A 527,020-nucleotide genomic window follows, 5' to 3' on the forward strand; every position below is an offset into this window, starting at 1 on the left:
GGGAAATGAGACATGGAGAGAAACTGACATTGATTCGCCCATCCTTACACAGCACTAGGAATGAGGGAGACATTTGATTCAGTTCAAATTCAAGGTTGAATTGATGACATCTGCACTTTCTGAAACAATATGAGAACCAAAACAGCCATCCTTCGAAATGTGCACTTATCCAAATTCTGCAGTTCCCCAACCAACCAATGTTTACAAAAGTGCATATATTAGGGGAAAGCATGCATAAAAATGAATAGAAAGTGAAAAGAACATACAAAACCACATTATATTAGCCGAAACTGCTAAAATGTGTACATGAGACAATGGCATACAACAATGTGCTTCTTGGGATAAATTTGCACTGAAATGTTAAAGAATTTTCATGAGAATAATTTTTTTTAAAAAAAAATCGCAAATTGCTGCAGAAATGTGGAGACCTGAATTTAAGATTGGAAAAATGAGAAACAGAAGAGTGATATTCCCAGATCCTTCCACCCCTATTGATAAATCATGCTAGCATCTTCTTCACATCACTGAAATGTGAATGGCTCTCGTTTGGAGCCCTCCCCAGCAGGGCCTGTTGCATTGGAGAACAAGCCACCGCACCCATAGGTCTCTACCCCCAGCGTAGGCTGTCAAAGGCCTCTGCTGGGGAAAACCTGCTGCTTTGACAGTACAGAGAGAGAGGCCTCGCTGTCTGCCACGCTACTTCTGCCTCAGGGCTTCAGCTAGGCACGTCCATCATTATTTCCGCTAACCCATCTTTGTAAAAGTTAATGTCCGGAGCCTCCATTCCCTTATCCCAGGCCATCTGCTGCGTTATTTAAACTTCCCCTCTCTGTCTTTTCTCTCTCCCCCCACAGAGAGCTCAATTCACCACCCAGGATTTACTGCCACACCTTAAAAACCATGTTATTAGTGCTGTGTAGCCGAGGGGTCAACATGTCATGGCAGACCTTCATCGATTTGGGTGTTTCCTCTTTCCCCTCGGCTAAAGCATTTTGTCCTTGGCCCCTCAGAGTGGTCTCATGGTCTCTTTTCCCTACTTCCCATCCACTGACCTGAGGTTCTCCGAGGGGACGGAGGCAAGAGAGGGAAACCTTAACCCAACCACAGACAACCATTGAGCATTTCTCAAAACATGGCCAGCGGGGTTAAAAAAACCCAAACCAGCTGGGTTGTTGAACCCTTGACCCTCAAGGAAAGATGTGATGTGCCTCCCTAGTTTACCTTAATCAATACTTCTATAAAATAAGATGCATGAGGCTGGCAGAGGACCTCTCTCAAATCCCAGGCAGCACTCTGCTTGTTTGCAAAAACGGAACCCGCCATTTCTGGGTTTTGGTTTTTGCACTAGGCCAAACGGCAGATGTGCTGCAAGGCCTTTGGGTGGAAAAAGGTCAGCAAGCCTGGCAATGCTCTTCTAGCTTGATCCTAAGACCAGATCCCCACAACCTTCCTCGGTGGCAAAGAGAAGGCCTCGTTGCCAAAATGCTCACTGGGAAGACCCTCCATAATCAGGATGCCATTGTCAAGACGTTTGCTGCAGCATATCACTCCAAAGAAAGGAAGGAGTAACATCGACCTTCCATTTTTCCATCAAGCCCCAGATTTGGCTGCCTCCACTCCCAGCCAATGAGACCGACAGGATCTGAACCCAACCTGAGGCGACATTACCTCTCCCCATCTGTCCTGGGAAAGGACCATAGCTCAGTGATAGAACATCTGCTTTGCATGCAGAAGGGCCAGGTTTAGTCCCTGATGGCATCTCCAGGTAGGACTGGGAGAGATTCCCTGCCTGAAATCCTGGTGAGCTGCAGCCACTCAATGCAGACAATACTGACCTGGATGGACCAAGAGACTGACTCAGTAGAAGACACCTTCCTATGATCCAGTGAGCCAGATGGGCGCTTGCTGGGGTTGGTGGACCAACCCTCTCTGGAGGAAAGCATGAACAGGACCTGGGTATAGAATGGCGACTGGCCTCCTCCCATAACTCTGCTTCCAGGCTTCGACCCTTGGCAAGAAGCAGAGCCGGCCCTCCTATTAGAGCGGTCCTCTTCCACCTTCCTACTGAAGACCTTCCTCTTTCAACAAGCCTTTTAAGTAGAGACCTTATCCAAGTCTGCGTCTGTACTGGAGTAACATTTTTAGATGTTTTTAAAGCTTTTTCTTTAAAGATAGATGTTTTTTAAGATATTTTGTTTCAATATGTTTTTAAAGATGCTTTGTTTGAATATGTTTTAGAGTGTTTTTATTGTTTTTGTTTGCTGCCCTGGGCTCCTTCTGGGAAGAAGGGTGGGATATAAATTTAATAATAAACAAACACATGCAGTCAGAGCAACATAGTTGCATGGAAGTGGAGGCTGCTCCGTTAGGGCGAAGGGGCAACACAAAGCTAGATATCTCTAGGTAAGGCTGGGAGAGAGTCCTCATCTGAAATCATGGAGAGCTGTTGCCAGTCAGAGTAGACAACACTAAGCTAGACGGATCAGCAGTTTGGCTCAGTATAAGGCAGCTTCAGATGTAGCTATGGGGGGGAAGGGGATATATTTTGTGACAGTTGATCATATGACTTCAAACAGTCATGACCTTCCCCCAAGAATCCTGGGAAGTCTAGTTTGATACGGGTGCGGAGAGTTAGGAGACCATCTAGTCCCCTCACAGAGCAACAATTCCCAGAGTTCCCTGGGAAGCGGGAATGATTGTTAAATCACTCTAGAAATTGTAGCTCTTTGAGGGGGGTTCCTAACAACTCCCAGTACCCTTAACAAGCTACAGTTCCCAGAATTCTTTGGGGGAAGCCATGACTGTTTAAAGGGGTTTAACATTGCTTTAAATGTATAAGGCAGATGGGGCCCAAATAGCAATATTAGGCAGAGCGAGGCAGCCTCCTCGAAAAGCAAGGCACCAGAGGACAGCGTTGGGTGTACCACACGGCCTGCCCTGTGCCCTCTTAGCAAGCCAGCAGCCCTCAGGGATGAGAGAGGACACCTCTCCTGTCGCCAGTGTTGAAATACGATTCACGCTGTTGCCAGTCCCGTCAACTCCTGTACACAGAATGGGAAGAGGCGCCATCTTGACATTCGCTTCATGCCTTAGGAAGGGTGTCAGAGATTTCCCTCAGAAACAGAAATGGAAGTGGAAATTCCCACAATGTCTCATGGTAATCAGAGGCCAGGAATGGAAATCATGCAAGGAAATCCGAGCAGTGTTCGCTATTGTTGTCTGGGTGTTTTTGACTGCAAACGTTACGTAAATAATTATGCTATTTACTGCATTGTTTCATCTTCATCTTTATTGTTTGCGGTCGTTGACCAGCGATACAGGTACAAATATTTAAGCACAGAAAAGCAAAAGAATTACATATAAACAAGTAAACAAGTAAAATTAAATAAACTTATATAAAAACAAACTTAAAAAAATAAAACCTGGTATACTAAAGTTAAGATGCATTGTTTCTGATATTTCCCTTTCGTTGAAATGTATTACGTCATTGATTATGTATGTTTCGGCCATAGTGGAGAATTAGACGAATAAGATCCATTTTCAGTGGAAGTCGAACTGTAGCAGAATGGAAATGGTGCTGCATATGACGAATCTAGGATAGGACAGAGATCTCTGCCTACTTACATCCCTGGACAGAAGGAGAGCGGATGGAGACATCCCGGTTGTGTTAACCATTGTTTAACAAAAGCAGCAATTTATCTGCCGTGGATGTTAACTAGGGAGGGAGGGAGCCTTTGTACCCTTTGTCAAAAGTGGTTGAGCAGTTTTAGTGATCGCCAAGTGGGAAATCAATGTCCCAAGGCACATAATTGGACATAATATATGGCAGAATATGTACTGTACATGGGGTGTGTGTATAGTGGTGTGTGTGGGAAATAATGAGAATATGTGGGGAATAGTGGAATCGGTCTCCAATCGCTCCCTAGATAATGGAACAGGGATACAGGGAATTGTGAAATGACCTCACTTCCCATTTTGTCATCCACACCAGCTGGGTATCTCTCTCCGATCCGACGAGGGTCTCTTCAAAGCATGAATAAATTTTTGAGGCAGAGAATGCCAAAGGCATAGCAGGAATCACGAGGGAAATACTGTAAGTCCAAACTAAATAGCAGTCTATTTTACCTTTTGCAGATTTTGACCCTCCTCTGTCCCCAACCACCACCAGCATGTGGCCCTCAGAAGGTCTCCCAGAAAGAAATGTGGCATCTGGGCTGAAAAGGTTTCCTTACACCTGATCTACAGGTTGTTTGGATACTTAGTCCAAACTGAATTTCTATCGGCTAGCTTTAAAATATGTTTCTTTTACGTTTTCTCTTCAGAGGAGAGACTTGGAGGGCTCGCTTGTGTCGAATTCCAATCGGAGCCTTCATACGGTACCATTCTCTGGACCAAACTCTCAATCCATATGCAGAAAACACATATTCAGCCACTGGATGCTATCAAAGCTGGAGAAAGTCATGTGATTTTCTCCAAATGCAGCCGATTGGACAGTGCATCCCATGAAGGGGTTTGAGTTTGCAGGTGGGGGGAGACTAGAGCTTCTGAGCAGGAGCAGTCTATCTGATCAGTGAGACCTGAAGCGGGGAAGGGATGCAGCTCAGCAGTAGAGCATCTGCTTTGCATGGTGAAGGTCCCAGGTTCAATCCCGGACAGCATCTCCAGGTAGAGCTGGGAGAGATCCCCGTTTGAAATCCTGGAAAGCTGCTGCCAGTCAGTGTAGACAATACTGAGCTAGGTGGATCAATGATCTGACTCAGTATAAGGCAGTTTCCTAGGAGGCTCAGATACTGTAGATCAATCCCCACTGGGGTGTAATTAGGAACAGGGCAGAAATCAGTTCAGTTTGCATTTAAAGGTGAAACTACCTATTTTGCACTTTCCAGAACAATACAGGAACCAGAACGCAGCCATCCTTTGAAAGTCGCACTTCTCCAAATTTTGCAATTCTCCACCCGAGCAACGTGTACAAAACAAGCATCTACTAGGGCAAAGTGCGCGTTTACAAAATGCATCCATCCATGAAAATAGCATACAAAATGCATTCGAGAAAGGCAAGTTGCTTTGCCAAAAACATAGCTGTAGGCAAAACTGCATGCAAAGTTTGGCATAGGGATAAATCTGCACTAAACAGATGCTGAACTTTCACGAGGACATGTTTTTAGGCAGCACTAAAATGCTGATGGGTTTTCATGAGGACTTTTTAAAAAAATCACAAAGGGACATGAAAATGTAAAGAACTGAACGAAAGGCTGAGAAAATGAAACGGAAAGAAACTGGAATGGAATGATTCACCCATCTCTAGGTGGAACTCAAGGTGATCCTTTCTGAATTTGTGGAGTTTACCGTTCTGGAAGAGATGAGCCTCAGAGTCTGAATTGGGAAGCAGGGAGGTAACAGCCCTTAATGAAATCTTCAAGCCATGCTCTGGGACTTGCCCCCCTCCCCACACACACAGAATTGCCCACAAATCATCCTGGGGAAAAAGTGAGCTGTGCTCATTGTAGTTCAGTCACAAGGGTAGACTTGTGTCTTGTGAACGTGCCCCTGGGAATGTAAAAAGGGTTAGTGGCAGCCCTCTCGACAGGTCAGGAGGGGCCTCTGCTCATTTCTTCTTTTTCCTTTTAACCACTCTTCAGTTCCACAAACGGCAAAGTGCAACTAACTGTAGATGTGTGTGTGTGTCTGTGTCCCCAAAACTCCCTTTTTGCTCTTTACTGATGACTTTTGTCCTTGATGGGTTCAGCATCTGAATGAGACATTATTATATCACATAGAGGGAGCTATTAAAGGGAAAATGGTGCGCATTCTCTGCCAAACAATGCCAGGTTTTGCTAATTTCCTCGTATGTTATTGGCGTTTGGGTCCCATCTGGCTGGCACGGTTTGTTCCAATCTCTCCCGCCATTATGTTACCGCTTGCCTGTTTGAATAATATTTCCCCCCCACGCTTTATCCACCTCCCGCCCAGCCCACCCCCTTTTCTTTTATCCTCTCCTTTAATAGTCTCTCAAAGGCTAGAGCAGAACTTGCTTAATAGAGTAATGTCAAATGTGTGCAAAACAGACCAATAAAAAAACTAATGCATTTCCCTGTCTTTGTCTGTCAATCTCTCTAGTGCCTAACATTTTCCACTCTAAAAACCACTTAAAACACATCTGCAACAATCCCTCACAAAACAGCCACTTGTTGGCTAATTGTAGGGACCATTCCCCCCCCCCAATTCCACCTTTTCTTGTCTTCTGCATTTGGAGGCTTAATCCTGACCAGAACCAGCCAGGAGTGGAACTGAGCACTTTCTGCTCCAAACCGGAGCATCACGGTGACTCTGCATGGGTTCAGCACCTGGAAGAATCACCACCTTCCTTTCAGTTCCTGGCAACATGGGAGGCTGCGTGGTACATTCGTGGAGCCAGGCCTTCCATTTCGACGCTACTGAGTCACTTTGGTGACCTTGAGCATGCTGCTTAAATGCAGAATGGTGTTTTTAGGTCGGCTGGCTGCTTTCTAGCATTTTTTTTTAAAGGCCTGGAAGGAGGGGGAGAGAAAAGGATTTTAAGTGTTTCAAGTAGCTTTCCTGCAGGGCACCATTGAAAGAGAGGGAGAGAGAGGAAGGAAAATAGTTCTTACACAGAGAAGTCATCAAACTGACGGCTGCCATTGGAGGGTTGTAGAACCATCACTTAAGTAGGCAGATGAGCTATGAAACAGGGCAGGGTAGGGAACCCCAGGACCAAATATGGCTCTCAAGGCCTATCTGGCCCACGAGCCTGTCTTCAGCTGGTTCTTCAACTGCACTCTTTCTCCCCAGGCCATACTCCTCACTAGTCCTGTTTCACACCGCAATTATCTTTGCCTGGCTGGAACGTGTCGTTGAACTCTGATAATGCCTCTTCCTTGTTTAGGTGGAGTGTAAAAAGGGGTGTGTGAATCTGTGCAAAACTAGCCTACCGCACAAAGGTAAATTTTACATTCATTGCTCCGCCCAACATTTGCCTCTGGCTCCACCTGTGATGTTCTTGCTTGTGGGCTAAATATGGTAAGTGCTGTTTATATAGAAGACATATGGTAAGTGGAGTGAAAGAGGAGGGGGGAGTACATGAGCAGTAGAATGCTGGATGATTGGCTGAGCGTTTGAATGGCTGGGAGTATAAATGGAAGAATGACAGTTGAATCTGGGTGGATGTTGGGAGTGTGGAGAAAGAGGTGTTTGAGGGTGGAGGTCAGGAGTCTGGAGAAAGAGGGAGTTGGAGTTCTGATTAATAATAAGTCAAGTACAAAACAGGAATAGATGAAACCATACGCTTGTGAAACATTCTAAAACGAATCTTGTTATTTCTGATATTTAATAAATACTTATTTGGTTTACCAAAGGCCTGATCCTTGGCTGGGGGATATACATACCAGAAGGGAGGGCAAGGTAATTACCAAGGCTGAACAGAAACAGTATCTAATGGTGGCAGCGGTGAAGGGAGGAATAATAACAATTCAAGTATCCAGAGCAACCCAGAGTTGTATGCGTTATCTATAAAGATACAAGGGGATTGGGAACAGCATAAGCACGCAGTCACAAAAGTAACCAGCTAGAGAGAGACTCAGGCAAAGTCTCTGGGAGTATTGGTTATAGGACGTGACTGGTGGTGTTGCCTAGCAGGGGGATCTAGTGAGATCTGTGCTAGAGCGGAGTGAGAAACCATATAAAGGATGGTCCTGACTGGTGGTGTCCCTGGTGGTGCCTAGTGAAAGGCAGTAGCCACAAGCAGGTGGGAACCTGACAGGGAGAACCAGGGAAGGATGTCACACCACCCACCAATGGCATGCGACCCCTGGAAGGTTCCCCAGCAAGGAATGTGGCCCTTGGGATGAAAAAGGGTCCCCACTCCTGCTTTACAACATAAGAAGCTTAAGCTATTGAAAGTGAGAGCCTGGTCCATCTAGTATTGTTTTCAGCACGGACAGAAAAATCTGTTCATAATTTTTGCAAAGCACTTTTCCCTAAAATAATGCATTTTTTATGTTTCTTTCACTAATTATGTATTTTTTTGCACACTTTACCCTAGCATATGCATTTTTGCACACATTACTCACCTGGAGAGCTGCGTTGCACAATTCAGAGAAGTGTGGATTTCAAAGGATGGTTGTTTTGGTTAGGGATGGAAAGATCTGTTAATTTCAGTTCTCTCTGTTGCTCATTTTTCCAATCTTAAATTCAGTTCTCCATATTTCTGCAGCTATTTGTGACTTTTCAAAAAAAAAATCCTCATAAAAATTCTCCAACGTTTTAGTGCAAGTTTCACCTAAGAAACACATTTTTGTATGCAGTTTCAACTAATGTACTCATTTTTGCAAGCCATTTCTCATCATATAATACATAAGTGACTGTTATTTTCACTCATGTATTCATTTTTATGCACACTTTCCCCTTATATATGCATTTCTGTAAATATTGTTTGGTTGGCAAACTGCATTGCAAAATTCAAATAAGTGCAAATTTTGAAGGACAGCTGTTTCTTGGTTCTCATCTTGTTTTGGAAAGTGCAAATGTTTTAGATTCGGCTTGACATGCAAGCTGAATCAAAATTCTCACCCATCCCTAGTTTTGGTTTGTATATCATTTTGAAAATTGTGAATCAGTTAAGCTTGCCTAAATGTGAATCGAATCCCCACCCTACCCCATCCCTAGTCTGGAAGCGCCCATGCTTCCATGCACCCATTCCGAGGGAGGACAACAATTCCTGCCCTCACTCTGAATTGGCTCTGTGACAATGCCATGTCAGATCTGACAAGCAGGCAATGCAGGATGAGGGCAGGAAACATTGCTTTTGCTCTGAGTGGATATACGGCATAGAAGGAAAGGATGACTTGCACAGCTACTTCAGTGGGCTGGGAATACACTCATGTTCCAGGAGCTGACATAGAGCATCCCCAAACCAGGAGAGATAGCTTTTTGCATATAGCAGAGTTGTGAATCAAGTCAGGCCCCCAACCATACTACTTATACAGACCGATATCTGGATATGGATTTTATAAAGTAACCTAACCTTGCCCCCAATCACCTTACAGTTGAAATGCTAGCGGAAGTAGAAGTGGGGACAAAGGATGGATGAAGGCAAATGCAGTTGCACATAACACTGCACGACTTTTATAGCACTTTAGAGCATTCAAAACATACCACATTCGCTCAGAAATCTTACATTGGTCTTGTAAAGTGATTCAGCTTTTTAAAAAAAAATTGGCCCCATGTTGCAGGTGGAAAGATTCAGGCGGAGAGTGGCTTGCACGAGGCCACCTAGAAAATTTGTAATGGGAAGAATTCAGGGGAGGGCCGTAGCTCACTGGTAGAGTGCCTACAGAAGGCCCAGGTTCAATCCCACAAGGCATCTCCAGGTAGGGCTGGGAATGTCCCCCGCCTGAAACCCTGGAGAGCTGCTGCCAGTCAGTGTAGACCATACTGGGTTAGATGGACCAATGGTCTGACTTGGTATAGGGCTGCTGCTCATGTTCCTGTGAAGACATGTATTCAGGACTGCCAGAATCCTTATATCCCAGCTTGATCACAGAGATCTTCTGCAGGAGCGGCTCTGGTTGTCCCCCGAGCTGGCAAGACTCATCTAGCATCGACACGAAAACCGAGCCTTCAGTGTCTTCGGCCCAGTTCTCTGGAATGCTCTGCCAACAGAGATTCCACAGGCGCCTTCCATTTTCACTTTTAAATGCCCGCCGAAAACCTTTCTGTTCCGTCGGGCTTATGCAGGCAATTAAGAATCTGTCTTTTTTGCAATAGCTGACTTTTGCTTTTATTGCACTTTTAATTGTTTTTATTGTACGGTTGTAGTTGCTTTCACTTGTAAACTGCTCTGATTTTTTAAATGAAATAGCAGTATACAAGCATTTATAAATGAATAAAATAAATAAACAAGACATGGAGTGGCCGCCCCGATCATCTCTCTCTCTCTCTCTCTCTCTCTCTCTCTGTTTTGCAGGTCGTCTCAGTTGGACTCAAAGAGGCTGTTTTGGGCCGATGATGGCAGAGGGGCGGATGATGTCAGCCTCCAAGCAAGCATCTCACATAACCCGAAAGGTCACACCGGTGACCTCCTCTTCCTCCCTTGTCTACAGAGAGCTGAAGTCAAGAGAGAAGCCCAATAATGTCTACAGTTACCAAGGGCCAACAAAACATACCTGTCTTATTTGGTGGCCTCCTGGTCATTTAAGCCCCCGTCCTCAATTTGGATGATGGGGACAGAGGGGGAAGGACAGAGGGGTCAGGCAGAAGGGAAGCCTCACCAAGTGTCAACTGACCACCGTTATCAAGTGACCAGATGGGATCGCCCCTTCTCTCCTCCTCTCCGAGCTTCCTTGTGTGAGCCTCTTGTCTTTTCTTTTACGGCGGCGGGGCTTTGAGAGCCGTCCCCTCGGGGAAGCCTTTTGTAATTGCCGTGCCTATCTGCCCTCGCTGGGCTTGTGATCCCGGCCTGTCCTTCTCCCTCAGGTTGTTCCCATGACGGCAGGCACGGACCGTCAAGGAGGAATAAAAGTTCCCTTTCAGCTTTCCGCGACGGCTTTGGGAAACTCATGGAGAGGGATGCGAGGCGGATTCTTGTTCAACGTTGAGACAAAGCCACCTTGTTAAGAAGTCTACAAAGGAGCCCATCTCCTCCTGGGAAGATTTCGGCACTGTGGCACAAGGGAATTCTTTGGTCTTTTCAAGCAAGCTGGATGTATTTAATAAACCGGCTAGGGTCCAGGCAAGAGGTGCACACAGGCCCCCAAACGGCCCTAGAGATGACATACATATTTTCATCTCTGGAGTTCTGACAATATGTACATAAGAACGTAAGAGGAACCTGGCTGCTGGATCAAGTCAAAGGGGGCGCACCTAGTCCAGCCTTCTGTTCCAGTGGCCAACCAGATGCCCCAATGGGAAGCCCGCAAGCAGGACTGGAGCGCAACAGTGGCACTCTCCTCAGGGGTGATTCCCAGCAACTGGTACTCAAAGGCACACTGGCTCCAACAGCAGAAGGAGAACCTAAGAAGAGCCTGGCTGGTGAATCAGACCAAAGGCCCACCTAGTCCAGCCTCCTGTTCTCACAGTGGCCAACCAGATGCCCATTATGGGAAACCCTCAAGCGGGATCTGAGTGCAACAGCAGCACTGTCTCCGCTTGCGGTGCCCGACAACTGCTATTATGTTCAATGAACATAAAAAGCTGCCTTATTCTGAGTTAGACCCCTGGTCCAACTACTCAGTATTGTCTGCACTGACTGGCAGCAGCTGTCCAGGGTTTCGGGCAGGAGTCTCTCCCAGCTCAACCTGGAGATGCCGTTGGGGATCAAACCGGGGACCTTCTGCATGCAAAGTAGCTGCTTTGTCACTGAGCGACAGCCTTTCCTCCAAAAAGAAAGCAAGATTCCAGTCCTTATGGTTCTGGATAAAGGACTGATCTCAAGAGGAGCACAGGAACACCGTCGTATAGCGAGCCAGACTCTTGGTCCATATTGTCTAGGCCAGTGTTCTTCAACCTTGGGTCCCCATACGTTGATGGACTACAACCAGGGTCTTAGACTCCTTACCTTTTTGGAAGCAGGGTCCCAGCGGGGTCCCTATGTCTCCAGCATCCTGCAAGCCAATCAGCATGAAAGGGGAGGGTGTTTAGCCACTGAGAAGAGTCTCCTAAATTGCTTCCTTGTCCTTTCCTGTGGATTGGAGCCAATCAGAGTGAAAGGAGGTGAGTCAGCCACTGAGAAGACCATTCTCAGTAGCTAACACTCTCCCTTCATGCTGATTGGCTCCTAGGAACGTCTGTTGTTGTGGGAGAAGGCATTAACAAGGGTCTTATTCTCAACTCTGCAGCAAAAATGGGGAGGGGGTGGCTAACTGAAGAGACTCTGCGCTTCTGAACTTGCCACTACTTTACTGACTACAACTCCCATCACCCCTGACCATGGACCATGCTGTCTGGAGGTGATGGGAGTTGTAGTCCAGTGACGTCTGAGAACCCAAGAACAGTGGTCTAGACTGACTGGCAGCTGCCCTCTTTGCCAGCTCTACCTGGAGATGCAACTGGAGAGTGAACCTGGGACCTTCTGCATGCAGATGCTCTGCTACCAAGCTATAGAATGCTCTCCCTGTGCCATGCAGACAGTGCCAAAAGAACAAAGCCCCCTGCCTCACGCTCCCATACACACAATTGGGAGACTGTCACCTGCAAAAGGTGAATAGGCTGCGACTCATTGAGCCAGGTCACTACCGAGGTATGGCAGGTGGTCGAGGATTCTCTAAGGTCACATCCACACCATACACTTAAAGCACGTGGCTTCCCCCCGCCTCCCCCCAAGAATTCTGGAAACTGTAGTTTATCCCTCCCAGAGCTACAATTCCCACCCATCCCCGAACCAAACCAGGATTCTTTGGGAGAAGCCATGTGCTTTCAATGTACGGCGGGGATGCCACCTAAGTGTCCTGGATTTGCTGCTCCCGAAAATGTAAGAGGGGGCTAGACCACATCCGGCAGGCTGCAGCCCATGGGCAACAGGCTGCTGTTGGCTCAGTAAAGGCCTGCACCGCTCCCAATGTGCCACTGACATTGGCCAACTCACCCCAGCAGACAAGGTGACATAGGAACTAGGGATGGAGCGATCCTCCCATTTCAGTTTCCTCAGTTTCTCAGTTTTTTAAATCTTAAATTCAGTTCTCCACATTTCTGCAGCAATTTGCTATTTATTTATTTTTTAAACCCTCCTGGAAATTCTCCAGCATTGTAGCATGAATTTCTCCTAATAAACACATTTTAAGGCAGTTTCCACTAACAAATACATTTTTGCAAGCCATTTCTCATCATATAATGCATTTTCGCATGTTAGCTTTACTCAGATATTCACTTGTATGCACACTTTCCCCTAACAAATGAATATTTTGAAACATTGTTGAGCTGGCAAATTTCATTGCAACATTTGAAGAAGTGCAGATTTCGAAGGATGGCTGGGGTTTGGTTCTCATCTTTCAGAAGGGCAAATTTGATCAATTCAGCTTCAGATGCGAACTGAATCACATTTCTTGCCCATCCCTAGCTGTGCCCCACGGGCGACAGGCTGCTGTTTGCTCAGTGAAGGCCTACACCACTCCCTGCGTGTCCCTTTAGTTATCCAACTTGCAGCTGGTGAGGGAACTAGCTATGAAATGGGGCCACTGCACCTTTAAAGAAAAAGGCCCTTTTCTTCCGAGTAGGGAGCCCAGCGGTGCACCAGGAGGAAGATGCTGGAGGCCACCTGCCGAGATCCTGCAAAGCTGGGGAAGATTAGCCTTTTCCACTAGACCAGAGCCATTACCTTCTTCCAATATGCTATCACTTCCGCTAGGAGAGGCTGCAGATGAGATATCGATTGGCAGTGACCCTGGAGAAGCCCCCGCACTTCCAGCCTGAGAGGCGTACAGATCAGCCCTGCTGGCGGCACAGTGCCCAAGGCAGAAGCTAACAGGAAGGTCAGGTGACAGCTGCCTGTGACCCAAAGGCCTCCGGGTGTGGGGCTTGGCTTGCAACGGAGTGTAGCCGAGGAGGGCCAGAAGAAGACTGAAGGAGGCTGGAGGGAGAGAGGGGGGAGTTGCAAGCAAGAGAAAGCCATATTGACACTGCATATGTGAGAAAACCATTGTTTTCTGGCCCCGTGTCCACATACAAATTGCCTTGGGGGCTGTCGTTTGGGAACGGTGCCGAGCAGTGCCAGTTCCATGTTTTGAGGGGCACTGGGGGTGGGCTGCTTCTCCTCTCTGCTGCCCACTTACTGTCCCCCCTTGGGGTCCATCTGGCACCTGCCAGAGATGGAAAAGGCAAAGCTATGTTTTGTCTCCGCAGTCAGAGGCAGGATGCTTCTGAGCACCAGTTACTAGAAACCGCAGGTGTGCTATTGTGCTCACAGATCCTGCTTGTGCACTTCCCAGAGGAATCTGGTTGGCCACTATGAGAACAGGAAGCTGGACTAGATGGGCCACTGGCCTGATCCAGCAAGACTCTTCTTCTGTTCTTAAGGAGGCTTCTTCTTTTCTCTCGTGCCCCTTTCTCTGCTTGCTCCCTTGGAGTGGGCAGGTGAACAGATAGCAACACCTAAGATTAGGAAACTGCAGAACCGTGGGGGGGGTCAGGGGATGGGCACTGCCCCCCCATTTGAGGCATAGAGGGTTTTTTTATTTATTAGATTTATGTCCAAAGGAGCCCAGGGCAGCAAACAGACATGATAAAACTATCAAAACATCTAAAAAAACCATTCCAACACAGACACAGACTGGGATAAGGTCTCTACTTAAAAGGCTTCTTGGAAGAGGAAGGCCTTCAATAGATGCCGAAAAGATAACAGAGACGGTGTCTGTCTAATACTTAAGGGGAGGGAATTCCAAAGGGTCAGTGCCCCCATACTAAAGGTCCACTTCCTATGTTGTGCAGAGCAAACTTCCTGATGATATGGTATCTACGGAGGCCTTCAAGTGCAGCAATCAATTGGGAATAAAAAGGGTGAGAAAATCTTTCAGGTACCCTGGTCCCAAGTTGGACAGGGTTTTAAATACCAGAAACAGTACTTTGCACTTCACCCAGGAGCTCACTGGTAGCTAGCGCAATTATTTCAGTTGCGGCATTAACACGAGGGTGATATCCTGCCCCCATGAGTGGTCAAGATGCCACATTTGGCACTTTCTGCAGACTTTGACAGGAGCACTTAAGTTTGGGGAACTGTCAAACCAGTTTTCACATACTCACGCCAGATTTAGCGCTGTGGATCGAGACAGAAAGGCAGCCACTGTGACAGAGGCCCCAAGTATTCCAACAAACATCAACATCTCTTGTAGTGGAGAAGTCTGCTGTATACTCCTTTCTGTCCTCCATCCGTTCAAGCAAGAGGCATTATTAGAGCGCAAGGACCCATCCCAGCCATGCAAAAATCCTCAAGGAGGGTGCAAAGCAGGGCCGGTGAGGGGTATGGCCTAGGGAGAGCCCCTGTTAAGAGGAAAGCACCAACACATGTTCCAAGTGACCCAAACGGGGGGGGGGGAGAATAGACAGAAAGGCAATCTGTTCTCCCCTCTGCTGAGTCCTCTAAAGTGTTTTCTGTTATTGCAGGGTTTGCTCCTCCCCTTCTCTTTTCTTCCTGTCTTTGTTCTCAGTGAGTTAGTGATAGCTCCCTGAGTGGAAGCTGCATTCCTGCTTCAGCAGGTATGACTTTATACCTCTTTGTAGTAATACTGGCGATCATTCGTGACTGAGTAAGATTGTCTTCCAAAACAAGGTTGGTTGACTATGCCTGTGCGTGAATTTGTTTTATGTGGGGAGATCGGCACACAACGATCAACACACAATCTTGATAGAAAACGGCTTTGATCCAATGGCATGGATACCACAACGATTGGAAGTCTTTTATCTGCTGCAACCTTCATCTGCCTTCACAGCCGTTGTAACACACACATTTTATCCTCTGCCTGTTCTGCCATTGAGGACATTCTTGGATTGTTCTTTGTCTGGTTCCTCTCCCTTGACCTTGCTGCCATGGGTGACCCTGCTGGGAGTACATGACTCCTGACAGCATTGTTCACAGGGTTCACTGGAACACACTAGCCCACTCACCACTGCAAGGTGACGATCCAGCGAGGGGTCTTTATTCTTTCAACCACCAACCTTAACAGACCAGTTATTTCGGCACTTTGCTGCAATGCCAGCTGTCCAACGTGAGATGAGTTGTACATAATTCCCACAGTCAAGACTAAACCATCACATGATGTGTAAAGACTAACTATGGGTGCAGCAGCAGCTCTTTAGAGTGCAGGAAAAACTCAAGACTCCACTGGAACAGGAAGCCCTCCCTGATACTCCTTCCTGTCCAGGAGCATCCATTGGCCAGCCTCGGTGGGCGGAGTCAGTCCATGGCCTGGCAGTACTTTCACTGACAAGGCTACCACGTGTGCAGTTCAGTGGCACACCACAGGGGGCAGCGCCGCATGGAACTCAGCAGCTCCTGAAAGGGTCTTGAAAGCTGAAAGTTGCTCTCACATCATTGCACAATTCCCTCTCAGCACAAAACCGAAATAAGGGTGGAGATCAGTGCTTGTCAAAGCATAATGTCAATAAATGCCCAAGTCAGATCAGGGCACCCACAAAGTACACGTGCCCTTTTGATTTGGCACACTTCTGTGCCTGTATAACTCTAAGTGGGCTTTGCAAGAAGTGAGGCTGTCCAAAATGTTACTGGTGGAGCACTAGAGAGCTCTGGATTTTCATTTTCAGTTTTGTTAAAGCACAGCAGCTGTGCATTTAAAAAAAAAAGTTTAAACATTTCATATAAGTTTTTTTAATTAAAAAAAATCCTACATCGCTTTGTTTTAAAAATAAAAGCCAAAACCAGAGCTCCTCAGACCTCCACAGGCAGCTAGACAGCCTCGCGTTGTAAGGCCCATCAGATAAAAATATGCAAGTGAGAATACGCACCACTCTGCCACTTCTTAGTTGTTTTCCGGTAATATAAAAAGCAAGAGAGAAACCTCCCCTCCCCTTTGAAATTTTGAAACTTAATCGATTTTGGAGTTTTAGTTGCCCTAACAAAGTTATGGCCCTAATACAGATTATGGAGGAAACTGAATCCTGTTTACTTTCCCCCGTGCGCGTGTGCGCACACACACACACCAAATTGTTTGCACTTTAGCAGACTTACTCCAACCTGGAGCCTGCAAATTTCATCCACTTTGGCCAAAGGGGAAAAGTTATTGCTGTTTTTAGATTCCCTGCTATAGTGAATGGGGAACACAGAGCTTTGTTTATGTACAGAGCAGGTGAAACACAGGTCAAAGTGTTTGTTCAAGCTTGCCCTTCAAAGGCTCCCTCCCCACCTTACTTCCATCCCCACTAGGTGCTTGTGTGACGTTTATCAATTACCAGCTTTTTCTTCTGTGTTTCTCACTCTTCTGGAAGCAGTTCAAGTTTGCAGATGATGCAGTTGCAAATGGAATCTGTAAAAATTCCGTATTTCCACTCCATGCAACCTTCCTTCTCCATTTTCTCTACCCTCTTTACCTTGATTTTTTTTTTTCAAATTGAAGGATCCCCGTGGGGGGGAGGGCAGAAAGAAAACCAATCGAGAAATTCCTTTTAATAAAGGGACTTTTAAAAAGGGGGAAACTACAACAGACCTCTTGGCAATTAAAGCAAAGACAAAAAGCAGTGCCTCTTAGTGGTTATAAAAATGGAAGAAAATATTTTACTCCTCTGTCTCTTGCCTTTAGTGTTCCACAGGTAGAGAGATTGTTTGGGTAGAGTCTAGCATTCCCTTTTATTTTGCTGCCTCCTCCTACACTCCAACAAAAAAAAATTGTGTGTCCTTCAGATGCACTTAAACTCCTATGAAAGGACAAAGACTTAAACTTGGCAAAACAGCTTGGCCGCGTAAGTGCGAGACAAACAAACACACACACACATAAATAAATCCCACCCATTAGACTCCAGAAATAAAGGCATGGACATTTTAATAACATCCTTGTGATACAAATGGACGGAGCAGGGCCCCCCTCCTCTCCGCCAACCACCTTTTCCCGGCCCCATTTTCGTGGATGCCATTGAAAGACCACAATAAAGCTACCATGCAACCCCACGTGCAATTAGCGGCGGGTGGCACGTGGGGACTTGAGAGGAGGGGGGAAGAACAGCCCACGGCCCCACTGACTGCATTAATTCTCCGCCGTGCTGACCTTGCATTGAAGCCGGTGATATTCTTTCAGCCTGCAAACCAATGGAGCAGGGAAGGGAGAGAAAGAGAGAAATTCATTATGAGTTAACGTTAATATCAGGCAAAGTTGACGCAATTAAGTTAGGCGAAACAAGGAAGAAGCGGGGGTGAAATAAATGCAACGTACATGAATCAAGGTATGTGGGTTTCCCACATTCCTCAACCCTCCCCTAATCGTCGTGTAATTAATTTATCTGAAGGGAATAAACAGTGTACATTAATGTGCAGTGCAAAGAAGTTAACAGGCTATGGCGAGGAAGCCATTATGCCAATTTGTCACCACCACCCCAGTCTTTAGAGGGGGGAGCATGGGAGGTGTTGCAGATAAATAAAAACCCAAAACAAAATGAGCAATTGCGGATTGTGTGAATACATCAGATTTTCTATTCCTGGGAAGTTCCATCGCTGAATGGTTAATGGCATTTGATTCTCTCCTCTTTGGAATTCACAACCATGAAGTGTGGCGGCTGGTCATTCCCTGCATGTAGAAATCTAGGAAATCAGGGAGAAATGTTCTGGTGTGGCCCTCTGCATTGAGGAATCAGTTTTTCTCCATGCAGGAACATCTTTCATTATTGGGGAGCAGATGAGCCCTCCCCCTTCCCAATCTGCACTCCAAAGTCCCCAGCATCTCCAGGTAGGGCTGGGAATGGGCCCTGCCTAAAACCCTGCAGAGCTGCTGCCAGTCAGTGCAGATAGTACTGAGCTACACGGACCAATAGGTCTGACACAGTAAAAGACAACTTCTTACTTAAATCATCCCTGTATTTTGAACCATGAGGACTGGAAACTTGTATTATTTTAAAGGAAGGGCCATAGCTCTGCACGCAGAAGGTCTCAGGTTCAATCCCCAACAGCATCTCCAGGTAGGGCTGGGGCGGACCCCTGCCTGAAACACTGGAGAGCCACTGCCAGTCAGTGTAGACAGTACTAAGCCAGAGGAACCAGGATCAGCTTCCTGTGGTCCACTGCTTCCTAGAATATTGCCAAGCTTCTGCAAGCAGGATGAAATCTGTCGGCGCAAATGTATCAATACAAACCGGAGGGAGTTTATGTTGATGAAGCCGGTAGCATCAGAAGGCTCATAATCCCCTTGAACGTCCATGCTGCATGAAGGGGAGGTGAAAGAAATGAGTTAGCGGCTATAATAAGGGCAGTAAAGAGGAACCAAGCACTTGAAAGGTTGTCACTCAGAGGAGGGCCGGGATCTCTTCTCGATCGTCCCAGAGTGCAGGACACGGCATAATGGGCTCAAGTTGCAGGAAGCCAGAATTCGGCTGAACATCAGGAAAAACTTCCTAACTGTTAGAGTGGTACGACAATGGAACCAATGACCTCAGGAGGTGGTGGGCTCTCCAACGCTGGAGGCATTCAAGAGGCAGCTAGACAGTCACCTGTCAGGTATGCTTTCAGTTGGATTCCTGCACTGAGCAGGGAGTTGGACTCAATGGCATTATTAGGCCCCATCCAACTCTGCTATTCTATGATTCTGGGAACCAGAAATGCCATTCAGGGATAGAAGGGGAGGCATCCCCCACAACATTTCAGGCCATGTATCCCAAGGCATGGTCTGAAGCCCCCTTGCAGAAGCTGAGCAGCTCTGCGCCTGGTTCCTGCCTGAATGGGAGACTGCCATCTTCAGTTCCATAATGGAAGACAAGCAGGCTACAAGTGTAAGGGTTTTTGGCAGTACAACAGCAGGGACCACTCAGTGTGTGTCATAAGGGGTTAATTCTGTTATTGGTGTGGCTGATCCAATTGGCTGAACGTTCTAGTCAGTTGGGAGTTAGCTGTCAGGCCAGAAAAGAGTTGAGATTTGACAGCTGGAGGAAGGAAAATTCATGCTGAAGGAGTTTTATTCCTGTCTAGGAAAGACAAACCTCTCCGTTTATTGCTCCTCATATTATATGCCCTTCAGGTTCAGAAAAGGGCAACCCAAACGATCAAGCAGATAGAGCAACTCCCCTATGAGGAACGTTTGCAGCATTTGGGACTCTTTAGTTTAGAGAAAAGGCGAGGAAGAGGTGACATGATAAAAGCATATGGAATTATGCATGGCACAGAGAAAGCGGACAGAGAGGTTTTCTCCCTCTCTCATAACACTAGAACTTGTGGCCATCCAGTGAACGTTGGAAGAGTCAAGACAGACAAAAGAAAGGACTTCTTCATACAGCGCAGAGTTAAACGATGGAATTCACTGCCATAGGAGGCAGTGATGGCTACCAACCTGGCAGGCTTTAAAAGAGGGTGAGACAAATTCATGGGAGGAGAAGGCTATCAGTGGCTACTAGCCATGACGGCTATGCTCTGCCTCCACGATCGGAGTCAGGTTGCTTCTGAATACCAGTTGCTGGAAACTGCAGGAGGGGAGAGTGCTCTTGAACTCAGGTCCTGCTTGCAGGCTTCCCATAATAGGCAATTGGGACCAGAGTATAACACCAGCACTCTTTCCCCTTGGGATGCTCAGCAAGAACTGGCGTACTGCCTCCGACAGAGGAGTGGCTGCACGCTTGCTTTCCCTTCCCCTTTTTTCAGTTGTGTCTATTAGACTACAAGTTTGTGAGCAGGGACTGTTTCACCTTTTAATCTCTGTACAGCACCTAGGAAATCGTGGGCCCTTTCTAAGTGTTAAATAATATTAATCTTGAATGCTCCCCCACGTTAAAAAAGAGAAAACACAACCCCTGTGATTAGTAAAGTAGCAGAGCATGAAACATCACCGTTGCCCCCTGTGCCTGATATGCTACTTTACAACATGCAGGGAATCTTCTTAGAGGATCTTATCTGCTCATTTTGCATAATCTGCAGATTGTCTCAGCGAGGCAGGACATCAAGGGGCTCATTGCGACCATAGTATAATCAAGAGCCTCTAATCACATTCTGTTAATTATTTTAATTGTTAAATATGGAATTGGGGAAAAACAAGCATTTGGGGCTTAATGGCCATTATAGCTCTTTATTATCCCACACAGCGGTTTCAATTTCCGAGTGGGCAGGACAAAATGAACTGCCGCCAGGCATCGCGTTTTGACAAAACAATCACCTGAGCGAGGCATTTGATTTTAATGGAAAGCATAATGTGCTGTCGCTTGCGGCAGCCGCCACAAGCCTTTCCTGCATCAACACATTTTCAGGACACATTTGAGGGCGGCTGGGACACACGATTCAGCCTTTGCACACGCATGCACGTACACACACACAATCTGTGGCCAGCCTCTGACCATGTTGACATGACAGAAGCGTAAAAAATTATTCACGGCAGGGAGGAAGCGGATAGAGGAAAGTTTCTCTCTCTCTCTCTCATAACACTAGAACTCGTGGGCGTCCAATGATCAATCGATCTCTTTATCTATCTATCTAACCAAACATTTGCTGTCCTTTCATTACACTCAAAATCAGCTGCCAGAGGTCAGCTGCCTCACTTTGCCTAATGGTAGGGCCGGCCCTGGCTGTCAGGGCCCCGGAGAAAGACATACTCCTTCAGGATTGGAATTGGAGAACCCTGGTATTTTACATTCAGCCATGCCCAAATATGTGCACTCTGTAACTCTGGATTGCATCCAGTCTCAGTCCTACTCAAGGTGGACCTAAGGAAATTAGCAGGCGTGACTAACTTAGGGCTGTTCATTTCAGTTGGTCTACAGTGAGTAGAACTTAGTTGGCAACAACCATATGCCCAAAAGTATACACTCCAAAACTAAACAGAGCTAAGTTTACTGTGGGCCCTGATGATGCGGTGGAGGGGCTGAATTGTTGAACCAGGATTGGGAAGATCTGAGTGCCATCATGAACCAGGACCCAATTCTCCATTTTCAGAGGACAAGAACCTAAGAACCTAAGATAAGCCTGCTGGATCAGACCAGTGGCCCACCTAGCCCAACATCCTGTCCTCACAGCGGCCAACCCAATGCCCCAATGGGAAGCCTGCAAGCAGGACCTGAGTGCAAGAACAATCTCCTCTCCTGCAGTGTCTAGCAACTGGTTTCCAGAGGCACATTGCATCTGACTATGGTGGCAGAGCACAGCCACCATGGCTAGCAGCCTTTGATAGCCCTATCCTCCATGAACTTGTCTAATCTTCTTTTGAAGCCATCCAAGCTGGTGGTCATCACAGCTTCTTGTGGGATGAAGCCATGGATTCAGAGAAGGTATCACAGTTGGAGGTGGCGCGGTCCTCAGAGCCAGCCCTGGACAGCATCTTTCTGGCCTGAAGAGGTTGCGCTGTCTTCCCCTGACTCCAAGCACTCCACCAAAGAAGCCCTGGCAGAACCACAATCTCCCTTGCACCATTGGAGCAATTGGCTATTGAAGCAGGCTAGTACCCTTTAACTGAAGAGACGCGTCTCACCAGAGGTGGGGTTAGCTACCCAGATTGAACTGCCTGTTGCTGAAGCAACATTTGAGCTTTGCTCTGTCTTCGAGCTGTCCAAGGTGTTGCCTGATTCCTAATTACCAGCCTTGCTCTATTTAAGGCTCAGGCTGAGGTTGCCTGTTGCTGAAGCAACATTTGAGCTTTACTCTGTCTTTGAGCTGTCCAAGGTGCTGCCTGATTTCTAACCACCAGCCTTGCTCTGTTTAAGGCTCAGGCTGAGGCTGCCTGTTGCTGAAACAACATTTGAGCTTTGCTCTGTCTTCAAGCTGTCCAAGGTGCTGCCTGATTCCTGGCCACCAACCTTGCCTTACTTTGGCTTGCCCTGGTTTGCTTCACATTGCCTTGCCATGTTTGACCCTGTCCTGCCTGGCTGAAGCCTGAACTGTGCTTTGCTTTGCTGGACCCTCAGCCCTTGCTGTGAAGACCTCTGCCGCACTTGAGACATAACTTTTACACCGCTATGGCCATCCCTTGGAGCAGAACCCTAGGCTTGGATTTGTCACTCAGCCATGAAAGGGCTCCTGCTGGGAGGAAGGGCGGGATATAAATTAAATAATAGATAAAATAAATAAAATGAAACTCAAGGGATGTGCGGCCACTCCACCTCTTGGGTGGGCAGAAGCGGATGAGTCACATGGGTGATGCCAGCACCAGGACCACATGATATGTGGGGGGGGGAGGTTCCCATTCCAAAAGGAAGTTCACCTTTCAATGGAAAACTCCACAAATAAAAAAGCCAGTTGGACACAGTGAGTAGCAGCCTCAGGAGGAGCATGAGGCTGGGGAGGAGAGATAACCCTCCTGGCTGTTTTGCTGGAGGTTCCCTCCCCCCAGCAACCTCAGGTTCCCAGATGTTGGTGGGCTACGACTCTCATTGTCCCTGGCCCTTGACTAAGCTGGGACCAAGGCTAAAGAGCTGTGCCCAAGGCTAGCCTGCTCCGCCCACAAATGTGATGGGGGGCATGGACACCAGGGCTAGAATAAGATTTAAATGCCAACCTGGTTGGCTTGTGTCTGTGAAATGGGGAACGGGAGGGAGGTCACGTTGCCAACATATCCCTCCAGCTTAATACTGGCTGTGACCCTCTTCCTGCTCCAATGCCCCACAGGACATGGTGCCTCCCTAGTATGGAGAGGTTGGCCAAGGCGGTAAGACAGCCAAGCGTGGTGTAGCGGTAGAGTGTCGGACTAGGACCTTGGGAGACCAGGGTTCAAATCCCCACTCAGCCACGAAACTCGCTGGCTGACCTTGGGGGCCGGTCACAATCTCTCTCGGCCTAACCTACCGCACAGGGTTGTTGTGAGGATGAAATCAGGAGAGGGAGAACCATGTTTGCCTGCCACCTTGAGCTTCCTGAAGGAAAGGTGGGGTAGAAATGGAACAATAAAATATATAAAATTGAAAAATAGACTCTACTTGATTTAGCAGGACGGCGCCGAAAGAATGATGTTAAAAAGGAAACACTCCCAGCTTTCCAAACCGTGAGACACACTTGTGCAACTCCGCACAGACAAGACCCAAACCAAGCTAGTTTTTTCCCATCCCCTCTTCCCCAAGGAGATTGGGGGGGGAGCTATTCATTTTCTAGAAACTGCAGAAAATCCTTTTTTTTTTTTAAAGAGAGAGTTTACAATGATTTTACCTCCCCTGACGGGCAGCAGAAAAAACCTCTGCGCTTTTATTTTTGCTCATCCGAGTGGTTCTGACCTGCTCTATAATTACGTTACTTTCTACCTACTGTGCGGAGGCATTTTTTGCGCGATGCACCTCTCACAGCTCTCTCTCGGGTTCCCGCGATGCCGTCACTCAAACGCTTTTCAAACCAGCGATGTAGAAATCAAAAAAAGAAAATGGCTGAGAGGACACACAGGGAATAAGTGGTCCTGTTCCCCCCGCGCTCTCTCCCTTTTTTTTCCATCTCTCGCGCCCCCCCCAAACTCTCTCTTCTTTTTACGTTATTCATTTAATCTCCCGGCATGAGAATGCAAATGATAATGAAAGGTTGGGATGGATTATTAGGTGCTGTTGATTTTGAGGGGGAAGGAGGGGAGAGACAGAGATGGGCGGAGGGGGGAAAAGAGAGCATAATTTGACATTTACTCTGACTGATCTAAACTGATTTGGGTATATTTATGGCTTATAAAGTATTTGGAAGGATTGAAAGGGCTGAGAGGAGGTGGGGGAGGCGAGAGAGAGAGAGAGAGAGAGTGAGAGAGGCAGACAGCATAATAAAAGAGGGAGAAATTTAATATAGGAAAAAAATAGGTCTGACTTTTAAACAAGACCCTTGCTTAATTGTTTTTTTTTAAACCCACCTCAGGCCAAGTGCTTGCTTCAAAGTTAAATCATGGGGCATGGCTGTAGAGAAGCTTTCTCTGCCTCCAGATCAAACTCACAGTTTTTGCACGAGGGCTATAAGGGCGATTCATTCCTTGAGTTGGAGAGCTGAGCCCCAACTCAACGGAAGAGCACCTGCTTTGCATTCAGGGCCCGTGCCAGAGAGAGGCCAGGTCGGGCCCTGGTTGAGGGCTCCTGTGGCCCAGAGGGGCCCCTGAAAGGCCCCTCCTTAGGGTGAGAAGGTAGTGCCCCCATTCCATGACCCTGCCACAGATCGCAGAGGGGGAGCTCCCAGACACACACCCCCATACACACCACGCAGGCTTCAATAAGCCCCCCCACCCCCACCTACCTCTCCTGTTACTGTGAATGCTGTGCGCGCTGTGTGTGCATGCCTACCATCAACCAAGATGGTGGCAGAGGCTTCCTTAAGGGGCCTGTGCTCCTGCCACCATCTTAATTGATGGCACCCCTGCACGCTGTGCTGCATGCGTACATGCCTGCTATCAACGAAGAAGGCAGAAGGGGCATCAGCCCCTTAGGGAAGCCTCCACCACCATCTTGGTTGAGGGCACTCATGCATGCACAGCATTCATGTGAAGCGATGGGAGAGGTAGGTGGGGTGTGCAGGCGGGCACAGCGGGCCCGGGACAGGCTGGTGCCCAAGGGCCCAGTCACGCCTGGCGCCGGCCCTGTTTGCATGCAGAAGGTCCCTGGGCTCAATATCCAGGTAGGGCTGGAAATGTCCTCTCCCTGCAACCCTGGAGAGCCACTGCCAGCCAGTGTTGGCAATGCTGAGCTAGATGGGGAGCCACAACTGAAAAGACCCTCTCCTGTGTCACTGCCATCCGAGCCTCCCTCGGGGGGGTGGGTGGAGAGGGGCCTTGGAAGAAGATCCAAGGGTCCAGGTAGGTTCATAGCGGCAGAGGCATCCCAGATGATATTGGGGTCCTGGTGTTGTATGATCGCTTTGCCTTGAACCAGTCAACAATTGGGCATATGCAGCCCTCAGGATGGGAGGCAACAGGCCTCCAAATCAGGGGTTCCCAAACTGTGGCCTGCAGACTAATAGCAGTCTGCAAACGGTCCACGGCACGTGCATGGATTTGTGGTTGAAGGCAAGAGATTACATTAAACATTTGTATTGGTTTTAAGTATACTTTGATTGCTTCATTTGTACTTTATTGCATTGCAATTGGCATTCTGTCAAATGACAGTTTTGCATTCCATCCGATTTATTATATTTCCAATCAAATACAATATATAAGAAAGGAAAGAAGCAGCAGAAATACGCTTAAGAACCATGCCTCGGCTGGCACAGCATGCGGCAGTTGCTACAAAAGGCAGAGAATGAATTAAGTGGTCCACCAAAACCCTCAGCCATTTTCGGGGGGGGGGAAGTTTTAGGAATCACTGCTTTAAATTCCAAGTTGCTGGGAATGGCAGCAAAAGGGTGCTGCTCAGGTCCCGCTTGCAGGCTTCCCTTAGGGCACTTGGTTGGCCACTGTGCAGGGGCGGTGCCAGAGGGCAGCCAGGTTGGGCCCTGGCCAAGGGCCCCGGGTCCCAAGGGGCCATGGGTGGGTAGCGCTCTCTTCTGCAATCCATGGCAGTATAGGCTCCTGACCCTGCCACGGATCACGAGAGGGAGCTCCCAGGCACCCCCTACTGCCGCACAGGCCTGCGACACCCACCTGTATGCCTCACCTACCTCTCCCTTGACGTAAATGCTGGTTGCGCTACAGGTGCAAGCCTGCCATCAGCCAAGATGGCGGCCGAGTTTTCCCTAATGGGTTGATGCCACTGCCACCATCTTGGTTGATGGCAGGGATGCACGATTGTAGCATGCATGCATGCCATCAACCAAGATGGTGGCGGAGGCATCAACCCTTTAGGGAAGCCTCGGCTGCCATCTTAGTTGATGGCAGGCTTGCGCCCACATTGCAACCAACATTCACCAAGGGAAAGGCAGATAGGTGGGGCGTGCATGCGTGTGGGTGTCTGGGTCCGGGTCCAGTTGGTGCTCAAGGGTCAGCCGTGCCACTGTGAGACCAGGATGCCAGACTAGATGGGCCTTTTGGCCTGATCCAGCTTCAGGGCTCGTCCCATGACACTGGTGCTATGTAAAAGATGCCTGTGATGCCCAGCTTCAAGTCTGCACTGCGGACATGCTCGAAAGAGCGACGCTTACCTCACAAGTTCTTTGTTGTACAAAGACTTGCTGGACTCCCTTCCCAAAATGTAGACGCTGCCCTTCAAGACAGAGACACGGACCTTCCCCTCCACAAGGTCCTGGGATCGGACAATGCAATGGCGGAGATATTCACACTCAGGGCTGTACCAGAAACCTATCAGAAAGGAGAATGGACAGGCGGACATGCATTAGTGCTACACCATTATTGAGCAGCCAAAGGGTTTGTACAGGCCAGTCATTTTCAAACAGCGTTGCAAGGAACCCCAGGGATTCTTCAGGCCCCTACCCACGACCTCTGAAGATTATTAGTATTATATTATTGTTACTATTTGTGCACTGGACAAGTCACCATGAAAAAAGGCACACACACCCATTTCCTGAGATGATTCCTACATTGCCAGTTGTGTGAAACATAGCTGATCTGAGACAGAAATGTGTTCAAAATTTGCATCTGCATGAAGACAAAGTGGTGGCCAAGTGAGGGAAGTTTGCTTTTGTACCACTGCGGTGCCATACCCGGGAAAGCCCTGCTCCAAAAACTGCACAATTTCATCTCAGAAGAAGACTTGGAGCAAGGAGGCACAAATTGATCTTAAAACACATATTGGCAGAAGATGCTCCATTGAGGTCATCAGAGTCAAGCTGTGTAGAGTTTCAGAGCTAATAACGAGAATCTGAACTCGAGCCCAGAATCCAATTTGAAGCTGGCACAGACGGAACAAACAGAGGAAGGAGAATCAGTCAGCAGGCTGCTGAGGAGATGATGATGAAATTTATTACCTGCCCTTCACTGGTAGGTCCCAGGGCAGGTCACAACAATATAAAATACATTATTATAATCAGTTTAAAACAAATCATAGCTAGCTAGGGTCCTAAAAATATATTGTCTCAAGTGTCAAATGACAGGCTGAAGAGGTGCATCTTCAGCATAGGACGAAAGCTGTGCAGTGAAGAAGCCAGACGCGCCTCGGTGGGGAGGGAGTTCCACAGCTTAGGGGCTGCACAGAGAAGGCCCTCTCCCAGGCCACAACTCCCTGGGCTTCTGAGGGCTGTGGAACCACCAAGAGGGCCCTCTCTGTTGCTCCTACCACTCAAGAGAGAAGGAAACGGTCTTCCATCTGATCTTGTTCCTGGAACAGAAACCGATGCCTGAAAGATCCTTCCGTTGTTCCATTTTTAAACTTCTGGATTGAGTACAAAGCACTGTGCAGGTGCAGACTGGCTCCACTTTCCTAGTCCTGGGATGGACTTCCCTACCCATTTCCAGGGGGCATTCCCACACCCTCCAAAAATGGGGTAGGGCAATCCTGCTCCTTCTGGAGTGAGTGGAAGAAACATCACAACATTTGTGTTTGTGTCCTCATGACCCAAGGAACCTGGAGATGAGGTTCCTCTTTTTCAAGTTTTGAGGGGACAGAACCATCTGTATCTTATCTGGCAACCTCCTGGTGGGAAGACATAGAGCACCCACCCACCCTTTAACTCAGAGTTCCCTGAACTATCTCTGTCTCACAGAAGTCAAAGTCTTCCAAATGGCAAGGGCCCTTGAACCACTTTGCCAGCCCCTCTGGGGAGCCAGAGCCCTTTACATCCCAGCCCCCCCATATTGTACCACTTTAAATGGTGATGCCCCCCCTCCAAGAATCCTGCGAATGGTAGTTCGTTAAGAGCGCAGAGAATTGTTAGGAGACCCCCTCTATTCCCTTCACAGAACTACAATTCCCAGAGTTCCCTGGAAAGAGGGATGGGTTGTTAAACCAAGGGTTAGCCGTTCCAGGCACTTCACCGAAAAGCTGCAATGACACAGCTTGCCACATGGGGCAGTGGTCAGCAGTCCCTGACACTTCACCCAGAAGTTGCAGTGACACAGCTGGCCACACGGGGCAGCAGTCAGCAGCTTCTGACATTTCACTGAGACGTTGCAGTGACACAGCTCGCCACACGGAGCAGTGGTCAGCAGCCCCTGACACCCCCGTGGGTCCCTTTATTCCTGCCGCTCTCCTTTCTCTTCCGACTCTCCTTCCCTCCATTTCCACCCTCCAAAAGCTCTGCTGCCGTTCCTGAAGTTGGGCACCTGAGCTGCTCCCAGGCCAAGAACTAAATTCAAGAAAAGGAGCTAGGAAGGCAACATGAAGATTTGCTTCCCTCCTGCCATTTCCCAACCCCTGACTAGAGTCCCCCTTGCGGGGCACGGTTAGATAACGTGACAAAGAGCCGGAATCTTGGGAATTGGCTGTTATACATGTAACATTACGAAAGGCCATCTGGGGGGAATCACATGAAACCAGGCAGGCACGGTATCTGGGACAGATGGCAGCAAGCATTCAGGTGGACCTCCACCTCCACTGCTAAGGCTTCCTGATGACTAGGTGGAACAGGAGCACCAGTGACAAATTTAGTCCCCCGAGAGGAACGGGAGCAGCTTGGGCTGAATTCTGAGCAAGAGCTGGAAAGGATCAGGGACAGGAATTGGAACAGAGAGACCAAACCCTACTACGTAAGACCTCGGAAGGAGGAACGATTTCGTTCTTTCTCATTTTCTAATCCTCATTTCAGTTCCCCACATTTCCACATCAGTTTGCAATTAAAATAATCATTATCATTATTTTTATTATTTGTAAAGTCCTAGAATGATGAAACTGAGGTTATCATACTTTGGACACATCATGAGAAGACAGGGTTCACTAGAAATGACAATAATGCTGGGAAAATCAGAAGGGAGTAGAAAAAGAGGAAGGCCAAAGAAGAGATGGATTGATTCCATCAAGGAAGCCACAGACCTGAACTTACAAGATCTGAACAGGGTGGTTCATGACAGATGCTCTTGGAGGTCGCTGATTCATGGGGTCGCCATAAATCGTAGTCAACTTGAAGGCACACAACAACAACAACAAAGTCCTTGTGAAAATTCATCAGCATTTTATTGTGAATGCCTCACATGCACATTCCCCTAACAGAATGCAGTTTTGGTATGTTGTTTTCACGCATACGTGCATTTTTATCGCAAGTTTTACTCCAGCATATGCATTTTGGTTTGGTAGGCCTTTCTTGGGTAGAGGGACACACTGCAGCGTTCGGAGGAGTGCGAATTTCAAAGGAGGGCCGTGTTTCAGGTCCCGTAGAAATTCCATAAAGTGCGAATTAGGCAGTTTCTCCTTTAGATACAAACTAAATTGAAATCCCCCCCATCCCTATTGCAGACACAGGGTTGTATCCCACGCTAGTCCTACTCAGAGCAGACCCATTGATAATGATGGTCATGACTAACTGAGGTCAATGAGTCTGCTCTGAATAGGACTTAGTTGGAAACTAATAATGTTTATTATTGCGGGCTTCCCCCAGGCACCTGGTTGGCCACTGTGAGAACAGGATGCTGGACTAGATGGGCCACTGGCCTGATCCAGCAGGCTCTTCTTATGTTCTTATGTTCTTATGTTTAACAACCCGTTGGCTGTCCCTTCAGCAATCGAGAAGTTGCCTTCAAAAAAAGAATCTTTCGATGGTGTCCTCGCCCTCCCTCCCTTTCAATCTGCCCTGTTCCCACTCTCCCAGAGGTTCAGCTGAATGTGCTACCAGTGTTAATTCACAAAGCCCTCAACAACTTGGGCCAAAGTGCCTTGAGGACCGCCTGAGATGTTCCATCTCAAACACTGAGATCTCCTGTTGGGGCACTTTAGGTGGTTCCCCACATGTCCCCTGAGGTTCAGTTGGCCTCCACCAGGGACTGAGCCTTTAGTGTGGCAGGCCCTGCCCTTTGGAACTCTCTGCCAATGGAGGTTCAGCAGGAACCCTTCCTCTTTTCTTTCAGGTGTCTCTTGAAAACTGAACTTTTCAGGCAGGCCTTTGTCACATGAATTCCTCTCTAACCAATGCAGTATTTATTGATGCCTTTATTATTGCTTTATTATCGCTTGTATCGGTTTTTAAATTTTACAGTGTCTTTGTATGTTGTGAGCCGCCTTGATGAACTCCTATGAAGAGTGTGGCTTATAAATACTTTAACTAACAAGCAAACAAACAAACTGGGCTGGCTACTGACTCTGCTGAGTTAAGGCCTAAAACAAACCCCTAAACTACTGCGGCCAAAAGTGATTTGAGGACCGCCTCACTCCTTATGTTCCCTCTCGATCACTGAGATCTTCTGATGGGGCACTTTTGTGGTTTCCCCACGTCCCCAAGGTTCAGTTGGCCTCCTTTAGCATGGCAAGCCTTGCCCTGTGGAACTCCCTGCCAGTGGAGAAACAATATTGTTTAGGCAGGCCTTTGTCGTTTGAACTGTTTTTCTTTTTAACCAATCTGTATTTTCTTTTAAATTGATTTTTTTGTAATGTTGTTTCTTATTGCTTCCTTTACTGATTTTATTTTTTATACGTTGTACTCTGCCTTGATATACTCTTATGAAAGTGCAGGTTATAAATAAGTAAATAAACAAATGAATAAAGGCCAGCTGAGCAAGGGAGCTTACAGAAAGGGGTGGCTCTGAGCTTCAGGGTCCTTATCGGGTTAGGGAATCAGGGCCCATATGTCCCAGGTAGGCTCACCTTCCCTGCCTCTTTCATTTCTCAAGTAACCTTGTGCAGTCACTCGAGCAGGCGGGCCCGTCTCTCCTTTCTCTCCCCTGCAGAGCGCGGCTGCGGGTGCATCTGTCTGCTCAAGGCAACATCCTTGCCATTGTCACCAGCCCTCTGGGAGGAAGTTCCACCTTTCACACACACACACACAGAATAAGTGGGACGGAATGGAGAATGTAAGGACATAAGAAGAGCTTGTCTGCTGGATCAAACCAAAGGGCCCCCGGAATCCTGCTCTCACAGTGGCCAACCAGATGCCTCAATGGGAAGCCCACAAACAGGACCTGAGTGCAAGACCAATTGCTCCTCCTGTGGTTTCCAGCAACAGGTATACCAATGCATACGTTGCCTATACCAGTATTGCTTAGTATTGTCTGCACTGACTGGCAGCTGCTCTCCAGGGTTTCAGACACAGAGTCTTTTTCCGGCCCTACCTAGAGATGTCAGAGAGTGAACTGAGCAAACCGATGGAAGAATGCTCTGGAGGAGTGTGGGATAACACTTGCTTTGAGGCAACGTCGTCTCACCTCCCAATGAAACCATTTGGAATGAATGTTTATTCGATAACCAGTATTTCTCTGCAAATACATCAGGATGAATGCTCAATAAATGGTCAACTTTGTCTAATCTCCCTGCAAACAAACCAAGGTGAGTGCTCAATAGTCAACTTCGTTTAATCTCCCTGCAAACAAAACAGACTGAATGCTCATTCAATAGCCAACATTGTCTAAGCTCCCTGCAAAAAAATTGGAAGAAATGCTCATTCAATAGTGTACAAAATGTGTATATTACGGGGGGAAAGTCTGTATAAAATGCACACAAAAATGTATTATATTAAGGGAAATTGCTTGCATGGAAGAGTGCTTTTATAAATAAAAAAATCCATATTTGTGTGCAGTTTTAATTGGAGAAATTTGCACTAAAACGAATTTTCAAGAGGGTCTGTTTTTTTTTTAATGGAAGTTGCTGTGGAGATGTGGAGAACCTCATTTAAGATCGGATAGATTTTGGAGAGAAGCAAAATGAACAGGAACATCTATACCTACCAACAGTTGAATCTTACTCCGACACTGGTGATAGGTCAGCATCTTCTCCCACACCTGAGGGCCGCAGGCTAGCTTAGCGGGGGCTCAAGGCAGGCCACCTGACACACATCGCTCCACCCTCCCATATCCTGCTGCCACGCCCCAGCAGCCAGGATCACTTGCCTCACTCTGCCTAACAGCTGGTCCGGCTCTCCTCCTGAATCCCTGGCACTGTGTCCTAGAGCCGAGGGGAGCCCGATCCACTAGGACCCCGAGATTTCTACCTCTTGTTTCTGACAAAACTCTTGCAGAACTGCCAAGACCCCCACCTCACCTCCAGCTCTGGCTTAGCTGCCTCCACCCCTCTGTTGCTGATTAGCCCGTTAAACTCTCAGCAGCCGTAGGAACAGACAGAGGATGAAAGGAGGATCCTATTTAAGAGTTTTCGGGGATCTGGACATTTTATCTCTTTAATCTCTTTGCTCATACACAGGTGGTTCCCTCCTTCCCCTTCCCTCCACCCGATCTTGGCTTTTCATTCCCAGCTGGGCTATACAGGCGATCAGACAGAGAGCAAAATGCGTGTGGACTAGGGATTCTCATTTTTCCTATCTTAAATTCAGTTCTCCACATTTCTGCGGCAATTTGCACATTTTGTAAAAAAAAAAAACCTCATGAAAATCCTCCAGCATTTTCGTGCGAATATCTCCTAATATAAACACATTTTTGTGGGCTGGTTTGACTAAAGTGCACATTTTTGCAAGCAATTTCTCATCATACGATGCATTTTTGTATGTTATTTTCACTCGCATATTCATTGCCATGCATGCTTTCCCCTCACATACACATTTTTGCAAACATTGGTTGGCGAACTGCATTGGAAAATTCCAATGAATGCAAATTTTGAAGGACGGCTGTTTCTTGGTTCTCATATTGTTTCAGAAAGTGCACATTTGATAGATTCAGCTTGAAATGCAAACAATCAAATTTCTCACCCATCGCTAGAGCATGCACACAGACACACACAGAGTGGTAGCTTTATGATTAAATGGGATCAATGAATTCTTTTGGCCAAGATCTCGTGGATTAAGGTGGTCAATCTCTGCCTGCATTATAGCACTGCAGTCTGCAAGAAGGGATTTACATAATGGAATGCTCTACCATATATTTTTTTTAAAAAATCCTTGCACATAGAAATCTAATATGCCAGGAGGAAGACTACCATCCCTTTCTATGTGCAGGGATTTTTAAAAAATATATTTTGTGCAGAGGAGCATTCATCATGTAAGCCAAACCCCTGTTCCTTGAAGTGGTACAAGCCAGACACATGCTTATTTTATTATCTATATAGATATAGACGCATAAGAAGCTGCCTTGTAGTGAGTTATGAGTAGAGATGAGGGAGAAATTTGATTGTTTGCTTTTAAAGGCAAACCTACCAAATCTGTGCTTTCCGAAACAACAGGCGAACCAGAACACAGCCATCCTTTGCAATTCACACTTCTCTAAATTTTGCATTGCCCTTCTCCTGCCAAGTCATGCACACAAAAAGGCATATATTAGGATAAAGTTTGCGTCAAAAGTTGTACAAAATGACATACAAAAATACAAGTTCATTAGGAAAAATCCTCACTAAAATGCTGATGAATTTTCATGAGTTTTTTTTTTAATGTAGAGAACTGTACATGTACAGAGAGAAATGTAGAGAACTGAATTTAAGATTGGGAAAATGAGGCATGCAGAGGACCACAAATGACGGATCCATCCTTCCCTAATCATGGGATACCAGGGGCTGAACTTCAGACCTTCTGAAGGCAACACTTGTGCTCTGTGTCGACACTGACTGACAGCAGCTCTCCAGAATTTCAGATGGGGGACATTCCCAGCCCTACCTGGACTCATTGGAGACTGAACCTGGGGCCTCCTGCACGCAAAGCAAATGCTCTACCACTATATATTACATTTATATCCCAACTTTCCTCCAAGGAGCTCAAGACAACAGGGAGAGTTCTCCCATGCCATTTTATCCTCCCAGCGACCCTGCGAGGTAGGCTAGGCTGAGCAAGTGCAACTGGTTCATGGCCACACAAAGAGCGAAGGAGCATTTTTGCCTCCCTGGACTGTGCCTCTGATCAATGAGCAATGATCGTGCCTTTTGCTTGCCTCAATGGAGGACAAACAGGGGGTGCGCAAATGTCTGCAGAAACTGGCCACCCACACCAAGGTAAAATTGCCACTTATTGCTCCACCCATGTTTGCCAGTGCCCCTGCCTACCAGTGGCATGTGGCCCCCAGCACGGTGCCTAGAAGGGAAAGTGGCCCCCAGGCTGAAAAAAAAGGTTCCCGCCACTCCTGGTTTAACATTACCACTAACTTCAAATACCGATTTGGTTTATCTTTAGGACTGAAGCACTGTCCTTTTCCTCAGTCTGCTTTTTCTCCCCCACCACCCGCTTCGCAATGAATTCCCTGCTCAACGTGATTTTCCCCTCTTTAATTGCCTTCCCACTTTGTAACAGCAAATCCCCTTCTAATCCTTGCAACAGAGAGGCCCGTGGGAGACCGCGCCATTTCCAACACCTGGTTTATACCTGGCGGCGAGCAAAGAAAACCAGGGAAGTCTTATTTTGCAATGCACCTTTCCCACCATGCGATGGGGAGCGGGGGGAGGGATTTGTGGGGGCAAGAGGCAAATGACAGCCGCTAATTGCCTTAAATTCAGAGAGACTAGTTACAATAATTAGGTGTTTAAGGAAGAGAGGGGCATGAAAGGGTTGGCCTCCAGTGGGCTGCGTCTGCTGAGCGGAACCCTCTGTGATCTGCAATATTGTTATTTGGCCTGCATTTCTTTTTTTTAAAAAAAGCCTCCTCCCCAGACCGCCAACGCTAGATGGTTTGTTTAGCACGTTGCAGACGTTTTCTGTTCCTGGAGCAAAACAGATCATAAGTGCCCGGAGAGGGCACTAAATGCAAGTTTGTTTGGTTTAAATGCAATGAACTTACAAAGAAGACATGTCCTGTGCTGGGTCCGAACTTTCATTCTTTGGGAGTTCTGTTCCTGCCCCGTCTAAAGGGCTCGAAGTGAGGCCCAAACAACTCAGGATTAGAAGTGGAAGAGTCTGCCCATTCTGGCTATCTCCATTTCTCCTTTTTCCAGTCCTGTGTTCCGTTCTCCACATTTCTGCCCCAATTTGTGTATTTTTTTTTTCAATCCTCAAAAAAATCTTTCAGCATTTGAGTGCAAATTTCTCCAAATAAAGACATTTTTGTATGCAGGGTTGTCTGACATAAACATTTTTGCAAGCCATTCCTCCTAATACAATGCAGTTTGGCATGTTATTTTCATGAATACATTCATTGTCATGCACATATTTTATGCACTTTATAGGAAGGCTCCAAGTTCAGATAATTGTGAATTTGGGAGGATGGCTGTGTTTCAGTTCTCATATTGTCTTGGAAAGTGTGGAGCTGACAGATTTGCCTTTAAATGTGAACCAAATCCATCGCTATCTCACTGCGTATAGACAAATATACATTAAAAATGCAGCACTGTTTTTAATGGCAGATGAGGGAGATTTTTAAATTTTAATTTATTATATCATTTATATCCCAACTTTTCTCCAAGATGGCATCCAAACATCTCCCCTTCCCCATTTTATCCTTACAACAACCCTGTGAGGTAGGTTAGGCTCAGAGACAGGGACTGGCCCTCAAGGTCATTCAGTGAGCTTCATGGCCGAACGGGGATTTGAATCCTGGTCTTCCAAGTCTTAGTCCAACACTCTAACCACTACACCACAGTGGTTCTCCCAAAAGCGTGCAGTTAATAGATTCCCTTTTAAATGCAAACTGAATCAAATTTCTCCCCTCTCCTTACTCAGGATACACCATGTCAAACCTATCCCACTGTAACGCTTGGTCTCTCTTCCCTTTGCCACCCTGATATCTTCCTGCCTGTGAATTTCATGCTAAAGAAATCATCTAGCACAGGACATCTGGGGGGAGGCTTTGTTTTAAAAATAAGACGAACTGCGATGGATCAGGCTCACTTCAGGTGTGGGGAACGTGCGGCACATCCAAATGTTGCTGGGCTACAATTCTCACCGCCCCTGACCATTGGACATTCTGGCTGCAGGTGCTGATGGGAGCTAAAGTCCAACAACATCTGGACAGGCCACAGACTAGCCACCCCTGATCTAGATAGTCCAGCATCTTCTTTTATAAGGTGGGTAGCCCAGACAGACAGACAGACAGATGATTTAGATAGACAGACAGACAGACAGACAGACAGAGAGTCAATTCATTTAAAGTTGATTCATATAACACAGAGCTGCTGCCTAGACTCTACCGCAATGGGGCGCTTCCCGTGCCAGCCCCCCACCTTGAATGTCACCGCTTTTGGCCTTCAGTACTGTCACTTTTCCCGTCCCTCCTTTCCTTTTCACCCTCCAAATTGCAGCAATTCAGTAATGGCTTGCCCTGCTGACCACACAACCGATTGAAATGTCAGAGGTAACAACCTCCTTGTTCTTTCATCTACCCCCGTCCACCCCCACTCCCAACAGAGGCCTTCTCACAGCTACCTTTACAAACCAGAAATTTCACCTGCCATTTTTCTCATGCAAAACTAGCAGGTCCTCAATCATTTTGGGTTGTGTGTGTGTGTGGAGGGATGATGCACAGTGCCCCAGTGTGGACTCTGCACCCCATAGCAGGATGAGGGAGAAATTAACATGCCCCTGAGATCCGACAAAATTTTGTTCGAGCGCCCAGCAATACAGGTTGCTTTTTAATTGTTATGATCAGAGCTTGGAAAAGTTACTTTTTTGAACTACAACTCCCATCAGCCCAGTCCAGTGGCCATGCTGGCTGGTGCTGATGGGAGTTGTAATTTTAAAAAGTAACTTTTCCAAGCTCTGGTTATGATTCCATTCCTGTCTTGATCATCTGCGACACAGTGAGTGGTTCCCCCAAATGAGTGGCTCCACACGCACCAAATTCTATGGCACTTTCAACAAACTGAGCATGTTCTCTGGTTCTGAGCCCGTAAGGCAGGGATGGGAGCATCTGTGATCCTCCAGGTGTTGCTGGACTACAGCTCCCATCATCCCTCGCCATTGTTCCCGCTGGCGGGGGCTCACAGGAGTTGGAGTCTGATCAACATTGGGAGAGCCACAGATTCTCCATCCCTGTTGTAGGGAGTTAGGGAGGAGCTGGCACTTCAGCAGGGAGCTGTCCAGCATCAGAAGCATCAAACAGGATCCAGTCCCAGGGTGCTGCTAGTTCCACAAGCAACAAGATGGGGGAGAATCAAATTTTTCAGCACCCTGGAGAGCTCCCAGGAAAGGGAGATGCTGACCCAGGAATGCCTGTTCTGAAGCCTCACCCCTTAAGCAAAGCTGCCCAGAGCAGCAAGGAGCTGAGCCGTCACAGCAGCCTCTCACTGCCCTCGGCCTTTATTTATTTGTTTGTTTGTTTGTTTGTTTATTTGTTTGTCTGATTTCTGTCCCGCCCTTCCTCCCAGCAGGAGCCCAGGGCTGCAAACAAAAGCACTAAAAACACTTTAAAACATCATAAAACAGGCTTTAAAATACATTAAAACAAAACATGTTTAAAAAACATTTTTTTTAAAAAACCCTTAAAAAAAAAATATATATATATATATATATTAAAAAAAGGTTTAAAAGCATATTAAAAAGCAATTCTAAAACAGATACAGACTGGGATAAGGTCTCAATTTAAAAGGCTTATTTGTTTTACTTAATTATTATTTGATTTGTATCCCGCCTTACCTCCCAGCAGGAGCCCAGGTCAGCTTGTTGAAAGAAGAAAGTCTTCAGTAGGCACCGAAAAGAGAACAGAGATGGCGCCTGTCTAATATTTAAGGGGAGGGAATCCCAAAGGGCTGGTGCCACCACACTAAAGGTCTACTTCCTATGTTGTGCAGAACGGACCTCCTGATAAGATGGTATTTGCAGGAGGCCCTCAGCTGAAGAGCGCAGTGATTGACTGGGTATATAAGGGGTAAGGTGGTCTTTCAGGTATCCTGGTCCCAAGCTGTATATGGCTTTGTACACCAAAACTAGAATCTTGAACTTGGCCCGGTCTTCTAGGAGAATGAGCATACAGAGAACGTAAGAAGAGCCTTCTGGATCAGGCCAACGGGCCATCTAGTCCAGCCTCCAGTTCTCACAGTGGCCAACCAGATGCCCTAATGGGAAGCCCACAAGCAGGACCTGAGCACAACAGCAACGCTCTCTCCACATTTGTGATTCTGACCAATTGGCATACTATTTTGGATCAGCCAAATTCTCCCTGAGCTGCTATACTCAGATTCTGGGGTTATGAGACCTACACATGGGGCCTTCTTACGAAGCTGAATGCTGGAAGATTCAGGACACTCAACAGAATTTCCCCCCTCATTTTCTACCCCCCCACACACCATGTTTTCCTCCTATACACTTGAGAAGCCACCTTGAAAATATGTTACTGAAAGTCAGGGTAAAAAAGATTAGCAAAGGATAAACAGCTAAGGACAAAGGTGGTGATTGCCATCTGCAGGTTGTATAATTACTTGTATGATAGACAGACAGACAGACAGACAGAGAGGCAGACAGACAGACAGACCTTATATTTTTTATTACTAGTCTTTTTAAATTAAAGTCTGCTGGCTGATTAATCTTGGCAGATTAAAATTATGAGTGTTAAACATTTAATAACCTAACTAGTTAATGGACTAAACTAGCAGTTCCCAAACTTTTTCTTAACCACTTGACCACTTGAAAATTGCTGATGGTCTTGGCAGACCACTTTTCTTTTCTTTTTGGGGTGGGGGGCTGTCGTAGTGATTGCAACGCGATGTGCTAGATGCTGTGCATACTTTAATTGCAATTTTGCCGCTTCTCTTAGTTCCTATATTTTATTGTCTTACCATTTGCATTTCATAGAAGTTAAATACCAATATGGCAAAATACAATACAAGAACTAACAGAGCCAATAAAAATGCAACTCAGAATCAATATGGATATTTAATGCAAACATGCTGTGAGTCACCTGCATGCAGCTCACGGGCCAAAGTTTGGGAATCTCTGGGCTCAACAACAGTAGAGGCCTAATATTTCCATATCGCATATAAAATTCAGAAAGAAGGATGTAGCATGTAAGTGTGGACTCACAGTTGCTTATAACTTGAGGAAGAGGGGGAACTGGGATAAATTAATTGAGGCAGCTGGGCTATCCCTGATCTGTGGAAAGAGCGGCAATGCAGTAGTCAGATGTAAGATGCGGACTTCTCCGGCTCAGTCCCGAAGCTTAAAGGGAAAAGGGAGATGCTCTCGGGAGGGAGAGGGTTTTCGCAGTGCTACGTACCGTTGTACACCAGTTCGGCAAATTTCACGGTGAGTCCTTGTTTGACTTTCCGCACTTCCCGATCCATCGTGAAGGCCTCGATGTCTAAATGAGCATGGTAGAGGATTGTCCCCGCTGGGGTCTCGTAGATACCTAGCCATTTCGCCAGGCAGGGGGAGAAGGAAAGAAGAGTGGGGGGGGGAGAAGAGAGGAGTGGGAGGGAGAGAGGAATGAATGAGACCCAAACTGTCAGGAAATGACAAAAAATAATGATTTGGCTGACAGAAGGAGCCGTGGTCCTGGCTCCATTCAGTCTCAGCTTGCCATAAAATGCATCTGTCATTATAGTCCTGCTGAGGCCGAGACAGTCCACTCCGCACCTTGTGGAGAAAATTTCTAGATTCCCTTCTTTGAAGAGGCACTCCAACGAGGCTAAATGACAGGGTTTCGGAGGCAATTCCCCCCACCGATGTATGCCTACCGGTCTGTGCCTGAAAACCTGTAATTAAACAAGCCACGCAGGGCAAAGTCATGCGAGTCTGTAAAAATCCTTCCCTCTTCCCCCCCTCACAACCCAACACTTCTGCTGAAGATGGGGGGGGCGAAGCCCCTCATCTCCGCTGTGAGAAATGGAGGGCACCTGGGGGGCAGTTTTAGCCTGCCTTCATTTGGGGCTGCCAAGCCCAACTCAGACTAGAGATGGGAAGAATGTCCGCTCGGGGTTCCCATACGAATACGAGCAGGCCTCGTTTGCCCTCGCCAACAACAACGCACAAAGCGAACCCACTGAAATTCACACTTCTCCGAATTTTGCAACACAGGTTCCCTGACTCCCCTCCTTCCAAAAAGCGTGCAAAATAATGTATGGAAACGCATGCCTTAAGGAAAATTGTTTGCAATCAAAATGTGCCTGTTAGACAAAAAGCACACAGAATTCTTTTTGCTAACAGTGCACTCGGGTTGGGGTGGGGGGACATTGGCTGATTTATGGCTTAAGCAGAGGAAAGATTACTTGGAAGAATCTCTCCCAGCTATGCTTGGAGTCCTGAACTGTACAGTTAGATTTTGTCATCTGCGTAAGAAAAATGAAAGTTCCCTATCCTGCCTTGCGATCTGTAGAACCACAAGGTGGCTTACAAAATGTGTTAAACATGCAGTGTAAAACAGTGAGTCAATCATTCACAGTCATGTTCTGCTTTTAAAAATCCTCTGTGACTCCCCAAACCTCCCCCCCCCAGAGGGCAGATATCTGTTGGATCACCCTGGGCTCCTTCTGGGAGGAAAGGCAGAATATAAATTAAATAAATAAATAAATAATTCTGTTTTTCCTTCAAGAAGCAGGGAGCTGGGCTAGATCAGAGATGAGCAATTGTAGGACTGCATGCAGCCTTGGCCTAATTTTATGGGCCCCTTGGCCTAATTTCAAAAGCCCTCTGGCCAGAGCGATCCTAGCCTCACTTGGCAGCCCGCAGGTGAGGAGGAAGGGGAGGAGGGGTGTCAGGGAAAGAGAGGGAAAAGGAGTATCAGAAGAGAGAATGTCGGAAAGCAAGGGAGTAAACAGAAAGCAACCTCCAACTCTATAAGAGTTCTGCCTTCACTTGGTGTCTGTCACTAAGCTAACGCCCTTCCCTGCAAGCCCAGGGGTTAAATGTGGCCTCCAGGTGTTGCTGTCTGGCCCCCAGAACTGTCCCCAAGCCAAACGCCCCCTTTCCCTCTCCCCAGGCAAAACCCCTTGCTGGCGGTGCTTTGCACCTGGAACATTTTTGTCCCTGAAGTCCACTATTGCCTCCAGCTTGCCTGGATCGGACAGACAGAGGTGTGCGAGTGTGTGTGGAGAAACTAGCCTGCTGCAGCAAGCTAAAAGTTACATCTGTGGCTCCACCCACTTTTCATAGAATCATAGGACAGTAGAGTTGGAAGGGTCCTATAAGGCCATCCAGTCCAACCCCCTGCTCAGTGAGAAATCCAACTTGAAGCATTCCTGACAGGTGGCTACCCAGCTGCCTCTTGAAGGCCTCCAGTGTTGCAGAGCCCACCACCTCCCAAGGTCGTTGGTTCCATTGTCATACCGCTCTGACAGTTAGGAGGGTTTTCCTGAGGTTCAGCCGGAATCTGGCTTCCTGCAACTTGAGCCCATAATTCCGTGTCCTGCACTCTGGGATGATCGAGAAGAGATCCTGGCCCTCCTTTGCATGGTAACTTTTCATAGAATCATAGTTTCATAGAATAGTAGAGTTGGAAATGGGCCTCTAAGGCCATTGAGTCCACCCCCCTGCTCAAGGCACGGATCCAACTTGAAGCATCCCAGACAGGTACCTGTCCAGCTGCCTCTTGAAGGCCTCCAGTGTCAGAGAGCCCACCACCTCCTGAGGTCATTGGTTCCACTGTTGTACTGCTCTAACAAGAAGTTTTTCCTGATGTTCAGCCGAAATCTGACTTCCTGCAACTTGAGCCCATTATTCTGTTCCCTGCACTCTGGGACAATCGAGAAGAGATCCCGGCCCTCCTCTGCATGACAACCTTTCAAGGACTCAAAGAGTGCTCTCATATCTCCCCTCAGTCTTCTCAAGGCTGAACAGGACCAGTTCTTTCAGTCCCTCCTCACAGGGCTTTGCTTCCTGATCATCTTCGTTGCCCTCCTTTTGCCTCTTGCCCTATCCACGGCCAGCATGTGGCCCTCAGGATGTTGCCCAGAATGGAATGTGGCCCTCAGGCTAGAAAACATTCTGCACCCCTGCCTTACAAAATGGGGAGGGGCTGATCTGTTTACTGGTCCAATCATTGCTAGCAAGGACCCCGAGATTACATAACTCCAGGGGAGAGGGGACAGTGAGGAAATCCTCAGGGCTCCTTGGAGAGGGGCACATGTGGACAAAAGATGGCGACCAGGGTGGGGGAAAGCAGGCAGGGAACCCCGCCAAAGGAACTTCCAATTCTTCCCTCAGTGCTTGAAATTCGTGGCACCCTCCCAATGCCACAGTTAAGTGACAGGCATAGGGCCACACAGGAGGCCTGTAGCACTGGTACAATGCGATGGAAGAGAAGCACAGGGGGAGACACGCGCACTTGTTTCTTAATCCCTTGCGCACAACGCAGTAAAGATGATCTTTTCAGACACTCCATATAGCCCTTCATCATCAGCATATCTAAAAATAAACCACACAGAAAGCAAAAGCTACAAAACAATAAAAGCCCATCTTAGACATGCTACCTTCAAATGCCTGCTGGAAGAAGAAAGTCTTTTGTCACGGGCTTGAAGTTCAGCAAAGAGGGTGCCTGTCTAATCTACAGTGGGAGGGAGTTCCACAAGCTTGGGCCCACTACACTCAACGCACACGGCTTCTGGCCATTACGAGCCATGCATCTGAACCTGGGAGGGGCGGGGACTGCCAACGGGGTGGGTGGGTTAAAAATGTTGAATCAAATAAATAAATAAATAAATAAATAAATAAATAAATAAATACAGCTCTGCAGCAAGAAAGGTGAATCCATGCCATAACCCTAACCCACTCTAATTAATTTGTCTTCTCCTTTCCTCCGGTGTTAAAGTTAATTTGGTCTGATAATAAAAAGCTTGGTTTTGCATGCATGCATGTGCGTGTGTACAAGCGCAAGCTTTCACCCACTCATTCCTCCTTCTTTCACTGCAATGCCCCCCCATATCACCTCGCACTTTGCTCTGAAAGAAAAAGTGTGGAAATGGATTATTTTCTTCCGTCTGCCTGCCTACTTTCCCCAATTTTCTCTCTCTCCCTTTCGCTAATATTTTTGTTTGATTTGTGACAGGAATCTGGAGCTGCAAAGACAGCGGGCCTGGAAGCTGTTTTTTTTTTTTTTTGACAGTCGAAGGGACGATCCGCTGCGCGAGGGGAGAGGGAAATGACAGGCGCTCGTTTTGCGTGGCGGCGCAGGAGACAAGAGACACCTTCAAAGTGACAGTCACCGCCGCGTCAAGTGTCTATTTTCATCTCTCCATGTTTACAGGGAAAAGACAGGCGTGTCAGGGATGCGGCCTCGCGGCGTTTGAATCACGCCGTAATTGCTGCTGAAGAAGGAGGGGTAAGGGGGGGACAAAATGGACTAGGATGTCGAGGGGGACAGACAGCTGCCGCTACTTAAAAATGTCTCATTTGTAACCTCTGCTGTCTGTTTACCTCGAATGAAGCTGTTTCAGCTTCCTTGACGGCAATCTGCCAGCTCCAGGCAGGCTGCAGAGAGACTTGGGCGGTGGCACTGCTAACTCTAGGACCGGCAAGAGGGCGAAATATCTTTTTCCCCCCCTGTGCCACAGAGAATAAACATTTTCACAAACGGGGAGAGGTGCTGTGGTGCCCAGGGCTTGCTTGGGGCTTCCCGTAATGGGCATCCAGTTGGCCACTGTGAGAACAGGACGCTGGGCTAGATGGGCCTTCTTTGGGCAGAGTTGATAGCTGAGAATGGAACCTCCATAGTCAGAGACAGTCCACCTCTGATTACTGGAAATCTGAAGAGAGGAGAGTCTCCCTGCACTCCAGGCCTGCTTGATGGCTTCCCATAAAGAGCATCTCATTGGCCACTGTGAGAACATGATGCTGGATTAGATAGGCCACTGGCCTGACCCAACAGGGCTCTTCTTAGCCACGAGAGCTAAGAATGAAACCTCCATGCCCAAAGGCAGTCTGCAGAGAAACACAAGGAGGAAGGGTTGCTGTGGCGCTCAGGTCCTGCTTGGGAGCTTCCCATAATGGGCATCTGGTTGGCCACTAGGAGAATAGGAGGCTGGACGAGGTGAGCCACTGGCTTGATCCAGCAGCCAGGCTCTTCTGATGTTATGTTCTTACTGGACAGATCATCCAAATTCGGTGGTGTTTTCAGAGCATTCACCCTCAGAAAGAGCCTTGGGGACAGGTTACAATCACGGCCGCGTTTGAGGTGGAGAGTGGCAGGGGTCCCTATATGCACAAGAGCTGGCAAGACTGTGCCTTGCTCCCCAAACAAAACCTACCTCCATGGCCAACAGGGGAGACTGGTGGCTCCAGTGCCAGTGGGACAGTGAATCCAGTCCAGGTTTCAGTCTGAACTTTCAAGGAGGTGCCCAATGGTTTCACAGGGAACTGCCAGGGCTTGCCAAAACCTGAGAGGCCACAGGATGCAGCCTACGGATGCTCGAGGTCAGGCGTCCCAGCAGAACCGATAAGAGGCAGAGAGGGATTGAGAAGATGGTCACATCCAATCACTGCGCCGGGAAAGAGTCCCATGACTCTTGAGGTCCCATTTTGAGATGCGTACGTGAAAACTGCCGTGCTTTAAAAATGTGAACGGTGAATGAGACCAAATACATGTTTGCAAACGCGCCTTCCGTTAGTTGCAGGCCACCAGCTGAATGTATATTTGGTGGCAAATGGAGTTTCACAAGATATATGAAAAGTGTCCAAGTCCTGAAGCCCTCTAGTCTTTGTGTTTGTTTCAATAAAAGCACCAATTTTTAAAAAAGTGTCCAAGGGGTATCTAGGGGATGCTTCATCAGCAAGATTCAAGTGATCCATTAACTCAGGGATGAGGAACCCGGTGGGCGCATGTGGCCCTCCAGGCCTCTCTCTCTGGCCCTCTGCACCATCCCCAGCCCACGGCCAGAGAGTTTGTGCCTGGCTAGAATGTGTGCTTGAACTCTGATCATGCCTCTTCCTTGTCTGGATGGAGGGTGTGTAGAAACTAAACTACTTTCAACTCCATGGCATGTGGCCCTCGGAAGGTTGCCCAGAAGCAAATGTGGCCCTCCAGTGAAAACAGTTCCCCATCCTGCTCTAAAATTGTATGGTAGATTGGGATACGATATCCTTATTACTAGAATGTATTAGCATTATTGAGGGGGTATGAAAAACAGCTTTATGTTCAGGAATTTACATATTAACTTATCCATTTCTCTTGTACTGTAAGTTGCTCTGGGCTATCAATGGCTAGTAGCCACAATGGCTATGTTCTTCCTCCACTGTCAGAGGCAGCAAGCCTCTTCAGCGGCCACAGAAATTGCTGTGGTCCCCTCCCAGAGCCATGGCTGTGAACGGCCATACTGGCTGCAGGGGATGATGGGAGTTGTAGTTCAGCAAGATCTGCAGGGCCAACGGTTCCCCATCCCTCCTGCAAGGGCTGGCAATCAGTCTACTCAGTGGTCTAACCATTCAACCAAAAAATCCAAATTGCTGCTCAAGCCAGGCCTCTGACAGCTCACTGGAGTTCCTAGCTAGAGGGTAAACAAAAGCAGCAGAGTTACTGGTGGGTAAAGGGGGAGAGGGCAGGTGGTCCAATCCTCCCCTCCCTGGCCTTGCTCCACATCCAAGCAGAGAAGTCTCTACAGAGCCCTCCCAAAATAGGAGCTGCACTGACAGGATCCGGGCTCCTACTGGGAGAAAGGGCAGGATAGGAATCAAATAAATAAATAAGCTTAAAACCTGAGAACCAAAATTGACAGACATCTGCACCCAGCACCTTAGTCCATTAATCTGTTCGCTGCAGTCTGCTTGGCTCCGGGCCAGTGGAGTCATTGTTTATATCGTTAAATTTTGCTTGGGAGGGTACAGTATATAAGGCAGAGACAAAAAATGTTGAAATAGCATGTTTGTAGTGTTTGTAGTAAAATGACCTTTTTAACGAAGAAAAGAAAATTGGATTTCCCCCTGAAGACACACACACACGCACACACTCCCATCACCAAAAGGAGTCATTTTTATCCTGAAATATTCTCCTTCAAAAACCTTCCCCTCTAGGGGGCTCCCTCATAAAAGAGACGGGCCGCTCGCAGTTCTCAGCAGCCGTTCAGTCAGATCCGAGCAGAGTTTGGCTAGAGAGAGACTGAGAGTCGGTTCTGAGAGAGCTGAAGGCGCTGTGAGAATGACACTTTCTGAGTTGCTCCTGTCATCACTCATCAAACAGGTTTTAGAAGCGTGGCGAAAACCAGCCCTGCAAAGCCTGATTGCCAGTGTCAATAGTGGGGTAAGCATTCACATTCCTGAAAGATCATCTCACCCTTTACATACCCAGTCGATCACTGCACTCTGCAGGCGAGGGCCTTCCGCAGATGCCATCTTATCAGGAGGTCTGTTCCGTACAACACAGGAAGCAGACCTTTAGTGTGGTGGCACCAGCCCTTTGGAATTCCCTCCCCTTAAATATTAGACAGGCGCCATCTCTATTCTCTTTTCGGCGCCTACTGAAGACCTTCCTCATTCAATGAGCCTTTTAAGGAGAGAGACCTTGATCCCAGTCTGCATCTGTATTGGAATTGTTTTCAAGATGTTTTAAAAGTCTTGGGTTTTTTTTAAAAAAATGATGTTTTTAAAATGTTTTAAGATATTCTGTTTTTTAAAAGTTTTTAATATGCTTTAGTGTTTTATTGCTTGTTGTGTGCCACCCTGGACTCCTTCTGGGAGCAAGGATGTGAATAACAATAATAGCGGCAATGATACCCAGTGGCAGCTCCATGTCAGTGGGGCAGCAGAATCTGCTCCAGGTTTTAAACCTTGGACAGCTCCTTGAAAGTTCGGAGCAGATTCCACTGCCCAACCGACAAGGGGCCACCAGTTGCCATTGATGATACCTCCTCCACTACTACCCCACCTTCCCCTCCCCAAAAGGACCATTTCCAGTCTATTAGAAGGAATCACTGCTATTAGGATGGGCAGGTTTTGTGGGCCCTCGAGGAAACAAGACCTAGAAGGGGGTCCCTCGTCAGAAGGAAAGGGTGAAAGACAGAGGTACAGCTTTGTGTTTTATAGATCACAGGCAGAATCAGACCTAGCGGGGTGGGCAATTTTTTTGGCCCCACAGGCCAGATCTTTCTGTCCCCACCTTGCAGGCCAAGTTTGGCAGGAGGACAAGTTTGGTGGGAGAACTGCAGCTCAGCAAGTCTGCTGAGACACTCGCTTACCTCGAGACTTCATGCCAATGAAGCGGTTCTCCACAATGTCAATGCGCCCCACGCCATGCTTGCCACTGCAGACAGAAAGGAGGAGAGGGTCAATGCTCATGGGTATGTTTTTCTCAACCTGCAGGAAAGGAACCAAAGGGGAAAAGAGCAAAGACTGACCCGAGCATTTCACTCGGCTTAGGATAGGTGGGTACAAGGGCATCCAGGCTTCCTTCACAGACTGGAGAGAGCAAACGTTTCTCTGTCTTTCGGTCATAAGAACATCTCCTGACACCGAGTCAGACCAACATTCCCTCCGGACAACTTCCACCACATTCACGCCAGACATTTAACTCCACTTGACAACTGTCATGGCTTCCCCCAAAGAATCCTGGGGAGTGTCGTTTGTGAAGGGTGCAGAGCGCCCTGAGGGGATCCCTATTCCCCACACAGAATGACAATTCTCAGAGTGCCCCGGGAAAGAGGGACTGTTAAACCACTCTGGGAAATGTAGCTCTGAACAGGGAATTGGGGGCGGGGGGAGTCTCCTCCTAACAACCCTCAGGAACCTGAAACAAATGACAGTTCCCAGGATTCTTTGTGGGGGAAGCCATGACTGTTTAAAGTGGAATGACGGTGGAAGAAACGTGTGCTGCCAATGTGGCTTTTATCTCTCCGGTCTCAAACTCACCTGTGGGCCTTGAACCAGGGGTTTCTGGGGGAGGGACTTATCCACTTGGGGATGCTGCCTGTGTGCCGCCATTGCCAGCTCTGGGGCAACAAAGGAAATACAAAGCAGGCCAAGGAAAGTTTCCTCGTGCTTGATTGGCCAGAGCGGGTCAGGTGACACTCCTTAACCCTTACAAAAGCCTCCAGCTCCGGCTTAGTCAGTGGTGTCGACAACTAGGAGACCTCTTCTAGCTAGCTATAGGCTGCTTTTGCCCTGGTCTACCCCACCACATCCCTCTCTCAGTCACAGAGAAGTCAGGAAGGGCTGCAGCTCAGGGGGGTTTTCAACATAGAGTAAACCCATTGAAATTAACAGACCTAAGTGAATCGCGGCCAGCAATGGCAGAGCGTCTGCTTTGCACGCAGACAGTCCCAGGTTCAATCGTTGGCACTTCCAGAGGGCTGGAAAGGTTCCCCATCTGAAACACTAGAGAGTGGCTGCCGGTCAGTGAAGGCAATACTGAGCTAGGTGGACCAATGGTCTGATTCAACACAAGGCAGCTTCCAGTGTCTTAAGGGAAGGGGCCGTAGCTCAGTCACAGAGCAGCCACTTTGCATGCGTCTCCTGGTAGGGCCAGGAGCGCCCCCTGCCCCAAACCCTGGAGAGCTGCTGCCAGCCAGTGTAGACAAAACTGGGCTAGATTGTCCCTGTGGTCTAGCTTGGCAGAAGGCAGAAAAGGGAGTTTCACAACTTTTCTGAAAGTTGCAGATGGAGACAAGCTATGGGACATAGCCAGTTGGGAAAGTCTCCTGCACAAGCCCTACCGAAAGGATCAGGAGGTTCGCAAGAACTCTGCCATTGGGATGGGTGAATCTGTCCGTTTTGGTTTTTCATTTTTCCAATCTTTATTCCACCTCTTCACATCAGGTTGTGATTTTAAAAAAAAAACACCAATGTCCTCACGAAAATTCATCAGCTGAAATTTCTCCTAATAGACACATTTTTGTATGCAACTGCACACATTTTTGCAAAGCAGTTTTCCTTCGTACAACACATTTTTGGTATGTTATTCTCACTAATATGCACATTTTTATGCACCCTTTCCCCTAGTGTATACTTTTTTGTCAACATGACCAGCTGGAAAACTGTATTGCAAAATTCGCAAAAGTGCAAATTCGGAAGAGCGGATGAGCTTCGGAAAGCGCAAGTTAGGGAGGTTCGCCTTGACGTTCAAACTGAATCGAATGTCTCCCTCATACGTACGTGGGCCCACACACACACAAACGCACATGGGATAACTTACGCTATTTCATTCAGGTAAACGAAGAGCTCGAGGGGTGAATGGCGAGCTGTCCCCTCCTTCACATTGATCACTTTGACGGGGACACCTGTCAAGCAAGAGAAAAGGGACCCCGAGATGAGAAAAGGGACCCCGAGATGAGAAAAGGGGGTGCACAGGAAACAGACGAGTGGAGTAGGTGACAGGGAACAGGACTTTGAAATCCCCTTATTAATGTCAACACCGCCTCTTTAAAACATCACCCCAAACGCATTAAATAGATGTGACAGATATGAACTCTAAATAACTTCTTAAAAAGGCATGGCTGCTTCGCTCAGAAGGCCCTTTTTGGAAGGCGGGGAGGGGGAACTCTCACACAATATGAGGCTGGAAAAAAAGCCTTGAGAGAAAAGACTTCTTTTCCCCCCAAAGGCAATAAAAGTTTCTCCCTCCCATATACAACTATCCCTTTCCACCCGCCCCTCCAACCCTCTCCCTCTTTTTTTTGAAGCTTGAAATTGCGGGTAAGGCCCTCGACTAATTAAATTTCACGCTTCGACATTGTCTCCGCCCGTCGCACCTTCTGTTCCACCAGCCACTGAGGCCCGGCTGGGCGGACAAACCCATTCGCCAAAAATAAAATAAAATAAAATAAAGAATAGGGAGGGGATGAGGAGGGAAGACCGAGGCGCAAGCGAAACGCCACACATGGCCCCCAGAACATCTGTCTGGCGGACAAACGCCGCACATGTTCCCCGTTATCTGCCTGACAAGAGTGAATAGGGACCCTGTCAGTGGGGCCTGTCCATAGCCAAAGGATGTGGCCCCGTAAATGAATTATTACACCCAGGGCATTTTTGAGGGGCACAGTGTTCACCGGTACGGAGTGCCATCCCATCGTATTTCTTGCTGCACTTGGCAGCCATTTTTGGCTGGCACCCATAGCATTTTTATCAATAATACTGGCACCTTATTGCTTTGGACACTTATTTTTATTTTTTAAGAGGGTGACTGGGAGCCCTGAGGGGGAAGGCCTGAGGTGGCAACTGAAACAGAAAGCAACTGTTCTCTTCTCTCCCCCCCAACGAGAAATGAGCAATAAATGTATATGGAAACAGACAGAGGGTAGATGGGGGGCAGCTGGGGAGGACCCACAAAAGAAAATGTGGGGGGAGGGTTGGGAAAAAAAACTCCGGTGGGCCAGTTTGGAGGCTAATCTCTTTCCCATCTGCCTTCCTCATTACCATATAGAGCTTTATCAGTCACTAATCAGGACTCAATGGCCCCTTTTCTCGTCTCTCCTTACAAAAGGCCCGCTGTGCGTCCTGAAGGGCTCCTGTCAGCTTCCCCATTCTAAACGCCTTTATATATTTCTTTTTTATTTTATTTTCCCTTACCAATAAAAAAAAATTGCGGGGGGGGGGGAGAAAGTGGGCTGGGAGACTTGACAGTTTATCCATTTGGCTGTAAATGACTATTAAATGTAAGCTCCCGCAATAATGAACCCTAAATCTCTTTCTGGCAACATGGTTGGCACCTCCCCGCCGTCCTCTTCCCCTCCACCTTTCCTCGGTCTATTGTCGCCATTTGGACGGCGATCGGATGTGGCCGCCTGGCGGAGTGCAGGCATTGTCCGAGAAAGCTGCTTATCCCTTTTAAAATAGTTAATAATTAGATTAGAACTTCAAATAAATTAACTCGGGGGTAAAACAAGGATGTGTTTGCAGGCTGAAGGAGAATAGACTGTGGGGGGGTGTTTTTGTGTGTGTGTGCCTTTCTCTGCCTCCAAGCACAGAACGAGTTATTAAACCTCATCAGGTCTCTCTTTCTCTCTCTGTCATCCTATAGAGATGTTGGACGGGGTTAAGAGGACCATCCATTGATGGGGCCTCAGTTTCCCAGCCGGTTAATTTATCTGTGGTTTTCACCAAATTATGCACTAAGTCCGTACATTAAATTCAATGGCAGTACAATCGGTGTGCACGGACTGCTGAAGGGTATAAATCAACACGTGGGCGCCCTTTCACACAAACCACTCGTAGACGCGGAGAGAGGTGGCTTGTACCTTGCGTCCAGTGTAATTTGGGATCAAGGCCTTTGTCACGCTTTCCCTGACCCATAAGATGGGCCCCCTGTTTTAAAGTGGGTTCTGAATTTCACCTTTATTCCCTTTCATATGATTGCATGGCTGTTTTTTATGTTGCTGTTGTTACTGGCTTTAGGTTGTGTTTTCGTTTTAATGACTTAATGATCTACTGTTTGTTCGTCTCCAGACCGTACACCACTTAGAGATTTAGGAACAATTCAGCAGCACATAAAGGCTATTTAATAAATAAATAAGCAGCCTTGCATTAGAAAGAACAGGTGTTTATCATGGCCAAGATCCGTGCACCTCTAGGCATCCAGTGGACGCAAGTAATCAGAAAAGATGACAGATCCCTTGGACTTGATAAAGAGGGGGGGAAAGTAGACAAAAATGAATGGAAAATCAACACATTTCCAATTAAAAACGAGCCACAGTGATACTTATCACAGCGGCGGCTAACCTTTGGCCCTCCAGACGTTGCTAGACTACAGCTCCCATCAACCCTAGGGCTGGCAGGGGCTGATGGGAGTTGGAACCCAACAATTCTGGAGGCTATCACATTAGGGAAGGATGGTGGACTGTAACTCCCATCATTCCTGGTGGTTGGCCATGGTGGCTGGGAGTGTCAGGCAGGGAATGGGGAGGAATTCAGTTCGGTTCACATTTCAAGCCGAATTTATTTTTCTAAACAACATGAGGACCGAAGCATGGCCATCCTTCAAAATTCGCACTTCTATGAATTTTCTCCCTGTTTACAAAAATGCATATATTGGGAGGGAAAGATGCATAAAAATGAATACATTCGCAAAAGCAACCTACACAGATGCATTATGTCAGGGGAAATTGCTGGCAAAAACATGCACATTGGTCAGAAGGGCCTACGAAAAGGTGTTTGGTAGGAGAAGCACACACGCTGGAGAATTTTCACGAGGAGTTTTTTTAAAAATTGCAAATTGCTGCAGAGCTGAATTTAAGATCATAAAAATGAGGAACATAGAGAACCAAAAGTGAGGGTCTTTCCATCCCGACCGTGATGTGACCTGTAGCCCAACATCTTTAATGTTGCAGGTTCCCCACCCTAATCTAGAACCCCTGTCCTACAAGGAAAGGCTAACTTTTTTGTGGTGGGGAGAGCTTGTTGGCTTAGGGGGCAGGAAGGGAAACTGATGGGGGACAGGATAGAGCTTTACAAAATGGCAACTTTGTGTGATGTTGGACAGGAGAGGAGTGTGGGTATTTCAACCCATTCTTCTAACGCTAGAACTCGCTGGACACTTAATGAAATTCATCACGACAGAAAGAACCTATTGACATGACACAAAAGGAATGTCTGTCGTTCCCTGCCACAAAACGTGGAGATGATGGCTGTGGTGACTTAGAGAACTAGACACATTTGTGGAGGCTTGCTCTAGCATGCTTGCCAAATGGAGCCTCCAAGCTCAGCAGCAGTATACCTGTGAATATCAGATACTCAGGACAGGGGACAGCAGGCTGCCATCATGACCTGCTTTTGTACTCTCCAGCAGGGACCTGCTGACTGGTGTTGGCCCCCAAATGCCAGAATTAGCTATATAAGGACTTTTGCTCTGATCCAGCAAGCGCATTTGAGGCTTGTGTTTGACAGTTAAGAAAGTTGCAGTCCTTAAAAAAAAAAATCACTCCCCCAAGAAAGTACTGATGGCCACTGACCTGGCTGGCTTTAGAAGAGGATTAGGCAAATTCATGGAGCATAAGGAATTTCAATGCCTTCTAGCCCTGATGGCTGCACTCTCCCTCCCCTGCCGGAGGCAGTATGTTTCTAAATACCAGTTGCTGGGAATCACAAGCGGGGAGAATTGCTGTTGTCTTCAGGTCTTGCTTGCGGGCTTCCCTTTGGGGGATCTGGCTGGCCCCTGTGCGGACAGGATGCTAGACTAGGTGCTTCATTGGCCTGATCCAGTAGGTCTCTGCTTATGTTTTTAATTGGTAGATTAATCTGACTAAATCTTGATTGCCCATCATTTGATTAGTCTGCTTCATGCTCCACAGATGGATATTTCAACAAACTCTGCCGAGAGCCAGGATGGCACAATGGTTAAGAGTGTTGGACTATGGCTTGGGAAACCAGGGTTTGAATCCCTACTCAGCTCTGAAGCTGACAGGGTTACCTTGAGCCACTCACTGCCTCTCAGCCTAACCCGCCTCACAGGGTTGTTGTGGGGATTAAATGAGGAGGAGAACCATGTTTGTATGCCACCTTGAGCCCCTTGGAGGAAAAGTAGGATATAAATGCAATCAATAAAGAAATACAGAAAACCACTGAAAACTTCACTCATAGTCTTGCCTCATAAGAAGCGGCTTTGAAACCCCCAACTATTTGGGTGCTCGCTTTCTGCACCATGTCGATACTCTCTTTTTCTTTCTCTAGCAAACAGAACTGGGCATGCTAGTCCAAATGCAGCTACAACGTGGTCCTGCAGGGGGTACTTTCCTTACCTTTCTTGAATTCAATCTCTAAGATGTCAGGAGTGTCTGAGGCTGTCGCAGGGTCTCTGGTCTTTGTGTAAAGGCCAGGGGGCGCCTGGCTCTGTAAGAAAAGGAGAGAGACTGAAGGAAAGTTAAAGAAGAGGGCTTACCACCCAGAATGAAAATCAGCTAAAGCCAGGGATCCAGGGTATAGTGGAGACAGTTTGAAAGTACCTTCTCGATAGTCACAGTACAAGCATACATTTACTTTTGTCCAAGGATGAGCTCTGAAAACTCTGGCTCTGATCAGTTCAAACCAGAGGGAAAGTGGCTGTGCAGGGCATCTACTGGCTAGTGCCTGCGATGTCCTCAACACAATCCAATCCCCATTTTTAACACCGGGTTTCTTTAATAATTGTGATGGTTCACATCAAATATTTGCAAAGGCTGTTCTGCAAAATGCCCTTTTTTCAAGAGGAAAGGAATGAGAGGGGGTTTGTAGCCAACTAAATTCTACTCAGAGTAGACCCACTGAAATTAATGGACCTAAGTGAGCCATGTCCATTAATTTCAGTGAGTCTACTCTGAGTAGAACTAACCTTGGAGAGAACCCTCAGAACAGCTCAGTCGATGACAGGCCTTCAGAACATGATGATGGTTACTAAAAGGAAACCCATGGTTTAGCACCTCAGACAGCTCCTTAAAAATTCAGATTAAACCTGGAATGGATTCCACTGCCCCACTGACATGGAGCCACCAGTCACCAGTGAGTTAAATAGATAGGGAAAGGAATTCTTTCCAGGTTTCCTATCTCGTACACCTTTGGCATACCTGATGCTGGGAATGAAGAAGACATGGTTGATGAGGCTGTCGTCCGGCCTCTGTATCCACCTGGTCAGCCAGCCACCATTGCGTAGGAGAATGCAAGGTGGATGAACCAGTTGACTGCCCAGAGTGCTGCATATTCTTGCATGGTCCTACTTATGCTGTGACACCCCCACAAGATGAACTGATGGCCACCAACCTGAGCATCTTTAAAAGAGGATTAGACTGATCCATGGAGGATAAGACTATCGATGGTTACTAGCCACAATGGTTATGCTCTCTCTCCGCCGTCAGAGAAAGTATGCTTCTGAATAATACCAGTTACTGAGAATCCCAAGTGGGGAGAGTGCTGTTGCGCTCAGGTCCAGCTTGTGGGCTTCTCATAACGGGCACCTGGCTGGCCACTGTGAGGACACTGGTCTAGATGGGCCGCTGGCCTGATCCTGCAGACTCTTCAGATGTCCCCGACATCAGTGGCTAGAGAGAAGATGGACACCAAAGCAATCTGAAGTTGGGCAGGTTGCATATTCCACCTGACCAGACCTCTTTTTAAGGATCAAAGGATCACACGTTTGTCTAACCAGCGTTCCATCTTCAACACCAGTCAGCTCTCGGATCTCATAAGCCGAATGCAAAGGCAACAGCCTTCGGAGCATGACGGTCTGGCATTCTGAGGTACACTGCCTCTGTGTAGGGAGGCTCCATTGAAGTGGTTAATTGCTTTCCTTTGCCAACTGATCCTCATGCAGGCCTAGACTCTTTCTCTCTCTCCCTCTCTCACACACACACGTCACAAACTTTTACAACTCTTCTCCTTTCCAAGCCTACAACTGCCAAGGTAACATAAAAACCCACCAAGAAAAGTGTTTCTTTTTTTTTCTGCAAGAGGAGAGCATGGAAGGTGTCTGGGAACAAAAGGCCCGGGGGGGGGGAATCAGACCATTTTGTTTCCCTCAATGTGATCTCATCTTTTTTCTTTGACGCCCCCCACAGCTGGAGACGGAATAGCTATGGAGAAAATAAGTCAGGCAAAAAAAAAACACAGGGGAAAGTGCGACTTTCACAGAGCGAAAAGCAGAGAGGCAGGGCCTGTGCACTTCCAGCCCGCGAGCAAGAGAGAGAGAGACGAGGAGAAATGGGGTTTATTCTGCACTGACCGAAAAACTAATGACTACTCCTGACCTCAGCAGTTGCTCTTGACGACTGTGCATTTTGATGGTGTCCCCGAGGTTAATACACCCAGAGGAACAAAGGAAAAAGCCATTTCAAAACACATCAACCTTTATGTGTATATTGTCCCCCCTCGGCAGATTTTATAGCACAGGGGTATCTTATCTCTAAAAGCCGGGCCGGTGGAAAAAACGGTCACATTCCCACAGTCAGTTGAGGCCTCGGGACCTTCTGACGAATTTCCACATTTGCAGGCGTGGAGTAAGGGGGGGGGGTTGGAACCAAAGCAAGGATTTCTTTTTGAAAAGAAGTTGGGGGGGTGAGGAAGGAGAGAACCTCTCCGGGAAAGTGGAAATAAATTCCTGCTTCGACTTGCTGGCTTGGCAGCGCCATAGGCCCCGGCTCTCCCCGGCAAAGCCTCGTTGCGCGTGCCGACGGGCATTGCCGCCCTGGGCTCCTTGCTGTAAATGTAATCAATAAATAAAATTTAAAAAAACAAAGATCGTCCACCTGTTCTAGGCCCAAACATGGAACCGTGCCAAGTTTAAAGTGGTTTAAAAATACATTTGGTTCAATTAGAGGCAGATGCCATTTAGGACACTGTTTCACATCCAGCCCACAAGGTTAACTGGTTGCTTCTCGGCCCAGTTCTTAACTTTTGAGGAAGGGACGTTGTTCAGTGGGTAGAGCGTCTGCCTTGCACGCAGAAGTTCCCAGGTTCAGTCCTCAATGGCATCTCCAGGTACTGCTGGGAGGGCCTCCCTGGATAGCTGCTGCCAGTCAGTGTCGACAGCACTGAGCTAAATCGGCCAGTGGTCTAACTCTGTATAAGGCAGCTTCCTATGTTCCAAAGGAGATGCTTTGGGAAAGACCAAAGCTCAATGGTAGAGCTGCTGCCAGTCAGAGTTGACAATATTGAGCTACATGGACCATGGGTCTAACTCAGGATAATGCAGCTTCCTACATCTTTATTCAGGGTGTGTGTGTGTGTGTGTGTGGTCTTCTAAAGACCCCCCCATCAGAGCTTGTTTAAGTCACTGGAAAGGCTCCCACTTAGTACAAAGGCTGAGATGGAACTGGACCATTTGTACCATCCAAGAGACACCACCAGCACATGGGGGCAGTAGCGTAGTGGCAAATTCAGAAGTGCAGGCTCCCTTCATGATAGTCACAGCCACACCCCTCCCTCTTGTTTTGCTGCTGGGCTGAGAATGAAATCCTTGTTAATGCCTCCTCCCACAACAACAGATGTCAGAGCCAATAATGATGAAAGAAGAGAGTATTAGCTACTGAAAAGGGTCTTCTCAGTGGCTGGCTCACCTCCTTTCACTCTGATTGGGAGGTGCAGAGGGTGGCAACACAAGGACAGACCTTCTCAGTGGTGGCTCCCCATTTGTAGAATGCTCTCTCCAGGGAGGCACACTTGACACCATCTCCATCCATTTCTAGGCACATGACCAAAACATTCTTGTTCTCCCAGTTAATTTTCTGCTTATATTTTAGTGGAATGGGGTTGAGTTGAACCTGCTCTTTTATGTACATTAATATTGGTGTGTTTTATGTTGTTTTTTCATGCTGGCTTTGGTAAGTCACTTTGAGTTTCACTTTCCTGGGGAAAAAAGCAACTAATAAGAATAAGAATTCGAAGATCTGCTTGCTTTTCTCTGCCCTGAATCTACTGAGAATTAAGTTGATTGGGTCACACACACACACACACACACACACACACGTTTCGGTGCTACTAAAGAAAGAGAAAACTTTCTCTCTATCCACCACCATCACGCTAATACCGTACTCCAGGGGTTACGTGCCAACAGATTTAGAAGCAAAACACGTCTACTGAGAACTAAATAGGTATCAGCATACTTGATGCTTACAAAAGTGTATCTACATTTTAAAACTTTCGAGAACCACTATAGGGCCAATCCCCTTCCTCAAAAACAAAGTAAACAAACAAACAAACAAAATCAGCTCCATGAGTTCTGAGCATGTGCAGTAATCACAGAATGTCATTTTGGAAAAGCCCCTGAAGCAAGCACAGCCACCAGCCATGGATGATGGGAGTTGCAGTTCAGCAACATCTGAACCTCTGTAGGGCCAGAGGCTCCCCAAACCTGGTCTAATCCATACCCTAATACATAAAAATCACCTGTGAAATGGGTATTTTGTGGTGCCCCCATAACAATCCTTTAGGTTTCCAAATGACTCCCCCCCTTCCAGGGCTCCAAAACGGTAGGGATCCCTGGTCCATGCCTAGCAAGCATGTACAGTAGGGCCCCACTCATACGGCGGGTTACGTTCTGGACCCCCGCTGTAAAGCGAAAACCGCTGTAAAGCGGAACCCATTGAACGGAATGGCGCGTGATGCCCGAAAACCGCCGTAAAAGCGGAACAAGCGCCATATGAGTGGGGCTTTAGTCCAATTGCATCTAATTGAGACTGCTGAGAAGCGCTGTAAAGCTGGGTCTTACTGTATAGAAATGTAGATATACAAGCACATTCTCCCATAGGTACAAGCACATCTACACAGAAACGTCATGAAACAAGGTTGTGACCTATGACAAATCAAGGGAAATTGGATTCCTTCCCCCTCCCCGTTTCATTTTTCCTTCCTAACTATATTTTTTATTTAAAAATCTGCATTTTCATGCACAGGCCTGTTATTTTAACAACACACACATGCACGCAAAGCGCATAAACGCAGCAGCCCACATTACACGAATGGCGGATTCCAATTGTACATCGGCTGCCCTTTTCGGTGGCCTTGATCATACTTATTTCGAAACAAAGGGAACAACCCGCGTTAAGATCATGAAAAACTTTGGCGCTCGGGGAGGGGGTGCACAGCAGAGTGATGGTGTGCAGGGAGAAAGAACGGTCGAGAAGAGGAACAGGAAAGACGAAAAGCAAGCAAACAGAAAATGAGAAAAACTTAAAACTCTTTAACCAAATGTTTGAGAGCAAAGCCCAAGCCCCCCATGATATAACTAAACTGTTTAAAAAAAAAACAACAGCAAATGCAACATTTGGTTTGCATTCCATCATTTTGGTGGCCGCCGGCTGCCTCCATTCCTTCTCTTCCCCTAAAAAAGGAAAAGGGGGGAAAAGGCTGGTTCAAACGGCCCAGAGGTCCGCTGTGGCGTATCAATGCCTACTGTTTATCCCACGCTGTAGGAGGCTGGTCTTGCAATGTCATCTTTAAAGGGATGGTGGAGCAATGGGGAAAGGGGGGCACAGAGGGTGGGTGGGTGGGTGGGAGGGAGAAGGCCGGGTGATGGTGGTGGTGGTGGTGGGGAGAATCGGGGCAAGAACAGGAAAAAATTGGAAGGAAATGGTCCATGAACTAAAGCATGATGTTCAGCTATCGATGCTGCAAATGATTTATTCATCCAGGGCTGAGATTGTTGTGCCTGGGACTGAATGAACTCTTTTCAGGGTGCCCATATGAAGTTAAAGCAAGTAAATTTCTATCTTTCTAAGTATTAGCTGCCTCATTGCTTCTCAATCGGGCCTCACAGAGGCAGAAAATAGCTCAACCATCTGTTTTCAAATCCCTCCGGCTGGCAGGTCTCGGGAGGGGGGGGTGTCACGTCGGGGGTGCGTGTGATGATGATGGCAAAAGAGGAGGGGGAGGAGAAGAAGGAATGGGGTGGCAGCAGCTCAGCACCTCCTTTTTCTCCCCCTTGCTCCAAATCCTGTTGTGACACACACCCCCATCCACAAAGCCCCCACGCTACAGAGGGACGGATTCCAGATGAAGAAGCTGGTCTTCCACCTTCTGCTTTGGTCCACAAAGATTCCTAGTCAGGTACCAAATACGGCAAGGATGAGGAACGTCTGGGGTCCTTCCAGATGTTGCTGGACTCTGACACACATCGGCCCCAGCCGTCCGGGCCAATTAGCCAAGGGCAAGAGGAGCAACATCTGGAGGGGCCCCCAGTTAGCCCTGCTCTGCCACGAGCAAATGCATACCCAGCAGAGAGACCGACCGGTCGAGGCAGCTAATTTGGCACCCTTCCAGATGCTGTTGGACTTCAGGTCCCATCTGCCTCAGCTGGCATGGACACATGACCAGGGATGATGGAAGCTGGAGTCTATTTTTTAAAAAAACAACTTCTGGAGTGCTGCAGATTCTCCATCCCTGAAATAAAGGAGAGATGAAAGATTTGTCATGCATTCCTGTATTCTGGTCCCGGCGGTGATGGGACGACTTCTAGGATCTTGGGATCAGGGGCATCACTCAGTCCAGTCTGGATGCTCACAAACCTGGCGGAGATCCGCCCTCAGGTGCATAGCGGACAGCAAAGTTGTGATTGCCAAAAGACAAGGCAGTAGGGCCCCGCTTTTCAACGGCCTGCTTTTCAGCGCTCTGCTAATACAGCGGCTTTCAATTAGAGTAAGGCCCCATTCATATGGCACTTGTTCTGCTTTTATGACATTTTTCAGGTGTCGGGCGCTATTCTATTGAATGAGTTCTGCTTTTAGGTGGGTTTCACTTTTAGGCGGGGGTCTGGAACGTAACCCACCATATGAGTGGGGCCCTACTGTACGTCAAAAGGGGAGCATCTGTTATGGTGGAGGGGGGCATGCCCAGCCCACCATAAGGTCCAATTTGGCCTGTGAGGCCATTTCCTCCAAACTACTGGGTGGCATCAGCTGATGGGCAGGGAGAAGATAAACCCTTCTGGGTGCCAGTTTGCCTTGTTTCCTGTGGCAGAGAGGAAGACTGAACCCTCCACTCATCAGCTGATGGGCAGAGAGTTCAATCCTGCTGGGGGCTGCTTCTCCAGCGCAGGATTGAACCTTCTGCTCATCGGCTGATGGGCAGAGAGTTCAATCCTGCCAGGTGCTGCTTCTCCAGAGAGCAGGATTGAACCTTCTGCTCATCAGCTGATGGGCAGAGAGTTCAATCCTGCTGGGGGCTGCTTAACTAGTATATTCCCTGCAGGGGACACGCTGGCGAAGCAGACCCCTTCTTCCCCCCCCCGAGGGTCAACTTTGACAGGTGGGTGGGACTGCCCACCTATCAGCCACCTGACATCACCATGAGTCAAAGTTGGCCCATGGGGTGGGGACAGAAAGATCTAGCCCACCGGGGATAAAAAGATTCCCCGCCCCATGTTGTGACAAGCATGAGCCAGATCCCTCGTGCTTATAAGAGATGGGGGTCCACGGAGACCAGTCCCTCTAAGCCCAGCTCCCCAAAATGTCACCCAAAATGGGCCAAGATAGACAGAAGGGACAGGGTTTTGTGGAGCCCTCCAGACATCTCTTTAAGTGGTTCGCCACCCAGTCCTCGTAAGCTTTGAGTCTCCAGGAGTCCTTGGACTCCAACCTCCATCATCCTTGGCTAGGGCTGTTAGGAATTGGTGTCCAAGAGCATCTGGACTAGGGCAGGGGAAGAAATTCAATTCCGTATGGTTTTCAAGCCAAACTGATGAAATTAGCGCTTTCCGAAACCATCCGGGAACCTGACACGTAGCCACCCATCGAAATTTGCACGTAGCTGAATGTTGCGGTGCACTTTGCCAACCGAACCACGTGTACAAAAATTGCATACGTTAGGGCTACGAGGGCATCCGAAAGAATAACTGAGTGACAATAACACACACAAATGCATTTTATGACAAGAAATGAAACCGCTTGCAAAAACGTGCAAAAACATGTAGTTTGGTCAAAACCGCCTGCAAAAATGTGTGCGTTAGGAGAAATTCACACTAAAAGGGGGATTGATTAATCATCATTTTATTTTATGACTGGCCCTTCACCCTAAATCCCAAGGCAGGTCGCAACCACTGGAATATTAAAAAGAGTTGACACCGAATTAAACTGTTCACCCAGCCCTTCCAAGTGAAGTTTCATTGGCAGGAAAGTAATCACACAGAGCTAAGCCAGCCTCCTCCTTAGAGGGGGGGGGAGTCAGTGCCCGTGGGAGCCTTTAATTTTATATCCAGCAACACATTTGCGGTTCTGGAATTGATGGTCCAGGAGGATCATCTGCTTACCGGGAACTGCATGGAAATGTCCCCCACACGCACGCCAAACGCCATTGTCCTCCCATCGTCACCTCTTCCCCAGCCTCTCTCCTCACCCCCACCCCCAGCCGGCCTCCGTGCCTGATTGTCTAATTAGTGCTGATGGATAGTTTAAGTAGCTCCCCTCAGCGTGGCAAGTCCAGCAGAGCATGAAGTGGAAAAGACGACGACCAGCAGGCAACCAAAACTATTCGGCCCCATTAAGACGCAGCGAGAGCCAAGCCCGGGAACACCGGAGTGACACGCAGCGCTCCGGAACGAGGACAGCTTCAGGAAGCGGGTGGAAAGCGCCTACAGGGGCCTGCTCCACCCCTCGAGCGGCAAGTAGTACATCGACAGGGCCTCTAGCAAAGGGGATTTCTGGAAGAGGCACAGATGCATTGGCCAAGCTCAAGGTCTTGCGGGACACTAGTCTGGGGGAAGTTTTGGATCTGTTGTGACCAGGTTCTCAACCCCATCAGACTGACTTGTTCACACATTACACTGCATGCTTTGTTCAGTCCCTCACAGACTTCCTGCCCGAAACCCCAGACAGCTGCTGCCAGTCAGTGTAGGCATTATTGAGCTAGATGGACCAACGGTCTGACTCAGCAGAAGTGTCTTCCTGGGTTCTTGAGAGGGCAGTAGCTCAGTGGTGGAGCATCTGCCTTGAATACAGAAGGCCTCAGGTTCACTCCCTGATGGTATCTCCAGGTAGGCCTGGTAAGGACCCCTACCTGAAGCCCTGGGGAGCTGCTGCCAATCAGTGTCAGCAATACTGAGCTAGATGGACCAATGCACTGACTCAGTATAAGGCGTCTACCTGAGTTCCAAAGACAGATGCAAGCTGTCTCTGCAAGTGCTTGTGTGAAAGGGTGTACACTTGTGGATCTGCATTGCTCAATTATTCATGCACGTGCAGATTGGGCACTCGTCGAATGTAAGATATGAACACGGCCGTAGCGAATCATTTGATCAAAATTGGTTGATTGATTGATTGATATGTTGCCCCCTCCTCCCAGAAGGAGCCCAGGGCGGGGAACAAAAATTCTAATAAAACAGCTTTAAGAAACATCTTTAAAAATAAATCTCTCCCAATCCTATGCAGACATTGCAGGGATTGAAGGCAGGATCTCTGCCACTAAGGTACAGTCCTTCCCAACAGTCAGGACATAGTATAAGCTCCCTTATACTTTGTCAACCCACCCAGCTCAATATTGTTGACACTGACCAGCAGCTGCTCTCCAGGGTGTCAGGCAGGGAGTTTCTCCTAACCCGACCTGGAGATGCCATTGGGGGTTGATTGTTTTAAACATTGCTTACCTTTGGGTTCTCCAGGATCCCGGCCTCGTAGCTTTGGAGGATGGCAATCAAGTAAATGAGAAAAAAAACAAGAAAACGTTTATTTATCCACCGGCATAAAGCAACAACCATGTCCACAGAGGAGCGTAAGAATGTGCCTTATATGGATGTAGATGCTTAGTTCATACAGCTCTATGAGGACTCTGTGGCCCGTCCAGATGTTACAGGGCTCCAACTCCCACCAGGGATCATCAGAGTTGGAGTCCAGCAACATCTGGAGGAGGCCCCAGGTCCCACGATCCTGGTCAACACTGACCGGCAGCAATGGCTCTCCAAGGTTTCACATAGGAGTCTCTCCCAGCTCTTTCTGGAGATGCCATCAGGAATTGAACTGGAATTGACCTTGTTTTACATGGTAGTTGCCAATATGGTGCTCGTGGGCACAACTGCACCCTTGAGGCCTTCCTCTGACACCCATGAAACTTCTGAGCCCTTCCCCAGTTCTCTGCTCCTTGGTCATGAAACAGTGAGGACACTTACCTTTTTCTCCCTTGAAAAGTTACATAGAACTGAATGAGGAAGTTGGAAGAGGAACACTCTTTCCCACTTCCTCTTTCAGCTCTATGGGCTTTTCAACATACAGAATTAATGCTACTGGAGTCGACATGATCCAGATCCCTTCAGGAAGGGCCATAGTTCAGTGGATAGAGCACCTGCCTTGCATCCCGGTTTCAGCCCCCAATGGCATCTCCAGGTAGGGCTCCCTGCCTGAGAACCTAGAGAGCTGCTGCCAGTCAGTGTAGACAATACTGAGCTAGACGGACTTACTTACTATAAGGTCTGACTTACTATAAGGAAGCTTCCTCTGTTCTCTTGGAAAAGCAAAATGTGTTTCACATTGTTTCTCGGGGAAGGGGGACTGATCTGGGAAGGAGGGAAGTGCCCACAGGTAAAAAAATGTTGGTGACCTCTGCTCTAAAGTGTTTCTACAGGTGCAACACGGAGCCTAAGGAGGATGGACAGTGACGGCCAGCGCTGCCACCCCCTGGACCAGATGTAAGTCAGGAGGCCGGCAGGTGAGGGCCGGCTGAGGGCAAACTGAGGTTGGCGGGGCGGTGCCCCCTCCGCCCTAACGGGCTAGCCTCCAATGGCTCCATGTCTCCTTCCAAATAGCAGAAGCTGAGGGCTGTTCCAGCAACTGTTGCCATTTTTCTGCCCTGCTTGTGGGTATCCGGCTGCCCTCTGTTGGAAACAGAATACTAGGCTAGGGGGTCCTTTGCTGTCATCCAGAGAGGCAATGCTCATCGGCTCACCTGATGTGCATGAGGTTTTCATCCATGCTCCAGGGGTTGGCGGGGGTCACTGGCACGGGGATCCCATGTTCCTGCGGAAAAGAGGCAAGGAAAAGAGGGGGATGAAACCGGAGAAACGTAGCAGTGCAATGTCAGAACAAAAGTGCCGCCTGCTTCTTGCTTGGCACAGGGAGCGATCACCAGTTGTCACAAAACACGTCGTCCTTTCCCCCTATAGCTACATAGGAAGTTGCCATCTGCAGAACCAAGCTGTTGATCCATCTAGCTTAGAGTTTGTCCACCCTGACTGGCAGCAGCCGTCCATGATTTCAGATGAGGAGTCTCTTCCAAGCCTTTCCTAGAGAGACCAGGGATTGAACCTGGGGCCTTCTGCACGCAAAGCAGATGCTCTGAGCGACAGACTTTCCCTCTGGGGAAGGGATCCTCTGTTACAGATTTTATTTGGTCGACATTTTTCAGCAAACCAACCTGACTATCACTTGTTAGACTAATCCACAGACCAATTATTCTTCCATTCCTGCGCTCCAAATTTTTGCAATACGCAGTTGTAATCAACGAAGTCCTACTCAGAGTAGACCCGCTGAAATGAAATGCCTATTCCAGAGGGTCTACTCTGAGTAGGATTAATATTGAATACCACCATCAGGTCTCATCTTTTTTTAAAAAAAAATCCACAATACGTATGGTTTATATTTTAATGTTTAACTGGTGTTCTATATTTTGTCAAGGGCTCAGAAGCCTATTTTGGCATTAAATGGAAATGGACTGCCTTCAAGTCGATCCCGACTTATGGTGACCCTATGAATAGGGTTTTCATGGTGAGAGGTATTCAGAGGTGGTTTACCATTGCCTTCCTCTGAGGCTGAGAGGCAGTGACTGGCCCAAGGTCACCCAGTGAGCTTCATGGCTGTGTGGGGATTCAAACCCTGGTCTCCCAGGTCGTAGTCCAGCACTCTAACCACTATGCCACACTGGCTATCATTTTGGCATTAAGGGGTATATAAATAAATAAACGTACTAATTGTATTTTGAAACACATACAAAGTAATGCCAATTTCATGCAGTTTTTTTTATTTTTCAAAAAACTGCACAGATTTATGCAGAAAACGGATGGAAAGGACCTACGAATGAAGACATGCATAAACGGACAAGATACCAGCAACAGCTTTATCCGTCGTTGAAACAAAATAAACCCGCAAACAAAGTAAAAGTTCCACAAGATTCTCCACCTGCCTTTTGCAAGGCCTCACAAGGTTTATACTCCCCTATTAATCTCCTCCTCATTCTCACTCCCCGTCGCCCCCCCCATTCACGCGCGCACACACAGAGAGAGCGCATAGACAGTCATAAACCTCAGCTCTGTTACGGGGTCACCCACTCACTCAATTAGCTGGCGACATTTCTGTGGGTGAAATGGTCTGTGAAAACTGGCCGACTTAAACGACGGGCACGGAATTAGCAGGAGATGTAGCAATGACATGGTTCTCAGCCTGACAAACAAGAGGCAGCAGGGAACTTGATCGCAGGGATGTTTTGCTGCACCAAAGAAAGCTGTGACTCAACCGGCACTTTGGCTAACTTGGGTCTTCTGTAGTCCCATTTCCACCAGCCCTCCCGCAGAGTGAGGCAGAGCAGCTGTGGCATTAGAGAGAGGTATTACGATTAGCCTTGCAATTGGGACAATCTTTTATTTTATTTTATTTTTGCGAAAGAGAGCTGTTTTTGCAAAGTTTCCAGGAGGGCCGTGCAGCCTGCACAAATCCAGTTCCTGAAGGTGTCATCGTGTAGTACCTGTGTGTGTTTTCAGAGTTCGCTTGGGGGCGCAAGATTGAAAAGAGATACTTTACAGATGAGGTGTGGCTCCCGGCAACAACAAAACAGGCCCCAAAGGGCAACATCAAAAAGCAACTAGATAGATAGATAGATAGATAGACAGACAGACAGACAGACAAGGGCTGTGCACTGGCTCCGGCTGAAATCTGGATCGTGAACCAAACTGGGCCAACCAGAGATTTGGCCAGAGTTGTTTCAGGCAGCGTGGATCACTCCAAGTTGGATCGGGTTCACCCACAGTGATCTGGGGCTGCAACAAAGGGGGGGGCAGTCAGGCAGTAATGGGGGGAAGGATGCACATGCAGGCAGCTCCTCCTCCCCCGGCTGCATGTTTAAACAGGGTTCCAAACCCTAAATAAACACTGCGGAAGGCCCCCAATTCAGCTCAGATGTCCATCGGGGTTGGGTCAGTCCTGGACCGTCCCAGGTGAGATCAGGGCCATTCTGAAGTATTAGAAGCCGGCAGAGTTGCACAGCAGTTGCAATAAATTTGTCTGCTAAAACTGCCAGTAAAGGTGAAAAAGGCATGTTAAGGTTTATTCATTGCTAACATATGTGGCCGTCTCTCTGAGAAGCAGCTCAGAGAGACACATTCTCACGTCATGGAGGGATGGTGCATGGTCTGAGAAGAAGCAGGAAGAGGCTTCAGAGCGACCTGTTGGGGATTCTCCAGCTCTGGATTGCCCGCATCAAGGAGGCTGGGTTAATTGATTATTTCTTTATTACCACAAGGTCCCAGGGCAGGTGACAACCATGTCATCATGCCAGATTGAAATCTAAGAAAACAATCTGAAACAAGCTAAAGAGCGTACATTGGATAACAGAGGTGGCCTCACACAGATCTGAACTGTCAGAAGCCAGGGTAGAGAGGTGTGCCTTCAACAGATCCCGGAACGAGGAATGCTTGGCACACCTCAACGGGGAAGGAGTTCCACTTTTGGGGAGATGCTATGGAGCATGCCCTCTAATAGTTCCGACTGTGAAGTAAAGAAAAAAATATATAGCCTCTCTTCTGCTCTTTCATCTGAATGAGAGATTGCTGCTCTTGTGGATGAGAAAAGCAGCAAGGCATTTGTTCTGCAAATGAGCATTCTTGCCCTCCTACGGTGGTGGGTGGTTCTTTTCCTGCCGATCCCCCCCCCCAATCAGGCCAACCCGTGAAAGGGGAAGGGGGGCTGTTCATACTCCAGCAACCACACTGCTCCATTAGCTTTGAAGAGCTCGTTAGTCAATTAAAGCTTCCCTTTGTTTATCCTGAATAGGCTGTTAAAAGAAGCGGAGGGCAGACCGTGGAAGCTAATTCTCCTTTTAGGACCACAAATCTCCCCATCCCTGGGCCCACCCCGGGGGCTATACACACACACACACACAAGCTCGCCTGCGAACTGATTAAGTCTTTTATGCAATCAGAGTTTTTTTTCTAAAAAGGCAGGGTATAAAATGTTTTAAATAAAAAGGGCAAAAACCAAGTCGCTTTCTTTTTTTGATTTAAGTCACAAGTTCCTTACGAGGCCCACATTGCCTTCGGAAAGCATTCCACTCGAGGGCTCCGGTTCCAAATATGTTTTTCTTTAATTTAATTTTCATTTAATTTTTCTGTAATCACGGAAGTACCTCTTGTTACTGTTATTCCCATCATTATTATCATCGTCAATTAGCAGCTTCTTAGCCAGTCGCTCGGGAATTTTAAGAAACCAAAGAAATCAGTGCCGTTTTGAACTCAGTGGTTAAAATCAGTGCCATTTTGAAAGGTCCCATCTGCCATCTTGATCCATAATGGCATCCAAGGTGTATCCGAACACAGACAAAAAACTTTATCCTCGATCTCGGGAACCAGCATGCCAAATTTGGTTATGATATCTTAATATGTGTCCTAATGCACAGCAAAGAGACAAACAACTTTCCAAAATATATGGACCTCTGGCATAGTAGACAATAAAAACAACAGGAGCTTCTGCGTAATATTGATAATATTCGATAATACCACTGGTGACTTCAAGACTGGGTCACTACAATGCACGCATTGTGGGGCTTCCCTTGGAGCTTGACCCGGAAACTGCAATTAGTGCAGAATACTGCAGCCAGATTGAGGACAGGAGTGAGACCCTGTCAGCATACAATACCCCTGCTTGGGGATCCGCACTGGTTGCCAATTTGTTACCTGGCCCAGTTCAGCATATAAAGCCTTTAACAGCTCGGGACCACTTTACTTGGGGGAACCCCTTACCCTATATATGCCATTGCTTCAATCTGCAGAACAGGCCCTGTTACAGCTGCCACATAATATTCCTACCCCACTTGTAAGAACTTATAGTGTGGCAGCCCCTACAACTGTGGAACTCCTTGCCTGTTGACATCAGGCAGGCAATCTTTTTCGTCTACTGCTGTTGCAGTCATTTTTCTAAACGTTTTTGATTACCAGTTTCATTGACCATTTCTTGCAAGCTGCTTGGAGGTTTTCTACAATCAATCTGTACATAAATTTTGATTGACTAATTCTTCTACCGTGTTCAATAATATTTGAATATTCAAATATTTATGACATTTATTGAACTTATTGGCCACTTGCTACACAATCAGGGTCTCCAGCTGCCTTAAACATTTTAAGAGCTGTGTTCAGGGCACCGATACTGCCAAGCCAATCACAGGGACAGATATTGCAGGCCTCTTAGGGACGCCCAGCATCGGTCCTTGGGATAGGCTGGCAGTATGAAGCTAGAGATGGAAGCAATTAAATCTGGGACTTTCAACATGCTCTTGTCTGGAAATGTGGGAAATCAAGAGCCATTATCAGAGTTCATGGGCACATTCTGGCCAGGCAAAATCATGTACACTACCCTGAGCTCCTTAGAGGACAGGTAAGATTAAAAGGTCCAAAAAGAAATGCTATGCATCCATCCTGTTTAACAACAGTTCCAAAGCTGCTCCAAGCATTCTTATAGGCAGGGAATGGGTATGGGTGCAGGGATAGTAAATTATTTGCCACAGAAGACATATAATATGGGTATACATACAGTCACACCAAAATGTTCACAAGCTGTGTGAAACAACTAGGAACAGATGAGTCTGTCCATTTTGGTTTGTCTCTGTTTCTCAATTTTTCCAGCCCTAAATTCAGTTCACCACATTTCCACATCAGATTGCACATATAAATATTTGTATATGTGGCCCTCACGTACATTTATCAGCATTTTAGTTTGCATCCCTCCTAACATGCACCTTTGATGTGCGGTTTTCTCTATTGTGCACATGTTTGCAAGCAACTTCCCCCAGTACAATGCATTTTCGTACCTTCTTTTCAGGAAGACAGGGATCCGTATGTGCACTTCCCCCCAGCAGATGCATTTCTGCACACTTCTTTTGGTTGGTTGGGTGTTGGCGAATTTTGCATCGCAAAATTCGGAGCAGTGCACATGTCGATGGAAAGCTGTGTGTCGGTTTGCATCGCGTTTCAGAAAGTGTGAATTTGGAAGGTTCGCAATAAATATGCAATCCAAACCAAAATTCTCCCCCCCTCCATCCTTAGCAACAATGCTGGTGAGGCAGCTTATGGGGAGGGAGCAGTCATGTAGTGGCAAATTCAGAAGTTCAGAGTCCCTTCATGATAGTCACAGCCACACACACCCTTTTTTTTGCTGCTGGGTTGAGAATAAGATCCTGTGAATGCCTTCTCCCACAAACACAGATGTCCCTAGAAGCCAATCAGCACAAACAGGCAGAGTGTTAGCTACTGAAAAGAGTCTGCTCAGTGGCTGCTCACCTTCTTTCACTCTTATTGGCTCCAATCAGCAGAAAAGGACAAGGAAGCATGTTAGAAGACTCTTCTCAGTGGCCAACATATTCCCATTTCATGCTGATTGTTTCGAAGGACACTGGAGACATAAGAGACCCAGCTGGAACCCTGCTCCCAAAAAAGTAAAGGGTTTAAGACTCCCTCCAAGACCCCAGACAACGATACCCCTGGTGGGGAGGCTACTTTCGACTTTCATCGTGACCAGACACCCTAAGAGTTACAAAACCTTGGCTAAATCTGCTTGATCAGCGATAGAGAAAATGAATGGTTTGCTTACAGCAGGACAGGTTCTCTGAAAGCTCTCTGAAGTTCTCGTCCACACCTCAGAATTTAAGAATGCTGTCACTGCGGTGAATGAACACAAACAAAACCCCTCTTGGGAGACCATTAACCAACCGCCCCCCCCAAAAAAACACAACAATGCTTTGAAAGGTCTCTTGTGCACCTCTTCTCGCCCACCTTAATTGCCTGAAGCAGCCCCCCTTCGCCTCATCCTATAGCTGCTGCCATTTTCAGAAAAAGATAAAAAGCACACTCCAGTTCTCCATACAACAATTAAAAACGCACACGCACCGCTAATAACTCGTCTATTTGGCCATTTGTTTGGCAACATATGGGAGACTCCCTACTTAGTAATAAATAACAGATGGCAAAATACACACCTCGAAAAAGCAAGGGTGCAAGGCTCTTGATTCTGAAAATCTGAAATAAAAAGAGAGGCAAGGGACGAACCCTCCCTCTGGCTCAACACAGCCTCGGATCTGCTTAAGATTTTTTTAAAAAGACAAATGGGGTGGGGAAGGTTGTGGGGGGAGAGAGAAATCTCAAGCAATTTTCTGGTTTATACACAGAGCTGCTCTTTCCCTTCTGATTGATTGAACCCGGTTGTCAAGCATTTCCGTAAAGTCGCTGAAAAAGAAAGGTCCCCCGGTGGGCGCTGAAGAGGCCTGATGCAAAACTTCTAATATGGTTTATTGCAACTTGTTCTTCAATATATTATATATATACTGGGGAGGGAGGGAGAGAGAGAGAAGCAAAGAGCAAGAGAAAAAGCCCTGTGCAAATGCATCTACTTTGTCTCTCGCAGAAGCCATTGAGGTGGGACAAGTTTCTGCCTTCAAAGCGGAGGACAATTAAGATCTAGGTAATTACAGGCCATTTTTTGAAAAAGGAGAATGGGGGGGGAAAACTATCCTCACGCCCCAAAAATGAGAGCCCGCCAGAAGCCCCCCACAGGGGTGGCTGTAATTGCTGCCGTAAAGAGCTGGCAAGATTGTGCAAAGCTAAAATCCAAAGTGGCCTTTAAGGTTAGAAAATTAAAGGTTCGTTGCCATGAAAGAAGGCGGAAAAATGACACGTTGCACACGGCAAGGAGGAGAGGGAGGGCCGGTGGGTTTTTAAAACTCTCTGGAGAGTTTGGGCCTCTCCACTCCCCACCCCCAGGCACCCACCAAACTGCTAATGCCAGGAACTGTCTTGCAAGGTTGACCCTGGAGCACCATCCCTCCACCTGCCGGTAAAAAGTGGGTCTTTGCCCCTAAGTGGGGCTGAGGCGCACACATTGGGCAGAATGAGTGGAGAAAGGAGAGGGGTGAAGCCCCGGGGTGGTGGGATGGACTCTGCCCCTGGAGAGATGCGGGGGTGTGGCTGGGGATCTTCAAGGACATGCCTTCACATAGGGTGGTCTCCAATAATAGGCCAGCCCTGAACAGACCCACGGAAATTAATGAACTAACAAAGATCCATTAATTTCAAGATGTCTATTCTGAGTAGAACTTAGCTGAATGCAACCCATGACATTTGCATATGCTAAATTATGTGCATTATTATGCTCTGGTAAATTACTGTGATAATGATGATGGCCTTATAGGCCCCTTCCAACTCGATTATTCTATTCTAGGTGTGTGATTGAAAATGATTTACAGTTGTGTCCTAACCCTTCTGCAGAGCTCAAGATGGCGGACATGGTCCTCTGCCTCAACAAAGAGAGAGTGTGGTGTAATGGTTAGGGTGTTGGACTACGACGTGGGAGACCAGGGTTCGAATCCCTACTTAGCCATGAAACCCACTGGGTGATCTTGGGTCAGTCGCTGTCTTCCAGCCTAACTGACATCTGATACTGAAGTATCAAATGGGACCTCTTGCAGTACCTTGCTGGGCCAGTGGTGTAGGATGCATGCCAGGAGGGAGGCAATGGAATGGAGAAGAGGGTTCATCTTCAAGCCAGAGGGCTGACCCTTTAAATAATCTGAAAGGGGTGGAGCCTAGAAGAGGCAGCCTGGAGGCAGAAACTTAAAAGGCTTCTGACAGTGGCTCACTTGGAGCTCTCCATGGTACTGCAACCCCTGGCCTGCCACTTGCTCGGAGCTCTCCGTGGTACTGCAACCCCTGGCCTGCCACTTGCTCAGAGCTCTCTGTGGTACAGCAAGCCCTGGTCTGTCGCTTGCTCAGAGCTCTCCATGGTACCAGAACCCGTGACCTGCCTCTTCTGTGGGATTCAGCATCAGACCAGAACACAACATAATCATACCTTGACTTAACAGGTATCTCCAACCACCTGGAGGTAGGAAAGCACAAGTGGAAGCCGTGGTTATGACAGAAAGAGTTAACATAGGAGCTGGGCAAACTCTCGTACCTTGGCGTATTCCATTAGGTCACTCCGACCTCGAAAGCGGTTGTAGAATTCAGGCATCCGCCAAGGAGCAATGATCTGTAGAGGGGACGGGAGGAATGGAATTGGTTATTTGGGGGCATAATCGTGAGGTTCTCCCTCCACTGTTAGAGGCAGTACGCCTCTGAATGCCAGTTGCTGGGAATTGCAGGCAGGTGGTGTTGCTGCTGTGCTCAGATCCTACTTGTGGGCTTCTCATAATGGGCATCTGGTTGGCCACTGTGAGAACAGGAGACTGGATGAGATGGGCCTTTGGCCTGATCTGGCAGCGGGCTCTTCTGACATTCTTATAACTGAAGTTGGAGTACACCAACATCTGGAGGACACTAGGTTGGAAAATCTATGACACATCAATGCTACAAACTTATCACAGTTTTACACCCATTTAACTGTCTGACTTCCCCCAAAGAGCCCTGGGAATTGTAGGTTGGCCGAAGGGCTGAAATGTTCTTTATACATCGTTTGTATTCATTTTTCTGCTCATAAACCTTTTGCGGTGTTTCATGGGAAGCAGATGAGAAAAAGAATGTCACGAGGACCACGTTGTGGGAAGCCAACCTTGTTGAATGAAAAAATGCAACAGGAAGTCCGGGGATTGTAGCTCAAGCTAGCCCTAGAGTAAGTACATAATAACATAAGGAGAACCTGGGGGATCAGACCAATGGCCCATTTAGCCCAGCCTGCTGTTCTCACGGTGGCCAGCCAGATGCCCCAATGGGAAGCCCACAAGAAGGGCATGAGCACAAGAGCACTCTCCCCTCCTGCGGTTTCCAGCAACAGGAATTCAGAAGCATACCGTCACAGAGGCAGAGCATAGCTGTCATGGCTAACAGCCACTGATAGCCTTGTCCTCCATGAATTTGTCTAATTCTCTTTTAAATCTATCCAAGTCAGTGGCCAACACTGCCTCCTGTGGGAGCAAATTCTATAGTTTAACCATGCACTGTGAAGACCCATCGACATGAATGGGCGTGACTAACTAGGGTCTGTTCATTTCAGCGGGTCTACTCTGAGCAGAATTTATTTGGCGACAACCCGGGAAGTCACAAATCAATCAAAGCCAAAAGCCTGGAGAGACAACATAGTCTTGACAGCAGATATTTGTATATTTGCTGCCGTTGTGTTAGGGTAAGCTGCAAGCCTGGGGTGGCTCCTGGCCCACCAGCTGAAGACCAATCCTCTAAAGCGCTTTCTTACACCAGCTCCTCAGATCTACCCTTGCATTGTGTAGGAGAGTTTCAAGGCTCTCTGCAATCGCCAGGAGCACCGTCCATTAAGTATCCCCCGCATTAATCCTGCCAAAAAAAGGTAATTCAAGACCATCTCAAGCTGCCACTGTAGCTTAACAGGCATCGCAACCTGCCGGAGGCAAAGTGCGATGGAAGTGTCCATTTACTCTCATCAGCCGCTCAATGCAGTTACTTGGCTTAAGACAGTAGGCCAATTAAAAGATTGTAACAACCCCGTCAAAAGCCAAGAATGTCTGTTCTCTTGATCACCAGTTGTTGGGGGGGTTAACGGGGGGGATGATCCAACTCATCCAGTTAGAAGAACTGACTGTGAGTTTTGGATGTTGCATTGAAAGGGGCTAAAATGGGTAAGATTTGGATGGACTTCCAACAAAAACCAAAACACGTCGAAAATAACAGAATGGAATTTCGGAGTTCATTAAGTCGGCAAGGTTCAGTCAATTAACTGGTTAGATCAATTGAGTCAAACCCTTCTGATGGGATTAAACGGACTCCATGCACCCTTACTGGGAGAAAGGACAGTATATAAATTTAATAAATAAATAAAGCACATTACTTCCCCCCCAAAAATCCTGGGAACTGTAGTTTACCCTCCACAGAGAGCTCCAACCCCTAGCACCCTTAAATTACTGTGCCTAGAATAGTTGGGGGGGGGAGTCATGTGCTTTAAATATATAGTGTGTACGCAACCTAAAAGTGTCTCCTTGAATCATGTTACAAAGCTGCTAAAAAAAAAAGAACATTAATTTAGATCTGATATACTATACGGAGAGCATCAGAGAGAATACTTAAGCAGCAAACATTTGTATATGACAAATGGGACCTTCAAAAAAGAGATGTTGAAGTGTGGAATGTTCCTGTTCAGGCTCGAAGCTGGCAAGCCAGTCATACCCTTTTCGAGGACACTCCATTCCATTCCTTCCCCACCCACCCACAGAGACTGAGCATGTTCAGCCCTCATTGAGCTTTGGGCAGGGGTTCCTACCTTAAGAGTTTTTTTCTAAAGGGTTTTGTGTGTGTGTGTACATCAGCAAACCTTGGGAGTTCCCCCAAATCTGTTGGTACAACCCGGGTTGGCTACCACAAGGTTACATGAGGTGCGGGAAGTCCCTGGTTCAAATCCTTATTTGGCCATAAAGCATATTGGATTGTTCTGAGCCAGTCGCTATTTCCCAACCTAAGCTACCTCACAAGGTTGTTGTGAAGATGAAGGAGGAGGTCCAGGTTTAAGGTCTTGCTATTTTTCATATACATCCCTAAACAACTTGGGACCAAGTTATCTTTCAGGATGCCTTTCCTTGTCAACCCCTGCCTGGTCACGTCAATCCTCAACAAACACACTCTTAATAGTGCCCTATGCCCCTGAGGTTCCTCTCGTGGTTACTAAGAGCAGGGCCCTTAGTGTGGTGGCACCTTAAGATGCGCTTCCAATGAGCATCAGGCAGAGACCTACAGCCGGACACTTAGACACTTCCTTAAGACTGACCACTTCACCTAAACTTTCCCTGAGGGATGATCCAGCTATGTTGATGTACCAATCCAATTTGTGATTAATTTTGTATCTGCTTTTACGGCTATAATTTTACTGTTGATTTTTACGTTGTTTGTCTACCCGATATTTTTCTTAATCTTAGCACCCTTAATAGAATACACTTCCCAGGTTTTCTTTAGGTGAAGAAGCCGTGTCTATTGAAAGTGGCTTGAGAGGGCTTTAAATGTATAAGCGCAGATGGGGGCTTTTGTTTGATTTGCCATTCACCCCAAGACAAATGAACACCTCTAACGATTTATTGGCTTTGTTTTGATGGGAAACAAAGAGGCCAGCAGAGGTGCTTACCTTGATCTGCGGACTGAGGGCATAGTAGGTGAGCTCAAACCGAATCTGGTCATTGCCCTAAAAGGAGAGATTAATTTTTTAAAATTTATTTATTTGCATATACATTTATTTCATTAATAATGAAATACACTTATTTTGTTACATTTATATCCCACCTTTTCTCCAAGGAGCTCAAGGTGGTTTACAAACACGGTTCGCCCCGACCATACGCATATACAAGGGGAAAGCTTGCGCAATACTGAATTGATTCGTGAAAACAACATACAGAAATGCATTATATTAGGGGGAAATGGCTTGCAAAAATATGCACTGCAGACAAAGATGTGTTTCTTAGGAGAAATTTGCACGAAAATACTTATGAATTTTCATGAAGGTTTTTCAAACATGCAAATTGCTGCAGAAATGGGGAGACCTGAATTTGGGACTGGAAAAAGATAAAATGGATAGATCCTTCCACCTTTAGCCTAAATCTGGATGAATACAAGACGAATGTTCATTGCTGTGCAACCTCCCTGTAAACAAATCAGAACAACCGTTCATGAAAAACCAGCCATAGTCTAACCTCCATGCAAGCTTTGTGCAAGAAAATCAGGATGAGCGCTAAATCAACCGGTCATCTGGAGATCTCCAGACTTCGCACGGATCACAAACAAATCATTGGAAGAGATGAGATGGACAGGCTCCTATGTTTTCATGAGAACTATAGCTAATGGCTTGATGAGCTGTCGCATACACCAACGAGCACCGTACACCCCCAGACAGTCTCTTTCTCTAATTAACCTTCTCAGTGTGCACGTAAAACCTTGCCCATCTGCTTACCATTATCGCAAAGGCAAATACTGGCACGAAGCCATCCCATAGATGGGTCATTCCACATAGTCAGTAATCAGCAGGACTGTGGGGCTGCGGGGGTGGGGTGGGGGGGAAGGTCTCTTTGATGCCATCAGACGAACGTACACATCGCCATGTTGCCATAAGCGCAGAAAAAGGTGTGTGGAACCAGGGGGCCATATAAGTCAACAGAGGAAAACACCATCTGCTTTGAGTCATGAGAAAAGTTTCTAGCCCCCATGGGTCACGAGGAAGCACTAGAAAGGATTTCCAGAGGGGAGGTCAAGTCAATCTGTGGCAGCAAACGTGACAGAGAGTCTCATGACTAGGAATGGACAGATTTGTCCTTTTGGGGGGGCAATATTTTTAAAGTCCTCATGAAAAATCTGCGTTTCTATTCTCGTACTGTGAGAATCAGAGAGTTTCGCCTTGAAATGCGAACTAGATCAAATTTCTCCCCCGTCCCTGGCCCTCACACATTCTTTTTGGAGCTCCTGAAGTCTCCACAGATTCAGCAGAAATCAAATGTGTGCGTTTTGGGTGGACCTGAATTTCAGGGCATCTTGGAAGACCACAGAGCAAGCTGCAATATACCTGCTCATCTGATTTCTTCATCCAGTCTGGCATTGCCTGTTCCGGGGTAGGCAACCTGGTGCCTTCCAAATGGCGCTGGACTCCAACTCCCATCGGCCTTAGCCAGCAGGATCAATGGTCAGGGATGGTTGGAGTCCAACAGCTTCTGACGGGCACCAGGCCGGCTAGCCTTGGTCTGTGCTGCTTTCTAGTGGTGCTTGTTTCTAGCAGGAATGAGGAGTCCGCCCACCAACACCACCAGATGTTGATGGCCTCCAACTTCCACCAGCTTTATCAGGTCCTCATGCCTGATGTAAGATGCAGAATTCACTACTGCATGCAAAGAACACCTCTGCTTAGAAGGAGCATTCCGCCGTGAGAAAGGAGGATGCCTTTCCTTACACTTCCTCTCTCTCTCGGGTCTTAGAATCTTCTTCTTGGCTAATGCAACACGATTCCCCACCCCCATGAGTTGGCTGGACATAGGAACCTGCCTTTTAGTGAGTCACACCATTGGCTCATCTCACTCAGTATTGTCTACACTGACTGGCAGCAGCTCTTTGGGATTTCAGGCAGAGGAGATTCCCAACCCCTCCCCCATGAAGATCCCAGGGGATTAAACCTGGGATCTTCAGCGGGCAAAGCATGCACTCAGCCTTTGAGCCATGGCCCTTCCATGAAAAATAACGTAAGATTCTAGTCCTCATAATTCTGATTTAAATAGGAATATATGATGTTGCCTTATACTGAGTCAGACCATTGGTCCATCTGGCTCAGTATTGTCTACACTGACTGGCAGGGGCTCTCCAGAGTTTCAGGCAGGGGACATTTGCAATTCTACATTTGACACCTGAGATGTATATTTTTAGGACCCACACTTTTTTGTGATGTCATTTTAGGTTGTTTTACCTGTTTTTAATGATGTACTTTAAAATAGTTGTGACCCACCCAGAGAGCCTTGGGTGAAGGACAAGTAATAACTTATTTTATTATTATTATTATTATTATTATTATTATTATGCTTCATACTTGAAAAGAAGCCTAAAACAATACAAAACATTTAAAAGAAACCATCTTAAACATTAACATCTTAACATTAACAATAAACATCATAAGAACCAATTATTAATTATTATTAACAACAACAGCAGCTCGAAATGGCAGGAATTGAACTTGGGACCTTCTGCACACAAAATAGATGCTCAGCCACCAAGCTATGGCCCTTCCCATAAAAAGCAATGGAGATCAGCTAAGGATGTTTCCAGGGAGCGGGAGAGAGCACCTTGCCCTCTCCTCTAGATCCAGACACACATCCAGCCAAATTTGTTGCTGATTGCAGACGCCTCCAGGGACTATTGCAAAACACTCAGAAGAAAATATCTACCAAAGCACTCATGTCCCTTACAGGCCCTAAACATCCCCATCTGCTCTCGAGCCGCAAGGCCCTGCAGATGGCGCGGAGTGCATTTACGAAGTTGGTGGTGCAGCCGGAGGCTCGATTGTTGGCGTGTGTGTGTGTGTGGGGGGGGTCAGGTTACTGAATCCTGCTGCCTCCATAAATATTTCCCTGCAAGCCAAACTTAATGGGGGGGTTGTTCAGCGGAGGAGAGCGTCCTAAGGCCATAGATGCTAAACAACGGGATGTGGGGGAGAGGAATAAATTTGCTAAAAGACCCACTTTGCCTGGGGTAAATGGGAACAGTCAGTCCTAAGCCTATGTTTGAGTCAGTAACTCTCTCTTAGCATTCCAACAGCCTGATCCCAGGATGTCAGAATGGACAGATCTGTCAATTTCGTTTCTCGCAGTGGCTCATTTTTCAAATCTGAAATTCGGTTCTCCACATATCTGTGGCAATTTGCTTTTTTTTAAAAAAAAAGAAATACTCATGAAAATGGTTCTGCCTTTCGGTGCGAATTTCCCCCGATAAACACCTTTTTCTATGCAGATTTGACTAAGGTACACATGTTTGCAAGCGATTTCTCAAATACAATGCATTTGTGTACGTGATTTCCACCAACATATTCCTTTTTGCGCCCACTTTCCCCTGCAAGATGCACTTCCGGAAACATCACTTTGTCGGCAAACTGCATGGCAACATTCAGGGAAGGGTGAATTTCGAAGGGTGGCTGTGTTTTACCCCCTTATTTCTGTTTTAGTCACTGCTTTGGATACAGAAGTAGGCCCTGAGCTCACACAGAGCCACAACAGGGAACCTCCTTTGAAGCCCAGCAAACTCTGCGTGCAAAGAGACTTCCTTTTTCTTCTTTTTGTATAAACTTTTATTTATTTTTTCTTTGCAAAGACACTTTCTCATCCAAGCCAGGCCTGACAGGGAGAAGGGGCAAAATTATCTGCCCTCGCCAGAGACCTTTTGGAAGAAAGGTCAGAACAGTACATCGTGCAGAGAGGTGGCAGGCAACCTCCTCTGTGGGAGCAAGGTGGGGGTGGGTGTTTTTCTACTCCCCACATCACATGACCGGGGAAATGACTGGATTAACAGCAAAAGGAGATCCGAGACTGCAGCAGCCTTCCACAACCAACAAAAAGCTACTTCCCTGACTCATGAGGAGACCACAGGCATTCCCTGGGAGGACATGCTCTTGTTCCACTTTGGAAAATTTCAGGATCCATTTCCCGGTCTCACTCTGCCCCCTCCTGGCCAGTTTCTGCCTGTCAGGCTGGGAAATCCTGACTCAGCAAATTCAGGCTAGGAAGGGTGATTTTCAAAACATGGACTTTTGGAACCCTCTTGTGGAAAAAAGCCTGCCATGCAGCTTCCTGGCACACACTTTCCATCAGAAATGAAGAGCACTTATTGTGTCCAAAGTGAGACTTACGGTTGCAAACACACCACACATTTAAAGCAGATTATTTCCCCCCAGAGAATCCTGGGAACTGCAGCTGAGTCCACCCAGGGCTATGATTCCTGGCAACCCTAAACAAACTACAGTTCCCAGAATCCTTTGGGGGAAAAGAGATGTGATTTAAATGCATGACGTGTGCACAGCCTGAAATTCAAGGACAGTGCTGTACCTTCCCATGAGAATCTTCGGGCAAGATTGCAATTTAGATTGGAGCTCCTCCCAGGGCTATAGTTCCTAAACAAACTACAATTCCCAGAATTCTCAGGGGGAAAGAGATGTGCTTACCCTCTCCCAGAACTATAATTCCAAGAACCCCAAACAAACAACACTTCCCAGAATTGTACGGGGGGAAATAGATGTGCTTACCCCCTTCCACAGCTACATTTCCCAGCACCTCCAAACAAACTACAGTTCCCAGAATCCTTTGAGGGAAAGAGATGGGCTTGAAATGTATGGTGTGTACAGTCCGCGTCTGTGTTGGAATTGCTTTTTAATATGTTTTTAAACCTTTTTTAAAAAAAATGTTTTTAACCTTTTTTGTTTTGAGAGCTTTTTAAAAAGATTTTTGTTTTAATGTATTTTAAAGTCTGTTTCTATGATGTTTAAAGTGTTTTTAGTGCTTTTGTTTGCCGCCCTGGGCTCCTGCTGGGAGGAAGAGCGGGATATAAATCAAATAATAAATGAATGAATAAATACACCGCCATACCTTCAAGGACTGTGCCATACCTTCCCTAGAGAATCTTAGAGCAGGATTGGAACGGAGGGATTCTGCTCTTAAACCCACATCTTCATGTTGCGTTAAACATTATAAAACAAATACAGTGCATTATATTAAAAATAGAAACTAGAAAAAGGAGCCGAGGGTCTGTCTTCCTATGTTCAGGAGGGCCATCTATGGCTCACTGGTCCCAGGTTGAGTTCCCAATTGCATCACCAGGCAGGGCTGGGAAAGACTCCTGCCTGAAATCTAGAGAGCTGTTGCCAGTCAGGATAGGCAGTGCTAGGCTGGATGGACCAAATGTCTGACTCAGTATAAGGCTGCTTTCTAGGTCCCTCTCATCCCAGTCCCATCAGAAGATGCATTTGTTGTCCACCCGTTTGGAGAAGGGGCGATTGGGATTTGATGGCCCAGGATTCCTCGTCTGCTGCACGATGCAAATGGTTCCCCCTGCAGATCTCTGCATCGCTGACCAAGCGCCCCTGGAAATCTGTAGTTAACTGAGCCAATAGAGTGGCCAGCATCTGTGGGGCAAGAGGTGGACTCTCCCCTCTGCCACAAAGCCGTTTAATTTTTAACAGGGAAAGCAAACAGGCTCCAGATTTGCAAAGCCTGACGTCCAGTTTTCTTGAGCTACCCAAAAGGACAGAGTCCAAGGAGACGACCTTTTCTTGCTCCTTCCCCCCCCCCAACTCCCCCCAAAATGTAGAAACTTGGAACGGCTTTTGTGAGAATTCCAGGTCTAATTTTGTTTGCCAAACAAGCTTCTAGCCCTCATGTTGCACGTTTCCATTTTAAAGGCATGCATTTTGGCACAAGAAAATTTTATGATATTGCTCGTCCGTCAAACCCCAGTAGCAGAATGTGTGCTTTAGATGCAGAAGGTCCCTCACACAACTCAGCGGGGAGGAAGATGGGGAGAAAATTAGACTGAGTTGGCTCTGCCTGTCATTGGCTCTGGCTCTGCCCGTCATTGGCTCCGCCCACTGTTGGGCTCCCTGTCTTCCGCTCCACCAGTTCTAATGACCACCAGCCACGCTGCTTACCTTGCCTGTTGCTCCATGGGCGACGTACTGGGCACCTTCTATCTGAGCTATTTCCATCTGTCTGTGGGCAATGCAAGGCCGGGCCAAGGAGGTGCCAAGGAGGTACCTGTCCTCGTAAATTGCGTTCGCCTGGACCGCCGGCCAGATAAATTCTTCCACAAACTCTCTGCTAATATCTTCAATGTAAACCTGAAAAGTTGGGGCAGGGAGGAGAAGAGAAGAGGAGAGAGAGAGATATGAGATTTGCCCTAGTGGTGTTGATTTCCCAGGAGTTGGAGGCTGGGAAGTTTCAAACTCAGAACACTTGCAAAGGGCACACAAAGGGGGAGGTATTGGCTGTGTAGGGCAGGGTGGTCTCCCACCAAATTAGCCTGCCCGAGAACTTCATTCATCTTCTGTCACATTGCTCTGAGTCCCTCCCGCCTTCAGAAAGATGAAGAGACAGGGCTTTTTCAGTGTTAGCTCCCACAACATGGCATAGCCTCCCACAGCAAGTCTGCCTGGCTCTTCTGCCTCACTCAAGGATCAACTCCTCACATACACAGAACGGATATTATTTTGAAACTTTGCGCAATCCATGTACTCTACCGCCAAGCTATGGCTTGTCTCCTAAATGTGAAGTAAGATTCTAGCCCTCATGGCTTTGAATAAACAGCTGATTTAAACAGGAACATCAGAAGCTGCCTTATACTGTGTCAGACCATTGGTCCATCTAGCTTGCTATTGTCTACACTGACTGGCAGCAGCTCTCCAGGATTTCAGACAAGGGTCTCTCCCAGCCCCACCTGGAGATACTGGAGGTTGAACCAGGGACCTTCTGCATGCAAGGCGGATGCTCTGCCACTGAGCTACAGCCCTTCTCCTAATTGTAAAGTCTTTTTAAGATTGCTGTTGGTTATATTTTTATGGCTGTGCATTTTTTAATTTCTTGTTGCAAGCTGCCTTGAATATTTTATAGAAAAGAGGGGTATCAATGCATAATAATAATAATAATAATAACAACAAAGTGTAATGACGATTAACCAGGGGTGCAGCCGTCCAGGTTCTCAGGAGGTCTTAGACCCCTGACTTTTTTGGGAGCAAGGTTCCAGCAGGCTCCCTATGTCTCCAATATCCTACGAGCCAATTAGCTTGAAAGGGGAGTGTGTTAGCCAGTGAGAAGAGTCTTCTAACCTACTTCCTTGTCCTTTCATGCTGATTGGAGCCATTCAGAGTGAAAGGAGGTGAGTCAGCCACCGAGAAGACTCTTTTCAATGGCCAACACTCTCCCCTTTCATGCTAATTGGCTGCTAGGGACATCTGTTGTTGTGGGAGCAGGCATTAACAAGGATCTCATTCTCAGCCCAGCAGCAAAAACAGGGGTGGGAGAAGGGGGCATGGCTATGACTAACATGAAGGGACCCTGCACGTCTGAATTTGCCGCTACGCTGCTGTGATGAACTGATAGCTGTGGCAAACAGCTCACACCTGTAGTTCAATTCCAGATTTGGTCATTCTCCTCGTTACCAGGAGCGAAACCCAGCACTCAAGTGAAATTATGAAACAATGAATCCATTTTGCACATGTGCTTTGAGATAGCCACTCACCCGAAATCCAATGCATAATCTATTTTTAAATTTCTTTTCATTTTTGCTAGAACCCTTATTGTTTTCTTTCTTTCTTTTAATCAGTTTAAGATACTTCGTAACCACCCTATGCCAGAAGATTTCAAGACGGTGTACAAAAAACAAAAAAAGGCAAATAAAATTAATTCACCCAACATGTCATAAATGCAGTGTGAAAACTGTGGACCAAGACTGTAGACTCGCTGCAGCATTTTTTTTAAAAAAAATCACCATCAAAGAGTGCAGGGTCAGGATCTCCTGGAGTTAAAACGTAACAAATCTGCACTCAGTGATCCCAAGCAGGTGTTTGGGTTGAAGGACATTTGAAGTGCCTCCCTGGATTTAATTGGGATCACTATGCTTTGCTTGGATCCCAGCAAGCACTAGATGGCCCGTCCTTACCCGGCCTCCCCAGGGAGGTCTTCCTGGCCAGTGAAGACAACAGGGCACTGGCCCACCAACCTGAGTCTGTTCCCACCTGCTTTCCTTCTTACTTACCAGACCAGAAAGTGGTGTTGCCTACCAGCTTCCTCAACAGGAAAACAGATCGGGACAAAACTAGACTTAGTTGGCTCTGCCTGTCATTGGCTCACTTGCAATGTTACAAAACACAAATAAACTTCTCACCAATAAGCCTAACATACAACCCTGCAAAGCATTGTTTTATTTACTTATTGAATTTATGTCCTGCCCTTCCTCCCAAAGGAGTCCACGACGGCAAACGTATCAACGAAACAACTGAACAAGAAATAAGCAAAGCATTCTAAAAACAGTTTAAAACATGCTAAAACACAGTTACAGTTAAAAACATTTTTTTTCATCATGATCCGTGGGCCATTGCGACCGCCTTGCAGATTTGTAACCCATTTGATCACCCTGTCAGCACAAGAGAAAACTACCTTTTTGGCTCCCAAGGAGAGTGCTTTCTTCCTTGCTTTTTCAAAGTTTTCATCTTGTCCGATGTTGGCCTGGAAGATTAACCACAACACCGCATAAATGTGTATTTTATTTTTGGCTAAAAGGGGTGGGGAGAAGGAAGAAGCACACTAGGGATGCAGGAGAAATTCAATGCACTCACATTTAAAGAACTTTTATAATACACACTTTCCGAAACAAGATGCAAACCAAAATATACCCAGCCTTCAAAATTTGCACTGCTCCGAATTTTGCAGTGCAGTTCACCATCCAAGTAAAAATGCATATACAAATGTAAAGTACACACACACACACACACACACATATATATATATATATATACATACACACATATATATATATATATACATACACACACACACACACACACACACACACATATATATATATATATATACATATATACAGAAATGCTACATATTAAGGGAAATCGCTTGAAAAAAATTGTATATTAGTCAAAACTGTATATAAAAATGTGTTTCTTGGGAGAATTCACCCTAAAATGCCAATGAACTTTCATGAGGATTTTAAATTTTAAAAATCCACACAGATTGCTACAGAAATGAGAGGACCGAATTTACGATTGGAAAAATAAGAAATGTAGAGAGCTGAAGCTGACAGATTCATTGATCCCTAAAACATACAGATTAAAATCTTTCCTGAACTGTCATTAGTCTGGAATGCCAACCAGAACTAACCCAAGTCATTCTGCTTTCCAAGGCAAAAGGTTAGGATTAATCCTACTCGGAGCAGATCCGCAGAAATTAATGGCCATGGCTCACTTAGGCCCATTGATTCAAATGGGTCTACTCCAAGTAGAGCTAGCATTGGACACTACAAAGACTCCTTTTCAGTACTCTATTACAGAAAACAGACTGACAGCTGAACCTTATTTATTGGCTATTTTTCAGGAGGACTTTTTAAAAAATTGCAACAGAAAGGTGGAGAAGTGAATTTAGGGTTGGAAAAAACGAGGGTCTGACAGAAACGGAAACGATTCCTCCATCCCTGTCTATGACTGAGCTACATCTCCACGGATCCTTTGGGCCATCTTACCAAGTAGGCGACGACCTCGTAGCCTTGCTCCTTCAGCCAGACGAGGATGCACGAGGTGTCCAAGCCCCCGCTGTAGGCAAGGACCACCAGACCTTTGCGCTGAGACATTGCCTCTATCAGGAAGCAGAAAAGGATGTCCCTGTCAGCCACACCAGGTCACCAGGCAGAGGTTAGGACAAAGCCACTCCAAAACACCCCACCCCCCGCAAGCCCAAAGAGAAGGGTGCCAACAGGTGCAGAAGCCCAGACGACAGAAGGACTTTGTTAGAGGTACCGAGACTTGCTAGGAGACCCCTATTCCCCCCTCCCAGAGCTAGAATTCCCAGAGTTCCCTAGGAAGCTGAATGCTGGACAATTCAGGACGGGCAAAAGAAAGGACCTTTTTCAGACAGCACATAGTTGACCTGTGGAATTTGTTCCCGGGGGGGGGGGTGCACTGATAGCCACCAACCTGGATGGCTTTAAGAGGGGATTAGACAAGTTTATTTAAGAGAAGGCTCTCAATGGCTACTAGCCACAATGGCTGTGTTTTATCTCCACCTTCGGAGGCAGGATGCTTCTGAAAACCAGTTTCTGGAAACGGCAAGAGAGGAGAGTTGCTGTTGCGGTCAGGTCCAGCTTGTGGACTTCCCATTGAGGCATCTGGTTGGCCACTGTGAGAACAGGAGGCTGGACTAGATGGGCCCCCCTTGGCCTGATCCAGCAGGCTCTTCTGATGTTCTTATGATTGTTAAACCACTCTGGAAATTGTAGCTCTGGGAGGGGAATAGAGGGTCTTCTAACAACGCTCAGCATCCTTAACAAAACTACAGTTCCCAAGATTCTTTAGGGGAAGGAGCCATGGCTGTTTAAAGTGGGATCATAGTGCTTTAAATGTATGGTGCGGATGTGGACCCCCAGCTCAGTCACGGCTGCCATTTCTACCATCACTCTTCCAATGAAAAGGCTTTCCCCTCTCCCCTTGCTTGCCATAGGGTGTCAGTGGCCTCTTTGGGACCATCAGGCCGCATGGCGTCGGCAAAAATGACTGAGAGCCCAAAACAAAGGCATCTACAGTTCCTACTTTGGACAATCATCCCAGAGGGCATTTTCAATTCTCTCTGTGCAGGCAGGAGCATTCTATATTCTATTGTGGCAACCCACCCTGGGACCTTAGGGGTGAAGGTAAGAAAACTTAAAACTCAAATAAATACGATGCGCCTCTCTAACTGAAAGTTTCTCTCCATAACAAGCAGAGCCTCCCCCCCCCAAGCAAAGTCCAATTAGCAGGGGAGCAGTTTAAAACCAATCAAACTTTTTTCCTCATTTGGCAACTCTTGCATCCTAGACTCAAGGCCAAACAACAAACAGGACAATAGCAGCTGTGCAAAGTAGATTTCCCCACATCTCCTTTTGCCGGATTTATATTCAACTCAGCCACCAGCTAGAATGCAAGACAAACATAGAGCAAGAGGCTCCCTTTGCTGAATCTAGGGCAGAGGTGCTGGGAAATCATGTTCATCAGAAGCATTTTATAATACATTTCCTCTATAGATACTCAATAAGCACCTCAGGCATTCGCTTGGGGATCTTTATCTGTGTGAGTTTCTGCAAGACCTGCTCCCTGCATTTCTGGCTGATTTCCACCTGGCCTGGAAGGGCGGGGCCCTGTCTCTCTCCAGCTACAAAAGCAGCAGCTGCTGAAGGGGCCAGAGACCATCTACCTGTGTGAGTTTCTGCCTGCTCCCTGCATTTCTGGCTGATTTCCACCTGGCCTGGAAGGGCAGGGCCCTGTCTCTCTCCAGCTGCAAAAGCAGCAACTGCTGAAGGGGCCAGAGACCATCTACCTGTGTGAGTTTCTGCAAGACCTGCTCCCTGCATTTCTGGCTGATTTCCACCTGGCCTGGAAGGGCGGGGCCCTGTCTCTCTCCAGCTAAAAAAGCAGCAGCTGCTGAAGGGGCCAGAGACCGTGTGTGCGTATGTGTGTGTGAACCTGCTGCTTGGGATGTCTATAGACTACTGGGGTTTTGTTTAGTATTATATGTTATATTTTACTCTATGTTATATTTTAGTCTATGTACGCCGCCTAGAGTGGCCGTTAATTCGGCCAGAAAGGCGGCCTAGAAATAAAATTTTATTATTATTATTATTATTTACAAACAGTCCTGTAAGGTAGGTGAGCTACTATTAGTTAATGCATTTGTGGGCACAGGTTGAACCGAAGGCTTCCCAACTCATCTGCTTCATGGCTACGGCTCCCCGCACTTCCCCTGCGTGTTTATGGTATAAAAGCCACACCAGCTGAGTGTCTAGCATATGGCATAGGAACCCTGCTGGGATGGACATGTGGCAATCTCAGGCTCGGCTGAAACAAGGGAGTGCAACTGAAGGCACCTGGTGGATGGCGGTTGACAAGGCTCCCCCGCTTGCCGAGCAAAAAGAAAAGGCACCAAATCATTGGGGAAGGGCCATAGCTCAAAGGTAGAGTGTCTGCTTTGCATGCAGCAGGTCCCAGGTTCAATCCCCGGCATCTCCAGGTAGGGCTGGGAGAGAATCCTGCCTGAAACCCTGGAGAGTTGCTGCCAATCAGTGTAGGCAGTACTGAGCTAGATAGTATAAGGCAGGTTCCTATGTAGTCCCACCCTTTCAAACAGTTGGAACACACACACAACTCTGTCCAAATTCTTTTTCCAGATCATTTCTTCCTTCTCCTGTTAGATCTCGATCTTCCTTTAAAAAAAAATCCCCCCCTCCCTGCGAGAATCCCCTACAGTAAACGTTAAAACTCTCACTCACCCCACAGCAGGGAATCAGCCGCAGATGGAATAACACCCTTCACAGCAAAAAGTCCTCTCAGAAAGCCATCCCAGAATATAAACCACAGTCACTTGTTTGGGTGGGAGGAGCCAGGACTAAGGGAGGCGTGTCTGCTCACATGACCGCACATCTTCTGCAAGCCTCCCTCTTCATCTGTTCGCAATTTCTGCCTAAAGTGGAGAATGGTTATAGTCCTCATTAAAAGGCAGCTGTCCCCAAACTGGTGCTATCCATACCAGATATTGCTGGAGCTCAACTCCAGTTAGGCCTAGCAAGAGCAGAGGGGAGAAATTTTATTCAGGTCACATTTGAAGCCAAATCGATCAAATCCACACTTTCCGAAATATGAGAACCAAAGCCAGCCGTTCGCAGTTATCTGGATTTGGCAGTGCAGTTCTCCAACCAAAGAATGTTTATAAAAGTGCATATATTAGCAGGAAGGGTGCACAGAAAGGTAAAAACAGTGAAAATAACATACAAAAATGCATTATATTAGGGGAAGCTGTTTGCAAGAATGTGTACCTTCATCAAATCCGCCTACAAAAGATGTGTTCATTAGGAGAAATCTGCACTATTCACGAGGATTTTTTTTTAAAATCACAAATTGATGCAGAAGTGTGGAGATTGGGAAAACGGAAATCAGGGAGAGCCCAAATTGACAGATCTATACTCCCAGCCTGCATGGCCGGTGGTCAGTGATGTGAGGGCAGCTGTAGTCCTAAACATCTGAAGGGCACCAGGTAGGGGAAAGCTATTATAGGAGACCTTTAAGATTGCTGTTTTGAGTGGCCCAGTGCCTTTAACAGCAGGCAGAAATTGACTGAGCGACTTTGTCCCTGGAAGTGTTGAAGAAAGCTTTCATTTGTCCATCTCAGGCTTGCTGCGTTAAAAGCACAGGAGCAGGGCCACGGAAGGAATTTGGCAACTCCATCATCAACCAAATATCTGTGTCTGGTGGTGATTGCAGGCTGAAGGCCAGGGAGAGATAACAGCCTGTTGCAACCGAGGATCACCTGACTTTTCGCACCTGAAGGTTGCTACAGAAAGATCTCCTGACTTAGCGAACCACCCACCCTCCTTTCACAGCCTTGTTGCTTCCCAATTTCCGTGTGCCTGTGCTGAGTCAGCGGACACCACCCTGTTGTAGCAGACTGGTTAGGCATTCCAAAAGCAGCAAGTCTGAAGCTTCAGGAAGCTCAAAAGTGGACCTGTTAGAAATATCTATGATTACGCATAGGCTGCGTTTGGGGCAACCGAAATAAAGATGGGTGAGAATTTCAATTCAGTTCCCATTTCAAGGCGAATTTATCAAATTGACACTTTCCAAAACAATCTAAGAACCGGAACGCAGCCATCCTTCGAAATTCCCACTTATCCGAAGGTTGCAATGCAGTTCGTCAACCCAGCGATATTAACAAAAATGCCTATGTGAGGGGAAAGTGGGCACAAAAATGAATATACGAGCAAAAACAGCCTGCAAAATGAGAAATGGCTTACAAAGAACGTGTACATGACTCAAAACTGCCTACAAAAAAATGTCCTTATTAGGAGAAATTTGCACTAAAATGCTAGAGAATTTTTTACAAGGATTTTTTATTTAAAAAAAACAACCCTGCAAATTGCTGCAGAAATGTGGAAAAATAAGAAACGGAGGGAACCGAAATGGACGGATCCATCCATCCCTAAACCAAAATGATCCAGGGGTTGGATGAAAGACTGCAACATTAGGGGCTTTTTAGGTTACAAACAAATGCAGGGGGGAGACATTATAGAGGTCTAGAAAATGAATGCATGGCATGGAAAAAACGGGTAGAGAAAAGTTTTCCTCCCTTTCTCATAACACTAGAACTCAGGGACATCCAATGACGCTGAATCTTACTCTGTTCGTAGGGTTTTCGTGGTAAGCAGTATTCAGAGGTGGTTTACCATTGCCTTCCTCTGAGTTTGGATGCATCTTAGTCTGGTGTCTCAGCTTTGACCATTCCGCCTTGGTTGACCCTGCTAGGAGTCTAGCCGCTTGGTCTAGACTCCTGACAGCATTGCTCTCAGCTTCTTCGACACTCCCAAACCCCCTCACCACATTAAGGTGTGCATCCTAGAGGAGGTAATTGGGTGTTAGAACAAATTAAACCAGAACTATCACTAGAAGCTAAAATGATGAAACTGAAGTTATCATACTTGGGACACATCATGAGAAGACATGATTCACTAGAAAAGACAATAATGCTGGGAAAAACAGAAGGGAGTAGAAAAAGAGGAAGGCCAAGCAAGAGATGGATCAATTCCATCAAGGAAGCCACAGACCAGACCTTACAAGATCTGAACAGGGTGGTTCATGACAGATACTGTTGGAGGTCGCTGATTCATAGGGCCGCCATAAGTCAAAATCGACTTGAAGGCACATAACATCATAAATATCATAAAATATCAAGGTGGTGCATTTTTATGCATACTGTCCCCAATATATGAATTTTGGTACACTTCTTTATCTCCCCCCCCCCAAGTACCGCATTGCAAAATCTGGAGAAGTGAGATTTCGAAAGACACCTGTGTTGCCATTCGCGTACTGTTTCTGGAAGTGCAAATTAGGTGGCCATGTTCAAATGCAAACTGAACCAAATTTCTCTCTCCTCCCCGCACCTCCACTCCGCATTCCTATATCAGGCAAGAGTTTGGGGAGGCATATTGGACCGACCAATCACAGAGGAGACAAACACTAGAACTGGGGACATCCAATGAAGCTGAATGTTGGAGGATTCAGGACAGAGAAAAGAAAAGGACTTCCTTCACACAGCACAGAGTTAAGCTATGGAATTTGCTCCCGCAGTGAGAGCCAGCAACTTGGATGGCGTTAAGAACTCTCGGAGGATAAGGCCAGCAATGGCTACTGGCCATGATGGATGTGTTCTACCTTCACGGTCTGAGGCAGCATGCTTCTGAATGCCGTTGGTGCGAATCACAAGCGTACAGAGTTGCTCTTGAACTCGGGTCCTGCTTGAGGGCTTCCCATTGGGACTGTCATGGCCCCGTCAGAGGACTCCTCAGATGAGGACGACTCAGGAGTAACAGCAGCAGACCCAGGTGCAGCAGACTCAGAAGGAGACACGGAGCAGCCTCCTGAGAATCCAACTCCTTCTGCCCCTCAGCTGCAGAGCACCCCAGATACAGCAGAGGCCCTGCAGCCAGACACAGACAGTGAACAAGATACTGCCCCCTCACCTGCAGAACGTAGACAGCAGAAGGTCAGGCAGAAGAGAGGCAGGCCTGTCTCCTTAAGGCCCAAACGCTGAGGGCTCACACCTGCTGTCCATCCTGCTCTTTATAAGGCACACCTTGGCTGCAGCTTGTTGCTGACTGGAACGTCAGGCGTGGCTTGGTGTAGACCTAGTTTCCCTGCAGCATCTCTTTGACTGACCCCCTTGGCAATTGATCCCGGACCTCCCCTGACCTCGCTTCTGGACTTCTGACTCGGCAAGTACGCTTCGGATAGGCCTGGCAGATTTACAACCCGACTGCCGGCTAAGGACTTTCCTTCCCTGCCAAAGACCCAGGAATTTCCAGCCCCCCCTGGCCCTGCTGAAGCAGTGTAGAGCTGACAGGGACATCCGGTTGGCCACTGTGAGAACAGGATGCTGGGTATCTTCTGAAAAGGCAGAGGGAGCAGGAGACATTCAGGTGATGATGGAGGGTGGTGCAAAGAGGTCACAGGCAGGAATGCAGAGAGATAACTGGAGACAAGGCCATATGGGAATGTGAAGTTGAGTGCCCGGCGACTGCAGTCCTCTGATGGGGTGTTAGCACAAGTTCTGTGTGCCCCTGTGGCACACCTGACATCCAATAGAAGGGTCATGTCATTCAGTGGGCAGAGCACCTGCTTGGCCTGCAATGGCATCTCCAGGTACAGCTGGAGAAAGACCCCCCTGTCTAAAACCCCTGCGAGCCACTGCTAGTCAGTGTCGACTACTAAGCTGGATGGACCAATGGTCTGACTCAGAATGAGGCAGCTTCCTGCGTACGTTGCCATGGCCATATTATTCCATTTAGATTTTTAAAAGCTGGCAAGCACGCAGGCTCGTATGAAGCTCATCTGTCAGCAGATGGCAGGCTCTTCCTGTCTCTCTAACCATTGCCATTTAAACACCAGCATTTTTTTTGCATTTGCAAAGGTTTGTCTTAGCAGTAACCCAGCGTACATTTGTCAGCATGCAAGTGTTCCAGGGCGATAGAAGGCAGCAGTATCTACTTGGCTTTCTTGGTTTGACCACAACAACCAGCGGCCCGTTTATTCTGGACTGCTGGGGCTTGCAGCCCACAAAGAAAGAAATTTGTTGTTATTGATGATGATAATGATGGAAATGGAAATGGACTGCCTTCAAGTCGATCCCAACTTACAGCGACCCTATGAAGAGGGTTTTCATGGTAAGCGGTATTCAGAGATGGTTTACCATTGCCTTCCTCTGAGGCTGAGAGGCAGCGACTGGCCCAAGGTCACCCAGGGAGCTTCATGGCTGTGGGGATTCGAACCCTGGTCTCCCAGGTCGTAGTCCTACACTCTAACCACTATGCCACACTGGCTCTCGATGATAATAATAATAATAAATACAATTTGTACCCTGCCCTTCCTCCCAGTAGGAGCCCAGGGCGGCAGATGAATACCAGAGCCCAAGGCAAGGCAAATCAGGACCTTGGGCAGCTCCCTATAGGCCCTGCTGAGTTTGAGAAGATGTCTCAGCAAAGGCTTAGACCAGGGGTGGACAGACTTTGGCCTTCTAGATGTTGATGAACAACAGCTCCCACCATCCCTAGCCATTGGCTATGCTTGCTGGGCCTGATGGGAATCATAGCTGGGAGTTATAGTTCAGCAACATCTGGAGAGCCAACGGCTCCCCACACCTGGCTTGAGACTCATCCGAAGCCTCAAAAAGAGTGGCAGGGCTTGACCTTCTAGTGACTTCACCCCACCCACCCAAAGAGCTGCTTGCAATAATTAACAGGCCTGTACTATTTTTTGAAGTCGCGTTTTCCTGCATAGTGGTGGAACAGGAGAGGCTGCAGGTGAACCATCCTCAGATTCTGAGGATAACACAGCACAGAAAGGGGTACTAAGGACTCCCCCCCCCCTTGAATTAAGAGTCCTCCTCAGGCCAACACTGGGACCCTGAGGCAGCAGACAAGACAGGTACATTAAACACTGCTGGAAATTGATTTGGGTTTGGGGGGGCAGAAGTACATTGCTGACTCAGAAAGAGTTTTGTTTCAGAGCTGCTGAACAGCTTCCCTCTCCTCCGTTCAAAGCCATTTCATAAAGGCTGTCCTCTGTGGGCTTTTGTGGAGCAAAATGAAATATTCTTTAGATACTTGGGGCCCAGTGATGTGCGGCACCTCTACATCAGTAGATGTTGTTGCTTAGCAACCCCGTGGACCAGTCTCCCGCCAGGATGTAAAACCTGAATGAAACAGCAGAGGCCTCAGAAATGCATGAGATGCACACTCTCCAGCCGAGAGGAGCGAAGCACTTTGCGGGGGGCCAACCTGTTCATCAGACCGTGAACATTGCAAACCGTCATCCCAACTAAATGGATTGCGTAAAATAAACTGGGGGGGGGGAGGTGCTTCCAAAGTATATAGGATCTTTTCCCGGATCCAGAGCAGAGCTTATTGTTGTGCTGGTGTAAAGCAGTAGCTTTGCCGAAGGGGCTGAGGGTGTGCGTGTGTGTCAAACTGGGCCTCCAACAGCCAATCTTTGTCACCGTACCTCCTGCGCCAAAGGCATTCTGGCTCCCCAGGAAACCAGGCGGATTAGACTCTGGATTACAGGCGCCCTCAAGGCGGCTGTTATTGGCTGAATACAGTCAGCTGACCCCACAATTTGAATACCATCAGCTGGCCTCACAAGCCAATAGGGTCTAGGGGTGGGCAGATACATCAATTTTGGTTTCGTTCAGTTTCCAGTTTCCAAACTTAAATTCAGTATCCACATTTATCCACAGTATCAGTTTGTGATTCTTCTAAAAAGTCCTCAGGAAGAGTCATCAGCATTTTACTGCACCTTTTTGGAAAGATAAGCATCTTTGTAGACAATTTTGCATAATATATATACACTTTTGCAATTTTCCCTAATCCAATGCATTTTTGTATCTTTTCACTAACACATGCATTTGCACACTTTAGTATATGCATTTTCATACACATCACTTGGCTAGAAGATGCACACATCAGAGACACATAAATTTTGAAGGCTAGCTGTGTTTTGGTTCGCATATTGCTTTGGAAAGCTTTGGATCGAGTAAGTTTGCCTTCAAATGCAAACTGAATTGAATTTCTCCGCTGTGCCTAACATGAGGCCTTTTAAAACCCTCACATCCAGGTCAGTCCTCAGTCTGAGTAGCTACAGATGGTTGCAGTTTGCCTCTTTGGGTATCTGACCCTCACCTGGAATCCACCACGTCAACGTGTGGGAATGATAGTTTTTGCAGAGTCTTGACAATGAAACAGGAATTCATGCTGTTATATAACTCTGTGATGTACCCATGTTAGGAATACTGTGTGCTGTTCTAACTGTGCTTTTCAAAAAGAGAATTGTAGAGCTAGTTTTAAAAAACATAAACCTGCCCACCCTTTTAAAATAGAAGCCAGCAACATAAACGTTAAGAGGGATGGAACTTTTTTTTTTTCTGAATGAAGAAAAGGTTACACGGTCGCTAGCTTGGGCGGGGGGAAGGTAACTAACAGCACAATCCGACCCTTGTTTTACTCTGAGGGACTTACTTCTGAGTAGACATGAAAAGAATTGTCCTCTCAGAAAGGACAGCAAAGGCATTATAATATAATTAGAAGCTTGATGGAGAGGGAACAGAGAGATGTAATTCTCCCTCATGCCCAAAAACAAATGCCCTGATTTCTGGGGGGAAAGGGGTGGTGGCGGTGAAATGATTTTACCACCTTTCCTTGAATTGGGGGAGGCTCACACTGTCCCCCTTCCAAATGGCTACAATCAATCCAAATGATATTGATACAGAAAGATGAAAATGGATATAGACATTTTCCAAATTATCCCAGATTTCCACATTTGATCTTTCACGTGCCGTAAAAGCCACTTTTGGAAATTTAGGGGAAGTTTAGCGCTTGTGTGTGTGTTATGTGCCTTCAAGTCGATTACAACTTATGGCGACCCTATGAATCAGCCACTTCCAATAGCATTTATTATAGCGCTTATTTCAGTCTTAATTGCTTCTAGAGTGAAAATCCTTTTGCAACCCCATTAACCCAGAAAACCAGAATAGTAAAGTGACAAAATTTGGGGCAGTTTACCGGCATAAAGTTCTTCCCTGAAGTATTCCGTTGGGAATCATGGGGGAACAGGAGTGCACATGCACAGGAAAACTGGGGGAGAGGCAACATGTTCAATGATGCTCACTGTTGTGTCACACCACCTGAAATTTGGCAATTAAGATTGGTTAAAAAAGCCACAGTTCCATACGGCTAAAGGGCTGCACTGTGAAAGGAATGTTAGAAACCTTGGCAGACATGCTAACATTATAATCAATAAAACTAACGCAATAAGCTCCATGTTCGAACTGAGGTTATCATACTTTGGACACATAATGAGAAGACACGATTTACTAGAAAAGACAATAATGCTGGGGAAAACAGAAGGGAGTAGAAAAAGAGGAAGGCCAAACAAGAGATGGATTGATTCCATCAAAGAAGCCACAGACCTGAACTTACAAGATCTGAACAGAGTGGTTTATGACAGAAGCTCTTGGAGGTCACTGATTCATGGAGTCGCCGTTAAGTCGAAATTGACTTGAAGGCATATAACAACAACTGAATGCATCCATGGTTTGCTCTCTCCATCATCCCCATGGATCAGGGTGGCGCAGAGGGCTTTGTGGCAGCGTTGGCTCATGCGCAAGCCACAACCGCTCCCCGAGAGGGGAGCAGCTGACCTCAGAGAATTATCATGTCTCACCATTTTCCTATCAAGATCGACCCAGAATTAATTAACCTTTGCAGGAAAAAGAAGAGCCTGTATGGGTGTCGTACCGACGAGGTTCAACAGTCCAGAAACTACCATCACCAGGAAAGATGCCCACAAATCGAGGCTGAAGGCTCAGGAGAACCAATGTGCCCAGATTGACCTTCACCCCCCCCCCAGCTCCAGATCCTTTCTAGGATCACACCCAGGAACTGAGAAGGCAACATGGAGGCCCAGGACTGAAGGCCTCCACCTGAGCCATACTCGCAAGGAGGGCGCCACTCTCTTCACATGGTACAGATCAGGGCCCTGGTGACATAGAAGAAATAGGTGAGGGGTTGGATCCAACTCGGTCCTAGTTGGAGTAGCTGTGGGGATTCTCTTGGTGCTTGACCTGGAAACTGCAATTAGTGCAGAACACTGCAGTCAGGTTGCTGACAGGAGCAAGACCCTGTCGGCATACAACACCTTTGCTCGGGGATCCGCACTGGTTTCCAATTTGTCACCTGGCCAAGTTCAAGTTGGCATATAAAGCCCTTCACTGCTTGGGAGCAGTTTACTTGCAGGATCACCTTACCTCATATGTGCCCACTCAAATGCTACAATTTGCAGAACCGGCCGTTACAGGTGCCACGTAATACACATTCCACAATTAGATTCATAAAGTTGGAAAGGGCCTATAAGGTCACCGAGTCGAACCCCCTGCTCAATACTCAATGTGCTCTTACAGTGCAGTTGTAAGAAATTGTTCTTTTAGTGTGGCAGCACCTACACTTTGTAACTCCCTGCCTCTTGACATCAAGCAGGCACCTTCGCTGTATTCCATTCGGTGCCTGCCTGAAACTTTTTTTGTTTAGGCAAGCCTCTCCAGACACACAGGCATTGAGGTGTTTTAATCTTTTTAGTCTGTTGCTGTTTTAATTGCTTTAAAAATGTTTTTTGTTACTTGTTTGATCATTTTAATGTTTTTTCCCCATAACCCGCTGAGAGGTTTTCTACAATCAAGTGGTATATAGATTTTGTTAAATAAATAAAAGTCCATCAATTTCAATGGGTCTACTCTGAGTAAAGCTAGCACTGGATCCCCTCCCCCGGGGGCTAACACAGCCAGCTATAAAGTTGCTCTGTTTGAGGTTAGCCAGTGCTGAAGCAACATTTCTGGGCTCCCTTACGGTACCTTTGTTGGAGAGCTCCCCTGCTGTCTAGAACAACGTGATTGCTGACCCACTGGACAGCTCCCTGGCAAGGGCAAAATTCTGAACTGCACAGGAGCAACAGTGGGAAGTTCCAAGGCTGAAGTTTGGAAATTTAGCCTTGGTAAACATGTAGCCCAAGGAAGGGCAACCGCTGGCGCCTTCAGATGATGTTAAGACTCCAACACCTGTCAGCCCCAGCCAGCATGGCCAATGGTCAGTGATATTGGGAGTCGGGAGTCTAGTGACACCTTGAAGTCCCCCAGGTCTGTCATCTTTGCTCAAAGGAGCATTCCGTATTGCATGCAAGAGACTGGTTTAACAGTCAGTCCCTCTTCCCAGGGAACTCTGGGAACTGTAGCTGTGTGAGAGGAGCAGGGGGTCTCCTAACAACCCTCAGCACCCTTTGCAAACTCCAGTTCCCAGAATTCTTTGGGGGAGAAGCTGTGACCGTTTAAAGTGGTATCGTAGTGCTTTAAACGTACGGGGCAGATGTGTCCCTGCAGTAGGGCCTTCTCTGCTGATCTGAAAGCGTTGGCTGGCTGATTCAGGGGTACACCTTCAGGTACCCTATTGGGAAGTGATATAATACTGCTTTCAATGGACAGTGCGGACGGAGCCTTAGTTTCAAGGCCTGGAGCAAAAGCCAAGCTGATGGAATGAGAAACGCGTCGCAGAATGACCTGGTGAGCCCGGCTGTCGGTAAGAATCCAAAAGTCCACCAACAAACAACATCTGAACCATTTTTTTTTCTACCTTTCTGAAAGAAGAATTGTGTTTTGTTTTGTTTTTAAAGCTCCAACGTTATTGGCCGCATTAACACTTTTTTTTTTTTTGATTCATGCAGAAAGAGAAACGTTGGGTACAGGATTATTTCATCACTCCTCTTTTACAACATCGGCAAAATGAACACAGGAGGATGGGAGGGGAATAAAGAAATACAGAAAAGGGGGGAAGGAGAAGAACAGCATTTGAGGAGGAGGGAGCAGCGGACACCACAGGGGCCCAGCCGACAGTCCCGTCGATGCTTCGGATTGTGCCTGTCGCCAGAGGGACTACAGAAGATGGAGGAACGAAGAGGCAAAACGCAGCCAAGAGAAGGGGACATGTTGACCCCCTTCTGCTTCAGCTGGGCAGCAGAGCAGACATTTATACGTTTTTGGGAGGGGGGGATATTTTCTTCTCTCCTTTTTTTGGCTTAAATTTCTTCTGTGAGTGACAGCACCCAAGCAGCATGTAAACCTTACTAGCATCAGCTTTTTCGCGCCGTCGCTTCCTTTCCGGTAAGACACGAGACTGAAAAATGTTCACAGCAGCAACATTGGGGATGGGTGGGGGGCGGAACCCGACAAATAAATAGGTACCGATCATTTAGAGGCAACTGAAACAAAAACAAGGAAAGGAAAAGCGCCTCGCTTTCTCAACATGCACAAACACACAAATGAGCAGAGAGCGCACCGTGTCACACACACACACAAAAATAAGCCCCATGTGCGCGGGTGGGCATGTCGCAATGCAACTGAGTACGGACCCAAATGATGATGTGGAACATCGATTTCAAGTGGATTTTTTTTCTTTTTCAACCCCCCCCCCCAAAATACACCTCCCCCCGGTTTTAAAAGCAAAAGCTAGTTGCAATTAAGTCATCCACCCTGACAGTTCCGACTCAGTCCAACAGCAGCCAGACATGCCTTAACAGGACCTAGATCACCAGTCTACACATTTTTCCCCCCACAGTGAGAGAGATGTCAAACGGCACGTGTTCTCAGTTCATTCAAAACAAACAGACAAAAATTAATGTGCGAGAGGATTCTTCGTGGCCTCGAGGAAATGAAAAGGTCTTTTCTTCTTCTTCCCCTCCTCCCCTCCCCGTTTCTCGTCGTCGTTAAATGCAGACGTTGGCAAATGGAGACAAGTTGGTTTTCGAGCGCAAAGTGGTTTGGTTGACGTCACACTCCAAGCGCACCCCTCGTTTGCGTTGAACGTGAAGGGCCGGCGTACGTCAGCGAGAGTCTGGTCGGAGGGGGGGTGTTGATGGCACTAGAAGGGGGGTCCCTCAGGTATGTCTGAAAACAAATGCATTATTATTGTGGTTGATGATGATAATGATGATTTAAATTTGTATGCCGCTTTTCCATATAAATATGCTCAAAGCGGCTTATAACAGAACAAAAATACAAAGCGGTAACAATCAGATACTAAATGACTTCAAAACATAAGAATCCAACAAATAACTCAATTTGGTTACATGACTGTTATAATATTTTTTATTTATTTATTTGATTTATATCCCACCCTTCCTCCCAACAGGAGCCCAGGGTGGCACTTTAATATCTAAAGTCATCATAAAACAAACGATCGATCAACTACAACGTATCAGTTAATGTCAAACATAATAAAAATTCAAATATAAAAATACAAGAAAATATTGTTATTATTATTAGTAACTGCATGTATATCCCACCTTCTCTCCAAGGAGCTCAAGGTGGCATACAAACATGGTTCTCCTTCTCCTCATTTAATCCCCACAACAACCAGTGAGGTAGGTCAGGCTGAGAGACAGTGACGGCCCAAGGTCACACCTAGTGAGCTTTATGACTGAGTGGGGATGTGAACCCAGGTTTCCCAGGTCCTAGTCCAACACTCGAACCAGTTAAAAAGAAGTTTGGGGTTTTTTTTAACGGCCAGAAGCATTTGGACTTGATGGGCATCACTGCACATACAGACAAAATATTGTCTCCAGTGCTAGTCCTACTTGGAGTAGACCCATTGAAACAGCTAACTTATGTCCACTAATTTCAATGGGTCTACTCCAAGTAAACATTGGCTGGAGACAAACCAACTTAGCCAATTATTCACAGAAATCTCACAAATCAGACAACAGGCTGAAAAATGTCATCTTATTAGTTAGCGAGGACCTGTGCTTTGATTAAAGCAGGGATTTTAACAGGATTGCCAACCCTTCAAGAACCCTTGCAAGGAGTCAAGGATGAGTTTATCTGTACCTAAATAATAGTAATAATAATCAGTAGTTAAATTGACAGCAGCATAAATGATCTGTAGCTGTCAGGAGATGCAACTCAGCTGGAATTGAGAGGCTGGTGGGTTTGCATGGGGAAAGACCAGACGCAGAGGGGACCCTCTGTGCTTGCTAGACTGTCCTTCTGACCTAACCTGTGCTGACCTTCCTTCAGCTGGGTAAGCTGATACTCTTCGGGGTCGCTGACCTCATTTCCTGGCTCATCCCATCTTGTTCATCCCACTTCAGGAGAGAGGAGACGTCTTTCCTTAATCTCTCTCCTGCAAACATTTCTCTGTGCATCTCCAACTTGAGTTAGCTAGAAGTAGGATCTTTCCAATCCGGTATATTTCCTACAATAAATGTAAGCTGTCTTGTTTTCTGAAGCCCAGAGTCTCTGTGCAATTACATCCAGGGTAAAGTGTGCCCTGTCACTGGGGATCCTGTCGTGGTTCAGCTTCTGCCAGAGTTCAGCTCCAAATGCCAACCAAAGCTGCAGACAGCTCTTTGTTTCAGAGATGCGCCCACTCACCAAAGCGTAGGACTGTGGACTATACGAGTCCGTCGTAGAGGGAGAGCGCCTGAACGATGGAAGGGTCAGCCTTGGAGCCCTCTTGGAATTCTTGCAGGGTGAGTTTCCCGTCGGCGTTCTAGGACGAAGGAACAATGAAGGATCAGACCGGACAGGGTGGGCACAGGCAGCTTCTTACTGGAATGATAGCCCACCTTTCCTCCAACGAGCACAGGAAGGTGAGCATTGGTCTAACCCAACCCATTTTTTCATCGCAACAACCCTGTGAGGTAGGTTAGACTCAGAGAGAGAGAGAGAGAGAGAGAGAGAGAGAGAGAGAGAATGATTGTCCCAAAGCCACCTGCTGAACTTGATGGTTGGGTGGGGATTTGAACCCGGGTCTCCCCAGCCCTACTTCCTGGAGATGCTGGGGGTTAAACCCAAGGCACAACTCAGTGACAGGTTCAGTCCCCAACACCTCCAGCTAAAAGAATCAGGCAGCGCAGGGAGCTGCCTTTTAGAGTCAAGCCATTGGTCCATCTAGCTCAGTGCTGTCGACACGGACTGGCAGCAGCTCTCCCTGGCTGTCGGGTGGGGAATCTTGCCCAGCCTTTGCTGGAGATGGCAGGGGTTGAACCAGGGGCCTTTGGCATGCAAAGGAGGCATTCTGCACCAGGAGTAAGGGGCTTTTCGGCTGAGGGCCACATCCCCTCATGGGCGATCTTCTGGAGGCCAGATGTCTACGGTGGGCGGGAAGAGAAGCAAAAGTGGGCGGAGCCAGAGGCGCGACTCTTACCTTTTGTACAGGAAACAGAGGAGGATTGCACAGGCACCTACACCCTCCCTGCTCAATCCTCCCTCCGGGCAAGCAAGAAGCACAATCACAATCCAGTCAGGCGAAAACGCCAGAGGCGTCTGGAAAGCTAAGCCTGTGAGGGGCGTGGCCTGGGGAGAGTTCCGAGGGCCAGCCAGAGAGACCCAGAGGGCCACTCTTGACCCCCCAGGCCTAAGGTTTGCCACCAAGTTGTGATTCTTCTCCTTCCGGCCCAGCCCAGCCCCTCTCCGGATCCATTTCTGCACGCAGGAGGAGCTTGGCACATGCGGGGACAGGCCCAGCGGCAACCCAGGGCAGAGGAGCCAGTGTGCTTGAGGCAGGCCCAGATTCGTCAATGCAGGGCGTGGGCGCCATCTGTTGGGATCTCTAGCGCAGGGTGGTGGGGGAAAGGGAAGCCCAAGGTTGCCCCAGGGGGAAAAGGCATCTGAACGTAGCTCACTTTGTCCATCATGGCAAAAATCCGGTCCACCCTCTTCTCTGGCGTGTTTTCCTCTTCAGGAAGCTCCACAGTGTTGCCCTGTGGAGAGGAAGAAGAAGAGAGGCGATTCACCCTCCGCTGCCTGCCAGGCAACTCCACAGGCCTGGGACGTCCTCCGAGATCTTGGCTCTCCAGCTTCAAGCTCTCCTCCACCAACGTAGCTCCGACGCCCCCCCCTTTCCCACGGCTGTTGCTCCGCGTCAGTCCCTCCCCACTCTCTTCCACAAGAACCTAAGAAGGGCCCAGCTGCCGGATCTGGCCAAAGGGGCCCCATCTAGTCCAGCCTCCTGTTCTCATGGGGGCCAACCAGATGCCTCAACGGGAAGACCTCAAGAAGGACCTGAGCGCAACAGCAACTCTCACCACTTGTGATTCTCAGCAAGTGGCATTCCGGGGTATCCTGCCTCTGACAGGGGAGGGGAAACCTATGAAGGGCCTGGCTAGATCAGCCCAGGGGCCTATCGAGACAGCCTCTTGTCCTGGCAGGGGCCAACCAGTTGCCCATGTGAAGCCCACAAGCAGGACCTGAGGGGAAGGAGTACTCTTCACTCCTGCGGTTCCCAGCAACTGGTATTTCAGAAGCACACCACCTCTACCTATGGAGGCAGAGCACAGCCATCATGGCTCAGTAGCCACTGGTCGCCTTCATGAATTTGCCTAACCCTCTTTCGAAGCCATCCAAGTTGGTGGCCACCACTGCCTCTCATGAGAGCAAATTCCATAGGTCAACTAAGCATTATGTCAGGAAGTACACAAGAACTTATGTCCAACTGTAAGCTCTCTGGGGCAGAAGCCTTGGCATGGCCATGCTCCAGAGAGCCGCCTCTCCTTGCTGAGGGCTGCGTCCCTATTCAGGACTGACCATTGCCCTGCCCAACCTAGCAGGGGAAAGTCACCTTCCTGTTACTGGCCTTGCAAGTAAGTCTACAAAAAGGCTTTAGACCCAGGAGGCTTCTATTAGCCCAGTCACCAAGCCATACCTAAAAGCATATAATGTGGGGCACGTCAGCATAATAATGATGATAACAATAGCAATAATAATAGGAATAATAGCACTTATCGCTCAAGCAATAAACTTGACCAGCTGATGATGATGACTACGATGACAATAATAATAACAACCAACATTCCCATTTACAAAAGCACCCTTGCCTGATTGCCTGGAGATGGGTTTTACTCACCCCAGGTGATCAAATTCTACTCTTCTAGAGCGCAGCCTACACTTGCCCTTCCCTCTATCTGGTCCTACTTTCCAGAAATGGCAATGAGAGCATCATTCATCATTAGACACTCACCACCATCTGGTAAATAGCATCTACAATGTCCAACATCTCGTTCCTGGTGATGTACCCATCATTGTCGAGGTCGTACAGTTTAAAGGCCCCTGAAACCACAACGAGAAGGTTAGGGAGAATTACGGCTGACGGGTTGTTTTTTTTGGGGGGGGGGGTGAGAAACACATAGCTAATGGCAAACATTAAGTTCAGACAGGCTATCAGTGAAAACTGAAGAGGCAGTGTGACAAAGTGGTTACAGCGTTGCACTAGGGCCTGAGAGATCAGGGTTCAAATCTCCACCCTGATCACGAGCCAGTCGCTTTCTCTCAGTCTAACCTGCCCCACAGGGTTGTTGTGCAGGATAAAGACAGGATCTAAATTCTATAGTAAGTAAATTAAAATGTCCATGCAGAGGTTAATGGGCTCAGGGCTGGGGCATCTATACGATCTTACAACAAGTGAAACAAGCTTTAAGCAAGCTGCTTGCAGAAAGGAAGTGGCTCAACGCAAATGACACATTTCTGCTTGGCTGAGGGCATAGGAGAGGAGGTTTCAGATGCCTGCCATTTATTTTACCTTATATATTTGGAATGATTTATAGACCCCCCTGAATCAGAAAACCTCTCTCAGCGGTGTACATAATAAAATGAGGGAAAATCAGTAGTTGAGCCTCTGCTTTGCATGCAGAAAGTCCCAGGTTCAATCCCTGGCAACTCCAGGCAGGGCTGGAAATGTCCTCTGCTTGAAACCCTGCAGAGCTGCTGCCGGTCATTGCAGACAATACTAAGCTAGATGGACCAAGGTCAACTTCACACGTTCCTGTTTAATCGAGCCTCTTCATCGGAACGATGAGGACTAGACTCTTACTTTATTTTGAGGGGAAAGGGCCGTAGCTCAGTGGTTAAGCATCTGCCTTGCCCCTGCCTGAAAGCCTGGAGAGCTGCTGCCAGTCCGTGCAGGCATCAATGCCCTAGTCCTACCTGTTGCGCATGCCATAGGAACCCTGCTGAAAAGGATGTGTAGCCAGCAAGCCAAGGCTGAAACAAGGGCCGGCAACGGAAGACACCCAGTGGACAGGGGTTGGCAAGGCGGTCCCACTCGCCAAGAGAAAAGGAAGGAACCAAATTATTGGGGAAGGGCCGTAAGCTCAATGCTAGTGCGTCGGCCTTGCATGCAGAAGATGCCAAGTTCAATCCTGCCATCTCCAGGTAGAGCTAGGGGGAAAGTCTGCCTGGAGAGCTGCTGCCGGTCAGTGCAGACAATCCTAAGCTAGATGGACCAAAGGTCTGACTCAGGATAAGGACTTCCCTTACATTTCTACGCTTGCTCCTACCGATAAAACAAAGATAAAAATCTTTGTGAAAACAAACATAAATAGCTACATTTTCTTCTGGGTACGCCGCTTGCCGTGGGGAAAAAAAAATCCAACCCTTTGCTACAAGGGCAGAACAAGAAGCCAGCTCAGAAAGAAGGCCAGGGGTGCCCTCCTCATGTTGATCAACTACAGCTTCCATCTTCCCTGGCCATCAGGGAAGGCTGAGGGGGTTGGAGTCCAAATACCGGGGAGGCTGATCCTTTAGAGCAAATGAGGCACTGCCCCACCAACTTTAACCTGCCCGCCTGCATTCCTACTTGCCACCAGCCCAGGGGTGCTAGCATGGCCTGTCAGCCTTCCTCCTCCTGTGTTGCCATCGTAGAACTCAACCAGGAAGAGAATGGGGGCAAAACTAGAATGAATTGGCTCTGCCTATCATTGACTCTGGCTCCGCCTACCGTTGGGCTCCCTGTCTTCCGCCCCACCAGTAGTGCCCAATGGACAGCAGCAACCACTGCCAACCACACCTGCAGGGTACCATACTAGCTGCCCCTGCTGAGAGAAAGAGGGGAAAGGGTAAGATCCTGAGCTCAAGTGGCCCACTGCAAAATTCAGGTTTGCCCTGGGATGGGCAGCCGGAGTTGACACCCAATTCTGAGGGTGAATGTCCCAATGCCCAGCGTTTCGTTTGCAAATGCATCCCATCGCTTACACCGCAGTTTCTCATCCAAGGTTCCTCGGGAGGTGACAGACAGGGCCTGGATAAACTCGGAAAACTCGATCCTGCCATCCTGCAAACAGAAAAGGGGATTCGGTGAGACTGGGATCACCTTGAACCGGGGTTGGAGGGACAGTTTTCAGGCTTTGTAAGATCCACTTTTGAGTGTTTTTAGAGTATCTTTCCTGTGTTTTTAGAATATTTTAAATTGTAAGTGTGTTTAAAACTTGATTTTTAGAATGCTTTAAAATGCTTCCCCCCCCCCCCCGGTTAAATGGTTTATTTTTATGTTTGCCTCTCTGGGCTCCTTTGGGGAAGAAGGGTGGGATGTAAATGCAATAAAAAAATATTCTGAATTAGCCATGTTTATTCATTTCAATGGGTCTGCTCTGAGTAGGACGAGCACCTTTATTTCTATGTACGCATTTCTAAATGGGAATGATTACTGTTAAAAACCCCAAATATCCTTTGGTTCTTTCTTTCTTTTGGCAAGGCTTTATTTTTGAGCCGAGAGCTGCGTCGTAACATTCGGAGATTCATGAAATGAGACGGGTCGCTGCAATCCAACCCACGAATTTCGTTCAGGAACTGCAGAATCAAGTCAGTTCGCATCAGCATCCGCAGAAATCAAATCCCTCCAGCATCCCGAAACGCAGCCTAGCAAAGAGATGGTGTCTCCAGTTCCCAACCTCCTTGCCCCGCTGAAATAAATAAATAAATACACCTCTACGGTTCTGCAGAGGTGTGTTCGTGATCTTCGCTTAAGGGCGAGTGTTTCTCAGCCGGGCACGCCTCATTTTTGTGTGTCCCCTTTTGAAAAGGAAAAGGGCGTATTACCATGCTAGAGGCGAGGGTGGTGGCAGGGGAGCGGAGAAAGGCAGCCATTTAGAAAGAGCAGAGGCCTGACTAGCATTTAGCTTCACTACAGCTCCTCCAGTGTGTGCGTGTGTGTGGGAATTAAATCTGGTCAGCAATGCAAAAGCGCACCATGTAATTCCTGCTGCAGATAATTCCAGAAGAGGCCAGCTTTTGCCAGCCAGGCTTTTCTCCGCGGCACGAAATGTCTCTCAAACCCCCCTCCTTCCCCGCCCTCTGGCTCTGAGTATTTCCTCCCCTCTGTAATAATAACAGAGAGAAAAAAAATTAAGCCCCAGGGACTTGGCTGTGACAGGCGCCAATTTTGTGCCGCAGAAGTGCCAAGGGCTGGCTGTTCCCCCTTCCGAGAGGAGATGGGACTGGAAATCTTTTGGGGGGTGGGGGTGTTTCCATAAACGGCGAGCTCCGTTAACGCTCTGGAGAGGAGGAAGGATAAGGGAAGGAGGCAAGAGGTAGTGTGGCCAAGCGGTTAGGGTATCGGACTGGGAGACCAGGGTTCAAATCCGTGAAGCTCGCTGGGTGACCTTGGGAGCCGGTCATTGCCTCTCAGCTTAACCTACCTCACAGGGTTGTCATGAGGCCAAATGGAGAGGGAGAGGAACGTGTATGCCGCCTCCAGCCTTGGAGGACAAGCGGGGTGTAAATGCAGTAATAAACACATGAAGTATATCACAGAGGAAGGCCGCGCCCTTACTTTGTTTTCGTCGAAGACGTTGAAGACGAAGGTGGCGAACTTGGTCGGGTCCCCAAAGGGAAAGAACTGCTTGTAGATTTTTTGGAAGCCGGCCGCATCCAGCTGCCCACTGGGACAGTCCTTGATAAAGCCTTTGTACCTGCGCAAGGGAGAAAGTGGGGGTGAGGAGAGCTTAAAGCACATCTGGAATCTCTGCGAGGCGGCTGTGGAGGCCACATGAGGCTGTAAGTCCCGCTCAGAGCAGACCCACTGAAATGAATGAACCTAGGCTAGCCATGCACATTAACTTCAATGGGTCTACTCTGAGTAGGACCAGCCCTGGATATCACCCATGGGATCCAGCTTCCAGAGAATCTCAGCATATATATATAAGGTATGACCGCACTAAATATAGATAGATAGATAGACAGACAGACAGACAGACAGACAGATATTTAGTGCGGTCATACCTTTCCTCAGTGGTGGCGGAAGCAGATTCAATCTTGCCAGATCCTCTTGGCAGCCATCTTTTCCTCAGGGCATCACTGACAGGTGGCTTTCCAGTTGCCTCTTGAATGCCTACAGTGTTGGACAGCCCACCACTTGCCGAAGTCATTGGTACCATTATCATACCGCTGTAACAGCTAGGAAGTTTTTCCTGATGTTCAGTCGAAATCTGGCATTCATGAGGCAGCTAGACAGCCACCTCTCGAGGATGCTTTAAGTTGGATTCCTGCATTAAGCAGGGGGTTGGACTCGATGGCCTTATAGGCCCCTTCCAACTCTACGACTCTATGATATTGTGTTCCTGGAGGGCATTCCTGGGAGGAAAATGGCAGCAGCCAGTGGGGGCCACTCTCTTCCCCCCGCCTACATGGCCCGGAATGATGCAACATTCAGGCTTTCTGGGAAAGCAAAATACTTTTCTTGTCTGAGCGTGAAGACAGCATAACAGCTCAGAGACGAAGCTAAAAAGAATCAATAAGACCTGAGTTCGAATCTGACTTCTGTCATGAATTGACAAGGTTGGCTGTAGTCAAGCCTCTCCCTCAACCTAAGCCTCGCCCCCCAATCTGCAGGGTGGGGATAAGAACATCAGAAGACCCCGGCTGCTGGAACAGGCCAAAGGGGGCCCATCCAGTCCAGCTTCTTCTCCTCACAGTGGCTGACCAGATGCCCCCAATGGGAAGCCTAAAAGCGGGACCTGAGCTCAACAGCAACCCTCCCCGCCTGTGACCCCCAGCAACTGAGAATCAGAGATATCCTGCTTCCAACAGTGGAAGTAGAACTTAAGAAGAGCCCTGCTGGATCAGGCCAAAGGCCCATCTAGTCCAGCACCTTGTTTTCACAGCAGCCACGCAGATGCCTATTATGGGAACCTCAAAAGGAAGACCTGAGTGCAACAACAGCACCCTCCCCTCTTGTGAGTCTCATCAACTGGTATGATGACTGTGTTTTAGCATGTTTTTAACTGTAACTGTTTTTTAGAATGTCTTTAACTGCTTTTGGAATGCTTTTCCTTTTCGCGTTCAGTTGTTTTTGTCGATATGTTTGCCGCCCTAGGCTCCTTTGAGAGGAAGGGTAGGATATAAACTCAATCAATAATAATATGTTTGAGAGGCATCCTGCCTTGGACAATGGAGGTAGAACACAACCTATCGTGGCTAGTAGCCATTGGTAGCCTTCTCCTCCATCAATTTGTCTCATCCTCTTTTAAAGCCATCCAACTTGGCCTGATTCATCGGGGCGTGTCTCTTCTTGTCCCCTTCGTTCCGTTCTGCAGCAGCTTCCCCCAAGGGGCGCACTGCTTCCATCAGGGCACCATCCGCCGTGAGGGGGTTAACGCTACATCTCCACGCGCCGCCGGTCTCCCGCAGCCGGCAGAGCATCCCGTGTCCAAATGGAGACAAACCACACTGACAATCCTTAATTTGCAGCGGGGGCAACGGGAACTGACGGCCAAAATATTTACTCACTGGGCCCCCTGTTCCCCCGGCTGTTATTTCTGATTTAGGTAACAGAGCTGCAGGCGTTAGAATAATATTTACAGGAAAAGGGACCTTGATGAATGCTGCAGCTGTCAATGAGGGATTCTGGCTTACCTTTCCGGTGCAAGGCTGCCTTGGTCAGAAACATGCCATTGGAAGGGTTGTGTGTTTTTTTTAATAGGTAGCTCACTTTTCTCAGCTTCGCTCTTCTCCATATAAGCTCACTTGCCGAGGAGAAGAGCTGAGTGTCTGGCTGGAACCCCTCTTCCCTAACTGGCTTCGCAGATGGGGCCCAATCCTGCCTTCATGATCACAGGCGGTTTGGAATCCCAGGGATGATTTCACTAGTCCCAGTGTGTATCACCATCGTCATTAAGATAAATATCATCACTATAGTTGATCACGAGGACTGTGAACTTGTCAAGGATGATCAATTCCTTTGCACAGTCATTAACCAAAATGGAGGCAATAGTCAAGGAATCAGGTGGCTAGGACTGGGGAGGGCAGCCATGCTGGCTGGGGCTGGTGGGAGTTATAGTCTGGGGACTGAAAGCTTGGGAAAGACTGAGCTAGATTACCGCAATGCACTTTATGCGGGGCTGCCCTTGGGTCTGGTCACTAGTTTCAGCTAGTGCCATTTGTCGGGAATGCTTTGATTTGGATTCCTGCATTGAGCAGGGGGTTGGACTCGATGGCCTTGTAGGCCCCTTCCAACTCTACTATTCTATGATTCTATGCAGACCGCTACAGCTAGACTGGCGATAGGAACAGATTACCACTGACACATGACACCGGTGTTAAAAGACCTGCACTGGCTTCCAATTCTGTCTACTGCTGGGCCAGGGTTAAGGTTCTTGTACTTGTTACAAAGCTCTGAAAAACTGATGCTTTAAGGACCGCCTTTTCCTGTATGTCCCAGGTCGATCATTGGGATCATCTGGGGGAGAGCTGTTCGTGATCTCCTATGGACCAGAAGCATGACCCAAGTCAACAAGAAGTCGTGCCTTCAGTGTTGTGGGCCCAGCTCTGTGGAACTCCTTCCCACTATAAGTCCACCAGGCACCGTTCCTGCTGCATTTCAGGGGCCTGGCTGCAACCCTATTATTGCAGGAGGCCTTTGTATCACGTTAAAGCTTCTCTGATGTTTTACAGTTTGCTGATGTTCTCTGTTTAGATTCCTCAGATCTAGTGAAATCTCTGAGGTTTTAAAACGGTGAGGTTTAATTGATGTTTTCCGTTTTATACATTGCATGTTTTCATCGCTGTACGCCGCTTTGAGACCTAGATGGTAAAAAGTGGGGTATAATGATTTAAAAAATAAAATAAGCTACCAGCTGATTGCACAGTTCTGTTACTTTGCAGATTGCAAGGGTTGATTCCACCAAAGCACAAAAAGTTTGTAGGGACTATGTTTGTAGGGCAGAGAACAGCAATGGAGAAAAATATACAGCAGAGAATATAAGATAAGATTTCACACTGTAAAACACTTTGGAGACTATCAATAACCAACCAATCAAACAAAAACTGGAAGACTAGGATAAATTCATTCTGTCCTGGAAACACTACTGGAAAGAGCGATGAGATTAGGCATTTAAAAGACAGCTTTATTTATATTTTAAACGACTGGATTAATTATGCACAGTTTTGACTTTAACGTAACCCTCTCTGCGTTTGTTTTGATTCATGCTGCAGAATTTCTTCAGATAGCTCAAGATACAAATATAGAAATCCATTTACTTTGCCACTTGCAAGAAGCAGCTGCAAAATACTTCTCACCCACTCACCCCAAGATGGCAAACGGCACTTTCATTGTGCACCGGGTGCACTCGCCACACTGAGCCATGCATGCAGCCGCCATAGCGCTGTGCTACATTCTCACCACAGCACTATGGAGGCTGCACCGTCTTCTCTCTCTTTTAGCCTTAAGGAACAGTTGAAGGCTTGAAAGAGAGAGACTTCCTTTAAAAGAAAAAACCCACAAAAATCTGTCAGCGTTTTAATGCACATTTCTCCTTATAAAAATCAGCACTCTGAATTGAGCTCAGAAGCGTACAGGCAGCCAGTATAACTGGAAGAGGATTGGCATTGGTGCCCAGCAACATCTGGAGGGCCACTGGTCTCCCAACCCTCCCTTAGGACTGGCTTTGAGCCTGTCTGGTCATCCTGATCATCACTGTTAGCAAATCCACTGCAAACCACAGTTTCACATTCCAATTCGGCCATTCAGGTGTAACACTCAACCACATTTAAGCTTGACCACGATTGAACATTATACCTACACAGCTCGGGGGGGGGGGCTCTCTCTTGCCTCAGTCTGCCCTCTATAAAACGGGCCACATAAAATGGGCCTCCTCCACCGTCGGAAGCTGTACGCTTCTGAATACCAGCAGCTGGAAACCGGAAGAGGAGAGAGCCACTGTTGCACTCAGGTCCTGCTTGTGGGCTTGGCTACTGTGACAGCCGGATGCTAGCCTAGATGGGCCACTGGCCTGATCCGGCAGATAGGCTCTTTCAATGTTCTTATCACCGACCTATCTCACAAAGCTGTTGTAAAGGCAGGCACAAGGGAAGACACCTTGAGAATGAAAAGCGCTTTTACGCTTGCTTTTATTTAAAGCCTTACATAAAACAGAACAGCTGATTTTTGCCTCGCTCTTCCCTTTTCAGCTGCAAGGAGAGAAAGAGGCCTGTGGTTTTGTTTTGTTGTTTTTTACACACCCTCTTTCTGGTTATTTAATGCTAGTTAACCCTCTTTGCTTTGCAAACTGTTCTAATGGGGAAATGAATCCCTCCCCAAAAGCAAGCTGTTCAGGAAAACATCTCCTTCCCACGTGCCAATATAAAAGGGGAATAAACAAGGAACGCAACAACACCAAAAAGAAAAGCCATCAGAGAAATAGCAAACTGGGGGCGGAGATGTGGGGGGAGGGAAGAGAGATTAGGGGAGCATTATGCAACAGAGGCACCCAAATCTGTCAAGCGTCAAAAGCAAACGCCCGGTGCCAAAGCAAGACTGGGGAGGAAGGGAGGGGCACGTGTTAAGATGAAACCGGCAAGGAAAGATGTCACCGCAGTCGGGAGGAGGCAGCAGACGTTGGGAACCCAGGACACTGCCTTATACCGAGTCAATGCTGTCGACACTGACCGGCAGCATCGCTGCAGGGTTGCAGGCAGGGAACCTTTTGCCAGCCCAGCCTGGAGGTGCCGGCGATTGAAGCCGGGACTATCTGCATGCAATGCAGAGCCTTCACCGCTAAACGGTGGTCCTTTAGAAACTGGGGGGAGGGTGCATTTGGGGGCCATTTGGGCCAAAGAGGAGAGCGGGGGAGAGGAGTGTGGCATCCTTCGTGGGGCTTTGCAGACGGGGTTGGCAAGAGAACTGGACTTGCAAGGAGAGGATGGTCCTGTCCCTGTAAATGTGCACCTGGAAACTCTTTCTCTCTGTGTGCATCTATAGGCATGCACCCTGGATTGCACCCTACCTACCTACCTACCTACCTATCTAACAGCAAGGAATATCCATCCATCCATCCATCCATCCATCCATCCATCCATCCATCCATCCATCCATCCATCCATCCATCCATCCATCCAGGAATATCTGTCTATCTGTCTATCTATCCATCTATCTATCTCTACCTGTCTGTCTGTCTAAATATGCCATCCTTCCTCCCAGACGGAGCCCAAATTTAGTCCTACTGAGAGCAGGCACACTGGAAAGAATGGACCCAAGTTCAACATGTCAATTCCAATGGGTCTTCTCCAAGTAGGATTAACAGTGGATGGAATTCAACGTCTGCCTACACATCACACATGTAAAGCACGTGGTGCTTTAGATGTGCTGTGGATGTGCTTTAAATGCCCGGGGTGGATCTGCCCTAACTGTAAGGTCACCGGGGCAGGAACCCTGACACAGCCATGCTCTGGGCAGTCCCTCCAACAGTGGGATAAGACATAGCCGTCATGGCTAGTAGCCATCGATACCCTGATCCTCCACAGATCCTCCTAATGCATCAGCTATTTGAGCACAAAGCAAGCATGCAAGCTTCCAACCAAAAATGTCTACCCTGTGTTGGGCAAACATTGACTCTCCTGCCCCCATGCTAGCTCACCCCCCCATCTGAAACCATTCAGAAACAGAGAAAGTAACGGAACAGAACATTCGCACTCAGCCGTTCAACTCGCTACGTTAGTTGGCTGATCACCCAAAGAGGAGGAGTGGGGAAGGGCTGAGGGTAGAATTTTATTAATTTGTTTCATTTCATGCTGTTTTCCTTTCCAGGGAGAAGGAACTGGGTGTTGATCCTTCGGTGACTAACAGTGTGGTTTGTCGTTCAATCTGGAGCAACCCAGGCCTGCTACAGAGCCGGGTGCAATGGCGCATTAAAAGCACGGAAGCGAAGACGTTTGCGTCAGTGGAGAAAACAGGAAGGTTTCCACCCCCCACCCCCCGCAGTGTGTTCTGGGCTCGGACAGGAATCTCCGTGGAGACGAAGGAATCCAGACTTTTCCTCTCTCTCTTGAACACTTATGAGTTATAGCAGTTTTATGTCATGGAGATGGCCACCAACCTGGATGGCTTTAAAAGAGGATTAGACAAATTTGCGGAGGAGAAGGCTATCTGTGGCTACTAGCCACAATGGCTGTATTCTGTCCCCACTGTAAGAGGCAGTATTAGCCAGTTGCTGGGAATCGCAAGCGGGGAGAGTTGCTGTTGCATTCAGGTCCTGCTTGCGGGCTTCCCATAATGGGCATCTGGTTGGCCACTGTGAGGACAGGAAGCTGGACTAGGTGGTCCACTGGCCTGATCCAGCAGCCAGGCTCTTCTGATGTTTTCATTCAGGGATATCAAGATTTAGCATATACTACATAGCAGAAAAACTGGGGTGGTGAGGTAGTTTGTATTTTATTGACAATGTTATATTAGGCTTTTTTAAAATGCTTTTAATATGTTCTGTCGAGGCGGACACTCTTGAGGCTTGCAAGATCTACTTTGTTTTACACTGGAGTCCCGAGATCTGCCAAAACCAGCACCGGTGCAAAAGAGGTGCCATTAAAATGAAAGAACAAGGATGCCTCTGAACGCATCCTGAGCTCAAGATTTGTTCTCTATAACAGAACTGTACTGTGCTGACAGTCCTTTTGCACAAAAGGCCGCCGCTGGTCAGCCGTCTTTCAGTTTGGCAGCCTCACCGAGGCGGAAGAAAGCGCTTTGTGCCCAGTTTAAGCCCTCGCTCGGGACTAGAGAATCTATCAGTTTCGGTTTCCCAGTCTTAAAATCAGTTCTCCACATCCGCTTGTGTGTTCATTGGTGTTTCTTAAATGAGCCTCGGATTTTGTCAGCATCTGAGTGCACATTTCTACTCCTGCCCACATTTTTGCAATCTGGCTTAACGCGCACATTTCTGCAAAGCGTTTTCCCCTAACGCAACAAATTTTCTGTATGCTGTTTTCACTTCGTAAATGTGTTTTTATGTGTGCTTGCCCTAATATACACTCTTTTACACATTTTTTTTGGTTCACTCTGGAGAACTGCATTGCAAAATTTGGAAAAGTGAGAATTTCATAAGGATGCCTGTGTTTCAGTTCACTTATTGTTTTGTAAAGTGCTAATTTCCTTTAAATGACTCGGAGAAGGCAAGCAGGAGATGGAGGACTATTCAAAAAGCCTTTAAATGTGAACTGAATTGAATTTCTCCCCATCTCTGGCCCTCACACGTTCTTTTGGGAGCTGCTGAAGATGGCTAGAGATTCTGGGGAAATCGTGTGTGTGTTTTGGGTGGGTGCTGGGGAGGGCGGGGAGAGAGAGAGAAAAAGGAAGGATCGATTTTTTGAACAAGCCACCCCATCTCCTGCCTGCTTTCTTCAGGTCAGAGCAATATTCCCAACAGACAACCAAGAAGGATCACTGACGTTTGTAATTTATTGCCTAATTGAACTCCAGTGACCTCCAGCAAATGTGCTTTGCTTGAAGACCAGAAGCAGGGGAAAGGTCTGTCTCGAACAAACTAGACAGCAAGTCATCGATGGACCTTCAGGCTCCATTTCTTGCACTGGGAAGAAGTGCATCTCTCTCTATTTTGGCAACACACACACACAAAAATTCTTTGCAGAATGCTGTGGCGGGGAAACAGAAGACGGTCAGCGCCGCGCATGTGCGCCATGCTTGCCAACATTCAGCTCCCCTCCATCCTACCTCACCCCTGAGTAATTGAGAGTGTGTCCCAAGAACAGCTGGATTCTGCAACCTCTGCAAAGCGTGCAAACAGAGTCATGCCTCACATTTTGTAAACCTGGATGCTGGCGACGCAAAGGAAATGCATTTAACTAAAAGCTTGACATAATTTCATTCTGCTGCAAGTCGGCAAGGAACGATGTGGGCTGCTTAAGGCTAGCTCGTCACGACTGGAGATCTTGTTCAGCCTCCTCTCTCTGGTTTTTGAGATTTCAGCAGACATTCTCTGTGCGTTTTATGTGTATCTTTGAACAGCATAAGGACTAGAAACTTGTGGGTTGTTGTTAAACAGATGGGAGTCATACTACAGCAACACCTGGAGGGCTAAACCTTCCCCACACCTGCTCCACGTTAAGCCTCTCACTGTCCCGCACCCAAATCTGCCCCCTATGTCCCTAAAACTGACAGAGAGGGGCCAGAAGCGAAAGTGGGTGGCACCCTGAATGCACATTTTTACCTGCGTTCAGGAGGCTAGTTTCTACACACACACACCCCTCTCTGTTCTCCATTCAGGCAAGCGAAAGGCATGATCAGAGTTCAAGAGCACATCCAGGCTGGCAAAAACCCTTAAGCGTGGGGTATGGCCTGGAGAGAGTTCCAAGGGCCAGACAGAGATGCTTGGAGGGCCGGATTTGGCCTTCAGGTCCTTCCCTCTCGCTTTATTTCTTTCCAGCATGGATTTCATTCATCCCAAACTATCAGGCCTACCAACGCGACATCACCAAAACGGCATCCCGCAAAGAGATAGGCCCTTAGGGAGACCAGCAGATATCCACGCACCCGGGCACAAAGGGGGCAGCGGCCTCCTTGTTCCCCTCCACACAAACATACACACTCTCTGGTTTATAGTAATTTTCAGCAGTTGTGTTTTATATGTGTTTTAATTTTTGTGGCTTTTTATACCGATTTTAATCTGTTGGTCAGTGACCATAATAAATTATCCCTTCATTCACAAACACACACACTCGTGAGTTCACAAGAGTCCGAAATAGCGCTGACTACTCACCACTGCTGGACCTCTTTCTCCGTAACTGGAAAAAGAAGAGAGAGAGAGAGAGAGTTAGTTTACGAGTTAGTCCTTCAAACATAAATACACACCAGCTGAATTCTCTGTGCTCAACACCTTAACATTTGGCCTAGCTCCCACATGCAGGGTCATTACTGAATTGCTTTCCACTCGATTACAGAACACTCGATCGTCAGCAACCAAAGGCTTCTGCCGACATGACACCAAACGCAGGTAACAAGCCATCTCTGCCCATGTACAAATGTTTCTGCGAAGGAGGGTACGCTTGCTGATTTGTATGGCTCAGCTGTGGTGTGCAGAGATACGCAGAAAGTACACTCGTGTACACGTGAATAACTCCACGAGTGCACATGTCAACTATTTGCGTACACCGATTGTACACTCGTTCAATGCAACATGCGAACGCCCCTTTATTTATTTATTTATTTAATTTCATTTATAAACCGCCCATAGCCAATGGCTCCCTGGGCGGTGTACCATACAATAATACAATAAATCAACAAAAATCACTAGATATATGTTGACCATTGAACCGCACTGTCACTGAGTCTGTTTTCCATCAAGTCTGAAAAACTGTAACTAGGGGGAGTTATGTCTTTGCCCAGTCTGGGAACGGACTGCCAAGGCCGTTGCTATGGTAGCCATCGCGATAAACTGGGAAAAGTTCTAGCAGCTATCTGTGTTAAGCTGTGTCTTCTGTGTATTGCCTCTGAACTGAGAGGTTGTCTTCTGTGTTTACCTTTGAAGAGAGATGTACCAGAAGGGGGGTGACTGAAGAAACTCTACATGTATTTACTCTTAAGCCTTTGGCCGTAATGTCTTAATAAAGACTCTTAACATGCTCTAATGCTCTGAAGAAGTTTCTTGCTCAACTTAACTCCAACATAATGTATGCTGTTTCACGCAACAACGCACACACGTCAACAATATAAAATACAGATACATAATAACACTAAACAGTATTGAGATAACTAAAACATTAAAATATATAAAATGCATTAAAATGCATGTGTAAACTGGTTCCACTGGCGGACGTTGCCTAGAAATGCGATATGAACATTTCCACCGTTGCTCCTGTTGCTCCTTTTAATGTCAAACTCAAGCGCTGAGTCCAATGAGGAACGCTGGATGTCATTTGGAAAAGAAAAAAGTCAGTCAGACAGGGGGTTGGGTGGGAATGGAATGGAGTAACTAGGAGGAGGTCATGGCAGCTGGCTGGCTGGCAAGAATCTGGAACAGGAGCACTCTTGTTAGGAGAGAAGGATACATGTAAAGTTTTGTTGCAGGGTCCCACTTGAACATGCAACAACCCATCTACGCATGGGAGTCATCCCTTGATGGTGCACAGACATCAACGTCAGCACAATCGAGGATACACCCACTGAAACTATGGCTGGATGTGGATTTTCAAATCATGATCTATGAAAACCAGATTATTCCCACTGAAATCATGGTTTGAAGTGCATTTGCAAACCAAGGTCAACATAATCCAGGAGTCTCTCATTGTAACGATGGTTTGAACTGGATTTGCAAGCCATACTTGACACAAACCAGGATACTCCCACTGAAACCATGGTTTGAAGTGGGTTTGCAACCATGGTGAGTGGGGGGAGGAGAGTTGTTGGTTCCTGTCAGGAAGGGACAGAGGAATTGCTCTGAGATGGGGTGCAGCAGGAAGCAGATCCCTGAGGCTGACCACTCACCGATCTGCAATCCATAGTTTACACAAAGCCTGTGTCATGTTTGCCCCACCCCTAATGGCCCATGCATTGGCTTCTCCCCCCCCCAAATGCCACCGATCACGTCTTCCTTTTCCCCTCAAGATTGAGACTGTCACTTCAACTCCCAGCAGAGTCTGTGCATCTTCCAAGCAAAGCCTCCAAGAATGCTTCTGTCGACTTCTGATGTCGCTCTCTTTTCCATACTGCCTTCTATATTAATCTGAAGCTTCAGAGCACTCCGGCTCTCCACTTTCTCTTCCCGGTTGCTCCCCCCACCTTTCCTCGTTTTGATTAATAAGTTTCACATCATGCTAAGAATTTCTATACACACACACACACACACACTCCACCTTCTCCTTTTCTTTCACATTACTATTTTTATTCCTTCGCTGCCAGGAGCCCTGGTTTTCAGTCTTTATTATAGTTGGGAGAAATTTCTCTTCCCTCTGGATATCGGGGAAGGAGAATTCAATCACCTGAGGAGACGTTCGAGGATTCTGTCCAGTCTGCACTTTTACACAAAATGAAGACCAGTGATGTGGGTTGTCCAGAAAAGGCTGAATAAGAAAATCTCCCTCTGCAAATTCAGGTAATTTGAAAACCAACTATAACTGGTTCCAATCAGCAAGAACGGACAAGGAAGCACCTTAGAAGACTCTTCTCAGTGGCTAACACCCTCCTCTTTCATGCTGATTGGCTTCTGGACATTGGAGACATAGGGACCCTGCTCCCAAAAACGTAAAGGGTCTAAGACCCCCCTGAGTCCCTAGACAACTACACCCCTGGGGATAAGGCTATCCTTATTCATGGAGGATGGGAGCCAGTATGACCAGAATGTCAAATCTCCACTCAGCAATGAAGCTCCCTGGGTGACCTTGGGCCAGCCTAACCTACCTCGCAGGGTTGTTATGAGAATGAAATCAGGCGGGGAAGAGCCACGTTTGTACGCCACCTTGAGTTCCTTGACAGAAAGGAGGGGCACAAATGAAATAAAAAATAAATCCATGGCTACTAGCCACAATGGCTACATTCTACCTCGCCTGTTGGAGGCACTACACCTCAGTTGCTGGGGATGCCAAATGGGGAGAGTTGCTGATGCACTCAGGCCCTGCTTTTGTGGGCTTCCCTTTTGGGGCATCTGGCTGGCCACTGTGACGACAGGAGGCTGGTCTGGATGGGCCACTGGCCTGACCCAACAGGGCTCTTCTTAGCCATGATAGCTCAGAATGGAACCTCCATGCCCAGAGGCAATCTATCTCTGAATACCAGTTTCTGGTATGGCAAAGTTGGCGCTAGGCGGATCTCAGAAGGGAAGGTGTTCCACTCAGCGGTGAAGCAAAGCATCTGCTTTGCACGCAAGAGGGTCCCCAATAGCATCTCCAGGTCGGGATGGGAATGTGCCATCTCTGGAACCCTGGAGAGCTTTTGCCGGTCAGTGCAGACTATATTGGGCTAGGCCAGTGGCCTGACTCAGGGTGAGGCAGCGCATGGCCAAGCTATGGAATTCGCTCCCACAAGCGGGCAGTGATGGCCGCCAATGCGGATGGCTTTAAAAGAGGATTAGACAAATTCACGGAGATAAGGCTACTAGCCACAAAGGCTCTGCTCTGCCACCGTAGTCAGAGGAGGCATGCTTCCCAACACCAGTGGCTGAAAACCACAGGAGGGGAGGGTTGCTGCTGTGCTCAGGTCCCACTTGGGGGCTTCCCATGGAGGAAGCCAGTTGGCCACCATGAAAACAGCATGCTGGTCTGGATGGGCTACTGGCCTGATCCCGCAACCAGGCTCTTAAATCAGAAACTGGCTCCCTGCACCACCAGGAACACTAGACACAGCCGCCTCAGATTTATGACGCCTGGATTCTGAGCACACACAACAACAAAACATCTATTTCCATGCCTGGCATCATGTGGCTCCAAAAGGACGGAGGGCAGCGTCTCTGTGAAGAGCCTTGACCATTGCGGACTTAAGTCCTCACAATAAAATGCCATTTGACTGCAAGTTGCCAAGAAAACAAAGATAGCAAAGATTAGAGAGAGAAAATCTATAGATCTTTGTATTTCATCCCTTGCCATCCTCAAGCACCAAGCATGTAGGGACTGGGATCCCGGCTGGATAATTCCCAGAAGGGATTTTAATTCATCTGAAATAAATCAATAGTCGATCGCTTTGCAAAACCGATCCAAGACGGTGCTGGGGTGAGTGTGATGTAGCTGAGGCTGGAAGGATAAACGGCACATTAGCCGAATGGCGGATTGACACACGTGGGAACCAGCAGAGGGAATTTTCTGCGGCAGAGGCGGCCACGCTGCAGTGACTCCGCTCCTCAGGCTGGCAAACGGGAAGGCGGAGACACCCCAGTGCTCCGCACCCGCCAGGGACGCCCATCAATGGAGAGTTTCAACAATGTTTACGAATCACAGGAAACTGCCTTGTATCACATCAGACCGTTGGTCCACCTAGCTCAGTATTTCCCACACTGACTGGCAGCTGCTCTCCAGGGTTTCAGACAGGGGACAATCCTACCCAGAGATGCCACTGGGAATTGAACCGGGCCCCTTCGGCATGCAAAGCAGATGCTCTACCCACTGAGCTACGGCCTTCCCCAAACATTTCGGCAAGCTTCATTTCCCACCTGGTTTCCAATCATTTCCACTGCTTCCTAGGCCAGTCAGCTGGCTTCTCTCTCTCTCACCCCTCCCCTTTGGGAAGCGCCACAGGTTGGTGGCCCAATCATGGAGGGGAAGGGGCTAGGGCACCTTTATAGCCCCCTCAGGGTCACAGACATCCAACAGCTCACCCCAGCTGAGAGCCCCATGCATCCTCCCAGGCAGAGGCAGGCAGATCAGTGGCAGATGGTGCCCATCGGGACTGGTAGGGCGGAAGGCCGGGAGCCCATACAGTAGGCGGAGCCAGAGCCAATGATTGGTGGAGCCAACTAATTCTCCTTCCTGCTCAGTTCTGCAAGGCAAAACTTAGACTAAGGCCCAATCTGCACTATCCATTTAAAGCACTATCACACCACTTTAAACACTTCCCACAACAAATCCTGGGAACTGTCGTTTCTAAAGGGTGCTGAGAGTTGTTAGGAGACCCCAATTCCCCTCCCAGAGTTCCCTGGGAAGAGGGACTGACTGTTAAACCATCTGGGGATTATAGCGCCATGCATAGAATAGGGGGTCACCGAGCAACTCTCAGCACCCTGACCAAACCACAGCCCCCCGGGATTCTTTCAGGGGAGGGGAAGAAGCCCTGACTCTTTAAAGTGGTATGACAGCGCTTTCGATGCGCAGTGCAGATGGTGCCAAAGGAGGAGAAGGAAACTGACAGATGGCGCCACCCCTTAGGGTGGTTGTAAGTAAGAAGGCAGGCAGGAGGAGGCGAGGCGAGGGCAGACTGGAGGCTGTTAGGACAGCGCCCCTTGTGCCCTAAGGGGCCAGCCTCCACCGAGGCAGATCTATAGACTGCAGCCTTGGCAGCTTCTTACAGCGGTCCTAGCAACACCATCCTGCCTGCCTTCCGTTTTTCTCTCTCTGCGCCTCTTCCCATTCACACAAAATGTACCATCCGGCAGAAAGCAATTGCGTTCGGCACTTCTCCGCCCACCTGCCAGCACAGAGTCCCTCCACGCCAACTCCTCTCACCCATCAGAAGCATTTACGCTCTCTTCTTTGCAAGCAAGCCCCCCCCAAATGAAAAATAAACCCATGACCACACTCCATTGGGATAACAAGTTCCAAGCAGATGGCGAGAGAAAGGAATGCAGGGTGGGAGGCGTGCGCGTGCGCGGGGGGGGGGGGAGATAACGATGAACCTATTATCCAGATGAGCTGTTATTGTTGATTATTAATTTTCTTAAAAGTAGCTGCGCTTTCTGAAGTTCGGATAGTAATGGATGCCCCGTTCCCCCACCCTTTGCAAAAAAATAAAAGTGGAGACACGTTTCCCTCAAGAACTGGGTTGGCTGATCTTTGGCCCTGGAGATGTTGCCGGAGGCCAGCTCCGGTCCCCACCCTGATCTAAGAAGAGGCATCCCCCCTCCTCTCTCACGAGGGAATGATTCTTCCAAAAAAGAGGCATTCTTCCGTCTCTTGCGTGCAGGGGGAAATGCTGCACTCCCACTTAGCAAATAGCATCCACATGCCAGCCAGGCAGGAAGTCACATGAAGGGTAAAAAGGCCAGAGAAGAGAGTCCCAGGGACCAGGCAGAGAGGCCTGGGGGGCCACATCTGGCCTCCAGGGCTGAGGTTTCCCATCCCTGGCTGAAATCACGGTTTCAACCGACGTGTGAGCTGTCTCTTAGAACGTCAACATCATAGTGCATGACTCGGCCTCAGAAATGTCAGCGCTGGGGGCCACTTTCAAAATTTCCCACAATGCCCCAGAGTGATGCTATGTTGAGAGCACTGTAAGAAATTAAAATGGTGCCTAGGTGGATTTGCTGGGCCAGGGGCAAAGGGCATGTAAGAGAGGCCCAAAGACAGTAACAACATTCAACTCTACCAGGGGGAGGGGTCCCTCTCAGTTGCCCAAGGCGATCAAGTTTTACCATCTTCGTCTGGTAGCCCAACTACGCCCCTATCTGGACAGGGACGACCTCGCCTCCGTTGTTCACACTCTGGTAACTTCAAGATTGGATTACTGTAATGCGCTCTACGTAGGGCTGCCCCTGAAGACAATTCGGAAGCTTCAGCTGGTGCAGAACGCAGCTGCCAGACTACTGACGAGGACCAGTCGGTCTTCGCATATAACACCTGTCTTGGCGCGTCTGCACTGGCTTCCTATTTGCTTCCGGGCGAGATTCAAGGTGCTGGTTCTTACCTATAAAGCCTTACACGGCGTGGGACCTCAATACCTTGTGGAACGCCTCTCTCGATACGAACCTACCCGTTCACTTCGTTCAGAATCTAAGGCCCTCTTCCGGGTACCAACCCATCGGGAAGGCCGGAGGGTGGTTACTAGATCTAGGGCCTTTTCTGTGGTGGCCCCTGAGTTGTGGAACAGCCTCCCCGAAGAGGTACGCCTGGCGCCTACACTTTTATCTTTCCGGCGCCAGGTAAAGACCTTTTTATGCTCCCAGGCATTTAAATTTTCTTAACCATTTTAATCTTTTAATCCGTATTTTTAATTTTTGTCATATTGTGTTTTTGTAGTGTTTTTTTGTTGTTTGTATATGTTTTTATGATTTTTATTATGATATATTGTATTTTATCTTGTTTGTTCACCGCCCTGAGAGCTATTCTGCTAAGGGCGGTATATAAATTGAAATAATAAATGCTGGAACCAGCCTGGTTTGTATCGCCCATCGTGATCAACAAGGAGCTGCAGCAAGTTTCCTAGCGTGCAGGAGTGTAGTCGTCCGGGGCCTCAGGGGTCCTACTTTTTTAGGAACATGGTCTCAGCAGGGTCTCTATGTCTCCAGCATCCTACAAGCCAATCAGCACAAAAGGGGACTGTGTTGTCCACTGAGAAGAGTCTTCTAACATGCTTCTTTGTCCTTTCCTGCTGATTGGAGCCAATCGTTGAAAGGAGGGGAGTCAGCCACTGAGAAGATTCTCCTCAGTAGCTAACATACTCCTGTTTTATGCTTATTGGCTCCTAAGGACATCTGTTGTTGTGGGAGAAGGCACAAACAAGGATCTCACTCTCAACCCAGCAGCAAACAAGGAAGAAAAGGATGGGGTATGGCTATGATTATCATGAAGGACTCTGCACTTCTCAATTTGCCACTACACTTGTTTGTGTGATACATACATTTTGCTGAATTTAACTGTTTACATTTTTCAGGCGCAGACTTTTTAAAAATGCAACATGCCAGGCTGCTTTGTTAAGAGCCAATCCACAGGGTGCCTGCACTCATATCCTGGGAGCACCAACCACATTAGAACAAGCCAAGATCTTTATCAACCTCGGGTCAAATGCAGCCCGGAAAACTGGAACCTTCAGCCAATGATCTACATTAGACAAACACACATGCACGCACGTGCACACACACTCACATCCAAGAGTTCTCCAAAATAACCCGTTGCAAATTCATAACCCTGACGAGCATTCAAGAACTGCCATCCTAGCAGTCGTCTAAATTAGGTTCATTTTAAAAAAATAAAAATAAAAATCTGTTTGGTTGAGTGATCTCCTGCACCATAAAAATTCCAGCTATCCTGGTTAAACATTAAAAGTGCAAAAAGAAAAGGTAACTCATTCAGGACCAAATTTCACTGAGGTAGTCAAACTGTGCCTGGCCTTCAGGTTACAGTTCACATAAGTGTGTGCTGCTTCGTACAACAACAAAAAATCCCTGCACATAGGAAATCAGCATGTCAGGGTAAAGGAGCCTGACGTAGCCTTCCCCAACATGGTAGCTTTCTAAGTGCAGGCTTGACTTTTGTTTTTGTATAGAGAAGCATTCAGACCTGATAGCTCCCACCTAACAGTCCAAAGTAGTAGAACCCAGACAAAGGTTTAACTAAGTGGTGCACGTAATATGTGAGTAGGTAAATACGTATGCAAGGGCGTGTACTGTAAAGTATGATAGGTGTGCGCATCACGCATGCACATAAGTATATGTGCAAGAAAGAGTGTGGGGGTGGCCCAGTCCACCAGCCTGCTTTTTCGGCAACACTCACTGCCGGCATGCAGACCCCGGGATTAAAAAGCTTCCCCACGCCTGCTTGATCGCCTCATTGAGAAATAAGCCAGAAATTCTTATCAGCCTCCTCCCCTCCCCAGGCTTAAACATGAGGTGCCGACATTCAGAGGCTTGTTCCAAAAGGGGATTTCCAGCTGGCTCCCTTCCAGAGAGTTTCACGACGGGGGGGGGGGAGTGGCACTGGTGACAGCAGGGCATATGCATGCATTGCGGAGTCTGTGGTGTGCCGAGAGAGCTGGGGAATAAAGACTTTTCTGGCACTTTTGACTTACGAAACTGATTCCCACCTATCTTATTTTAGCAATCTTCAATCCCGGCGCCAGCACCCGTGTAATTTGGGCCAGAGTAGAGCCCCCCCCATGTGCTCGGCTGGAGGTGTGCGCAGGGGAACATTATCTGAGCATCATAAATCAGCCCACAAAACTCATTAGACATCACAGTCCAGTCTCCTCTTCTCATAGTGGCCAATCAGGGCTCCTGCTCAGGGGAAGGACGGGATATCAATCAATCAATCAATTAATTAATAAATAAACCAGATGCCCCAGTGGGAATGCCCCGAAAAGGGCAGGGCATGAACTGCCCACTCTTCCCTTGAGATTCTGAGCAAGAAGAATTCAGAATTGTTGTTGTTGTTGTTGTTATTATTATTATTTAAACATCTATCCCACCCTTCCTCCCAAAAGGAGCCCAGGGTGGCAAACAAAGAACAAAACACTAAACACAACTTAAAACATCTCAAAAACAGATCATCATAAAAACATTTTAAAAATAAAACGTCATAAAAATATCTTTTAAAAGATCTTTAAAAACATGTTAAAAAAAACAATTCCAACACAGACGCAGACTGGGATAAAGGTCTGTACTTAAAAAGCTTGTTGAAAGAGGAAGGTCTTCAGTAGGCACCGAAAAGAGAACAGAGATGGCACCTGTCTAATATTTAAGGGGAGGGAATCCCAAAGGGTCGGTGCCACCACACTAAAGGTCCGCTTCCTATGTTGTGCGGAGCGGATCTCCTGATAAAATGTTATCTGCAGGAGGCCCTCACCTGCAGAGTGCAGTGATCGACTGGGTATATAAGGGATAAGACAATCTTTCAGGTATTCTGGTCCCAAGCTGCATAAGACTTCATACACCAAAACCGACACCTTGAACTTGGCCTGGCACCTAATGGGCAGCCAGATAGACTGCTTCTGGATGTGGAGGTGCCACTCTCAGCAATCACAGCTAAGCAGAGCTTTGCTAGATCAGGCCAGTGGCCCATCTAGGCCAGCCTCCTGTTCTCACTGTAGCCAAACAGATGCTCCAGCGGGAAGCCCACAAGCAGGACCTGAGTGCAAAAGCACTCTCCCTTCCTGCAGTTTCCAGAACCGTGTTCAGAAGCAATACTGCCTCTGACAGCAGAAGCAGAACTCTTGGGCCAGCGAGCCTCGCAAAACAGAGCCCAGGACCGACACATTTGAAACTGTTTGTATTTTAATTTGTTGATCCCTAGTCCTGTGCAGAGCTGGCTCCTAAGAATGCCACACACATCCGTTTTGCCTTTCACAGCTCTGCCACTCCCAGTATCCGACGGAAAGGCCGGAGAGCCAACTCATCCCCTCATTTCTCCCAGGGACGACAACAGAAAGTTACGCTAATTCGCAATTAAAAATCTCTTCAGACGCTATTAAATATTTACAAGGGACTGAGCTAACGTCAGGTTTCGGAAAATGGATCTGGCAGAAAGCAAGCACCCCCATAAACGATGGCGTCAGATGAGGACAAGGGCCTTAAAACAGAAGTAGCCAACATGGCACCCCCTTCCAGACGTTGCTGGACTACAACTCTCATCAGCCAGCATGCCCAACGGTCAGGGATGATTGGAGTTGTCATATAGTCCTGCAACATGTTATCACTGGAAGATGTTGGCCACTGTGAGACCAGGATGGTGCAGTAGATGGGAGTTTGTTTGTTCTGATCTAGCATCCACTCTCCTGATGTTCCACCAGGTATGTTTCACTGTCGTGGCATCCTGGTTGTAAAACCCCTTTCCAGATGGATTTGACAAACACCTACACGTTTGCTGCTGAGGTAGCAGGTAAAAATAATCTTCCTGGCTATTTCTTTCCCCAGGTATTTAGGGATGCTTACTGATTATGCACTCCTCCAGATTTTGTGACGCAGTTTCAGTCCCCAAAATGCCTTAAAAAAATACAACTCTTAGGTGGCCAATAAATGAGTATTTCAAGAAAGAAATGCACACTGAACAATGTGTATTTTTACGGGAAGAGTGCATACAAAATGTGTACAGTTCACATGTGCGTTTCTCGGGCATTCAATTTCCATCTGGGTTTTTCATGCATCCTTTTGGAAAATCCCCCCACTGCGAGAAGAAAAGGTGCACACATTTTCATGCAAACCGATGCGGAACAAGGAGCAAACTGAACTCAAGACTGGAAAAATGAGGGGGAAGTCACATCTGATCGATTTGTGCATCCCTGGTTCTTTGCACATGTGCGACCGCGCATTTCTGCTTGGCGTCAGTGCGACACATGTCTTTTGGAATGCGGTTTTGCAAAGTTAGCATGGCACTGGGTGTGGGGGCGAGGCAAGATGCTTTTCTCAGCAACACCATCTTGAGAAATAAGCTTAGAAAGGAGTAAAATCTGGGTTAGTTAAATGAAGGACCGATATTTTGTGAATGGCCGGTCACAAACACAGCACCACCCAGCCAGACCTTTGCCATCGCTTTACATCACCTGCAGCTGCAATGCTTCGTTGATGCAGCCTGCTCATAAATACCAGAGATGGGAAACCTGTGGCCCTCCAGAGGTTGTCAGACTACAACTCCCATCATCCCATGGCCACGCTGGCTGCTAACAGCTGACCAGAGTTGGACTAAAAATGGCATCTTGAGGGGCACCCCGATACATACCTTCACCTACCCGTCATCAAGGGTAATGCAGTGGAACTAGTGCTGTGCATGTATGCGTCCAGTGCTTAGACGGGAAGATGCACGAACATTGTTCATATGCAGCATGCTTCGAGTTACCCAGAGCAAATGGGTCTGCAGGCACTCTTTTAGGGTTTCTCCTGGCCTCTGGCCTCTACACTGGTTTGGGGGGAGGTTGGCTGATCTTTGCATGGCACATGGTTAAACTATGGAATTTGCTCCCACAGGAGCCAGTGATGGCCACAGCCTTGGATGGCTTTAAAAGAAGATCAGACACATTCATGGAGGATGAGGCTATCAGTGGCTACTAACCTTAATGGCTGTCAGAGTCAGTATGCTCCTGAAAGCCAGTTGCTGGGAACCCCAGGAGAGAGTTGCTGTTGCACTCAGGTCCTAATAGCAGGCTGTCCACTGGGCTTTAGTCTGACCTTTCAAGGAGCTGGCGAAGGTGCTGAAACTAGCTTTGGAGTTGGTTTTGGCACCGTGGACAGCTCCTGGAAAGTTCCGACTAAAACCTGGGGCGGATTCACTGCCCCACTGACATCAGAGCCACCAGTCTCCGCCGCCGACCTGTCTCTGGTTGTGAGCATCCGTAAGAGAATCCAGATAGCCACAATGGCTTGGTTCTCCCTCCCCTGTTGGAGGCAGCGTGCTCCTGAATATCACTTGCTGGAAATCGCAGGCGGGGGAGAGCGCCGTCGCTGCACTCAGGTCCGGCTTGCGGGCTTGCCGTTGGGGCATCTGTTTGGCAGCTGGGAGAACAGCAGCCTGGACTCGATGGGCCACTGGCCTGATCCTGCAGGGCTCTTCCGATGTTCCTAATCTAGAGGGGGAGGGAGGGGCCGCCGTCTCGCTCGCACTGGCTGGCTCACTGTTGAGCCTTTGTCGGCAGCAACTCATATTTACAAGTTTTTCAGGGGGTTGTTTTGCATGTGTGTGTTTTTAAAGGGAGCGCTGACTAATGCGTGGAAAGCAGCCAGCCAGCCTACATGAGTTCCACAGGCAGGCATCAGGGTTCAGATGCCAAACTCAGCTTTTGTGAAGGAAGACGCTCCGTGTGGTCTGCTTCTTCTTCTGAGGGCGAGAAAGGCCATTTGGGATCAGGAGACGGCCTGGTGGGAATTCCTCCAAAGAATGGCCCCCGAGAGCTTACGGTAAAAGGCCCAGCTGCCCCCCAGGCAGGCCACTCTGCCAGCTATTGAGAAGCAAGCTTCCTGGAGATGTTTTTATTAACAGTGAGCTCATTCTCTGGTTTCTAGTCCCTATGATGCCAAAATGGCTCCATCCAGATAGAAGAACCAGACTTGGATGAACCCTATGGTTTGCAAGCTCAGACGAACCTGAAGGCTTGCAGAAGTATACACATGCACACAAGAGAAACCCTCAGGAAGTCACAAACAATGGCTCGTCTGCTGGACGCACTTCTGGGCCCGGCCCCACAAGTCCTTCCCCTTCTGCTTTAGGCATCAGATTCTAGGGTTGTAGCAATCAGACCCCCCCCCCCAAAGGACCATCTAAGCCCAACATCCTCTTCCCTCACAGGAGATGCCTCCCCAGAGCACAGTGGCAAGGGCACAAAGGCAGCAGCTTTCCCCTATTTTTGCCACCCGGTGGCCAATATCCCAAGGTAGAGTGCCTTGAAACCTGGAGACTCTACTCAGCCTTCATGGAACACAGCCCTCAGTAGTCATCTCTCTTCCTCCGACTTTACAAAGACAAAACAAAAGAACTGCAACACTTCATCAAAAACAACTGTCAGAGGACACTGAATTCATCTTCCAATTCTCTAATTTACAAAAATTGTCCCTGACCCATTGCCGTTTTCCATCGTGAAATTGAGACAGTATTGTTTTCTCGGATATAAAGGCATGCTGGGTACAAAAATCTGTATATATGGTTTCCACTTATTTCTAAATAAGTCTAACGTCTTTCTTTCAGTTGCACATAGCCACTGCAGCATAACCACACTTTGGAATGATCAATTTGTCTGTCTTTGGTATTTTTGATTGCTTCTTATACTTTGCATATAACAACCGGGCAGCCGTTACCATACATCTAGCAAGTTCTGAATGTTCCCTTTCGATTACATCTTTTGGGCATGGAAATAATAATAATAATAATAATAATAATAATAGATCTAAACTGATTGGACATTGCCATATTTTCCCTCCCCTGCAATTATTGTCTCTTTATTCCAGACTTGCTTGGCAAAAGGACAAAGTTGTCACGTGACGCGAAACTGGTCTCGAGCCTTCTGACATTTCCAACGGATTGGACGGTCATTTTTATTAATCCTCCTGTGTTATTGGCACCTGGGGTGACCAAACACCTAGACGGTATTTTGTCGCCATCTCCCCTAAGATGCAAGCTTACAAGAAGGGAGGTTTGCTACTCTCCAGACATATTCCATGTTCCCGTTTTGCATAATGATCGACTCCCTTTTTAAAAGAGCAAAAGTGGATCTGATTGCCCATCCGGCCCAGAGGCGGTGGGAATCTTTTCCAGCCCAAGGGCCACATTCCCCTCTGGGTAACCTTCTGGGGGCCACATGCCAGTGGTGGGCAGAGCCAGAGGCAAACTGGGCAGGGCAATAATGCCATTTTTACCTTGACCCAGCAGGCTAGCTTCTGTGCACAGACGCCCCTCTCCATTCTCCATCCAGTCAAGCCAAAGGCATGATCCGAGTTCAACAGCACATCTCAGCTAGGCAAAAACATGCAAGGCAGGTGCAAAGCAGGGCTGGTGAGAGGGTGTGGCCTGCAGCGGGGGAGGGGTGGCCTGGAGAGAGCTCCAAAGGCCAAAAACAGAAGCCTGGAGGGATACATTTTTTTCCCCACCCACACCTGAGATTTGCCATCCCAGTTTGGATGATGTGAGTCTTTGTCCCATTTCCTTTCCTGAGAGGCATGTTGGTAGCTAAGCATGCAAATAGGGCTGAGGAGGAAGGTGGGGATTGGTGCAGTGGCAGCGGGGGACAGGCGGCTTTTCAAACTACTGCGTCGCTTTACGTTTGCTTTCGAAACGTTTCCAGCGCTGTGTTTTTAGCGCTGCTAGGGGTGTGTGTGTGTTGTTTTGCTTTACCATTTAACAACGCTCTGAAGATTTTACGGCCTTCTGCATTTGGTCTGTGTACAGCTGGGAGTGTTCCTTGCCCTAAACCCTAGAGAGCCACTGCCAGTCAGGGCAGGCAATATTGAGCTAGATGGCTCAGCGGTCTAACTCAGGAGAAGGCAGCTTTCTATGCAGCCGTAGATCATCTCCGTAGCCATTCCCCCAGCGCAGGGCATGTGGAGCTATGAGGGAGTTGTTGCTTCAGCACTAGTCTGGCTCTGAATGATAAGCGATAAAAGGAGCTGGAGGCTCCACCCCCCTCCTGGCTGTCAGCCTGGCCCTGATCCAGGAAGACGCTTGCATGCACTTCCCCAATAGCCTCATATATGCAGCTAGCTCAGCACTTTGGCATGGCCCCAAAGTTCCTGCCTGTCTTTCTGTCTCCCGTGGCCTAGGGAGGGAGAGGGGCTTTTTTTGCTGAAGTCTGAGAGTCAAACAGGAAACCCCGCAGCTGCTGTGGGGACCTCCAGTCACAAAGCAGGAAGGTCCAGATCCAGCAGCGAAAGGCCATAGCCCGGTGGTACAGCATTTGCTCTGCATGCAGAAAGCCCCAGGTTCAATCTCCAGGTAGGCCTTCTGGTCGGAAATGCTGGAGAGCGGTTGCCTGTCAGTGTAAGTAAACCAGAGCTAGATGGCTCCTATGTTCCTAACAGCTCTTCATGGCTACCGACAATGTCCCGATCGTCTTGCTCCATCCCTGAGCAGACCTCAGGTTCCTGGTCCGGGCAGAAAGGACACTTTGCCTGCCTCAAACACACACAAGGAGCCCTTCCCGAAAGTCACAGGTACACCATACGCTGGACATGTTACGTTTGCCCCTCCTTCCCTGCATCTCCAGTTAGAAGAATCTCACGGAGCATAGCTGGGAGTGAGGACTTTTGCCCAAGACCTCGGATTATCTCTGCTCCCTGGGATTCTTCTAACTGGAAACACTGGGAATTGAACTGGGGGAACGGGGATCGGACATGTTAAGCTAAGCTATAACATCCAAAGGGCCTGGCTGCTGGTTCACCCCAAAGGGGGGGCATCTAGTCCAGCCTCCTGTTCTCACCGTGGCCAACCAGATGCCATTATGGGAAGCCCCCAAGCCGGACCTGAGCGCAGTGGCAACTCTCCCCACTCGTGATTCTCATCACTGCCGTTATGCCGCTTCCAACAGTGGAGGTAGAACACAGCTATCGTGGCTAGCAGTCATCAAAGTTTGCTAGGAAAACAAGCAGGGGTATTTTTTGAAAAAGAAAAATTTCTTTCCAATATTTAGAGACTGCTTTTCACCCCAGATGGTCACAAAGCGGTTTACACAACAATGAATAAAACAACCCTTCAATCAAAATAACATGGTGTTTAAAACATAGCATTGCACTTCAGAATATAGGCAGCGGCCTCATAATGACTCAGACCATTAGTCCATCTAGCTTAGTATTGTCTACACTGACTGGCAGCAGCTCTCCAGGGTTTCAGGTGCGGGGCATTCCCAGCCCTACCTGGAGATGCCATGGATTGAACCGGGGACCTTCTGCATGCAAAGTGGATGCTCTGCCACTGAGCTATGTCCCTTCTCTGCCTATGCCATTTAAATCTCTGGGTTAGCACAGGACCAACTGCCACCCCTCAGATTAAACTCCACGGACCAGCAGTTGCTGACCCACCTCCTCCACCCCCGGGTGAGGATAGACCAGTGATCCAATTCAGCAGGAGCAGCAAATGGTCATGTGCTTTTTGGAGAGACGCTGCCCACTCTCCAAGGCAACTCGAAGCGCCACCAGCTTTTCAAAAGGTTGTGCATTGCACCAATGTGCAGGGAGCGCATGAACCTGCCACGTCCTCGTCGTCCTCCTCAATTGGCTTTTTGGGTAAGCGATGCCGTGGGACTGCAGCAGCAAGAAGGGAGAAAGGGGCGGAAGCCAGCGAGCGCACCTTTGTCTGGGTTACGCGCTCAGTATTCAAAGGCTCTGCAAAAGCCAAGGTCTCTGACTCATGCCATATATTTCCGAGGTGAGAAGGGGGGGGGGAACACCCTTCAAAATATGCCCCAAAATCTTTGCTGTAAAGAAAAAAACCAACAGCTCCACCTTTTCTTCAAAGCAAATGCCCCATTAAACGCAGAATAGAATAGACCAGCTGGTCACAGAGCTAATAAAATTAGATTGTGGAGCACGTTTGACTGGGGGAGGGGAGGTGAAGAGAAAGAAAATCCTTGAGGAAGACAGATTAGCCCACAGTCAGATCAGCACAGTAGACCCATCGAAATTAATCAGCATGAGTAACTGAGGTCCATTAATTTCAGTGGATCTACTCGGAGTCTGTTAGGCTTCATTTTGAAAAATTAATTTGCGGATTCTACTAAGAGTTAAGTGTTAGGTCAAAGATAGGATCCACCTAGCCAACGTTTGAGGGCCCAACAGCAGCCGGCCAGCCAGATGTCTCTGGGAAGCCTTCAAGTTGCTGGCCCCTGGTGATTTTTATGCGTTTTAAAAATTTATATCCCACCTAATTTTCGAAAAAGGCTCAAGTGGCTATGAAATCCAGACCTTGGCCACATTCACACCATACATTCATGTCACTATTATTCCACTCGCATGGCTTCTTCCCCCAAAGAGCCCTGGGAAGTGTAGTTTGTGAAAAGTGCTGTTAGCCGTTAGGAGCCCCCCATTCCCCTCCCAGAGCAACAATTCCTAGAGTTCTTTGGGAAGAGGGATTGATGATTAAACCACTCTGGGAATGGTAGCCCTGGGAGGGGAATAGGGGTTCTCCTAACAATTTTCAGCACCCTTCACCATCTACAGTTCCCAGGATTCTATGGGGGAAGCCAGGACCGTTTAAAGTGAAATAATAGTGGCATAAACGTGGCCCTTTATCAGAATTTATAACCATCCCCAATGCCGACCCCATCATAAAATCAAAATACAAACACGTAACACAAACCCTCGACAAGTTCCAACCCCCTTTAAAACCACAAGTTATCAGAACGAAAACATCAAGCCAGAAAAAGAAAAAATAATCAGCCAACGGCCTTTTAAAAACAGCCACGTTTTTTCACCAGCTGCCAAAACCTGTGCTGTGAAGCCTGAGACATTTTCCTGGCAAGCTATGAGACATGGTGGGGGGGCCACATCAGAATTGGCCATGGCCCTGGTTATCACCGGGCGCACCCGGAGGTGAACCTCAGGGGGCGATCAGAGCATGGGGGGTGGAAATGTGGGAAGGAGGCAGCGCCCCAAACCGTTTAGGTCAGGGGTGGCTAATTTGTGGCCCTACAAATGGTGATAACGGCATAAGGAGAGCCTTCTGGGTCAGGAGAGAGGCCCAGCTTGTCCGGAATTCTGTTCTCACGGTGGGTAACCAGATGTCCAAATGGTGCCCTCTGGGCCACCAGTGCTTCATTCAGGTGGTCTGCGCAGCATGTCCGCACGAAACAGCCATGCTGCTCCTCAGTGATATTTCAATTGCTTCTTTTGTTCTTTAGGCCGCAATTTATTGTGTCTCAATTTGAATGGGGCAGAATACAAACTGTAACAGTAAAATACAACTAAGGGGGGGAAAGATGTAATAAATCCAATTTAAAAACATACAGCGTCCAGTGCAGCACATTACAATGGCTACAGCAGGCAGGGAAATCATGAAGCGGTCCGCCAAGACCCTCAGCAATTTTCAAGTGGTCGGGGGGGGGATTTTGGGAATCACAGCGCTGCACTGAAGCCCATGCAAGCAGGACCTGAGGGCAACAGCAGCTCTCCCCACTTGCGATGCCCATCAGCTGGTATGCAGAGGTATACTGCCTCCGACAGGGGACGTAAAACATACGAAGAGCCTGGCTGCTGGATCAGGCCAAAGGCCTGTCTAGTCAGGGGCGGCTGGTGATGTCAGTGGGGCAGTGGAGTCCACTCCGGGTTTCAGTCCGAACTTTTCAAGGCACTGTCCAAGGTGCTGATGTTAGACAGGTCCTCGAAAGTTCGAACTAAAACCAGGAGCGGATTCCACTGACGTGCAGCCACCAGCCACCGCTGGGTCCCATCAGCTCCAGCCAACAGGGCCAATTCTCAAGGGCAATCCAGCAGCTTCTGAAGAATGGCAAGGTTAACCTGCTCCGGGTTTAAAAGGTGGAACGCCAGCTACTTGGATGGAGCGTCTCGACATCTCATGTCCAGAGGGAGACTGCTCCTGAACGTGGAGGCTCCATTCCTAGCTATGATGGTTAAAAGCTGTAGGTGTTAATATCTGCAGGCTCCATGTAGTTCGCGTGGGTAAAAAATTACATTTTAAAACGCTGATTAATGAAGGATAGGATCTAAGCCTCTTAAAAAGCTACGGTCTGGCCACTCCGACACCTTGCGACAGCGTCACTCCGAAAAATTAATTGCCCACTGTGCATAAGATGCATCTCCGACTGTCTGTCCTTCACCTATTGCTGACCCGATTAATTGGGAGACAGCCCCCTCCCATCAAATCATGCGGGAGGAAGATCCACCCATTCACCCTCTCCATGCCCAAAGTTTGGATGGCATGTAAATGGCACCAAAACTGCCTTACGCTAAATCGGCCCAGCCAGCTCTGGGTCACCTGCATCAACCTGGTGCCCTCTAGATGTGGCTGGATGCCAAACGCCGTCAGCCCCAGCCAGCATGTCCAATGGTCAGGGATAATGGGAGCTATAGTCCTTTTGGGGGAAGGTCCATAGCTCTGTGGTAGAGCATGCAGAAGGTCCCAGGGCTCAATCCCCGCTGGCACCGCCATGTAGGGCTGGGAATGTCCCCTGCCTGAAACCTTGGACAGCTGCTGCAGGTCAGTGTAGACAAATACTGAGCTAGATGGACCCACGGTCTGACTCAGGAGAAGGCACCTTTCTCTGTCCCTAACATCTAGCGCCGGGATGAGGTTGGACTCCAACTCTCATCAGCCCCCAGCCAGCCTGGCCGACAGATCAGGGATGGTGGGTGATCTGCTCTGGGGAAGGCTAGGTCTACTCTGACCGGCAGCAGCTCTCTAGGATTTCAGCCAGGAGTCTTCTTCCAGCCCTTTCTGGTGATAGCAGCAGGAATTGGATTTTGGAAGGCAGGACAGACGCACAAAGTTCTTTCAAACCTAGCACTGGAAAAGGGGGAGACGCCGGCGCTCCTCTGAAAGTCAACTACTCACATAAAGAAATATTTCATCTATGCATATTTTAATTAAACAGCTAACAGAGAAGCCCAGGCAGTTTGAGGCACTGTCAAAGCTACATACGCACAGGCCCTCCGAAAAGCCCCCACATCACAACGGACAGAGGATCCGACTCGGCCCAGGGAGAGCAATGCTCACTGGCTGGGCTCAGACCAGCCTCCCTCCTTCAGCCTAATCTTCCTCACAGGGTTGTTGTGGCGAAAAATGAGGTTGGGGGTGGTGGAGAGGGAGATTGTGTTTGCCACACAGTTGGAACAAAGGTGACTTAAAAAAAAAAGACATTCATAATCTCTCATCCGACTCTGCATCAGTACCGGAACTGTTTTTCAGGTGTTTTGTTTCTATTTTATTTATTTAAGATTTTTGTTTTGAAAACTTTTTTACAGTTTTATCCCTTGTTGTTTGCCACCCTGGGCTCCTTCTGGGAGGAAGGGCAGGGTATGAATTTAATAAATAAAAATTGCAGAAATAGTACTTTACAAAAATTGCTGTGTTTTTTTTCATGCGCCAAACATGCTCAAGTTTTGTCCTGGAAAAAAAACAGGATTCTATTAAGCTCATTTGCATAATTGTGTTCCCCCCCCTTTTTTTTAAACTGCACTTTGTTGCTGTTTCCTCACCACTTATGTTGGCAGACCCTGGGATAAGAAAGAATGTAGGGCACTGATGTTCCCTAACAGACCTCTGATCCACCAAAACTCTTGAGCAGGCACCCCTTCCAGCCTTTGGCATTTCTTACTTCCAACCATAACTCTGCACTATCAGGGCTAGAAACTTGTTTCTTTAATTTTTATTTTATTTTAAAGCATTCCCAGGAGGCTGAATCCCTTCAGTTCATCCAACCACATCCTGGCTTTGTCGATGCCGTGGTCCCTATAGGAGTGCTGCAGAAAACCATCCCTGCAGAGCAGAACAGCTCCAGACCACTGAAGTGAGTGAGCCAAACAAAATGTTATGATGAAAAGCCGCGACAAAAGGGCCACCCTGCCCGTGCTGGGCCGTTGATCCCTGAGGAAAAACAACCCGCACTGGCCTTGCAATCTGCCACCGGAAAATTCATTACGGCACTAGTTGATCTTATTATTAGCCATATTTCTTGTTTTTCTCACATTAAGACAAGAGTGGAGAGGAAGGAACACATCTCAAAACTCCAAGCAACACTCTCCAGCTAAAATTCAGAACTGCGCGCAAAACGTACCACAAAACAGGGGGAAGAAAGGAATCGTGAAAGAACAAATACATATATATAGTTGTTTCCAACACCAGTTCTACTCAAGTAGACCCACTGAAATTTATGGATCTAAGTTAATCATGTCCATTATTTTCAATGGGTTGTAGCCAACTCAGTTCTACTCAGAGGAGACCCACAGAAACTCATGCCCCTGACTAACTCAGGTCATTCATTTCAATGGGTCTACTCCATGTAGGACTTAGCTGGATACAAACCGACAAGCTTTGCTGCCTGCATTTTATTTTATTTCTCTCCTGCCAACCAGTGCCTTCTTTCTCTCTTTGTTGTCTCTTCCAGATTGTTAAATATCCCCCCCCCAAAAAAAGCAAGGCCCTTTCAGAGTGCAGGGTGGGGGAAGTGAAATAATTTCAGCGCTGCCCACCATTCCGAGCCCTGGGGCTATGGCAGGCTATCAAATCCCCAGAAGTGAATCAAAACATAAGCCTCAGTGGTTATGGTGCATGCTATTGATGTCTCCTCCCCACACCTCACATGAACTCACACACACACAAACGCACACACCGACTCCCTTCTGGCTCAGCCAGCCCCCCACCCCCCAGGAGAAGCGGAAGGGGGGTGTTGTCAAGATGCTCCCTGCAAGCTTCTCAACATGACAAGGCGCATGAATCACCACGGAACATGTGAGCCGCCTTGGCAGACGAAAAAGACCTGCTCGCCTTCTTTGGCTCTAGGCAGCCGTGGAAATAATGACACCCCCTCAACTGCCTTCTCCGTGCAACATCTCTCTCTCTCTCTCTCTCAATCCACACCCCCCTCCACCTCTCTCAATGCCAGTCTTCCGGACCCCCTGCCTTTCCATCAATGCAGCAGATTGTGCCACTAAAGTATGGCACGCTTGCACATTGTACCCCCCCGCCCCCAGAACTCGCGGCTGATGCCTTCTCATGGCTTAACAACCCCCACATGTGAACCCCAAAAACACAACCAGGAGGAATCACTCTCCACATCCCAGACAGCTCCAGGACCCAGAAAGTTGCACAATTCGAGGATTCAAGATCTTTTTGTCGTTGTTATTATTCTTAAAAGGACATTTTTTAAATTTATTTTTTTAAAAAGAAGAGTGACTCACAGTACGTCTTCCTGGTCAGCTCTTCTACAACTTCGGGCTTCAACTTGCTGTTTGATTTCCCCATCGCAGCCTGGCAGATTTGTCCTCCGGACTTAACGGGGCATAGATTTTGCTCAACAGCCTCCCTCCGCTCAACGGAGAAGCATAAATGAAGCCAAGGGGGGTGAGGGCAGAGAGAAAGATGCAAGCAGGGAGAGGGGCTGCCTCGGTCTGGAAACCAAATTGGAGGCTCCTGATCCTCTTTGAGGAGCTGCAGTGCATCCACAAAAAACTGGGGAAAGAGGATGGAAGGAGAAGGGGAAAGGGTGGGGAGAAGAGAGGGGGGGGAAAGGGGGGGAGGTATGCTTTGTGCGTTCAGATGCAACCCAGCGTCCGGATCCAGAGTCTTGGAGGAGGAATCTCCTTGTCAGTGCCCGCACAGCTCAGCCCTGCAATACGGTCATCTGCAGACAGCAAAGCAATCTCTCTCCATTACCAACCTTTTTTTTGCGAGGGGGGGGGAGAACAGAGAGAGAGGGGGGGGGAGGGAGAAAGAAAAAAAGAAAGAAAGACTTGCGTTATTATTCTTTACAGCAAAAAGGGAAGGTCATCATTTTGTTTAGCCCTCCCCCCGAAAAAAAGACTCGGCTATTTACAAAATTTCACCACACCAACTTGCCTTGCCTTTTCCTTTCGGCCAAACGAAAGTGAAAAATTCAGGAAGCTTTCTCCGTGCGTCAAAAAGGCTGCTGTTTTTCCCCTGCCTTGCCTGTCTCCTCTCTCTCTCCCCCCTCTTCGCTGGAGCCCTGTGGCAGTGTTGCCGCTGTCGTCCCTGGTTACAAAACGCCCTCCTCTTGCTTGCTTCCCGCATCTGCTACTCTCCTGAGTTGCCTTGGCAGGCACGGATCTGCTGCTGCGCTGATAAGGTGTTAACTGGAATCTGCCAGTCTGTCCAGCAGGCGGGTGAGCTGGCCAGCAGGTCTTCCTTTTGTCTCTCTTGTGGTCCCTCCTTTTCAGATCAATCCTTCAGGGGGGCTGGAAACAAAGGGAAGGGAGGGAAAGAGGGACATGAATGGAAATGAGTAAGGTTTTTCATGCCAGACAAATGAATTTTCTCTCTTTCCTTTTGCAGAAGATGGGAATGCCTAGGGCTATGAAAATGACAAAGAAACTTGGAAGCTGTCTCCCACGGTCCCCTTACTCGAAGTAGACCCCTTGGGATTCCAAAGAACGACGTTGTTCTTAGTTATTTATCATCATTAATTTATTCATTGCCGCCCACCCGTTGTCTCAAGGCGGTGCAGACTATAAAAGAAAGGAAACCACAGGAGAGAGATTTGAAAACAATTTTAAGGGGTAGTCACACCCATCATTTTCAATCGATCTACTCCAAGCAGGACGAATGCCAGCAACAACCCAACATCCCAAACTCTATGGTTCAGGAGGCCGAAAGGAAGTGTCAGAAAATTCTGGCAGCTGTTGATAACTCAATACATGGTTTGGGATCATGCCCAAATATCGTCCCCACCTTTTTGTCGCATGCTGGTAAATGTCAACACTTGCCAAGGCATGCTGGTAAATGTCCAAAATGAACCTGGAAGCATAATTTTATCTGACATTGTCTCAGGCAAGAGACAAACCCTTTATTATTGCTGATATTAATCCAGACCAGCAGCCCTTCCAGAAGTTTTGGACTACAACTCCCATCATCCCATTGGCCGTGCTCACAACCAGGGCTGATGGGAATTGGAGTCCAACAACACCAGGCTAGGGTAGGCAGATGGATACCTTTCCCTTCTCGTCTTTTTCATTATTTACAAAGCAACTACAAAAACATCATGAAAACAAGATAAAATCTGACACTGAAAAAAATCAGAGCAAATTTAAAACAGCTATTTAAAACAGCAGCAGAAACTGGAATCCTAACAATAAAAGGTGTGCCCTTTTTCTCGTACTCGTGCACGCAAAGAGTTCAGCTGTGCGCTCGGACAATTATTCACAGGTAACGTTCAACCAGTCTAGAGTCTGTGTATACAGCTGAGCAGTTCAAATCAAAATGTGGGCTCCCTTTGCACACAGCCCAGGCTGTATATATGCCATGCTTCTCTCCTACTACTAATTTTAAAAATGCAGAGTCTGGCATCAGGTACAGAACTCAGCTTCGTGCAAATCTCAGCTTTTTAAAACGCACACACACGTTTCTAGTCCTTATGGCTGCCAATGCTATAGTGCTTGAAAGCGTGTAGACAGTATCTGCTGAAATCTCAGAAACTGGGGGGGGGTGGCTGAATGGGATGTCTAGGCATTGTGGATGGGGTTCCACTGCCCCTCTCTTGCTCTGCCTATGCCAGAGTGCTCAACTTGCATAATACATCCAGGTTGCAGAATTTAAAGTGCAGAATTTTCATCTCAGCATGGAGTACACGCACAGCCCCACAGCCCAGCTCTTCCTTGCTGCTTTTTCCTCCCCCGTTTGCAAGGCGTCTGTCCCTTCCGGCAAATTCTCTTGGCCTTTGTTTCAGAAGCTGTTTCAATGAATTCTGCGCTGCTATGCCTCAATTAACCAAAAAGGCGAGTTTCTGTGAACGGGAGAGATAAGGAGAAACACGCCGGCTCTCTGATGCAAAGCCCTCCTCTGAATTAAACACATTGTCATTTCCCAACAGGTCTCGGCAAGCGACTATTTGCCTAATCTCCCTGGAGGCAAAAACCACCACTCTAGATGAAACATTAGACCAGGCTTGGCAAAAGAATCTGGCACAGCGGTTAGTGCCAACTGGGCATCCTGAACCGCTGTTTATTTGGAATCCAAGCCCAACGCAACTGTGATCCCTAGTATTTATGGCTTATTTTATGTATACATTCAATTTATATCCCACCGTTCCTCCCAAAGGAATCCAGGGCGCCAAACACATCCATAATTTTAAAAAAATCATTCTAAAAACAGCTAAAAAGCATACTCTCAACCAATGATCCCCAGGTCTGCCAGGAAGTGTGTCTTTCAGCCATCAAACGCCAAGGTAAACAGGAATGTTTTTAACTTCCTCCTGGAAGTCAGTAATAAGGGAGATAGCCACATCTCACCACAGAGAGCATACCACAAACAGGTGCTACCACTGAAAAGCCCCTGTCACAGGTCAATGCCAACCAGGCACCACCAACAAGGCCTCACTCATCGATCGTAGGGTCTGAGAAGGTTGATCTCAGGCCATGAGTTCAGGCTGATGGCAACACAATGGAAATCACTTCCCCTGTAAGAAAATTCAAAAATCCACACGGTTGGAGCCAGTGTGACCTAGTGGTTAGAGTGTTGGACTAGGACCTGGAAAACTGTCATTCAAATTCCCCACTCGGCCATGAAGCTCACTGGGTAACCTTGGGGCCAGTCAATGTCTCGCGGCCTAGCCTACCTCTACGTAAAAGGCTTGTTGAAAGAGGAAGGTCTTCAGCAGGCGCTGAAAAGATAACAGAGATGGTGCATGTCTAATATTCAAGGGGAGGGGATTCCACAGGGTCGGTGCCGCCACACTAAAGGTCCGTTTCCTATGTTGTGCAGAATGGACCTCCTGATAAGATGATATCTGCAGGAGGCCCTCACCTGCAGAGCGCAGTGATCGGCTGGGTATATAAGGGGCAAGAGCTATTTCGCTAAGGGCGGTACATAAATTGAAATAATAAATTAAAATATAAATAAAGACGGTCTTTCAGGTATCCTGGTCCCAAGTGACAGTGATGGGAGAGTCTCCCTGACAAGTAACTTCAAATGTTCTCGGCCGAGTCACAAATGACGTGATTTTTTTTAAAAAAAATTACTACATGGGACTCATCTGATGTTTATCTGCAAATCGGGAGCATGATTTGCCGAGACAGAATCAGAAAGGGAGCGCTTGCAATCGGAATGGAAGCAGGAATGAGATCAGCGAGGAAAAGCAGGCGGACACTTCATCTTCATACGTTCAAGGCCTGAGCCACAGCACTCAAATCAGATTTTCAGGGACATGCTCTAGCGAGTCCTGGTCGGATGAAATTAAACTCTGATTAGAGGACTCTCAAGTACCAGGAGCTCGACGCATTGCACGATTCCATGACTGCATCGTTAATTTGATGTTGTATGCACGACTGGAGGAAAGGCTACAACATTTGAGGCTTCTTAGTTTAGGGAAAGGCGAGTCAGGGCAGTGTAATGTGCATGTGATACGAGAGAAGTGTCTAAAATGATGCACGGCATGGAGAAAGTGGACAGAGGAAAGTTTTTCTCCCTCTCTCCTAACACTAGAATTCGGGGACATCCGACGAAGCTGAACGTTGGGAGATTCAGGACAGATAAATGAAAGAACATCTTCAGGCAGCGCATACTTAGACTACGGAATTCGCTCCCACAAGAGGTGGTGATGGACACCAACTTGGAGGGCTTTAAAAGAGGATTAGACACGTTCATGGAGGATCAGGCTATCAGGGGCTACTAGCCACAATGGCAATGTTATCCCTCCACTGTTGGGAGCAGTCTGCCCCGGAATGCCGGTTGCTGAGAACTGCAAGTGGGGAGAGTTGCTGCTGCGCTCAGGTCCTGCTTGCGGCTTCCCATTGGGGCACCTGGTTGGCCACCGTGAGAACAGGAGGCTGGCCTAAATGGACCCCCTTTGGCCTGATCCAGCAGCCAGGCCCTTCTTATGTAGGTCTGTTGTGACAGGAGAACCTCCATGCCCAGGGGCAGTCTACCAGATGATGGGGAGCAACAGCTGAAGAGAGCTCTTGCATTCAAGCCCTGCTTTTGGGCTGGGTCATCTGGTTGGCCACTCTGAGAACAGAGGGCTGGACTAGAATGGGCCTTTGGCCTGAACCAGAATGGGCCTTTGGCCTGAACCAGTGGGGCTCTTCCTAGCCATGACAGCTGAGAATGGAACCTCCACACCCAGAGGCAGCCTATCTCTGAATCCCAGTCGCTGGAAATAGCAAGGAAGGGGATAGTTGCTGTTGCATTCAGGTTCTCCTTGCAGGCTTCTCATTGCTGTGAGAACAGGATGCGGGACTAGATGGGTCACTGGCCTGATCCAGCAGCCAGGCTCTTCTTGTGAACTTGTGAGCCAGAGGGGTTCTCATAAGGCCATCCGGACCAACCCCTGCTCAAGGCAGGAAATAGTGAGAGCAACCCCATCAGATGCCTGTCCCACTTCAGCTTGAAATCTCCATCAAGGGACAGTCCCTCACCCCTGTAGGTAACTGGGTCCCCTGTCAAACTGCTCTTACTGTCAGGACATTCCTCCTAATGTTCCACCAAAATCTACCCTTCCGCAACTGAAGCCCCTTCGATCTAGTCCTGTCTACCTGGAATCCAGAGCTGGCTTTCAATGTGGAAAGCCGGTGTGGGGGGAGAGGAATGCTTTTTGCTAGGGACACTTCACCCTCCCCCTGCCCACCGCATTTCCTCGGCAACCCTTTCCCTCCAGCCTCTTTTCCCACAGTCGTGAGCCCGAACCAACCTTTTTGGGGCCAATGGGCATGTGTGGAATGTTGGGAAAGGACCATGGGCACCAGCCACAAAATGGCTGCTGTGGAGATTGTGGTCGATTAAATAGAGACCTTATCTCAAACTGCATCTGTGTTGGAATTGTTTTTAAAGGTTTTTTTTTTTAAAAAAACAACATTTTTAAAGATGTTGTATAAATGTTTCCAGTGCTTTGTTTGTTTGCTGCCCTGGGCTCCTTCTGGGAGGAAGGGTGGGATATAAATGTAATCAATAAATAAAATATTTTTAAAATGGCTGCCATGTGGGGCATGCCATGTTACAAAATGGCTGCCACGGAGTGTGGCATCACACAATATGGCGGCTGTGGGGGCCTGTCATAATGAACACATAAGACACAGAACCACAAACGGGTGTGCGGTCATGCCTCCCCGTCAACGAGGGGCGGGGAAGGCACATACCTCACCTCCAATGAAATATGGGTATGTTTAAGGGAGGGTGTTCAATGTAGGGGAAAGCCAAACTGGCACAAACAGGAACTGAGCAGGATGAGGAAACCGTCTCTTACGCATTGTGGATTTTTGAGGGCATATACTGAGATCTCTCATGTGCACCATAGAAGTAGTGGTGAGCATACTGGTGCCCATGAGTGCCAGGTTGGCAATGCCTTGGTTAGAATTTTAAAAATCTCATTTTGAAGTTGACAAATTTCAGAGGGGTAGCTAGGCAAATTAAAGAGCCAAGAGTCAGAGGTGGCACCTTGAAGACTGGATACATTTATGCCACAATAAGTTGGTTCATGTTTTTATTATGGTGCCACCAGGCTCTCTGTTGGTTATTTAAAGGGCTGTGCATTCTGCCACGCCTGCCACCAATTCTGCAGCCCGAGGGCTATGAAAAGAGAAGCTTCTCCTCTTCCTTGTCTCTGAGCTGCCCCGGCATGTCTCTTCCCCTCAAATTTTCAGACAGGAGCAAAGGCAACAGAAAAAGCCCATTCCACAACTCTGGAAAGACAGCCGTGCTGAAGGGGAGCATGACATTCCAAACGTTTCCAAGAAGGGAGTGGGCAACTTTTTATCTCAAGGGTGGGGAGACTCTTTTTTGCTGTCAAAGACCACACCCAGCTGCAAAAAAAATCCAATCCATTTCTTTTTCGCTGCCAAATTCAAAGCTACTTGTCACCCTAATTAAAATTTAGTGTAGCAACTGAGGGCATCTGCAGAGAGGGTGGATCTTGGCTCAGAGACCCGGTTAAATGTTTAAAATGGCAACTGAGGCCAAGTGAAGATATCTCAAGACAGGGTGGATCTTGGCTCAGAGGACCACTTAAAAGTTAGTCTAGACTGTTTTCATTTTTCCAATCTTAAATTCAGTTCTCTGCACTTTGAGATTTTAAAATAAATCCTCGGGAAAATTCATCAGTATTTTAGTGTGAATTTCTCCTACTCCACACTATTTGTATGCAGTTTTTACTGCTACACACATTTTTTGCAAACAAGTTTCCCCAATAGCAAGCATTTTTGTATGTTATTTTCACGAATATCTGGATTTTTATGCACACTTTCCCCAGTATATGCTTACCAATACGCTTATCAACTAATATATGTAAATTTGGTTGGAACTACATCGCAAAATTTGGAGAAGTGTGAATTTCAAAGGATGGCTGTGATTCGGTTCTCATATTGTTTCAGAAAGTGGAAATTAGGTAAGTTCACTTTTAAATGTAAACTAAATCGAATTTAGCGGCAACTGAGGGCCAAATGAGGGCCAAATGAGGGCCAAATGAAGGTATCTCAATACTGGGTCTTGGCTTAGAGGCCTGATTTACAATTTAGTATGGCAACTGAGGGCCAAGCAAATGTATCTGAGGGTGGATTTTGTCTCAGAGGTCCATTTCAAAATGCAATACGGCAACTGAGGGCCAAGTGAAGGTATCCAAGGAAAGGCTGGATCCAGGCTCAGAGGCCCAGTTAAAATGTAGTGTGGCAACTGAGGGCAAAACGAAGGTAGGGGAGATTGGATTTTGGCTCAGAGGCCACCAGTTGCCCATCCCAAGCTACGCAAAAGCCTAAGACACAGCCACTGAAGGATCCTGGACAGCTCCTTGAAAGTTCAGACTAAAACCTGGAGTGGATTCCACTGCCCCACTGACATGGAGCCACTAGCACCACTGATTAAAGTATGATGTTGGTTTGAAAAAAAAGGGGGGAGGAACAGAGGTTGAGGAATGGCTTACATTACCCATACAGTGTGTTTCCTTTCCTAAGGAAAGGAGGCCTCACGATCAATCATCCAGAGACATATTCCCTTCAGCAGCCATTTGAAAAATACATAATCCTCTATTAGCCAGTCTTCTGAAAACAAGCTCATTAAAGCATCAGTGCTTAAAAACAGAGCGCCTGCATTTGTCAACACGTCTCTAGCGCCAGGACAGAGCAGAAGCTGGCATTTAATAAGGTGAGGCAAGGAAGGAAAGAGAAAGAAAAAGAGAGAGACTGTCGCTCAATCCCCAGATGTCTTGAGGTGGGGCTGGGAATATCCCTGCCTGAAGTGCTGTAGACTATACTGAGCTAGCTGGACCAATGGTCTGACTCAGTATCAGGCAGCTTGTTATATTCCTATTTAATTCAGCACTACATTGAGAACTACGAGGACTAGAATCTTGGCTACTCTCTGGGAAATGGGCCACAGTTCAACAATAAGAGCATCTGCCTTGCATACATAATGTCCCAGATTCAGTCCCCAATGGCATTCCCAGGTGCGACTGGGAGCGCCCCCTTGTCTGAAATCCCTGAGAGCTGCTGCCAGTCAGTGCAAGCAACACTGAGCTATATGGACCAATGTTCTGACTTGGTATAACGCAGCTTCCCTGTTCCTTTGTCTGGCGTGAGATGACTATGGGAACAGGCCACGTCTTCCTTGCGCGTATGACGTGCAACCTCAGATGTCATCGTTAAGGCTTTATTCTATCATGAAAAGAAAGGCGGGGTATAAATGAAATCAATCAATAAATAAATGTAATTACAGCTTCATCCTATTACTTCCTCCACAAGCTTCTCTCAAGTCCCGTTACTTCCACAATTGACTCAATTTGCACCTTCCCTTTCAAAAAAGAGCAGTACAGAGTGTCTGAAAAAGGCCCTGAAAGAGCATTTAGGCTGAATCTGGCCCTCCAGGCTTCTACATCTGGCCCTCGGGACTCGTTCTGTTTTACCAAAACAAAAACCCAAGCTTCTAGTCCTTAAGGCTGCAAATTCATGCTTGAAAGCACACGGGTGTGGAGAGATTTCAGAAATTAGAAGACGAGGCCAGACAGGATTTCCAGTGCTTAGAGCAAGTGTGGTTAACCCACAGCTCAGGGGCCTAATCTGGCCTCCCTCAAGCAAATATTTTCTCTCCCTCCCCTCTGATTTTAATGGTGGCAGAAAAACAAAATAAGATACCCTGATGAAGGTGCAGACTGTGTACACACCAAGCCACTTTATTTCCCCCCAGAAAAAATCCTGGGAACTGTAGTTTGCTAAGAGTTCTGGGACCTGTTGCTCGGTGTGGGGTAAACTACAGTTCTCCGGGTTCGGGAGAGGAATAAGGTGCTCTAAATTCACCATGTGTACACAGCTACAAAAATCGATCCCTTCCCAGTCATCAGGTCGATCATTTGATGAACCCTCCCTATGGCAGATCTGCAAAATCCACTGAGGAGGGGAGGCGGAGCAAAGCCTGGCCACATGTGCACAAATGGGCGCAATGGGCACCCAGCACTGGCATACAGCCCTTTGGAGACTTGGCCAACGGTAAAAGCCTCGCCACCCTTTGGGGAAGGGCGCATTCTGCTTCTGCTAAACTCAAGGAGAGGGTAAAAAATTATAATTAGGGGCAAAACATCTGCCCCTCTGTAGTCTTGGCAAAAATAGAATGCATTGGCATCATTTCTACACAGGTCACAGCATTTCGGTTTCCTTAGGCGCAGAATTTTATTTTATTTTATTGTTTCTGCAAGGCCCAAGCATACAGCTACCCGCTCCTGACCTCTCCACAGCCCACACACGTCAGCCGGCTTGATGCGGAGAGACAGAAAGAGGCAAGAAGGACTTGGTTCTATTTTAAAACCTGCCCTGCCTCCGAGATCATGTGGCCACAGGATGAAAGTCACCAGAAACGGTGCAAGTCAAGGCTGCTCCCCTCCAACACACATGCCTAATTACTGGATTTGTTTTATTCAAAGCTTCAAGCAGCAAATGAAGAATGAGCCACGTTTCAGAGCCCAGAGGCACAGCGGATGGGCAGCTGGGCCTAAATTCTAAAATGGAAGGTGTGGGAATATCCTATTTTTTTTAAGAAAAATATTATTATTTTGAAAATGTAGCTGGGGAAAAAAAAAAGAAATGTCACCAGCAGACATTCACAGTAAAAGTATTCCATCGATCCTGACTTAAACGCACAGATTGATATAGGCAGTCCGCATGCCCAAACAGGTATCCAAGCGAGAGTGACGATTATAAGCTGTATCTTCAAATGCAGAAAGGGCAATGAGATCCTTAGACCACTGAGCTGTAGATGGTGCGTGATATTATATTATTTTATTTATTTATTAAATTTATATCTCTCCCTACCTCCTAGAAGGAGCCCAGGGCAACAAGCAAAAACACTAAAAGCACTCTAAAACATCTTAGAAGCAAAAGACTTTAAAACATATTAAAATAAAACACCTTTAAAAGCGTATTAAAACAAAACTTTTAAAAAAAAAAGTTTTATCATTTGGTTGTAAACCAAATGCTAGTCCTACTCAGAGTAGAGCCATTGAAAATCACAAGCATGACTGGGTTAGATTTATTTGTTTCAGTGGGTCTACTCTGAGTGGAACTTAGTTGCATATAACATCATTGTAATTGCTTATTTATTTATTTATTTTATTTATTTGTTAGATTTTTATACCGCCTGACTAGCATAGCTCTCTGGGCGGTGTACAGCAAAAATACAAATACATACAATAAAACCCATCATAATAAAACAAGAACACATATGGAAAAAATGAAAATCTAAAATCAGTTATAACAAGTTTAAAACTAAATGAAGATTAAAATTAGATTAAAATGCCTTAGAAAAGAGGAAGGTTTTAACTTGGCGCCGAAAAGATAGCAAAGTCGGCGCCAAGCGCACCTCATCGAGGAGACTATTCCACAGTTCAGGGGCCACCACCGAGAAGGCCCTAGTTCTTGTTACCACCCTCCGAGACTCTCTCTCTGAGTCGGAACTCAGAGGAGGGCCTTCGATGTGGAGCGTAGTGTACGAGCGGGTTCGTATCGGGAGAGGCGTTCCAGCAGGTATTGTGGTCCCGCGCCGTATAAGGCTTTATAAGTCAAAACCAACACTTTGAATCTGGCCCGGAAGCATATTGGCAGCCAGTACAAGCGAGCCAGAACAGGTGTTATGTGTTCGGACCGCTTGGTCTTCGTTATCAATCTGGCCGCTGCGTTTTGCACGAGCTGCAGCTTCCGAACTGTCTTCAAAGGTAGCCCTACGTAGAGCGCAATCCAATCGCGAGGTTACCAGAGCATGTACAACTGATGTGAGGTCCTCCCTGCTCAGATAGGGACGTAGCTGGGCTACCAATCGAAGTTGGTAGAACGCATTCCGTGGCACCGAGGCTACCTGAGCCTCAAGTGACAAGGAAGGATCTAAAACTTATGATGGTGATGATGTCTTGAGCTGACCTTTATAAATATTACGATATTGTTAGTAATAATAATAAAGGCCATCTCAAGATATTTTTCTGTCATGGTGGAAAAACATGGGGCACAATCTTTCAAGAAGAGCCCTGTTCATGGGGGGGGGGGGTGCTTGCGTAAGAAAAGTCCCCCATGGATTGCTTCCCATGAGTCAGACCCGCCAATTTCCTTCTCTGACACCCTGAATGGCCCTCAAAATCCACTCCCTGCAGGTAATCACCCAATCTTGCCTCAACGGTAAATCGCCCAATTCAAGATGTTACTGTTCGTATATATTTATTTATTTATTAGACTTTTATACCGCCCGACTACCTCTCTGGGCGGTGAACACAAGATACAATAAAATCACACAATATAATACAGCAAAAACATATAAAAATAAGAACAATCTGAAATCAATTACAACAACATTTAAAAATTAAGTTAACTTAATATAAAGCCCTTAACAGCTTGAGACCCAACTTACTTGCGGGACCACCTCACCCCATGTGCCCACTCCATCTGCAGAACTGGCCCTGTGACAGGTGCTGCATAATGCTCATTGCACACTTGTAAGAAATCAGCCTTTTAGTGTGGCAGCATCTACACTTTGGAACTCCCTGCGCCTCTTGACATCAGGCAGGTGCCCTTGTGGTATTCCTTTCAGTGCCTGTTGAAAACATTTCTGTTAAGGTGAGCCCATCCAGACACACACATGCCGGTGTGTTTTCATCTCTTTTAAGGCTGCTGTTGTTTTCAACAGTTTCAAAAACGTTTTTATTGATAAATGCTTTTTTGTAAACCACGTCATGGTCCTTCTGTATACATATTGTTAAATAAATAAATAAAACAGCTAACAGTCACAACAGCAGTTTACTAATACAGCAGCTGACTCAAATTGTTCCAAAGCGTATCGGAGAATAACATCAAGAGGAAGAGTGTAAACTTTCTCCAGAAAAGCTCTTTAAAAGACTGAGCTCTTTAAAAGACAGCTTTCTGCTGTGTTCATTTGTTGCGGGGTGGGGGTTGATTAGCTTTATTTATTTATTTATTAAATTTATATCCCATCCTTCCTCCCAAAGGCAGGTCAGGGTGGCAAACCACGTGCAATAAAACACTGAAAAAACCTTTTAAAACAAAACATCTTAAAAAGCAATTCCAACACAGAAACAGCCTGGGATAAAGGTCTCTACTTAAAAGGCTTGTTGAAAGAGGAAGGTCTTCATCAGGTGCCAAAAAGACAACAGAGATGGTGCCTCTTTTATATTTAAGAGGAGAGAATACCACAGGGTAGGTGTCGCCACACTAAAGGTCCGCTTCCTATGTTGTGCAGAACGGACCTCATGAAGAGATGGTATCTCCAGGAGGCCCTCACCTGCAGAGCGCAATTTTGACTGGGTGAGACAATCTTTCAGGCCAAAAGTGGCCAATCTAGTCCAGCAACCTAGTTCTCAGAGTGGCCAACCGGATGCCCCAGTGGGAAGTCTGCAAGCATGACCAGAGTGCAACAGCAACTCCTCCCCACCCGTGATCCCCAGTAACAGGTTATTAAGAGGCAAATTGCCTCTGGGAGTGGAGGTAGAGCATCGGCATTGTGGCTAGTACTCAATGATAGCTTAATCCTGCATACGCAAGCCTGTCTGAGGCAGCTCAGAGAAAATAAACGGCTCCACCTAACCCACAAATTACTCCAGCGGGCCAAGGCTGCTACTGGATCCTTTCGCCCTGAGATGTCGCACGAAGCCAACGCTGGCCTGGCCAATCGAGCAAATCAGTGGCAGCAACAGCAGAGGTTGACACCAGCAAAAACACTGGGCTGGTGGAACAAGGCTCAAGCGAGGAGAAACATTTCCTTGGCCAGAGCTGGGAGTGCAGCTTAGCTCAGGATCTTATGATTCAACAGGGGCACTCCAGGGTTTCAGGGAGGGTTCTACTTGGAGATGCCAGGGACTGCAGCTGGGTCGTTCCGCAAGCAAAACAGGGGCTTTGCCACTGAGCTATGGCCTTTTCTCCTAAGAACGTAAGAGGAGTTCTGCCAGATCACCCCAGTGGCCTATCTAGACCAGCCTCCTGTTCTCACAGTGGCCAACCAGATGCCCATTATGGAAAGCCCACAAGCAGGACCTGAATGCAACAACAACTCTCCCTACTTAAGTTTCTCTGCAAGTGGTATTCAGAGGTAGACTGTCTCTGGGCACGGAAGTTCCATTTTTAGCTATCACGGCTATGAAGAGCCCTGTTGGATCAGGCCAGTGGCCCATCCAGACCAGCCTCCTATTCTCACAGTGGCCAACCAGATGCTCATTATGGGAAGCCCCCAAGTGGGACCTGAGCACAACAGCAACTGTCCCCTCCTGTGGTTTCTAGCAACTGGTGTTCGGAAGCATGCCGCCTCTCACTACGGTGGCAGAGCCTTTGTGGCTAGTAGCCTTATCTCCGTGAATTTGTCTAATCCTCTTTTAAAGCCATCCGCATTGGCAGCCATCACTGCCGGCTTGTGGGAGCACATTCCATAGCTTGGCCATGCGCTGCCTCACCCTGAGTCAGGCCACTGGCCTAGCCCAATATAGTCTGCACTGACCAGCAAAAGCTCTCCAGGGTTCCAGAGATGAGACATTCCCCCTACCTGGAGATGCCATTGGGGACCCTCTTGCATGCAAAGCAGATGCTCTGCTCTACCGCTGAGCGGAATGCCCTCCTTTCTGAGATCCGCCTAGCGCCAACTTTATCATCCGTCTGGCACGAGGTGAAAAAACTGGTCATCTATCACAAACTTTGAAGTCACAGTTAATCTCGCCATCACATTTTGAACCGGCCGCGTTGACCGTGCTTTAGGACTATTTTCAATCTGCTTCTGGTTTTGGAGCTGGCCTTATCGTTTGAAGGATGGGCGCACCCTGCCCTGAAATCTTTGGACAGAGAACAGGCGGTAAGTATTTAAATAAATAAAGCATGAAAAAAGGAATTTTGCTGATCACCGATCCAGGCTCCAACTCCCTGCGCTAACCCTGATGTGCTCTTGAACGAATCCCTTGGTTCTCAGATGTCTCAGAGTCTCTTCTTACCAGACTGTTCTCTCTTCTTCCGCACGATAACTGCAAAGTAATCGCGAAGCGTGTCGAATATTTTTTTTCTCCCCCAAGGAGCAACAACATGCTCTCCAAAGCCACATAAAGATATTTTAGCCCCGCCAAGGCTACATTCAGCTTCCTCTTCTCTCAAACACCATCATCCCGCTCATTAAGCAACCGTCTGAAACATATGTCCAGACACCTTCTGCTTGCCATATCGCAAGCTGCTGGTGCGAAAATGCATATGCATAGATTTGTCACCTCTGGGGCGCAGTGAGGCTAAGAGACAGAGAGAGAGAGAGAGAAGGCCTAAAACATATGAAAACCGTTCAAAAGCAGCTGTTTTAGTCATCTAAAACTGGAGATGGACAACCAGAGGTGGCCAAGGCTTCAAAAAAATATATGTGAGAAGCCCAGCATTCTTTTAAGCTTCTAGTCCTCAGGATTTACGTTTCCCCCCATTCATTTATCATTTTAGATAGCAACATAGCAAGATGCCTTATACTGAATCAGACCATTGCTCCATCCAGTTCAGTAATGTCTACACTGACTGGCAGATTCTCTCCTAGCCCTACCTGAAGATGCGGTTTACAACAGGCAAACAGATTTTTAAAAATCCAGAAGGCAACACAATACTTTACAATGCAAAACAGATCACTTAAGAGCAGTTACTGACAGCACCAGCAATCAGGGCTTTCCTCCTGCAAACAGCCGCCAAAAAAGGATGCGTCTCAGCTAGCCACCCAAAACGATAAACAGGCAAGGCCACTCTCCAGCAGCGGCACTAACTTCCAAACCAAAGAACATCAGAAGAGCCTGGATGCCGGATCTGGCAGAAGGGGCCCCGCCTAGCCTCCTGTTCTCACAAGGGCCAACCCGATGCCCCACTGCCGGATCTGAGGGCAACAGCGCCCTGTCCACCTGCGATTCCCAGCCCCTGATATCCGTAGGCCACCTGCCTCCGACAGCGGAGGGAGAACATCGCCAAGGTGGCCAGGAACCAGTGATAGCCAACTGACCAACCCTGGAGACTCCTCTGCAGACCAAAGAATTGAAGGACCCGAGGCATCGCCTGGGGCCAATCACCAATGACTTCTTGGCAAGCCCCAAGGCCCAGCAGAATGGAAACGGATGGCCTTCAAGTCGATCCTGACTTATGGATACGGCTTTCATGGTAAGCGGTATTCAGAGGAGGTTTACCATTGCCTTCCTCTGAGGCGGAGAGGCAGTGACTGGCCCAAAGTCACCCAGGGAGCTTCGTGGCTGTGTAGGAATTCGAACCCTGGTCTCCCAGGTTGTAGACCAACGCTCTAACCACTAGGCCACACTGGCTCTCAAGGCCCAGCAAGGAGGCAGTAAATCACCCAAGATCAGCCTCAAACACAGGCTCAGACGCAAAACCAGCTGCCTGGCCAGGACAACCATGATGGACACAGTCTGATCTGGGGAAAGGGCACCGCTCAGCGGGTCAGAGTGCCTGCTTTCCGTGCAGAAGTCCCCAGGCTCAATCTCCAGGAAGGGCTGGGGATGTCTCCACTCAGAACTCTGGAGTGCTGAGCCGCTGCCAGCCAGTGCCGACAACACTAAGCTAGATGGCCCAGTGGTCTGACTCAGTATGAGGCAGGTTCCTGGGTTCCAAATTTTGGCTGGTGATGCCTTCTTTTAAACGTCAGCATGAAGCCTCCGCTTTTTAGGGGAAGAGCCATCGCTCTGTGGGTCCGAGCATCAGGAGGATCCAGGTTCAATCCCCACTGGCAGCTCCAGGGAGGGCTAGGGGAGACCTGCTGCCAATCAGAGCGGACAATCCTGAGCGCCATGGACCACAGGCAGTGCCGGATTTAGGCATAAGCTAAACAAGCTACAGCTTAGGGCCTCACAATCCGCAGGGGCCTCAAAAATTTCAGAATTGTTTTGGGGGGGCTTTTAAAATTTTATGTGTACTGAATATATATGGTGTAATTTTTTAACAAAGGGCCTCCAAGCTTTATATAGTTTAGGGCCTCACCAAGTCTAAATCCGGCACTGGCCACAGGCCCTAGGAAGCTGCCTTCTGCTGAGGTCCACGTAGCTCAGTATGGTCGACACGGGCTGGCAGCGGCTCTCCGGGGTTTCAGGCAGGCCCTACCTGGAGATGCCAGAGGGGGTTGAAGCCAGGACCATCTGCATGCAAGGCAGGCGCTCTGCCGCTGAGCGGAGGCGCTTCCCGAAGGCGCGAGCCTGGACGAGGCACCTCCCTAGTCCCGCTCGGCTTCTGGCGAGCGCAGAGGCCGAGTCCCCGGCGAGCAGGGAGGGCGAGGAGGCGGCGAGCCACGGCTCGGATTCCGGAATGCGGCGGGGAGCGGAGTGGGGAGGCAGGAGGCGGCGCCACGTGGAGCCAGACGGAGGCACAACGGCGACCCGGCTACTCACCGCCCGGAAGGTTCGGCCTGGGGGTACCGAGAGAGCCGGCCGGCCGGCCTGCCTGCAGCGCCGCTCGGTCGCCTTCTTTGGCCGGCGCCGCGCTGGCCTCCGCCTCTTCCTCGGCCCGGGGGCGGGCGCGCTTTAGCCGGAGGGCGCCGCGTCCATCTCCGAGGCGCGCAGGGCGGAGAGATGGAGAAATGGAGCGCGCACAGTCGCGCTCGCCCTCGCTCGCTCCGCATTCGAATCGGCTTGGCTCCGAGGCGAGGCGCCGATTCGAATCCAGGATTCGCTTCCTCGCCTCCCGGAGGCATCGGGCGGCTCCCAAGCTGGCGGAGGTTTGCTGGGAAGCAATCCTGGCTGAGGGCTGGTATCCGGTGCCAGCCCTCCTCTGAGTAGAGCCACTGAATTTAGCAGACGCGACGAACGTAGGTTCATTCGTTTCAATGGGCCTGCTCTGCAGTAGGTTAACTATCCTGAAATGAATGAGCCCAAGTTAGGCGATTGTTAACTTTAATGGGTCTACTCTGAGTAAGGACTCCAGAGATGGCTAACTGCCACCATCTGTGGTCCTTGGCTTGGCAGGGGGCAAGAATCGACACACACACACACCCCAGCACTTCTGGCCCGATTACCCTTCCCTGTCCAGCCCCAGAGTCTTACAGTAGTGGCCCGCCTTTCAAGGCTGCCTTCAGGATTAAATCAAGACAAAAATGCATACGAATGTATTGCTGTTATTTAGAATATAGTTTGTTTAAAAATTCTGGCGTGTGGCATTTTATGTCCATGTCCTTTTTTGAGGCAGTAACTGTGCGCTGCTCCTCTTAGCGAGCCCTGGAAGCACATAGGCAAACAACCCCCCCTAGATTTCAGAAAAAGCACCAGCAGGTTTTAAGGACGGAAAGATCTGTTAATTTCGGTTCTCTCCGTTTCTTATTTTTCCAATCTTAAATTCAGTTCTCCCCATTTCTGCAGCAATTTGCGGGTTTTTTTTTTTTTTAAATCCTCATGAAAATTCTCCAACATTTTAGTGTGAATTCCTCCTAATAAACATATTTTTGTAAGCACTTTCAACCATGGTACTCATTTTTTGCAAGCCATTTCTCGTTATCTAATGCATTTTTGCGCGTTATTTTCACTCATATATTCATTTGTATGCACGCTTTCCCCTCAGATATGCATTTTTGTAAATATTGTTTAGTTGGCAAACTGCATCCCAACATTCTAAAAATGTGAATGTCTAAGGATGGCTGTGTTTTGGTTCTCATTAGGGTAGGAAAATGAAACACGCCTCCCACCCTTCCAGTGTTCAACACAGAAGAAGGAGATTTTTATAAAACATCACTGGACTAAAGACTGCTGGTCATCAAGTCTTTTATTCTGTACATCATTTCCATATCGGGGGGGGGGGAACACATTACAGAGAGAGAGAGAGAGAGAAATCCCCTGATTGGTTTGCCCCCTGCTCCCCTTCACATAAAATACTGTCATGTTATTTCTTTTTTAAAAAGGGAATTAAAAAAACAAAAAACTTAAAAACACGAAGTCCACTTTGCACCCCGAAATCCTGAAAAAAGGAATACACAAACGTTTGAAGGACACAAACCACACATCTTACTTTCTAAAAAAATAGTAATAATAATCTATTATTCATATTGTATCGTAAAGAGGCTGCCAATTTGGCCCAAAGCTTCTTTGGGACAGGGGTGGGGAATCTGTGGTCTATCTGGATATTGTTGGACTCCCATCAGCTCTCAGCCAGCATGCCAACCATCAGGGACGATGGGAGCTGTAGTCCAAAAATATGCAGAGGGGCACAGGCGTTACCCATCTCTGCCTCAGGGTACGTCACAAAAAAACCCCAAAACAACAGGGGAAAAAGGATCCATGCAGACTTCTCTCCGAGGTCGTTTTACAAGCTACAGAATTGGCCCCCTACTTAGGCAACTCTTCAGGTACACCCCAAAAACCAAGCAAACCTGGGCTCTCCCCAGGGCCAACGTGAATGTTGCAAGCTCTTTTTAAAAGGTGGGGTGCCAAAATCCCCACGAATGGATCGGGTTGGGGATGCGGAGACCCACATCTCGCATGAGTGCTCACTGGAAGAAAACACAGGTTCCGGAGTAGCTGCACAATGGGCTCTAGAGCAGTTGCGTACTTGGTTCTAGAAGAGTTACGTAAGGGGTTCTAGAACAAGAGAGGAGGGGATTTGGGGGAAGAAAGCTGTTCCTCATGCACACCTTTCAAAAGGGATACAAAAAGGGAGAAAAGCAAGACTCTTAATGAGGCTCATCATTTCAAGGGGACGCAAGGTAACTACGTGGAGAAAACTGTCTCAGATGCTTATCCAAAAGATTTGGCTGGTATCAAAGGGTGTGTGTGTGTAACACAGAGGACATCTGAGCTGATCTTATGATAGAGATGAAATATTATTTCTGCACACCCTCCTCCTGACCCCACAAGACATCCCGTCTAATTTTTTTTTTTAAATGATACCATTCCAATGATTCAAGGCTTGCAACATTTAAAAGCATTTTAGAGACCAAGTAAAACTATGACTGATCAGCAATGGCTCATCCCCACAGGAGCCGTACACCCTGGCTCTTAAAATGCTGCCAACCCTTCACAGCCATATTGAAGCGCTTGTTTTTTGCAATAGTTTCACACAGACACATGCCAACTGGACCTGAAGCCTTATAAAGTACGAGCACTGCTCTCTTGCGGTATAGCAGCAGAAAACAGAACCAGGCCTGCCGTATGTTTGGGGGCGGGGGAGGGAGCGAGTGCTGTTCCCCCCAGTTCCTTCGTTCTGCAGGAGGGATGGGTGGGTGGAGGAACACAGACGGAGATTGTGTGTGTGTGTGGCGTCTCTAAATGCAGAGCCAACCCCTTCCAAAACCCACCACCTCAACAGATGACCTCCACAACTTCAACCCCAACCTTGCAGTTATCCATTGACAAAGCCCCTAACAGATGAGTTGACACTGGGAAGCGTCTAGCTGACTATGAAGCAAAAGAGCGCATGAGCTTATGTCCTAAAGGGTGCTTGGTGATCCCAGACGGCACGAAATCAAACGACAGAACACTTGAACACACCCAGTGAAATCCTCTCCGCTGGCATTGCGGGTCTGGCTCGTGCGGAGACATCAGCTAACAGCACCGCGGTTTGCGTTTAAGAGGCATGTTCCATGAGGACATATCGTATGCTTCCACACTGTATTGTCCTCCTCACATGGGGGAGATTGGAGGAGATCCTACACACGGGTAATTGGGAAAACGCTGCAATGGACTAGGATTCTTTGCAGGCATGCTCCCGGCGGCTACGCTGGGGAAATGGAATGGGTCAAAATGAAGCATGTGTTGTGCGTATATCCGTGGACACGCAACTTTTAGAGTGGGGGCCTGTAACACGCAGAACGACCTGGGAAAACCAAGCACAGCTGCCAGAAGAAGAGGGCGCATGGCAGTTAAAAGGATTGGCGGCCTGGTGGAAGAACTTGGAAATGTTCTGCAAAGGCCTGTGCCTGGCGCAACCATCGAGAGTTGGGCTACGACGCTGCTGGGTGACAACTCCCGTCGTCACTCAACCATTGGCCTTGCTGGCTGCAGATGCTGATGGGAGCTGGGAGTCCCATCATTTACGGAGAACCACCCATTCCCCACAACTGGTGCAAGAAGAGGCATTCTCCCCTCATGTCTCACGAAGGAATGCCTCTTCTAAGTAGAGGCATTCTTCCATCTCCTGCATGCAGTAAGAAATGCTGCTATTTAGGACCTGGGGTGGGGAACCTGCGGCCCTCCAGATGTTGTGTGAACTCCAACGCCCATCATCCTTGATCGCTGGCCGTGCTAGCTGGTGGGGCGGGATGGGGGTTGGAGCCTGATGGGAGTTGTAATTCAACAACAGCTGGAAGGCCACGGGTCCCCCCCCCCCACTGCTACAGAATAACCAAAATCCATTCTTTTTGTGATGGCATACTGGGAAACCCATTCGAAACAGGCAGGCCAGAGAGTAAGTGGGGGGGGAGCCTTTGGCCCTCCAGATGTTGCGCAGCGACAACTCCCATCAGCCCCTGTGGCAAGGATAGCCAACAGCCAGGGATGCTGGAAGTTGTCCTCCCGCAACATCTGGAGGACCAATGGTTCCCCCACACCTGCTGCGGAATACGGAATTCCACACGCGCTGACATGGCTGTGTGGGCTTTGGAGCCCGACAGCGACGCAAAAGTGCATCTGTTACCTGTAACAGAACCCTCCTTTGCTGCACGAAAGCTTCAGGGATGCCAGAAAGGCCGATTAGCTTAGGCCAGGCTGCTAGGAACATTTTACAGCAAACTACTAGCGAGAGGGAGAGAAATAGCCCAGGGCAAAAAAAAAAGTTTGCTCATAGAAAAGGGTTACTGGCAGAGCTGATTTCCCCTGACGGATTTCCCTCTAGAGCTTTTCCGCAACACCCCTTCGGATTTTTCAATCAGCTGATGGGAGGACAAGAGCCAAGGACCCCAAGCTTCCGTGCTTACCAGAAGCTGCAGAAAAAGAGCCGGCTTTTCACATCTTTGATTAAAACTTCCTCTTTCCACCAGCAAGAGCCGCACACTGATGCTTCCAGCCTCTGGTCATCATCGACAGGTCCTGAAGGGCTCTACAACAGTCTGTGCAGAGCCCGAGAAGCTCTTGCCTTGGGAAGCGGCCTTCCCATACACCGAGGTGGTTCTGGGGGATGGGGTGGGAGGGGGCACCCCACTGGCCCCGGAGGCCGACAGCAGGCAGTGAGGGTTTTGCCTGCAACATAAGGCTGCTCTAAGAAGGAAGAGGGAATTTGCCTTTCTTTCGGAAAGTTTCCGACACGTCTCCTTGAAGACTGGAGAAGTTAACTGGGTGCATTTTGGGGAGGGGGGCACCTCTGGATAAGCAGCAATCCCTGAAGCGGGGGGGGGGGAAGACACGTACTGATGCTCCTGGGTTTGCCTGCCTGCCATTGAAGAAGCCTCGCGCATGCTTAAGAAGAAAGCCCCGCAGGATGAGGGACCTCCGGATCCCACAACGGGTCATCAGATGCCCCCACGCCTGTGTGGATCCTTCTCCGCAAGAAGCTGCCCCACGCTTCCAAAAGGAAGGCTCCAGCTTCCCTTTTCAATTAGCATTTCTTTCCGAGGGGTCCGTTCCTGCTCACAGGTGGACATGCTCCCTTTTTTTGCTCCTTCGCCTTGCCAGCGCACTGGCTGGCACTTCCTTTGCAACTCAAATCCTACACGCTGTCCTCAAACGAGGCATCCAGGGAGGGTGGGAGAGAAGGGGGTGTTTTCGTGGGGGGGAGTTAATGTGGTCTCCATGAAGTGCGGACAGACAGAATTTCTGTGGTGGGCCCTAGGCCTCGTTGCATCCTACAGTTAGGAGTCACAGCTTGAGGGTTGTTTTCTCAACAGGAAGAGGCTGTACTGCTTCATGAACACCCCGTTTCACACATGAGAGACCAACCGCAGGGCTTCTTTCTGAAAGCACCCCAAGATACTGCAGAAGCCAGGAATGCAAAAGCTTCACTGATCCACCAGCTAGGAAACGCCGGGAGCAGATACTTATGGACTTCTCTTGAGAAACGGTGCTTTATTTGAATGTGGGTTTTTTTTGGAGGGGGTGGGAAGAGTAGAAACATGACCTCACCACTTTTCAGCCAAGGGGGAGGGGAAGGAAAAATAACTCAACGTTGATCCCCAAACCATTGCACACATTCAGAAACCCTTCAAGCAATGCCCAGAGTTAAAACGGGACCACGGTTTTGGTCCACGTTAACAGGAGGAGGGGGTAGGGAAGACTACTACATCTCTTCCTGTCTGGTAGACCCTTGGTCTCAAAAAAAACCCTTTCCATTCCTATCTGGGAGCAGAATTCCTCTTTGCTCCCAGTCCAAAGGAAAGTGGGTGCAGGAGGAAAAGATGCCTGACCACCCCCCAAAAAAGATCTCCACACTCCGTCCACACCATATTGTTAAATCTTCCGGCACGCGGGGGGGGGGTTACACAGCAGGTTTCTGTGTGTCAGAAGGCATCATATAAAATATAGATAAGATATACACATATAGTTTTACATACACAAACTCTTGTTGCTTTTTTTTTCACATTTGGAAGCCATGTCTTAAGGAGCCCAAGTGCGAAAAACAGGGGGGTAGGAGGGGTTCCCCCTCCGAGTCAAGTTTCCAAAGGAAGGGGGAATTTAAAAAAAAGAAGTCAGAAGATTAAAAAAGATATATATATATATTTATGCCACCACCATACCCCCTCCCCCCCTGCAAAAAAAAAAAGCATTTCCTTGCAGGCACCAGAAGAGCCCCAAATCCTTACGACAGAAGAGTAAGAAGGGTTTTGATTTTCTCATGCGCGCTCCATTTTTTTTTGCACGCCGTATTTTCGTCCCCCAGCCCCTGCCCTGTAACTCCGCAGTTCCCATTTCAGGAAGCTCAGCTTGCTCCCCTTCCGGCAAAGGAAGGAAAGGATCAATAAATTAGAGTTTATCTGAAAGCGCTGCCTTGTCCTCAGGGGTGGGGTGGGGGGTGAGGGGAGAAAGGACAGCCTCCCGTCACGCAGAGCTCTCTCGTTCGCCTCGGAGCTCCGCCGAACCATTTACCACCTTCTTGACCTTCTTCATGCCCTCTGTGACGCCCGAGGTCGTCACCCTGCAAGAGGAAGACAGAGAAACCTTCTCAGGAACGAGGTGAAGCTTCACCCATTGCTGGGCGTGTGGGAGCCTTAGAATCATAGAATAGTAGAGTTGGAAGGGGCCTATAAAGCCATCAAGTCCAACCCCCAACTTAACTTTAAGTCCAACTTAAAAGGGAGTAATCACATAGATGTACCTAAGTGAGGAGCTGCTTTGAATGAGGCAGGCAAGAGCTGGCAGCTTTATAGGGCCAGGGGACATCCCATTGGCCCTTTGAGTCACCTGACCTTTCCCAGTAGCTGCAATACTGCTCCCTGGTGGTGGCAGTGTCAGCAACAATCAAGCACAGCAGCTCCCTCTGGTGGTGCAGAGAATAAGGGCAGCCAGAGAGGAGCATTGCAAACAAGTGACAGCTCCTATAAAGTTAAAACTCAGGTTTGCTTAATGCTCAGGTAAAGACTGAACCTTCAGTTTGCTTGTTCCCAAATATTAACTTGCTTGTCCCCAGTGCCATCAGTCTCCATCTAAGCAAAACTGAACAGTGGGTTGGGCTCCCACCAAGCACACAATCATTGCGAAGGCTAGCTGATTCTTCTTTTTAATTGCTCATTAAAGGGTTTGAAAAACATCTGGCTATGAGACATGTTAATGATCTTTAGAGTAATGGCACTGGGTGGGAACAGAATTGTTTTTCAGGATCTAGGGTCTAGTTTACACACACACACACACACACACACACACACACACACAAATACAAAAGCACTGAACGTCCTAAGCTGCAACGCTCCATTTGCGGCTGGTTCAGCATTCTTGAAATAATATTCTAACAGGTCAGCAGTACCAGAGGTTTAGATTTAAAGTGTCTGCAAGACAGCCGTGCTGGTCAGATGTCTAGAAGGATCACCCTCGTCAGCGGGCGTAAACCCAGCAAACAGACCTTTGCTCCCACTGACAAGAGACAAAAGACCAGAGCTCAACAGCATTTTGCGTGGCACGACCCCAACATCCTTTGGGGGAAGGGAGGACGACTCCAGTCGGTAGGCTGCCTTCTACACACACTCTCACACACTCTATCCTTCATCCAGAAAGCAAGAAGCATGATCGGACGTCATATCCCAGCCAGGCAAAAATGCTAAAGGGAGGGGGCAAAGCAAGAGCTCCGAGGGTGAGACAAAAAGATCGGGGGGAGGGGGGAGAGAGACAATGACATCATCTGGCCACTGCACATGAAATTCCTCCCCCCTGATCTAGCAGGTTCGTCACAGCTGCCTGTTGAAGGTTTTCAACGGAGACCTTGCAGGAGCAAGGAGGGGTGGAGGGTGCCTATGGCGCCTCGGGCACCAGAACTCCAGGCCCGCTCACAGGACATCCATCTCCCATAAACGAAGAACTGCCGTCTGGTCTTTTCCAACCGTGATGCGGAGAAAGGGGAAAGGCCGTAGCGCAGGGGCAGACCATCTGCGTTGCATGCAGAAGATCCCTGGTTCAATCTACCCCAGGTAGGGGCTTCTGACTCAACACACTTTTGGCCCGAGCCCTCTTTGCTGCTCCTGTTAACAGGCAGGGTTTTCTTGTATATTGCAGCGGAGTGCAGAAATAACTGGTCTGTTAAGGCTGGTAGTTGAAAGAATAAAGAAGCGTAAGGTTTACGACTGCAAACAAGGGGAAAAAATCATACATGCTGAAGCAGCCATGTGGCTTCCACTCAGGCAGCCATCACTAACTCACTCAGAACAAAGGCAGGAAAGAGAAGGGAGGAAGGGGAGGAGCAAAGCCTGCAAAAATAGCAAACACTTTAGAGGAGGAACCAACAGAGGGAAGAATAGATTGCCTGTTTATCATGCCCCACCCACCACCAATGGCTTGGGTCACTTGTAACATGCATTAATCCCTTACTCCAAAGAAGCCCAACATTCCAAATAACAACAACAACAAGAAAAGCAGCAGCAGCTGCAGCCCCTTACACAGATTCCATATCCAAGCTGTCGTCATCCTCCTGAGAGAGCTGTAAGTAGGGGTTGTCAGAGGCCGGTCGGAACTTGTACCCAGTGAGGACAAAGAACACCAAGGTGGCCATTTCATCCATCAGCTGCAACCAAGAATGGGAGACCTGGAAAAGGATGTTCTTGACCGAGACTTCAACACCCCCACCCCAAATGTGGTTCTTCCTCATTTCCTGTTCGTTAGTCAAACACCGCTGAAGCTTTGGCTGTGTACGATCCTACGAAGGGGCCTTATCCCAAGTAAGATCATTGCTCCAGCTAGCCTAGCTGTCTGAAAAGCCCATCAGTTTCAACAGGCCTTCTCCGAGGAGGATTAACCTTGGATGCTACACCCACAAAAAAAAGATGTTTCAGTTGTAACGTAATTTGTCTATCTGCTACATATTTTGGAAAGAGCTTTGTCTGTTCGCTGTGTCTTTGGCCACCTCTTAAGACAGCACAGCCAAATTTGGCAGGATGGCTCCTGGATCAAGGAGCAGGTTTCAGTCTATGTTTGGATACAACTGGGTGCCATTTTGAATCAAGATGGTAGACTGAGCCTTTCCAAACTACACTGATTTTAACAGACTGAAAAACTGTGATGATTTTTCTGGTTTCTCAGAATTCTCAAAAAGCGGAGCACAAGGTTGCTAATCTCACATAAAAGATTTTAGAATATTTCAGGGGTTCCCAAACTGGGGTCCGCGAGCTTCATTCAGGCGGTCCACGGCATGTCCACGTTAAATATTGTTATTCAGTTTAAACTGCATTTTTATTGCCTCTTTTATTTCTTATGCAGTATTTTGTTGCATTGCCATTTGCGCTCCACAGAACACAGATTGCAGTACAATAAAATGCAGTCTCAGAAATAAAGGAAAACAATAAAAATGCAATTAAAAATTATACAGCACGTTACAATTGCAAAAAGAGGCCAAAGAAACCATTAAGTGCTCCACCAAGACAATCAGCAGTTTTCAAGCAGCCCACAGGAAAAAAAGTTTAGGAGCCACTGCACTGTTGGTGTATGGGTGGTTGGGGTTTTCTTCCCTCTTTCATTCAAAGGGCTTGCTACTGGTTTTTCCTTTCTCCGCCCTCTTTCCTGGACCCCTTCCTGTGTTCCTGATTAAGGCCTGAAGGGCATTTCTTGCACACGTGCATGTTCCGCGATCAATAAAGCAATTACTTTTCATCCTTGTGTCTATAACACCCTGCAGGGGGAAATTAGGAGAGGGGAACCTTTCAAGAAGAAGAAAAAAATGCCAAGCTTCAAATATTGGCAACAGCCATCAGAGCTTAAGAACTGCAGGTTTCCATGATAGATTTATGTAATTTTTTTTTTTTAAGCATTTTTGTTACAGCTTTTAAGACGAGCACACATGCGCAGTGGATGCCTGTACCTGGTAAAGCCACTTCAACTGGAACGGAACAGCGATCTTGATGAGGATGGCAATGATCCGTGTGAAGTAAATATAGCACACGATCTGCGGGCAGAGAGGGGGGACCGGAGTTAAGAGCCAGAACAATGAAGACAGATCCTTCAGGATTCTCATGCTGCCGAGAAATTATGACCTCGCCAGCGATAAGTCGGCTGGGGGACGCCTAGCGAGCCTCATGAAGGTGTAATCCGGGGGGAGGACAGAGTTTTATTTCCAACCGACAACTATGAGTCACAGTGAATCAACCTATTACTAAAGCTGCCAGGTCTATTTGCATTTAAGGGCCAAGCAGTTCCAGGGAAGCCAATTACCTAAAACCTCAAAATAGTGGCTGCCCGATAGGGATAGTTCTATCTGAAAGACAAGGTATCTGTCACCAGTTGTAATTTAAGCAACCCTTCCTTCGGAAAGCTCAAAGCAGCTTATAGGAGGGTACAGAAGCAGCCCCCCATCTGGGCAGTGACCAAGGTGTGGGTCCCACAGCATAGGCCGCAGGGGTGTAGTCATGCAGGGTCTCAGGGGGTCTTAGACCCTTTACTTTTTTGGGAGCAGAGTCCCAATGTCTCCAGAATCCTACAAGCCAATTAGCATGAAAGTGCCTTCACTGCCCAGATGGAGGATGTTCATCCTGTTCTTGATGGGGTTACACTCCCCTTGAAGGAACAGGTTCGTAGCTTGGGAGTTCTTTTCGATCCTTCTTTGTCTCTCGAGGCCCAGGTGGCCTCGGTGGCACGGAACGCTTTCTACCATCTTCGATTGGTAGCCCAGCTACGTCCCTATCTGAACAGTGATGACCTCGCCTCAGTTGTTCACGCTCTGGTAACTTCTAGGTTGGACTACTGCAATGCGCTCTACGTTGGGCTGCCCTTGAAGATAGTTCGGAAACTACAGTTAGTCCAGAATGCAGCGGCCAGACTATTGATGCGGATCAGACGGTCCGCTCATATAACACCTGTTCTGGCCCGTCTGCACTGGCTTCCTATTTGTTTCCGGGCTAAATTCAAAGTGCTGGTTTTGACCTATAAAGCCCTACACGGCATGGGACCGCAATACCTGGTGGAACGCCTCTCCCAATATGAAACTACCCGTACACTGCGCTCGACATCTAAGGCCCTCCTCCGAGTGCCATCACATCGAGAAGCTCGGAGGGCGGTGACTAGATCCAGGGCCTTTTCAGTGGTGGCCCCCGAATTGTGGAATAGTCTGCCCGATGAGGTATGCCTGGCGCCGACGCTGCTATCTTTTCGGTGCCAGGTGAAAACCTTTTTATACTCCCAGGCATTTTAAAAAATTTTAAATATTCTATTTTAAAAAAATTGTTTTATAGTGTATTTTAAAACAGTATTTCATTACTGGTATATTCTGATGTTGTTTGGTTTTTGTTCTTTGTTTGTTTTGCTTTTTGATTTTCTTATATTTGTTCTATTCATATATTTTCTTGTTTATCCTCTATGTACACCGCCCAGAGAGCCTTTTTGGCTTAGGGCGGTATATAAATTAAATTAAATAAATAAATAAATAAAATGAAAGGGGAGTGTGTTAGCCACTAAGAAGAATCTTCTAATATGGTTCCTTGTCCTTTCTTGCAGATTGGAGCCAATCAGAGTGAAAGGAGAGGAATCAAACACTGAGAGGATTCTTCTCAGTAGCTAACACTCTTCTTCCACACTTATTGATTCCTAGGCATTATCAAGGATCTCATTCTCAACCCCACAGCAAAAAAAAAAAAAGGGAAGGGGGCATGGCTGTGATTAACATGAAGGGACACTGCACTTCTGAATTTGTCACTGCACTACTGATAAGCCGTTCTCTGGGTCTGCTGTGGCAGTCTGTACTTTGTCCATAGGTCAGTGGCAAAGCACCTGCTTTGCATGCAGAAGGTCCCAGGTTTAATCCCCCAAGGCATCCCCATTTATTTTATTTATTTCTCACACTGATACCCCCGCCTCTCTTTCATCATAGAAACCCAAGGCGGCATACATGTGGTTCTCAGGCGGTCTCCCATCCAGGCACTGACCAGACCTAGACCTGCTTAGCTCCAGCAAGGTGGCGGCCTCCTGTGCTGTCAGACCATAGCCTGGGAAGCGGCAAAAGCTCCCTGCCCGAAAACTGGAGAGCTGCTGCCAGCCAGAGTTGACAATACAGAGTTAGTACATAGGGATATGCCTTACATTGAGCCAGACCGCTGGTCCGCCTGGTTCAGTACTGTCTACACTGCCTGGCAGTGGCTCTCCAAGGATTCAGACTGGGTTCTCTCCCAGACGTACCTGGAGATGCTGTTGGGGACTGAAGCTGGGGCCTTCTACATGCAAAGCAGATGCTCTGCTTGCTGAGCTACGGACTCTGAACACAGCAACTTCCTTGATCTGGAAGCCAGGTTGAAGAAGAGCAGAACAGAAGGTTGCTTGGGAGATTACCAATCGTGGTGTCTAGGAGGCTGCCCCCAACTCTCCGCCTCATCTATCAAGTGGCTGCTGGTCAGAAGCAGGCCACTTGACAGTGCCAAAGCGTGTGCCCACCACCACCGAGGCCCCGCTCAGAGCCATGCATGCCAGACTCCTTACCATGACATAGTAATGTCTGAACAGCTTCAGCTTTGCTAGGTTAATGGCAGCTGTAGAAAAAGCACACGGGACAGGAGATTAGAGATGGAAGATGCCGACGCGCAAAGCAACAACGGGTTGGCTGCAAAGGGAGAAAACTGTAGTGTTTATGCACATAGTTATTACACACAGCAACACCACTTGTTAGTCACTTATTGTCCCAAAGCCTCCAAGAGACTTAACACGAATTCACAAATGTCCTCACCGGCGAGGTGTGTCTGTCTGCATCATCAGTGACTTTTTGGGAGGAATTTGAACACGCTGCTCTTTAGCCAGGCATTTGATGGCTGAAGGAGACTGTTCCTGGCATTCTGGAGACTGATAGATGGAAGAATGTTTGCTCCGCAACTGTTTTCAGAATGCTTTTCATTGTTGTTAAAATGTTTTGTAAATGTGCTTGCCGCCCTGGGCGTTTATTTAATAAATAAATAAACGAAATAATGTTAAAACGTAAGCACACTATACCACCAGAAGAACTGACACAGAACACCTACAATTCAGTGTGTGTGTGTGTGTGTGTGTGTGTGTGGAAAGATCAGAGTTTTCGCAAGGCTGCAATGCAATGCCAATGACTGCACAAAAGGAAGAGCCTCACCCACTTCTCTGCCTCTTTTTGCATCTGTGGAATTAAAACAACCAGGATGCAGAGGATTCTGTGTATCTGAAAATATGCTTTCTGCCTGTGTCCGAGTGCAAAACCTGCAGGTTGTGGGAAAGCAACTTGACAGAACAGTTAGCTAAGCAAAAATGTCTTTGTATTGTCTTGCATGTCCTTGAAGGCCACATTCACACCACACATTTATTCCGCTAGTATTCCACTTTAAACAGTCATGGTTTCTTCCCCCAAAGAATTCTGGGGAGTGTAGATTGTGAAGAGTGCCGAGAGTTGTTACGAGACCCCTTATTCTCTCACACAGCTGCAATTCTCAGACTTCCGGGGGAAGAAGGATTGTTAAATCCCTCTGAGAATTGTAGCTCTGTGAGGGGAAACTGCACTTCCCAGAATTCTTTGGGGGAAGCCATGACTGTTGAAAGTGGAATAGTGGAATAAATGTATAGTGTGAATGTGACCCTAGTGTCTTGTTTACAACAGTATAATCAGCTTGAAAGCATTACACCCCTATTTAGCAAGTACTCCCTAACAACTGCCTTAGAAACTTATAGGTAATCAGGATGCTTTGAACTGAAGGAATTTCTTGTGTATTATGCATGCTCGAAATGTGAGTGTTCTCTCAAAGCCTTTCCTCTTTGAAACAACATAAAGGCCTGAGCAACCGTTTAGGGAATCAGAGTCGGTTGCCACTTTCTGTTTGGCTCTCCAGAGCTGTGTGCTTTAAATAAACTTGCAATCTGTTTCAGTTCAAATTGCCTCCAAATGAATTCCTCCACACATCCGGCCCCCTCCACCACTGGTATGCGGCCCCCAGAGGCTTGCCCATAAGGGAGTGCAGCCCTCAGGATGAAGAAGGTTGCCCACTCCTGCACTACAAGCACACGCCGCCACCCCAATCGAAAGGGCAAGGAGCAGGGGCGCTGGAAATCCCGGTCCACCGGGCTTGTGTTAGAGAGTTGTGTCTTGCCGGAGACTCAGAGCTACGCTGGTTTCAAGGGCAAAGTTGGGAGGAAGGAGCCCACAGAGTGCATTGACGGAAGACAAGCCGGCTGCAGCGCTGGTGTCTTAAGGGGAAAAACAGAACCGGAGAATCCCATGCTGCATCTTGAAGGAGAGACTGAAGGTTGAGAAAGCAGCAATGTTTTGAGAAAAGGAGGACAGACTCCTCTCTCTCTCTCTGCCACGATGAATGCAGCTTCTCAAATGAGGACACAGGACAGGCCCACATGTTACGTTTGCTGGGGGGGGGGGAGGACCGGCACCCTTGAAGCTCGATCCCCACCTCCGCTCCAGTTGCATTGTTTACAGCAGTGGATAGCAGCTTTCCAAAATGCAGGAACCACCTTTACCTGTCACCTGTTGGGGAAGGGCTGCAGGGGAGCGGGCAGAGCATCTGTTCTGCATGCCGAAGGTCCCGGGTTCAATCCCCCAATGGCATCTCCAGGAAGAGCTGGGGAATGTCCCCTGCCTGAAACCACGGAGAGCTGCTGCCAGTCAGTGTAGACAATACTGAGCGAGGTGGACCGGTGGACCAACTCAACAGAAGGCAGCTCCCCATGTCCCTAGGCGAGAGGCATGTGCTTCAGGATACGTGCCACCCAGGCAGAGGCGCTCAAGGGGGTGTGGCCTGGACTGGCGAGTCCAGAGAACCAGACAGAGAGGCCTGGGGATCTGCATTTGGCCCCCATAAGCGTGGCGCCACACTTGGCTTCCCAGTCTCACAGATCCATCCCACTCGACAACCAGCAGCCCCTCTTCCGCCTCAACCCTCTTGGCCCCTTGGTCTGCTTCGCACCACCGCCAGTACAAGATCCAACCCTCCCCCCGCCTGTGGCTTCTCCCAAGAGTCTTCGCCAACGCTTTTGTATACAAGCGTCCCTTTACATTTTTACACTGGGTCCCAGGCTACGGTCTGAAGGCACATGAGGGCAGCTCCCTGCTAAGCAGGGTCAGGTCTGGTCAGTGCCTGGATGGGAGACCGCCTGGGAACCGTATGGAACCCACCTTGGGTTTCATGAAAAAGGCGGGGTATAAATGTAATAAATAATACATTTCCCCCCCACTAGTGTTGTTTTGATTAGGATGGCAATAATATTTGGGCCACAAGGAACTCTCCCTTTGGGCCAAAGTGGAGCATTTCCCAGGAAAAAGGATAATGATGATCATGATTATTGTTGGTGGTGCCATTACTCTAATCAATTACCCACCTTTCACCCTAAGGTCCCAGGACAGGTATACATTAAAAGCTGTTTGCATTAAAATTACCATCCCAAAAGCAGGGTGGGCCCTAAAAAAATGCACATCTCAGGTGTCAAAGGGGAAAGGGGTGGATCTTCAACCGTCGCCAAGCACTGTACAGCGAAGGTGCCAGGTGCACCTCTGTGGGGAGGGAGTTCTGCAACTCCGGGGCTGCCCAGAGAATGCCCTGGCCACCACTATCCCCTGAATGTCTGAGGGTGGCAGGACTACCAAGAGGGTCCCCTCTGCTGATCTTACCACCTGAGAGGGTCTGCAGGGAAGGTGGTGGTCTCTCAGATCTGTGGGGCCTAAGTTGTCTAGGGCTTTAAACAATAAACATGAGCACCTTGAAGTGGGACCGGAAACGAACGGGCAACCAATTAGTTTCGATGCACGTAAAAGCACATTATAAAATGAGAGCTCAGCCAAGTCATCAGTGGGGTTTGCCACACAATGCACACAAGGAGAGCCTTGCTGGATGGCACCAAGACCCAATTCCATGCCCACCACCCTGTTTCCTGGAGTGGCTGCTCAGATGCCTCTGGGAAGGGTGCAACCACAACAGCTTTCCAAACGGTATTCAGATATACTGCCTCTGAACAGGGAGGCCCCGTCTAGCCATCACAGCCAATGTAGGCCAGGGGCGAGGAGCCTGCAGGGGGAGGGGGGGAATGAGGCCCTCCAGGCCTCTCTACTTAGCCCTCAGAACTCTCCCCAAGCCACACCCCTCACTGGCCCCGCTTTGCATCCTCCTGGAGTGTTTTTGCCTGGCTGGGATGTGCCCTCGAACTCGGATCATGAGTCTGGTTTGTCTGGATGGAGGAGGAGGAGGAGAAGGAGGGGCGAGCGTGTGAAGAAAGTAGCCTACTGTACAAAGGTAAAATTCCCATGTGTTGCTCCGCCCCTTTTTGCTTCTGGCCCCGCCCATCGCTGACATGCAGCCCAAAGGCCCATCTAGCCCACCATAACTGGTCTCACAACCGCCAACCGGATGCCCCCAAACAGCCACTCTCCCCTTCCACGATTCCCAGAAAGTGTCATTCACTGGCATACGACCTCCGACAGCGGAGCGAGGCCACAGTCATTGTGGCTAGTAGCCACCGACAGCCCCATCCTCCATCGGTTTGTCCGATCCTCTTTTAAAGCTGCCCGAGCTCACTTTGCTCTGTGTCAAAAGAAGAAGAAAATCCCACCAGGAGCAGAAAAGGGCTTGTTCCACACCAGTTATTTTCCAGCTCGTAATTTGAGGCAGCCGTTACTTGCAGTCGTAAGAAGCAATCCCGTTCCCATGACAGATCCTCGCACGCGTCGATCTGCAGGAAGGCGAGGGAGCCCGGAGCCAGAGCGCTTGCCAACTGGAAAGGCTGCGGAGAGATTTCCCCCCTGAACGCGGCCCTGCTCTCGATGTGAACGGGAACAGCAATCCGTGGCAGACGGAAGCGGCCGTCACACTCTGGTGGAGATGCCGGCCCAGGCAAGTGGCGCGGGAATGAGGAGCGCAGCCTCCTCTTGATTTCCCGACCTTGGAGAGGGCAAAAGGGGGGCTACAGAGGCATTAGCCGCCGTGGCTGAACATGCACCAGCAAACCATTTGCTCTCTTGAGCGGCTGAGAACTCCCATGCAGAACTATCCTGAAAGGGGCTAATCACACTGCATGGGGCTTGCCTGGCCCTGAACAGGAACAGAGCTCTCTCTTCCTCTTGCGGACTCCCAAGGAGACAAAGAAGCCTTTACCCACAAGGAGAGGGAGGGGGGAATCGTTTCCAGCCCAAGGGCCACATTCCCTTCTGGCAGCCTTCCGGGGGGCCACATAACAGTGGAAGGCTGGGCCGGAGGCAAAAGCGGAGGGAGCGACAAATGTAAATTTTATCTTTGTAGAGTAGGCTAGTTTCGGCACACACTCACCTCTCTGTCCCAAATCCAGGCATTGTGAGGAATTAATCTGACCACTCGCCATTGGGGATGCCTACAGCAACCAGCGGCACTAGTGAGGCTTGCTGGAACCCCCCAACAAGCCGTCAGAGGGGGCTGGATCTGCTTACTTGAATGCACCCTGCCCATCCTAGGAAAAGCACATTTCATTTACTTCCCATCTTTCCTCCAAGGAGCTCAAGGTGGCATAACATGGCTCTCTCCCCCCTCCCCATTTTATCCTCCCAGCAACCCAGCAAGGTAGGCCAGGAGAGGAAGGAGGGGCAGACAAACACTGGCCCAAGGTCACACCCAGTGAGCTTCATGGACAGGTGTGGGGATTTGAAACCTGGACCTCCCAGGTCCTAGTCCAGCGCTGCAACCACTATACCGCACTAGTCCTAAAGCCTACTCTTTATCTCCCCCAGCCCCTCCGACGTAATTTATGATTCTGTTTTAAACGGCTTTTAACGCTGCATTTTGGATGGTTGTGATTCACCCTGGGACCTCAGGGTGAGGAGCAGGTAATCAATAACAATGATGCCACTTTATCTGCTGTATTGGCATTTAGCAAAAAACTCCAAATGGAGATCTGACTTTTTTTCCCAGTGTCACTAGTTATTCAATAAAAACGTTAAGACAAAAAAATACCTTGAACCAAAAATAAAGGAAGGCGGTAGCTTAAGTCTGGAGGGACATTTTTTTTTAAAAATCGTTCCTCCTTTGCCCTTCCCATCTAGGCCTCCCAATCAGTGGAGCAGTGACTGAATAGGTGGGTGCCCCCCCCCCGTTCTTCCTAAATAAGCTTTTGAAAGCGGAAAGCAAAAGGAAGAAAGGAGGAGGAGGAGGAGGAGGGGAGAGAAGAGGGGGGGAAATCACAGTCCACTCATGACTCAAAAGCTACTGGACCAATTGCCATAGGCTATTTATTTTGGGAACATAATGGGTCATGATTCATGTGGCGTGCTAAAGGGGGAGGGCCGGAGTGAGTAGCTGAAGGACTCATCTGCCATTTTAAAAGTTCTTAAAAAAAAAAGAAAACATTATGTTCACCTGCAGAAGTAGCCCCTAGACGTTTGACCGCCACTGTCTGAACACCAGTTGCTGGAAACCGCAGGACAGGAGAGCTGCCGTTGTGGTTAGGTCCTGCTTGGGAGCATCCCATAATGAGAATCTGGTTGGGCACTGTGAGGACAGGAGGGTGGACTGGATGGCCTCCGTTTGGCCTCGTCCAGCTGCAAGGCTCTTCTGAGGTTCTGAATCGAAAGGTGGAGGGAGGGGCCTTCGTCTCGCTCACACCGGCTGGCTCGCGGCTGAGCCTTTGCATGCAGCAGCAACTCATATTTACAAGGCTTCTGTACATGCCTGCTTTTAAAGGGAGCGCTGACTCACGAGAACTAGATGGGCACCGTTTGGCCTGATCCACCAGCCAGACTCTTCTTACGCTCTTCCTCCACTGTCGGTGGCAATGTGCCTCTGGATATCAGGCTGGTGGGAACCACAAGTGGGGAAGGAGCACGGTTGCGCTCAGATCCTGGTCTGGGGCTACACCTCCCATCAGCCCCTGCAGCCAGAATGGGCCAGAGGCAAGGGATGATGGGAGTCGCAGTTCAGCCACACCCAGGAGGAACCAAAGGTTCCCCCCACTCCTTTGTTTAAAACCATGGCTTAGGGTTGCATCCAATGCCAGGCAGAGTGGACCCATTGAAATCAATGGAGTAATTTAAGTCCATCGGTTTCAGTGGGTCTACTCTGAGTAGGACTAGCACTGGACAGAGCCCTTGCCGTTTAATAGACCAGTTGGCAAAAGGGATGTCGGAGGAGAGAGAGAGGAAAATGAGGTCTGGAAGGGTAGGAGCCAAGCGGCAGACAATCCCAGCCACGCCCTCGTTCTTCCAGCCTTCCTTCCGAGGAAACCACATGGAATGGCTGAAGATAGAGGCAGTTTTAGGAGGGGAGGAGCCAAAAGAGACGATGGGTGCAGGCACCCCACCTCCCAGCCTTTCAAGTCAACAAGGTGTCAAACGCAATTGCAGATGCGACCTTACAGAAAAACAGCTTGCATTGCCCATTACACAGGTTCTGGTGGGCGTGTCAATATCTGCTTGCATGATCACCTATAGCGAGTACTGATCACCTCAAGGTGACTAGGCACAGAACCTGTTTCGAATGGCCCCAAAAGCTGGCTCCTTCCCCTGATCCCCCCCCTTTTCAGCTCATCAGTGCATTGCAAGCAACACAGACGCACAAGGCTGAAGAAAGAGTTTTAAGTGCTCCCTCTCTGCCCATCACACAGAGGGCTTCCTTCAAATCAAAAAGGTCACCTTGGCCCAGCGTCATCTTACGCTGGGCTCCTTTCATTTCTCCCTCCTCCCGCTTTTCCTTACGGCTGTTATCACTTGCCCTTGCAATGTTCCAAGTGGCGCTGAGGGGGGGTGCATAAAGTTTGAGAAACAAGAGGAGGTTCCTCTCAGCCTTCGCCCCACCCACAAAAGTGCCTAGCAGGCTATTTCTCACAACACTGCAACAAAAGGACAGGAGAGGTGAGGTCAGGATATAATTCAAGTTCAGCTTCTCCTTAAACTGGGAAGAGCTGCTCATTTGCAGAATACGCGGGCTACATTTAGGAACACAGGAAACTGGCTTATGCAAAGTCAGTCGATTGGACCATCTAAGCTCAGTAGCATCTACAATGACTGACAGCAGTCTCCAAGATTTCAGGCTGAAGAAGTCTTCCCCAGCCCTACCTAGAGATGCCAGGGACAGGCCTGGGTCTTTTTGCATGTAAATCAGACGCTTGGCCACTGAGCTGTGGCCCTTCAGCTAAAAATAAAGGAAAATTCTAGTCCTCATGGTTCTGAATAAATATGAACCCAGGAAGCTGCCTTATACCAATTCAGACCATTGGTCCATTTGGCTCAGTATTGCCCACACTGACCGGCAGCAACTCTCCAGGGTTTGAGGCAGGGAGTATCTCCCAACCCTAGCCGGAGAGACCAAGGATTGGACCTGGGACCTTCTAAAGGCAGAATAGTTTTTTTTTTTAAATTAAGATCTGGCTTCGTTTCCTTCACTGTTTGAAATACGGAAGGGGGAGGGGGTACCTCGGGAGGTGCCTTCCCCACAGTGGCCCCACAGCTCTCCCATTCCCTCTTGAGGGAGGCTGTGGCTGCTCACTTGTTGCTGCCCTTCCACCCGTGTGCAAAAGCGACTGGATTTCAGAGGAGGCCCTCCGGTCGGCTGCATCCGGAATGCGTGCTTGCTACTGGCGCTTGTCCCTTTTGTAGATTATTGCCTCCGTTATCAATCACATGCTTTTTTATTTCATTATCTGCCAAGTTCATGGCAAGCTGCCTCCGAGACGCGCTTGCACAAAATGGCAGGGGGTTATAAATATTTTAAAAATAAATTAATTAAAACGGAACCTTCAGGCTGCTGGGCGACCACGCAAAAGGTACGCTATAAATCAAGCTTTGGACAACTGGAGGCAGACACGCCAACCCCTCTCCTTTGCCACCTAGCCTGGATTGCTCGTTTGACTGGCCAAACATTTCACCCACAGGCCTGTCCACCCCTTGAATGGAGAACAAACAAGGTTGTGCGAGCAAATCTGCGCAAGGCCGTTCATAGATATCTGCATCTTTTTTAAAACTCCTTAAATAAAGACTTATCAAGCTGTCTAGTGCAAAGGGCTCTCGCGGTGGCTCACAACACATTAAATATGCAATACATTAAAAAAAAGAAAAGGCGCAGCATTGGAGTCATGGCACGTTCTGCATGCAGAAGACCCAGATTCAATCCCTGGCGTCTCCAGGTAGAGCTGAGAAAGGCCTCTGCCCGAACACCTGAGAGATGCTGCCAGTCAGTGTCGGCAATACTGAGCAAGGCAGAGCAGCAGCTTGACGCTGTAGAAGGCGGAACCCAATACATGGATGTAATTAATTAATTGCAACCGGCTATTCTCATGCAGGCGTGGGGAACGTTGGGCCCTCTAGGCGTGGCTGAACGACAGTTCCCATAATCCCTGGTTGCTGGCCATGCTTCTTTGGGCTGATGGGGAAGGCCAAAAGGTGCTTGGCTTCTTCTTCCAAGGCTGAATCCCCTCTGGGATCCAGCTTTGGAAGGCCTCCTTCTGCTAACGTAAGGAAGGGCAGGGCCATAAGCTCACTGACAGAGCTTCTGCTTTGCGTGCAGCTCCAAGTTCCATCCTCGGCACCTCCAGGAAAGGCTCGCAAAGACTCCTCTCTGGGACCCTGCAGAGCCAATGCCAGCCTCTGGATCCATCTCGTCCCATACTGCCTACCACCGGACTGTGCGAAGGGTCGCCTTTCTGTCTTCTTTTTAAGGCAAAGGCCCACTACGGCCCTCCAGACGTTGGCGGACTACAACTCCCATCCTCCTCCTCGACGGCTGGCCATGCTGCCTGGGACGGCCGACAGGAGTCCACAGGCTGGCTTCCCCTTCTTCAAGGGCGAGACTGCATGCAGGAAGTCCCAAATTCAGCCCCCGGCATCTCTGCGGCAAAGGATCACGGACAGCTGGGCCAGGAGAGGCTCCCGCTACCGCAGGCCTCGGAGCGCTCCTACCACTCAGCAGACCGTACCGACTGCACCCTCACGCCGCAGTAACTGAAACGAATCCTGGGAAACCTGGCCGGATGGTGCCCCGCTGCCCTTTGGCATCACGTTTGGAATGAATGCGAGTGCGACTCTGCCCTCGAAGTGCTTTGCAAATCTTACCCAGCAGGCCACCGAGAGGTCAGCTGTGTGTCATCATTGACCCACCACCACCCACTCCCGGGCTGGACTTCACCAGCCCGTTTGCCACCCGGAAAGCTCAACTGGGTGGTTCGCCGAGGAGGCAAGTGGCAGCAAAACAATGCTGAGTAGGCATAAGCCATGCCTCAGACACGGCAACGGTGCCATTTCAAGTGGCTTCCAAGGAGCAGTCTTTTAGGATTGAGACGCAGGGTGGTCTGGGGAGGAGACATTCAACAACCTTCCCTAAGGAGATGCAGAAGGACATAAAACCTGAAGAAGGGCATTGCTGGATCAGACCAGTGGCCCATTCAGTCCAGCAGCCAACCAGAAGCCCCCAATGGGAAGCCCCCAAGCAGGACCTGAGTGCAGCAACAACTCTCCCCTCATGCGGTTTCCAGCAACTGGTATTCGGAAGCGTACAGCCTCCAACAGTGGCAGGGGAGCGTAGCTAGGAGCCACTGATAGCCTCCGCTTCCTCCATGAACGTGTCGAATCCTCTCTTGAAGCCATCCAAGTTGGTGGCCATCACTGCCTCCTGTGGAAGTGAATTGCAGAGTTTAACTCTGCGGTGCGTGAAGAAGCCCTTTCTCTGTTCTGAATCTTGCAACATGCAGCTCCACTGAAGCCCACGAGAGAGGAACACCTTCCTGGATCTGCTTTCTCCGCACCCCGCGTAATATTATATTTGATTTGTTTGTTTTGTTTTATTAATTAAGTTTATATCCCGCCGTACCTCCTAGAAGGAGCCCAGGGCAGCAAACAAAAACACTAAAAGCACTCTAAAACGTCTCAAAACCAAAAGACTTTAAAACATATTAAAACAAAGCATCTTTAAAAACATCTTTAAAGAAAAGCTTTATAAACATCTAAAAGAGTAATTCCAACACAGACGCAGACTGGGATAAGGTCTCTGCTTAAAAGGCGTGTTGAAGGAGGAAGGTCTTCAGTAGGCACCGAAAAGAGAACAGAGATGGCACCTGTCTAATATTTAAGGGGAGGGAATCCCAAAGGGTCGGTGCCACCACACTAAAGGTCCGCTTCCTATGTTGTGCGGAGCGGATCTCCTGATAAGATGGTGCCTGCAGGAGGCCCTCACCTGCAGAGCGCAGTGACCGGCTGGGTATATAAGGGGCAAGACGGTCTTTCAGGTATCCTGGTCCCAAGCTGCATACACTTCTGTCACATTGCCTTACCTGCCTTTCCTCTAAACTAAAGAGCATCCACTCAAGAGGTCACGGCGGCTTGGAAGCAACAAAGAAAATGCCAGATCCACCGCATGAGATCACCACCACGCTTCCTTCGGGAAACTGAGCCACAGACACAGGAAGTGTTCCTTCCACACCTACGCTGGCTCCAAACCGCACTGTGCTTAGCAGAGCTTTCAAGTGGCACCACGCAGAGCCGGAAGCTGCAATAGCAGCGAAGACGCAGTTGCTGCTCAGCCAGCCAAACGCTCAACCTCGTCCGCTTGCAACCAAGACCGCATGAGGCCCAGGGGGGTGACGGCAGAAGCCGGTGAGGCTCAACTGGGACACAGAGGCTGTGCAGGGATGTGGGGCCAGGCCATGGTGGTTGGGCTCCCCTTCAGTCCTGCTTTCGTTGCCAATGAAAGTTGCAGAGCAGAATTATTTTCCCTGTTGTGCAGGCAAAGTTGTTCTGCTCCACCAGGTGGAAGCATAGAGTCACGCCAATCCCCCCTGCCCTCTACAGCCCAGATATAGCTTGATGGCCTCAGTGAGGTCTAGATGCTTGGCTGCCCAGCTCTAACTCTGCCCCTCCTTCTGCCCATTCCTCCTTTTGCTTCTGGACTCCACCAGCCTTTTCTGGCATTCTTTGGCTGCGCCAGTCCTGCTCTTTGCTCCCTCCCCATATCCGGCCCAGATGACCTTTCCAGAACTGACCACGGCTGACCTTTCCACACCCAGAACCTGCTTTCGGGCTTCCCCTAATGGGCTTCCGGTTGGCCGCTCTGAGAACAGGATGCCAGACTAGATGGGCCACTGGCCTGAAGAGCCTTGCAGCTAGACCTTATATTCTACCGCCGCTATCGGAGGCACCATAACTCTGAATGCCAGTTGCTGGGAATCTCAAGTGCGGAGGAGAGTGCTGTGGGGCACAGATCCTGCTTGCAGGCTTCTCATGAGGGCATCTGGTTGGCCACCATGGGAACGGGATGCTGGCCTGATCCAGCAGGGCTCTCCTTAGGCTCTCCCTCCACTGTTGGAGGCAGAGTGCCTCAGAATATCAGATGCTGGCAACCACAAGCAGGGAGAGTTGGTGTGCGCACAGGCCTTCCTCGGGGGCTTCCGCTAACGAACATCTGGTTGTCCGTTGTAAGAACAGGATGCTGGGCTGGATTTGCCACTGCCTGTGAGGATCTTACACCAAGTTCTGAATGCTTCTCTTCCCGGAGAGGCTCTGATCTTGCAGGAAGGCCACAGAGCCCCTTTCGGCGCATGGTGTCAACATGTCCGTATACATTCATTCCCCCGTTCCTGGCAGGGGTGGTGGTATTCAGTGTTAGTCCTACTCAGAGGAGACCCCTTGCAAATAACAGACATGGCAAACTTTGGTTCCCAGATTTCACTGGGTCTACTCTGAGCAGGACTTAGATGGCTACAACCCATTGTTTTTAAGTCTCCAGCCCAATCCAAAGTGAGAGAACCTGAACTCCCTTTTAAAAAAAAAAATCAACAAAACACCAGCGGCGGAGGGCGACAAACTTGTGGAGCTCTTTCTCTCTGTAATGTTGTTGCAATGACTGCAATGAACCTCGCTTACCTTTCCCATCTGTCGCAGAAGCCTCCTGCAAATGTCTTATCGACCTAGAGAGAAATAAGTGTGAATTAGCTGTGTGATTCCGGTTGATATAAACTCAACTGGTGCTCGGGAAAGGAAACAGCAGCGCCACCAGCCCAGCAGAAACAGGCCCGCAGACCTCTTTGACTTTACACAAGCCTAGATCACCCTCTGCTGGCGAGGAAGACTCACACGCAGGCACATTCTGGGCCGCACAGGTCAGTACTGCTAGCTTTAAATAGCCGGTACTATTTGCTGCACCTGTTAAGTCATGGAGAGTTGATAGCCAGAGGAGAGGAGCAGTTTAAGAGTGTTGTATGAGGAACCCAGATGACCTTTAGCCAGTCACCTGCTCAGTGCCCACCCTACCTCCCAGGATTGTTGTGACGATTGGGAGAGGGAAAGACCACATATGTTGCCCTAAGCACTTTATCAGAAAGATGAAGACTCAGGACAGTATCCACTGTTAAATCTTACTCAGAGTAGAACCCCTGAAATTGATGGTCGTGACTAACTTAGGTCCATGAATTTCAATGGGTCTAACGACTGACCAGGTTGTAGGGACAAAGCCTACGTAAAACCAGTATCAACCATCTCAGACCCTACAAAATGGCGATCAAGGCCTTGGTTATGGTGGTGATTGTGCCACTGCCAAGTGCTGCAAAGTTGGCACTGACCCACAACAAGGCCTTTTCAGTGGTGGCTCCCCCATTTGTGGCATGCCCTCCCCAATGAGGTGCGTCTGTCTCCATCACTATTGACTTTTGGGAGGAACTTGAAAACATTCCTGTTTACCCAGGCATTTGAAGGCTAAAGAGGACTGTTCCTGGCAACCTGAAGATCGCTGGTGAAAGAATGTTCTGAAGCTGTGTTTTAGAATTTTTTTAAGAATGTTTTTAAATATAATTGTGTTCTGGAATGTTTCTGAACTGTTTCTGGTATGTTTCTCTTTTTCAAAAAATGGTTTTGTTTATGGTTGCCACCTTGGGCTCCTTCAGGAAGAATGGTGGGATAATAAGGAGGAGGAGGAGGAGGAAGAGGAGGATAGCAGCAGCAACAGCAGCCGCTGCATCTTTCGCCCATTGCAGCAGAGACCGTGGCACCCCCTGACACTCACCATACCACTGGGAACAGGATGGCCCCACAGCAAAGCAGGTCGACCAGGAAAAGGATCTCTTTCCACAGGCCATATTCCGTCGTACCTTCTTCTGTCGACTCAATGATGATGAAGGCCACATTTGCCAAGACCTGGTAGAAAGGGCAAGCAGCAAGGTGTCAGCCAGTTGATGAAGAGTTTGAACAAAGCAATGCAGACTCGGCTGGATATGTGAGATTCCACACGAGTGTAAAATTCAGTTTCCTGGGAATCTCGGCTCTCGCTAAAAACAAGCAAGTTTCTCGCCCTTATGGCTGCAAAGATGTGCTTGAAAGTGGTGCCTGATGAAGACTCAGAGTAGCGGCTGGGAAAAACAGTTTCCATTGTTTGGAGGGCAGAGCTTTAGTGTCCCGCATAGCTCCTTGCCTAATCCTCACTTATGGGGAGAGCGAATTATGTAAAACAGACTCAAAACTGCACAATTTATGAAGGTCAGAGCACTGTTGCGTTGTCACGGCAGTGTCTGGACTACCCGTCTGGAGAAGGAATGGTCTGTTCTCCCCCAAACGTTCCCTGGAGTACTGAACGCCATTTGCCTTCGACAGTTTGCAAACATTTTCCACGTTCTCATTTTCTGAGCGAGTTCCATGGCGGAAACTCTGGAGAGATGCTGCCAGTCAGTGAAGACAACACTGAGCTAGATGGACCAGTGACCTGACTGTGTATAAAGCAGCTTTCTACACTCCTTTGTTCTTATCTTGAACGCTTCGCCATAACTCTTCCCTCCCATGCCTGTCCCAACTAGGAAAGAGACAGAGCCTTTTCAGTGGCTGGCCCAATACCGTAGAATACTGCTCCCCGTGAAGCACAGATAGCCCCTCTCCTCTGGCTGTCTTTCACTGGCCAGTACAGGTATTTTTATTCCATCAGGCTTTTGTCTGCTGAGGTCATTCTTTACCTGTGAACACTTTTGCTTACATAGCATTCAAACTACATAACTACATAAATACATACTTCTTTGTTTTTTAAAGATTGTTTTATTATGTTCACAATATTGAAAAGTTGGTTTTGCTTGCTGTAATTTGTTGTTACGTTATTGCTTTATTACTTTTTGTTATTAGGAAATTGTTTTTGCAATTGTTTTTGAGATGTATTTCTGACCACCTTGTTGTACACCGCCTTGAGCGCAATTTTTTTTGTGGAAAGACGGCATACAAATAAAAAGGCAGTGGTGAGACCACTCCTGAAAAAGCCTTCCTTGGACCCAGACAATTTTAACAGCTACAGGCCAGTGGCGAATGTTCCATTCCTGGGCAAGGTCTTGGAACGGGTGGTTGCTGGCCAGCTCCAGGTGCTATTGGATGAAACTGAATATCTAGATCCATTTCAATCGGGTTTTAGGCCCGGTTTTGGCACCGAGACAGTCTTGGTCGCCCTGTACGATGACCTATGTCGGGAAAGAGACAGAGGGAGTGTAACTCTGTTGATTCTCCTTGATCTCTCAGCGGCTTTTGATACCATCGACCATGGTATCCTTCTGGAGAGGCTCGCGGAGTTGGGAGTTGGAGGTACTGCTTGGCAGTGGTTCCGCTCCTACTTGGCGGGTCGTCTCCAGAAGGTAGTGCTTGGGGAACATTGCTCGACACCGCGGGTTCTCCAATATGGGGTCCCGCAGGGGTCAGTTTTGTCCCCCCTGCTTTTTAATATCTACATGAAGCCGTTGGGAGAGGTCATCAGGAGTTTTGGAGTGCGTTGTCATCAGTACGCTGATGACACGCAGCTCTACTTCTCCTTTTCATCTTCTTCAGGTGAGGCTGTTGATTTGCTGAACCGTTGCCTGGCCGCGACAATGGACTGGATGAGAGTTAACAAACTGAAGCTCAATCCAGACAAGACTGAGATGCTGTTGGTGGACGGGTTCTCTGATCGGATGGTGGATATATACCCTGTCCTGGACGGGGTTACACTCCCCCTAAAGGACCGGGTTCGTAGTCTGGGAGTCTTTTTAGACTCTTCCCTCTCACTTGAGGCTCAAGTAGCCTCGGTGGTTAGGAATACGTTTTACCAACTTCGGTTGGTAGCCCAGCTACGTCCCTATTTGAGTAAAGAGGACCTTACATCGGTGGTACATGCTCTGGTAACCTCACGTTTGGATTACTGTAATGCGCTTTACGTAGGGCTACCTTTGAAGACAGTTCGGAAGCTACAACTAGTGCAAAATGCGGCGGCCAGATTGCTGACAAGGAACAAGCGGTCCGAGCATATAACACCTGTTCTGGCCAGCTTGCACTGGTTGCCAATATGTTTCCGGGCTAGATTCAAAGTGTTGGTATTAACCTATAAAGCCTTATACGGTGCGGGACCACGATACCTTGCGGAACGCCTCTTCCGATATGAACCGGCCCGTGCACTACTTTCTGCTACGAAGGCCCTCCTCCGGGTTCCAACTCACAGGGAGGCCCGGAGGGTGATGACAAGATCTAGGGCCTTCTCAGTGGTGGCCCCCGAACTATGGAACAGTCTCCCCGAGGAAGTACGCCTGGCGCCGACTCTGCTCTCCTTCCGGCGCCAGGTCAAAACCTTCCTATTCTCTGAAGCATTTTAAGTTACACTGATTTACTTTTAAAAATGTTTATTGTACTGGATTGTTGATTGTATTTTAGTATTGTTTTGTTATTCATTGTATTTTTATGCTATTTTATGTTCACCGCCCAGAGAGCTATTGCTAGTCGGGCGGTATATAAATTTAATAAATAATAATAATAATAAAAAGAGATGATTATGCCTTCTGCTTTTGCCTGGCTGGGATGTGTTCCTGAGCTCTGACGAGGCCACTCGCTTGCCTTGATGGAGGCCAGAGAGGGAAGTGTGTAGAAACTAGCCTACTTCACAAAGGTAAAATTTATATTTGTCACTCCACCCACTTTTCCCTCTGGCCCTGCCCACCAGTGGCATGCGGCCCTCAGAATGTTACCCAGCCGGGAACGCGGCCTTCAGGCTGAAAAAGGCGGCCCACCCTGATTTAAACACATGCACACAACATGATCCACACTTGCAGCAGAGGGTAACACCTTGCCCTGGTGTCCTCACCTGAAGAGGGATCACGATCACAAAGATCTTCTTGTCCTTATCGGAAAGGATGTGCTTAATGAACGCCCAACCCGTGCCAATAAGAGCAATTGTGATGAAAAGAAGGGCACCCTTCAACCTGGTAAAAGGAAAAAACAAACACAACAATGATCTGGAGTCAGCAGTGGCAAAAAGAAAAAGAAAAAAGGAACATGTCCTTGAACAATAATCTAGAACAGAGATTCCCAAACTGTGGTCCGGGAGTGTCTTTCACGTGGGCCAGGCGTGTCTCTAAAAATACAATTCAAAGTCATACGGCATCCAGCACAGTGCATTACAATTACTACTACAGGGAGAAAAATAATATAAGAACATAAGAACATAAGAAGAGCCTGCTGGATCAGGCCAGTGGCCCATCTAGTCCAGCATCCTGTTCTCACAGTGGCCAACCAGGTGCCTGGGGGAAGCCCGCAAGCAGGACCCGAGTGCAAGAACACTCTCCCCTCCTGAGGCTTCCGGCAACTGGTTTTCAGAAGCATGCTGCCTCTGACTAGGGGGGCACAGCACAGCCATCATGGCTAGTAGCCATTGATAGCCCTGTCCTCCATGAATTTGTCTAATCTTCTTTTAAAGCCGTCCAAGCTGGTGGCCATTACTGCATCTTGTGGGAGCAAATTCCATAGTTTAACTTTGCGCTGAGTAAAGAAGTACTTCCTTTTGTCTGTCCTGAATCTTCCAACATTCAGCTTCTTTGAATGTCCACGAGTTCTAGTATTATGAGAGAGGGAGAAGAACTTTTCTCTATCCACTTTCTCAATGCCATGCATAATTTTATACACTTCTATCATGTCTCCTCTGATCCGCCTTTTCTCTAAACTAAAAAGCCCCAAATGCTGCAACCTTTCCTCGTAAGGGAGTCGCTCCATCCCCTTGATCATTCTGGTTGCCCTCTTCTGAACCTTTTCCAACTCTAGAATATCCTTTTTGAGATGAGGCGACCAGAACTGTACACAGTATTCCAAATGCGGCCACACCATAGATTTATACAACGGCATTATGATATCGGCTGTTTTATTTTCAATACCTTTCCTAATTATCGCTAGCATGGAATTTGCCTTTTTCACAGCTGCCGCACACTGGGTCGACATTTTCATCGTGCTGTCCACTACAACCCCGAGGTCTCTCTCCTGGTCGGTCACCGCCAGTTCAGACCCCATGAGCGTATATGTGAAATTCAGATTTTTTGCTCCAATATGCATAATTTTACACTTGTTTATATTGAATTGCATTTGCCATTTTTCCGCCCATTCACTCAGTTTGGAGAGATCTTTTTGGAGCTCTTCGCAATCCCTTTTTGTTTTAACAACCCTGAACAATTTAGTGTCGTCAGCAAACTTGGCCACTTCACTGCTCACTCCTAATTCTAGGTCATTAATGAACAAGTTGAAAAGTACAGGTCCCAATACCGATCCTTGAGGGACTCCACTTTCTACAGCCCTCCATTGGGAGAACTGTCCGTTTATTCCTACTCTCTGCTTTCTGCTTCTTAACCAATTCCTTATCCACAAGAGGACCTCTCCTCTTATTCCATGACTGCTAAGCTTCCTCAGAAGTCTTTGGTGAGGTACCTTGTCAAATGCTTTTTGAAAGTCTAAGTACACTATTTATTTATTTATTTATTTAATTACATTTCTAAACCGCCCTATAGCAACAAGCTCTCAGGGCGGTGTACAACTGGTGGTCCACTGGATCACCTCTATCTATATGCTTGTTGACACTCTCAAAGAATTCTAATAGGTTACTGAGACAGGACTTTCCCTTGCAGAAGCCATGCTGGCTCTGCTTCAGCAAGGCTTGTTCTTCTATGTGCTTAGTTAATCTAGCTTTAATAATACTTTCTACCAGTTTTCCAGGGACAGAAGTTAAGCTAACTGGCCTGTAATTTCCGGGATCCCCTCTGGATCCCTTTTTGAAGATTGGCGTTACATTTGCCACTTTCCAGTCCTCAGGCACGGAGGAGGACCCGAGGGACAAGTTACATATTTTAGTTAGCAGATCAGCAATTTCACCTTTGAGTTCTTTGAGAACTCTCGGGTGGATGCCATCAGGGCCCGGTGATTTGTCAGTTTTTATATTGTCCATTAAGCCTAGAACTTCCTCTCTCGTTACCACTGTTTGTCTCAGTTCCTCGGAATCCCTTCCTGCAAATGTTAGTTCAGGTTCAGGGATCTGCCCTATATCTTCCACTGTGAAGACAGACGCAAAGAATTCATTTAGCTTCTCTGCAATCTCCTTATCGTTCTTTAGTACACCTTTGACTCCCTTATCATCCAAGGGTCCAATCGCCTCCGTAGATGGTCTCCCGCTTTGAATGTATTTATAGAATTTTTTGTTGTTGGTTTTTATGTTCTTAGCAATGTGCTCCTCAAATTCTTTTTTAGCATCCCTTATTGTCTTCTTGCATTTCTTTTGCCAGAGTGGTCTGCCAATACCCTCAGAGATTTTCACGTTGTCCATGGGGGGGAAGTTTGGGAACAATTGATCTAGAAGCTACATGCTTAAAAATCAGGAGGGGGGAACAGATGAAATTTAAAATGCTCTACACACAGAGAAATCTTATCAATCCTCATGTAAATCACAGGGAACGAAAAAAGCAAAAGTTATTTTCTACATTTACATCCCACGCCCCCAACCCAGCCACACGCCAGGATGGTTTACGTTCGAAACACATAATCAAACCAACAGTAAAGACTGATTTAAACAAACAAACAAAATATATATACAGCAAGACAAGAGAATAAAGAAACACCAGCCCTGCCTGCTAGAGTTACAGTCATGGAATACAAAACATAATATAGGCCATAAAACCATTATCATCTACTATACATTTTGGATAGCTGCTTGTCTCATCACCATGGGTTTGGACATCTCTTAAAATATTGTAACCAAACTTTGTGTGATGGACCATCAGATCGAGAAGCAGGTTTTCATCTATGCTTGGACACAACTGGATGCCATTTTGTATCAAGAGGATGGACTGCACCTTTCAAAACTGCACTGATTTTAACCAAATTTTGCATGACAGTTCCTGAGATCAAACAGCAGGTGTTCCATCTATGTCTGGATGCAACTGGGCACCATTCTGGATCAAGATGGCGGACTGAACCTTTCAAATCTGCACTGACTGTAACCACCAATTTCAAATCACACTCATTTATTGGTTCTTAAGAATTCCTGAGCAACACCAGGTACAAGGCTGCTAGTGACAGTGCACACATGGAAGTGACCAGTTCTCCATGCGCAAGGAATTCCACAACAGCTGGTGCAGCTATCAAGTTGGACCTTGATGGAATGACTGTAGCCCACAGTGGTTAGAGCATCTGCATTGCATGCAGGAGACCCATGGTTCGATTCCCAGCATCTTCTGGTGGGGCTGGGAGAGAGACCCCTGTCTGCTTGCGGGCTTCCCCCAGGCACCTGGTTGGCCACTGTGAGAACAGGATGCTGGACTAGATGGGCCACTGGCCTGATCCAGCAGGCTCTTCTTATGTTCTTATGTTTCTTATGTTCTTATGAAACCCCAGAGAAGCAGCTGCCAGTCAGTGTAGACAACACAGAAAAAGTGGTCGTCTGTACACTTACAGGTGAGTGATGTAGTAGACCACAGCCCAGCCTTCGATGGGGAAGCCCTGAGAGGAGATGTAATGGTAGTCGATCTGGGAGGAGGGGAAAAGGGTAGAAGTCAGCTCAAAATTCTGCATCTGCACGCCCAAAGTATTTGCTCTTTTCCAAGTTGGTAGGTACATTGACAAAATGTTTGCGGCACAGAGGCTCATTTGAGGCACACACTTGTTGAAAAGGCAGGAGAAACCTTGGACCAGTAACTTGTTCAAAGCTTTAATAGAGTTTTAGAAAGGGGCTGCCACAGAGAAGGCCCTTTCCTGGGCCACACACACAACTTGACCTTCAGAGGGCAGTAGAACTACCAAGAGGACCCCCTCTGCTGATCTCAACACCCGAAAGGTTCTGTAAGGAAGGAGGATTTCTTGGACATTTGGGCTGCTTATATTAACGTTATCGGTTTAAAAACAGGAATGACAGCATGGTCAATGTCGGCTGGCAATGGGATTTTTGTTTATTATTGTTTCTTTAATGCTACAATTGCAAATAAAAAAACCGAAAGGAATTTAAGGGAAAAAAGACAGCTGGATCGAGTGGTTGCTTACCGCGTGGAAGACTAACGAAAGGGACTTGGTGAAAGGAAGAGCAGCCATCAGCCAGTGGATCTTGAACACATCAGCCCTGAAACAAAGAGGCATTTCGGTCAGCATCGTCTGTACCAGGTCTGGGGAAGCCTTTGGCTCTCCAGATGTTGCCAGTCTACAACTCCCTGCCTCCCAGCCTGTTGGCCACGTTTGCTGGGGCTGATGGGAGCTGCAATTCAGCAACAACTGGAGGACCGAAGGTTCCCCACTCCTGGTCTACACAAACCGGCAGCGGCCCTCCGGGGTTTCAAGCCAAGGTGGGGGGTTCCTCCCCAGCTGTACTGGGGAGATGGCAGGGATTGAACCTGGGACCGTCTGCACGCAAGGCAGATGTGCCATCCCACAGCTATGGCTCTTCTCTTGATGGAGCTGTTTGTCTTGCCCTGCACACAAACCTTCCTAGCCACATTTTGGAAGGGGGGCTCTGTGTGTGAACAGGCCTACCCAAGTGGCTGCGACTGCTTCGGAACGATGCCCGCTTTACCTGCGTTTCCGAAGGGTGCGGATCCAGACCGTTCCGGAGATGAAGAAGAAGAGAGCCATATAAATGTAGAGCTTGGGGAGAGGGATTTCTCCAGCCGAGAGGTAGCTGTTCGGATTCTTCTCCGTAATATCTATCTGAAAGCGGACAAACCATTAAAATTATCATCATTTAATTAAAATACCACTTAACTGCCATGACGTACAACAGATCCCCCCAGAAAGACACATAATATACAACAAAACAATTCCATCAAAACATGAAAGCAGGCAATTAAAGGGTACAACAAAAGAAGCCCATTAAAAAGAAGTCATGACTATTCAAACAGCAATAAAAGCAGGTGGTTCAAGTCAGGGGATTTAGGAAACTGGAAAGGAATCGTTGCCATGAAGGGCGGGGGAGGCATTTCTATCCTATGAATAATGTGGAGGTCTCTCTCTCTCTTTTTCTCTGATGATCTCCCAAAGCAATCCAGAACACCTGGAAGGCACCAGGTGGAGGAAGGCCAGGTTAAAAAGCAAAAGGATACAAAAGCCGAACTCACATCAAGACTGAAGGGGAGCAGCTCGTTCTGCACATCCACGACACATTTGTGGAAATACAGGCTGTAAAGGCCTTCCTCCTCCTCTGAGCTGATGTTCAAGAAGAACTGAGAAACGCAAAGGAGGGAGAGTGAACGACTGGGCAGCTTTTCATGAGCCGCTCCGACTGAAGGTAACCTCACAGTCCCAACTCTACAACGGAATTCTTGCCTTAGGAAAAATTATTTTTATACAGTAGGGCCCCACTTCTCAGCGCCCCGCTTTTCGGCGTTCCGTAATACAGCGCCAGCGGGGCGATCAGCTGGAGGGGTGGGCTGGAGCTCCCCGCACTCCAGCTGATCTCACCGGAAGGGAAGATCAGCTGTAGAGCGCTACAGCTGATCTCCTCTTCTGGCACGATCAGACTCCCGCGCTGGAGCTGATCGCACCGAAGCAGGGGAAGAGCTGTAGAGCGCTACAGCTGATCTCCTCTTCTGGCGTCATCAGACTCCCGCGCTGGAGCTGATCGCACCGAAGCAGGGGAAGAGCTGTAGAGCGCTACAGCTGATCTCCTCTTCTGGCACGATCAGACTCCCGCGCTGGAGCTGATCGCACCGAAGCAGGGGAAGAGCTGTAGAGCGCTACAGCTGATCTCCTCTTCTGGCGTCATCAGACTCCCGCACTGGAGCTGATCGCACCGAAGCAGGGGAAGAGCTGTAGAGTGCTACAGCTGATCTCCTCCTCCTCTGGCACGATCAGACTCCCGCGCTGGAGCTGATCGCACCGAAGCAGGGGAAGAGCTGTAGAGTGCTACAGCTGATCTCCTCCTCCTCTGGCACGATCAGACTCCCGCGCTGGAGCTGATCGCACCGAAGCAGGGGAAGAGCTGTAGAGCGCTACAGCTGATCTCCTCTTCTGGCGTCATCAGACTCCCGCGCTGGAGCTGATCGCACCGAAGCAGGGGAAGAGCTGTAGAGCGCTACAGCTGATCTCCTCTTCTGGCGTCATCAGACTCCCGCGCTGGAGCTGATCGCACCGAAGCAGGGGAAGAGCTGTAGAGCGCTACAGCTGATCTCCTCTTCTGGCACGATCAGACTCCCGCGCTGGAGCTGATCGTGCTGGAGGAGGGGAAGATCAGCTGTAGCGCACTACAGCTGATCTCCTCCTCTGGTGCGATCAGCGGGTTAGGTTCCAGACCCCCGCGCTACAGCTGATCCGCTTTTCGGCAGGGGTCTGGAACCTAACCTGCTGTATGAGTGGGGCCCTACTATATACCACTTAATGCACAAACACACACAAAATAGACTTCTGAGCGGTTTAAATTTTGAGAATTATGAAGAGGTGGGTGCATCCAACTGATGCTACTGAAATGCATCAAACACACTGGTTGTGTAGAGATTATTATCAAGTTTTATTGATTGACTTCAAAGCATTTACACACCCCACTGAATATTAAAAAAACAACTCTTAAGCAGTGGACTGTCTAAACAAACAATAATATCATGAAAGCAAAATTGTCCAGCCTAAAACAGGAAAAATGGCAACGCATCGAAGAGCATAAAAGCAAGCCAAGCAGAAGCATGGAAGGTTCAAACAGGGAAAGCAGGAACCAGTGTTATGGGCCAAGGAAAGCCTGGGCAACAAGCGATGCCTTCACAAGGCTTCTGGAGCAACTGGCGGCTTCTGCTCTGCGTATGGCAGAGGGTATGACAGTGAAAGAAAATTACGGCAGCCTCTGAAAATGGTTTGGAAACCTCAAGCACTGCCAAAAAAAGACGTCTGCGGAGACAAGAGTGGGAACACCAAAGCCGCACCAGAGGCACTGCCTGCCTCTCCATTTCTGGGCCCCGCAAAAGGCCTCTGGAGCAAATTGTCTCAGTTCCTTCAGGCAAAGCATCACCTCATCGCTTATATTTCAGGCACGTACTAGCAAGAGGAGGTCCTACCTGGAATGAAAGGCTATCATTTTTACTTTGGATGTGGTATGTTCTGGCAGCCGGCACCTAAACCGAAGGAAAGAAGACAAAGTCAGCTATTTCTGTTTCGCTGTGAGCAGCTTAGAATCCGCAAAAGATAAAAAGTTAATTGCAGAACTGGAAAATAAAAGTTGGGAGAGTCCTGAGGGCCAGACAGAGCGCTGGAGGGCCACATTTGGGCAAGGGCCGGAGCTCAGTGGTATAACATCTATTGTATGCAGAAGGTCCCAGGTTGAATCCCCAATAGCATCTCCAGGTAGGGCTGGGAGAGGCTTCCTGCCTGAAACCGTGGAGAGTGGCTGCCAGTCAGTGTAGACAGTATTGAGCTAGATGGACCAACGGTCTGACTCTGTATAAAGAAGCTACTTATGTTTCTATTTGGACCCGGGGCCTGAGCTTCCCCCTTACACGCCTCAGCTGCCCACCCCCACACATAACAAAGGTGATGGTGATCATCACCATCATCAAATTATCTGCCCTCCACCACTAGGTCCCAGGGCAGGTTACTAGGAGTCAAAATTCAATATTAAGAACAATTCAAACAAATTAAAACAGTCAACTTTGTCTTGAGGGCATCAGGTTCCCAACCCCTTGATGTGTGTGTGTGTAGGGGGGGGGAACTGTAATGCTTTGGAACTGCATCAAGGGGGGTGAGATGGCTCCACTACCCCCTCCTCGTCTTCAACTGCTGCAGAAAGCATCTCTTACCTGGGATTCAGTCACATTCTGTTTGGACGGCTGCTGCTTAGGATCTAGGCACAAAAAAAAAGAACAGACACCTTCAGAAAAGACGGGCAGTCGTGCGACGTTCTGCACAATGGCTTCCCCAGTCCTATGCACTCCTCACCACCACTATCCCTCCCCACGCCGTGGCAGGCACAGAGCAACGTCCGCCAAGCATCAAGGTAGCCGGAGGGAGAGAGAGAAGTTCCTTTGCCACGCTCCAGTTAAGGACATGGCGCCTGACTGACCCAACCAACATCTGAGGGACCACAGGTTCCCCACCCCTGATAAAAGAAGAGGCATTGCCCCCTCTCTCATGAGGGAATGCCTCTTCTAAACAGAGGCATTCTTCTATCTCTTGCATGCAGTAGGGAATGCTTCTTCTTAGATCAGGGATGGGGGAACTGTGGCCCCTCTAGATGTTGCTGGACTCCAACTCCCATCATCCCTCAACCACTGGCCGTGCTAGATTGGAGGGGCTGATGGGAGTTAGAGTCCAACAATATCTAGAGGGCCACAGGTTAGCCACCCCAATCTAGCCCAACCCCCCATAGTGTCCAGCCTGAAGCCCACAAGTAGAACAGTTGGCCCCCAGCAACTGCTCTTCCATGGTAAACTGCCTCTGAACCTGGAGGTTCTGTAGAGTCATCATGGCTACCTGCCACTGACAGAAAACCAGGCCTACTCCACTTCTGAAGTCACTGAAACCAGCAGCCGTCTTGCAGTAGGGAACTTCATCAACACGTCATCTCTACTCAGGTTCAAACAGCGAGATGCCAGGCTTTCACAGATGGTATTTAATGCAAACTATCCTTTCAATTAATAGCCAGCCATTCTTTTGTCTGAGGGCAGGCTTACCTGAGTTCTGCTTGCTCTCTGTTTCGGGGTTGCCAAATACGATTTCGGGCAACCGGGGAGGGTTGACATTGGGCTTGACTTTCACACTGCGGAGAAGAGGGTAAGGAACGCTTGAGCATCACAAACGTTAACATGGACAAATACATTTACAAGGCCAGGTGCAGAAGGTCCCAAGTTCAATCCCTGGCATTTCCAAGTAGGGCAAGGAGAGACTCTTGCCTGAAACCCAGGAGAGTTGCTGCCAGTCTGTGCAAACAATACTAAGCTAGATGGGCCAATCGGTCTGATTCAATATGAGGCAGCTTCCTATGCCCTGATGCCTCTTGCTTGCTTGGGCAGATTTATTATTATTATTATTATTATTATTATTATTATTATTATTATTATTATTATTATTATTAAAATGTATATCCCACCCTTCCTTCCAGAAGGAGCCTAGGGCGGCAAACAAAAATACTAAAAGCGCTCTAAACCTCTTAAAAACAAAAGACTTTAACATATATTAAAACAAATCTTTTTTTTAAAAGCTTTTTAAAAAATCTTAAAAAGCAATTCCAGCACAGACACAGACTGGGATAAGGTCTCTACTTAAAAGGCTTGCTGAAAGAGGAAGGTCTTCCGTAGGCGCCGAAAAGATAACAGAGATGGCGCCTGTCTAATATTTAAGGGGATGAAAACTGCAATTTTACTGCCGTCAAGTCGATTCCGACTTATGGCGACCCTATTTCATGGTAACCGGTATTCAGAGGGGGTTTACCATTGCCTCCCTCTGAGGCTGAGAGGCAGTGACTGGCCCAAGGTCACCCAGCGAGCTTCATCAGCTATGCCGCCTAACAAGATCGGCCTCAAAAGACCTTCTCTCTATCCCACCAGTCAAAACAGCTAGACTGGTGAGGACCAGAGAGAGGGCTTTTTCAATTGTGGCCCCCACCCTATGGAACTCCCTTCCAAATGATCTCTGCCAGGCCCCCTCTACAATGAGTTTCCGCCAGGCCGTGAAGACCTGGCTCTTCAGGCAGGCCTTTGGGGTGGGCTAGATTTTACCATCATTGCTTTTAGATTTTAATGTTTATTGTATTGGTGTGTAGAAAAAGGGGGGTCAAAGACCAGAATGCTGAAGTTTTTTGTAGAAAACTGGTTTTATTACGAGATTTTTTCAAAGAAGCCCAAAGTGGTTTTATTGCAGAATATTTTTCAAAGAAGCCCAACGCGTTTCAGCCTGTAATCACAGGCCTTCATTTGTGTTATTTTCTTCATTTTGTACGTCGCCCAGAGTGGCTGGATGGCCAGCCAGATGGGCGACTAAGAAATCCAATAAATTCTACATTCTAAATTCATGGCTGTGTGGGGATTCGAACCCTGGTCTCCCAGGTCGTAGTCCAACTCCTTAACCACTACACCACACTGGCTCTCACTTAAGGGGACAGAGGGGCATATAGAAGGTAGCTTATTGCACGAAGGTAAAATCCACATTTGTTGCTCCACCCCCTTTTGCTTCTGGCCCCACCCACCCCTGACATGCGGGCAGTCCAAAAGCCCATCCAGTCCAGCGCATGGGCTCCCCATCCCCGTACTAGGTTGCATTCTGCTGCAGGCCCTTAAGGAGGGGGCGGGAGGAAGAGGCTGCAGGCATGCACCAAAGGTCTCTTACATGTTCTTTGTGAAGTCCAGGAGGAGGACGGTGACAGAGACTTTGTGCCCTGGTATTTCATTGAAAAAGCAGTGGTTCACTTCTTCATCCTGCAGGAAGAGGAGGGAGGAGAGGAAAATGCAAAAGTCGAGTGTGGCAATGCAGAATGCCCGCCGTCCCCCGATAACAGGCGAAGGATGTAAATGGCCTTTGGAGTTTTAAAGCAGCAGGAACATCACTCTTCCCAGAAGCGAACATGAACCTAAGAGGAGCTGCCGCAGGTTGTCAAGCCAAGCCGTGCTGCATCCAAGACTAATTTGTGCTACAGAACAAGTTCTTCTCCATTAGCAGAAAGAACATCGCCCAGAACAATGATAAATTTGGGCATTTCTAATTGGTCTTGTATGAGCTAGAACACGTTAGCCCTCTGGTCTTACCAGGTAAGTGGAGAATCCATCATTCTGCGTTCGGTCTAAACTGAATCCCACCTTTAAAAAAAAAAACATACACACTCAGGTTTTCCAAAGAACAGACTGTTAGAATCAGTTGATAGCCTTACATTTTAAGTACTTCTAAAAGTGAAACAACTTTTTTTTTTACTGCTTGATAAAAACGCAGGGCCATTTTGCATATCAGCAAAACTTTGACAAAGATACTCTTTTATGAGGACGTTAAAGAAAGGGGGGGACTGATCATTTAGTGGACAAGAGCTACCACACCATTTAGCAAAAAGCCATTTCCCCCCATTTCCCACTGCAGTACCACCTCGAGAACCAAAAGACCCTAAAAGCAAGCAAGCAAACAAACAACAGAGCGGGCTTTTCAGATTCAAACCCGTCTTTTAGAATGAAGAATAAATCTTCACCAAGGGCCAAGCGGCGTTTGGACCCAATACGCAGGTTCTCCCAAACTTTCCACAGGGGCATATAGGGTTTCTCTACGTGGGACTCAAGTACAAAAGGAACCTGCCTGGAAGCCTTTTATCATGCCGGCAGGCTTCTTAACTGAGAGGTTGCTGACGTTGACCTTCATGAAGCCATCCTTGAAGAAGCCAAAGGTGTTAAGGTGGACATTCTGCCGCACATCCTCCTGGAAGAGAGGAAATAGACCCCTTTACAAACTGCTGCAAGGCAAGTTAAGACGCAGTGAAGGGTGGGAAGGGGACTTACCGCTCGGGTCGACCAACGCCTTGCCACGGGGGCACTGCCCTACCCACCTTAGTGTGTCCTCGGTCTACAACTACGGCAGTCGGAGAGAAAGAGAGAGAGAGAGAGAGAGAGAGAGAGAGAGAGAGAGAGAGAGAGAGAGAGAGAGAGACGGGTTTCATGCAGCCTTCCTCCTTACTTTTCCCCTTATGAATCAAATGCTGCTCTGCGGTTCATCAGCTCCTGACTGTACTAGCCACACAGTACAGACAATCTAGGTACAGATACTCATGCGCCAGCCATACGAAATTATGAACAGGCACCTTTTTAAAATTAAAAGCATCTATTTGCTTCGTTTCTCACCACACACGCACGTGCAACACAGAGTGGACCTTGAGGCATATTTGAAGGATGAAAGGAAAACCTGACAGAATTCAGCAGGCCTTGCAAAAGATTCCTAAACCATGTCTTCAGTCAGGACAGAAATATTAGTGACTCATGGCTTCCCACAGATTACTCCTTCAGCAGGTTCCAGCTGAATTCGTGGGGCTTCGAGGTCATTAGAACAGGGAAGAGGAGGATGGGTCAAAGCAGATATTTGTTTTATTTAATATATTGATTATTATTATTCGATTAGTTGCCTAATGCAAATATAGTCTCTAGATAATATACAAACAGAGAAAAATGAGAGTTAAAAACATGGCAAACATTAATACCCTAACAAAAACAAAATCACTAACCCCAAGCATCACATCAAACATAGCAAACAGTAAAAACATCAGTACAGTTGGGATATTTATAAATCCCCCTTTTGTATAAAATCACAAGGCAGCGTATGGACTAAAAACACAGAATCACAATAACAATCTTTACCCTTAATATCTTAATATAGTCTTAACCATGGTTAAAGGAGCAAGGGGGTCCAGGAAAATATGTCCCGCACCCCTGGGAGCATGACACACACCTCCATTCACCTGCACCAACTTTAACCATGGTTAATGCTAATCTGGGTTTGCCTTTAAGCAGAATTTTAAACCAGGGTCTGAAAGTGGTTAGCAAACCATGGTTAAGAGGGAAACGAGCCGGCGGTAACCATGGTTAAAAAGTTGGTGCCAACGTAACCATGATTAAGCCATTAAAGGAGGGGAACATAGCACTCCAGAGAGGAGCGAGCTCATGACGGTCCCTTAATGTAGGGGTAGCCAATGTTATGTCTGCTAGACATTGTTAGACACCAACTCCCATCAGCTGCAGCCAGCATGGCCAATGGTCACATCTGGAGGGCACTGTGCTAACTACCCCAGCCCCAGCCATGCCGCCTAGGGCTGATGGGAGCTGCAGTCCAAAACATCTGGAGGGCACCAGGTTGGCAAAACTGGGCTGCACTGCATTTACACCAGCCTAACAGCCAGTGTGGTGTAGTGTTAAGGTGTTGGACTACAACCTGGAGACCAGGGTTCGAATCCCCACACAGCCATGAAGCTCCCTGGGTGACCTTGGGCCAGTCACTGCCTCTCGGCCTCAGAGGAAGGCAATGGTAAACCGCCTCTGAATGCAGCTTACCATGAAAACCCTATTCGTAGGGTCGCCCATAAGTCGTAATCGACTTGAAGGCAGTCCATTTCCATTTTTCAAGTTCTACTGTGGGGATTCTTAATTAAAACAAAAAACCACAACGCTGTTAAAAACACACACACTGGAATCCATGTTTCCCTGCAAGTCCCTGCCTGAACCGCGGAAAGCGGAGATAGAATAATTTGTTCCGATGCAATCTGCCTTGCTCACAGCACTTATTGCAGAGAGTTTCCCACACACGCCCAACCTCACACGCACACCTGGCTTGCTGACACAGATGCTTGGCATCTAGAGGGCTAATTCACAAATGAAGTCACATGATACGCACACTCCGCATACATTAGCTGTGTATGAAGGAAGCCACATTTCGGCTGAACATCAGGAAATACTTCCTAACTGTTAGAGCGGTACGCAAATGGAACCAATGACCTAAGGAGGCAATGGGTTCTCCAACCCTGGAGGCCTTCAAGAGGCAGCTGGACAGGCACCTGCCGGGGATGCTTTAATCTGGATTCCTGCATTGAGCAGGGGGTTGGACTCGATGGCTTTATAGGCCCCTTCCAACTCTACGATTCTATGATGAGACAGCAAGAACTTGCCAAAGAGGAAGAGAGAGATTCTCAAGACACCCACTGTCATCAAATTTAGAACGAAGACATAAACAAGGGCAAACTCTGAATGCTTGAAATCAGAAAAGCAACACTTCATGGCTTAGGCCACATTCACACCATACATTCATTCCACTTTTAACAGTGACACATGGCTTCCCCCAAAGAATCCTGGGAAGTGTAGTTTGTTACAGGTGCCGAGAGCTGTTAGGAGACCTCTTATGTTCCCCTCACAGAGCTACAATTCCAGATCGGTTTAACAATCAACCCCTCTTCCCAAGGAACCCTGGAAATTGTTGATCTGTGAAGGGGACACGGAGTCTCCAAACAACTCTCAGCATCCTTCGTTCCCATTATTCTTTGGTGGAAGTGGTTTAAAATGGCATGCCGCTGCCTGAATCTCCCAACTACTGTCTAAAGCGATATGCCTGCCCCACTTTAATTCTTAGCCTTCATTATATACTTCAAAAGAGGGGCACAATTCAATCCACCTTATGTACTTTTATGTATGTTAATTAAACTGCTTACTCGACTGAGGTCCTCCAAGCAGTTTACAAAGAACATCTTTGTCTTGCCTTATAAAGAAGCTCTAGGAAGCTTGCAAATAAGAACCATATAATATGCAACTTCATGTTACAGTAATATGCAAAACCACAACAGAGAGAAGCAGACCAAGAGATTTAAAAAAGGAAGACATTGGCAATAAAATGTCAGTTAAAACCCTTGTTGTAAGCAATTTAAGCATGTCAGCTTTCCAACAATGGAACTTGAAAATGTGCCTCATTTTGGCTGAACTGTTCCCTCCCCCCCCGCCCTCCGTGAATTTGGTACGCACGAATTAATATTTCAAATGTAGATACAGTTATCTATGCAATGCATCATGTTACAGATTCAGTTGCAGGCTATTTTGCAACTTCTCCTGAGATGGGACTACAGGCAAGCAAGGGAAGCAAGTAAGATAGTTGAGGAAGCCGCTTGGGGAAGCGAAATGTCAAAATATAGCTTTATTTTCAAGCATCAGGCACATATATTTACTTTCGTTACCCCATGTTCTTACTTACTGACGCATGTCTATATTTGCAGCTCAAGCCACCTCAATACAAACCTGAAAGTCACGCAGGGCAGCAGTGGCAGACGACCACGGCAAGCCTCGTAACCAACCACCCTTTGGGTACACAGGACTCTAAAGCACACTGGACCAGTGGCTCACAATTTTTGACGAGCTTGGTAGCCAGATGAAGTGTCCTGCAAGTGTCGCAGTCACAGGGTGGTCAGGGAAGCTCCCTCCCACCCGCAAAGGAAGAAGGTGGGGTACTCACTGATTGACCATGCAACGGAGAAAGAAAAGCCCTTTCCTTTCCTGCTCCAAAATGGAAAGGGCGGCTGGCGCTTGCTGGTATGTGTGTGTGTGTAAAACTCCAGGGACCTGAGCTATACAGTGGCTACCCCCACCTCACCCCAATGTGGAGCCTCTGCACTTCTCCACTATTTTCAATTTATATCCCGCCCTTGTTCCCAGGGAGGCAAACAAATCAATACTAAAAAACGCATCTTGAAAAGCACCGTCAAAACAGTTAAAAACGTTATCTCAACCAGTGATTTCAGGGTTGCCAGGACAGGAACGGTATCTCTCAGCCATCAAATGTCCGGGTAAACAATGTTTTAAACTGCTCCTGAAAGTCAACAACGAGGAAGGCATACCTCGCCAGAAAGGCCATTTCACAAAGGGGGGGCCACCACTGAAAAGACCAGACCAAAGGCCATCTCGTCTCACAGTGGCCAACAAGAGACCCCAATGGGAAGCCACAGGAAAACAACACATCACTATGGATATGTGCAGAAATCTCTTGTTTTTGCTTGGCTGGCATCCACTGGTCAGCCCACTTTTGCCTCTGGTCACTCCCACCTCTGCTGACATGACCTCTCCCTGTTGCCCCAGCACACGGTTCACAAGGGAACAGGGGTGGATCATAAAGCTTCCCATTCGTTCATAGAATACCCAACAGCTCCGTGTCTCTCTTTTTCAACCAGGCTGAGTTGGGAGAAGGCAAATTAACGGGAAGGTTATGTTCGGCTGCAGCGCTCCCCTTCAAAGAGCTCAAGCTGTTCTCCGAGAGTCCTCAGACAAGAGGAAATGACCTGCTAAAAAGGTCATTGCTCAACTTAGCTCTGAGCTAAGGCGTGAGCAAGCATTTTTCACTGCCTGGTCTTTCCCCGAGAGATTAAGAGGAGGCAGAGCAAGAAATTGGAGTGAACAAACTCATGATGAGGTAACCGTTGCCTTGGATGATGGGAAGTCAGGCCATCCCGTGCCCCTGGTACGCTTAGCACAACTTCAGAGGCCCACGGCTAAGCCAAATGAAGCTCCAGGGACATTTTAACAAAGGCAGGGCTCTCTCTACAGTGACCCCAGCTTTGTGGAACGTCTGCCCCAGCAATGCCTGGGCTCCAACAAGCATCATGCCTGACCATTGGCTGATGGGAGCTAGAGTCCTGAACCTCTGGAAGGCACCGCGTTGGCTAGCCATGATTTTTATTATGTATGCTGATTGGCGGAAGGGCCATAACTCAGTAGCAGAGCATCTGCATTGCGGGCAGGAGGTCCCCGGTTCAGTTGCCGGCCTGTCCAGGTACAGTCGGAAAAATCCCCTGTCTGAAACCCTGGGGGGCCGCTGTCAGTCAGCGTAGACAATTGAGCTAGATGGACAAATGGTCCGACTCTGTATAGAGCACCATCGTGTGTTCCTGTGTTTTAAATGTTTTAAGCACCGCTTTGAAAAATGGAAATGGACTGCCTTCAAGTCGATCCCAACTTATGGTGACCCTATGAATAGGGTGTTCATGGTAAGCGGTATTCAGAGGGGGGTTACCATTACCTCCCTCTGAGGCTAGTCCTCCCCAGCTGGCTAGGGCCTGCTCAGCTTGCCACAGCTGCACAAGACAGCCCCTTCCTTGTCCGCAACTGGCAGCTGGGGGGCAACTGGGCTCTTTGGGACTATGCAGCTTGCCCATGGCTGCACAGGTGACAGGACATGTAACCCCTGAGCCACTCCCTGCGGGAGTGATCGTTAGCTGGCCTTTTACACCCAGGAGACACGAGCAGGGATTTGAACTCACAGACTCTGGACTCCCAGCCAGGCTCACTTCCTCAACCCCACTTCAAATTGCATTTAGCCATGATCCTCACGGAGAAACTAGTCACTGTCTCAGCCTAACCTCCTCCAAGGATTATTGGGAAAATAAAAGGAGGGGGGTGCAAGGGGACTAGGGTTCAAACCCCCACATGGCCATGAAGCTTGAAAGGTGATCCTTTGGCCACAGTCATGATCTCTCCATCTAAACTACCTCATTGCAAGAAGATAAAATGGGAGCAGGGAGACAGGAGAAAACTATTTATGCAGCCCTGAGCTCTTAAGAAAAAGGATGGCACAGAAACAGACTTTATTAAGTACAAGTTCAGCCCCCGCTTTCTCACTTAAGATCTCACATCACAGGGCTGGGAGAAGAGCCAAGAGCCCTGGAGTACGGTTGAATTATTACTATTTATTTCAATTTAGATCCCACCTTCCGTTATACAGTACCCTAACAATAAAAATACATTAATTTTTTTAAAAAGTCAACAAGATACAAAGAGCAACTGATTAAACAACACACACCAACAGCAGTGACAGCACAACAAGCCAAAAATAAAGAGAGTCAAATCAATGCAGAAGGCCAGTGGTGACTGGCCATGCTTGCTGGGGCTGATAGGGACTGTAGTCCAGCAACATCTGGAAGACCAAAGGCTCCCCAAAGCAGTGGCAAGAGATCAAAGACAGGGCATCTGTAGGGAGGGAGTTCCACAGCTGGGTAGAGCCTGTGAGAAGGCCCTTTGTCATGTCCCTCGGATACTGACAGGGCTGACAAGAGGACTCTGTGGAAGTTCTCAAGGCTTCAGCAGGCTCGTACAGGAGAAAGGGGACCTTTGGGTAACCTGGTCCCAAGCTATTTAAGAAGTTTCTAGGTCACAACCTGCACTTTTGAGTTGTGCCCAGAAATTGTCATGGGAGTCACAAGACTCCTTGCAACATATTTTCAATACATTTTCAGCTGGCTCAGAATGCTGCACAGCTTCCAAACACTGTTGAAAAGCAATCCCACGGAGCATATTTTAGTAGCAGTTGACATGAGATGCAACTACAGCAGAAGTTACCAGGCCAGATGCGACTGAACAGGCACAACTGGCACTTGAGGCCACTGCCAAGATCTGGATATTCAGGCTCAGGGGTGGTTTCAGGAAAACACCCAGACTCCGAACCAGAGTCCTCAAGGAGAGTGCAACCCCAGCCAAGACAGGATAACCTGTATTCCCTGGCCTGCCATTCTACTGACCAGGAACATTCCTGTTTTGTCTGGGCTAACCTTCAAGCTGCTGCCCTCATCCAGTCCATGACAACCACCAAGCACCCATCCAGAATGTCTAGCAGCTTCCTCAGACTGAGCTAGAAGCGATTCAGAAGGATTTCACAGTTGAGAACATTTTATAAGCTAGGAAGGGCACAGACCGAACATACACCCTGCAGGTGCTGACTTCCCTTGCAGCCCAGGACCACTGTAAGGTTTTACATGATGTATGTGAAGCGCTTTGTTATGAAATTGTTCACATCCTCAGGCTGCACAGAGACGCATCTTTAATAATTGGACAAGCAGGTGCCAGAACCACATATAATAACTATCACTTCCAAGTACATATGCAAGCGTGTTTCAAACTGGTCAGGGATCACTAATCTGGTGCCCTCCAGGTGATGCCCATCATTCCTTACCATTGGCCATACTGGTTCTGGCTGACGGAAGGTAGAGTTTACAAACATCTGAAGGGCACCAAGTTGGCTACCCCCTGTTCTGACCATTACACCACTCTAGCCCTCCATAACTGTCAATGTCATTTACCATTATCACCACCTATACTGATCTTAATAATGTGAATTATATTATTGCCATCATCGCCAACACTATAATCTTAACAATGGCTAATTATATAATTTGTAACAACAATAACAGGTTGCATCCAACTAAGTTTTACTCAGAGTACAGCCACTGAAATTCATCGCTCCAAGGAAGCCGTAACCTAAGTTAGTCATGTCTTATTTTCAGTTAATCTCCTTTTCAGCAGAACTAACACTGTATGCAGCCCAAGAATAATAATCATAGGTTTCATGCAACCAGGTTGTACTCAAAACAGACCCACTGAAAGTAACATAATGGTCGTCACACCCACCAATTTCAATGGGTCTAATCTGAGTAGGACTAGCACCAGGTACAACCCACTGTTAAACTCTACTCAGAGCAGACCCATTTAAATCAATACACCTAAGTTGCCCATGCCTACCATTTTCAATGAGTCTACTCTCAAGTAGGATTAGTACTGGATGCAACCCACTGTTAACTGCTACTCAGAGCTGACCCATTGAAATAAATGCACCCAAGTTGGCCAAGCCTATCATTTTCAATGGGTCTACTCTTGAGAAGGATTAGCATTGGCTGCAACCCACTGATATGCCCTACTCAGAGCAGATCCATTGAAATCAATGTGCCTAACCTGGCCATGCCTATCATTTTCAATGGGTCTACTCTCATGTACTCTCATGAAAATCTATGGAATGCTTTAAAAGAAATGGGGGTGCCAAAGCATCTGATTGTCCTGATGCGCAACCTATACTCTGGACAAGAGGCTACTGTAAGGACAGAATATGGAGAAACCGACTGGTTCCCAATAGGAAAGGGTGTGAGACAGGGGTGTATTTTATCACCCTATTTGTTTAATCTATATGCAGAACATATACGGAAAGCGGGATTGGAGCAAGATGAAAGAGGTGTGAAAATTGGAGGGAGAAATATCAATAATTTAAGATATGTAAATGATACTATACTACTAGCAGAAACCAGTAATGATTATAAGCCTTTAATTGCCTTGAAGGCACATAACAACAACAACAAACTCCTGAGCAGGATTAGCATTGGGTACAAGCCACTGTTACGCCCTATGCAGAGCAGACCCACTGAAATCAATGCGCCTATGTCGTCCACGCCTATTACTTTCAAGGGGTCTACCCTCGAGTAGGGCTAGCCCTGGATGCCACCCATTATTTTGCTGCCACAGCCTGGCATGGGAGGCGCTGCCCCTTTGGGTTTCATGAGCTCGGCTCGCTCTCCTCGCCCAAGCCCCATGACCGGACGACTTCCTCCTTCCTTCGTTCTCTCCTCGGCGCCCCCGCCAAGCCAGTCTACCTTGAGGACGAGGTGATGGACTCGGGCCCGCACGGGGCCTCCCAGCAGCAGAGCCGACAGCAAGACCAGCGCCGCCGTCGCCGAGGGAGGCAAGCAAGAGCCGCCTCCGCCGATGCCGCACGACGCCATGTTTATCCCACCATCAACGTCGCCCTGCCCGTCCCCACCTACTTCCGGGGTCAAAGGGCGTGGAGGACAAGCAAGAGGAGGAAGCGGTCGGCTGGAAGGAAGTGACGCAAGAGTAGGTCGTTGAGATGCAGAGCGCGAGAGGGCATGCTTGTCTCGATCGGCGCGTGCGCGGTCGGGCATTTGCGGAGTGTGTCTGAGAAGCGACCCGCAGCGGCCGTACCAGCGTATGCGCCGAGATATATGTCAGTGTAGAGGAACGCTCCCCTAGTTTGGATGGGGAGTTTCCGGCTTCGCATCGCAAGACGCGTTTTCCCTCTCCTCAGGGACTCAGGGACGGGGGAGGTGTGGCAAAAGCGCATAGAAAACAATATATTATTATCATTATTTGTTGTTGTTTGTTGTAGTTGTTATGTGCCTTCAGTCGATTACAACTTATGGCGACCCTATGAATCAGCGACCTCCAAGAGCATCTGTCGTGAACCACCCTGTTCAGATCTTGTAAAGTCAGATCTGTGGCTTCCTTTATGGAATCAATCCATCTCTTGTGTGGCCTTCCTCTTTTTCTACTCCCTTCTGTTTTTCCCAGCATTACTGTCTTTTCTAGTGAATCACGTCTTCTCATGATGTGCCCAAAGTATGATAACCTCAGTTTCATCATTTTAGCTTCTAGTGACAGTTCTGATTTAATTTGTTCTAACACCCAATTATTTATCTTTTTCGCAGTTCATGGTGTGTGCAAAGCTCTCCTCCACCACATTTCTTAGCATGAAAACCCCATGAATATATCCAAAATGATTCATAGGGTCGCCATAAGTCGTAATTGACTTGAAGGCATATAAAACCAAAACCAAAATCTATCTATCAATATATCTATCTATGTGCTTAAGCCACCTATCAGCAATCCTGGGTCTCATCCTTGTTACTCCAAACGCTGCATCGCCTGTGTGTACCTCAGGGAGACAGCTACTTTCAAAAGCACTAGGTAGAACACATTGCAGCAAACAGAACATCACCTGCAGGTCCTGCAATATAATTTATATCACTGAATGCAAAAAACCCTCAGGATGTCAATATCCAATGTGTAGGAAAAACTGCAACTGACCTACACATGGGCTTCAGAAACCACAAATCAGCGATCTTGACACAAAAAGAGGAGCAACCGGTTGCAAAACATTTCAACACTGAGGGCCACAGCCTGTTGGACTTCTCTACAACAGCTACAGAGATGCCAACAGATCCAGCAGCACTGACTAAGAGGGAAAACGTTTGGATATATTCTCTGGACACATTGGCCCCACATGGCCTGAGCCTGGAGGACAGTACCACCACTACTTAGCTTCTGCAAATGAAGCCCCTCTGAGCATTCCATCCTCAAAGCTCTATAACTGCCACCTTGGTAACAGCATTTGTATGTTAGCAGCTGATGAAGGCGGACGCTGAAACGTTTTGGTAGCAAAATAAAAACCTCTGTTTTGTTAATCACATGTGTATATATTTTTAGATGATTAACGGAATCCTTATAGAGATCTAGAGCAAGCTTGGGTAAAGTTACTAATAATAATAAAATAAAATTTTATTTGTGAGTCGCCTATCTGTCCAAATTAATGGACACTCTGTTTGCTGCTTTCAAAACTCTCTCTCTCTCTCTCTCTCTCTCTCTCTCTCTCTGGATTTTTCTGTATCCGAGATTGTGCAACCCCAGAAAGAAACTGACATACACAATGATCAAAGCGATGGAGCAATTTCCCTGTGGAGAAAGGTTGCATCATTTGGGGCTTTTTAGTGGAGAATCAAAGTAAGAAAGGGTACATGATAAAAAAAATATATAAAATAAGGCATAGTGTGGAAAATGGAGAGAGAATAAAAAGTTTTTCTCCCTCTCTCATAACACTGGAACTTTCTTTATTTTTTTTACAATAATTTTTATTCAAATTTTCATAAAACATACAAAACAAAATCATAAAACATTCAAAGACAAAAAACAAAACAAAACAAAAATGATTAAACAAAAAAATAAAATGTTGACTTCCCATTTGTCGCAGATCAAATCAGGTATAGGTCTACAATATATAACAATTCTGTCTCTTAAATTATATTATAAAATCACTTTCCTCCAGTAGTTATCTTAATTAATCATCAAATCTCATAAACATTACTTTATTCTTTGCACAAAAAGTCAAAGAGAGGTTTCAATTCTTTAAGAAATATATTTATCAATTTTTCTCCTAATAAACATGTCGATTAATCCATCTCGTTAATAATAATAATAATCTTATTGTCATAACCATAGTCCAAATAAACATATCGATTAATCCATCTCATCAAAATCTGTTAGGTCCAATAATTTCAATAGCCATTATTCCATTATCCATATTAATTCCATCTTCCATCTTCAATAGTCCTGTTAAGTCCAGTAATTTCAGTGTCTAATCTTCCATTATCAGTATTCCATAATAATCTTGCTGTCATAACCATAGTCATATAATAAGAGTCTGATGGGAATTTCCTCTATCCCAAATATTTTCTTGCCATCAATTCTTGCCATAACACTGGAACTTTAGACATCCAATGAAGATAAATGCTAGAGGATCCAAGCTTCTTCACACAGCGCATAATTAAACCATGACATTCATTCCCACAAGAGCCAGTGATGGCCAACAACTTGGATGGTTTCAAAGAAGAATTAGACCAATATATGAAGGCTATCAGTGGCAACTAGCCACAATGGCTATGTTTTACCTCTGCTGTCAGAGGCCATACGCTTCTGAATCCCAGTTGCTGGGAGTCACAACTAGGGAGAGTTGCTGTTGCACTCATGCCCTGGTTTTGGGCTTCCTATTGGAGCATCTGGTTTGCCACTGTGAGAACAGGATGCTGGACTAGATGGGCCACCAGCCTGATCCAGCAGCCAGGTTCTTCTTAGCCAAGATAGCTGAGAATGGAACATCCACACCCAGAGGCAGTCTATCACTGAATACCAGTAGTTGGGCGTCACAAGTGGGCAGAGCACTCAGGTTCTGCTTATGAGTTTCCCACTGGGGCATGTGGTTGGCCCTGTGAGAATAGGATGCTGGACTAGATGGGCCTCCTTTGGCCTGATCCATCAGGTTCTTCTTAGGTTCTTAAACCCAGCACCCAAGTCAATGTCAAAACTGCAGTCAGCACCTTTTTCTTGTGAACGAATTCTGCTCACGTAGGATGCTCTCTCTACAGTCACCACTAGATGTCATGTGAAGGCAGCAAGCCACTTTTGGTTGCCCAAGACTGGAGGCCGATCAATTGCAATTCAATTGCAAACAGTTTGTTTGGGTGTTGTCTTTGTCATTCTTAAAGCTACACTATTTAATCAGGCCATCAATTGGTTAGATCATTGGTTCCTAAACTTCTTTCTGCCACGAACCACTTGAAAATTGCTGAGGGTCTTGGCGGACCACCTAATGATTTTTTCCTACCTGTTGTAGCAATTGTAATGCCCTCACAGAATCCATAGAATTGTAGAGTTGGAAGAGGCCTATAAGGGCATCGAGTCCAACCCCCTGCTCAAGATCAGGAATCCAACTTAAAACATCCCTGACAGGTAGCTGTCTAGCTGCCTCTTGAATGCCTCCAGCACTGAAGAGCCCACCCCCTCCCTAGGTCGTCGGTTCCGTTGTCATACCGCTCTAACAGTTAGGACATTTTTCCTGATGCTCAGCCAAAATCTGGCTTCTTGTAACTTGAGCCCATTTTTCCGTGTCTTGCATTCTGGAATAATGGAGAAGAGATCCCGGCCCTCCTCTGCATGACAACCTTTCAAGTTACTTGAAGAGCGCTATCATATCTCCCTTCAGTCTTCTCAAGGCTAGCCATGCCCAGTTCTTTCAGTCTCTCCTCATAGGGCTTTGCTTCCAGTCCCCTGATTATCCTCGTTGCCCTCCTCTGAACCCGTTCCAATTTGTCTGCATCCGTCTTAAAGTGCGGTGTCCAGAACTGGGCACAGTCCTCAAGATGTGGCCGAACCACTGCTTAATAGAGGGGAACCTGTGCTAGGTGGTGTATGGCTTTTAATGGTATTTTTACAGACACGCTGTGGACCACCTGAATGAAGCTCATGGACCACCAGTGGTCCATGGACCACAGTTTCTACTGTGGCTGGCAGGAGCTGTCCCTGGTTCTGTGGCAGGTCCTCTTCCTCATCACCGGCTACCTGAACTTTTTCCCATCTGCATGCCACACAGATACTCTGCCTGAGTTATGGTCCATTCCTGCCCCCAAATAAAATAAGATTACAGCCCTCGGGGTTCTTAAATAAAAGGATGATCTAAATAAGAAGCTGCCTTTTACTGAGTCAGAGCATCAGTCCATCTGGCTCAGAACATCGACAGCAGATCCCATTTTTCCCTCTACCACTTTATTTCTTGTATCTGGAATAACAGCTTGGATGTGCAAAGAGGAGCTGCTGCTGGTCATATAAAATCTGCATCCCTGTACAAAACATATCCTAAGAGCCCTGCATATCAAGGTGCTGTTAACAGCACAGGCTGCAGGTCAGGCCATATATTTTCCTGGTAAGTTGGCAACCCCACTTAACAGCAGCACAAGAAACGCTGCAAGTGATTCACCCAAGTCGCCAATTGTTGTATCACCATGCGGGGGGGGGGGTAAACAATCTCACTGTCAATGTCTGTTTGTCAGGCAGATTACTGTAAAAGGCAAAGACACCAGAGCAGTTTTCAACCTTGGCAAGCCTCGCCAGAGATGAGCCTGCATCAAAGAGCAACAAACTCTCATTTATTTTAATGACAAATTCCATCTGATCCATTTCCGCCTCGGCCAGGTTTCAGCGTTCCACCACAAGCATCCATTTGCTGCGCAGACATTAGCAGGCGATATAATGCTTCTTATTCCCCGCCCCCCCTTGTAAAAAGCCAACACCTGCTGATCACAACTTCTCAAGCTTTTGTTCAAAAAGGAGCAGGCAAGGTGTTCCCCCCAGTCATTTGGCAGCCCTAACCTCATTGGATTAAAACAACCGACTGAAGCCTTTATTAGCATCCTCAACAGCAGCCTGGGCTGGGGCCCCTTGTTCCTGCCAATGTTTTCACGCTTAGGTTTTATTTTGAGCTTGCATTTCACACATTGATTTGGGGGGAAGGTACTCTTCCTCACCTCGCTGCATGAAATAATCCTCAGGAGACGAGACGATGCACCTGACCCGTTCCTACGTTCCTAGGAGAAGGTGTGTTTTCAAAACAAACATACAATACTGCATGCAACGCAACCCACATGCATAGGGCTTCATATGTATAATGACAGGCGTGGGATTCCCAGGCTGCAGTCCGTGGACTGCTTGAGCATCGTTCAGTTGGCCCACGGCATGTCCACGTTAAATACTCATATTGATTTTTAATTGCATTTCTGTTGTATTACAGTTTGAATTCTATGGAATGCAAACTGTATCACAATAAAATACAGGAAGGCAATAAAAGCAGCAATCGAAATGCAATTAAAAATCATGCAGCACCTCACACAGCACATTAAAATGGCTACAACAGGCAGGGAAAATCAGGTAAGCGGTCCGCCAAGACCATCAGCAATTTTCAAGGGGTTGGGGGGGGGGAGTTTGGAACCACTGATCTACTGCAGAATATCAATCTACTCAGAAGTAAGTCTCCAGTTTGGACATCTGACATTTCTCGCTCCATATGTGGTAGGAGCCTTTGTTGTAGAATCTTGAGCATTACTTTACTTGCATGGGATATTAAGTTCAATAATTACTGCATTCCCTGGGATCCCCTTTCTTTGGAATTGGGATGTACATTGAACGCTTCCAGTCTGTGGGCCATTGTTTAGTTTTCCATATTTCTTGACAAATTTTTGTCAAAATTTGGACAGATTCCGTCCCAGTAGCTTGTAGCAGCTCTATTGGTATGCCATCTGTTCCTGGTGATTTGTTTCTTCCAAGTATTTTAAGAGCAGCTTTTACCTCACATTCTAAAATTTCTGGTTCTTCATCATATGGTTCCTCCGTGAATGAATCTGTCATCCTGTCATCTCTTTTATAGAGTTCTTCAGTAGATTGCTTCCATCTTCCTTTTTTTCCATCTCGGTCAGTCAGTGTGTTCCCCTCTTGATTATTCAGCATCCCTACTCTCGGTTTAAATTTCCCTTTCATTTCTCTAATCTTTTGGAACAGGGCTCTTGTTCTTCCCATTTTGTTGTCCTCTTCTATTTCTACACAATAACTATTGTAATAGTTTTTTCTTTGTCTCTACGTACTAGTCGCTGTATTGTTGCATTTAGGGTTCTGACTGTGTTTCTATCTCCTTTTGCTTTTGCTTTCCTTCTCTCTTTAACCATTTGAAGAGTTTCTTCAGTCATCCACTGAGGTCTTTCGAAGGAGGTGTGAAAATTGGAGGGAGAAACATAAATAATTTAAGATATGCAGACAATACCATACTATTAGCAGAAACCAGTAATGATTTGAAACGAATGCTGAAGAAAGTTAAAGAGGAAAGCACAAAAGCAGGACTACAGCTGAACATGAAAAAGACTAAAGTAATGACAACAGAAGATTTATGTAACTTTAAAGTTGACAATGAGGACATTGAACTTGTCAAGGATTATCAATACCTTGGCACAGTCATTAACCAAGATGGAGACAATAGTCAAGAAATCAGAAGAAGGCTAGGACTGGGGAGGGCAGCTATGAGACACTAGAAAAGGTCCTGAAATGCAAAGATGTATCACTGAACACCAAAGTCAGAATAATTCAGACCATGGTATTCCTGATCTCTATGTATGGATGTGAAAGTTGGACAGTGAAAAAGGCGGATAAGAGAAAAATCAACTCATTTGAAATGTGGTGTTGGAGGAGAGCTTTGCGCATACCATGGACTACGAAAAAGACCAATAGTTGGGTGTTAGAACAAATTAAACCAGCACAGTCACTAGAAGCTAAAATGATGAAACTGAGGCTATCATACTTTGGACACATCATGAGAAGACCTGATTCACCAGAAAAGCCCATAATGCTTGGAAAAACAGAAGGGAGTAGAAAAAGAGGAAGGCCAAGCAAGAGATGGATTGATTCCATAAAGGAAGCCACAGACCTAAACTTACAAGATCTGAACAGGGTGATTCTTGACAGATGCTCTTGGAGGTCATTGATTCATAGGGTCGCCATAAGTTGTAGTCAACTTGAAGGCACATAACAACAAAACTCTCATGTAAGTAGGTGCATAATTGCAGTAAGTAGGTGCAGAATTTCTTGCACTCGGGTCCTGCTTGTGGGCTTCCCCCAGGCACCTGGTTGGCCACTGTGAGAACAGGATGCTGGACTAGATGGGCCACTGGCCTGATCCAGCAGGCTCTTCTTATGTTCTTATGTTCTTAATTAGCACAAATCTATGTGTGCTTCCTTGGAAGAAGGTCCCACCATGCTCAGCAGTTGTCACTAGGCTCTTGTGCCTGAGTTTGCTTATTTCCTTATCCCTCCCAGCCACTTTCCCTTTTGTGCCATGTCTTTACAGATTGTGAGCCCATGGGCTTTTTTATAGCAACCCTGGAAGCAGACCTGGATCCCTTTTTTAGCCAAAGGAGATAAAATACCTGAATTTGCTTTGCTTTTATGTTTCTGTTGTTATTTTAAACTGTTTACAAATAACACTGGTTTTAATTCCAAAAATTGTTTTGATATATGCAGATGCTTTAACTGTTTGTTATATGCTATTATATTGTAAATCGCTTTGGGACCATGAAGGTAGAGCATCTGCTTGGCATGCAGAAGGTCCTGATCTGCAGCATCTCCTGGTAGGACTGAAAGAGACCCTTCCCCCAGCCCCAGCATGCACGTCTCTCGGTGGTGCAGCTTGCAACGCTCCAGGCTTGCCCCCTCCTCTCTGTGCCAAGCCAAGCCGCCTTAGGATGCTGCTGGGGTGGCCACTGGCACATGCATTACCCAGCCAGGCGTCCCCCCCTCCTCTCCACTCCTGGCGCTTGCGCAATCCCCGCACCCCTCTGCCCAAGCACCCCCCCCACGCCTCCTCCTCCCCCTCCCCCCTCCTTCCCTGCGCCCAGCCAGGACGCATGCGCGCTCCCCAGGAGCTGTCAAGTCCTTGTCTGGGTCCCCTCCCATGAGTACTCCAAGGCTGCTGCCTGCTTGCTCCGGCTGCTGCTGTCGCCGCTCTGGCCATTTTGCTCGGGAGGCAGCAATGAAGAGGTAGCAACAATCGCCCCAAGACGGCGGAGACAGGGAGAGCAGCACACCCAGAAGGCTAAGAGCCAGGAAGAATAACATCGACATAAAGCGAGAGATTTTCTTGCAAGCTTATGCTCTGTTTGCAAACGGTTTGGAGGGGTGCCTGCCTCTTTTGGGAGGTGGCTGGGGAAGGAAAAAGGGGTCCGGACCCCCCAGCGTTGGAAATTGCGCTCAGCGTTTCCGCCAGGACCAGCCCCCTCGCCCACCCCTAGCTGGAGCCATGAGCTGGGGGACCGAGCTATGGGTAAGTAGCATCAGAGGGGAAGGGGGAAGATAGGCAGGGGGGTTGCAAAAAGTGGGACGGTGGGTGGGGGCTGTTTCTGCATGGCTGAGCAGGAGGGGGGCAGATTGCATTATCCCTGAGAAGGAGAGAGGGTGTGTGTTTGTATAGATTTTGTTGGAGATTTAAATCTGCACAGATAAAGGTGCGATGAAGTTAGTTAAATAGGTATTCGGCTGGAGATCTGAATCTGCATAGTAAATGGTGTAAGGAAATTAGATCTGCTGGAGATCTAAATCTGGGGCAAAGAAAATGGTGTAAGAAAGTTAACTCTTTCCCAAAACTCGGGGTTGTAGCCTCATGTTAGTCTTACTCAGGGTAGACCCGTTGGAAATAAATAGGCATGGCCAACTTGGGTCCATGAAGTTCAATGGGTCTGCTCTTGAGTTGAACCTGGTTGGCTACAACCCTTTCTGCTTATGGGTGATATCTTCAGGAGATGATAAATGATGATAATACAGTAATTAAGTCATGCTCTAGAGTAGACCCATTTGAAATAAATGGACTTTAAGGTAGCTGTTGAGGTTGTTATTTATTCGAGGTTGCATCCGATGCCGGTCCTAATCCGAGCAGAGCCACTGAAATCAGTTTATTTCAATGGGTCTACTCTGAGTCAGACTAACATTGGAAACAAGCCAATAATAACATGTTGCGTTCAGCGAGGTTTTTCAGGGAGTCGACCCACTGAGATTACCCACCCTTCACCCGTGGCCATATGATCCCATGGCGGGTCACAGCAATGATAAAAATGCAATTCTTGCAGTCAGTTAAACGTTCAGTTTCTTACATGCCCTTCACCGTAAAGTCCTGGGTACAACAATTAAAAAAAACACACACACAATACTAAAATTGGTTAAAACCATTTTGCAAGTCAGAACCCTAGGAGAGGTCTTTTAAAACAACAACCCCACTTAAATCCATTGATTTCGATGGGTCTGCTCTGAGTACGTACACCAAACCTGGGATCTCACAGTGGATTCGTTTCTGTCTCTGGCGCCTGAAAATAACGGTCTTCATCCTCAGGATTTAGACATATTAGGCAATGTAGTGATTAGGAACTCCTTTTCTTGAAAAATAAAAAAAATCAGACCTTTCACAGTGTAGCTGTTTGAAATGGAGAAAGATGGGGGCGTCTTGCATGTGGAAAGCCAGCGTATGAGTGTGCAACACATGTCTAATATTAATTATATGCATCATTAATAATTGCCCTCTGGAATGCATCTCATACATAGCAAAAGAACCAAGGGGTTGGGTAGAACCCACTGAAACGAAAGGGCCTGACTTAATCCTGCTCATTGATTTCAATGGGGTCTACTCTGAGCAGGGTTTAACCTTGGATGCAACCCCAAAACTGCAGTTTGGGGCCATTAGCTGGTGGGGAGGGGGGCAGAGAAAGAGAGAGAGAGAGAGAAACAGGCACTGTGAAGTTTCCTATTGAAAAAATAATAATCTCTGTTTCTCAACTCCAGGAAGGAAATTAGCTGTCATTATTGTGTTGGGGGGGGGAGAAGAGGAAACTGGGAGGGGGTGTTGTGCTTATGAACAGTTTTCTCTGGTTTGTTTTGTTTTTGAGCACCTTTAAACATTTCCCAGAAGAGGGATTTTGTTGGGTTCAGCACAGAAAGAAAATCTATTCCTTGAAAAAACACAAAAAACAACTTGTGCTATATAAAGAGATAAGCAGGCAATAATTTAAATATTTGTTTCATCAGTGGCACAAAAATCTGGTTTTCTTAGACTTTGGGGTTGTTCCATGAGCTGACAGGAGAAATGAGCTTGTATGTTAATAGACACAGCTAATAGCGTTGTAGACAGCCAAGTCCTACACAGAGACGACCCATTGAAATGAATGGATGTAAATAAGGGATGCCCATTCATTTCAGTGGGCTGTAGCCTACTCAGAGTAAACCCATTGAAATGGATGGGCCTAAGTTAGCCATGTGCATCAGTTTCAGCTATTCTGCTCTGAGTGGGAATCGATTAGATACAGCCCAATGGGTCTACTCTTGAGTAGGACTAGGACTGGATCCAACACCTGGTGATTTGCTTTTAGGATTTAAAGGGGGGGAACAACAGCAGAAACTGACTTTCAAAGCATTGCTTCCCCCCCCCCTTTGTTGCAAAGGTTTAGCAGAAAGGCAGAGCCCTGGCTTTTATATACAAACGGATCCAGTTTCAAGAACCGTTATGGGGCAGAGCAAACAGGCTCGAAGGAAAGTGTGGGGTGGAGCCGGAAGATCATGCTTGCACATTTGATTTTGCTTACCCGGTTTAACAACTGCACTTGGGAAGTTGGGTTCAGAGCTGCCCCTCCTCCCTACCGCCAGGGTAAAGCTGCACAGATGCTATGCCCCCAAAGAGCCTTTACCCACCCACCCCCAGTGGATTTTGTGCACCCTGCAATGGAGAGAGCAGACCCTAGGCTCAAATCCCCAGTGCTAACCTGAGCCAGTTGCAGCAGTCTCTCGTTGTAACCTACCCCTTCATAATGATTTTAGGGGCTCAGTGTTTAGAGCAGATGCCTTGCATGCAGAAGGACACAAATTCAATCCCCAGTGCCATCTGCAGGAGGGCTGGGAGAGACCCCCTCTCTCAAACCTGGAGAGCCACTGCCGGTCAGTGTAGACAATACTGAACTCGATGGACTGTGACTTGGTACAAGGCAGCTTCTCACTAAAATCGTCCTTTTATTTTAGAACCATCAGGACTGGAAACTTACCTTGTTTTGAAGGAAAGGGCGTAGCTCAGGGGTAGGGCATGCACCTTGCACACAGGCCCCAGGTTCGGTCCCCAGCATCTCCATGAGAGCTGGGAGAGACTCCTGCCTAAAACCCTGGAGAGCTGCTGCCGGTCAGTGCAGGTAGTGCTGTGCTAGAAAGATCAATAGTCTGACTCATTATGAAGCAACTTCCTGTGTTCCTACGACTGCGAGGATAAAATAGGAAAGGACCAAGTCCTGTTTGTGGGCTTCCTAAAGGAGCATTGGATGACCCTGCACTGGGTTCTAGTTTTATGTAAGGGGTGTGTGTTTCTCCATCCTCTTTTTCTACGCCCTGCACATGGGATGCTCTTGCTGTCGGCAATCTCCTCGCCATACTGCTCCTGCCATCTTTGAGGCGCTCCCTCCTTCCACAGCTGGACTGCAAGAACCCAGAGGCAATGAGGTTAGCACCAGCAGAGAGGGCATATCCCTGACCAAGAGGAGCTTCCTGAATTGGGGCCTCCGGCTTGACGTCCTTGAGCTGATCTTGGTTTTGGAACATGTGGGTGCCTAAAAGTGGGTACCTAAAACGGTGCTTTTCATCAGCTGGTATAGAGAGCCTGGCTGGGAGTCCAGAGTCTGTGAGTTCAAATCCTCGCTTGTGTCTCCTGGGTGTCAAGGGCCAGCTAAAGGTCATCCCCACAGGGAGTGGCTCAGGGGTTACCACCTGGGCAGCCATGGGCAAGCTGCAGAGTCCCAAGGAGCCCACTTGCCCCCCAGCTGGCCGTTGCGGACAAGGGAGGGGCTGGCTTGTGCAGCTGTGGCAAGCTGAGCAGGCCCTAGCCAGCTGGGGAGGACTAGCCTCAGAGGGAGGCAATGGGAAACCCCCTCTGAATAGTGCTGACCATTCATAGGGTCACCATAAGTCAGGATCGACTCGAAGGAAGTCCATTTCCATTTTTCAAAGTGGTGCTTAAAAATATAAGAGTTTTATACCAGGGATGGATAACCTCAGGCCCAGTGGTCAAATGTGGCCCCCAAACCTCGCAGCCTGGCCCTTGGAACTCTTCCCAGCCACACCCTTTCCTGAACTACATTCCTCTCCATTGCACCCTCCTCGGGTGCTTTTGCCTGGCTGGAACACGCCCTCGAATTCTGATCGTGCCTCTTTCCAGGGTGGAGGACAGAAAAGGCTGTCTGTGTGTATAGAAACTAGCCTACCTTACAAAGATAATATTCCCACTGCTTGCTTTGCCCACTTTAGCCCCTGGCCTGGCCCGCCAATACCATGTGGCCCCCAGAAGATTGTTTTTAGAAGGGAATGCGGCCCCTGTGCTGAAAAATGTTCCTTGCTCCTATGGTTTTGCCCGCTGGAAAGGATGCAGAAGTGTGTGGCAAGCACTGTGGAGCAGAATCATATTAAAAGGTTCCTCTCTTCTTTTTCTGTTTTTGGATGTGTGGGTTTGTGGATGGACTAAACCGCTTAATGACAGGGTCATTTAACTGCGGGCAAGGTTTCTGCATTGGCCAGAGGGTTGGCCGAAGGGAATTTGAGCTGGAGGCTGTGAATGGTATGGAATTAGCGGGTTGTGTGGCATGCGAGACGCCTTAGGATTTCGGACTTGTGGGCGGGCTCTGAAGGCCCAGCCGTGGCTGCAGATCAAAGGTCAGGAGCGCGAGCAGCTTTCGGGGAAACGTGTTGTCTTGAGGGGCAAAGACTTCTAGGAACCGGTCCTGGTTTCCCTGTGAATTTTGGCCAACAAGTTGATTCAGCAGGTTGCTGCAGGGGAGATGACAGGCTCCGCTTTCCAGGTGAAACAAGTAATTACAAAGTTGTCTGTCTCTCTGGAGATTCCTGTGGTGTGCGCTAAACAGGAGTGACGTTGGCGGGGGGGAAATCAACGGATGATGCTATGTCTGGTCACTGTTAATGGCTGTTGCATTGGCTTTTGCTGGTGATGCAATGAGCTCCATGCTTGCTGCAGGTACCTATTTCCTGTAACAACTTCCCTGCTAGGTAGGACAGGCGCTTCAAGCCTAAACCCTTGGGGCAGAGCCGTAGCTCAGTGGTAGAGCACCTGCTTTGCATGCAGAAGGTCCCAGGTTAAATCCCCAGCATCTCCAGGTAGGGCTAGAGTTGCTGCCAGTCAGTGTAGACAATACTGAGCTAGATGGACCAATGTTCTGACTTGGTATAAGGCAGCTTCCTGTTTTCCTAATCCAGTTCTGTGAACCACAGCCTCCTTGAAACTGAAGAGGCTCCAGCTGTGCATTCTTGAGGCTGACCAGTTTTGAGCTTTTCGGCAAACAGCCTCTGGGCATGGGTAGAAAGCCTTTCCCCGAAGAGGGCCTGAGTGCCTTGTGCTTGCTAGAGAAAAGCCTCAGCCTGTATAGAACGATGTCCCTTTTCGTGTAGCGAGAGGCTTTCATTTTGAGGAATGCCCTAACATTTGGCAAAAGCCTGTTTTACCAAAGCCGGGGACAGGGATGGGGGGGTTAATTGGCATGTGCAGGCAGGGTTTTGCAAAGCTGCGGAGGTAAAATAAGCACCTGTTTGCGAGTGAGAACAAATCTGAGGTGTTTTGTCCTACTTGAGGAGACTTGATAGGCACAACAGTGTAAGAGCAGCTGGGAGCTACATGTGCCTTGAAGGCTGTCTGTGTTGCCTGAGATACTTCTGCATGAGAATTTCAACCCGTAGGGTTTTTTTCTTCTTAAGTTTCTGGTCCTCAAGAGTTATAAAATTTGAACACACACTGAAAATACCAAACAGTCTGAAACAAAGTAAAAAAACAACAACACAGTTGAATGCCCATCTCCTTGCATTGAGAGTTTTTAAGGCCTCAGGCACATCTGAGAGGTGATCAGTTTCCAAAAAGAGCTTTGCTTGTTTGTTGACTTAGTAATAAAGCGTATATCCCAAAGTATCTTTGGACGAGGCACATTCTAATAATACAAAACAGGCAGATTGTTAGTTAAGCACAACAAATGTTTGAGACGCCTTCACAAAAACATGTTTACTCTGAGGCTGAAATGGAAATGGACTGCCTTCAAGTCGAATCCCGACTTATGGTGACCCTCTGAGTAGGGTTTTCATGGTGAGCGGTATTCAGAGGGGGTTTCCCATTGCCTCCCTCTGAGGCTAGTCCTCCCCAGCTGGCTAGGGCCTGCTCAGCTTGCCCCAGCTGCACAAGCCAGCCCCTTCCTTGTCCGCAACTGCCAGCTGGGGGGCAAGTGGGCTCCTTGGGACTATGCAGCTTGCCCACGGCTGCACAGGTGACAGGACACGTAACCCCTGAGCCACTCACTGTGGGGGTGATCTTTAGCTGGCCCTTGACACCCAGGAGACACGAGTGAGTATTTGAACTCACAGACTCTGGACTCCCAGCCAGGCTCTCCTCCCAGGGCTTAAATCCATTGTATATTAGGAACATAGGACCGTAAAAAGCTGCTTTTTACTGTGTCAAATATTGGTCTGTCCAGCTCAGTCTTGTCTGCACTGATTGGCAGTAGGTCTCCATGGTTTCAGGCAAGAATATCTCTCAGCTCTACCTGGAGATGCCATTGGCGATTGAACAAAGGGCCTTCTGCATGTAAGGCAGATGCTGTGCCTCTGACGATGGCATTTCCCCTATGCTGATGCGGCGTGCATTTGAGAAATATTTTATTTTAAGGATTGAAACATATTTTCAAAGTTGCTCGGCTGCTAGAAAAGCAATCCAAGCAACAGAGAGCGGGGTATCCTAATTGCTGCAAAACTGGGACATAATTCTCAATTTCCCACTTGAGAATTTTCCACCAAAACATCCCACTGTCTGTCACTGAAATAGGTTTCAACAGTTTCCTGCTGAAATATGTTTCAGTGGGGGGGTGGCAGGAGGGGTCTTCTAACGGTTAACCTTTTCAGCATTTAGGCATAGCCAGCAGGTAATGTTGCGGCCATGTTGCTGTTGTTGCAACAAATAAATCCATTATTGTCGAGTTAGATGTTTAGAGGAAAATTATCATCAGGAAGTGAGGCGCAGAGTACAAGACTTTCTGCTCTACCATTTCCTTTTGTGGTGTGCTGTCAAGTTACGCAGCCAAGCTGAACCCGCAATGCAACCTGATTCACGCAGACCTCTTGCCATTTATGTCCTATGTGCTTAATGTCTGCAGAGAACTACCAAGTGCCTGTGTTCAGGGTTGCCAATCTATCCAGTATTTTACTGGTCCAACCAGTAAAACTGTGTTCCAGCTAGGATTGGGGGTTCAATTCAATTCAGTTCGCATTTAAAGGTGAACTTGCCAAATTAGCACTTTCCAAAATGCAGCCACCCTTTGAAATTTCCACCTTTCTGAATTTTGCAAAGTACTTTTCCAGCTGAGTAATTGTACAAAAATCCATGTGCTAGGACAAAGTGTTGATATAAATACATATAATGGTGAAAATAACATACCAAAGGATGTTATGTTACCAAAAATTGCTTTGTAAAATGTGTATATTAGGAAAAATTGCATAAAAGAATGTGTACGTTACGAGAAATTTGCACTAAAATGCTGGTGAATGTTCATGAGGCCTTTTAAAAAAGAATTGCAAAGTGTGAAAAACTGAACTTATGATTGGAGAAATCCAATGATTAGCGCATTTATTGGCAGATGACGGATTCACAGGTTACAGCATGCCGGCAATTGATGACAAATAAGATGATGTAGGAATATCAAAATAATGTATATTGATTATACTCATCCATTCAGTGCTGATCTTATGTATTTTATATGGTTTTGATTTTTGTTTATGATGTATATGCATTGGTCTGTGACTGAAATACAATTTTATTTACCTCTGCCCATCCCTTATTCCAGCTGCTAATCAGCATGGGAGGGGGCGGTTCTGAAAAGCCATTCTGTTCCAGATTCTCCCAGGACTTGCAGGATTCTGCGCTGGCTCTGTTGATCTGGCCCCAATCCTGGGGCCCTGGCTCCACCTCTGCTATGCCACCCTAACTCCGCCCCATCACCTGATAGATACTGTGCAAACAGGAATCATAGAATCGTAGAGTTGGAAGGGGCCTATAAGGCCATTGAGTCCAACCTCCTCAATGCAGGAATCCAACTTGAAAGCATCCCCAACAGGTGGCTCTTGAAGGCCTCCAGGGTTGAAGAGCCCACCACCTCCCTAGGTCATTGGTCCCATTGTCATACCGCTGTAACAGGAAGTTTTTTCCTGATGTTCAGCCAAAATCTGGCTTCCTCCAACTTGAGCCCATTATTCCGTGTCCTGCACTATGAGATGATCGAGAAGAGATCCTGGCCCTCCTCTGTGTGGCAACCTTTCAAGTCCTTGAAGAGGGCTTTCAAGTCTCCCTTCAATCTTCTCATCTCAAGTCTAAACATGCCCAGTTCTTTGTTGCCCTCCTCTGAACCTGTTCCAGTTTGTCTGCATCCTTCTTCAAGTGCGGTGTCCAGAACTGGATGCCGGTCTCAAGATGGGGCCTAACCAGGGCTGAATAGAGGGAAACCAGTACTTGCTGGATGCTGGAACAGATCCAGGGTGGTGAAGCTTTTAAGCCTGGGGAATCCAGATCATTCTCTGTCCCCCACCCCCGGGGACCAATGTTGATAGGCGGGCAGGACAGCCTACTTGTCAATCACCTGGCATCAGATGATTGACAGGTGAGTTGCTCTGCCCACATGTCAATATTTTCATTGAAACCGCAACTAAAACGGAGCCTTCCCGCCACCATCCCGGTTTCAGCACTGGTTTGCATGCACACTGCGTCAGTCTTCTGTAGCAAGGCACCCTTCCGCCGCCAATCGGGAAGTCACTTTGCATGCATGGGTGCGTGTTGTGGGTGGTGCGGCATCTTCTGGTGGTAGCTGGTAGTTTCTGCAGTCCTCCCACAGATCTGTGTTGTAATAGCAAGCATGCCAGATTGTGTGTGGATAAACTTCGCTTGGTGTTTACACTGAAAGATGACACATTCTGTCATTGTGTAGTGGGGGGAAATGCAGATTGAGCCAAAATGTGTTTCCACTGTCCCCAAAAAGTCAGGTATACCTGCAGCTTAGGAGCAGAAGCATGTTCTACTCGTGAAGAGTTCCACAGTAGAACGCAGGAAGCTGCCTTATGCAGAGTCAGACCATTGGACCATCTCAGTATTGTCTGCACTGACCGGCAGCAGCTCTCCAGGATTTAGGGACACAGGAGATCCACAGCACACACTCCCTTGTGTGTGTGTCTGTGTGAGTCACTGTTCCAAGGACTCTTCCTGATTAGAAGCAGGAAGGCCCAGAGCACTGCCTTGTGAAGAGATGCAACGGGCTGTCTCCTTTGATGGACATACATCATTCTTCTGCCATTGAGGTGACTGAATGAGCCAGTTGCATCAGACCCAAAGCAGCGACATTGCAGAGGTACTTATCACCACAGAGGCTGATGGGAACCTGACCAGCCCAGAGCCATAAATCATACAGAGATGCAGCCTAGACAGGTCGCTTCAGGCTCATAGCAGCCTTTAATTTATTTATCTCTCTGCACACTAGCAGTTGGTTAACCGGCAGCACCTTAGCATTCCTCCTTTGAGAATCAGTGGTGCTGAATCAATGCTGATAAATGCTTGATGGCAGGTATTCCCGCTGCACCTTGCATACACACTATAATTTCTTCTTTGATTCCTTACCAATATTTGTCTGTGACGCTTCAGGTTTTGCAATGAATAAGGTATTGTAGACATGCATTTGAAAAAAAACAGCAACAGCAAAGTAGGCCCACTAATGAATCATTTTAAGGCTTGCCTTTGGCTCAGCATAGCTATTCTGCAGAACAACCATCTTGCTGCAACTGTGGGTGCTTTTTTTTTTTTTTTGCATTTCCTGACCTTGATGATAGCAGCAGGAGCTTACACTCCTGCTAAAGCACGTTTTAGAAGTGATTGTTGCTTAAAGCTGCCTCCTTGCCTGCTTGCTTCTCTATTAAATGGACCTGCAAAGCCAGATCCTTTTAGTGAGGCATTCAATCGGGATTTAAACTCTGCACCTGTTTTTATTTGCATCTTTAAGAGGTCTGGTCAATTCCCATCATGGTTCCTAAGCTGTCGTTGGCTGTTCCCAACGTGGATCTTTGAAAGGGTAAACATAAGAACATAAGAAGAGCCTGCTGGATCAGGCCAGTGGCCCATCTAGTCCAGCATCCTGTTCTCACAGTGGCCAACCAGGTGCCTGGGGGAAGCCCGCAAGCAGGACCCGAGTGCAAGAACACTCTCCCCTCCTGAGGCTTCCGGCAACTGGTTTTCAGAAGCATGCTGCCTCTGACTAGGGTGGCAGAGCACAGCCATCACGGCTAGTAGCCATTGATAGCCCTGTCCTCCATGAATTTGTCTAATCTTCTTTTAAAGCCATCCAAGCTGGTGGCCATTACTGCATCTTGAGGGAGCAAATTCCATAGTTTAACTATGCGCTGAGTAAAGAAGTACTTCCTTTTGTCTGTCCTGAATCTTCCAACATTCAGCTTCTTTGAATGTCCACGAGTTCTAGTATTATGAGAGAGGGAGAAGAACTTTTCTCTATCCACTTTCTCAATGCCATGCATAATTTTATACACTTCTATCATGTCTCCTCTGATCCGCCTTTTCTCTAAACTAAAAAGCCCCAAATGCTGCAACCTTTCCTCGTAAGGGAGTCGCTCCATCCCCTTGATCATTCTGGTTGCCCTCTTCTGAACCTTTTCCAACTCTATAATATCCTTTTTGAGATGAGGCGACCAGAACTGTACACAGTATTCCAAATGCGGCCGCACCATAGATTTATACAACGGCATTATGATATCGGCTGTTTTATTTTCAATACCTTTCCTAATTATTGCTAGCATGGAATTTGCCTTTTTCACAGCTGCCGCACACTGGGTCGACATTTTCATCGTGCTGTCCACTACAACCCCGAGGTCTCTCTCCTGGTCGGTCACCGCCAGTTCAGACCCCATGAGCGTATATATGAAATTAAGATTTTTTGCTCCAATATGCATAATTTTACACTTGTTTATATTGAATTGCATTTGCCATTTTTCCGCCTATTCACTCAGTTTGGAGAGATCTTTTTGGAGCTCTTCGCAATCCCTTTTTGTTTTAACAACCCTGAACAATTTAGTGTCGTCAGCAAACTTGGCCACTTCACTGCTCACTCCTAATTCTAGGTCATTAATGAACAAGTTGAAAAGTACAGGTCCCAATACCGATCCTTGAGGGACTCCACTTTCTACAGCCCTCCATTGGGAGAACTGTCCGTTTATTCCTACTGTCTGCTTTCTGCTTCTTAACCAATTCCTTATCCACAAGAGGACCTCTCCTCTTATTCCATGACTGCTAAGCTTCCTCAGAAGCCTTTGGTGAGGTACCTTGTCAAACGCTTTTTGAAAGTCTAAGTACACTATGTCCACTGGATCACCTCTATCTATATGCTTGTTGACACTCTCAAAGAATTCTAATAGGTTACTGAGACAGGACTTTCCCTTGCAGAAGCCATGCTGGCTCTGCTTCAGCAAGGCTTGTTCTTCTATGTGCTTGGTTAATCTAGCTTTAATAATACTTTCTACCAGTTTTCCAGGGACAGAAGTTAAGCTAACTGGCCTGTAATTTCCAGGATCCCCTCTGGATCCCTTTTTGAAGATTGGTGTTACATTTGCCACTTTCCAGTCCTCAGGCACGGAGGAGGACCCGAGGGACAAGTTACATATTTTAGTTAGCAGATCAGCAATTTCACCTTTGAGTTCTTTGAGAACTCTCGGGTGGATGCCATCCGGGCCCGGTGATTTGTCAGTTTTTATATTGTCCATTAAGCTTAGAACTTCCTCTCTCGTTACCACTATTCGTCTCAGTTCCTCAGAATCCCTTCCTGCAAATGTTAGTTCAGGTTCAGGGATCTGCCCTATATCTTCCACTGTGAAGACAGATGCAAAGAATTCATTTAGCTTCTCTGCAATCTCCTTATCGTTCTTTAGTACACCTTTGACTCCCTTATCATCCAAGGGTCCAATTGTCTCCCTAGATGGTCTCCTGCTTTGAATGTATTTATAGAATTTTTTGTTGTTGGTTTTTATGTTCTTAGCAATGTGCTCCTCAAATTCTTTTTTAGCATCCCTTATTGTCTTCTTGCATTTCTTTTGCCAGAGTTTGTGTTCTTTTTTATTTTCTTCATTCGGACAAGACTTCCATTTTCTGAAGGAAGACTTTTTGCCTCTAAGAGCTTCCTTGACTTTGCTTGTTAACCATGCTGGCATCTTCTTGGCCCTGGCGGTACCTTTTCTGATCTGTGGTATGCACTCCAGTTGAGCTTCTAATATAGTGTTTTTAAACAACTTCCAAGCATTTTCGAGTGATGTGACCCTCTGGACTTTGTTTTTCAGCTTTCTTTTTACCAATCCCCTCATTTTTGTGAAGTTTCCTCTTTTGAAGTCAAATGTGACCGTGTTGGATTTTCTTGGCAATTGGCCAAGAATTCCAGATTCTACGTCACCTGTGGCTGTGTCAGGGCAGAACAGTACGTGACAAAGGGATCCTGCGTCCAGTTACCTGGCTGCAGATCTTTCAGCAGCAGGCTGCCTGGGGCTGATGGGAGTATTTATTTTAAGCATTTATACCCCACTTGTCACCATCTGGTTCCTCAAGCGGTTTACAAACTTTTTAAAAAAATGCAATATACAAGCCCTTAAAAGCCTAAATTAAAGCATCAGAGATTAAAACATCAGAGCATCGTTCATGCAGCAAAGGCCTCCTGAGATAAAACTATTTTAAACCAGGTGTTGGACAGTCCCCACCTGATTTCACAGAGTTGGGCCCAATACACAGAAGGCACAACTCCTCATTGTGTACAAGAATGCTCATGCTAGCGTAGAATGAGCATATAAATGCATATATTAGTGTAAAAAAACACCACATACACACATTCGTTATATTACTTTGCAAAAATGTGTGTATTCAACACAGTTGCATACAAAAATGCTCATATGAGTTCACACTAAAAGGCAGATGAATTTTCATGAGGCCTTTGTTTCATGTGTGAAATACAAACCGATGTGGAAATCAGTAGTGTAGTGGCAAATTCAGAAGTGCTGGGTCCCTTCATGATAGTCTCTGCTACACCCCCTCCTCTATCCCTTTTTTTTCTTTATTCTTTTACTGCTGGGTTGAGAATGAGATCCTTGTTAATGCCTTCTCCTGCAACAACAGTTGTTCGTAGGAGCCAATCAACATGAAAGGGGAGGGTGTTAACTGCCGGGAAGAGTCTTCTCGGTGGCTGACTCACCACCTTTCACTCCGATAACCTCCAATCAGCAGGAAAGGACAAGGAAGCATGGTAGAAGACTCCTCTTAGTAGCTAACACACTCTCCTTTCATGCTGCTTGGCTCATAGGATGTTGGAGGCATAGAGACCCTGCTGGGACCCTGCTCCTAAAAAAGTAACGGGTATAACACACACACACCCCCGAGACCCTGGACGACTACACCCCTGGTGGAAATGCAGAGGACTGATCTGAAGAGTGAGAAAGCTAGAAACAGAGAGAAGCCAAAACCGACCAATTCTGCTTCCCATGTCAGAGGCCTCTGGGAATTGTAGTCTAGTACTTGCATTACTCTTTTATCCTGCCTCTGAAGGAATACTGATTTATGTAGTAACTAGATGAAGTCATTTGAAAAGATGAAGTCTTTTCAAGCGTGGTGATTCTTGGGGAAAATGGCCTCCATGTTAGCCTGAGTCAAACAAGCACACATATTCAAATATTCAGAAATTTCCACCACCCTTAGCTCACCGAGGGGAAATCTGGGGCAGGCAGGAAGTGGTGGTTACTAGGTCTTTTTCAGGTTTTTATATGCATGAGTGTTATCACAAAAAGGAATCTGTCACTGTGGTGTTTTTTTTTAAAGTTGTTCACTTAGTATTGTCAGAACAATGGGTTGTTCATCTCCTTCTATTTCTGATGTTAAGGTGTGAGCGACACTGCATTACGTAGTCGGAAGAACACTAGCCACGGACAAAAGAGGGTCTGCATCTGCAGAATTTATGTATTATCTATTTCAGGTGTTTATATACTGCTCAGTATTCAGGATTTCTAAGCAGTGTGCTATTATTATTATTATTATTATTATTTATTATTATTATTATTAAGGCATACAAAGAATTAAAAACAATTAGCTACCAGACTAAGTTCAAGGTTTGGGTGTATAAAACCCTATACAGCTCGGGACCAGGATACCTGAAAGACCATCTTATCCCTCATATACCCAGCCGATCTCTGCTCTCTGCAGGTGAGGGCCTCCTGCAGATACCATCTTATCAGGAGGTCCGTTCTGCGCAGCACTGGAAACTGACCTTCAGCATTGTGGCACCGACCCTTTGGAGTTCCCTCTCCTTAAATATTAGACAGGTGCCACCTCTGTTAGCTTTTTAGTGCCTGATGAAGACCTCCTTTCAACAAGCCTTTTAAGTAGAGACCTTATCCTAGTCTGCATTTGTTGTGGAATTGCTTTTAAGACGTTTTTAATGTTTTGAAGATTTTTAAAGATCTTTTTTCAAACATCTTTTCTAAAAAAAAAATGTTTTTAGTGTTTTATCACTTGTTTGCTGCCCTGGGCTCCTTCTGGGAGGAATAGTGGGATAGACATTTAATAAACAAATAAATAACAATTTTTAAAAAAATTAAAATTCATCCTGGAAATAGAAAACCATCTTAACATGCTTGCTGGAATAGGAACGTCTTTTTCAACTTGGGACAGGAAGCTGTGTGATCTCAGCTGGAAGGGAGTCCCACAAAATTGGGCCCACAATACTAAATCTTTAGCTTCTTGGAGTTACCAGCTGTGCATCTGAGCCATGGAGGGAGCACCAACAGAGATCTCTTCTGAGATCACTGAAGATCACAGTGAACAGGCCAGGATGTAAGCGATCAAGCAGTCCTTAAGGTTTCCTAGAGCCAAGTTGTTAAAGGGCCTTGTCGGTTGATACAAGAACCTTGAAGAGCAGTGCCATGGCTGTGTCTATCATGAAGGGATCCTGCACTTCTGAATTTGCTATTACACTACCAAGGACATGCCTGGATAGGAAAGGTCCTACTTTTGGCTATCACTGCTGTTTGGCTGTTCCACTAACTAAGCCCCACCTAGAGAACTGGGGCAGCCCCCAGATTTACAGAAGTGCAAAAATCTTTGGAGGGGGGACCATAAGGGATGGGACAAACCCCAAATCCAGCCCAGTGAGGAGCAAGGGGTCCACAATGGCTGCAGGATGGTGGCTGCCTGGTGATGATAGCAGGGAAAGAGAAAACAGAATGGTGAATCGTGGAGGAGGGTGAGGCTGGCTGACCAGCACCACCCTGCCTCTCCTGTGGATTTTTTTTTAACAGGAGCTGATGGCTCGGAGATAACAGGGAGATTGGAATGTGAGAGCCTTTTGGGGAAGATGACTCACCCTTCCCCGCCTTCTCCACTGCTGAGGTTGAGTCTTAAGGTCTCCCTATGGAAGAAACTGCTTTTTTTGAGAGAGACTGAGAAAGACAGATGACTTTCAGCAAAAGGCGTCTTGGAGCGCAGGCCTCTCTCTCTCTGGGAATCTGGCATGGGGCACCAAATCTGCTCCCCACCAGATAGGAATGGGGAAGAAATTTGATTCAATTCTCATTTCAAGCCAAATGCATCAATTTTGCACTTTCCAAAACAAGGGGAGGACTTAAATACAGCCATCCTTCAAGATTCACACTTCTTTGAATTTTGCAATACAGTTCGCCAGCTAGTGTTTACAAAAACACATATGCCGGGGGAGGAAAGTGGGCATAAAATGAATATATGTATATATATATATATAAACATGCACGAATGCATTATTGGACAGGAAATAGCTTGCAAAAATGTATACGTTAGTCAAAGCTGCCTGCAAAAATGTGTTTATTAAGAGAAATTCGTGCTAAAATGCTGGAGAATTTTCATGAGGTTTTTTTAAAAAAATCTGTATACTGCTGCAGAAAAGTGGAGAACTGAATTTAAGATTGGAAAAATGAGACACTGAGAGATCTTTCCATCCCTAGTGCCGGGAGCGCGTGTGCTGTTTGTCCCAAACTAGGTGCTAGGTGCGTATTTGCAATTAAAGCAAATATTACCAAAAAGTAGAAAACAAAGAAGAAGGCTCCCAGGGATCTCTCCTCCAAAAGGAAGCCAAATGCAAGCTGTGCTACTCTTGGAAATTCTCTCTGCTTGGAGAACACAGCCATTGTGGCTAGTAGCCATTGCTGGCCTTCTCCATGAGTGTGTCGCATCCTCTCTGAAAGCCATCCAAGTTGGTGGCCATTGCTGCCTCCTATGGGCGCAAATCCCAGGGTCGGACAATGTGAAGAAGTCCTTTCTTTTGTCTGTTGTAGGACTGCAACTCCCATCATCCCTGACTACTGGCCATCCCGGTTGGGGCTGTGGGGAGTCCAATAACCACAGGTGGCCATAGGTCCTCCTTGATCCTTAATGGGGGAATGCTTCTTCTGAATTAGAGTAATTCTTGCATGCAATTCCCTGATATCCCTGGAAAGAGGGATTGAATGATAAATCACTCTGCAAACTGTAGCTCTGGGAGAGGAATGGGGGTCTCCTAACAACTCTCAGCACCCTTCACAAACTACAATTCCCAGGGGGAATTCTTTGGGAGAGGAAGCCAAGACTCTTTAAAGTGGTGTGATACCGCTTTAAATGTATAGCACAGATAGGGACTAACTGGGCAGCCAAAATTATATATACCATCTGTCACCACTTTGAGATTCTTGAAATATTAAGCCATCTATAAATCCTTTTTAAAATAAATAATATATACTTTTACGGGTGAAGAGGGTCCTTCAAATACCTGGCTAGTTGAAATAGACTTTCTACAACCTGCATTCCAGTTGGTATCTATCTAGGATTTGGAGTGGGCTGTTGTTTTAAACTGTTTTTATGTTTGCAATTGCTTTTTTTTTAAAACAATTGTTTTTAAACATGCATTTTTGTATATGTATATGAGCTCCTGCTGGGAGGAACGGTGGGATACAAATCAAATAATAAATAAATATGTAACCATTATAGGTGTTGATATTGTAAAATCGCTTTGGGATGGTTTGTGGGAAGCGATTCATAAATGGAATTCATAATAATAATATTTAGACTGGCACTAGATACATTCATATACTTGGTAAATATATAGATGGAATGACCAGCTTGGCTAATGTGTCCTGCTGGGAAGTCAGCACCAGGTTTTTAAGGGGGGTGGGTGGGCGGAAAGGTCAAGGAACAATTATCTTGCAAGAGGGGCTTGTCCCTGGACTCAATGATCATGTTGAGTTCATGTCCCTGGATTGTGCTTTGGGATGCCAGTTTATCTAGCCAGTAATTAATCCGAAGGAAGTTCCCTGTGATTAGGCTTCATGTGTTTAAATTACAGTTCTCTCATTCATAGGAACGCCGTTGTGGTTTGGTGCATGTGTTGAAGTAGGCTTATTTGGCGTCTAATGGCTGTGTGGCAAACATCTTGAGCGCGCAGAGAGTAAGTTTGACGGTGCTTCCTGCATGTAGCAATCTAGCTCTTGAGGGAGAGTGCTATAGGCTTGAATGGTTCTCATTTTCTACGTACAGGGATTTGTTGTCATCGTTTAATTTGTGTGGCGGAGGATTCAAAGACGACATTCCCCTACCTGCGCCCGAGATTTAATGTTACCATGTGTTGTTGCGTATGGTTATACTGTGTAGATCTCTTTATGCTGTGTATGTTGTTTTGGAATTTTATTTGCTCCTTATAATAAGTTAAAAAAAAAAAGACTGGATCCCTCCCCAAATTGACGTTGTATGGTCTAGGAAGGACTCTACCATGGAGGCCATGTCTTAATCTGCTGACTGACCTTTCACCACATGGGCACAGGGTGGGTGACAGCGATTTAGAAAGACAATATTCAAATCAATTTAAAACGAATGCAATCAAAATTATATGTTGGGTCCTCTCTCAGGTGTCAAAAGCCAGAGCAAAGAGGTCCATTTTCAGAGCATGTACTGTGATGGTGCTGGGCGCACCTCTGCGGGGAAAAAAATCCACAACTTAGGGGCTGCCACAGAGAAGGCCCTCTCCGGGGTCAACACAACCCCCGAACTTCTGAGGGTGGCAGAACTACCAAGGGTAGAATTTAGTGTATATTTTCTTTTTGTCCATCCTGAACTGGGCAACAGCCCTGTTTACAGTCTTCCCTGCACCAATACGCATTAAGAAATCATTTCCTCTTTATTTTGTAGACAGCATTGTTGGGGCCGTGTTATTTAAGGATCTACTCTGCAAAGAATAATCTAACCAAGAACATTTTTGTTTTAAATCCTTTTAAGAAGAAAATCTTGAGGGGTTTGTGAAAATACAAACTAGAAAAGCATTAGTTATTTTTGTTGCAAAAGCAGATAGGCCTATAAATGGATAGAATGCTTATATGGATCTTTGTGATTTTTAAAGCATTTCTCGTAAAGCTGATGGTTGGTTTTCTTTAGGAGTGTTAATTCGGAGAGGTTCAAGGAGATAAGATATTATGAGCCCCTCAAGAGGTCTTTTTTATTGTGTGTGCGTGATTGTTTGTGCTTGTCATGGTGTCGTGCTGGTCATACATGATCCCGCTTTCAAAACTGCTCGTGCCTGCAAAAAGTTCAGAGCGGATATACTGCTTTGTTTCCAATCAGTGCACATCCCGTAACTTCCTGCTGAAATCCTATAACTTTTCATACCACAAATGTTCCAGCTTTTTTCTTTTGTCGCACTTTTGGTGCACTATAGCAGAAAGACCATTCCTCCAGACAGCAATAATGCACGTTAACATTGGGGCAATTTACCAGACTCGGTCATCACCCTGTGCGATAGAAACTCACAACTGAATGTGTATGAAATGATACAATGTTGTACTCACAAACATAAAAACACAGCAAATACAATGGTCAGACCAAGGTAGGGGTCACCAATGCGGCGCCCACAGGCACCAATATGCCCATGAGTACCTCCTACAGCACCCCGCAAAAGGTCTCGGTAAATATCCTTTCAAAAATCTGCAATGCATGAAACATTGTTTGCTCTTTCCGCTCAGTTCCTGTTGCATTGGCTTGACCTCTCCTCCATGCCCTCACAGCAGCCATTTTGTGTAATGCCACACACGTACAGCAGCCATTTTGTGACTGGCGCCCACTGGCCCAAAAAGGTTGGTGACCCTGGAAATAAGGTATACAAAATCATCCTGAGTAATATAACTCATATAGTCTAACAACAAATCATAAATTATTTCTGAACAACAATGGCAAATGATTGTTTAATAAAATACCCTTTCCAAGTCCACGTGTTTACATTTCTGATTCCTTGGCGGGAAGCTTTTTCTGTTGGATTCCAATTTCAGTTCTTGCTAGCAGCGTGAAATTCCTCCCACACGTCTGGCTGATTAAATGTAGAGCCTCAACCTCTAAAAGGAGCTTTCTGTGAAATCAGATTATTTCTACTAGATATCAACGATATAAAACGTGTGGGAAGACTTTCACAAATATATAGTAAAAAGTGTATTTCCCACCCCCTCTCTCAATGTGTATTTATATCAGGGAACTCCTGTGGCCCGCCTGATGTTCTCGTTGGACCACAACACTTATCATCCCTGGCCGTTGGACCTGACGCGAGTCCAGCGACATCGAGGGCCACAAGTTACGAATGGTGAAAGAGAGGAGTTTGTCTCCCTCTCTGGTAGCGCTAGGGGACATCCAATGAAGCTGAATGTTGGAAGATTCAGGACAGACAAAAGGAAGTCCTCCTTCACACAGCGCAGATGTTAAACTGTGGAATTCACTGCCACAAGAGGCAGTGAGGGCCACCAACTTGGATGGCTTTAAAAGAGGATTAGGCAAATTTAATAAGCAAGTAAAAAAATGAATAACTATTCCAGTCCTCTGAGCTGATTGCAATGGATTTTCTAGCCACGGTTGTAGCAAACCCTTGAAAGCAACAGCCTTTCACTCTTCCACAGTAGGGCATCTTATCTTTTCAATACATCAATACCTGTGGAGCGAGGAAATTATATGTGCTACCTGTATGCATTTGAAATGCATGTGCTATAATGATAGCTTCCGTTGGGAGCTAGAGACAGGAGTCTTCCTTTGCTCAGCGCTGAGAGAAATCCATTTTCTTGACGGCGTGCCTTGAAAGAGTTGCTTACCCTTCGATGGAAATTAATTCTCCATCAGTCAAATGGCCATGCAATACTGCTTAAAGGACAACATCAATTTTTAAAGGCATCGTCAATAAACCTCCAGGGTAGCCCTGTATATATATATATATATATATATATATATTTCAAAACGACTTTTGAGTAGTACACTTCCCTGCAACTCAAACGCTCAGTTGCCGACCGCTGTTTTCCATGCAAGGGTTTTTTAAAAATGATCATAATTCATGTGATGTCTAAGGGTGGGAGGGACATAGGGTGCAATTTAGAAGAGTCTCGCACTATGATTTTACTTGCTTAAACTCTTCTGTCGAAATTTGGTGAGATCTAAAAGTTCTTCATTTTCATTAGCTCAGAATAAGTTCTTAACTATAGGAATGGGATAGAAATTTGATTATGTTCACATTTAAAGTCGAATCTATCAAATTCGCTCTTTCCGAACTCATTGGAGAACCAAACTACGACAATCCTTTGAAATTTGCACTTATCTGAATTTTGCAATGTCGTTCTCCAACAGAAATGCATCTGTTAGGGGAAACTGTGCATAAACATGAATATCTTAGGGGAAATAACACACAAAAATGCATTATATTATGAGAAACTGCTTGCAAAAATGTGTACGTTAGCCACAACTGCCTACAAAAGTGTGTTTATTAGGAGGAATTTGCACTAAAATGCTGAAGGATTTTCCTAAGGGTTTTTTTTTTATCTGCAAATCGCTGCAGAAATGTGGAGAACTGAATTTCAGACTGGAAAAATTAGAAACAGAGAAAACCAAACTGACAGATCTTTCCATCTCTACCCCTCACCCATAGGAAGCTGCCTTATACTGAAGTGGTTGATATAGCTTGGTATTGTTTGCACTGACTGGCAGCAGCTCTTCATGGTTTCTGGCAGGTAGTTCTTCCCAGTCCTTCGTGGAGATGCCATCGGGGATTGAACCTAGGGCCTTCTGCATGCAAAGCAGATGCACTGAGTTACGGCCCTTCCCCAGAATTTCCCTCTCCGTGCCTGCTAAGAGGTTAGTAGCCTATGTTTCTTTGTTATTAGTCTCCTAGCAGGCTAGCTCATAATTTAGTGGGCTTATTTGCAAGGCTGCCATAATGCCCTGTGATCTGCTCATCCGGAAGTCCAGTTTATCTGGGATGATTTCTAAAATTCATTCCAGAGTTGGACAGGCTAGTAACTTGAGTGGGCTTATTTGCAAGGCTGCCATAATGCCCTGTGATCTGCTCATCTGGAAGTCCAGTTTATCTGGGATGATTTCTAAAATTCATTCCAGAGTTGGACAGGCTAGTAACTTGAGTGGGCTTATTTGCAAGGCTGCCATAATGCCCTGTGATCTGCTCATCCGGAAGTCCAGTTTATCTGGGACAATTTCTAAAATTCATTCCAGCATTGGACAAAGTGCCATTCAGGGTGTCTCTCAGCTCATTTCCATCTTTACCCTCCCTCATGTGTTATCACAGTGTACATGCTCATTCATATACCCTTGGGAGTGGACAAGCAATGCTGACATGACCACATTTGAGATTTGTCCCTGCAGTATTTTCATTGATGAGCTTCCGGCCATTGATAAAACACCACTCAAAAAGAATCTCAAAGGAGCCCAACTTAACAGGCATGTCAAACCTCCCTTTTGGTGGGGCGTGTAGAATTTGCCTGCATGTTTACAACCCACCGTGTATTGTAAACCACATGAGTTTTTTTTAAAAGCTTTTTATTTGTCCTGGAGAATTGGCTGTTTTCTGTAATTTAGAAGCAAGCGCCTTCTCCTCCCACGGCCCTCCGTGGAAAAGAGCAATCGCACATTTTTGCCTTGCAGAGTTATTTTCCAGCCCCCTGCTGAGTTGTTTCCTTGTGCAGCTGTGGAAAAGGAGTTAAAAAACAAACTACGCATTATGTACAGCAGTGTGTGTATATATACACACACATATGTTTTGCAGCAGTCTTCCCGCACAATCTGTGGTCCTGAGCCAAGATCTTTCCAAACCACCCATGCAGTAGATTCCCTGGAACCGAGGATAGACCTTCCCCGCCCTCCAGAGCATAATATGTTCATAATGTGGCTATCTTCTCCCTCCACTGTTGCAAGCAGTATGCTACTGAATACCAGTTGCTGCGAATCTCAAGTGGGGAGAGTGCAGCTGTTGCACGCAGGTCCTGCTTGCGGTCTTCCCAGAATGGGCATCTGGTTGACTTCTGTGAGAACAGGATGGGCCCCCTTTGGCCTGACACAGCGGTCCTTTTTTCATGAACTTCCGCACTCCCTTCTCAGATTGAAGGGATGCACATTTCTGCAAGACTTAGGACAACTCCTGTTTGCATCCTTCTCTCACAGCAGGGCTCTTATTGAATTCTGTGCTAACTCCCTTGTCCGCCGGATACCAGTTGCTGGAAATCACAAGCGGGGACTGCGCTGTTGCGCTCAGATCCTGTTTGCGGGCTTCCCATTGGGCGTATCTGGTTGGCCACTGTGAGAACAGGATGCTGGACTTGTGATGGGCCTCTTTGGCCTGATCCAGCCACCAGGCTCTTATCTTATGAGTGGCAGCTGGCGGTTGTGAGGCCTTTGGACGTTGCTTGTCAACATGATGCGGTCTGGAACATGGGAAGCTCAGCGTACACCGAGTCAAACCCTTGCTTCATCTAGCTCAGTGCTGTCTACACTGACTGGCAGCTGCTTTCCAAGGTTTCAAGCCCTGCCTTGTCTTTTCTGGCCCTACCTGGAGATGCCTGAGATTGAAGCTGGGACCTACTGCATGCAAAGCAGTTGTCCTACCACTAGGGATGGGAAGACCTTTCTGTCTTGGTTCGCTCCATTTGTCATTTTCCTAATGTTAAATTCAGTTCTCTGCATTTCTGCAGTGATCTGCGAAATCCTCATGAAAATTCTCCACCACTTTAGTGCGAATTTCTCCAACTAGACACCTTCTTGTAGGCAGTTTTGACAAAGGCGCACATTTTTGCAACCCCTTTCTCATCACTTCGTGCCTTTTTGCCTGTTCTTTTTGCTCATTTTTATGCGCACTTTCCCCCAATATATGCATTTCTGTAAATGTTGTTTAGTTGGTGAACTGCATCCCCAAATTCAAATAACTGCAAATTTCGAAGGATGGCCGTGTTTCGGTTCTTGTGTTGTTTCGGAAATTGCAAATTTGATAAACTCTGCTTGAAATCGAAATCCTCACCCATCCCTACCTACCACTGAGCTATGGCCCTTCCCGGTCGTGTAGGAAGCCCTGTGGGTGAGGTGACAGCAGAAAAGAAAATAAGTTCCGCTTTACTGCTAGATGGAGCCAGGATTGCCGGGCAAGCCTTGATCCTCCTTGGGCCTCGGAAACACTTAAGTTGAGAGTGCTAATGCATATTGGCAACTTAAAAATCCATACGTGGCAGAAGAACAGCCATCCTTCCATATTGATGGGACATTGTTTGGTAATCCTGAGCCGGAGGTGGTGGGGAGAGGTGGCACCATGTAAGATGGCTGTGGGAGCCTCAGGCGTGGGGGCCAGTTACGGCCCATCAGTCTCTCTGGCCTTCAGGTTGCTCCAGCAAGCCACATCCTCTCTGGCAAGCCACACCCACTTCCCCAAGCCACATCCTCCTTGAATCCTTTTGCTGGCTATGATGTGTCCTTCAGCAGACAATTATGTGCTCATGGTGACACAGAGTTGGGCCTTGTCACTGGTGGTGCCGGTGCTAAAAGGCAGGAGATCCCATCAGTATTGGCATTCCGCCGACTCATGGTTAGGCAAGCGTGTCCCTGATCTTCTGGCTTGAATCTCTTGATTGTGTTGTCTTCTTCACTGTTTTAACTCTTATGCTCTTTTACTGAGCTTGCACACGTGTGAGTGTATTAATTATGGATATTTTAATGTAGCTGTACTGACTATTTTTATTACAGATATAATTGGTTTTATTCTTGTTATTTTCCTGTTGGCTTTTATTTTTGAATCGCCTTGCTATGTACCTTAAAATGCGGTTGGACTCGATGGCCTTATAAGCCCCTGCCAACTCTACTATTCTATGATTCTATGGAATCATCATCATCATCATCATCATGGGGTTAGGGTATTGCTGGTGCATTTCTAAATATGTCCTGTTTGGTAACCATTTTCGTTGAAGCTGCAGAGTAAGTGTGGAAATGAAAGAACTCTTTTTTAGGGAGGGGAAGGGAGGTATTGCAAAAATGGTGTAAATTTAATGGATGCTTGAGTTCCAGCTAAATTATTCATTCCCGCAGTCAAACAAGTGCCTTTGTCTGCTTCTAATGGGTCAGCATTCTTTGCAAATATTTTCCCTCCCGCTTACCACCGTGCATTCATTTATTTATTTCTGTGGGGGATTCTTGTTAATGTTGAAAAAGACTGTTTGAGGCGGGGGGGGGGAATATGGCCATCAAAACTAGTGTTTTGTTGGTTAAAATACCAGCTTTTTTCCATGCCCCACCTCTTCCCTGAAATATACAAGCCTCTCTCAAAATGTAGCTATGGATCAACATGAGGCCTTGGGTTGTGCTAGCTCATTTGGCATTCCAAATGTCCTGGAGGACAGTTACTCGATCTAGGGCCTTTTCTGTAGTGGTCCCCGAACTGTGGAACAGCCTCCCCGAAGAAGTACGCCTGTCGCCGACGCTTCTATCTTTTCGGCGCCAGGTTAAGACCTGGCTATGCTCCCAGGCATTTTAAGCGTTTAATGTTATAACTTTAAATCTTTTATTTTTTTGTTTGCTGCTTATGTTTACTGTTGGTAGTTGATTTTATTGTGATATTCTGTATTTTAATCTTTTTGTACGCCGCCCAGAGAGCCACTCGCTATGGGCGGTTTAAAAATGAAACAAACAAACAAATAAATAAATAAATAAATTCCATAACTTTCTTAGAGTCTTCAACTCTCTTGGAGACACAGAAATCCAAATTAAAGTTGGTATGCACATGCAGAATGCTGTTCTATATTTCAAGTTAGAATACCAGCTCAACCCCCACCCACATCAAGTGTTCTCGGAGGCAGGAAAGATGTAAAACATATCACAATGGCCCGCTTCATGTATAACGCCAAACTATGGTTTGCGCACACGCATGGACTCTGTGTGTCTGTGTGTGCACGTTAGGGATGGAATCCATTGCTGGTGCTGGTTCGAAAGCATTCCATCGATCTAACAGGCTGGCATCAATTTGACTCCATCCTTTATACGCCAGCCGCTGCTTTTTACCGATGTGTTTTTTTTCTGATCGGAAAAAAATAATGATATTAATATCGATATTTTGAAGGAAATATCGATATTTTGAAGGAAATAATCAATATTTCCTTTTAAAATATCAATTTTGAAAGAAATGTCAATACTTTTAAATGAAATATCAATAAATTATCATTCTTAAAATCAATATTTTAGAGGCGGATTTTAAAAAAGAAACCTGTTTCAACAATAGCTACAGAAACTCGCTACATTAAAATCCGATCCTCAACGACTGAAAATAAGCAAATGGATGGAAAATTCGGTACCAAATCCAAATTGGACGGAATTCTAGCATATCCCTAGCACATGTGTTTGCATCTGTGCGCATGGTCTGTGTACCTGCATGGTGAGTGTGGTGCATCAATGGGAGAGCAAGTGCATGTTCAGTGGCTACTTGGAGCATTATTTATTTATGTGATCTATTCGTTCCCTGACACCTGAAGGTCTTCAAGCGACTCACAACAGCAAGACCATGGCCTTGGGGGGGATGACCAATCTTGAGCCAAAAAAAAAAGGTAGCCAGTCCTGGCCTACCCTGACTGGCATTGGCAGCTCTCCAAGGTTGCCGACGGGAGTCTGAACCTGTAACCTGTAAAGATGGCGCTTACCGCTGAACCATGGTCCTTCCCCAGATATCTAAATGCTGCCAGATATTTGTAATATTCTGTTTTAGCGACCAAGAGCGCACACACGCAAGCACACACGCAGTCAATCTTGGCCAGCTCCAGTGCTATCTGCCGCCTTCAGAAAAGCTTGCAGCCCTGTTTATTTCTGCTCCTTAGGGATCTGTCATATGATCTTCTGATGCATCCAAGGGTGGCTTTTTTCGTAATTAGCCCGCATTTGCCTGAGAGGAAAGGCATGTGCCAAAATTGTCTCACAGATCAGAATGATGTTTTAACAGCTGTTTTAAGGAAAAGGAAGAGCTTCACGGGGTGAGGGAAAGCGAGGTGCGGTTGCGATACGATCACACATTGGACAACGCCGGTGGCTGTGAGCACATGTGTAGGGTTCTGGGTTCAAACCACGGCTTCTCCAGTTGGAAGGGGTTCAGGTGATAAAGCTGGGAGAGACAAAGGGGATTTCGAGGCCTGCTGTTAGTCAGCAGAGGCAGAACCAGGACAGAGGAGCTATTTATTTACAGCGTTTTTGCCTCAACACCCTTAACTGTTGTGAAGACCGGTTATGTGTTGCACATGTTTTCTGGTGCTGCTGGGCCACCAATTTCCTTCCGAGTTCTTTTCCGTATAAATTTTGCAAGAAAGGCCTGGTACGCTTGGCACGTTGGGTGCATTTCAGAACAGGATTCCCCGCTGGCATGTGGGTCCAGTCGTGGTAAATGCACACTGTGTCCAAAACCTCAGTGTGTGCAAACTAACTTCAGGGGAATTTAACTCCCGTTACTATTTGGCACACAGCTCTGAAAAAACTCTCGCTGTGTTTTTGTGTTTGTTTTTGCAAAGGAAGCAAACTTGTGCCCCATTTCCAACACTGACGGCAGGCACTTTTCGACCCAGCCCTTCGAAACATTCGGGGAACGTTTGGGGAACAGCCACAAGTTGGCTCAGGAGTAGAGCGTCTTCCTTGCGTGCAGAAGGTTCCAGGTTTAATCCCCGGAAACTCCAAGTAAGGCTGGGAATGTCCCGTTCCTGAAAACCTGCCAGTCAGTGTAGACAGTACTGAACAAGATGGACCAATGGTCTCATTCGGGAGAAGGCAGCTTGTTTCCTGTGTTATGTCATTGTTGCTGAATACGTTGAATGAGGCGCATGACAGGTTGCTCAAGAGGAAGTGATGTGTAGAAAGTGAGGTGACATATATTATCATAATAGATGGTCTGTCATTTGCTAACAGCTGGAGCCATTCAGTTCAGCTAAATCTGAAGGTGATCTTGGGACACTCTGAAGTTGAATGTGTTTTTTTTTTCCATACATGGCATTTGCACCTCACTCCCCTCGACCAGCTGCCTGATATGGAGGCTGGATCCGAACTGAAAATCTGCAGATGAACCAGCTTGAAAAGGAGCAACTCTGCAAAGGTTCAGAGGAGACTTGAGGCTACATCCGCACTATGCATTTAAAGCACCATAATACCCTTTTAACAGTCCTATCGTCCCCCAAAGAATCCTGGGAACTGTTGTTTGTTATGGGTGCTGAGAGTTCTTAGGAGACTCCCGATTTCTCTCCCAGACCTACAGTTCCCAGAGTGGCTTAACAAGCCATCCCTCTTCCCAGGGAACTCTGGGAACTGTAGCTGTGTGAGGGGGACCAAGGGGTCTCCTAACAGCTCTCTGCACCTTTAACAAAGTACAGTTCCCAGGATTCTTTCAAGGAAGCAGCCATGACTGTTTTAAAGTAGTATAATTTTATATCATCCACTGCCAGCTCTTCCTGTCCCACAGGAGTGAGGAACTTAGGATGGACAAAGCCCAAAGGCGGACCTGCAAACCTCTTTACCTGGCCCTCGGGACTCTCACCCAGGCCACGCCCTTCAACCCCCTGCATTGCACTTGGAGTGCATTTCCCTGCCTGGACAGAGAATTGAGAGGGGCTTCTGTGTATAGAAGTTAGCCTACTGTACAAGGGTAAACATTACATTTGTTGCTCCGCCCACTTTTGCCTCAGGCCCCGCCCACCACTGGCATGTGGCCCTCAAAAGGCTGCCCAGATGGGAGTGCGGCCCTCGAGATGAAATAATGTTTCTCTGCTGGATCATTGCTTATACCTGGGTCTTCTATCTCCCAAGAAGGCCTTTCCTCCTGAGTAGACCCCCCACAATAGTGCTATCTGGCTGCCAAGCAGGATCACATAAAGCCACTCTGTGTTTCGCATTGGGTCCGCTGCCCCCTTCACTCCTGAGGTCGGGGAGTGCGGGGGGGCAATCAGGGAGAATCCAGAGGTGCCGCCTGTATTTGCTGTTATGAGTCATTCATCATTTTCGGTTCCTGTGACTTCTCAGAAGATGGTCAACCATGTAAACAGCTTTTCAAGGGATCTGAAACTACTGGTACCTTTAAAAAAAAAATTAAAAAGTGGTCACCGACATTTTGATTCTTGCATATCTGAAAAATGACAAAAGGTTTGTGCCGGTGTTGGGGGTCCCACATGGACTACAAAAGAGTCGTGCAGGGTGGGGGTCATATGTAAACAGTGAATTAACTTTTAAACACTCTCTTCCCTGATGTGCATTTATGAGACCCTTGGTAATGAGGTACCTTCGTTTTAAAAGGTTACCCCAGAACGTGATCAGTGATCTTTATGACAGGCAACCTGTGGACCTCCCAATGCTGTTACAGCAGCCCCCCCCCGACCATTGGCCATATCGGCTGAAGACGGGTGTGGGTTGTAGCCTAACAACATCTGAGGGGCCACAAGTTCACCAGTCCCCCTTTATTGGCGGTGAGGTTCGTTCCTTCTGAATTCAAACTAGATTTGCCTGGTTGAATTGTGTTTGGATAAGGACTCGAATGGGGTCAACCGAAGTTCCTGCTTTGCAGAAATGTGCATCGCTTCAGTCTGGCAAGGACGTGCAGAAGTGCATAAGAAGACTCCTGCTGCAGACCAAAGGCCCGTCTAGTCCAGCCTCCTGTTCTCACAGTGGCCAACCAGATGCCCCAATGGGAAGCCCCCAAGCAGGACCTGAGTGCAACAGCAACCATCCCCTCTTGCCAGTTTCCTCTTTCAACAAGCCTTTTAAGTAGAGACCTTATCCCGGTCTGCGTCTGTGCTGGAATTGCTTTTTAAGATTTTTTAAAGCTGTTTTTTAAAAGATATTTTTAAAATGTTTTGCTTAAATATGTTTTGAAAGATGTTTTGTTGCAACGTTTTTAAGTCTTTTTTTTTTTAAGATGCTTCAGAGTGCTTTTAGTGTTCTTGTTTCCTGCCCTGGGCTCCTTCTGGGAGGAAGGGCGGGATATAATATTGCTAGATAAATAAATATTCAGAGAGGCATATTGCCACCGATACTGGGCGTAATAAAGCCATAGTGGCTATTTATTTATTTATTACTTTTATATACCGCCTCATAACCAAAGCTGTCTGGGTGGTTTACAGCATCTAGTAGCCACTGGTAGCCTTATCTTCCCTGTCCTTGTTTAATCCCCTTTTAAAGCTGCCCAGGTTGGTGCCCCCCATTTCAATCTTGTGGGAGCAAATTCTATCATTTATATATTCTGTCTGTCCTGAAGGTCCCTCCCACCATTCAGCTTCAAGGCATGATCCCTCTGGGTTCAAGTCTTACGAGAGAGGGAGAAAAACGTTTCTCTCTCCATGCGATGTATCATTTTATCAACCTCTGTGCACCTTCTCTGAGATGTGGGCTGAGCTTCGGCCATGGAACATAGACCTGCCTTAGATGGGGTCAGACCATTGGTCCATCTAGCTCAGTATTGTCTATACTGGTTGGCAGCGGCTCTCCAGCGCTTCATACAGAGAGTCTTTCCCCAGCTGTACCTGGAGGTGCCAGTGGGGATTGAACATGGGACCTTCTGCATGCTATGCAGGTGTTCTGCCACTGAGCTGTGGCCTCCTCTTATTTTGCAAGCTACATTTGCATTCATCCCTTGTTCATCTTTTGCCTCTCTTCTCTTGCCTTTTTGCATCTTCCGCCTCCTTGACTCCTGGTCTGAATTTGCACTTGTACGCTCCTTGGGGCAGAGACCTGGCTTATGGATTTTTTTTCTGCGACATCATCCCTGATTTTGCTTGGCCTCTGTAAAGGAAATGGTAACGAATGGCAAGGCAAATCAGGACCCTGGTCAGCTCCCAATGAGCTCTGCTAGCTGAATTTTGAAAGATGTTGTCTCAGCAAAGGCTTGAAAGCCTTTAAAAGCCTGGCAGGGTTTGACCTTCCAGTGGCCCCGCCCCCCTCCAGGAGCGCCATCTGCAATATTTAAAAGGCCAGTAGGCTATTCTGCAGCTTCCTGAGCGGTGCTGAAGCTGCAGAATTGCCCGCAGGCTCTGAGTTTGATGGCAAAGCCGGTACAGAAGGGGGTGCTGGGATGACTTGTGCAAAGTTTTGCTCAGGCCATCACTGGGACTCTGAGGCGGGAGACGAATGACACACACGTGGGGATCTAAGATCTGTTAGTCATGTCTATTGTTTTCCATAGGGTCTGCTCTGAGTAGGGCTAGCACTGGGTACAATCCACAGTTAGGGATGGACAGACTGATGAAAGCCAGTCCCAGTTCCCATTCCGTTTCCAGGCAGATTTCTCACAGTGGCCAACCAGTTGCCCCAGTGGGAAGTCTGTGAGCAGAACCAGAGAGCAACAGCCATGCTCTTCCCTCCTGCATGTTTCCAGTAACCGGTATCCAGAGGCCTCTCACTGTGGAGGCAGAACATAGCCATCGAGGTTAATAGCCATCCATAGCCTTTGTTGTTTTTATATGCCTTCAAGTTGATCATGACTTATGGCAACCCTGTGAATCTGTTGGATATATTCATAGGCTTTTCATGGTAAGAGGTATTCAGAGGTAGTGTACCATTGCCTTCCTCTAAGCCTTCGGCACCCGGTATTCCCAGGTGGTCTCCCATCCAAGTACTAACCAGGCCTGACCCTGCTTAGCTTCTGAGATCAGCCGAAAGCGGGCGTGTTCAGGGTAGTATGGCCGTAGATTGATAGACTTATCCTCCATGAATTTGCCTAAACCTCTTTTGAAGCTATCCAAGTTTTAACTGTGTTTGAAAGCCCCGGATTCTCATACTGGATTCTGGCAGAATGCAAATTCTGAAGCAGACCGTTAATCCGATCCAGCTTGTTCATCAAGAGATCCAGTCAGGGCTCATGCACCCCATGCCAGATTCTGCCCATGTATCAACCTTCATTGGATCCTTCAGTCCTGGTTCAGGGCGTTCAGCAGCAACCCATTGCTGGAACAAGCATGCAGAACCACAAACTCAAAACCGTAGCTGCAACGAATACATCGGTTGATTGATATGCAAAGCCTTAATGGTGTTATGAGATAATGAACTGATGGACAATGAAACAAAGATAATATCTGAAGCTACTGCAACATAAAGTGACTTGCACAAATATGTATCCCATTGCTTTAAGTTTGTGCAAGGAGATATCTCCTGATTCACAGGCCATAATTGGCCAGATCAGATCAGGCGAATCTGCTTTGGAATCGAAGTAGGATGGGATTCCTTTGTGTGTACATTAATGATGCTCTGTTCTTAAGCTTCCTGTTTCATGGGACTGGCCTCCCAGTCTTTGCCCTTTCCCCTTTAGCTTCTCTCACCACTCCCACCCACCTCCCTCCGAAACAAAACGATCTAAATTTAAATTGCAACACACACACACACACACCCTCGGAGGTGCAAACATGTCAGCCGAGTGCAAACGTGTGCCTGGCGCAGAGTGACGCTGTTACAGCCTGAAGTGGCAGGGGTGCTCAAGCCTTCGCCTATTTAAGGGGCTGTTGAGTTGCTTTGTCTAAAAATAGGTTTGAAGAATGCTTTCCTTCTGCCAGGAGCCAACCTGCAAGTTATTGGCCTGCGAAGGAGGAGCTTGGGGCTGTGGGGAGGGGTTACTCTTGCGCTCAGGTCCTGCTTGGGGGCTTCCCATTGGGGCACCTGGTTGGCCAATGTGAGGACGGGAGGCTGGACTAGGTGGGCCTACTTTCCTGATGTCTTCAAGCAGAGGCTGGACAGCTATCTGCGGGAGATGCTCTAGCTGTGGATTTCCTGCTGTGAGCAGGGGGTTGGACTTGATGGCCTACAAGGCCCCTTCCAACTCTATGATTCTATGATCCGGCAGAGCTCATCTGAGTTCCCCCTCCATGGTCCAGCGGCATAGTGGCAAGTTCAGAAGTGCAGGGTCCCTTCGCGTTAGTGACGCCATGCCGCCTCAGAGCCACACCCTCAGGATTCGCCATCTCTTCTGCACTTACAGAATTAGAGATGCAGAATAAAACTGCTGTGTGCATAGGCTCCCCACGCCCCCAGATCTCTCTCTCTCTAGGGGCTAAATGTTGCCAGAAACTTTTTAATTTTAAGAATTCTGAAATGGACAAGTGTGGGACTAGGATTTGGGAGACCATGGAGCTGACTTCTCACTTACCCTAGGACCCCTTCAGCCTGAAAGGGGAGGGGTGTGTTAGCTACTAAGAAAAGTCTTCTCAAGGACTGACTCGCCTCCTTTCACTCTCATTGGCTCCAATCAGCACAAAAGGACAAGGAAGCATCGTTAGCCAAGTGAGAGGACTCTTCTCAGTGGCTGACGTGCTCCCCTTTCATGCTGATTGGCTTGTATCTAGAGACCCTACTTGGACCCTGCTCCCAAAAAAGTAAGGGGTCTACAACCCGCTGTGACTCTGGACGATTACACCTCTGCCAATATGCCTCTGAAGACCAGTTGCTAGAAATCACAAGGAGGGAGCGCCCCTGTAGCTCTCAGGTCTTCCTTATGGGCTTCCCATTGGGGCATCTGGGTGACCACTGTGACAACAGGACTAGGATGGGCCACTGGCCTGATCCAGAAGTTGGCCTTTTCTGGTGCTCTTGTGGTGTGAGAAATACAGGAGGGTTGAATTTTAAGAAAAAGCAAGGAACACAGTAAGTCTGTGTGCGTGGGGGGGGTGAGGACGTTTGCATTTTAATGTGACGCTCCCTAATGCTTAGGGTTGTCTCTAGTGGGATTCCGACTCAGAAGAGACCCATTGAAACCGATGAACATGATTAACGTATGTCCAACAGAGTTGGACACAATCCTTACTTTCCAAAACAAGATGTGAGCTAAAACACACCTATCCTTCAGAATTTGCACTTCTCCAGCTTTTGCGATGGAGTGCATATATTTCGTGAAAGCACCATACAAAATTTGCGCCGTGTTAGAAAAATGCTTGCCGAACCATGTATATTAGCAGGAATGCTGATTAGCTAAAATTAGCTAAAGTGCTAATGAATTTTCACGAGGACTTGAAAAAAGACAGGAACGGAAACGCGGTGGCCTGATTTGAAGATTGGGAAAATGCGAAGCTTTTTCTCAGCGGCCCCATTTTGCCTCTGCTGCTGTCGGCACCCAACCACCTGCCTCTGCTGCTAGGGGGAATGAAAAGGATAATCCTGCGTACCTGTCGGGGGGCCTAGAAAGATCCACCATTCTTCCCCTCCCCTCTTCCTTCCATCCGCATGTATTCCCAGTAGGAGTAAATGCGTGCTCTCCTTGACTGAGAATTGCCGACTTAATTAACTGACACGGTTTCTGATGGGGGGGGGAGAGAGTCTTATGACATAACAGGCAACTGAGCCAGACAGGAAACTTTTGGTGCTACTTCTGCGTTTTCTTACGAACTGACCCTCCACCCGCCTGAGATTTCGGTTTTTCCGAATGCATTTGCAATACCTATAGCCGTTCAGGCCCCGAGCCTGGCACGTGGGCCACAAGTCCAAAGTAGAGTCCTCTGTACATCCCTGGCCCCATCTGCACTATAGACGACAAGCACTATTATATCACTTAAAACAGTCTTGGCTTCTTCTCCCAAAGAATCCTGGGAAATGTAGTTTGTTACAGGTACCGATTTCCCCCTTCCCCTCGCAGAGGGACAATTCCCAGAGCAGTTTCACAATCACTCCCTCTTCCCTGGGAACTCTCGGAGGGGAGTAGGGATTTCCTAAATGCTGTCAGTACTCTGAGCAAACTACAGTTCCCAGGGTGCTTTGAGGGAAGAAACCGTGACTGCTGAAAGTGGCATAAGGCTGCTTTAAAGGTCTGGTGCGGATGTGACCCCTGTTTTGCCTCTAAACTACTGAGTTAGGAGGCCAGAAGGTCAAGCAGCCACATGACCAGCGGTGGCTTTGTACACAGTGAGCCAAACCATAAAGGAAATCCATCTGGTGGCCATCTTAGTTTTTGTTTTTCCCCTTAAGACGGTGCTTTGGGGTTGTCGTTTCTTTTTGGGGGAGTGCCAAGCGCCAGAGCTTGGCATCATTGGGCATTCACTGAGGCCCATAGGCCAGCAGGGGGGCCCTAATCAACAGTAGAATGCCTCTGGATATGGAGGCTTCATTCTCATCTCTCATAGCTGGTCAGAGCCTAAGAGCCCCACTCAGTCAGGGCAAAAAGCAGACCCATCAGACCATCTTGTCTCCCAACTTGGCAGCCAACCAGAAGCTCTCGGGAAGCCCCCATGCAGGGGCATGAGCGCAACAGCCCCTCCGTCTCTGCTGGGAGATTATTCTTTTTGGGCTCCGGCAGATGCCAGACTGAATGGCCTGTGTGACCAACAAAACCCTTTTATGCTGCGGTAAATCTGCCAGCCTTTCAGAGGCTGCCAGAAAACGCTGTTTTTCTTTTTCTTTCACCTCTGCAAAGGACAACCGGGGTTGAGCCCTCTGGAATCGATTGGTTCCTATTAAGGTTACAGAAGCACTTATTTAAACATCAAAGGATGGCGTAAAACTCCCAGGAGAGGAGGATTCTTTGATATATTTTTTTTTAGTAATTAATCTTGTGTTCCCCGGAGCAAGTCAGAGGTTCGGCTGTCGTCTTCCCCTTCTAGATTCCCACCCAGCCTGTTCTTCCTCGAAGGAGCGAAGATCTGAGCTTTGCAGATGTCCCCTGAATGCCAAGAACTGGTGGATAATGGAGAGCGGAGGGCTGCTTCCTGCCCGCCCCACCAATGGCATTTGGCTGTCCATTGCTGGGAACAGAACACTGGGCAGAGAGGAGCCTCTTTTCTTTCTTCTTGTCTTCCAAAGCGAGTGGTGCAGTCCCGGCAGGCTGCAAGCAAGATTTGGAACGGATTGCCTAGGGGAGAGAGAAGAAGAGAGTGTGCTGTGTCTCCGGGCGCCCCGGATTTGAGGGACGATCAACCTGTTTCGCCAATGGAACAACCGCTGAAGCTGTGCCGCAAATTCCTATTGGCAGGGGAAGCCCACCCTCCGCCCCTTCCCCAGGAATGCCAGCCACTGTTGCTATAGCAGCATCTGAAAACTGCCCTCTCTGGCGTTTAACCCTCTCCCACCTTTCCAGCCTGCTATTCTTGGTGCTCACCAGCTCTCCTCCCCAAACTGCTGTGCCATGGGTTGTGATTTAAATTAGATCCTTTTCTGGCATCCCTTCTTCCTCCCTCCTTCTCCCCATGGTTACCCAGCATTCTTGAAATGAAAATATCTGGTCCCAAACTTATATAAGCAACGTTGGCATGATCGGAACTAGCACCGTCATCATCTTCCGAAAGCAGCCCAGTGGGGCAGAGCAGGTGCAATCAGAGCCCCTTTTTGGGGCAGAGGTCTGGGGCTTCACTCAGCAGCCGTTGCAGCAGGGCTGGCTCAACTGCATTTTGAGGGGCGCAAAGTCTTGTGCAGTGCTGTCAGAAGAAGAGGTGTGTGGAGGGGGCAGTGTGAGGCCATTTAAGCCCAGAGCATCAAATAAACTGAATTGCACCACTGTGGCTTAAACAGCCAGCCACCTCTTAAACTGCTCTGAGCCATGGAAGAAAATAAACTAGAGTTATTTTCCTCTCTGCGGAGACAGGAATGTAAACAGGAGTCCGTCTCCCCTCCTCCTCCCCTGCTGTGGCCCTGATCCAAATCCTATGCCCCATACCCCCTGCAGTGGCTTTGTTTGAAGCAGGAAATTATTTCATTGGGAGTTCAAATCCCCAGCATGCCATTTTGAGGCTAGGCCGAGGTAGCAAATGAGGGTTTGTGTTGTTGTTTTTTTAAAGTCCACCTGTTTTTGCTTGCTAGCTCCAGCTCTTAGAAATGGGCAAGAATTGCAATTCAGTTTGCACTGAAAGACGGATCTGTCGAATTAGCCCTTTCCGAAACGATATGCAAACGTCCTTCGAAATCCGCACTTCTAGGAATTTCGCAATGCAGTTTCCCAGCCAAGTAATGTGTACAAGAATGCATATAGTGAGGACAGATGCCCAAGATCCTATTGTTTACAATTTTGTTATGTACATGTTTGCTTTTATTTTTGTAAGCCGCCCTGAGTGCCCTATTATAGGGTAGAAGGGTGGAATAGAAATATTTTAAATAAATAAATAAAATAAATAAAAAGATCCCTGTCGTAAAAAAAGGATATGTTTGCAAAATACCGTGAGCAGTTTTGTCAAGGCCCAGCCTTGTGTTTAACATCGCATAGTTTCAGTTTTGAATCCCTGGGAAGGTTCTTTCCATAGGGCTGTGAAATATCTAAATGTCTTGCACTCTGCTGAGGAACAATTTCCCCAAATGGCCTGGGTGAGCAAGCAAGGGCTATTGATAGCAGATGTTAAAAAGCAGATCTGATCCACTTTATTGGAGAAACTGAAAAAGGGAAGGCTTTGCGTGCAGAAACTCCCATGTTCAATCTTGGGCATTTCAAATAGAACAATTGCACGGCATAGCGGTCAGGAACCTTGAGTGTGGAGCCCAAATGTGGGCCTGGCCCCTCCTGTCTGGCCTTTGGAACGCTCCCCAGGCTACACCCCTGCCCAGCCTGGCTTTGCATCCTCCTTGAGCGTTTTCACTCGCCTGGAAAGCATCCTTGGACTCTGACAGCACCTCTTGCTTGCCTGGATAATGAATCATAGAACCATAGAGTTGGAAGGGTCTGTGAGGCTATCTAGTCCAACCCCCTGCTCAATGCAGAATCCAGCTTAAAGCATTCCCGACAGGTGGCTGTCCAGCTGCTTCCTGAAGGCCTCCAGCGTTGGAGAGCCCACCACCTCCCTAGGTCGTTGGTTCCATTGTCATACCGCTGTTAGGAGATCTTTCCTGGTGTTCAGCCAAAATCTGGCTTCCTGCAACTTGAGCCCATTATTCTGTGTCCTGCACTCTGGGATGACCTGGAAGAGATCCCTGCCCACCTCTGGGTGGCAACCTTTCCAGTACTGGAAGAGTGCTTTCCTATCTCCCATCAGTCTTCTCTTCTCAAGGCAAAACATGCCCAGTTCTTTCATAGGGCTTTGTTTCCAGTCGCCTCATCATCCTCATTGCTCTCCTCTGACCCCGTTCCAGTTTGTCTGCATCCTTCTTAATGTGTGATGTCTAGAACTGGATGCATTACTCAAGGTGAGGCCTAACCAGTGCTGAATAGAGGGGAACCATTACTTCATGTGATTCGATAGAGGTTTGTGTGTGTGTCTGTGTGTGTGAAAACTAGCAAAATGTACAAAAGTAAAATTCACATCAGTTGCTCCGCCCACTTTTTCCTCTGGCCCCACCCACCCATAGATGTGCCCCTCCCCAAAGGTTTGTCCAGATGGGAATGAGGCCCTTGGTCTGAAAAAGGTTCCCCACCCCTGCGGTAGCAGGTAATGGGGTAGCCCTGGAGAATTGCTGCCTGTCAGAGCAGAGAATACTTGGCTAGATCAGCAAAATATTTTGACTTGGTATAGGACAGTTTCCTACGTTCTGGGTTAATGTTAATCACAAAGTGACAACCCCTAAACCCCATCAGTCAATATTTATGGAATATTCATAGAAGCGTCATTTGTAGTGATTTGCTGCAAGACTCTGAGCTGTCATGCTTGGGTGAGAAACGGAGATGTTTATATTTATAATGTCGCCTTCCCCAACCTGGGACCCTCTAGCTGTTCTGGGCTGCATCTCTCCATCTGATGGGAGTTGTAGTCCAAAACCTCTGGGCAGCACCAGGATAAAGAAGGGGCGGGGATTTGGTTCCATTTTAATGTGATTTGACCTATTCCGCCTTTCCGCAAACCAAAACACGCCATCCTTCGAAATTCGCACGTCTCTGAAATTTGCGATGCAGTTCTTCAACCCAAAAATGTATATATTAAGGGGAAGCGTGCTTACAAGTGCATATAGGGGTGACTATGACGTACAGAAATGCATTGCATCAGGGGAAATGCAAAGATGTGTGCATTTGGCAAAATCGCATACAAAACATGCATGTCAAGAGAAAAGGGGTCTGAAATGCTTGGGAATTTTTGTATGGACGTTTTTCCTGCAAAGATTTGTAGCCCAGCCTTATATGGCTCTTATATGGGTGGAATGCTTGATTGAAAGCAGGCAGTGTTGTCGCTTGGGAGTAAGACCCCAAGTCCTACAACAGTCTATGAATAATTGGGGATTTGAAAACAGAGCCGCTTATAAACACAGCTGAGATCACTTGTTTAGACTAAGGATTTTTGTGTGTGGTATCATGCTGGAGGTTTGGTTACTTTTTGTAAGCAAACACAATGGTCCCCAGGAAGTGCTCTGTAGGAAAAGGGTTGACATTGTGCCAAATTGCATAATTTGTGCTTTTAAAACTGAATCAGCTACATGTCTGGGAAGGTTGCAAGGAAGGCCTGCCTTCAAATAAATTGTTATCCTACCCGCCCCATCTCTCCAGTGGATCTTGTACTGCTCTTGTGGTAGCAAAGGCTGTGATGCTGATTGGCTGCAATGGTGTGGAACATTCAACAGAATGTTTGCAGCTCTGCATCTGTGAAGGAAGCAGAAGTTGTCAGTTTGGCTGGGATTAAAATCTCACGCAATTGCCAAAGGACAGGAGGTTTTTTTGGGGGGGAGTTCTAGCGAGCTGTTCCAGGAGCTCCGTAGGGAAGCGATGGAGCAAGGAGTCCCAAGACAAGGAGGTTTAAGGAAGGGTGCAAAATAGGCAGTAGACTTTGTGTTTTTTTCTCCTCCTCTGTGGTGAGGCCTCCTAATGAAACCTCCCTGTTTCTGTTTTGCTCTGCAGGATCAATTTGACAACCTTGAAAAACACACGCAATGGGGTATCGACGTTCTGGAGAAATACATCAAGTTTGTAAAAGAGAGGACAGAAATTGAAATCAACTATGCAAAGCAACTTAGGTGAGTCAGCTTCTCTGTTTTGGAAGCATCTGAAACAGTTATAGCTTTGATAGGTTCACTGATAGTCTATCCTTTTGAACATTTTGGTTGGTAGTTGTACAGAACTTAAGGCATTGGGTTGTATGCAACTAAGTTCTATTCAGAGGAGACTCATTCAGTAATGTCCAGTGCTAATCCTACTCAAGAGTAGACCCATTGAAAATAATGAACATGACTAACATGGCTGCTGCCCATTGGTGTGACAGGGCTTGCTCAGTGGTGGTTCCGGGTTTATAGCATGCCCTTCCTACTGAAACACACCCGTCTCCCTCATTATTGATTTTGTAGAGAAATTTAGAATTCCAGTTTACCCAGGCGTTTGATGGCTGAGAGATACTGGCCCCCCATGGCAACAGTGAAATTAATAACTGTGAAAACTGAACGTTTTTAGGTGGCTTTTTAATTGTTTCAAATGTGTTCTTCTTTGTTTTTCAATTGTACTGTTTGAACTTCTTGCTGTTTGCCAACTTGGGCTCCTTTGGGAGGAAGGGCAAGATAGTCGTCGTCGTCGTAGTATTTTCAGTCCATTATTTTCAATGGGTCTACTCTCAGGATAAATTAACTGGATGCAACCCATTGAAATGGATGTACCTAAGTTAGTTGTGCCCATCTGTTTCAGTGGGTCTACTCTGAGTAGGACTGCCACGGCATACTGCTTGCTGTTTCTTCTGTTTTATTCTGGGTTCTGTATTTCGACAAACCCAGATGTATGGGATGGCCTTTTTGTCTGAGTCAGCAAAGTTTCTCCTGTGTTACTGTGAACGTGGGCCTCTCAGTGCTGCCTGGGCAGTATCTCTCCTGTCCAAGCAGGGCCTGCAGTTTATTTAGTTTGTTGCATTGATATCCCACCTTTCCTCCAAGGAGCTCAGGGTGGTATGCATGGTTCTCCCTTCCCCACAACAACCCTGTGAAGTAGGTGAGGCTGAGAGGCAGTGACTGGCCCAAGGTCACCCAGTGAGCTGCGCAGCTGAATGGGGATTTGAACCCTGGTCTCCCAGGTCCTAGTCCAACATGCTAATCACTACACCACACTGGCTCTCAGTTATAAATCATGTGGGTTTTTTTAGCAGTTTAAGAACCAAGGTTGGTTTTTGGTTTTGGTTTTTTACTTTACTCCAACTGCTAATCTTTCTCATACACCTCTTTATACGCCTCCTAATCTTCTCTGTGTGAGGCGGCGGAAGGGAAAGTATCCAGCTTTTCTGTTCTGGGTGCATCGGAACGTGGAGAGCCTTGAAGGCAAGCATCGGTAGAAAGCGACATGAGACCTGCAAGAAAATGTTGCAGTATATTCTCACTTCCTTCTCCTGCTCCTGTTTAGGGTCCCAGATAGCTTGTGAGAAGGGGGGCTGTACCTCGGTGTCAGATCACAATGCTTTGCATGCAGAAGAGTCCAAATTCAAGGTGCTAGGGGCATTCTTGAAATGCCAACAAGGCTGAACTCCTCAGTAACAACACTGCATCATTCTAGGGCACCATGGGGGATTGAAACATGTTGGCCTTGCAATGGAATTAGGTGGCATGCCCTCAAACCTTCCTCTCCCCCCCAAAAGTCGTCCATTCCCCTGAACACATTGAATCATTCCCCCAACTCGCACACGTGTGCACACACACAGTTCTTATTAAGGCTGTAGCGCAGTGGCAGAACACCTGCTTTGCATGCAGAAGGTCCCGGGTTTAAATCCTTAGTAGGTAGGTCTGGGAAAGATTCCCACTCAGAAACCTGGAGAGCAGCTGCTGGCCATTGTAGACAGTACTAGGCTAGATGGAGCAAGGGTCTGACTGCAGAAGGCAGCTTTCGATGTCCATGTTGAAATCAGCCCTTATTCCGAACCCTGAGGACTAGAATCTTACTTTACGGTGAAAGTGGAGGAAGCTGTTTTTTTTTTCATTTTACATACTGTAATTTATTTATTTATTTGCATTTTTGTTGTGGCCCGTGGCCAGCAGCGGAGATAAAACTGAACGGAAATTGAGGAGTGGTCCGCTGCCTGCCTTATAATTGAGATCACTGCCGCGGTGGGCTCCCCTGTGTGGAGCTGGTGCCTTGGGTAGCGGGGGTGACCTTGCTGTCCTTTCCTTATTTTGATGTACCGTATTTAGCAAGTAGCAGCCATAAAACAAAACCTGCTCTCCTTGCTGTCGGGGACAAGGTGAAAAATATGCGCAGGACAGGATGTTTCCAAGGAGGGCACGGGGTAGGAAGTGTTTATCCCCACCGGAAAAGCCCCACACGTTCAAGACCTGTTCGCCGGAGGGGGGTGGGTCATGTTTCTCAAAGGGTTTTAAAAAATTTCTCTGCATGTTATATGCAGTTTCCCCAGCTGAGACTTGGGGAAAGGCGGTAGCTCAGTGGTTGAGCATCTGCATCTGGGAGAGACTCCCTGCGTGGAACACTTGAGAGCCGCTACCAGCCAGTGTAGACATTACTGAGCCAGGCAGACCATTGGTCGGACTCTGTATAAAGCAGCTTCCGATCTTCGGAGTGCATTTTCGTATGTTGCTTTCAGAAATGTATCCACCTTTATGCAGACTTTCCTCCGGGTGGGATGAATTTTGGTACACATTGTTTGGTTGGAGAACCTCACTGCAACGTTCAGAGAAGTGCAGATCTCGAAGGCTGACTCCGTTCCGGTTGGCCTGTTGCTTCGAGAGGTGCGGATCGCGTAGCGCCTCCTAAACATGCAAAGAAAATTGCATTTCTCTACCATCCGTACAGTCAATGTGATGGGGGGGGGCAGACGAAATAATAAGCAGATGAAGACCTGTTCCCGTACAGCTGAACAGTTTAAAATACGCAGGCTGTGCTCTCGAGCGTCAGCAGGGACAGATGTGTGTGTTCGTGTGTTTGGGAGTTGGGTACACGCACCCCAGGAGAATCCTTGAGCATATCTGACGTCCCCGTGATGATCTGAAGAGAGTGAAGGCAGGCAGGCAGAGCATTGGCTGTGCAGCCCTTGAAATCCCCGGGGGAGGGAGGAAATGAGCTCCGGTCGCTGCCTCAGCTTCAGCCACTCCAAAATCGCAGAGAGCAAGAGAGAGAGGGGGACAGCAGTGGATTTTGCTGCAGACAAGATGTTGGGAGAAAGGCGGGTTGCGGTGGCAACTGCATAGAGCGGGAGGGGTGGGCTGGCAAACCTAAGTGGTCCCATGTGGCTGTGGCTCAAAAAAAAAATTAAAATCCTGCAGTTGAAGAACACTGGTTCCTGCAACCTCTGTAAATCCGGCAAACGGCACTGATTTGCACCATTTGGCTTACTGAGGATATTTAGGTCATTTATTTATCTATTTATTTTTGCTCTGAGATCCCACCGTTCCTCCAAGGAGCTCAGGGTGGCGTGCAAACATGGCTTTCCTCTCTCTCCATTTTGTCTCACAACAGCCCTGTGAGGTAGGGGAGGCTGAGAGGCAGTGACTGTCCCAAGTGAGATTTATGGCCGAGTGGACATTTGAACCCTGGTCTCCCAGGTCCCAGTCTGACACTCTAACCCAGCCTTTCCCAACCAGTGTGCCTCCAGATGTTGTTGGACCACAACTCCCATCAGCCTCAACCAGCATTGCCAATGGTCAGGAAAGATGGGAATTGTGGTCCAACAACATCTGGAGGCACACTGGTTGGGAAAGGCTGCTCTAACCACTACACCTCACTGGCTGTCTTTTTTTTTTTTCCAGAACTAGGTAGGGATGAAGGAGAGATTTGATTTGGTTCGTATGTAAAGGTGAACCAGCCGAATTTGCACTTTCCAAAACAGTACATGAAGTGAAAAACAGCCATCCTTGGGAATTCTCGCTTTGCTGAATTCTGCAATGCGACGCATACAAGAGTACTGTGTAGACAATCTGAGCTTGACGTACTGATGGTCTGAGTCGGTAGCTCCTTATATTGCTTATTTACATGGGGAAAATGTACACGTCGTTGACTGCTTTCATGCATCACGGAAAGTCCTCGACCCTGGCTTACTGTGAATTATCAACATGCTAATGCAAGCTGCCAGGCTGCCTCCTCTTGCTCTAGCAACAAGCCACGATCCTTGCCCTAGTGCAATGTCTGAGCCTCAGATTGCGGTTTGCGCCTCCTTGTACGAACCACGATCAGCAGTCCAGGAACACGACTGGTGTTCTCATGATCGACCATTGCTCATGCCGAATGAGGAGCAATCTGGTAGCACGTACTAGCATACTATTTCTTCACAATAAGTCCTGGTTTATGGTGGTGGTGGAGGAACCTCAGGAGCGGTGGGGCAAATGCAGCCTTTCAGGCCTCTCTGTCTGGCCCCTAGATCTCTCCCTAAGCCACACCCTCTTTTTCTAGGCCACACCCCCACTTATACGGCTTAGGTCCAGGCTATCTGTCAGAGCGCCTCTCCCTCTATGAACCTGCTCGGACTCTAAGATCCTCCAGCGAGATCCTTCTCATTACCCCTTCTTTCCTGCAAGTTCATCTTGCAGAGACACAGAATAGGGCTTTTTCAGTGGCCACCCCTGGACTGTGGAATTCTCTCCCTAGTGAGGTTCGGTCGGCTTCCTCATTATCGATTTTTCGTGCGCAGGTGAAGACTGTTCTATTTAGACGGGCATTTAACTAATGTAGTTAGTTTTAACTTATGTTTATTTAATTTATTTTTAAATTGTTTAAAATGAATATCATGTTTATTAATCGTTTCTGGTTTTTAATGTAAGCCGCCCTGAGTTCCTCGGAAAAAGGGTGGGGTATAAACTTTTTAAATAAATAAATAAAACTGCATCCTTGGACTCTTGAGGGGTGCACGCATGTGTGTCGAGAAACTGGCCTCCTGTACAAAGGTGACATTGTAATTTGTTGCTCTGCCCACTTTTGCCTCTGGCCCCGCCCACCACTGGCATGCAGCCCTCAGAAGGAAGCCCAGAAAGGAATACGGCCCTTGGACGGAAAAAATGTTCCCCACCCCTTATTTATGGCTTACCATCATGCACAGATGTGACCTCTTGTCTGGAAGGGATCTCTGATCCACAGGAATCTTTCTGTGTTGAGGGAGGGAAGGTTTAAATTGAAAAGTTTGTCCCTGTGTCCTTTGTAAAGTGACCTTTCAAATAAACGGGGGGGGGGGCGAGTTGGCTGTGTCATAATTTTTGTTTTCAGTTGACAAAACTTGTACATCTGAAAAAGTCACTGTATAGTAACAAATTAACCTGACACAGTGGGGAAAAATTCCTAAGCGACAATGGCTTCTCGGTTATCATCGGTTACAGTTTTAAAGCCTTAAGTGGGGTGCATTTAGTTGTGTTCTGCCCCCCAAATGTTGGAAACGGAAGGAGGTTCAATTGGAGTTTGCATCTGCAGAAATCAACTGGATTTTTCTTGAATTCCTTTGCTACAATTTTGCCACAAGTTAGAGAGACCGGGAGGAGGGGAAGGAGGAAGGGGCTGAAATAAAATTGTCTTTGATGGGAAAATGTGTGTCTTTGCTTGGATATCAGAAGCGCTCTTGCAAAGGAGGAAATGAGGAATACGAGGTATTTTAAAAAATAAAAATAAATAGGGAAGTGAGTTTCAGTTGAAAAATATTTACTTGCTTGAGTTTTGGAATGGAACAGACTTGTAAATTTGTGTAAGCAGAGTGTGACAATGTAACAATGTATTTATTTTTTGTACTAACAGCACAATAAATCATCCTCTCTCCGTATGCCGTTGTTGAACCTCTCCTTTTGGAGGCTTGAAAAGTGAGCTTATTTATGAGCTATTCAGTCTGCATATTTGGAAGGTGCAGAGCAGATTCTGGGAAACAGCAGAAGGGAAAAGTTCCTGTAACTTAGAAAGTGAATCCCTCTGATGAGATTTGGCTGCCGGTTTGCACTTTTGAAGTTGCTGATTGTCTGTTTTGTTGCTTTTGTTTTTTAAGCAGGGGGGAGAAATTTGGCTTATCTAATTTGGAAGGCAATGGTAAACCACCTCTGAATACCGCTTACCGTGAAAACCCTATTCATGGGATCGACCTGAAGGCAGTCCATGCCATTCCAATTTGCTCTTAAAAATAAATCTGCAAATTGCTGCAGAGATGTGGAGAATGGAATTTCAGATTGGGAAAATGAGAATCCGAGAGCCCCAAAACTGATTGATCCTTCCAGCCCTGGTCTACTCTGAGTGGAACGTGCTTGGATACAACCCTTGCTAGGAGATTCACGCACAATCACTCTATTCCTGTTTCTTTTTGTTGTTGTTGTTGTTCTGTCTTAGGAATCTTTCGAAGAAATACCAGCCCAAAAAGAACTCCAAAGAAGAAGATGAATACAAGTAGGTTTCCAAGGAAGCTGGTCACACACAGCCTATTTCTAGGAACGGGCAGATCATTATTCAGAAAAGCACTTTTGATAAATCTAGGGTGGGCAGCCTGGGGCCCCCACAGATGTTGCTGGCCTCCAGCTCCCATCATCCCTCAACTGTTGGCCATGCTGGCTGCAGGGGCTGATGGGAGTTGGGAATCAGCCACAGTAGGGCCACAGACTAACCACCCCTGGTCTAAGAAGAGACATCCTCCTTCACTCGCGAGGGGTTAAGCATCTCCTAAATGGAGGTGTTCGTCCATCTCTGGCATGCAGTAGGAAATGTTCCTTCTTAGATCAGGGATGTGGCCTTCCAGATGTCCCTGGACTCCCATTGTCACTAACCGTTGGCTGTGCTGGGTGATGACGACGGCGTTGGAGTCCGGCAAATGTCTGGAGGGCCGCAGATTCCTGCATCCCTGCCCTAGAGGCTGCCAAAATTCTGGGGAGATGCGAGGCGTTGCCTCACATTGGTCCATCCGGCTGAGTAGCATCTGTGACTGCCCTCCGCTGTCTTGGGCAGAAATTCCGTCCGCCGGGCCTATTTAGGTGGATTGAACTTGGGACTGCCTGCCGGCGAAGCGGGGGCTCTGCCACTTGAGTGACGGCCCTTCCCTCCTAAGGGCCTAAGGAGCTGCCTTTTACTTTAGTTAGTCCATTTGGCTTAGTATTGTCTACACTGACCAGCAGCAGCGGCTGTCCACGCTTTCAGGCAGGAATCTTCCCCAGCCCTACCTGGAGATGCCAGGGGCCAAGCCAAGGAGGGATGCGGCATAGGGGATGTCCCAAGGGTCAAATAGAGAGGGCTGGAAGGCCACGTTCAACCTTGATCCTGAGGTTCCTCACCTTGCTGTCGTCTCAGGCCCAGGGCCCAAATATAGCCCTCCAGGCCTCTCTGCCTGACCCTTGGGACTCTCCTGAGGCCACACCCATCACCTGCTCTGATTTGCACCCTCCACCAGTGTTTTCATTCAGCCTTGATCATGCCTCTTGCATGTCGAGATGGGAGGGTGTGCGCAGGTTTTGCTTTCGTTTGTGGCCCCGCCTACTTTTGCCTCTGGCCCCGCCCATCACTCACATGTGGCCCCCAGAAAGGAATGTGGCCCTTGGGCTGAAAAGGTTTCCCCACCCCTGGCCCGTATAGATACAGCCTTCTAGTGAGTCAGTCTGCTGGCCCTTCTATGGACTCTCTCCAAGTTCCCAGCTCTGGGAAATTTGCCAGCTATTGAATCCGGCACTTTCTTTTCTGCAAAGTTCAGCCTTCTGCCCGCTGAGCTTAGAGCCCTTTTCCATTTATTTATTTATTTATTTAAGAAATTATCGTCCCCGCACCTGCCGTTGTGTTTGCAAAACTCTGAGGAACGGGATTATTTTGGAATGGATAAAGTGCAATGTTTCTGTGTTTTATTTCTGTGTTGTTTTTTTAAGTCTCTCCTTTAAAAAAAGAAATAAATGTCTTTACCTTGCGTGTTTTTTGCTGCTTTTTAAAAGGTATTCGTCCTGTCGCGCCTTCTTAGCCACTTTGAACGAGATGAATGACTACGCCGGGCAACACGAGGTCATTTCGGAGAACATGACCTCTCAAATCACCACTGAGCTGGCCCGCTACGTGCAAGAGTTGAAGCAAGAGAGGAAAACGGTTTGTGATCTTTTTTAAAAAAATGCGTTCCCTTGTCCACCCGCCCCAAACACTTCCTTGCAATTCCTTGGTATTTACCGTGTATAGAACGATAACTCTCCCTATCATGAAAGGTTACGACACAAAGCAACAAGTGCAGTCTGGCTTGATATAAGGCCTCTGATTCAACCCAGGCCTGATTTTTGCTGGCCCTGCAGACCCCTCATGCTGTCTGGGCCACCCTTGGGGGGCATTGTTTACTCTTCTGAGTCATGTATATGTATGAAAGAGAGAAATGGGGTGGCACAGAGAGAGAGAGAGATGGGGTGGCACAGAGAGAGAGAGAAAGACAGGGTGGCAGAGAGAGAGAGGAGTGGGTGCGCAGAGAGGGGAAGAGAGAGAGAGGGCACCAGACAGAGAAAGATAGAGACAGATGGGGTGGCACAGAGTGAGAGAAAGTGCAAGAGAGAGATGGGGTGGCACACAGAGAGAGAAATGTGTCCCCACCAACAGGGGGAAAAAACGGTTCCCCCATCCCGGAGTTTAATAATCTCCGAGAGCAAACCTCAGAAAGAGACCTCTGCCTGTGATCTCAGAGCACCGCTTGGCGTGAGCAAACCGGCCTTGATGGAACCAGCCCTTTTGATTTGGTGCAAGGTGGTGTCCGGTTTTTTGCACGAGGCCCCGGAATGCCTAAAGCGTCTGGCCGTGCATGGTTGGCTGTCTCACTCAAGCTGGCGAGCTGCTGCCACAGTTCCTTCCCTTCCCCACCCCTCAACCCTTTGCAGACTTTCTTGCCATGGGGTATAAATAATGGAGCTGCTTTGAAGGGCTCTTGGTGTGATCTGGGCCCGAGGCAAACGAGCAGTTTCAGGTTTCCAGGCAGGATTCTTCTACCTCCCTTTTTTTCCTCTTCATGTAAACATGCAATTAGCTTATGGTAGAGAAAAGGAATGATTGCGGCCTGGAATAATAAACTGAATCCGGTATGTGATGCAGCCTGACACACCCACCCGCACCGGCGTACGCTTAAGGAAAGGAAATGACAGTAACGGGAGAGAGACTTAGCTCAGTGGCGGAGCGTCTGCCTTGCCTGCAGAAGGTCCCAGATTCAGGACTCATCTACACGGCGGTTTAGTGTGTGTCTGGTGCTACTCGCATCCTCTTTTCATTCGCATGGTTCACATCGCGTTACTGGTAAACAGAAGCTATCACATAGTTTTCTGCCTGTAAATCCTGAACCAACCCAATCCTCTGATAATATGAAAAGGGAAGGAAAAAACGTCCTCACTCCATATTTCTAGTGCCTGCAGACGCTGTGCTCCGATGCTTCTAGGTGGGTGTGTCAATCGTTCCCCTGTCCATGCCCACTCCCTCCTCCTCTTTGTTCATTTCATTTCCTGTCAGCTGGCAAACAACTGCTGTCTCCCGTTCTGCAAATTGCCTTGTTTTTCTTTCCTCCCTAACTTGTGTGCAAAAGCATAACGCTGCTCAAAGATGGGTATTTCAGCGGTATTGTACCAGGGAAAATACCTATAATCACACTTCCGGGATGTTGTTTCTTAAATGAAACTTACTGGTAGAACAAACGGAGCATGCTCAGTGGCCAGGATGACTAGCATTGGATACAATCCGTGGGGCTGTGAGTGCTTATATTGTGTTCATCGGAGATGTTTGTGGGTGGGGCCAGATTGAAAAGTGGGTGGGGCCAGATGCAACAAGTGGGCAGGGCAGCCTCTTTTCTCACTCGCGCTCTTCATCCCCCCATTTTTCTTGTGTTCACACCCACGTGAAACTAAACCAAGGCGTGAAATTAGACCTCATGCGGCTCTGGGGCCTCAGGTTGGCCCAGCCGGTGGTTTAGAATGAACACCCCACTGGTCCACATTCCACCTTGACTACAGCATGGGACCCTGTCTAAAGGTTTGACGCAGTCGGACCTCCCCCAAGGGAAACGACATTGGAATTTTTAACAACTGACCAAGTAATAGAAAAAGTGCCATTCAGCATTGTGTTGAGGCCTCCTTGGATTGGATGCAGTCAAGCAACTTAAATCAAAAGGGCCATTCTTGAAGACAATACCATGGAATTCAGCGCAGAGCCCCCAGCGGGGGGGAGTTCTGCTCCTTTGGCTTCTTCTCTCTGACTTCAGAGTCTGTCCAGATTGATTTTCTGATAGGTTTCTTGCCCAGATCACCGGACCAGTTCCAAGGATTTAACAACCCAGAAGATTGTAGTTTATTAATTATACCAGCAATTCCAAACCTCTGTGCTGGGGCATGCTAAGGATTGCAGCACATTTCATTTTATTTGACAAAAATTATATACCACTTAATCAGAAAAATATCTCTGTGCAGTTTTCCTACAAGGGTACAAAATATTCATTGAAAAATAGCAATAAACGCAGACTTTAAAATAAAATAAAATTAACAAAGTATAGCTACAATCAACAGTTTTTAAAAACAAGTGGACATAATAAACATAACATGTCTGGGTAGGCTTGCATAAACAAAAACACGTTTTTAGCAGGTGTCAAACAGCACAGCGGAGGCACCTGCCTAATGTTAATAGGCAGGGAGTTCCAGAGACTAGGCGCTCCAACACACCCAATGCTTAACCTCCAAGAAATAAGTTGCCAAAAGTTAAAATCCACATCTTGAAATGCTCTTCGAAATGTGGAAGGTGTGGCTGGAGTGTTGGGCCACATTCACACCTTACATTTAATACCACTTTAAACAGTCATGACTGCTTTCCCAAAAGCATCTTGGGAACTGTAGTTTTGTTAATGGTGCTGAGAGTTGTTAGGAGACCCCGATTCCCCTCGGAGAATTTCCTAAAAAGAGAGGTTGATTGTTAAACCACTCTTGGAATTGTAGCTTTATGAGGGGAATAAGGGTCTCCTGACAACCCTTGACAAACTTGTTTAGCCTGATACGGCAGCGCTCGACTTTTGTTTTACCTCCCCTGTCGGGGGCAGGATCCCTCTGAGTGCCAGTTGCTGGAAACCACAGGAGGGCAGAGTTGCTGTTGTGCTTGGGTCCTGCTCGTGGGCTTCCCATTGGAGCGTCCAGCTGACTGCTGTTTGGACAGGAGGCAGGACTAGATGATCCCCCTTTGGCCTGATTCAGCAGCATGGCTCTTACGTTCTTATCTGTGGCTAGTGGTTTCAAAGAGGAAAACCTCTTCAGACAAGCTAAGCTTAATTTATTCATCTGCCCCGCCGTTTCTGCAAATCACTGAAGGTTAGTTCTTCCCTGGCTCGACGCCCAGCAAATCCATTACACGACGAACAAGCCTCTGTTGAAGGAGGTCTCCCTGCAAGATTGTTATGAAGACTTTATATCTGTGGTCTGCTCTGTGGCGTGAAGGGCTTTGATCCAAAAATAGAGCGCATTACAGATGTGGCTGACTAAAGGTAGACCCAGATGGATCTGAGCCATGTGTGTGCGCAGGGGTTGTTGCCATTTGTGGCACATGGATAGATGTCCTTTGCCTACACCACACCTATGGGTGTGCATTTCAGGATATAAGGAGAGCCTGCTGGATCAAGCCAGTTCCCCATCTAGTCCAGCATCCTGTTCTCTCAGTGGCCAGCCAGATTCCTCTGGGAAGTGCACAAGCATACCAGCTCTTCCTTCCTGCGGTTCCTTCCTGGAAATTGCTGAGGTGTGGGGCAAAGAGGAACAAAGAGGAACAAGGCAATTCATCCATCCTTTTTGTGGGGTCCCTGTGAAGCAGTGATGCAAACTGAGCACATTTGCTGGTAAGCCAAGGTTGTGGGGAGCCTGTGGCCATCCAGATGTGGCTGAACTAGAACTCCCATCATCCCTGTCAATTGATCATGTTGGCTACAGGGCCTGATGGGTGTTGGCCCCCCCAACAACCTCTGGAGGTTCAAAGGCTCCCCCCACTACATCCTACAGCTCTTGACAACAATTAGCACTTAACTTCTGCATTTGCACATTCAAAGCAATTTGCACATGTTGCTCCAGCAGCTGTGTACAATTACCTTGCAAGGTTGGCCAGTATAGCGTGGTGTGCCTGTTAGAGTGTTGGACTGGCACCTGGGACACCAGGAGATGAGTAGGTGGCCATTGTCCTTTGCCCGTGAGAGGTCTTGCCCTTTCCAGCAGGGAAAACCTGTTGGGTGCTGATACTCATCACCGAAAAATCCAGCGGTGAGCAAGTTTCATTTCCTGATCTTTGAAACGGCTTAAAAAAAAAATTAGCCAAAGCGTTTGCTGCAGCTTCAGCAAAGATTATGATTTTGTTGAGTGGTGAATCCAAACAGAGCTTTGTGGGAACAATTAGCAATTGTTTCTTCAATACAAAAAAGGCCTTTTTCCCCCCGTTCCTTTTGGCCACAACCTTTCACGAGTAAAATATTTCACATGATCCTTGTACAGTGCAGTAGCACTGACAGCCCTGTTCTGCCTCATTCTCTCTGCACTATGGTGTGCATCTCATGCAAATCTTTTTTTTTTAATCACTCCCGTCTAAGAAGATTCTGTCATTGGTGTCACACCAAGCGCCATTGACTTTTGCGCACTCCAAGAACTCGGTTGATGACCCGATGGCAGCTGTTATCCTTTTATGAGACACTGAGTTTGTTGTGTTTCATCTTCGGGTGCAATCAAGGACAGTGTGGCCTCTCTGTGGGGTTGAGGGAGACATTTGATTTAGTTCGCATTTAAAGCTGAACCTACCTAATTTGCCCTTTCCGAAACAATGCACAAACCAAAACACAGCCACCCTTCAGAAATCACCCTTTTCTGAATTTGGCAATGCAGTTCGCCAGCCACGTCATGCATACAAAGGGGCATATGTTGTTGTTGTTATTATTATTAATTAGAATTGTATCCTACACCTTCCTCTAAAGGAGCCCAGGGCAGCAAACATATCAGCACTAAAACAATACAACTGAAACTTCTCAAAACAGTTAAAAACAGCCTTCTAAAAAACCAATTAAAAGCAATCCCTACTTATCAAACTAATAAATTCAGAGTTGCCAAGGATAGGACTTTCAGCTATCAAATGCCTGGGTAAACAGGAATGTTCTTAAAATTCTCCTAAAAGTTAGCAATGATTAAGGTAAAGTGTGCACAAAAATGCATATATTTGTGAAACTAATGTAGAAAAATGTGTTATGTCAGGGAAAATTGCTTGCAGAAATGTGTGTGTATTTGTCATAGCTGCATGAAAAGCTGTTTATTAGGAGACACTCCACTAAAATATTAGCAAATTTTCATGAGGATTTTTTTTAAGTGCAGAAAAAGTAGTAGTATACATGCCAGTGTATGTACCCTTTCCTTAATATGCAAAGTGGTTTGTCTGTCCTGTTTGTATTATGTCCATTTTACAGATGGAAATAGGAGAGAGCAATGGCCGCTCCATGGCAGTGGGGCAGTAGAGTCTGCTCCAGGTTTTAGTGTGAACTTTCAAGGAGCTCTCCAGGGTGCTTCAGCACCTTGAAGAGCTCCTTGAAAGTTCGGACTAAAACCCGGAGCAAATTCCATTGTCCCACTGACATGGAGCCACCAGCCATCACTGGAGGACAGGACAAGACTGAGAAGAGCGTGTGTTCAGCTGGGACACACTCAGTGTTGCACTGCATTGATGTGGAGCCCTGAAGTCGAGCTTCAAAAACTCTGCCCTTGTGAGCAACCATCACATGCGGTTGCTTTCCAAGTGGTTTAAAAAATAAAAAAGACACCCCCACGCTTCACGGTGACTCAGTTGCAGAAATCTCTCTGAATATTTAGAAGGAAGTTGGGTAGCTCCCATTTGCATCTGGTGCATAAAAAAATAGATTCACCCCTAGACAGGAATGCTTGATGTGGCTGAAATAGCGTCTTTTTTATGGCCTTGTTTGTCTTGAACCCCCATGAGTGTGTGTTGGGGGGGAAGAACCAGGGGTTTGTGCCTTTCATTTGTTTCTAAGTACGAGAAACAATAATCACGTAACCTTATTTCAAAAAAATAATAATCATGTAGCTTAATTTTATTCCCATCCCTGAGTCTCATGCTCTGCTAATCCCTGAATGCACGATTACATTATTATTATTATTATTATTATTATTATTATCATCATCATCATCATCATCGTTGTTGTCGTTGTTGTTGTTAATAACAATAACAATAACAAACAATAATAATAATAGTTTTTCTGTGGTAGGCCCTGTAAAGACTTCTATGCACCTCAACCGGGATTAATTTCTTCTCTCATATGTCTTTTGCAACCTGGAAAATGAGATTTACAGATCACAGTAAATTAAAGTATGATTTGTTCCCCAGGCAGCTATTCCACATGTGGAAAATCTGAAGCCTGTTCTCTTTTTTTTTCTTTTCTTTTCATTGCCTGGAAGATTATATATCCAGGAAATTAAGCAAAACAAAACACAAACTGAACCGAAGTTTTCCCTGCACACAACGCTGGCAGCAGATTGTCGGATTGAGGAAAGAATCTTGCTAAAGATTCCCAGTTCTTTGTTTTGGTTAGATAACTGGTTGGATAACTGCATTGGAAAAATTGAGATAACCGCAAATTCCAAAGGATGGCTGTATTTCGGCTCACATCTTGTTTCGGAAAGTGCAGATTTGGTAGGTTCAACTCGAACTGAGTCGAATTTCTTCCTGCATCCTTACCTGACAGTGACCTCCTTCGGGGGAGGGGGGAATCATGGCACAAGAAGTAAGCAGACTGCCCCACCCACCTGATTGCTTTCATCCAAATGTTAATTGGGACTGGCACTGGGCACCTAGGTGGTGTACAAACATGGTTCCCCCCTACAAATGTTACCCTCACAACAACCCTGTGAAGTAGGTTAGGCTGAGTGACGGTGACTAGCCCACGGTCAGCTTTGTGGCTGAGTGGGAATTTGAACCCTGGTCTCTCAAGTCCCAGTCCAACCATTACACCACACTGGCTGTGAAATGAACATGAAAAAGGTTATTAATAGGAATATGATTGGCTGATGGGTATGCAGATGTGCACAGTACTATGATATAATGACTTTGTATAGCATCTCGCGTTGTAAATAAGCTGCTGTTGTTGTTTTTATGTTTTGGAATATATAACATTTATAAATAACTTGATTGGCAACTAGTCAACATCTAGTCAAATACATATGTGTACTTTCCATGTTCTGGGTCTGAGTCTTTACAGCAGCCTTTCCCAACCAGTGCGCCTCCAGATGTTGTTGGACCACAACTCCCATCAGCCTCAGCCAGCATTGCCAATGGCTGAGGCTGATGGGAGTTGTGGTCCAACAGCATCTGGAGGGACACCGGTTGGGAAAGGCTGCTTTAGATTATGCAGTCACCTGGGCCTCTGTGAGCCTTGGGATAAATGTGAGCCCCAGAGAAGTCAAGTATGAGGAAGAAATGGTGTTTTGCAGTTCCTCTCTGGTTTGCAGTGGTGTAAACCCTTCCTTATCTGTTTAGCAGCCATTAAAAATCCCCACAGGTTGACGTGACTGTCGGCAGCTCCAAAGAAGCGTAATTTGCATGCAGCTCATCTTTCTGTAATGTCATATTGCAATCAGTGTAGGATCTTTTTTTAAAAAAAAGTAACAAGAGAGAAGATTGTCTGCATGTGGCAGAAAAGGTTGGCACGGGATAGGTGTCATTGGAGTTAGTAGGACATGATGGCTATTTCAGGGCTGCGGCGGTGCCGGAAATCTAGCTGTGTTGCCTTTTATGGCCTTGGCTTCCCTTTCATTGAATGGTCCCTGTAGGTGGGGACGATAGTAATCCGGCGAACACTGAGTGCAGTTGTTGGAACTACAAAGGGGACAGATGTTGTTGCTGGATGCCATCTCCCAGCAGCCCCTGCCAGCATGGCTAATGATCCGAGAGGACGGAGATTGTAGTCCTGCAACATTTGGAGGGCACCACGTTGGCTAACGGATTGCTGACACAGAAACCTTAGCTCTGGGAGGGGACTATGATTCCCAGAGTTCCCTGCAAAGGGGTTGATTGTGAAGCCACAATGGGAATTATAGCTCTGGGAGGGGAATAGGTGGCTTCCTAATGACGTTCAGCACCCTGGACAAACTACAGTTCCCAGGGTTTTTTGAAGAAAGAAGCTATAACTGTTGGAAGTGGTATGATACTGCTATAAACACAGGGACGGCACCAGGCATGACTGGGCCCTTGGGCACCAGCCTACCCCGGGCCTGTGGTGCTATAGCCCAACACACACGCCCCATACAGGCGACTTGGGGCTAATAAACCCACCCATGCACCCCACCTACTTCTCGTGTTGTGTGAATGGCATGTGGGCATAGCATGCTGGCCTGCCATCAACTAAGATGTGGGGCATCAGCCCCTTAGGGAAGCACCCACCCGCTGTCTTGGGTGATAGTAGGCATGCATCCACAGCGTGCATGGCAGTCCCACTGATGGAAGAGGTAGGTGGGACATGCGTGTGGGCTTATTGACGCCCACGCTGTCTGTATTGGGGGGGTGCCTGAGAACTCTCTCTCTCTGCAATCTGCAGCAGGGTTGGGTTGCAGCGGATTGTGGAACAGGAGCGCCATCCTCCCACCCTAAGGAAGGGCCCCGCTGGGCTGCAGGGATCCTCGGCCTGGGCCCAATCTGGCCGCCTTCTGGTGCTGGCCCTGTCTAAACCTATAGTGTAGACAGGGCCTAACAGACACTGATGTTTATTAACCACAGTGGGTCTACTCTGAGTAGGGCTTGTGTTGCCACCCCCTCCTATTTTGAAATTAGAAAATCAATACCACTGCATAAAAGGCAATGCTCGTACGTGTCCAAAAGTAAATAATAAAAGAAAACAGATGTACATGTGGTTGAGCTTTTTTTTTTGCCTTGGTGCCGTCCACCAATAAGTCTCGACTGTTCTTTCTCAACAGCACTTCCATGATGGCCGCAAAGCGCAGCAGCACATTGAGACCTGCTGGAAACAGCTTGAATCGGTGAGTGTTAAAGCAATGTCGTCGTCCTGATTTCGGTGGGTGTTTCTGATGGGGCATATTGGTTGGTTGGTTGATTGAGGCAACCGTTAAATTTTTGATAAATAAAACAGTCAGTTCTGAGTAGTGTTTGTGTGTGGGTGAAAGAGAGGATCTTTGGTGCTCAAAGCCATAGGCACCCACAATTCAGAACATATAGAAATACATATAAGAGTTCAAGTCAACTTAATGCATTCCATCAAGCATGTGTCGTCAGACAGCATAGAACGTACAGAAAGTAACAACGGCAACAGTTAAAATAAAATTTCCACTCTGGGACAAAAGGCACACTGACCTTCCCTGTGAATTGATGCACAGATGTTACAATCATGAAAGAGCACGCAGATATCCCTGGACATGCCTGGCTCTTAATTTTCTAGGAGCCAGAGCAAATTTTGCCACCTGGAGAGTGATAAATACATCATTGCCTATTAGCAATGTACATATCTGCTGCGGGGGGGGGGAGCATCTGTTTGACAAGGAGTGAAGGATGTAGGAGAGAAATTTATACCTGGGGGAGTCATTCAGAGGGCAGCTTAATAAATAATGTGCAACCTTAACTTTCTTACTTACTTATTTATTTATTTATTTATTAGATTTATATCCTGCCCTTCCTCCCAGTGGGAGCCCAGGGCACCAAAACAAAAGCACTAAAAGCACTCTAAAGGTAAAGGTGTCCCCGCACTTGTAGTGCGAGTCATTTCCGACTCTTAGGGTGACGTCTTGCGACGTTTACTAGGCAGACCATATATATGGGGTGGGATTGCCAGTTCCGTCCCTGGCCTTTCTTTACCCCCCAGCATATGCCGGGTACTTGTTTTACCGACCACGGATGGATGGAAGGCTGAGTGGACCTCGACCCCTTTTACCGGAGATTCGACTTCCTCCTTCCGTTGGAATCAAACTCCGGCTGTGAGCAGAGCTTTCGGCTGCGTTACCGCCGCTTACCACTCTGCGCCACTCTAAAACATAATAAAAACAGACTTTAAAATATATTAAGACAAAACAACTTTAAAAACATCTTTTTAAAAAACAAAAAGCTTTAAAAGCAATTCCAATGCAGACTGGGATAAGGTCTCTACTCAAAAGGCTTGTTGAAAGAGGAAAGTCTTCAGCAGACTCACAGATGCAAACTCTTTGATGAGCTGGAATGTTGGGAAAGCCTCCGGTCCAAATGGGCAAAGAGCATGGACTGAAGTGGTAGAGCTGTGAATGATTTTCTTAAAGAAGCCGCTGTCAGGATTGTAAAGTTTTCCTCCAGTCCAAACGTCATTTTGTATAATGGGTATCAGAGTAGGGCATTTGTGTGATAGAGTCCAGGTCCCACCATTTTGAATAAAGACGGATTCTCTGAACAGCTGTCTTATTTGCACGGGAGTGGGGGTATACGTGTGATTCTGTGCTTTCAAGCCGTGTTCCCGTCCTGTTCACCTTATCAGAGTAAAAGAAGGTTTGAACGGGATTGCAAAGAAGCCGACAGAGCGCAGCAGTATTTCGAAAAGATGGATGCTGATATCAACGTAACAAAAGCGGATGTCGAAAAGGTAAAAATTAAAAAATGGGGGGATGAGAGGGGTGGGTGTTGCAGGGATGGGCCGTAGGAGTCTCTTAACAACTCTCAGTAGAGAGCCAGTATGGTGTAGTGGTTAAGGTGCTGGACTACAACCTGGGAGACCAGGGTTCGAATCCCCACACAGCCATGAAGCTCACTGGGTGACCTTGGGCCGGTCACTGCCTCTCGGCCTCAGAGGAAGGCAATGGTAAACCCCCTCTCAATACCGCTTACCATGAAAACCCTATTCATAGGGGCGCCATAAGTCGGGATCGACTTGAAGGCAGTCCCCAACAACTCTCAGTATAATTCAGTGGGGGGGACAGAGCCTGCAACAGGCAGAGCCAAAGGCACTCTCTTTCCAGCAGCTTAAGTCTTGGCTGCCATCCCTTTACCCTCACAGAGCCAGAAGCCGTCCCCCTCCCCCCCAGTGGTGCCTAAAAAAGTCACACACGGCTGTTCTTCCGTGCATGAGCTCCTGAAACGGACCAAGTGGGCAAATGTCAAAACAATGCGCCATGCTCACTTTGCATGCCTTGCAATGATGCCCCCCTGGTTTTGAGAAGCCAAGGTCTGTTTCTGGGCCGGGGCTCCTATGGGAGTCTTCGGATACGGTTTGCTAAAAATAGCGAGGGCATCCATCCAGGTCAAGAATAACTGCAGCTGGGCCAATCTGCGACAGTTTCCCCGGAGGGCAAAATCCCAGGAGGGGTGTAGCTGGCTGCAATTGTTGGCTGCGGAAAGATCAACTGAGACTCCTTAGGGTGGGGAGGGTGGGGCACTTTAAAAGGCCGTATTTTATTTTGTGTGTGAGAGAGACTTCCGTGGTCAGTGGTTCATCCCACGGATGCTCCTTGCTCAATACATTTCTTCCTCTTTATAAAGCCCTGGGGGGGGGCTCTCTGTTTTTTCATTGTTTTTGAGGGGATCTGGGTAGGGCGGATGCAGCCTGCAGTGATGAAAGTGAAGGAAGATGAAAGTTACAGTCCCGTATGGCCAAACAAGGGCCCCATAATTATAACAGCCATAATAATTTATTTTTCCTGCCTTTGTGCTTTCTTGCATCCCTCCGCTAAATGTCTATATTTGTCAATAAGCAGAAGCAAATGTTACCCGCAACAGAGGGCTGCAGTGTGTGTTCACCTCCTGACAGCTGGGAATAAAGTACCAACGCATGTTACAAGCAACCTGATCCAGTGGGGGGCTGTAGACAGAAAGACAATCTATTCTTCCCTTTGTGAATTCCTCCTCTAAAGTGTTGGTTGGTTTTTGTAGGCTTTACTCCTCCCCTTCCTCTTCCCATCACTTTTAGTAATGGCTCCCTCAGTGGGCTTTACGTCTCGGTAGTAATAAAACTTAAGTTTCTTTATTCTTTCAACAACCAGTCTTAACAGACCAGTTGTGTCTGCACCCCGCTGCAATACATATCTACCAAACCAACCAGCCAGCCATACCCTCCACCAGCAAGCCATTCCATCCTCCACCCTAGTTCTCCATTTATCTTTTCACTGACAGTCACCATTCTGTACCTCTTGAGCATGCTCACTCCTCATTGGGCAGTCTTTTTCAAGGGGGCAGAGTGATCCCCATTATGTGTAAAAAACCATTTTTGTACCTCAGCAGACATTGGAGTTCCCCCCACCCCAGCATGCTGAGACCTCTGCCCCGTTTCTCAGTGGCATTCCATTTCTGTTGTCACTTTCCTCCAGAGTTTGTTATTAGAAGGAGCGTTTAATCAGCCACAACTCTCCAGTACTTTCATTGCCACAAAGGAAAATGCTTCCTGCTGAAACTTGATGGTGCTCAGGGAAGCTGGAATAACAGTAATAGAATCATAGAATAGTAGAGTTGGAAGGGGCCTATAAGGCCATCCAGTCCAACCCCCTGCTCAATGCAGGAATCCAAATCAAAGCATTCCCGACAGATGGCTGTCCAGCTGCCTCTTGAATGCCTCCAATGTCGGAGAGCCCACTACCTCTCTAGGTAATTGGCTCCATTGTCGTATGGCTCTAACAGTTAGGAAGTTTTTCCTGATGTTCAGCCAAAATCTGGCTTCCTGCAACTTGAGCCCTAATAACGTTAACATTTCTACCGTGCTGCAGAGTGTGGTTCAAAAGACTTCGTAAATGCAAATACGTATGGATACGTAGTTCCCGTTGTTAAATTCTTGCTTTGTGAGGGCCCAGCAGCAGATGAACCCGTCCGACCTCACCGTGTCCCGTTGAACTGCAAAACGGGGGAAGGCTTGTTTTGCCCCCTCTTTTTGTCACGTCCCCCACCCACCTACTCCAAAACGGGGCCTGTGCTTTTGGCTACCCTCTTTAAAATTGCCGGGATGCGCCGCTGCCTGTGGACCAAGCTGTGCAGCAGCACTGTGTCGCTCCAAGGAGCATGACGGGTGTCCAAAAGGTGACCTCCACCGCTGGAGATCTGGATTGGGGGTTTCCCGGCTTACGCTGCTAGCCGTGCCATTGCACGGTCTCCAAGCGGTGTGCCAGTCTTGTATCCCTGCAACAGGGACGATGCCGCCTTTTTGTGCATTGCCGTAAGCATGTGATGTGGGCCTCACTCTTGCATAATTCCTGAGTTCAGAAAAGGACATTGCTGAATCAAGGCACTGCTGTCTTTTTTATTGTTATTACTATTTTTTGCTGGAAGTGAGCTTTGCAATAGCTCAGAAGCTGCTCGGCTTCCAAAGGATGAGGCAACCGGATTGTTTTCACTCAATCACTGAGTGTTGTCAATTCTCCTCTTTGCATTGCCTTGGCTGGCCTCGCCGTCCACATTCCCCAAGGCTTCCCGGCCCTGAGACGCAGCCTCCTTTGGCTTCAGTCGGAGACGGCTGCCGTTTTTCCGGGCTGCTCGAGTGTCCTACTTGCTCCCCAGCTGATCCGAACAACATGCGCTCCCTGTACCTAATAATTTTGGGCCGCTATATTGCTTAGGCATTTCTGGGTGTGCGCATGGGTGGGTGTTTGTGTGTCTGGGGTGTGCAAAGTTTTGTTCAGAAGTGTGATGCCTTTCAAATATTTATTTGTTGCTTATTAAAAGCTGTGAGTCACTCGGCCAGCCCATGACCCAGAAGGGGAGAGTGGATTAAGCACAATTTAAGCACAGGAAGGGCCGTAGTTCACATCACATCCAGGTAGGGCTGGGAGAGGCTCCTTGCCTGGAACCCTGCAGAGATGCTGCCAGTCAGTGCAGACAATGTCGAGCTAGATCGGCCAGTAGTTTGAGTCAGCATAAGGCGGTTGCCTACGTTCCTCTTCCGTTGAGCCCTTTATCCAGATTGCTGCAGGCTAGAGGTTTTACTTTACTCTTCGGAGAAGGGGCCATAGCTCAGTGGTAGAACACATGCCTTGCTTGTAGAAGGTCCTCGATTCGAGAAAGGTCTGAACCTGTGGCCTTTTGCATGCGAAGCAGGTGCTCTGCCCCTGAGCTGCAGCACTTGAGTTGTCAGTGGGGCGGTTGAAACGGAGACCACACAGCCTTACAATCCTTGGGGCTGGTGCGGCTGAGGCATCTGCATGGCTTATTTCTTCCCCACCTGGGGGTGCCCTGGGAAATGGTCCTGCCCACCCCCTCTCTGCTTGGGCAAGCCAAAAGTGCAAATCTACTTTTGCTCCGTAAAGTCTGCAAGACCTGGGAAGATTGGACAGAGGCCCTTTTGGGGATGTGAGCCTGTCGGCCGCTCTCGAAGGCCACAGCTTTTCCGTTGCGTTTCAACTCTTTGCCCATTTGGGGGGAAATCTCTCTCTTCTGTCTCTAGCAGGAGCATTTTGGCTCATGCAGCGCTCAGGACCTGCTCCAGTTCGTCTTCCTTCCCCCCCCCCTTTCCTTTGCTGTCTGAAAAGCTCCTGAGCTTGGATATCCTTATTGGGTCACTCGGAAGTTTTTAGACAGCTAAAAAAAAAAAGTGTAGATCCTGTTTTAGGAAGCTGCCTTGTACTGAGTCAGACCGTTGATCTGTCGCAGGAGTCTCTCCCAGCCCTACCTCTGCAACTGAGCTACACTGCCTTCCCCTAAAAATAAAGTAAGAAACTGGCATGCCTGTATTTCATTGGGTGCGTTTCATCCTGCCCTTCTTCCAAGGAGATCAAAGAGATTGCATGCAGCACTCGTTCCACCCCCACCTGTTTTGGCATCACAACCACCCTGCGAGGTAGGTTTTAGGTCAAAGAGAACACAAATGGTTCTACTCAGAGTGGACCTGTTGAAATGAATGGACCTAAGTTAGTCAGCCATCAGTTTCAGTGGGTCTACTCTGAGTAGTTCACTACAACCCTAAAAATGTTTGTGGGATTATTTCCAAGCCCATCAGGAAGAAAGGTTCTGACTCAGTTTATACTGTAGATTTCTACCTGCAGGAATTTACTTTTTTTATAACAATAGTAATAAGCATTCAGAAACATCTGAAGTGGCACAGTCTAACCTAACGTCTGCGGACTTTCTCATCTCAAACACCCTCGCTCTCTTTTCACGCAGTGCCACAGATTTTAGCGGGCTTAAGCACTCCTTCCTGGTCCGGAAACCTTTCCCCACACATACACACACACACTTTCAAAATGTATATTTATTCATTTTTAAAACTCTGATTTGCAAAATGAGCCACTGCAACGGATCTGCGACAAATCACGTGCACAGATGCATCCTGCCGTGCCATAGGACCACAGAATGGTTTAAATAAATAAAATACGATGAATCCCATGTTTAAAATCAGGATACATACTTGGAGAGCACGGGGGGTTGGGTAAGGTGAGGGACAGTACAGTGTAAACTAAACAAAGCTATGCTTCATCGCTGTGCAGACCATAATCCACTTCCACGGCTGTGCATTAAATTATAGGAGAATTTAGCATGTTGGTTTGTTTTTAAATCTCTCCCAAGCTGCAGCTCCATGCCTCAGCCATGGTAAGGAAAGGGCTGTAGCTCAACAGGTAAGGCTATACATGCAGGGGAGGTACCCGGTTCAATCCCTGCCTTTTCTAGGTAGGGCTGAGAAATGCAGCTCTCCACTGTTTCAGATGGGGGCATTCTTAGCCCTACCTGGAAATGCCACGGGGGACTGAACCTGGGTCCTTCTCCGTGCAAAACATCCCTTCCTTTAAGAAATAATATAAGATTCTAGTCCTCACCATTCACAATAAAGGGGTGAATTGAATAAAGGGACGAATTGAGTTGCTCTTTTCCATCGAGGCAAATGTAGAAAAGATGGGGACAGAGTGATTCAATGGGAGTGGAGAACCTCTCTTCCCCCCCCCCTTCTCTTTCATTCCCCGCCTTCGTATGTTTTTATCGTTAGTTTATTTTTGAAGCCTCCCTGTGTGTTTGCCTCTCCCCGTTCCCGCCTTGTTTATCTACTCCGGGACGGAAGGATAGTTCTGGCAGGGTGCCTTTCTGGCAAAGATTCAACAACACACAGTATTTTGTTGGGGGAAAAGAAACGAGGAGGGAAAAGTCCCTTTTAGCTTGGAGCTGGAAATTGAATTTCTGGGCTGCTGCTGGGAAGCCTGTGGACTGCCTCACTCCTTAGAGCAAGGAAGGGGGACTGTTTTTAGCCCAAAGGCCGCATTCCCTTCTGGATAGCTTTCCAAGGGCCGCATCCCGGTGGTGGGCAGGGCCAGAGGCAAACGTGGGTGGAGCAATGGGACATAAATTTTACCTTCGCGCAGCAGGCTTGTTTTTACGCACGCTCACGCACCCACACCCTCCATCCTCCATCCCGGCAAGCCAGAGGCACGGTCAGAGATCAGGGACGCATCTCAGCCAGACGAAACCACTCAAGGGGGGTGCTCAGCAGGGCTGTTGGAGGGTGTTGCCTAGGGAGAGTTCTGAGGGCCAGACAGAGTTGCTTGGAGGACCGTATTTGGACCCTGAGCTTCTTTTAGTAGGGTGGCGTAGGATTTGTCCTTATATAATGTTACAGGATGAGCATGGATGGATGGATGGATGGATGGATGGATGGATGGATGGATGGATGGATGGATGGATGGATGGATGGATTCTTCATTGCTCAGAGCCATAGGCTGCGACAATTCAGTACAAGTACAACAAAAATACAAAATACATGGACACTTTTAATAAATAGAGTGTTTTTTTTCTTTTGATGTTTGTTTTAAACTCTTGTGTGTTTTACAATTGTTTTACAATTGTAGGCGGCTTTGAGAGATCTTATGCAGTAAGCAAGGAATCAGTGCAGTAATAATAATGGTAATAATTCTGCACAAGCTCGGAGGCACCCTCCTCAACCTTATTCATGTGTCCTTGACATCCCTTCACGTGTATTTGGCCACGTGGTGGAGACAGGAGAGAGGGGGCATCTGGGCCGCAGGGAGGAGGGAGGGATCCAGTTCAGCCGCCGGCAGCACGGACGGAAAGGCAGCCAAAATGAAACAGATGGAAGAGGCGTCAGGGAGCAAATGGGAAGTGGGCTGTGCAAAGAAAAGACAGACGGCTCCGGGGTGAAAACCTCGCAGAGGCGGGTTAGCTACAAAAGGGATAGATAGAGGCAAATATTTGTGCAAAGATGTTATGGGCGGGCTGAGCAGGATGGCAACAATAATTCTCCCCAACTGGCGTAAGACCAGCTTGTGCAGCACAAGGAATGGAGTAACTGAAGGTTTTGGGGAGCCCCCCACCTGCAGAGGAGGTTCCCTACTGCCACTCTGTCCGGGGCCCCGCTCCGAGCCTTCCCTGGCTTTTCCAGACAGCCCGTTCAGGTGTGCAATTTGGAGCGTTTACAGACACTTCCTGTTGCTGTGGAAATTCCAGCCTGCTGGGGAGGTTGCCCAGTTGCTGCTCTGCATGAGTCACTTCTCCGGGTGGGCAAAACTCCTTTTTGGAGCAGATTTATATCCCACCCTTCCTCCCAGTAGAAGTCCAGGGTGGCATTTCCACCTGGCTTGGGAGGGCAGGACTCTGACTGACTGCAGCTGTTGTTGTTGTTGTTCTTTAATAATAATAATAATAATGATGATGATGATGATGATGATGATGATGTAAAAATGTAAATGGACTGCCTTCAAGTCGATCTCGATTTATGGCGACCCTATGAATAGGGTTGTCATGGTAAGGCAGTATTCAGAGGGGGGTTACCATTGCTTTCCTCTGAGGCTGAGAGGCAGTGACTGGCCCAAGGTCACCCAATGAGCTTCATGGCTGTGTGGGGATTCGAACCCTGGTCTCCCAGGTTGTAGTCCAACACCTTAACCACTACACCACACTGGCTCTCAATAATAATAATAATAACAATAATAATAATAATAATAATAAATGCCCCAGGCAAAAGATCAAGGAACCAGGTCTTGCAGGACTTGCAGGGAGACAAACATGCAGGTCCGTCCTCCAACACTGCGCCGCTCTGCCAGGCACCTGTGTTACATGGGCTGAGCCGCTCATGCACACGGCCGCCATCTGCTGGAGCACATCATGGCCCGGGTTATCTGCCTTCCCAAGAAAGCCAGCTTGTATAAGAACATCCTCACGCCGTTCAGGGCAGGCAGGCAGCCTCTGGCTTTGGCAAGGCTCCGAAACGTGCACGGTGCCCGTCAAGCATCATTGCTGGTGCTTTGATGCAGGATTCCTTCCCCAGGGCACAGAATCTCCGAGGCTTTATCTTTTCTTTCTTTCCTTCCCCAGGCGCGGCAGCAAGCCCAGCTCCGTCATCAGATGGCAGAAGACAGCAAAGCCGAATACTCGTCCACGTTGCAGAAATTCAATCAGGAACAGCATGAACATTATCACTCGCATATACCCAACATTTTCCAGGTGGGGGCGGCGTTCCTTATGGCCTCCATCCACCCACTTTGTCCGTGTCTCTTAGGTTGCGTCCGCACACCATACCTTTCCAGCACATTTCAGGCGCATGACTTCCCTCAAAGAATCCTCTAACTTGCCTCTCCACAGAGCTATAATTCAGACAATTCCCGAGCGGTTTAACAGTCAATCCCTCTTCCCAGGGAACTCTGGGAACTGTATAACGCCAGGGAACTCTGGGAACTGTAGTTCTATGAGGGGAATCAGGGGTCTCCTAACAACCCTCAGGACTACACTCCCCAGGATGCTTTGGGGGAAGAAGCTGGGACTGTTTAAAGTGGAATAACAGCGGCATGAATGTATGGCATGAATGTGGCCCTTGTCAAAGGCCACAGTAGCTTCTCTGTCATTCATTTATTAGTAGTAATATTTATATACCACTTAATATGCAAAATCTCACATCAGAACACAATAGTATCATTAAAAAGTGTGTGTGTGTGTGCTTTTATACACACACACACACACACACACACACACACTCCATGCAGGAGACTGCAAGACAGCTGGAAGAATCTGTAGCTGTTGCAAGAGGCAGCCGGATGGGTGACCTCACCCATTCTCATCCTCTGGCCACCTCTGTTCTGCAGCTGTGGAATGAGAAAATATTTGCATTGTGATGGGGCAGGCTGGTATCAGCCGAAAACACAACAGTGTGCTCAGCTGCAGTTTGCAAGGCTTGAGTGTCAGTAATATATCATCAGCCACATGCATCTTCGAAGCTGAAAATAGGCTGGTGATCTCCATTTTATTTTTTAAAGCATGGACTATATAGCATGAATGCCACCCCATGGCTGGACTGTAGTGCAAATCCTGGAAAATGTGCCTCTGGGCATGTGCAAAGAGTGGCTTGCGTTCACCTCTGAAGGGCTGGCTGCCCAGTAGCTTTTCTTGCAAGTGAACCGGGCAGTTGTTTTTCTCAGTTGCAAAGGGATTGTCTGTTTGCTTGTGTGTCCCCCCCCCCCCCCCAAGCATGGCATGAGGACAACAGAAATGTAAAACGGTGGTGTGAAGGCACAGAAATCCAGACAGGTGAACGGAAATATGCAGAATAAAAGGCTTATCTGTACTTAGGGATGGATGGATCCATCTCTTTTTTGGCCTGTGCTGGTTTCATGCGTGTGCAAAAACTTCTCCGTCTGATCCTGTGTATGTGCAGGTTTTAAAGGGGAAATCCTTTTTGTAAAATAATAATAATAATAAGAATAAAAATCCACATGGCTTTTTAGGGGGCCCATGATCCTCACTCCGCCGATAGCTCTGCATTCCATTTTTAAGCACGGCGGGGGGGGGGAGTGTGATTTCCCTGAATTGGCATGCAGCGCTGTCTGGATCGCCTAGTGGCCACTGGGCACGTCCCCCCCACATGACATATCTGTTGCTTCTGACTCCCCCCTCTTCCAGTGTCATTTGTTGGTTTGGAAAATCCTGCAGCCTATGCTTTGACAGCCAGGATAAAAACACAGAGCGAGCTGTTTTTGTTTTTTTAAAACAAAAATTGGAAAAGGACGCATGTCTATCTGTGGGTTCTTCTGGGAATTGTTCATCTGTCGCCCTCCGAAAGGTGGAAGCCGAATGGGGGAGCGTTGACTGAATTTCCCCACTTGGCGACGGGTGCCCTGTCGGGTTGCAGAGCATAGTCATCATGACCACGTGTGCCCTTGATTCATGCCCCTCCATGGCTGCGTTTCACATCCTGTTTTGCAATCCATCCTTTTCAGGCATCCGAGGCAGCTTTTGCTTTCCCAGCGGCTGGATCCGGAGTCGTCCACTGGGGCAGATGCTAGAGGCCTGTGTGGCTGGTTTTCTCGGAGTCCCAGCGTACGCACAGGGCCACCTCCATTTTTTTATTGCTGGGAACTGAGTTTTGCTGCCGCCTTGGCAGACTTTTCAGCTGCCTCGTATGAGAATGGGAAAGAGCTAAGAGAATCATGGCAGGGTTTGGTCAGGGTGGCCAGTCCCTTAGGGCCACCTGGGCACTGCCCTGCCAACCTCACTCTGCCCTTAGCCTGCCCCACAGGCCTGCCTTCTTAATGCCCCCAGAGGCTCAGTATTTTGTGGGAGGGATTCAAGCGCGTGCTGGAACTTTTAGGGAGTGCAGTTTGTGGATTCAAGCACTCCGTCTCCTGAGCCCGACAGATTCCAAAGCAGGTTTAAAGCACTTGGCTTCCCGCAAAGGATCCTGGGAACTGTCGTTTGTTAAGGGTGCTGGGAATTGTAGCTCTGTGAGGGGTATGCTACAGTTCCCAGGGCTCTTTGGGGGAAGCCATGTGCTCGAAACCTATGGTGTGGATGTGACCAAGTGCTTATTGTTGTACAGCCGGCCCACAAACAAATCGAAACAGATGCTCAGTAAAGGTTGGATATAATGTCACCTCCGTGTAAGCGCATTGGGATAAATGCTTGATAAATAGATCATGTGGAGGAGCCTCTCCATTGTGATCTGCAACTGGGAATAACTAGTGCAACCTGCAACCAAATCTTGCTTGTGTTTCAGATTCCAGCTAGTCCTCCCTGCCTTCCTCTAGGATACTCCATTCCGTTCCTACCCACTTTCTCTTGTATTTCTTTCCCAACTGGCGCTCAATATCCTGTGGTTGCTGAGCATGTTCCATTTTAATTGGGCTGTTTTGGGGGGACGGTTGTGGGTGAGGCTGCCCCCTTAAGTTTGATTTTTTTAAAGATTTTTTGTAGCTCTGTAAACTTGGGGCTGTTTCCCAGAGCATGCTAATACCTCACTCTTGTTTCTCAGTGGGCCTGTTTTGCATCCAACCCTGTTGGCACTCACCACCAGAGTTGACTATTAAGGGGAACTTTAATAATACTGGCCTACCTTACAGGATTATTGTGAGGATTAAAAACAGGACAATGTCCATGAAGTAGGGATGTCAGAGATTTTTGATGAAAGCAGAAACGGAAATGGCCATTTTTGCTTCCATGTCCAGAATGGAAATCAATCCAGTGAATATGATTGGTATCTGCTGCTGTCGTTGCTTTCAGTCTACAAATGATACGTAATTGATTATGTCCCACCTCCCATTGCATTGCGTGAAATGAATGGGGTACAGTAATATAATGACAATGTAACTTTCATAATTTATGTAACTTAATGTAATTAATTATGGCAAAGCGGGCCGCAAGACGAATAATATCGTTTGGGGCGACAGAGGAATTGCAGCAGAACGGAAACAGTGCTGCATGCAATGAATACAGGGTGGAACCGAAAGTGATGCCTTCTTGCAACCCTAATGGAAATGCTTTTAACTCATTTAAGCACTGTATTATTCTTGTTGCTTGTGATACTTGCAGAAAATACAAGACATGGAAGAGAGGAGGATAGTCAGGATAGGCGAATCCATGAAGACCTTTGCAGAGGTGGACCGGCAAGTCATCCCCATCATTGGGAAGTGCCTGGATGAGATAACAACAGCGGCGGAATCCATAGATCAGAAGAATGTGAGTGGCTGACTTCTTGGAATGTTCCAACTCTTTTTTCTTTCTATTTTAAGAAACCCCAGCTACCAAATACACTGCCAAATTGGCCTTCAGGAGTTGCTGTAGAGTAGGGAGATATGTGATTAAATTAACGGTGGCTAAATACAGGCAGTTTGGGATGGTATTTTGCCGACAATTTATGAACGGGCGCAGCAGCAGAGAGTGGTATTCAATGCTACTCCTAGTCAGAGTAGACTCATTGAAGGTAATGGAGATGATAAACATAGGTTCATTAGTTTTGATGGGTCTACTTTGAGTCGGAGTTACATGAATACAACCCAGAGGGTAATACTCTATGGTAGTTGTACTCAGAGCAGACCCACTGAAGCTCATAGACATGACTAATTTAGATTCATTAATTTCAGTTGATTCACTCTGAGTAGAACTTAGTTGAATGCAACCCAGATTCTATCTGGGCCTGGTGTGCTATTTGAATGTAGGACCCTGCGAGGTGGATTGTTCCTGGGTATGTCATCATCAGTAAACCGAATCTGATTGGCTCCTTAGTGTTGTGATTGTTAAAAAAAAAAAAAGGTTCTACCCCAACAAAACCAGCTTTTGACAGGAAGGTGTGTAAATAGCCCACAAGCAAATCAGGATAGCCTCCCTGGGGAAAAAAATAAGTAAGAATGAATGCTCAATAAAGACCGAGCACCGTCTAAATACCACAGAAGCTTTGTTCAAGCGAATCAGGATGGATGTGAAATCTGTGGGGCATCTGGAGGACGACTGATTCAACAACCAATCTGAACCAAATTTGGCTACTTGCCTCTAGCTTCTTATACCACTCAAGGCCTATTCCCCCCCACCTCCCTTCCCTCCCGCCAGCCTCTGTTTCCCCTTCGTAGCATATCCAGTGAGATAGAGTAGAGGTCATTGCTGCCCAGCTGCCCGCAGTCGCTTCCAAGCGACCCTGTGTGGGATATATGCCTCCCCAGTAACGCTGGCGGCAGATAGAAATTAATTTGTTCTGGATGTCTGACTTCCTGTTTTTAACCTTAATCTTTCGCATAACGGGAACTGGCTATTTTTAGCTCCATTGTAGTGGAGGGATGTTTGGATCGTGGGGGAAAGGATGCTACATGGATTTAAGAGAGAGAGAGTATTTTTTTTAAGAGTTCAAAAGGCTAGGGAAGAAGGGAGGATCCTTCCCACTGAAAACCCAGGATGTGATATCATTTGATGTATTTAATACTTCAGTTTTGAACTTTTTTACCTGACTTTTTTCCGGTCTGTCACTGTCACTTCCTCTCTCTTTTTCACCCGTTTAGTTTTGGAATTGCAATCTAGTGCGCTGTACACGTGTGGCTGCCACAAACTGGCCAGAAGAAACAAATAGAATCTTTTCACTTTATACAGGGTGCCTAAGAAGGAAATCAGTTGTTCTGTTTCCTTCACTTCTGGGGATTCCTTACACCTGTACAGAGAGCCAGTGTGGTGTAGTGGTTAAGATGCTGGACTACAACCTGGGAGACCAGGGTTCGAATCCCCACATAGCCATGAAGCTCACTGGGTGACCTTGGGCCAGTCACTGCCTCTCAGCCTCATGAAAACCCTATTCATAGGGTCCCCATAACTCAGAATCGACTTGAAGGCAGTGCATTTACATTTTTTACACCTGTACGTAGGGTTGGGGGAAGAAATTTGGTTCAGTTCGCATCTAAAGGCAAACCTGCCTAACCTGCACTTTCCAAAACAATAGGCACAGTGAAACGCAGCCATCCTTCGAAATTCACCCTCCTCCGAATTTTGGAATGCTGTTCTCCAGCCCAGGAAATTGCACAAAAATGCATGCATAACAACGCATCTGTCAATGAAAAGAACATACAAAAAATACATTATATCCAAGGAAATTGCTTCCGCTAGCATATACGTTAGGCAAAACTGCAAACAAAAATGTGTGTATTAGGAGAAACTTGCACTGCAATTCTGTTGAATTTTCATGTGGACTTTTAAAAGGCTGAAGGGCAACCTGGAGATCACCGGCTGGAAGAATGTTTTTAAACTATAACTGTGTTTTAGAATGTTTTTAACTGTTTTTAGAACACTTTTCGTTTTGCTGCTATTAAATTGTTCTGTTATGTTTCCTGCTCTGGACTCATTAAGGAGGAAGAGTGGAATATAAATTTAATAAATACTACTACTACTGATAATAATAATTGCAAACTGATGCAAATATGCCGAGAACTGGATTGACAAATCTGCTCATCTCTAGCACTCAAACCAATATCTAGGAGCTTTCCAAGATCTTAGACCTTTCTTTCTTAAGGCCTTTTAGTTGGGGATCAAACATCGTGCATTTCCCCCCCCTCCTCCTCCACCATGTGCATGGCCTCCTCAAATCTGTTCCGGAGGATTGTGGGAAAACCCAGAACAGTTTTGGGGAGGGGGAGGAGGGGGGGGAAGTTCCATTGCACGAGGGTAAACCCTTGCACTGACTGAATGAGAGGCTTGGTGCTACTGCAGATAAGAGCCCTTGTTTCTGGAGGATTCAGGGGCTGTGAGATTTCCTCGGCAGACGACCCCCTAAGCGCACAGCGAAGGACCCTGAAGTCCAGATCACAGATTAATAATCGGGTTAATTAATAATCTGTTTTCTCTGGTCTGCGGGTTGTTTCAGGATTCCCAGTTGGTCGTAGAAGCCTTCAAGTCCGGTTTTGAGCCTCCGGGTGAAGTTGATTTCGAGGACTTCACCCAGCCAATCAAGCGAACGGTCTCCGAGTCCAGCCTTTCAAACTCCAGAGAAGGCAAATCGGAATCTAGATTCAGCACCAAGTCCAAGGGGAAGTTGTGGCCGTTCATTAAGAAAAATAAGGTACATCTTTTTCAGAGTTTGACTTAGTGTCAGTACCTTTGTAGTTTGCTACTTGTGTGTTATTTTGCAATCCCTGCAGTGAAGTCTTTCTCTCTTTCTTTCTCTCTCTCTCTCTTTTTATTAGAAATAAGTTTCTAAGAACTAATAGCTGATGTCCTGTTGTAATTTATTGTAATAATTTTTATTTTAATTATTGGATTTTGTTTTAATAAAGTTTTGTTTACTTTCTATGTACTTTTTAAAAATTGTGTTGCTTTTTATCGTTTTAAAGCTGCTTTTTTGGCTCAGTTTTATTTGAGTTGTCATGTTCTGCCATGGCGGGATTTTTTTAATGTTTCCTGTTCAATTCAAAAGAGTTGCTCTCTGCTTACATTGTTTCAATGCCTGTCCGTATGCCCTTTGCTTACATTGTTCATCCCTTTCCAGCTAATTAACATGTTGTCTTCATCATTGCTTCCCTGCTGCTGATTTCTCTTTTGCTTTTCAGTTTGTGCTGGAAACTAGTGGGGCAGCTGTTGACTCTTATCATCATCATTATTATTAATGATAATGATAGTAAACAAAAATGCTAAACACTTTAAAGCATCTTAAAAACAAAATATATTACATATTACAAAACATATTAGACATATTAAAACAAAACATCTTGAAAACATCCTTAAAAAACAACTTTAAATATTAGTGACTGAAACTGAGCTCATGGAATGCAACCCTTTTTTCTTTTTAAGCTCACATGATCAGGTCTTATTCTAAACATCTGTTCCACTCTACATACCAGCAATGGCTGTGCAATGCTGTCAGGCTGCTGGCATGTTGTTCTGTTACGCAGTAGGCCTTGCAGAGAAGGCTATGAAAGTTACTAGTCCGCAACAATTTCTTCTCGCTCATCTGCCTGCATGTGTCTGTCAACTCATTGGGTGGGATGTGTTGGACCAGCCCTTCTTCCAGTTTATCAAAGATTTCCTAAATGATCATGTAGCATCAGGGAGTGGGGGCATCCTTGCTCGAGGCTCTTGGGGAGGAAATATTGGCAAGTTGGGGCATTAGCCACATTCCTGTTTTGGATTCATGTCCTGGGGAGCATATGTTTTAGACTACCCCTGTGTAACTTTCTATTTGTACATATTATTTCTGTGTTTTTCACCGATGCACGCAAGCTAACTTGGACTCCCGTTGCGTTCCGAGGCGACTAACAGGATCCTTCTGTCCGGTTAGAGTTCCACCTGGTCCCCGGGTTCAGAGTGGGTTAGAGCATACACACTTCTGTCCTCACAGTTCTTGGAGATTAGTCTTGAGCAGTGGGGTTTTTTCTCAAATTTCGGGAGAAGTTTTTCCACGTCAGGGTGTCTGCTGGGGAACCCCTGGGCATTTGCCGTGGAACTCCCGCATGCCACTGAGGATTCTGGGCCGTGGTCTCAGGCTGTGGTGACCATTTTTAAGACCCACCAAGTTTTAGTATTTTGTAAGCTGTTTAAAATTGATTTTAAGCTTGTATTTTAAATGGTTGGAATCTGTCCTCGGACCTCAGGGTGAAGGGCAGGTAATAAATAAAATAATATTATTATTAATAATAATATAATCAATAGTGATGACTGGAAGGACAGAAGTCAGGGAGCCCAAAAGAGCAGGTGGCACCAGAGCTAATGGCGGAGCCAACAAGAAGTACAACCAGCCAGTTCTAGGCTTGACCCCATCTTCCTCCTCCCTGCTAAGTTCTACGAGGATTTATTTCACACTTACCTTTTTACAACAGCCCTGTAAGGCGGGGAAGGTTAGTCTGAGAGGGAGGGAGCATGTGCAAATGGTCAAGGTCACCCAGTGAACTTCATAACCTGGGTGGAGGTTTGAAACTGGGGCTTTCTGGTGATTTTTAGTGTGCAACGCATGTTTTTCCGCAGAGGGGATTCCCTATATTCCAAGATACCAATTCCCAGTGAATTCAGCTATATTATCGGGGTAGGACTGGGAACGGGGATTGATCTCCTAATTTCCTTCCATTTCATTCTGTCATCTTGTTTGCATGTGGCATGATCGGTGTTCCTGAGGGTTGCACGGGGCGAATGAGGGGGGACACCACACATTTGCATCTGCATCCCTTACTGCAACTCCTCATTTTCCTATCCCGCCCTCCTTTGAGCAATGCAAACCTTTTTCATTAAAAACAAACATCTTCCCGACTCTTGACCCTTCTCTCTCTCTCTTTCTTTTTTAAATATTGTTTGTCTTTTTATTTACTTGGGGGGGATGAAAAAACCATGGCTTTTTGTTCCTAATTATTATTATGATTTAAAAAATGATTTTCCTTTGGAATTGCTTTTCAAATGTTTGGTTTCCAATGCTGCCTGCATATGTGTTTTCTTTTCCCCGCTTTGCGGGTTTGTTTCTTTGTGGTTTTGTTGTGGTTTTACTTTTTTTTTTTCCGTACGCGCTTTGCCTGAGTTTCTTTTTTAATCGTTTGATTTCGGGTTTTGTTTTTCTTTTAATCCTGTCACTTCTCCATCTCTTATACGTAGCTTATGTCCCTTTTAACATCCCCCCATCAGCCCCCTCCCCCTCCCCCTTCTGCCTCGCCCGCTGCTGCTCCCAATGGCCCCCACTCTCCCAAGCAACAGAAGGAACCCCTCTCCCATCGCTTCAACGAGTTCATGACCTCCAAACCCAAAATCCAATGCTTCCGGAGCCTAAAACGCGGGGTAAGTTCGCCTCTGGATGTGTGTGTGTCTTTCTGTCTCTCTCTCTCTCTGGCGCTTCAATTGCACGTCCCATCAGGACTTCTTTGAGTAATTGAATCTGTTTTTACTTCTCTCCTCCCCCAATCCTCCTTTGTGTGTGTGTCTGTACGTTTTTAAAAAGCAACATACAAACCAGTCTCTGAGAAATTAAAAAAAACACCACCCACAATGAAACCACAAAATCTGTATTTAAATCTATCTGCGCTGGATGGCTTTAAAAGAGGATTAGACAAATCTGTGAAGGAAAAGGCTGTCGGTGGCAACTAGCCACGATGGCTATGCTCTGCTTCCCAATACCAGTTGCTGGCAACTGCCGCAGGGGAGCGTTGCTGTCACACTCAAGCCCTGCTTGCATTAGGCGTCCGGTTGGCCACTGTGAGAACAGGAGGCTGGACTAGGTGGGCCCCCTTTGGCCTGACCCAACAGGGCTTTTCTAAGCCATGCTAGCTAAGAATGGAACCTCCATGCCCAGAGGCAGTCTATCTGTGAATGCCAGTTCCAAAGAAACACATGCAAGGAAAGTTCCTGCTTGCACACTTCCGATAACGTGCGTCTGGTTGGCCACTGTGAGAAACAGGGTGCTGGACTAGGTGGTCTCCTTTGGCCTGAACCAGCAGCCGGGCTCTTCGGAGGTTCTCAATCCACTGTCAGGGTCAGCCTCTGAATACCACTTTGCTGGAAACAGAGTCCCCTGGGAGGAGGGCTTGACTGCGAAACCACTCTGGGAGTTGTAGCTCTGTCAGGGGCGTAGGGGGTCTCCAAACAACTCTCAGCACCCTTCGCAAACTACAGTTCCCAGGATTCTTGTGGGGAGGGAAGCAGCCATGACTGTTTAAAATGGCCTGATGCTGCTTTCCGTGTACAGTGCAGATGGTGCCTGAGAGGGTCAGCCGTAGAAAAATCCCTGGAAGAAGTGTACGTACAGGTCAAAATGCTGGGGAGAATACTTTTGGTTGCACCCGATGGACTCTCCTGTCCAGCGACTTTGGTCTGAGATGAGCCAGGTCATTCCTGTCAACGTACCGAGGGGGTGGATTGCTTTGCCCCCATGAAAACAAATGAGCCGGTCTAGTCAGCAAACAAAATTGCCTCTTTATTTGGATGTTTTGTGGTTTCTGCTGACTTCATATTTTCCTTGCCGTGTAATTAACTCTTCCCTTTTCACCAGGAAATGTTTCCTTGATCATTTCTCTTGTTTCGTTATTATATATATGTATATAGTTTCTTCCTTTCTTGTAGAAAGTCCTTTTTCAATCCACCGGTAGCGATTCCTTCATCTGTGTTTTGTGTCTGTGAAGTCGGTGTAAAAGATCAATCAAACCTTTCCGTTATTCAGCCTGTAGGATTTTTTTCTGTCCTGGTTAATAGTCTTGTGGTTATGTGCTTATGTGTGTGTGGTTTGTTTGTTTTTTCTTCTCCAGATTGGGTATGTACGTATGTTCTTCTCAATGAAATGAAATGATTTTGCCGATTCGTGGGGCTAAGTGGGTTCAAGGGCTTCTTCCAAGGTTGTGATCTGACAGTGCCACAGAAAATGCTTGAGTCTCAACTGTGCTAGAAAATATATCCTGGAAATTATGCACAGGGCTGAGCTGCACTGTCAGTGACATCATACAGTCATATGGCTTCAGACTCCCAAGCGGATGAACTGCATAACTGGACGCTCTACTGCATCCCAGACTCCTTGCCTGTGGAAAGCTAGCAGGCAGGATGGTTTGTGGCGGAGCCTCCTCCTGACAGGCTAGCTTTCTATATGCATGGTTTTTTGTTTGTTTTTTATTAATATGGACCAGCATTCAAAGATGAGACTTCACACACACACACACACAGATGTTCTGAAATTCTTTTTGACATGGCAACCGGTGATATGAATGTTCCAACATGTCTCAGACTAGTGCTGAGTTTATGACTTGCTACTTCTTGGGAAAACCTAAGATGAGCTGTGGAGCATTTACAGAAGGCAGTTTCGGAACAGACTAGCAAGAATGGAGCCCAGCACACCACTTTTCATCATACAAGCCTCTCAGAGTAGAATGGTCAGATCCTTACACATCTTGGAAGCATCTGCAGAATTGATCTCTATGCCCAGCTGATCCCCGCAAAACTCAAGGTGGTTTCGCCTAGGGAAGAGCAAGAAGTATGATTCCGTTCGGATTTCAAGCTGAATGTATCAAATGTGCACTTTCCGAAACAATATGAGGACCGAAACAAAACCATCCTTTGAAATTTGCACGTATTCAAATTTTGCAATGCGGTTCGCCAACCAAACAATGTTTACAAAAATGCATATCTTTTTCAAAGAGGGAGCTCTGTGTGGCCCCGAAACAGAGGAGCAGGCTCTCCTTCACAGAAGATCCACTTACCTGTCCATCCCTGGGTGTCTGAAGTTCCTGTTCTTTATGTTTCCCAAGCAGAGGAGTGGCTTCTGGGTGCACCTTGATGATGTTAGATCAGGACTTGCCAACGTGGTGCCCTCTGGATGCTGCTGGACTACAGCTCCCATCATCCACGGCCACTCATCGTGGTCTCTGGGGCTGATGGGAGCTGTAGTCCAACAGTATCTGTAGGACACCATGTTGGATACCTCTGTGCTGTAAGATCACAACAGTGGCGACGGGTGGCTCTGTGTCCATGAGGCAGTGGGATTCGCTCTGGGTTATATTCTGAACTTTCAAGGCACTTCAGCACCTTGGACAGCTCCTTGAAAGTTCAGACTAAAACCCTCCGTAGATTCAACTGCCCCACGGACATGGAGCCACCAGCTAGATCACAACCATGGATGTCAGACCCAAGCAAATCTATCTTTTTTTGCTGTAGAAGCAGTAAATGTAAAGGTCTTTCTCCCCATCCCCCTTCCCCACTCCTCTTAATGCGTGTGTGTGTTTTTCCCCCCTCTTCCTGACTCAGCAACAGTCTCAGTCTTTGTATTTTCACAAAGAGTTCATGAAGAGGACTTTAGGGAAGCCCACGTATGCCCTTGAGGCTAGAGAATACGTTGTAAGTCCATATATATGGTGTGGCCGGGCCATAAAGTCACTGCACAGTCACTGACCTCATTTACAACGTTGCAAGCGGGTGGAAGAGGTGAGGTCCGTTTTGCGGGAAGTGGAAAATTTGTGCAAAAACCCACAAATTTTTAGAAGCAAATTTTAAGAGACCCTTTGTGGGCATTGCGAAGGAAAGGCTTGCTTATTCCCCCCAGGGTCAGAAACAGCTCTCTTTGCTAAAACAAAAAAAAAGAGCAAAACCTGGCGGCACTTATCGGCAGAGAGGAGAGAAAACTGATCACGCAGAACAAACAGCCCAAACTGACAGCCACAGTGGAACTCTTTTGCCGGCAGAGGACAACCGCAAAGGCTCGGTGCGATCTGCAAATGTAGTTTACAGAATTGTAGCGTTGGAAAGAACTTGAAGGCCCGTAAAGACTAGAGATGGGGGGAAATGTTTTGATTAAGTTTGCTTTCAAAGGCGAACCTACCAGATTTGCACTTTCCAAAACAACCAAAACATAGCCATCCTTCCAAATTCGCTCTTCTACAAATTTTGCAGTGTAGTTCCCCAGCCAGATAATGTGTGCAAAAATGCATTATGCTGGGATAAGGTGTGCATTAAAATCCACATATTAGAGGAAAATAACATAGAATGATGCATTCTGTTTGGAAAAATTGCGTTGCAAAAAATGTATATGTTAGTCAAAATTGCACACGAAAGGGTTGCGTTAGGACAAGTTCACCCTAAAATGTAGATGAATTTTTAGGAGGTTTATATATATATATATATATATATATATATATAGTTGCCAGTTTGGCCCTTCAGATATTTCCAGACTACAACTCCCATCATTCCCAGCCCATGGCTATGCTTACTGCAGGGACTGATGGGAGTTGTAGTTCAGCAACAGCTGGAGGGCCAAAGGTGCCCCCACCCACCTGCTCTACACTCTGACAACCAGAGGGGAAAGTCCAATTGAACCGGGTTTACTTCCTTTTTTATTTTTTTAATTAACCTCTAATGAAAATTTGAAAACACTATTCTTGGAGGCAGCAATTGTTTATTAAGAGGGTTCCACTGTGGTTTGAAATCCCTTGTGGCTTCCTGTCGCAAACAGCCAATGTATCTGCAATTGCGGACACGTCGCAGAAGGACAACAACGAGCCTTTTTTTAAAAAAAGGAGTGTATTTTGTTTTAGTTTTACGTGCACCTTTGAACCCCACGTTAAACGCAGAAGGGGTTTGGAGACATCTGTCTGCAGCTCTCGAAGGGAAGAGTCGCATTGGCAAACCGGAGAGCCAGGGCGGGGGGGGAGGCCCGTTTGGCCCGTTGTAAGTGAGAGTTGTCATTTGTGACTTACCCAATAACACATAGACTTGCTGGCTTATCATGCGCTCTCGTGTGTTATTGATGCTTGTGGCTCGTAGGCTTTTTCCATTTGCTCTCCGCAATAGGCTATGTTAGAAGCATCCCAAAGATGTGCTCTTGAAAAGAACTTGCCTTTCTTTTTTTTTACATTTCCTAGAAATGCCTCATCAGCCTCCCTGTGCCCCAGATTTTCCAAACGTGGCTGAGCTAATAGCCGAGCAGATTTTTTTTTCAGATGTCATAAATAGTGTTGTAGGGCCTACTGGTGGAAAGATAGCACAGAAATAAGGAGATGTAGTTTACTGACTAATTAAAGCCCATCCAATGCGGCAGGAAGTCTCATTAGTGACCAGTAAAATTAACACTTGTTACTCTTAGAGCTCAGCCTTATCATGGCCACACACACGGAGAGAGTTGGATTTGAAGATGTACAAACTTGGTTTTCCATTTTTGGAGGGGGGGGAATTCATTTTCAATCTTCTTTTCTCATCACGACCACTTGGCTAGATCCCTGTTGTTCCCATTTCACAGACAAGGGACCATGGGAGGTGAGGAGATTGTGGTTTTGCCCAAGTCCACAGAGTGAATCTAGGCTGGGTGGTGATTTGAACTCAGGACTCCAAAGATCCAACGTTATGTCCTCTAGACAGACCAGAGACAGGAATCCTGTGGCCCAGATGTTGTTGGATTCCAACTCCCAAAAGCCCAGTCACCGTGACCAATGGTTAGTGGTGATGGAAGTTGTAGTCTGGCATCTGAAAGGCCACAGATTCCTCACCTCTGATCCAAACAATGGGTTCCTGCTGAACGTGCAAGGGCTCTTTGGCATATCACTGAACAGCCCATCCTCTGCCTAGATTAGGCGTGGGAAACCTTTGGCCCTACAGATGCTGAACTTCAACTCCCATCACTCCTGGTGCTTGGCTATGCTTGCTAGGGGGCTGTTGGGAGTTGCAGTTCAACAACATCTGGAGGGCCAGAGGTTCCCCATACCTAGATCATATTGAGTGCTGACATGTAAAAAACAGTTTTGTTTTTAACCTGAGGATCGGTATAGCGTAACGGCAAAGAGACTGATGTACAGATCCAGAAGTCCCCGGATCAAATCTCCTCTCTGCCATAAACTCATCAAGTGACTTTAGGCAAGCTACTTTCTCTCTCTCTGTCTCTCTAGCCTCAACCTTCCCATCTGTGATATGGGCATAATAATTCACACTTACCTGACTGAGTTGTCATAAAGATTACAGCGTGGAAAACACCTTCTGAACACTCAAAAGCACTCTACCATCTATTTGTTGGTTACAGTTTTGGTTTTTAAGCATCCCATAGATTCAAAATTTCTCCTGAGCCTTTTGACTCAGTCTTCTTCATATTTTTACCTCCCTCCACACTTGAAAAAAAAAGAGCTTTTTACCAGGTTAGTTGATTCTTCTGCTTCTGTGGACCTTTTAACAAGGCTTTGCTGAGCATTTTTAGGGTGATGCTGTCTATTTAGGTGCCTGATGGTTGTAGCGTTTAGACCCAAACTTCCTATAGGGATGCTGTGTGTGGACCCCTTGGCCCCTAAGCATTTGCTGAATTTACAGCAAAACGATAGATAGCATTGGTGGGCTGGCAAGTTGTCTGGCCTCGTGATAGTTTTGCCTCTAGAAAGTTATTCGCCTCTAGCGCATGTAGCCTTGACGTAGACCTGCTTTTTCCGTAGGCAAAATCGGTTTCTCTCTCGTCCCCGCCACCCCTGTCGTCTGCAAAATGTGTCCGAAATCCTCCCAAGTTGTGCCGATTTTGTCTTTGCTGAAGTTCACAGGAATGCCAGCAGGGTGGGGTGGGAAGGGAAGATTTGATGGGGCAGGGGGTTCTAAGCAGGGTGTGGGAAGAGGGGCAAGCGAGTGGGAGGTACTCATGAGAATACCTACTTCTGCAGAGATGGCCCCGGGGACTGTTCAGCGCCTGAGGCAGAGCATCAAAATAGCACTGCCTCCCCTGTGATTTGAGGTGTGCTTGTGTGTGTGTAAGAAGCAGGGCTTTTTTGGTGATGGTACCCAACTCATTTTGGCTGCCATATTGTGCCAGCACCCACAGCCAGTTATAATACCAGCCTCTCATTTTTTTTACCAAAAAAAAAAGCAGTACTGGAGATAAGTCAGAGTGCTATTTGGCTGTCCTTTCATTGCACCCCCAAGTTCAAATTCCTGAGGCTGGGGTCTTTGCCCTTCCAAACGGTGCTTCTGAGTCTACAGTTATGAGGGAAGGGCCTTAGTTCAGCGTTAGAACATCTCTTTGGCCTGCAGAAGGTCCCTGATTCAATCCCCAATGGCATCCCCAGGTAGGACTGGGAAGGACCCTGTGAGGCGTCCTTCCCTGGCTCTCCCTGTCAGGTTCCTACCTGCATGTGGCTACTGCCTGTCACTAGGCACCACCAGGGACTCCACCAGTCCGGACCGCTCTCTCTTATGGTTTACCTATCCGCTCTAGCACAGATCTCAACAGATCCCCCTGCTAGGCAACCACCAGTAACGTCCCAATACTAGTATTCCCAGAGACTCTGAATACTGGTATTGTTATTCTCTTCACCGCTGCCACCATTTGTTACAGTTCCCCTTCAGCCTTGGTCATTACCGTACCCTCCCTTCTGGTCTGTGAAACCCCAGCCAAGGATCAGGCCTTTGGTAAACCAAATTAAGTATTTATTACAGATAACAAAGCTAACAAGATTAACAAGATTTCTTCTTAAGGCACATAAGCATATGGTTTTACTCAATACTAATCCGAACTCCACCTCCCTCCTGGTAAACAACTCTCTAAACCCCACCAAGCAACCCACTCTTTCTCTTCTCCTCCCAGATTCCACAATTCACCACCTCACATTCCCCCAGATTTACCTGTCATCCTTTCATTTATACTGTCAGCCATTTGAAACATTCAGCCAATCATCAAGCATTCTATTGCCCATTCACTCCCCCTCCTCTTTCACTACTTACCATGTATACTCTAAACAACCAGCACTTACCATATATACACTAATATATAGGAACATCACAGACCCCTCTCTCAATCCTGCAGAGCCGCTGCCAGTCAGCATTGACAATCATACTGAGCTAGGCCAACCAAGGACCTTACTAGGGCTTCTGATGTTCCTGGTCCTCTCATCTCCCAAACGCCAGCAGGGCTCCGTCACCCTTTAGTTAGAAACTTTCCCAGCTCTGCCAATGGCAGGGATTGAACCTGGGGCCTTCTGGCACGGAGCACCGAACACTTTGCAGGCGGACGGTCCCTGGTTCAGTCCCTCTCGTCTCCAGGTAGGGCTAGAGAGCTGCTGCCGGTCAGTGTAGGCACTTAACAGTACTGAGCTAGACAGTGCAAAAGGCACTTTTTGTATTCCTGAACCCTCCTTGGCATCTGTGGACAAGGTCTCACTTCCAGGTCAAAGGGTTTTGCCTGACTCCCCGTCTCGCACAAGCTACGCTTTGCACGCGGCACAGAGAGCTCACAAGCAGTGCAGGGAGACTCTTGGAGCGTCCCACGTGGGATCACTCTTACAAGTGTTCTAATTTCCATATTTTGTTTGGTTTGCCTTTTAAATTAGATTTTATTTTTAAAACACAACAAAACATTATTTTAAAAATGAAATATCTGCCTTTTTAATTAGATTTTGCAGTTTGCTCCAAATTTTGCAGTGAAGTCCTTTGCTCCAAAAATTCCAATTTGTAGGGGGATGTATGTTTAGAAAGGCATAAAAGACCCACTTTAAATATGTATTTTGTGATTAAAAATCAGTATTGATGAATTTTCTTGTGGGTTTGTACCAAACGTTCACAGATTAAATTCTTTATTTATGTATTACATTTTTATCCCACCCTAACCCAAAGAGCTGAAGGTGATGTACACGGTTCTCATCCCTCCCCTTTTGATCCTCACAACAACCCTGTGAGGGAGGTTAGCCTGAGAGAAACAGTGATTGGTCCAGTGTCACCTACTGAGCTTCCTGGCTAAGCAGGGGATTTGAACCCTGGTCTCCCAGGTCCTAGTCTGACTCTCTTAAGCACTACTCCACACTGGCTCTCGCTGCGATTTGCCTCAGAGAAGGCGTATTCTCCCCCATGCGCGCACACTGACCCACACACTCTCTGCAATGAAAAAAAAAGAGCATACTTTTTGTGGCACAAAATGGCATCCTGTAAAATAGGGGGGAAAGGATGATCCAAGACCTGTGCTGTTGCCAGTCCCCAGGGCTCTGTGCCTGCAAGCAACAGGTGGGACTTGAGGCTAGGGATGCAGGGAACATTCGATTCAGTTCACATATTGAAAGCCGAATCTATAGAATTCACCCTTTCCAAAAAGACCTGAGAGCGGAAATGCAGCTGTCCTTTGAAATTCGCACTTCTGCGAATTTTGTGATTCTCTAGCCAAAGCAACGTGTACAAAACGTGCATTGACTAAGCTGTAAAGTCCCCATAAAACTATGAGAGCATGCAACAATGCCTTCTCTTAGGGGAGATTGCTTTGCAAAAAAAGTGCACGTTAGTCAAAAACGCATATCAAAAAATGTGTTTATTAGGAGAAATTTGTACTAAAATGTTGAAGAATTTTCATGAGGATTTTTTTTTTTAAAAAAAATTGGAAGTTGCTGCAGTACTATGCAGGACCGAATTTAAGATTGGAAAAGTGAGAAGCTGCGAGGGCCGAAATGGACAGATTCTTTCAGCCGTACTTGATACCCATCGCTGTGTTCCCTCTCAGTCCTCTCCACCAGCAGATAAGGCACTTAACGATTGGCTCCAGAATAAGATGCAGGCTCTTTTGGGGGGGGGGCACTTGCTCTCAGCAACAGCTAAGTGTCAAAGAGGCGACAGTGTTAACAATCATGTTTTTGTCAACCATGCTCGCGGGCGAAATGGCAGGCAGTTGGTACTAGCAGAATTTCTTACCCTGGTCTTGTGAACTTTTGCACAGATGTGTAATGAGCGCAGTGTCCCATTTTCACAAGGCAAGTGAGGTGTGTGTGCTGGTGTGTCCACGTGCATCATTTTGTTATAATGGTGGAAGTGATCAAAGTTCTGCTTCTTCTGATATACGCTTGTCTTTTTTTCTCTCTCTTTTCCACCTCCTCTACTTCTCCGTCCTTACGTGAAGCTCTCTCTCAAGCTGGTAAGCACACCTGCGTCCTTTCTTGTTCATGGCTGTGTGTTTTGTAATCACAGATTTCTCCGCGCGTGAGTTGCCGCCTGTCAAAGGAGGCGCCCTGAAATTAACTCAGATTTTCTGTTGTCTCTCTTTGTGTGTGTGTGTGTGTGTGTTTTCCCCTTTTTGCTTTGATATTTTATCAGATAACTTTGAATATGCAGGTCTGGAATCTAATGGAGGTGATCCAGTTTTCATGCTTCTAATGAGCTGCTAAAAAAAATAACTCATAATTTTAGTAGTTTGGTAGTTTTACTTATTAGGCATGTATTTTAAAAATATGCAATCTAAGGCTGTAAAAATGTAGTAAAAGTTTTTTTTAAAAAAATTATTAGGTTTTTAAAATATGGTAGTTTTCAGTATCGCAAACTGCATAGGATAATATAATTAAATCATATGTGGTAAAGTTGATTACTGCTCTGATTTGTTACTGTATCTGCGATGTGCATAAAATATTCCTTGGTTCCAAAGATGTTTGTTCTCAGCAAAAGGGAGAAAAGTGTTGACCTCAGTAAATTGCAGACAAGAACCCAGATAATCCAAATGGTGGAGAAAGAACATGCACATATATGTGTATATTATTAGATCAATCCATCTGTGTTGTGATAATATAGCAGGTTTCTGGATTTCACAGAACTCTTCTTCTGGCAGGAATGTGTCTAAGAATGCTGTGCTGTTTAAAGGCTTGCTATCCTATCAGCAAATTTAGGGAGGAATCCGTCATTACCCCAGACACACATCTGCTGCAGAAAATAGCAACCTAGCATTCCACCTGTATAATCCTACTCAGAAGTAAGCCCTATTGATTTCAATGGGGCTTACTCCCCAGTAAGTGGGGTAAGGATTGCAGCCTTAGTCATGAAACATGTGGTGTGACATCATCATGTCATGCAACTCCCCATCAGTAGCGGAGTGTCAACTTCAGAAGTGCAGGGCCCTTTTATAATAATCACAGCCACACCCCTTCTAAGATTATGGAATAACTGGGCCAGGTTTGAATACTGCTTTCTGCTTCTTTATCCTTGCTAATGCCTTCTTCACAACAGACATTCCTAGGAGCTAATCAGCATGAAAGGGGAGTGTGTTGGCTACTGAGAAGAGTCTTCTCGGAGGCTGACTCACCTTTTCACTCTGATTGGCTCCAGTCAGCAGGAGAGGACAAGGAAGCCTGTTAGAAGACTCTTTTCAGTGGACAACGCACTCCCCTTTCGTGCTGATTGACTCATAGGATGCTGGAGACATAGGGATCCTGCTGGGACATGGCTCCCAAAAACGTAAGGGGTCTAAGACCCCCTGAAACCCTGGATGACTACACTTCTGCTCCCTGCCCCCTGAAGCAGCCAGTGATGTGGAGAGGGGCAGGGAAATAGTGACGCAGTGACAATGAAGAACTTTAATCCATTTCATTTCATTGCTACATATTATGAAAGAGCAGGAAAGCACTGAATGCAGGTCTCTCTCCTGCACTGTGAGATATCCTGCCCATCAGGTGTTATGGTGGGCGAGTTCCCAACTCCCAGACCAAAGCCAGATTTGGTATGACCACCTGATCCTGTGGTGGAAACCTTCTAGGTTCAAGGACAGACATACCAGCCTGATCCTGACACTGGCGATAGTTGTTTAATGTTAGTCCTACTCAAGGTAGACCCACTGGATTAATTTCAATGGACCTACTCTGAATAAACCTTTGCTGGGTGCAATCCTGTATTTCTAGACCCAAGACCATCGTGTGGAGAGTGGTTGGCCGTCCCCAGTTTGAATCGGCCGGGATCCTTGTCTGCCTTTCACTGAGGTCGGCGTTGACAATCGCTCTGATCGTTCTGACCGGCCACAGACGCATATCGTTCCTGTGTCCGGGTGCTGATATTCATTGGCAAACTACGTTTTTCAGCCTTATGTGGTAGTACCTCCGAACAACTAATGCCTTGTAATCAAACCTAATCAATCCTGACTAAAAACGTTGATTCCATTTAATTTCAAAACGGGATGGCATGGGGGAAGGCAAGATGAACCTCGTCACAGACATTGATCTGAAATCCTGTCTTGGGTAGTGAAAGAGGGAATGGTGCACCAGATGGCTACAGAGAACACATTATCAGCTTGGGAAATTGCCACTTCGTTTACGATTTTGTGCCTGCAACCAAATTGTTTGACCCTGGTTAACAACTTTTTCAACTCGTTTTATTATTATTTTATATCCCACTTGTTCTCCAAAAAGTACAAGGTGGCAGATAAACTTCTGCCTCCGCCCATTTTAACCTCACAACAACCCTGTGAGGTAGGTTAGGCGGAGAGACAGTGACGAGCCCAAGGCCACCCAGTGAGCTTCGTGGCCGAGCGGGGATTTGAACCCTCGTCCCCCAAGGTCCCAGTCTGAGACTAACCACTAGTCTGGTTATTTAAGGATTTCAATTGGAGTCGCTGCCTGAATAAAGTCATCTTAGTTTATTAATCCTATGAGCTTTAGCTGATAATAAATTGAAAATTCACCTGGTTGGTTAGTTGTGAACTCAAGTGGTGAGTGACAACAGTATTAAAGCCAAAGGAGGCTCTAGGGTGCTTAGGGGAATCCCGTGGTTGTTCCAAAGAACAAAAGCTCTTTTAAAAACAAAGCAAGGGGTTAAAAAAAAACCACCTGGGGCTGATGGGAGTTGTAGTCCAAGCACCTGAACGGCACCAGGTTGAGGGAGGCTGCATGCCAATGTGCAAAAGCAAGAGGCATTCTCATAGTTCAGAGGCCTATTCCAGCCCGGTGAAAGCCCTCGAGAATGGAGCAGAATGGGGCCAGTGAGGGGGATGGCTGGGGAGAGTCCCAAGGGCCAAATAGAGAGGACTGGAGGGCCGCATTCAGCCCACTGGTTGGAGTTCCTCACCCTTGATGTACACTGTGAGTAGCAATAGTTCTCTCACATTGCCTTCAAGTCCCTGAAAACTCGCTTGTCTGCCTCCAGCCAGAGGCTTATTCTGGTGCCCTAACATGAGAGCTTCTACTGGGAGGAAGGGTGAGATATAATAATAATAATAATAATAATAATAATAATAATAATAACAACAACAACAACAGTAAAAAGAGAGGGTTGCTGTTTCCTTGACTGAAACAGGACCTGCTATTTAAAAAATTTCAGGCTTTAAGCACAAAGCTAGGTACATGCCAGACATTGAAAAGCACATTTGGCCCCCTGCCATGGCAAAGAATCCTGGGAACCATAGTTCAGTAAGGGTGCTGGGGATTCTAGCTCTGTGAGAGGTAAACTACAGTTCCCAGGATTCTTCTTTTGGGGAGTACTTTAAATGTGCTTTAAATGTATGGTGTGCATGCCGCCAAGACTGATTGCTTCCGACAACAGCACAACCCTTGCAAGGAATTTTTTATTTTTTTCTCACGCCAGTCCCAAGAGCCTCGGGGGGGGGGTTGCCTGGTCTTTGCCCCTGAGATGTTCCTTGGGGGCCAGACTTTTACAGACTCCTCTCTTCCCCCCCCCCGCTCCCTCCCTGACCTGTCTAGGGTGGTGGCCCGGAGGATTTCAGCAATCTGCCCCCTGAGCAAAGGCGAAAAAAACTCCAGCAAAAAGTGGACGAGCTGAACAAGGACATCCAGAAGGAGCTAGATCAAAGGTAGGACGGCGGAAGCATGGCACAGAGGTCATCCCAATGAGTTATTCGGAAATGGCTGGATCCTGGGACTTGCATGGATGATTTTGTGCATGTCCCAGTAATTGTACCGACTGGGGATGGGAACCGTTGGCTGGTGCCGGTTCGCAAGCATTCCATTGACCTAACAGGCTGGCATCAATATTTGAGTTCGTTCAGATTTCCACTAGCGGCTGCTTTTACCGATCCAGGTTTTTTTCAGCTTGGAAAAAATAACAATATTAATATTGATATTTTTAAAGGAAATACTGATATTTTGAAGGAAGTATTGATTTTTTTAAAAAAAGGAAATATCGATAAATTATCGTAGTGAGTAAAAACTTATTGAGAGCTTAAAACCCATCACATACAGAAAGCGTTGCTGGGATGCCACACGTTAAGGGCTAAATGCTGCTGTTGGGTGATGGGTCACAGGTTGAGCAGGCTTCTCCTGTAGCATGTCTTGACAGTAAGAGTGGATTTGACAAAAGGAAAGGCTTCTTCATCCCGCCCTTTGAAAAATGCAAGTGCATTTGGAGGAAGCGGATTGTCTGGATCCATTTCAATCAGGCTTCAGGCCTGGACATGGGACTGAAACGGCCTTGGTCGCCTTGGTGGATGATATGAGGAGGGCATTGGATAGGGGCGAATGCACCTTCCTTGTCCTCCTGGATCTCTCAGCGGCTTTTGATACCATTGACCACGGTATCCTTCTGGACCGCCTGAAGAGGTTACGCATAGGGGGCACTGTATTGCAGTGGTTCCGTTCCTTCCTCTCTGGTAGGTACCAGAGAGTGGCATTGGGGATGAGGTTTTGGATCCTTGGCCTCTCACTTGTTGGGTGCCACAGGGCTCCATCCTCTCCCCGAAGCTGTTCAACATCTGTATAAAGCCGCTGGGAGCTATCATCAGAAGATTTGGGCTGCAGTGTCACCACTATGCGGATGACACACAGCTTTATCTCTCATTCAAATCTTCACCGAGGTTGGCTGTAGAAACCCTGTCCAAGTGCCTGGAGTTGGTGGATGGGAAGGAATAAGCTCAAGCTGAACCCTGACAAAACCGAGGTACTGTTTGTGGGAGACAAGGGAAGGTTGGGGGATGTTGACCTGGTGCTCAATGGGGTACAATTGCCCCTGAAAGACCAGGTCCGCAGCCTGGGGGTCATTCTTGACTCCCAGCTGTCCATGGAGGCTCAAGTCTCAGCTGTGAGCCGGGCGGCGCTGTATCAACTCCATCTGATACGGAGGCTGTGCCCCTACCTCCCCAACCATCTGCTCCCACCGGTGGTACATGTCCTGGTCACCTCTCGCCTAGACTACTGTAATGCGCTCTACGTGGGGTTACCCTTGAAAACGGTCTGGAAGCTGCAACTGGTACAGAATGCGGCGGCTCACCTGATCAAAAGCAGCCGCCAGCGAGATCACATCACTCCAGTGCTGAAGGAGTTGCATTGGTTACCGGTTGTTTTCTGGGCCCAATTCAAGGTGTTGGTTCTGACCTTTAACACCCTATGCGGTTTTGGCCCCGTCTATCTGAAGGAGCGCCTCCAGCATCATCAGAGATGCCACTCAACAAGATCAGCCTCAAAAGGCCTTCTCTCTATCCCACCAGTTAAAACAGCTAGGCTGGTGAGAACTAGGGAGAGGGCTTTTTCAATTGTGGCCCTCACTTTGTGGAATTCCCTCCCAAATGATCTCAGCCATGCCCCTTCTATGATAAGCTTCCTCCGGGCCTTGAAGACCTGGCTCTTCAGGCAGGCTTTTGGGGTGGGTTAGGTTTTATTATTATTGTTGAGGTTTTTAATGTTTTAATGTATTTTTATGTTTTTATTTTGTACGTCGCCCAGAGTGGCTGGACAGCCAGCCAGATGGGCGACTAATAAATTTTATAAATAAATAAATGGGGGGTGCGTGTGGAAAGGGGACACTCACATCGCCAGTGCCTCCCTTCCCCACCTCCGACACGCTTTTCCTTGCTTCTTGCAGAGATGCCTTAACAAAAATGAAAGATGTCTATATCAAGAACCCACAGATGGGAGATGCGGCCAGTGTGGATCTCAAGTTGGGCGAGCTTGCACAAAACCTGGAGAGGCTGAGGCTAGAAGTGCAGAAGTTTGAGGTGCAGAAAAGAGCTTTTCATGTTCCTTTCGGGCAGGGATGAGGAGGGTAGGCCCTGCCAGACGGCGCTAGATTGCAACTCCTAGCATCGTCCCTGGCCTCTGGGCTGGCTGTCCTGGCTAGAGCATGGGCATGAGGAGACGGTGCACAGGTTCCCTAAAGGATCTTTAAGAGTTTGCATGAGGAGTTAGGATTGGTTAATCAACTACTAGCCACTTTGAGATATATATGCGTTATAAGGGAAATGTGAGAGGTTAATGTGCATAATAGCCAGCCCTTGTGCACTTTCCCCAAGCCACATGAAGAATGTGCACATAATCTGTCTACAAAGAGGGAATTGTGCACATTTCCTGGTCAATATATAACATCAGTATATTGCACCTGTATATTGGAGAATGTGCATCTATTGATTGAATTCCACGCACTCCCTGGCCATTGTGTATAATCCCCAACAGGCTTTGGAGAATGTGCGTCTCTCAACCGAATTGAGGGATCCCAGGGCAGCATTGCAAAGTGTTGTTGTTTTTACACCTGCCTTCACCCTCTTGGTTTGCCAGCTTCCAAAGCGCAATGACTGCAGAGGTGGGAAAGGAAATCAGTTGATGGATGCTCGCTTTTTTCTTTACCGGTAGAAGGCCCACGTGAGGGAGGATCAATGGGGGGGGGTGCTTGCAAAATGTGTCAGAGCTGGCCAGCAGCTGTGAGATGGGGAGGGGGGGGAACCTCTTTGCGATGAAGGGCTGCAGCTGCTCACGGGCAGTGCATTGAAAATAGACTCCAAGATACAGAGGAGAGACCACCCCGGCAGGAATAGCAGGGAGAGGCTGTAGCTCAGTGGGTAGAGCACCTGCACTGCATGCAGAAGGTCCCAGGTTCAATCCCTTGCAGCATCTCCAGGTAGGGCTGAGAATGTGCCCTGCCTGAAACCCTGCATGCTGCTGCCAGGCAATGTAGGCAATATTGAGCTAGATGGACCAACATTTAGACTCTGTATAAGGCAGCTTCCTAAGAACATAAGGAGCGCCCGGCCGGATCAGGCCAAAGGGGGCCCATCTAGCACCTTTCTCCCCGCAGGGCTGGCTAGCCGAGGTGGAAGGCCGGTTGCCTGCACGGACTGACACGACACGCCGTCAGAGCGGGATGTACGAGCCTCAGAACACCTTGACGGTCAATAACTGCGCCCAGGATCGCGAAAGGTACCGTATCTGTGGTGCACCGTCCCGCTTTCCATGTTGGCCTGTGCAGTTTCTCACTCCGCAGCGCCCCCTGCTGGCTCTGAGTGGGAAAGTGGCAGTGCAAAAAAGCCCATTTGCGAGTCGTCGAGGCTACAGATGAACAAATATGTCCGATTCAGTTGCCCAAGCTTCTCGTTTTTCTGTCTTAAATTTGTTTCTCTACATTTCCCCAACAATCTGCGATTAATTTTTTAAAAATCTTCATGAAGATTCATCAGCATTTTTCTGCGGCTTTCTCCTAATCAACAGATTTCTCTGTGCAGCTTTGACTAACGCATACATTTTTGCAAAGCCGTTTTCCTTAATGCAGGGCATTTAATATGTGTATTTTTATGGAAACTTTGCTCCAATAAATGCCTTTTTGTACACGACTTGGCTGGAGAACTGCATTGCAAAATTTGGAAAAGTGTGAATTTCAAAAGATGCCTGCGTTTCAGTTCCCGTATCGTTCTGGAAAGTGCACATTTGGCAGGTTTGCCTTTAAATGCAAACTGAATTGAATTCCTCCCCCGTCCCTCCTCAAGACAAGGACCAGTACGCCCAAAGTGCTATTTCAACCGTTTGATTCAAAGACCTGTTTTTGCTTTTTTGCTTTTAAAAGCCACTGCAAATCTGGACACGATAGTAACCTTGCTAGGATTGCCCTTATCCTGAAGTCCTTAGGCTGACTCCCTGCCACGCTCTGAATCAAGGTTCTAGTCCTCACTTCTAATGGCCAAACTACCTGTGGCATTTTAATAATCTCTGTGTGTTCTAAGGAGCTATTGTAAGGCAGGGCTGGGCATATTAGGATCAGAACCACAGCATGCAGGAAGGAAGGGTTTTACCCTTAAACACAGATAGGTTGGATGCAATCATGCATTTAAGGAAATGTGTTCCTGATTTTGAGCAAGTCTCCCTATCGCCCTATCCCTCACAACAGACTCTCCTGATGCTTGGCACTGCAGTTTGTTGCTAAGCTGCAAGGCCAAGTGTTTATTTATATATTATTTTATTTATATCCCGCCCTTCCAGCAGGAGCCCAGGGCGGCTAACAAAAGCACCAAAAACTTTAAAACAACAAACTTCATAAAACAAACAAACGTCATAAAAACAAACTTTAAAACACATTAAAACAAAACATCTTTTAATAAAAACGTTTCTTAAAGAAAGCTTTCAAAACATCTTCTAAGATTAAAAACATTTTAAAAAGAAGGTTTAAAAACATATTAAAAAAGCAATTCCAACACAGACGCAGACTGGAGTGTGTTAGGAGAGTCTTTTCTGGGGGATAAGGTAATAGGAAGTTCGGCTCGCAAATGGGGACAGAGAGATTTAGGGCAACGCATGTCCTTAAATGCACAATTTCGGTAAGGGTTGTCCGGAGAGTTTCTGCAGCACCTGGAAACACCCCATCAGCTGCACTGGCCAGAACTGATTTGGAGCAATCCTGTAGCAAACTGCACTAAGCATAACAGCGTAGAAAGCACTGGCAGTCCCACAGAAGTGGCTCGCCATGGGGAAGGCCTGAGCTCACCGGTTGAGCCAACTGTGTTACATGCAGAAGGTCCCAGGTTCAATCTCTGGATCTCCAAGTAGGCCTGGGAATAGCCACTGCCAGTCAGACAATGCTGAGCTGGATAGACCAGTGGTCTGACTCAGTACTGGGCCAGAGTTCAAGGTTCTCGTCTTGGTGTACAAAGCCCTACACAGCTTGGGACCAGGATACATGAAAGATCGTCTTTTCCCTTATAGACACAGTCGGTCACTGCCCTCTGCAGGTGAGCGCCTCCTGCAGATACCATCTCATCAGGAGGTCCGCTCTGCGCAACATAGGAAGCGGACCTTTAGTGTGGTGGCACCGACTCTTTGGAATCCCCTCCTTAAATATTATCTTTTTGGCACCACTGAAGACCTTCCTCTTTCAACAAGCCTTTTAAGTAGAGACCTTATCCCAGTCTGCCTCTGTGCTAGAATTGCTTTTTTAAGAATGCATTTAAAATTTTTAATGATAGTTTGTTTTAATATATTTTAAAGTCTGTTTTTATGATTTTTTAAAGTGTTTTTAGTGCTGCTGTTTGCCACCCTGGGCTCCTGCTGGGAGGAAGGGCGGGATATAAATCTAATAATAAATAAATAAATAATATAACACAGCTTCTTATTTAAATCATCCCTTTCTTTGGAACCTTGAGGACTTGGATCTTAATTTTAGTTTTGGAAGAAGGGCCCCAGCTCAGTGACAGAGCATCTGCTTTGCATGCAGAAGGGTCCCAAGTTCAGTCCCAGATGGCAGCTGCAGGTAGGGCTGGGAGAGACTCCTGCTTGAAACCCTGGAGAGCTGCTTCCAGTCAGAGTAGACAATACTGAGCTAGGTGGACCAGTGATTCGTCTCTGGATAAGGCAGCCTCCTGTGTTCCTTTATAATGATGCACGTGGACTGGCGTCTTCTCCATTGTCCTCCCTCCCTGGGCCACCGCCAGGCCCGTTGCTATAGTTGTTATGTTTATTTCCTGTCTTGAGCAGTCCGGATGGCAGTTACACAGAGGAACCGAGCCAGGAGAGTGAGATGAAAGCGCCAGCGCCAGAATTCGACGACGAGTTTGATGATGAGGAGCAGCTGCCCACCATTGGGACGTGCAAAGCTCTGTATACCTTTGAAGGTGCGAGCCAAATCTTCGGGGCCAGGCCAGATCATAGGATTATAAGGGACCCTGGTGGTCATCTAGCCCAACCCTGTTCAGTGCAGGGTTTGCAATGCAGGATGCGAGTACAGGTGGCCGGTCCAGCCTCTGTTTAAACACCTCTAGTGATTGACCTTTGTTTAGGTTGCAGTCCAGTATACACTTACCTGGGAGTAAGTCACATTGAACCCAGTGGAGCTTACTTCTCAGTAGACATGTGTTGGATTGCAGCCTTAGGTGGCTTTTGTTCACTAAGGGCTCCTCCAGACTGGTGTCTCCTTTGCGGGCGTATTCTGCGACATGTCATTGACGCAATAAGAGTATGTTAGTGATGGATTTATACCGTTCTGCTTTGTTGGCTATTCTGCGATTCGTCCCCAGTGTTACCACTTTTATTTTTAGTTGCCTTTATTGCATGGTTGTAAATCGCCTTGAAATTTATAGGAAGGGCAATTCATAAATTTGTAACAAGAGGACTAAGTAACAGTAAATAACCTGAGGCCTTCCAGTTGTTGTCAGGCTCTGGAATGCTTTTGAACTGGCACTGGCCAACAGATCCCATCCCTAGTTATGACAGCCCTCTTTGAATAGAGAGGACGCCCTCACACGTTTAAGACAGGGCCTCATAAGGTCTGTTGTATTGTTCTATGGTCCTATTCTTAATGTTTTAAATTGTGTTAGTATCTTAAGTGTATGTTTCATGGTTTTAATGTCATGAATAGTTTAATTCTATTTTAATTGTATATTTTTGTATGTTTTTTTACCTATGTGTAGTTTTTATTTGTAAGCCGCCCTGAGTTCCAGTTTTGGAAAAAGGGCGGGGTAAAAATAAAGATTTATTATTATTATTATTATTATTATTATTATTATTATTATTATTATGTGCCTGAGAATCCCCTCTGGCATTCCGCCGTGAGGCAACCCCCCTGTGAGGCAAGGTTGCAGCATTTGGGGCTTCTTAGTTTAGAGATGGATTGATTCCATGAAGGAAGCCACAGACCTGAACTTACAAGATTTGGACAGGGTGGCTCACGACAGATGCTATCGGAGGTCACTGATTCATAGGGTCACTGTAAGTTGTAATCGACTTGATGGCACATAACAACAACAAGTTTAGACAAAAGGAGAGTAAGAGGTGATGAGATAGAGATGTAAACAATTATGCATGGCGTGAAGAAAGTGGGTAGAGAAACGTTTTTCTCCCTCATAACACTAAAACTCAGTGAAGCTAAATGTTGAAAGATTCAGGACAGACAAAAGAAAATACTTCTTCATGCAGCGCATAGTTAAAACTGTGGAATTCACTCCCGCGAGGCAATGATGGCTACCAACTTGGACGGCTTTAAAAGAGGATTAGGTAAATTCATGGCAATTAAAGCTATCCGTAGCTACCAGCCATGATGGCTACCAGCCACAATGGCTACACTCTGCCTCCACAGTTGGAGGCAACATGCTTCCGAATAACCGTTACTGGAAACCGCAGGAGGGGGGAGTTACTGTTACTCTCAAGTCCTGCTCACGGGCTTCCCGTTGGGACATCTGGTCGGCCGCTGTGGAACAGGAGGCCGGGCCAGGTGGGCCCATAGCTTGAAAAGGTCCCCTGGAATCTACTGCCCTAATCCATCAGGATTTTCTACCTTTCAGGTCAGAACGAAGGAACCATTTCGGTCACGGAAGGGGAAACGCTCTACGTCATCGAGGTAGACAAAGGTGACGGCTGGACGCGGATCCGGAAGAACGAAGACGAAGAAGGCTATGTCCCCACCTCCTACGTTGAAGTCTTTTTGGAGAAGAATGCCAAAGGTGCTAAGACTTACATTTAACTCGCCTGCCTCTGGTTTTGGTTTTTTTGCTTCTGCAGGGCTTGGCCCTCTGCGGGGACTTTCCCCTCTCTGCCCCTGTGGCAAAAGCCTTTTGAGGCTGGCTCGGAGAGCACTAAGAAAGGGCACTGTTTTTCCCATTCCAAAAGGATCAGGGTTGTGTGCTGCCTTAGCACTGCAGGAGCTCAGATGAGAAGGTGCCACAGAGAGGGACTAAAAAAAGGACTATGGTTTATATTTGCAGGGTGTTTTTTGGGGGTGGGGGGAATCACTCAAAATCTTCCCTTACTGACGTATGAGTTGAAACACAGAGAGAGCTCAGAGTTTCAGTCTCTTGAGGTGCGGAATAGAAACCTTGTCATGGAAGACAATCCCTTGCCATTTTTACTTGGGAGTAAGGCCTGCTGGGTTGTAACCAATACTAGATCTACTCAAGAGCAGACACTTTGAAGTGAATGAACATTGCTGTCTCAGGCCCATTGCTCCCTAGTAGGCATGGTTTCCACCCATGTCTTTTTTGCAGGTAGGAAAGTGACATATGCCTGTCTGTTTTTTTTATAGCATCGTCTCAGCCACAGACAACTCAACATACAATTGTAGGCTCTCACCTAGGCTACCAAAACGTGGCACGTTACGCCTTTTTGTTATTGGAAAGAGCCTTAGGCTGTAAGCACACAAGTTGCCTACACCAAAGCATTTCCATTACTCACACCTGGAGGGGGAACAGGTGGATTTGCCATTCAGTTGTGCAATCTCTTTAAGAATTTAAGAAAACACACAGGCAAGCTGCTTCCACCAGGTTTTACAGTAAAAAGGGGCAGGGTTTGACTGGCGTCATGTGCCCCCCGTTTTCAGAAGAGAGAGGTGGAGACGCACTGGAACCGGCAGAACAGCGAGCGTGCCTTTACCCCTTAGATTCACGGTTCTGCATGTTCCATTCCTCTTGCAAAACACACCATTCAAGTTGGCGGCATTTGGTTCTGACGATCTCACTTTTCTTTTGACAAAAACAAGTGCCTAGCCCTCATGGGCGCAGAGATGAAAGCAAACGAACAGAGATCTAGGAAAAGTGCAGAAGCGGACGTCTGGAGCTAGGCAGGCAAATGGTGAGATGGGGCGGGGGGGTTGCATTCCTCTCTTCCCCTGCAGCTAGCAGAGGTAGAACAAAGTTACTGGAGATGCTGTTTGTGCAGGGTATTCGGAGAGCTGAACCGTGCTGTCTCCCACTTATATTTTGAAAAACCCAGTCCCAGAAAGGCGATACAACACTTTGTGCTTCTCCTGAACGTGTGGGTGGGCTCTTATTCAGGGAGCTCGTTTGTTTTCCCCCGCAAGAGCAACTAGTTCAAAGATTTTAAAAAGGCCCTTGATGATAAAGTTTGACGCAAGGCCGTTGCTGTTTTCAAGAGTGTCACTGGGCAAGGCAAAAAAACATAAAACACTTGTGTGTTTCTTTAAGGCACCCCAGGGGCGGTCTAGATCCATGTGTTTATTTTTCCTCCCCAGCTGCTATGGGAAATCCTTGGGGTTTCCCGAGAGAGAAGATTAGGAAGAGCAGGCCCCTCTCCTAGAAAGACAGGCCTTGTCTGCACCGTTAGTGAACTTTCTGCAGCTACAGGAGAGAGGCTGCAATCCTGAGCTGCCTTCTCAGGCTGGGGAGGGGGGGAATGGCAAGTTCCAGCAAGCCTTGCCAGAGCTCTGCGTGAAAGGGATGTGTGCCTCAGAGTCTCCTATGGGGTGCTGGGGTTCCATGGCAGATGTCAAGGGGACACGCCAGGTGAAAGCGGAAAGGTTGCAGCATGCTGGGCTTTCTTAGTTTGGAGAAAAGGTGAGTCAGAGGCGACATGAGAGAGCTGTATAAAATTAAGCATGGCAGGAGACAGTGGATAGAGGAAAGTTTTTCTCCCTTTCTCATAAGACTAGAACTTGTGGACTTCCAATGAAGCTGAATGTTGGCAGATTCAGGACAGATAAAAGAAAGGACATCTTCACACAGCGCATAGCTAAACTATGGGATTTGCTTCCGCAAGAGGCAGTGACGGCCAGCAACTTGGAGGGCTGTAAAAGAGGATGAGAGAAATTCATAGAGGAGAAGGCGATCGATGGCTACTAGCCACGATGGCTACGTTTTGTGTCTGCACTCGGAGGCGCTGTGCTTCCAAATGCCGGTTGCTAGAAATCGCAAGTGGGGAAAGTGTGGTTGCCATCATGGGCATCCGGATGGCCACTGTGAGAACAGGATGCTGGGCTAGAGGGGTCCCCTTTGGCCTGACCCAGCAGCCAGGCTCTTCTGATGTTCTTACAAAGAGGCTCCCCGATGACAGAGTAGGGACGGGGGCGAATTTTGATTCAATTCGTATTTCAAGCAGAACTTACCAAATTCGCACTTTCCGAAACAACATGAGAACTGAAACACAGCCATCCTTCGAAATTTGCATTTACTATAATTTTGGGATGCAACTTGCCAACTAAACAAACTAAATTTACAAAACAGCATATATCAGGGGAAGGTGTGCATAAAAAGGAACACGAGTGAAAATAACAGGCAAGAAGGCGTGAAGTGATGAGAAACGGCTTGCAAAAAATGTGTACCTTTGTCAAAACTGCCTACACAAATGTGTTTGCTTAGAGAAATTTGCACTGAAATGGTGGAGAATTTTCATGAGGATTTTTTTTTAAAAAAAAAACCACAGATCTCTGTAGAAATGTAGAGGACAGAATTTAACATTGGGGAAATGAGAAACTGAGAGAACCGAAGCAGACAGCTCTTTCCATCCCTATGACAGACAGTCTGAAAATGGCTGGCCTAGTTAGCCATTTCCCAGGCTGCTGTCCAGATGCTGCCCCTTGCATCCTGGGGAAATGGAGTGCGCGTTCCCTCTTGAACAGCCTGATCGTGGGTGGTAGGAAGTCAGCCATGGGTGCTACATGACCATGATCCGTCAGCTGGATCTGCGCAGGCGCCAGCAAAGTGGGATCCCTTCTGCTCTCCCTGTCCACATGCAGAAAACATTCCATAATTATGGAAGCGTACAAAGCCTTCAGCCAAAAGACGCTGCCCAGGACTGTGTCCCCTATCTGTCTCCCCAGCTGCCTTTCATGGGATTGTACCGTTTGTGGGTGCAGCAATAACAAGTTGCAGTGGAAACTGAGGACAGACCCCCACACACCTTTGGTGAGTTCCAGAGGCCAAAACTGGGCAGGAGAAAGGAGTTTCTGGGGGATGTTGACCCTCTCTCCTCCGTGTCTAAGGCCACGAGGACCGGAAAAGGCTTTCTGAAGGTCAAGTTGGGTGCAAGATCCCTAAAGCTCCAGCGGGTGGTACGCACCTAGTTTTATCTCCCTATCCTCCCGACCCCCCAGCTTTACACAGAGACTGGGAGAAAAAGGAGGAGGGAAGGAGGATTAAGCACCTCCTCTTCTGCCTGCTGGTTTTCTCTTGTGCAAATCCACTCAGCTGCTGGATTGCAAAGGTAAACGCAGGTTCGGAAATGTGCCTTTGGTAAGATATTCTCATTCTGACTGGAGCTGTTCTTTCTCATGAGACAGCATGGTGCTTTGGATCTCTTTGGGCCCTCTTCCTTCCCAGGATGTAAATGCACACACACACCCCAAAGACACTGGCAGCATGACAGTTTGCAGGCATTTCCCGACAAGCCGGACTCCTGCTATTAAAAGATGCCAATGTGCTTTTAAAGCTAGGGTTAAAGAAAAAAATGTGCTTGCTTGCCAATTTTTTTTTTTTAAGATCTTCCTCAGAATGACTTGATAGCCATTATTTAAAGAACAACGTTGATAGGTTAGCTGTAGATAATTGAACTTAAAACTGAAACGTGACTTGAATTTTTGTTTTAGCATATTTTGTGGGAGCCTTTCACTTTTATATACATATACTGATAGGTACCACTGTCGTACTGGCTGATCTTCCTCAACAAATAGCTTTCTCTGGTTTTAATGAAACACCGCAGACCAAACAAAACAAAACCCGGGTTATGTTGTTGAAGTTCTTTCCTTATGTCTGTGTTTTGTACTTTGCTTCAAAAAAAGGTTAAGGTGCAAGCATAAGATGCAATATTATAAAATAATGTCAAAAATTTTATATATATAAACAATGTAAAATCCTTATAGGTGTTCTCGTATAATAGTACACATACATATTAGTACATATTTGTAAACAACTCAGTGCCCGTACATAATAAAGAACGAAATATATAATATGGTCAAAACAATATCAATATGAACATGAAGGACAACTTTTAAACAACGGCCAATATACACATTTTGCATTTCATTCATGGGCACCGAGTTGTTTACAAATATTTTTTTTTGGCCATTTGTGTACTATTATATGAGCACAAGATCCTCCGTGCCACAGAGCGGTAAGCGGCGGTAACGCAACCGAAGCTCTGCTCACGGCCGGAGTTCGATTCCAACGGAAGGAGGAAGTCGAATCTCCGGTAAAAGGGGTCGAGGTCCACTCAGCCTTCCATCCATCCGTGGTCAGTAAAATGAGTATGCTGGGGGGTAAAGAAAGGCCGGGGAAGGAACTGGCAATCCCACCCCATATATACCGTCTGCCTAGTAAACGTTGCAAGACGTCACCCTGAGTCGGAAACGACTCGCACTATAAGTGCGGGGTCACCTTTACCTTTTTATATGAGAACACCTATAAGGATTTTATATTGTTTGTTTATATATATATTAAATTTTTGATATTATTTTATAATACTGCATTTTATGCTTGCACCTTAACCTTTTTTTGAAGCACTGAATTTACGTTAAGGTAGATTTTAACTTCACAGTTTTTTGTGTTTTGTACTTTGCCTGCTTTAGAATCAACATTATAAGGAAGTCCACGTGCAAAGCTGAGGTTTGTTAAATCTGGACCGTTCTTTCCCCATTCTGTTTATTCTTAGATGTATGGCTATCCCTTCCTGTAATAAAAGAAAAAAATGTTTTTATTTTCTCAAATTCGTGGGGTTTTCTTTTATACTTTCTGGCTGTGGAAGTTACGCATTTACTTTTGGCATAGGTCTGGAGGCTGTTGCATTGTGCTGAATCATATCATGGATTCGTTCATTACCGATTACTTGTGCTTAAAAGTTGCTTTTCAGCTGCCTTAGAGCTCTCTGTAGCTGCTAATGTCTGGAACACAAGCCAAGTTGTTGTTGTTGTTTTAAATGTATTTTGTGCATGCCTTCTCCTCTTTGAAGCGAACAATCAGAATAATTTGCTCTCTGATGCTTGCTTTGGGACATAGTAATTTTACTCTGGGGTAGTCTTCATTCATCCCTGCCACCACCACCACCCTGCCGCCGCCAATGTTGTGCTGAATGCAAGAATTTGATTCTTGTAGACAATTGTCGCTTGCTGCAGGGGTTAGCTGCAGGGAAGGGGATGCAAGGGGGAAATTATCTGCCCCTTCCCCATTACCTCTCTCCTCCGAGTTGCTCTTTCCTCCCATCACTTTGCAAGGCCCAGCCTTTAGGTTCGAGGCTCCAGCATTAAGAAAAGCCATGATCAATATGGGAAAAGGTGTGTGGAGGGGGAACCTCACAGATATTTGTACCCGTGGGCAACAGTGGCCTCTATCCAAATGCCTTCAGGTCTCTCCCCCCAAAAAAACAACACACCATTTACTGCATCCTCTCTTGCCATTCATTTGCTGGAAAACACAAAGGCTTAAAAGCACTTTTAAGAGTCATCTTTATCTCTCTTTTTTTTTACATCTGTTTCTTCATGAGAATCTTCCCAAAAAAGGAACCCTGGAGAGGTGGAAAAAACAAACAAATCAAAAGGCATTTTTCTTGTGTTCTTAACCCAATCCTGCTTCAGCTGTATGAGAGACAGCATTTCCTCTGCCCACTGTGGCTGGGAGTTCTGCTGATTTTGAATACCTCCCTTCCCGAAACCTCTCCACTGGTGTGTGTCTAACCTTGCCTCTCTCTTCTTCTCTTTCTTTGTTTAGATTCCTAAAAGTGTTGGTTGCTGATGACAAGCGCCTCGGGGCGAGCTGGGCACAGGAGAAACCAATGGTCTGGTTTTGATTTTGATTTTTTTTTTTTACAAAAAGCACCCTATTCCCACGAGGGTTTGCTTTTTGTTAAAGCCTCTGTTACATGAGACTCCCCCATTTTGAAACGGACCCAGCATAAAACTCTTGTTCTGAAACTGCATCCCATTCTGGCTCCCGACATCACCATTGCTTGCTAAAACTGTCCGGCATGGCACCTGCTGCATCAAACTAACCCACTCTCCTCTCCCTCTTCCACCGCGGGGTTTGGCTAGGGTCTCTTAATGGGGAACAGAACCAAAAACCTTCCCGGCGTTTATTTTTCCAACAAATGGGTACAGGATTGCACCCTGAGCTGTGCAACCGCCTCAAGGCTGGTGCAAGCAACCAGGTGCCGAATTTGCCCATTTAGATTAGCTAGTGAGCAGACACAGTGGCGAGCAAACCATCGCTATGAGGACCGTGTTCCCCCGTTACACTGCACACAGCGGTCCCATGCAGACGTTGTGTTTTGTTAGGCCTACGTGAAAATATTTGGGGCGTACACCTAGGCAACAGTGTAATGTGTGAAGGGACACCCTCCTCCCGCAGGAACCAAACCAGCAATTGAGCTGGTGCATGCCAGTTGCTCAGAAAAAAACCTTTTCAGAAAAAACTGGATGGTTTGTGGTGTCTTTGCACCATAAAGCAAGCCAGTCCTTCCTCAGATGGCTCTTGTTCCAGAGGGTCTTGTGTCTTTCCCTAGTTTCCGCTCTTAGGGATTGCATTTGGTTTTCCTCCTGTCCCTACAGCGGGCAGCCCTTTTCCTTTAGTCCAGAGGTAGATTTGTTCTGTTTCTTTGCCCATCATCAAGGATTTATCGGAGAGCCCCAGAGTGCTTGCTGGGGTCTGGAGCATGCTATCACTCAGCTGACAACAGGTTGTTTTTTTTAAATAGATATGCCTGTCAGCCTGGGGCTCTTCCCCTGGCAGAAGCCTCACCAAAGCCCCCTTTTGCAAAACCCCCGCCTACCTGTACGCCCAACATTGATGTGCCTACGCATGCTTCTTGCCAGCCAGCCAGTTTTCTGCAGACCTCTGTTTCTGCCGTCTCTCCGCCCGCATGCTCGCCCTGTTGCCTTGCCTGCGCCCACCTTTTTTTAAAAAAGGTGCTCATTTTTAATCTCTCTGCTGTTCTTAATTTATTTGGCTCTTCTGTTTAGCAGCTCAAGACCATCCCTGCTCCTTCTGCATGCTGTCTTCTCCTGATCTTGCATTTATTTATTTCTGTTTTTCCCAAACGCTGAAGCAAAATTGCACTCCAGTTCATTTCCCCCCTCCCTCCCTCCCTCCCTCCCACTTCCCCTCCCATCTTTACTAGAACATCGTAGCCCAGCACTTGGGGTCTGTTTCTAATTCCCTTTTCAGTGACATGACCGGGTCACGCTGGTGAGGCTGCAATGTCACTTCCAACAACACACCGCCGTGGGTGACTGGTGAGAGGTGGTTTGCTTGCTGCATAAACGTCACAAACTTTGGGTTTTGAACTCATGCCTTCCTCTGCCAAAGGCCTGCAGGTCTTGAATCATGTGGAGCCCAGTAAAGCTCATTTCGACAGTGGCTGGCGGATCACCGAAAGAGTCCACCCCGTGTGTTTCAAGTGTATTATCATAGGTAAAGGAATATGCTGGAGGAAAGGCCCAGCTCGCCTTCAACAGAACCAGATCTAGTTCACACGCGCACACCGGTCACATGGGGAACCATTGTTACATGCGAATGGACCATCACAGATAAAACCACCACTGCTAGAACTTTCATTATCACCCCAGGCACAATGCTTTTTCAATGAAGGCCATTTGAGGTCAACAAATGCTGCGTGCGTGAGGTGGTGCAGAGAGCAGATTTTAAGACTGAGAGGTTGAGTTCAATGTCCAAGTACCAAACGCAACATTGTGTTGGGTGAATTAGAGCTGGTAATCTGCCAAACTGGGAAGGCCCATTGGCTCAGTGGTAGAGCACCATCTTTCCATGGAGAGCCGCTGCCAGTCAGCGTAGTGTAGGGCTGGGGAGGAGGGGGCTGTCCTGCTGTTCTTGGTGCCCCAGCTCCCTTCAGTCCCAGGCAGCATGGCCAATGAGCACGGGTGATGGGAGTTGGAGTCCAGTAACATCTGGAATGCTGCGGGTTCGCCGCCCCTCATGGGCACACCGAGCTAGATGGGCCAATGGTTTGATCCTGCAATTCAGGTCTGGGGAACCTTTGGTCCTCCAGCACTTGCTAAATTACAACTCTCATTGGCCTCCAGCAAGCATGGCCAGGCATGATGAGAGTTGTAGTTCAGCAACATCTGGAGGGCCAAAGATCCCCCAACACCTGCTGTAAGTGATAACTTCCACATGTGTGCTCGTGCACCTCTAATGCTTACCCAGATCCTGAAAATTTTCACTAGGGTTCTGCCTTTCCAATCAGTAGCAAAAAGCTTAGGAAAGATCTTCCTGTGTCACAGTTGGGAATGGCAAAACTCCCTTCCTGTCTCCCTCTTGCAAGTTAAGGTAATAAAACACTCTCTCTTCCTTTCGTTGCACAGGGAAGGTGGTGACTGGAAAGATCCATCCCCAGTCCCTGCCTGTGTGTAGCCAGGCATTCAAACTTTGCCACAGCAGCCTGGGGCAAAAGCATGTGCCACACTGCTGGGGTAATGCATAGGACAGAGCCCACTGAGCTGCCTAAAATCTTCGTCACTTTCAGCATGTCCTGCCCAAACTCATAGAACTCGGACGTAGCTGTAGTTTTTTTCTTTTATTGAAGAGAAAGTTTCAGTTCAATGCGCTTCATGAATCTACCTATGTATTACTCGGAACTCAGCATCCCTCTCTAGCTAACTAGGCACAATTTGGTGGCCATAAGATGTCGACTCGGCGACTAACCCTTGTGCCCAGCTTAAATAGGGCTGGGCAGGCTGCCTGCTTGCATGTACCCCGAGTGACTGTTGGAGGCGGGCACGCAAGCGCAGACTCCTGAGCTGCGATTGTTGAATCTCTGGCCGCATTCGCCTCCTGGACTGGGGCAAAGGAAGGGCCTTGGTCTCTGTCCCATCCTCTCCCTCTGTGGGGGGGAGGGCTGTCCAGTGGTGGCGCAGGCACTGGAAGTGGCGCCTCATCAGGTGGAGGGGTGTCAGGCGGGTCTGGTGGCCTCTCCAGGGGGGGTGTCTGAGACTGCTGGAGGTGACCCATCAATGTCCAGAGTGGGGGCCACTTCATCATCCCTCGGTGGGTCCTTCCCCAACTGGAACGTCCCAGTCCAAGTCCTCCGCGCTCCCCTCCTGCTCTTTGGTCCATCCCCTGCTAGCATGGCACACGACACAGTCAAATGCTTGCTTCTATGGAGCTGTAGGCTATTAGCACTCCTTTCTGACATCAGCAGGAAGGCCCACGCGGGTATGAAGCCCACAGCGGAAGGCAGTGCCTACAGCTTTTTGGTTTCCAGTGGCAATGTTCATACCATCCGTTCGTCCGGACAGTAAAATAAGACAATAGGATCAGCTCCTTCTCCTGCATTTTGGTGCCACTGATGTAAGACTAAGAGAGAAAAGTCTGCTTTTCGATATACAGACACATTACATAAATATATACATATATTGAAGCTAGGCGGACAGTATATTATTGTCACCCTACTGGGAACATCTAAACAATTGCAATGTCCACATGGCTTTGTCACACGCTAGGAGGAGCATTGCTTCTGCCAGTATAACTAGTCCGTGAAGAGACCAGTCCCGGAGTTTTTACAAACTGGCAGCTTCGTGGCAAATTCCTGCTCCTCTGAGGATGTGGCGACGGGACAAAAAACCCCAAACATTTTAGCCACCTTGGAGTAAAAATGCCGCCTCCTTTCTTGCTAGATGCACATTTCAGGGAAGTGATGCCAGAGGCACTTTTCACATCCTTACCTTAGCACAGAATTGGCAGTCAACGAGGAAGGTGAAAAATCGATGTGTCCTATTTTTTTTCTAGCAGCAGGACTGATTTGCAGGCATTGTGCCCTGTTCCATTTAGTCAGTGCTTGTTTTGCCACTCGCTCCAGGCATGAAATTTGAGAAAACTCTTTAAAGCGGCAACAATTTAAAGTAGGGGAACACGAGCTGGAGAGGTCACCTATTGGCCAGCACCTGTGGCATCACTAACCCACTTCCCTCCTTTTCCCCGAGAGAATGTGTGTGTGCATGCGTCTAGTTTGGAGTACGGTGATAAAAACTGAGAATGGACACACATACAAATAAGTGGATGTGACCCTTTAAATATGCTTAAAGAAAAAAGTTGACTGTTCTCAAGTGGATCCAGCCTTTGAGTCAATACAGATTCAGAATGTATGTTCATAAAGCAAGTTGTGAAGTCAGGGGGTGCCATACCTGCAGTGGCTGATCTTAAAGTCATTCAGAAAAGTGGTCTCTTCAACAGGAGTGTCTTGTGTCATCCATGTCAAGGCTCTCAGTTCATCCTGCTGGCTGCCACGTGGGTCACCTTGTGGATTTTTCTTTTTGGACCCACAAAACGCGTAGGGACATCCATGCCTTAGACATCTCCCCAATTCACAATGGCCCAGTGACCCTGGAAACGCCGAAGTGCAGCTCTGGGCACAGAAAGGGATGTGTAGCCTCTGCTAAGATGAAAGGAACATAAGAGCTCCACACGTGCTTAGGGAGCACAGACGGAGCCCCGAGGTAGAGCCTTGGAATTTAACTTGAAGATGTATTGGGCAACTAGTTTATAAAAACTCCTTGTGGCTTTCATGATCCTAACGAATAGAAAACATTTGATCCTTGCCTCTAAAACAAACTCACCCTTTGCGCCCGGCTCCCTAATCTCTCACACCCCCTTTCTTAACATCTGTAAATAAACAGAGAAAAGGAACATATTTCCTGAAAAGTGGTGTTTTAATGCTGAATATTTTTCAAAGGTTCTTGCTGCATACTGATTCCATCCCTTCATGCTTGAAGTGTCAAAAGATAAAGAAAAATAAGCCAAATTATATTTTAACATATAATGTCAAGCACTTTTTTTTATTAAAAAGAAATCATTTCTGTGTGTTTAGGCACTGGATTCTTTTACGTCGGTTTCAGTAGCAACTTAATGTACGTGTGCATATGGTTTCATAGCCCCAAAAAGTGTGTAAAAACTGGTTCTGGTGTTTGACCCATTTGTCTCTGGTGACAGAATTCTATCAAATAAAGTGCTTCCATTTGAAAGCGAACACAGGCCTTGTTAACTTGTTAACACACTCTCTCAGCCAAAATGTCAGGAAGACATTTTAATTAGCCTTTAGTTAAGCAGAGAGCCAGTGTGGCGTAGTGGTTAGAGTGTTGGACTGCGACCTGGGAGACCTGGGTTCGAATCCCCACACAGCCATGAAGCTCCCTGGGTGACCTTGGGCCAGTCACTGCCTCTCAGCCTCAGAGGAAGGCAATGGTAAAACCCCCTCTGAATACTGCTTACCATGAAAACCCTATTCATAAGGTCGGCGTAAGTCAGGATCAACTTGAAGGCAGTCCATTTCCATTTTTTAGTTAAGCAATTCCCACTTGCAAGAAAAAGAAGAGTCTTGTCGTCCATCAAGAGGTCCGTCATCCCACTCTGAATGCTGGAAAATTCAGGGCAGACCACAGACACACAGTGCATACCTTAAACTGTGGAATTGGCTTCCATGCGCTATGATGATGGCCACCAACTTGGAGGGCTTTCCAGGTCTTTCAAACTCTTCCTGCTAGTGGGCCTCCCTGGGCAAGGAAATACATTTGAGGTGAAAGAAAATGGGTCCAGGCCTTCTGACCCAGAAGATGCTGCCTCTAATTATAGACACGTGAATGGATGGTTGGAGTGACTTGGTGGGGGGAAGAGGCACTCTGCACATGCTTGAAACAGTTCGTTATAACTTTTACACAGGCTTTGGCTGTGGGGGGCAGCAGCAGCTAAGCCTTGGTTCAGACGAAAGCCTACTGGGCAGCTCACAAGCCACGTGTCCAGCTCGGGCCAGTGGAAGCTGGGCCATTATGGCCAATTGGGCACTGGCCCCTGCTCCATCAACCTAAGTCAGCCCTCAGCCAGCCCCAACCTGCCTGCCTTCTTACTTCAGTCCCCCGTCAGCTCCCTCCTTCGTCTCAGCGTTACCCCTTGCAGAACTCCGCAAGGAAGAAGAGAATGGGGACAAAACTAGCACAAGCTGGCTCCGCCTCTCATTGGCTCCGGCTCCGCCCACTGCTGGGCTGTCTGCCTTCCGCCCCACCTCTCCCAAAGGGCACCAGCCAGCCCTGGGTTTGGGGAACCCCCTTGCCGTAGACTCTATCACGCCAAGGTTTTTAAGTGTGCGTGTGTGTGCTGGGGACAGTCATCTCTGTTACTGTCACTCGGGGCTCCTCCAGAGGGCCGGTATTTCGTGGGAGGGATTCAAGCACATACGAGAACTTTAGGTTCGTGCAGTTAGTGGGTTAAAGTACTCCGTCTCCCTAGCCCAACGGATCCACTTAAGAAAAAAAACGGGCTATTTGCATTTAGGAAAGTGAAGGGGAAATGCACAGAACAATGTGCCAATGGCTCTAGCTCTGCCTGTGATTGGCTCTGCCTCCACCCACTGTTGGGTCCCCGTGTCTCCTCTTCCAGACCCAACAGGCTCCAACCACTGCTGGTTCTGGCCACGGCGCCCGTGGACAAGCAAAGCGACATCTACACAACTTTGAATGCAAGCGGCATTTATTGGCTCACGTTCTTAGCACAAAAGGAGGAATTTCACGCACAAGAGCTTGGGGATGCTCTCAGTCTCTTGTGAGACACCCGCACAGAGCACAACAGAGGCTGCCCCCCCTGTGGATGTTCCACAGTAGAGCAGAAGGGATGCCCGGCCTCGGGTAATGAGAGACACGGAAAAAACACCCACAACAGGTCACAGCTCCCTGGTGCTCCTCCTGTGCCTGGGAGGATGTTATTTTAGGCGTTGCAGATCCATGTCAGCGAGGCAAGCAACAAAAACACAGAGCGGAGAAACATCTACAAGGTGAGCTTTTCTTCTTTCAATTTAAAAAGGAGCAGGAACCCGCTGCTGTTTGCAACAAAGGTTTTTGCCTCCAGAAGCCGCATCACCAAATATCATGTTAGATGAAAAAGATCTTCCTTCCTTCCCTTCCATCATCAGCCCTTTCCCACCCCCTTTAAAAGAAAAAAAACAGCTTGCTTCAGAGCAATCCCCGTTAAATCCTGGCAGCATTCAGCAAGGCAAGTTGGGGGGTGGAGAGTGAGATTGTGCATCAGTAGAGTCCAACGCCAAACTATTTAGACTCAGTTCTGTCATCGCAACCCCTTCTGATGAGTTTGCCACGAGAGACGCTGCCTCTGTGCAAAGTGCAGCAACGCAGAGCCCCTAGGGAGGACCAGAACCCCTGCTCAAAAAGGGACCTCTCTGATCAGCTACTAAGTAGAAAACACGGCAGGGATTTCTGGAGGGGGTGGTGGCTCTACCTCCCCAAGTGCATCAAGCATGTTGGGGTGCATGTGATTTTTTCCCTCGGAGAAGCTGTCCAATCACACCATAGCTTGGGACCATTCTAGTTCTGGCACTCCTGTAGTGGCTGTTGGGGGGGGGGCATTTTGGCCCTGCTGGCCTATCTCTCTTGGTATTCTCACACAGCCAGAAAAAAAAGGGATGGCACTGGCTCAGGGTGGGCAATCTGTCTGTCTGGCTTCAAGGTCAACTCTGCCCAAATGTGTGTTCCCGACCCCTCAGGGAGGCTTCCTGCGTTTGTGGTTGCGCACGCAATCAGGCGTGGTACGCCCTGTGGTGCGAGCGCAGCCACAAGCTGAGCATGGTGTTGCCGTGAGGGGCTAATTCAAAGCTACCTCTTTTCTCAGGAATTCTCCCGTGCACTGGCCCATTTTCACATCAATGGGGTGGGAACATACTGTTCAGCTGGTCTTGTTCCTGGTGCTAAGTGGTGCGTGTGTGTATTTCTGTGTTTATGCGCACACATGGGGGGGTGTGGGGGGGGAGAGAGAGAGAAGGGAGGGAGAGTCGTCATGAATAAGTGGGTGGGCCTTTGACCCTTGCAAATAAATAAATAAATAAATAAATAGCATTCCTGGGATCCACCCTGCGTTTCGAAAGCTTTTCCCCGTCGGAACAGGGAAAACAAACGAAAACCCCATTCGTGCAATAGGAAAAAAAGGAAGGGGACTTTTGTCACCATGATGCCTCTGGCTTGAGACTGTGTCCAACTTCCAACATCACCTTATAATGCCCCCCCCGGCAAAAAAAAAAGTCTTCTGTGTCTGATTCCAGCAGAACTGCTACATCAGCTACTGAACTGGCAGAAATACCAGAGGAGGAAGAGAAATAAAAAGGAACCGAATGTGGCACGCCTACCCTTGGCACACGAAGAGCGGGCCAAAAGTCACGGCTGTCAAAAAAGGATTGCCGATGGGAAAACTCGTCCTCCTGGTTTCCTCTGAGGCCACGCCAAGTGTAACCCAGACATGTCAAGTCAGGGCCTGGGCAGGAGGAAAGGGGGAAGAACTGACAGAAAGGACAAAACTGGTTTTGGCAAAGGCGTCCTCATTCTCATCTGGACAAAGGCAGACTTGCAGGACGCGCTTTCTCTCTCTCTCACCTGTGCAGCTGCAAGCGGGCACCCGGGAGGCCTCGGTGGCGGTGTGCTAGGCATCAAATTAACATCGCTTTCTACGAGTCGGAGTGTTACTCACTGTGAGCAGGGCAAGTTGGCTACTGCTGCTGCTTGGTATGCTTTTGAGTTTCAAGACACAAGAGAGAGGGAGACACGCGCAAGCACACAGAGAGTGTCGGGACTCACTCCCAAAGGTGCAGAATGTCCACTCCCCAAGGGGAAGCCAAGGCCGGCCCAACCTGTCAAGAGCAGAGGGAGAGAGACAAGAGGTCAGAGCTGTGTCAGCACAAGGGCGGAGAGCCTTCTTCAGCTCGAGGGCCGCACTGCCTTCTGGGCAACCTTCTGGGGGCCACAAGCCAATGGTGCTGCTGCACTACAACTCTTTAAACACACACACACACACTCCTCACCCTCTGGCCCCTCGCTCCATGGCCGAGCGCTTGCTTGGCAAGCTCATGGTCCCAGGTTCAACCCCTGGCATCTCTAAGGACTGAAAGGATCTGAAGTAGCAGGGATGAACAGCTGGAGCCAGATGACACCGACCACGGCTGGTGGACTTGTAATCCAACGACGGAGGGCCACAACTCCAAGGGCACACTTCAGTGACAGAGCACCTGCTTTGCATGCAGAAGGTCCCAGGTGCAAACCCCAAGGCATCTCCAGGTAGGGCTGGGAGAGGCTCCTTGCCTGAAACCCTGGAGAGCTGCTGCCAGCCAGAGTCGACAATACTGAGCTAGAGGGGCTAACGGCCACTCTGCATAAATCCAGTTCCCAAACTTCCATCGTCTTTGGACCACTGGCCTTGCCAGTTGCGGGGGCTGAAGGGCATTGTAGCCCAACAGGAGGGCTGCAGGTTCCCCATCCCCCGAGTAAAAAACACCTGAGCTGCAACCGGTCTGATTAGGTACAAGGTGGCTTCCTAACTCCCAACATCTGTCAGCCACGCTGCATGCAGGGGCTGATGGGAGGTGGGGGCCAACAAACATCCAGAGGGCCACAGATGTTTCCCATCCCCAGAGTAGACAATAACCAGGCTAGATAAGTCACGGGCCCAGCTCAAGGAGTGGCAGCTGTCCTCTCGAGCCTAATCCCACACGTGCCCTTCTCGAGTACCTTCCCCCACGTGGTCCACTGTCCCTCAGGCCGCCCGGGTCTCTGCCTCTATCTTCTGCTCCCCGTGGATGCTCTCCACCTCTTGGACGTGGGCCACGTTCTGCCGGATGGCGATCTCGGGGCCACCGCCATACAGCGTGCTTAAGTAAATCCACGTCTCTTCGGAAATCTGCCCATAATCCGCGCCTGTCAAGTGAGTGAGTGTGTAAAGTGGTGGCGAGAGCAGCTTCGGTTCTACAGCAAAACCCTCGTCGCCTTGTCCAAAGCAGCAACATTATTATTAAATGGAAAGATTAAGTCACAACTATGATGAACAAACAGTAACTGCATCTGAAAAAAAGAACAGTTGTAGCACAACACAGCAACCCTGCGAGACAGGCCACTACTCTTTCTGTGAGGTGTGTTACGGAATGGAAGCCCAGGGCGAATTGAGAACATCAGGAGAGCCTGGCTGCTGGATGAGGCCAACGGCCCACCTCGTGTGGCACCCTGCCCTCACAGTGGCCAGCAAGATGCCCCAATGGGAAGCCCACAAGCAGATCGTGAGCGCGATAGCATCTCTCCCCACCTGCGATTCCCAGCAAGTGGCATTCAGAGGCACACTGTCCCTAAGTGTGGAAGGAAAACAGCCATCGTGGCTAATAGCCATTGGTAGCCTTTTCTTCCACGAATGTGCCCAATCCTCCTGTTAAAGCCATGCAAGGCCACCTCTCAAGCCCAAAACCTTTCCCCTCAGCTTCACCAAGATCCCCCCCGCACACTTTTGTTCCTCGAGAGAGGTAGTCGGGGGAGGAGGAAAGGGAGGCAGGCACCCTGCAGGAGCTGCCGGGGGGCTTACCCTGTTTGACTTGCATGTGGCTGCTGCCTTTTGCCACAGCGATCTTGCTGTTGTCGATTGGTCCCGGGGGCTCTGCAGGAAAGAAAAAAGGCCATCTGGGGCTGCTCTCTGTTGCTTTGTGTAGGCTGCATACATGCGCCAGACACCGAAAGCACATGGCTTCCCTCCCAAAGAATGCTGGGAACTGTAGTTTGCCCCTCTCAGAGCAACAGTTCCCAGGATTCCTTGGGAGGGAAGCCATGTGCATTCAAGGTATGGTGTGCATGCAGCATTAAGCCCTGTACATTTGACACACGCTTAAAGCACATGGCTTCCCTCCCAAAGAATCCTGGGAGCTGTAGTTTACCCCTCACAGAACAACAGTTCCCAGCACCCTTAATAAAATGCCGTTCGCAGGATGCTTTGGGTGAAAGCCATGTGGCCACCCCTGCTTGAGCAGAGAAACCAGCTCCCCCTGCAGTGTTGCTTTCAAGGCACTCGTTTGGGGCACTGCCCCCCCCTCTCTCCCCCCCACTCCCCAGCCCTCCCCCCTGCCAACTCCCCCTCGGATCTTACCATTGTCCTTCCCTTTGACGAACGCCTCCCACTCACGGAACCATTGCATACTGATGCAGTAGATGACTCCGGGAGACTCTTCCTCCTGGAATGCCTTGTTCAGCTGACGGGCAAAAAAAACAGATGAGAGAATTCTTTGTTATCATTATCCATTGGGAGCGGGGGGGGGGAGAGAAGCACAGCCGCTGCCACCACCCCCCACCAGCCTTTACGGCTAGTTTTTAATGCTCCTCCTATTTTTATTTGCTACTGTGTTTTGATGGTTGTTGTAAGCTGCCTTGGGAATTGGGAGATTTATAGAAGGCGTGGGGAGCCTCTGCTCCATTCAGACTGTCCCACCCCTCCCTACCGCAGGGCCAACTAACAGCATCTGATGTGGGCCCCTGCTTCACTGAGGCTGGCTCTTTTCTTTCAAGAACATCAGAAGGGCCTGGCTGCTGGAGGATCAGGCCAAACGGGGCCCATCTACTGCAAACTCCTGTTCTCACAGGGGCCAAACGGATGCCTCCAGTGAGGAGCCCACAAGCAGGACCTGACCGCAAGAGCAACTCTCCCCTCCTGCTTTACAAGGCTTGTTTTATTGTTTTATATTATTATTTGTATTATTTTAAATTGTTTTTAGATTTTTAAGTGCCTTTTACAGTTTTAAGGTTGTGCATAGTTTAATTGTAGTTTAATTGTATGTTTTTCTATGTTTTTAACTACATGTAGTTCTATTTGTAAGCCGCCCTGAGTTCCAATTTGGAAAAAGGGCGGGGTAAAAATAAAGTTTCAATTCAGTTTAATTCAATTCCTGCGGTTTCAAGCAACTGGTATTCAGAAGCATCCTGCCTCCGGTAGCGGAGAGAAAACATAAGCAGAGTCCTGCCGGATCAGACCAAAGGAAGCCCATCCAGTCTAGCACCCGGTTGTCAGAGCTGCCAAACAGAGGTCCTAAAGAGAAGCCCACAACAGCACCCTCCCCACTTGTGCTCCCCAGCTAATGGCATTCGGGGTATACTGCCTCCGACAGTGGAGGGGGAGCGTAGCCGTTGTGGCTAGTAGCCATTGATGGCTTTCTCCTCCATGAATTTGTCTAGTCCTCTTTGAAAGGCTTCCAGGTGGTGGCCATCACTGCCTCTTGAAGCAGCAACTTTCATAGTTTAACTATGAGCTGTGTGAAGAAGTTTATTTCGTGGGCACGTGGGGGTCCTTGGTGTATCTGCTATGTTTAATAAATGTCTTTACGTTTAATAAATGTTGTTAAGCTGCTTTCAGGACTCCTGTCAAAAAAGCGGGATACAAATCTACTAAGTAGATTTAGCTTTGGGCAGAGCAAGACATCCGATGCTCACAAAACACAAAGAAACAGATATCAAAATAACATAAAACAGCCAGTCAGCAAAGTCCACACTGGCTGCTTCACACGTTCAGGCCCTCCTCTGCACTTCCCCACCCCAGCAGGCCTGACCTGCTTGCTGGAGACGGTACCTTGATGAAGGTGTCAATTTCAACCTTCCTCCTCTTGGCCAGGGCTTCGATCTCCACCTGGCACACCGAGCACACGTAGAGGTGGTTGACAGCCGGCCCGCCGCCAAACCTGAACAGAAAAGGAAGCGGAGGGGCTGAAGTGGGGCTGCAGAGGCAGAAAGACTGCCGCCCGCTTCCAGATGTGGCAAGTGTTTATGGGTGGGGACTGCCTGACCGCACAGCCAGAACTACACGCACCAAAGGTGGACACCGTTAAAAGACACGAAGACAAGATGTGCTCCTCTGGCGTGATCCAGGGTTGGAGGAACGACTGTTGCCCCCCAGAGGCTGCTGGACTCCAACTCTCATCTGCCCAAGCCAGCAGAGTCAATGGTCAGGGACGATGAGATCTGTAGTCAAACAACATCTGGGAGGGGCAAAGAAGCTTCCCCATAATAATTCTATGATCAAGTCCAAGCTGCAAGAAGGATCTTGATGGTGATGAAGAAGGAGAAGCAGAAGCCAATTTGAGCCTAAGCACCGTGAAGCAAGACCGACTTCCTTACCTGTTATAGAGATACTCCCAGACGTTCTGGGGAAGGATCACCACGAGGTCATCGATATAATGGTATTTATTTGGAGGGATGCCTGCGAATTAACAAGACGGAGAAGAAGGGATTAGGAACAGGGCCTCTTCCAGGTGGCTGGCACGTCGGCAGGAGGCAAGGAATCACAACGACTTTGGCATGTGCGTTGACAGCTTCCTTTGAAGTTACGGAGTTTCCTGCCTCCAAGCGGTAGGGAGAACATAAGTAGGGAGCTACTTGGAGACACGCAAGAAGGAAAGTCCTGCCATTAACTGGGAGGTAGGTGGAGACCAGGAAGAAACGCAGCTCACACTCTTAGGGACACCAGAAGCTGCCTTAGACCAGCTCAGGGTCTTTGTCCATGTAGGCCAGTGCTGTCTACTCTGACAGGTAGCGGCTCTCCAGGGTCTCAAAAAGAAACAACTGCTTCTTTCCTACCACCTGATCCTTATGACAGCCAGTGTGGCAAAGTAGTTAGAGAGCTTGGCTATGCCTTGGGAGATGAGGATATAAATCCCCTGCTCGTCCATGAAGCTCTCTGGGTGACCTTGGGCCAGTCACTGCCCTGGGCTCTTTCTCAGAGAAAGGGCAATATAGAAATTTAATTAAATGATAAAATAATCTACCTCGCAGGGTTGCTGTGAGGATAAAACAGAGAGGGGGGAAAAACACATACACCGCCTTGAGCTCCTTGGAGGAAAGGTGGGATACAAATGCAACAATAAAATAAGACATAATCAGAGGCGCTGGGGACCAAACCAGGGAGCTCCGTATCCAAAGCAGGTGCCCTAGCACAGGGTTAATTAAGGCCCTCCCACCATCCTAAAATTAAGCAACGCAATTAGACAGGTCGCTTTGAGACACTTTATAGGAAGAGATTCATAAATGGGATTTATTTATTTAAAAGCATTTATACGCCCCTTAATATTTAAAAATCTCTAAGCGAAATACAGGCAAAAAAAAGGAAGAACAATGTATCATTAAAACAAAAACACAAGCTAAAACCAGTAAAACAGCAATATTTTTTACAGAAACGCATAAAAACGTATAAAAGTGAATTAAAACAGAAATTCGGAGGGTTGAAACACATAAAACAGAGCCTAATCTTATAGGTGAGGGAAAGCCTGGGCAAATAAAATAGATAGAAATATATGCAGGGTAGTTCCTGCCGCAGGAGCAGAGTGGAAGGCAGCTCAAGAGCACAGCCAGAGCAGAGAGGGTGGAAGGTCCCCAAGCTACTGGAAGCGCGACCGGCTAGCTTACGGCAAGACGATAAGCCGCTCCCGCCTCCCAGCCCAGGACCCCGTAAACATTCCCCCCTTCCTCCCTCACCTCCGTGGGAGCAGAGGAAGGTGTGGTTGGTGATGGGGCCCGGCTCGGCAAAGGTGTTGAATTTGTTGAGCCATTCCCGAGAGATGTAGAATTGGAGGAGGCCGGGCTCCTTCATGGTCGCCAGAGAGACCACTTTCTGCCGCTCCCGCACAGTCTCCTCGCTGCTCTTCCTGGGGGTAACATTTTTTGAAAGGGAAAAGGGGTGGGTTCAGGTTGAAGCCACAAAACAGGTGCCGCCACCACCAGGCAGGTGGCCTCGCTATGAAGGGGCTGTTCCACACTGGATCCCAATTCAATAAGAAAGCTGCCTTAGATACCAAGTCCAGCCCTCAGTCCATCTAGTTTATTATTGTCCACACTGGCCGACAGCAGCTCTCGCCAGGGTTTCGGGCAGGGGTCTCTCCTAGCCCTATCCAGAGATGCCACTGGGGGCTTTCTGGCATGCAGCTCCTGCCACATTGCCTTTCCTTTCTAAAGAGCAGCGGGCACCACCTATGCAATGGGGCCTCAGCACGGCACAGCCCACGTCACCTAGGAACATTACAACAGCCTGCCTGCTGGATCCGTCCCTGAATTTATACACGCCTGAACTGAATACTGTTTTGTGCTTTAAAGAATTTTGATAACAATGTTGACAGTTATCCTTTATTCGTATCCACTGGCAAAGGAGTTTTGGACTCTGAAAGGCCGAGAGCGAACAATAAACATTATTCTTCAGTAAGCACCAGGGTTTGCCCCCTCTTTGCTTAACTAGCCTTGCTACCAGCCAGAAGCAGCCTAGTTCATTATGCCACATTATTCTGTGTAATCCGTGGATCGGCTCTCATTTTCAAAAAGGGTGTAAATTGAAAAGCACACACCTTCCCTAAATTTCCGGTTTTCTTCCCTCCCCAATCCCTTCAAGCATGTATAGAAATGCAAATTTCTCCAGCCAGGAATGTCTATGTGCTCTCATGGGCCACAGCGGCAATCCCTCACCTGTAAAACAAGACGTAGGCCTCTGCATTCTGCACAACTGTTTCGTGCACTTCTGTGACATACTGGTCATCAAATTCATACCACTGGCCGTTGATCACGTTCTGGCAGTATGCAATGTAATGCCCGCCTTTAAGAAAGGGAGATAAAGCAGACGTACCTCAGGCAGAGCTTAACTTCCAAGAGGCCAGTTTGCATGCTCCAGACAAGAAAGAATAGGGGGGGGGGAGAGAGAAAACTCACTGCCTGCCGTGCCATGGTGGGAAATCACAGACAAGAGGTCATACGTTGTGATCTGGGAGACGCTCTCCTTGGCCAGGAAAGGCCGAAGGTCCAGCCCTTCCAAGGGGAAGGAGACATGGCTGTTGATTTTGAAGGAGTACATGACCTCATGCCGGAAGCGCTTCAAATGGATGCACAAGATCTAGAGCAGAGAACGCACCAGAGCTCGGAACGCGCAAAGTCAAAGCCCCCCGGGCTGCCCTTGGAGGAGAACATCTACTGGGCTCATCCTAAGGTACGTTCAGCCAGGGCTGTGGGTGCCTGCAGCAGAATGCTTCAGCGAGGAAGCTTCTTGGGTGACGTTGGGCCAGTCACCATCACTCTCAGCCCAGCCTACCTCACAGGGATGCTTTGAGGATAAAATGAGGCTGGGCATTGTGCATACCACCCTCAGTTCCTCGGGGAAAAGGCTGGATGAAAATATAATTAAAAATAACAATGAAAGCATAAGAACGTAAGGAGAGCCTGAGTGCTGGACCACGCCAATGGCCCGTCATGGTCCAGCACTCTGTTCTCACAGTGGCCAACCAGATGCCCCAGTGGGAAGCCCAAAAGCAAGACCTGAGCGCAACAGCACTCTTCCCACTTTTGGCTGCCAGCCGCTGGCATTCAGAGGCATACTACCTCCAGGTTTCCCATCCTCTGCTACATGAAAGTTTTAAATAAAAACTGGGACCTTCTGAGTGCAAGGAACATGCTACGCCAACAAGCTACGACCCTGAAACCCACTTTGTGCCATCTGTGCTGGATGAAGGGGAAGCGCATGAAGAACCATTTCCTCTCTCTCGTTCTTTTTTTAAAAAAAATAAAATTAAAATGAGGGGCTACATCTAAAGTTCCGATTTTCCTTTCCAATCTGCTCCTTGAACAGAATGAGGAGGTTGCTATCTCAGGATGTAAAAACTGCTGTGGAAGTTAGCCAAAGCAGCTGGCAAAGCGGGAGCATTGAGGATTCTTTGCCTTACCTCGGGGAGCCGGAGAACTTTGCAGTACTTGACTCCGTTCCGCAACCTGAGGAAGAAAAGAAAGAAAAAGGAGGAGGGTGGACTGGCCTGCAGCAGCCATCTGTGAGAGGCTCGGGGACAAATGATCCCCTCGCCAGAGAGCCACAGGCAGAGAAAATATTAGGTGTGCTCAAAAGAACACTGAAAAGGAAGCCGGGACTTACTTTTTACATCTTTCACAACTGTACATGTTGTCGCCTGTAGAAAGAGAAAAATGAAATTGGGGGGCTGGGGAGTCATCGGCGCAACCCTGCAGGGTATCCCCTCAGTAGCACAGAGCAGGGAACAGAGGACGTTGCCTTAAACCCAGTCAAACCATTGGTCTGTCTAAGTTTAGTAATGCCCACACTGGCTGGCAGCGGCCCTCCAGAGCTTCAGACAGGGACCCTACCTAGGGATTGAACCGGGGACCTTCAGCATGCAAGGCAGATGCCCCACCACTGAGCTACGGCCCTTTCTAAATTCACAGGATGTTGCTTTCAAGTCAGACCGTTGGCCCATCTAGATCAGAACCGTCTGCACTGACTGGCAGCAGCAGCTCTCCAGTGCTTCTGACAGGGCTCTCTCCCAGCCCTCCCCGGGGATGCCAGTGGGGACTGAACCGGGGACCTTTGGCAGGCAAAGCGGATGCTCCGCCCACTGAGCTACAGCCCCTTCCCCAAATATGAATCTGAACCTAAGAAGCTGGCTTGCTTGATTTTTATTTACGGTCATAGACCAAACTGGCTCGTATCAGGCCCGACGGGTGGTCCGTCCAGCCGTTCAAAAGAAATCCAATTTAAATGCATAAACAAACAAAATGCACACCCCAGGCTCCCTCCCGGCCAACGCACCTTTCAACTCGTCTGCGGCAAAGAAGGCAGCGAGACAGTCCTCCAAGGTGACCACCGGACCCCAAAACCAGCTGGGGATGCAGGACACCACAAACCTGTCAGAGCGAGGGAGGAGCATTGCTTGGGACGGAGTCGCTGTGGATGGCCACGCCTCTCCCCCTCGGCCCCTCCCTCCCTCGGCCCCTCCCCCAAAGGGTTTGCTCCCAGAGCTTCCTTGAGATGGAAGACCAGCCAATGGCGGCGTTTCCCCAGCATTTAAGTCCCCGCCTGGATTACAGAAATACATTATAGGTTGGGCTCCCTTTGAAAACTGTTCAGACGCTTTGGTTAGTGCAGAATGCAGCAGCCAGAGAGAGTCTTCACTAGTGCTGCTTGCCCAGATTTTACCTCGCCGGTTTTAATAGCACTTTAGATCTGGTTCCAATTCAAAGTGCTGGTCCTCACCGTTAAAAGCACTGAATGGCTTTTATCGGTGGTGGGGAAACAGCAAGTACTTGAAGAATCACCTCCTCTCATGTCAATCTGTCCGCACCTCGTTTAGAACTTTCAACACTACTGTGAGCACCTTGAACTGGGCCAGGAAATGAACTGGCCACCCATTTTGCACCGACCCTTCCTAGTAAAAACCAAAGGAGACCACAGAAGCTTGACAGATGCCCATCCCTGCATTATGATATATATATAAAAAGAGAAAAAAGCCACAAAAAATGCTGTTTAAGAGCAGACTTTCCCCCCAGTTTCATCTCGAACACATCCAAAAGCTTAGTTTTTGGACTTTGCTGAATCTCACCTCTGTCCACAACTCCCCAAAAGCTCAAATGGTACCTCTGAGGCCCGCTCACCTCCGGATGTACTCCATGATGAAGGCGATCCAGCCCTGTGAGGCGGCATAGCTGTCCCCGCAGGCCCCTGTCTTGGCTGGCACGTTCTGGTAAATGGCGGAATGAAGCTTGGCCAAGTCCTCCTTCCCGGGGATGGGAAGCGACAGATCCTGGAACGTCTCCACGGTGGTGGATACCTGCAGGGAGCCACAGAAGGAAAAAGAAGGCAATCAGGGGCTGCTAGCCACGATGGCTGTGTTCTGTCTCTGCTACCGGGAGACTGTATCCTCCTGAATAACAATTGCTGGGGATCATGAGTGGGGAAAGAGCTGCTGTTGCACTCAGGTCCTGCTTGTAGGCTTCCCACTGAGACATCTGTCTGGCAATCGTGAGAACAGGATGCTGGATTAGATGGGCCTCCCTTGGCCTGATCCTAGTTCAGACAAGAATGCGCACCTGAACTTTAGAGGTTTGGGAAAACACTGAATTGGGGCCTGCAGAAAAATGTTCCACATGGCTGCTCTACAACCATGAAATCCCCTTCTCCCAGACTCCCTAAAAATATGAGCCTGCGCATCTTTTGAAGGCTGTACCACAACTCCTCTTACACAGCCCTCTCCACCCTGACAGGCAAGAGGCATGATCACAGATCACAGTCCAGCAAGGCAAAAGCGCTCAAGAAGGCTGGTGAGGGGGCATGGCCCAAACAGAATCTCGAGGGCTATACAGGGAGGCCTGGAGGACCCCATTGCCCAGTTGGCACTAACCCATGACAGGGCCTTTTCAGTGGTGCCCCCCCCCCGTTTGTGGAATGCCCTCCCCAGTGAGGTGCGTCTCTCTCCACTGCTATTGATTTCCAGGAGGAAGTTGAAAACATTCCTGTTTACCTAGGCATTTGACGCCTGAAGCGGCTGAAGTTCCTTCCAATCGCTGGTGAAAGGAATGTTTTTCACTGGGACTGTGTTTTTTAAAATGTTTTCAAAAACATTTTTAAGAAGGCTTTTCTTTTTGTTGCTGTTAAATCGCCTTGTTATGTTTGCCACCCTGGGCTTCCTTTGGAAGGAAGGGCGGGATGTGAATTTTATAGTGATAATAAAATTAGGACTCCCCAGGGCTGAGGCTCCCCCCCCCCCCCGTAGTAGACAGCACTGGGCTAAAGAGACCGCAACATTCCGACTCGGTATAAAGGCAGTTTCCTTATGTTCAAAGCATAAGGGAGCGTGTGGGAAAGGCTCGTCCCCTTGCCATTTTCACTGGATCAGCAGCAGTAAGGGAACGCACTCGGTCACAGGTGAGGCACTGGACGAGGCTGAGGATGGAGCCGTCAAATATGTCGGAGATGACGCTGCGGTAGCGGACCTCCACCTTCTTTTTGCCGGAAGCCAACATCTGAGCTGAGGATAGAGATTTGAAGGCAGTAACAACCAATGAAACTGTCGCCCACCCCCAGCCAGTTCTCTCGGCGGGAGACCGCCCCAGGGACTCTGCACGCGTGGAGGGAATCGAATGGAAGGCAGCCTTCGTATAAAGGCCTTTTTCAGGGACGGTTCCCCATTTGGGGAATGCCCTCCCCGATGAGGTGCATCCGTCTCCCTCGTTATTGACTTTCAGGGGGAAGAGTGCTGAAAATATCCCTGCTTACTCTTCGGGCATTTCATGGCTGAAAGATACTGTTCCTGGCAGCGCTGAAATCACTGGTGGGGAGAATATTTTTTTTTATCACTTTTGGGACGCTTTAAAAACACATGTATCATTGATCTGTTTGCCGCCCTGGGCTGCTCCTTTGAGAAGAACGACGGGACATAATTTTAATTATAAGTACAATAATTGTAATAGCAGCAGTGGAGTGGAAGGACATCCCCAGGAGATGTACAGAAAGACACGGCAACTCTGATGGAGGCCACTCACCCAAGTCAACCCCTCCCAGCACCAGAAGCTCCCTGGCCTTACCCTTTTTCAGCACATAGGAGGGTCCCAGTCGCACAGGGCTTGAGCGTGGGGGACTGCTCGACAGCTTAGAGTGCATGTCGTGGTGAACGGGGCTGCAGGGTCGAGAGGAGCAGCGTGTGTAAGCGTCGTTGTCCGGCTCTGTGCGGGGAGAGGAGAGGGATTGCCTGTGAAGAAGCCTGGATCGCAAAGCTTTGCCTGACAATCTCAGCTCACCGAGTCCCTCTCCTCTGGCACCATCTCTGCCCTATTTTTTTTTTAAATCATTTTTGGATTGGCTGCAGGGTGCCTTGGGCCCATTCTACTGAGGCAAGAAGTGGGAATATATATTTTCTTTTTTATGGAATGCTCAGAGGGGCTTCATTTGCAGAAGCTAAGTAATGTTTGTGCTGTCCTCCAGGTTCAGGCCATGTCCAGAGAGTACCCAAAAGTTCTCCCTTTTAGTCAATGTTGCTGGATCTGTTGGAATCTCTAGAGCTGTTCTAGGAAAGTCCAACAGGCTATGACCCTCAATGTTGAAATGTTTTGCAACTGGTTGCTCCACTTTTTTTGTTAAGATTGCCCATTTGTGGTTTCTGAAGCGTGTGTGTGTGTCAGTTGTGGTCTTTCCTACGTATTGGATATGACATCCTGGTCTTTTGCATTCGATGACATAAATTATATTGCAGGACCTGCAGGTGATGTTCTGTTTGATGTATATGTCCTGCCTGTCCTAGTGCTTGTAAAAGTGGCTGTCTCCCTGAGGTACACACAGGTGATACAGCGTTTGGAGTGACAAGGATGAGACCCAGGATTGGTGATAGGTGGCTTAAGCACAGCTCTCACCAACAGTCTGCGCAAATTAGGAGGCCACCAAGACAGAGCTTTTCTCCTGTAGAAATCAATGTAAATCAGTGTAAACAAAATCAGTGGAGGATATATATATATATGAGAGATACAGCCTACAGGACTCAGACACTGTACTTAACCTGTAGCAGTACCTGGGGTTCTAGAGGGGCTGGCAGGGCGAGGAGTGGGGGGAGGGAGCGCTTCTGGGGAAGCCCGGCCATCCGGCGCCGTCACAGAGGTATCAACGTCAGCGTCCTCGTCCACTTGCTCAGAGTTGCTCCGCCGGTGGCTGCATGAGAACTTCCGGTCCTTCATCCTCTCCTTCTCAGAAATCCCTCGGCCGGCCTCATCCTGGATCAACAACTCAGCCTCCACCAAGGAGCCCCCGGTTTTGCTCTGCCCATCTCCCTCGCCTCGGTCGCTGCTTGAGTCGCAGGAGAGGAACTCATCCTCCGAGGGGCTGCGGTCACCCTCCCGCTTGTCATCCGCATCGCTCGAGTCCGAGTCCCGCATCTCTGCAGCTACCGGCTCTTTCAGCTCCTCGTGGAGCTGGTCCATCAGGCAGCGCAGGAATTCCTGGGTGTCCTGCAGGGAGGCGAGAAGAGTGATTTAGGAATGTAAGAACCTGTCTTACAACGCAGCTCAGATTGTTGGTCCATCCAGCCCAGTAGTGTGCAGAGCGAGGAGGGGAAAGCTCAGGTCTGGGGGCGGGAGGGATGGAATGCGGCCCTCCAGGACTCTCCATCTGGCCACTGGGATGCTCCTCAGACCATACCCCTCCCAGGCCCTGCCTGGCTCGGAATGTCTTTGTTGGAATTGCTTTTTAAGATATTTTCAAAGCTTTTTTTTTAAATATATTTTGCAAAGACGTTTTTATTTTAATATGTTTTAAACTCTTTTGTTTTTGAGATGTTTTAGAGTGCTTTCAGTGTTTTTGTTTGCCACCAGAAGGAAAGGCGGGATATAAATAAAATAAATAAATAAATGTGTCCTTGAACAGTGATAACGCCTCTTGCTTATCCGGATGGGGAACAGAGAGGGGTGTGTGTATGTGTACAAAAGGTAACATTTACATCCATTGCTCTGCCCACTTTTGCCTCTGGCCCCGCACCACTAGCACATAGCCCTTGGAAGGCTGCCCAGAGGGAATGTGCGCCCCCCCCCTAAACTGAAAAAGGTTTCCCTACCCTACGTATTTTTAAAGATGTTTTTATTTTAATGTTTTAAAAGTCTTTTGTTTTTGAGATGTTTTAGAGTGCGTTCAGTGTTTTTGTTTGCCGCCCTGGGCTCCTTCCAGAAGGAAACTGGAACTGGGCTGCCTTCAATTCGATCCCGACTTACGGTGCCCCTACGAATAGGGTTTTCATGGTAAGCGGTATTCAGAGGGGGTTTCCCATTGCCTTCCTCTGAGGCTAAGAGGCAGTGACTGGCCCAAGGTCACCCAATGAGCTTCATGGCTGTGTGGGGATTCGAACCCTGGTCTCCCAGGTTGCAGTCCAACACCTTAACCACTACACCACACTGGCTCTCCAGAAGGAAAGGCGGGATATAAATAAATAAAATAAATTTAAAAATGTGTCCTTGAACAGTGATAACGCCTCTTGCTTATCCGGATGGGGAACAGATACGGGTGTGTGTACGTGTACAAAAGGTAATATTTACGTCCATTGCTCCGCCCACTTTTGCCTCTGGCCCCGCCCACCACTGGGAAGGCTGCCCAGAGGGAATGTGCCCCCCCACCGGACTTAAAAATATTTCCCTACCCCTGCCATACAGCCTTCATGGCAATTAGAACAATGCTCTGGGCTGCATGCAACTAAGTTTTCCCCAGAGTAGACCCATTGAGATTAATGGACCTGTCGACTTCCGGGAAGGGTTGCTTTGCCTGTGCTGCCTCTGAGATGAGCTCTTGTCTCAGAAGAAGCTTTTTCAGCTTTAAAATCAGTCACAACGCTCTTTTTGACTGGTAAAGATTTTCTCCCGGTCAGGGAGAAACGTAGAGATCAATCACAAAGCCTGCTTTTGTGGGGAGGACTGGATTTCATTTATTTATGAGAGAAGGTTCAAACTGCAATGCCGGATGGACTTTCATCAAGCTCTTGCTGATTACAGCGACACGTTTATCTTTTCTTTAAAGAAAAACGGACTTCAACAGGCAGATAAGCATCCTTCTTTCTATTTTCTTTTTTTACTTGGTTTAAATTGGTGTAGCAAAAAAGAGATTTGTCAATGAATCAGCTGTGAAGAACTTCTAGGTGAGTTTATTATGGCTTTTCTCTTTCACTAACGAAATTAAGGAGGAAAGAAATCGAAAAAGCTTATCTTTGTTTTTATTGCAAAAAGCTGTCCTGGAGGTGCATTCTAAAGATACCAACGGAAGAGGGATTTCTATTTCGAGGAGGGGGGAACAAAAACTTTTTTTTTGGTCTATTTCATTTTGACGAATCTGCTTGTTCACGACGCCACTAATTGTTTTGATGTTGGGAACTAAGTTTGTTTTTGTATTCCTGAATACATAGAGATAAGGCAGGCTGTAATGTCTACACTGATATAAGCAAGCCTGGAACATTAACCCAATTGTGGCTGAAATAATTTTTGTTTCTGCGGTTTTAAGAAAGACAACCAGGAAAGTGATTGAGACCATGGAAGAAATTATGTTTCAGAAAATAATGGGTGAGATTGAGATAACGAAACAAACCCTGAGACAGGGTAGACAGGAGATGAAAATTGAATTTAACAAAATGACGCAGGAGCTTAAAGAAACAATGGATTCTGTGAGAGAGGAGTTTGATGGGATAGGGAAGCTACAAGCCCTGGAGATTAGAACAAATGTGAAATTGGAAAAAGATTTGGAGTTTATGGATGTTAGAAATAAAGTTTACTGTTTGGAATTCAGCGTTGTCTCTGAAGAAATTAATGAAGATTTTGGTGGTAAAGTTATCAATGTCTTGGATAATTTTCTGGACTGGAATGATATGATGGAGCTTGACATAGAAAAAATCTATGGAGTTGGCTACAGATACGTGACAGTGGAGAAACTCTTAAGAAATGAGCCAGTGCATTTTGTAAAAAAGAAGAACAGAGATATGACTTTGCAGCAATATTTCAGCAACATACTCAGAATTCTTGACTGGAATGATGTGATGGGGCTTGACATAGAAAAAAGTTATGGAATTAACTACAAATATGTGACAGAGCAGAGATGCACCCAGAGCAGAGATGTGACTTTACAACAATATTTCAACAACATATTCAGAATTGATGGCAAGGACATATTTGTGATGGGGGAAATTCCCATCAGACTCTTGTTATATGACTATGGCTATGACAGCAAGATCATCATGGGATACTGATAATGGATGAATGGATACTGAAACCACTGGATTTAACAGGACTATTGAAGATGGAAGATGGAATTAATATTGATAATGGAAGAATGGTTGTGGAAATTATTGGACTTGGCAGATTTGACGAGATGGATTAATTGATATGTTTGCTTGGACTATGGCTATGACAACAAGATTATTATGGGATACTGATAACGGAAGAATGGCTACTGAAATTACTGGACTTAACAGGATTATTGAAGATGGAAGATGGAATTAATATAGATAATGGAAGAATGGCTATTGAAATTATTGGGCCTAACAGATTTGAATTAGATGGATTAAGCGATATGTTTATTTGGAGAAAAATTGAAAGATATATCTCTCAAGGAATTGAAACCTCTCTTGGACTTTTTGTGGAAAGAATAAAATAATGTTTATGAGATTTGATGATTAATTAAGATAACTACTGGAGGAAAGTGATTTTATAATATAATTTTAGAGATAGGATTGTTATATATTGTAGACCTATAACTGATCTGCGACAAATCGGAAGTCAACATTTTATTTTATTGTTTAATTGTTTTGGTTTTGTTTTGTTTCTTGTCTTTGAAAATTTGAATAAAAATTAATGATAAAAAAAAAGAGATTAATGGACCCAAGTTAACCATGTTCGTTCATTTCAATGTGTCTACTCTGGGTAGGCCTGGATACAACCCTCTGTAGATGCTTGAAATCCCCAGGTTGCTAGAAGGCTTCATGTTGTATCAGCACCTCAAAATTTGTCCTAGCTCCCTAAGCAACTGGAAAAATATTGTTTAATTTCTAACACTGTGGGAGCACATCATTTTCTTACTGCAGCAGGGAGGAAATCGGAAAGCACCTCACCTTGTTTCTTGAAATGACAAACCAGGATTTTTATTTCTTTCCTGTTAATTTTATGAAGTGACTTGCACAACGTAACTTTCTCAGCTAGATGTATTAGGTGAATCTAGGGAAGGATGAGATTTGGGGTAAGACGTTACTTATCTTTGGGCTTGATTTACCTGGTTTATTTTTCTCTTTGGTACTCTGTATGGCTTATTGATGTATTATCTCCTCTTTATTTGTCCTATTATCTGATATCGGAAGTGGTATTTGTTGGATGGCTTTAAAAGGGGATGAGGCAAATCCATGGAGGACAAGGCTACTAGCCTCCAATGGCTGCATTCCACCTCCACTGTCGGAGGCCGTATGTTTCTGAATGCCAGCTGCTGGAAACTGCAGGAAGGGAGAGTTGCTGTTGCGTTCAGGTCCTGCTTTTGGGCTTCCCGCTGGGGCTTCTGGTTGGCCACTGTGAGAACAGGATGCTGGACTAGATGGGCCACTGGCCTGAGCCAGCAGGGCTCTCCTTATGATCTCTTAATAAAATAATTAAAAAAGAAGCTCCTGAGATTGCCTGTTCACCGTCACTCTCACCTGTTGCGCATAGCCTCGGAACATGGGGTTGACCAGCTTGATTCCGTGCGACAGGCTGCTTGGGATGACATAACTCGGGCTGGTTTAAAACAAAACACAGAATCAAGAAGAAGAAGAAGAACTACTGTCGTGGAATTTACGACTTGATTCTTTTTGGAGGAGACTTAAGAATGAAGCCAAAGCCTCATTTAAGGTCGTTTATTCAGCCAAGCGCTTAGCTGGAGCAAAGTACAGAACTCAACTAAAATGGTGGTCAGTTACAGACAGATATATACCCCCCCATTTTCCTCTCTACAATGATATGAGGTTTAAATACCTCTCGCATATCCTGCAACCTATATTATACAGACCCCCCCCGGAATAAATTTGCATTCTATTAGCGGGCAATGATATCTATCTAACCTCTCAAGTAGCATCCTTCGCCGTGGCTGCGGAAAAGATTAGAGTTAAATATCTAAAACACCGGAAGGGGAATTAGAAGCTGTCCAGTATTAGGTTCCTATTTTGGAAGAAATTGTTTTAATTAATTTTAACTTCTTATATCTTTTGAATATTTGTACCTGTCTAAGTATTTGGCTATGTGTTTATTCTTGTACTGTTTTACATGCATTATATTGTGGTGGCCGATGGCTATAAACAATAAAGAACTCTTCACAGTATACCCCCACATTCGTCATGACCATGGCAACAATTTCATCCAATTGTTCTATGCTAAAGTGCTACAGTGATGCGCTGCCCCCTGTACCAACCATCCTCCTCTTTGCATTCCTGCGATATCAGTATCCTTGGCACATATTCACTCTATTACAGCAGTGCTATTCACTATTGTCTACGTGACCCCCCCTGCTTACAGAGAATGGCAGTCAGAATTGTTCAGGATCAATCAGAATCCTCTTCACTACTTTATACACAACCTACTGTATAAAGCTACTCCCGCTACCGTGGAGACAGGCCCACTGCCAAACTCCATCAGGGAGCACAGGAACTCTTATCGCAATTAAAAAAAACTACCCTGCTCTAGATTTACTCACCGCTTCTTATGCCACACTTCCGAGATCAGCTTCTGGTAGCTTTTGCAGAGCGCTGGCTTCTTGTCCGTGCGCACAAGACCACCACATTCAAGGAAGAACTGGGTGAGCGGCGGGCTGAAACAAAGACAAAAAGGAAGGCAGATGACTATTTTTCCAACAATTTCACTTGGGGACACAGAAAGAGGAAGGGGACAACATGGATGCCTTTTAAAAAACGGAAGAGATAATGCAGTTAGAAGGAAAAAAATCTGCCTTGCCCAGCTGAAGCAGCCACGTTTGGCCTAAAGCAGCCTTCACCAACCTGGTGCCCTCCAGATGCTTTGGACTGCAAGTGGCCTGAGACAGCTTTAAACCTACCAGTTGGACAGCGCCTGAAGTGCAGCGTTCATATAACAGGAGTTCCCAAGGTTTTTCATTCCAGTAAGGCCTAAAGTAGGAGGAACAAAACAAGGAAGGAAGTTTGCTGCTCATTATATCCACTGCTACATTTCTTTCATTCATTCATTCATTCATTTATGCAGGCAGGCAGGCAGGCATTCAAGGGAAGCGGAAAGGGTTATTTTCAGATGCTGAGGTCTCTGGGTTTACCTCTCGGTTTCAGGTCATCATCTTCCGATTCAGACTCCCCTTCATCAGCAACGGCGATTGGGACAGCTTTCAGAGGATGGACGGGTGGAGGAGAATCCTGGAAATGACGGTTGGGGAAGTCAACCTTTAATACAGGCAAGTCTGCTTTGCAGCACAATAGTACACACCGCGCGTGGGACAGGAGAAAAAGAAGCAGCCGTTCTGAAAACCCCAGAGTGTAGTCAAGCACCGCAAACCGGTTCGCATCACTCCCTCTAACAGTGAACTCGGTTGGCTGAGTGACAATCAATTTGGAAGCAACACTGATTTGGACTCCCTTTAGGAGGAATGCGAGATACAAACTGAATAAATAAATGAAATAAAATGGGGCCAACCAAAAATCAGGATGTGGTTTTGACATACTTGGGAGACTCCCTATGTTTGCACGCATTTAGAAAGTTGGTCTAAAAAAATATACATTTTTTTCCCCCTTTCAATTTACAAAAACAAAAACTGCCTGACAGGAACCTACGAACGTGCAGAGTGCTAACACCAGCTGAGCTGAGAGACAGCAAGAAAGGCCTATGAAAAAGGGGGAAGGGGAAGCAACTCAAAAGGCCTAGGAGTGTCAGAACACACCCACCTGGTCCATGAATTTTGATGGTGGGGCTGGAGCGTGGGAGGCCAGCCGCTGGTCCAAGAACACCTCCTTTTCACAGGCGTAGCACCACACCCGGAATGTTGTCAGGTTCACCGTCAGATTGTGCTTTTTGGCCTAGCAATTTAAAGCACACACACACACACACAGAGTGTAAGTATAGCAACTGATATCATTTTTATCCAACTAGGTTTTCAAGTGGTAAATTGCTGACGGTCTTGGCAGACCACTTAATGATTTTTTCTCCCTGCTGTAGCTATTGTAATGCGCTGTGCTAGATACTGTAAGACTTTTAATTGTATTTCTGTTGCTTCTTTTTTATTTCCTGTACTGTCTTCTATAAAAGTATTACAACTGGCAATCCATAGAATTAAGACTTTAATGCAATAAAAATACAGGAAATAAAAGATGCAGTAACAATACAATTAAAAATAAGTATGAGTATTTAACGTGGACGTGCCGTGGACGACCTAAATGAAGCTTGCAGACCACTGGACCACAGTTTGGGACCCCCTGATCTAGACAACACTTGTGTGTCTTTCAGGCAACACAGCTGGGAGAACCAGAAGTGTTCAGTGCTAAAAGGGTTTGGGGCTTACAGTTTAGTTCCAAGGAAATTATGCCTACTGCTCACTCGCTCTCAGGGAGGGGGACAAGATCTCTCACCTGCGCATGAAGGGTGCTATGATCGGCAAAGGATTCCCCACAACCAACGTACGGGCAAGCAACCTAAAGAGAAACAAAGCAGGTAACACTGCAGAGACGTAGTGAAAGAATGTGTGAGAGTGCGCACACGTGCGTATAGATACACACACAAACACACACAAAATGCATCCAAAATATGGTTATTTCATGTCCCAAAAGGTGAAACGTTTACCCGGTGCCGTTCAATAAACTCACCATGGACAAGTGGGAATAACAAAGCTCACATATACTTTAAAGCAACGCTGTTACCTGGAGGCAGGCCCACAGATTTGGTCCCCTGGCTCCACAAGACTGGCATGTTCCCTGTTTTCACAAGGGGGAGACAAATAGTTTGTCAGTGACTTGTAATTCTCAGAGAGACTATTTGTCTAATGGAGGGGTGGGGAACATGTGGTCCTGCAGATGCTGTTGAACTCTGATCAGCAGCAAGCAGCATGGCCAACGGCCAGAGAGGACGGGAGTTGGAGTCCAGCAACTTCTGGAACACCAGCTTCCCCACTCCGGTCTAACCCCGCCTTTCCTCTTACGAATGAGCTTCAGAAGCTTAGGACGTGCTTAACTCAGACTTGCACTGGTTTAGCAGTCACATCTTCTCCCTGAGGATATTCTTAAGAGGAGTGGGTGGTTTTTATTGCAAACAAATCTTTCCTTACCTTGGATTTGAGAAGCAGATCTTCCTTGGTGACTTCACCTATGGAATCCAGGTGAGGGCAAATGTCTCTAGGATCGCCCATTTTGAACCCGGGCTCACCTGTGTGGAGCAAGAAAGAGACAGCAAAATAGGTTGGTTTGTTTTCAAGTCCAGCTTCGTCATGTGGATCCCAAGCCTGCCCTTGTCATATACATTATAGTTTACAGGCTGTTTCCCAACGTGTCTAAAAACTAATTCTGAAGTAGGTGAATTTAAAACAAAAACACAGTGTCAGAAATCCAACCCATATTGAATTTGTCTCTCTGGGCTTTTTAGGCAAGGAGTGGGCCAACTTTGACACAAACTCTCTTTTGCCACCCAAAGGGCATAATTGCCATCCTGTACTGGCATTTTCTACCCTAATTATAAACATCAAGTACCAGCTTCCCACATGGTCCAGCTGCCACTTCAGCCCTCTCGAGTATTATCCCAAACCATGAAGAGTCAGACCATTGGTCCCTATAGCTCAGTATTGTCTACACTGACTGGCAGCCACTCTCCAGGGTTTCAGGCAGGGGTCCTTCCCAGCCCTGCCCAGAGATGCTGTTAGGGATTGAACCTGAGACCATGGTTCTCCAAATATTGTTAGGCTACAACTTCCATCATTCCTGACCACTGGCATGCGTCCTGGTGGTTGGAGGGCCACAGAGCCCCCACCACTGCCACTGATAATCTCGTTGGGCACCATGAGAAGAGAATGCTTGACTAGACGGGCCTTTGGCCAGACCCAGCTGCAGGAATCTTCTTATATCCTTATGAGCTATCGCCCTTGTGTCCTTGTCAGAGAAGGCAAAGCAGATGTCCCAGAGAATATGTGCCCCCCAAAACACATATTTTACACTGTAGACTGAGTAATCCAGAAATACCACCCCTATCCCAGTTCCATGCATCCATCACAAACATATATTAGGTTCAATGTGTATAATTATAGAAGGTTGGGGGGGGGGGAGAGAGAGATTGATATGTGTTATAGACTAATCTCACAAAGGGAGAGCAAATGCATGTTAAACAATAACTAGCAGATATGGTGCGATTGGGACTTTGAAACAAACTCTCCCCAACAGCATAGCTCATTAAACACAACAAATCTACAAAGATCCCCCTTTCAAGAAAAAAATAGCCAAAGAAAGCATTTTATATTCCTCCGCAGACCCCACTTTCCAAAGAGATACGTCACATGGAGCTGGGTGAGGCCAGGAGATTGGTAAACTTGGCTAGAGATGCCCCCCCCATTAGATTCCCCACTCAAAATAAGGAAAGCGAACACACAGCTGACTGGTTCCTACCCCAAATTAGCCCACACATAGCAGCTTCTCTCCACTTCCCCCCTTCCCCAAGTTAACGGTGGAGAGTATTATATAAAGGCACCCAAATGCCTCCCCATAATAACAAAGGAGGTGCTATTGCATTCATACTCATAATAATAATAATAAAAATGGGAGGAGGTGCTGCATTAATACTCCCTCTAATAATAAAATGATACTCCCCATAACAATAATAATAATGATAATTGGGGAAGATGATGCATGAATGCTCCCCCTAATAATAAAGTGGTGCTAATACATCAATAATAATAATAATAATAATAATTGGGTGATGCATTAATATTCCCCCTAATAACAAAGGGGTGGTAACGCATTAGTGCTTCCAATAATAATTAACAGGGGGGGTGATACATTAATACTCCCTGTAATAATAAAGGGGTGGTAATGCATTAATACTCCTATTAATAATGATGATGGGGGGAGGTGATGCATGAATACACCCCCCAAAAAGTAAAGCGAAGTTAATGCATTAACGCTCCCCCCCCAATAGTAACAACAATAGCGGTAATGCATTAACACACCCCTTCAAAAAAATCAGCCTCAACATCCTCTTCTCTCCGCTCAAGTTAAGACGAAGTCCCCGTACTAAAAAAAAACGCCCCGTCCCCTAATCCCCCCACCCCGTTGGCCACTATGAGAAGGCATTTGTCAAACCCTCCAAAACCTGTTTTGTCCCGCTCGGAGCCTCCACTTACGCTCGCCCGGCTCCAAAACCGTTTCCCTCCTCCCCCGACCCCCCACTCCCTCTGGGGCGCCCCTCTTCCGCGGGGCGACGGCCCAGGCGAGGCCGGAGCTTCTGGTCCCCAACTAGGCCCCACGTCGCCTTCTCTCTCTCTGTCTCTCTCGTGCTGGCCTGCGGTGCTTCGGCTGCCGGGTCCAAAACGGGGCTCCCTTCTGCGGCTTAGCCGCTGGTTACCTGCTAAGGCCGCCCCAGGAGGAGGCAGCGGAGGCTGCCTGGCAGCGGCTCGCAGGAGACGGGCGGCTCTGACAGGAGGCGGTGGCAGCGGAGGCTGCAGCCGGGCTGGGAGGAGGCAGAGGCGGGCCCGGAGGTGGGCCACGGCGCCTGGGAGGGGACTTCGGGGCGGCAGGAGGCCTCCCTCTTTCCCTGCCTGGCCTTATAGGGGGGAATTCGCTTCAGTTCGCATTTCAAGCCGAAATCTACCAAGATTCGCACCTTCCGAAACGAGGTGGGAGCCCAAACACGAGCCCTCCTCTGGGATTCGCGCTCGTTCGAATTTTGCACCCCACAACAGCACCACCAGCAGGGCCTCCCCTGCCAATCATAGGAGCCAAGATAGTTGATAGTGTGGCACTGGCCTACACTGCAGGGCTGTTATAAGCTGCCCTCTTTCAACTCCAGCCTGCAATACAGGACAGAACTACATAGGACAGAACTACATTGCAAGGCTGTCATATGCCACTCTTTCAACCCCAACCCTACACTGCGGAGATAGTAGGACTGGACTACACTGCAGGGCTATCGTAAACTGCTCCCTCTCTGCCACAGCCTCAGTGAAACTGGGAATAATTAAAATATTGACCATATGGCATTTTCAACCCAGTTTCAAAATGCTGATCATCTGAACAGAATTACTTGGTTTTCATAGGAATGAGTTTGCAAAGAAAAAGTATGAAATCCTGTCTTAGCTGTCACATTTTTTGTGAGGGGGGGAACACACTTCTCCCCCATCACAGCTCTACTAAATTTCTGAAATGCCTCCATTGTTCCCTATAAATTTTGTATCATGCATACTTTTATTTAAAAAAATTCATCTGGCTTTTTATATGTATTTTTGGAAGACCAATTTATAGGTTCCAAATAGGGCAATTAAAAATATCTTTGCATGTATCCTTTTATAATTGCAAGTCACTTTGAGACATTTTTGCAGCAAGGAACAACGAAATGTAATAAATAATAATAAAATAAATTATTATTATTATTATTATTATTAATAATAATAATAATAATAATAATAATAGGCTGTCATTTTAACCTCACTTAAAACAAAGAGTGGCTTCAAAAAGTATTCAGAAAGTCCCGTCTTCATCCCGTGGAATTGTCAGTCTACTTTTTTGTCTATGATCTAACCTCTCCGCCCTCCCCAGCAAAGCCGACCTCCCCTTTGCCCTCACATTCTAAGGGCAAAGCCCAGCGCGGCTTCGGCTCGTCATGATCGCGTCATCATTGTGCGCGCAGCAGGGCCAAGAAACAGACGCAGCCATTGCTGTTCCTGTGTAAGGGTAGGAACAGGATTTGTCAACACCCCAGCTGGGATCATGCCGGCAGGGAAGGTTTTCCGCCGGAGGAAGGTGGATTCCGAGGAGGAAGACGAGGATGAGCAGGTCACCGAGGAGGTCCGGTGCGTGCATGGCCCCCTTTTAAATATTTGGGTCCAAGAGAGTAGTTTGGGGTCTGGGCCTGTAGCAAAGTACACATATTCAGAAAGGACTAAGCCACTCCTTTTAATTGTAGCTATTATTATTATCCTTCTCCTCCAAAGGGTCCCCAGTTTTAGCCTTGCAACAGCAAACCTGCGAGGTAGGTTTGGTTGAAAGAACATGACTTGGCCCACATTCATGCAGTACGTTTCATCGGCTGAGCGGGATCTGCATAGCTCCCTGGCCTAAAACAAGCACTTTAGCCGCTGCATCAGGTGTGGGGAACCTTTGGCCCTCCAGATGTTGCTGAACTGCAGCTCCCAGCAGCCTCAGAAAGCGTGGCCGATGGCCAGGGATGATGAGAGTTCTGCTTCAGCAACATCTGGAGGGCCAAAGGTTCCCCACATCTGAACTACATCACACTGGCTTTCAGTGGGAGAGTGACTTTTCTAGTGCAGGGGTTGCCAACATGACACCTGTGGGTGCAGTGGTGACTTTGAGGTGCCTGCAAAGCCTCTGAGCCACCACCATCCCTAATGCCCCCTTGGTCATGATGTGGTGTGCGTGGTTACCTTTTTCTCCCTTGAAAAGCACATACAGTTGAAGGAGGAAGTGGGGAAAAGTGACACTCTTTCCTACTTCCAGCTCTATGATCTGATTTATTCTACTGGACCTGACTTTTACCCAGATCCCTTGAAAAAAATGATGTGTGTCCATGCACACACTTTTACTGCCTCTCTGGAGGGGGGGGGCGAGTACTAATCCAGGGGAGAAAAGTGAGTAGAGGGGTTGGTGCCCCCAGCATTCGCTCAAAAAATCCAAGTGTACCCACAAACCTAAAAAGGTTGGGTCACCCCTGTTCTAGGGAATGATTTTTTCAAATCTGATTTTTATTTAATATTTGTAGACTGCTCTCCTAGCAAAGCTGAGCTCCAAGTGGCTCGCAGCAATAACAGAGCATTAGAACCTTTCCGTCGCTATAATCCCATCAAAAAGCATGAGGGATCTGGACGCGCACAAGCACTATTGTCAATATTCTAATAGTTTCCTGCCCCACTCTGTGTGTGTGGTGTCTGGTTTTTCCTCCCCAGATTAAAATTGGAGGAAGCAAAAGAAGTGCAAAGTCTAAGGAGGAGGCAAAATGGAGTGAGGTAAATGGCATGCAAGAGGAACTTTCTCAGACTGTTGAGGCATTGTGGCCAGAGATGTATGGAGTGCATGTACAGAAGTCTTTGATCTCTTGTGGATTGTCAACTCCCATCATCCCTGGCCATTGGGTATGGTTGCTGGGGCTGATGGGAACTGTAGTTCAGCAACATCTGGAGGGCCAAGGGTTCCTGACAGCTGCGCTACATGACACTGGCTCTCTGTAAGGCTAATAATAAAAAGCCGCTGGGGGAAATCTGGGTGATGCTGATTGCTGTAGACTGCTGTGCGTTGCAGTCAGGCGTGAGATAAAATTGGGAGTGTTTCTTTTGACTGACTTGAGTTTCTCTTTGGTGTGCGTGTGTATGTTTCCAGTGCTGCCGCTCTGCTCGTCGGGGAGAAGTTGCAAGAAGAAACAACCTTGACGGTAAGATCAGGGAGGATGGAAGAGGAGGTCATTTCGCTTACCTGGAACTGTTAAAAGAAAATCTGAAACGTTTTTCTCTTTCCCTCTGCCCGTTTTGAACAGAGCTGATGGATGTGTTTCAGATTCCTAGCCAACACCATTAAATTTGTTTGCTCAGCAAAATTCCGATAGCAGGCCCGTTTATTTATTATTTGATTTATATCCTACCCTTCCTCCCAGCAGGATCTGCTTCTTACGGGATTAAGTTGACCTCAGGAGCCCCAGTTGTGGACTTGATTTACAAATGAATTGCTTCAAAAGATGTTATGAATCTGAACATTGTTTTCATTGTTTGGATAGGTTTTATTCTATTATTAGTAGTATTACACTTATATGCCAAATGGCTTCTAAGTGGTTTACAACTATAAAACCCGTTATAAAATCCATACATAATTAAAATATACAATAACAGTTTCCATTAAAGCATCCTTAATTAAAATGTACAATAAATCAAACCAGTTAAAAAGCTTGACGATTAAAACACGTTTAAAAAAACAGTTAAAACAATAAGATCTGAAGTTCAAGTTCAGGGGAAACTTGCCTAAAGAGGTATGTTTTCAGGAGCCAGCGAAATGCCAATACTGATGGGGCCTCTCATATTTCAGCATTCTGCCACACTGGTGCCACCAGTGAAAAAGCCCGCCTTCACATTACCACAAGCCAATAATCATCAGGACATGGCAAAATTAACCAGGCTCTATTTGTGTGTAATATAGGAATACCGTGTGAAAGAGAGCAGGTTAAAGTTGTGACGATCATACCTTTATTCTGCTGATCGCCCCCCTGTAAAGATTCAGAATCGCTCTATAGGTTGGGAGGGGGTGGGTGGGCTGTGTCTACCTTACAGGGTGCTCTGCCCATTTTTGCTAAGGTCCCCTGGTCTGTTTTGCTTGTGTACTTGACCCCAATCGTTCATCCTCTCTGGATAAAAGATGGCAAAAGCATATTCTGCAGTGGGTAGGATCAAATCACTGATAGTCTCTCCTCCCCACTCTCCTTTTCACCAGGATGACCCCTTTAAGATAAAGACCGGTGGAATGGTGGACATGAAGAAATTAAAAGAACGGGGCAAGGACAGGTATGGAGGAGCATTCAGTTCCACTGTGTGCAATGAGTTCTAAGTGTGCGTAGGATTGCAGTCTACAGGTATGGTGCAGCCAGAATTAAGCACTAATGCTGCAATCCAGTACTCACTTACCTGGGAGTAAGTCCCATTGAATCCAATGGCATTTACTTCTGACTGGGCATGTATTGGATTGCAGCCTAAGTCCTGCTGGTTTGAGGAAGGGCTTTAGCTCAGTGGCCAAGCGCTTGCTATGCATGCAGAAGACCCCAGGTTCAATCCCCAGCCACTCCAGGTAGGGCTCAGAGAGAACCGTGCCCTGAAACCCTAGAGAGCTGTTGCAAGTCAGTGTAGACACAGTACTGAGCTAGGTGACCAATGGTCTGACCCAGTATAAGGCAGCATCCTACATTTAAATGGGAGGATAGTAATTGCATGGATAACTTTCATATAAGAGCCTGGCTGCTGGATCAGGCCAAGGAGGGCCCATCTAGTCCAGCGTCCTGTTCTCACAGTGGCCAACCAGATGCCCCAATGGGAAGCCGCAAGCAGGACCTGAGCGCAACAGCAACTCTCCCCACCTGCAATTCCCAGCAACTGATATTCAGAAGCATACTGCCTCAGACAGTGGAGGGAGCACATAGCTATATTATTATTATTAGAATTAGAATTTATTACCCACCCTTCACCCAAAGGTTCCAGGGCGGGTTACAGCAATTTTAAAACACATAATTAGAAACTGTAAAAGACAACTAAATAACAAGTAGCCACTGATAGCCTCCTTCTCCTCCATGAATTTGTTTAATCTTCTCTTAAAGCCGTCCAAGTTGGTGCTTGTGGGGACGAATTCCATTGTCTAACGCTGCACCTTGCGAGGGAGTACTTTCTTCTGTCTGTCCTGAATCTTCCAACATTCAGCTTCATTGGATGACTCCGAGTTCTAGTATTACTGTATTAGAGCGGGAGAAGAATTTTTCTCTGTTGCTTTCTCCACACTGCAATTGAATACCCTTCTTCTCATGCCCCCCCCTTATCTAAACTAAAATTTATCAAATTCAGTGAAATTTTAAAGTACTTGTCGTAGATTGCATTGAACCCACGGTCGGCTTGTTGTACATTTGCAGGCTCAAACAGTGGTTTATGGTTTCACTTAACATCTCTGCTGCACCATTGACAATTTAACAGATTTGATGCTGGTTAAGAGAGCTTGTTCATTTTTCTCATTTTTTTTTTTACAGGATCAATGAAGAAGAGGATCTCAACCTCGGGACCTCTTTTTCAGCAGAGACCAACAGGAGGGACGAAGACGCTGATATGTAAGTGGTTTGTCATACCCTCACTGGCAGATTTTGCAGGCCTGTTTTTTCCCCACAAGGCATGCTTTTCCCCTCCAGAATGTTCCTAATGGCACTTTCTGTTGTGCTGTGCTTAAAATCGTTACTATTTGCTCTGCTGAATCAGACCAGAGGCCCATCTAGTCCCACATCCTGTTTTCCACGGTGTCCAACCAGATGCGTTCAGGAAGTCCACAAGAAAGGCATGAAGGCACCAGCCTGCCCTCATTATTTGTCCCCTAGCAGCCAGTACTCAAGAGGGACCTGTAATGAAATGTTGCAGAGAATCTTTTCAGGGCCAGAGTCGGGTCAGCGCCGCAAGGCAGTCAGCAAGCCCTGGGGAGGATCCCATCACCTACTCTACTGCCAATGAGGAATGAACATGTTCAGATGCCACAGAATGTTCAGTGCCGGTTGGAAACCATTGCGGAAAACTGGAGCAGTGGGATGGAGTGGTCTGATGGCAGGTCTGAAGAGGAGCTCCTCTTGGGCAGTCAGAATTCTCCGCAGCATCTTGTCACAACTCCCATTGTTCTGAGGCCTGTACAATGCCTGTAAATTGGCCCTGCCTGATTTAGGAACTTCATACACAGCTCCCAGGCAGCGAGAAGTTTCAGGCAGCAGACCAGGCTTGCTGTTCTCCTCCAGTTTGCTGCTGAACTCCAATTCCCATCAGCCCCGGGCCAGTACAGCCAGTTGTCAGGGATGAAGGGAGTTGGAGTCTAGCAACGATGGGAGGCCACGGGTCCCCCAGCCTTGCTCTAGGAAGGAGCATTCCCTACTGCATGCAAGAGATGGAAGCATGCCTCTATTTAGAAGAGGCATTCCATCATAAAAGAGGGGACAGGAATGCTGCCTCTTAGAGATCTGGGTGGGGAACTTGCAGCCCTCCGGGTGTTGCTGGACTACAAACGTTTGTTTATATTGTATTTTTATTGTATTTTTTTAATTCTGTGGTGGTGGTGATGGTTTTTAACGTGTTGTAAACCGCTTTGATGTTTTTAACGAAATAGCAGCATGCGAATATTTTTATAAATAAAATAATTAATAAACCCCCATCAGCTCCTGCAGCCAGCATGGCCAGAGGTGAGGGTTAAGGGGAGCTGGAGGCCAGTGACACCTGAGACCTACAGGTTCCTCACCCCTGCAGTAGGCAATCAAGGCTTGAAAACGAAAAGACACGGAGATGCTCTGAAGGCCTTCGCTGAAGGAGTGCCGCCTGTGGCCTCCACTCATGAATAAGCCCCATCTGAATTTCCTAGCTGTTTGCTTACTGTTGTAGTATTTAAGAAGTTTATACGCCGCTTTTCACCGTTTGTCTCAGAGCAGCTTACAAAAAATAAAACATACAATGTGCACCATTTAAAACATGGCTTGAAACATCATAAAGCAGAGCATCAGAGCAGCATTTATTGAACAGAGGCCTCCTGTAATACGACGGTCACTTGAAACTCTGCAGGGTTGGTGCCTGTCTGACTTCTGGTGGGAGGGAGTTCCACAGAGCTGGGTCCACAACCCTGAAGGCACGACTTCCTGTCTGGCCCGTGGGAGGCCACGAACAGTGCCACCCCCCAGGTGATCTCAGTGATGGGCCTGGGACATCCGGGGCAAAGAGGTCCTTAAGGCATCCTAGGCCAAAGTTGTTCAGGGCTTTGTACACAAGAACCTTGAATACTGCCCATGCAGAAGACAGGAAGTCAGTGTGGGTCTTCTAACACTGGTGTCATGTGTTGGCAATAGCCTGTTCCTACCACCAGTCTAGCCCCAGTGTTCTGCACTAGGCAAAGCTTCCGGACTAGACACAAGGGCTGGCCAACATAGAGCATGTTCTTAACCCTTGCTATGCTGCCTCCATGTTCAGGATGAAATACATTGAAACTGAGCTGAAGAAGAGGAAGGGAATTGTGGAAAACGAGGAGCAGAAAGTGAAGCAGAAGAACGCGGAGGACTGTCTGTATGAGCTACCCGAGAGCATCCGGGTCTCTTCGGCCAAGAAGACGGAAGAGATGCTGTCCAATCAGATGCTGAGTGGCATCCCTGAAGTGGACCTCGGCATTGAGTAGGTGGCTTGGGGCACTTGTTATCTGTTTATGCAAAGCATTTTTTACCCTGGAAAAAAAAAGGCTCCCAGAGCGTCTTACAAATATCAGTAATAAGGCGTGGCACAAAAAGAAAAGGGAGGAGGAGGGAGGAGGAAAAAAGCAAGCTCGGGCATTCTTAGTTACAGAGTCCTGGTAATGACCAACTGGAATGGAAAGAGTTCAGGGAGAGGATTCAGGAATTGTTGGGTCTTTCATCAACGGAGATAGAGCGTTCCACCTCTCCTTTCTCTAACGGGTAACTAGATGTCGCTGTTGCAGCGTAGGTGGTTTTTTATTATCATTGCAACATTTACGTCCCACCTCTCCTCCAAAGACCTCAAGGGGATCTACACAGTTCTCTTCCCGCTTTATCCTCACAACAACCCTGTGAGGTGGGTTGGACTGAGAGGTAGCAGCTGGCCCAAGGTCACCTCGCGAGCTTCATGGCCGAGTGAGGACTCGAACCCTGGCCTCCCAGGTCCCATTCTGACACTCTGACCACCACACCGCACTGCAGCTTGGATGCAATTAGCAAGGCACCCGCCTGTAGCACAGCAGAAGGAGCCCAGGGGTGGCAAGCGCTTCAATTACACAGAATATAATTTAAAAACAGTCTTCTGAAAAAAACAGTTTGCTTTTGTTTCCTCACCCAATCTAGAATGATCGACTCTGCACTGTAGGGATTTTTCCTTTTCTTTTTCCTTTCAGAGCCAAGATCAAAAACATCATCTCCACCGAGGAGGCCAAAGCGAGGTTGCTTGCTGAGCAGCACAATAAAAAAAAAGAGAGCGAAACCTCCTTTGTTCCCACAAACATGGCTGTCAACTACGTCCAGCACAACAGATGTGAGTCCCCTGCTGTGGGCAGGCCGGCACAGATGCTGATCCCAACGGGCACCTGACCTTCAGTGCCTGTGGTTTGGACAACATTTTTCAGCATGCGCTTCTTCCTGAATAACTGCAGGGCATAGGAAGTGCCAGAGAGAAGGAACGTGTGTGTGTGTGTTTGTGTGCACCTGTGTGCACACACAGCTTTCCCCTCCCTCTGCAGGACCCTCACAGTTAGCTGAAGTAAATTCACAAATAAACTAACAAATGCTGTTGAAGGTTTTAAGCAACATTTTCAGGAGCTGCCTTTGGTGAAGAGTATTAACTTAAACTGCAAAGGACGCTGTATTCTTAGAACAGAGAGTTGTAGCCAATGAAGTCCTACTCAGAGTAGACCCATTGAAATTAGTGTACCTAAGTTAGCCATGTCTATTAACTTTAATGGGTCTACTCTGACTGGGAGTAGCAGTGAGTAACAATGAATGCGTCTACTCTAAGTAGGGGTAGCATTGAATACTACTGGTAAGTTCAGGAGCATCTGCAAATTCTTTCATCCTCGATATAAACAGAATAGGCTGGTTCAGACGTAAAGCTAAACCATAACTTAGTGCTACATAAATGAGCCTTTAAGGACCTTCTGACCTGCCCATTCCCGTTTCTCCATTTGTTCTTCCTTCATGCATCCCTTCCTGGTTTGAAGCAAACTATGCTGTTCTGGCTGAACTAGCAAACTATGGCTTGCACTTAACCCTGCACATTAGGATTGGAAACCGTGGTTTGCTCCCGGTTTCAAAGGCAAGGCAAGCCATAGTTTGCGAGTTGAAATGCCATGGCGGGGGGGGGAATCTAAGTTGAAGCAAAGCGTGTGACAGGAAGAGAAGGGACACAGGATCCCAACGGTCCTCGAAGGCTCATTCACCAAGCCCAATACCGTGGTTTGCTATTGGATCTGAATCAGCCCGTTGTCAAAGCCCTGCTGCCCTTTGTTATTGTAGTCATCTGAATTGGCTGAGTGTTTCCTTCCAGTTTATCATGAAGAGCTGAACGCGCCAGTGCGGAGAAACAGAGAGGAGCCCAAAGCCCGTCCACTGAGGGTGGGAGACACTGAAAAGCCAGAACCTGAGAGTAAGTTCCTGCAACATGTGGATTTCTGGAATGCTTGTGTGTCCGCAACTTTTGTACGGATGTAGCCTTTGTCTTTTGGCTCCCAGTTTCAAAGCAGTTAACGCGCTGACAGGGCGGGGCATGATTCTCAGAGGCTTAACAATTGCGTGTGCCTACGTAGAAACCATCAACTTAGGAAGCTTCCTTATACTGAGTCAGACCCTCAGTCCATCTAGCTCAGTATTGTCTGCACTGACCTGCAGCAGCTCTCCAGGTTTTCTGGTAGGGGGCGTTTCCAGCGCCGTCTAGAGATGCCATCGGGGATTGAACCGGGGACCTTCTGCGTGCAAAGCAGGTGCCTTATCACCGAGCTATGGCCGTTCGCCGTGCCTGAGCTGCTGTTGGTTTCCTGCTCAGTGACTCATACTCCGGGGAAGATGTTCTGGTGTTCTCTGTCATAATAACAGTTTGCTCCCAACATAATAGTTGTCTGTAGCTGCCTGTCGGGTACACTTTAAGTTGGATTCCTGCATCGATCAGCGGGTTGGACTCGGCCTTATAGGCCCCTTCTAACTCTACTCTTCTAGGATTCAGAAGCAGAACCTGGGATTCTCTTTAGCTGCCCTGGCTAAACTGGCAGACCTTTCCTACCACTGTTAGATGCGCCTTCCAGCAAGAAAGATAGATTTCCTTTTTGTCTTTCGTTGCAGTTTGGAAGAAAGTAGTTAGCTGTGGCTTTATCGCCCTGTTCCTTCCTCTACGCAACTGTTTTAATAATGTAGAAGCCCTGCCTTTCCTTTGCCTGCGCATGCCTTAAAGAGAAAAGGAGGCGAAATTGGCATATATGGTATGTTTTTTAAAATAAGGTTACAGTTTGGGATTAGCCTGACTGCTGTTGTCCATGGGCTGGTAGGCTCCAGGCTGGATTACTGCGAAGTGCTCTGTGTGGGCCTGCCCTTCAGGCTGGTCTGGAAGCTGCACAATGCAGCACCTAGACCGCTCACTGGAACAGGATACAACCACCACGTTACACTGTATCTGAAAGAATTGCACGGGCTGCCAGTTAGCCACTGGTGCTGGTTTTGGTGTAAAAAGCCCTAAACAGCTTGGGACCACGATACCTGAAATATCACCTCACCCCTTATATACACCCAGTCAAATCACTGTGCTCTGCAGGCGAGGTCCTCCTGCTGATACCCTCTTATTAGGGGTTCCATTCTGCACAATATAGGAATCAGACCTTTAGTGTTGTGGCACCTACCCTTTGGAATTCCCTCCCTTTTATATATTGGAATAATTCTGGATTAGGACTGAAAATGTTGAAGGACGCCTCTCTGTATCGCAGTGGATCACATCTAAATCTCATCTCTCTTTAGAAGTGTCTCCAAGTTCCCTCTTTTCTGTTTGTAGGATCTCCACCGAACCGCAAGCGTCCACCGAACGAAAAAGCAACAGATGACTATCACTATGAGAAATTCAAGAAGATGAACCGGCGGTATTGAACTAGGCTTTTCCAGATCACAAGAGCGCTCCTCAGGCATTTGGGGGGGCACACATGGGAGCTTACAGAAGGGCGAGTTTTGCTTAGAATCATCCCCGTGATCAGGAGCTCTGATTGTACAGGGTTCCTGAGCGCAGAGTGGATTCTAAGCGCATTCACCCCAAACGCACTTAAAAGTCTCCCCCACTTCCCCCGCTCAAAAGACCTTCCTGCTGAACGTGGGAACATCTGGCATCGTGCTCACCCAAAGGGGGGGGATATTTGGGGCAGGGCTTGCATGCATGTCCCACCCCCCTCTGCTCATTTACCCCGCATGCGGTCATCCCATACGCCTGATGAGGGCTGTTGAAAAGGGTTGATTGTTTGGACGTTCGCTGCTTCCATTGGCCCGGAAAGATCTGGAAATACATTTGTGCAAATGGGGATATTCTTTATTTCTTGCAGGTGTTAAGTTTTGCCTTACACAGCCTTCATGGATGGCTTGTACAGCGGTTTCTGATTTGTCCTTTCTGTGTTATGATGTGTTGGTTTTCAATTATAAAACTTTATTTTAAACACAGTTGGCTTGGAGTACCTTTTTGCTACTTCTTTTAATGGTTCATAGTGAAACTGGAGAGCCAGAAATTTGAATTGTGTGTGTGTATAGAGAGAGAAAGAGAGAGAGAGAGCTTTAAAATCCAACCTATCCTCCAGCGAGGTGTTGTACATGGTTTCCCCCCCAATTTTACCCACAGAACAAATCAGTAATTTTGCATCATCATCCTCCCAAAGCCTTCATGAGCTCCACCACCCAGAACAGCCAGGAGTTGCATACTATCAAGCTGTCGTATCGCCTAAGGACCAAAACTTTTCAATTGTAACGTGGGTTTCAACCCTTTGATTGCTAGGTAGGATGCATTGGTTGGAGTAAAGTGAGAAAAGTCTCCCTGTGCCTATCATGGGACTTTCAAAGAGCAGTAGAGGCAACAACTAAGGCAGGCTTGGGGACCCCGTGCCTTCCCAAATGCTGTCAGATCCCAACCTCCATTAGCCCCAGCCAGCATGGCCAATGATCAATGGTGACGGGAGCTGTACAGCAGCAACAGCAGGAGGGTTACAAGTTCCCTAATCTCTAATTATTATTAATATGATCATTGATGTTGAATGCTTGTCACAAGCGTTTAGATTCTGGGCACCCATGATGACATACAGATCACCTAATAAGCTGCGTACAACCGTCTCGCCTTCTGAACATAACATTTCATACTTTTATATTTTAATAGTGTTATTGTTTGTACTTGTATGTATTTTTTGGGAAACATTCACCTCCACTGGAGATCTTCATATCCCCCCCCAGGGGGGGAAGTGCCCCGCCTGTTGAGAAACACTGCTCTAGGCGATTTTAACTTTTTCAGCAACTAAAACATTACAGTTTCATATCATTTATTTCAAACAATAAAATAATAAGCAGGTTGCTGCCCCACCAGAACGCGCCAAATTAGCTGCCTCCCTCTGCCTAATGGTAGCGCCGGCCCTATCCATGGATCTGTTTGTTCACTATTCCAGCCTTTGCCAAGCTGGTGGTCTCCAACTATTTTGGATTATTCTCTGAAGCATTTTAATTTAAATTGATTTAATTTTAAAAAATGTTATTGTATTGATTTTAGATTGCATTATTTTTGTACTATATTGTGTCATTTATTGTATTTCTTTTGTTATTGTATTGCCATGTTCACCGCCCAGAGAGCTATTGCTAGTCGGGCGGTATATAAATTTAATAAATAATAATAATAACTCCCATCAGCCCCAGCCAGCATATCCTGGAGCTAAGGCTGATAGGAGTTGTAGTTCAAAACAGCTGGAAGGTGCCAGAGTGGTGAAGGCTCTGCAGAATTAACTTAAAAGGGAAGCTCCAGAAGTATCTGCGAGCTGCCTTGCAAAGATTCAACTCTGTGTTCAACCAAAGTCCCAAAATGTCAGCATCGTAATGCCATTATAGTCAATGCTGATATTGCTGCAAACCCGTCAGTATATCAGATCTCTAGTTTTGGGGGGAAGATAATAACGTCTCAAGGCATATATGCTTTGCCTGCGGCACACACTCTGCAAGATTTTTGAACACAGCTATTTTTGAGCAAAAGACAGGTTTGTAGTTTTTTTTTAAGTGCAGTGTCTTGATAAAGCAGTAATTTTACATTCACAATTTTCCAGATGGTTTTGGCCAGTGCTTTTTTTAAAAGCTGGGGTACCAGGATTCATACCTTGATAAGAGTGCTGTGGGTGTCAGCACAAAATGGTTGCAAAGGAAAAAAAGGTGCCAGTACTCTGAACCAGTGAGTTGCATCACCAAAAAAGTGCCGGTTTTGGCTATACAAAAACCACCATTGTAAAGCATCCAAAATGGTTATTCTTTTCCTAACATCAGGCAAGCCTTTGCGGATATCCATTTTCAGACTATGCCAGATATCGACCATTATCACTATGCTAGATATCAGTCATTATTAACAATCAAAAAACATTCCTGTTAGTCTACATGGCTTAAAGCCCTGAAATTATTAGCTGTGAGGGTAGGAGGTTGGCTGGGTTTTTAAAAAGTTTTTAAACCCTTTTAACTCTCCTTTTATTGACGGGTTTTTTCCCACCCTAAGCTCTTTTGAGAGGAAGGGTGGGATATAAATTTAATAAAGTAATAAATGGCGGATGCCTGGTATCATCGGATTCCACCAGCTCAGCAGGGACATCTCTGCAAAGCCGCTGAGGAGGATATCTTCTTCACAGGATGGCATGTGTGACTACTGACTGGTTAGCCTTTTTTTTTTTTTAAGGTGTTCCAGGGACATTTTCCTCATCACACTCAGGAAAATGGCAACAGTGTGGTTTCCTTGTGCATGCCTTGCTCATCTCTTTTGCCATGTAACTCCGCTTCATAGCTTCCAACTTGGTTTCCAAATCAGTGGCCTCATCACAGATATGAGTATTTCATTCATTGCTTTAAATTTTAAGTGATGCTAAAATCCTGCCTTGACTTCCTCTGAAGTGAAAAAATTCATCCTGTTTATCCAAGGAGGGCCAAGAGTTCCCTCCGCTGTAACAGTAATGCTTCAGGCAGCCATGTTAGGCCCTGCCTGAGGGGAAACATTGGCGTGCTGGCTCTGTGGTAATAATGAGGAATAATTTTTTACCATTTTCCCCATGCCTGTTGGCTCCTTGGGTTGCATCCAGCTAGGTTTTACTCAGAGTAGACCCATTTCAGTGAATGGACCTAAGTTAGTCGTGTCCATTCATTTCAATGGGTCTACTCTGAATATGGCCAACATTAGCTACACTATATTTATGAATCGCTTCCCATAACACATCCCAATGCAGTTCAACAATAAAAAATCAACAATGAAAAAGAATTTAAAAAGAATTTAAAGTCCAATACAGATGTAGACTGGGATAAACAAAATCTGCACATAAAAGGTTTGTTGGGAAAGGAAGAGAGTAGACTCACTGAAATTAATGCGCCTGAGTGAGTCGTGTCTATCAATTTCGATGGGTCTACTCTTAGTAGGGGTAACATTGGCTAGAACCCAAGGTCTTCTACAGGCACCAAAAAGATAATATTCCTGTAGCCATTCACATTCTGCAATACTTTGCTTCTTGAGGATTACTTAAATGGCCACCTCTCCCACCATTTTCCGTCAAGTCAGTGGAGACTTTTTTTCAGAGCTTGGAAAAGTTACTTTTTTGAACTACAACTCCCATCAGCCCCAGCCAGCTTTATGCTGGCTGGGGCTGATGGGAGTTGTAGTTCAAAAAAAGTAACTTTTCCAAGCTCTGCTTTTTTTATACCGGCAGACTTTGCTACACCAATTTTATCTGTCACACGTGCCTTTTTTATTTGCTCTTTTTTGGTACTTTATCTTATATATAACATTTATATATGTTACTGATTTGGTGTGTGGGAGAGAGTGGTTATAATGTATGTAAGCCCTTTCATATAGAAATCTATTCAACTCCAGTACAGATACAGACTGGTGCCCTACCTTTCATTTATATGTGAAATGTGGTTTTTTCCCATGTTTTTGTTATTGATCATTATTATTGTTAACCACTCTGAGATGTTTCTTTGGAAGCGATTCATAAATACAAATAAAATGTGTAACCCAGGGGTTTGATAAAAGCAAACAAGCAACAATCTAATAGGTTCAATCCATCTGATCTGGGATGCTATAGAAATGGCTGGGCTGCATTGGCAGCGGGTTAGACTGGATGACCTTTGAAGTCCCTTCCAACTCTACGATTTTATGATTCAGTGCATTCCTGTGGCCATTTCAAAAGAGGTTTTTCAAGATGCTGAGCCCTGATGCTCACGGTGCCTGATCCTATCCGACTGCTGGTTATCCAGTGGCCATTATGATGGGCAAGACTTTTTCTTTTGCCCATTTGTGATGGAAGTTAACTATCCTCTTGCCAAAGAGATACAATGCCAAAGAGGTACAATAATACAATTAAAAACTGTGGGCCTTTTTTTTTTTTAGAAGCGATGCTGCAACGAATGGCTGGGCTTCTCTTTCCTATTTTCATTTATTTATTTATTTATTTACACAGATAGCAACAAAAGAGAAGGGGGGAGCTCTCAAAAGGAGGTTGCAAAACATGAAGATTGCCAACAAAGACTGCAGCATGAGAAATCAGAAGCTGTGATTTAATCAAGACCGGGTTCTGCCCAACTGTTCTGCCACAAGCATCCCTGCAGGTACCGAGTCATTGCATTTCCTGTCATCTGTGATTCAAATGAAAAATGCACCTTGGCTAGAATGTGCGTTCAGTTTAAAAATAGATGTATTCCATATTTTATATGCACCTTTACTCTGAAGTAAATCTTCCTATATTGAAGCTGGGGAAGGGCCATAGCTCAGCAGCAATGTAGTGCAGAAAGTCCCCGGTATGTCTAGGTAGGGCTGGTAATGACTCCTTGTCTGAAATCCCGCAGCGCTGCTGCCAGTCAGTGCCGACAATATCGAGCTAGATGGTCTGATTCAGTATAAGGCAGGTTCCTAAGTTACCCTACATAGGATCACAGCCACTATGAAGAACATATGAACATAAGAAGAGCCAGCTGGATCCGGCCCAGCATCCTCTTCTCATAGTGGCCAAACAGATGCCCATATGGGAAGTCCACAAGCAAGACCTGAGTTCAAAAACACTCTCCCCTCCTGTGGTTTCCAACAGCTGGTATTCAGAAGCATGCTGCATCCAACCACAGAGGGTTGGCCATTAAACGCACTCACTAGGGGAGTTAAAAGTTCTGTTGGACACAGGCGCCCAGGTTGCATTGCGAGTGTCACACATGGAAAGCACTCTTGGTTTAGCTGCATTCATCCTATCTGCATCACTTACTATGTAGACTTGTGTCCCAGAAGGGTAAGAGTGAGTCCTTCCCGAAACAATGCTTATTTTTCTAGCACAAATCTATTGTTGAAAGAAAATCTGTGCTTATTAGATAGCCTGCCCTAAAACATTTACGTCAATGCCCAGGCTTTGCTCACGGCCAGAGTTCGATTCCAACGGAAGGAGGAAGTCGAATCTCCGGTAAAAGGGGTCGAGGTCCAGTCAGCCTTCCATCCATCTGTGGTCAGTAAAATGAGTACCCGGAATATGCTGGGGGGTAAAGAAAGGCCAGGGAAGGAACTGGCAATCCCATCCCATATATATGGTCTGCCTAGTAAACATCACAAGACGTCACCCTAAGAGTTGGAAACGACTCGCACTATAAGCACGGGGACACCTTTACTTTTATATTGTTGTTTTACTGGTATTTAAGGCTGTGCAGGTTTTTTTTATTACATACTGGTTGCTTTTTTATACTGTACACCGCTGAAGATAAAAATATTAAGCAGTATATAAATGATTTAAATAAATAATAAAAAAGTAAAGTTCAGCTTCTGAGAGGGCAGGCAGGATGCAAGTGTAATGAATTCATTGAGTGATTGATTAATTAGTCCAAAGAAAAAAGGAAGGCTGGAAGAAAGAAACAATTAAAATCCCAACTCTTTATTTCGAAAATACCCTGGAGAGGTCAGGGCTGATTTTGCAAGCAGCTAGTCTTTCGAAAACGAGAATTTGCTGTAATCTGTCGGCGCATGCGCGGGCGCTGTCGTACTACTTTCGCTTCTCTAACGGCCTCCTCTGTTCGCGTATTCCCATTCTTAGCCCCGCCCACTCCTATTATACATATGTAAATATTAGTTGCTTAGACGCACTGCCACGGCGACCAATCAGCACTATGCGAGGGCGGGCTTAAAGCTGTCGATCCGCGCCTGCGTTCGAGACGTTGCCTACCTTTTTAAATGTGTGTCAATGGACGAGAGGTTATATGTGCGCCTGCGCATATCATCCTGCTCCTGCTATCCGTAGTCTCTTCGCGGGCACAGCTAGTACCCCCATGACATTCCATGCAGAGGAGGACATTTCTGCGCATGCGCAGAAAACACTTACTCTCCGGTGGGAGGGAGTTATATCCTTGCGTTCTTTTCGACGAGGAGGGGGAGATTAGGAAGATTTTGGGCGCATGCGCAGTAACTTTTAATCTTACAACCCATGGTAGAGAAAAAAACAGTTTGTGCGCTTGCGTAGTCTTTTTTACAGCGCAACCCAAGGCGCAGGGAAACTTCTACGCTTGCGCAGTGAAGCTGCTAGCGTTCGCCAAGCGAAGCGCTTGCGCACACGCGAGGAGGGTGGGAATGGGGAGGAGGAGGAGTCTGTCCTGCGCAGGCGCGTTTTTTGCGATCCTTCTATCCCTCTGCTGGTGGCCGCGGGAAAGGAGAAAGGGAGGGGGGCTGAAAAGGAGAAAGGGAGGGGGGCGGGAAAGCCTTCCTGCGCCTGCGCAGTTCCCGCTCGGCTCTCGCCAGAAGCAGCAGGAGGAGGCGGCGGCGGAGGAAGAGGAGGCGGAGGCTGCTCTCGCTGTGTGGAGATAGCGTGAGGGGCAGCCCAGGCTCTGCCGCCACCCGGTTTCCCCAGGGAGGGAGGGAGAGGCACGGCGTGGGGAGGAGCAGCAGGAGGAGCGGCGCCTGCTGCGGCGGCGGCGGCGGCTCACGAGCAAGCGCCTCGGTCGGTCGGTCGGTGGGTCTGAGGCGAGGCTCCGGCTCGGCTCTCGGCGCCCGGTCGCAGCCTCCCTCCTCGCTCAGTCTCAGCCCGGGCCTCCCTCGCTCCCGCCCCTCTCTCTCTCTCTCTCTCCCTCCGACAACATGTCGGCGCCGGCGGCCAAAGTCAGCAAGAAGGAGCTCAACTCCAACCACGACGGGGCCGACGAGATCTCAGGTGAAGAAGGGAGGAGGGAGGGAGGAGGAGAGCGCGCGGGAATGGCGGGCGGGGCCGGGCGTGCGAGGCAGGCTATGCCGGGCCCTTTTCGCCGCCATCTTCCTCACCACTCGCAGCAGCAGCAGCAACAGCCGCCACCGGAGGCGGGAAGGGGAAGCGCGCGCGGGGGAGGCTTGGGCCGGATGTGCAGGCCGAGGCAGCTGCGGTGGCTGCGTCCAGCCAGCGAGGGAAGGGAGGCCATATTAAAAGCGGCCCTTTTGTCTCCCGCGCGGCGGTGGCAGCAGCAGCCGCCTTCCCTTCCGCCCGCCCCTCTTCTTCCCGCCGCTGTGGCGGCAACGCAGGCCTCTTCCTTCATTTCTCCTTCCCTCCTCCATCATTACCATCTCCTTTTTTCCTCCACCACACGCGCGCGCTCTTCTCCACGACTGGCTTTCCTTTCTCTCCCCCCCCCCCCGCTTTCTCTTGCCGCCATGATTGCTTCTCAACGCCGCATGGCTTTTGCTTGATGCAGCTTAGGGTTTTTTTAAAAAAATCGGGGTGGGGGGACGCTCTTGCAATTTGGAGGGAAGAGAGAATTGCTTAAAATGTACATTTTTTAAAAGGGGGGGCTCTATGCGCTTGCTTCCCCCGCAGTTTGCCACCACGTGCGGCTGTGGCATGGTTGCATCGCTTAGAGCAACACCCCCGAAATCCCGTTAGTAACTTTTTGCATCGCCCCCTGCGGTTGTGGCTTAATCCTGGTTCCTCCTCCCGGTCATTTTTTTTTTTAAAAAAAATAATGTAATATTTACTATTGGTGTACGATTAAAAAGAAAGAACACGAATTCGTGGTTTGGTTTTTAAAGCGGCGATTGTTTTCATTTTATGTGTGAAAGAGGGGGGCACGCTAAGATCCCTCCCCTCTTTACATCGCGCTGCTTGTGAGCAAGCAAGCGTGGAAAGAAAGTGAATAGCGTGCTGGATTTCGCCCACGTGTTTCTTCCAAACCCCCCTCCCGCCTTTTTTGCAAGAAAAGTTTTTAAGTGGGGTAAGCTGTAAAATGATTGGGATTCATTTGCATCCGGTTGCACGTGGCCCAGCGCAATTCCTCAGGAACTAGCCATCCAGAATTCAGTGGGACTTGTTTCCAAGTAAAAGTGCAGAGAATTGCAGCCAGAGTTACACCACTTGTGAGGAGGTTCCCCTTCTCATTCCTCCTCCTTGGAACCATTTGACCCTTAACACAGGCTAGACCAACCTATGTGTGGAATCCCGCCTTCTGGTTTGTTAGATAGCTCCTTCCCGCTGCATTTCCTCAATCTGAAAACTGCTACATAAGCAATGTTTCTTTAAGGGATTTTTTGCCTTGATATTACAATCCAGGAAATAATACATTTCCAGGTACACTTGTCATATAGTTTTTCCAGTTCCGTGAAACAGGTTTCTTTAAATGGGGATACTTCAACAAGCTGGTGTGGATCTATTTAAAGTGAATTAAAGCATGTCTATTTTGTAGATGAGTATGACCCACAAGAAATGTAGAACAAGCAAAGTAAGCGTCTTACTGGTCCAGTGAGGGTAAAATACTGGCAAGAGTATAAATACTGATGAAAAATATTTTGTGAATGAATACATGGGAGCAATTCTTTTTTGTCCATGGATTGTGTGGGACTCATCCCCCCCATTTTGCATTAAAGTCTTACAGCACAACCCCATGTTTATACTCAGAAATAAGTTCCTATGAGCATTTAAAAAAAAAAACACAACTTCCTATTTTAAGTGTGCATGGGATTGACCACAGTATATTTGTTAAAATACATGCTCAGGATGGGGGAGTTCGAGCAATTGCAAACAATCAAAAACACTACAGATTGAGAAGCATTTTTATTCATATAATAACATCAGTAATATCAAGAACAAACATTACTTCTATTGAATTGTGTTGTTACTAATTGGAATTTGACTTGAGGTACTTTTTTTTCCAGACAAAGAGCAACAGGAAGCAATTGAACATATTGATGAAGTACAGAATGAAATAGACAGGTAACCCAGATGGTGTTCTATATGTTTCTTTAGAATAGACCAACAAACAACTGTATGCACATTTTTATAATATAGGTGTTATATAAAACAGCTTTGCTTGTAAAACCTGAAGTCTATTTCATGGGTAGACATAGTTGATAAATGCTTTTTGCCTGCTGCTAATTGGTTTTTATAAAGAGTTGTGATAGAAGGCAACTTTAATAATATAGAACTTGACAATGTGAGCTGTACTCAGTTGGCTTTTCTATGTTAATACAATCAGCTGAAAAGTAAGCACTTGGTAGCAATAAGAAGTTCTGGTTATTTCCATAAGTTATGTGAGACAAGGTTCCCTAATCAGAGAAAATCAACACCACCACCACCCCCGCATCACAGCTTAGCTATTGAAGCTAAATAACTTTCAATCTGTCACACCAATTGCATGTTTCTCTCTCCTCCTCTTTGTAGACTTGGGCTATAACAGTTTTTCTTCAGTACAAAACAGTGCCCTCCAGTGCAGATGGACTGAAAAATGAATTAATAGGAACATGTTCGTTTCATTTTTCATTTGTTTTGTGCCCACCTAATAGACCAGAGACATTGTACTGCTGAGCTTATGAACTAGTGAGTATAGGATTTGGAGCCGGAGTGGAAACTGAGGTTTATCTGTGGAAATGCTGTGCAGTATGATAGCCAAGCATTGACCTACAAATGTGTACTGCTATACAGTTAGAACTGAACTCATCACAGTTCAGACCCTGGGCTCTGATCTGGAGAAACAGCTGCAAGAATAGATAGCTGTGTTGCCTCAGTTTTGTTGCTTAACATAAGAAGAGCCTGCTGGATCAGGCCAGTGGCCCATCTAGTCCAGCATCCTGTTCTCACAGCGGCCAACCAGGTGCCTGGGGGAAGCCCGCAAGCAGGACCCGAGTGCAAGAACACTCTCCCCTCCTAAGGCTTCCGGCAACTGGTTTTCAGAAGCATGCTGCCTCTGACTAGGGTGGCACAGCACAGCCATCACGGCTAGTAGCCATTGATAGCCCTGTCCTCCATGAATTTGTCTAATCTTTTAAAGCCATCCAAGCTGGTGGCCATTACTGCATCTTGTGGGAGCAAATTCCATAGTTTAACTATGCGCTGAGTAAAGAAGTACTTCCTTTTGTCTGTCCTGAATCTTCCAACATTCAGCTTCTTTGAATGTCCACGAGTTCTAGTATTATGAGAGAGGGAGAAGAACTTTTCTCTATCCACTTAATGCCATGCATAATTTTATACACTTCTATCATGTCTCCTCTGACCCGCCTTTTCTCTAAACTAAAAAGCCCCAAATGCTGCAACCTTTCCTCGTAAGGGAGTGGCTCCATCCCCTTGATCATTCTGGTTGCCCTCTTCTGAACCTTTTCCAACTCTAGAATATCCTTTTTGAGATGAGGCGACCAGAACTGTACACAGTATTCCAAATGCGGCCGCACCATAGATTTATACAACGGCATTATGATATCGGCTGTTTTATTTTCAATACCTTTCCTAATTATCGCTAGCATGGAATTTGCCTTTTTCACAGCTGCCGCACACTGGGTCGACATTTTCATTGTGCTGTCCACTACAACCCCGAGGTCTCTCTCCTGGTCGGTCACCGCCAGTTCAGACCCCATGAGCGTATATGTGAAATTAAGATGTTTTGCTCCAATATGCATAATTTTACACTTGTTTATATTGAATTGCATTTGCCATTTTTCCGCCCATTCACTCAGTTTGGAGAGGTCTTTTTGGAGCTCTTCGCAATCCCTTTTTGTTTTAACAACCCTGAACAATTTAGTGTCATCAGCAAACTTGGCCACTTCACTGCTCACTCCTAATTCTAGGTCATTAATGAAGAAGTTGAAAAGTACAGGTCCCAATACCGATCCTTGAGGGACTCCACTTTCTACAGCCCTCCATTGGGAGAACTGTCCGTTTATTCCTACTCTCTGCTTTCTGCTTCTTAACCAATTCCTTATCCACAAGAGGACCTCTCCTCTTATTCCATGACTGCTAAGCTTCCTCAGAAGCCTTTGGTGAGGTACCTTGTCAAACGCTTTTTGAAAGTCTAAGTACACTATGTCCACTGGATCACCTCTATCTATATGCTTGTTTTTACAAAATGTAAATTCCACACTTGTTTAACTGAGCACATCAACTGAAGATCCAGTTCCATTGATTTCAGATTATCCTTAAGGTTGTCTTGGATGCAGTTATAGGAGAAGTTTAATTCTGATTTCCCTGCTGCTTTGATCCTTCTCCTAAACTTCATATCTCTGTTTTTTATATTGTCTTTGCTACAGACTGAATGAACAAGCCAGTGAGGAAATTTTGAAAGTAGAACAGAAGTACAACAAACTCCGCCAACCATTCTTCCAGAAGAGGTCAGAATTGATCGCCAAAATCCCAAACTTTTGGGTAACAACATTTGTCAACCACCCACAAGGTATGCTGAAACCATATACTTAAAATTATATTTGTTGCTTTAATAATTTCTCTAAAGTGGCTTGGAATTGTCAGTGCCCTCTTAAGAATACAGTTTAGGTCTGCTCTTTCTCAAAAGCTAAACCCATGGCTCAAATTCCTAGACGTTAGCTTTTATTTCTCTTATTTGGTTGTATCAAATAGTGTTGCTGAGCAGGTAGTGGGGAGGGGAGATCCCTGTTGGACACAATCCTCAGCAATCTATAATAGTAGGTCAGGAATGATTTAATAGAGCTGAGGTTATATTAGTTGATATGACCTCTAACAACTTTTTTAAGGACGTAATTCAGAGAACCCTGAAGCAAGCTTGCTTTAGTTAGTTAGTGACACTTCTGTTGCTAAAGAGTATGTAAAACAAACTTGTGATGGAAACTTTGTAATTCTGTGTTAGTATCTGCACTGTTGGGAGAGGAAGACGAGGAGGCGCTGCATTATTTGACCAGAGTTGAGGTGACGGAGTTTGAAGACATCAAATCAGGTTACAGAATAGATTTTGTAAGTTAAAGGTGCACTGCACCATCCTTACCATATTTGTGGATGGCTGGGAGAGTGACCTCATAGTCCCCGATAGCTTGCTTTGAAATCTGTATGTCGTACAGTATTGTCCACATTACGATGTTCTCTGGATTACAGTATTTTGATGAGAATCCATATTTTGAAAACAAGATGCTCTCCAAAGAGTTTCATCTGAATGAGAGTGGGGACCCATCATCAAAATCAAGTGAAATCAAATGGAAGTCTGGGAAGGTATGTAGCTGTCATTGTTTAAGAGTTGCTGCCTATTTTTAAACAGGTTTTTCCTGTAGATTTCTTGATTCCAGCTACTAGTAGCAACTTCTCCAGCTGTAATAGGTAAGAGGAACCTTTGCTGAACTACAACTCCCATGATCCCTGGCCATTGGCCATATTTGCTGGGCTGATAGGAGCTGTAGTTCAGCAACAACTGGAAAGCCAAAGGTGCCACACGCCTGAGCTAGAATCTGTTTCCTCCTGATGTGGGTGAAGCAAAGTAGGGGTGGTGGCGTGTGTATCTAGTGAATTTTAGATCTGTTTTACATTTCCATCAAACCTTGCTAAAAAGCTGCCCACTGGTATTAGGGGACCAAATTTATGAGCTTTTCCTGAGATTTTTCTGAGAACTCTGGGAGGGGAATAGAACATGTGAGCGCCAAACTATGGGTCATATCCTATGTTAATCATACTTACAGTAGACGCATTGAAATGAATAGACATGACTAAGTTCTGTGGGTCTACCTGAGGAGAACTTAGTTGGATACAAACTCTTTTGTATATTGCGGTGATACTTCATTTGTAGACAGCATGGTGTCACTCCGCTGCTGGGGGATGGGAAAGAGGCAAAACATGTAAATATCTTAAAAGCTAACTGAACTGTTTCATTTTATTCACTTATTCCATTGTTACCTTGAGTGGATGAAGAGCCCTGAGGAGAGTTAGAAGTCACATTTTCATCTCTGACCCAGCATTGTCAGAAGATTCATTTTTATTTAATATTTATAGACTGCACTCTTAAAAATATGGCAAGGTGCTATACAACATACAATTGCAGTAACTTTGATAAAAGCAATAATATCCTTAAAAGGTAGTTGAGAAAGATTAATGTCTCAAATGTCTGTCCGAGTAAAAGTTTCTAACAGATGTATGAAAGTAGGCAGGGCCTTTCCCCTGGCAGGGCGCTCCATAGGGTGTTCTGTCTCTGCCTTCCCTTTAATATCTCAATGGAGTGAAGTAAGAATAGTACCAAATAAAGTTCTAACCAAATGCACCCATGGCTGGCTCCCTCTTGCCAATAATAACAACCCAGCCCCCTCGTCTCTCCTGCTCTGTGCCCTCCTTGAGTACTTTCGCTCGGCTGGAATGCAGCCTTGAGATGTGACGATTCTTCTTGCCTGGATCGAGACGGGGGTGCGTCTAGAACCATCTAGCTTTGTGTGGCTGGAATGGAACCTACTAGAGGGTTTGGCTGTTGGAATGAAAAAAGATTCCCCGCCCCTATTGTCCAAGTGATGGGCTTGGGATATTCCTAACACGACACGACGTTTCTTTCAATACCCTGGAGTTCTCTGCCGTGTGCGTGTGTGTTCATAGGACTACTGACGCAGCTAGTCTGTAAATGACTGAGCAGGCTCAAGTCTTGTGTTTCCAAATGGCCAATTTTCTCTGAAATGGACAGGGAGTATCAAAAGCAGTTCGATAGTGCTCCACATCCCAGTCGCTGTGTGGTTTGGGGTCTCTATTCAGATGGCCAATTAGCAGTTGTATAGGTTAACATGGATGCTTTCTGCGGGAAAAGCCTCACGCTTTTCAGAATGAAGCTTTGATTTTCTGTGTGGTTGGTTGTTTAAAGGATCTGACAAAGCGCTCGAGTCAGACGCAGAACAAGGCCAGCAGGAAGAGGCAGCATGAAGAACCGGAGAGTTTCTTCACTTGGTTTACTGACCATTCTGATGCTGGTGCTGATGAGCTAGGCGAGGTCATTAAAGATGACATCTGGCCAAACCCATTACAGTACTACTTGGTAGGTGCCTTTTAATGAGCTTTACTTCGTGTTTGTAGCAGGATGTCTAGGGCTGGTTTAAGATACAAGATGCTAACAAGTTGTTATTATTCAAACAAGGTTCCTGATATGGATGATGAAGAAGGTGAAGGAGAGGAGGATGACGACGATGAGGAAGAGGAAGAAGGCCTGGAGGACATCGATGAGGAAGGTGACGAAGATGAGGGCGAAGAAGATGAAGATGATGACGAGGGAGAAGAAGGAGAGGTTGGAATGGCACTTGCCATTTAGTAATGGCTTGCAAATAGGGTTAGGAAGAATTCGGCGCAAGCTATGCAGCTCAGAACACCCAGGGGCTCTGATAATTCCAATATAAGGCATGGTTTTGGCAGCTTTGAGTTGAGATTGTCAGCTCCAAAGTTGGGGGTGCTCAGAGCTTCTTAAACTTGTGTGACTTGCATTCTGGTTCTAAATACATGTCTTGAGTTCAGTAAGGGAGTTACTAATAAGTCCAAAAAGTTACAAGCCCACAGAGGTTTTTACTAGCTCATCTGCCTATATGTGGCACAAGAATGGATTGGCTGGAAACAAACCATCTTTCAGTGGCTCTCCTACTTCCTGTGTGAGGGTAATACCTCCTTGCCAGGGGGCTGCTTGATGACTGGCAACTTCAGGTGTGGTTTACGGTCATAGTGCAAGTCAACTTCAGCTTGGCATCTCTCCTCTGCATGCCATAATCTTTAGTGACTTTGGTTAGCTGGTTGTGTGCTTAGCAGGATCTCCTCTTGCGTGGAAGAGCAGAGTCCCTAAAATGGATCTGCCGAAGCTTCTGGACTTCACATTTTTCACATGCTTCAGGTAGCCTTTATTGCACAAGCCCTTGTCTGCAGCCATTTTCTGTTAGCCTGGGCATCATGCAGGTTCAGAGTTTTAACAGTGCATGGGAAGCGTGTGGGGCAGTCCCCATAGTCAGCGTGTTAGGGATAGAAGCCTTGCCTTATGAAGCCTTGCATGGAGGATAATTATAGAGTAAGGGGATGGGAGAGCGGATTGTGTGAGATTTGGATTAATGGGATGACTGCAGAATACTGTGTTTAAATGTTGCATTTCTTTCAACAGGAGGATGAAGGAGAAGATGACTGAACACTGACAGATTCCAACCACCCCTTCCCCCCCTCTCCAGTCCCTGGGAGCAAGTTGCTGTCTATTCCCTTCCCCCCCTTCCCTTTTGTGCTCAGTCGCCTTGTTCTCCTGAGGTCTTTTCTCCTCTCCTCTCTTCACCATGGTTCACAAATAATTTTGGAGAAAATATAAAGCTGAATTGCAGTGGAAAAGAATCTCTACTCATTTCAATTTTTTTTATCTGTTTTGAAACAAACAAAAAACTGTTAGTGGAATCCACACGCCGTGTTCTTTGGGGAAGAAAGAGAAGCTTCTGCGCTCCCTTCACTCTGCTGGAAGCTGAAGAGTGCTAGGCCCCTGTGTAGTAGTGCATAGAATCTAGCTTTTTCCTTCTTTCTCTGTATATTGGGCTCAGAGATTACACTGTGTCTCTATGTGAATATGGACAGTTAGCATTTACCAACATGTATCTGTCTACTTCTCTTGTTTAAAAAAAAAAACAGAAAAAAGCTAAAAAAAATGGGAGGGGTTATAGACAGGGTAAGCAAGGGGTGGGTTTCAGATGTTGGGGTGGGTTAAATGGGCATTTTGACAAAACAAGGCTTCTCCTTTGGCATGTTTAATCGTGATGTTTAATAAACATCCTTGCAGTTTAAAAGATGACACTTTTAAAGGAAAAAAATCAAATTCTCTCCTAATGATTACAGTTGAGCCCTGCCACTTGATGGAGAATCAGCAGAACCTGTAGGATCTTATTTGGAATTTACATTCTCTATTGTAATTTTGTTCTTTGTTTTGTTTTTCAATTTTTTTTGTTTCACTGGAAAAGAAAGATGCTCAGTTTTAAACGTTAAAAAGTGTACAAGTTGCTTTGTTACAATAAAACTTAATGTGTACACAAGGGGGCTGATAGTCTTCACTGGGGAAAAAAAGCACGCTTCAGACCCAACTCCAGTTAGTTTGGTTTCTCCACATGGAAATTAGAACTGTTAGGACTAATACTATTTTGAAAGGAAGAAAACAAAGTCAGTTGTACATTTTTAAAAACACACATTGCAGTCTTCCCTTCACTAAAACTAGCCTCTCATCCAGACTATCTCTTGAAAGTGTAATGTTTTGAGGATTCAGGTGTAAACAGAAGAGGCATTTGCCTATGTGCTATCCCAGCTTTCTGAAAGGTCGCTTAGTGCCTGCTCGCTTCTTCCAGTCAATGTGGAAGAGTTGGCAGTTTGCATATCAACTGGTAACCAAACTTAAGGAGAGCTGACCTCACTGGCTTAATTTGATCAAGACTCCCAGTCAGTTTGGGGGCCAGGTAGAGAAGAGACTGCTTTAACACCAAGGGGCTACTGTGAGATTGATAGGAGTGATGCTTTGAGAAATATATTCAATGTAGGTGGAATTATGTAACTACATCTATTGGTATCAATAAAGATCATCACTGGATTGGCATGTGCTGGTGGGGTCTGGTCCTTCAGAGTTGCTTGAATTAAAAGCTTTTATTTTGCTTGGGTGGGTTATGGGTGAATTTGGATTAATACTTTTGTAACGCATGGCAGCATTTTCACTGCTTGATCATGACTTCTGGCAACCCCATGAATCAGTGACCTCCAAGAGCATCTGTCATGAACCACCCTGTTCAGATTTTGTAGTTCAGGTCTGTGGCTTCCTTGATGGAATCAATCTATCTCTTGTTTGGCCTTTTTTTCTACTCCCTTCTGTTTTTCCCAGCATTATTGTCTTTTCTAGTGAATCCTGTCTTCTCATGTCCAAAGTATAACCTCAGTTTCATCATTTTAGCTTCTAGTGATATAAATTTAATAAATAAGAAAAAATGACACGAGGAAAACAGACTGAGGAAAAAGCTACAGTTACAACACAGTTATATAGTTCTGTCAATGCAGATCCTGGAGAGCAACAATTGCGCCCCTTTTGGTGGCAATTCGGCCTGGAAGAATTTCCCCGCCACCCCTAAAAAAAGATTAAATCCAGGAGCAGAGCAGATGCCAATGTGCAGGTCAGGAGATCTTGTCTAGCATTTTGACAGTTCTAGTTCTTTTTTAAAAGATAAAAGTTTAATTTAGACAAATGAACAGGTTCAGAGGGCGGCAACAAGGATGATCAGGGGACTGGAAACAGCGCTATAAGGAGGGACTGGAAACGGCACAGCCTTTAGAAGAGAAAAATGAGATATGCTGGAAAAGTCACAGGAAGAAGGCCAGGATCTCTTGATCATCCCAGAGTGCAGGACACAGAATAATGGGCTCAAGTTATAGGAAGCCAGATTTCAACTGGACATCAGGAAACACTTCCTAATGGTTAGAGCAGTATGACAATTGAACCAATGACCTGGGGAGGTGATGGACTTTACAATACTGGAGGCATTCAAGAGGCAACTGGACACGCACTTGCTGGGGATGCTTTAATTTGGATTCCTGCACTGAGCTGGGGGTTGGACTAGACGGCCTTAGAGGTCCCTTCCAACTCTATTATAGGATTCTCAAGGGCCAGCTGGAGAGGCCTGGAGGACCACATTTGAGCCAGGGGGGCAACAGTCTTGGTAGGGAGACCATTAGAAAGCCAAGGTGCCACTTAATCAATTAGCAGCACAAGCCTTCTGAATATTCATGAGGGAGTAATTCTCACTGTGTTCAGCGCAGCTCTTTCCTTAGGAAGGATGTGGTCCTAACCACACTTACAAACACACTTGTGTTCAATGGGATTTGCCTCTGAGTAACTTGTTTCAGATTGCTCTTAAGACTCGCCGGATGAATCAAGATTGATTTAAACCTTTAGGCTTAACAACAATTAAAATTATTGCATTACAATTATATAATTCTACTTTATCAGGCTTATTTAGTCCCTTGTTACTAAAAGGTCTCCAGGTTCACAATTTTGCCTAGGAAATGCTGCAGCCAGGCAGTTTTGTTGTTGAATAACAGTAGCAGCAATAAATAAATAAATCTACTCTGCCCTTCCTCCTGAAGGATCCTAGGGCAGCCCAGAACAAACATTAAAACAATACAATTTTTAAAAACACATTTGAATGTTCAAAAACAATCATGTATCCTCCCAGCTAATAATGTCAAGGTTGTCAGGCACAGTATATTTCTGCCAACAATACCTGGGGAAAACAGGAATTAATTAAATGCCTTCTGAATTATTATTACTGATGTCATTTTTTTAAAAAACCCTGCTGCTCCATCAAATTTTAGCTCCAGCTGATTTACCATTTACACAATACAAAACCAACAATCAGTTGATTACTGAGGTTTTTTTAAAAAAAGATGTAGTTTATTAGGGTTTTCATATTACCAAAAACCGTGTGCGACCCCTTAAGTATGACCCTCCCCCCACCCACCCCTTCCCCTCTCCTTACCTGCCCGTTTCTTTTTCTTTACATGCGTTTTCATTTCTGATGTTCAGTCGTTTGGTGTGTTACTCAGTGCTCGGGTTCACATGCTTAGCTAAGGGTAAAGATGCGTGTCAGTCTTTGTACTGGGCACGTTTAGCCTGGAGAAGAGAAGACTGAGGGGATATATGATAGCACTGTTCGAGGACTTGAAAAGTTGCCACCCAGAGGAGGGCCGGGATCCCTTCTCAATCGTCCCAGAGTGCAGGACATGGAATAATGGGCTCAAGGTGCAGGAAGCTTTTTTGGCTGGACATCAGGAAAAACTTTCTAACTGTTGGAGCCATATGACAATGGAACCAATTACCTCAAGAGGTAGTGGGCTTTCTGACACTGGAGGCATTCAAGAGGCAGCTGGACAACCATCTGTTGGGAATGCTTTGGTTTGGATTCCTGCATTGAGCAGGGGGTTGGATTTGATGACCTTATAGGCCTCTTCCAACTCTAACTATGATTCTATCAATGCCCTCGTTGAGTTGGAGAAGCCTCTGCTCCTGCAATGCACTGGGCCTTCTCCCACCACTTCCAGTCATCGACTTGACTTGGTTCTGGACCAGCCCGTGTGCTGTAGAGATCCAGAGGGTTAGACGCGGACTGGGATGACCCAGGTTCAAATCCTCCCTCAGCTCGTTGGCGAAGGGCCATAGTGGCTCAGTGACTGAGCATCTTGCATGCAGAAGGTTCCACGTTCAGTCCTCAACAGCATCTCCAGGCAGAGCCGGGAATGTCCCCCAAGTCTGAAACCCTGGAGAGCTGCTAGCAGTGGAGTATACACCCTCTCATCTGAACCTACCTCACAGGGTGGTTGTGAAATAAAATGGGTGAGGGGGGGAAACAACTTGCACTCCTTAAAGGCAGGATATACACGCTGGGAATGCAGAGAGTGCTGGGTTGCACCAATTTTCTACTCTGAATTGACTTTTCAGATAAGCTAGCCATGGCTGCCACTCTGGGCCTTTAAATCTTGCTGAGATTATTATATGTATATTTTTAATTAAAGCAAATTAAGAGCCACCTGGAAAGCTCTTGTTAAACAGCCCCCCCCTTGCTGCTTAGTTTGTCCGTCTCACCTATAGGACGCATTGCATTTATTTCTTACCTATTTTTGCAACCGCTTTACCCCTTGCAAAACTTGGGTTTTTGTGAGCAAAAGGTGACTCGGTGGGTGAGTGGGGGGATAATAATCCAGTTTTGGAGGCGGGGGGGGGGAGAGGGAGGCAAGCCTTGAGTATATCCTTTCCCGGTCGCGGGCCTGGGCTCCCCCCGGAGTGAGCCAGCAGAGGGCGCCGGATCCCTTCGGAGCCTCTTTGCCCGGGAACGGTGGGAGTTTGAACAAAGTTTTGCTGGCGACAGACGAGTGGCTACTCCGGATTGGGTTGACCCGGCGTCCGCAGGGGGAGTTTAGCAAGCCGGGTCCGGAGAATTGGGGCGACCGCGCTTGGATAGCAGCAATGGCGGCTGGGGAGACGCAGCAGGTGAGGAAGGAAGAGGAGGAGGGAAGAGGAAAGACGGAGGGGAGTCCGGATTGGGTTTCCAAACTCAGCCCACCCACCCCCGGGCATCCCCTGCGGGGCAGATTCTTTCTTGAGGAAACAGGGGGGAGAGCATTTATTTTGGAAGGAAAAGGCTGGGTCTGGGACTAATATTGGTCCTGCTCAGAGTAGACCCATTGAGGTTAATGGACATGGCTCAGTTAAGGCCATTCATTTCGGGGAGTTGACTCAAAACCTTGGCGCCGATTCCTGCGTAAAGAATACTGGATGATGGCCCATGTTAGCCACGCTCAGAGTAGACCCACTGGAATCAGTGTATGCCCCACCTGTGTAAAGATACTGGGTGATAGCCAGTGTTGGGTGACATCTACACCATACATTTAAGGCATATTCAACACGCATTGAAAGCACGTGGCTTCCCCCCAAAAATCCTGGGAACTGTAGTTTACCCCTGACAGAGGTACAATTCTCAGCGCCCTTAGCAAGCTGCAGTTCCCAGGATCCTTTGGGGAAAACTACGTGCTTTATGATGTATGTTGTGGATACTCAGAGTAGACCCACTGAAATCAATGCAAATCAGTCCATGAAGTTAATGAGTGAGACCCAGTGGTTAGAGCGGGGTTAGGTTGCGATGCTAAGTATGATTTTACTGTGATGTTCCCCAAACTTTTTTGTCCCCTGTGGACCACATGAAAATTGCTGTTGGTCTTGGCATGGTTTGTAGCAATTGTAATGCGCTGCGCTGGGTGCTGCATGATTATTATTTTTCCCCCAATCGTATTTCTGTTCTTTTGTCACTTATGTTGCATTTTAATGCATTGCTGTTTGCATTCTCTGCAGTTCAAACAGCAACGCGATAACGTACAATATTAAGGAATAAAAGAGCAGCCAAAATGCAATTCAAAATCAATATGAACATTCAATGCGCATGTGCTGTGGACCACTGGGATGAAGCTGCGGGACTACCTGTGGCCCACAGACCACAATTTGGGAACTGCTGGTTTAATAAATGTAAACGCACTGCCTTCAAGTCGATTCCGACTTATGGCGACCCTCTGAATAGGGTTTTCATGAGGCCGAGAGGCAGTGGCTGGTCCAAGGTCACCCAGTGAGGTTCATGGATGTGTGGGGATTCAAATCCTGGTCTCGCAGGTCGTAGTAATGCGTGTTTAAAATTCTGTATCCTGCCCTATGCCTTCCGTGAGGGCTTTTCCTTGATTGGAAGCGTTCTTGGATTGCAACAGTGGCTCTTATTTGCCTGGATGGGGGAGAGGGGTGTGTGTGTGTAACAAACCTCTACCCCTTTGACTTTTGCATGGCTGCCTGCTCTGTAAAGGTAAGCGTCACATCTGTTGTTCTGCCTACTTTTGCACCTGGCCCTGCTCACCACTGACCTGTGGCCCCCGGAAGGTTATTGTTGAGGCAATGTGGCCCTCAGTCTGGAAAAGTGCCCCACCCTTGGGCAAGATGAAAAGAGGATTGGAGGTCACAAGGGAGATATGAACCTAGAAAAGTGTGGATGTCTAAACCGTGCCCTTGACAGCGATAGGCCAGCTGAGAAAACAGATGTGGAGCATTGACGAGGAAAGAGACTAATATTGGGGAAAGATTGCGGGGGGAGGGATTCTGGAATCTTTTTTTAAAAAATGTCCTGTTTTTTATCTCCTTGATTAGCTGCTAGCCTCTTATTACTGTGGCCCATGAGGACTAGCAGCTTAGGAGGTTTGCTGGCTGGTTCGATGAGTACTGACTTTCTAGCTGCAGGTGTTCTGTGAGCAGAATGGCTCTTGGAGCCCAGTTTATTTTGGGGATCAGTCATGTGGGCTAGAAGATTCTGGAGGACACAGAGGGATGGGTGCAAATCTCGGTGATTTAGCTGCGGGACAGCTAACGTATATGTCGAAAATGAGCCTGAGGTTATCTACATGGCCCTTGTGTGCTTTTGGCTAGGAGAAAGTTAGATGGGAGAAACCTCTTGTGAATGAGACTGTTGGAAGGTGGCCTCCGTGTCAGTTGGAAGGTCATTGCTTTGTCTAAAAACTGACTTTTTGCACAACCTCCTGTTTGATTTAATCTATGCCTCTTCTGTGTTCTCTTCCTGTCTCGGCTAGGAGAGTTTAGAAACTCCCTCCCCCCCCAAAAAAATATTTCTTGAGAAACATTACATGCTGGGGAGCTATCCAGGCAAAATTTTTAAAGTGCATTTAATTTATTTCAGTGGCAACAATTTAAACATGCATGTAACTGTTCCACTGAAACTGGCAGTATTTAAAGTGCTCAAGTTTGGCTAGATTGAGCCTTCTTTGAAAAGAAGAGTTATATGCGACAGACATTAAAGATGTGGGCTGGCCTCTCTGTATAATATATTATAGAACTATAATATAGTTCTTTCACAGAATGACAGGGTATTATTCATTGTTTGTTTCAAGAATTTATATGCTTCTCTTCCTCAGAAAAGTTTGCAAAGCGGTTTTATAAAGGAAATTGAATAACAAAATAAAATATTGCAGTATATACCGGAAAAAACACCCAAATCCATAAAATAGGATTCCATTCCACTCAGTATGAATCTCCTTTTGGGAGGAATCTTGGCTCCCTTTGAGAGGAAGGGTGGGATATTATTATTATTATTATTATTACCCACAAAAATGTCATACTCACTAATACACTCATGCCTCAATCTATCTACACACCCTTACACCCACCCACAAACACAAACGCACTCTCACTCACTTTCAACAATTTCCTGGCGATGTATACAAGAAGACCGTACTGCAACATTGGCTGCCTAACACTATGGTCTGGCTTGCACATAATGCTAAACCATGGCTTAGCTTTTATGTGTGAACCCTGCCCAAAAATGTAACTATGGCTTGTTTACTGCCAACAAACCACAATCTGAAGCCATGCTTTCTGATTGGCTGACAAACCTTGGTTTGTTTAAACTATGGGTTGGTGTTGAGTGTCAACCCAGCACTCTTCCTTAACCATAGTTTGTTTGATGAGCATCCCAGATGCTCACCAAATGACTGAGGTGCAAGACAAGCAAGGCTGAAAAAAATAAACTTTTGAGAAACAAGCCATGGTTTGTTTGATCATCTGTGAGATAATTCGTGATTAACCTGGAATTTAATCTAGGACTCCGCACGCCCCAGTAAACACCTCATACTATTAACCCGGATGCTCATTTTTATAGGGTTGTTGTATCCAACTAAATTCTACTCAGAGGAAACCTACTGAAATTAATGTACCTATGTTAGTCATGTCCATCTGTTTCAATGGGTCTCCTTTGAGTAGGACTAACATTCAATACAAACTATAGGGTTATTGTTCATGGGTCACCCTAGTCATCAGCCACCAATTTCCAGCGCCTATGTGAAAGTTTAACCCTTCTCCCATTTTAACTGCACAACAATCCTGTGAGGTAGGTTAGGCTGAAAAACAGTGAATGTTTACAAAACCTTCAAGGCCGAGTTGGGATTTGAACCCAGGTCTCTTCATGCTCTTGCTGCTACACCTCAGTCGTAGAGTGACAAAGTAAGACATGGCAGAGAGGGAAATTATAGTGGGGCATGCCTCTCAGAAACAAAGAAATGCGAGTCTTTGCTATACATGTATGCTGGCTTTATGCCAGCTTAGCTGAAATGGCTTCCCACACAGAGAATTCTAGGAACTGTAGTTTCTCTGTTGGAGATCTCAACTTCCACCACCTCCACCCTCAAGGAACTATAGTTCCCAGGGTTCTCAGGGGCGAGGCGATAACTTTTTAAGCCTGTTCCTCTTTTTTCCCATTGAAACTGGAAGAGGAACAATGCGGTAGCCCATCTTTGATCCGTTCACTGCCATTCCTGTCATTTATTGTCGCCGTACTTTGGCAAGGTTGCAGGGAGCAGAGAACAGCAGCTATGAACTAGAACGTGATTAAAAAAAAAAACACCCCACCTCTCTCACACCCCAATAATTCCTTTAAAAGCAGCACTGTGGTAAACTGTGGCTTCTTTGTCTGCTTCTTGGAAGCCGGGCACACAGACCTCTGAATTTGTCCTGCCCTCTGTTAATATTTAGCTCGAACGCTTGGGGCTCCACGCTTGATGTTTGCAGCTGAAACCTTTGTTTTCTTTCCACTCTTGGACTTTGGCTTAACTCCTGGTCTTCTTACTCATTGGGTGTGAACTTCCTACATCCAGGATGTTGAGCCTTTGCGTGTGTGTTGTAGTTCGTAGCAGATTGCCTGATTTAGCTTCAAGCTGGTGTCAAACACATTTTCTTTCTTTAAGTAGAAAACACACACACAAGTGAGAACTGTAACTAGAGATGTGGTTTTTCTGATCCCCCGCCCCCAGGCCTTCACATCCCTAATTGCAACAAAATGTCACAGTGTGCAGTATTCCTTTTCAGGATGCAAGCCAGCCAGCCATGCCCTTTTCCAGGATGCTCCATTTCATTCTTCTCTTGTCCTGCTGGTTTTCCATTTTCTGGGTTTCCCCGCCCTCCTCTGGACGTTCACTTGTTAAAGCAATACAGTTGGTGGCACCTGCCCTGTGGAATTCTCTCCCCTTAAATGTTAGACAGGCACCATCTCTGTTATCTTTTCGGCGCCTATTGAAGATCTTCCCCTTTTGAACAAGCCTTTTAAGCTGAGACCTATCCCAGTCTGTGTCTGTGTTGGAATTGCTTTTTAATATGTTCTTAAACCTTCTTTTTTAAAAATGTTTTTAATCTTAGACAATGTTTTGAAAGCTTTTCTTAAGAAACGTTTTTAAAGATGTGTTGTTTTAATGTGTTTTAAAGTTTATTTTTATGATGTTTTTAAGTTTTTAGTGCTTTTGTTTGCTGCCCTGGGCTCCTGCTGGGCGGAAGGGCAGAATATAAATCAAATAATAAATAAATAAATACAGTTGACCCACCCCCTCCCCAAGAATGTCAGGGGAAATGTCGGAATTGTACCTCCTTGAAAAGACAGGAGAGCTTAACTGAGAGCTATTCACACCCATGGAGATCGCACTTCAATTCTGGCTTTTTTAAATTTTTATTTTATTTTTTGCACTATCAAAAAATCACTAGGAAAACCCAGGAGAGTTGCAGATAGATGATGGACACCCCCTTTGCCCCCATTAAATGTGCATGAATGAGGCATGGTGACTCCACACTAATTTCTTTTTGCATTAATATCACATATTTCATCCAAGGAGCTCAAGGTGGTGTACATAGTTCATCCCCTCTCCATATTCTCCTCACCACAACCCTGTGATGTAGGCTAGGCTGAGAACTGGTGGCTGGCCCAAGGTCGCCCGGTGAGCTTCATGGGCGAGTCAGGGATTTGAACCCTTGTCTCCCAATGTCAAAGTTCACCACTCTAACCACTATACCACACATGGTTGTATCCAGCCAAGTTCTACTTTTGTCACAGAATAACAAATGTTGCAGTTACTTCCCTAACCAAACTTATATTAGGTTAGATCCAGCTAGAATAGAGCCACTGAACTTAATAGACCTAACAGACTCATGGCCATTATTTTCAGTGGCTCTGCTCTGAGTAAGGATGGAACAGCAGTTAGATTTAGTTGGCATTTAAAAGCAAACCTACCTAGAGTGTACTTTTTGAATCAATATGCAAACTGAAACGGCTTCCAAAACTCCCCCTTCCCTTAATTTTGCAATGCAGTTATTCCCTCGAGTAATGCGGACACGGTTGTGAATGCTTTAATGTATGCATGAAAATGCATCTATTTGAGAAAATAACGTACAAAAATGCATCCTCTTAGGGAAAATTGCTTTGCAAAACTGTGTGAGTAACGGAGAAATTCGCCCGAAAGTGCTGATGAATTTTCATGAGGACTTTTTTTTTTTAAATGGCAAGCTGATGTGGATTTGTGCAGAACCAAACTTGATGTTTATAATGGTTTTTAACTGCAACTGTGTTTTAGAAAGTTTTTAACTGCTTTTAGAATGCTTTTCTTTTTCTTCTTAAATGGTTTTGTTGATATGTTTGCCGCCCTGGGCTCTTTCGAGAGGAATGGTGGCATAAAAATTTAACAAATAAAATAGAGTGGAAGCTTGTTATAATGCAGCTCACTGTACCATGGATTCAGGTATACTGCGGGTCTGACGATGTCCCCGAGTACGATACTGTATACTGTACCGTAGTTTTCATTATAACACGGAACCCCTATAATGTGGATGCATCCTTTGTCCCCTGACCCCTACGTTATAGCGAGGGTCTACTGTAAAAGAAATAAATATCAGAAAGATTGTGAGGAACCAAAATCGACAGATCCACCCACCCTTTAACTAAGCAGAACTAACACTGCATATGGTCCACAAGGTGTATTTTGTACAACTTGTCATTCTCTCTCTTTCTCCTGATTTGGACTGGCTGTATGTAGGGTGGCTGTCTCCAGCAGTTGCGCCACAGGGTGGACGTCATGGATCCGGGCTTCCAACAGAAACTGGAGAGCGAGAAGGAGGTCATACGCAGGGCCATCCAGAAGGAGCTAAAAATCAAGGAAGGAGCTGAGAATCTGCGTCGGGTCACCACCGACAAAAAGAATCTGGTGCATGTGGAAGGCATGCTAAAATCGTCCAACTGCAAGTTGGAACAGCTGCATCAGGAACTCCAGGACCTCAATGCCAGGATTGTAGTAAAAGAGACAGAGGTGGCCAGGACAGGTGAGGAACGAAGCGGGGGAAAGTTGATTCAGTATGTATTTAAAAACAAACCTGCCTAAACCACACTTTCTGAAACAATACGAGAACTGAAAACACAGCCATCTTTTGAAATGTGTAGTTCTCTAAATGTTTCGGTGCAATTCTGAAAGTAATGCAAACAATAATGCACGTGGTGGGGTGAAATTGCTTTCTGTGCTCCAATTACTGGCCTAGGCGGCACCATCTAGGACAGCGGTTCCCAATTTCCCCCCCCCCTCATGCACTACTTGAAAATCACGGAGGGTCTTGGCAGACCACTTAATGATTTTTTTTCTGCCGTTGTAACATGCCGTGCTAGATGCTGTATGATTTTTAATTGCTTTTTATTGGCTTTTAAAATTTCTTATATTGTATTTTTTTTGTATTGTTATTTGAATTCCGTAGAAATATATAGAATTCAGATTGTGTTTTTCACAGACATGCCGTGGACCACTGAATGAAGCTCGTGGACCACTGGTTGGGCACCCTGTACTAGGGTAAAGTGTGCCTAAAATGCATATATTTATGAACATAGCAATACAAGAATGCATTACATTAGGGAAAATTGCTTTGCAAAAATGCACATATTGGGAGGAATTTGCACTAAAATGCCAATGAATTTTCACGAGGGGTTAAAAATAAATAAATCCCAAAATGATGTGGAGAACTGATCATAAGACTGGAAAAATGAGAAACCAAAATTGACAGATTTGGTCATCCTTACAGGGGTGGCATGCACTGAGCATGTAGAATTGAGGGAGGCTGATGGGGAATGGATTTTTGGGGTCTGACTGTGTGGGAGTTGGCTGGGCAGCTCTGATACTAAATGATATATATCAGCAGTATGTGTGTGTGTGTGTTTGGGGGGGGACCTGTGGCCCTCAAGATGTTGCTTATCTCCAACTTCCATCCGCTTCAGGTGCCGTGCCGAATCGTAAAAGAAATAATAGAATAAAAAATACAATAAATAAGAAAAGAAATAAGGTTTTACACATCTATGCAGTTGTACAAATAAAAAATAAGAAAACTACATGTAAAATCTTGATATACATAACTTGCCATTTCTTTATAACAGAACGCAATTTGAGGTTGTTAAAAAGATTATAACCATTATGAACAAAGATTCTAAACAAAGTGTGCTTTATAAAAATGTTTATATAAATCCCTATTGGAAATCAAAACAAAGAAGAGGCAGTGCATTTGTTTAGCATCACTCCAGCTCTGTAATTGTTCCAGACATATATTCATGTTCTGCGTTCTTTTCCTGACCAGAAAATTTCTGCAACACCAAAACGATCAACGTACATTTCTCATTGTTTTGTGTCTGACTAGCATCGGCTTAAAAAATAATACTGTCCTGAACTTCCACTTGAGGTGGCTTTTCCACCTCCTTCCAAGTAGAAATGAAGTCTTACAGGAATGTATCCAGCTAGTTTATTGATTGTAAGTCACTCTGGGTTCCCTCTTGTGAAGAAAAGTGACTAACAAATTAAATAAATAAGCAAAAGCATAATAAACAGAGATAACTTCAAACTTCAGAAACTTGTAGACATACAAGGTATCAAAATACATACAATGTATCAAAAATCAGTAGTTTTAAAGCAAGTCCGTGTACAAAAATTGCAGGCTTGCCTAAACAGCGAAACTTATTTAAACAGACTCCAAGAACAATCCACCAAAGAAGCCTGGCTAAGATGAACAGGCGTCCATCTCCTTCTTCCAGTTTTAATTGTGGTCTTAAGTCTTGGGGTGGTAAACCTTGTTTAGCCCAGGGGCCGCATTCACTTCTGAGAAACCTTCTGAGGGCCGCGTGCCAGGGGTAGGCAGGACCAGAGGCAAAAGTGGGCGGGGCCACAAATGCAACCTTTGTGCGGCAAGCTAGTAGCTACACATGCTCTTCTCTATCCTCTGTCCAGCAAAGCAAGACGCATGATCAGAGTTTCAAGGACACATTGGGACTGTGAGGGGAAGGGCAGTTAACAAGTTAAAACAGACAAATGCGTGCATAAATTCTGCAAAATAAGGGGAAGACTTTGATTTTCATGCCTGGCTTGTGGGCTACCAAGGGGTATCCAGTTGAATGCTGTGGGGGGAAATGGAATGGTGGATTAACTGGGCCCATCTTGGCCCGATCCTGATGTTGTTACAGATGAAAAGGTGTCCCCTGATCCTTGCGTCTGGGGAAAGAGCCCGGGCCCGGCGTCAAGGAGGATCGGGGCGCTGAAGAAGCAGCTTCACATTGAGATGAAGGTGAAGCATGGCACGGAGAACTTGATCCAGATGTATTCCAGCACCACAAAGGTCAGCCAGTCACCTCCCCTCCCCCCCCAGCTTGGGTGGAGATTTCTGTTGGAGTTGCACATTTTTATGAGATGCTGTAAAGTATTTTTCGTTATTATTTGTGAGCTTTCAGCTGTGGACCCGTCTGCACTATGCATTTATAGTGCTTTGACACCACTTTCAACAGTCTTGGTTTCCCCCCTCCAAAAGATTCTGGGAACTGTAGTTTGTGAAGAGTGCTGAGTGGTGTTAGATGACCTCTGTTCCCCGCACAGAGCTACAATTCCCAGAGTTCCCTGGGAAGAGGGATGGATTGTTCAACCGTTCCAGGAATTGTAGCTCCGTGAGAATAACTCTGAGCGCTCTTCACAAACTACAGTTCCCAGAATTCTTTGGGAGAAGCCGAATGGGAGGAGCCAGAGAAGAATGGGCAGGACTAGCAGGGACCATAGAGGCACTTGGAGGGGAAAAGCCTTTGCCCTTCTCTCGGGTGCTTGCTTTGAGCCCGAAGCACAGGAAATTGATGGCTGGGTGTCACTAAGTGTGTCTTATAATTATGGGTGCCCTTTGGCTGGCTGAGCCATCACCTTTTTTTGTCCTTCCTGGCCAGGAACGGAAGCTCCTGGCAACCGCTGAACAGATGCTGCACGAGAGCAAGACCAAGATCGAATTGATCCGCATGCAGATTGTGAAGGTGTCCCAGGCGGTAGGGGGCACAGAAGGCGACACGGTGGATCCGGCAGGTATGAGATGACACCGGGCGTTGGCTGGCAGTTTTTGGAGGCTATCTTTCAGGCCAGAAACAGCTCCAGGCCAGCTAGCTCAGTATTGTCTACACTGGCCGGTAGCCGCACTCCAGGGATTTCAGGCAGGGAGTGTTTCCCAGCCCTATCTAAAGATGCCATTGGGGATTAAACCTGGGACCTTCTGCATGCAGAGCAGGTGCTCTGCCACTGAGCGATGCTTCTGTCTTTTAAGGGTAAAGCAAGGTTCTAGTCCTCATGGCTGTCACATCAATGAAAGAAATAAACAAATCTGATCTATCCTTTCCTCGTGGTTCTGAATAAAGGGTCTAATTAAGGAAGGACATAGGGAGTTGCCTTATACGGAGTTGGAGCGTTGGTCCATCTAGCGCTCCATAGCTATTTGCAAATGTTTCATTATTTTGCATAATTTATTTTATTTCTGCTAGTCGTAGGAAGGGGCAAATAGCTACGACGGACACTGTAAAGGAACCCACTCCCTAAACATTGGAAATCCTACTGAAAACAGCTTCAGAGTTACCTGGAATTGCTGACACACTTTCGGTTCTTGCTTTGCAGGCAATAAGGACCAGAAACTTGTTTTCTGCTTTAAAACGAGTAAAAAACAAAAGCAGGGATTCTCAAGGTGCTGGATTGTTCACCCGTACCAAACTCCAGACAACCCCGGTTCATTTCTGAAGGTGCAGAATTTCCAGGTTACAAACACAGGAAGCTGCCTTAGCTTGATAGACGATCCATGTAGCTCTGTATTGTCTACACTGACAGGCAGCAGCTCTGCAAGGTTTCAGGCAGGGTCTTTCCTAGCCCTACCTGGAGATGCCATTGGGTCTTGAACCCGGGACCTTCTGCATGTAAGGCAGATGCTCTGCTGCGGAGCTACGGCCCCTTCCCCAGAGAATTGCTCATCTTGTTTTTCCCATTTGCCTCCCATTTTGCCAGCCAGAGAGGGAGGCCCGTTCAGTCCCCTCGAGTTGCGCCTGGAGGAACTGCGGCATCGGCTGCATGTCGAAGCTGCGGTAGCGGAAGGGGCCAAGAATGTGGTGAAGATCCTTGGCAGCAGGCGCGGGCTGGACCGGAAAATGTTGGCTGAGGTAAGCAAGCTGGGCAGGTGAGCCCTAGCCCTCGTCCGTAGCCCTCGCCTTCAGTGAGGCTGTCAAGGAGGCTTCCCCCAAAACTTGGTTCAGTTCGTTCTGGGTGCTGATAGTTGGTTGGAGGCGCCCCCCCCCATTCCCTTCACAGAGCTGCAATTGTCAGAGTTCCCTGGGAAGAGAAATGGATTGTTAAACCGCTCTGGGAATTTGGGATCTCCCAACAGCGCTCAACTCCCTTAATCAACTACAATTCCCAGGATTCTTTGGGGGAAGAGGGTGCAACAACAAAACTTTTTTTCCCCACAGCCCTCAAACCAATCTACTTTTTTCTCTCTCCTTCCTTCCTTCCTTCCTTCCTTCCTTCCTTCCTTCCTTCCTTCCTTCCTTCCTTCCTTCCTTCCTTCCTTCCTTCCTTCCTTCCTTCCTTCCTTCCAGGCTCAGGCACGTCTGCAGGAATCCTTGCAGAAGATCGATCTGCTGCGTCTCTCCCTCGAGCATCTCCTCTGCAATTTGCCTACCTGTCACCCAAAGCGGGAGTTCATCAAGCAGGAGCTCATGAACATTTCCTCTTTGGGGCCTCCGCCAGGCAGCAGTGGGCAGCCATTTTCCCCCTTGATCAAACCCGCAGCGCTTACAGGTAACTTGGGCTGGGGGCAGCAGTTTGGAGAGCTGTGTGGAGCTGCAGTCAGACTGTGGCACCTGGGTTCAAATCCCCCCCACTCAGCGTTGAAGGACACTAAGAGGCTTGTCTCTCAGCTTAGCCTACCTCACAGGGTTGTGGTGAGGATAAAATGGGGAGGGGGAAGAACCATGTCTACCACCTTGAGCTCCTTGGAGGAAAGGTGGGATATCAAGAGCCACATTCCGTTCTGGGCAACCTTTTGGAGGGCTGTAAGCCAGTGGTAGGTGGGGCCAGAGGCAGAAGTGGGAGGAGCAACACATGTAAATTTTGCTTTCATACTGTAGGGTAGTTTCACATACTAGGGATGCGGTAGAATTCTGCCCAAATTGGATTTGGTGCCAGATGTTCCATTAATTTGCTTATTCTCTGTCATCACAGATTGGATTTTTATGTAAAGATTTTCCGCCGGTATTTTTGAAAACGTTTTGTTTTTAATCTGCCTCTAAAATACTGATATTAATATTGACATCCTTATTGATATTTTCTTTAATTCATTTGTTTCCTTGCAAAATATTTTTAAAATGCTGATATTCATACCAATATTTTCCGCGGGGGAGAAAAAAGGTTTGGTAAAAGCAGTGGCTGGTGGACAAAGGACAAACTTGAATCAATACTGGCCTGTTAGGTCGACGGGATGCTTTTGAACCGGCGCTGGCCAACGGATGCCATCCCTAACGTACACACCTCCTCCATCCAGTGAGAAAGAGACATTATCACATGCAAGGACACATTCAGGCCAGCAAAAACGCTTGAGGCTCAAAGGAAAGGCCAGTGAAGGGTGTCGCCCATAAAGAGTTCTGAGGGCTACATAGAGAGGTCTGGAGGGCCACATTTGGTCCCCAGGCCTGAGGCTTCCTGACCCCTGACCTGTATGCGCTTCCTAAAACATTTGTTGCAAGTGATTCTTCCTGTTCTTTGCCACTGATATCCTTCCTCAGGGACGCTGGAAGTGCGACTGATGGGCTGCCAGGATGTGCTGGAGAGGGTTCCTGGCCGTTCCCGAGCGGTCAGTTCAACGCCCATCTACGGGAGCCCCAGCGACTCAAAGCCCATGGCCTGGACGAGGGTTGGCATGAGTCTGCACAGCCGATGTGCTCTGGGGAAACACATTCTGAATGAAGAACTGTGCAGTGAGTGTTGGGATCCCCTGTTCAGTTGCTCGGTGGAGTCCTTTCGACATTTGTTTTTGGTATATACTGTACCTCTGTCTCAGCGCTGGTTGTCAATGCCTTTAGAAAAAGTGCGGATTAGGGGGGTTCACCTATCATCAAATTTCTCCTCTTTTCCTATTTGGAAATCAGGTTGTGGGTGGGATGCTTTTGCCGGTATTGCTGGATTGTGAGAATTGCTGCTAGCGTGTTTTTCTTCCTTCCAGTGGTCCTGCCTTGATGGAAGACTAACTTTGGTGGTCTTTCAGGGATGGGGTCTCCCCCATTCCGTTGCCGGATACGTACTCTGGATCTCATAAGATCCCCTGGGTGACTTTCCTTTTCTCATATGATGCAGGTGAAGTTCTTGCAGTGCTCAAGGTAGACAGCAAGGTTGTTGGCCAGACAAACTGGGGACCAGTTAACAACCAAGCCTGGGACCAAACATTTATCATCGAATTGGATAGAGTAAGTGTGGGTGGGTGGGTGTGAAGCTGGCATATGTGGTTCTCTTCCCCTCCCCCATTATCCTCACAACAGCCTTGTGAGGTAGGTTAGGCTTAGAGTGACAGAGCCAAGATCACCCAGCGAGCATCATGGCTGAGCAGGAATCACAACCTGGCTCTCCTGGGTCATAACCCAACTTCTTCATAATATTATTAAAATTTATATCCCATCCTTCCGCTCGAAGGAGCCCAGGATAGCAAACACATCAAAAGAATACAAAGAAAAACAAAACATTCTAGGAACAGCTGAGGAGAAAAACATTATTCTGCCCAGTGATCTCTGGGTTGCCATGGTCCTGCAGACATCAGCTACACTGCACTCATAAGAACGGACAGATCTAAAAGGCATGAACAGTTATATTTTTAAAGGCCTTCCCCTGGGGCCAAAACAATGGGATGGTACCAGATGAGACTCCTTGGGGAGAGAGTTGCAGGGACAGGATGCTACAACTGAGGACGCCATTTCTGGTCAACGCCTGCCTTGCGTCAGCTAAAAGGCTCCAGAGGCTGCTGTTACTGCTTGGGGAGGTTTTAGGGGAGAAGGTGGCCCTTGAAAGCGACAGGTGCCAAGCCATTCAAGGGTTTAAAGGGGAACAGGGGCACTTTGAATTGTGCCCAGCCAGCAAGCCAGCTGCAGCATTTTTGCAGCTGACTGCCACTTTAGAACAGTCTTCAAGGGGAGCCCTGAGTGTAATGCACTGCAGTAGTCCAGGCGAGATATTACTGGTGTTAGAGAGTAGATAACAGGAGGCCAGGCAATCTGCCCAAGACGGGGGCTCTAACCAGCACGTGGGTGTGTGAAATCTATAGCGTCCTTAACTTTTCCTTTCTTGTCCAGTCTCGAGAGCTGGAAATCTCTGTTTATTGGCGTGACTGGCGGGAGCTGTGTGCAGTGAAGTTCTTGCGCCTGGACGACTTCCTTGATAATGAGTGCCATGGCCTGTGTGTCCCCCTTGAGCCCCAAGGGACGCTCTTTGCAGAGGTAAAGCAGCTGGATGCTCTCGGAATGTGGGCTCTCAACCCAGAGAGGTCGAGCCTTGTAACTCTAGGGGAATGATATGCAAGCCAACTGGGCTGTTTGGAGGAGGAGAGGAACATAGTTTTGGGGTTTTTTAATCCATTTTGAAATCCACAAGTTGAGGCACCTTGGTCCCATCCTCAGGGAAACGCACCATTTCTATCCTTCATTTTAGGGGTGAGGAATTTGAGGACTGGGGGCAAAATGCAGCCCCTCTCTGTCTGTTCCAGGCGTCACCCTCCACTGGCTTTGCGCCCGCTTTGAGTGGTTTTTGCCTCACTGGGATGTGAACTCCGATAATGGCTTTTGCGTGCCTGGGATGGAGTGTGTGTGTGTGTGTGCAGGTGTGCAGAAACAACTGTACAAAGGTACAGTTGTGGCCCCCAGAAGGTTACTCAGAAGGAAAAGAGGCTCTTGGCTGAAAAAAGGTTCCACACCCCAGTTTTTTCTAGGGATGAGATCCATTGGCCAGTGTCAACTCATTCCATCGACCTTAACAAGCTGGTATCGATCTGAATTCATTTTTTGTCCACTAGCTGCTGCCTTTACCGATTCGGTTTTTCCCTCGCAAAAAAAAAAAAATTGAGATTGAGATTGATAATTTTAAAGGAAATATCAATAATTTGCAAGGAGATATCGATATCTTGAAAGGAAATGTCGATCAAATTATCGTTCTTAATATCAGTGCTTTAGAGGCGTTTTTGAAAATAACCACAGAAGATCACTACATAAAAATCTGATCTGCTACGGTAGAGAATAAGTGAATAAATGGAAAATCCAGATTGGGTGGAATTCTAGCACATCCTTAATTTGTTCCCCCTGCCTTTCCTCCGCAGGTCACATTCACGAACCCTGTGATTGAGACCCGGTCTAGGTTGCAGCGTCAGAAGCGCATTTTCCCCAAACAAAAAGGTAAGAGGGTGAGGAGGCCAGGTGGGGCGCCACACCTGGATTGGGGGCAGATGTCGATGGCATCCCTTTTCTCTCTCCTCGTAGATGATTGGACCCCTTGCTTTACGACAGGCGTGGGGAACCTTTGGCCCTCCAGGCGTGGCTGAACCACAACTCCCATCAGCCCCAGCAATCATGGCCAATGGCCAGGGATGATGGGAGTCAGAGTTGAAAACATCTGGTGGGCACCATGTTGACAATGGCTGTTCTGCAAACACACACATTTTTCAGCACCGAGTGATGCCAACTCCCAAGGCATTTAGAGCATACAGTCTCCCCCCCCCCAAGGTAACAATATTAGATAGTTCTTAAGGTTTAGGCCAGTGGTTCCCAAACTTTTCTTCCACAGATCATTTGAAAATTGCAGATGATCTTGGTGGACCCCTTAATGATTTTTCTGCCTGTTGCAGCAATCATAATGTGTTGTGCTAGGTGCTGTATGGTTTTTAATTGTGTCTGTGTTGCTTCTGTTATTTCTCAAGTTGTATTTCACTGCATTACAATTTGCGTTCCCTAGAATTCAAATTGTAATGCAATAAAATATTGTTTTATGTATTTATTTATTTGATTATTTGATTTATATCCCGCCCTTCCTCCCAGCAGGAGCCCAGGGCGGCAATATCAGAAATAAAATAAGTAATAACAATATAATTAAAAATCAGTTTGAATATTTAATGCAGACGTGCACAGACCACTGGAATGAAGGTCATGGATCACTGTTTGTAACCCCTGGTTTAGGCAGTTTCTATCCCCCGGTAACCCCAAAATACCCTAGAATCCTCTGCAATGTCTTGGCTATCGGCGGTAGACTTATCTTATCTTATTTTAGCATGTGTTTTTAAATTGGGTTTTTTTTAAATGTGTTTTTAAATTTGTATATTTGTTTTTAATGTTTTTAATTGTTGTAAACCACCCAGAGAGCTTCGGCTATGGGGCAATATACAAATGTAATAAATAATAATAATAATCTCAGCGGTTCTTCAGGAGATGAATGAAAATGGGGAGGGGAACCCACCATCTTTGAAGGTTGATTTCGGCAGGTTTTCAATTCTGGTTTCTGCAGGCAAAGAGTTTCTCCGAGCCTCTCAGATGAATATCAACATTGCCACCTGGGGGCGTCTGATGATGAACTTCCTGCCCCCTTGCAGTTCCCTAAGTACATTGAGCCCCCCTCTTCGGGATTCCATGTGTCCAGATATCGCTTCTCCACCCCCTTCTCGGAGTCGAGTTGATCCGGGGGCAACGGTGTCCAGGTAACTCAAAGATTCTGACCGGTGCCAACAAACGGAGAGCGCTTCCAAGTTCATCTAAGTACACATCTCATTTTCCCCCCCGTTAAGCGTGATATGCAGAAATGGCTGGTGATACAGAATTCACTGATAGCCTTCACCATCCTGGTGCCCTGCAGATGTTTTAGACCTCCCTGCTTAAACTGTAGGCTGATGCTGAGTTAAGAATGCATCAGTTTAGAGGGAAGCTGATTACGAATACAATAAAGTAAAGTTTGGAACAGATTTTCTTCTCTTTTTAAAAATAATAATGCCGATGACAGCTGTGACCTGCTGCGAGAAATCAATGCAGGTCTGAAAACAATGTGGATTGTCAGAGTATGTCAAAATCCGGTAATAAATCTGATTTAGCAAATATTCTCCCCCATCCCTAGCTAAGATCCCCTTCCTCTGTATCGTTGGCACTCTACCAGTGCTTTGATGTCTACCTTTGAGAGAAATTTGAGAGACAGGCCCCTTAAATATATATATGTCTCTCAACATGCAGTGACTACCCGATGGTTAAACTGACATTTGATGATGAGCCCCCTCCCAAGCCGCCGCGCCTCTTCCTGGAATCTTCTCCCAAGGAGCCGGTGACATCTCCATCTCCTTTGGATCCTGTGGTAAGTTGTGGTGGCGCTGTGGTGGCTGTATTTCAATTTTTTAAAAAATAATATTTTTTTTTATTAGCAAAGAGGAAGAAAAGGAGAACAAGAAAGAAGGAAGGGAAAAGAAATAATATATAATTTTTTAAAAGCCCACCATTGGCTTATATTAAGGATACAATAACCATTAGTGCATCCATCCTAAGTTAAACATATAAGTTAATAGAAGCCCTCCAGATGTCCGAATAGGTATCAAATTAGGTGCCGCATTAGGTGGGTCTGTCTTCTGCTCCTATAGGGCTCTATCAACCCCACTGGAAAGCTTGTCTTGCGGCGGTTGATTTTCTTTTCTCCTACGATTTCAGAATCTGAACAGGTTACATGGAGATGGACATATCTGTGGTTCGCAAGAGGCAAGCCAGGGTACCGCTGGGTGAGTACCAGAGTAGGAGAAGAGGATGCCAGTGGATTTGTGGGTCAATTCTTGTATGTTCATTATAATTAATAAAAAAAAATTAAAACAATAATTGATTGTGGAGATGAGCCTAAACAAATCAGTACTAATAGGTGTGTTTATATATGTGCATAATATGAGAGCTAGTGTGGTATAGTGGTTAGAGAGTCGGACTAGGATCAAATCCCCACCCAGCCATAAAGCTTGCTTGGGCCAGTAACAGTCCACATTCACACCACACGTTTATTCCACTATTATTCCATTTTAAACAGTCACGGCTTCTTCCCCCAAAGAATCCTGGGAAGTATAGTTTGTGAAGGGTGCCGAGAGTTGTTTGGAAACCCCTAATTCCCCTCACAGAGCTACCATTCCCTGAGCATTTTAACACTCAGTGCCTCTTCCCAGAGAATGGTGGGAATTGTCTCCTAACACATCTCAGCACCCTTCACAAACTACACTTCCCAGGGTTCTCTGGGGGAAGCTATGGCTGCTTAAAGTGGAATAGTACCAGAATAAATGTATGCTGTGAAGATGGCCGCAGTCTTTCATCCTAATATACCTCGCTGGGTTGTTGTGAGGCTAAAATGGAGGAGGAGAACTATGTACTTCCGAGGGAGGTGGTGCTTTTCTGTGTTCTATGTATGGAATTTGCTCCACAAGAGGCAGCAATGGCCACATGGCTTTAAAAGGATTTAAAAGGGCAAATTCCTGGAGGAGAAGGCTATCTGTGGCTACGAGCCACAGTGGCTACACTCTCCCTCCGCTGTTTCTTGGGAACTGTAGGTGGGGAGAGCACTGCTGTTGCGCTCTGGTCCTGCTTGCAGGCTTCCCTTTGGGGCACCTGTTCGGCCACTGTGAGAACAGGAGGCTGGACTAGATGGCCTTTGGGGAACCTGTTCGATGACCACTGTGAGAACAGGAGGCTGGACTAGATGGGCCTTTTCTCCTGATCCAGCAGGGCACTTATTTATGTTCTTATGTTCTACCTCCACTGTTGGTGGCAGTGTACCAGTTCCTAGGAATCAGAAGTGAAGAGAGTTGCTGCTGTTGCACTCGGCTCCTGTTTTGCAGACTTCCCATTGGGGCATCTGGTTGGGCACTGTCAGAACAGGATGCTGGACTAGATTGACTTTTGACCTGACACGGGCCATTCTTAAGGCCTTGATGTTGGGGGCCTCCTGAGGACATACCTTTCTCCTGCCTCTCCCTTCCCACCCTGCAAGAGGCCCTTGAAATTTACTGTCTGGTGTTTCCTTGGTAACTGTTTTGCGGCAACCCGAATGCTCTCCGCAGCACCTGTTGCCGCTTCTTCTTTAAAACCTACCTTATCTCTCATTTCCTGGCTTGGTGGTACCTGCTCGTAACATGATGGACAGAGTTTTGCTGTAATCTGGGCCTATCAGTTCTCCAATCCTCCAATCCCATTTTGATCAGTCCTCCCCCCCTTTTTTTCGACCTCCATAACCATCCCACCCACTCACCCCTTTCTCCCAAAGATACTCCCATCCCTGCTGTCGCCTCACTCCCTTTGCAGTTACTTTGTCTGAAAGCTTCCCCCAAATTCTCTGCTTCAGTGATTCTCTGCTGCAACGATGCTTTCTTCTGTCAACAGGAAGAGGACTGTCCGGTTTGAGGACTTTTGTTGCATTTCTGTGCTGGGACGTGGGCACTTTGGAAAGGTAAGAGGTTTGTGGGGGATGGGGGGTCCCCCCCACGAGAGGAAATGCGGGGCCTTTTAAACAGATCCTTTTTATTTTTTTCCCACTGCTGCAAATTCTGAAGTGCAAACTGGGAACACAGAAAGAGCTACGCTAGCCATAAGGATGAGTGTGTGAATGCAATTCAAGTGCATTAAAAAAAAACCCTGAAATTGTAGCCCCAGGGGTGGTGGTCTGAGCAAGATTGTGGGACCACTGGGATAGGGAGGAGAGTTGAGTTACAGGATTTCAGGCAGGGAGCCTTTCCCCTCCCCTGCCTGGAGATGCCAAGGATTGAAACTGGGACCTTCTGCATGCAAAGCAGGTGTTCTGCCACTGAGCTAAGGCTCCTTCTCATTAAAGAGGAGAGCCTCATACCGAGTCATGCCATGCAAGGCAGTATGTCCTGCACTGACTGGCAGCTGCTCTCCAAGGTTTCAGGCTGGATTCTTCCCCAGCTGTACCTGAGAGATGTTGCCGGGGATTGAACCTTCTGCATGCCAGACAGATGCTCTGCCACTGAGCCACGGCCCTTCCGCAGAAGGGCTTCTGTGTTGCCAAAATCACCAAATTACTGTATTTCAGGTGTTGTTGACTCAGCATAAGACCACAGGTAAGCTGTATGCCATCAAAGCCCTGAAGAAACACGAAATCATTGGCCGGGATGATGTGGACAGGTGAATATTTGGTCAGAGACAGCCCAGCAAACATTAGCCTGGTGGGATTTCTGATGAACAGCTGATCAGCATGTTTGTCCAGCAAAACGAGAGACCTTGTTTATTTGTTTTAAAACAACCCTTCTACCACCCCTTCATATTTTTTGGGGGGGGGGAGGAGGATACCAGAGTACTGTGCATTCCTAATAAAAATGCAGCAATGCAACAAGTAAATGCAATCAACAAAAGCAACTTACAGCAGGTTAAAATGCTGGTGTGAATAAATCCATTTGTACTAGGTGCTGGAAAGATTGCGGTGTTGATGGCTGGCGGATCGCTTGGGGGGAATGTTTGAAAGTTGGGGCGCCACAGCTGAAAAACACCCCCTTTTTGTTGAGTACCATGCCTTTGATAAAGGAGATGCTCAGAGGACCAAGGTTTCAGGAGAAGATCTCAAGCTGTTTAGGGTTTTAAGTGCCAGCCCCTCCAGTTGATCCTGGAAGTGTTCACGCTATCGGTGATGGATTTTAAACAAAACTGGTGTTGTATGCAAAACTCTTTTACAGCTTCCAGCTTCCACATTTAATGAGTGTAATAACGATACAAGAATTAATGTTATTTAATTAATTTAATTAAGAATTAATTAATGTTATTTGCTATTTAACTTAATTTTTTGTATAATGTATTGCTTTATGGATGTATTGCCTTGCTGATGCATTTTTATATTTGTGTTTACTTTTTCTGTAAGCCACCTTGAGGGCTGTTTGGCCGAAAGGCGGGGTATAAATAAACATTAACATAACATAACAAAAATCTGGCCACATCAACTTTCTGGTATCTGCGAGAACTTCTAAGTCATCTTCAAGGGTAGCCCCAGCTAAAACGAATCAGAAGACTTACTTTTAAATGCCTGATGGTGCCCAGTGGTGATCTTTTTATTTCATCAGGCATTTTAAAGTAAGTTTTCTGATTCATTTTAGCTGACTTTATCTTTATTGCATCTTTTGAACTGTACATCACTTAGACACTATGTTACAAAGCGGCATGTAAATTTCCCTTAACTTGGTCTTGTGAAATCATTGTTTTTGAACTGTTTTAACTGTTACTCTGTTACTTGTTGTATTTTTTTTTAAATGCATGTTTTTAATGCTTTGATGGAATTGTTTTAGTGCGCATTTTATTTATGTATGGATTTTAGGTTCTATTTTATACTTGCAAACCACTTGCCGCCCTGGGCTCCTGCTGGGAGGAAGGGCGGGATATAAATCTAATAATAATAATAATAATAACCACTTAGAAGCCATTGTGGAAATAAGCTTAATTAATTTCCTACTTGGCCAAAAACTCCGTGGCTGGGATTACACTTTTAAAGAACAGACATGGAATTCTCTGATACCGACCTTTCATTCTTATTTATTTCTTTATTTTTTAAAAAGAGCTGGTTCCTAGTCCTCATGGTTACAAGGAGAGATGCAAAAAGCAAGCAGGGCAGGGGAGTTTCCTTCCATTCATTTTTGGCTCCCTGATGCTTTCTCTTAACTTAATCCCTGGCAGCTTGAATTGCGAGAAGCGCATCTTTGAAGTGGTCAACTCCTTCGGCCACCCCTTCCTGGTGAACATGTTTGCTTGCTTCCAGACCCCCAGCCACGTGTGTTTTGCGATGGACTATGCCCCCGGGGGGGACCTCATGATGCAGATTTGTGTAGACAACTTTCCAGAGCACGTGACGCGGTGAGCTGGTTGAGGTCTCTCCTCTCTAAATATCCTTACTGGTATGATGGTGTTTTTCAGTAACACAAGAACTAGCGCAGGTTCAAGGCCTGCCCCACAGCTAGGGATGTGCTGGAATTCTGCCCAATTTGGATTTGGTGCCAAATGTTTCATTAATTTGCTTATTCTCTATTGTTGAGGGTCGGATTTTTATGTACCGATTTTCCATGGCTATTTTCAAAATTGGATTTAAAAAAACTCTCAAAAATATCAGTATTAAGAATAATAATTGTATCGATATTTCCTTTCATTTATCAATAGTAAAATATCTATAGTAATATCAATATTTTTTTTGTGAGGGGGGAAAAAGATCAGTAAAAGCAGCAGATAGTGGACAAAGAACAAACTCGAATTGATACCAGCCTGTTAAGTCGACGGAATGCTTTTGAACCGGCACTGGCCAATGGATCCCATCCCTACCCCCAGCAAAGTGCCATCTGCACGCACACCCCTTTTGATGTCTGTGCTCACTCCCTTTCTTGGCAGGAAAGAACATGGTCCTCCCCCCCTCCACATTTTATCCTCACAACAACCCTTTGAGGTAGGTTAGGTGAGAGTGTGACTGCCCCAAGGAACTTCATGGCTGAGTGGGGATTCGAACCCACATCTCCCAAGTCCTAGTCCAGCATCCTAACTGCTACACTACCCTGGCTCTCACACTCCTTGTCTATTTTTTTAAAAAATCCTTTATACAGGTTCTACTCAGCCTGTGTGGTGCTGGGACTCCAGTTTTTACATGAGAAGAAGATAATTTACAGGTAAGATACTAAAATACATATTTGGATACAGTTTGCTGAAACTGTGCAGCTAAGTTTAGTTTAGTTGTCGTTTTTCAGGGGACGTCGAGGATTTTTTCCCGTTAAATACAATAGCATTTTAAATAAACGTAAACCTACAGTGTACATTTCCTAGTTTTAGGTTTAATTTTAGATACTCCATTTAGGCTTACCTCAATTTTTAATTAAATTAAAAAAGATGGGGGTTTCTCATATGGCTCTCTCCAAATCAGGCTAGATATCCTGCAATTAAGAGTGTGATCAATTAAAGTTGCCATATTTAAACAACAGTTCTGAAGCAAAAGCCAGCTTTCATCCAAGATGAGGCTATTGATGGTGTGCTTTAGAGGGTTGTTGTTACAATTATTGACATCGTAGGTACAGCTATGCTGGAAACCTTTTTATCTGAGTTTTTCTGCCACCGTAGTGACTTTCTTGCAAAGAATCCTGGGCACTGTGTTTTGTTGAAGCTGCTGAGACTTCTAAACAGTCTCACAAAGGAAGGAGGGGGACGAGACTCCCTGGGGCTGATGGGAGTTGTAGATCATCTCGTGTTACGACATACATTGAGCACTTGAAATATGCTATATACATGCTGTGGTCGTGATTATTATTTACTCCTTCCAAGAGCAAACTCACCTGGTGCGTGCCAATAGGATTTAGCCAAAACAGGCCCTCTGAGGAAAAACTAAAGAGGGAGATATTGTCAAGCTTATGAGAACATTAAGGTTTCCCAAAATATTTTTTTGGGGGGCAGAAAATAGCCTGGTAAGGACTGAGCATGCTTACCTGCCACAAAATGTTTAGGGGAGGGGGCAGGAACTGGGGAAGAGAAATGGAAGACTATTGCAAAAGAAAGCATGGCCAACTGGTACAAGAAATAGGAATCCTTCATGTGAATCGTCATCAGTGCTTTTTTTTAGGGGGGGGGATGAGGTCCTCATATCGTAAGAAAAGTGCCCTGGGTGCCTGTATAAAATGGCTGGCATGAGCAGCAAAGAAGACACGCTGCTACTTCCTAGGTCATCACCAAAAAAGCCCTGATGCTGATAATTAAATAATCGTATGAAGATGACAGGCTGTATTCAACGTTCTCTGTTTGCTAGCGCATGTTCTTGCACTAGCGCATGGGTGAGTTTTAATGTCATGCAACAGAGGAACCAGTGCAACAAGTTGCCACTAGCGCAACAGGCTGTGCAGGCTGTGGCTGGACAAAGTTACCAGCAACTTGTTTATGCATTTTCTTGTGCATCAATGTTCTGCTGGCAGAAAAACATTTTGTCAGCAGGACAAGTGTACCACCAAATGGGGATGTGCTAGGAATCTGCCCAATTCGGCTTCGATAATGATTTTCTCACTAATTCACTTAGTCTCTATCATTGCGGATCAAATTTTTATGTAGCAATTTTCGGTTGCTATTTTTGAAAAAATCCACCTCTAAAATATTGATATTACGAATGATAATTTTGTCAGTATTTCCTTTAGTAATAATAATAATAAAACCAATAAAATAATACATTATTTTATTTTGTGCAATTGTGTATATGTCTCTTCCCATAATAACAGCACCCCCTCACAATGCCCTCTCCTCCCCATATGCTGTTAGCATGCAGGTAACCTGGGCTGTTCCTTCCTTTTTGTATTTAGGGATCTGAAAATGGATAACCTTCTCCTAGATGCTGAGGGCTTTGTGAAGATTGGCGACTTTGGGCTTTGCAAGGAAGGCAAGTGATTTGGCCACCCTTACAACTAGCCACAACTGCTGCAGCTGATTTGACTGGCCTGAAACATTTTGCTCCTTGAGGGTGCATCCACAGCTTACATTTAAAGCACTATGAAATTAGTTTAAACAGTCATGGCTTCTTCCCCCAAAGAATCCTGGGAAATGTAGTTTGTTAAGGGTGCTGAGAGTTATTAGAAGATCCCTATTCCCCTCACAGAGCTATGATTCCCAGAGTTCTGCTTTGGGAGCAGCACCGTGACCTGGAGACAGGGTGGGTAGGGGGAGAGGCAGCTTTTGTGGAAGATACCAAAATAATTCAAGGGAGCAAAATCCCAAATTGACCTCTTTAAACTGGGCAACGGAACTGAGCCTCTGTGCATTTTGTGATTTCATGCTAGTACAAAAGGTGATGTTGGAATACATAATTCAGTTATGGTTGTGTGAGAACCTCTCATTTAAAAAAAAACACAAATGAGTTTCTAGACCTCATGGCTACAAAGATAAACTTGAAAGAGCAATGCCTGGGGAAATCCCCGTAACCAGAGAAGGGGACTGGTACTTGGTATGCTTTTTAACGCTGAGAATGGAAGGGACCTCAATGCTTTCCCAAGTTCCTTGTTCCAATAGTGCTCCTCGCTACTGGAACCAGCAGAATCCAGTGCTGCAGAATAAAAGGCTTTTGATTCTAATCTTAGTTATTTTAAAATCTTTCATATCCTGCTTTTCCATAATTAAGCGTTCAAGGCAGCTAACAATATTTAGAAAATAAAATCCAAAACAATCAACGAAATTAGCAGTTTACCCACAGATCCCCTCCTAAATCCTCCTAAGAGCATAGATGAATGTGTTAATAGTTTAGCAACCGTTGCATAAACTCTTGTAATGCAAAAGAGAGAGAGAGAGACAGAGATTAAGAGAAGATTTCAACAGATGTTAGCGGAGTTTCAGTTAGCCACTGCCTGGTGCTTAAAAGTTGGTAAGTGTCTACGTTGAGTGGATATCCCTGGAGAGGTTATTCCAGTGGATATTTTCAGTTGCAACTTGCATAACATATAAAGTTAAGGTAATAATAATAATAATAATAATAATAATAGATTTGTTAGTCACTTGTTACCCAAAGGTCTCCAAGCTGTTAAAAACACATACCTCATTCCATAAAAATTAAATTATAAACAGCAACAACCACTCCCATATAGCCACAGACAGCTTTGGTAGCACACTAATAACAAAACAATATCATCTCAGTCTGTCAAATGCCTGGGGGAAAAGCCATAACCTGGTGCTGAAAAGATGTCAACAAAGGCACCAGGCAGACCTCACTAGGGAGCGTATTCCACAGAGCCACCACTGAAAAGGCCCTGTCCTTTCTCCCCACCCCCTCGAGCCTCCCTCACTGGCACAGTTCGCTGGGGCTGATAGGAGTTGTAGTCCAACAGCACAACCTGATGTCCTCCAGGTGGCAATGGACTACAACTCCCATCATCCCTGACTGTTGGGCATGCTGGCTGCTGGGACTTGTAATCCAATAACATCTGGAGGACACCACCTTGACTCCCTTTGCTCTGATGCATTAAGATGGCCTCCTGTTTTCTCTCCCTTTAGGGATAGGTTTCGGAGACCGAACCAGCACCTTCTGTGGCACCCCCGAGTTCCTGGCTCCCGAAGTCCTGACCGACCCCTCCTACACCCGGGCGGTAGACTGGTGGGGGCTCGGAGTGCTGATTTTTGAAATGTTGGTTGGGGAGGTAAGTGACACCACCAAAGGTGGGCTGGGCCTGGCAAGATTTTTGTTTATCCCTGCACATAGAAAACTAGCACACAAGGCTTAGAGATGCTTACTTTCTACGTGCAGGGAATTGATATTTTGTTTTGCTTTTCTGTACATTGAACTGGGACAGACATGGGTTGATTCTTGCAGTGAAGTTTAGGTCTGACGTCCATTTAGATGAGAGCTAATTGCCAACAATTCCCCCCCCCTCAGCTTCTCATTCCATAGGGAATGAAGGCAGCATGTTTCCGAATACCAGTTGCTGGAAACTGCAGGAGGGGAGAGTTGCTGTTGTGCTCAGGTCCTGCTTGCGGGCTTCCCATAATGGGCATCTGGTTTAAAATAAAGACATGCCTGGTTGACCACCACGAGGACAGGAATCTGGACTAGATGGGACCCCTTTGGTCTGATCCAGCAGCCAGGCTCTTCTGAGGTTCTTATGTTGAGGTGCATGCCAGCTGTCCTTAACACCAGAAGTCATGAAATTGGTAAACTTTCCCAAATTAAATGGGCAAGTTGCTTTTCCCACCCTCCTGCAAAGAAGTAAACTGAACAAGGACTGGATTGTGCAGCTGTTTTGACCAGCAGGATCCTGTCTTGCTTCCGTTCCAGTCTCCGTTCCCTGGAGACAATGAAGAGGAGGTGTTTGACAGCATCATCAACGAAGACGCCCATTACCCGCAATTCCTTGCCTCGCACGCGGTCTCCATCATGCGTCAGGTACAGCCCTGGAATCCCTCGAGGAGAGAAAAGCTCTGCTTGGTGGGAAGCCGTGCTGAATCTGTGGGGGTGAATGGCTCTTGCGCTCAGGTCCTCCTTGGGGGCTTCCCATAAATGGGCATCTGGGAGGACAGGAGGCCGGGCTCTGATGGGCCCCCTTTGGCCTGATCCGGCAGCCAGGCTCTTCGGATGCCCTTCGGATGCCCTTCGGATGCCCTTATCTGTGCAGAGATGCTCTCATGGAGCTCCTGGGTTATAGCCAACTAGGTTTAACTCAGAGGAGACCCGTTGAAATGAATGGCCCTAAATGAGTTATGTTTGTTAATTTCAGTGGGTCTGCTGTAAGCCTAATGTTGGCGGTAACCCTGTTAGTTTCAGAGCGGCTTGCACAGGAGGGGGACTGTGGGGCCCTTTTTTGGGGGTCTATTTCCCACTCCCTTGCCCATTTGCACCCACAGTCTGCTGGCCTTTGCACCGGTGGCCTTATCCCTCTGGGTCATTTTGGGGGGGTCTTTTTACTTTTTCCTGCAGTTCTTCCAAAAGTGTCCAGAGCATCGCCTTGGAGGAGGAGAGGGAGATGCGGAGGAGATTAAAAGGCAGCCCTTTTTCAAGGTAAACAGAGGGGGCTGAGATCCTCCCCCCCCCTTGATGAAGGGCCAGGCTCTGTGCCTTCCCTGCCTGACACCCTGGAGTGCTGCTGCCTGTCATGATAGGCAATACTGACCTAGATGGACCTATGTTGCTACTTAATTCAGCCCTTTTGATTCAGAAGCTTGAGGACTAGAATCTTACTGTATTTTTAGGGGGAAGGGATGTAGCTCAGTGGTAGAGCACCTGCTTAGCATTCAGAAGGTGTCAGGCTCAATCCCCGATGACATCGCCAGTTAGGCCTGGAAGACACTCCCTATCTGAAACCCTGGAGAGCTGCTGCTGGTCAGTGTAGACAGTACTGTGCTAGATGGACCAATGGTCTGACTTGCTCTGCTTTGCTGATTGGGGCTGATGGGAGTTGTAGTCCAAGACATCTGGATGGTGAAACCTTTCTTAAATATTAGACTACAGATATTATTACAAAATCATAGAATAGTAGAGTTGGAAGGGGCCTATAAGGCCATCGAGTCCAACCCCCACTTGATGCAGGAATCCAATTAAATATTATTATTATTATTACCATCATAGTCAACATCAATTTATACCCTTCCCTTCCTCCAGAAGGGCAACAAACACATCAATAATATTTTTAAAAAACATTTACAATCAGTTAAAAACATTCTCTCAACCAGTGATTTTCAGGGTTGCCAGGAACCGTGTCTTTTAGCCACCAAATGCCTGAATAAACAGGAATGATTCCTAGTTGCCACCTAGATAGAATGATCCCATGTTTCTCTCTGTGTTTCCCAGGAGATTGACTGGGATGCCCTCTTTGCCAGGACCGTTAAGCCTCCTTTTGTGCCCACCTTGAGAGGTGCCACCGATGTCAGCAATTTTGACAGGGTGTTCACCTCCCAGGAGGCCACCCTGACCCCTCCGGATGATCTCCCCCCGCTTACTGCAGAAGAGCAGGCCAGGTTCAAAGACTTTGACTCTGTTTCCAGACACCTGCTGGAGCTCTGATTATTATTATTTTACTGACTGGGTCACGAAGAGCCCATTCAGATATCCTCACCTCCATTTGCTGCTAGAGAACTAATGTGGACCTGCTCCTGTTTGGGGGAGGCCCTGTTTTCCAGCAGTGCTGACTTTGTTCACGTACACATGAAGCCATGCAGGAAATGGGACAATGCTTTTACAGTATGGCTACAGAGGTTTTTACCCTCTGCAAGGTCTCTGGCGCACGGATGAGGCTGGGGCAGACACCAAGATTTCTGGGGATGTCATGCTAGATTGCTGCAGGTATTTAAACATCAATTTTATTTGGGACCCAAGAGGTGACGATAGCATGTAGGAGCGGGCAATGCAAGGCTTCCGGCACTTCCTGTTTAGACACGATGGAGACGTGAACCAAAGTCATACTTTTTCACCTTTTTCACTGGAGAATTCAGGGACTGTTTGAATGCCTCTCTTGTGTTTGGAAATTCTGTTTCACCTAAGACATAGAGGCAGAGGAACAGGAGGTGAATGGTGCTCGTAGTTCTCTTTCCAACACTGCCATGTCTAAAATCACCAAGCAATAAGGCTCATCCTGGGTGCTTTGAATATAAAAGCAAGTACCTCTTGAAGAAAAATCTTGCCTGCTACTTGCAGAGATCCGTGCCTGGCAGAGGGGAAAAAATAAAAATAACGTCAGACGTTGTCCTCTCCAACATTAACTTACGTTTGATCCTCCTGAGGAATTTTGTGATGAGGAATCAAGTTTACCAAAGCCAGGATAATGAAGGATCTGTTTGGACCTGAAGTCTCCTTTCCAGAGGATCTCTTCCGATTTCACTTTCCCAGACACACAAGGCTCTTTGAATGGGCTGGAGTGGAGCGATATGTGCAATTTGTTCCTGTTGAATGTCAAAGGTGAGCGGCAGACTTGAATTCGGCTTGTGAATGTGTAGAACTGCCAGGCAGCCAGATCTCACCTATGAAGCCCCTCGCCCATGCACCAAGTCCTATAAACTGTCCTTGAGTCTCTGCTAGGGGAAAAAACAGACCCTTGCGCCCTTTTTTGTGCATTTCTCCATGTGGAGGGTGGACCTCTGGAGGATGGAGCGGGGCCACATCCCCTGCCTGGCCCTCCCCATGTCCATGCACCACCACGAACGTCTGCAAAGGGGAAAGCTGCATGGTTAGATTTTTACACTATGGGAATCTTGCGCGATCAGAGTTCTCAGTCGCATGGAAGCGTTAGCATGTACAGCTATACACAGAAAAGTTGCTCCTTTGTGGACATCTCTGTTGATGTGCGGATGCTGAGGGCGTGCATGATGGACAACTTTGGAGACCGGCGCAAAGAGATGCAGCCTCCTCCATCTCCCCTATGTGCAGAGGAATGAGTGAAAGGGGCCTTTGTCATTCCTGAATCTTTGAACTGCACTCTCATGAAGAATCATGCATTAAAATTCCAGAGTTTGCTCACAGCGCGGGTTGAAAAGAGAAGGTCTGTTGTCTTTCCATCCCTTTGGAGACAGCTGGTGGGTGGGTTTCCCTCCCCCACCTTTGTGAATACAATTATAATATTTTCTGTTATGCCTCTCGTTTGCTGCACCAGCTCCTAGGAGCCTGGATTTATTTGCCTTCATTTCCAAAGATGCTACTTTAGGGCCACTGTAAACAGATGTGCTCCTATTCCACTGTCCCCCCCCCCCACGGATTTCTATGTCTTGAATAAAAACACTGGCAAACAAGCGAACATGACCAAGAAGTGGGGGGGGGGAAGGGAATGCAATGGCAAGAGAATCCCAGCTCAGCAAGAAAGCAAAATGTCCGAGGATTTCCAAATTGCATGTTGTGATTTAATATTTAAAATAAAAGTGTTTTGGATTTGAAACCAGAGCATGATGCGTGTTTGTGGCCTGAAAGGGCGATTCTGCTGCGACTCGCATCAGGCACGCAGGTGAGAGCTTGGTGCTGATCTATGATGTCATTGGCGGGCGCCAGAGGTCAGGGCCCTCCCGAATCAGCGAACAGCAAGGCTGGTGCAGTGTTGTCATTCCAGGGCAAACAGCGATTTACAAGCACAGGGATAGGGAACCAGAACTACAACTCCCAGCATGACCAATGGTTGGGGATGATGGGAGTTGTAGCTCTCCAGCTGTTGTTGGACTACAAGTTCACCATCCCTATAATATAAAGTACTTGCTTCGGGTTTTGCTTACACTCTCACCATGCCGACTGAATTAAGCTTGCAGCATATTATGATAAAGCACTTCTGTTGCAAGGGGCAGGGCCCTAGGTCAGGCATACAGCATCTGCTTTGCATGCAAAAGGTCTCAGATTCCATTGGATTCAAGTAACTTCCTGGGTTCTTCTTTAAATCAACCCGATTCAGAAAAATAAGGACTAGAATCTTACTTTATTTATAGGAGAAGGGCCTTAGGTCAGTGGCAAAGCATTTAAAAAGCCCCAAGTGCAATCCCCAATGGCATCTCCCGATAAGACTGGGAATGTCCTGCTTGGAACCTTGGAGAGCGCTGCCAGTCAGTGTAGACAATATTGAGCTGGTGTCTGACTCAATGACTGCTGGGAGGAAGGGCAGGATATAAATCCAATTTAAAAATCCTTGAATTAATCTTCCATTAAGAGATGAGTTTAAAATATATATATAGAGAGAGAGAGGATAATAATTGAGGTAGAAATAATAGACAGATGATTTGAGGGGGGGGTGAAACAGCAGTAGCGAATGCAAGTTTGAACACTTTTAATAATTTAAGACTTTCTAGACTACAGAAATAGAACACCGAAACAGCTCTCTTGAATCCTCTGGGGATGGTCCTCCCACCGAAAGAGTAGAGGACCATTGTCAACTCCTCTACTGGGGTGAGGCTCACAGAAGGATCTGAAGAAGGCTTTAGCATGTGAACTTTGTATTATTTTTAACTAAAGCTTTAGTCCTTGAGATCTGCTGCTTTAAGGCACAGCATGAAAAGCCCAAGGAGTAATTCTAACACAGCTCTTTGTTAAAAAGAAGAAAATCCAGCGTTGACAGAGGGCAGGCCTTCCCCCTGTAACAAATTCTCCACCGGCACCCCAATGAGACTTTTTTAGACTTGTGGTCTTCAAAGGGCGGCTTCCACCTATGCGTGTACCATTGCCTCAGAATTCTCCCCAATTAAACTGGATGCTCGCCCTCCAGTGTGTCTCCCATTCCGAGCTGAACAGCAGGCTTTAAAAAAACCAGGTTGAACTGCTAATGGTGGGCCTCCGCGTTAACATTCCCAAAGAGTTTGCCTCAAAACAGCTTCTTGGATCTTGGCTGTTCCTTGATAAAACGTTGGCTTATTGGGGTCGGTGGGTGGGAGTGGTCTCTTTTCCAGTTGCTGAAACAAGCAGGATGGCTACTGGCAAAAACGTGCCTCCCCTCTCAATTCTGTAGCCGTTAGTGCAAAACGGCAACAATCTGTTTCCATCCAGTGAACAGCCCTCTCCTTGGCTGGGCACCACTGCCGGCTGAACGTCCCAGCCTGCCATCACATGGCACTGCCTTCTCCCTCGGCATACAGGTTTTCCCACGTGACGAGGCGGCTGGCGCAGAAGAATCTCCAGAGGTTCAGGAAGACTCCTTGGTCAAAGGGGTTCTCCGCCTCGCACTCTCTCAGGTAGGAGATGCGGTGACTGGACATGAACTCCCAGGTGGTGGTGTTGCAGGAGGCCAGGTAGAGGTGACAGGCCAGGAGAAGAAGCACCACCACGGCAAAAACGGCAACCACCAGGAACGAGAGGAGCAGGAGGAGGTTGCGATGAAGCCAGGCCCACGAGGGCTGCTCAAAATGGAGGCCGGACCTTTTTGTTAGAAGAGAAGGAAAGGGGCGGGAGAAGAGGGGAAACCATAATTTATAAAAGCATTTCTATGTCACCAATTCATACCATATTTAACAAGGTGGTGTACTACAAGATATACAATAAAATATAAAACAGTTAAAAAATATGGTCCTTAAGATGACTGCCTGATCAAAAAAAAAAAGAGTAGGTTGTAGCTAGTACTAGTCTACTCAGAGTAGACCCCTTGAAAATAATGGGCATGACTAACATGGGTTCCTTGAGTTGTAGCCAACTAAGTTTGACTCGCGTTGAAATTAATGCGCCTAAGTTAGGCGTGTCCATTAATTTCAATGGGTCTACTCTGAGCAAACCTTAAGGGTCGGATACAACCCTTAAACAGTTTATTTATTTATTTATTTAATTACATTTCTAGACCGCCCTATAGCAGAAAGCTCTCAGAAAGTTGCATAGGTCTGTCTACGTAAAATGAGAAATTCCTAAGAGTCAAACGAGAGGAGGGTGCCTGCCGGAAGAGTGTTCCACAGCATGAGACTGTCAAAGCTAAATGCCCCACTTCTGGTTGAGGCCAGTTTGGCCTCTGTAAGGTGGGGCACAACTAACAGCGCTCCTGGATAATCAATCTGGAACAGAACGGCTCAGATGGTCCTTAAGGTATCCTGGACCCAAGTTGTTCAGGGCTTTGTATATTAATAGACGGTGCAGACGTTTTACCACAGGTGTCGCATGCTGTCAGTCATCTGCCCCCCCCTTCCAGCAGACTAGCAGCCTAGCAGTCCAGAGTTATTACAAGTAACCTCCCCAGTCTGCATCCCTATTAGAGATGTTTAAGACATTTACATACCACTTAATCATTTGCATTTCTCAGTGGTGTACATAAAAACAAGCCATACAGAAAATAAAAGAGTAAAGCAATGAAATCACCATCAAAACCAAGCACTACCTTAAAATGCCTGCTAGGACAAAAAAGGTCTTCATGTGCTGGAAGTTCATCAAGGAGATGTACAGGGTTTTAAAAACAGTTTTATTACTTGTATTTGCTGCCCTGGGCGCCTTTGGGAAGAAGGGCGGCATGTAAATAAATAAATATTGTTTGCTTGTTTAATATTAACAACAATACTTAAAATATGTATAGTGCTTTTAAGTGTCCAAAGCATTTCATACACACTGTCTAACTGAAATCCTTAAATCGAAAGCAGGGAACTGTTTTCACCCTGAGGGCCACATTCCCTCACGGGTATCCCTTCAGGGGCCACATGCCATGGTGGGCGGGGCCAGGGGCAAAGATTTTGTGTGGAGGCATTATGGGAGTTCAGGGACTCATCCCAGCAAGGCAAAATACAAGGGGGGTGGTGGAACAGGGCCAGGGAGGGGTGAGGCCTGAGGACAGGGGCGTGGCCTAGAGAGAGGGCTGAGGATTGGATAGAGAGGGCTGCATTTGGCCTCTGCCTTGAACGGACAGACGGACAGACGGATGAAGGGAGGAAGGAACGAATATGCCTTTTGTCCTTAGTGGTAGGTGGGCGAACGCTTTACTCCTCAACCCGCCCTATTTGAAAAAATAATAATAATCATCCCAGGGAAGTCCTGCCGTTTTCTTTGCTCACCAAGCCACCAGCAGAGCCCACAGAAGAACCACGAGCTGAATGGCCAAATAGACAATGAAGACGGAGTGATTTCTCTCTCCAACGCAGTTCTCGATCCAGGGACAGTGGTGGTCGTAGCGGCGGACGCAGTGCCGGCATGCCTGGCAGTGCCGGGCCCTCATTGGCTGCTGCAAGACAGCAAAGAGCAGAAGGCGTTTCAGCACTTTAGGCAGTTTTCGTCTCCAGGTACGGCCAGGAAGGACCCCTGGCCAGCTGCTGCCAGTCAGTGTAGATAATACTGAGCTAGACGGGCCAACGGTCTGATTCTGTACAAGGCACCTTCCCAGGCGCTCCTTCAAATCAGCCCTTGATTCAGAAGCATGAGGACAGGAATCTTTTTTATTCATAGGGCAAGGGCTGCAGCTCAGGCGCAGATAATCTGCTCTGCATGCGGAAGGTCCCAGCTTCAACCCCCCGGGGCATCTCCAGGAACGTCCCCTGAGAGCTGCTGCCGGTCAGTGTAGACAATATTGAGCTAGACAGACCAATGGCCTGACTCAGTATAAGGCACATTTCTATGTTCCATTACAAAGGCAGGATATCAGTTCGATAATAACAACAGCAAGCAGCAGCTTCAGGCAAAAGAAAATATGCCTGGATCTGCAAAACAGGCTTCAGTGAAGTGACCCTTGTGCAATTATTAGTGGTGAGGCTTCAGAGTTCAAGGTTCACGGCAGAAGGAGGCAGCCCTAACTGGAGTCTCGGGGACTAACTATGTTGGGCGCACGCCACCCAAAAAGGTCTACCTTCAGCAGGCAGTATCCACAGCGCCTGAGCCGGATGGTTGAAGCTTGCTGGGATATCATCGCTTTCTCTTCTTCGCTTACAGTTTCCTACCAAAAATAAAGCCAGATGAGGGGAAAGTGGGACAAGAATCAGCATGTAGAGGTTGCTGAAGCGTTTCAAGTGACATCTGCAGCACACATTCAAGCACCCCAAAGAATCCTGAGGATCCGCCTCCTGTCAGCCCCTTGCAGCCAGCCTGGCCAGTGGCTCAGGGATGATGGGAGTTCTCCCAAAGAATCCTGGGAACTGTAGTTTACCCCTCACAGAGCTACGATTTCCAGGACCCTGAAACTACAACTCCCAGGTTTTTTGGGGGGGAAGCCATGTGCTTTGAATGTACTTTGCGGATGTGACGTTATTAAAGAACCTAGAAAACGATGGATGATTGTGTACGTTTTTATTGTCCAAACGCTTTGAGATATTTTATAGGGAAGTGATCCATACATGGAATGAACATGAATCAACATCCCCTGCTGCCTCCGAGAGATGAAGGAACACCTCTGTTTAGGAGAGGCATTCCCTCCCGAGAGAGGGGAATGCGCCCCTTAGATTGAGGGTAAGGAACCTATGGTCCTTCCAGTATTGTTGGACTCCAGCTCCCATCACCCCTCCATGTGTCAGGGATGATGGGAGTTGGAGTCCATCATCGGCATGTGGAGAGCAGGACATTGGCTACCCCTGGCTTGAGCTGTCGTGGGCGAAAGTCTACTTTGTCGGATGCAGGAAGTGTTAGCCTGAGTTATAGGTATGTACCCACATCTTTTTCTAGAGGGAGGAGAGGGTTGGAAAAAGTGAGTTCAAAGGGAAATGACCCCTCCTCCCAAAAAAACCAAAGAAGATACTTTTCTGCATGTTGTTAAATAAAATAAATAAATATTGTGGGTTTACACATCTTACTTTAATACATAAATAACTATACAACATTATGGCTGCCTCTCCCTCACCTCAGTGAGAGAGTACCCTGCTCTGCATGTGAAAGGTTCCAGGTTCAATCCCCTGTCCCTAGGTAGGGCTGGGAAAGATTCTTTACTGGGAATCCTGGAGAGCTGCTGCCAGTCAATGTAGACAATACTGAACCAGATGGGCCAATGGTCTGACTCACTATAAGGCAGCTTCAATTCAGCCCTTTATTCAGGACCATGAGGGCTAAAATCTTACTTTATTTTCAGGAGAAGGGTCGCAGCGCAGTGTTAAAGAGCACCTGCTTTACGTACAGAAAATCCTAGATCCCCAACATCTCCAGGAAAAAAAGACTCCCTAACTGAGACCCCAGAGCGCCACTGCCGGTCAGTGCCCGTAGAGAACCCGGAGCTGGACAGAGAAATGGTCTGACTCGGGAGAAAGCAGCTTCCAGTGTCCCCGTGAGGGACAAACGTACCTTCGGGTCCCCATCCTGCTCGACGTAGCCGGGGTCCATGAGAGAGACAGCAAAGTAGAGCAAGACAGAGCAGAGAACAAGCGAGAGAAACAGCAGAGGCCGCAGCAGGTCTCCTCGCTCCGCCTGCCTCCGCAGGTCTGGAAAAGCAAGGAAAACGTCTTAGGAAAAGCACGCACACCCACGAGCCTCTGAGGGGCTCTGGCCTTAAACCAGGACTTCCAGGGCATCTGCTGGGGCTGTTGCACGCTCGGCTCTCAAAAAGATGCGCGGCGGCAGTTCCTGTGGCTGGCCTGGGACTGGCCAACCCGAATGTATAAATATGCAGGGTCCAGGGTGTGCAGAGTCAGGTAAGGTGTGCAGGTAAGGAAAGTTGTGCAGCAACCAGAGGGAGACACAGACAAAGTTGTCTCGGGTTGTTTTTAATGCTGTATTTTAACATGGTGCTAACTTTCCCTGGCACCTTTGGGTAAAGAGCAGGTAATAAATGTTGTTGTAATTATTTAAGAACATAAGAAGAGCCTGCTGGATCAGGCCAGTGGCCCATCTAGTCCAGCATCCTGTTCTCACAGTGGCCAACCAGGTGCCTGGTGGTGGTGGTTGTTTGATTTATATCCTGCCCTTCCTCCCAGCAGGAACAACAATAATGGCCCATCTGCACTAGAGATATGAAGGCCTGGGGGGGAAAAAAACCAGAACAATTCAGCCTTTACATCTTTAACCTTCACTATACATTTAAAGTGCTCTGGCCCCACTTTAAACAGTCATGGCTTCTTTCCCCAAAGAATCCTGGGAACTATAGTTTGTTCAGGGTGCTGAGAGTTGTCAGGAGACCCTCCCCCTCCTCTTCCTCCCACAGATCTACAACTTCCAGAGTTCCCTTGGGGTTTCCAATGTTGGACTGCAAACCGCCCAGAGGATTTTGCAGCAGATGCAGATTCTGCCCTCTGCCCAAATAATGTTTTTAACAATACTAAATGATTATAATGATGATAATAAATAAATGCTGATGATGATTACGATAAATTGCATTCGCACTTTGCTTCGCTTCCCTCTCTCCCTCCCTCCAAATCTCACTGTCACAACAGCCCCGCAAGGTAGGACAGGCAAGAGTAAGAGAGACTGCCTGCCTGTATCCCAAGGTTCTCCAGCGAGCTTCAGGGGGTCGAGTGGGGATCTGAAGCCTGGTGGTCCTGATCCCAGCACCCTACTTTTGGGGGGAAGAGAGAAATGCCTCACCTGTGGAGTGCAGGAAGAGCCCCAGGGTGATGCCCCAGCTGAGCGCCGGGTGCGCCACCCGCACCAGGCAGGCGCTGCTCCAGGCGGCCCGCAGCCGCATCCTCCGGGCTTCGGGGGGCCAACGGAGCTCCGCCTCCCTCCCGTCCGTCTTCCTCCCGGCCAGGCGGCTACTAAGTTGCTAAAGGCGGAAATGCTGGAGCCCCGCCTCCCTCCTCCTAGCGAGGGACGGGATTGGGTGGAGAAGGGTTGCCATGGCGAAAATGGGGGGTGGGCGGGCGTGTCTTCCGAATGGTTGGTTCCAAAAGGCCAAAGTCTGGAGAGAGAGAGTGAGTCTGATGGGCACCTTGAAGGCTGCAGAAGAGCCTTGTGTCACCCTAGAGACGACCAATTTTTAAAAGAACAATTTTTATAACATAACTTTAAATGTATGATTTTAAATATATAATTTTAATAACAGTAACAATTATAAATTAGTGTGCACAGCCTGACGTCCCCTGCATCAACTGCAGAAAACGTCTTACGCCACTAAGCCAGAATAAAACACGTTAGTGCTGTTGTAAGTTGCTGTGCAATTGCATCTGTGAGGAAATCGACTAATTAATAATAATAATTAGCGTTCATAGATTGGAATCCCCTTCATCAGCTACGGAAAACTCCTTATGCCAGAATGAAACATGTTAGCATTGCTGTGAGTTGCTTTGGGTTGCATATGTGAGGAAATCGACTAATTATTATTATTAATAATCCAAGCAGCCCTGTTTAGCTCCTATGACTACCTTTCCTCTGTTGATTCCCCTGTGCCAATTTTTAGATGCAGTGCTGTTGCTGCCTGCCCTCTTGTACTTTGTAAATTCCCATGGACACTGTTGATGGGGCTGTATCTATATCATACCTAAATGATTTTCTCACCCCTGATAAGCCAGCCAGCCGGTCCCTGTGGACTGCAAGAGAGGAAGTCCTGCAGATACCACCTCATCAGGAGGTCCATTCCACTTCTTGTGTTCTTAGTTCTCTGGTATATAGGATAGTTCAGACACCAAAATAAATAATATAAAAATGATTTAATTTCTTCTCCCAGGGCCCACTTACCCACAGTGGCCATTAATCCTGCCACAAAAGCCAAATCAATTCAAATCAGGTTTGAATACTGCTTTGTTTCTCTAGCCTAATACCTTCTCCCACAAAACAGACTTCCCTAGGAACTAAACAGCATGAAAGGGGGAGTATGTTAGCTTCTGAGAAGAGTCTTCTCAGTGGCTGACTTCCCTCCTTTCACTCTGATGGCTCCAATCACCAGGAAAGGGATGTGTGTTAGACTCTTTTCAGAGGCCAACACACTCCCCTTTCATCTTGACTGGCTCATAGGATGCTGGGGACGTAAGGACCTGCTGTGGCCTGGCTCCCCAAAAAGGGGTCTAAGACCCCCCTGAGACCCCAGACGACTACACAATTTGAAGCTGTGCATCACTTGCTTTTGGATTGTTGCTCTTTCAAGATAAAGTCAGGGTCTCCCATGAGAATAATTTTAAATCAAACCCAAGTCACTAATGCATCAGGTCTGGTTCTTGTTGGACACAGGGATTTCTCCATTTTACGTATCGCACACTCCTGTTCCGGCCCCTCCTAAATCAGGAACAACGCTGTGCATTTGGAAAGAGCAAGACGTGGGCATTTCTGGCCAACACCGAACTCACAAAGTTCTGGGATGCGACTTCTGCTGGAGTTTCCAGATAGCCTCCCTCCAACTACAGACCAGCCTTGAGCTCTCCTTAGGCTTGGCAAAGTGGTTTCACCTTATGCACTCGGGCCATGCTTGATGGCCAAGGTTCCCGTATAACAGCTTAGAACAGGAGTGGGGACCCTCAGACCCAGAGGCCAAATGCGGCCCTCTCTGTCTGGCCCTCGGGACTCACTCTTTCTATATCACACCTCCTCCGGCACTGGCTTTGCACCCTCTTTGAGCGTTTGTCCTTGAACTCAGATCATGCCTCTCGCCAGGACGGAGGATAAGAGAGGTGCACGTGAGCATTTGTAGAAACTAGCCTAATATCCAAAGGTAAAATTTACATCTATTGCTTCATCTGCTTTAGCCTCTGGTCCTGACCACCTGGCACGTGGCCCTTGGAATATTGGCCAGAAGGGAATACGGCCCTCCGGCTGAAAGAGGCTCTCCGTTCCACCTCTAGGCTACTGGCTTTGACATCATCATTGTGCAGCTCTCGTAAGGGGGACCATACACACAGATTTTGAGCCATATGCTTGGGGGGGGCAGGAGTCACAAGACCTAATGCAACACAAACAGGAGAGGAATAATCTCAAAGTTAAAAAAAATAAAAGAGGGAAATTATTTTGTTATCCATCGCCCAGCTAGATCATTGCGCATACATTTGAGGCTTTTCACGTCCTCTAGAAAAAGTTGCGACAGATACACAAACGTCACACTGGTTTCTGTTTCCTCTTTTTTTTTTAATACAGAAATCATACACACACACACACACATACACACAAACTCCAACCGTTTTAAAGCAAAACAAAAAAAGGTGGGAAGGGAAATCCACTATTTCAAGGGAAGTGTTTTGTTGTTGCCGTTGTGCAAAATGGTCTCCCCAGCTAGACTTGCTCGGGCACGTGCGCACTGCTGTTTGCTGAGGGTATTTCTTTTCCTTTTAGACGCACGCACACACATATTCGTAGAGTCTCCTTCCAGCCGCCGAGCTGGTGAGAAAGTCCAACCCTAGGTACAGTGAACTGGAGACAGTGCCAGCGCGAGAGGCGGGAGGCCCCGCTCGCCTCTATCTAGACGTCTCCATGTTCTCGTCCATAAAGTTGTTGCAGTGCTCTATGACTTTCCTAGGAACGAAATCGGAGGAAAGAAATTTAGGAAACGGCCGGAACCCAGGCTGCGAGGGCGGCTGCGGAACGGGGGATGGAACGTGGGGGAAGGAAAGGATTTTGGGGAGGGGGACCCAGTGGATATTGGCTGCAGTTATGCCTTAGGAGTCTATTTTGGCATGAAAGTGGTTTCTGATGTCTGTGAGGCCTGGAAGGCAGGCAGCAGGGAGAGTAGGAGGAACGAGAGCCAATGAGGCAGAGCCAATACATTTATTCCACTGTAAGCAGCCATGACTTCCCCAAAAGAATCCTGGGAAGTGTAGTTTGTGAAGGGTGCTGAGGGTTGTTAGGAGACCCCTCTTCTGCTGAACTTTCAGGAGTCCTAACCACTGTCACTGAAGGACATAGCGGGACTGCAAACAGAAAACACCTGGAATCCTAACAGATTTTATGCAGCAATGCCAGCAGAAGTTAGCAGCCTGCGGAGTTTTGCAAGGAATGACGAGGTGGCAAAAGGGGAGCGGGATTTCTATATCGCTGGGAGACAAGTTCATCCTCAAGAGGACTTACCGTCCCATCTCCTTCGTTTCCGGCCGTGCCGAAGCCATTTTGATCATGTCCCTTAGGAGGAGGAGACCACCTTCTTTGATCAGTAGGGGGCAGTATTTGTCTGCTGCGAATGGGGAGAGAAAAGATGGTTGGCTTTCGACTTTGCCAGGTTATAAAAAGAAAAGTGCTCTCAAAAAAGGGGTCAGCGCCTCCAGACTGCGTTGCTGGAGAAGGAACTCCAGCAAGGAGAGGAGAGGGGGGGAAAGGAAAGGAGAAAGAAAATGGAAAGGAGAGAGAGAGATTATCACACTTGAACAACAACAACCCATAATAATAATAATAATAAATTATACATATATAGGAATTTTCCTGAGTGTTCACAGCATTGGGTTGCACCCAATGTTACTCCTACTCAGAGAAGACCCACTGAAATTGCCAGACATGACTCACTTCACTCCACTGATTTCAATTGGTTCATTCCTGAGTATAACTTAGTTGGACACCACCCATTTAAAAAGAAAAACAAAAGAACAAGGCTTTTCTTCTTTTTAACTTTGTAACGTTATTTTAAAATGCCTGCCGGGAAATAAAAAAATCTGAAGAGTGACGTTCAAGCATAAAGATGTTATATCTTGAGGAAGGGCTCATGGCTCAGCTGCAAAGCATCTGTTTTGCATGCCCAGTAGCGCTTGGGAGTATCTCCCACCTGAAACCCTGGAGAGCCGCTGCCAGTCAGAGTAGACAATATTGAGCTAGATGGACTAAGGGTCTGACTCCATACAAGGCAGCGTCCTAAGGTTCCTAATCAGGAGTGGAAAATGTCTGTGGCTCTTCAGCTGTTTCTGGACGACAGCTCTCTTTTCCCCTGACCAGTGGCTATGCTGGCTGCTGTGAGTCTGAGTCTGACAGTTTCTGGAAGGCCACGGGTACCCCGGCCCTGATCTAAGAGGAGGCATCCCCTTCTTTCTCGGGAGAGAATGCCTCTTCTGAATAGAGGCATTCCTCCATCTCTCACATGCCGCAGGGGACGCTGCTTCTTAGATCGGGGATGTGGCCTTTCAGAGGTTGCTGGACTCCAACTCAAATCAGCCCCTGAAGCCAGCATGGCCAATGGTCAGGGACTACAGGAGCTGGAGGACAATGGCATCTGTGGGGGGGGGGCACAGGTCCCCCATCCCTGTGTTACGTTAAGCAAGAGATACTTCCTCAAAGGCACATTCTTAACACACAGCCTAACCCCGGCTGCCACCGCACAGCTTTCTCAGGAGCGACTTACGGTAGACAGAGATGAGGTTGTAGAGGGCCCACGTCGCCCAGTGCTGGCTTACCGGAGAGATCCCTTGCGGAATGAGCCTAAGGATCGGCTCAAAGGACCTGGGCAAGCGGGCAGAAAGAGCGGGGGAAAGGTGATCAAGAGACAGAAAGAAGAGAAGAAAGATGACAACCAGATGACAAGATGTTTTTAAATTGTTTTTAAATTTTTTAAAAATTGCGTTTTTAAATTGTTTTTTGTGTTTTAATATTTGTATATTTGATTTTATTGTTTTTAATTGCTGTAAACTGCCCAGAGAGCTTTGGCTATGGGGTGGTATATAAATGTAATAAATAATAAATAAATAAATAAGCCAAAATCCTGCCACTTCTGTTAAGGGAAAACAACAGCAGCAGCGATAAATCATTTAAAAATTGGTAGAAGAACACTGGCAAAAACTTTGGGTTGTATCCATCATGTTGCTAAGTAACTTCCCCTTTCTCTCTTCTCCCTGCACCCTTCCCCCAAATCTGTCCCAACCCTCTTGACCAGGGAGGGCTGTGGGCTGGAGAAAGAATCTCGAGGGCCAGAATCGAGAGGCCTGGAGGGCCACATTCAAGCCCCTGGGGCTTGAGATTTCCCCAAGCTTGCTTTAATGGCCGCAACCCTGTCTCTGCCCACCTGTAATTGATGTTCCTCCGGGAATTTACATCCCACCATTGAATAGCCGCCCACATCCTGTCCACAACTTCCTCCCTGGGAGGCTCACGGATCATCCAGGCTTCTGGCCCGTCGAACATGATGTGGGAGAGAACCCCGCACGCGTTGTAAGAGACTTCAATGCCATCGGCTTCGCTGTCCAACAGGTTGCTGTCACGAGGAGGAGGAATCAAAAAAAGCCACAACTCATCAACCATTACAGCCCTAAACGGCCCTGGGAGCTGGATACCTAAAAGACCGTCCTGTGCCCACTGAGATGTTCCATGGAGGCTCTCCTCTGCGACACACCAGTGTCCGTGTTGCATTTGGCTGGGAGGTGTGAGAGGGCCTTGGCTGTGCCCAGGGAGCACAGGGAGGCCAATTCCGCCCCTTATCCAGTGGCTTTCCGTTGCGATACCACTTGCTGGGAATCGCATGTGGGCAGGCTGGACTAGATGGACCCCCTTTGGCCTAATCCAGCAGCCAGGCTCTTCTTAGGTTCTCACTCTGCATATGCCACAAGATGTAGTAATGACCACCACTTTGGGGGGCTTCAAGGAGGATTACGCAAATCCATGAAGGATAAGGCTTTCAGTGGCTATGGGCCACAGCGGCTATGCTCTACTTCCACCGTCGGAGGCAGCCTGCCTCTGGGTACCAGCTGCTGGGAATCACAAATGGGGGAGTTGCTCTTGCGCTCAGTTCCTGCTTGTGGGGTTCTCATTGGGGCACCCGGTTGGCCACTGTGAGAACAGGAGGCTGGACCAGGTGGGCCACTGGCTCGGTCCAGCAGAAGGGCTCTTTTTTTATGTCCCCTTCTAAAGCAGCTGTGGATGGCGCGTTTCTGAAGAAAATCCCGAATGTCACCCACCTGAACACACTGATGAACTGGGAAGTCATCAATTGTGGGCGGAGCTCTTGCACCTCTGCCACGTTTCCCAGAAGGCCTAGCATGTTGCGATGCAGCTCCTGCTTGTTAGGGAATTCCTGCAGGGGAGGAAAGACCAAAGACCCGCGAGCAGGACCGGAGTTAGCACCGGCAACACTCTCCCCGCTTGCAATTCCCAGCAACTGGTATTCACAAGCCGACTGCCTCCCAAAGCAGCCGAAATGCCGGACGGGGGTCGCCTGCAGGGGCTACCCCACAACCCACTCACACGTTTGGTAAGAGGCGATAATACAACCCAATGTTTTGTTGCAGGTCCATCTGTGATCCATCTAATTGTTCTAATTTATACAGTTCAAACAACCGTGCTTTAAAACTAAACAAAGCAGAAAGCCAAAAAAAGACTTCACAGACCTTCAAGCACTCCAGGAAGAGCTTCATGCCGCTATAGTTGAGGAACATTTCACAGTTGTTTGGGGTCTCGTCTGTGATGTTCCACAAGGCGCTCCAGGAGAACTCCATCACCTGGTCGCACTGCCAGAGCAGAGGAGGAGAAAAACGGTTCAAGTCTCTGAGGCAGGGTGGGGTGGGAGGCACTTCTAATTCGCTCTCAGCTCTGACTCCCAATTGGCTGGGAATCCTTGCGTTGTGTCTCTCCACCAATAGCAGCACGATGGGCAGGGACGGTGGACGGCACCATTTTGAAGGCAGTGCCTAGGAATGCTGGGACATGTGTGGCATTTCCTTCCCCTCCCCCAAAAAGGTGGGGTGGTAGGATCAGGAGCACCAGGGTTCAAATACCCTTCAGCTCCCTGGAAAGAATCTATCTCTCTGCCTCTGTCTCTCTAGCTTTGCCTAGCCTACCTTACAGGGTTGTTGTGAAGGTGAGCTTTAGACAAAGGGGAGAGAAGCAGGCGTGCTCCTTGGAAGGAAGGTGGCACGAAAATGCAATAAATAAAATGTTTTTTTTTTTATTGTTATTTGGGAAGGTGAAACCCGCTGGGAGATCCTCTGGGCGATTTGCAGTTCATGCGAGCATGGGACGCTGCCTTGTTGTAAGTCACATCACGGGGTCCATCTAGCTCAGTATTGCCTACCCTGACTGGCAGCCGCTCTCCAGGGTTTCAGAGGAGGGGGGACATTCCCAGCCCTACCTGGAGATGCCAGTGGGGCTTGAACCTTCCGTATGCAAGACAGATGCTCTACCATGGAGCTGCGGCCCCCACCCGAAGCCTGCTTGCGGGCTTCCCCCAGGCACCTGGTTGGCCACTGTGGGAACAGGATGCTAGACTAGATGGGCCACTGGCCTGATCCAGCAGGCTGTTCTTATGTTGCCAAAATCCCTCCCACTGATGGTGCACAAGGCCCACCCATTACAGGCCTTCTGTAGTGCTGTTAAAACTATCTGATTTTATCTGTTCCTGGCTCTCAAGCCCTTAGGGGGGACCCAGATCTTAACCTTACCACTTTGTCCACCAACTTCTTCTGAATCAGCTTCAGCATAGTCTGTTGGCAGAAAACAAGAAGCAATCGAATTATGTTAGAGTTTGGGAATAGGAGGCAGGGAAAATGATGCGCAAGGGTAGTCGTCGGACAAGGCAGAGGTGGAGAAGCTCAGGCCTGGGGGGCGACGGGGGCAAATGCAGCCCCCCAGTGTTTTCCATCTGGCCCTGACAACTGCGCAAAGGCTGTGTGCCCTCCGCAGCTCACCCCCCCTCCGCAGAACTGTCCCACACGCCCCTCGAGTGTGATAGCCTGCCTTGAATGTGTCTTCGCACTGTGATGACGACTCTTGCTTGCGTGGATAGAGGACAGAGAGAGATGCTGAAGGCATATAGCAACAACAGCATGGGGATTAACAGCAGGTCAACAAAAATGGAATTTTACAAGCCCTTTGGCTAAGAGACTCGAACTTTGAGCCTAGGAGGATAAACACCCACCATTTATTACACAATGGCCTGAAGACCTTAATGCCTTTGCTACATCCCTGGCATGAGATAGTCAGGAAATACCTAGTTAACCTAAATGAGTTCAAATCTCCAGGGCCTGATGAACTGCATCCCAGAGTATTGAAGGAACTTGCAGATGTACTCTCAGAACCTCTTGCCATCATCTTTGAGAAATCCTGGAGAACGGGAGAGGTGCCGGAGGATTGGAGACGAGCAAACGTCATCCCGCTCTTTAAAAAGGGTAAAAAAGAAGATCCGGGAAATTACAGGCCGGTCAGTCTGACTTCAATACCGGGAAAGATATTAGAACGGATAATAAAAGAGTCCACTGGCAACTATCTAGATGACAATGCTGTGATTAGAAGGAGCCAGCATGGGTTTGTCAAGAAAAAATCCTGTCAAACTAATCTCATCTCTTTTTTTGATCGGGTCACTAGCTTAGTAGATGGTGGAAATGCTGTAGATGTCATCTATCTAGATTTCAGCAAGGCGTTTGACAAAGTCCCCCACGACCTTTTGATTAGCAAACTAGTCAAATGCGGACTACATGGAAATACTGTCAGGTGGATTCACAACTGGTTGGAAAACCGTGCTCAAAGAGTGGTCATTGGTGGCTCTGCTTCGGACTGGAAGGAGGTTTCGAGTGGAGTGCCACAGGGCTCTGTCCTGGGGCCGATACTCTTCAACATTTTTATCAATGACTTAGATGACGGGGTGGAGGAAAGCCTTATGAAGTTTGCGGATGATACGAAACTGGGAGGGATAGCTAACACAATGGAAGACAGGTATAAAATCCAAAGGGACCTGGATAGACTAGGAAATTGGGCTGAAATTAATAAAATGACATTCAATAAAGACAAATGCAGGATTCTGCATTTAGGCCACAAAACCAAAATGCACGGGTACAGGATGGGAAATACCCGGCTTAGCAGTAGTGCGTGTGAGAAGGACTTTGGAATTGTAGTGGATCGCAAGTTGAACATGACCCAGCAGTGTGATGCTGCGGCAAAAAAGTCAAACGCGGTTTTGGGCTGCATAAACAGAGCTATAGTTTCCAGGTCGAGGGAAGTAATAGTCCCACTATATTCTGCATTGGTCAGGCCTCATCTGGAATACTGCGTTCAGTTCTGGGCGCCTCATTTTAAGAAAGATATAGACAAGTTAGAGCGGGTTCAGAAGAGGGCGACGAGGATGATAGCCGGTATGGAGAACAAGTCTTATGAGGAAAGGTTGAAGGAACTTGGCATGTTCGGTCTGGTGAAGAGAAGGCTGAGGGGTGAAATGATTGCACTCTTTAAGTACCTGAAGGGCTGTCACATAGAGGAGGGTACAGATTTGTTCTCTGCTGCCCCAAAGGGTAGGACTAGGTCTAATGGTTTTAAGTTGCAGGAGCGTAGATTCAGATTGGACATTAGAAGGAACTTCTTGACAGTAAGGGCAGTTCGGCAATGGAACCAACTGCCTAGGGAGGTGGTGGGATCCCCTTCGCTGGATGTCTTCAAACAGAGGCTGGACAGCTATCTGATGCTCTAGCTGTGGATTTCCTGCTGTGAGCAGGGGGTTGGGCTCGATGGCCTACAAGGCCCCTTCCAACTCTATGATTCTATGATTCTATTCTATGATTCTATGTGGGCCCTGGAAGGTTGCCAGTGACTGTCCCCGGGGACCCTTTCCTTGCAGCTTTGGCCTCTCCTTCAATAAATGTCCTGATGATCTCTTCCAGCAGCATTTTAATAAGAGATCATGGGTGCATGTCCCCATCTCTGGACAATCATGGCAGAACGCTTTCCTTAAAACTCCAAAGATGGCTTGAGCAAAAATAAAATTATGGGCCTGTAGTAGTTATGGGATGAGGGTAAAAAAAAGGCCCAGGTGAACATGAAGAGGCCATCTTGGGAGGCAGGGCATACCCACCATGACAAACCCCATCTTGCCCACAGCCTCCTTGTGGTCATTGTCCACTTGGCACACCAGGGCGTTGCAAAGGTGCACAGCGATGCGCTGGATCGACTCGTCCTGCCGCGTCGGGTTGAGGATGTTCAGAAGCAGCTCGTTGACCCGGCGGTACTGGAATTCCAGCTCCTCTGGAATGCTGAAGTTGCACAGGGTCAGACAGCAGTTCCGTTGCACCTGGGGAGGGGAAGAAAGGGGGGGTGAGCTTCCAGTTGCCGGAAACCGCCGGAGAGGAGTTTGCTGCTGTGATCAGGTCCTGCTTGCGGGCTTCCCGTCGGGGCACCTCGGTGGCCACTGTGACAACAGGACGCCGGACTAGATGGGCCTGATCCAGTCAGGGCTCTTTTGGATGTTCTTAACCTCAGACCCATTGCATCAGCGAAATAACAAACTGCAAAGACAACAATAAGCAAGACAGAAATGACAACCAATAATAATTTTAAAAGTAGGCCGGAAAGCACATGGGCCTTAGAGCCAAGGGCTCCATCAATATTCGAGCCCAAGGTTGTGAACCTGGCTGAGATCTGGCAGTGCACTTACGGTTACTTCCTGGTAAGACTCCATGCCGTTCAGCACCACCTGGATGACCTGCCGTCGCAGCTTGATGCTCTGCTCCATGCGGTACTCTGAGTTGGTGAGGTAGAAGAGGGTGGCGCTCCCCGTCACCTGGATATTTTTATCGTATTTGTGGCACTTGAGAGCCGTGATGACTAGCTGCAGAAATGGAGCACAAAGTTCCATCATTATTTTGCACTAGGGGCTGGGCCCCTGCTTGATTTGCTCACCAGCCCCCTGCCTTCACAACCCCCCTTTACCATCCACCCCTCCCTTTACCCCTTGCCAAAGCCACCCAACCTCCCCTTTTACACCTGCCCGCCTGCCTCTGTCTCCCTCCTCTGCCCTGCCACTGAGCTCCTAGACCCACTAGAGCACCTTGAGGGCCCTCAGAAGTTGGTTGCAGCGCTCAGTGCGGACATGGTCAAAAAGGAGGTTGAGGGCTCGAGATGTGATTTCAGGCCGGTGTTCAGTATATGCCTCGATGGCGTTGAGGACTTGCTCTTCGTTCTTATCTCCGGTCACCTGATGTGGAGAATGGGAACGCTCAGAGGTGGGAAAGGAGGCGAGTAGCGTGGTATAGTAAGTAGAGTGTTTGTTCTGGGAGGGGGAAGACGGGTTCAAATCACCGTCTAGCCACACAAGTCTTGATTAATGCTCTTATGAGCAGTTTAGATTATGGGACCAGTAACTAACTTACATTTATTTATTTGACAAAATTTGTATACCCTTTAACTGTAAATAAAACCTCTAAAGCGGTTTCAAAAGAACATAAAATATACGTTACAATTGTCAATAAAAATCAAAGTTGAAAACAAGTTTTTAAAAAGGCAAGATGGATAAAATCAAGAGTTAAAAGTACACACATTGTCAGCTAAAATGACGGATTCAAATATATAACTTCGTCTGGGTAGGCTTGCCTAAACAGAAAAGCATTTAAGCAGGCACCAGAAAGAACACAGCTAATTGGCCTGTCTAATGTCAATGGGCAGGGAGTTCCAGGGTGTAGAAGCTGCCAAGCTACAAGGTCGGCTCCTTAGAAGTGCAAACTGAACATTATGTGGCACTTGTAGGAGTGCCAGTTCCACAGACCGAAGTGGTCCAGCGGGCACATATAGGAAAGGCGATACTCCAAGTAATCAACAAATGCCAAGTACAGAGATGGCACTATATGAATAACGTAATGATCTCTCAGTGCAGCTTACCCGTGTGAATATGCGTCCATGTATACATGCAGGTGCTCCGGTTGTCTTTCAAAATACACATGTCTAAACGTGTTTTATCTCAAGATTTCAAACCGCATTATGATAAATTCTGTGAGCCAGGAAATGTGTCACAGAATTCGGAGAAAAGCAAACTCTGTTGGAGAGCTATGTTCAATTAATGCACTGGTCTGGGAGGCGCGGATCAGGTCAGTTCATTTTAGAATTCACAAAGATCAAATTCCCCAAGCGGCCCTTAGGCATATGCGCTGCGTTATTCAATCAAATGATTAACAATATTTTTGCTTGAGTAAAAAGATGCCTCAGAAGCAGATATATCTTCAAATAAATATATATATAACATTTTTTTTTGTCTTTTATTCTTGCTCTACCTTGTAGGCTGGGATATGCGGAAGGTGGGAAAGAGCGGTCTCAAAGAGGCCCAAGAACTGCAGCGGTCGCTTCAGATTCCTCAAAGGGGTGATGCTGCTTGTTTCAGGGTTGATGCTAGAGAAATATACGTAACAAATGGAAACTGCCACATACGAACCAGACTCTTGGCCGATCTGGCCAGGGTGCTTGGAACTGTAGCTCTGTGAGGGGTAAAATGGCAGTTCCCAGGATTCTTTGCGGGAACCCTCAACATCCCTGACCCACTGGCCATGCTGGCTGCGACGGGGTGATGGCAGCTGGTGTCCGCCAGTCTCTGGACTTATAAACCATCAGGAGGGGGCCCCATCGGACTCACCTCGTCTGGCCCACTTTCTCGTCCAGGCATGAGGAGGCGCAGTTCTCCAGCATGGCGTGGCCAGAGATGTCCAGGGAGGTGAGGTTCACCAGGTTCTCCACAAGGAGGTTCAGAACTCGCCGGGTCAGCTTGAATTTGTAGTAACTGGAGTGGCAGTCCCGGGAAACGTCCAAGTGCCTGGCGACAACAATGAAGATGAGAAACAGCTCGTCACTGACCAGCGACCCTCAAAAGGGTAGCTGAATTAATGCCTCTGCGGTATTACAGGTACTTTTATGTGCCCAGAGGGAAACATGCATGGCAGGGCTATGTGTGAAGGCTCTTGATCCAAGGCCAGAAAAAGTGCAGAAACGTGGCTACCTGAGGATCTAAGGATGCAGAATGTGTCTTCCTGAGAATACCAGCTTTCTCTCTTTCCTTTTTTTTTTAAAGAGAGCAAGTTTCTAGACTTCATTGGGCAGTACTTGTTCCAATCTCCCCGGAGAAAGGTCGGGATAAAAAAGTATCATTATCAAACAAGATATAAATATATTATAAAAATATTTATTGTATTTATTCCCCTCCTCTTTCTGCAGTTCTGCTACAGCTATTTCTATGAGATTTTAATATTGGATTTTTGTGATGTTTTTGTTTTTATAGGGTGGCAGCCAACTAAAATAAGTTATGCTCCGAGAAGGTTCATTGATCTTAATGGGTCTACCCTGAGTCGGATTTACTTTGGATATGCGTTATAAGGTTGTGTCCAATGCTAGTCCTACTCAGAGGAAACGCACTGAAAATAACTGATATGACTAACAGATTAACTTCAATGGGTCCAAGTCGGAGTAGAGCTTAAGAACATGAGAAGAGCCTGGCTGCTGAATCAGGCCAAAGGGGGCCCATCTAGTCCAGCATCCGGTTCTCACCGTGGCCAGCCAGAGGAACATTATGTGAAGCTGGACACAATCCACAGTCTCTAGGTTTGTGGGCCTTGGCGTAAGACAAGGCAAACACTTAAGCCCATGCTGGCTGGGAGCTGATGGGAGTTGCGATCCAAAGTGTTCTGGAGGGCACCAGGTGACGTAGGGCGGACTAAACAGTTGCAAAGATGAGCGCTCCCGAACGCCGCTGGCTGACCTGAGCTTGCGCAGCTGTGCTATGGCCTGAATGTGGTCCTCGCAGAGGTCCATGTTGTAAAGTACTAGAGAAGCTAAGCTATCCTTCCATTGGGTCAGGAAGAGTATGTCATTGAGCTGGATCCCAGAGAGGTCCAGGGCGGTCAGGGTGGCCAAAGGCCGGAGCAGCCCCTCCACGTTCACCCCATCGGTCATCCGGCCCAAGTTGAGGAAGCGCAGGCGTCTGAAGCCCTCGAAGGTGAAATCCTTGACCAAGACTTGGCGGGTGGGGTTCAAGTCATCCTCGCAGCCCCCCGGGTTCTCCTCCTCGTAAAAAATGTTGGTGCAGCCGAAGAGGCTGAGGGAGACGAGGGTGGGGCTGAAGCTGCCCAGGGTCTGCAGGCTCTTGGCGGTCAGCTTCTCGCAATTCGTCAGGAAGAGCTCAGCGAGGTCCTGCAGGAGAGGAGAAATGAGGAATGAAAAACAGGGCTGTCGCCCCAGTTACACAAAGTCAGGGCAGGGCTGGGGAACCTTTTTTCGCAAGAGGGCCACAATCCCTTCTTGGGGGGGGGTACATGCCAGTGGTGGGAGTGGCCAGACGCAAAAGTGGGTGGAGCAACATATGCATTTTAAAAAAATAATTTAGAAGAGATAAAAATGGTAAGGATGTAACAAATATATATATGCGTATACATTTGCGGCATATCAGATATATATGTGTTGTATCCACCTAAGTCCTACTCAGAGTAGACCTCCTGAAATAAGAGACATGACCAACTCTGGTCCATTAATTTCACTGGGTCTCCTCTCTATCAAACACAGAATAATCAGATAATTATAAATTATTAGTTGATCACAAAGAAAAGCTAAAGAGCTGCAGTTCACTGGTAGAGCATCTGATTAGCACGCAGAAGGTCCTGGGTTCAACCCCCAGTGGCATCTCCAGGTAGGGCTGGGAGACCCCTTCCTGAAACCTTGGAGAGCCTGCCAGTCAGTGTAGACAATACTGAGCGAGATGGACCAGAGATCTGATTCGGTAGGAAACAGCGTCTGATGTCCCTACCTGTTTTCGAATGGCTTCGAGGTCTTGATCCTGCACAATGTCCTCTCGCAAATGGATTCGCGCCAGCCTGGTGCTCCGAGGGTCTGAGAAGAGAGTGAAGAAGCTCTCGTTGTGCTCGAAAATGCTGTCGGCGTTGACCAGCTCCACATACCTACAGAAGAGATGGGTGTCAAGGCAATGAAAAGGTTTTAGCATTCTTCCTGAACCCAACAGTAGCAGACGGACCTCAAGTTTAGACACCGGAGATCTGGATGCAAATCTTTGCTCAGCTATGAAGTTCCCTGGAAAGCTTCTTCTTGGGTGAATCACATTCTTCTATCCCATACTACCTCACAGTGTTGTTGTGAGGATAAAGTGCAATAAGAACACATTGCTACTAACACTTAAGACTTATATATCAGAGCATTTAAGAAGTTTCAGTGCTGCATCCAATATAGCGCTGAGTGAAAGTCACTCATTGGTGAACTTGTTCCTCTGGCGAAAAGTTTTCTGCCAGTGGAACATTGTTGTGCATGAGAATGCATAGGTGGGCTGCTGGCAACTCTGTTGCGCAACAGACTGCACAACCTGTTATGCAATGAGTTTCCACTAGGGCAACTGTTGCACTGGAATCCTTGCAACATTAAAACTCACTTTCTGCAGAGAAAGTTGAATCCAACCCTTAAATACATAAACAGACAGGTCACATCCACACCACACATTTAAAGCACATGATTTCGCCCCCCCAAAGGGTCCTGGGAACTGTATTTTAATCCTTCCAGAGCTACAATTCCCAGCACCCTTAACAAACTACAGTTCCCGGGATTCTTTCGTGAGAAGCCATGTGCTTTAAATGTATGGTGGTGGTGGGGATCTTCCTAGTCCAAAATCAGCTTTATGAGGCAGGTGCTACCACGCTAAACGCTCTGGTCTTACCGGACACTAAGACAGACTTCGGGAGTGCACAGCACTAAGAGGCTTCTCTGTCAAGGATCGAAACGACTGGGGAGGGGTACAGAGCCGGGATGGGAAACCTCAGGCCTGGGGCCAAATACGGCCCTCCAGGCTTCTTCCTTTGGCCCTCAGAATTCTCCCCAGGCCACACCCCCTCCACAGCTACACCCTGTATGGGTCTTGCTTCACAACTTTCTTGAGTGTTTTTGTTTTCCTGGCTAGAATATGTCCCTGAACTCCGAACATGCCTCTTGACTGCATGAATGGAGGACTGAGAAGGGTGTGCGTGCAAGTGTGTGAAGAAACTACTCTATGGCACAACTTTGCAGTCATTGCTCCACCCAATTTTGCCTCTCTGGCCGTGCCCACCACTGCCAAGCAGCCCTCAGAAAGTTGCCCAGAAGGGAATGCGGCCCTTGGGCTGAGAAAAAGTTTGCCCTGCCCCAGGTACAGAAGGCAAGGTACTCCTGAACACACACACACAAGATAAAGAAACGTACTCATTGACAAGTCTGTCGCAGATCTCGCTTGGCAGAAAGATGTCCAGGTGGAGGCGGAGGGTCTCGTTGTCGAGCAAGTAGCAAAGGGTCCCCTCCAAGTTGTGGAGGCAATAATCTGTACACAGCGTCATCAGCGACTCCGGGCTGTCGGAAGCCATTTTGTGAAAAGGGGAGAAGGGGGGAGTGAGGGGGGGGACGTGTGGCAAATATGCGCTTCTTCCCCCCCTCCCCCGGGATTCCCTTCTCTTGATTGAAGGAGATTTCCAACCGGATCTTACAGTGATGTCAGGAATGCTGCAGGCAGATGATGAAAAAAAGAAAAACCACCTGTTTTTAAACCTGTTGGAACTGAAGTTCTTGCAGTATCTTCCCACCTCAAGCAAAGCAGACGCCCAAGGAGGAGTAACAGATGAGTAGTCTTGGCTGGTAAACCTCACCCTCGACCAAGGTCTGATGACAACAAAAAGAGACTTTACAGGAAGTTTTAGGGCACATAAAGGGGGTAGGCTTGCCAACACGGTGCCCTCCAGACCTTTCGGACCACAGCACCTATCATTAACCCCAGGCCCAGGTTGCATTCAGGTCCTGCTTGCGGCCTTCCCGTCAGGGCGGCAACTGTGACGACAGGAAGCTGGACTAGATGGGCCTCTGGCCTGATCCAGCAGCCAGGCACTTCTTACATTCTTATAACCTATTAAACGTTACAGACAGTCTTGAAGCCTGGTGCTCCACCTGTTTCTATAGAAGGATTGTGCCAACCCCGAGTAAACTGTGCATCTAAGTAAATCCCCTTTATAGCCTCTTGCCAGCCTAGCGCTCTCTTACAAGCTGCATAGCCTTCCTAGCCAGGGCTACAGAATTACATGATGGTAGGTCATCATGGCAGCCAACGCTGAAGCTTTAGCCAAGGGGGGGGGGAGGAGAGAGAGAAAGGCAGCACACATCAGAATGGACTAAACTGGACCATCGGATTACAGCACAGGCTAGATTTTTTTTAAAGAACAGTGCTTTTCCATTGTGGCTGATGTCTGTGTGGATCACCACTAATGCTGAACTTGGTAACAAACTGATTTTATTTATTCATTCATTTTATACCCACCCTCTCAACCAGTGATCTCAGGGTTGCCAGGAACTGTGTCTTTCTGCCATCAAGTGCCTGGGTAAACAGGAATGTTTTTAAATTCTTCCTGAAAGTCAATAATAAAGGAGACCCATGCATGTCACAAGGGAGGGCATTTCACAAATGGGAGGCAGCCACTGAAAAGACCCTGTCATGGGTCAATGCCAACTGGGCAGCCTCCATGGGCAGCACCACCAACAAGGCCTCACCTGCCGATTGTAGGGTCTGAGATAGTTGATATTGGGGAAGGCGCTCTTTTAGGTACTTGGGTGCAAGCCATTTAGGGCTTTACATGCTAGTGCTAACACTTTGAATTGGACCCAGTTTGTCATGGGCAGCCAGTGCAGCACTTTCAGGACCGGTGGCGCATGGCCTGATTGGGCTGTTCCACTTACCAGTCTAGAAGCTGCATTCTGCACTAGCTGCAGCCTCTAGACCATCTTCAAGGGCAGCCCCACTTACAATACTTATTTAATATTTAATATTTTAGTGTTGAGTTTTGTAGCTGCTTATGTGTTTAATTATGTTTAGGTTTCTGGTATAATTACTTTATTTTTAAGTTGTTTAATATATATTTTAATTGTATATTGGATGTTTATGTTGTGAACCGCCCAGAGAGCTTTGGCTATGGGGCGGTATATAAATCTAATAAATAAATAAATACATTACAGTCATCCAAAAATGAGGTCACCATGCCAGATGACAGCACACCTGTTCACCTTTCCTGTGCATGAGAGCCTGGCACTATTTTAGAATACACTCCTTAGTGCATGTGTCTTAGAAGTCATTCCCATTGAAATCTATGTGTGCTACCCCTAAGTAAAGGTAGCTATTAGATACAGGAGGAAGAGGAGATTTACTCTGCAACATCAAATTTAAACCTGATGGATATGACTCTTCATCCTTTTTCCTACACCCAAGTCCTCTTAACTTGACATTTGCACATAGCATCCCACTTGATTAAATGGGATGGTGAGTCAGTTCAGGCACAATGGTTAATCTGGTCAACTTCACATACAACTGTCAACTTTATAATCAGCCTCTATAACCCTGTCTTGTAACAGCAGTTTCATCCACAGCAAATCAGCAGGTGATAATATTTATCTCTAGGATACAAAGAGCCTCACATGCTAATTCCTTCAGATAAAGAGTGCAGAGCCAGTGTAGCACTAGGATTGAGGAGAACCAGGTTTGAAGCTCTACACACTGCCATGCAGCTCACTGGGTGACCTTGGGCCAACCACAACTCTCTCAGCCTAACCTACCTCACACGGTTGTTGTGAGGATAAGAGGGGGGAGAACTATGTAAGTCAACCTGAACTCCGTGGAGGAAAGAAGGAATGAAAATGTAATAATAAAAATTGCCATTTCTGAAACATCATCCGAGTCACTGAAGAGTTGCTCAGCATCATCTTCTGAGTTTAGTTTTTTTGCAGCTTCAACAATCCTGTCTCCCCCCATACATATGTTGCTTTGCAATACAATTTTTTTCTTTTACAAAAACAAACAAACTACATTTAGCAGGCTGCTCAAGCAAGATTTTTTTTTTATCAGCAGTGAGGGAGCATCAGGGAATCTAATTTGTCAGGACAAACAATCCTTTCCACATGTTAGATTTAGATGCACCTTGGCTGACACACAGAACCAGATTACAAGATTCCAGATTACAAGACTCCCTGATGCATCCCAGTACCATTTTCCCTCTTTTTAAGCAATATTTACTTATTAATTTTACATCCTGTTCTTGCAGCACTCTCCCATCCAAGGAACAGACCAAGTCCACAATAGCTTAGGAATAGCATTAGGATCTCCTACACCAGGGATGGGGAACATGTCGCTGGACTACAACCCCCATCATCCCCCACTATTTGACCATGCTGGCTGGGGCAGATGGGAGGTGGAGCCCAGCAACATGTAGAGGGCTGCAGGTTCCTTACCCTTGCCCGATAACCACTCACTGCACCCCCAAGTGGATCCCAAGCTAAGGCTCTCAAGAAGGATTCAGAGTGCCTCTTTGCCAGTGCATCCACCCCGACCCCCCACCAAACCATTCCCAGTGGAAGACCTTGCACAGAAACATCTTAGCACCCTTGCCACAGGCAGATCCCAGATGGATCTCGGGGGCTGCTGGAGGATATGTCAACTGCCACTCCCTCCTCTTAACAGATGGGGCTAAAGGTTGAGATTTCAAGGTCATGCTGGGTTACAGGCTAGGGTCCTTCCCAAATGCACCCTTGCAGTGGGTGGATCAACTGGGGAGAGGAAGGAGGTTGTCTACCATATCTCACCCTCCCACATGCAGCAGGGTAGATCCCAGTAGGAAAACATGGACTTGAGGTCTCCTACCAAAAACACAAGAGAATGAGAGAGAGAGAGATTTGAAAGCAACAAGCAGAACTTCACCCAAACTTGCTCTGGATCCCCACAAGGATTCCGTTAATCACCTAACATATATATACATATAACTGTGATTGACAAAACAGAGGTTTTTGCTTCTTTTAGCAAAACATTTCAGCTTCCGCCTTCATCAGGGGCTAACATACAGTATGTTAGCAGTTGATGAAGACAGATGCCAAAACGTTTTGCTAGTGAAATAAAAACATGTCAATCACAACTACGTGTATACTAGACATACATACATATATCCCCTCTACATATACATCTATACACTATAAATATATAGATATATAAGACAGTTTTGAAAGCAACAAACATTATATATACATACACATACACATCTATACACATCCATATAGACTATATATATATAATGTGTGCGTGGGGGTGCTTCTGTGCACCATCTCACCTTTCCCATCCCTCACTCACCTGTCTTCCCGGCTCCCTGGGCGAGGAAGTATCCGGGTTGGAGTTGGTTCCGGATCCGGTTCGGAAGACAGGAGGGGGTGGGGAAGAGACAGAGAGACAGCGAGGGGGGGAAGCGCCCCTAGTTTCCACCGGGGTCCGCTCTCCCCTCTCGCATCGGCCGCAGTAGCAGCGGCTGTCAACAAATCCTAACGTGACTTCCGGCAACCGGTCTTTTCCTCCTCCCAGGGAAACGATTCCTTTCACCTCCCCCCCCGGGAAACAAAAGCTGCGAGGGAAGAGTTCCGGGGAGATGGTAGGACCCACTTGTTTCTTCCCACAGAGGAGTGTGTGTGTGTGTGGGGGGGAGCTTTTGGCCCTCCAGATGTTGCTGGGCTTCACCTCCCATCAGCCCCAGCCAGCATGGCCAAAGGCCCAGGGATGATGAGAATGGTAGTTCAGCAACATCTAGAGCAGAGGTTCTCAACCTGTGGTCCTCATTCAGGTTTGTCCACATTAAATATTCATATTGATTTTTAATTGGCATTTTTATTGCTTTTGTTTCTTAAATTGTATTTTTTTATATTACGGTTTGCATTCTATGTGTTGCAAATTGTAACACAATAAAATACAATATAAGAAATAAAAGAAACAATAAAATGCAATTTTTAAAAACTACACAGCGCCTAGCACAGCTCATTACGACTGCTACAGCAGGCAGAAAAAATCATTAAGTCGCCCGCCAAGACCATCAGCAAGTGGTCTGCGTGTGTGTGCATGTGTGAAATTAAACTTGAGTCTGAATCATAGCAAGACAGAGACGCTGTGGGTTGGTGGTTCCCAAGTTCTGATAATTGGTCAGTTGCCTGCTTTGCTTTTGTACTCCCTCTGAAAGAGCAGGTCCATAGTGTGGGGGTACTCCTGGATCCATCTTTGTCGCTAGAGGCCCAGGTGACCTCCATGGCTAGGAGTGCCTTTCACCAGCTTCGGCTGGTAAGACAGCTGCAGCTGTTTCTGGACTGGGATAGCCTGACTGCTGTTGTCCATGCACTGGTAACCTCCAGGCTGGATTATGTGGGGCTACCCTTAAGGTTGGTCCGGAAGCTGCAGTTGGTGCAAAATGCGGCAGCGAGACTGATCCTGGGGTAGGGTAGGCAAAAATGGGCAGAGCAACAAACGTAAATTTGTGCCTTTGTGTACAGTAGGCTAGTTTCTACACACACACTGCTCTCTGACCTCTATTGAGGGAAGCAAGTAGCATTATCAGAGTTCAAAGACATATTCTAGGCAAGCAAAAATACTCAAGGGAGGGTGCATAGCAGAGCTGGGGGAGGGAAGTGGCCTGTGGAGAGTTCTGAGGGCCAGATGGAGAGGTCTGGAGGGCCATATTTGACTCCTCAGCCTGAGGTTCCTCCACTACTGCTCTTTCCTGTCAAGATTCCCCTTCAGTTTATTGACTCAAATCCAGCCCATTACCAATTCCAGAAGGCAGTTTAGCACTTCCACAGTCTCATGGGACTTTTCCCCTCCAGGATCCTCATCATATAGTTATTTGCTGGACTTGTTTATAAACACACGCACTACATCTGCATGAACAACATTTGTGACCGTGTTCCGGCATCCAGAAGGGTATAGTCTTGTTAATCTGTTGCAAAAGAAAAATGAGTCTTGAAGCATCATAAAGAGTTAACCATTTTATTATGTTGGGAGATTTCTTGGGCTACAGTTCATTCTGCAGATGCACAAAGGGTTACACTTAGCTCACAGATGTACATACACACAGTGTAGAAAAAGACTGGTAAACAGTAGGATTGAACAGAAATTAAATGCAAAAAATGCAGTCTGAAAATTCAGTTTAAGCTGCCAATTTAATTCAAGTATAAGAAAAAAAAGCACAGTAGCCTTTCATGGCCCACTAAGACCCTCAGCAATTTTCAAGTGTTCCATGGAGGAAATGTTTGGGAACCACTGATACACAGATATCTATATATGCCTTGTCTACTCAGAAGATCAAATGAATTCAGTGGGACTCACTCCCAGGTAAGGGTGTACAAAACTAGAACAACAACTGTGAAGTTAAAATCTATCTTAACACAAAAACAGTGCCCCAAAACAAAATTAAGGTACAGACATAGAATGCATTATTATAAAATAATATCAAAATTTTAATATATATATAAACAATCAATATAAAATCCTTATAAGTATTCTTATATAGTAATAAAAAGATGCCCAAAAAATATGGAAAAGGATCAGTGCCCAAACACAATAAAATACAGAATATATAATATAATCAAAGCAATGTCCGTGTGGAAATCAAGGGCAACTTGTAAACAGTGGCCAATGTACATAAATCAATGCCCGTAGAATGCACAATGTATACCATAGCCAGACACGTTTCGACAATTAGTCTTCTTCAGCGGCTTTCATGATGAGTATACATTTTGTATATTATATTCTAAGATATGAACTGGTACGTGAGCTGTTCATTAACTCAATTATTCATTTCCTTCTGTCAATCAGTTATAAAAAATATATTGAGAATTTTGCCAAGACTAGAGCCTTGGGCAGCTATCCTAAATGCATTTACCTAACGCATTTAAGTGATTAAGTGGGGCTTACTTCTGAGTAGACACATGGAAGATTGCACTGCAAGTCTTTAAGGTGCCTCAAGAGGTTTAAATAAATAAAAAAATAAAGGACTGCACCCATGGTAAGTTCCACTGAGAGTAAACAAATTGAAATAAACGGACTTAAATTAGTAATCTTAGTAGTTAAGTTTCAGTGGGTCTACTGTGGGAGTAATTAACATTGGATACAATTTTTATGTAATTTGCTTACCATTTATTATATTAAGAGGTATAAAATTGATAAATAAGTAAAAATTAAAGGAATGCATACAACTAATAGCAGAATCACGGAAATTTGTAGAGGAAATTTGTAATGCCCATTAATTTCAGTGAGTTGTACCCTACTCAGAGTAGGTCCATTGGCATTAATGGGCATGTCTAACTTATGTCCATTCCTTTATATTAGTCTCCTCTGAGTAGAACTGAGTTTGATATATCCCAATGTTTGTCTTCTTCACAGAAGACCCATTGAAATGGATGGACTAACTTTGGCTGTAATCCAATACATTGGAAGAGGCAGCAGTCCAATCCTGAGCCATCCAGCCACCGTCTCTCTCAGCCTAACGTCCCTCATAGGGCTGTTGTAAGAGAACATTGGAAGAGGCAGCAGTCCAGTCCTGAGCCAGCCAGCCGCCGTGTCTCTCAGCGTAACCTCCCTCACAGGGCTGTTGTGAGGATAACATTGGGAGGGGGAGAACCGTGTCTGTACGCCACCTTGAGCTCCTTGCGGGAAAGGCGGGATGTAAATGTAATAACTAGACACATAATAGCGGAGGCCCGCTCGTCAGCGGGCCTGTCCCTCTGAGGAGGCGGCGGCCTGTGAGGCGGCCTTGCCGGGCGCCGCCTCCTCCTCCGCTTCCCTCATTGATTTATTCGTCTCTCCCCGCAGCCAGCGAGGGAGCGAGCGAGGGAGGCAGGCCGGGTTTCCGCCCGCCGCGGATGGGGCTCGCTGGGGTCGGGCTGGTGGCCGCCAGGGGCCTCCGGGAGTCCCGCGAGGGCGACGCAGAAAAGCGGCAGCGGAGAAGAGCCGGCCGCTCCTCCACCGGCCACCCCCGCTGAGGGGGCTCCTCGCCATCATGTCCAGCCTCCACAGGAGCAGGTGTGTGTGTGAGAGAGGAGTAATAATAACAACAATAGCATTGGTCGTTATTGATATTCAGGAATTGGGAAGGTTTGCAAAAGGCCGGTGTGTGCAGGTGATTGTGGCTTCCCCTGTGTGTGTGTGTGTGTGTGTAGGGGGGTTGTGTAGAGGGCTGCTTCCCCCTTCAGAAGGAGCCTCTTCTTCTTGCGTGCATTTTGTAAGGAAGGCTTTGTTTATTGGTATTATTGGTGTTATTTATATTTAATGGACGTGAATTGGGAAGGAAGGGTTGAGAAAGGGAGTGCGTGCAGGAGTTTGTGGCTTCCCCTTTCTGTCTGTGTGGGGTTACTTAGAGAGCTACCCTCTCCTTTAGAAAGAGCCTCTTTTTTGCATGCATTTTGTAGGGGGGGCTATTTATTTATTAGTACATTAATATCTCCTTAACAGACATCAATCAGTTAGGAAGAGGGATTTGCAATAGGCAGGCTGTGCAGATGTTTGTGTCTTCCCTCTTTTTGGGGGGAGGGATTCCTTGAAAAACCACCCTTCTTTAGCATAAACCTTTTTTTCCTTGCATGCATTTTGTAATCCTGAGCTGAAGGGGTTAATTTTTAATAGATATATTTTTCCAAGTAATGAAGGGGCCTCTGCTTTTTTTTTACTAGAAAATTAGATCCAACACTGTCTTGTTCTCCCCCCCCCCCTGCACTTCTTTATTTGGTCTTTCTGCTTATTTTTATACATATTTTTTCCTTGCAATGCAGAAAGGAAGAGAATCCCTTCTCTTTTCCAATTTTTGTGCGTTTCCTTTCCTCTCCACCTCTTACTTGCAACCTCTCTTCCTCGCCACTCCCGCTCCCCCAGTTTGTTCCTCATTTTTTCGCCTTAATTTTTTAAAAGTGTAAAGTCCGCCAGATCCTAATTTTCTTTTTCCCCTTCCTCCCCTTTTCTGAAAGCAATTTCAGCCTCGCTGCCATTTTTGTGCCTTAATTCCACTCTCCCTCTTTTACTTTTTCATCTTATTTATTTATTATTTGATTTGTATCCCTCTCTTCCTCCCAGCAGGAGCCCTTATTTTCTTGGTAAGGGGGTGTCCTACCATGTTTTGGCTTTTGACCCCAGCCAACCCCAATGAGTCTGGAGGAGGCCAAACCTCCTCTCATATAATCAGTGGGAAACTTTGGATCACCTTTTACTCTGTGCCCTTCTGAAATGAAATCATTCTCGCTTTTCTTTCACTCCCTTTCGTAATCAAATGTTGACATGATTACTATAAGGAATGAGTTTGTGTGGGGTTCAAATGCCCCCCCCCCCCGGTAATACTCTGCAGGCAATGTATTTGTGTGTGATTATGAAGTGAGCTTGCCAAAGAACTCCATATCTAGAGTGTCAAGGAAGGAAACTGCTGTGGCTTGAAAATCTCTCCTCTGCTGCAAACAATCCATCCTTCCTGTCTGAGTAGACCTGCTTTTTTGTCTATATCATTTCTCCCTTTGTATGCTCGCAATGCAGAGCCGTTGTTGGTGAGGGTGTGTTTGCCTAAAATGTTGTTTCCAAATAAATGGAGAAACAACAACATGTGGAATGAGGATGAAAGTGCTTCCAGGTCAAAGGGTATAATTCTCTGGGAGATTAGACCCCCCCCCCCATGCTCCTCATTTTCAAAAAAGCAAGCCTTTTTAACTGAAATGTGCTAGTGCTGAATTTCATTCAGTATGAATTTGCATTAGCCAGCTCGCTTATATACCATCCAAGTGCTCTAGCTTCCTGCAGAGTCTTCCCATTTCTGCTAATTGCTGGGCAGTTAGTCCTATAGAAAAGTTAGAAATGTTGTAAAAAAGAAAAAAAAAGTCGTTCCTTTCTGGATTAGACCAGTCCCTCTATGTCTGGCATTTTTCAAACGGTGGCTGGCCAGTTGTCGTGGAAATGTGGCAGTTATTTCCCTATATTCAGCAGTCAGAGGTACACTTCTTCTAATCATGGAGGCTCTGTTTCTCTTGTGGGGGCCTGTAAATGGATATGAGCCGTACAGTGCATTAATTTGTCCAAGTCGCAGTGAATTCCATAAGAAGGAGAAAAAGAGAGAGAGAGAGGTTAGACGTGTCTGTATTTCTAGAGGTAAGGTGGCCGTTTTGGACCAAATGAAATTCAAAGGAAGACTGCAGCATGAAAAGCTGGATTACAAGTTCATCAATAAGTTTAATGCCATCGCTTGTGGGTTAAATTGAGAGAAAGGAAGTTTTATAACGTTGCATGTGTTAATAAGCTTACCATGTCAAGGTACCTGTTTCTTGCAAATGGTTCTCACTATGCTACCAATCCTGAGATCACTGGTAGAGAGAATGTTTTTGACTTTCTGAAATGCTTTTTGACTGCTTTTTCAACAACTATCGTTGTTGTGTTTGCCACCCTTGAGTTCCTTCAGGAGCAAGGGCAGGATGTAAATTGAAATATTATCATCGTGATCAATCTGCTACTGTTAAAGGTGTGTTGATTTAACATACGTACCTGCCAATTAAGTTTTCATTCACTATTTATTTTTATTTAGAATATTTTAGATCACACTTGTGGGCCCATCAAAAGTGGCTTACGTCAAAACCAACAAAATTGTCCTGAGTCTGACGTAGTGGGCTTGAGTCCACGAAAGCCTGTGCCAGAATAAATTTGTCAGGGTGCCGCAAGATTCTTTGTTGTTTTGTTTTATGCCTGTATTTGCTTTTGAGTGCTCAAGGTACTTTGGAGAGGCTTTTCAGTACTCCTGATTTGGGACTAGGAGACTTTCCAAACTTGGCGTGACAAAATCTTACAAGTCACCAAAGGGTCAAACTGCCTTTAAGTGTGCTGTGGTCAAACGTTACCGGAATTGCTCCTGAATAAATGTGCAGTCGAGGCAAGTGGAGGATCTCTGCATTTGTTAGAAATAAAAAACTTGCTTAGTTCCCCAAAGGTAATGGTTGCACAGGGTCTTCAGATGGAAGATCTTAACCTTTTGCCACATTTTATTAGCTTTGTTAAACTTCAATACTTACGGTAAGAACTTGCAGCAGGTGTTGGGGCATGTGGTTGTTCCTGTGGCTTCTTGTACTCGCTTTCCCTTTGTTCAGATAAAAGCCCTTATCGGAACTGCATGCTTTCTCTGGCTGTTTGCAGTTGGCTTGATTAGGTTTTGAGTGCACTTGAAGGAAAAAATCATCATCATCTTGAGCACCATCCAGGCCTGGGGTTTATCCCATTGTCAGGCCTGTAAAAGAAAACCTTATACATGCTTGGACTAAACCATATAAGCAGGGCTGTGGAGTCGGTACGCCAAACCTTCAACTCCGACTCCTCTGTTTTTCCACTGTCCAACTCCGACTCCACCCAAAATTGCTTCTTGTCAATCAAAATTTATTTGGAAGTCAGAGTCGGTACATTTCTACCGACTCCGACTCCACCCAAAATTGCTCCCGACTCCACGACTCCGACTCCACAGCCCTGCGTATAAGTACTGTGTAATACCAATTTGCAATCTCTCAACTGCCTAGTGAGAATGCCGTTGTGTTGTTAGGCTGATAGAGCTTCTTTTTGTTTCATCCTCCTGGCAATTTCTGCATTTGCCAACTGTGTGTGTGTTCCTGCTCCCTTTCCACTAGGATTGCAGAATTTCAAGAGATCCTTGGCGAGAGCAGCATTCTGCTGCAGAAGCTTCGTGAACTTTGTTTTAGCGGTAAGTGACTTTGGCAAATTTTTGCTCTTAATGGGACAGTAGTGGCAGGTCAGGTTTCAGCGCTCAGTCTAAGGCTGCGCTGGTAGCTTGCCATGAGACTATGAGTTGTAACTGATTTATCCTATAGCAGAAATGATGCTTTGATCAGAATAGAAGGCAGCTTACTTCAGGCAACCAAAAAAAAAAAAATTACTGGATTTGGAGATAATAGCTCTCATGTCAGCCAGCCCCTGGGGTTGTAGATACTCGGTCCTTTAGCAGTCATATAGTTAAGATGCCTGCACCCATATAATTCTTGTCCTTCCCCTCATAAACTTTCATTAGATTTGTTAGTCACTTGCTACCTGAAGCTCTGCAAGCGACTCACAACACTGTTAAAAACAAAAGCAAATACATCAGTCCATAAAACCCCAAAACAATAACAACCCCCCCATACAGCCACAGGCCTTCAGTTCCCATATAAAGACATAGCAATCCGTTGCCAGTGCTTTTGTCTTCACTGATCAGCGTTGTGTCTTTGCAAAATGTATTACTCAGTCGTAGACTGGCTCCACACTTGGCCGTCATTGTTCTAAAACTCTGTGCAAGTGGTAAACGTTCACTCATGCTATTTTGTTTTGTGCTGTTTCCCTCTTCTCCCCTGCAGTGAGTGAAGTGGGAATATTGAAATGCTCTTGAGTAAGGTTCTACAATCTGCTGTTGGTTGCTGTTAAAACAGCCAAAGGCTAAACCTTGCTGTCACTGAGTTACTATTTCTATAAATATTTAAACAGAGTAACTCCTTGGAAACTTAAAAGTGCCTGCATACTGAACTTCTTGTCTGTGTTTTTTTTTTAATGCTGTCTTTAGATGTGGAAATGTTCCTTGTCGTAGAATTTGTGTGCTTAAGAAAGATCGTAGTGTAGTGGCTAGTATTTTAGATTTTCAAATGTGGTGACCCAGAGTCAAAACCCTTGTTGGACATGAAGTTTACTGGATTACCCTTTCAGTTATTCTCTTTCAGCCTGGCCTACCTCACAGGGTTGTTAGGAAGATAAAAGGGAGACATGTACTGAAGAGCTGGTGTGATGTAGTGGTTTAAGTGTTGGACTAGGACTGGGTGGCCAGGGTTCAAAACCCCTACTCAGTCATGAAGCTTGCTGGCTGACCTTGGGCCAGTCACTGTCTTTTAGCCTAACACACCTCAAAGGGGTGTTGTGGGGATAAAATGAGGAGGGGGAGAACAATATATGCCACATTGAGTTCCTTGGAGGAAAGGGTGGGATATAAATTATTTGATTTATTATTTGATTTATATCCCTCCCTCCCTCCCAGCAGGAGCCCAGGGCGGCAAAATGTAATAAATGTAAAAAAAAGACCGAAGGCTCTTTGTTCAACAGGTGGAGAATGCTGGAGGGAATAGCAATTTCTTACAAGCACAGTCACGCACACACACGTGGTGAAGGAGGGCTTGTGGTGTACCTTTCTCTTCCAGTTTTTTATATCCCTTTATTTTTTCTTTATCTATACATGGGGGATTAGGCTGTCAATGGTTACCTAGCCCTGATGGCTAAGTTCTCCCTCCACTGTCAGAGACAGTGTGCTTCTGAGTACCAGTTGATGGGAATCCCAAATGGGGGAAGTTGTTGATGGTCCCAGAGCCTACTTTTGTGGTCTTCCCGTTGGGGCGTCTGGCTGGCCACTGTGAGAACAGCATGCTGGACTAGATGGGCCACTGGCATGACCCAACAAGCAGGCTCTTCTGACGTGTTTTATCTTCTGAGTGTTGCGTTTTCCCTTGGAGCTGAGAGAAGGGGCATCCAGGCACCAAGGAAGAGAGATGGGGGGGGGAGAGGGAGGTCCAGCTGATGGGGAAAGACAAGTCGGCAGGCTTGTGTTATTGTTGAATTGTTTGACACGTGGGGAGTGTGTTTTCCCCGTGGAGGACATGGAGAGCCGCCTCTATTTTCCAGGGAGTAGGTGACTTTCACTCTGCAAACCTATTTTGAACTGGATTGTAATGGACAAGTTGCAGATTTAACATTTCATCATAATGAATATTTGTGTAGTATTTTTTTTATAAAGATGGTAGATAGGGTAACATGTATTGACACATTCAGTGTTCCTGGAATTTTTTGATAGCTTAATTCTCAAATGCAGGCCCCTTGCAATGATATATTGATAGTGATACTCCCAGATGAAAAATGCAATGAATGTGGGCTGACATGTGTCTTAGGGTTGTATCCAATGCTAGGCCTAGTCAGAGTAGACCCACTGAAGTTACTCTACACGACTAACTTAGGTTCACTGATTTCAGTGGGTCTGCTCTAATTTGGTAATAGGGTACAAACCCTTGTTTCCTGCCCTCCTTTTGGTGGTGGGTGCCAGTAGTTGACCACATGTTTTGCATGCAGTTAACCGTGCAGCAGTGTGAAAGGGCTATAAAATTCACAAGCTATTTCTTTTGTTTCACAGGAATTCCTTTTGAAGGTGGCTTGCGCTGTCTCTGCTGGAAGGTGGGTTGTTCAGTGGGGTGGGTCACCACTCCCAGTGTGGTCTTTGTGTTTTGTACGGGCTTAAGAGGTTGGGTTGGTTGGAGGTTGGTTTCAAATCATACAGTATCCTGTTATGTATAATGTCTAAGTGCTTTACAAACACTAGTTGGGGGGTGACCCATGACAGGGCCTCCTTCATGGTGGCTCCTCATTTGTAGAATGCCCTCCCTGGTGAGGTGCAGCTGTCTTCCTCTTTTTTAAATTCCAGGAGGAACTTGAAAACATTCCGGTTCACCCAGGGATTTAATGGCTGAAATACATTGTTCCTGGGCACCTTGAAATTATTAGCTGTGAGAATATGTGACTGTTTTTAGATATACATTTAAGTATGCGTGTATTTAGGTATGTTTTTCATTTTATTGTTGTATCACTGGTGTGTTTGCTGCTGTGAGCTCCTTTTAGGAGGAACAGTGGGATATAAATTTAGGGTTGTATCCAGGGCTGTGGAGTCGGTACGCCAAACCTTCGACTCTCTCCTCTATTTTTCCACTGTCCGACTTCAACTCTGACTCCAACTCCTCTATTTTTCTACTGTCCGACTCTGACTCCACGCAAAATTGCTTCTTGTCAATCAAAATTTATTTGGAAGTCAGAGTTGGTACATTTCTTCCGACTCCGACTCCACCCAAAATTGCTCCCGACTCGACTCCACGACTCTGACTCCACAGCCCTGGTTGTATCCACTGTTAGTCCTACGCAGAGTAGTCCTATTGAGAATAATAGTCATGACTACTTTAGATCCATTAATTTAAATAGATCTACTCTGAGTAGAACTTCGGTGGATGCAGCCCATAATAAATAAAAATTGGGTTGGTTCTTGTAGCAAACCCCATTTTGCAGATGGAAAACTGAGGCTGCGTGAGAATGCTTTTTCCCAAGGATATTCAGCTGCATTCTTCTAGGGTTTTCATGCAGTGACTAGCTAGCCATAAGCATTTCTCTGAATAACCTTTGTTCAAGGCTGCCCTTGTTCATGCTGCTGTCATTATACAGATCCTCTTGAACTACCTCCCTGTGGAGAGAGCCTTATGGAACTCCCTGTTGAAGAAGCAGAGGTAAATCAATCTTTCCTGCAGCCTTCATTCCCGCTTCACGAAGTGTAGATTGCTACTTCTGTTTTTACAGCTCAAACTCCTCTTGCAAAGTGACAATCAGTGCTGCAGCCCTAGTTTTACATTCATTTTTATTTACTTAAAATATCCTTACACTGCTTTTCGTTTAGAATATCCGCTGAGGTTTATGATAAGGCTTGGAGGGCCAGCAGGGCAATAATATCAGGTTAACTTGCAACTTTGCATATCAGGAAAACCTCAATATAGCACATTTTTGTTCAAAAAAGAATTCTTTCATGTCGCTGACTTTTAGAAGTGAGAGCCATATTTTTAAAAATTGCCTATTATAACACACCAGTGATGAAAAACCTTTTAAAAATGAAAATGACCTGATTAAAACTGTCCTTGCTGTAGATTAATCTACTAATGAAAGCTTCCAGCCTTTTGTTTAAAAATTAAACTAGCTGCGTTAGACACATTAGAATAGTGACATTTGGATAACACAGAAAAGCAAATGTAAAAAGTGTAAGATTGGACTCCTCCTAGATGTATCTAAAGCAGAACTGACTTAAGACCACCAAATAATAGAGGAGCCCTCAATCAATGTAACATCATAGAGCCGCCCTGGGCTCCTGCTGGGAGGAAGGGCGGGATATAAATCAAATAATAAATAAATAAAATAGATCCAAACTTGTGGCAGCACCGGCGATATGTGAAAGTATTGCTCCATAAGATGTTGATCTGAGCTGTGGCAACTCAGTTGAGTGCAAAGAAGAGATTTTGCATACTTCAGGGAAATACTTCAGGGAAATGGTTGAAAGTGTGAACCAGGCCAGTGTTAGTTTCTGTTATTGTTAAAAACTTCATTTCAGTGCTCAGGATGGCACTCTCCTCTGCCTGGCTGACTGGCATGAAGGGTATTTGGATGCAAATCTGTTTCCTAATGTGACATTTTCCCTTCCTTCCCCTTGCTGAAGGGAACTGTATGCCCAGTTCTTGAAGGAAATGATTATACAGCCTGGGATAGCCAAAGCCAACCTTGGTGTCTGCAGGGAAGATGTGACGATGGAGGACCATGTAAGTGCAGCGTGAACATTAAGGCCAAATCGTGGGCACCAGTCTGGGATTAGGGATATTCTGAACCATGCGTTTATTTTAGGAAGAGTCTTTATCATTTTTAAATATATATTATAAGAAACAAACAATATTCCAGAATAAATGTACAGCACAATCATATACATGTCTATTCAGGAGTAAGTCCCATTGCATTCAGTGACTTACTCCTAGGAAAGTGGATATAGGGTTGTACCTTTCATTCCTTAAACTCTTCAACTCCTATACTAGGAGAGTTATATGGGACACGCGGCGCTGCCTTGTATTGGCCGAGATCATTGATCCCAGAGATGCCTGCCAATGTGGAGAGCTTTAAACAGTGACTAGACAAATTCATGGAGGGTAAAGCGATCAGTGGCTACTAACCCTGATGGCTGTGTTCTGTCTCCACCATCGGAGGCAGCCGTCCTCTGAATACCGGCTGCTAGAAACCATAGGAGGGCAGAGTTGCTGTCGCAGTCAGGTCATGCTTGTGGGCTTCCTTTGGCCTGATCCAGCAGCCAGGCTCTTCTGATGTTCTTGTAAGCATTTTTCAGTCTTTGAAAGCCTTCCTTGCAGTCACCTTGGCTTCTTCTCTCAAATTCTTCTGTAAAGCCCCTGAATCCAAACCCAGATAGCAGGTGGAACACTTACTTCAAGGACAATGAGGTGTTGCTGCAGATCGACAAGGATGTCAGGTATATGAAGTGTGTGTGTGTGAGTGACACAGAGAGAGAGTGGGTGTAGGGGAGAAATGTGGTCATGTAATTTTAAAGTGTTAAATCCCCACTGCCAGAGTTTTATCTGCTTCGGGGCGACTCCTTTTGACGGTTGCGCTTCGCCTACCCTCTTAAAATTGTGGTGAATTCTTTTCTGCCCATCCAGGAGGCTATACCCCGACATGGCATTCTTCCAGCGCCCGACCGAGTACCCCTGCCTGTTGATCCTAGACCCCCAGAATGAGTTTGAAACCCTGCGCAAGCGAGTGGAGCAGACGACGCTCAAATCGCAGACAGTGGCGCGGAACCGGAGTGGTGTCACAAATGTAAGGGATACAGAGAACCGCGCTCTTTAACTTCTGGGCCCTGGGGGTGGCTGGACTACAGCTCCCATCATCCACCACCCAGCTTAGCTAATACTTGGATGATGGGAGTAGTAGTCCAACAACACATGGGAACCCAGGATTGAAAAACACCGAAATGGAGAACACCTTCAAGACAGAGGACTGCCCTCTGTAAAGTAAGACACGTGCTGGCTTCCAGGCTTAATTCAAAATGCTCTTCTTGATTTGCAGTCTGACATAGTCCACGACCAAAATATCTCAAGCCCCATCTTCTTCTGTAGGGACCTGAAGTCCCCCCTTCCCCCAAAGAAGATGAGGAATTCATTGCAACATGTGGACTTTCATATACAGGAGTCTCCTTTTCTCAAATACTAATTCAAACTTGGGAGTTGATGGATTATACTTTTTGGCAGTATCTCTGAAGTTGTTTTTAATACATAGATGGTTTTATAGTTTGGTTTTACGAGTGTGATGATTTTTTTACAATGATGTCTTAGGCCAACTTGTATTTCCCACCAGAACTAAAGATGGCCGCCAACTTGATCTAGCAAGGCTTACTGTATTTTTATGTAGGCGTTTGGAGAGATGAGGTTGAAATGTTATTTTAATAACTGAGATAACAGAGGTTTCGCTTGCCCTAGATCTGGTACCAAAAATGCTTTCCGGTATTCTTTTCCTTCCTTTGTTTTCTCAGGTAAGTTCTCCTCAGAAAACGCCAGCACCTAACTCGCTGAACGAGTATGAAGTTCTGCCCAATGGCTGCGAGGATCACTGGGAAGTGGTAGAACGAATCCTTTTCATCTATGCTAAACTGAATCCGGGGATAGCCTACGTCCAAGGGATGAACGAAATCGTAGGCCCACTTTACTACACGTTTGCTACAGACCCCAACAGTGAATGGAAAGGTAAGAAGAATGGATTCCTCCTTGAACGTGCTCGACTGGTTTGCATGTAACACTAAGCCATGGTTTATTAAACCATGGTTTGTTTGTTCATCTGGGGGACTTCTCCTGGTCTGTTAAAACACTTGACTTGGGAGAATTATTGCCTTTTTATATTGAAGCCCACTGTGGGACCTTCTGGTAAAGAGTGGGTAAGAACTCCAATAAATGTGCTCACGAGGCCGCTTTCAGGCTTGTGGCCTTGTGAATGACGCTGACGGCGCTGTCCTTTTCTCCCCATACAGAACATGCAGAGGCCGACACTTTCTTTTGTTTCACTAACCTCATGTCTGAGATCAGGGATAACTTCATCAAGAGCTTGGATGACTCCCAGTGTGGCATTACCTACAAAATGGAGAAGGTCTACTCCACCTTGAAAGAGAAAGACGTGGAACTTTACATGAAGCTGGTGAGGAAAGTGGTTTTTCGGACAGAGTTTCTGGGAACCTTGAGATGTGTTGGAAGCACATTTGGGGCTTCTTTAATGAGAAGGTCAGCCGTCTGGGCATACTAGTTGCTGGGGACCACAAGCGTGGAGCGTTGCTGTTGTGTTCAGGTCCTGCTTGCGGGCTTCCCATTGGGGCACCTGGCTGGCTGCTGTGAGAACAAGATGCTGGTCTAGATGGGCCACTGGCCTGATCCAGCAGCCAAATTCTTCTTCGCCATGATAACTGAGAATGAAACCTCCACACCCAGAGGCAGTCTATCTTGGAATACCAGTTGTGGGGCATCACAAGTGGGGAGAACACTGTTGTGTTCAGGTCCTGCTTGCGGGCTTCCCTTTGGGGCATCTGGCTGACCACTGTGAAGACAGGAGGCTGGACTAGACGGGCCTTTTCTCCTGATCCAGCAAGGCTCTTCTAATGTTCTTAAAGGAGCATTCCCTCCCACTCTCCACACTGGCATTCTTATACGGAGATATTAGTTTTGCTTGGAGTCCCCAAGGCAGCCTTGGGGGGGTCTCCAACTTGAGGCTCCGTGTGCAGATCCTTCTTCAGCTCTGGCCTCCAGAATCCTCCTGAGCCATGCTGCCTTCGCTCATGATTTGTCTGAATCTGATGCATAGGAACTTAGGAAGCCGCCTGACACTGAGTCAGACCGTGGGTCCATCTAGCCTAGTATGGGCTACACTGGCTGGCAGCAGCTCTCCGGGGTTTCAGGCAGGGGACATTTTCAGCCCCACCTGTTGATGTGGGGGATTGAAACTGGGGCCTTCTGCATTCAAAGCAGGTGCTCTGCCACAGCTACAGCCCTTCCCCCCAAACCCTAACTTTCAGTCCATCAAAAGTATTGGAATGTTTTAATCTAACTGATGTGATTCAACAATATAATGCAGTTTGGTTGAAAACGATGGAAGGTGAGGACCTTAATTGATACAGAGTATTATGCTGTAACGATGCAACTATTTTATTATGGGTAGGAACATTCTTCACAGACAACTCAACTCAGTTTAGTCAGGTTCCAGAGAGAACATTGCACAGAGAATCTAGGCCCCTTCAAGACAATAACAGAAAACATTATTCCTGAAGAAGGGCTGGCTGGCACTGGAAACTTTGGGCTGCAGCATTTTTTTTTTAAGCCTGCATGCAGAAAATGTCATTTGAATAGACTCAAATGGCGCCTCTTTTCTCTTGCAAAATAATAACTTCAGTGACCTGGTAGAATTTCATTTTTCTTTAAAAGCTCAAGGGAGAAGGAAACTTGGCTCATCGAAAGCCACAAACTTCCTCTGGAGTGGTGTGGTAGCTAAATGAAACTCGAAATTTAAATGTCTGGAGAGTTACTGGCAGAGAATTAGCCGCCTTGTAGTGTTGTTAAGCAACTAAAAGAGGGCACCGGCGATGGCTTTTTAGCAAAGCTTTGAAGTGAAATGAAATCCGAGCCGGCTCCTCAAGCTGTTTGGCCTAGCTTCAGCGTGTCCTTGAACTTGTACTTTGGAAACTGTGTGATCAGCACCAAACAAATCCAGCAGCTGCCTGATTGTGCCTTTGCTGGCCTATGGGGCAGGGCCGTAGCTCTGTGGCAGAGCACCTGCTTGGCATGCAGAAGGCCCCAGCTTCAGTCCTTGGCACCTCCAGGTAGGGCTGGGAGTGTCCCCCTGCCTCACACTCTGGAGAGCCACTGCCAGCCAGTGAAGACCATACTGAGCAAGGGGGATCAATGGTCTGACTTGGGATATGGCAGCTTCCTATGTCCAGTGTGGCATAGTGGTTAAGGTGACTACAACCTGGGAGACCAGGGTTCGAATCCCCACACAGCCATGAAGCTCCCTGGGTGACCTTGGGCCAGTCACTGCCGCTCAGCCTCGGAGGAAGGCAATGCTAAACCACCTCTGAATACCGCTTACCGTGAAAACCCTCTTCGTAGGGTTGCTGTTAAGTCGGGATTGACTTGAAGGCAGTCCATTTCCATCCCTGTGTTTCTCCTCTCCGTCCCAGATGTTAGGGAAAAGGAGCAGATGCCTCCCCTGCCCCACGCACCTCCAACCCCCCCCCTTTAAAAAGTGATCTGAAACTGGGCTTCGCTTTCTGCTTCCTCCACCAGCAAGAGCAAAACATCAAGCCCCAGTTCTTTGCCTTCCGCTGGCTGACGCTCCTGCTCTCCCAAGAGTTCCTCTTGCCGGATGTCATCCGCATCTGGGACTCCCTCTTCGCCGACGACAGCCGCTTCGACTTCCTGCTGCTTGTCTGCTGCGCCATGTTGATGTGAGCACCGGCGGGGCCCTGCCTGGATCGCACATCTAGCGGAGCTTCCCCCCCCCTTCCTTGCAGTTCTGTACGACAAAGATGGCAATGGCTATGATAAGCGTGAAAGGCTTTTTAATAAATAAAAGGAACAGGGTAATTCATAGAGGAAAGCAGGTCCATCAGTGACCATTAGCCGCAGTAGTGTAGTGGCAAATTGAAAAGTGTAGGGTCCCTTCATGTTAGTTAAAGCCACACCCCCTCCCCCCCAGCTGTTTTATGTTGCAGGGTTGATAATGAGGACCTTGTTAATGGCTTCTCCCACAACAACAGACATCCCTAGGAGCCAATAAGTATGAAAGGGGAGAGTGTTTGCTGCTGGGAAGAGTCTTCTCCTTTCACTCTGATTAACTCTGATCAGTTGGCAAGGTCTCAGAAGCATGTTAGAATAGCACACTCATCTTTTCATTCTGACTGGCTCGTACGATGCTGAAGATAAAGGGACTCTGCTGTGACCCTGCTCCCAAAGAGTAAGGGAGACCCTCCTGAGACCCCAGATGACTACACCCCTGATTAGCCATAATAGCTATGTGGAGCCTCTGTGTCCAGAGGCAGTTCACTCTGAATATTAGATACTGGAGACAAGCAGGGGCGATGGAAGAATGGTTTTGATGGCTATCATTTTTGTTGTATGCTTGTATGTAGGTCTGGTGTGGGGAACTGGGGGCTGTACGCCATGCTAGTCCTACTCAGAGTAGACCCATTGAACATAACAGACGTGACTAGGTTTGTTAATTTCTACTCTGAGTAGAAATTAGTTGAAGACAACGTTGGATCCAGCCTGCCTGCCCCACGTGCCAGATTTGACCTGGTGGGGTGAGGGTCACCTGCCTGTCAATCACCTCACATCATTAGGAGGTCAGGAGACAAATTGAAAAAGGCTTGTTTAAAGGCCAGCTGTCAGCAGCAGTCAGCTGACTTCTTAAGCGTTCTCTCTTCTGAAGTCTGTTTGTGAGCAGTTTATTCTTCCTGATTCCCATGTCTTGCATGTTAAGCACCATTGTCCTTCCAAACCATCCTGTCATTGTCAACAAGAGCATTCTTGTCTTTGATCATTTCTTTTTCTCTCTGCCTCCTAGACTCATTCGGGACCAATTACTAGAAGGAGATTTCACTCTGAATATGCGACTTTTACAGGTAAAGCCCAGTAAGGAAAGCTCCTCAGGGGTCCCTGCCAAATGAAGTAAGGTGGGCAGCCACCAGAGAGAGGGGCCTTTTCAGTAGTGGCCCCCAGGCTATGGAATGGTCTTCCCAGAATGCTCGCCTGGCACTGTCTCTATGGTCTTTTTAACACTGGGTGCAGACCTTTCTGTTTGCCCAGGCCTTTTAGACAAAATTTAAGGTAATCTGGGTCTGTTGTTTTTTTTAAAATCTATTCTTAATTTTGGGGGTGCAGCAAATTCTCTTTTATTGTATAATTTATTATTATTTATTAAATGTATATCCCACCCTTCCTCCCAGTAATATGAAGGTTTTCCCTTTTTTAAAATGGTTTGTTTCACTTTTGTATTTCAATTGTTTTTCCTTATTTATCGTAAGCTGCCCAGAGAACTATATGTTATGAGGTGGCATACAAGTGCCATAAATAAACATGCCTACCCAGATATATAACTTAGTTACTGATATTTGTTCCTCATTTATTTAACTGTAGCTTTAATTTTGATGGTTTTATGTATTTGTTTTTTACTTGTTCTGTGGATTTTAGCTTCGTTTTTATCTACAACTTTATTTGTACACCGTTTAGAGCTCTTGGATTAAGTGGTTTATAAATCTTCTAAACAAGTAAAAGCATAGAATAGTTCACTTCTTAAATAGGAGTGGGCTCTGCAAGGCACACATAGGGCCAGCCTTAACCTTAAGCAACAATAACATTGTTGTTCTGTTGTTTTTGTTATCTTAAGCAAGGATAACATTATTTATTTATTTATTTATTTTATTTATATACCGCCCTAAGCCAAAAAGGCTCTCTGGGCGGTGTACATCTTGTTGAATTTATATACCACTTAATGTCCAGATGGCGTCTAAGCAGTTTACAAAACATAAAAACCAATTCTACAACATAGCTGAAATACAGAATAGTTAAAAATACACCATAAATCTAAATGCACAATGAAGCAGTCCTGTTAATACCTTAGAAAATAAATGGCCATGATTAAAATACTGCAATAAAACAGTCTCGCTAAAACAGCAATTAAAACAGGAGACTCGGGTTGAGAGATCAAGGGAATGCCTGTGAGGGTAGTAACATCCATCACCTGTGTCAAAATCCACAAGGACAGGGGTGCTGGCTATACGCCAGCCATGCGGGAAGCTTTCTTGATGGTCACAAGGGCGATCCTAGCCAGTGGAATAACCAACCACCCTTGCTCTCCAACAAATCCTCGCATTCAAATTCTTATTTTATTCAATGCAGGATTACCCCATCTCAGATGTTCACCTGATTTTGAAGAAGGCAAAAGACCTTCAGGACTCCAAGTAGCCCTGGTGTGGCAGGTCCCTGGCGGTGGAATACATTGTTGGAAGCTCCTGCAGTCTCTGTGGAGCGTCTGCCTTTATGTCCTGGCTCTCTGCCTTGGAGAAGATTCCTTCTACTCTATTAATTCCCAAGAGAGTGGCTTTCAGTTTAGTCGGGCCTTGTGCTGTTAACGTTTCCTGGATCTCGTCTGCTGAAATGACTCCATGTTGAGTGATCATTCCCTGTAATTTCTTTTCTATAACATCTCCAGATGAGGAGATGGAAACACACATTTCCCTGTCACTACGGAGTGAACGATAGCGAGGGGCATTTTGGAAGCAGGTCCTTCTGCACAAAAGGTCTTCTGGAACACACACAGGACAGGAACCCAGTGGGATTTAAGAGGTAGCATCTTTTTTGTAACTTGGCTACCTTCTTCGGTGAGGAGCTGCTGGAATCACCTTCTACCTGTTAAGCCTCTTCTGTACATCCCCCCCCCCCCATAGCTACATAGCGGATGCATCTCTGACTCTTCCTCCAAGGGAAAGGAGTATATAGGCCTGGATTTCCCCAAGCAAAGCGCTCTCTCAGGGTCCCCTCTAATCTAATTGTGTCCCATCCACCCTTTCTTTTGGATGTTGGCTATTCCTGGAAGCTAGTTCCAAGCAGTTAAAATGAAAGATTTGTTGAATGAAGTGAGATTGGCGGTATCACTTATTGCCTTAGAGAGGGCATCCTCTTCCTCTGTTGCTGAGAGATTGCAGGTCATAAGGTGCCAGGCGTGCCAGTGCTATATGGCTCCCTGTCCTGGCGGCGAGTGGACTGTACGTAAGATCTTGATACCCAAAAGGCCAGTGAGAGAGACGTTATAATATTTATGTAACGAGCAAATGCTCTGAGATGAAGACCCAGGTCTTTTTCTTTCTTCTCAATTGGTATAACCATTTTTATCTTTCACGGGTTGGGGGCAGATTGGCAGTCCTACTTCGATAAGTTGACTGCTTGGAATGATAACCCAAATGCACCTTCCCTGTCCTGTCTTAGCTTTCGCTGTGGCTTCTCAGGGTGTGGGCAGATTGTCAATCCTCCTTGTGTAAGGATCTGATGGACCCAAAACATTTTCCGTGTCCAGCGACAAATGGATTACGGGATGTGGCATCACCAAAGGGATGCTTCTGGCCTACGTAGGTGCTGGTGACTCTCCCTGCGACCTAAGGATGCCCGACAAGTTTGTGCGGTGGGGATGTAGCAGCATTAGGTTCTACAGGACACCCCCCCCCCGGGATTCAGGGAAGAAAGTGACAGCTTGATGGAAGGTGTAGAGCAGGTGTATGGAACCGTTGGCTCTCCTGTTATAAACTCCCATCAGCCCCAGCAAGCCTGGCCATTGGCTAGGGATGATGGGCGTTGTAGTTCAGCAATATCTGGAGGGCCAAAGGTTCTCCACACCTGGTGTAGAGGCTAATAAAAGCATAGTGCTTCAAGCAGAAAGAGGCTGGTTGTTCCAGACTGGAGTATTTCAGAATGTTATCAGATGAAGCTAGCATTCTCTTATCATCCACACAGTTTGAGCTGGTTTTGTGATGTGGGGGTGAGGGGGAGTTTGCTTCTTGGTGTTTGTTTTATCAGGTCCTGCATAGCTGATTCACATCTCACTCTTTCTTTTGGTAACAGAGGCAAAATCTCCAGATATATTTAGCCAGTGTAGTGATATGGATGTAATGAGGAAATGCTCTGAGAGAAAAGTCATGTCTGCCTTGGAGATGCTTTATGCCTTTTCACAAGGGTCCTGCAACTGTGAGCTGTCTTTTTGGGGATAAAATAAGCTGCCAGTCCTTTGCAAGGAAGGAAGTCCGCCTGAAGTGGCTTGTTAGAAATGAGGTGGCAATGGTTTCTCTCTCTCCTCTTCTGACACAGCCTTGCATGTGTCATCACACTCCTGATTCTATCTTTTTACAGGTGTTTTCATTGCATTGAGCAAACCATAGCACTTAAATTTGTGGCTTGCTTTGTTGTCTCTGTACCCATCGGAGGTCTGGAAGAGTTTTAAGTAAATTGGTGAGGATCATGATCCCAGCCTCCACTTTTGAAGCTGTCAGTAGCTTTGCACTTGGACTCTGCCACTTTTGCAAACCTCAAAGTGAAGACAAAATGAGCCTTTTTTTAAGATAATCAGAAGTGTTGGGTTAAGAGGTATCACTGCCTGTACTGATCCCATTGGCATCTCTGTTTACAAACTTTTGGAGGGCTTCAAAAACCCTCTTTGACCAGAGACAACACTGGTATGAAATAAAGTGTGTTTCAGCAAAGGAAAAGATTGCTTTTTCATATTGCTTTCAACTCTTTGCATTTTAAAAAAGGGACCATTTTGCCTCGAAGTAGCAGCCTCTGCTAAGGGCAGGAGACGCTTCCTATAAAAGTGCTGCTGATCTGATTAGAGTGAAGAGTTAGACCCAAGGCCCGGGGTACGAGCAAGTTTCTGGTCCTAAACTTGTATCACATTATAATATATTCCACATCCACACCATACATTTAAAGCAAGTGGCTTTCCCCCAAACAATCCTGGAAACTGTAGTTCATGATGGGTGCTGGAGGTTGTAGCTCTGTGAGAAGGGTAAACTGCAGTTCCCAGGATTCTTTGGAGGAAGCTGGGTGCTTTAAATGGGTGATGTGGATGTGACCATAGACTTCAAGAGTTCATGTCTTTGGAAGTGTGTTGGAGGTGGTGGAGAAAACGCTATTGCAGAATTGCTTGATTCTTTGTTTTGTTTTAATTCTCTAAGAAGCCAGAGGGTGGTCCTGTCTGCATCAAGGGGGGCAGTGGGTTTCATTAAGTCAGAACTGCATTATATTACCCGTGTGTGTGTGCATGCCACGAAAAAAACCCCAGTAATATTCTTAATTCCCCTTAACATCCTGGGCAACTTTCCTTTGCCCTGTGGTCACAGGTTTTTGCTATACACACGCGCACACACACACACGTTGCACATCACTGGCTGGAAGATGTTGAATGCTTTAATGCTGGGATGTGGATGATGTTGTTGTCTAGGGTGTTATTCAGGAGGAAAAGAGGTATTTAATGTGTGTTTACTGTTTTCCCCGACAACCACGTTTTAATGTAATGTACACCTTTGACTTGGTTAAAAAGTTCTTGAGATAGTTAACAGCTGGCCTTCCAGGGGATCAACAATGGTTCGGAATTTGGCCACAAATGTACGTGAATGTCCCATATGTATGTAAAAGACTTCTAAAACACCCTGTGAGATGTTTGGTGGGGTGGATCTTTCTACAACTTTTTCAAGGCAAACACTCTTCTTGATAAAATAAAAAAACCCAAGAATTCCAGTATCCTCAATATGGGTTTATTAAGCATGGCTTAAGACTACCCCTCCCTTTCCCCCTTTTTTTCTTTTTCTTTTTTTGGTATTCTAAAAGCGTTTCATGTGAATTAATGCTGGAGATGCCCTTACTGTTGCTTCAGACAGTGTGGCACCACTTCTAGAGTTTGTTTAAAAAAAAAATGTTTCTGTGGATGTTTTGAGAAATTGTAAAACCCATCGTGTATGGGGCAGACAGAGAGAGACACAGGGTAGTTTGCTTGTTTTCGAAGACTGCACGCCGCTAGCCATTGCAGAACTTGTTTCATCTCCATTTAATTTAACGTGGTGTTTCTGTTTTAAGATTGTGTCTGGCTTAGTTCCTGTCAGCATTTTTTAAAAAACTCTGTCATTGATTTTTGCAAAAATTATGGATTAAATGAAACGAATGGTAACATGGGAAAAATCTCTCTGTCCCTCAAATACAAGTTCACAAGCATTTGATTTGTATGGGAAATGTTCAGTAAACTGAAATGACTGATCGGGGCTGACCTCTCACTTCACTGAGGTGTAAAGAAGGGGAAACTGTTTTGAGAAGTAACAGCAAAGGTCTGGTTGAGTATCTCTTAATGGGTAGGCAACCTCTGGCCCGCAGGCCTAATTAGGCCCAGGTCGGTCCCAGTTTGGCCCGTGAGATCATTTTCCCCAAACCCTGTCTAACTGTCCCACCACAGCTGACATAGTATGTGATGTCAGGACTGGGACAGGTAAGGATGTGGCTACAAGGAAACAAGTCTCTCCCCCCCCCCCCTTTGGAAGCAGGGCTTGCTGTCATCACTGACAGCAAGCCCTGTTGGGATTTGCATAACAGCGTTCCACATTGTAAGTGTATTATATACACTTAAGGAGTATACCCTAAGAAGTTTTATCGTTATAGATTGTGTAAGGTGCCTATTTTTTTTAAGTGATAAAGGAGATACTTCTCAGACAGAATGTTTCTTCTTTGCCTCCACCCTCCCTTTTTTTCCTATATGGTATTCTTCACTATCCAGCTCAGGGAGATGGCAACGTACAGGGTCTATGAGCAGCAGTGATGAGAAGAGGTGTTGTGTTAGGGTTAGGATATTTGTTACGTATCAAATGTGAAGAACACCCCAGTACCTCTACACAGGGCTGGGTTTTTTATTGCCACTTGCGAAGTGCTCTAGTTAGATGGCCGGTGGCTGGATTGCAAATTTTGTGTTCAGTTTCATTTCTGTTAGAAGAAAATGCATGTTGGGGGTTAAGGCAAGGGGGCCTCTTGACCTTTGACCTGTAGCTTAGGCCTTTCAGCTTGTCTTCCTGCAGCCCTGGCGATGCTGAAGGGCAAGTGTATTTCAGGGACCAGCCCCGTCGCATTCCACCCCTTCGCCACCTTCTTTGTTATGTGCCTTCAAGTCAATTATGACTTATGGCGTCCCTGTGAATCAGTGACCTCCAAGAGCATCTGTCATGAACCACCCTGTTCAGATCTTGTAAGTTCAGGTCTGGAGCTTCCTTTATGGAATCAACCCATATCTTGTTGGGCCTTCCTCTTTTTCTACTCCCTTATTTTATGTATTTATTTATTACATTTATACCCTGCCTTTCTTTTCATGGTTAAAACCCGAGGCGGCTTACCTATGGTTCCCAGGTGGTCTCCCATCCAGGCACCGACCAGACCTGACCCTGCTTAGTTTTAGCAGGGTGCTAGCCTCACATGCCTTCAGACCATAGCCCTTCTCTGTTCCCCAGCATTGTTGTCTTTTCTAGTGAATCGTGTCTTCTCATGATGTGTCCAAAGTACGGCAACCTCAGTTCCATCATTTCAGCTTCTAGAGCCACGGCTCCTTTAAGAAGGCGGCAGGGGGCGCGACACTATCTTTTTTCGCAGCGAATCCAACGTTCCATCCCACCCGAACGTTCCTTCCCATTCACCTTTTTGCCCCGCTCCGCTGGGCGTTCTACTCTCGCTTGGAACGCGGCTGCTTCGCTTCCGCGGCCGGCGCGGATCGATGAGGCGCTTTTGGAGCTGCGGCCGGTGGCTGGCCCTCGGCCTGGGCTTGGGTGCCGGCTTGTTCGGGAGGCGGCAGCCGAAGGAGGAGGAAGAGGCGGCGGCCGAGGGCGGGCTCCTCAGCCGGCTGCCGGTGGTGCCGGTGGTTGCCGCGGCGGAGGCGCTGGCCCGTGGCGGGGGCGAGCTGGCCAAATACGGCCTGCCGGGGCTGTCCCAGGTGCGGAGCCGGGAGTCCTACGTGCTGTGCTACGACCCTCGGGCCCGGAGCGCCCTCTGGGTGGTGGAGCAGCTGAACGCGGCCACCCTGAGCGGCTCCTCGGAGCGCGCCGCCTGCGACTTCCTCGAAGACGACTCGGTCCACGAGTACCACCGGGCCAGCAACGCGGACTACCGGGGCAGCGGCTTCGACCGGGGCCACCTGGCGGCCGCCGCCAACCACAAGTGGAGCCAGAAAGCCATGGCCGAGACCTTCTACTTGAGCAACGTCGCCCCCCAGGTCAGGAAATGGGGGGCATGAGGAAGGAGAGCCCCTGCAAAAGCAGAAGGGGGGTTGGTTGGTTTTCAGGCAGGGAGGTGGCTACGTTCTCTGGAAGAGCAAACCCCCTAATAATGGGGGGGCTCTCCCTCCCCCCTGTTGATCGATCGGTTATTTATTTTTATGGCGTTTATATCCCACCTTTTTCCTCCAAGCTCAAGCTGGTGTACAAACGTGGCTTTCCCCCTCCCAATTTTATCCTCACAACAAGACTGTGAGGTAGGGGTGAGAAGAGGCAGTGACTAGCTGCGTACAAGGAAAACATACTACAACATGAAAAACAATGGGCTGTATATATCAGCTAAGGCCTGCTTCAGAGCAGACCCATTGAAATTAATGGGCCGAAGTTAGTCGCGTCCTTTAATTTCAGCAGGGCTACTCTGAATGAGGCTAGCTGGCATGGGATACCACCCAGTATTAATATAATAAAAACAATATTTACATCATCACAGTGCTAGCTGCGGACAGAAGTTAGAAATGTCAACTCTCATCTGGGATGGCTTGAGTGAAAATAAATGCTTATAGCAAGTGCCAAGATCATAGGTGCCTGCCTTATTTCAAGAGGGAATTCCAAACGGTAGCGGAATGAGGGTCCTGAGGAAACATGAGGAGCTGTATTATTTCAGGCTCTGTGCATCATCTCTAAATGTTCTCCCACATTAAAAAATAAAATAAAAAGCAGCCCCACGGGTAGAAAACTAGCAAATCAAGGAAGTTTTCAGCCCAGCTATCTTCTGCTGAGCTTGTTTTCTGTTTGCAGGAAGGCTTTTAAAAAACAAACACAGGATTTTTTTTAAAAAAGTGATTCCCTAGCTGCAGTGGGAAGCCCGTTCTACCGCCCAAGGAATAAAGGAACGGGGGAAGCTGCTGTACGGAGTCAGGCCATTGGCTCATCTAGCTCAGTATTGTCAACACTGACTGGCAGCAGCTTTTCCTGGGGTTCAGGCAAGAGTCTCCCAGCTCTTCCAGGAGATGCTGGGAACTGAACATGGGACTTTATGCATGCAAGGACAGATGCTCTAACCACTGAGCCATAGCCCTTCCCTGAGCTCTACTACAACTGTTTACTTACAACCCTTGCGTCTCCTGCTTTAGTCACGGAACACAAATTTTATTTTGCTTCTAGAATCCTCACCTGAATCAGAATGCCTGGAATAACCTGGAGAAGTATTGCAGGAGCCTAACCAAATTTAACAAGAACGTGTATGTCTGCACTGGGCCACTTTTTCTACCCAGGTAACTTGTATAGTTATTAAAGTTAATCAGGGTCCCTTCATGTTAATCACAGCCATGCCCCTTCCCCTATTTTATTTTATTTGGTGTGGGGTTGAGAATGAGATCCTTGACAAAGCCTAGGAACTAATACGCATGAAAGAGCTAGCTACTGAAAAGAGTCTTCTCACTGTGACTTGCCTCCTTTCACTCAGATTGGCTCCAATCTGCAGCAAAGGACAAGGAAGCATATTAGAAGACTCTTCTCAGTGTCTAACCTACTCTCCTTTCATGCCGGTTGGCTTGTAGGATGCTGGAGACATAGGCACCCTGCTCCCAAAGAGGTAAAGGGTCTAAGACCCCACCTGCCGAGACCCCGCATGACTACATCCCTGGCCTGGAGCGAGGGCTTTTTGGTGGTTGCACCAATATTGCAGAACTAATGGTACCCTGATGGCTGTGACTCAGTAGTGGGGAACCTGTGGCCCTCCAGACGCTGGTGGACTCCAGCTGCCATCAGCCCCAGCCAGAATGGCCAATGGCCAGGGATGATGAGGAATTGTAGTCCAGCAACATCTTGAGGGCACCAGGTTCCACACCTCTGCTGCAACCGATTTACATGGATGGTGATTATGGGTTGCCAGTGTGGTGGGAAAAAGGAAAACATAGTGGAAAAATCCCCCCCCCCATTTTTCTAGGCCTTCATATCTCTACAGATGCCTTCTAACATTACGGAGTTTGCTTTTTTGCCAAGATATTGGGTTGTGTTCAACTAAGTTCTATTCAGAGCAGAGTAGACCCCTTGAATTAAATGGACTTAAGTTAGTCATGTCCGTTAATGTCAATGGCTTTACCCTGTGTGGGACTAACATTGGATGCCACCCAGTTTTTGGAACAGGATGAACTGTTCCCGCCCGTTGCTGATTTATTTTATTTATTTTATTACATTTTTAGACCGCCCTATAGCAATCACTTACCAAAGTGCAGCAGAACCTTTATGTCAATGTTGTTTTTTCACATTTTTGTAAAATGGGGGTGATGTATCTTCCCCCTCCCCCAACATGGCTTCTAAAAACCACTAATGCCCCTGGACAGGATGGAACCTGACGGGAAGATGTACGTCAAGTATCAGGTGATTGGGAGAAGCCATGTGGCCGTCCCCACCCACTTCTTCAAGGTGCTCATCCTGGAGAAGCCCAGCGGCGAGATCGAGCTACACTCGTATGTCATGCCAAACAGCCCCGTGGACGAGAAGATCCCGCTGGAGCGGTTCCTGGTCCCCATCGAGAGCATCGAGCGGGCATCGGGCCTGCTTTTTGTCCCTAACATCCTCAAAAGGACTAGCAACTTGAAAGCCGTCACAGCCGGAAGCAACTTGAAAGCAATCACAGCCAGAAGCATGGCCTAAAAAAAAAAAAAAAAGCAATTCCTGAGACCTTGGCGACAGACAGTTGCCAGTCACCAGGGTCTGCCCAGAAACTTGCAGAGCTAAAAATCACTTTGGTGGCTTCCTCTCCCCCTTATTTTCTGTCTGGGTGCCCCTTTGGAGGGTGATGACATGGGCACAGGGCTTTTTAGGTTGTGGCTCCCCCTCTGTGGAATGCTCTTCCCCAATGAGATCTGCCTGGCACCATCATTAACATTCTTTTGGCACCGGGTAGAAACTTCTCTTTCCCAAGGTGTTTTATGCTGCTGTTTCACAGGCCATTTTGTAATGTATTTTTCCCCAATGTTCTGCTCTATGCTCTTAAAACTTTAGGCGTTTCCACGTGAACCCACAATGTGACAAGCAGACAATAAATTATATTAATAACATTTATTATTACTGAGGGAAGAGAGTTAATACATCACATAATAATGATTTATTAATATTACTTAGCAGGGGGGAGCATTCATTTTCTGTCTGGCTATAACCACTAGGTAAGTCTCCCAGAGCCCTCTCACAGCTGCCTGCAGCCCCGATTCAGACCTATTTTGGGGGGGAGGGTGTAGGGTTTGCATTGGTGAGGTTGCAGCTTCTGTGGGCTTCCGAATATTGGCAGACAGGTGTGTGAAGTTACAAACTGGGAATTTTCTTGTGTAGTGGGAAACTGCCTCTCTCTGTGTGGGCTCGGGGAGAACTCCATTTAGTCCCCTGACCTGAGGCTCTTCCACATGTCTTAAGCTGGAGAAAAGCTATTTGTGTTGAAACTACCTTCTCTCCCTGTCCCTGCTTGCCACCCCCACCCCCACCCCAATTTACATTGAAATTACCCACACACACGCTTAAACAAGATTTGCCATTTTATGCATCAAAGATACTCCTGGAATACTGTTATTTTTAAGAAATCAAGATTCCTACAGAAATCCTGTTTTGTCAATAAAGACATCTCCTCTCCGCTCGACATGAATGTGGAAAGTCGCATTTCTTGGTTGCAACAACACTGGCATTTTTTGGGGTGGTGGTGAAATGAATGGAACGGCATTGTCCCCCCCCCCCCCACCCCAAGTTGGTCGTCCTCTCTGTACTCCAAAGGTCAAAGCAGATGCCTCTTCCTGGGAAAGGCCTGGCCTAGCTGGCTCGTGGCACATCTAATTTCCTCTTCCATTTATGCTGGACTGCTCCACTCCGTTTGGAGTCCAGCCGTTTCCACAATTTGGGGGCAGCAGGTGGGTCAATCTTCATGCGTTACTTAACCTCCCACAGAGAGACAGCAGTCCAGAAGTTTAGGAAAGGTGGATACAACTGTCGCTTTCCGTTTCAGCGTTAAGTCAGAGCAAACGGACTGCGTGCATTTTAGGGTCCGACGGCTTCTTTTCGTTCATCTCTTGCTGCCTTCCTTCGCCGCTTTGGCAATCCGAGGTCTCAGCGCCGACAGAGAGATGAGAATCGCTTCCTGGAATTAAACCCCAAAAAGAGCCGTTCATTTAGTCGTCAATGAAAAAATCATGCGGATGCAAGAGGCCGTAGCTCAGTGCAACGTCCCAGGTTCAGTCTCCATCCCTGTCTATAACCTGGCATGAGAGCCGCTGCCAGTCAGTGCAGTCAACGGTATGACTTAGTATACGGCAGCTTCCCAGGAAGAACGCCTCTGGATAAAAGCAAAGGCACATCTAGGCCAGCATCATGTTAGCACAGTGGCCAACCTCAGTTTCCTTAAGCTACAAACAGGTTCAACATGAACCATCAAGCTTGCTGGTGCCCAGCAAGAATATCACGGCTGCTTTGCTTCTCTTCCCTGCACCCCACCCCACCGGTTTGGCTTTGCTTGTGAACCCAGGCTTGTGCTTTGTCTCCCATAAACAAACCACGAACAGCAAGCCCAGAATAAACCATGGTTACAAGTCGTGGCTTTTTTTGCAGTGAGAGAAACGACGAGGCTGAGTTCACACGTTAAGCCAAACCATGGCTCAGTTGTTGGTACCATGGCAATGGCATCCACCAGGGTTGCGACTGTGGCTGTGTCCCAGTGTGCTTGCTTGCTCACTCTAAACCTGAGTTTTCCTTAGCGTTACATGTGAATGTGGGCATTGTAGGGTATTGTGTATAGCGTTAGGCTTGGGCCCAGTTGCTCAATTGCAGTAAGACCTACTTCACAGGGTTGTGAGAGTAAAATGGAAGGGGATGGAGAAAGAGAGACACGCCACATAAGCCAGTCTTGAGTCCTTTGGGGGAAGAGCAAGATACAAATTAAATAAGCGCACCCCCGGTGATGGCTGGAACAGTAAAAGACCAACAGGAGCTGTAAACCAGGACTTTTATATTTCTTTCTTAGCATCAGTCTCTCCATCTGCAATATCGGGCTAATATTGCTGACCTACTTTACAGGGCTTGCAGCAGAAGGATGACTGAGAATACATACAAAACACTTGAATACTTTAAAAACAGCCCTTGCCAACCTCATGCCCTCCAGATGTTGTGGCTAACAACTCCCATCAACCCCAGTAGCACACACACTGCTTCAAAAGTACAACATACGTGCTGAAAGCCACGCAGGCGGCCTAACCTCAGTCCTGACGGTGCGGCTTCCCTGCGCCGGGCAGGTGTTCAAATACAAGTCGAACAAGGTGCTTGGATCTGTGACCTCCAGGTTTGGGTCAGAGTCCACGCCAGATTCCAGGCCTTGCAAACCTCCGAAAACGATTAGAGCGTGGCTGGGAGAAGGAAGAAATATGAGAGGCGGCTTACCAGATGTAAAGAGGATTCTAGTCCTCATGAACGTAGTGGAAGTTGTAGGGCTGACAGGAGAACATCATCCCAGTTACCTGAAAGGAGGAAGAGTTGTTTGGTCCACGGAAGCCCCTCGCTCAGAGGTCCCGATGGAGAGATCATAGCCTTCCTTAAATGGGGATTCAGCAAACACGGCACCTGGCGGTGGGAGTGGGAGAGAAGAGATAGGCAATGTACATTTATAGACCCAAGCCAGGACTGGGAAAACTTGTGGCTCTCTGGATTATTATTCGTTATCATCACTGGGTTGTATTCAGCTACTTTGCTTTGCATGCAGAAGGTCTCAGATTCAATCCCGACTAGAATCTCCAGGTAGGGCTGGGACAGACCCCCTTGTCTGAAAACTGGAGAGCTGCTGCCAGTCAGTGTGGACAATACTGAGCTCAATGGCTTGACTTGGTATGAGGCAGCTTTCTACGTTCCTAATCACTCCTGCCTCATCACATAAAAAAAAAAGAATTTTGAAAGGAGAAAGGAGGGATAAGGTGGGCACACCGACTTACTCAGGCAGGACGCTAAGCGGACGCTGTAGCCCCAGTAAAGCCCTGAAGAGCTGCGGGGCTGATGCGATGACACGACGATACCCTTCTGCGTTTTGCTCTCTAGGAAAGACGTTGGCAAGTTAGCTGGACTTTCTGTGCTGATGGATCCCAATGGTCTTCTAGTCCTGAAGGCCTTTCTTTTCCAACAAGCCTCTTAAGTAGAGACCTTATCCTTAGGCATGTCCACCTTTTTCAGTGGGTCTGCTCTGAGCAGGACTAACTAGCATTGGTTACAATCCTTGTGAAACTGCCAAACTCGCCTAATATCATATTTGCAATTCGCATCCGTTCCTTGTTACTAATCCTAATGACTCTGGTAATCATAAAGCACTGAGGAGGGGGAAGGAAAGGGGAAAAAAATCTTCCCTCATGCACCTCTGGTCTGGGACAGATTTGAACAATCGGTGCCGTGAGGGGCTTCCACTCAACCTTGAGACTGAAGGAGGGAGCCAGTTACGTTACCTGGATTCTGCTGTGGATCCAGCCGCACTGTGACTCGAAGACCAGCTTCCAGCAGCTTATCTATCTGAACCTCCTGCAGCAACATATCATTAACATGGGAGGTCACATGACAGCCCCCAGGACTACCAAACTGGGCAGCCAGGCAAGGGAACAAGACAAACTATTGCAGCCAACTACGTCCTCTGAGTAGCTGCAACATCACATCTGTTGCTCCAGCCCGCTTTCTGTATTTGGCTCTACCCCTCACTGCCTTGATTCCTCTAGAGTGTGATGGAATGTCACTCTTAGGTTGGAAAAGGCTCCCCTGCCCCTGATCTACAGCAGTGGCTCCCAAAAGTTTGGGCATGGTGACCCACAAGTCCAAATTTAGTTGGTATGGTGACTCTTATAGCTCGCCTCTGTAATTGGGCCTGTATATATTGTGCATCAGAGGCAAACTATAATCATCTCTCAAAACAATTCGCTGTACGAGCACCTTGTGGGTGATCCGTCACCAGATCTGCTGCCAGCTGGTGGAGAGTGGCTCCCAAGAGCTTAATATGAGAGACTCAGGCTTTTCCGACGTTCAGTTACATGTGTCAAAGCAGCATTATAACATGTCAACAAAAAAAGAAATGTAGGAGGTATTCATCATACCGGTAAAGGATTATTCAAAGATATTATTTTGGGGTTTAATGATAAGCCCACGACCCATTTGTGGGTTATGACCCACAGGTTGGGAAACTGATCTCCAGGAGCATCCTAAGTTGCCTGTGCAGAACTCGTTTGCGACATCAAGGCCAGAGAGCAAGAATTAATCTTGGAGACGTAGCGGTAGGATCCTAAGGGGTACGGGCAACAGAGACTACCATTTACCTTCCGCATTCCACAGTTCACAAAGGATCCCCGGGCAGACTTGGTGGGACGAGCCAAAACCACTCCTTCCCGGTACTCCGATTCCTCGTCGATCCGCACGTGGTGGGGGCTGTCTAAGGGATTCAGGAGCCCTGAAGCAACACATGGGAGGACAGAAATAGGTAGCCACCGAGACAGATTTTGAAGCCGACCCCTCATAAGACACCGTGGAGTAAAGAAGCACTGCCTCTTGCATGTGGAATAGAATGTGCCAAGAAAAACAAACCAGCCAGGACTAAATATCCCTGAGTTTTAAGTTGGATTCCTGCGTTGAGCAGGGGGGTTGGACTTGATGGCCTTATAGGCCCCTTCTGCTACCAACTGGAGACCTAATCTTCCAGATTTTCATGAGGGTTGATATACTAACCTTATCGATTTATAATGGGGAATTGATTCATCCTTTGTAATGTTTAGGTGCTTTTAATGTTCTGCTGAGGGATTTTATTAGAGGGTCTTCATTCATGAGACTGTAACCTGCCCTGAAATTGCCTGGCTGGAAATGTGTCCTTGAACTGAACATGCTTGCCTGGCTGGAGGACAGAGGGTTGTGCAGAAACTGCACAAAGGCAACATTTGCATTCATTGCCCCACCCACTTTTGCCTCAGGCCCCACCCACCCCTGGCAGATTGCTCAAAAGAGAATGCGGGCCCCGGGCTAAAAAAAAAAGGTTCTTGAATTTTGCTCTAGGCCTTACCTGCAAACTGCAGATCCTGGTGTTTGGGAAAAAAAGATTTCCTTAGGTATCTGTCCAAAAGAGGAAAAAGAAAGGCATCACAATCATGTTGGGTTCTTCTTAGAAGGGCAAACAGGAAGAAACGGCTGCTGATATTCATTACTTAAGGCAAGGCTCAAAAGCAAGAAATAAAACAAAATTCAACAGCTGGCAGCAAACTAGACACACACAAAAATGCCAGTTGACCCCCAAGCAGAAATTTTTTTTATTTTGCATTAAAGAGGAGCAAGCAGAGATCTTAAGGGCGAGTTAATTCATCTTGGGGCAACTAGCATAACGGCCCCCTCCTCATTGCAACACTCCTCACCTAGGATAGAATTGGAGCTCAGAGCAGGGCAGGGGGCTGAAAAGCTGGTGGGGGGGGTGGAACATTTAGAAACAGCAGTCTCTAGCTTTTTCAGACCTGGAACCCACCTTTAACCCCAACGCTTATTTGGAGATGCATTTCTTGACATTTTTTTCGACCATGTATTTGTAAGGTGGTAGAGGTGTTGGCGCAACCCACTTTAGATTGGGCTGCAAGCCGGTAGTGGGTCCGGACCCCCAAAATGAAGAGCAATGGGTTTGGAACAGGGCGGTGGACAGACCTCAGGCTTGTGGGACGGACTCAGGTCTAGTGAAGGAAAGCCGCTGCCAATCAGTGTAGAGACGATACAATGGTCTCACTCAGTATAAGGTAACTTCCCATGTTTACTAGAGCTTTGAGGTCCACCAGCCGGAGCCAGGCACAAAGCTACAACAGGCAGAAAAATCATTAAGTGGCCTGCCAGGACGCTCAGCAATTTTCAAGGGGTCCGTAAGATAAAAACAGGAGTGTAGTCGTCCAGGGTCTCAGGATCTTACACCCCTTACATTTTTGGGAGCAGGGTCCCTATGTCTCCAGCATCCTACAAGGCAATCGGCATGAAAGGGGAGTGTGTTAGCCACTGAGAAGAGTCTACTAACATGCTTCCTTGTCTTTCCCTGCTGATTAGAGCCAATCAGAGTGAAAGGAGGTATCAGCCACTGAGAAGACCCTTCTCAGTAGCTAACACATTCCCCCCTTTCCTGCTGATTGGCTGCTAGGGATGTCTGCTGTTGCGGGAGAAGGCATTAACAAAGATCTCATTCTCAACTCAGTAGCCAAAAAGGGTGTGTGTGGCTGTGGCTATCACGAAGGGACCCCGCACTTCTGAATTTGCTGCTATGCTGCTGGATAAAAAGTATGGGAAGCCCTGCTTTACAGCATACCAGCCTGTCTACCCTTCAGGGCTGTCGTTCTCTGCCAACCGCAACCCTCAACAGTAAGTAACAAGGAAGCGTCAGTAGCTTCACAGGCATTAAAAGAGCTTTGCAAAAGTTTTTCCAGCAGAACTTACTGGGGACATTCCAAGTACTGCAGGATCCGGGCGAGCTGCACACAGGGCTGCCCTCGCTTCTTGATCCCTTCAAATTCGCCTTCGACTGTCCTGAAAAGACAGAAAGTAACACAGGCACTGAGATTCTTTTTTTTTTTTTAAGTAATTTGCTGACTCTCTACATCAGTGGTTCCCGAAACATTTCCCCCTGCGGACCACTTGAAAATTGCTGACAGTCTTTCTCTGCCTGTTGTAGCATCTGTAATGTGCTGGGAGCCGGCGGAGGGTGAGCGGGTGGGAGGACAGAGGGCTAGCGGGCAAGCAGCTCCCTCCCTGCATCTGTGGCAGAAGGGGAGCACTACTTCCCCACCATAACGAGGGGCCCTTCAGGGGTCCCTGTGGGCCACAGGGCCCTCGGCTAGGGCCCCACCTGGCCACCCTTTGGAGTCGGCCCTGTTCAGGAGAAGGTCTGTGGCTCAGTGGCAGAGCACCTGCTTTGCATGCAAAATGCTTCAGGTTCAGTCCTTTGCATCTCCAGGTAGAGACTCCTAGCCGGAAACAGCTGCCGCTCAGGACAAAAAAGGTGGCAAAGGCTTCACAAGCAACCAAACAGGCCCTATCCTCACTTTGAATCTTCTCCTTGCTCGTCAAACACCACGATCTCGTCTACACAGAAGATGACGCAGGCTCTGGCGATCTGCCCAGCAAGGTACGTCCGCAACTCCGGCGACTGGGCATTGTTGAGAATTGAGCCCGGAAGAGCTACGCTGACCGTGTAGTGACGCCCTAGGGAGTAAGGAAAGTAGCCGCTTAGGAGAGGCAGGGCTCTCACAAGACGTATTCCCAGGCTCCAGAAGGATGATTTACTGGAGGTTTATTCACCGTTCACACTGGTTTAGCTCAGTAGGTAGAACATCTGCTTTGCATGCAGAAGGTCCCAGATAGCTCCAGGTAGGGCTGGGAATGTCTCCTGCCTGAAATCCCAGAGAGTCGCTGTCAGTCAGAGTAGACAACACTGAGCTAGATGGACCAATGGTCTGACTCTGTATAAAACAGCTTCCTAAATCTTCTACAACAGCTGCGTGAAACCTTTGGCCTGCCAGACGTTGCTGAACTACAACTCCCATCACCCCCAACAAGCACGTCCAACAGCCAGGGATGGTTGGAGTTACAGTCCAGCAACATATGAAGGGCCACAGGTTCCCCGACCCCTCCTGTCTGTAAACATACGCAGCATTCGCATTTGGAATAGCATGTACAGTTCTGGCCCATCCATCTCAAAAAGGGCATTTTAGCACAGCTGGGAAAGGGACAGAAAAAAGCCATCAAAGATCTTCCTCTATGAGGAAGGGCTAAAGCACTTGCCGCCTTCAAGTTGGGGGGGCGGATGGACATAATACAAGGTTTGCAAAAGTGGGTATATAGACAAAGATTTCTCTCCCCCCAGCCGCCTAAAAATAATAGTATTCCAATGAAACTAAAGAGCAATAGATTCAGGACCGATAAAAAAGGAAACGTCATCTTCACACGCTGTGGGGTTCACTTTGAGTGGTCACTGCCAGAAGAAGCAGCAACAGGCTGTTAGCTTAGATGGCTTAAAAGGGGGGATGAGACAAAATCATAGGAGGAAAAGACGTATTGACGGGCATTTGCCACAATCGCTAAATAGAACTGCCATGTCCAGAGGCAGTCTACCTTGAGCGGGTAAGACAGCAGCAGCAAGCTGTCACCTCCATTGCCTGCTTGCAGACTTCTTGCATGCGTCCAGTTAGCCGTAGCTGGAAAAGGGCTATTAGATCTGATGTCCCTTTGGTCAGAGGAGAGGTTCGGTTTCATTCACACTCATAGTTTGCAGTTACCTTTATCTTCAACTGGCGTTGCCTCTTCTTTTTGCTTCTCCGCTAGTTCTTGCATTCTCTTCTTCTCTAGTTTCCTCAGGAGTTTTATCTCCTTCCATTTTTTCTTCTCCTCCTTTTCTGGAACAGAAAGAGAGAGAGAGACGAGATCACAGAATGCACAGAGGTGAAATTAAAAACTTCCAGCAGTGTTAGTGCTGCAGTTTAAGCAACTCAACACAGAGGGCCCAGGTCTAATGCAGATCAGGCATAATAACTATTGTTAATAATAATAATAATTGTGTTATTTATTGTTTCCCATCCCATGAGGCATCTTGAAGCAATGTATGATACAGCATGTATAAAAGCAGTTAAAACAACTGCATGTATGTGTGCCTGTGTGTTATGTGCCTTCAAGTTGATGAATCAGCGACCTCCAAGAGCATCTCCTATAAACCACCCTGTTCAGATCTTGTAAGGTCAGGTCTGTGGCTTCCTTGATGGAATCAATCCATCTCTTGTTTGGCCTTCCTCTTTTTCTACTCCCTTCTGTTTTTCCAAGCATTATTGTCTTTTCTAATGAATCATGTCTTCTCATTATGTGTCCAAAGTACGATACCCTCAGTTTCATCATTTTAGCTTCTTGTGATAGTTCTGGTTTAATTTGTTCTAACACCCAATTATTGGTCTTTTTTGCGGTCCATGGTATGTGCAAAGCTCTCCTCCAATACCACATTTCAAATGAGTTGATCTTTCTCTTATCCGCTTTTTTCACTGTCCAACTTCCACATCCATACATAGAGTTGGGAATACCATGGTCTGAATGATTCTGACTTTGGTGTTCAGTGACACATCTTTGCATTTGAGGACCTTTTCTAGTTCTCTCATAGCTGTCCTCCACAGTCCTAGCCTTCTTCTGATTTCTTGCCTATTGTCTTCATTTTGGTTAATGGCTGTGTCAAGGTATTGACAATCCTTGACAAGTTCAATGTCCTCGTTATCAACTTTAAAGTTACATAAATCTTCTGTTGTCACTGCACATATATTGTATATATAAAAACAAGAAAAATATAAATATGAAAACAATTATTTAAAACCACAACAGCATCTACATAAAGTCAGTTCAGAACCAAGACATATACCAATATGGATAAAGATTTTAGAAAGCTTATTTGAAAGAGGAACATCTTTAGCAGACACCAAAAAGGTGACTGCAGCTGTCTGATATGCTGTGGTGGGGAGTTCCAAAGGGGAGGGTAGACTTCTGACCTATTTTCTACCTGTCTGGGACCGGTGAAACCCAGGTTCAAATCCCTGCAGGAGACGAATGAAACAGACCCAACAGGAAGCTGACTTACACCAAGTCAGACCATTGGTACGTTTTGCTTAGTGGTGTCTACGGTGATGGATATAACCTAGCAAAACTATGCTCAAAAGGCCAGCTCTTGATTGTAAACAACTCTGGGCAGAGACCTGTGCCGTGGTACTCCGCAAAGCACCCTAGGTATGAGTGGTGCTACATGAATCATCATCACTGTGAGTAGAGGATGCTGGGCTATGATGGGCCTTCAGCCTGATCCAGCAGCCAGGCTCTTGTGTGATTCGGCAGAACCAATTCCTTTTCCAAAAGATTTGCAAATTAAGGGGAGGGGGAAGGCACCCAGGTAGCCAAAGAACATCCTTACTTTGTTGCTTCCATTTGCGCCAGTCAGTTTTTTTGTCTTCTCCCTAGGAGAGAGGATAGTAGATAGATCAGCCACTTCAGACACCTCCGTATCCGCAAGCGTAGATGCCTTAAGCGTAGTCCCAGACTGCCCTTATTCCCATCCACAAACCTAACCCCATTCACACATGCACTTGTTTCCGCAATATATTGGCCAAGAGCGACACGCCCAGAAAGCTCCTCATTCGGTCCCATCCTATGTTAATAAATCTCAGCTGGAAACCGAAAGGCAAAAGACGCTTGCCCCACTCATGAACCCAGAGAGGCACCTGGCAAGCTGCTGGGATCATAGAATTATAGAGTTGGAAGGGGCCTTGTAGGCCATCGAGTCCAACCCCCTGCTCACAGCAGGAAATCCACAGCTAGAGCATCTCCCCGCAGATAGCTGTCCAGCCTCTGCTTGAAGACATCCAGCGAAGGGGATCCCACCACCTCCCTAGGCAGGTACTTTTGGTCTGACTCTGCAAAGGCCATACTGATGTTCGCAAAACATCTAGGGGGCACTAAGTCAGGAAAGGCCAGGGTAATGGATTAAAGATGTAGCTAGATCAGGAATGTAAGCATGCATGCCAAGCCAAGTGAAACCTCCATGTCCAGGGACAGTGCACCTTCATTCACTGATTATTACATTCCTGTCTCACCTTTCTTCCACAGAGTTCAAGGCTGTATACATGGTTCTCCTCCCTCCCCATTTTATCCTCACAACAACCCTGTGAGATAGGACAGGCTGAGAGGCAGTGACTGGCCGAAGGTCACTCAGCAAGCTTCATGGCTGAGTGGGGATTTGAACCCTGGCCTCCCAGGTCCTAGCCCAACACTCTAACCACTATACCACATTGGCTGTTGGGAGACAAACAATGGGGAGGGGCCTTCACACCTTGCCCTCTCCCTCAAAGGGTACTTCTCTCCCAAAAGAACAAGGATGTTCTCTCTCTTCCCTCCCCCCACAGGAGGCTATCCATCTCTCCCCTCAAAACAAGGGTGCTATCTCTGTACCCGCGCACCCCAAGGGTGTCCCCTCTTTCCCACTCTCCAAGGAAGGCTTGTACCCTCTTTCCTTCCCCTTCATAAATGACCGCTCTGAACATTCCATGTCCCCCTTTTAACCTATTACGCGCCAGCCTCTTCCTCCTCCTCCCACGTGTACCTCCCGCAGGCGCTTCGCCTCGCTCCTCTCCGCCATGTTCCACCCGACCAATCGCTGCCCAGCAGTTTCCGGCTCCCTCGTTCACGCGGCCGCTGATTGGGCGTAACGGGTGGAAGCCACAGAGCTATGAAACAGAGAGAGGGCCACTTCCTTGTTTAGATAAGACACTTCCTGGTTCAGATTGGAATTTTTTCTGCGCGTATTAAATTTTCTCCCCCCCCCCCGCCCCTTGAAAGACTGGAGAGGAAAAGTCTATTTTTAGTCAGGCTGAAAAGCGTTCCTTCCCCCCCCCGTCCCCATTTAATTAGAAATACCAAGATCTCATTCCCAGTTAAAGGGGTTTATATACGGGGATGCTGAACGGCAGATTTGCATCAGGCAAGACTTCCCGGTAGCATTTTAATAAAACCATAACATGCCCATCCCTTATTTTGTTTACTACAATTATATCCCACCTTTCCTCCAAGGTGCCCAAGGTCTCTTCCTCCCACCACCCTCCTGCCGCCATGTTATCTTCACAGTAACCCTGCAAGGTAGGTTAACCTGAAAGGCAGAGTACAGTGACTGGCCCAAGGCCAATCGCACGAGAGGAAAGTGAGACCGAGGTTTCCTTCCATATCACATCTACATATTATCTTTATGCCTCTCTAAGGTAGGGAACACCGAAAGCCGCCTTATACAGAGGCCATTGGTCCATCTAGCTTAGCAGCGTCTACACTGACTGGCAGCTTGAAGCTGGGAACTTCTGCATGCAAAGCAGGTGCTCTACCACTGAACTACGGTCCTTCCCCAAGGAGTGTAGAACTTCAGACCTGGGGAGGCCTGAATGCAGCCCTCCAGGTCTCTCTGTCTGGCCCTTTAGTCCCCCACCCTCCTAATGGCACACCTGAACGTCAGCCGTTGCCAGTGATCTTGACGTGCAGGTAGTAAACTGGGGGTGGGTGGGAGAAAGCGGAAAGCCTGCTGTGCAAACTGCGCAGCCAGCAGTCATCCCCACAGCTGTCTTATGGCCTGCTGGACAACCACCACGCTCTTAAGCAGACGGCAGATCTGGTATCCCACATCATGGTCCTGCACACAGCTTACATAGGAACACAGAAAGCTGCCTTGCACCAAGTCATTCAGTATTGTCAACACTGACTGGCAGCGCCTCTCCAGGGTTTCAGGCAGGATTCTCTCCTACCTGGAGATGCCACTGAGGATTGAACTTGGGGCCTCCTGCATGCAAGGCAGATGCTCTGACGGTGAGCTATGCTTGCGCAAGCCCGGAGCCCCAACTGGTTCCGCTTTACTGCAAAACCCACCACCTATGAATGAATTGTGCAAATCAGTCTTGTTTTACATACGTTCCTTTTTATTGGCCAAACAGTACAATTTCCACAATTGCTCCAGATTTCCTACAGCAGAGCTGGGCAGAACCGGGGGTGCCCTCCGGATGTTTGTTGGGACTCCCAGCTCCCGTCAGGCCCAGCACACCTGGCCAGGGGTCAGGGGATGATGGGAGTTGTAGTTGTATGGCAACACCCTGAGGGGCGCCGCCTTGATCTGGAGCACAATTCAGCAAAATGCGATCAGGACAGTGTCTGTCCTATACATTTGGGGGGGGGGAGGGACGGGACAGAGCTGTCTCCTTTCCTGAGATAGAAGAAAAATAGACACCTAACATTACTCAAGCATCACACCAGTGTTCATCAGCCGCCCACCTGTTGCACCCATGCAGTTCCAAGTCACAAAATACCTAAGTTTGTAGTCTTTAATATCTTCAATCACAGCCTGAGGATTTTCAGCCATTATGAAGCTGCTTCTGTAAGCTCTTGCATTATTACTATTTTTTTAAAAAACAGCCCTGTGAAGAGCTTATTTAGGATTTCAGCTGAAAACCCAGCTCAAAATTGATGCAGGGATGCTTTTCGAAGCTCTTTAGGGAGGATGTGCCCTTCCAATGGTGCTTGACTACAACTCCCATCATCTGTGACCATTGGCCACACTGGTGGATGAGAGCTGGAATCCAGCATCATCTGGAGGGCCAGAGTACCCCCCATGCCTGCTAGTTAGGAAGATGCATTAACAGTTTCATACACACACACACACACACACACACACACCTTGCCTGGCTCAGATACCGGAAGCAGGCAGGCTGGGAGGAGTGTGCTTAGCAGCAGGCTTCTCCAATCTGATACTCCCCAGATGTTTTGTACGGCAACTCCCATCTGTGGGACTCCGGTGGGTCATCGTCACGTTGGTGAACGTTCAGTAATATTTTCCTGCTGCCTACGCAAATTGGGAAGGGAGGACCACTCCATAGCAGCAAACCCCCCCCCCCTCCACTCAAATATCGATTGGGAACAGCAGCAAAATATGCACACAGGTTTCCTCCCTTCTGCCAGAATTCTAGGTACAGAGCCGGCTCCGAGTGATGATTTTATTGGCCCTGTTTCTTCCGACTCCATTGCTGCAAGATATCGTCTGCGGCTTTCAGAGTAGAGTCTTCCTAAAGCACAAAACGAGAAGGGCATCAGAAAAGCTTGGCTGCTGGATCAGGCCAAATGAGGCCCATCTAGTCCAGCATCCTGTTCTCATGGCGGACAACTAGACATCTCAATGGGAAGCCCAAAAATAAGACTTGAGCGCAACAGCAACTCTCCCCTCCTGTGGTTTCCAGCAACTGGTATTCAGAAGCAAGCTGTCTCTGACAATGGGAATTTTAAACAATTCCACCATCTGACATTGCAAGATTCAGGATCCAACACCTCCCCCCTTTGCACAGTCAAATACAGTTGTTCAACATCTGCAGGGCCAAAGGTTCACCACACCTGCCTAAGGTACAGAGAGGTTTGGATGCAGTCAGCTGAAAAACAAAAAAAACTCCACGCAAAGGAATTCCCCTCAGATAGCCTGACGATGTGGAAAACCTTCCAGATCACCCCATGGAAAGCTGACCTTTGCAAAACAGAAGCGGATGAGATGGTCGAAGTTCTGCTTCTGCGAGGGGTTGTAGAAGGCGGAGACCGGGATGGCCGTTAACCCCTATGCAGGTGGAATAGGAGAAGGGGGTCACTCTTTCCTCCTCATCATTTACAAACTCCTAACAACATGGTGGTCATATGGAAGGTGGAGACTGTAGGAGAGACTTTGTGCAAAAGTTATCCAGGTAAGGTATTTTGCTAAGCACTTGAGGGACCACCTCAGCCCTTATACACCCAATCAGCAGTGCAGTGGCAAATTCAGAAGTGCAGAGTCCCTTCGTGATAGTCGCACCACGCCCCCAGGATTCACCATCTCTTCTGCAATTACAGAATTAGAGAAGCAGAATAAAACTGCCGTGTGCATAGGCTTCCCCACCCCCTCAGTCTCTCTCTCTGGGGGCTAGCATCTCGCCAGAAACCTTTTGTTGTAAGAATTCTGAAATGAAGCCTAGTGGGGACTTGGATTTGGGAGACGAAGGTACTTTGCCATGAAGCTCACTTTCCCTAGAAGCCCATCAGCATGAAAGGAGAGTTGTGTGGTAGCTACTGAGAAGAGTCTTCTCTATGACTGACTCGCATCCTTTCACTCTGATTGGCTCTAATCAGGACGAAAGGACAAGGAAGCCTGTTGTTAGCCAAGTGAGAAGACTCTTTGCAGTGGCTAACATGCTCACCTTTCATACTTACTGGCTTGTACATAGGGATCCTGCTGGGATGGGACCTTCCTCCCAAAAAAGCAACTGGTATACGACGCCCACATCGGGACCCTGGACTACACCCCTGCACCCAGTAGGTCACCTTGATCTGCAGGATTGCGCCTTCAAGTCCTAAGTGTATCAGAAGCCCGCTCAGCAGAGCTCTCAGTGGGGCTGCCCCCTGTTCTGTAGAACAGCATCCCTGTCGAGAGAGGACAAGGGCCTGCTCTCTGCACTTCCCGGAAACAGATGGATGAAAAGATCCCAGCCTCAGGTTTACAAATCCAAAACAGAACAAAACACCTCTCTTTTTTATTTTTTGTATTGTTTTAAGAACTATTTCTAGGGCTCCTACTGGGAGGAAGGGCGGGATATAAATCTAATAAATAATTAAATAAATATTTTCCGCCATTTGTACGATATCTTTGTAGATTGCCTTGATGCAAACATAAAGGCAATTCCCAAATCGATAAATCATTGTAAAAGAATAACAGCAGACTTCACGAGCTCTCTCAGTGGCCCACCTTCACACCCTGAGTGTTTTGGTCGGGCTGGAATGTGCCTACGTGGAGGACAGGGATGGGAATGCGCACATTCGTGTTTCTGTAGAAACTAGCCTATTGTACAAACATAAAATTTGCATCCGTTGCTCCACCCATTGTTGTCCCTGGCCCCGCCCACCACTACAATAGGGTCAGCCCCGAAACGGCGAGGTGCCTAACCTTGTTCTTGATCATCCACTTAGCAAACCGGGAATCGCAGGGCTCCTCCGAGTCTGGCTGATCAGAGAGTTCATCTTCTAGAAGACAGCATGGATAACAATTGAGTAGGTGAGGGGCAGAGCGTCTGCTTTGTATGCAAAAGGTCCCAGATCCCAGATTAACCCCCTTGGCGTTTCCGGGTAGGTCTGGGAAAGACCTCAGGAACCCTGGAGAGCTGCTGCCGGTCAGTGCAGACAGTACTGGGCTGGGTGGGCCAATGGTCTGAGTCAATATAAGGCAGCTTCCTCAGTTCCTAGTGTTTCCACTCATGCTAGAACCTCTTTCCTTACTGGAAAAGGCCACCTGAGCATAGATCAGGCCTGGATCTGGGGGCTGAAAGACAATCGCCCAATGTTATTTTCTGAAAACGACCCTGGAGATAGGATCAGAACCCACTTCCGGGAAGGGTGACTTAGCCTGTGCCTGCTTTTGAGACGGGCTCCTGCCTCAAAAGAAGCTTATTCAGATATATCAGTCAGTTTTTTCTTTTTTTTTTGACTGATTAAACTTCTCCCGGGTAGGGAGAAACGAAGAGATTAACCTCAAAGCCTATTTTTGTTGGGACGACCAGATCTCATTAATTTATGGGACGAGGTCCAGCCGACGAAGGTGGGACGGATTTTCAACAGCAAGCTCTATCTGATAAAGCGAACGTTCATCTTATCTTCTAAGAGAGAACGCACTAACAGGCAAGCACCCTTCTTTCTATATTTTTCTTTTACTTGACTTAAATTGTTGCTGTTTAAAAGAGATTTGCCAGATTGATCGGTTTTTGACATCTCACTGGGGAGCCATAACTTCTCTCTGCTACGCACTAATTAATAGCTTATCTCTGTTTTTGTTGCAAAAAGCTGTCCTGGATTTGCATTCTAAAGATACACACAGAAGAGGGATTTCTATTCCAGATTTTTATTTTGAAAAATATTATACTGTTTTGAGACTACTCTCTTTTTGGTCTATTTTATTTTGACGAATCTGTTTCTTGACGATTGCCATTAATTGCTTCGATCCTGGGAACTGCATTTTGTTTACTTAACTATTGGAGAGATAAGGCTGTCTGCTCTGTTTATACTGTGATGTCACCAAGTTTGGAGTATTAACCCAATTGTTGCTGAAATAAGAAGTGGTTTTCCTATATTTTTCTTTTAAAATGGCAATTAAGAAAGTGGCTGAGAATCTGGAAATAACTATGTTTCAGAGAATAATGAATGAGATTGAGATAACGAAAATTGAATTGAGTAAAATGAAGCAGGAGATTAAAGATATAAGGGTCCCTGTGAGAGAGGTGACCCTGGAAGGGGTCCCTGTGAGAGAGGAGACCCCGGAGATTGGAATAGGGGTCCCTGTGAGAGAGGAGACCCTGGAGACTGGAATAGGGGTCCCTGTGAGAGAGGAGATCCCGGAGATTGGAACAAACGTGGAACAGGAACAAGATTTGGAGTCTATGGACTTTAGAAATAAAATCTATTGTTTGGAACTCAATGTTATCTCTGAAGAAATTAATGAAGATTCTAGAGATAAAGTTATCAATGGCATGGATTATCTTCTGGACTGGAATGATGTGATGGAGCCCAATATAGAGAAAATCTATGGAATTAACTGCAGCCATGTGACAATGGAAAAACTTTTAAGAGATGACCCAGTGTATTTTGAAAAAAAGAACAGAGATATGATTTTACAGCAGTATTTCAGCAACTTATTCAGAATGGATGGCAAGAAAATATTTGGGATAGAGGTAATTCCCATCAGACTCTTATTATATGACTATGGCTTTGACAGCAAGATTATTATGGAATACTGATAATGGAAGATTGGATATTGAAATTACTGGACTTAACAAGACTACTGAAGATGGAAGATGGAAAATGGAACTAATAGAGATAATAGAACAATGGCTACTGAAATTACTGAACCTAACAGATTCTGATGTGATGGATTAATTGAAATGTTTATTTTGACTATGGTTATGACAATAAGATTATCATAATTAGTAATGAGATGGATTAATCGATATGCTTATCTGGAAAAAAAAATTGATAGATATATTTCTTAAAGAATTGAAACCTCTCTTTGACTTTTTGTGGAAAGAATAAAGTAATGTTTATGAGATTTGATGATTAAGTAAGATAACTACTGGAGGAAAGTGATTTTATAATATGACTTAAGAGACAGGATTGCTATATATTATAGACTTATAACTGATTTGATCTTTGACAAATGGGAAGTCAATATTTTACTCTTTATTTTTTATTTTATTTTTTTTTTTCTTCTTTTCTTTTTTTCTTTTTGTTTAACTATTTTTGATTTTGTTTTTTGTCTTTGAATGTTTTATGATTTTGTCTTGTATGTTTTATGAAAATCTGAATAAAAATTATTGAAAAAAAAAAAAAGAGATAGGATCAGAACCACTCTAAAACAGTTCCTCCGATACCCAACTCACCAAGTCGGCCCAGAAGGATACGATGGTCAATAGTATCAAAAGCCGCTGAGAGATCAGCGCAAAAGTCATAATCACAGTATTCACTGTCGACCGGGTAATAGGCTGGGGTCAAGCGGGATGGTGGTGGTGCCAAACTTACTGAATGCTGAGAAGTCAGCCACTAAGTAATAGGTGCCCTCGGGGACAACAGGCTTCATGCCTGCAGCAACCAAACTCTGGATCAAGAAGTCCCGCTTCTGCTGGAGCTGTTGCGGGAGTTGAACGAAATAGCTATCGGGTTTCCCCAAACGCTCAAACTCTTTCTCCAGCCCACAGGCCACGGCTTCCTAGAAAGATCGATTGTGGAATGAAAATAATAATAATAATAATAATAATAATAATAATAAAATAGGGAACCTCTCAGTTGCTTGGGAACCCAATAGCCACAGCTTTTGTGCTTTGACATATGCCAGCTTTCCCAACCTGGCACTCTCCCAAAGCTGACTCTCAGCTCCCATGATGAGAGTTGGAGTCCAACAACTGTTGGAGAGGCCACAGGTCCCCTGTCCCTGATGTAAGAAGGAGCATTCCTGACTGCGTGCAAGAGATGGAAGGATGCCTCTTATTCAGAAGAGGCATTCCCTTGTGAGAGAGAGAGGAGGAATGCCTCTTCTTACATCAGCGATGGGGAACCGGTGCCCTCCATACGTTTGTTGGACTCTAACTCCCATCAGCCTCAGCCAGCATGGCCAATGGTCAGAGGTGACTAGAGATGTGGTCCAGTAATATCTACAGCTGTGGCTCCCAATTCCCCCCCCCGACCACTTGAAACCTATTGAGGGTCTTGGTGGACCACTTAATGATTCGTATGCCTGTTGCAGCCATTGTCATTCCATAAAATTCAAATTGTGAAGCAATAAAATACAACCTAAGAAGCGAAAGAAGCAACAAAAATACAATTAAAAATCAAGATAAATATTCAACGTGATGCCTGTGCCGTCTCCCATCTTCAACCACAAACCCACAGATGTGCCACGGACCACCTGAATGAAGCTCATGGACCACAATTTGGGAAACCCTGATCTGGAGGGTACCAGGTCAGTGGTCCCTCGTGCCAGAAAGTCTCCCACGCAAACCATTTCCTCCAGTGCCATTTTCTGACCTGAGCTGCTGTCGCACAATGATACACCGAGTTTTGGTGAACTGTCCTGAGGTGCTTCAAAAGGGGATCGGGCCCAATGGCCCAGCCAACCTATTTGGGGCAGAAAAGAAGATGCAATTATTTTCCAATCCTTGGCTATCTCAACTGTTCTTTGCATGTTGTAGAGGGCACTGGAAGGTGTGGGGGAATCTTTTTCAGCCAGATTCACGGCAACCTTTGGGGGGGGGGACACACATGCCAATGATGGGCGGAGCCAGTGGCAACAGTGGGCGGAGCAACAGATGCAATTCTAACCATTGTACAATCATACATTTAAAGAACACGGCTTCCCCCCAAGAAACTTGGGAACTGTAATTTACCCCTCCCAGAGGTACAATTCCCAGCACCCTCAACAAACTACAGTTCCCAGGATTCTTTGGGGGAAGCCACGTGCTTTATACATATGGAGTGTACTAGAGATGTGAAGGTCTGGAAAAAAATTGGGAAAATTTGGGGGCGGGTGGGAACTGTTTCTCCCCGGTCCCCCCCCCCCCCAGTTTTTCAGTTTTTGTTCCCCCAGGCCTTCACATCTCTAGTATGTATGTAGCCTAGGTCTACATTCCAGCCATGCAAAAGTGAGAGGTTTACACACACATCTCTCTCCATTCAGGCAAGCAAAGAGCATTATCACCGTTCAAGGACACATTTCAGCCAGGCAAAAGCACTCAGGGAGGCCATGGAGCTGGAAGGGGATGGGTTGAGGCCTGGGAAGGGTATGTGGCCTGGAAATTGTCCTGAGGGCCATATAAAGAGGCCTGGAGGGCCACATTCGGTCCTCAACCTGAGACTCCCCATTCCTATCTGCAAATTTTAAATTCTTGGTCTACTGTTTGCAAAAGTCTGAAAACTGTCTTATACCACTGGCATAGTGGCAAATTCAGAAGTGCAGGGTCCCTTCATGTTAGTCGCAGCCATGCCCCATTACCCCACTTTTTTTGCTGCTGGGTTGAGAATGAGATCCTTGCTAATGCCTTCTCCCATAACAACAGACATCCCTAGGAGCCAATCAGCATGAAAGGAAAGAGTGTTTAGCTGCTGAGAAGAGTCTTCTCAGTGGTTGACTCACCTCCTTTCACTCTGGCTCCAATCAGCAGGAAAGGACAAGGAAGCATGTTAGAAGAGTCTTTTCAGTGGCTAACACTCTCCACTTTCATGCTGCTACAATGCTGGAGACATAGGGACCCTTCTGGGACCATGCTCCCCAAAAATAAGGGGTCTAAGACCCCGCCGAGATCCCAAACAATTATACCCCTGACCACGGGCAAACCCAGGATTCTTTGGGGGAAGAAGCCATGACTATTCAAAGTGGAATAATAGCCGAATAAATTTATGGTGTGAACGTGGCCTAATAGGCACATTCATTTCAGTGGATCTCCTCTGAATAAGACTTAGTTGAATACAACCCACTATCTTGTGAATTCTCCCTGTTGCCCGTTACAAGATGCTTTAATGGGCAGCGGCCCGGAGGACTCCCAGGCCCTGCCCATTACCTGACAGCGGGTGCCAGGGGTTGAACCTGGGACCTCTCGCGTGCAAAGCATACACTCTCCCATGAAGTTACGGCCCTCCTCCAAAGGGTCTGGTGGCTTTTACAAAAGAAGAAATAGCCTCTAAGCCCAGCAGTTCCCACGCGTGGCTCCTCACCTTCCATCCCGTGGCACTGAAGGTTTTGCCAGCACTCCCAATGGTCACAGTACGTTCCCACATTCCGGGTAAACTGGCTGTCAGGAAGGAAAGGGGGGGGAAATGAAGCTGAAATTCGCTTGGAGGATGGGAAAGCACAGGAGATTAGGGAAATCATCCCTTTGCAGAGGCTGGAAAGTCCAGGTAGCTGAAAGAACTGGCAAGAGAGACAGACTATTTTGGTCTCAGATGGGAAAGGAAATCGTAGGACTCACAGATGTCTGTGGCTCAGAGCCGGCCTAGGTTCGCAGACAGCAGAGATGGGTGGATCCAATGTCAGTGGGGCAGTGAATCCACTCAGGGGTTTTAGTCTGAACTGCTGTCCAAGGTGCAAGGAAAACCGTTCTGGGAACAGGTTTCGGCTTTTTGACGTTTGGAATTGCTTTTTAATATGATTTTAACCCTTTCTTTTTAAAGTTGTTCTTTAAAGCTTTTTTTAAATTTTTTTTTTAAATATGTTTTGTTTTAATTTATTTTAAAGTCTGTTTTTATGATGTTTTTAAATGTTTTTAGTGCTTTTGTTTGCCGCCCTGGGCCCCTGCTGAGAGGAAGGGCGGGATAGGAATCAAATAATAAATTAATAAATAACTTGGAGAGCTCCTTGAAAGTTCAGACAAAAGCCTGGAGTGGGTTCACCCCCCCACTGACACTGGAACCACCAATCTCCTCTGTTTACAGACTGGGGTGGGTAGGTAGGGTAAGGTATTACTAAACCACACATTCAAGTTCGCCGTACCGATCCGGATATGCTCATTTCCATCATAGACCAGCCACTCGTACACCTCGTCGCTGAAACAGAGGACGTTATGTCTCACGCACAGGTCTGCAATGAGCTCCATCTCCCTCCTGCTGAACACCTGCGCCGGACATATGAGGCATAGAGAAGATTGACACCCCCCAGAGAAAGAACAGTGGCAGCCACGGACATTGGTCCACGGCGTGTGCTGTTCATGACATATACTGAAGACACATTGGGGTTGTATCCAACATTAGTCCTGCACAGAGTAGACCCACTAAATGAGTGGACATGGCTAACTTAGGTTCATTAATTTCATTGGGGCTACTGGGTGGTGTTCAACACATCTGTCCCCATCGCTGTTGATTTTTGGGAGGAATTTGAAAACATTCCTGGGTAGCCAGACATTTGATGGCTGAAGGGGACTGTGCTTGGCCTCCCAAAGATGGATGCATGTTTTTAAGCTGTGTCTCAAAATATTTTAAAACTGTAATTGTGTTTTGGAATGTTGTTAATTGCTGTTAGTAAGCTTTTGTTTTGTTTATGCTTGCCGCCCTGGGCTCCTTCAGAGGAAGGGCGGGACATAAATTCAAAACATAGGTCAATAAAATAGTCCTCAGAATAAATTCCTTGAAGTTAATAGCCATGAGCCATGGGTCTCTTCCAAGCAGGATTTGGTTGGACAGAACCCATTAACATCTGGCAAGCAACTCAGCAGGGATTCAGGATGAACGTTCAAAGCCGTACACCTCCCTGCAAAGAAATCAGAACAAATGCTCAAGACTGGAAACAGTCTAACCTCTGCATGAAATGTTGCACAAGGAAATCAGAAGGAATGCTCCATAAACAGGGCTCCTCCAGAGTCAGACAACCTATGTCTGTAGGAGGCCCCGAAGAGAAGGTTTTAGCTGGAGTCCTGTGTTCGAAGGGAGGCACGAAAGGTGGCAATATGAGAACAGACCTCCACAGTGGCAGCTCCCTTTTGTGGAATGCTCTCCACAGAGAGGCATGTCTGGCACCACCACTGTCTGTTTTTAGGTGCCTGGTAAAAACATTTTTACTCATCCAGGCCTTTGAAGCTTAATGTTTAATCAGGTTTTTTTTAATGTTTGCAAGTTACTTTGAGTTTATTTTTGAAAAAAGCAAACAATAATAATAATAACCATTTCTGTCTAAACATTTTTTTTTTGCAGTGACATCTGGCACCTAATCTCCAATAGTATGATAAGGGAGGGGAGCATTTCTCTGCTTTGCAGAGGAGCCCACCTTTTCCCCAGATTCTCAGGAGCTATGTACTAGGTAGAGAAATTCATCTACTTTTCCTCAAAGCTTGGAGGAGAGGCAAGAAATCTGCCTGCAATGGCTTACAAGACCGGGAGCCTGGAAAAGAGGGTTGGTGCCCAAGCAATGCCTTCAAACTACCTGGATTCTGTGGCATGAAGCGTAGGCAAAGGCTGAGCTGTGCATTTGTAACTTAAAACATGCACCAGGAGGCCTATTCCAAATTGCAGGGATCTCGGTTACCTTCCCCAGCGGGTTGTTGGGAGAGTTTAGGACAATGGCTTTGGTTCGCTCGGTGAACTTTGCCGCCAGCTCTGCCGGATCCAGTTGCCAGTCTCTGCTGGAGATCAGCCTGCTGCTTTTTGCGACATTCTGGTGGAGAAGACAATCGAGAGATGAGGGAGGGAGAGAGAGAGAGAAGCACAGTATAAGCTTCTGCCAGTGGGCAAGGACCCAGAACTGGTTGGTTCATTTGATTCAGGTGAAGCTGTGGAAGGGATGAACTGCTGTATGGGATCAGTAATGGACTGGATGCGGGTCAATAAACTGAACTTCAATTGGAAGAAGACAGAGGTACTGCTGAGACAAGACAGAGGTAATGTTGGCAAGTGACTCATCCAACCAAGGAGGTGATGCTCAGTTTGTTCTGGATGGCATAGCGGTCTCCAACTAAAGAAGGGCTGAGGAACCTGGACTCCAGCTCCCATCAGTGTGACCAACGATCAAGGATGATGGGAGTTGTAGTCCACGACATCTGGAAGGCCACAAAGCCCCCCACTGTTGCCCTAAAAGATGAGGTTCACAGTCCAGGGGTGCCAGCACCATCTGTCCACTTACTAGCCGCAGAGGTATGAACACTGGAGTCCCACCAGCCATTTTCACCATGGGCTCATAGCAGTCAAAGTACGGCTCGATAATGATCACCTAGGAAAGCGCAGGAGAGTTATTTTAATGAACTGTCCAACAAAAATATTATGAATCATAGCAGTATAACCGCCCGTCTGCCCACCATTAAGAGGGAAAGGAAGTTAAGATGTTTCTGGAGATTATTCTTTTTTCCATCCATCAGGAAAAAGAAGCACATTTTGCAGAATTTTCTCTGAATATTCCCCACCATTTTTTGTGAGTAGCACGGCCATTTCCTTGCCTCCACAATGTCCTGGAGTGACACCAAGGCCATGGCATTGCAAAGGATGCAAAACGGCGGCCAGGTTATCCTTTACAGTCGCTGTCTCTTCTTCCTTCGGGAATCATTTTGTGAAAAGGTCCCCTCAGTTTATCTGCCCGCAAATAGCTTGCAGAATTTCAGGAGGCCATTTGTTCACGGCTCTTATCGTTTTAACTGCTTAATTGTAATTTATTATATTTTATTGTATCTGTATTATTGTTGTTAGCTGCCTTGAGCAACGTTTATTTATTTATTTATTATTTGATTTATATCCCGCCCTTCCTCCCAGCAGGAGTCCAGTGGAAAGCCAGGATGCAAATATGACCAACGAACGCCATCAGAAGAGCTCTGCTGCTGAATCAGGCCAATGGCCTGTTTAAGTCCAGCATCCTGTTCTCACAGCGGTCGAATGACCCTAAGAACCTAGGAATCTAGATACTGCCTCTGGACCTGGAGGCTCCATATGAACATAAGAACAGGCCTGTAGCTGGATCAGGCGAGTGGCCCATCTAGTCCAGCCTCCTGTTCTCACAGTGGCCAACCAGATGCCCGTTATGGGAAGCCCACAAGCAGGACCTGAATACAACAGCAACTTTCCCCACTTGCAGTTAATAATAAATAATAATAATAAAATTTTATTTATGGGTCGCCTATCTGGCCGAATTAACGGCCACTCTAGGCGACGTACATTAATACAATAAAATACAATATACGATCAATAAGACCATCAATCGTCTAAGCACCACTCTACCAATTAATAACAACATTAATAACTAACCCGCCCCAGAGATCCCATAGGCCTGCCTGAATAGCCAGGTTCTCAAGGCCCGGCAGAAACCTATTAGGGAGGGGGCATGGCGAAGATCGAAAGGAAGGGAGTTCCAGAGGGTGGGGGCCACAATCGAGAAGGCCCTCTCTCTGGTCCGCACCAGCCTCGCTGTTTTAACTGGTGGGACCGAGAGAAGGTCTTGTGAGGCTGATCTCGTCAGGCGGCATAATTGGTGATGCTGGAGGCGCTCCTTCAGATAAACTGGGCCGAAACCGTATAGTTGCCAACAGCTGGCTATTCTTACTGGCTCCAACAGTGGAGAAGGAACATAGCCATCGTGGCTAGTAGCCACTGATAGCCTTATCCTCCATGAATCTGTCTCATCCTCTTTTATAGCATTCCAAATCGGTGGCCTTCCAGACATGTTGTCAAGAAACATCACCTTCATCAGTAAGATGTTCCAGAGAGGACAGGCGCCCACTTACCTCGTCGCCATCATCCACCAGAGCCTGGAAGCAGCAGAAAAGAGCCTCATAGGCCCCAGTGGTCACCAGCACATTCGTCAGAGGGTCGAGGTCTTGTTGAAGCAGCTTTCCCAAAAAGCGGGCCAGGATCGCCACCAAACGGGGATGGCCCTGACAAAAGATCAGAGAACGAGAATGCGGAATGCTAACCAGCGTGTGCTTGTTATCTGGAGAGAAATGAACCACGAGGGGGGGGGTCAGGCAAGATGGCCACTAAGACGCATCAGCACTGAGGGGCCATATATGAAAAAGCAGAGGGCACGGGATCAGTTAAGAGCCGTAGAGCTACAAACAGGATTGCATCCGTACCATACACTTCAAGTACTCTTATACTGCTTTTAAAACAGTCATGGCTTCCCCCAAAGAATCCTGGGAACTGTACTTTGTTAAGGGTGCTAGGAATTGCAGCCCTGTGAGGGGTCAACTACAATTCCTAGGATTCTTTGGGCGGGAGGGAAATGTGCTTTAAATGTATGGTGTGTACACAGTCCAAGACAGCAAAGGAATAGACTCTCACGTACAAAAGCTCGAGTGTACTGGTGCAGCAAGGTGTTCTCTCCGCTGACGGCCTCCACAAATGCTTCCCTGACAAAGTCTGGGGGAGGGAAATTGGGAAAGCCTTGGCCCAGGTTCACGTTCTTGTAAGTGGCTGCCAACTTGACAAACTCCACCCTACAGAGTAGAATACAGCAGGGGAGAAAGGTTGAGTCTAAGCAAGCCTTTCCCAACCTGGACAGATCACATCTACTGGAAATACCCCTTATATACCCAGCTGATCACTGCGCTCTGCAGGTGAGGGCCTCCCACAACTACCGTCTTATCAGGAGATCTGTTCCACACAATATAAGAATCAGGCCTTTAGTGTGGTGGTATCAACCCGTTGGAATTCCCTCCCCTTAAATATTAGACAGGCACCGTCTCTGTTTTCTTTCCAGCACCTAGTGAAAACCTTCTTTCAACAAGCCTTTTAAGTAGAGACCTTATCCCAGTCTGCGTCTGTATTAGAATTGTTTTAATGGTTTGTTTTAAATGTTTTGTTTTTAAGAAGTTTTAAGAAAATTTTTAGTTGTTTCTCGCCACTATGGGTTCCTTCTGGGAGGAAGGGTATAATATACACTGTCTGAAAGACTATTGCTGGGACGCGAGTCCTGTTGTGATGTGAGATGGTTTGAGCCGTGTCATCCACAGTCCCCCAAACCAAGCTGCCAGCCCCCTCTTTATACGTCCCATGGAAGCACTGTTGTCGCACCTAGTCTGGCCTCGACACAAACCACGTGAGGGAGACAGTGCCCCTGCCACCACCCAAGCCAACAAAACGTGGTCATCAATTTGTCCGTCGCTGGGAAGGGACATTGGTTCAGTGGCACAGCAGAGCCGGGGAGGTGACTGTCCTCTGCCCAAGGCCCTGGAGGGCTGCTGCCAGTCAGTGTAGACAACACTGAGCTAGATGGACATACTCTCTGGCCTCGTATTTTGAGGCAGTTTTCTACGGCGTGGGCAACTACGGCCATTTGGGCCCATGCAGGCCATCTGGGGCAACTGAGCCCACCCAAGGAGCAAGTACCAGATGTTCTTGTCCATGCCTTCCAGCCGTCGAGCTGAAACCATCTTGGACATCTTTGCCTAGAGAAAGAAGGGGGGGAAATGGAGAGATGTTAGGACCGTTGCTGATTTCTTAGATGTCAATAGTGGTTGGGGTCAGCATACGTTATTTGTTTTAGCTTAAAGCAGGGCTGGGGAACCTGCAGTCTGCCAGATGCCGCTGCTGGACTACAACGGCCATCACCCCTGCCCATCGACCCTGCGGGTCCAACAATCTCTGGAGGGCCACAGAGGGTCTTCATCCCTGCTTTAGGGTGAGGTTCAAGAGGATCTTCTTGCCTAGATGTTCTCTGCTGTTTTAACAGTGTGGAATTATTTCTGCACTTAGTCATGGTCGTTTTTTTATAACGTTGCAAACTGCTAAGAGACTTCTTTGATGTATGAAGTGGTACCTAAATTACTTTTTATTTTTTTAAAGAGCAACCTCAGCATCACTGACAACAAAAAAACCCACGCCCCTGCCCTCTCTGGCTGTCAGTTCAGTCGTCACCACTTTGCTCAAAAGTCTTGAACTTCACCCAAACAAAACATAATCACAGTCCTCAGCAGGTTCCTTCTGGCTTTTCAGTGGTTCTCCTACAGGAGGGATAGGGAACCTTTTTTCAGTCCAAGGGCCGCATCCTCATCTGGGCAACCTTCCGGGGGCCACATGCCAGGGGTTGCCACGGCCAGAGGTGAAGGCGGGTGGGACAATGAATGTGAACTTTACCTTTGTACAGTAGGCTAGTTCCCACACCCCACCCCTCTCCATCCACACAAGCAAGAGGAATTATCCAAGGACTTATTTCAACCAGGCAAAAGCAGTCAAGGAGGATGTAAAGTAGAGTCAGTGAAGGGTGTGGCCTGGGATGAGGGGGAGTGGCCTGGAGAGAGTTCCGAGGGCCAGATGGAGAGGCTGTGGGGGTGCATGTGGCCCCCAGGGCTGATGTTCACTGCCCCTGAACTTCTGTCTCTTCATACCTTGGAGTGATAGCAGCAGAATCCAATGCGATTATTCCTTCGGAAAAGTTCACAAATCAAGGCCAGTCCAGAACGCCTAACCATACCACAACAACACCTGTCTGCAGGCCTAGAGGCATTAACCTGGATTATCTCTATACCCATGTAGAACAGGGGGAGAGAGAATGAAAAGGAGGGATCAAGTTGCAGTCACAGTAACAAAAAAACAATGGCTTCGTTTTGTAATGAAACCTTTTGTAATGAAGAGTGGGGGAACGCTTTTAGCCTGAGGGCCACATTCCCTCATAGGCAACCTCCCAGGGGCCACATACCACCAGTGGGCAGTGGGCTGTATGTACAGACTAGCAGGCTTGCACCTGGCGTTGCTTGAGAAGTCTAAGAAACCGAAAAAATCAGTGGAGTGTTGAAATCAGTGGTGGAAAATCAGCACAGTTTCAAAATGTTCAGCCTGCCATCTTGATTCAAAATGGTGTCCAATTGTATCCAAATATAGATGGAAACCTGGTCCTTCATCTCAGGGACCATTGTGCAAAATTTGGTTAGGATATCTTAAGAGGTGTCCAAATGCATAGCAAATGGCAAAAAACGAAACCTTTCCAAAATGTATAGTACGATACATGTGTGTCTTATAGTGTGTGTAGTAGGTATATTGTTTGTTTTGTGATAGTGCTCACCTGTACGGAGTAATGGCACCTCTTTTTTGCTGCCTATGGTAAGTATTATAGACAGGTACCCATGGCACTTTTATTAAGGCATGAATACCGGCACCTTATTTTTTAACCAAAAAAGCACTGTGTGTGAGTATGTATAAAATCACACATGCACACACAGTGTGCAGATGGGAGGCAGAATTGTCAAAAGTGAGGTCAGAGGGAAATGAAATCTAGAAAAGCACAGACAGCAACAATTGCACACTTCACAGTGTCAGGATGCTATGTCATACAAAACTGTCCTGTGAATTGGCATAGTTTAGTACTTAATTACCACTGTCTGTACTTTTCTGCAAGCTATTTTCTTCTGACCTCACTTTCTACAACCCCCCTTGACCCAACCATGTACATATGGAGCCAGGGTGGCCTAGTGGTTAAAGTGTTGTACAAAGGACCCGAGTTCAGATCACCACTCAGCCATGAAGCTCAGTGGGCGACCTTGGGCCAGTTGCTACCTCTCAGCCTGAGTCCCCTCACAGGGTTGTTGTGGGGATTAAATGAGGAGGGGGAGAGCCACATTTGCCACCTTGAGCTCTTTGGAGAAAAGGTGGGATATAAATACAATTGATAATACTACTAATAATATAATAGCACCTGTGATTCAGAATAACATTTCATGTATCTGAAGAAGTGAAGTGTAGTTTTACAAGAACCCTGTAAGGTAGGCCAGCATTGTTATTTCCCCATATATATAAATGGAGTAGCTAACTACGTGTTAAATCACACACATAGAGCCCGCAAGCCACTTGCAGCTTAACCTAACAGGCTTTTAGTGAGACTTCCATTCCTCCTGCCAAATTTCTTTGCTTCACCCAAGTCTATGCAGTGCTCTACCCATGTAAATTGTGCCCTCCACAAAATGTTTGATGGGCTATGGTTGGGTGGGTGGGGGAATGTGATTTATACAGACAGTCGTGCCACAAGAACGTGTACGCGCACATGCGCATTTCAACATTTGAAGGTCACCTTTCAGGAATAGCCAAAGCATTTCTGCGCTGGCAAATAAACTTTTACAAGTTTTATGCCGCCTTCTCTACCAAAGTGGTTGCTGAAAGGAAGAAAAGGGGTTGAGTATATATTAACCAGGAGTACAAGTCATTTGTGCCATCCTGTTCATTTTTGCCAACTTACATTACCAAAGGTTAATGAGGAGGTGCAGATTGCCTGCGCCTCTGGGAGTCGTAGAGTAAGGGTTGCTCAGAGTTCTGGTACAAAAGAGTGGCAGAGTCAGGGGCTCTGAATCAGGGGCTCAACATCTTGAAATCAAGGTCAAAGAAAAATGTTATTTCTGAGCGAGATTACTGCGCCTCTGTACTACTTCAGACTGAAGTTGGGCGCGCCCACGGCTGGACGTTTCTCCTTTCTAATATATGTGTATCCTTGAATGTAGAAGACTAGCATGTCATCCTGACATACGTGTTTTCTACATGCAGGGGGTGATTTTATCTTAGTATGCAGGCATTCTCCTGCAGCCTGTCTAGAACATAAGAACATAAGAAGAGCCTGCTGGATCAGGCCAGTGGCCCATCTAGTCCAGTATCCTGTTCTCACAGTGGCCAACCAGGTGCCTGGGGGAAGCCCGCAAGCAGGACCCGAGTGCAAGAACACTCTCCCCTCCTGTGGCTTCCGGCAACTGGTTTTTAGAAGCATGCTGCCTCTGACTAGGGTGGCAGAGCACAGCCATCATGGCTAGTAGCCATTGATAGCCCTGTCCTCCATGAACTTATCTAATCTTTTAAAGCCATCCAAGCTGGTGGCCATTATTGCATCTTGTGGGAGCAAATTCCATAGTTTAACTATGCGCTGAGTAAACAAGTACTTCCTTTTGTCTGTCCTGAAAGGATACAGCCAGACACAGGATGATTACCATGGTGAGAAGCAGATCACAGACAATCACAGACAATCACCAACTGCTATATGACAAACCTAACTCTCTAGAGACACTTGCTTTCCATTAGCTTTTTGGCCTCCTAAGATGTAAAGTCTAGTCCATGAAAGCTTACAGCACAAACACTTGTTACAGTCCCACTCAGTTCAGTTTGACTCACTCCCGGGAAAGTATGTTTAGGACTGCAGCCTTAGTTCTTAAGGGACCCCAAGGCTCTTGCCTGCTTTTCAGAGACATCTGTTGAGAATTTAATCACACAGAGTCTTTCAAGTTGAGAGACTTTGTATAAGAGCTGGCAAGGTATAAGAGGTAGTACTACTGGACTAGGGAGTGGAGAGACTTGGGTTCAAATCACTACTGAGCCACAAAATTCACTGCGCAAACTTGGGCCAATCACTCCCAGGCTAACCTACCTCACAGGGTTGTTGTGAGAATAAAAGTTGAAGGGGGGGGGAGAAAAACATATTATTTAATATATTTATATACCAATTAGTATTTAAGACCACTTCTAAACAGCTTGCAAAATAACAAATATATATAATAATGAAACTGAGGAAACTACCCTATAATGCAGTGCAATATTAAGAATGCAATAAATATGCACCGTCTTGTGCTCTTCGGAGGAAAAGTGGGATATTCATGTCACTGTTAAAATAAATACTATATTTGGAAGATCAGGGAGGTCATAGCAGGTGCTTCTCTACCACACAGCTCTACGGATGAAGGGATGACCTGCCTAGACAGAAGGGAAAGTACATTTCCTAAGAACCACACACTTCTGGGTAACATCAGAGTAGTTTACAAAAGCAAGCAGGGTTCGGTTGCTTGCGAGGCACCAGCTAGACTTCAGCAGATGTTTACGGATCGTCCCAAAGGAAGATAGAGTGAGGAAAACAACAACTGTACTTTATTTAGGGTGCTGGGAACTGTAGCTGTGTGTGTGTGTGTGTCAACCTACAGTTCCCAGGATTATTTGGGAGAAATCATGTACTTTAAGTGTATGGGGTGTGTGTGTGCGGCATAGTTATTTTATTTTTTAACAGATTCCAGCTGTGCCCAAAAGCGGCAGTGATCTAAGAAAAGAACTTTATTTCCCATTTTAGATTAACAATAAATACCCGTAGTAAGAAGAAGAATAAAGCAAGTGAAAAATAAACAATAGGGCCCACTTACTCTAATTTGTGCCTCCGACCTCTTTTACAACGTAAACTCCACCTTGCCTTCCTCCTGTCAGTCTCCCAGAAGTTTTTCAGAGCAGGTGATGTGCCCCTGGGCGGAGATACGGCAGGGCTACTAGCCAATCACAAGAAGCATGGTCAGGATTCAAGTGAAAGGAGATCTTGTGTCCTATCCCCTTCCAGCTAGGGCAGATACCTTTTTTGGGAGAGGGAGGCATCAGCTGTCCTGTGAGCAGGTATTACTTCCTGCCACATCTCTTGCGCATGTCAAGGCTGTTTACATGCTATACATTTAAACCATGTGTTTGTCCTCCCCAAAGAACCTTAGGAACTATAGTTTGTTAAGGGTGCTGCTGGGAATTGTAGTTCTGTGATGGGTGAGCAGCAATTCCCAGGATTGTGTGTGTGTGTGTAAATTGAAATGGACTGCCTTCAAGTCGATTCCGACTTATGGCTACCCTATGAATAGGGTTTTCATGGTAAGCGGTATTCAGAGGGGGGTTCCCATAGCCTCCCTCTGAGGCTAGTCCTCCCCAGCTGCCTAGGGCCTGCTCAGCTTGCCACAGCTGCACAAGCCAGCCCCATCCCTGTCCGCAACTGCCAGCTGGGGGGCAACTGGGCTCCTTGGGACTACGCAGCTTGCCCATGGCTGCACAGGTGGCAGGGCACGTAACCTCTGAGCCACTCCCTGTGGGGTGATCTTTAGCTGGCCCTTGACGCCCAGGAGACACGAGCGGGGATTTGAACTCACAGACTCTGGACTCCCAGCCAGGCTCTCCTCCCCACTGTTCTGTACGTGTATGGTGCTGCGTATGCAATTAATTTTTTTTATTCTTCCTTACCTTTTTCTGCCTAGCTGGCAATCTCAATTCCAAGGTCCCTTTTGTCTCACATGGTGCTGGCGGAAAGGAGCCAGGCGATTCACTTTCAAGAACTTTGCCCCCCCCCCATTTTAGATAACGAATAAGTAACCTTAATAAGCAGGGGGGAAACAAAACAAAGCAAGAAACAGAGCTGAGGAAGGAGGCATGGATTTGGTCAAGCGGATGTGCTCAACAGCCCTCTGCTGGACGGAGAGAAAACTAATTAATTTGGGTGACTACCCCCACCCCCCAAAAAAGAGGAGATATTTCGACTGAATCTATTGCATTGAGCAGGGGGTTGAACTTGATGGCCTTATAGGCCCCTTCCAACTCTACTATTCTATGATTCTATTAAATTAACTGCCACAAGATGCCAGTGGTTTTGCCGGATTACAGGAACACAGCAAGGAACCTTATATCAAGTCAGACCATCGTCCATCTAGCTCAGTATTTTCTCCACTGATTGGCAGCAGCTCTCCAGGGTTTCAGGCAGGGAACCATCCTTAGCTCTGTCTGGAGATGCCGGAGGATGAACCTGGGACTCGGGATGGAAGGATCTGTCCATTTTGGTTCTGCCATTTCTTATTTTTCCATATTTCTGCAGCAATTTGCAATTTAAAAAAATCCCTCGTGAAAATTCTTCAGCATTCTAGTGTGAATTTCTCCCGAAAAACACATTTTTTGTCTGTGGTAGTGGTTAAGGTGTTGGACTAGGACCTGGGAGACCAGGGTTCGAATCCCCACATAGCCATGAAGCTCCCTGGGTGACGTTGGGCCAGGCACTGCCTCTCGGCCTCATGAAAACCCTCTTCATAGGGTCGCCATAAGTCGGGATCGACTTGAAGGCAGCACATACTGTGGGGTGGACTGAATGAACAGCATACGTTGGCAAACCACGCTGCTGTTCTCAGTACACTATCTCTCAAGACATTGCGATCTGACCAGTGGAAAAACAGGATGTGGTTAACTTTATGGCTGTAAACGATACTGACATCTGTAGTGGTTAAATAACTGCCTGCATATTGCCACGTAGATAATGCTGTTGTACTTTGTATGTACGTGATGTTATACAATAGTTAAAGGTCATAGGCTGTTTATGGAGACAAAATAATCCACGCCTCCAGGCGGAGGTAAAATAAAAGCGGAGACCAGAATTACGAGGGGGGCTCCGAAATTGAACTCTGGTCTCACCGTGTCTCACTGTGTCGTGATATCTACATCTGGTGACCTCGACGTGATTCAGAACAAACACCCTCGTACCCACTGGCAGGATCAGCCAACGGTGCACCTCAGCGTACAGCTCCCATTCGTGAGTATGGGGGGGGAATTGTCAGCTCAGCAGAAGGTTCATGCACAAGAGCTACAAAAAATTTTAAAACAGGATACCTCAGCTTTTGTAAGTCGTTCTCACATTGAATCATTGTTAAAAACAATTCAATGTCAATGTCCATGGTATCCAGAGCAAGGATCGCTACGTCAGTCAGATTGGATAAGGATAGGGAGAAAATTACATGAAGAACCAAGAGCACCTATTCACCATCTCTTATTATGGCAAAAGTGTGCTGAGGCCATTAGTCATTTAGGGATAAAAGAGACATCGCTGTTTGCCAATTCTGACCAGAAAACTCCTCTTTATCCCCAACTTTCTTTACCTACACCTGAAAAGGATATTGAGAAATTTGTAAATGCTCCTCCATATAGCCCTCCAGTCCAACAAGAACAGGTTACTGGGAAGGTTAAAGCAGCCATAGCTCAGGCTGCAGCCTCAGGATTATTATCTATGGAAGAAATGGGAGACTGGGAGGGTACAATTTCAGCTTTTCCCGTTACATATCAGCCAGATCCTAATAATGCTAATAATCGCATAGCAACTTGGACAGCTCTTCCGTTTTCTGTTATTAGAGAAATAAATAAGGCAGTAAGAGAATATGGGATTACGGCTAATTATGTACAAGGGATGTTGGAAGGAGTAGCTACTGGATATAACATGATCCCTCAAGATTGGAAGGATCTCTTTAGGATGATTTTGACTCCTTCGCAATATGTAGTTTGGGACCAAGAATTTAGACATGCTGCTATAGCAGCTGGGGATGCTAATATCATTCCCGAGCAAATTTATGGGTCAGGTAATTTTGCTACCATAGCACAACAAGGGGTATTGCCTGAAGCCGCATTTCATCGAACTGCTGAGTGTATACAGAAAGCATTTAAAAAGGTGCCTGCTGGGAAAGAACCCTTACGTTCTTTTACGAATGTACGGCAGCAAGCAACAGAGCCCTATTTTCAGTTTGTTGACCGTTTGAAAGAGGCTCTGACACGGCAGGTTGATAACCCTCAGGCACAAGGGGAATTATTGTTAAAATTAGCTTACGAGAATTCTAACACAGACTGTAAAAAGATTTTGAAAAACATTATTCATAGACCTCAATATGAATTGGGAGACATGATTCAAGCTTGTGCAGAGGTAGGTACACATGTTCATGCCATGACATTGTTAGCTGGGGCATTAAGACAGGGTAACAAACCTACAGGCAATTGTTTTAATTGTCAAAAGCCTGGTCATTTCAGAAGGGAATGTCGGGCTCCTGGCGGAGGAGCATTTAAAGGTGGGGGCACTGTTACAAACCGGCCAAAGAAGATCTGTCCGAAATGTAAAAAGGGTTATCATTGGGCTAATCAGTGTCGTTCAGCTCCCACTACCAATACCAATGTGTCTTCCCGTCCTATTGAGGGAAACTGAACTTGGGGCAGGCTTCCAGCCCCGAATCTCAAGGAAGTGTACCCACCCCTGCTACTCAAGGAAGCGCTGGAATTGATTTAATACATGCAGAGTCAAAAGATGTTCCTTTGCCTGGAGCAGTTCTTTTAATGCCTACCACACTCACTGGCCCTTTACCAGAAGGCACCGTAGGCCTTGTACTACCGCGATCCTCTGCTTCCAAGAATAATATAATGGTGGTACCTGGTGTTATTGATTCTGATTATCAGGGAATTATTTATATTCAGTATTGGAGTCACCTTCCCCTTCAGTTGAAGAAGGGAGATTCTTTTGCGCAACTATTGTTATTGCCATATCGTCTTTTCACATCGAACACTTCCTCCCAAAAACGTACTGGTGGATTCGGATCTACAAGGACGAAATCGCCGAGTGTGAGTATTTCAGGTAATCCTTTCCATCCACAGGTAGCTGCAGTACTGGCAGAAGTGACCAGGGAGAAACCGGTTCGTAAGTATTGTTTAAACAATGTTATTTTTGAAGGTATTATAGATTCTGGGGCAGATGTCACAGTAATTGCTGAACATAACTGGCCATCCTCTTGGCCAGTAGAAGTGGCCCCTTCTGTGTGGGGAGTGGGCGGAGCTCAGGATTCAAAACGGAGTAAGGATTGGATACAAGTTGTTGCTCTTGATGGTGATCGTATAGCCCACATTCGCCCTTGTATTTTGGACATTTCAGTAAATCTGTGGGGAAGGGATTTACTGGAGCAATTCCAGACCACCATTGTTATTAATGATTAGCCAACAAAAGGCAGCTCTTCCTTTACAATGGAAGACAGACATACCCATTTGGGTAGAACAATGGCCCTTACCCAAAGAAAAATTAGAAGCTCTGCACCAACTGGTAAAGGAGCAACTGGAAGCTGATCATATAGCAGAAAGTAATAGCCCTTATAACACCCCAGTGTTTGTGATTAAAAAGAAATCTGGAAAGTGGAGGCTCTTACATGATTTACGAGAAATAAATAAATTAATTGTGCCCATGGGTCCGCTACAATGTGGGACGCCTAATCCAAATTTAATTCCATATGACTATTCCTTAGCTATTATAGACCTGAAAGATTGCTTTTTCACAATACCGTTACAAGAGCAAGACGCACCGAAATTTGCGTTTACTGTTCCCGTATATAATAACTCTGGCCCTGCGCAACGATATCAATGGAAAGTGCTACCTCAGGGCATGTTAAATAGTCCAACCCTATGTCAACAGTTTGTAGACATGGCCCTGCGACCCTTTCGGGCTCAATACCCTACATTATTGGTCTACCATTATATGGATGACATCTTGGTGGCTGGGAGAACCCTCCCATCTATGTGGCAACAACACCTTACTGATCATTTGTCACAGTCAGGGTTGCAGATTGCCCCTGAAAAGGTACAACTCAAAGAACCATTTCTGTATTTAGGACATAAATTAATGCAATCCTACTCCACTCCTGTATTGCCCTGTCTTACTTTGTCAATGAAGCCAACTTATGTAGAACTACAACAATTCTTGGGTTCTATTAATTGGATTCGACCATATTGTAAACTTACCACTCAAGACATGGGGCCTTTATTTGAATGTTTAAAACAAGGACGTCAACCTGCAGATATTATTACTCTAACGGAACAGGCAAGGCAATCCCTAGAATTAGTTTCTACAACGTTAAAAGCTATTTGGGTGGATCGACAAATATTGAATAAACCACTGATTTTATTTGTTTTATTTGATGGAAGCCAACTTTTTGCTGCACTCACTCAGGAGTCAGGCTCCAATGCTACACATATAATAGAGTGGCTTTACTTAGCCCATACACCAAAGTCATCTATCACAACTTTGCCAATGCAAGCAGCAGAAATAATCCAAAAAGCACGATTACGATCAAGGCAATTATTAGGTATCGATCCGGTTGAAATTTCGTTGCCTCTTAAACTTTACACATGGGAAAATGCTGTTGCACTTTCTGATGACCTTCAATGGGCTTTAGTCTCTTATTTGGGCACAATTTCATGTCGTTCCTCATCAGATCCACGGCTTCAAATTACACAAAAAATTCCTATCCAGTTTCAATCTGTAATCAGTTTACAACCCTTACCTGCGGTCACGGTCTATACTGATGGCAGTCCAACTAGAGGGGTTGTTGCATGGCACGAGCAGGGGGTTTGGAAGACAATTTTCACCTTACCCCAAACTTCCGCTCAGAGATCTGAGTTGGCCGCTGTTAGTATGGCGCTGTTGACTTTTGCAAATCAGGAGGTTAACATTATTACCGATAGTCTTTATGTTAAGAATGTTGTACTTGCATTACCCGGTAGTTATGTCTCTCCCATGCTGGACACTAATCTACTTGCTCTTATGCTTACACTTCAAAAACTCATACATACTCGGTCTTGTCGATTTGCTATATTTCATATTCGCAGTCATCAACCTTTCCCAGGATTGTTAACAGAAGGTAATCAATATGCTGATCAGGCTCTTCGTGCCCTCCTTTGCACACCCATAGAAAGTCATGCCCTTCATCATCAAAATGCTAAAGCACTCCAGAAGCAATTCCATCTTACTGCCCAGGAAGCCTCTGCCATTATTCAACAATGTCCCCAATGCACACAGTTAACTCTATCCCCAGAACCAGGAGTGAACCCACGAGGTCTCATAGTTAACCAGTTGTGGCAAATGGATGTTACACATTTTCCTACTTTCTCCCCATGGAAGTATTTGCATGTTACAGTAGATACATATTCCGGATACATATGGGTAACTCCTCAGAAAGGGGAAAAAACTAAGAATGTTATTAATCATGTCATTCGTTCTATTGCCATCATGGGCCAACCTCAGACGATAAAAACTGATAATGGCCCTGCATATGTTTCACAGCAATTTGCACAGTTTTGCACTAAGTGGTCCATTACACATTTGTTTGGTATTCCTTATAATTCTACAGGTCAAGCTGTCGTCGAACGTACCAATCGTACCCTTAAAGAGCATTTGCTTAAACAAAAACAAAAAGGAGGAGTACCACTGGGATTGGCCACCAAAGAGGAGTGGCTGGCACAAGTGTTGTTTACCATTAATCATTTAAATTTGTCTCAATCTCCCAATACTCATTTTTCCTTTTCTACTCGAGCGCAGCGGCATTTTCAGCAGTCGGAGTCTCTACCTGCCCCGCGGGTGCAGTTTCGGCAACTACCAAATCCAGAGTGGAAAGGCCCAGTTCCGCTTATAACGTGGGGTCGAGGTTACGCGGCTGTGTCTACGCCTGACGGTCCTGTGTGGGTACCTGCTAGGTGTATCCGGCCCTGGAAAGACGATGTCCTGGCACGATAATCTTAAGAATCCCATCCCTAATTTTTCTCTGCAACTTCAGGATACTGGGATGTCTTCCAGGAAGCGTGGTCGGAATGTTCCGCAACCTCCCGTGACTTGGGGCCAAATAAAGAACTTAGCAACACAAGCAGAAAAAGCAATGGAACAAGCCGGGGTGGACAAGACAACTGAGAATACCATTCTTGCTTTAATTGCGTCTTTAAATACAAATTCTATTTTTGTACTTTGCATTTGTTGGATTTTAGGAAGCGCCGGGGCTGACAGGTTGGGGCAGGAGTTGGGGATGCGGTTTCAACACAATATCTGGGTTCAGTTAGCAAGAATGACAAATGTGAGTGACTTTTGCATGACTGAACATGTACAGGAAATGGGTATGTTGGGAACATGTTTAATACCCGTATGCAAAGCACCTGGGGATATTGGGAACATTACAGGACTTGGGCGGTTCATGAATACTTCAGAGATTAAATATCATACTGTTTCGAATTGGGGAACTCCAACCTTCCAGCTGCCTGTTAATGCTTTTCAATTATTTACATCACATGTTGCAAATTCCATTAATAATACGTGTGCTCGGATGGTTAATTGTAGTCGACATAAGGTGCAGAAGGGATGTCTAAAGGTTGGGAGACCCACATGGAATTGTACACAGCACATTAACATATCCAGTATGTACGGACACATTCCTTTACCAGGTGGATGGTTTTGGACATGTGGAGAAACCACTTTTAATTATGTTCCCGCTAATATTTCTGATACCATCTGTTGCCTGAGTCGACTGGTTCCCATTTTCCTTCATAAAAGGGAGTTGCTAGCCCAACGTAGGAAAAGAGAAGCTGTTGCCATGCCGGCTGATTGTAATGACAAGGTGGAATTGCTTAATAAAGCAGAAAGTGTATCACTAGCCATCTCCCTTGTTGGACTTCCTGCATTGGCAGTAAGTAACAGCAATCAATTACATAAATTAGCCTGTAATTATGTTAAGATGATAAATGCCACCTCTCGAGCCATTGCTTTGTTAAATGAAGAGCAGGGTATATTAAGACAAGCTATCTTGGATAATCGTGCAGCTATAGATTACCTGCTATTACAACATCAGTTGGGGTGCGAAACTATAAAGAATATGTGCTGTTTTAATTTAACTGACAACAGTTTTGAAATCAGAGCACAGGTAAAAAACTTGAAGGATCTAGCTAATAACATTTTGCAGGACGCCCCTACAACTTGGTGGCAGTGGCTTTGGAGTTGGCTGCCCACTGGATGGCTAAGTCAGATTCTTAGATATGCTATTCTTTTACTCATTTTAAGTATAGGCTTATGCTGTTTTTTACAATACCTTTTCCAGACGTGTACACCTGTTGCTCCGCGACCATTACGTAGCAATTACTTTTTGCTAAAAAATAAAAAAGGGGGAGATGTGGGGTGGACTGAATGAACAGCATACGTTGGCAAACCACGCTGCTGTTCTCAGTACACTATCTCTCAAGACATTGCGATCTGACCAGTGGAAAAACAGGATGTGGTTAACTTTATGGCTGTAAACGATACTGACATCTGTAGTGGTTAAATAACTGCCTGCATATTGCCACGTAGATAATGCTGTTGTACTTTGTATGTACGTGATGTTATACAATAGTTAAAGGTCATAGGCTGTTTATGGAGACAAAATAATCCACGCCTCCAGGCGGAGGTAAAATAAAAGCGGAGACCAGAATTACGAGGGGGGCTCCGAAATTGAACTCTGGTCTCACCGTGTCTCACTGTGTCGTGATATCTACAACATACAAATACGCACACATTTTTGCAAGCAATTTCTCCTAATGTAATGCGTTTTAGGGTGCGGCTTTCACTAATATTTTTATGCATGCTTTCTACTGAAACATGCCGTTTTGGAAACACTGCTTGGAGAAGAGCGCCACAAAATTCTGCACGTTGTAAAGGATGCCTGCGTTTTTGGTTTTCCTCCTGCTTTGGAGCGCTCTGATTTGCTCCCTGTGCTGTCATCCTGGGGGTTCCCCTGGAAACCTAAAGGAGGAGCAGGGGCCATAGCTCAGCAGCAGAGCATCTGCTTTGCGTGCAGAAGGTCCAAGGTTCAATCCCCACCCTCTCCAGGTTGGGCTGGGAAAGTTTCCCTGCCTGATACTGTGGACAGCCGCTGCCAGTCAGTGTACGCTGTTCTGAACCAGTTGGTCTGAGTCAGTATAAGGCAGCTGCCTGTGTTCCCATTTGTTGGCGTGTTAATGCTGTGAACGCCCCCATCTCACGCGCAGCTTAGACACATGTAAATAAAACCTTGTATCACAGAACGTAGGAAGGTGCTTTATACCAACGCAGGCCGTTGGTCCATCTAGCTCAGTACTGTCTACCCTGACCGGCAGCAGCTCTCCAGGTCGCCCAGCCCTAGCTGGAGATGCTGAGGATTGTTCAGGACCTTTTGCATGCAGAAAAGATGCTCTACCACTGAGGTATGGCCCTTCCCCTAGAAAATGCCACTAGTCTCTAGTGGAGCTCATTCAAAGGAAACCAACCCAATGGAATCCCCTCCCCAAAAAAGCCTCTCAACACTCTGAGATTGGTGTGCACTTAGTATTTACACAAACCCATGGAGCATATTCTTGTCCATTGTGAGTCTAAAAACACGAAGAAGTGCCATCAACCTCAGCAGGATTTACTTCTGAGTGAATGGATTTAGGAATGCAGTATTAGTGAAATGCATGAAAACCACCGCTAATAGATTTACCATGGAAATATCTATTTTGAACAACAAGAACACAAAGCTTAAACACTGCAAACAAGCTCTCTCTCTTGCTCTAATGAGATTGTAATGAATGCCTTTCAATTCTCCTTTATTAATATTGCAGGATTTTCCTATGCAGGTCGACATTTTGTGATGATCCAGCCCAGTAAAAATGTTGGTGAGTGAATATTCCAAATGCATCAGAAAGCTTGATTTTTACTGATGCCACAAAAAAACCCAACCCACCAGATGGGAATCTGATACCATCACAGGCCTGAAAGAAGGATGCTATTTAGGGTGCAATAAAACAAGCATTTACCTGACCAAATGGCTCGACACTGGCAAACCAATGTTGCGGTGATGATTTGGGTTGTTAGGAATGTACTTTCCTATTTGTGGAGGCAAATTCCGGAAGAGAAGCCTTCGAATTTATTTTTTAAAAATAGTTTGTTGCACGGAGCTGGCTGTAGCTGCAACTGCATTTTTTGCATGTATGGAATGGAGCAATGGTCAGAGTGCCAGATCAGGTGGACTCTGATTCAAATCCATGAACCTCACTGAGTGACCTTAAGTGAGTCACTAAGGCTGAGGGCGAAATAGAGGAGCCTGGGGGCTGCATTTGGCCCCAGGGCCTGAGGTTGCCTCACCTGCTCTAGATATTGGGGGGGGGGAATGGAAATGGACTGCCTTCCAAGTTGATTCTGACTTATGGCGACCCTATGAACAGGGTTTTCATGGTAAGCAGTATTCAGAGGGGGTTTACCATTACCTTCCTCTGAGGCTGAGAGGCAGTGGCTGGCCCAAGGTCACCCAGCGAGCTTCATGGCTGTGTGGGGATTCGAACCCTGGTCTCCCAGATTGTAGTCCAACACTCTAACCACTATGCCACACTGGCTCTAGATATTATTGGACTGCAATTCCCAGCAGCCAGTGTGGTCCACTGAATTTAGTAGGACTAGCTTCTGAGTAGACACCTTTAGGATTGTGTTGTTATTTGTTTTATATTTATCTGCCTAGGTTTTCCCCAGCCACTGAATTTGGTGCCCCATGTATTTCATAATTCTTACTTGTGGTAGTTACGCATGTTGACCTTAGGATCTGGGAGACCTGGGTTTAAATCCTCCACTCGGCCATGAAGCTCACTGGGTGACCTTGGGGGCCAGTCACCATCTGTTAACCTGACCTACCGCACAGGGTTGTTGTGCGGATAAAATGGGGGAGGGGGAGAACTATGTACATCACCTTGAGCCCCTTGGAAGTAATAACATTTATATTATTTATGTATATTTGTATTTGTTATTATGTCATTATAAATCATATTGCATCTGTTATTATAATGATGTGGGGGTGATGAATGGATTTCTGTTGTTGTTTGTGCATACGGAGTTTTGTAAGCCACATAAGATATTTTTTCTCTTTAATATTGACAATCACCACTAAGCTGTTATCAATATTAAACTGTATTCAAAACAAAAATGTTTGTTTGAAGGGCGGCCCTCCCTTCGCCGCCCGTTCCCAACATGGCCGCCGCGCGCCCCTTTTCCCCACGCTCAAGATGGCCGCCCGCCACGCCGTCTCTTGCCCTTCTCCAAAAGGGCCTCAGCCGCTTCCCCCCTCCCTCGGAACGCCGAGGAGCTTGCCCTTCTAAAAGATGGCGCCGGATCCCTCCCGCGGAGGCTCCGCCCACCTCCGCCAAGATGGCGCCGTCTAGTGGAAGCGGAGCGAGGAGCTGAAGAGCCAGCGGCCGCCGCCGCCGCCGCCGCCGGGGATGCCCCATGCCGGCTGGGTGAGGTCAGTTCCGGGGTGGAGCAGGCCGCTGGTGCAATGAGGGTGTGAGGGGCAAACAAAAGAAGCCCGAAGGGACCCAGCCGGGAAGGTGCTGCCGAGGTGGGTGTGGTGGTGGACCGAGAGGAAAGTGGGGGGCTTGGAGACTGGCTGGGAATCCGCCGAGGGAGGCCGGGGGGGGGCAGAAACACAGAGGACTAGTAACCTAGCTTCATTTGATGGCAGGGAAGGAGGGGGACACGTCAGCCTGGCAGGATGGAGAGAGGTATGCCCCCTCCCCCCGCCTTGCTTATGGAGTGAAGGGGTGGCATCGGGAATCTTGAGGGCTAGTAACCTCGTGTTGGTTTTTTGTGGGGAGGGTACGCGGGCCTCGCAGAAGGGAGAGGAGGATTTCTCTCTCACCCGCACTGTTTTTTGAGTACTGGGGTGATGGGGGGGGCGTCTGGGCAAGAGGAAGGGCTCAGGAACCTAGAGGACTAGTAACTTTGTTTTGGTTTAGTTACAAGTGGAGAGGGGACTTGGGTCTGGCAGAATGGAGAGGAGGATTCTCCCCCCCCCGATTTTCTTTTTTGACTATAGGGATGGGGGGGGCGTCTGGGCAATTGGGCTGGCTCAGGAAACTAGAGGACTACCAGCTTTGTTTTGATTTAGTTATGGGGGGATTTGGGTCTGGTAGAAGGCAGAGGTGGATTTCCTCCCCCCACACACACTGCTTTTTGCTTCTGTGCAAAGAGAGCAGGCTCAGGAGCCTAGAGGACTAGTAACTCTCCCTGAGTCAGTGAAAAGTGATGGGGGGGGGACTTGGGCCTGACAGAATGGAGAGGAGGACTCCCCTGCCCTCCGGCATTGCTTTTGTTGTATTGAGGTGAGAAGGGGGCGTTTGGGCAAGAGTGTAAGCTCAGGAACCCAGAGGACTAGTAGCCCGGTTTTATTTGATGTTAATGAAGCGGGGGCAGGGAGAAGAATGCGGGCCCGGCAGGGTGGAGAGGAGCATGCATGCTTTCTGCTTGTGAGCTTTGGGGAGGGGCGCTGAGAGTCTTGTAATGATTTTCCTGCTTGTTGTGGCAATCCTGACGCTGTGCTAGAAGCTGTATGCTCTCTAATTGTAGTTTTGTTGCTGCGTTTATTTTTCTTATCTGTTGTATTTCATTGCATTACAATTTGAATTCCACAGAATTCAGAATGCAATACAATAATATAAACTATAAGGAGTAAAATTAGCAGCATAATAATGTATTTCAAAAGGTATTTAATGGAGTGATGTGCTGTCTCCAACCACAAACCCACAAAAAGGCCATGGACCGCCTGAATGAAGCTCATGAACTGCAGTCTTACGGGGTCAGAGGGCAGACGGTCAGAGAATAAAGTGTGTGTGTGGGGGGGTATGCACGTACATGAAAGGAGTTTCTAGGGGAATTGGGCAAAGGGGCTGGGACTTCGAAAAATTGGGAGCTTAACCTTTTATGAACAGCCTGTGTGACCCGGCCATCATCTGTGCGGCTTGCAGTGGGGTGGGAAGGAAGGCTGACAATTTGGGAAAGAGAATTGGAAAAAGTGGTCTTCCCCAGAGGTGTGCTATGGGAGAAATCTGGAACTGGAGGTGGACTGGGGTTTAAGCAGCAGAGGGCTTGCCGTGTGCATTGAGGGCAAGTGATGGACTGGAGGTGAGCTGGGCTGAGGTTCAGGCAAGCTTTCCGTGTGCATCGAGGGCAAGTGAGGGACCGGAGGTGAGCTGGGCTGGCACTCAGGCAGCAGAGGGCTTGCCGTGTGTATTGAGGGCAAGTGAAGGACAAGGTAGGGCTTGGTGTGAGTGAGTGAAGGCATTAGAAGGAGGGAATCCACAACCAACCCTGGAGATCTACTGTGGCAAACAAGCTTTGCACATTCAGGACGCAGATGGCAATTGAGGTTTTAGTGTGGGCACTGAGGGCATGTAAAAGAGGGTCTCTACAGAGAGAGCTTTGCTTTTGATCAGGGAAATAGTGGGGAAGGGACATTTGGAAGGTGGGAGGCGGAGAAGGGTTTGGAAGGCTGGTGGCAGAAGAACAGCCACCTTTTTTTGGTAGGCCCTAAATTTATTGGGAATCTCCAAGGGGAGTGGGATTCCTTGGCTGCTTTGTATCTCTGGCGCTTGTGGGACTGGGCAATAGAAGGTAAGGGGGGTAATGAGGTGGCAATAAGGAAGGGAGTGGAAAGATTGGGGTGTTGCAGATGGGAAGAAATTTGGGGAGAGGGCATCTCAGGCTGTGGATCTCAAAGATGGGGAGGTGAGATATGACTTGTTGAAATGTATGGGGCTGGAGAGCGTTAGGGCTGAGACAGTTTTGAGAGGAGCCCAAGAGTTGCCCTACTTAGAGGAGTTGAAGGACGCAGAGTGAAAGGGGCCTGAGAATGTGCTTCAGTGCCAGGCAACCCTTGACAGGTGAGGGCGGAGAGAGAAGGACCCTTTGCTGTATGTGTTGCTGGCAACTAAGGGTTGGCAGGCGGTAAGTGAAGGCAGACCAAAGGAGGAGATGTTTTTTGTGACGGGGTTGTTAAGCTGATGCCTGGTTGGCAGGAAGCACTGATGAATCAAGGTGTGAGCCAGTCAAAGGAGAGCCAGAGAAGGCGCTTGTGGGTGTTGTTACCATGTTCCTAGTCCCTGCCATGAGAGTGAATAGGGAGGTGGTGGGATCCCCTTTGCTGGATATCTTCAAGCAGAGGCTGGACAGCTATCTGCGGGATATGCTCTAGCTGTGGATTTCCTGCTGTGAGCAGGGGGTTGGACTCGATGGCCTACAAGGCCCCTTCCAACTCTATGCTTCTATGTGTGGCATAAATGGAGAGGGAGGGTATGTGGCAGAGGACTGCGCAAGGAGGTGAGGGATCAAAAAGAAAGTGGGATGGTATGCTGATGAGATTGGGGGGGCGGGGGGGCCCTTCTGCTAGCCGGAAACTGGATGGATTTGCAAGGAAACGTTTTGGCAGAGGTCGGGTGTTGCAAAGGGAAGCAGAGTGCTCGGGTGGGGATGGAAGGAAACGCCTGACAGAAGGGGTGGGTGGGAGAGGAAAAGATTTGGGTGTGGGGAGGCCAAGATGACAGCAAGAGAGGGTTGTAAGGAAGTTGGGGAGAGGGATTTTTGTACTCTTGCTCCAGAGCTGGCTTGCCTTTAAAGCCCTTAAGCTTGCCGGTTGCAGTGACAACAGGGGCAGGGAGAGAGTGCGTGTTTGTGGGTGTGCCTTCCTGTCTCTTGCAGAAACCCTCACCTCCTTGAAGGGTTATGGGATGTTTCCATTTGCACGGAAGGGAGTCCGGGGTGAGGTCTTCTCGGGGTGCGGGGGAAGAAAAGGAAATGCTGGCAAAAACGCGATGGTTCCAGGAAACTAGACAAAGTGGCCTTAAGGCAAGGATGGGTGAACTATGTGGCCTGTTTAAATGTCTTTAAATTGGAGCAGAGCTTCAGATTCTCTGTTGCCTCATTCTGGAAGCATGGATCTATTACTTTGGGGGGGTGCTTCTTTAACGATTGCCTGCTTTATTTTGAAGTTTTGTTTGTGCAGTGTTTTAGGCCGCATCCACACCATACACTTAAAGCACTCCCCCCAAGAATCCTGGGAACTGTAGTTTACCCCTCGCATAGGTACAGTTCCCGGCACTCTTAACAAATGACAGCTCCCAGGGTTCTTTGGGGAAAGCCATGTGCTTTAAATGGGATCTCTGGGTGAAGGGTGGGCATTATTTCCCCAACCCTGGCTTATAGTTGGATCCTTGCATTGAGCAGAGGGTTGGACTCGATGGCCTTATAGATCCCTCCAAACTCTACTATTTTAGGATTCTGTGTATAGCCACGTCGTCACCCAGTGAAACTGATGGCCACTTGGTTCAGAAGTAATTGTTCATACGGTACAGAATGGAATTTGCTGTCCTCAGTTGCAGTCACAGCCACAGCTTTGATGTCTTCAAAACACGATTCACGGAGGAGATGAGGTCTACCAACGAGCCTCACTAAATTGAACCTCTGTGTTCAGGTGCAGTATACCTCTGAATACCGGTTCCTGGGTGAAGAACAGCAAGGAAAAGGGTAGAAATGTGAAGGCCTGGAAAAATTCTGAAGGAGGAGGGTTTGCAAGAACAAACTCCCAGGAAAATCATTTTTTCCCTGGAATTTTCAGGTTATTTTCTAGGCTTTCACATCTCTAGGAAAGGGGCCATAGTTGAGCAGTGGAGTATCTGCTTTGCTTATAGAAGTTTGCAGGTTCAATTCCTGGTGTCTCCAGGGAGGGCTGGGGAACGACTCTTGTCCGTCCTGATGGGCAACGGTTCTCCAGGGTTTAAGACAATATGCAGCTAGATAATCTAGTAGTTTGACTTGGTGGAAGGCAGGTTCCTCTGTCCTCGTGTCCTGCGTGTGGGATTCCCGAAAGCATCTGTTTGGCCGCTGTGGTAAACCGGAGACTGTGTTAGATGACACTTAAGAACATCAGAAGAGCCTGGATGCTGGATTGGGCCAAAGGGGGGGCATCTAGTCTGGCCTCCTGTTCTCCCAGTAGCCAACCAGATGCACATTATGGGAAGCCCGCAAGCAGGACCTGAGTGCAGTAGCAGTACTCCCCTCTCTGGCTGTTTCTAGCACCTGGTACAGCATCACCTTGGCCCAATGAGGCTGCTGTGACTTTCTTATGTCTGTTGCGGAATTTGGAATATAGGCCTGGTTTTAAGATGGCATGCAAGTCCTGCTTGCTATCGCTGAGAGCCTTTGCAGGATCAAACATTGCAACTGAGCGTTCAGTTTTGTAACCTGGTCCGGGTTAAAAAGGCTGGGGGAAGGTAACAAAGGCTTCTCAAATCTCAACACGTTGCATCTAGTTTGCCCCATTGACTGCTAGGGGGCGGCTTTAAAAGAGGGCTTGACAAATTAATGGAGGATAAGGCTATTGCTGGCTGCTAATGCATATGCTCTACCTCCACTGTCTGAGGCAGTCTGCCGCTGAATGCCAGTTGCTGAGAACTGCAGGTGGGGAGAGTTGCTGTTGCGCTCAGGTCCTGCTTGCGGCTTCCCATTGGGGCATCTGGCTGGCCACTGTGAGAACAGGAGGCTGGCCTACATGGGCCCCCTTTGGCCTGATCCAGCAGGGCTCTTCTTAAGTAGGTTGGTTGCGATAGGAGAACCTCCATGCCCAGGGGCAGTCTACCTCTGAATACCAGATGATGGGGAACAACAGCTGGAGAGCGCTGTTGCATTCAAATCCTGCTTTTGGGTTTCCCACTGGGGCCTCTTCTTGGCCATTGTGAGAACAGGAAGCTGGACTAGATGGGCCACTGGCGAGAGATTCCCGAACACACCCTGTGGCCTCATCTTTAAGCTATATCTACAGACCAGTTTTGAGAATTGCAGCTTAAACATGGAACCCGTGTAGGTGTAAAAGCTCTGGGCCCATCCTGCCCCATTAGTTCTCAGGAACTGTCCTGTTACGGCGCTGGCAAAGGTGTTCACTCTTGGTGACAACAGTGTGTTTTCTTTGGGGTTCAGGGCTCGCCCAGGGCAAACTGCTGATCTTGTGCTTAAGAAGGCTTGACCGGTAAATTCCAGAGCAGTCACTCCATTAAAGACATCTTTAATTGTTTGCATTTTCATCAGTTACTGGATGCATGATGCATAATGAAAAATAACATATGAGTAAATGGAAAAACTTGCTTTGTTTTCAGGTGTCTCGAAAGAGGCATTTCCTCCTCTGTGTGTACCTCTTAAGATGATAATTGGTTTTTTAAAATCAGTATTTGCACTGAAAACACTTTTTGTTTAGAACTGTTGCCTGATTTCCAAGGAGGGGGTCTGTTTATTAAAATAGGAAGCTGCCTTACACAGTGTTGGACCCTGGGTACATCTAGCTCAGTGGGTGTATATAGAAAACTTCCACATGGCTGGGTGCGGCCTCCCTTCACATCTGTTGCCGCACCCACTTCTGTCTCCAGCTCCGCCCACTGCTGGCATGCATGGGGGAATGCGGCCCTCAGGCTAAGACAGGTTCCCCACCTTAGCGACAGAGCTTTGATTTGATCCAACAGAACTCTTTTTGCATTCTTACAAGGCTCCTCAAGCGCATACATATTGCTGAGCTGTCTTGTACACTAAAAATGCTATGATGACTATTGGGGAAAGGCCGTTGCTCAGAGCAGAGCTGGAGATGTGGAGAGCTAGAGAGCTGCCGGTCAGTGTAGACAATACTGCACTCAATGGGCCCAGGGGTCTGACTTTGTATAAGGTGGCCTTCCTATTTGGGGTAGACTCCCCCTCCTCGCTTTGCCCTCCACCAGCCAAACTCAACCAGCTTTTGCAAATCCATTTTGTGTGTGTGTTTTTTTTAAAGGAAGCTGCTCCTATGGCGTTTGGGCAAAGCCTCCCTTCAGCACCCGCCCAGGATACCACTCTCGGAGGCAACCTCGATCTCCAGCACCAAGGGCTGAAGTGGAGATCGCAGATCCCAGCTGCAGCGTGCAACGGCCTACCTCCGCTTCCTGAAGGGCTTCTCTGGGGATGATGTGCTTGGTAATGCGGGGGGGATTATTGTTGTTGTTGTTGCGAGCGAGAACGCGAGCGAGAGAGCGAGAGAGCGCGCCTCCGGGCGAGAGGGCAAAGCCGAAAAGAAGGGAAAGAAATGTTCTTGCGTCTCATGACTGCTAAGGCGTGACGTGAATGTGGGAACTTGAGTGCCATTCATTGCATAACAGCTTTTAAGCTCAGGTGGGGAAAGTGAGCTCGTCGTCACGGCATCTGCATTCCCCGCCCCTAGCAGCTACCCCAGGGCTTGCTGCTCCTGGCTTTCCTGCCAGGTGCTTTGTGATGCATCTCTTTCTCCTCCAGAGTGTCGGGTGCGACATGAACGTCTCTGGGAAGTGGGCCCTGCAGTTGTGCCTTCCAGCTGCTGCCTGTTAGGGCAAGGTGCCTGTTGGGCTCTTGCTAGGAGGAAGGGTGGGGAATAAATCAAATCAATCAATCAATAAACTGGGCCCAGAGACCCTCAGACCCAGTGGCAAATGCAGCCTCCAGGCCTTCCTGTCAGCCCCTCGGGGCTCTCCCTATACAAAAACCCGTCTTAAGACCACCCTTTAGGCTCAGGCCAGTGCCCCTTCCTGTCCAGCATCCTGTTCTCACAGTGGCCAGCCAAGATGCCCGTTATGGGAAGCTCACAAACAGGACCTGAGCGCCATGGCAGCTCTCTCTTCACTTCTTGAGTCCCAGCAGTTGCTATTCGGAGACGGGCATGCCATTGGATCAAAGCCTTTTCCTGTCAAGATTGTGTGTTGGTTGTCGTGGACCGATCTCCCCACATAAAATAAATTCACACACAGGCGTCTTCCAGCCTCCGACTATGCAGTGTAGCCACCGTGGCTAGTAGCCACTGCTAGCCTTCTCCTCCATGAATTTGCCTAATCCTCTTGTAAAGCCTTCCAAGCTGGTGGCCATCACTGCCTCCTGTGGGAGCGGATTCCAGAGTTTAACCATGCGCTGTGGGATGAAGGACTTCCTTTTGTCTCTCCTGAATCTTCCAACGTTGGATGTCCGTGAGTTCTAGTGTTACGAGAGAAGGAGGAAAAGCTTTTCTCTCTCCCCTTTTCCCATGCCATGTGTCATTTCATGCACTTCTGTCATTGCGCCTCTGACTCGCCTTTCCTCTAAACTAAAGAGCCCCAGATGCTGCAGCCTTTCCTCACAGGGGAGTTGCTCTATCCCCTTGATCATTCTGGTTGCCCTTCGCTGAACCTTTTCTAAGGCCGCGGCCCTCACTGGTGCATCTTTGCACTCTCCCTTTTTGCCTGGCTAGGGTGCATCCTTGAACTCTGTCCGTGCTTCTGGCTTGCCTGGCCAGAGAGGAGTGTGTGTGAGTGTGGGTATAGACAATAGCCTACCGTACAAAGGTAGAATGCACATTTGTTGCTCCGCCCACTTCTGCCTCTGGTCCCACCCACCATTGGCATACGGCCCCCGGAAGGTTGCTCAGAAGTCAGTGAGGCCTTCAGGCTGAGAGAAAGGTCCCTCACCGCTGGGGTAGACGTTGCTGGTCTTCAGGGAGCTGTGGTCTGATTCGTATGTGCTGCTTCGGTGGCCTCTCTGCGCCTGGTCTTCGTTCCCTCTCTTCCTTCCTCGCAATCCTCTTTCTGCCTCTACCTCCCCAAGGTAGGCATCTCCCCTAGGGATGTCCCAGCCGTGTCTTTTAGTAGTCATGGAGTCATTAGTCAATTAAAGTGTTGACTTTAATGAACCAATTAACAGTTTTCTTCAGTCAACAGGTGCTAACTGGTAATGACAAGATGTTGTATTGATTTGAAAGCAGGATTATGGCTCTCTGCGCAGCATGACACTCAAAAGACGGACGAAGAGAAATCAGTGCCCCGCTCTCGCAAAGGTGTGGCGGAGCTAGTTGTAAATTTTAGCTTCATGTGAAGCTGGAGCTGAAACGAGGTTTCTGTCTGGGAGCCAGACAGCCCCTTTGATTTCATGCTGGTTTCAAACTGTACTGGAGATTTAAACAGTTCTGGGAGATGCACCGGGAGGCACCTGCCAGAGCTGTTGAACCTTCCCAACCCCCTTACTAAGAGAACATGACCTCAAATGAGATCTTGTTCATTTGGTTGGTTGGAATTGGCTGGCAGATCTCCGTGTTCGCAAGGATTTATGACTCCCAGTTGTTTAACGATAATAACAATGTGAAGCCTTTTTTTTTCTAAATTAGCAGTAGAGGCTTTAGTGCGGGGCTTTGAGGCTCCGCATGAAGGAGAGGTAAAAAAAGTTTTAAAAGGTAGTGCTTCACTTTAAGGACATTTTTAGTTTACGTACTTGCTCTGGTCCCATTGAGTACGTTAATGCGAGGTATTCCTGTATGCATTCCTGGGCTGAAAATGAACTCGGAGGTGCCTTGTCTCTTAGTTCTAAGTGCACGTATTTTATGCTGTCTGGTAAACCTGTGCTTCTAGTAAAAGCAAAAACCCCAGACTAGTTCCTGTAAGCCTAAAACCTACTGGCTCCTGAACTACAACACATACACTACTCTTCTGGGACCGCAGATTGCAGCAGGGAGCTAGTAGACTGTGCAGTCTTCCAGTGGTAGCTCTCAAGGATTCCTTAGGTTCTGCAGATGAATGTCTGGAAGCATCTGGTCTAAAAAATGTGCTGTCCTTGACAATGCTCCAGGCGAAACACTCCTCACTGTTCCCAGCTGAGGAAGGGTGGCTTAGATCTCCCCCCCCCCCCAACACTTTGCAATCTGGGTAAAAGTGGTACGTTTAATGTCACAATTGCTGGATTTTAGAACGCTTGGCAAATCGCGTTCTAGAATTCCCAGTCTCTGAGAAAATTGGAGACGAGGAGGTAAGCGTATATCTTCCATGTTAAATAATGTTTACTTTTTTATTAAGTCATCGAACACCAAGCAGTCGCCAGGGAGCTTGCTTTAAGATTCCATCAGATGCCCAGACGAAGAAGGAAGTCTTAACATGGCACTGCAAAGATATTGGCATCCGGCGGGCCTCACTTGGGAGAGCATTCCACAGGCAAGGGGGGGGTGGGGACGCCCGGAAAGGCCTTCTCCTTTATTTCCACCCCCTGAACGTCTCAATGATGGGACACACAGATACAGGGCATTGCGTGATGCGCATAAAGTCCAGGTATACTTTTGTTGGGAGATTGGCCCAGCTGTCTAGCAGTTTGAGGAAAACTTTGGCCCTCCAGCTGTTGCCGAACTACAACTTCCATCAGTCCCAGCAGAGATAACGAGAGTTGTAGTTCAGCAACATCTGGAAGCCCTAAACTTCCCCACATCGGCTAGACCTAGCGTAGGCTTGTTCTGCTGAATGCCTTCCTCACGGATATAAATGCACATTTCTTCCTGCCTCCACTTCCCTTTCTCTGTTGTTTGCCTTGCATTGAGTTCTAAGACTGTAAGGGCCTTGGGGCAGGGATCTGAACTCTTGTACTCTTGTCAAGTAGCATGCCTGTTGGAACTGTATAAAGGATAAGCCGTTGCTCTCGGGAGCAGACAAATCAAATAAAACTGCCTTTTAATCGTGAACGAGCCTGGTTTGGTGCAGAGGAGCAGCGTCTGCGTGCGATGATTTTCATCCCCTGCGTCCCACGGGTATAGCTCTCTGCTTCCGTCAGCACCTGCGCTGCCCTCCTCCTTGCTGTCCTGTCCTTGAGAATACCTGCTTTTCTCTCCCAGCCAACGTGCAAACGCTGGCCTTGGCCAGGAAGCACGGGGTGTCCTGAGTTATCCATGTCCATAATTCATAAGCAGGCGCTGCCTGCCTGGTTTGCTTTCACATTGCATCACTCTCCCAATGTGCCTGGCTCTCTCTCTTGCACCGCCTGCTGTCATGTGGACTTCTTGGCTGCTGCTTCAGCACATCTCCTGTTCCTTCCCAGAAATCAGCAGGATTGGACCCCGTGTGAGAGATGGGGGTGTGTGGCTCTGCTTTGCATGCAGAAGGTCCCTGGTTCAATCCCCGTCATCTTCAGTGTTTTTTTTTTAAAGAATCTGGTAGTGAAGTTATGAATTTTTTTTCTGCCTGAGACCCAATGGCAACTTTTGCCAAGCTGGCTATCCACTCAGATGCCAGCACTCGAGTGGGAATCGGCTGAGGCATTTAGATGATGAATATCGTCATAATCATGCAGCCTTTTCCAACCAGTGTGCCTCCAGATGTTGTAGGACCACAACTCCCATCTTTCCTGACCATTGGCAATGCTGGCTGAGGCTGATGGGAGTTGTGGTCCAACAACATCTGGAGGCACACTGGTTGAGAAAGGCTAGAGCATAGATTTTTGAATGAAACTTAAAAGACATCAACACAGCATCAGAAACGTTTGCTTGAAGATAGATACTGGTTGTTAGACTTTAATACAAGAATCAATCCCATGCTTGTTTATTCGGAAGCACGTCAGATTGTGGTCAGTGGGACTCGCTCCCGAGAAAGTGTGTATATAAGCTTGCAGCCTAAGGTCACATCCACGCCCTACATTTAAAGCACATGGCTTCTTCCAAAGAATCCTAGGAACTGCCATTTACCCATCGCAGGTTCCCAGCTTCACAAACCACAACTCCCAGGATTCTTTGGGGGAAGCCATGCGCTTCAAATGTATGATTTGGATGTGACTTTAAGATTGGTATTTAAACTCTTTCCGAGTCCTGCAGGAGTTTTCCATTTTGGCTTATGTAAGTTGCTTTGAGTCCTTTTTTTTGGGGGGGGGGTTAAAATGGTTATTAAATGTATTTTTTGCTAAGTGCCTCGGCTGATTCCCGCTTGAGCGCTGGTGGCAGTGCGAATAACAAACAGCAGTGGAAATCCGGGAACACAGAGCTGTTGTGCAGATGATTCAGCTGTCTGAGACAGAGATTTATAGCAAAGTGTTTGGGGCAGGAGGGGATGTGCTGGTCCTTTTGCTGACAAGCCAGACCCATAGGTGCAGATTTGTCTTAGCCGGCTCTCATAAGAACATCTGAAAAGCCTGGCTGCTGGTTCACCCCAAAGGGGGCCCATCTAGTCCAGCTTCCTGTCCTCACTGTGGCCAGCCAGATGCCCATTATGGGAAGCCTAAAAGCAGCGCCCGGGCACAACCACAACTCTTCCCTCCTGCGGTTTCCAGCAGCTGATATTTAGACGCATACTGCCTCCATGCTTGGAGATTAGACAAATTCATGGAAGATAAGGCTATATGGCTACTAACCCTGATAACTGTGTTCTGCTATCGGAGGCAGCATGAAGTTGCTGAAAACTGCATGAGGGGACAGTGGTCTTGTGTTCAGGTCCTGCTTGTGAGCTTCCTATATACATCTGGTTGACCATTGTGAGAATAGGACGCTGGACTAGATGGGCCACTGGCCTGATCCAGCAGGCCCTTCCTAGGTTAAAACACAACCATCATGGCTAGTAGCCGCTGATGGCCATAGAAAGCCCGCAAGGAGGATATGAGCGCAACAGTGCTCTACCCATTTGTGGTTCCCAGCAACTAGCATCCTATCGCCGACAATGGAGGGAGAACATATCCATCAGAGCTAGTAGCCATTGATAGCCTTCTCCTTCATAAATTTGTCTAATCCTCTTACTGAAAGCCATCCAAGTTGCTGGCCATCACTCCCTCTTGTGGGAGTGAATTCCATAGATTAACTATGCGCTGTGTGAGGAACTCCTTCCTTTTGTCTGTCCTGAATCTCTAGTGGGTTTCTTTTGTTAAAATGGAACAGGCTGAATCCCGCATGATTGATTGCCTACAGGATCTAGAATAATGAAAATGGATGAAGAACATCAGATAGCATTGTCAACTCTGTTGTTAAGCGTTGAGTCGAATTGTCCATGAATAGGAACTTTTTGTGGCAAGTGTTACAGTTTGTCAAAGGATATTGCAATGGATTACGCAATTGGTTTTTTAAAATAATACAGTAGGGCCCCGCTTTATGGCCCTTCACTAATGTGGCGGTCCCAATTAGACACAATTAGACTAAAGCCCCACTCATATGGCGCTTGTTCTGCTTTTACGGCGGTTTTCGGGCGTTGCGCGCCATTCTATTAAATGAGTTTTGCTTTTCAGCAGTTTTCGCTTTTTGGCGGGGGTCCAGAATGTAACCCGCCGTATGAGTGGGGCCCTACTGTACTTTGAGAGGTGTAGGTTTATTTATGCTTACTTAAAATTCTAAGCAGGGCATAACATAAAAACATTAAAACCTTATCATCAGGACAAAAATACAACATCAAACCAGTGAAAGGGTTAATGTAAACGCATATATAAACAGGAATTTGGGACATTTAAAGAAATCAAAACAGGGTTCGACCCTACAGGTCAGGGAAGGTCTGGGCAAAAAGACCTTTTTGCAAGGCGTCTAAAGCAACTGATGGTGCATGTTGCATCTCGCAGAGGGGAGGGCATTTCATAGCGCAGGAACTGCCCTGTTTCAATGATATTTTGTGGGATGCAGTGCCCCAGTGAGAGAGCCAGTGTGGCGTAGCAGTTAAAGTGTTGGACTACAACCTGGGAGACCAGGGTTCGAATCCCGACATAGCCATGAAGCTCACTGGGTGACCTGGGCCAGTCACTGCCTCTCAGCCTCATGAAAACCCTATTCATAGGGTCGCCGTAAGTCGGAATCGACTTGAAGGCAGGACACTTACATTTAGTGCCCCGGTGCGGTGATCTTACAAGTGTATACAGGGGCAGGCAGACTTTCCATGGTTATCATATGGTTGGTGATGGCCTTTGGCTGAGCAATAAAGATTTGTGATTTGAGTTGAGTCCCTCTGAGGTTGTCTTGCTCCTTTAAACATTTTTTTGAGATCTTTTTCTCCCTTTCTGTCGGGGAGAAAACTTTACGTGAGTTATAACTCCCACTTTGACCAGCCTTCTGTTTCACCTTTGGGGATGAAGCTAGCTGAGCCTGTTATGTTTGAATTTCTCTCTGTTGTGGTGACATCAATTGTCCATTTGAACCTGAGAGTCTTGACCGATTTCTGGGCTGTGCTTGTGAGTCTGTGTAATGCTGCCGTCTCCGTTTGTCAAGACTTTTGTGAAAAGATTGAGAATTGGCTTAGCTGTGGCTCTTTTACATGTACCCCTGTATCTTTGGTCTTTTCCAAAGTCTTTTGAGATTTCTAGTTGCCGAGACAACTTTTCCTCAAGAGAGCTAGCATTGCAGAGTTCTTTTCTAAAAAGTTATACACTCACACACACACGCTCAGTCTCCCGTGAAATCAGTTTCCCCTGTTTTTGGAAGCCGAGGAGTTTTTATTGGTCAGTCTCTTGTGCCAGGACAAAAAAGGCTTTGTGCATTTCTCTCTCTCTCTCTTTTTCAGGTGGCGCATTTGAGAAGCTCACTGGGGGCAGATTCAGGCAAAAACAGCTTTTCTGTTCGCTCTCTGCCCACCTCCTTTAGCAAAGAGAGATGTGGTTTTCTTTAAGACAGATCAGGATCGTGTAGAGTTCTTAATTCCTTTTTATTATTTCCATTGGGTGTCAAAAGAGGTAAGATTTTATCCGGGGGCGGGGGTTGGACAGGGAGAGCTAAGGCAATTAGCAAATTTAAATTAGAAATTAGAATCAAAAGTTCAGAGACTAAATCAAAAGTCCCAAACAAATGCAGACTCCACAGCTTGAAATTCTAAGAGATTCTGGAGTCTGTAGGGAAGGGAAATGATCTTTTGAACAACAGGGAAGCAATTCTAATGGAGTAGCTGGACTTCCTTGGGACAGAGGAAGAGTGACTCAGATAGATTTTTTTTACATAACTTCTTAGCTGTATTGAAAACAAGAGACATTTTAATGATTCTCTTGACCTTGAGAATGAAAGATGCTATTTTAAGGAATATGTGGAGGTGTGAGAGGAAATTGGTTGCAGAGGGGGCCAGGAAATGCTTGCTTCTTCAGATGGTGGTATGAAATATTAAGCTCAGTCCTAAATGTAAATAAAGCTGATGTTTGCAAAGGTCTTTTAAACTGTTGAAATCACAATCTGCTGGTTCCCCCCCCCCCCGTTTTTCGTTTCTGTATGTGGTGCAGCATGGGTTTTTTTTAAATCATAGTCTCTGCAGGGGTGCACAGATCTAGAAATGCCTGCCATAGTGTTAACAAACCATAGGATGTGGCTTTTCCACTTTGATTCCAGTGGGTATTTCCTTGCAACCCAAACCGGGTTTGGCTTAAAGTTTCTAGTCCTCGTCACTGCAAGAAACATACTCATCAATATGAGGACAGTGCGTGCCAAAAATCAAAACCATTGTAGGGAATGGATGTAATAGTGCTTGATAATTTTGCTCCTCCTTAGTTGAGGTCTAGATTCTAGGCACCTGTGACTTGCCATTACCCCCTCCCCAAGGATCACAGCTTCATGTTAACTAATCTAACTACCAACCAACCCAGCTTCTGAATTCAGACAGTAATGTGGATTAGAGTCCTAACATTTCCCCAAATTGGGTTCATTGAAATGGTGGTAAAAATCCCTCACCGCTTGTGACTATTATATAGACTGCAGTCCCATACATGTTTTGCTTGAGAGTAAATCCTTGCTTGCTGTAAGCTGTTCAGGGGTAGCTACTCCTCATGAAATTACCCTCAGTGCCTAAGAACATAAGAGCATCCCTGCTGGATCAGGCCAAAGGGGGTCCATCTAGTCCAGCATCCTGTTCTCATAGTGTCTAATCATCTCTTAAAGCCATCCAGTGCCTTTTGTGCAAGGCCCTGTTCTTTTCCCTGCCCCCATAGGTCTAATTAATCAAAGGTTTCGCAGGTTTCCTGTCCTCATGAGTCCTTTGGAAGCAGGAGGATTTGCGGTGCCCCACAAGTGCCAAGGAACAGGAGATGCCAATTGCCTGAATCATGGTGCAGCTTCTGTTATTGTTTCTGGGGTGGGTGAGGTCAGCTGTGACTGTCAATGAGTATTTGGCTAATGGCTTGGCTAAGCTTCTTGGACTTTAAGCTCACTTTTTCTGGGTAGTCTATACTCAGGAGTATTCTCTTCTCCCCCCCTCCTCAAGCCAAAGGTGTTTGTCTTCATTAGGAATGGGGGAGAGAGTCAATTCCTGTTCACATTTAAAGGCGAATCTGTCAAATGAGCACTTTCCCAAGCAATAAGAGAAAAGAAATGGAGTCATCCTTGGAAATTCATACCTATCTCAATTTTGTTATGCAGTTTATTTATTATATATTTATTAAATTTATATCCTGCCATTCCTCCCAGTAGGACCCCAGGGCAGCAAACAAAAACACTAAAAACACTCTAAAATCATAAAAAAAGACTTTAAAATATATTAAAACATCTTTAAAAACATGTTAAAACCTCTTTAAAAACATTTTTTAAAGGTTTAAAAACGTCTTAAAAAGCAATTCCAACACAGACTGGGATAGGTCTCTCTTTAAAAGGCTTGTTGAAGGAGGAAGGTCTTCAGCAGGCACCAAAAAGAGAACAGAGATGGCTCCTGTCTAATATTTATGGGGAGGGAATCCCAAAGGGTCGGTGCCACCACACTAAAGGTCCGTTTCCTATGTTGTGCAGAGCGGACCTCCTGATAAGATGGTATCTGCAGGAGGCCCTCGCCTGCAGAGCGCAGTGATCGACTGGGTACATAAGGGGTGAGATGATCTTTCAGGTATCCTGGTCCCAAGCTGTATAGGGCTTTGCACACCAACACCAGAACCTCTAGCCAGCCAGTGTTTACAAAAACGTATGCAGGCTTGCATAGCGATGATTATGTTAGTGAAAATTTTATTTATTTATTAAATTTATATACCGCCCGAGTAGCCGTAGCTCTCTGGGCGGTGAACACAGGAAATACAATAAAATCACACAGTATAATACAACAAAACTAGTAAAAACAGCACAATAAAAAAACAATTACAGCATATTTAAAATTCAGTTAACTTAAATTAAATTAAGTTTGAATTGGTTTAGTCCCTTTGGAGTATCCACATTGCGACTGCCCAGCCTGGCCTTCGGCAGGAGCCCAGCAGCCACAGCCCTTCTTCAGCGAGCACTGCCAGGCGGCCATGCAGGCATTGGCGACAGCTGTAGCCAGCACTTACCCAGGCATCACCGTTGAGCCCCAGTCTGCCTGCCAGGCCCCTGCTGCTGTCTCCTTAGACCATGGCAGATGCAACTGAGAGGCTGAGCTGGAAGTTGCTGAGGAAGGAAGCCCTGCCAGGTCCTTTCCACGGAGCGCAGCAAGAAACTGGTGCTGTACCTGGCTGAGGTGGAAAAGCAGGACAAGTACCCCGGAGCCGATTCGCCTCCTCTGCAAACGGCGAGGTGCTCTCGTCATCAAGCGAATATACCACAATGCATTATATTAGGAAAAATGGCTTGCAAAAATGTGCGCATGAGTCAAAACTGCAAAGAAAGTGTTTCTTACGAGGAAATCACACCAAAATGCTGATGAATTTTCATGAGTATTTTTTTAAAAAAAAAAACAACCTGCTGCAGAAATCTGGAGAACTGAATTTAAGAGTGGAAAAATGAAAAACAGAGAGGACCGCAATGGACAGAGCTTTCCACCCTTAGCCTTCATTCTCGTTTTCTCTCTGCCATCATTTTCACTATCTGACTGCAGTTGCTAGGTCGAGCCAGCAGAAGTGATCCCTTGGCATCCAGTTATCTTAAATCTAGCAAAACAGCATCACGCAAGGTACACAGTGGTGAAGTGGAGGCCTTGCTTGTTTGCTGGATTTGGGTTCTTTTGCTGGATTTCCTCCTCTCTTAAGTTGCTTTTGTACCTGGAAGCTGTACCGGTAGGATTTATGCCTGCTACCCTGCTGCCTATATGGCAACTGTTCTTCTCTGGCTCCTGCATTAAGCAGACTGTCAACATAGTTGGTTTGAAAGTGTTTTTTAGCTGACGTGGGAAGCTGCTTAATACAGAGACAGGCCAATGGTGCATCTACCTTAGTATCGCCCACACTGACTGGCAGTGCCTCTGCAGGGTAGAGATGCATATGCTTTTTTTAAAAACTTCAGATGGCAAGCACCATCTTAAAAGAGGCATGCTGTCTCTTCTCATGGGAGGAAAGGCTCTTCTAAGATGAAAGCCTCAGCTCAATGATGTGGGTTTTCTGGGAAAGATTACGGGTGAAATCCCATGCAGATGAATTTTATTTGCGTGGGGTAACTTGCATTGGAAATGCAGCATGTTGAATAATTTGGGAAACGTTTGGAACTAAAATGATCGAGAGGATGGAGCCACTCCGCTGTGACGAAAGGTTGCAACCTTTGGGGCTTTTTAGTTTAGAGAAAAGGCAGGTAAGAGGTTACATGATAGGAGTGTATAAAATTATGCATGGTGTGGAGAAAATAGAGAAAAGTTTTTCTCCTTCTCTCATAACACTAGAACTCGGGGGCAGCCAGTGAAACCGAATGTTGGAAGATTCAGGACAGACAAAAGAAAGGCCTTCTTCATAGTTGAACTATGGGATTTGCTCCCACAAGAAGCAGTGATGGCCACCAACTTGGATGGCTTTGAAAGAGGATTAGACAGATTCATGGGAGGAGAAGGCTATAAGTGGCTACTAGCCATGATGCCTATGTTTTTCCTCCATTATTGGTGCTTCTGAATACCAGTTGCTGGAAACTGCCCAAGGGGAGCGTGCTGTTGCACTCAGGTCCTGCTTGCGGGCTTCCCAGAGGTATCTGGCCACTGTGAGACCAGGATGTTGGCCTTCATGAGCCACTAGCTTATCTTACGTCCTTAATACCTAAATTTTTGCTGACATCTCCTGTGTCACGCACCCACAGAGGCCTTCCATGGAGCTCACTGAAAACAAACTTGAAAGTGCTTGGTTGCAGTGTCCGTGTGTGATGCCCACGACAGTTTCTCTAGTTTGCAAGCTATATGCCCACAGGCTCCAGTAAAGATTGGCGACTCAAGAGTGGCCTGCTTCTGTTTTTGTTGTTCTCATGTGGATTTGGTTTTTTTCAGTCCCAGCGGAGAAGCCTCCTGCCAGGTAGGAGTGGCCATCCGGAGAACGTGTCCTTTTTGATTTTAATCTCGTTTGGCTTTGCCTCCGCTTCCTGAGCTCATGGAAATAAGGAAATAAATAGCAAATGCTTTGGAGGTGCAGAATTGCAGTTTGCACAGAGGCCCGAGCTCCTTTGTCCCTGGTGCCTGTTCTTTTGCAAAATAAATAATAATAATTGGAAGAATAACCCCCAAACTCTTGTGATTTACATGCACATATGCGCAATGTCATCTGTTTTCTTCTGCTTCTTTCAAAGTGGGTTGCTGTTACTAGAGAGAACATAAGAACATAAGAAGAGCCTGCTGGATCAGGCCAGTGGCCCATCTAGTCCAGCATCCTGTTCTCACAGTGGCCAACCAGGTGCCTGGGGGAAGCGTTTTGCATATTACTCACTTGGAGCCACGGGGCAAACTACCAAGGCAAGCTACCATATCTCGGTGGCTCTGCGCCATGCAGTTACCGCCTGGAGCAAAATCAGACTATTAACAAATTCCACAACCTTCCCCTACATTGGGAACAACAACCGGTTTTCCTGCTTCTTGTAGGAGGACTTAATTCTGTGCTGTGGAACTTGCCTTGGATTTTCCTGCTGTGGTTATGCTTCCGAAATGCCCGCATGTTACAGAGCCCTTGCTGGCCTCAACCAGAAGTTGGGCATTTAGTATCGCTGGTTGTGTGCAGTGGGTCACTCTTCCAGCAGAGATTTGGCAGGCATCTTTTTATGCTGTCGAATCGCAGTTGGAATTAAATGTACAGTTATTTCAGAACCATCCTTTTGTTGTGACGTAATCCTAGTCGGTTTCAGAATGAAATGTGCCATTGTTTCTTGGTAACATGTACCTCTGTGCTTTTCCCCCATTCCAGGTGAGCCATGATTCCGGTCACCGAATTACGCTACTTTGCCGATACCCAGCCGGCGTACCGCATCCTCAAGCCCTGGTGGGATGTCTTCACGGATTACATCTCCATCGTGATGCTGATGATTGCGGTGTTTGGAGGGACGCTGCAAGTCACCCAGGACAAAATGATCTGCTTGCCTTGTAAATGGGTTACCAAAGATGCTTGCAATGACTCCTCCAGAGGCTGGCCAGTGGCAACCCTGGACACCAGTTTTTATAACTCTTCTTTAGCACCAGCTGTGGGCACGGGGCCGACAGGGATCAAATACGACCTCGACAGGCACCAGTACAACTACGTGGATGCAGTATGCTACGAAAACCGCCTTCACTGGTTTGCGAAGTATTTCCCTTACTTAGTGCTGCTGCACACTCTGATCTTCTTGGCTTGCAGCAACTTCTGGTTCAAGTTCCCGAGGACCAGCTCCAAGCTGGAGCATTTTGTCTCCATTCTGCTGAAGTGCTTTGACTCCCCTTGGACGACAAGAGCTCTGTCCGAGACGGTGGTGGAGGAGAGCGACCCCAAGCCGACCTTTGGGAAGATGAATGGCTCCATGGACAAGAAGTCCTCCACGGTCAGCGAGGACGTGGAGGCCACGGTCCCGATGCTGCAGAGGACGAAATCTCGGATCGAGCAAGGGATTGTGGACCGGACGGAAAACGGCGTCTTGGATAAGAAAGAAGGAGAACAGGCCAAAGCGCTCTTTGAGAAGGTCAAGAAGTTCCGGACGCACGTAGAGGAAGGAGACATCGTCTATCGCCTCTACATGAGGCAAACCATCATCAAGGTGATCAAGTTCATCCTCATCATTTGCTACACTGTCTATTACGTCAACAACATCACCTTTGACGTTGACTGCAAAGTAGACATTGAGAGCCTGACTGGCTACCGCATGTACCGTTGCGCTCATCCTCTCGCCACCCTCTTCAAAATCCTAGCGTCCTTCTACATCAGCCTGGTGATCTTCTACGGCTTGATCTGCATGTACACGCTCTGGTGGATGCTCCGGCGATCTCTCAAGAAGTACTCCTTCGAGTCCATCCGGGAAGAGAGCAGCTACAGTGACATTCCCGACGTCAAAAATGACTTCGCGTTCATGCTGCATCTCATCGACCAGTACGACCCCCTCTACTCCAAGCGCTTCGCTGTCTTCCTCTCCGAGGTTAGCGAGAACAAGCTCAGGCAACTGAACCTCAACAACGAATGGACCCTGGAGAAACTGCGCCAAAGGATCACCAAGAACTCCCAGGACAAGCTGGAGTTGCACCTCTTCATGCTCAGCGGCATCCCTGATACAGTCTTCGACCTCCTTGAGCTGGAGGTTTTAAAGCTGGAGCTCATTCCTGACGTCACCATCCCGCCGAGCATCGCTCAGCTCACCAGCCTCAAGGAGATGTGGCTGTACCACACGGCAGCTAAGATAGAGGCTCCGGCCCTTGCCTTCTTGAGGGAAAACTTGAAATCCTTGCACATCAAGTTTACGGACATCAAGGAGATCCCACTGTGGATTTACAGCTTGAAGACTCTCGAAGAGCTCCACCTGACAGGAAACCTGAGTGCAGAGAACAACCGATATATCGTCATCGATGGCCTGAGAGAACTGAAGAGGCTCAAAGTCCTGAGGCTGAAGAGCAACTTGACCAAGCTGCCTCAGGTCGTGACGGACGTTGGCGTGCACCTCCAGAAGCTCTCCATCAACAACGAGGGCACCAAGCTCATTGTCCTCAACAGTCTCAAGAAGATGGTCAACCTGACGGAGCTGGAGCTCATCCGCTGCGACTTGGAGCGCATCCCTCACTCTATCTTCAGCCTCCAGAACCTCCAAGAGATTGACCTCAAGGAC

At 47.0% G+C, this 527,020-nt stretch overlaps 14 protein-coding genes, 1 long non-coding RNA gene and 1 pseudogene across 47 annotated transcripts in view; 8 read left to right on the top strand and 8 right to left on the bottom strand.

Annotated features, from left to right (window-relative positions):
• Positions 1-17,481: 17,481 nt before the first annotated feature.
• Positions 17,482-88,484, bottom strand: ASS1 (argininosuccinate synthase 1). 3 transcript variants are annotated; one of them, XM_061604124.1, is made up of 16 exons: positions 88,377-88,484; positions 85,602-85,714; positions 84,509-84,577; positions 82,006-82,194; positions 75,973-76,029; positions 72,850-72,924; positions 64,589-64,659; positions 63,297-63,327; positions 53,995-54,085; positions 49,458-49,542; positions 47,506-47,570; positions 39,624-39,755; positions 26,657-26,813; positions 18,799-18,864; positions 18,132-18,250; positions 17,482-17,751 (listed from the first exon to the last, which is right to left on the bottom strand). In XM_061604124.1, exons 2-15 carry the CDS (start codon positions 85,707-85,709, stop codon positions 18,172-18,174), a joined length of 1,275 nt encoding a protein of 424 aa, XP_061460108.1. In that variant the 5' UTR covers positions 85,710-85,714; positions 88,377-88,484; the 3' UTR covers positions 17,482-17,751; positions 18,132-18,171. The 3 variants fall into 3 exon arrangements, with proteins under 3 accessions (XP_061460108.1, XP_061460110.1, XP_061460109.1); XM_061604126.1 differs by lacking the exon at positions 39,624-39,755; XM_061604125.1 differs by lacking the exon at positions 18,132-18,250.
• Positions 88,485-97,315: 8,831 nt separating this feature from the next.
• On the bottom strand, positions 97,316-138,892 carry NCS1 (neuronal calcium sensor 1). Its single transcript, XM_061604127.1, has 8 exons — positions 138,415-138,892; positions 116,500-116,524; positions 107,292-107,430; positions 105,716-105,794; positions 103,707-103,795; positions 102,373-102,450; positions 101,120-101,237; positions 97,316-99,634 (listed from the first exon to the last, which is right to left on the bottom strand). The coding sequence occupies exons 1-7, from the start codon at positions 138,476-138,478 to the stop codon at positions 101,139-101,141; spliced, it is 573 nt and encodes a 190-aa protein (XP_061460111.1). The 5' UTR covers positions 138,479-138,892; the 3' UTR covers positions 97,316-99,634; positions 101,120-101,138.
• Positions 138,893-159,764: 20,872 nt separating this feature from the next.
• Positions 159,765-204,454, bottom strand: GPR107 (G protein-coupled receptor 107). The gene is made up of 18 exons (XM_061604123.1): positions 204,245-204,454; positions 195,619-195,738; positions 195,087-195,137; positions 194,671-194,759; positions 193,020-193,105; positions 192,147-192,190; positions 191,409-191,465; positions 189,486-189,590; positions 188,945-189,078; positions 188,422-188,497; positions 187,838-187,911; positions 184,217-184,334; positions 181,148-181,278; positions 180,013-180,056; positions 167,670-167,719; positions 165,067-165,150; positions 163,652-163,776; positions 159,765-161,703 (listed from the first exon to the last, which is right to left on the bottom strand). The coding sequence occupies exons 1-18, from the start codon at positions 204,371-204,373 to the stop codon at positions 161,607-161,609; spliced, it is 1,614 nt and encodes a 537-aa protein (XP_061460107.1). The 5' UTR covers positions 204,374-204,454; the 3' UTR covers positions 159,765-161,606.
• Positions 204,455-212,465: 8,011 nt separating this feature from the next.
• Positions 212,466-319,371, top strand: FNBP1 (formin binding protein 1). Of its 18 annotated transcripts, XM_061603804.1 has the most exons (19): positions 212,467-212,856; positions 251,681-251,796; positions 258,050-258,106; positions 259,627-259,774; positions 268,630-268,692; positions 270,168-270,272; positions 277,919-278,047; positions 281,402-281,548; positions 284,208-284,402; positions 286,916-287,095; positions 290,042-290,131; positions 296,628-296,642; positions 296,822-296,857; positions 300,181-300,290; positions 302,294-302,426; positions 303,500-303,621; positions 306,160-306,299; positions 307,965-308,123; positions 314,109-319,371. In XM_061603804.1, the coding sequence occupies exons 1-19, from the start codon at positions 212,833-212,835 to the stop codon at positions 314,114-314,116; spliced, it is 1,977 nt and encodes a 658-aa protein (XP_061459788.1). In that variant the 5' UTR covers positions 212,467-212,832; the 3' UTR covers positions 314,117-319,371. The 18 variants fall into 18 exon arrangements, with proteins under 18 accessions (XP_061459786.1, XP_061459790.1, XP_061459791.1 ...); XM_061603802.1 differs by lacking the exon at positions 314,109-319,371 and having other exon boundaries at positions 212,466-212,856; positions 307,965-312,189; XM_061603806.1 differs by lacking the exon at positions 314,109-319,371 and having other exon boundaries at positions 212,466-212,856; positions 286,946-287,095; positions 307,965-312,189.
• On the bottom strand, positions 243,537-243,655 carry LOC133374081 (5S ribosomal RNA; annotated as a pseudogene).
• Positions 319,372-320,852: 1,481 nt separating the features above from the next.
• On the bottom strand, positions 320,853-346,442 carry USP20 (ubiquitin specific peptidase 20). Of its 3 annotated transcripts, none has more exons than XM_061603800.1 (25): positions 346,292-346,442; positions 343,755-343,852; positions 343,351-343,404; positions 343,063-343,125; positions 342,382-342,513; positions 341,760-341,856; positions 341,529-341,598; positions 341,172-341,285; positions 340,141-340,219; positions 335,509-335,941; positions 334,532-334,669; positions 333,827-333,975; positions 332,603-332,778; positions 331,761-331,855; positions 331,092-331,125; positions 330,889-330,934; positions 329,885-330,065; positions 329,645-329,771; positions 328,667-328,836; positions 327,314-327,395; positions 326,769-326,877; positions 325,299-325,401; positions 324,744-324,815; positions 323,906-324,091; positions 320,853-323,031 (listed from the first exon to the last, which is right to left on the bottom strand). In XM_061603800.1, exons 2-24 carry the CDS (start codon positions 343,833-343,835, stop codon positions 323,931-323,933), a joined length of 2,766 nt encoding a protein of 921 aa, XP_061459784.1. In that variant the 5' UTR covers positions 343,836-343,852; positions 346,292-346,442; the 3' UTR covers positions 320,853-323,031; positions 323,906-323,930. The 3 variants fall into 3 exon arrangements, with proteins under 3 accessions (XP_061459784.1, XP_061459785.1, XP_061459783.1); XM_061603801.1 differs by lacking the exon at positions 346,292-346,442 and adding an exon at positions 346,034-346,220 and having other exon boundaries at positions 333,863-333,975; XM_061603799.1 differs by lacking the exon at positions 346,292-346,442 and adding an exon at positions 346,034-346,220.
• Positions 346,443-347,278: 836 nt separating this feature from the next.
• On the top strand, positions 347,279-357,575 carry C20H9orf78 (chromosome 20 C9orf78 homolog). Its single transcript, XM_061604228.1, has 9 exons — positions 347,279-347,477; positions 348,588-348,647; positions 349,018-349,069; positions 350,116-350,186; positions 351,410-351,487; positions 353,367-353,564; positions 354,295-354,431; positions 355,440-355,538; positions 356,928-357,575. The coding sequence occupies exons 1-9, from the start codon at positions 347,395-347,397 to the stop codon at positions 357,017-357,019; spliced, it is 870 nt and encodes a 289-aa protein (XP_061460212.1). The 5' UTR covers positions 347,279-347,394; the 3' UTR covers positions 357,020-357,575.
• A 6,269-nt stretch (positions 357,576-363,844) lies between these two features.
• SET (SET nuclear proto-oncogene) lies at positions 363,845-373,897 on the top strand. 2 transcript variants are annotated; one of them, XM_061604040.1, is made up of 8 exons: positions 363,845-364,302; positions 366,267-366,324; positions 368,628-368,770; positions 369,200-369,303; positions 369,442-369,555; positions 371,174-371,344; positions 371,444-371,534; positions 372,443-373,897. In XM_061604040.1, exons 1-8 carry the CDS (start codon positions 364,230-364,232, stop codon positions 372,448-372,450), a joined length of 762 nt encoding a protein of 253 aa, XP_061460024.1. In that variant the 5' UTR covers positions 363,845-364,229; the 3' UTR covers positions 372,451-373,897. The 2 variants fall into 2 exon arrangements, with proteins under 2 accessions (XP_061460024.1, XP_061460023.1); XM_061604039.1 differs by having other exon boundaries at positions 363,847-364,302; positions 371,444-371,590.
• A 3,018-nt stretch (positions 373,898-376,915) lies between these two features.
• PKN3 (protein kinase N3) lies at positions 376,916-407,392 on the top strand. Of its 2 annotated transcripts, none has more exons than XM_061603553.1 (22): positions 376,916-377,010; positions 383,737-384,019; positions 386,187-386,338; positions 386,928-387,060; positions 388,021-388,172; positions 388,608-388,809; positions 389,793-389,984; positions 390,361-390,470; positions 391,347-391,490; positions 392,363-392,438; positions 393,541-393,730; positions 394,254-394,371; positions 394,719-394,786; positions 396,420-396,486; positions 397,090-397,181; positions 398,715-398,891; positions 399,626-399,688; positions 401,354-401,430; positions 403,032-403,174; positions 403,810-403,917; positions 404,449-404,529; positions 405,319-407,392. In XM_061603553.1, exons 2-22 carry the CDS (start codon positions 383,776-383,778, stop codon positions 405,529-405,531), a joined length of 2,802 nt encoding a protein of 933 aa, XP_061459537.1. In that variant the 5' UTR covers positions 376,916-377,010; positions 383,737-383,775; the 3' UTR covers positions 405,532-407,392. The 2 variants fall into 2 exon arrangements, with proteins under 2 accessions (XP_061459537.1, XP_061459536.1); XM_061603552.1 differs by lacking the exon at positions 376,916-377,010 and adding an exon at positions 377,039-377,332.
• An 855-nt stretch (positions 407,393-408,247) lies between these two features.
• On the bottom strand, positions 408,248-414,605 carry ZDHHC12 (zinc finger DHHC-type palmitoyltransferase 12). 2 transcript variants are annotated; one of them, XM_061603554.1, is made up of 5 exons: positions 414,388-414,599; positions 413,152-413,288; positions 411,734-411,820; positions 410,949-411,115; positions 408,248-409,344 (listed from the first exon to the last, which is right to left on the bottom strand). In XM_061603554.1, the coding sequence occupies exons 1-5, from the start codon at positions 414,485-414,487 to the stop codon at positions 409,032-409,034; spliced, it is 804 nt and encodes a 267-aa protein (XP_061459538.1). In that variant the 5' UTR covers positions 414,488-414,599; the 3' UTR covers positions 408,248-409,031. The 2 variants fall into 2 exon arrangements, with proteins under 2 accessions (XP_061459538.1, XP_061459539.1); XM_061603555.1 differs by lacking the exon at positions 411,734-411,820 and having other exon boundaries at positions 414,388-414,605.
• A 2,214-nt stretch (positions 414,606-416,819) lies between these two features.
• Positions 416,820-434,770, bottom strand: ZER1 (zyg-11 related cell cycle regulator). 3 transcript variants are annotated; one of them, XM_061604185.1, is made up of 17 exons: positions 434,549-434,770; positions 431,702-431,789; positions 430,603-430,896; positions 429,170-429,320; positions 428,129-428,559; positions 427,013-427,189; positions 426,657-426,771; positions 425,441-425,587; positions 425,048-425,221; positions 424,469-424,684; positions 422,070-422,111; positions 421,020-421,139; positions 420,591-420,706; positions 419,702-419,890; positions 419,045-419,142; positions 417,790-417,892; positions 416,820-417,237 (listed from the first exon to the last, which is right to left on the bottom strand). In XM_061604185.1, the coding sequence occupies exons 3-17, from the start codon at positions 430,758-430,760 to the stop codon at positions 417,180-417,182; spliced, it is 2,295 nt and encodes a 764-aa protein (XP_061460169.1). In that variant the 5' UTR covers positions 430,761-430,896; positions 431,702-431,789; positions 434,549-434,770; the 3' UTR covers positions 416,820-417,179. The 3 variants fall into 3 exon arrangements, with proteins under 3 accessions (XP_061460169.1, XP_061460168.1, XP_061460170.1); XM_061604184.1 differs by lacking the exon at positions 431,702-431,789; XM_061604186.1 differs by lacking the exons at positions 431,702-431,789; positions 434,549-434,770 and adding an exon at positions 434,529-434,538.
• Positions 434,771-437,729: 2,959 nt separating this feature from the next.
• TBC1D13 (TBC1 domain family member 13) lies at positions 437,730-457,605 on the top strand. 3 transcript variants are annotated; one of them, XM_061604188.1, is made up of 12 exons: positions 437,730-437,902; positions 438,044-438,253; positions 441,868-441,941; positions 444,396-444,436; positions 445,469-445,530; positions 446,505-446,604; positions 447,235-447,317; positions 447,505-447,664; positions 448,377-448,587; positions 448,869-449,032; positions 452,447-452,504; positions 453,781-457,605. In XM_061604188.1, exons 2-12 carry the CDS (start codon positions 438,231-438,233, stop codon positions 454,011-454,013), a joined length of 1,209 nt encoding a protein of 402 aa, XP_061460172.1. In that variant the 5' UTR covers positions 437,730-437,902; positions 438,044-438,230; the 3' UTR covers positions 454,014-457,605. The 3 variants fall into 3 exon arrangements, with proteins under 3 accessions (XP_061460172.1, XP_061460173.1, XP_061460174.1); XM_061604189.1 differs by having other exon boundaries at positions 437,730-437,859; XM_061604190.1 differs by adding an exon at positions 451,168-451,328 and having other exon boundaries at positions 437,732-438,253; positions 453,781-453,944.
• Positions 457,606-458,815: 1,210 nt separating this feature from the next.
• Positions 458,816-463,302, top strand: ENDOG (endonuclease G). The gene is made up of 3 exons (XM_061604191.1): positions 458,816-459,667; positions 460,833-460,942; positions 462,014-463,302. The coding sequence occupies exons 1-3, from the start codon at positions 459,173-459,175 to the stop codon at positions 462,324-462,326; spliced, it is 918 nt and encodes a 305-aa protein (XP_061460175.1). The 5' UTR covers positions 458,816-459,172; the 3' UTR covers positions 462,327-463,302.
• KYAT1 (kynurenine aminotransferase 1) lies at positions 462,720-495,391 on the bottom strand. Its single transcript, XM_061604496.1, has 27 exons — positions 495,186-495,391; positions 494,339-494,458; positions 490,568-490,701; positions 489,570-489,628; positions 488,527-488,677; positions 487,967-488,116; positions 486,382-486,468; positions 485,788-485,916; positions 484,264-484,384; positions 483,489-483,565; positions 481,806-481,895; positions 480,804-480,990; positions 478,186-478,262; positions 476,743-476,829; positions 476,248-476,293; positions 473,803-473,885; positions 472,618-472,660; positions 470,957-471,073; positions 469,724-469,883; positions 469,119-469,208; positions 467,722-467,771; positions 466,988-467,118; positions 466,133-466,205; positions 465,632-465,730; positions 465,164-465,266; positions 464,905-465,052; positions 462,720-463,794 (listed from the first exon to the last, which is right to left on the bottom strand). The coding sequence occupies exons 3-27, from the start codon at positions 490,649-490,651 to the stop codon at positions 463,720-463,722; spliced, it is 2,517 nt and encodes an 838-aa protein (XP_061460480.1). The 5' UTR covers positions 490,652-490,701; positions 494,339-494,458; positions 495,186-495,391; the 3' UTR covers positions 462,720-463,719.
• Positions 495,392-496,077: 686 nt separating this feature from the next.
• On the top strand, positions 496,078-501,920 carry LOC133373742 (uncharacterized). Of its 2 annotated transcripts, none has more exons than XR_009759740.1 (3): positions 496,078-496,515; positions 498,390-498,432; positions 501,097-501,920. It is a non-coding gene; the product is annotated as an uncharacterized LOC133373742 (long non-coding RNA). The 2 variants fall into 2 exon arrangements; XR_009759741.1 differs by lacking the exon at positions 501,097-501,920 and adding an exon at positions 500,909-501,079.
• A 3,756-nt stretch (positions 501,921-505,676) lies between these two features.
• Positions 505,677-527,020, top strand: part of LRRC8A (leucine rich repeat containing 8 VRAC subunit A) — a 31,087-nt gene continuing 9,743 nt past the window's right edge. The window contains exons 1-3 of one of the 4 annotated variants that reach the window (XM_061603932.1): positions 505,677-505,819; positions 512,162-512,340; positions 525,145-527,020. The exon at positions 525,145-527,020 is cut by the window's right edge and continues 288 nt beyond it. In XM_061603932.1, the coding sequence (XP_061459916.1) occupies positions 525,152-527,020 (1,869 nt within the window). In that variant the 5' untranslated portion in view covers positions 505,677-505,819; positions 512,162-512,340; positions 525,145-525,151. The other 3 variants (XM_061603931.1, XM_061603933.1, XM_061603934.1) reach the window with 3 other exon arrangements.

The sequence above is a fragment of the Rhineura floridana genome, chromosome 20 (genome assembly GCF_030035675.1).
Source record: "Rhineura floridana isolate rRhiFlo1 chromosome 20, rRhiFlo1.hap2, whole genome shotgun sequence".
Lineage (NCBI taxonomy): Eukaryota > Metazoa > Chordata > Lepidosauria > Squamata > Rhineuridae > Rhineura > Rhineura floridana.

Coding starts and splice junctions, on each gene's coding strand:
- NCS1 (XM_061604127.1), bottom strand. CDS start 138,478: ATGGGGAAATCAAACAGCAAGTTGAAGCCCGAAGTTGTAGAAGAGCTG. Junction 105,795..107,291: donor ACGTCTTCGACGAAAACAAA/GTAAGGGCGCGG, acceptor TTCTGTTTGCAG/GATGGCAGGATCGAGTTTTC. Junction 103,796..105,715: donor CTTGGATGAGAAACTGCGGT/GTAAGCGATGGG, acceptor TTGTGGTTTCAG/GGGCCTTTAAACTGTACGAC.
- KYAT1 (XM_061604496.1), bottom strand. CDS start 490,651: ATGGTTAGGCGTTCTGGACTGGCCTTGATTTGTGAACTTTTCCGAAGG. Junction 488,678..489,569: donor GGCATGGACAAGAACATCTG/GTACTTGCTCCT, acceptor TCTACTCTGTAG/GGTGGAGTTTGTCAAGTTGG. Junction 467,772..469,118: donor CAGTACTTGGAATGTCCCCA/GTAAGTTCTGCT, acceptor TCTTTTGGACAG/ATACCTAAGGAAATCTTTTT.
- ENDOG (XM_061604191.1), top strand. CDS start 459,173: ATGAGGCGCTTTTGGAGCTGCGGCCGGTGGCTGGCCCTCGGCCTGGGC. Junction 459,668..460,832: donor TGAGCAACGTCGCCCCCCAG/GTCAGGAAATGG, acceptor TTTTGCTTCTAG/AATCCTCACCTGAATCAGAA. Junction 460,943..462,013: donor GGGCCACTTTTTCTACCCAG/GTAACTTGTATA, acceptor GCCCCTGGACAG/GATGGAACCTGACGGGAAGA.
- TBC1D13 (XM_061604188.1), top strand. CDS start 438,231: ATGTCCAGCCTCCACAGGAGCAG. Junction 449,033..452,446: donor TGGAACTTTACATGAAGCTG/GTGAGGAAAGTG, acceptor TCTGCCTCCTAG/ACTCATTCGGGACCAATTAC. Junction 452,505..453,780: donor TGAATATGCGACTTTTACAG/GTAAAGCCCAGT, acceptor TATTCAATGCAG/GATTACCCCATCTCAGATGT.
- C20H9orf78 (XM_061604228.1), top strand. CDS start 347,395: ATGCCGGCAGGGAAGGTTTTCCGCCGGAGGAAGGTGGATTCCGAGGAG. Junction 349,070..350,115: donor AAGAAGAAACAACCTTGACG/GTAAGATCAGGG, acceptor CCTTTTCACCAG/GATGACCCCTTTAAGATAAA. Junction 354,432..355,439: donor CTACGTCCAGCACAACAGAT/GTGAGTCCCCTG, acceptor GTTTCCTTCCAG/TTTATCATGAAGAGCTGAAC.
- ZER1 (XM_061604184.1), bottom strand. CDS start 430,760: ATGGCTTCCGACAGCCCGGAGTCGCTGATGACGCTGTGTACAGATTAT. Junction 420,707..421,019: donor TCTTCCTGGAGTGCTTGAAG/GTCTGTGAAGTC, acceptor CCTCCCCTGCAG/GAATTCCCTAACAAGCAGGA. Junction 417,238..417,789: donor GAAACGAAGGAGATGGGACG/GTAAGTCCTCTT, acceptor TTTCGTTCCTAG/GAAAGTCATAGAGCACTGCA.
- FNBP1 (XM_061603802.1), top strand. CDS start 212,833: ATGAGCTGGGGGACCGAGCTATGG. Junction 281,549..284,207: donor AATCCATAGATCAGAAGAAT/GTGAGTGGCTGA, acceptor GGGTTGTTTCAG/GATTCCCAGTTGGTCGTAGA. Junction 300,291..302,293: donor CAGAAGGAGCTAGATCAAAG/GTAGGACGGCGG, acceptor TGCTTCTTGCAG/AGATGCCTTAACAAAAATGA.
- ZDHHC12 (XM_061603554.1), bottom strand. CDS start 414,487: ATGCGGCTGCGGGCCGCCTGGAGCAGCGCCTGCCTGGTGCGGGTGGCG. Junction 413,289..414,387: donor GCTCTTCCTGCACTCCACAG/GTGAGGCATTTC, acceptor TTGCTTTTCCAG/ACCTGCGGAGGCAGGCGGAG. Junction 411,821..413,151: donor AGCAGGATGGGGACCCGAAG/GTACGTTTGTCC, acceptor TATTTTTGGTAG/GAAACTGTAAGCGAAGAAGA.
- ASS1 (XM_061604124.1), bottom strand. CDS start 85,709: ATGTCTCAGCGCAAAGGTCTGGTGGTCCTTGCCTACAGCGGGGGCTTG. Junction 84,578..85,601: donor ACGAGGTCGTCGCCTACTTG/GTAAGATGGCCC, acceptor TTAATCTTCCAG/GCCAACATCGGACAAGATGA. Junction 64,660..72,849: donor ACCTAATGGAATACGCCAAG/GTACGAGAGTTT, acceptor TCTTTTCCGCAG/GAACATGGGATCCCCGTGCC.
- SET (XM_061604039.1), top strand. CDS start 364,230: ATGTCGGCGCCGGCGGCCAAAGTCAGCAAGAAGGAGCTCAACTCCAAC. Junction 364,303..366,266: donor CGGGGCCGACGAGATCTCAG/GTGAAGAAGGGA, acceptor TTTTTTTTCCAG/ACAAAGAGCAACAGGAAGCA. Junction 369,556..371,173: donor TCAAATGGAAGTCTGGGAAG/GTATGTAGCTGT, acceptor GGTTGTTTAAAG/GATCTGACAAAGCGCTCGAG.
- PKN3 (XM_061603552.1), top strand. CDS start 377,309: ATGGCGGCTGGGGAGACGCAGCAG. Junction 389,985..390,360: donor TCTGAATGAAGAACTGTGCA/GTGAGTGTTGGG, acceptor CATATGATGCAG/GTGAAGTTCTTGCAGTGCTC. Junction 401,431..403,031: donor CTTTGGGCTTTGCAAGGAAG/GCAAGTGATTTG, acceptor CTCTCCCTTTAG/GGATAGGTTTCGGAGACCGA.
- USP20 (XM_061603800.1), bottom strand. CDS start 343,835: ATGGGCGATCCTAGAGACATTTGCCCTCACCTGGATTCCATAGGTGAA. Junction 333,976..334,531: donor CTCCTATGTGCTGAAAAAGG/GTAAGGCCAGGG, acceptor CTCTATCCTCAG/CTCAGATGTTGGCTTCCGGC. Junction 331,856..332,602: donor ATCATGGAGTACATCCGGAG/GTGAGCGGGCCT, acceptor TCGCTCTGACAG/GTTTGTGGTGTCCTGCATCC.
- GPR107 (XM_061604123.1), bottom strand. CDS start 204,373: ATGGCGTCGTGCGGCATCGGCGGAGGCGGCTCTTGCTTGCCTCCCTCG. Junction 181,279..184,216: donor TGATCGTGATCCCTCTTCAG/GTGAGGACACCA, acceptor CCTTTCTACCAG/GTCTTGGCAAATGTGGCCTT. Junction 180,057..181,147: donor ATCCTGTTCCCAGTGGTATG/GTGAGTGTCAGG, acceptor ATTTCTCTCTAG/GTCGATAAGACATTTGCAGG.